Source organism: Prionailurus bengalensis, chromosome E1, assembly GCF_016509475.1.
Source record: "Prionailurus bengalensis isolate Pbe53 chromosome E1, Fcat_Pben_1.1_paternal_pri, whole genome shotgun sequence".
Lineage (NCBI taxonomy): Eukaryota > Metazoa > Chordata > Mammalia > Carnivora > Felidae > Prionailurus > Prionailurus bengalensis.
Window position 1 is genome coordinate 52,819,341 of NC_057347.1, and position 546,564 is coordinate 53,365,904.

At 49.9% G+C, this 546,564-nt stretch overlaps 7 protein-coding genes, 1 long non-coding RNA gene and 1 other non-coding gene across 25 annotated transcripts; 4 read left to right on the forward strand and 5 right to left on the reverse strand.

Annotated features, from left to right (window-relative positions):
- Positions 1–30,537: 30,537 nt before the first annotated feature.
- Positions 30,538–373,223, reverse strand: SLC39A11 (solute carrier family 39 member 11). Of its 2 annotated transcripts, none has more exons than XM_043585143.1 (10): positions 373,084–373,223; positions 369,407–369,525; positions 364,713–364,751; positions 327,554–327,712; positions 272,868–273,009; positions 175,442–175,612; positions 98,044–98,113; positions 36,439–36,537; positions 33,310–33,468; positions 30,538–32,269 (listed from the first exon to the last, which is right to left on the reverse strand). In XM_043585143.1, the coding sequence occupies exons 2-10, from the start codon at positions 369,512–369,514 to the stop codon at positions 32,191–32,193; spliced, it is 1,026 nt and encodes a 341-aa protein (XP_043441078.1). In that variant the 5' UTR covers positions 369,515–369,525; positions 373,084–373,223; the 3' UTR covers positions 30,538–32,190. The 2 variants fall into 2 exon arrangements, with proteins under 2 accessions (XP_043441078.1, XP_043441079.1); XM_043585144.1 differs by having other exon boundaries at positions 272,889–273,009; positions 373,084–373,211.
- LOC122485845 lies at positions 84,960–96,043 on the reverse strand. Its single transcript, XR_006297967.1, has 2 exons — positions 91,850–96,043; positions 84,960–91,818 (listed from the first exon to the last, which is right to left on the reverse strand). It is a non-coding gene; the product is annotated as an uncharacterized LOC122485845 (long non-coding RNA).
- On the forward strand, positions 196,412–196,517 carry LOC122486207. Its single transcript, XR_006298060.1, has one exon. It is a non-coding gene; the product is annotated as a U6 spliceosomal RNA (small nuclear RNA).
- A 53,668-nt stretch (positions 373,224–426,891) lies between the features above and the next one.
- SSTR2 (somatostatin receptor 2) lies at positions 426,892–441,697 on the forward strand. Of its 2 annotated transcripts, XR_006297966.1 has the most exons (3): positions 426,892–427,037; positions 431,280–436,515; positions 441,566–441,697. XR_006297966.1 is itself a non-coding variant. In XM_043585142.1 (2 exons), the coding sequence occupies exon 2, from the start codon at positions 431,373–431,375 to the stop codon at positions 432,480–432,482; it is 1,110 nt and encodes a 369-aa protein (XP_043441077.1). In that variant the 5' UTR covers positions 426,892–427,037; positions 430,989–431,372; the 3' UTR covers positions 432,483–433,561. The 2 variants fall into 2 exon arrangements, 1 of the variants encoding a protein (XP_043441077.1); XM_043585142.1 differs by lacking the exon at positions 441,566–441,697 and having other exon boundaries at positions 430,989–433,561.
- An 11,925-nt stretch (positions 441,698–453,622) lies between these two features.
- On the forward strand, positions 453,623–466,614 carry COG1 (component of oligomeric golgi complex 1). Of its 2 annotated transcripts, none has more exons than XM_043585133.1 (14): positions 453,623–453,972; positions 456,843–457,087; positions 457,238–457,419; positions 457,565–457,735; positions 459,530–459,686; positions 460,231–460,441; positions 460,805–461,596; positions 462,146–462,292; positions 462,744–462,905; positions 463,936–464,063; positions 464,518–464,626; positions 465,079–465,188; positions 465,269–465,347; positions 466,425–466,614. In XM_043585133.1, the coding sequence occupies exons 1-14, from the start codon at positions 453,658–453,660 to the stop codon at positions 466,560–466,562; spliced, it is 2,946 nt and encodes a 981-aa protein (XP_043441068.1). In that variant the 5' UTR covers positions 453,623–453,657; the 3' UTR covers positions 466,563–466,614. The 2 variants fall into 2 exon arrangements, with proteins under 2 accessions (XP_043441068.1, XP_043441069.1); XM_043585134.1 differs by having other exon boundaries at positions 453,631–453,972; positions 462,744–462,899.
- On the reverse strand, positions 465,457–482,861 carry FAM104A (family with sequence similarity 104 member A). 3 transcript variants are annotated; one of them, XM_043585145.1, is made up of 5 exons: positions 482,641–482,861; positions 478,100–478,199; positions 474,652–474,786; positions 469,588–469,650; positions 465,457–467,869 (listed from the first exon to the last, which is right to left on the reverse strand). In XM_043585145.1, the coding sequence occupies exons 1-5, from the start codon at positions 482,859–482,861 to the stop codon at positions 467,639–467,641; spliced, it is 750 nt and encodes a 249-aa protein (XP_043441080.1). In that variant the 3' UTR covers positions 465,457–467,638. The 3 variants fall into 3 exon arrangements, with proteins under 3 accessions (XP_043441080.1, XP_043441081.1, XP_043441082.1); XM_043585146.1 differs by lacking the exon at positions 474,652–474,786; XM_043585147.1 differs by lacking the exons at positions 469,588–469,650; positions 474,652–474,786.
- A 99-nt stretch (positions 482,862–482,960) lies between these two features.
- CE1H17orf80 (chromosome E1 C17orf80 homolog) lies at positions 482,961–493,496 on the forward strand. 5 transcript variants are annotated; one of them, XM_043585135.1, is made up of 6 exons: positions 482,961–483,067; positions 483,841–483,943; positions 485,408–486,904; positions 491,376–491,483; positions 492,048–492,152; positions 493,331–493,496. In XM_043585135.1, exons 3-6 carry the CDS (start codon positions 485,434–485,436, stop codon positions 493,351–493,353), a joined length of 1,707 nt encoding a protein of 568 aa, XP_043441070.1. In that variant the 5' UTR covers positions 482,961–483,067; positions 483,841–483,943; positions 485,408–485,433; the 3' UTR covers positions 493,354–493,496. The 5 variants fall into 5 exon arrangements, with proteins under 5 accessions (XP_043441070.1, XP_043441073.1, XP_043441074.1 ...); XM_043585138.1 differs by having other exon boundaries at positions 482,968–483,281; XM_043585136.1 differs by lacking the exon at positions 482,961–483,067 and adding an exon at positions 483,471–483,590.
- Positions 493,497–497,879: 4,383 nt separating this feature from the next.
- On the reverse strand, positions 497,880–506,908 carry CPSF4L (cleavage and polyadenylation specific factor 4 like). 3 transcript variants are annotated; one of them, XM_043585149.1, is made up of 5 exons: positions 502,231–503,128; positions 501,201–501,294; positions 500,684–500,723; positions 499,341–499,505; positions 497,880–498,362 (listed from the first exon to the last, which is right to left on the reverse strand). In XM_043585149.1, the coding sequence occupies exons 1-5, from the start codon at positions 502,340–502,342 to the stop codon at positions 498,270–498,272; spliced, it is 504 nt and encodes a 167-aa protein (XP_043441084.1). In that variant the 5' UTR covers positions 502,343–503,128; the 3' UTR covers positions 497,880–498,269. The 3 variants fall into 3 exon arrangements, with proteins under 3 accessions (XP_043441084.1, XP_043441083.1, XP_043441085.1); XM_043585150.1 differs by lacking the exons at positions 497,880–498,362; positions 499,341–499,505; positions 500,684–500,723 and adding exons at positions 505,285–505,437; positions 506,180–506,230; positions 506,777–506,908 and having other exon boundaries at positions 500,733–501,294; positions 502,231–502,326; XM_043585148.1 differs by lacking the exon at positions 497,880–498,362 and having other exon boundaries at positions 498,771–499,505.
- Positions 506,909–518,737: 11,829 nt separating this feature from the next.
- Positions 518,738–539,751, reverse strand: CDC42EP4 (CDC42 effector protein 4). 6 transcript variants are annotated; one of them, XM_043585151.1, is made up of 2 exons: positions 539,301–539,751; positions 518,738–521,569 (listed from the first exon to the last, which is right to left on the reverse strand). In XM_043585151.1, the coding sequence occupies exon 2, from the start codon at positions 521,455–521,457 to the stop codon at positions 520,408–520,410; it is 1,050 nt and encodes a 349-aa protein (XP_043441086.1). In that variant the 5' UTR covers positions 521,458–521,569; positions 539,301–539,751; the 3' UTR covers positions 518,738–520,407. The 6 variants fall into 6 exon arrangements, with proteins under 6 accessions (XP_043441086.1, XP_043441087.1, XP_043441088.1 ...); XM_043585152.1 differs by lacking the exon at positions 539,301–539,751 and adding an exon at positions 538,237–538,558; XM_043585153.1 differs by lacking the exon at positions 539,301–539,751 and adding an exon at positions 523,225–523,453.
- Between the last annotated feature and the right edge of the window lie 6,813 nt (positions 539,752–546,564).

Genomic DNA, 546,564 nt, shown 5'->3' on the forward strand with positions numbered 1-546,564 from the left:
CTTTGTAATGCAAATACTCTCTAAGACACGGGTCCAGGCATTCACCTGAGATGCCCTCTCTTCTCTCTCTCTCTCTCTCTCTCTCTCTCTCTCTCTCTCTCGGGTCATTTCTTCCATTCCAGGGAGCAGGTCAGATGGGTGGGAGACTTGAGTGAGCAGTTCTGGGAAAATACCTCGGCCCCACCCCACTCCTCCTACCCCCCAGTAAGGAGGAGCCACACGGGCGCTCCCCTTGGAACACTGAGGCTTTGTTTGCTGGAGGTTCTGAAATCAGCCTCCTCACTTACCTCATCCCACACTGAAAGTTCTGTCCCCTCCTTCTGCTTCGCTGAGGAGGGGGGAAGAGAGAGGCAGGAAGGAGGGGTAGCTAATCATGGCTGGCACGCGTCTCTAAGCCTGCCGCCCCACTGCAACCTTTACCGTCCTTCCTCCCCACGGAGATGAGCAAAGCGGCTTCGAGAGGGCCGAAGAACGTGACCAAGGTCATGGGGTGGGTAGGTGCCCGAGCAGGCTTTGAACATCAGTTATTCCGTACAACCTGTTGATGTTCCCTGCCCCCGCCTCTGCATGCCAGAAATCAGACCACCTGCAGGGATGGCTGTCCAGTGAAGAAATATCAGGTGGAAGGAAGGAAGAGGCTCGATTCAAGTTCTGGCTCAGCCCTTACTTAACAGAGTCTGGGTGTCCTGCGGGAAAATGAGGGGTCGGCTTTATGTACAAGTGGCCGAAGAGGCCATAAGCTATCAGGCTTTTTCACAGGCTTCATAGAAAAGGCCCAGGCGAGGAGACAGAATAACAAACCGTCACATTTTCATTCATTTACTCAATGAAGTATTTATGGAGAGGCTCCCAAGTCAATCCGGACGTGGAAGGCACATTCCTAACAAATGTGTTCGCTGCTTCATTTTACATACGTAGAAAATGAGACCCAGAGAAGGTCAGCAACTGATCAAGCTCACACAGCAAGACAGCTGCAGATGAGGAAATGGGCACTCAGAGACAGAGTGACCTTCCCACCGTCACATGGATCATGAGAGGCAGAGCCAGGCCCTGAAGAGCGGGGAGGGGCTCATTCTATGGTTTCACCACCTGAAGCCAAGTTAGAAGCTCAACACTGTCAACGGCAGTATTTTCACACGGAGAGTATAACTCTTTAATAATTACTTTATCTGGCAAATTGACCTTTAACCTACCTGTTTTCAAAAATCATCTGAAAAATAGGCTATCTAAGTTGACCTACAAGAAGAGATTGAATTGGTAATTAAAAGAAAAAACCTCACACAAAGTAAAGCCCGGGGCCAGATGGCTTCATGGATGAAAGCTAACACACTTTAAAATCTTCACAAACATTTAATCCTTCACGAGCTCTTCCAAAAAACAGAACAGAAAGGATCACTTCCCAATTTATTCTATGAAGCTAGTATTACCCTGATTCCCGGTAACACCCAGTATTACCTTGTTACTAAGACAAAACAATAAGGAGAAATTACAGACCAATATCCCTTGTGAATATACCTGCAAAGATCCTTAACAACATACTAGCAAACCATATTTAGCAACATATAAAAAAGATCATACACCATGACCAAGTGGGATTTTACCCCAGGAATGCAAAGTTGATTTAACACAAGGAAATCCATCAATGCAATTCACTACATGAATTGAAAAAAAAAAAAAGAGAGAAGAGAAGAAAAGCTACCTGATCATCTCAGTTGACACAGAAAAAGCATCTGACAGAATCCAAAACCTTTTCCCAATAAAACACTCAGACTAGGAACAAAAGGGACTTCCTCAGCCTAATCAAGGCCATCTATGAAAAACCCACAGCAAACCATGGTGGTGAAAGATGGGATGTGTTCTGGTCAGGAACAAGCCAAGGATGTCTACTCTCATTACTTCTCCTCAACATGGTACTGGGGTTTGTAGCCCACAGCAACTAGGGAAGAAAATAAAGGTATCCAGACTGGAAAGGAAGTAGAAAAACTTTGTCTAGTTAAAGCTGACATGATAATAACAAGTGTTGGTGAGGATATGGAGAAACTGGAACGCTTAGACACTGCTGGTGGGAAGGTAAAATGGAGCCGTCACTTTGGAAAGCAGTCCAGCAATCTTCAAATGATTACACATATTGTTACTATATGACCCTGCGAATCCACTGCTAGGTCTCTGCCCAAGAGAAGTGAAAACATATGTCCACACACAGAAAAACTTGTACACAAACACTCATAGCAACATTAGTCATAATGGCAAAAAGTGGAAACGATCCAAACATCCATCAGTGGATGAATGGATGAATGTGATACATTTATACAATGGAATATTATTCAGCAATGAAAAGGGATGAAGGGCTGATACATGCTACAACATAAAGGAACGTTGAAAATATGCTAAGAGGGGCACCTGGGTGGCTCAGTCAGCTGAGCGTCCAACTTTGGCTCAGGTCATGATCTCACACTCCATGGGTTCAAAGCCCCGCGTCGGGCTCTGTGCTGACGACAGCTCAGAGCCTGGAGCCTGCTTCGGATTCTGCGTCTCCCTCTCTCTCTGTCTCTCCCCCACTTGCGCTCTGTCTCTCAAAACGAATTAACATTAAACATTTTTTTAATAAAAAAAAAAAGAAAAAGAGAAGAAAAAAGGAAAATATGCTAAGAAATCAGATGCAAAGGCTACTCATTGCATGACCCCATTTGTATGAAATGTCCAGAACAGGCAAATTCATAGAGATGGAAAGTAGGCTGGTGATGGCCAGGGGCTGGGGGAGACACGGAACCAAGGGGAGAAGGGAAACACAAGCCCTCCCTGTGGAACGAGACACCTGCCTGAGTGAGGGCCCGATTGCGTGCTGGCATTCTATGTGAACCTTGCAAACGAAGGCACACTTGGAAAACACTGCAATGTCAGTGTCACCTAAAGTGGCACTGGAATAAAGCCAGTATCCCTGCAAATATTCCAAACAGTTGGAAAACGTATTTAATGGCAAATTGGGAGACCTAGAAATTTCTAACAAGCCAGGAACTGAGAAGTCACAGTCTGCCCTCCATCCCTAGCCATCTGGGTCCCTGTTGAGGTGCACTTCCAAATATGCACTTGATTTCCCATTAATCACATATCACAGTTCTAGTCTACCATGTGACATTTGGCCAGGCGTTCAAAGCTCACCTGTACAATGAGGGGGTGGGGCAACATTCTTTCCTGATCTAAAATGACCGGCATGTAGCCTCAATTTCCAGGAACACCTTGAAACCCTGCCAGTGACCAACCTCAGGATGAAGGTGAAGCTGGGGCTGGGAGAACCTGGGTCCCTGATGACATCACTGAACCACCGGATTGACTAGTCCTGGAGCCCATCCTACCTCTGGACTTGCTGCTATGTGATGTCGAACGTGTCCTCAGTGTCTACACTTACAGGTTACATCAGGATTTGTGTCACAGAAGCCATCCTTGACTGATGACCAGTCGCGTTGATGGCACCAGGCTGAAGTCTTGAACACATAGCCCACTCTGGTAGTGACTCTGCTGTGTTATCTTCAAGAAGCCACTCAACCTTTCTGGACCTGTTTCTACCATCTCACACGCGGGGGCCATTTTCCCCACCCCTACTTATTTTGCAAGATGACTCTGAGAACCAGTGAGATACAAAGGGTGTGTAGAAACCTGAGCGGTGCTGGGATTTATGGATCACGGTTTCTTCTGTCTTCCAACTTGAACTCTCAAGAGGCTTTGCAACATCATTTCACAAACATGACATCATTCAAGCTTCGTGTCAACACTTTGAGGTGACAGTACCGTTATTCCCATTTTTCCTGATGAGCGAACAAGGTCAGGAATGTTGAGTGACCTGCCCAAGGTCACATACACCGAGGCTTGTACCTGTGTGATCTCATTTATGATCCATTATCACACAACCTCAGTCACCGCCCTATCAAATAACTAAGGTGCATCCATCGGCAACCAGAAAAGAAACGAGTTGTTCCTACGTTGACATTGCCAATTACCTGATTGATTTATTTGCTTAACTGATAGCTTCTGTCTATTAAATTGTGAATACGTCAAATGGTGTGTGTGGAGCCTCGTAAATGAAGTTGATTACTTGGCTTCTGGAAATAATTGCTGTTCGACCATGTGTATGGTGAACACTAATTTTCCTGGTACTCCTCCCTTCCTTGAGAACGACCACTCTCCCTACCATATGAAGAAAGCAGATCTGCAAAGAGAAGGAAGACAGCTAATGTGCAGAGAAAAGCACTTCCACGCATGTTCTGAAGACAGACTGTATTCCTTCCAACCTGTCTTTGGATATTCCATCCTTTCATTTGGGTTTATTTATTTATTTATTTTTTTGCCCCAAACCCTTCCAAGCAATTCCTCTTTGGGCCCATGCTAGTTCCATCTGGGTGTCTATCGCTTGCAATGAAAAAGTCTATGAACTCCCGAACCATGTGCAAAGAGATTGTGACAAGAGAGCCGCCACCGAGGCAGGAAAGCAAACACCGCGTGAAGGGCACGCATGCGTTTTCAAACAGACTGATACTTAGAGGCTATCTTCTACTGGAAATTCGCCAAGTTTTGGGAGAAGTTTTGATAAACTTGAGCAAAAAGCAAATGTTCCTGCTCAGAATTCCTTTCTGCTTAGGAAATGCTGGCTCCATTATAGGTGGCTCACGGCTTTGACTTCAAATAGCAACTCATCTTAGCGTCAAGAAGGAGCTCTGAAGCTTCCCGGGGAAGTCGGTGGCAGACAGTATGACAGAGAAGAATCTGGAAATGTTAAAAAGCAGGTGATCAAGAGCTGATCCCATGATGGACGGATCCTAGAAAACTTGCCAATCATTTCAGCTGACAGAGCTTTCCTCAGTTGTAATGATTATTTGTCCATTTCTTAGAAGGTCTCTCTTGATTAGGAGTATCATCCACGAGAAAGAGATAGGATATGTTCCGCGTGTCCCGGACTCCAGTTTTTGTATTATTCAGGGTCCTCGTAGGATACAGATGGCCCTTCCCAATTGCAGGGCTGAAGAGAGTTGAAGGCAGGGACTATGCACAAGGGGACGGATAAGGTTCGGGGAAACCAACGAGGGAGAGTGCAGGGCCTCAGCACCTGCCAGCAATGAGGCTTGACCCCCTCCCCCTCCCCACTAAGCCAGAGGGGACAAGGGGAGCAATTGTTTCCAGAATCTAGAGAAGGCAGCAACACAGGGAGACCCACGTGCCAAGAACCATGGCTACTTTCCATCCCTCGCCGTTGTTCCACTGGCTGAACCCAGCTGGAATCCAGAGGCCAAGAGAGCCTGCCGATGCAATCCAGATAGGGCAGCTCCTGGGGCAGGGTGGGGAGAGGACCGGGACAGGCCAAGGGAAGAGATCCAGTCCTGTGTTCCAAGAATGCTCCCCCCCGTCATGGAAGCATTAACTGGCCAGCTAGCGAGAGATCGCAGTCGTGACTTTCCGTTCAAGCCCCAGAACTCTCTTTCCAACTGGTTATCAGGCGCCGGCTCCTTGGTGCCCTGCGGGCCTCTCACACCCAACACACACGAACCACACTGTTCATCTCGCTGCTCAGTTCTGATCCTTCGCCGGACCTCCCGATTGGTTATGTTTCTCCAGCTCGGCCCTCCCGGCCACCCAGGCAAAAAGCTCAGTGCCCCTCCACGCTGCTGTCTCCATAGTTCCTAACCCCCACCGTCTTATGGTTCGCTGTCTTGCCCATTCTTTCTTTTCTCATTTGCTTCTATCTCAGAGGAGCCCCTTCTAACTGGTTTCCACATTGCTAATGTCTTCCCTTTTGTATGTATTTCACACACCGTAGCCTCATTCATTAAACCCAACGCAGATCTGGATTTATCTGCCCATGACTTAACCAACCCAGCCCCTCCTTGTCCCCCAAATAAGCTCCAAGTCCCACCTGCCTCAATATCTCTGGTAAAACTTTTCTTTTTCCTGGAGGAGGGGCCACCCTCCATTTTTACCTCCTAGAGTCTAGCCTCCCTTCATGCTACCGAAGATGTTGATCTTTCCCTCCTCTAGTCTCCTGGGATAGTTTGTTTGTACCCCTCGTAGGGAACATATCCCATCCGACTCTATATAACCCTAATCCACAGACATGTTCTTTCCTCTTTTTCTTACCACTTTGTAAACTTGAGGCAAGAATCATGCCCCACTCATTCCTACAGTTGCTCCTAGTACCTAGCCAAGTGGCTGGTTTATTATACATATTTAATACCCGCACATGGGATGAATGGATATGACTACCACTTGGGAGATTTTCCAAGGGCCACAGAGGCAATATATTTCTTGGTCTGTCTCTCGGTCTCCACAATAATACGAACCTAGAACAGCCCTAATGAGCCCCACGTTGATTGTGGCGCATATGACTAATCCCATAATATACTCGAACTGCGTTATGAAAGCACTTTTCAAACAGCTTTATAGCATAGCCAGGCACACAAGGTTGGGAATAGATATCTAGAGATTTATGGGATCATTAAATGAACTGGAAGACAATGGGCATTGTGTTCATCTACATACTGAGAGGGAGACCCAGGGCGCCTAAACCTTCCCCATGGTAAAAATCAGCCCTCAGGCTCCGCGTCATCTACAACGCGCCAAAAAGTACCCCGCAAGGTTTGGATGAGCCAGTGGGAAGACTCGGGAAGCCTTGGGTCCACGATGGTGGGTGTAGGTGGGAGGAGGATGTGGGGGAGGGAGGAGGAGAGAAGAGAGGAATTGTCAAAAGTGCAGTGATTTAGTGTCTGTCTCTTTCTCCCTCCCTCCCTCCCTCCCTCCCATCCCCTGCCTCCTGCACAAGGAACTATTGAGAAGGGACAGAACAAACGCTCCCTTATGCAGCTCTCACAGCGTCTCTGGGTTTGTCCGAGCCAGCTGCCTGTAGCACGCTATGGTTACTCATTACCCGGGTTCCCAGGCAGGAAAAGGAGCAAACTTAATAGACCCGAACTAACCCTCAGCTCAAATACTCCAGCCGTAAATAAATAAATAAGTCAGGTGTACCAGGACTCGGGGAGGGGGTTGGGGGAACGGGTGGCCGTGCAAGTGGACGGATGGGAAAAACACAGGAGTTTCTAAAAGGGGAGGGGGAAGGGGAGGAGGAGGAGGAGGAGGAAGGCAAACCCCCTTTGGAGAAAAGGACAGAGGGGTGCTTGTGCTGGCGGCTTGTCCTTGCCTGCAGAGCGGCCTCGGGTCTCCGTTGGCCACTCGCAGACCTTGCAGAGAATGAGGACTTTGAGGGAAGAGAAAAGAAAGCCCCATTTCGCCTAGCTGCCATGCGCACTCCCGGCTCGCTTTTGCTGGTGGCAAAAGGCCGTGCGAGGTAGGGCACGAGTTTTGCTTTCCTCCCGACTCGCGATTCAAAGGCTTCGTCCTCTGCCTTCACGACGCCCACTGGACGGATGGGGAGGGCAGGGATGGATAGAGAGAGAGAAGGGACAAGAGGCAGGGTGACTGTTGGCCTGAAGACAGTCATACCCCTAATTCAAAGGTACCAATAGCACCGGCTCTCAATGGAGACATTCTCTCCCTCCTTGCCCAGGGAGCACTGGGCACGTCTAAGACATTTTTTGTTCTCACCCTTCCATATAGAACAGCTTCCCACGAGACAGAACGATCCAGCCTCAGACCTCACGACACTGAGAAAGCCTACTGCAAATCGACATCTCAGAACCCAGACCCCAGCCGAGGCCACCTCCAACTCTGTGGATGGCGTCAGTCGGTCAGCCCAGCAGCCCATCACAGCTCCATCAATCCACAGCGAACGAGGGAGCAAACTCCTAGAACTCTCCTTTGGACTAACTCTGGGAACGGAACTACAGAGCAAACACGACCCCCGCCAAGGAGGAGAGGAGGTGCATCCATCACACCAGCATCCCTCAGTCACTGCCTGATCGGTTAACAGAGCGCCCAAGTCGTTTCAGGACCAGTGGGTTGTGGCCACCTATCCCCTTGTCTCAGTCTCTGACAACCGTGGCACGCTGGGGGCTTGTGAGGCTGCGTTTAGGGTTGTTTCGTCCCCACCGAATTTGTTGCTCCCGAGCCAAATAATCTCACACATGACCCTCACCCTCACTGGGCCTCAATTTAATAAAGTCAGCGTGGGCAGGGATGGTCCCCAGTTCCCATCTCAAGACCAATGCAAAGTTTAAGGAGCTCTTTCTGGAGTTTGAAGGGCTCCCAGCAGACCTCCTACAAAGATGAAGCGTGACCCAATTACTGTGGCCAAGTGTACAGTAAGTGTGGACAACTTCAAGGGCCAGTATGAGATCTGTTTTCCAGATCATGGCTGTGGCAACCATGTGCTGGTGGTCTAGCACAGCCCTCAGGATGTTCCAGGGACACCATCTGCCCCAGCTGCCCCGGGGGCCGACAACCGGCTGCTGTCGGTCCAACGATTCTGTTGCCCTCACACCAGCTCCTCGAAGGTGTGTGTGTGTGTGGGCGGGGGGGGGGCGGGCAGGTGACGTGTCTATGTGATGTGGGTGCACGCATGTGCTATGCACGAGCATGTGTGTGTCATATATGTGCGTGTGGCCTATGCAGGTATGTGATGACCGTATGTATGGCCACAGGTGATAAATGTCAGAACAAGAGGACCAAGGAAGACTCCAGAGATAAGACCGTCCTGAAACATCTCTGATGGGCACCTTTGGCGATGCAGGATACCTGGAGCCTAGAAGCTGCAAGAAAAGGCTCGTCAGTACCTGTCGGTTCCTTCCATTCGTGTCTCTGCTGCTTTGGAGCTGCAAGAACTCCAAGGTGTTTTAACATCAGCCAGACTCCACTTCCTCATCTCTATAAAGGGACAGTAAAATTACGTACCCTGTGGGTTACAGGAATTAGTGACTGTGTGTCAAGTACCTAGTGCTGGGCTCGAAGCAAGCACTCAAGAGAGGCCAGGTGTTCTGATTATCACTGCTTCCGGAGGGAAGTTCTTCCTGGAGTCTAACCTGTTGCTGCCTACTCCCGTCCCTGCTTCCTAGGGAAAGCCAGTCCCCCTGGGCTGATTGCCGTGTCTGCCTGACAGAGTCTTCTCTCGACTCTAGCTGCCTCTTGGTGGAGACGCCCGACGTCCACATAGCAGCTGGCGCATCTGGTCCACCTAGCCCAGACACGAAGGACCAAGGTAAACTGATAACCAACCTCCACCTCGAGGGCCCCCAAACCTTCCCTAACGGTCCATCAGACTGCCAAGAAAGCCTGGCCAGGGGCTTACCCCCTTATCCCCACAGCTGGGGCCTAGATCCCTCAGATGCCCGAGGATGACTTATTACCACCATAAAGCAATGACCGGCCACTGTCACCAGTCAATCAGCCCCGCCTTCCCTTCACAACCGGTTTGTCAAAGCCGCCCCTCCCTTCCCGCTGTTAGCTCTCCGCCTGCTTATCTGCTGCTGGAGACAGAAGTCTCTGGTTTAATTGTGGCAAATTAATTATTGAACTCCACGGCCTGCTCCTCCCCAGGCACAAGACAATCACTCCCATTCAAGGCCAAAGTGGACTCCACAGCCATCCCGGACCGGCTGGGGGAGCACATTCAGCCCCAGCCCCAGAGGGGGCTCGAAGCAGCTGAGCAAAACCCTTCCTCCTCCATGAAACCCCTCCCAACCCTTCTGCTGACACACCTCCGTGCAAGACTTTGCAACAACGGCATCGGGCTCTTGCTTTGCAAATCAATAAATGATGTTCCCCTGTAACTCACCAGTTTATTTCCGCAGATCCGTATAAGCCCCTGAGTCTGGTTCAGAGCAGACGCTTAATCCGCGCTAATGAATGAACACAGATGAGTACCCTCTCCAACTCCATCTCGTTTCCTGTAGGAGAGTTGATATATACAAACTAACACACGTAACTCATGGCGTGTACCTGACAGGCACTTTTTATGCCACTTCTTCCTCATAATTCTGGGGTAGGTACTGTGGCCACCAATGTCTATTCACCGATGAGGAGACTAGTGCATAAAGAGGTTGTCACTTGCCCAAGACCCCGGTGCGTGGCAAACTGAGGTTCAAACCCAGAGCCTACACATCATATCCTGCCGCTTCCTGTGTGGGTGTTGTTACTCTTTTGCAATAGTCACAGGAACACCTGGAATCCACCACCCAGCTTAATGAAGATCTAAGACCACTGGCATTCTTTGTGTAGACCTTCCTCCTCCTCCCGGACAAATACCCCAAATTCCGTTTATCATTCCCTTTATTTCCATTGCAGTGTTCACACACATGCTGCTTAGTTGTGTGGTTGAACCTCATTAAAATGGTTTTTTTTTTATAATGTTGTTCATTTATTTTTCAGAGAGAGAGAGAGACAGACAGAGCACGAGTGGGTGAGGGGCAGAGAGAGAGGGAGACACAGAATCTGAAGCCGGCTCCAGGCTCTGAGCCATCAGCACAGAGCCTGACGCGGGGCTAGATCGTGACCTGAAGTCGGACGCTTAACCGACTGAGCCACCCAGGTACCCCAAAATGGTTATTATGTGACATGCAGTCTGCTGCTTCCCTACCCTGAAGTCCAGATTTTCTGAGATGTTCTTCTCCGCTCCTCAACTTTTTATGCCTTTCTCTGCTGTAGCACTCCTGGGTATAATCTATGGTGTCTTAATTTATATTTAAGTCTATTTTGATTGTTTGCAAAGCTTTACAGAGTTTGCAAAAAGAGTTCCTCAACCATCATTTCTTTTTGGCATGTGACCCTCACCCCTTTCTCTTTCTAACAATGTGGAAGGCCCTCTACAATGAGGACCATAAGATAAAAGGGGACCCGGGCCGCACACAGGGTTTTTGGGTGCTTCGGGCAGGCTGGGGATGTCCCTGGGCACCCAGAGCAATATTTCTTGGACGTAAGACGACAGCACAGGATTGTAATGTGTTAAAGACTGGGCTTTGGAGCCAGCCTCGCTTCGGTTGAATCTCCCCATGTTAACATAAGTTCAATAGCAATAGCATGACAAATGATGGAACACTACTGTCTTACAATGAGAGGCATTGAATACCACGTTCGCAAGCCTGCTGGTTGACTGTGGTTCTGCCAGTGTGGGATGGACCCAACGGGGCAACGTGACTTGAGGTTGCCTGCTGGCTGAGCTTGGATCCCAGGCTGTGGGTGGACGGTCATCTATTCCAACTCGGTGGCTTAAAACAATGATTTCTTTCTTTCTGATGGTTCTTTAAGCTGGCCGGGCAGATCTGCTGATCTTGCCTGGGCTCATTCGTGTGGCTAGGGTCCGAGGTGGTCTCACTTCTGTGTCCAGCAATTGGTGCTGGCGATCCTTTGGGGATCACTGGTTCTCTTTCATGTGGCCTCTCGTTCCTCAGGAATCTAGAAGGATGTCTTCGCAACATGGTGGGCTCGGGGGTCCAGGAGAGTGACAGTCCAGTATGCAAGGTCTCTTAAGGGCTCTGGAACCCCCACATATCACTTTGGCCACCTTCTGGTCAAAGCAAGTCACAAGGTGGCCAGCCCAGGTTCAAGGCAGGGGAGGGCAATAGAAATAGATCCCCCTCCTGAAGACATAAACAGCAACCTCCCAGTACAAAGGGGCACGGATTCAGGTTGGCATGATTCGTCTGATGGGGCAAGGCAGAGAGTTAATTATCGACACGATCTACCACAGTTGGGTTCAGATCCACTCCACTTGTGCTCCTCTAGATCCAAGACGCAAGGGCTAGTAGAGATCTGGGACATGCTCTTCTTGAGATAGACCACAGGAAACCAAACTAAACCAAACCCTAAAGCCTCTGCTCCTGGTGGGACCGCTAACATTCCATCGGCCAAAGAAGTGATATGGCCAAGGCCAACAGCCATGATGCAGGATTAGTGGGAAGGGGTGGGGGAGTATATACAAACAAAACAATAATCCAAGCTATGACAGGCCCTCTGCAACCCACCATATTTAGTTCTTGCCTGAAAAACAGGGGTAACTTCCCCTTAGAGCATTGTTTCAGGCAGAGTGACTAACTCATCCTGGTTTGCCTGGGACTTTCCTGGTTTTCGCACAGACAGTCCCACATCCCAGGACATCGCTCAGTCCTGTAGGATGTGTTTGGGGGACTAACAACCTCAACAACCCTCTTAATCCTCCCAACAACCCCCAACTAGGTATTAGGATGATGGTGACTATGCACACTCCTCCAAAGCGAAAAGCAACTTTTCAGCAGCTACACGCACAGCCCGTGTGAGAAACTCTCCCCAGCAACAGTCTCCAACTGCCCCACTTCTCCCACACTATCTCCTAAGCCCATCTCTCCTGAGGTCCTTGCTCCCTGGTCTTTATAAAAGGCCATCTGGAAGAGCATGGGTGCTTTGTAAAGAGAGGAACAGAGGTCCAGAGAGGTTAAAGGGGGCACCTGCTGGTGATGAACGTGTGGTGGGGTTCTCAGGCCAGGGGGGAGCAGAGAGTGGATACAGGAAAGAGGGGGGAGCTAACCTATGCAAACAGAGAAGCTAGCCTCTAACTAGGCAGAGTCCCCAAGAGGCAGGAAAGAGGACACCCAGCACAGCTTGGCATGGCCAGCTCATTGGCCAGGCTTGGCTGGGAATGGCTGAACCTTGGTGCTGAGCCTCCCTCTCTTCCATAACTTCAGACGTTCAGTAAAGGGCTCTGTGCTGACCCACTAGAGCCAGATTCCAGTCCTGCCCTCTCTCTGGCTGACCTGCTGTGTGGCCTGCAGCAAGCTGTCCTAACCTCTCTGGGTCTCGACTTCTGTTTATGAATCAGCTTCCTGACTTGGGGAATCAGGGGAAAGGTGAACGAGGCAGGTGCCTAGAGCCAGGAGGCACCATAATAGATCATCCAATCGCCACCTTGCAGCTTGAGCCTCCAAAAGAGATGATATTTCCTGGGTTTTTTTCTTCCAGAAACAATACAAAGGAGGCATATTGTAATGGGAGAGCACGGAGTTTGGAATCACAACACCAAGTCCTGGTTGTGTGTGCCATTTAAAAGGCCCCCGTCTGCTTGAAGCTGTCAATCACAATTCTTGCCCTGGGTCTTAGTCAGCTCAGGCTGCTGTAACAAAACACCACGGACACAATGGCTTGAACAACAGACATTTTTTTCTCAGGGTTCTGGAGGCTGGAGGTCCGAGATCAGGGGGCCAGTGTGGTCGGGTTCTGGTGAGAGCAGATGGCCGCCTTCTCCCTGGGTCATCACATGGCAGAGAGAGGGCGAGTTCCCTCTTTCCTCTTCTTATAAGGCCACCAATCTTATTGGATTAAGACAGTGCCTTAGTTACCTCCCTGAAAGCCCTATCTCCGGATACAGTCACATTGGGGGTTAGGGCTTCAACACATGACTTTTAGGGACACAATTCAGTCACAGCTCCTCGTGCTTCTCTCCTTCGCTGGATCCAATAAGACAGGCACGCGACCCACTCGCTGGAAGTCAACTGGCAGGCGGGGTGCGGGGCCTTGCTGGCACATCACATAAGCGGGGAGGAAATCGACTGGGACCACACTGAAAGGGTTACGGGAAATGACACCAAAAAGCACTCGTGACTCGCCGCGTTTTCTCAGGGAGTCCCAGCTCCCGAGGCCTGGGATCGCCACCCCTGAACCCCTGTCCCGGACCCTTCCGAGGGCATCCAGAGGACAAACACCTTCTGATTGGAATGTTTTCCAAATACTCAACATCTGCAAGGGCCTGTAACAAAGGCCCCCTTTGTGTAGCCGGGAAATGGGCTGGCAATAAAACCGGGCCAGACCCCACAGCGCTGGGAACGGCAGGGGCGCAGAGTGGGCGAGGAAGGTGAACGGTTGGGGGCAGGGGCCGCGGGGCTGCGAGGAAGCCCTGGGTGAGCATGAGGTCAGCAAGGAGGGGCGCGGGGGGCATCGGACAACACATGAGAGGCGGTGTTTGCCTAGTGCGTCCCGTGCTGGGTGCTGTTCTGAGAGCTTTGCCTTTGGTGCCTTATGCTGATAGAAGAAGTTTTTTTTAATTTTTTTTAACGTTTATTTATTATTTTTGAGAGACAGAGAGACAGAGCATGAGTGAGGGAGGGGCAGAGAGAGAGGGAGACACAGAATCCGAAGCAGGCCCCAGGCTCCGAGCTGTCAGCACCGAGCCCGACGCGGGGCTCGAACTCACGAACCGTGAGATCGTGACCTGAGCCAGTTGGATGTTCAACCGACTGAGGCACCCAGGCGCCCCTAAAGGAAAGTTTAAGAGCGGGTCACAGAGAGGGAACTGGATGTATCTGAGAGGAGGTGTGCTACGGGATGGAGAGATTAGATAGAGCAGAAGGGCAGCGGAGAGATGTAGGAATTCGCACGGCATCACGGGAACGCTCTTCAGGTCCGGGGAAGGCCAAGGCGGAGGAAGAATCACCGTTGGAATGCTAAAAGGTGACAGTGGCCAACTCCGTTTCTAACCAGCTTTCTCCCCCCACTTCCTTGGAGGCGTGTGCTCGGAAAGCAGGAAGCTCCTATCCGTCTGTTCCAGCAGGTGGCTGTGCAGACGTGTCTGTAGGCCCACAGGGGCTGACAGGATCCTGTGATAACAGAACCCTGCGGCTCATCCCTCCCATCGCGCGGCCACCGCGCGCGCTCTGTCCCCGGTCCCCGTGTGCCTGCGGCTCCGAGGAGGTCCAAACACACTCCCGGAGCCCCCTCTGCGGAAAGTTCCTCAAAGACTGAAGGCCAGTTAGGCCCAAATCCCTGTCCAAAAGCCAGGAACAGAGAGCTGCCTCCCGCTTCTTGCAAAAAGCGTCTGAAAATCAATTCAGGCCGTGCTTCCGGAAGCTCACAATCATGGGACTGGAATGAAGCTCATGGGAAGTGGATGGACCACCCTGGGTGGGGGAGCGTAGTAGACATATAGATTCCCAGGCCTTGTTCCAGACAATTCCATGAGCAAGGAGAGGGGAGGGAGACGGTGGTGGCACACAGGAATCTGGGAATCTGCATTTGGTAAATTCTGTGGGTGATTTTTGTTTTTTGAGTTTTTTTTAAAGTTTATTTTTATTTATTTTGAGAGAGAGAGAGAAAGAGAGAGAAGAGCTGGGGAGGGGCAGAGAGAGAGGGAGACAGAATCCCAAGCAGGCTCCACGTTGTCAGCATAGAGCCCGATGTGGGGCTCGAACTCACAAGCCATGAGATCGTGACCTGAACTGAAACCAGGAGTCGGACGCTTAACCGACTGAGCCACCCAGGCGCCCTTCTGTGGGTGATTTTTAAATGTACATTCGAGTGTGAGAAGTGTTGGTCCAAATCGTGACCCAGCTTCCAGGAGAGCAGCAGGTACTAACCAAAGGCACACGGCCCCTCATTCGATTCTTAGACACATCTAAGGCGGCACATTTCTCAGCATTCACAAAGTCCTTCCCAACTTTCACACTTTATATCTACCCTTACCTTTGTAAGCCTCCTTCCTGTGCACTGGTGTTGAGCACCAACGACACAGAGGGCAAGTTCACTGCATATTATCTTAGGTAACATTCAAGGCACTGCTTTGAGCTACATACAGGATGGAGGCTGTTAGAGAAAGAGGAGAAAACAAGAGGGAAGGAAGCCATAGGAAAGGGGGACCACAGGGAGGAGAGGAGACGTTCCATGGGCACCCGGCTCTGGGGAAGCAATAAGGTGACTCCTTGGCATGTCCTGGTCATTTCTTTACAGCCAGAGCACGGGCAGTCACCAAAACTCAGAACTTTCCAAATACGGAAAAACAAAACCCTACTCTTGTTTTACTAGACTTCCTTGCAGCTAGGATTGGCCATTTTACCTACTTCTGACAAGGAGATGTTACGGGAAGCCTGTTTCTAGGGAATCTTTGGCATTCCCAACAAAAGGGAAGGAGGCTGCAGGGGCAGACCTCCCTTCTCCTTCCAGCCTTGGATTGGTGTATCTGATTCCATGTGCAGCCACAACAAATGACCACCAACTCGGCAGCTTAATACAACAGACACTTATTCTCTCATGGTCTGGAGGCCAGAAGCTCAAATTCAGGGTGTCAGCTTCTCTTCCAAAAGTTCCAGGGCAGAACCCTTCCCTACCAATTCCAGCTTCTGGTGGCTCCTGACATTCCCCTGGCTTGTGGCCATATCACTCCAATTTCTGCCTCTGGCTTCATGCAGCCTGATTCTGTCTTCGTGTGCTCCTTTCTGCCACTCATTGGATTTAGGTCCCACTCTCATCCAATATAATCTCATCCTGATCCTTGTCTTAGCTATATCTGCAAAAGACCCCAAAAGACCTGCAAAAGAACCTAGGGTTCTGGGTAGACATGAATTTTGGGCGAATGCTGTTCAACCTACAGATGAGGATGTGATTCATGGAGCTGCAGCAGCCATTTTGTGACACTGATGGGCAGACATGAGGACAAGAACAAAAACTAGCTGAGAAGGGCAGTGCAGAAAACCTGAAGGCTACATGTTAAGATGCGATTCTGAGAGCAGAGCCATGAGCTGTCAGGTCTAGAAAGAGTCAAAACAATAAAGGCAGAGTGGGTCAGAGCGGGGAACATTTGCTGTGGAGTCACACAGACCTGAGCTTAAATTCCAGACCCCAGTCACTTTCAGGAGGGACACCCAGGGAGCTCATCTTGTATCTCTAAACTTTACCCAACCTCTCTGAAAGCTTGATTTGAGGACTCCACAAGATAATGCATGAATCCCCAGTAAGGACTCAATAATTCTCTCGCGCCCTGTTTTTCCCCTCAGAATGGCAACTCTGTCTTATGTTTATATCTCCAGTGTGTGGCATATCCTACACCATTAATTACTAGCCATGAGCCCCAAACGACCAACCCAACACTGGCTGTGTCGGTGGCTGCTCTTAGCATCTCTGGGTTTCAGTTCCTACCAGTGACGTGTAGAGATCTGTCGCACCGGGTTACTGGCGTTTGGTATTGGGATAAAGCCAAAAAAGATCAGAAAGACTTCCAGTAAAACATGGTAGGCTGAGCACGTGTGATTCCTTCCCCTCCTTCCTGAAACCACTGGAATGATAGCAATGGTATTTACAAGGAAAAAAAAAAAAGTCAGAAAAACAAAGAGAACAGGAGAGGAGAGGACCTGAGAGAATTCTGAAAGTCAAAAAAGGATTCAATGGCGTGAAGAAAACTGAAGCCCAGCTGTCTGCAGAGGAGGAGGCCACACGAGGCAGCCAACCTGCACCCTGGCACACCAGAACGGCACAGGAGTTGGAAACACTAGTTACCGCCAAAGGCAGGGTGCGGGGTGGGCAGAGAACGGCACGTTCCCTGGACGTCTGTGAATGGGTGTTAGAGCCCCCCCAGATCCCTGGCATATGCCCACCCTGTGCAGCCGGTCAACTTCCCCCTCTATCCCATGGGAGACTGGCAACTCAGTTTCCGGAGAAACTGACCCAGAGGGTCCAGACGTGGGCACTGCAGAAGCCGGGGCAAAGCAGGAAGCCGAGAGAGGGATAACAAAAGGCGCCTATGTGCCCCTCCACCTAGCACCGTGAACGTTAGTGACCAATTTACGAACCCCCTTGACAAGACACGTCCGGATTCCGCTACGGTAACACGGATCACCCCAAGAGAAAAGACAGTGGTAAGTGAGGTTCCACAGGGCAAGGTCTAGTCTCTGCCCAAACACCCATCAGTGGAGTCGACCAGCCGTCTGGTCCCAGCCATCTCCACCCCTGTGTACAGAGCTTTCAATGAGGCATCACCAGACACTGGGGGCAAGTCCCAAATAGGACAGAGACCCAAACAACAAAATGGGGTAGGGGAAGAGGAAAGAAACCCAGGGGAAACCAAGGCAGGGACTGGAAGAAAACAAAAACATAGTAAAACCTACTAGCTCCTTTCATTGTAACACTGGGAGAGACAGAAGAAAGCACTACATCCAAGAACTAAGACGAGCAGGCCACAAGAGGGATTATCGGGGCCATTTGAGCTCTCAGAAAATGAAAAATGTGACAACAAAAATCAAAAAGTGGTGGTGGGGCACCTGGCTGGCTCAGTCGGTAGAGCAGGCAACTCTTCATCTTGGGGCTGTGAGTTTGAGCCCCACGCTGGGCGTAGAGATTACTTAAAAATAAAATCATTTAAAAACAGAAAGAGGGGCACCTGGGTGGCTCAGTTGAGCGTTGACGTCCGACCCTTGATTTCAGCTCAGGTCATGATTTCACAGTTTGTGGGTTCAAGCCCCACATCGGGCTCTGGGCTGGCAGCACAGAGCCTACCTGGGATTCTTTCTTTCTCCTCCTCTCTGCACCTCCCTTGCTCGCTCACTCTCTTTCTCTCAAAATAAATAAATAAACATTTTTTTAAAAAAGAAAAAGAGGCTGGGGCGCCTGGGTGGCGCAGTCGGTTGAGCGTCCGACTTCAGCCAGGTCACGATCTCACGGTCCGGGAGTTCGAGCCCCGCGTCGGGCTCTGGGCTGATGGCTCAGAGCCTGGAGCCTGTTTCCGATTCTGTGTCTCCCTCTCTCTCTGCCCCTCCCCTGTTCATGCTCTGTCTCTCTCTGTCCCAAAAATAAATAAACGTTGAAAAAAGCAAAAAAAAAAAAAAAAAAAAAGAAAAAGAGGTAAAATTGTAAGATTATGTTGAGAGACAGAGACAGAGAAAGGCATAGTAAACACAAGAGGAATGGATACCAAAGAGGACAGAGCCAGGAGTTTCGAGATGCAACAAATAACAATTCCAAGGGAGAAATCCGAGGGGGAGAAACTGTGAGGGCAAATAATATAAGAAAACAGACACACGTTTTCAGGGTTGAAAGTTTCCTGTCAAGGGCCCAGTGTGATGAACGAAAACAGGTCCACACCGAGATCACAAAGTTCCAGCCCATTAGAAATGAAAGGAAGACCTTCCAAGGAGGGAAGGAGCAGGAGAAGAAAGGAGAGAGCAAGGTCACACAAAACCCCAGAACCCTGAATAGTGCCAAACTATGTGACAGCAGCAGGGGACCTAAGAAGGCAACAGAGCATCAGCAGGGCTGACGTCCTTCTGGAGGCTCCAGGCGAGAACCCACCCACCTGTCCCTCCGGCTTCAGGCTGCCACCTGCATTCCTCGGTTCATGGTCCCCTTCCATCCCGAAAGTCTGCAATGGCCAGGAGAGTCATTCTCCGCACATCACCTCAGCATCCCTTCCGCATCTTTCATGCATGAGGACCCTTGTGCTGACACTGGTCCCATCCCAATGACCCCGGCTGATCTCCCCATCTCAAGGTCAGCAGACTGGCAAACTTAATTCCACCTGCGACCTTGATTCCCCTCAGGCCTATAACCTAAGATACTCATGGGTTCTGGGGACTAGAACATAGACATGTCCGTCTACTGTACCAGGCAGGTAGAGTTTGTTGTTTCGCAGAAAGGGAAGAGTGGACGGAAGGCAGGCACGTGCTGAGGATTACAGAGCGGAATGGCAAGAGGCAGGCAGGGTCCCCAGTGACCCCTCGGAACCACTGCTCCAATCCCAGACTGAGCCTCGACGGCACTTTAAGTAATTTGAGAGAAATCGGTCCTCATTGGTTAAGACACAGCAGGCTTTTACTGCACGAACCCAAACACAAGGCCAAGTAAGGAAACTTTCACTTTCCAACGTAAGAAGTCAATAGATAGTATCTGAAACCAAAATGGGGAGAAATGCCAGGACAAGCATGGTATTGGGAAATCAGAAGTAAATCGCAAAAGAAACATATAATTGCACTTGAAAAAGGTGTTCAGAGGGAGCAAATTCACACTTGAGGAAGGAGAGGGCAGGGCATGACTGACTCATTAAACATGTTATCGTGCGGCTTGATTTAGGAAGCATTATGTATCCGGTACTTAATAAAATGGCATTAAAAAGATTTTTTTAATGTTTTTATTTATTTTTGAGACAGAGAGAGACAGAGCACGAGCAAGGGAGGGGCAGAGAGAGAGAGGGAGACACAGAATCCGAAACAGGCTCCAGGCTCTGAGCTGTCAGCACAGAGCCCGACGCGGGGCTCGAACCCACAAACTGTGAGATCACGACCTCAGCTGAAGTCAGAAGCTCAACCGACTGAGCCACCCAGGTTGCCCCTAAAATAGCATTTTAATTTTAAAAACGACAAAGATAGTTTTACACATTTATGGCAACAACCCAGAAGGTGCGAGGAAACTACCTATCCATGCACGGCCCCTAGCTGGGGTGGGTCAGGCTGGAAGGGTCCCCCTTCCGGGAGACATGACGTGGCCTCTTCGGGTGCCACCGTGGGGTGGCAGAAGGCGCTCTCTCAGCTTGGTTCAACAACATGCAGATGTGTCTCCCTCATGAAGATGGCCAATGCCCTACTGCTCCCCCTCGAGCCACAAAGGGCAAGAAGTCAGGGCAGGATCCAGAGTTCCCTGTCCCCACACGATGCCATTTTTAGGAGAACTCAGAAGGGCAAGCTAAGAGAAGAAGAGCTTGCAGGGAGGGGCAGCTTCCAGGGAGAGTGACCATGGCGGTCCCTCTCTGCACATCTGCTTCTCTACGCCTGGCCCTGGGGAACAAAGCCAAGATCTTAATCACCCAGCGTCGCTCTGGCACGCTGAGTGCGTGATACACCTGTCTCCACCGTCAGGCAAATGAGTGGGCTCACAGGCAGAGGCCTGCCCTGCCTAACAATGCTCCCCTTTGTCCCCGCCCAGAGCTCGGGCTTTGCAAGGAAGCCAAATCCATCGGCACTTGTCAGGGCCCTCGATGAACACAATACAAGTTAGGATCCACATTCTCCAGCAAAGCCCCAGGCTTCCAGCACGAGCTCTCACTGACACGCAAAGTGTCAGTCAACCTAAAAGCCCGGGGTGGGGACCCGGGTAGGGGCGGGGCGGGGGGGGGGGCATTAGGCTCTCATCCCCAGAAGCCAACCAGGGCCAGAGAAGGTGCGCCTGAAACTCTGGCATGTCCTTTCTTAAAACCAGCCCCGAGAGAGCTACATGAAAAGAAAATCATTTTTCCGTGTAGGCACAGGGATCTTCCAGCTACTTTATGAGCACTTAGGTGGTGCACACCCCCAGCTCATGTGCCTGGCAGTTTAAAAAGCAGAACCCTGCCGGGGCACCAGGGTGGCTCAGTCACTTGGGTGTCTGACTTCAGCTTAGGTCATGATCTCGCGGTCCGTGAGTTCGAGCCCCACGTCGGGCTCTGTGCTGACGGCTCAGAGCCTGGAGCCTACTTCGGATTCTGTGTCTCCCTCTCTCTCTCTGCCCCTCCCCCATTCGTGCTCTCTCTCTCTCTCTCTCTCTCTCTCTCTCTCTCTCTCAAAAATAAATACACGTTACAAAAAATTTTAAAAACCCACAAAAAACAGAACCCTGCCTGGGAAGAGGGAAAATGGAAGTATGGATTTCCAAATGAGATGCCCTACAAATTCAACAGCAACCAGAAAGGTGTGCCACTGTCCTTGGCAGCCAGAGAGAGGTGGCAGGCTCTACAGATGTTGGGGGACTTTGTGGTCTGAGAGAATCTGGAGGCAGCCTGTGCGGATGCTGCCCGCTGAGTATGCTTCTTGACAAGTCCTGGAAGCCATCCTAGGCTGTCTTATTCTGTCCGGCTATCCCCTCCCTTCCCACTCTCCATCCACATGACGGCCAGCCACCTGGCCAGGAATATACAAGCGTTTTCCTCAGGCAAATAACTTTTCCGCAGCTGCAGACGCCTAGCCGGGGCCTGGCACTCAGCACAGACGGAGGGGACAGGTGAGGAGGGGGTGTCCAGACCTGCTGTCCCTCTAGGGTGGGGCCATTGGCACGAGCTGCCTAGGCCACGGGTGCAAGGCAAGTTCAGAGTTATGATTAGTGCTGATTGAGGCCCTGCTGCCCAGGTCTCATTCCCTGCGCTTTACCCCACAGGCTTATTTAGGGAAAGGAAATGAGCTAATGAATGAGTTTTGAAAAAAAGCACAAATTCCCTTAGAAATATAGGCTATTTGAGTTAAACAGTTAAGATTTTATTGTGTCTGGCCAAAGGCCACTCCTCAACTTAAAGAGAGGGAATAAGGTGTATGTGGGTTTTTGAAGCAAATTACATAATGTCACTTTTTTTTTTTTTTGGTATAGTAATGGTATCAGGGTCATGTAAAAAAAGCAATCCTTTTCCTTTTTGAGACACATACCAACCTACTTTTGAATCAAATGACAAATGTCTGGGATTTTCTTTTTACCTTCTTTCAGAATAATGAGAAAGAGAGAGGTGAGGGGGGCCAGGCTGGTTAATGGTTGCTGGAACTGGGTGATGGGTCCAAGAGGATCCATGACACCATTCTGTTTACTTGAAGTGGAGGCTCAAAATTCTCCCTAATAAAATGTGAGCAAAAACACATGTTAAAGATCCAAACACGGAGGAAAGAATAAATCTGCCCGCCTAAGGCTTCGGTATGCGTCGTAAAGCAAATGATCGGATCTGGCCTTGCCCTGAAATTAGAGCCGTTACAATGGACTTGGCTTTGCTTTTTTTTTTTTTTTTTTTTTTTTTTTTTTTAACCAGACAGTAAAAAGCTGAGTGAGCTCCAGTGTTGGACAGTAAACCACTCGTTTTTGGTGGGACTCCAGAGGAACGTCTCGTGACACTTACTCCCCAAATACTCCTGCTGTAGCACAGATTACATCACAGCAGAGATCAGATGGACTGAGGCAGTTCCTAAACACAGGACACGTTTGGCCAAAGCTGTAGTCGTGGTTCGGAAGGGGACTGTCACAATACTTCTATCGGCAGGAGGAAGGGCAGCTATAATGGCGGCGAAACCACTGGTAACCATCCCAGGTAAAGCGTCCTGCATAGCCTGACATTTGTAGGATGTTTGCGAGCGTTCCACTTTTAGCTGGTACGTTGCCCAAGCTAATGTTATCCACTGAATCTTTTCCCCTTGCTATTTTTGTTCTTAGTGGATGGTGCGAGTGAAGATAAAAATTAGAGAGAGAATATCAGAAGTCACCCGTTCACTCCCTGAATTGTAACAGCCACACCCACACGCATAGGTGCTCCCTCTCCTTCCGACTGTAAGAGCCTACCCTCCTTTACTTAGGCAGCCATATCATACCCTGGGCTGGCCCGCCTCCCCTGTATACCTGCCAACAAAATCTCAGTGAAGAATGGTGCTGACCGACTCGTGGGACACGGGCAACGCAGAGGGTCAATGACCCAGCAGAAAAAAGCGAGGCACCAGGTGCTGATGGGTAATATTCCCAAGGGCCAAATAGGTGGGACGAGGCTCCGCCATCAACGAAAGTCGGGAGGAAATGAAAGCTGGGCTCTCGGTAAGAGGAGCCCGTGTGTGGGCGGCGATGGCAGCCCTGGGCACAGGAGGTTGGCTTTCTGAGGCCGCCCTGGGCCTTACTTGTTTGCTGCGCTTTTCCAAACCACAAAGCCCTGCTCAGAGCTTCCCTGCCAAGGCTGATCACAATCTGCCACACTATCAGCAATGTCATCTTACACGGACACACCATCAGTGCTATGGATTCTAAAGAAGCCGCCTTGAAGGATCCTACCTTTTCCCACAGCCATGACCTCTGCCATCCAGTGGTGCAAGTGATGCCAATGGTACCAGTCGGCATCCCCATCAACATCCCTCTCTCCTTCTTCTTTACCCTGCCCCTCCCACCCCAACCCTACCCCCCCAGCCCAAACCTTAAGATGAGGCTAAACCACCTCCCCATTTTTACCCTTGTCTTTCACAGCTGGCCAGATAGAGCCCATTGAGGAAAAGCTCTAACCCTGGCCCTCCCTTTGATCTAGAGAGCTGTGTCATCCTTCCAGAGGCTGCCAGTGTGGCTGGTGCCTGGGTCTACCAAGAGCTCAGACAGATGGCACTCTGCCTGGTGGCGCCACGAAGATGATGATGGAAAACTGGCAGCAGAGGTTTGCTGGCTTGGAAAAAGCGTTTCAGCACCTGCCAACCTGACAGGTTTGCCAAGAATTTTACATTTGCCAACAATTCTGCGTTAAACAAATACACACGCCTCTATCAGCCCTCCTCCTCAAGCCGCATAACCCAGTGGATAAAGAAACAGCTCTAGGAAGGAGGATGGTATAGGTTCGTGAACCTTTCTAGTTTCCAGGGCATAGCCTGTTTGTTTTTTTTAATATGAAATTTACTGTCAAATTGCTTTCCATCCAACACCCAGTGCTCAGCCCTCCTCAATGCCCATCACCTACTTCCCCCCACCCCCCGCCCCAGGCATAGCCCGTTTTAATCTCTGCCAGGGACCCAAAAGTCTATTCATCTAATATCTCCCTTACATTAAAGTTTCGGTTCCCAACCAAGAAAGTTAACGCTTGATTCTGACCTACCAGGTTTTTGTTGTTGTGTTTTTATTATACAAGTCTATTTATACAAGTTTTGAACATACAGGTATGTGCATATAAATCCTATTTCTAGGTCTATAAGCTCTTACAGGTCTGGTAGGAGCCTGGTTTTTGGTTATTGTCGTCCCTGTGTCTCCCTTCCTTCCCTCTTGCCTACAAAGTACGGCCAATGGCTGAGACTTACATGGCCATTGCCATGAAATATGTAATAGGAGCTGGTCTGTAAAAGTTTCTAGACCAAACTGAAGACAGTGTCCAAAATTAAGGCATCACTGCCTCTATCCCGTGTCTGCATGGAAATGGTCACCCTGACTCTGAAGCATTTATACTTAGCTCTGCTCTGCTAATGACAGAAGATGGGGTAGGGGGGGAAAGACTTGCAAATGCTCCTCTCCAAGCACTCAGCATCCCAGCACCTGTCGCTGGGTCACGTAAAGAAGCCAAGAGTTGGCCACAACTCTGGATCAGAGTTCTGGGGGATCAGCCCATGGACATCCCTCGAGGAAGGCAGATGGACCAGGATCCACGGGGCTCACGCAGCACAGTCCATCTCTCCAGGTGGGCATCCGTGACTGCAGTCCCCCCCCACTCACTCAACCCTTCCATTTTCTCACTGCACCACTCTGATGCATATGCGCAAGAGAGAGAATAAAGTCATATCATACCCACACGAAGTCGGCTGTGTCACGTACGCCACGATGGACGAAAAAGACGGCGAACGTATGAAGTCAACTCATGTGACCTGGGTTTCTGAGCCCGGAGAATATGGCAAAGGTGACAGGGTCTCGCTTCTGTGATTCTGCTACTTTGATCCCCTCTTGCTAGCAAACTCACCCAGAGGCTGATTCGGTGAAGTAAGCAGCCATGTTGGGAAAGCCCGTGTGCCAAGAAACCGTGAGCGCCCCCTACAGGTGGAACCACAGGCGGCCCCTAGGAGCTAAGGAAAGCCCAGAGCCGACAGTCAGCAAGAAGCTGGGCTCCCAGTCCCAACGACCACCGAGAACTGAATTCTGCCAGCCACCTGGGTGCTCTTGGAAGTGAACTCTTCCCCAGTAGAGCCCCCAGAGAATACAGCCAAGAGCAGGCTTTTTTTTTTTAACCCATATTATAGACTTGTTAGTGAATGACCAATTTTATATTCCCCCTAATTTCACATAGTAAGTTCTTTCAGCATTGTTCACTGAAAAAGCAGAAATGGAGCAGGTATCCTGTTCAGGAGAAACTTTGATGAAGTTTAGACCCAAGTACTAATCTGAAAACAGCTGACTGTTCTTTTCTATGGGACACCCTCCACGGGGTGGTAGTGACCGATGCAGGCTGCAGACTCAAGTGCACATCCAACCCTAAAGCTAAAAGGCAAGGTCAGAGAAGGGGGTATACTTCCAACACCTTTACTGAGCACTTGGAAAGCAAAGCCAAACCTTCGCTAAAAGTTTGGCTCTCTCTGCATGCTCCCTCCAGGCTACCTTCTCATTCTTCTGACACATCCTGGACTTCTTGGAGGCCATGGCTCTTGCCATCAGTGAAGGGAGTGAAGCCTGGCCTCAAACCCCAGGGCTGGGTCCTCACCAACTCCAAACACCAACTCCAAGATCCATACCCCTTACTGCTAGACAACAAGGCCAGCAAAAACACTCGTTAACTTTGTGGCTCATAGTTTGCGAGAGAGTAGAGACTACATCAGAGGAGATCCCACACAACTTCTGGTCTGATCTTTTAATCTGGATAAGAATCAAGGGCTGCTGGGATACAGGTCCCAAGGTCTACCCTGTATGAAAAGAATCCTATGCCTTTCCCTGGGCCAACAAAATCCAGCTGCTCTTTTCGCTCAGCCATCTGCCTATGTCTTCCATGTCTTGGAACAGAGGGCATAGCCAGGTGCCCCAAGGCCGCTTGGGGGTCTTGAGGCTGAGCAGCCCCATCAGAAGCTGCAGCGGTCCAGTGACAGCTCTTGGGGACAGACGGTGGCCATGCAGGGCCCCTTAGCTATCAAGTCGCTGGCGGAGCCCAGACACTGTCAAGAGGAGAACTAGAAGGGAAGAGGGTTGAGTAGGATCCTAAGGCTTAGGCTTTCTGTTTCCCCCAGCGCTCACTGGCAGCCGGGGGCCAGCCTTCTTCCCGCTTCCGGCCGGAAGGAGGAAACACTCGGCCTGGCAGGTGCGGTTCTTCCCGCTCCAGGACAGAGAAGCACAATTTTGACAGGTATTCCTCCTGCCTGTGAACACACTACCACCCCCTGTCAGAGTTGCAGGGCTGGGCTATACTAGGAAGATGATCACAAAGTGAACTCGCTCAATAAAACCCCTGACGTTCTGGAACCTCAAAATGCCCTAGCACCGTCAGACAGGGTAAATTACGGCTCGGTGACCAGAGGTGAACTTACCTTAAAGCCAGGGAAGCCTCGACTGCAGGGCCGCTGGTCTCAGGTGCCCTTTCCAAAGTCCGGTACCTAATGGTGTGTTTGTCCTTTAATTTCCCCCCAAAGAGTGCTCCTCGAATTGCATAAACTTCGGAAACCCCAAATCCGGGTCCACCCCTGCAAGGGACAAGCCTGCGCACAGCAGAGAGCCCCAGGAAGCCAGAGTTCCCTTCGGTGGAGACGGACTGCCCTCCTTGGAACCAAGCGGGTTGATGGCGTTGGCGGGTTCGTGGCAGGCGGGGCTGCCGGGAGGGGCGGGCCCCAGCGCTTCCCGGGAGCACCTTCTGCTGCAGGCCCCGCCCAGCGCTAGCCCCAGGCCCCGCCCCCGCCCGCGGCCGCAGCCCCGCCCCGCGCAGGTAAACAACCGCCCGCCGACCGCGGATCCCGCCCGGGGACCCGCCCCCGGCGCCGCGTCGGGCTCCCGGTGACCCGGGGCCGCGCCCCGGGGAACGTGTGCCCGCGCAGGCAGCCCAGCCTCCTCTGGCCGGCCGGGAGGGCGGGTGGCACCTGCGGGCCAGGCGGCTGACCAGGGCACGTAGCCAGGGGGAGAGACCTGAGAGCCGGGGAACCCCACGCCGGTGGCTTCCCTAGACCCTGCCGCAGGGCTCGGCCCAGGGGTGCGTAGGTAAAAATTCGTGGAACCGCATACCTACGGTCTGTGCCTTTGTTATATGTAATCATACTTGTTTAAAAGGAAGAGAGGAAAAGAACAGCCCCTGGGCTCCCATTTGCTTCCAACTTTCACAGGTTCAACCAACATTTTATTAGAGGGTGGAGGGGTGCAGAACGTTGGGCCTGGAAAGCTCCAAGGAGGAGGGTCTGGGAAGTCACTTACCGCATTCTTAGTGCAAAGTAGAGCCAACCCTGCCACTGCCTGTCACCACTTTGGAGAGAGGAAGATTTTCTGGACCTCACCTTCCTTGTTGGCAAAGTGGGGCAGTAACGTGGAAGTCAAGGAGCTGTAAAGGAGGTGATGCGCATAGCACCCTGCCTGGCCCACAGTTTTCACTCCATGGCCCTTTGGTCCTTCCCTCAGAACAGCGGGGTGAAGGGCGCCTGGGTGGCTCAGTTGGTTAAGTGTCTGACTTTGGCTCAGGTCATGATCTCATGGTTTGTGGGTTTGAGCCCCGCATCAGGCTTTGTTCTGACAGCCTGGAGTCTGATTCTGTGTCTCCCTCTCTCTCTGCCCCTCCCTTGCTCATGCTTTCTCTCTCTCTCTCAAAAATAAGTAAACATTGAAAAAAAAAACTTTTTTTAGAACAGTGGGGTGAGAATGTCTTTGTTAGGTCCCCAGAGAAGAGCCAGATGCTGATACTTACCCCCATCTCTCAATTTCTCATTACAGTCCTCTGGAATGAAGGGTCCATCGAAGGCAAAGCCTTGAGGGAACAAGATTCTGCCACCAAACGGTCAAGGATATGAAGACAGAGTCAGTCCCATCAGGCAGGGCTAGCAGCTTGAAAACACACCAGCAAACTCCAGTACTGAAATACCAGCTCAAGGAAAAGATTAAAACCTAGAGATATCGGGGTGCCTGGGTGGCTCAGTCAGTTGAGCGTCCGACTTCGGTTTAGGTCATGATCTCACGGTCTGTGAGTTCGGGCCCCGTGTCAGGCTCTGTGCTGACAGCTCAGAGCCCGGAGCCTGCTTTGGATTCTGTGTTCCCCTCTCTCTCTGACCCTCCCCCGTTCATGCTCTGTCTCTGTCTGTCTCAAAAATAAATATTAAAAAAAAATTTAAACCTAGAGTTATCTTTTGACAGTTCTTAAATACCCTTTTACCTCTTGTATCCGTAAGGCTGAGAAAAGTAGAAAAAGCAAATGCAAAATCCAATCCCCAGGATTGGCTGAATGTCCGTGCTGGTAAAGTTATACGCTTTTCATAGAAAGCAATGGTCAGGAAGCAGTAGGACCCAGAAAAGGAGAACAGAGATATATGGGAGGATTCAAAAACCTTGGAATTTTCTCAATTCTAAATCCTCAAAGAGCTTCCTTTGTCAGCTGAAACAACCCCCTTCCTTCAGTCTTCTGAAACACTTCACTGGTGTTTTTGCTTTGCCTGAAGGAGTCACCCTGCAAGGGAAAGCCAGTTCTCCTCGCCCACCACCCTGTATCGTCTCCAGAAATGATGAGTTATATCCCAGCATGCCCCCAAAGGAAGGGCAGTGGCAAACTCAACCCGGGGAGAATAAGGATTTGAAGCCAACACTATTTCAGGAGTTTCCTAATTTTATTGACAAAGTTGGGGGAAAGATGTGCAGGAATAGATTTTTAGGGTACTCAACCATGGAGGGAAGAACATAATTCTAGTCTGAATTCATTGACGTCTCATTGCTAGAGAGATTCTGGGTTTACTGTGCTAGTGTGAGAAGCATAGGAACATAGAACACCAGGTGATTTTCCCTAAGGTATTGCATGCCATGTGTGAGCCAGACCGTCCGTTATGTATGGGTCATCTAACACACTCACAAAGTCCTGTTACCAATTGGAAATGGTTTATATGGGACTGGGCCGTGACCCTGGGTACTGCTGATACTCCAGGGACACCCATAGACTACTTAGTTCAAGATTGATTACTTTGGACCTCTTCCATTATGGAAAAGGCAGAGATATCACTCCACTGAAACAGGCTTGTATATGTGGGTTTGGAGTAGCTCCCCTGTCTATCCAGTCACTATGGCATTCTATGTGACACTACTTCTGACCAAATAATTCACTCATAGTCAAAGAGGGAAGGCACTGGGTAGATATCCTGGTGATTTGAGCCTATCACTCAGGAGCAGTAATGTGTGTTGAATGATGACTTGAATTATTGAAGATCTGGTTTCAGGACTAGCTCTGAGACAGTATCTAATGAAGCTGAGGTACTGTCCTTTAAGACAAGTGGTCCTTTAAGGACAAGTGTCCTTTAAGACACTGGTTCAAAAAAAAAAATAAAGACACTGGTTCAGAACCAATGATCGATATGGGGGGCTGTTTCTCCCCCAAAGCCAGACGAATCAGGTCTGGAAGACGGGGGTGTGGGGATGATGCCTGCTCCATTTTACCTAATAACACACTCTCTTCACCTTTGGACCCCACCAGTTTAGAATTTTTGAATCCAAGAAAGGAATGCTCCATACTGGGGCAGCCGGCCCTTAGGGTAACTCCCTTTGGAAAGGGAAAGTATGAAGTTTCATTGCATGATGGAGAGCTCCGTTATCTAGCAGTTTTGTTTAAGGGTGAACAGAGAAGTTTGAGTGTATGGAGATGTGGAACAGCAAGAGAGTGAGGCTGTAATAAACGTAATAAACATATTTTTTTCTTCTTTTGGGTCTCCACCATCTGAACTCATTCCAAAAACTGAAAAGTCATTATTTTGTGAGTTTTGGTAGGGAGGCAGGACCAGCTAGTTCATGGACACAGGATATAAATTCTGCCAGCTTAGATGTTACTGCCCAGAACTTTGAATGTGGAACCGGGGCGCAAAGAATCAGGGTCAGTTCAGACTGGTTCATTCCCATGGCGGTGGTGGTAGGACCAAGGAGGCGCAGTTTGAGTAGCAGTTTTCAGTATCCAGGGGTCATGGCACCCAAACCAAGCTGTTTTTGAGATGTGATTGGGTCGTGGTCCCAGACCTCTAGACTCCTTGGATCCAACCCATTTTCGAGATGGTTTCTCCTATAGATCTTGAGAGCTCCCAACAGCCTTCCATTAAATACCCATCTAAACTAGCTGGAGTTGGATTTGTGGCTTGTAACCATGACTCTAACTGGCCCATCTCATCGGAGCTCTTTCCTTTGCTTCTGCTGACGTCAGGTAGGGGAGATGTTAGGACTGACTTTAGTAAGCTCTTACATTATCAACCCTGGAAAGAAGCAACTTGGAGAAGGATTGGACACAGCTCATCCACAACAATATCCCCTTTATTGATATTAATCACAGTTATGAGGTCTTGTCCATCAGAGAGTTTGCGTTATGCAGAACTACATACAAAGACATCAAATAATACACATATACCAACCACCAAACCAATTAATTTCAACCAATCAAAACCCTCTGAATGTGTCTTCAATTTTGATCATCAGTGCTTCAGAAGAACATACATAGACCCAGCATGAGGTTGGCCTTCGGGGTCTCAGAGCATTCACAGAGCAGGCTCTGCACCCTTGGAAGCAATTCAACATGTAAACTCAGAGGGCAGGCATTGACAACACAGTGCCCGAATACCTGGCTCCCGGGCTGCCGGCCACGTTGGCAGAGCCCATTTAAGGTCGCACATGCTCCTTTGACCAACAAGGACGGCAGACTTTAGCTCTGTTTGAAGCAGACAGTGTGTGGCCCCTGTTGGAGAAGCTCTCGGCAGGAAGGGGCAGACTGGCCTCTGGTCTACTTTAAGTCATTCTTTAGGGTCATTTCAGAATGGTGACTTGGCCAAGATTTCCTTTACAAGGGGGACGTGAAAATCTCTCTTTTTCTTCCCACCCCTTCTTCCCTTTCCCATCCTGCGCTCTCTGGCCACACTCCAGCAAAGCCTGCGGCAGTTTAAGACTCCTGGGTCAGGTTACAAGTTACGGAATGGTCAACCGGGAAGGGCGTATTGCAGATTCCAAATGTCTTTCTCTCACTGAAGTTAGCTTCAGTGGCTCCCTCCATAACTCCAGGAGGGTTTGGGCTCCAGCCACCTGCTGGAGTCCCCGAGTCTCTTAGAAAACTGGAGGCTATAAACGTATTGAAAGAAATGTCTAGGGGATCTGGAAACCATGACAAACCACTTTGCTCTTGGAATCCATAGAAAGCAGAGGTCTCTGAGCAAAGCTGCTCTCTGCCTTTACAGGGTTCACTGTGTTCGTGGCTCTCCAAATTCCCTAATTCCCTTAACTTCAATAGTGTCAATCTTTGCCTTGAAAAAGGAGAAAAGAAAGAAAGAAAGAAAAAGACAAACTGATTTTCTTCCCTTTGTCTGTGTCCCTTCCCATCCAGCATGTCCCTCGGGGGGGGACACAGGAGGAAGTCGTATTCCTCCTTAGGCTGGCCGAACCTTGGAAAGTTGGTTGCTCTGTCCATGATGTTCCAGTTCTGGTCTAACGGGTAGATGATCAATGGTGAGAGGTCAGGAGGGATGGACGAGAGAGGTCCTGACCATTCTGCTCTGAGTCACGAGGCAAAAAATGCTTGGAAGCTTCTCTCTTAGCAGCTTGCTCCTCCAGGTGAACTTGACAAGCTGCCACAGAGTCCAGTGAGAGAGACTGAGGGTGTGAAAGCAGAGATTTCCCTGATCTGTGTGTCCTTGGTAATCCCGCCAAAGAAAGATTCTATTCAGTGGCCAGAAACAAAAATCTGTTGTTCCGTGACACCTTGACATTCTAAATAAAACTATTATCTCCCTCAAGAGAAAAGTAAAAATTGTCATGTTATGATCAGAGTCAATCAGGATAATGAGATGAAAAGGAGAGAAAGGAAAAATGTTTTCATGTAAAGGAAGAGGCGTGTGGTCCCGTAGAAGCCAGCCACTGCAGTTTCCTTGTGCTGCTTTTCCTGGGCTCTGAGGCATCTCAGCACTAGCCCAGGCCGACATCGAGTGACATCATCACCACAAATCCCAGGATGGAGGTCCAGGATGCCAGTTTCCCGTTACCACTGGGAGGGAAGGAAAGGAAGACCTTAATGTACTCTGGGAGACTGTCCAAGCTGCAAGCATCCTCTGTGATGTCCAGTTCCAATAAAAATGTACCACTACGATTAGTAAGGATAATAATATTGACATGTAACATTTACTGGGGCTTACTATACGCCAGGCAAAGTAATTCATGTAATCCCAAAGGATGACCACACAAGATCAGTAGTACTACCCTTATTCTCTTGTTACTGGTGGGGAAACTGAGGCATACAGAAGTAACTTGCCCAAAGACACCTCTTATGGCTCTGGAATAAATGCTCGAATGATAAAGAGTGGCAATTAAATTCTTGGTGATATTATTGAATCTGACCTTTAAACTAGCTACAAAAACCAAACGAAACAGGGGTGCCTGGGTGGCTCAGTCGGTTAAGCATCCGACTCTTAATTTCAGCTCAGGTCACGATCTCACGGTTCGTGAGACTGAGCCCTGCGTCAGGCTCTGTGCTGGTGGCACTGAGCTTGCTTGGGATTCTCTCTCTCTCTCTCTCGAAATAAATAAATATGTAAAATAAACAAACAAACAAATAAATAAATAAATAAATAAGTAAATAAATAAAACAAAGAAAGGAAGCACCCCCCCCCCTCCCCCTTCCCGGACACCTGGCCTATAGCTACATAATAAGAACATGGATGGATAGCTTTGGCTCTCAGAGCTCACCTCTCCCGAGATTCTAGCCCTAGAAAAATCGAGAAAGAGAAGGGTGGGGAGAGAAAGGGACAATATGCAAAAGCTAATCGTCTGTGTCATGGGGGTGGGGAGGTAGAGTGTCTGTATGCCATTACCTGGTGTCACCTGGGCCATCCCCACCCACCTGCCCCTTACTCCTCTCTCTAGTTTCGGAAAACACAGTTGAGAAGGGAGTGGGGACGATCTCGGGAAGCGGCAGAAAGGGGTGGGAGCAAAGAAAGGAGCAGCAAGTGAGGAAAGGCAAGATCTGTATGCCGGGCCCCGGGCTTGGGAAACAGACGAGCACGAATGGGGGAGGGGATGCTCTTCAACCTGATCTGAGCCTCGGGGATGATGTCGTCCATGACCACATAGACCATGGCGCCAGCAGCAAAGGCCAGGGCGTAGGGCAGGAGCGGCTCAGCCAGCACCACGGCAAAGGCACCAAAGACCCCTGCCAGGGGCTCCACCATGCCGCTTAGCTGCCCGTACCTGAGGAGAGACCAGAGACAAGTGCCACCATGAGGAAAGTCAAGCAGACAGCAGCGCGCTCAGGCACTCTGTGCTCAGACTGCTGACTCAGCCCCAGAAAACGGATGCATTTCATTCCACGTCATATCCGTGCACAGCGTGCAAATCACTGTGTTTTTTAGCCACCTCCTTCTTCCCTGACCTCCTCTAACACAGTAGGCTCCCCCCCGCCCCGGGTTTCTGGTAGAGTTTTAAGGTTTCCACACTGTCTGTCTTCCATAATAGCATTATTGAGATATAATTCACATACCATATGGCACACCCATTTAATGTGTTCAGTCCAGTGGTTTTAGTATCGTCACAAGGTTGTGCAACCATCACCCCTATCTAGTTCCAGAACATTCTCATCACCACAAAAGGAAACCCCACACCCATCAGCGGCCACTCCCCACCCCTCCCTCCCCCAGCTCCTGGCAACCACTGATCTGCTTTTTGTCTCGATGGATTTGCCTACTCTGGATATTTCGTATAAATGGACTCAAGCAATATGTGGTCCTTTTTACTAGCTTATTTCATCTCACATAATGTTTTCAAGGTGCATCCATGTCATAACACGTATCATTCCTTTCTTTTACGACTGAGCAATAACCATTGGACAGATCCACCACGTGCTTGCTAACCATTGGTCAGCTGACGTCTACCTTGTCTCTTGACCGAGAGGACACTGATTAGGAGTGGTAGAGACACTTCCCTAGCATAGTTGTGCCTGGTGTGTTTGGGTCACAACTGTACCCCCTTCTGAAGGAGCTGCACCCATGCATCTCTACTGAAGATGTGGACCTACCTGGCTAGATGTATACTGACGGCCTGTCCCCACTACCCCCATCCTGAATTAAGCTGAGATTTCTTCTTTAAAAAAAAAAAAAATCCCTCGGTTGGCGGTGGGGGGGGGGGGGGGCGGGCCTGGGCAGCTCAGTGGATTAAGAGTCCAATTTCAGCTCAGGTCATGATCTCACAGTCTGTGAGTTCAAGCCCCGCATCAGGCTCTGTGCTGACAGCTCAGAGCCTGGAGCCTGGTTCCGATTCTGTGTCTTCCTCTCTCTCTCTGCCCCTGCCCTGCTCGCACTCTGTCTTTGTCTCTGACTCTTTCAAAAATAAATAAACATTAAATTTTTTTTTTTTTTAAGTCCCTGGGGCACCTGGGTGGCTCAGTCGGTTAAGCGTCCAACTCTTCATCTCAGCTCAGGTCATGACCTTATGGTTCATGGGATCGAGCCCCGTGGTGGGTTCTGCCTGAAATTCTCTCCCTCTCCCTCTCTCTTTGCCCCTCCTCCACTTGTGCACACGCACACTCTCTTTCACAATAAAAAATATAAATAATTCCCTTTATTCGAGCTAGTGAGAGTGGGTCTCTGTTGCTTGAAATCATATGAGCCCTGAGTAAAACAGTAGCCCAGGTGAGCGCTGAGAACGCGGAGAGCAGATGAGCTGGCACCTGCTCCCCATAGCGGAGCAAAAGTCACCACCTGCAAAAGTCACCTGACATGGGTGGGACACCACTAGACAAGGGAGCTGGGATATCTTTCCCACTATCCCTTGCTGTGGGCATTTGGCAAGATATACTGCCTGTGAGCCTCAATCTCTCCATCTGTAAATGGGGGCAAGAAACCCAGAGGTGCACTGGGGCACTTCCCCACCCAGCGTGCCTCCCCAGTGACAGGACAGGCCTGTGAACTCCACCCCCGCCCTGCGCCCCCCCCCCCCCCCGCTTCTCTGCTTCTCCCTGGCCAGGGGCAGACAGTGGGCATGGGGGAAACATTGTCTGCGCTGCAGAACCCTGTAAGGGGCCACCGCTGCCTGACCTGTGCCCCATGCACGGGTCGGCCGACTTTGTAGCTCTGTGCTGCGGGTACAATTCCTGGCTTGGCTTTGTCACTTGGGGAAAAAGTGAGTTGGACGTCAGGCCCCGACTGGAGCAAGAAGAAAAAAAGTTTAAGCTCAGGGTCCCTCACCTCCTGTCCAGGGTGCCCCTCCCATATGAAAAAAAGCAGTCACAGCTACTGGGCTCCCAGAACTCACATTTGAATCAAATCTCTAAGGCCATCACGCCCTGCCCGCACCTAGGTCTCTATTCCGTAGACTCCGGCAATGGAGAAAGAGACAGGAGGGGGGAAATAAGATAATTTAAGTATGTGTAAGAACTTGTAAGTCATAAGGCCCCATAAAGTGGAAGGCATTTTTAAATTGTTGTTATTAGCAGTCTTTTTAAATGCCCTCACCATACATTCTAGAGCAGTGATTGCTTTAACAGAGAAGTATTCTGAGGCTCAGAGTCCTGAGTTGAGGGACAGAAGATTAAACTTCTGGTCTTGGAGTCACCACCACTGAAACCAGTCACCTGACATTCTAGGCCACAGTTCTCTCCTCTGAAAACTGAGGACTCACCTTATGTGTCACTGAGAAGGTAAAATTAAGGAAGAGACTAGAAAGGCCTCTGGAGCCCATGAAAACACAAAGTCTGAGTACAGTAGGGCATCATTTCCTATGGACACGATCCTGGCCTTCACAGTGACAAGGATTGTGACAGGGGCTAGTGTGTGACTCTTGGAGACGGGCTGTGGTCAGATGGGCCTCAGCAAAGGCATGTGATATTTAGGGAAGACATTGGTTTACTTCCTACTGGAGGGGAAAGAGCCCTAACACTGAATGGGCATGGCGTGGCTACAATGGAAACATTTTGAAAGAAGAAACCTGGCGATTTGAGCTGGTTTATGTAAAGGCTGAAGGTCAAGAGATGAGTTTCTTGAGCTTCCTCCCACCCTTGAGGGCTGAGGACTCAAACAGACTGTTGGCGTTTGACCAGAAGCTCCAGAGACACTTCCGGGATGGAAGAGATGGTTCTTGAAGAAAGAAGCCCATACAGAGGACTGCTCTGACTTTACGTCAGACACGACCCTGGCCTCTGACAGCTGACACTCTCGGAGCACTTACCAGAAGGCTCTCCAGGGGGAGAAGCCAGCCCCTCGCAGGGGGAGGCTGACAGCGAGGCCCTCCGGGAAATTCTGGATCCCGATTCCAATGGCTAAATTCCTGAAAGACCAAGAAGACACATGGAGGCAACCGTCTAGAACTGAGCACCCACACACGCAGGATCCCCTCGCCTAGCCCCAATGATGCCCTTTGGTGTCAGAGATCCAGGTGAGACCTGTGCCAGGTGGAGGAAAGAGCAAGGTTAGGGCATAGGTGCAGGTGCAGGACGCAAGGAGAAAGGGCTGATACAGACCGTCCACCCCTTGGTGCTGCTCCTGGTCCCCAGGGACACTGGATCTTTATGGCGCTACAGTAAGCAGAGAGCATGCTGGCTGGACATTAGGACGACCCGCGCTCTGCCACTCAGCCGTATAACTTTGTGCAAATCCTTTGACTTTGTACGTCTCAGAGCCTTATGAATACCACAGACGGGCTTGCGTGGGGATGGTAACATCTCCTACGAAGGATGGCCGACTGCCGTGTGGCCCAATGACCTCATGCCTGTACAGTTCCCAGCACATGTGAGGTGCTCAGTACCTTTGGGTCTCCATTCCCTTCTGGCTTGGAGACAGATACATCGCATTTTACTGAGAGGCAACCTCGGAAATGGGGCGGGGAGGTGCCGAATAGAATCCAACAGGTCTCCTGGGCTTGGCTTCCGCGCCGACTCTCTGCGGGTCCGGCACTGGCACCACGCTTCTTTGGGCCCCTGTGGTGCTCACTGAGATCCTCTCTCCTCTGCTCCTGTGGGACACGTGGCGGCAGGGGGGAGGGGCTATGCTGTGGTCACTGGTCAGGCTCAGGGGCAAACTGTCCTGCTATCTGCGGAGGGTGAAAAAATGCTGGCCTTGGGGGCTGGGCTTGGGATCAGGGTCAAGAGTCTCACTTCTCAGGGTGCCTGGGTGGCTCAGTCAGCTAAGCATCTGACTCGGTTTCAGCGCAGGTCATGATCTCACAGTTCGTGAGTTTGAGCCCCGCATCAGGCTTGTGTTGACAGGGTAGAGACTGCTTGGGATTCTCTCTGCCCTCTCCCACAGAAAAGAAAGAAAGAAAGAAAGAAAGAAAGAAAGAAAGAAAGAAAGAAAGAAAGAAAGAAAGAGAAAGAGAGAGAAGGAGGGAGGGAAGGAGAGAGAAAGAAAGAAAGAAAGAAAGAAAGAAAGAAAGAAAGAAAGAAAGAAAGAAAAAAGAAGGAAGAAAGGAAGAGAGAGGGAGGGAGGGAGGGAGAAAGAAAGAAAGAAAGAAAGAAAGAAAGAAAGAAAGAAAAGGAGGAAGAAAGGAAGAGAGAGAGGGAGGGAGGGAGAAAGAAAGACAGAAGAAAGAAAAAAGAAGAAAGAAAGAAGAAAGAAGGAAGGAAAGAAAGAAAGAAGAAAAAAGAAAGAAAGAAAGAAAGAAAGAAAGAAAGAAAGAGAAAGAAAGAAAAAAGAAAAGAAAAGAAGGAAGAAAGGAAGAGAGGGAGGGAGGGAGGGAGAAAGAAAGAAAGACAGAAGAAAGAAAAAAGAAAGAAGAAAGAAGGAAGGAAAGAAAGAAGAAAGAAAAAAGAAAGAAAGAAAGAAAGAAAGAAAGAAAGAAAGAAAGAAAGAAAAAGAAAGACAAACTTAAAAAAAATAGGAGTCTCACTTCTCACCTCTTGGATCTTGAATCAGGGCAGAGAGCCCTGGGCTCTAGAGGCTTCTGCTATCACTGTCATAGCCCACACTGACCCTGAGCTCCTACTTCAGGAGTAAGGGACATTTAAAATATATTTCTGTGGAAGAAATGAACCTTAAGGTTTCATTTGCCAATATCATCTTGCCAGTATTTCATGAGCCCCTGTCCTGTCTTCTCAAATAGACCCTCAAAGTGGTGGTCCCTTCTTCCCCCCACACTTTTTCAGCATCCCCTCCCCGCCCCCGAATGGATAAGTGAATACAACCAGCTTTCTTGACCTGAATCTAAGGTTTCTTTCAACGAGGAAGGTCAAAGTGTCTGACCAGATCTCGAGTCCCTTGTCTGACGTAGAAACAGCATCGCCTGCCCCCCCACACCCCGCTCACAGGTAGGCACACGACTTACCCCCAGCCTAACCCCAGAGTTGCCAGCCCCATGTCACCAGCAAGTCAGAGGTGGGGCTGCCCGGCCAAAGTCCTCACCATGACGCAGCACTGACTGCATCCATCCGCCAGGCGGGCTGTGGGAGCCTCCTCCACATCCTGTCCAGCAGCCACCATCCTGATAAGCAGCACAGAAACCCCATTCTTCTATCCCTGGCAAGCCACATCACCTCCGCCCTGCCCTGACTCTGACATGGGGCTCCCAGCCCAACCAGGTGCTGCACCCTCTGAGATCTGCCAGGCCGTCCTCAGCAGGGCACCACCTTGCTGGGAGATCACCAGATCTCTCCTGAGTGCTCCTGGGCCCCTTCACCCCCCCTCAAGGGTCGGACCACAGAGTCTCTGCCCTTCCCCTCTTCATACACATCCCTTCCCAACTTGGTTCTGTTCTTCACATGTGTGCACGCACACACACACACACACACACACACACACACACACGCTAGCCCACCGTGTTCCCTGCTCCGCCGTATGCCCTGAATCTGTAAGATGTCAGCTAGGTGGGGGGGACCCCATGGAAGGGCTCAGTCCCCTCCACACCCTCTGTAGTACCACTTCATCATTTGCGTCAGCTCAGGACTGAATTAAAAAATCCAGAGCTCCCAGCCCTGGCCGAAATGCCGATGCCCGGGCCCACCCTCGGAGGCCGCAATTGATCGCTATGGTGTCGGGCTCCAGATTCGCAGACTTGAAGAACGCGCCCACAGTGTTGCGAACCCGTGACCTAAGACATCACCAAAATGGGTGAGGATGAGGCTCGTCGCCACGCCCACCTCCGGCCCAGGAGACCCTTTCCTGCTATCCTGACACTCAGCTGAGAAGTGTCACCGGGGTGGCCCCACGTGGGAGCTGAGGACACCAGCGGCTCCTTGTGAATGCACCAGGTGGCCAGCAGCCTGGATGCTTCCTGTGCATAAAACCTGAACGGGGGAGTCCTGGAGGGGCTCAGAATGGAAGAACAGAGAACAGAAGCATCAAAGTGGAGGGTTGCTGGGGCGACAGGAGTAGCAACAGCAGTGACAGAAGAGAGTGGCTCCCAGGTGCCCAGGGTAAAAGAGCAGAAGGGGAGCAGGGGCTCAGGCTGGCACGGCTGGTCCCTTGGATGGACAAGCTTGGAGCTGCCTTAGCCGTGGGGGCCGAGATCAGCAGGATGGAGCCCCATGAATGAGGGGGAAAGGGCGGTCTGCCAGAAAGGAAGCCCCAGACGCTCACTCCTCTTGCAGCCCTACTGTGCTCTCCCTGGCTCCACGCGAGAGCCTGGGCCCTTCCTGCCGCCTCTCCAGGTAGCGGGGCCTGGGGGGCCATTCCCCCTTCATCCCACTTTGGGCAGGGAAAGCCCAGATGAGAGGGTTCCTTTCCAGGATGGGCTATGAAGGTTCCCAACGGATTTGAAAAGCAAGGGGAGAAACCCAAACCTTGTCCTTCCCAAGACCGTGAGGCTGCCGTGTCCTGTGTTTTGTTCTTCCCAGAGGAAGCACAAAAACCCAGCCACTAATCTGGACTGCAGCAAATTAGCAGCAGGGAGAAGGAGGTGGGGACGAAGGGCTCATTAAGAAAAGAAACCACAGGCTGTCCCCTGACGGCACCCCTTTGTCTCAGGGTCAAGCCAAGCCCCACGGTGACCCGTCATCTGTGTCTGACTGGGACTCGCAAGGGAGGGGAGAGAAGGGCAGGGAAAGGACATCCATGGGGAGATCAGGGGTGGGGAGGAGAGAGTAAGCGGAGGAGGGCCGGGGCCTGTCAGGTGCAACGCTGGCCGTCCAGGCTGCTGTCAGAAGGGCCTTCCTTGCCGTTATCTTCCTGAGAGGTGAGCGACAGGAAGAAAGGCCATCCCCGTGGGCAGCTGTTTCTGCTTCTTCTTAGAAGCCCGATCCCATTGCCCCCGACCCCAGGCCTGCCTTCTCATCTCCTGCGTCCTCCTCCCACTCAGCCCCCAGAGTAAAAGCCAGAGAACACTTGGCTGCAGAGGCCCTTGGAGGTCCCTTGTCCAACACCTTCATGGTTAAGGGAGAAACCAAGGCACAGAGAGGTGGCGTGACAGATAGTAGGTTTGCCTGACAGACCCGGTGGGACCCCCCCAGGTGCACCACTGTGACCCAGCGCAAGCTATAGGAAACTCGGCCTTTGCTTTTCCACAAAAGGGGCATAAATGCCCCATTTTCGGGGTTCTTCTGTGGACGATCGCTGTGAAGTGCCAATCACAGCACACAGCCCAGAGCTGGGGCTCCTCGAACGGTCCTACTGTTCAAATTGCCCGAGGTTCCCGAACAAGGCGGCATTCGGGCTCTGCTGCTCCCCAGCGCCTGGTGACCTTCCCAGCCTCACGTGAAACTTCTTCTCGGGCTCATGCTCCTCAACCGTCTTGATTCTGTGACCTCCTGGTCGGAACCAAGGCCAGAAATAGCAACTGACGGCCAGCAGGGAGCCCCCTTTCAAGGGCGCCTCCAGAATCCACCACTGCGCGCTGGCCATGTGTGAGAGCTCAGGTCACATACGAAGAAAGATGGTAGGAAGGGCCCCCCTCGATCTTCAAGGAGTCTGCAATCAAAGAGAGGGCAAAACACCTGCCTACAAAGGACAGGACGGCACGGCACTGGCTCAAAGCCGGAAGAGCAGCGCAAAGTGTGAGGGGAGGACGATTCCCGCAGACGAAGATGATCCGAGACAGAAGGTGACATTCAAGACGGACTTTGAAGGACAGGGATCCTTTTAATCAACAGAGAGAGATGGGGAGACGCGTGTCCCAAGGGAAGACGGAACTGAGCAAGCGTAGGAGTGAGGTGGTAGGCCAGGGTCATCCAGGCTTTCTTTTCTCACCCCTTCCCCAGTTCAAAGCCTACACACACACATACACACACACACACACACACACACACACACACACACACACACGCGGGCATGCGGGCGCTGGCGTCCTAGACACCCATCTTATACCGTTCCTGCGCACAAGAAAGCGTCACAGTCTGCTGACTCTGCTCAGTGCTGAGTGCTCAGTGCCCCGGCCCAGCTGCACCCCAGTCTTCCCAAGGCCAGGTGTGGAGTTGCGCCCCAGGGGCCTCCAGCCCACCTTTGGAGGCGTTCCCTCGAAACTCGTGTATCGGTGGTCTCCACTCAAACCTGCCGCTTAGCTATCTCAGGCCTTGAACGTGGGGAAAGTTTTCAGCAAGGGCAGCAGCACTAAGCACAGGGCGCACATTCCCCATGGCAACAGCCCAGCCCCGAAATCAGCTCGCGTCTCCTCTCCGCTTACCATGCCCATCACGGGAGCCTAAGGTCCCCTGGCTGGAATAAACTGCCATTTATGGAAGGTGATAAAATGGGAGGCGTGGTTGCGGGTGTTTTATTACGCGTAGCAACACAATTAACCTTAACTACCTTGTTAAGTGTTTTCTACCCTTCCTATCCCCATTGTATAGACGGGGAAACTGATGCACGAGCGGCCATCCCCAAGGTCACCCGGCCACGAAGTCACAGTGGTCACATACTTCGGGTCCTCTGAGCCTCACGCAGACCCATCACACCATCTTGGAGAGAGAGGGTCAGTCACCTGGGCTCACGTCCTCAGCAGACGAGCAGGTGATGCCGTATGCCCACTCAGTGGTGATCTGCGATTTGGGGCGATCTGGAGGCAAGGACACCAGACCTGATGGAAGAGGTGTTAACCAGAGACCCCCAGAGTTAACGGGGTTGGGACGTCTCATCCACGGCACGGCTTCTTAACCTCGCCACTACGGACATGTTAGGCCAGGTCACTCACTCTTTGCTGTGGGGTCTGTCCTGGGCATGGTGGGAGGTTTAACTGCATCTCCGGCCTCTTCCCACTAGATTCCAGCCGTACCCTCCCAGTCCTGACAACCAAAAATGTCTCCAGACTCTGCAGAACGTCTTCTGGGGGGGGGGGGCGCTGAGTGGTCCCTGCTTGACAACCACTGCTTAGGTTTCTTCCTCAGCAAGTGTCTGAACGTCAGAAAACATTGCTCAGACCAAGCAAAGGACAACATCCGACCCCATCCACGTTATTTGAGAAATTTCTTGGTTCAGTGGAGTTGAGTCTTTCAGGGAACTTAGCTGTGGCGGGACAGACTCCTGGGATTCAAGGTAGAAGTCACACTGGGCAATGATGGGGCCTCTGCTCCTGCATTCCTAAGGCAGTAGCTTTGGGGCCTCGGAGTCGCACAATCGTGGACCTGCCGTGCGCGTCGTGTGCTCTGTGACCGGCACCCTTTTGGAGTTGTGCGACGGGGCATTCCTGCTGGAACCCCACGCGCAGATTATTGTTCCGTGGCGGGTTTAGGGCTGGGGTTGGAGGCGAGGGGTCCCCGGGGAGGTGGGAGGGAGCGTCACGGGTTCCTCTGGGAGTTGGCAGGTACGAGGGCAGCCTGCTCTCCGGGCTATGATCTCTGCGCTGCTGGTTATGAAAGAACAGCATATGCCTGACAAGCCCCGCTTCACCCGGGCTCTTGCAGATCCTCCCCTGTGCCGTGAGCGTGTGTGTTCTTGCGTGGCAGGCCCTCACACACCGTGTTGATTGTTATCGTCCTGCCCTGAAAGGCCTGACTGTTCAGGCTCGGCGGTGACATCACCAGCTTCCCACTCGGGCTGCCGGCTGAGGTGTTTGATGAGCCTGCAGATGGGTAGGGGCTGGAGGCTCCCCGCGGGGCTGCTGGGCCCTACCCGCTCCGTGGAGCTGGTTTAGCACGAAAGGGATCTTCCCCACCCCCTTCTTACAGTTTTGGGAGGCTTTATTGCCACAGGCTGGAAAGCCGGGATGACCCATCCTTTCCCTTGAAGTCTGCCGACCTTCGCAGAGAGGGCGGGGAAGAGCCCCAGGAAGCAAGCCACAAGGCAGGGAGGCGTACAGGGGTGACTCGGGCCACCACTGCGCACCTCTCCTTGCAGGAAAGCAGAGAAGCCTCCCAGATTCGGGGGGGTGGGGGGAGGCGGGGAATCTCTCGCTCCCCCAGGGACACCCCGGGGATCTTCACCTGCCACGTCTCCTGGCAAATAAATCAGCTCTATGCACAGGCCAGGTGCAAGGCTGCCTCGTGAGACTTAAAAAGCACCTGGGGCTATGTACCCAAGAGTAATGTGCTTACGTATTCATAAAAAGGCTACTAGGTTCTATCAGTAACAGCCCCAAACCGAAAACTCAGCAAACGCCCATCAAAGACTGAGCGAATAAAGAAACAGCGTTCCGGTCACACCGTGCAATGGCATACAGCAACGAGAATGAATGACCTATAACTACGTGCAACAGTATGACGCATCTCAGAGGCAAAATTTTGAGTGAGAAAAAAAGAGAAAAACTAGATACAAATCGTGAATGTTGTGTGCTTCTAATCCCATAGAGTCCCCAAACAGACAAAGCCCAGCTATGCCTTCTCTCACCTACTAATTGATAGGAGGTGTCAGAGGCCAATAGCAACAACTTATTGGTGGGTTCTCCTTTAAAGTAATTGATTTTTTAAAACAGTGCATTTGGGGGCGCCTGAGCTGCTCAGCTGGTTGAACTTCCGACTCTTGATTTCGGCTCAGGTCTTGATCCCTGGGTCGTGCGATCGAGCCGTGCATCGGGCTCTGCACTGAGCATGGAGACTGCTTGAGATTCTCTCTCTCTCTCTCTCTCTCTCTCTCTCTCTCTCTCTCTCACTCTGACCCTCTCCCTTTCGTGCTCTCTAAAAAATAAAAATAAAATCCATTTTAAAAAAAAAGACCAGTGCATTTTAGTAGAGAATGTAGATGCTCTCAAGGTAGGAATTCAGGTCCCGGGTGGGGACAAGAAAACTCCTCATTGCCTTTTTTATTTTAAGCTTACTTATTTATTTTGAGAGAGACTGAGAGGGAGGCAGAAGGAGAGGGAGAGAGAGAATCCCAAGCTGGCTCCACACCATTAGCGTGGAGCCTGCCGTGGGGCTCAAACTCATGGAACCGTGAGAACATGACCTGAGCCAAAACCAAGAGTCGGGTGCTTAACTGACTGAGCCACCCAGATGTCCCCCCCACACTCACTGCCTTTTAATAAAGACAATTTATTGCAGCTGAATGTACATGCAGAGAAGAGCACATACGATAAGTGTTCTGCTTGATGAATTTTCAGAAACTTGATGGTCATCACGAACTCCCCACCCAGATGAAGAAACAGAACATGATGAGCACCCCAGGAGCCTCCAACCCCGGGCTCCCTGCTCCCCCTGCTCCGGCCCCATGAGGAGCCACTGTCTTCACTTCCAATGGCTCAGCCTAGTCATGCCTGCTTGGGGACATTCTGTGAATAGTTTAGGTGGCCCTACAAGACCCCGCTGGAGGATCCTGGGAGGGTTATGGGTGATGAACACTTTGCAAACTTGGCATGAAGCTGGCTTCCCCGGGGCCATAGGTTTGGAGCTTGGTGCAAGGCCTTTCCTAGAACACCCGAGTTTATCCCCCTGCCATGATTCACCCCATTTTCTTATCCATCTGCAGGATCAGCATTGGAGGGGAGGGAGTGCCACAAAAACATTTTGTTCTCCAGCATGAAAAATACCATTACAAACCATTAAAAAATTTTCCAGCACTTTAGTAGTTTCTTCTAAAGAGCTTTAAGTGCCTTTATGAACATGTATTCTTTCTTTCACTTGAGAAGTAGAAGTTTATTTTCCATTTTGTAGACAGTAATAACCAAGGTCCCACAAAGGGCGAACGATAAACCGAAGAACACAGCGCGGGCCACAGCAATAAGGCAAACGGTGCTGGGTTCCAAGCCTTTCCCATAAGCCATCTCTTCATATAAAACCACAGAAAGCAGGGAGAAAAAGTGGCCAGTGATGGCTTCAGGGAACGAAGACCACAAACCTTGATGTCATTCTCGGCTACTCTCACTCCTCACCCATAACCCGATAGAGAAACCTGTAGATCTATCCTCCAAGCCTATGTGGATCCAGGCACTTCCTCCCTCCTCCACGGCTGCACCCAGGTGGGAACTGCCACCATCTCCTGCGTGGTTTACGGTGGCAGTGTTCTAACTGGTCCCCTTGCTTCTCTCCCTACCCCTCCAGTCTGTTCTCGCCACACCTACTACACCTGCTTACGCTGCTCCTTGGCTCAAAATTGCTGTGGCTACCCAGTTCACCCAGAGGCAGCACCCAAGCCCTTCTCCTAGCTTGCCGTGACCTACATGTCCCCACCCTTTGTCTTCTCTCTGACCTCCTCTATTCTTCTTCCCTGGCTCTTTCTACTCTATCTGTTCAGCCTTTCTCTCTGCTCTTCTCTCTCTGCCCTTCTCTCTCTCCAGCTTTGGGCATTTCTACTGGAATATTCCTCCTTGGGTATCTGTGGCTCACTTCTTCACCTCTTTCCAGACTGGGCTATATGACTTCTCCAAGGCTTAGGTCACAAAAGACTTTGTGGCTTTCATCTGTCTCTCTCGATCACTAGCTCTGGGGGAAGCCAGCTGCCATGTCGTAGGACCCTCAAGCAGCCACATGGAGGCACGCATGTGACAAGGGGGCCTCCAGCCAGCAGCCATGTGGTCTGCCATCTTGGAAGCAGGTCCTCCAGCCCAGTCCAGCCTTCAGATGAGAGCAGCCCCAGCTGACTTCCTGATTGCAATCTCAAGAGGGACACGGAGCAGGGACTACTCAGCAAAGCCACTCTCCAATTCCTAACCCACAAAAAAAATGAGCTAATGTTTATTGGTTTGAGCCACCAAACTTTGAGCTATTTTTGTTATTCAGCAGTTGTAAGGTAGTCACCTCCTCAGTGACATCTCCCTCCTCCCCTTATCTAAAATTGCAAACCATCCAGAGCTCTCATTCCCCTTTAAACCTAATTTTCTTCTCTTCTTCCTTCTTTGATAGAAATCTCTACCATCTAACCTACTGTATAATGTACCTTTTTTTCATAGGTGAAAAATGATTCACTCTTTCCCCTGTGTCTGACCCGGCATCGAAACACGCTAGGAATCTCTGTTCACCTAGGTGTCCCGGTGAACACTAGAAGAGTGCCAGGTGCACACGGCCATGAAACAGGCATGCGCAGAGAGACAGGCCGTGAGTTCCATCAAGGCCGAGGTCTCGCCTGCTGCCAGCCGCAGGTAATCAATCAGCAGCGAGCATGTCACAGCTCCCTGGGCCGCGGTGTCCCCAGCTCTAAAGCAAGGAGGCTGAATCGGGCGACCCATAAGCTCTTTTCCAGACCCTAAGCTTTGTAATTCCTACACAAGGGCGGCATTGTGGGTTCTCTGGATTTCAGGGGCTGCAGAGACCGGCCTCCGTGTCTGCCAAAGCCCGTTTTCCCGGCCGTGCACATCTGGAAAGCCAAAAAAACAAAAACCATCGCATTGTGCACATCTGGACAGCATAAACCAATCGCTCCAGGAGGAAACTCCGAACCGGGTGCTCAGCGAAAACCACGGTGCAGGCCAAATGAGAGGGGCTGAAAGGCTCCTTTCTTTTCCACCCGCAAAACAATCTTCTGGGCACGGAACTGGAAGCCCGATGCTCTGTTGCTGAATAACATAAGCTCTCAATAGCCTTCGACTGCCGTCTCGGTCACGTTGCTCTCTCGGCCTGGCTCTTGGCCAATGCAAAACTTAGAGAACAGGCATTTTTCTTCCCCCCACTCCCTTGTTAAGACCAAACGATACCTTCACTTATCCCTGGGGCATGTGGACGGAGTTCAAAGCTGAACACCACCTGCTCCTCCTCCTTCAAGGAGAGTAATTGAACTGCACGCCTAATGCAAACCGAACAGGGAGCTTTGAGCTCTGGTGAGAAATCGTGGGCGATTTGCATGCAGCTATAACCGCAGCTGGGCGGAGAAAGCCGCCTGTCAGTACGCAGTCTGTTGTGGGGCAACCAGCCTGGGCCCCCTGGAACAAAGAGGAATCATACGAGTCTGAGGGGCTACGAACTTCCTACGCTCTCTTCAGCTAGCAAAGACCCACAGTGCAGGGAGTGCAGGAGAGGCGTGCAGGGAAACGTGGGGTTCTACCCACTTCCAACTGCACGGCCGGTGATGTCAATGGCTCGATGGCCAAGACGGCTGGGAGCATGGGAAGCCTCGAGCTGCAACTCAAAGCGTTGCAGTGCACGGGAGTCAGAGTGTCACGCAAACAACATGGGAGGCTTGCAAGGAGTGCACGAGGATGGGTGAAGACGTCGGGGTTAGGGTGTCTGGTCATCCTTCATCGTCCTTCTTTACGGAACTTGAAGGTGCAGGTGAAGAGGCAGGAGCAAGACCCAGGGAGTCATGACCCAAGCCCTGGACCCTCACCCCCGAACAACAGCACCTCCCCAAGCCTCAGAACACTCGACATCCGTGAGACCTCTGTCTTAGGCTCTCCAGCCTCACGGCACTGAAAGCATGTGGCCCATAGATCATAGCCCGCTGCCTCTGAGTGCAGACTCACATGAAGAAAACCAGGCAGGGCGCTCGAAAGAAATCTAACAAGAAAGAACTCTCTTCCTTCCTCGTCCTGGCTAGCTGGGGATGCTGAGCTTTGCTGCTGGGGGACGACTATGTTCCGAGTGCAAGATGCGTGTCCAAGAAGCCCACGCCAGTGAGGTGGGCTGTGGATAATCCTCAGCTGGAAGGTTCTGTGTCTGCTGCTGCGTACATGCTGCTAATGACACCGAGGGGGTGGGCGAAGCAGCCACCCTCGTCAGAGCCGCTTTTGCGAGAAGCGGCAGGTGCCGATCACAGGCCAACGGCGACCACGGCAAGAACAGCAGATCCCGCCTTGCGGCAGATCCAAAGACAAGTGCTGTGGATGAACCAACTCATCTTACTCTGGCACAAGAAACGCCACGAACCCATTTTAGAGATGTAGAAGCTGAGGCTTACAGAGGGTGAAATATCTCTCCCAAACTCACGAGCCCCCAAGTCGCTGAAATTCCAGCTCAGATCTGATTCCAGAGCTTAAGGACTTCACCCACATGTGCTGCCCCCGCCCCCCACTCCTACAGAAACCTTGCAGAGTGAGGGTGGATCTTCCTGTACTCTCAGTTTATGGGGGGGTGGGTAACCTGTGATTAAGGGCAATATTTCACACCACGAAGCTGTCCAGTACCAATCTTCCAATGCAGGGGTTGGAGAGGGGGTGCCTATCACGAACATTGTAAAATACCCCGTTGGTTTCAAATATTAATGTTCTTGGGGCACCTGGGTGGCTCAGTGAGTTAAGCATCTGACTTTGGCTCCGGTCATGATCTCACGGTTCATGAGTTCAAGCCCCGCGTCGGGCTCTGTGCTGACAGCTCAGAGCCTGGAGCCTGCTTCGGATTCTGTCTCCCTCTCTCTCCACCCCTCCCCTGCTTATGCGCTCTCTCTCTCTCTCAAAAATAAATAAACATTAAAAAAAAAAAATAACCGTCCCATGTGAACAGGAGATTATGAAGAAGGTTGCCTTCTCCACTGCTTCCTATCGAAAACAGCCAGTCCAAGAACATCAGTGTCATCCAAGACAGAAAGGCAGGAAACTGCTTTCCATTAAAGGAGATTAAGGAGATGTGACAACCAAATGCAACGCCAAAGCCAACACATAAAATGTCACAGACACATCTATAAAGGACATTTGGGACTGATTACAAAAATTGGAGAGGGTCAGCGTACTAGATAATTTCATTAGACCAGTGTGGAATTTCCTGGGTGGGAAAATCATATTGTGGTTATGTGAGAGAATGTCTTTATTCTTCCTTTTTCCCCTCAAAGTTAAGTAGGTTGCTTTGCTCTGAGACTTCTCAAATAATTTAATATACAAATTTAGTCATTCATCAAATATTTACAGTTTTTTTAAGTAATCTCTACCATCAAAATAGGGCTCAAAACTCACGACCCCAAGATCAAGAGTTGCATGCCCTTCTAACTGAGCCAGCCAGGGGCCCCCCCTCCATTCATCAAATATTTAGAGAGTCTATGTGCCAGGTACTGCATATTATACCTTCTTTATGAATAGTGTTCATTTCCTTTCCTCTATTTTTTAATTTATTTCATTTAAAAACTTTTAAGTGTTTACTTATTTATTTTTGAGAGAGAGAGAGCAAGCAGGGGAGGGGCAGAGAGAGGGAAACAGAATCCCTAGCAGGCTCCTTGCCATCAGCACAGAGCCTGAGGCGGGGCTCAGACCCACAAACCAGGAGATCTTGACCTGAGCCGAAACCAAGAGTCAGACACTTAACCCACTGAGCCACCCAGGCGCCCCTTTTTAACTTTTTTTTAAAGTTTATTTTTACTTATTTTGAGAGAGGGAGAGAGCAAGTGAGGGAGGTACAGAGAGAGAGGGAGACAGAATCCCTAGCAGGTTCTGTACTATCAGCCCAGAGCCTGATGTGGGGCTCAAACTCACAAACCATGAGATCAGGACCTTAGTGGAAATCAAGAGTTGGACACTTAACGAGTGAGCCACCCAGGCGCCCCTCCTCTACTTTTTAAAAATCAGAATGGCCTTATCCTTAAAAGATACAGCTGAAGTACATACAGAAAAAGAGCCCTGCCATGTCAAATGGTTCAGTGGGGAAGAAAGGTACGTGTGTGTGTTTATGTGAGTGTGAATGTTTCTCTATCTATGGAGAGAACAATAGTCTTATACACACACACACACACACACACACACACACACACACACACACAAAGAGCCCCTCCCTCTCCACATACACACAAAGTGAGTCAGTCGTCCACACGCCACTGTGCTTCCCCCCATTGCTACAGCGAGCATGCTCGATGGCCCGCCCTCCTCCCTTGCCTCCATGGCTTCCACATGCTAAGCCACTCTGGGAGGGGTGTCAATGCCGACAGGCTGGGCACCTCCCTAGGAAGCCTGGAAACCTCCCAGAGCACTCAGGTCTCCTCTGACTGCCTTCCCCCAGCCGGGTGTCTCCTGTCTCCTGGAATCCCATCCAGCCAAGGTCTTAAAGGTCGGCCCCCCAGCCTGGTCACTCCCGCCTACCCTCACAATGTGCACCACGATTTCTCACTTTAGATCAACCCACCTTTTTTCCTTCAAATGCCTTTTTTTTTTTTGTAAATAAAATTGTAATACTTTTGTAAGAGGAACCAACTACGACATTATTTGCCTGACACAGAAAGTAACTGTATAAGTGAATGTGTCAAGGGTGTGCCTCGGTGGCTCAGCTGGTGGAGCACCCAACTTCAGCTCAGGTCATGATCTCACAGTTTGGGGGTTCGAGCCCTGCATTGGGCTCTGTGCTGACAGCTCAGAGCCTGGAGCCTGCTTTGGACTCTGTGTCTCCCTCTCTCTTTGCCCCTCTCCTCCCCACTAACACTCTGTCTCTCTCTCTCTCAAAAATAAGATTAAAAAAAAAAAACATTGAAGTGTGCTCTTGGTTTTGGGGGTAGATTCCCGTGATTCATTACTTACATACAACACCCAGTGCTCATCCCAACAAGTGCCCTCCTCAATGCCCATCACCCATTTCCCCCTCCCTCCTGCCCTCCCCCACCCCATCCACCCTCAGTTTGTTCTCTATATTTAAGAGTCTCTTATGGTTTGCTTCCCTCCTTCTCTGTAACTATTCCCCCCCCCCATGGTCTTCTGCTAAGTTTCTCAAGTTCCACATATGAGTGAAAACATGATATCTGTCTTTCTCTGACTGACTTATTTCACTTAGCTTAATACCCTCCAGTTCTATCCATGTTGCTGCAAATGGCAGGATTTCATCCTTTCTCATTGCCAAGTAGTATTCCATGGTGTATATAAACCACATCTTCTTTATCCATTCATCAGTTGATGGACGTTTAGGCTCTTTCCATAACTTGGCTATTGTTGAAAGTGCTGCTATAAACATTGGGGTACAAGTGCCCCTATGCATCAGCATTCCTATATCCCTTGGGTAAATTCCTAGCAGTGCTATTGCTGGGTCATAGGGTAGATCTATTTTTCATTTTTTGAGGAACCTCCACACTGTTTTCCAGAGTGGCTGCACCAGTTTGCATTCCCACCAACAGTGCAAGAGGGTTCAGTCGTACCTACAGATAAGATGTATTGCAGTGAAAAGATACAAAGCAAAATCAGCAAAGGAAAGACATACTTGGGGCAAAATCTGGTGGAAACCAGGCACAAGATTCCAGAAGTTCTGTTTTTTGCTAGCTCACAGGGTGTGCTCAATTCCTCCAGGGGTGAATTTGTGACAATGCACGCAAATTCTTGTCTCCCCAGGGCACCCATTAGAGCCTCCGTGCCCAAAGATTCTACTGGGGGCTGGTCACATAGGCACCCTCCGACTACCACACACCACCACATTCCAGACTCCCGGAAGTGAAGCAGGCGTTCAGCATAAAACAATATGATTTGCACAAACAGTTTAGGCACAGAGAGACACCCTTATCAAGTTTCCAGCCCTGCAAATAGACCTCCCTAAGGAGAGCCGTTTCAAGCCTGCTGTGTTAACTCTTTTTGATACATGGCTACTGATCAGCATGGTGATGAAAGAAGTAGTCAGCGTTCATTGAGCATTTACTTTGTGCCCAGCGTTATGTGCAACACAGCGCTATGTAGCTTCACAGTGAAGCTACAAGGAGAAAGGACAGCACCTCACCAGATGCTCCCCTCAGTGAGGAGAGGGGTAATGCTGAGAATTCAGATCTCCTTTCGGGAAGAGGAGAAGAGGGAGGGGGAATCCCAAATTGCCTGTGTTTATAACCCGAGCTAAGCGTATTTAAGACTAGAGGTGACAGGGCTATCTTTAAATGGCACACGTTTGCCATCCAGGCAAAGGAAGGCTAAGTTCTTGGGCAGTAGTGGTTCTCAAACTTGAGGGTCCATGAGAATCACCTAGAGGGTTTGTTAAAACAGACTGCTGGGTCCACCCAGGGCATCCAGTAGATGGGAGTGGGGCCTGAGAACGTACACTTTTAACAGGTGATGCTGCTGTTGCTGGGGGCCACACTTTGAAAGCTGTTGACACAGAGACATACATTTACCTGTCACCATCAGAACGAATGGGTTTCTGCAGCATAGAGGGAAGAATGGTTTGCCCCAAATGCACGAGCAGCTCTGGGCAATGAGGATGTCATGAATCCACCCTCCCCCGACCCCAGCCCCCGGCGGCCAGCAGCTGGGTGGGGAAGCCGGGCTCAGAAAAGGCTCAGGAGGAGAGGTGGGCTCATCAAAAGCCCCAGCGGGGCCGTCTTGGCAGAGCTCTGGGGAAACAGAACTATTCCAGAGCCTTCCAAGATGCACACACCCACCCTGTCTCAGGCGCCTTTTACCATGCAGGCAGTAGCTGGGATGTCCCAGCTCAAGCCAAGGGCACATCACACCTGTCAGGTCTTGGTGCTGCTGGGGGGGGGGGGGGGGTGGGCGTGAGCTCTGGGCTCCAGTAAAGAAAGGATGCAGGCATCCATAAAAATGACAGTCCCTCCTGTTCCCCCAGACCAAGGGTTTTCAACAGGGGAGGGAGGCTGATGACTCGGCCTCCCAGGGTACATTGTCAACGTCCGGAGACTTGGTGTCGCAGCGGGAGCCGGGCTACTGATATCTAGTGTGGAGAAGCCAGGGATGGTTCTGAACATCCCCCGAGACACAAGCCGGCCCCCGTTACACAGGAGCCTCTGCCTCAGAGTGTCAGTGTTGATGAGAAAGCCCGCTCCACATCCTTGCACAGCAGGCTCAGGATACAGCAGGTGCAGCATCAGTGGGGGCTAGTGATAAGGGGGAAACGAAGCTAGCTAGCGTGTCTCCAATTTCTGGAGTCTTTAGCCATGCTCCCTCGAGGGTGTCTGGGACACAGCGAGCACGGGCAGCGCGTAAGGAGGGAGGGAACAGAGGAGGCCCACAGAGGGCCTGTCCCGCCACCACCAAGGCCATCTCGGAGACAACATCACCACCTACAAGCCTTCGCCCTCGCCACTTAGCCTGACTTCCAAGCTCATTCGGGCTCCTTCTCCCTCCGTGCATCTCAGGGCAGGGACAACCATATCCATCAACTAACATCCCACAAACAGAGGCAGGGAGTCCACATTCCAATGGCATTTTTGGAATACAAAACATTGGGGCGCCTGGGTGGCGCAGTCGGTTAAGCGTCCGACTTCAGCCAGGTCACGATCTCGCGGTCCGTGAGTTCGAGCCTCGCGTCGGGCTCTGGGCTGACGGCTCAGAGCCTGGAGCCTGTTTTCGATTCTGTGTCTCCTCTCTCTCTGCCCCTCCCCCGTTCATGCTCTGTCTCTCTGTGTCCCAAAAAAAAAAAAAAAAAAAAAAAAAAAAAAAGACGTTGGAATACAAAACATTTACACCTTTTTAAAGCTCCCAGCAGGTTTCCCTACAAAGGTCTGCTACAAATGGCGGGTTGGGTGCCCAGCTCAGCTCACAAAAGCCCATTTAACTCATGCATGAGTGGCTTACAAGTATTTGAGTACCTTATGGCTGACGTAAAGCTCGTGGGGGACGGCAGGAACTGAATCACCATTTATAACATGGTTTGTGTTTGGTTCTTTTTTCCCTACGGGAAAAGGCCTTCCCTCGGAACAGTGGGAAGGGAACATGAAAGGACTGAGAAATGAGTAATGAGACAAAATGTGGAGACGGGAGGAATTTGAAACTCCGAGGAGATCATTCCTCAGCCGCTGGGGTCACGATCATGAAGCGATTCAAGGATTAATCAATCCTCAGCCACCACTGAGTTCCTCTTCTCTCTCTCCAGACAAGACAGCCTGATGACTCCAAAGGGCAATAATCCCTGGGGAATTCGTGCTTCCAGCAAGGGCATGGCTGCTGGAACCGAAGAGGGACAGCCAAGACAGGCCATCTGGGTTCTGGAGAGTTTCCTGAGGGAGGCTGGCCAGGCGCAGACATGGAACCCCCGTGGCAGGAAGCTGCAGGTGTTTGTCATGACTGGGGAGTGGGGTGAGCAAGGGGACAATGGCCTGATGTGAGGTGGGCTCGGAGGGCACAGTAAGGATTTTTTTTTTTTTTAATTTTTTTTTCAACGTTTATTTATTTTTGGGACAGAGAGAGACAGAGCATGAACAGGGGAGGGGCAGAGAGAGAAGGAGACACAGAATCGGAAACAGGCTCCAGGCTCTGAGCCATCAGCCCAGAGCCCGATGCGGGGCTCGAACTCACAGACCGCGAGATCGTGACCTGGCTGAAGTCGGACGCTTAACCGACTGCGCCACCCAGGCGCCCCAGGATTTTTTTTTTTAATTGTGGTAAAATTCACATGGAATAAAATTTGCCATCCTGACCATTTTGAAGTGTGGAGTTCAGTGGCATTTAGTACATTCACAATATTGTGCAACGCTCTCCGCTACCTGGTTCCGGAACATTTTCATCACCCCGAAAGGAAACCCTGTATTCATTGGCCGTCATTTTCCATCCCCTTGTCTCCCCAGCCCTGGCAACCAGCTAATCTGCTTTCTGCCTCAGGAGCATATAAAGGGAATCATACAATATGTGACCTTTTGTGACTGGTTCCTTTCACTTAGCACAATGTTCTCAAGGTTCATCCATATCGTATCGTCTATCGGTACTTCATTCTTTTTTTACGGATGAATAATATTCCCCGGTGTGGACAGAACCCGTTTTGTTTATCCATTCATTCACGGATGGGCATTTGGATGGTTCCTACCTGGTGGCTATCATGAGTAGGGTTGCTATGAACATGGGCGTATGAGTTTTTGTTTGAACACCATTTCAATTACGAAGGGCCCGTAACTATGGCTGAGCCACATCGTAAGGATTCGGGGCTTGTCTCGGAGCACCTGCGGGCCACCCAGGTAGGAGCCACATTACTAGAATCGTGTTTGCATGCACTCGCTAAGGCTGGCATGGGCAGAACGTCACAGGGATGCGGGAGTGGCTGGGATGGACGAGAGACCAGATGAGGGTGGCAAGGAGGAAGGAGAGAAGTGGAGAGTCCCACCCTCCACGTATCTTTTGCCCCTGCTGTTCTCCTGGCAGAGCTGTGGACATCTCGTCAGGAGTGAGAAAGCGCCATTTTCCCTGCTGAAATCCCCCCCACTCCACCACAGCCCAATGTGACCGCTGAGCCAACGGCAGAGCCCGTTCCAGGCAAGACAGGCATGTCAGCTGACTGTTAACTTCTTCCCAGCTGAACTGTAAGGAACTCACTGGCCTCCAAGAGCTCTTCCTCATCTCTTTAAGCCAGGAGTGGAGCCCCCATTATGTCTGAGGGAACCTCCACTTCCAGACCGTTGCCTGTACTGGGGCTGTACAGCTGGGCTCTTTGCCTCCGACTGGGAGATGATTTCCACCCTTTAGGAAGCTATTGACTCAAACCGAGCCTCGGCTATCTTCTTATCAGCCCCTTATTTATATAACTGCCTGATTTGTGAGTCAATCTCAAGCACACGGTAAAAGTTCAAATCTGAATAACCTAAGACCTACAGCATTACCTTGAGGCACCCGTTTCTTTGACACAAAAACAAAATGTCAGCAAAGCCAAACCAAATGAAAACTGTCCACTGCCAGAACTCCTAGCCACTCTGCAGGGGACGGGCATCTATGACAGGGACTCTTGCCCACCGTCTTTACAAGGAGCTGTTTCCGTTCCTGGTCTGTACTGGGAGCAGTGAAAGGAAAAGGGTGGGCACCAGACCCTCAGATGGAAAGTCTTCCACGTGGCCAGGTTATTGGTGGATTCCCAAGAAGGCTTTGCTTCCTGCATTTCTTCTGGGTGCCCTCTGCATTCTAATTCACCACAAGCGACCGTTGACAAAAGACCCTCTCTGATCTTCCCATGTAACTAATTCTCCTTAGGTCCTGGTTGGCGGGAAGGAAGGATATGCCGCCGAATGCACAAAACAGACACTCCCGTGGAAGAAAGAAGAAAGCCATCCAGGGCCATGATTGCTTTGGATTTGGTGTTCCGTTTCGTCAAGGCTGATTTGGATAGTGGTGAGGACAGAATCAGGTCAGCAGGGGATTCTGCACCTAGCCCTTGGCCTATAAAAGCTCCTACTGAGAGGCAGAGGGTTGATCTTGCGGCAGGGGTGGGGGAGGATTCCATTTAGGTAAACACATAGCCAGGAAACCAGTGCAGCCAATAGATTTGCCACCAGAGGAAAAGCTCCCAGAGTATCTGTGACTCCATCACTTACATTTTCCTAGAGAAGCCCAAGCCCCAGGATTCCTCTTGGAGATCTGGCAGCTCGGGGCTCTTCCCAGCTTCCTGCCTCACCCTTTTCATTTCAGCACTACCCATCTAAGCTCTGCTGGCAGGGGCCCTATGAGTCCCAGGAGTAGAGCCATCCAAGAGCTTAGCAAATTTCACAATCAGACTTTCGAGGGTAAATATTTATAGTGACTCACAAGAGAGATTTTCTGCTCTAGTTATGGCCCCCAAGGAGCCACAGGGTTATTTCCCGGGGCCTGCTATTAGCTCAAGGTTATCTGCAGGCTGTGTCCAAAAGTGGATTTGTCAGGCTCCCCGGACAGCTCATGAGTCAGAGACTGGGTTCCTTGACCCACTCCCTCCCCTGGGAAGCATCTAGACTTACCACGCCAGAGGTCAGCGGAACGTCAATGGCACCACATCCTGGTAAAGTCAATGGTGCAAGTGTCCGGCTTGTGGTCTGGAGGCTCTGCCCAAGCTCGTGGGACAGGCAGACAATTTACGAGCAAGGTAGCACATCATAAAAAATAAGCAGCATATGCTAAGGAACCGACAAGCCAGGACAGAAGACGTTTCTCTCTGACCAGGGAAGCTGACAGAGCCACCACCCTGGGATGGGGCAGGACAGCACGGCCAGTCCTGACAACAACGGTCAAGGGTAACTCAGAGGACTCTCCTCCAGACCGTACAAAGCTACCGTAAACCTGACTTTTTGCAGCCTGGGCCCCCAGGAGCTGGAACTTCTCATCATGTCTGTGCACAGGCTTGCCGCTGGCCACCTGAGGGCTGTGATGACACATCAAGTTCCTGAACCACCCTGTGGCCTTTGATTCCAGCTGCACTGATGCAGGATGGACCAAGCAATGGCTAGAAGCAGTGCTGAGCGGGGAAAATGCTTCCATTCAATTCTGCTAAACAGATACTCATTTAGCCGGCAAGAACTTAGCAAGCCCTTCCTAGGTGCCTCATTCCTTGTTCTCACAAGAGCAGGGAACAGACAGCAAACACGTAAGCAGACACTTCCACACAGAGGAACTGTGGTCAGGACTGGGAAGGGCATGGCCGTGGGATGCGACGGGGAATTTCAGGGAGGCCCTCACTTAGATAGGGTGCCCAGAGTTGGACTCTGGGAGGAGATGTAATTGAAACTGAGATCTGAAGAAGGAACGGGACGGGACCAGCAGGTTAGAGAGTGAACTTTAGGGAGAATGAATGCTCCATGCAGAGGGCAAGGCAAGAATAAAGGCCTGTCTGTAGGGCAAGATCTTCGTGTGGTCAAGAAATCTGAAGAGGTCCTGTGTGGCTGGAGTCTACTGAGAGACGGGGCGGGACACGGTGGGGGAGTAAACTTGAACTTTATTCCAAATGCAATGAGCCCCAAGAGAATTGATGTCAGGATGGTGGCAAAGGTTAGTTTTCACAACGGGGTTGAACCGGGCCTCTCAGGTGTTTTTGGCTGGCTTCCCTTGTAACACAGCTACAGAGGCGAACTGCTCAGCTGGGGACTGGGACTGACTGAGGAGCACGGGCAACTTTCTGATTTTCAAATAGCCAGATTTCCATCCTCGGCATCAAATCTATCCACAGCTGGACCCCTTGATCCCCACCTGTAGGAATGATTCTCCCCCCAGGGCCATTACTGGTTTACCGCAAGATACATGTGGGAGCCTCTAGTCCAATAATGTGAGATCCAACACCCCTTTGAAGTTCTGCAAATAGGTTATCTGCCTTTAGTCTAAGCCCCTGCAACCCAGCTCCACTGCTGGCATGCTTTACTGCCTGACACTGAGGTCTTTTTGGTGCCTCATTTTATGTGCTCTTTGTCGCCTGCCCCTCCTCCAAGAGCCGAAGCCCCGCTAGACATTGTCCGGTGTCTAGAATCCTGCTATGTGGCAACAAAGCTTCGCAAAGCTGACTATGGTCTGCCCGTACTTTCAAATAATACTTGATCCTGGACCCCACCATCATCACCCTCCACCTGCCTCCAGGACCCCCACGTGATGTGTTACTCTTGGCTGGCTCTTGCTAATAAAGACAGCGCTAGCCTCTCCTGCCCGTGGCCCTCCCCTCCACACCTTGGAGGGCCCTTTCCTCCAAACAATGCCCCGGGTCTGCCTGGCAAGTGGTGCTCCCTCCAAGCATGTGCACCTGGGGGCTTCTGTGCCGAGAGGAGGCCAACCCCCAAGGCCAGGCTTCCGTCCACTTGTTCTCCAGCTGCTGCTGTGAATGCCCGCGCTGGCCCAAGATAGAACCACCCAGGGTGTCCACCTGAGATACTAACCTTCGAGTTTATAAGGGGCTTTCGAAGCAGACTGACAGCCAGCCGATTTCCCTATTTGACAGGCTTGAGTTGTAGTAAAGGAAGTTTACATGACAGTGTCGTTGAGTCAGGGGCGTGATGGGACCAATACAGGCGAGCCGGTCCCTCCGTCTGCTGCTTGCTAGGAAAGGAGTGGCCAAGCATCTGTCCCATTGCCTTATAGCCAGGCAAGTAAACCTTGCCAGAGGAATAAACAAACCCTCAAGAACCTTCTAGAATAGCTACTTTCCAAATTCATTGGGCTGGGGAATCCTTTTCTTCGGATGAGCTCTTGGGTGGGAGCGCAATATTTAAAACAGAAGAGAGCAAAGCCCGGCTCCCGCTTCTACCGCGGAGACCTTAGATCTCTGTGGGACAGGGTTTGGAAACCGTGGCTGAAATTACAGAGAAACTCAGCAGCAGTGAGCCAAAGCCCCTGTGAGGACGAGGCATGGGAAGGAGAAGGTCTGCATGCTAACAATGATAAGGATGACAAAATGGTAGCACTGAGCGAGCGTTTGCACAGACCGCGTGCAAGGTTCTACGTGCTCTGTTGTTGAACCTCCAAATCTTTCCCAAGCTGGTGTAATTATTCCAAATGGACACAAGCAGAAACGGAGGCTCTGAGAGGCTAAGTGGCGTCCCCAAGGCCACACGCGCCCTGGAGAGCCACGACCGGTTGGAACCCGGGTATGTTCCGCTTACAACCAGTGGCATCAGAGAGCCCCTTTGTGTGCAAGGATTGCATGACTCCTTTGAACGGCCCAAGCTGGCTACACGTCGGGAAGAGCCCAACAGCTTTAGAGGCCACTTGAGCTGGTTGTCGAATGCTCTGCGCTGATTAACTGTGAACTTAAGGGAAGACAAGTATGCATTGAGGCCGCGGATCTCTCCCAGGCCTGTTGGGGCCTGTTTCCGCCCTCTGAATGAGGAAGCTGTGCTTTGCAGGCGCCCGCAGAACAAGAATAGGCCCTAAGATGCCTGAATGAAGGGCCCAGGGGAAATGCAAAGCATCATCATTGTTGGAAGTCAAAGCCCTGCCAGGCTGCGGGAGCGCCCAGTGGCCAGGCACTGCTGGAGGAAAGGAAAGATGTTAATATTTCCTGGGCAGACAATGCAACTTTTCTAACTGGAAACTCTGCAGCCATGACCTCATGCTGGACAAGCACTTCAATCCTGGCCAGGCCAATCGGTGGCTGCCAGGCCATCATGAGTGCATCCACAGCTGGGCTGCCCTCCACCCAAGACCAGTATCCCCTCTGAAGGCTGCCTTCCAGGCAGTGTGTGTGTGTGTGTGTGTGTGTGTGTGTGTGGAGGGGGACACATTAGCTGCCCCGCTCGATGTCCCCTAGCCGCCCCCCGAGTTTAGCAGGGCTTCAGCTAGCAATGGGAGGAGAGTGTTACGGTGGGAGCAGTTCACAGATAGATTTCACAAGGCCCTCTAATAGCCAAACTATGTCCCACAGGCCGGCGGGGGGGTGGGTTTCAGGCAGGCAGTAGGTGCAGTAGAACCACCCAAAACACAGCCCTGGGGAGCAGCAGTCCCATGGCAACTTCCAGAGCAGATAAACCAGACCAGACATTCCAGACATGCAAGGGAGAGAGGCCCTTTGTGGGAAGGGGCAAGTATGGAAATGGGTCACTCCATTTTATGTGAGCTCTCTTCTTCTCAGCACGTCTCAAGATCTCTTGAAGGCTTATCTCAAAGGATTGATTCTATCAAAGGAGACTTTAAGCAGAAGGGCAGCCTAGGGATGGGGGAGGATCTGAGAGCTTTTTCAAAACGTAGGTACCAGCTCCCTGGGGATGAAGCCTAGGGACCAAGTTCCCAGGTGATCCAGAAGTGCAGTCATCGCTGAGGACCCTGAGCATGGGGTAAGAGACAGAGTAAACCCTTTAGCTCATATCCTGGCTCACTTATCTCCTAGCAGTGACCTTGGGCAAGACACTCCCTTCTCTGTATCTGCTTCTCTCTGGGTAAAATGTACCACACTGTGTCCTGAGTATCCTCTAGGCATCCGTATACATCTATACGTGACCCTGGCGTTAGCCTTTCTGAGATTTACTTTCCGAACAAAGTGGTTGGGGCAGCTGGGTGGCTCAGGCAGTTAAGTATCTGACTCTTTACTTTGGTTCAGGTCACAATCTCATGGTTCGTGGGTTCGAGCCCCACGTCAGGTCCTGTACGGACAGTGTGGAGCCTGCTTGCACTTCTCTCTCTCACTCTCTCTCTGCCCCTCCCCCCTCACGCACTCTCCCTCTCCTCTCCCCCTTTCTCAAAAGAAATAAACTTTTTTTTTTTTTTTTTAAATTTTTTTTTCAACGTTTATTTATTTTTGGGACAGAGAGAGACAGAGCATGAACGGGGGAGGGGCAGAGAGAGAGAGGGAGACACAGAATTGGAAACAGGCTCCAGGCTCCGAGCCATCAGCCCAGAGCCTGACGCGGGGCTCGAACTCACAGACCGCGAGATCGTGACCTGGCTGAAGTCGGACGCTTAGCCGACTGCGCCACCCAGGCGCCCCTAAAAGAAATAAACTTTGAAAAATAAATGTAAAAAATTTTAAAAATGGTTAACTAGCACAACCATTTGGAAACTGACGACTAGGCATTCCACCATCAGACTTAGACACAACTATTAACTCCAGAATTTCTTATTAGCCAGAAATGCAAGAGCTGGGCTCCCCCCGCCCCCCCCCCCCCCGAACACTTACATTCTAGTCACTGGATCAAAAAAGCTGTTTGCAACTGAAACAGTGCCTTCAATAACTTCAGCTGTTCGGGATCAATTCCACTAACATTGCAAGAGTGAACCAGTGGCTTTTTTTTTTTTTTTTGAGATTTACTCACATGTAGAAATGACATATGAATAAAGCCAGTGATTGCATTTGACTCACGCTTGAGTCACGTCCACGTGCAGATATCCTTTGTTCACCAAAGTTTTCCCCGTGACATGCACGGGGCCCTGCAAACCTATGGATTTCTGGACCAGGTACCGCCCTCCCAGCTATGACACTGTCACAATGTGGTCAGTGGCCTACAGAGGGGGCAGGACTCCTGGGCTTGAGGAACCAGGGAACAGGGAGGAGGCCTCTCCCACCAAACCCCCGAGATCTGGCCTGACCAGGTAGGTTGCCATCTGTCCCCATGCCTGTCTCAACTGCACACCTATCCATTTGTCCTGAGTTGGCTTTTGTAAACCTGCTCAACTCGTAGAGTGATGGGATGGCGTGAGGTGAGGAGAGCAAGGATTTACACATTTACTCCGCGTCCATGAGCCACCACGCCCACAGTCCGATGGGGGCCGTGGGGAGAAGGGGAGCGGAGAGAACGATCAACAGCCTGTTGCCTCACCTGCCCTCATCGCCTGAACTGGGCTCTGACCTCAGCAGGGTCCTCTTTCTCAGGCAAGACCCGTCTGCCAGGAAGTGATAGCGGTAACGCAAGTTGGGTTCACCTGGCGCTAAAAGAATATTAAACTCAGCATTCCGTGGGCTTCATCAGATGCCAAATATCCTCATATAAACCAAACACCTGGATCAATTATAAAGTAGGGAGAGTCCCCAGACGAAAATGGAACAAAACAGGGAACTACTAGAATTCAAAGCAACCCCTCCCCCATCCAGGTACCCAATTCAGCAGGTACCTCGGCCACCCCTCGCCTGGGCCCACCCTGCTCTCCGGTGGCCCTCAGCCCCAAGAGGGTGCGTGAACACTTGGCTCCCCGCAGGCCCTGCTTCTCCAGAGCTGCGTGGACCACCGACCTTCCAGCACGCTTGTGGCCCGGGGGACTTCCTTCCCTCGGCCCCTCCCATCTTTAATCCAAACAGATGGGCGTCAAGACCTGCAGAGCTGCCCGCACAGAGCCCTTGAACCAGATGCTGCCCAGATGCCGGGAGGGCCCTGGCCTCGTAACCAGAACTCATAAACGTTATTAAAATATTTTATTTAAAAACGAGATCAATAAACCGTCCGTTCCTTGGGTGGTCGCAGAGTACCCAGCACCTCGCCTTCCCGAAGGCAAGATCTTGCCTTCCCTTATCTCAGGAAAACTGCTGCACGCTCAGTGGCACAGAGCCCAGTCCAAGACCCCAGACCAAGGGAACGCCAGTCTTCCCTGCCCCGGGCCCGTCTCCGCCTCCCCACGGCTGCCGCGGCCATCTTCCCCGCGCACAGAATTGGCCATACCATTCCTCTGCTCAAAAACACTCCAAAGCTCTCTGCTGTCTACACCAGGGGTCGGCAAACTGCGGCCACGGGCCAAATCTAACCCGTACTGTTTTTGTAAACAGAATTTTAGTGGCACCCAGCCACACCTATCCATTTATGCTATTTACGGCTGCTTTGGGGCTAAAAGGGCAGACCTGTGTAATTGCCACAAAGCCTAAAATGTTTACTATCTGGCTCTTTGGAGGAAGATGATGGTCAGCTTGCTATGCCCTCCTTCCCGTTCTCTTTTTGTCAGAATTTTGTTAATTTTTTTTGATGTTTATTTATTTTTGAGAGACAGAGCACAAGCGGGGGAGGGGCATAGGGAGAAGAGACATAGAATCCGAAGCAGGCTCCAGGCTCCGAGCTGTCAGCACAGAGCCCAACGTGGGGCTCAAACTCACCGACCGTGAGATCATGACCTGAGCCGAAGTCGGACGCTTAACCGACTAAACCACCCAGGTGCCCCTTTCCTGTTCTGACTCTTGAGGGGACAGTGTCCATCTGGACAGTCTGCCACGCTCAGGGAGTTTGAGGGAAGGGGAGAAGAAGAAATAAAGGAGGTGGTACTGGGGGGTCCCCTGCCGACAGCCGCTTACTCGGTGAGATGTGCCGGCCCCTGAGACCTTGCAAGGCAGGGCTCTCTGGGTGCTGTGAGGCCGACCTCACAAAATCCACCGTGAGGTCATTCCTGGGCTGTAGAACATTGTACATTCAGACTAAAGATACTGCTTCGTTTGGAGAGTGCATAGTTTTCTTACTTAAACTGTAGTCAGAAATGTGGGAATTGGCTCCTTCTGGACACTTCCCTGAGCTCTGGTGTCCTTTGCAGCTTCCTGCTCTGGATCCTGTTTCACGGGCATCAAAGGCATGGTCTCCTTGACGTCACTCAGATACCACCGTCCCTGCGGCCTCTGGGGCACCTCCATGGAGCTCCCCGTCACAGCCCAAATCACTGTGGAGCCCCCCTGGTTTGGTAGTTGACCTGGCTTTGAATTTCCTCAAGAAAGAGGCAGGTTTGTCGGGCTGCAGACCCGGAACCAGCTGAAGACGGGCTCCCCCCATTTTGTGAGCGTCTGCCAGACCCGCCTGTCTGCTGGGGGGCTGTGGCTGGTGCTTTGTGAGGGCGGAGGGGTGTCTGCTGACCCCACCCTTGCCGGGTGGCTCTGTCTTTCCCACTGTGTCCTCTCCAGCGGATCTGTGGCTGGCTGAGGAACGGCGACAGGCAGATGATCAACAGGGCACAGACGGACAGAGGGGAACCTGTGGGGTCATGTCGGGGTCTATCCAGACGGTCTGAAATGGTGTTTTCTCTTTAACAAGCCCCGGGCCACCTGCAGGAAGGCCTGGGGCTGGGGCCAGCCGGCCGGTTGTCCCTGGACTGCCCTGCAGGGTCAGCTGCCCTTGTTTTGTGGCCCAGAGGTGGTGGGGACTCCACGGATACCCACCCTGAGATTTCCTCCCGATGCAAGCCTCTCTCTTGCTCCCTGTTTCCAGGCCAAGGCCAGGCATGTGATGTGTGCAGGGCTGGCCTCCCTGTGGTTGGGAGTAGGGCCTCCTTTGGCCCGTCCTTTGTCCTCTCCTCTCTTGAGGGAAATCTGCCCTTTCTCTTGGTCTGGTACTGAATCCTTTGGTTCTCTTTGGAAATCAAGAGAACGGCCTAAACAGAGACCAGAGATCAGGAATGCCAAGAAGGGTAGAAATGTGGAATACACACCTCCGGTCCGCCTGTGTTCCTTACTGGACTCAGGTCTCTGCCTCAACCTCCCCCCCCCTGCCCCCACCCCGCCTCTGCTCTCCTGCAGGCCTCTCCTGAGTGCCCATCTAAACAGAGTCTGTCTCCATCACTTCTCTCATGTGCTCTGCCTCATTCCTGGCTTGATTTTTCTCCTCGGCATGTCTGCCACCAGCTGGCACATCTATACTCATTTGTTCATTGTTGGTCCCTTCCCACTAAAAAAAAAGGCAAGCGTCGTGAGAGACGGACGTGTCCTGGGTCACGTGTGGCTGGGTTCTGTGCCTGGGACGGTGCCTTGTACCCAATGGGCACTTGGCAAGTCATTACTGTTCAAAGCATCTTCATTCCAGGAGAACGTCGCACAAAGGAGGGCATCGTGGGCTGCATGGTGGTCCCCAAAGAGGAACGCCATGCCCAGAACCTGTGAACATGGCCTCACTTGGGAAAAGGGTCGTCGTGGATGCATTTAAGTTAAGGATCTGGAGACGATACGGATCAGGATTATCTGGGAGGGCCCTAAATCAATGACAAGTGTCTGGAGAAGAGACAAACAGAGGAAGGGCTCACAGAAGAGGAGAAAGCCACACGAGGACAGAGGCAGAGACCGGACTTACACCGCCAAAACCCAAGAGTTGCCTGGAGCCACCAGAGTCTAGAAGAGACAAAGGAAGATTCTCCTCCGGAACCTGCAGAGGGAGGGTGGCCCTGCCGAAATCTTGATTGCAGACTTCCGGCCTCCAGAGCTGGGACATAACCTGTTGTTTTAAGCCCTCTGCTCTGTGGTAATTTGTTTTGGCAGCCAGAGGAGACTAGGTAGAGGGTGGCGGGGTGGTGGGGGGAGACATCTGCAACACCTGGACGCCGGGTGTGGTGAAACAGACCCTGATGCAGGGCAGAGACTGTGAGGAGACACAGACAGTAATTAAGTAGAGAGGAAAGTATATGTAATTACAGCTTGTGAAGGGCTCAGAAGGAAACAGGTTGGCCGGTGGGATGAAGAGTAAATGGGGGTAGGGGTGGACGGGAAGGCAGGGCCTTTCAGAGAAGCTGGCATGTCAGCAGAGGTCTCGGGGCTGGGAAGGAGTGGCAGAGCTTAGGCCTGTACCTGAATCCTCCCCTGGGTCCTCCTCTGAATCCTCCCCTGGGTCCTCCCCTGATTTTCCTCCTGGGTCCTCCCCTGAACCCTCCCCTGGGTCCTCCCCCGATTTTCCTCCTGGGTCCTCCCCTGAATCCCCCTCTGGGTCCTCCCCTGAATCCTCCCCTGGGTCCTCCCCCGATTTCTCCCCTGGGTCCTCCTCTGAATCCTCCCCTGATTTTCCTCCTGGGTCCTCCCCTGAACCCTCCCCTGGGTCCTCCCCTGGATCCTCCCCTGGGTCCTCCCCCGATTTTCCCCCTGGGTCCTCCCCTGAATCTTTCCCTGAGTCCTCCCATGGGTCCTCCCCTGGATCCTCCCCAGAGTCTTCCCCAAAGTCCTCTCGTGGATCCTCCCCTAATTTCTCCCCTAGAGTCCTCCCCTGAATCCTCCCCCAATTTTTCCCCCTGGGTCCTCCCCTGAGTCCTGGCCTTAGCCTCTGCCTCGAGTTGCTCCCTCCTTCAAAGCACCTCCATTCTCCACCACGCTGACAGATCATCTTTCCAGAGCACAAATAATTACAGTCACCATTTCAAAGAGGTCTACCAGGAGAGTGGCGGGATGCAAGGTGGCTACTGTTAATTCCCACTCTACACATCAAAGACCCAAGGCTCCTGGCTTAAAGGACATTTGCATGGTTCAGCCAATCAGACTCCAAAGTCTGCTCCTCTTCCTGCTGGACTTCGTGGACATTCCTCATCATCCATCCTTGCCTCGCTCAAGAGCCTTCAGGGGTTTCCCACTGCCTACCATAAAACACCCATACTCTCTCGTACAATCTCATTGCCCCCAACTCCGCGATTTCCGTATAAAACTTCTTCCAATCTCCTGTCGTTTCCCATCAAGAGTTTTCCAATTCACCCACACAGACCTACTCACCTATTTTTAGCACCTCCATGAACTTGCTTTTGTTAATCACATTGCAAATTATATTACACATAAACAGTATAATACTATTGTTATGTTACCATTGCCTTTCCAAGCCCTGCTACGTGTCCCGTACTGTTCTAGATGCTTCGCGTATAGTATCAGCTGATTACTGCCGCAGCCTCGTGAGGTATATTTACGCATCTGCATTTTGTACGCGGAACTCAGGACCTTGGCCCAGGGCTGGCGATGACTGTCTGTGCCCAGTATGTTCCACTTCACTTTACCCACAGAAGTCTTATTTGTTTCTCCTCGTAACAATGACATCAACTTTCACGTGGCCTTTTATGGTTTTGCAAAGTACTTTTGTGTATGTACTTTTAACTGCCAAGCCTTCCCTGACCACCCCTACGTGAAGGTGTCTCTTAATTTGCTGCCAATAAGGGTCCAGGGTAAGGCTGGCTGGGTTGCAAGAAGAGGCAGGAAAGACGTTGGTCCGCTCAACTTCCATAATCACCATCAATGCCCACTGCCATCTAACCATCTCATGGAAACCAAAAAGCCAAGTACCCAGAACAAGGAGCCCATTACACCACAGGGCAGATCCCCGGATTCCATCTCCCCAGCTGAGCCCACACTCTGAGAAACACAGAGTCATGGCCAGGGATGTGTCCCACGGTGGGGACCGAGCCCCTGAGAGCAGAATCCACTATCCCTATATTCCAGGAGCTCAGTAAATGCTCTTCTGTCTGATTTGATCTGTACGTGTCCGGGACGGGCCTGGGAAGGAGAAGACACAGGGCACAGTGCTCTGCCAAGGTCCCCGGCCACAACCCCGGGGGCTGACAATTTATTAGCAGACAGGAGCCACACAAGCTCCGTTATCACAGTTACAGCCTTGTCCAGGAACAATGCTGCCTTTCAGATTGTTTTCCGCCTGGGACGGTGGATTTATAAACGGAACTGGGGACGCCTTGTTCTAAGTGGGCCTGGTTTAGGAGTATCCTGATAAGATAAACACAGATAATGACCTGCTGGGGGAGGAGGTGCTTTTATATATGCCTCCATGTCTGCATTTACATGCACACAGCCTTACGCTGGGAGGCTGGGGGGGGGTGGGTGGGCGGGCTCTGGGTTGGCTGGGTTTCAGATCAAAGGGAGAAGGGGAAAAAGAGCCATTTTGATAATAGTTGAAGCTGGGTGATGCACATATGGGGTTTATTATAGTAGTCTCCTGTTTTTATGTATGTTTACACATTTCCATAATAAAAGCCAAAAAAAAAAAAAAAGGCAAGTTTGGCTGAATAATTACTGAAGCTGGTGATGGGCATATGGAGATTCATTATAACGTTTTCCTTCCCATATGGTTGTTTAAAACACTCCGTGGTAAAAGGAAAAGAAAAAGGGCTTTGGCTGAAAGGCAATGCCTTAAAACTCCTTTCCTCTCATTCATTCATTCAACAGATATTTATTTGTGCCACGTACTGTCCTAGGTGCTGGGAAATAGCGTCGGACAGGAGCAGGGGTGTCCCTGGCTCCAACGATATGATTTCCTAGAATTCAAATACTCCTCCAGTGTGAATATCTGGGTGGGCTTTGTCTGCACTGAGGGATACCTTTGGGGGAGGATCTTTGGGGGGGGCGGGAATGAAATCCCTGCAGACTTTGCTGGGTTTTGGGGGTGAAGGAGCAGCTCAGCTCTGGCCCCTCGGGAATCTATCTAGTCTGCCCCTCCTGAGAATTCTGGAGCAGGACAGAGCAGGGAGACGCCTCAGAGAGCTCCCACAATGTGTGATGGAACCGCTCGTTCATATCGTTCACCCACAGCAGCCGCCCCCTGAGGCTGACAGGCATTCACAGAGAGGGTCCCGTCCACCTTTCGCCTTGGCGCTGTGGTATGACCGCTCAGGACAAGCAACTATCTATCCTGGTTTTAAAAGGTCTCTGGGGAGGGAGCAGCCAGCCCCGAGACAGAGGCTGCCAAGGGCAGCCGGTGCTGGGAACATTCTCAGCTAGGGGAGCAGGGGACAAAAGCCTTCTGTGCTGCTCTGTGCTCTGTTAACTGCACCACCCATGACCCATCTTCAGTGGTGGGGCGGGGGGGGGGGGGGGAACGGGCTGCCCAAGTCCTGGAATGACCAGGTTTCCTGTGTGCCACGTATGTCCACCCTTCAGGAGGCCACTTCCAGAATCTGGGTGTTGGTGGCATCCCACACCTAAAAACTCGGTCCTCGGAGAAAGCCGGATGGGGAGTTAGCCTGCTCTGAGGCTGTACGTCTGATATCTTACCCAAGGCCACACAGAAACTAGGCTACAGGGTTTCTTCAAGAACACAAGGTCTTGGGAGAGGAAGGTCAAGAATGTGGAAACCCCAGTTTCAGGTCAAAGGTCTCTGTGGCCCTTCCAAGGCCGGGCTCCACGATGTCGCTGGCTTCTTGGCCGAGACTGGGGCACAGCTTGGGCCAGCTGCTTTTTTTTAACTTAAAGTTCATGTTTTGCATCTGTGATTGTTCTCGTGAGTTCGATTGGGACAGGGACCTCGCTTCAGGTTTTGTTGATAGTTTTTGGTCAACAACCGGGCTGGAGAAGGGTGCTAAGTCTCAGAATCATAAAGTCATTTCTGTCTAACTCTGGGGACAGTCTGAGTGAAACCTAAGAGGCCAGGGGGACATATGACTGTTTATATACATAACATCAAACATCTAGAGGTATTTACTGACTTCTGAGTACCTCCTAGAGACACTAGCCCAAAAGTGGGGCTGGGACTGCGGGGGAAAAGGGCCCAAAGGAGTCGGCATGGCACAGTCCCCACTTCAGGCTCCAAGGTGAGCTGATGGAGGCCAAGAAAGTGTGGAGAGGGAGGTGGAGCTGAGACGCAGGGCCCCTCTACTGAGCGCGGATGTCACAGCATGGAGCTGGGGACAGATGCTTTCACATTCTACCCCAGCAGCACAGCGTGGAAACTTTGCAGGAACTGGCCACATCTTGCCGTTCTCATCCAGATGTTTGGCACGATTTTGGCATTACCCACAATGCCTCCCAGGAGGTTAGAGACCTGGAATTTTGCCTGGAGAGAGGGAGGCGCAGAGGACGCTGGCCAAGCCTCTGAAGTGTGGTTCTTCAGGAGACTGGGAGCAGCCGCTCCCTCTGCACTAGGGAGGGAGTGCGGAATGGCTTTGAGGGCTGGCTAAGTAGGAAGGCCTTGGGGCCAGCGAGAGCTCGCTCGGAAGACAGTTAAGTAACGCCATTTACAGAACATAGGCGTTTCTTGGCACGAATATATGACTGATTTACCCCAGATGCACCAATCCAGGCTGTCTGCATTTACACTCATTTGCAAGTGCTCTGTTCTTCTGAGTCCGAGGACAGGAGCTCACTGGTTTTGATTCAACCAGCACCTGGCAGAAGCCTGGCACACAGTAGGCCTTCCAGTGTTTGAAGTATGTACTACCTCGGGGGGTGGTTCTCAACCAGGGAGATCTGGTCCCCCCAGGGGACACCGGGCAGGGTCTAGACACAGTTTGGGCCCCAACAGTGCTTCTGATACCTGGTGGGTAGAGACCGGGGACGCTGCTGAATGACCTGCAATGCCCACGATAGTCCCCACGACAAAGAATGATCTGTCCCAGTGATCGACGGTGCCGAGTTCTGGCAATCACGTTTGCATACAAGCAGGAAGCGTGCCTGGGAGAGGGTGTGGATTTCTCTTTTCCAAGGAATTTTGAGAATGGACTTCAGCTGTCCTTGTGGGTTTGAGAGCCTGGGATGAGCAAAGGAGACTGAAACGGGCTGCTTGATCTCTTGAGCCCCATTATCACCCCGTCACCAGACTGTGGATCGTCCTGTATTCGTTCTTCCGCCTGCTCCTCCTGCTCGGATTTATTGCATAGGCTTTTCCTGAAATGTTAGGGGGTTTCCATCAGGAGTGGATCCTGTCCAAACCATAAGGCAGTGAAAAGTCCCTCTTGTAGGACTGGTGTTCCTGTTGTGTCTGTGCTTCCAGAGAGAGAGAAACGACAACATAAACCCTGCATATCAAAATCAAATCCCTCTGGACTCAAGCTCCAACCCGCAGAAACTTTTCTGGCCAAGTCATGATCTGCAGAGCTGATGGCCTTTTAATTACAGCAGTTCCGTGGGGGCAAGAGGTGGGGGTGTTATTGTGATAAGAATACACAGCAAGCAGAAGAACGCCTTTAAAGGAGCATTCTCTCGCAGGGTGAAGGTAATGCCCGTTGGGGCAATACCTACGGGTCAGGTTTTCAAGGCATCTGTGCTTCATGGGGCCCCAGGCACGCCACCGGCATCCTTGGTCTTGACATCAAGGCCCGTGAAGAACACAGGGTAAGAGTTCCTCGCTCTGAACTGCTTTTCTGATGTGCTAAAGGCCAGACCGAGTCCCAGACAGATCCAGCTTTTAAATCCTTTTCAAAAAATGGTGATATCCCATTGCCAACAAGATAGACTCAGGAATGAACGCTGGAAAGCTCTGCCTTCTACCGCAGTGTGTCTTTGGGAGAGGCTCAGAAATCAATTTCTGTTTCATGGCTTCAGGACAGAGGAACTCACTTCATAAGAGTAAAAGCTGGGGCGCCTGGGTGGCTCAGTCGGTCAGGCATCCGACTCTTGGTTTCGGCTCAGGTCATGATCTCATGGTTTCGTGGGTTTGAGCCGCGCATCGGGCTCTGTGTTGACAGCGCGGAGCCTGTTTGGGATTCTCTCCCTCCCTCTCTCTCTCTCTCTGCCCCTCCCCAACTCATGCTGTCTCTGTCTCTCTCAAAATAAACTTAAAAAAAATACTAAGAGTAAAAGCTATGATTTTTACCATGGACTACCTGCAAATATGCCAGATGCTATTCTGAGCGTTTGACATGTATTACACTCATTAATACAAGGGAGATCATCTTATCGTACCCAATTTACAGATGAGGAAACCAAGGCACAGAGGTAACTTACTCAAGGCCACCCAGGTGATCAGTGGCAAAGCCCAGACTTGGACCCGGGGAGGGTGGCTTCGGAGCCCGCGCTCGTGACACTGTGCTAGGTTGCCTCTCTGGGGAATAACAGCCCGATTCTTCAGGCATTTAAGACTAAAGAAGTAAAGGAAGGAGCTAAATCCACGGGTCCTGAGGAACAGCAGTAAAAAGAGGACTTGACTTTGTGAAGCTCTGGGCAGTTTACGAAGCCCACTTCTTATGATCTCCAGGGGGTCCTGCGAGGCCCTCAGTCTGATGGTGGCCTCGAAGCATGCAAGGACGCTGTCCCCCCAAAACGCCCAAGCGTAACCTCTGCAGGTGTGTGTTCTATCCAAGGAGGCCCAATGGAATAAAGCATGAGAGAACAAGAGTATGAAGGCGCCTCTCAGAGAGGCCAGGCCGTTCCCCTGGGGAAACCTCCTTGTCCCCTCTCAGTCCACAGGATTGAGCTGAGGCTCCATTCTGGGCTCCAGGGAGCAAACTGAGATCATACTCTGGATGATAGGAGTAAATCCAATCATCTGGTCACAGTAATTAGTTCAGCTGGTTCAATTTATGTGATATAATTTGGTTTAATCAGACCTTAAGGGAGCTACCAGGGGGAGATAGCCTTATTTCTCTTGAACCTGAACCTGGAGGACACAGGGCTGGAGCGGTTAGCAGGAGACTATCTTGCTACCACAGAGAACCTGAGAATCAAGCCAACATTGAGGAGAGCAGAGGTGACAGACAGACAAATAAGCAGAGGTCTGATGATATAATTTACGCCCCTGGACCAAACTGTGCCTGAAGCCAGGATCCCTGGACTTTTTAGCTCTGCAAACCCAGTAAATTTTCTTTTTAGCTTAGGACGATATGTACTGTCATTCTGTCTCTTACCGTTGACATAAATGAACACTAAAAATATCTTGTTAAAAAAGTTGCACACAAGTACACTATACTGGTTGGGAACAGAGTGAGGAAAAGGTTGGTCATCAAGATCCTGCTCCCTCTCCCCACACCTTTATATGAAAGGAGGATATAAAACTCTAGGGATGCACAGGAAATGTGATTGACTTTATGTGAACTATGTTGGTAGGCAAGGTGATTATCTGTGAACGTCATTAGTAAATTCATGGGATTTGTTCCTGTGTGAGTTATTCATTGAGCTGTACTGACTCTCTTATCCATAGCCACATTGTACCCTTGTTACCAACTAGCATTTGCAATTACAGGCTCTGGGTGACAGGTTAGATGGATAAGAGTGGATGGGTTGGCCCATTTCCTCTACCTGAAGATCAACATAAAGGGTTTGGCATCCTAGCTGCTGGAGGGCTGGCCAGCTCAGTCGCAAAGGCTGAGCTATATGCACCTTACCCCAGTGTGTTCACTAAAGCAAAAAGCTCTCGCTTGAGCCAATTATTTACTTTATGAGTTCTGGACTAAGACTCTCCAGAGTGAAATTCAAGTAACTCATGATCCTCCCAATGATCCATTCTCCATATATATTTTCTCTGGTTCCACAGCCTCCAGAAGGACCTCAGCAATTTTCTGTTTCCCAAGATACATGGCCTCCAGGTCCATGCCTTCCCTGCGAAGTCTAATTTGAATGTGAGGGACCAAGCAGGCAGATGGGGCCCCAGGTGTTTGTGAGCTGCTGGAACTGGCTAACAGCTGCCCGCCGACACCCTGGGTTTCAGATGTGGGGCGTCACTGTGTTTGTTTTCCTGCTGATCGAATTACTCATGCCTCATTTGTCCACTTCCCTGAAACAATCTTTTTTGGATGCGTTTGGAAACCCGAGTCTCTGTGGTTTGTCTGCACTGGTTTCTATTTGTGGAGAAGGAGAGTTTGCTTGTCTAAGGCAGAGAAATATAAGTTCTGCAGAAGTCACGATACCCTTGGTTTCTCGCCACATATATTCCTGCAGTTGTCTCTGGGAACCAGGATTCTTTACAGAATTCCTCTGTTCCCTTTGGAAGCTCCCAGTGCAATGTAGGGGGAAATCCTGCCAAATCTGTAGGGTTCATAAATGAGCCTCAATTCTCAGAGAGTGCTCTGGCAAAGAGGGATCAGGAAACACACTGCAAGCATAAAGGGCCTGGCAAAAGCAAATAATTACCGAGCCTGTTGGTAAACAGACCCAGAGAAGACAAGTGCATTCAGCTTGTTCACTCTCGTCTGTCAGACGAATTTAATACCATCCTGTTTCTGTTTTTCTTCTGCCCACGACCCAAGTTAGAGCTTGCTTAATTTCTGTTTACAATGTGGGTCCCATGGGGATCAGGGAAAAAGAGGTCTGGCCAGAGTGGGAGAAAAGAACTCAACTTCTGAGGGAGAGCGCCATGTAGACCAGTGGTTCTCAAAGCCTCAGTATAAAAATCTCCCAAGGAGCCCAGGCCTCAACTTAGCCCCATTAAATCAGAATCACTATGGGGAGGACCTCAGTATCAGTATTTTAAAGCCCCCCGAAAATTCCAGCATGCAACCAAGGTTGAGAACCACTGCTCAAGAGCTGTGCTATCCAATATGGTAGCCATGAGGCATTTGTGGCTATTGAGCACCTGAGACATGGTAAATCCAAACTGAGATGTGCTGTAAATGGAAAATGTATCCCAGATTTCCAAGAGTTGGCATGAAACAGAGAAAGTCAACACCATCGTTAACAATTTTGTTATATTCAACTACATCATCAACAATTTTGTTACACTGATTACAACGGAAACAAAGCGGGCCTGCCCTGAGTGAGAATATGTGTATGTGTATGGGCAGGAACATGTAGGTGGTACTGTGGGACAGGTCAGAAACCTATAAGGAATCACTCAAGGAAGAGAAAGAAGGCAAACTTCCATGTCTTCAAGCAACGTCAGCATCATTTCCATTTATATGGACCATATATTCCCAATCACCTCCCTTGGCACACCCACACTCACACAGTATACCATCCTGGTATATCACTTTTAATTCACGGTTTATTTTCTTTCCACCAAAGAAAACATGATTAGGAAGGCAAAGGCTACAGCATGGACTAATAGGCTCCTAGCAAAAGACAAAGTTCAACTTTGAAGATTCTTTTTATCCATTCTTCTCAAGCATGGCAAAAAAAATACCCTCAAAGTAAACTAGTTTAGATGATAAAGTTTTCATCAGTAAGAGGCAAGTCGGCAGAATTTAAAGATAAACACATGATCAGCGATAATCTCTGTAGAACAAGAGTGAACCACACGGTAATAATCTTGTATCAGACATGTCGGTCACTTTGTGTGCCACATCCAGTGTAGGGGACCAGTCTGTTCCACCCTAGCTCTCTGTGATCCTGCCCAAACTCTGGACGTTGGCAGAGAATTTCTTGAGCAGACTCAGAAATTCTCATGTGTGGGATGGTTCATTTTATGTGTTACCTTGACTAGTCCACAGAGTGCTTAGTTATTTGGCCAAATATTATTCTGGTTGTTTCTGCAGGGGTGTTTTTAGATGAAATTAACATCTTAATTGGTAGACTAAAGCAGACTGCCCTCTGTGTGGGTGGGTCTCATCTAATCAGTTGAAGGAACTGACAAGAAATAAAAATCAGACCCTCCCTAGAGTAAGAAAAACTTTTCCAGCAGCCTGCCTTTGGACTAGAACGGCACCAGTGATTCTCACATCTTCCAGTCCATACTGCAAGTTTGGACTTGTCAGCCTCCATGAGACATGAGCCAATTCCTTATAATAAATCTTTATGTATACACATTCTATTGGTTCTGGTTCTCTGGAGAACCATGACTAATATAGCATGCCATTCCTGAAGTCTCACCTGCAGCTCGTTACCTCATGACATCAGGAATGCCCTAGGTATGCTCAGAAGTAAAGACTCGGTTTCTTTCCATGGTGGCTGGACCCACAGCAGGTTCAGTGCCCACATCCCCCTGACTGGACCCACAGCAGCTGCCTGGAGGGATGGGCAATGCAAGTCAGAAGCATGGCGGAAGTGGGCTTGGGCCAAAGAAGCAGGGGATGCGAAGGCATTATGAGATAAATCCCGTGTGCATTTCTTCTCTCGCCCCCTCTGCACCTTCCAACAGACAGTTCTGAGACTCAGCAGATCCGCTCCATCTCAATAAAGATGTTCTTCATAACCATGACCGAGCACTGAGATTTTAGTTTTTGAGACGCTATGGCCAGCTCACGGATATGTCTCAGATTTACTTACTTGCCTTCCTTATGCCATTCGCTTCCTTTTCCCCTCACTCTTGCCTCTCTGGGAGTTCACTTCCTAATACGCTTTAGCATGTAAACTTTGCCTTCGGCTCTGTTTTCTAAGAAACCCAGGCTAAGACAATCAGATTTTTTTTTTTTTCTTTTTAAACCCATTTCCTTGCCCAGGAAAGAGCTGAGCTCTTTTTTTGCCTGGAGTGTCCAGATGTATCAGACCAGTCCAAGGTGAACTGATATGTAGACTGGCCCTCGCCCTGTTGTTTAAGGTCCCTCTGGAACACAGACGAGCGGAGCCAAATATGTTTTCTCTTATAATTAATTAAAATTTGACAAAGAGAAGTGTATTCCATGAACAGTGGTTGTTGGACAAAGAAATTATAGGCTGACAGCCTTACTGAGCTATGCATAAAAAATGAAGCAAGTACGTGAGTATGTAGGTGCATGACAGAGGGAGAGAGGAGAAGGAGGAGGAGGAGAAGGAAAAAAGGGGGGTAGGAGGGGGGGAGGAAGAAGAAGAGAAGAAGAGAAAGGATGAAGGAAGAGGAGGAAGGAGGAAGAGGAGGAGGAAGAGGGAGGAGGAGGAGGAGGAGGAAGAAGAAAGAGGTGATCTGTTCCACCAACCCTGACTATTTACTCTATATATCATTGTAATCTATTGTTTTCCCCTTCTCATGTTTTTAAATAGAAAGGCAACCCAGAGAGAACATTTGCAGGATGGCTCGGGTCCAGTTAAAACCTTGGCTACGACCCTACCAGAAAGCAGTGTTTGTGATTCTGAGGTTTGAGTTTTCAGTCTGCTTTGAAAGGTTTCCAAGGCTTTGCTGGGTGATATGAGGAACCTTCCACAGAGCTTAAAGGTAATCCTCCCCTGGAAAGCTGCAGCACTTCCTTGTTTCTCCATCTACAAAGACCCTTGGTCAAAGGATATGCTTTCATGTATTTAACTTACCCACAGAGGAAAAGGAATTGAGGTTTTTTTTACCTTGGAAGTCAATACCATGGGGTCACAGTTGACATATGAGCAGCGGCAGCAGCATGGGGCAGGCCAGGGAAATCCAGGACCAACAAGATGGACAGGTAAGACATCGTGGGAGGTGTGGGGAGAGGTGAGGTCAGCTGGTATCAGGATGGGATATAAGAAGAGGCAAGTCCAGTTGGGGAAACAAATGTCAAGATTCTGGAGAGAAGGGGGCAGTGGTAACAGGCAGCACCAATGAGCAAGGGCAGGTAAGCAACTGAAAATTCAAAGCAGACAAGACAGTCTGAAGAGTCCAGGTAAAAAGAAAGGTAGAGGAGAAGAAGCAGGTTCAAGCAGACACATTATACCATCCGAGCCTGGGGTGATGAGGCTCACCACCCATGCCATGCGAGGGGAGGACCTCTGTATCCACAGACCCGGTAGGTAATGGGGTCAGAATCCAGGTTGGAAGAATTCAGAGCCAGAGACCTGAAGCCCAGCTCAGAAATGGAGTAACAAGGTGTTAAGCGTAGGTAAGGTATCTGATGGCAGGTCTCGCATAGGTCCTGAACAGGTGTCTTATAAAGCAGGAACTACACCCACATTCTTGGACCAGAAGGTAGATAGACGGGAGAGTTTCCAAGGGTAGGTGCCAGGCCCACCAACTGCTCTGGAGAAAGTGGAGGTTGTGAATCAGTTTTCTTAAAACAGCAGTTGCTACATCGATAGGGGTAAAACCCAAATTGTTCTCGTACCCCGATCTTAATCATCAAACTCATCATTGCCTTCTTCCTTCCTTGGAATCTGTGTATCTGTGAGAGGCACTAACATTTACCTACCTGCACAAATTCAAAAAATTGGCGGGGTGGCGGGGGGGGGAGGAGTTCTAGTTGTTCTTATCCCCGATATCTAATTGGACTAATTGTCAGTGTTACCTGACACCAAAACCAGACAAAGACATCACAAGAAAATAAAACTACAGACCAATGCCTCCTATGGATATGGATATAAAATTCTTCAGTCAAGTTCTAACAAACCAAATCTAGCAACATATAAAAAAAGATTATACATCATAACCAAGTGGGATTTATCCCTGGAATGTAAGGTTGGTTTTAAACATCTGAAAATCAGTGCAATATTCCGTATCAATAGGATAAAAGAAAAAAATCATTTCAATAGATCCAAGAAAAGCATATGACAAAATCCCAACACGCTTTCATAATAAAAACCTTCAACACACTAGGAATAGAAGAGAACTTTCTTGATGTGATATAGATCATCTATTAAAAACCCACAGCTGGGGGGTGGCACCTGAGTGGCTCAGTCAGTTAAGCATCTGACTTCGGCTCAGGTCATAATCTCGCAGTCCGTGAGTGCAAGCCTCCTGTCAGGCTCTGTGCTGACATCTCAGGGCCTGGAGACTGCTTCGAGTTCTGTGTCTCCGTCTCTCTCTGCCCTTCCTCCACTCATGCTCTCTCTCTCTCTCTCTCTCTCAAAAATAAATAAACATTAGGGGTGCCTGGGTGGCTCAGTCGGTTGAGCGGCCGACTTCGGCTCAGGTCACGATCTCGTGGTCCATGAGTTCGAGCCCCACGTCCGGCTCTGTGTTGACAGCTCGGAGCCTGGAGCCTACTTCAGATTCTGTGTCTCCCTGTTTCTCTGCCCCTCCCCCATTCGCGCTCTGTCTCCGTCTTTCAAAAATGAATAAATGCTAAAATAAATTAAATAAATAAATAAATAAATAAACAAACAAACATTAAAAAAATTGTTTTAAACCCACAGCTGGGACACCTGGGTGGCTGTCGGTTAAGCATCTGACTCTTGATTTCAGCTCAGGTCATGATCTCACGGTTGTGGGATTGAATCCCATGTCAGGCTCCATGCTGGGCGTAAAGCCTGCTTAAGATTGATTCTCTCTCTCTCAAAAAAAAAAAAAAAAAAAAGAAGAAGAAGAAGATTCTCTCTCTCCCTCTTCCTCTGTCCCCCTTCAAATAAAAAAAGTGCAAATCAGGACCTTTAGCTATTCAGGTTGTCATTCACCTGTGTTGGCAATAAAAAGACATTAAAAAAAAAAAAACCCACAGCTAACATCACATGTTGTACTTGAAAGGTAGAAGACTGAATGCCTTCCCCCTAAGATCATGAACAAGACACACATGTCCACTCTCACTACTTCTATTCAACATTATACTGGAGGTCCTACCAGTATAATAAGATAAGAAAAATTAATGAGGCATCTAGATTGGAAAGGAAGAAGTAAAATTATCTCTGTTTGAAGACAACATAAGCTTATATATGGAAAATCCTAAGGAACTCACCAGAAAGAATTACAAGAGATAATAAATGAGTTCAGCAAGGCTTCTGGACACAAGATAAATATACCACACACACACACACACACACACACACACACACATACACACACACACACACACACACACGGTATTTCTATAGACTAACAATGAGCCATCTGAAAACAAAATTAAGAAAATAATTCTACTTATAATAGTATCAAAATGAATAAAATCTCCAGTAATAAATTTAGCCAAGGAGGTAAAAGACTCAGACACTGAAAATTACAAAACATTACTGAAAGTGAAGACCAAAACAAATGGAAAGATATCCCATGTTCATGGATTGGAAGACTTAGTATTGGTAAGATGTCAACACTCCCTGAATTGATCTTCGGATTTAATGCAAAGTCTTTCAAAATCTCAAATGATTTTTTGCAGTAATTGATAGGCTGGTCCTAAAATTCATAAGGAAACAACAGGGACACCGAATTGCTGATACAATCTTGACAGTTAAGAACTAAGTTGGAGGACTAGCACTTCCTAAATTAAAATTTTACTACAAAGCTACAGTAGTCAAACCTGTGGTGTACTGGCAGGAGGACAGACATAGAGATCAATGGAATGCAGTTGAGAGTTCAGGGGGCGGGGGGAGGGGGAGGGGGAGGGAAACACCTCCCATTTGTAGTAAACTGATTTTCAATAAGGGTGCCAGGTCAAATCAAAGGGAAAAGAAGACGATTTTCAATAAATGGTGCTGGACAATTGGACATTTACATGCAAAAGAATGAAGCTGAATTTCTATCTCATATCGTATACAAATATTAACTCAAAATGAATTAAATACTTTAACAGTCCAAACTATAAAACGTTTAGAAGAAAATGAGTTAATCCTTGTGACCCAGGATGAAGCAATGGCTTCTTAGATTTGTCACCAAAAATACAAACAAAAGAGAGAGATAAACTGGACTCATCAAAATTTTTAACATTTGTACTTTAGGGGCACCTGGGTGGGTCAGTCAGTTAAGGTCTGACTCTTGATTTTGGCTCAAGTCCTGATCTCACAGTTCATGGGTTCTGGCCCCACATCAGGCTCTGCACTGGTGTCACGGGGCCTGCTTGGGATTCTCTCTCTCTCTTTCTGTCTCTCCCCCCACCAATCCCTCCCCTGTTGATTCTCTCTCTCTCTCTCTCTCCCTCCCCCTCTCTCTCTCTGCCTCTCCCCCCGCTCATGCTCTCTCTCTCCCAAAATAAATAAACATTAAAAAAATAAAATAAAATTCGTACTTCAGAGAACACCATCAAGAAAGTGAAAAAGCAACCCATATATATGAGAACATATGCAAATCATATACCTGATAAAGGACTTGTATGTATATCAAATGCATAAAGAATTCTTGACACTCACTAATAAAGTTGTGTACTACAATTTAAACACTGGGTAATGGGGCGCCTGGGTGGCGCAGTCGGTTGGGCGTCCGACTTCAGCCAGGTCACGATCTCACGGTCTGTGAGTTCGAGCCCCGCGTCAGGCTCTGGGCTGATGGCTCGGAGCCTGGAGCCTGTTTCCGATGCTGTGTCTGCCTCTCTCTCTGCCCCTCCCCCATTCATGCTCTGTCTCTCTCTGTCCCAAAAAAAATAAATAAACGTTGAAAAAAAAAATTAAAAAAAATAAAAAAATAAAAAAAAAAAATAAACACTGGGTAAAGAGCTTTAATAGACATTTCTCCAAAGAAGATACACAAATGGCCACTAAGCACCTGGAAAGATGCCCAACATCATTAAGCACCAGGAAAATTCAAAGGAAAACCACAATGGCTTCCCACTACCCTCTAGGATGGCTATCATCAAAAAGTCAGATAATAACAAGTATCGGTGAGGATGTGAGAAATTAGAACCCTCCTTTACTGGTGGTGGGAATGGAGAATGGTGCACCTGCTTTGGAAAACAGGTTGGCAGTTCCTCAAATGTTAACCAGATTTATGATACGACCCAGCAATTCCACTCCTGGGAATCTGCCCAGGAAGACGGAAAATAACATCCATGTACAAACTTGCGCTCAGATGTTTGATGCAGCACTGTTTGCGATTGCCCCAACATAGAAGCAACCCAAATGTCCATTGACTGATGAATGGATCAACGAAATGTGGTGTATCGGTACCATGGGATGTTATTTGGCCACACAAAGAAGTAAAATACTGATACGAGCTGCAACATGAATTAACTTTGGAAACATGACACTAAGTTAAAGATGCCAGTTGCAAAGGACCACATATATGCAATGTCCCAAAAAGGAAATTCTACAGAGACAGAAAGTAGCCTAGCAGGTGCCAAGGGTCCAAGGGTTGAGGGGAAATGGGGAGAGGGGGTAGTGACAGCTTATGTGTATAGACTGCCTTTCTGGGGTGATGGAATGTTCTGGAATTGACTGTGGTGATGGCTGCACAACTCTGTGAATATACTAAAAAGTGTACACTATAAATGGGTGAATTATATAGTAAGTGAATTATATCACAATAAAGCTGTTACCGAAAAATGTTATTAGGTATATTTATAGTGGTTATAATAAATGTTAATTTCTAAACCATTGTCTGGCACACTGAGGGGCATGTTATGTCAGGTCCCTTTTTATTTTGGTCTTCAGTTGGGGAACAAGCCCCAACTGGTCATGTGGAGCTACTGAGATGTCCACACGTTATATGGCACACAAGCCATAGCGATGACATCATGGTCATTTTTTTTTAAATGTTATTTATTTTTGAGAAATCACAAGTGGAGGGAAAGGCAGAGAGGAGGGGACAGAGGATCCGAAGCGGGCTCCGCGCTGATAACAGTGAGCCCGATGCGGGGCTCGAGCCCACAAATCACAAGATCATGACCTGAACCAAAGTCAGACGCTCAACCGACTGAGCCACCCAGGTGCCCCCATGATCCTTTTTTAACAACAGATTGCTGGCGTGTTACCAACAAGCAGACGCCGTGAAGAACCTGAGGTCAGAGCAGAGAGACGTGCTCCTCCAGCTCCTAGTCCATGGAGAAGATTCTACCTCATCCTGCCTTTGCATGCTCCAGCCGCAGAAGAAGAGGCGAAATCACAGCCTTGTACATCCACGGCCCCGCTGCTGAGGGTGGTACAGGCTACATAGCAGAGCACCACCCAAGACCTTAACCTTCACTTTTATTTATTCCCCCCAAGGCAACCCTATTTTTACAGATGCAGAAACTGAGGCTTCAGGAAGAAAGCTTGAGGGGGGAACACTGTGTTTAGACTCCAGAGAATAAGACCCCCCTTGAGATCACAGTGGGGGGTGCTCCCCCAAAACTGGCAGGAAGGTGGGACCACCTGAAGCCCACAGTGTGCCCATCCTGTCACTACCCCAGGTTCAGATCTGGGTTCACGGAGCTTCCAATCTACCTGAAGAGGAAACGTGGCTGGAGGCATGAGGCCAACAGTGAAAGGTTCATTTGGCCAAAGAGCTGACAGAAAAGTCTGGAATCACAGATCTTTACATGCACATATTTAAACTCACCTCACCTGGCCTCATTGAACCCCTGATCCTCACTTTCTCTTCCCAGTTTCTTTCCGCTCTCTGTCATAAAGGGCCACACGAACAGTGCAGCCACTCAGGGGCCTGGGCACCAGGAAGGTCAGGTCAGAAGCACATACCCCCTGCCCCCCAAGCACCTGGTCACGGTCAAGGGGTCAGGCCCTTCCCTCCAGGAAGAAGCCCTGTGCCTGAGGGAGCCCAACATTAAATAGTAAATAAAAAAATGCCATGAAAAATTCCTCAAAAAATTAAAAATCCAATTTCCCTGTGACCCAGCAATTCTACTTCGGGGTATATACCCAAAAGAATTGAAAACAGGGTCTTATAATAGCCAGGAGGTGGGAGCAGTCCAAGTGTCCATCAACGGACGGATGGATACACAAAATGTGGTGTGTATACGCAGGGCAATATTATTCAGCCTTGAAAAGGAAGCAATTTCTGCCACCTGCCACCTATGCGAAACATTCCAGGCACAAAAAGACACATCCTGTATGATTTCACTCACAGGAGGTACCAGGGGTAAGTAGTCAATTCACAGAGAAAGACAGTAGATTGGGGGGTTCTGGGGCTGAGGGGAGGGGGCGGTGGGGGCTCCTTGTTTAGTGAGGACAGGGTTTCTCTCTTGCAAGACAGACGAGTTCTAGAGACGGATGCTGGGGACAGCTGCGCAACAGTGTGAATGCACTAAATGCCACCAGACTGCACACTTAAAACGGCTACGGTGGTAGCTTTTATGTTATGTGTATTTTACTGCAATTAAAAAATGTTAAGATGACGCAATTTTAATAAAGCACGATGACAGGTTGACAGAGACATCACAGAAGAAGAAAAAAAAAGCCTTTTTTTTTGTCCTCCAGCTATTTGAACAAGGGACCCCGAGTCTTCATTTTGTGTAAGGTCCTGAAGATTATGTAATAATTTGTCTTGGGGATAAAACAAAGCAGGTGTTTCTGCTGTTGTCACTTGTCTCTGACCCCAGGCCAGAGGCTGCGTCCTCTGAAATGGTGCCTCTCTTTCCCCCTGACTCAGGAAAGACCCAGGCTGGAGAAGCGTCTCCTCCTTCGTGGGGGACAGCTGAAACAGGGGTGTGGGGCCCCTACGCCCCTCTTCCCTTGCTTTCCTTCTAGAGCCGTGGCTCTCATGCCGGTTCCTCCACAGCACATGGGGGGCTCGCTGAACATGTTGCTTTGGGACCCGACCCGGAAGCAGAGGCGTGGAACCGTGTCTGGGGTGTGATGGTCACGCCGTGGTCCTCAACCGGGGTTCAGGAAGCGCTGCTCTGGGTCCTGGAGAAGGAAGACACGATAAACCCCCACTTCCTTTGTCTCCTCTGAACGCCGAGCCCCTCTTTTTGCCTTGCTTTCTGAAAGAGACCGTTCTTAACGAGTGTACCGGCTTCTGTAACCAGATGCAGACCCCTCCCTGAGGCCTGGGGAAAGCCCCTCCTCTGCTGTCTTCACTTTCTCTGTGGCACGGTGGCCTGGGGAGCGCCCTTCATGCTGGCCACCTGAGTAGCACTAAGATGTTAACCCTGATGTGATCAGAGATGGTGAAGGGTGAAAGCCAGCGGAGTGTGGCTGGGGCTCTGTGACCAACAGAGTCAAGAGTAGCTTTCTCGGGGTTCGGGGCCCAAGGCAGTCCGAGTGCCACGCTGGGACATGGGGCACTTTGGCCACTGGTCCCGGGCAGGCAGGTACGGTCTGACATTAGTGAACGGTGTGGCTTTGGGCAAGTCACGTTACTTCCGTTTTTCTCCTGCATAAAAGGTGGCTCTCTCAGACTGAATGCAAAATTATGCAAATCTTCACTCTGGTGAGCTAAGGCATCTATAACTTGGCCTCCCTGACTTCTCCAAGCGCTTCTCCCTTTTCTGTCCTGAATAATAGCGAACTCAGGTCCTCATTCTCCTGCCCAGCCCCCTGAGCAGCCAGGCCCCGAGGGGCTCTGACTCCCCAGCCTGCAGACAGGCAGGCATGGGTCACACCAGCAGGGAGCGGGGTGCAGGCCAGGTGCAGATGGTCCGGGGAGGGCCCCCAGCCTTGGGTCTGGGCAAAATTTGTCTTTTAAGAGCAAGCGATAGGCTGATGACTGAAGTCCCAAAGAATTCTGTGGTTGAACCATTTTTTTTTGTTGTTGTTTGTTTTCTGGCACAATCTGTCTCTGTTTCTGAGCCGAGTGCCGTGTTCCCTGTGACAAAGGCCTCTTTCTTACGACAGTTTAATAGCTCCGATACGGGGACAGCCCTGACTCTCCCATGGGCCCGCGTCTGCAGGCGGCTGCGGACGAAGGAAGAAAACCACCACTTTTCTCCCATTTGGTCCAAGCTGAACTGAGAGAGACTTCAGGAATAAAATGAAACAGAACCAGAAGCTCCTCCTGAAATTAAAAAAAAAAAAAAAAGGAAAGCTCCCGGAGGGGTGAGGGAAACGTGCGTCCAGATAGAGAAGAATGGAGATCTGAAGTGTCCTCCGTGGGAGGAGGTGAAGAGAGCTGAGTGGGGCCAGGGGACAGAGAAGGTACAGATGGGGAGCGTGGAGATGCTATGCATTAGGCTCCTATGGCCGCCGACACAGAACACAGGGATTTATGCTCACTGTTCAGGATGCTACGAGTCAAGGGGCCAGCAGGGCCGGGCTCCCTCCGACGCCTCCAGGGAAGGACGCCCCCCTGGCTCTTCCAGCTCCGGGTGGCTGTCACTGCCCCTGAGCGCTTCTCGGGTTCTAGCCACGTCACTCCAATCTCCGCCTCTGTCTTCACGTGCCCGAAGTCTTCCCTCGGTGTCTCTGTGCTGTCCAGGGGCATTCTCCTCCGTGTGAGCGTTGAGTGTGTGTGTCTTTTCTCCTCATCTTGGAGGGACACTGGTCATACTGGATTTAGGACCCACCCGCACGCAGCATGACCCGGTCTTAACAAATTCCCTCTGTACAGATCCTCTCGCCCACGAAGGTTGTATTCACAGGTTAGGATGTCAACACAACTTTCTGGGGGACACGATTCTACCACAACACCATTGCCCAAAAGAACCTGGGACCTCCACACAGCCAACCCCCACCTCCCCTCGTTCGGGCACTCACAGGACAGGTAACTGGTCCTATCCTCCCAGCATCCCAGCCTATCTGTCCATGCTTTCTGGGAGGTGAGGTGGGGAAGTGGACCATGACGTAATGGCCATCCAGACTATCTCTGTCCTCTCTCTTTGGATCTTCCTCCTCTCCCCCTTCCTTCCCTCAGCCACTGGCTGCATGGAGACACCAGGCAAGCGTTAGGGTTCTTACTACAGCAGCAGACGTCTAGAGTGGTGTTCGGCAAGACCTTTGACAGAAATACTCGCTGCCACTAAGATCGGCTAGACAAAGTCTGTCCCTCACCGGGGAGAGTTACATACACCTCTAACCCCCACAATGTCCAATGAGACAGGATGTCAAAGAGGGGTTTGACAATGGACTCAGACCTCCTACAGCCAACACAAAAGCATCCACAAAAGGGGTCAGACACCTTTTTACAACTAAGCCGAGACTATCTTCTGCACCGCCTTAGGGGGCGTTTTTCCAGCCTCTGTGGACCTGGCAGGTACTTGACCCGGGTGGCAGGAGAGGTCAATGGTTTAGGGCACGGGCTCCGGAGCCAGGCTTCCTGGGTTCGAATCCGGCCTCTGCCCCTTACTTGCAGGAGCATCCCGCAGCTGTAAACTGGGGCCCGTCATTTCGCAGGGGGCTTCGAGGACCGGCCAATACACAGGTCAGCGGGCGCAGGGTCTGCGCGTGGAAAGCACTCTGTAAACGTCAGCTTTCGTGCTTGCTGGAAGCAGGGGTGGGGAGGCGGTTCGGCATGGGCCTCTGCATCGGCCAGACCTCAGCCAGACCCTGAGCCTTCTGCTTGCCGGAAGCATGACCCCCGAGAAAGTTCCCAGGCTCTGCGTCCTCCTCTCCACACTGGGATGGCAGCGAGGATTAAGTGGTGCATGTAAACCGCCCATAACGACAGCTGTCCCTACTAGTGTCACAAGGGCAAACGGACGCACGTACCCAAGCTGCCTTTTGCAGCTTGCCAAGCAAGGGTTGTGGCACGAAGGCCACCACCCCAAGCGAGCCGTGCCTACGGATCCCTTAGCGTCTGCTCTGGAAAACACTGTCACTCTCTGCCTCTCCTTGCTTGTAACGAGCTCTGGGGGAGGCCGGACGGGGCAGCGATGGACCCCTCCGACGTCCCCACGTGAGTCACGCTGTCTGAACAAGGAGGGAGGCAGCCGCACTGCCTCCTGTCTGCCGAGCAGCGGCCTCTCCCTGTGGGCAGCACAAGGGGCCATTTGTGCTGTGGCCCCCTCCGCCCCCCCCCCCACCGCCTCCAGCCACCCCCACCCACATCCCCGGCGACAGGGCTGGACATCTTGGCACGGGGGACGGATCTCTACACAACGTGCACTCTGTTTAGCCTGCAGCGGGCTTGGGGGCGGGGGGGCGGCGGGGAGGCAGGGACCCTACAAAGCTCTTTGAGAACAGCAGTGTGGTTTCTTTGTGGCTTTCCCAGGCTCTGGAGACGACACACACTTTTCTCTCCTCCGTTCCCATCGCCGCCCTGTCCGTCCTCCTGCACAGCTTGGGACAAGCAACTCAAGGTCTGAGAGTGAGTCCAGGGACTCGCGGGGCCAGGAGGAAGCAGCTAGTGCCCTTGGCGGGTGCTGTCCATTATGGAACCGCGTACAGAATTCCAGGCAGGCTGTCGACCCCCTGGCGCAGAGCCAACTCTGCCCAGCCTGGTGCTGGGTCCCACGCGACAGCAGAGGAGATGGCCCAGGCCGTGCTCCGGGCGAGGGCACAGGATGGAGTAAAGCGTATGTACACGCTAACGGCTGAGGACACTGAGCAGTTCCGGAGCGAGAGCCAACGAACACGAATGTCACATCTGTGCTGAGACATGACGGCAAAATCCCCAAAGGGGGATCGGGGAAAGGATGTTAGGCATGGGGCCCGAGACTCAGGCCAACAGAAGCAACATCGGGAGCAGCTATACGCACCTGGAGCCCCCCACGTTGCTGGACGAGGGCCTCCAAGCCTGCGTGGTCCCACGCAGACTGTGGATGCCACTTCCAAACCAGTTCTCTTTCTGGGTAGGCAGGGGGTTGGGAACTCCAATCCTGGAGCCCAGGCAGGGGCAGGAATGGGCCGGGCAACTATCTGTAGTGCCTGCGATGGGCAGGCCAAAGGAAAACAAAACAGAAGAAAACAAACAAAACAAAAAAACAATACCTACAATGCAAAAAAAAAAAAAAAATCCCACATCCTACACTGCCTTCCTGTATGCCACGCGCTGTTCCAGGTTCTTCGTGTAGAAGAAATCCAGTTAAGTCTGTTGAAGTAGACGCTATTATCGTTATAACTACTTCTACGACTACTGATTACTGTGGGAATTTGCAGATTAGGAAACTGAGGCACAGAAGAAAGGCAACCCGTTCAGGTTCTACAGCCAGGGAGTGGCAGAGTCAAGACTTGAACCCAGGTGGTCTAGCTCCAGGATCCAGGTCCTCCAATATTCTGTGTGTTCTTGGGCTTGCTGGGCTGGGGAGGGATGGGTGCTACACCAGGGCCCCATGACTGGTTCTCACAGGTCTCACTGTGCCCCGCGCATGCGAGCGGCTGTGGGCAGAGGGCGCCCTATCTCCCTCCCGGTGAATGACACCTGCTTTGTTCCGGGGCTTGAAAACAGGTACACGAGTGTGTGGGGTTGACTGTGTCACTGTTCCTTGCCTTCTCTCAGATCACACCCTGAATCCCACATGGGGCACACAAGCAGTCCGTGTGTGTGTGTGTGTGTGTGTGTGTATCAAGATTTACACCCCATAACTCAGATGTGCACTAAAAACCAATCTTTTTTTCCTATGATATGATCCCGTCCTGGATCCCTCATTTCCACACAGTAGCAGAAACAAAATCAGTATGACTTTTGCAAGTACATCATCCCGATCTGCGGAAACTGGTTTTCAGCACAGATAAAATACAGTAAGATTTCCAAGGTAGCATGATACACAGTAGTAGAATACAGGGGATGTTCAAGATCACTTTGTTGCATTGCCCGGCGGTGGGGGGTGGGGGGCTCAAACTGACGAATTTGTATGAAGAACATAATTACGTATCGAGTGGTGTTGGACAAGCTTTTCATGTTGTAAGTTGCTCTGAATTTGAATGGACAGAGACAGAGAAAGATAAAGAGAAGTAAAACTCCTATCTGAAAAGTAGAACGGATTTTGTTTTTTCCTGACCTTATGAACTGATTTTTGGTGATAAGTACACTGTTAACCGAGAGATACCTTATACAAGAATTGACTGACAGGAAGAGCCTATGATCGCAGCTTTCTATCGATGCCTTTACTTTGCAAAACAGAGAAGGTGACAGCTCTCCGTCCGTCCACATACACAGGTGACATTTTTATCGTCCCGCAAAGCCCAACAGTCCCGGAACCACAGAGGCAACCTGCCTCTCCTCACGAAATGCACATAAAAACTGAGGTTTAGATAGTAAGAGTCAAGGACACGGTCAGACTGCCAGGGGCTTGCTAGCCTGGGTCCCCTCTGCTTGACACAGAGGTACCATTGGAAGGACCGTATGCTGAAATGAGCACATTCGCCAGCATTTTTCTGTCTCTGTAGCACCGTGTGTGTGGATGGATGGGTGTGGGGGTCAGAATGCTGCTGCTGGAGGTTCACATCAGAGAATGTCCCCAACCTTCGAAGGAAACCATCTGCCAGGGGGAGACATGGCTCCCCTCTCCAGTACCAGCAGGGAGGGATGAATGACCGTCACTGGGCCTCCCGACGAGGTCACTCTGACATAGCTGACGGTCACCTTAGACTTGATGATGTGCGCCAGGAAAGGCGAGCAAAGGTCTGAAGAACCCTGACTTCCAGAACACCCAAAACCGATCGGGTTTTTCTTTGTATCCTTTCTAGTGGCTTTGTGCTCAAATAATGGTAATTATCCCACCTGTCTTGGGAAGTATGGAAAGTCTGCCAGATTCGTGGGTGAAGCCAAACTAACATTAAACGGTTTCTCGTGGACAATCTCAGGTAGAAGGTAAATGATAAGTACACAGACTTTCACTCCTCCATCTGTTCACGTATCTGTGCACCCAGTGCAGGGAATGAATGGGCACCAGGCCCCACGATGGGCATATTTTGCAGGCAAGTGGCTATTAGGTTCTGGATTCTCTTTGTTATCAGCGGGGGAGTCCCCCAGGTGTGCAGGTAACAATGACATCTGTGTGTCTGCACAGACCTGGGGATGTGGAAGGCAAAGTGTCTGAAGGGGTGGGGGTGCTGCTATCCCCTCGAGAGGATAACCCAGTCCAAGAAAAATCTTGGGGGTTCTTGGGGACAGAACGTGGGAAGTGGAGGGGGCTTACTGGCAAAATACTGTTACTTTTTTCATTGTTTCCCGTACCATTCTGCTCTTGCTGGGAGCATAAAAACCCACGGGAAGGGAGAAGGAGCCAGGAGACAGAGAGTGGCAGAGGGCGGTAAGTGTGCCGGGGTTTGGACAAGTAGACGGGACGGAGACCATTCCTTTCTCGTGCTCGCTTCCCAGTCCCCAACCCTGCCGGCTCCTTTCAGTCAGGCCTCCTGGAGCAAAGCACCTGGAGACTGTTCTCAGGAGGACTGTTGGAGAACCCCCAGGGGTTCTGAGGATGGGAGGGGCACTTCTTGAGGGTCAGTGGGGACGAGGGAAAAAGAAGGGGGCGCCTGGGTGGCTCAGTCGGTTGAGCGTCCACCTTCGGCTCAGGTCATGATCTCACGGTTTGTGGGTTTGAGCCCCGCGCTGGGTTCTGTGCTGATGGCTCAGAGCCTGGAGCCTGCTTCCGATTCTGTGTCTCCCTTTCTCTCTGCTCCTCCCCTGCTCATGCTCTGTCTCTCGCTCTCAAAAATAAATAAACATTAAAAAAAATTAAAACAAAACAGAACAAAAAAACCCTGTGGGGCATGCTCGGGAACAGCTCTGTGGAGGGAATGGCTCTCCAGTTGTCTACAAGGAAGTGCTGGGCCCGAGTCTGGCTCTGTCCATGTGTTTGGCAGGCTTTTAGGCCCATCCTCTTTACTTCCAGGACTAATATACTAATTTTCATAACATTGTTTTTTGAAGTCATTAGCAAAATAAAACATAAAGAAAAATCGAATGAATTTTTGGGTGTCTTGGAGTTAAGCCCGTTCACCCCACTGCTTTCCTACTGGTGCCGACAGTCATGGCCCCGAGGGACTTCCTGCTCTTTTCTGGTGCCTTCCACATCCACCCTCCTCTCTGTGCCGGAACCACGCAAAAACTTTGCCGTTATGCTGATGCGGGAAAATAACACGACAGCGGAGCACTGTCAGGGCTGAATCCAATGAACTATTGGGGTCAAAATGGCAGGGATATAAAGATGTAACTATTTCGGGAAATGCACACAGCATTTTTATAAACTTGTAGTATATAACACCGGGTCTTAAACTTTTGTAGGTGTGACTTCTGTCTGAGATCCACACTGCTTCAGCCATCCACGTGTCTCGACTGCTTTTGTCCCTTTGTCATTGTTTTGTCACCTGGCATCGATGATGGCTAGCCACCACACGGGGGCACTGGCCATCACCTGCTGCCTGCCTGCCCACACTTGCAAATTCCTCTCTCTCGTCAGAATACAGGGTAAAGGGATCGGTGTGGGAGGACTGGAAAGAAGCATGTAAGAGAAAGAGCTGCCGATAGATAACTCTAGAATCCTGGGCAAGGTAGCTTGATGGGTTCAGGAGAAGGGCTTGTTTGCATAAAATAAAATGGAGAGCACAGTCCACCGTCACACATACAGAACAGCGCAAGAATTCGCTTTCTGGGGTGATTGAAGCGTGTGGCGGTGGGGTTTGTGGTGTGGGGAGCGGGGGAGGGCGTGTGTATTATTCCGCCGTGAAAGGGGTGGCAGTGGTTGGGTCAAGGGGTACAAGGATCTCCTCTCCCAGGCACCTTTCCTGACCTCATGCTGGGGCTGCGCTTCTCAGCCTGACCTCATGCTGGGGCTGCGCTTCTCAGCCTGAAGACCAGTCTCCAGAGAGACGGGCTGGGCTCTGGAACGGTGAGACCCAGAGCTGCGGGCGCGTGGGGAGGTCAAGAGCGGCAGCCTGAGGCATGCAGAGTCTCTTGGGAATTCTCTGGAAGTCTGGCAGCTGGTCCTGCCACAGGGTGATCTAGGGACTTTGTAAGAGCAGCTTGACCCGTGCAGGTGGTTACGGTAGATGTGTGAGTGGACTATGCTGAAGAAATTTACACTTAGTTCTCCGAGACCCCTTCCCACCACAACAGTGAGGCCTGCTCTTGACCTTCTCTACATTTAATTGGCAAACCTATTTTCAATAATTTTCTGGATCCAAAGTAGGGGGATTAATTGGACAGATAGATGCACATAGGTAATGGGTCTTCCACATAAAGACATATCAACTGGTTACTGTTGACTAATGACCAGGAAAATGTGTCTACTGCCATTTTTTTTAATGTTTATTTATTTTTGACAGAGAGAGGGAGAGAGAGACAAGAGCGAGAGCAGGAGACGGGCATAGAGAGAGAAGGAGACGCAGAATTCGAAGCAGGCTCCAGACTCCGAGCTGTCAGCACAGACCCTGACACGGGACTTGAACTCACGGACTGTGAGATCACGACCTGAGCCGAAGTCGGGTGCTTGACCAACTGAGCCAGCCAGCCAGGCGCCCTACCATTTTTGTTTCTAAACAAATGGCTGCTTGGTTGACTAATGACTGCTGTCTTAAATGATTGTTAATATACCAACACGTGTGTTGGTTTTTAAACCAGGGGAAGTATATATCTGACTTATGATTTACCCCTTGATAAGGGAGGCAGACATACACTTTAAAATTTATTTTGATGTCCCTCCTGTGCAACTTAGTGAGCCACCTTAGGTCCAGATGCAGACTAATCTACCAGGCATCCCTTCCTAAGTATCTAGATGTCAGTTAGCATTAGCTGGTTGGGACACAAGAAACACATTCGAGGCGTATCTTGGGGATGTGCTTTGTGGATTATCCACAAAGACCATGAGTCTGCAGCCAGCCTCCTTGGCTACCCAGAGCCTGTTGCACCTGCCGGTCAGGGTATGTTCGTGGGTGACAAACGCCACCCAACGTGTGTGCTCAGTCAAAGCCTAATAGGAAGTGGTCTGTATGTGAAGTGTAAATAGCCTTGCTCTCCCCGCTGGTTTGCATTATGCCTGCCGCTGAGTCAAGTGAGAGCCGAGGGCACGTTTCCTCCATCGGGAACACGTTCTTTGGAGGTAATGCCACTTCAGAAAGGAAAACTGTTTAAGCAGCAAACTCCCAAGGGACATGTGGTCTGAAGAATTTCTTGGTGGTGACACCAGAAGAAATTGCGATGGGACCAGACTGGAGAGAAGAAAGCTATGTTTCCCTTGAACCATGGGCTTTCCTTTGCTGCCTCAGATGCTTCGTAGTTCAGAGGACACTGAATTCGGGATAAACAGTGCCACACCAGCTATCCAGTGAGGAAGGAGGGTGGATGGAGGGAAGGCATGGGGACAGGCGCCATAAAGGTGAAGTAACAGCATCCGAACACTGGGTGGCAGCAGCAGCCCTACACAAAGTACATGCCTGCGTCCTGCCTGAGTCCTGGTTGTGGAGAAATTCAATTAAGGATCGTGCCTCCTTGGGAGTCTTTATTTTATACCTTTCTTTTCTCCCGTGGTGGCTGCAGATATGTGGCTTCCAGATGCATTATTAACAGGGCACAAGAAAGAGGTCGTACAAGAGTTAGTTGGTGTCAGAGCATTTGCTGATGAATCTGCAGTAAAATTATGGTTTTCCGCTGAATTAGAGGCCTGCATACTTTGGTCTGCAAAGGGCCAGATGACTATAGACGCTCAGCTTTCGGCCTTGAGGTTCTGCGGCAACTGCCCGCCTCCATTATTACAAGGAGTTACGGACAATATGTCAACAAATGAGTGTCGGCTGTGTTCGAAGCAAACGCCGTTTCCAGAACCGGGTGCTGGGCCGGACCTGGCCCGGGGGCTACAGTTTGCTGACACCCCTAGGCTAAATGAAGAGCAGCTAGCTTGGTCCACGTGGGCCCCAGGCACATGCCAGGTAACTCTTGTTGCCAAGTACCTGCAAATGCATCCTCTCGCCCTCCGGGCCCTTCCGGAGCCCTACGTGATTATCTATGTCTCCCTACGCTCAAACCTGAATTCCCCCTTCTCCCTTCCGCAGGACAACAAAATCCGCCGACAGATGCCGTCTGGTGGGTCTGCATTCAAAGCTCTTCCGCCCTCCCCTCCTTGTGGTCTCCCTTCGGTCCCACATCCCTCGTCCTGCTCTGGCAGGGCACACAGCTGTGGGTGGTCAACACGGGTCCATCTATGTCCTCGCCTCAAATTATTCCACGGGAGCCAGATCACGGTTCGAACCACCTCTTGGGTTTTGTCATTTCATCTCCCTGCATATCAGAACCCACCCTAGCTGCCAACCTCTCGGTGCATGATGTGCTTTCTTAGCCGTCAGGCTTACCTTCCAGAAAGCACCATGTGAGCTCCATCTCGGTGACTTCACCTCTCCGCCGGCCCTGAAAATGCCTTGGGACCTACCTGGGCCTTTCTTCACAATATTACCCGCCTCCATCGTGTCCACCAATTCAAGCTGACCATCCCCCCCGGTCCTGATGAAGTACCACCGTTCTATGAAGTGCCCCTGACACGAAGGAAGAGCCTGCCCTTCATCCACTGGTTTCTTAGTAACTCGGTTTGTATCCCTTCCTTGGAGCTTACGCTGTGCCCTTCTTATGGTGTTACTGGTTTCACTGCCCACTAACCAATTATTTAGGCCATCTTTTCTGGTATTGATTTTCAATTATGTCACACTGCGGTCACAGAATGTGGTCTGAGTGGTATTGATTTGGGGGGCATTCCGACTTTGCGGCACGGCGCTCATCAGTTTTGGGAACCATGCGGACGCGGGCTTGACAAGAATGTCGGTTTTTTTCATTGCCAGGCTGGGGCTCTACGCACATCCATGATGTATGTCGTGTTAACTTTTTATCTGCCTTCTCAGTGCCCGGGCGGGGAATCCTAACCCTTCACCAGGACGACGGTTTTGTCTGACTTCCCTTGAAATTCTGACCATTTTCCTTCCCCAGTGTGAGACTTAGGTTGCCAGGAGCATACAGGTGCCCATCAGCCCGGGGCACTGTTCCTCTTCCGGCAAAGTACTGACCTCCATTCTTTACGTGGCTTTCTGCCCGAAAGTCTGTTTTGCCTGATTCCAAGACTGTAATACCTGCTTTCTTTTTGGCCAGGGTGCACCTTCCACCTTTTTTCACTCCTTTGTTTTCAAGCTTTTCTGTGTCATGTCTTAGGCGTGCCCCTCGTTCATCACCCGGAGCTGGGATTTCAAAAGGCAAAACCTGTCTCTTGTACAAGATGCGTTTAATCATCGGATGACTTTGCTTTTGCAGCCTGCCCTCGGCATTAGCCTTGTTCTTTCTCCTTCTCCCTCGTGCCTTGCCTGGGGGCTCTTATGCATCACCATCCTCACCCCTTCCCCCCGCCCCCGGGCATTTGAAAAGGAAGAACCCAAATCACGAACTGTAGGTGGATTTATGGGGGGGATGGCCTGATGGGGAGGGCCTGTTGGAGGGAGAACCTTCCCTCCCAAGATACTCTGGACACAGTGGTGACAACAGCAAAGCCCCACATGCTGTGGCTGAGAGTGGGTGGAGGTCGGGGGGTGGTGAGAACCCCTCAGTGGCTCCATTAGCAGGGGGTTTTTTGAGGCTGAAAATACCAAGACTGCCGCCCCAGGTCAATCCCAACTGGAAGGTCCTGTTGAGGGTTTATGTAACTCAGAGAGCGTCTGTTCAAGGGAAGAGAGGGGCTGGGTCGGAAAGATTGTTGCTCTACTTTCTTCAGAAATATTTAGAAAGATTAGCGGAAAGTGCAGGTAATAGAATAGAGGGCCATCCGAGTGGCCATCCCGATGTCGCGGGAGATGTGGCTGGACTGAAAGCCTGGCTGGGGGCAGGGCTGCAACCAACCACCTGCCAGCCACCAACCCCCTGCAACGTGCACGGCGCCCGAGCTCCAGGAGGACCCGGCCTGTGGATGCTGACAGGCTCAGCTCCTGGGATCCTGCTAACTCGGAAGTTTCTCCTGGTCTAAGCGAGGCCAAGATCAAAACAGCAAAAAAGCCATACTCCCCGACCCTCTCCCCTCTCCCAGGGTGAGAAGAGCAGCCTGCAGGGCATTAGGAATCACAATTAACCCTTGATTTTGGTGACATTTCTACATTATGAAGTCCCCTCTGCCCTCCCCCCACCCTCCATCAACCAGCTCATTTGGTTTTCACAATAGGTATCACATGAACAGATGATGCTGGAGGAACCCACCAGTTTGACAGGTGGGAAAAAGAAGTTGAGAACAGGGGAAATTTCGACTTGGAACATGCCAGCCCACATGCACGTCTGGGGCCTCAAGGAGCACACATGTCCCTGAACATGTAGCATTAGAATTTAAAGCCCCACAGGGGGGCGCCTGGGTGGCTCAGTCGGTTGAGCGTCTGACTCTTGACTTTGTCAACTTGAGTCATGATCTCAGGGTTGTGAGTCTGAGCCCTGCGCCCTGCGCAGGGTTCCGTGCTGAATGTGGAGCCTGCTGGGGATTCTCTCTCTCCCTCTCTCTCTGACCTCCCCCAAAATTAAAAAAATAATAATAAAGACCAGCAGAGACTACACTTAACACACAGGGGTCCCACATTGGCTGAGGAGCTAAAAGGAGGGGATGGGGCATAAAGAGCCCTCACATAAGTTCAGCAGCCGAGGGAGGAGGGAAAGGGGCTCTGTGAGAAATGAGTTCCTGACAAGCAGGGGAATAGAAACCAGGTTGATCACTGAAGGAGGCGGGGCCACTGCCACAGGGGGAAAAAGTCGGTCAGAAGGCAGAGAAATGAGCTGGATGCAGGGGTCAGAAACCAGTGGCCCCCGGGACCATCTCTTGAACATGAATCATATTTTTAAAATAATTGTGCCTTGAGATAGTGCATGTGCTGCCCAGTTGAGGTTCACCTCTGTCCTCACTGTTCCTAACTGTCTCCACCCCAGGATGGTCTCCACTCAATTTCTTGCCCCTTAGTCTTCTGAAGGCACCTGAGTTTGCCACCCTTGGATGGAAGGCTCCTCCCTGCTCTCCTCCAGCCCAAGGCTGTAGTATTCACGGTCCTATAGGCACAAGGGACCACGTAGAACACATCTCCATTATGGCTACAGGATAAGCCATAAGCCTCCGTGGTCCCGAGACGATAGCCTTGCCTAGGCCCTGTGTGGGGCCAGGGAGGTAGAAGAGAAGAAGAACTTAGAAGGCACAGATTGTCTGCGGAAAGACTGTCTATGGACATGAGGAGTCAAGGATAGCAGTGAGTTTGGTTTGGGCAACCGGGTGCAAGGGGGTGATGGGGAACCCTGGAGGAGGGACAGGTTTTTGCAGGATGGCAGCAGGAGACAATAAGCTCAACTTTGGAAATGCTGAGCGTGGGGATCCTGAAAAACATTTGAGTGGAGATGTCTGCAAGGTAGCTGGACCCATAGGTGTAAGTTCCAGAAAACAGTCTAGGCTGAAGATCAACATTGGCATCACCAGCAAATGCATGGAAAATAAAGTCTCGGGAACGGAGGAGATTCCCCAAGGAGAGTACACTAAGTGAGAAGAAACGAAGCCCCAGAGACGGATCCCAGGCAACATCAACATTTCAGAGAGGGCCGCAGGACGGGAAGCCCACAGAAGAACCTGTAGAGGAACAGGAAGCGGGGGGAAACCAGGAGAGCGCAGGGTCCGGAAAGAGAAAGGAGCGGCTTCAAAAAGAGGGAGCAGTTGAGAGCATCAGTTGCTGGCTTTGTTAATTTTTTTTTTTTTTGTCTTCAGTCTTTATACATTTAAAGGATTTGGAGAACGCAGACGATTATTTCCATGTTGTGTTTTCAAAGCGGTTACCCATTAGATAGCTCATCTGACAAACGGCGTAAACCAGCTTGTTTGATGGAACCCCTCTCTCAGGCAAGCTTCACCTGACCTCCCCCACCAACTTCCACCTGTCTTGGCCCTCTGGGGCCAGGGGTGCCCACCGAGGTAATAAGCATTTCCAGAGCACCACTGGGTACGGTGCCAGGCTCTAGGGAGCAGGTGCTGGCTTACCTGGCACTCTCAAAGGTGGCGGATGCCGTCTTTTCCACAGCCCCAAATCCGACGCCAACAGCAAGACCCTCTGAAATGGAATAAAAAAGCATGAAGGGTTAGGAGCAGTTTTCGAACAAGGTTCATTACCATCGCTGTGTCAGGTGAGACCGCATTAGGCTGCCAGTAACAGAAAACCCACATAACTGGAGTTTAAACCCGGGGTTGGCTGGCAATGGTCTGGGGGCCAAATTCAGCCCACTGCCTATTTTGGTATGGCCTGAAAGCTAAGAACGACGTTTACGTTTTTAAATAACTGGAAAAAAAAATCAAAGAAAGAATAGTATTTCGTGACACATGAAAGTTGTATAATTTTAGTGTTCACAAATAAAGTTTTATTGGCACACTGCCATGCTGAATTTGTTGACAAGTTGTCTGTGGCTGCTTTTGCGCTACATCCTCAGAGATGAGTAGTTGTGATAGAGAACATATGGCCCAAAGACCTACAATATTTACTGTCTGGCCCTTTACTGAAAGAGATTGATGACGGGCTCCTAAGCTAAACACATAGGGTTTTATTTAGCTCACGCAACAAGAAGTCCGAGATTGGTGCAGGGGCCCAATGATGTCTTCCCAGACATTTGAGGGGCCATCTTGAAATGGTAGACTGTTAAAGTCTACTCTGAGGTGGTGTGGCTACAGTCTAGCGTAAGCTTAGGGATGGACAAGATGATTCCCCAAGTCCTCTCCAGAGGGACTAGGAAGCCTGCCAAGGCTACCAACACTCTGACTTTGATCAAATGTGGAAGAACACTGCTTGTCTACAAGTATCTGATGGAGAAGGAAAGGTTACAGAAAAATGGTCCAGTGGCCTGGGACCAGTGGGGTAGAACCATAATGTTAAGACATTTTCTGGTATCTGTGGGACAGTTTAAAGATCCCCTGAATCATAACAGGAAAGAGACCTACCAATACTGGTCAGAATCAAGACCAAGGGCTTTTGGGGCCAGGAGGAACTTTTTTGTTATAAAGAGGGAAGAGGGAAAAATCCACTGAGTGAGAAGGGCTTGTCCTCTTTTGGGATTCACCGCCTCTTTGAAACGCCTCTTTTTATCCTTTGTGTCCTTTTTAGTTGGGGTGGGCCAAGGATGCTAGGATTCTAGGAGGCACCTGGAGAAAAGAGAGCTGCTCACGCTTGTCCCATGTGAAAGGGTAAGAGCTCACCCATTATCTAGGCTGGTTCACCGAGGGACCACAATGGGGTTTGGAGTCTGAACACCCTGCTAAGGCCTAAAGGGCTCTTTTCTTCCCTCACCTTACCCTTTGTGCTTCAATCTCCTGCGGGGACCCTATGGGGGTTGCTGGTTGAGAATTTGGGATTCTCATGCTCCTCCAAGTATCTTCCCATATTCCTCATAATGACCAATGGTGGGATACAGAATCCTAGGACTTTAGAGGTAGAGGAAACCCCAGAGATCACGTGGCATGACTCTTGGGCCACTGCCAGGCTCAGAAGTTATCGGTTTGGTTGGGGTGGGGGGTGGGGTGGGTGGGGAGGTTTTTCCAAAACCAGATGGCAGACAGCACCCTCCCAGCATGCCTAGCACACTCCAGAGCCGGCTGCAGAGAAGCCCCTGAGACACTGCGTCCAACAGGCTCTGGGGCCGAAGTGGCCAGGCAATCAACACCATCAGAGCAACCGCATGTTTCAGGATCGAGGCTTTAAAGATTGATTTATTTTTATATAATTGTTAAGGCTCCTGATGTAAATTCTAAAATTTTTTTTTTTTACATTTAGTCATTTTTGAGAGAGAGAGAGAGAGAGAGAGACAGAGTGCGAGCAGGGGAGGGGCCGAGAGAGAGGGAGACACAGAATCCAAAGCAGGCTCCAGGCTCCGAGCTGTCAGCCCAGAGCCCGACACGGGGCTGGAACTCACAGACCGTGAGATCATGACCAGAGCTGAAGTTGGATGCTTAACCGACTGAGCCACCCAGGCGCCTTTAAAAAAAAGAATTTTTTTTTTTAACATTTATTCATTTTTGAGGGACAAAGAGAGACAGAGCTGTGGTCTCTTGTGAGCAGGGGAGGGGCAGAGAGAGGGAGACACAGAATCTGAATCACAGTAGCTGCCGGTGCCCGAGGTCATGAGATCAGAAAGCTGGAGGACATCTCCGACGCTTCTTCCATTTGGCCAGTCCCCTACTCTCAGAGACTCCAGTGTTTCCAAAGCTGCTGTCTTCATTCTTGTTTTGTGCCCAAACAGCCAAGCCCTCAGCCGGCTCTCAGCGGTGACTGCGGGTCTCCAAGGCAAAGAACTTCACCAGGGAGCCCTGACCCACTGGGGAGAGGTGTCCAAAGCTGGGGAGGGACTAAGAGGTGTTTTATAACATCAGAGGGGCATCTCCCTTCCTTTGAAAAAAAAAAAAATGTGCTTTTCTAAAGTATAAACAACAGCTGGTTGGCTCTTTTGTTAAAGATTTTGCTCTAATCAGTCACTTTATTTTATTTTATTTTTTTAACGTTTATTTATTTTTGAGACAGAGAGAGACAGAGCATGAACGGGGGAGGGGCAGAGAGAGAGGGAGACACAGAATCGGAAACAGGCTCCAGGCTCTGAGCCATCAGCCCAGAGCCCGACGCGGGGCTCGAACTCACGGACCGCGAGATCGTGACCTGAGCTGACATCGGACGCTTAACCGACTGCGCCACCCAGGCGCCCCTCTAATCAGTCACTTTAATGTAAACAATAGCGCAGCCCAGAGCAACAGGACCTATATTAATCAGCGAACTAACCCCTTCTGGTTATTTAGCAAAAGCCCCAGCACTTGGACTCACAGTAGCTCTGGGAGGTTGGGCAGGGGAGTAACCAGTTAAGGCAGGAAAAAATAGCATCTGCCCAAAGGGATGCACGCAGCCCGAGCAGCAGAGCCAGGTCCCCCACTCCCCCCCCCCCCATTTGCCAACCTGCACTTGTGGCTTTCTCCCAGGTGTGGGTGGCAAGAGCTGGCATCCGAATCCGTACTCTGAAGGGGTTTGGAGCAGTGAATGCATAGTCCCTCTGCCCCCACCCTGTACCTGGGCCAATAGTGCGGAACATTCCGTGATGATCTGCACATGAAGCGGGTCCCTCCTCTCTGCTCCAAAAGCATAAGCTGTGTCCTGGGGGGGGAGGGGGGGCAAGCAGTTTCCCACCGCCAGGGGAAGGGCAGGCGATGGGGAAAGAAATGCAATTGCTACCTCGTCTGAAGGTGGAATAGAGCCTGGCAGAGAAGCTAATGAGAGACCAAGATAAATTACACGCGCGGAAAGAACATAAATAAAAGAATTAAGGCAGATATTTAAGATCAACAGATGGCAGAAAGAACCCGCTGGGTGGAGAAGGAGCAGAGGAAAAAATTGCCGACTGGTGCTCACACCCCAGGTGTTCCACCAAAAGTGCAAATTAGGAAGGTAATTAAGACAAGAAACCCAAGTGACTGGAATATTATCAGTGAGCCGCTGCCTCTTTTCACAGCCACTGCCATTAACTCGGGTGCAAAGAGAGAGAAGATAAATCCCAGATCTGTAGTGGCGCATCTGGCAGATAGATGGTGGGTGAGGCAGAGTCCTGAGGACAAGCCAAGCTGGAGAATAGGCTCAGAAAGCCCGGGCCGCCCCCGCCGCCCTCCTGCGGGGTTGGACGGCAGGTGCGTGTGCGTCCCTCCCTCCATCTCCCCACCCTCCTGTGTCTCCATCCCATCTTATCCCCCACCGGGGAGAAGAATAACAAAAAGGCTACGGCTCAGGTCCAGTGTGTTATTTAAGGTTCCTCTAGAAATGGAAGGAAGGTTCCTCTAGAAGTGGAAGGATAACGATGCTTCACGTACAGGATGATGTGCTCGGGGAAGGCTTTCTCGCTACAGACACTGTCTTGTACGAGGCCGGCCTAGACATCTTAGGATGTTGAGCCGCATCCCTGGCCTCTGCCCACTAGATGCTGGCCACGCCCCCTCCCCATGAGTGGTGCTAGTCAAAAATGTCTCCGGGCACTGCCTAATGTCCCCTGGGGAAATATCGTGGCTGGTTGAGAACCACTGGCTTCCCATCGAGGAGAAGCGTTTTGAAACTATTCTAGAACACTCTAAGAGTTTAAGTAGATGGTAGGAAAATGAGTAGTTAAAAACTAGTGTCTTGGCCTCCTCTGGCTGCTATAACCAAATACCATAACCCGGGTGGCTAATAACTAACACGAATCCATTTCTCAACAGTTCTAGTCTGAGGCCAAGATGCTGGCAGACGGGGTGTCTGGTGAGAGCCTCCTTCCGGGTTCACAGACGCACCTTCTTGCCATGTCCTGACGTGGTGAAGAGCGAGGGACCTTTCTTAAGCCTTTGTAATAGACTCTAATCCCTGGGTTCCTATCTTCAACCTCCTGATATCATCACCTTGGGGGGCAGGATTTCAGTGTATGAATATGGGGAAGGATACGAACGTTCGGACCATAGCAACTAATATTTTCTTTTTCCATTGAGGGCCAGCAATTTCTTTGTTGTTTTCTTTTTAATTTTTAACATCTATTTTTGAGAGACAGAGTGCTAGTGAGGGTTGGGGGGCAGTGGGCAGAGAGCAAGGGAGACACAGAATCTGAAGCAGACGCCAGGCTCTTAGCTGTCAGCAGAGAGCCTGACTCGGGACTCAAATCCACAAACTGTGAGATCACGACCTGAGCCAGAGTCAGACATTTAGCTGGACTGAGCCACCCAGGCGCCCCTACTATTCCTTTGTTTTTAAGGGCATGGTGGGGGGAGGGGAATAGTTCACAGGTCTTCTCCAAGAGACCTTGCCAGCCTCCAAAACAGTTGACGTAGGTGACATTTCAGCTCTGCCTGACATTCACGGGTGTCAGGTCACATGGGGGATGGGAGGGAAAGCCAGCATGGGGTCAGGAGAAATGTGGTTACTGGTTCAGCTGAACTGCTGTGGGGACACCCCTCCTCTCCCCACCTGGTCATGCTCCTCTCCATGTGGGCCCAGCTGTCAGATGGTCTCAGCAAGACAGAGCCTTCTGAAATACAGATTTGGGTGTCTGGGGCACTCAGGCCAGGGCTAAAGACTGTGGGGGGGTCTCATCTCCCTGTCCTGGGCTCTGCCACTCTCTCACCACAGCTCATGATTACATTCCTCTTGGGTGACTTTCACACTGGGGGGCAGTGAACTAAACCCTCAGTCTGTCACTTAATGTGCTGATGGGAAGCCTCGGTTCTCCAGCCACTGCTTCTGCTGTTCCTTCTTTGCATATCAGGGTGGTCGTGCAGGGGCCATGGGATCTCCTGATTACTCAACTTTCAATGCTCTAGCTGGGTCTCTGGTTTAAGCGTCCTTGCTATCGGTTCTAGACATTACGCCAAAAGCCATTTAGAGAAGGTCAACACAATGGCCATGAAGGAAATGAGGGATGTTATGACTTTTTCCCCTCGATTCAAAAAGTATTAAATTTAAGACAGCAGCTCACAGCCTGTGGGGGCTTAATATTAAACATGGCCGCGGGGGCTCCTGGCTGGCTCATTCGGTAGAGTGTGTGACTCTTGATCTCAGAGTTGTGAGTTTGAGCCCCAAGTAAGAGATTAGCCAAGTAATCTCTTGGGTGTAAAGACTACTTAAAAATTTCAACAAGAGGAGCGCCTGGGTGGCTCATTGGGTTAAGTGCTGGACTTCGGCTCAGGTCATGATCTCATAGTTCATGAGTTCCAGCCCGTGTTGGGCTCTGTGCTGACAGCCCAGAGCCTGGAGCCTGCTTTGGATTCTGTGTCTCCCTCTCTCTGTGCCCCTCCCCTGGTTGTGTGCTCTCTCTCTCTCTCAAATAAATTTTTTTTAAAAGTTCAACAATAGCCAAATTATGGAAAGAGCCTAAATGTCCATCGACTAATGAATGGATAAAGAAGATGTGGTATATATATACAATGGAATATTACTCAGTGATCAAAAAGAATGAAATCTTGCCATATGCAACAATGTGGATGGAACTAGAGTGTATTATGCCAAGCGAAATATGTCAATCAGAGAAAGATAAATATCATATGATTCCATTAATATGTGGAATTTAAGAAACAAAACAGATGAACATAAAGGAAGGGAAGGAAAAATAAGATAAAAAGAAAGAGGGAGACAAACCATGAGAGACTCTTAAATACTGAGAACAAACTGAGGGTTGCTAGAGGGAGTGGGGGGAATGGACTAAATACGGGATGGGCATTAAGGAGGGCACTTGTTGGGATGAGCACTGGGTATTAAATGTTAAGTGATGAATCACTGAGTCCTACTCCTGAAACCAATATTACACTATATGTTAACTAACTTGAATTTAAATAAATTAAAAAAATTTTTGGAGGGGCGCCTAGGTAGCTCAGTCAGTTAAGTGTCCGACTTCAGCTCAGGTCATGATCTTGTGATTCATGGGTTTGAGTCCCGCATGGGGCTCTGTACTGACAGCTCAGAGCTGGAGCCCGTTTCAGATTCTGTGTCTCCCTCTCTCTCTGCCCCTCCCCTACTCTCTCTCTCTCTCTCGCTCTCTCAAAAATAAACATTGAAAACATTAAAAAATGTTTTTAAATAATAAAATCTTAAAAAAAACAAACAGCTGCTGCCACCAGCACCACCAACAGCAAATCCCAAAGGTGGAGAAATGAGGTGAAAGAGGACAACTTACTTGTTCTCATCTCTACTGAGGACCGAACAAGAGAAAAATGACTCATATTGCAGCTGGAGGGATTCAGACAAAGGGGACACATTACCTTGAAGGAGGAGGTTCTTGAAATGTATGACATACCTCACTGAACGGGGGTTGAAAATACTCCTTCCCTGGGAGAAAAGTGGCCTTTGCCCCTGCTGAGCTGCTTCCCAGGCAGGGATGACCATGGATGTGGTGATAGGCGGGATTGAAAAGAATGGAGAGGGTGGCCTTGTGTTGGCCCTTGTGGACACATGATGCTTCAACATTAAATAGGGGCTCAGTCCTAGAGCGAGGCCAAGCTGCCACTTATATGTTCCCAGGTCCTCATGGGTAATTTATTTTAAAAAATAGCAATATAACCATCTTGGGGCATCTGTGGCTGGAGGGGACCGTGTGGGCAATGGGGGCCATAAGAAAGGGGGCATGCCCACCCCCAGTGGCAATGGGAGCCTTCAAGGATGCTGGGAGAGCCCAGTTTTGATTCCTCCCCTGCTCCTGCCCATCTGGGCACTGTCCCTGGGCTGGGAGGGGTGTGACATGCTGGATGAGGAGGCAGTGTCACATCATACTATGGGAGGGATTTCCTGGCCATAAGGACTTGCTTTTGGCTGTCGGGAGGGTTCACCCATCTGGCGTGGACATGCCTGCTGTCTTTATTTCCACTCTGAACCCACAACTTGGCTGGGCCTTCTGGGGAGACTGGCCCACAATATGCTGGTTCCCCCACTTGGCCTGTCATTGGCCACATGCAGATTTCCAGCAAGAAGGGAAAGCAGCAAGGCAGGATCTCTGATCATATTAAATGAGATGTTGGTACAACCAGGCAGGTATTGCCACAGAATCCCTGTGGGGTCTGGCAAACACCCCATAAAGGATAAAAATGATCTACTTAGTGTTATTTTTTGAAAAAGTAGTTGGACACACTTTCTAATATGGATTACTAGCCCTGCTATTTGTATTGGGTAAAGTCAACTGTTGGGAAAGACAGGTGTTCCAGGAGAGATGAATCGAGCTCAAATTCTTATCAGTGTCAATAGGCATGTCTTAAGACCTTATTAAGAGATGTTGATAAGTAAAGATATTCCATCATGGATCTCCCTCTAATTAAAATAAACACTCCCTAATTAACATTTGCAAGTGTGCTTTTTTTGGCATAGTCTACTGTCTCCAGTTGGGTGCCAGCGAAGGACCCGAAGGAACTACTGTCCTGTGGTCCTTGCCGCCTCCAACCCCAGCAGACGGCAGAGAAGGAGGCATTTCCTTGTTGGTAGAAATGAGGACGGATGACTCAGCCACATCTTTAAACAAGTGAAGGCATCTTGTTGAATATCCACATCCAAGAGTCAATTTCAATTTGCTTCAGTTTTCAGCAACCAGACAAAGATCAGATCCCTGTGTTCCCGTGGAGAAAAAGGAAGGGAATGCCTTTGCTGGTACAGAAAATGCTGGGCAATTCCAGCCCACAAGTCCTGCTTCATGCCCAGACTCGGGACTCTAGCCAGCTCCCCTTCACCATGTGCCACTGTGGCCACAGCGCAGGTAAAGGATAAACTTGCAGGCCCAGGGACATGCCAGGTGTCATAGAGGGCCAGACCAGGTGTGGTAGGGGGGCCAGGCCAGGTGTGGTAAGGGGGCCAGGACAGGTGGGGTAGGGGGGCCAGACCAGGTGTGGTAGAGGGGCCAGGAAAGGTGTGGGAGGGGGGCCAGACCAGGTGCAGTAGTGGGGGTGTGAAACCAGGTCTAGTAGAGGGCAAGACCAGGTGTGGTGGAGGGGCCAGGCCAGGTGTGTGTGTGTGGGGGGGGCAGATCAAGTGTGGTTGGGGGGGGGGGGTCAGACCAGGTGCAGCAGAGGGCCAGACCAGGTGTGGTAGGGGGGCCAGAGAAGCATCATGGTCTCTGCTCTCCAAGCCCCTGCCCAAGCACCTGGTCACCGAGCTTCCTCTCCCCACTTGCAGAGGCGCCGGTGTGCAGAGGAGCATCCAGGTGCTTGAATCTGACAAATTCACACTATTTAAGTGCACAAGTTTCTGTTCTATAACTTACCAACAAATCCTTTTGAGATTTAGGAAGCACTGAAAACCCAAGAAACTCTACAACCATGAAGAGGCAGGACAATGGATCCTAGGCGGTCAAAAGTGTGGCCTCTATAGAATTATTTTCCCAATACAAGTGTACCCTGCGATGATGGGCTTATTTGAAGCCAGGGCTGCAGGTGGAATTTCTGTTCGGTGTCGCCCATCCCCCCAGGCAATGGGGAGCCGCCCCCCCCCCCCCCGCCGGCACCACGCTGCATGCTGAAGCTTCCCACCCCCAATCTCAATCTCTCGGGTGGTGAAAACTGCTCTGAGGTGGGACAGAGTCCCAGGAAAGAGAGGAAAGCATGGCCAAAGCCACCCCGTGGCACCGTCCCTGCTCATAGTTCACCAACCACTGGAAGGAAGCCATAGCAGGAATTCAGCCAGAGAACCTGCCTCACTGAAAATGCCTGTAGCTGACACACACACACCCCTAACAGCCCAGCTTCTCGAGGCTTCATGAAAAGGACGCTCTTCTCCACAAAAAGACGGGATTCCTGGGACAAGGCAAAGCCAGGTGAGCAGGGAGTCAGCTGTCCCCCAGCAGCATGCTGCTGTCACCCACTCTGTACTCTGTGGGAATTACCCTGCCCAGGGACCTTGAAGCCCTCGGGTGGTAGCTGACACCTGCTGGTCCTCCCTGGGGTTCAGCATGAAGAGTCACTGGTCACTGCAGTCTTGGTCCCAGGAGGACAGAGCTGCCGAGCTGCAGGGACAGGCAGCCTGGGGCAGGCTGTCTTGTGAGTGCAGCTGTGAGCTGGTCCACCTGCCTGCCTCCTCCCCCACAGCCCACGCATGGGGTACAGCCAGCTTTGGGACATGCCTGAAAGCTGGACGGTTTTGGAGGTATGAGGGGGACTGATTCATGGTTCTGTGACTCCTGTGGACTCGAGGGCCGAAAGAAACCAGGAGGAAAGAATTTTTTTTATCCCCCTTGAGGGACTTACGAACAAAATTAGACTCTGGCAGCTCTCTGAGAATGATGAACGACCTAAGGCACAGGTTCAATTTACCATTCCCCGTACCCAACTCCCACCAAAGTATTTCTTCTTCTTCTTTTTTTTTTTTTATTATTATTTTCAAGAGAGAAGGGGATGGGGAGGGGCAGGGAGAAAGGGAGACAGAATCTAAGGTAGGCTCTGTACTGTCAGCTCAGAGCCCGATGCGGGGCTCAAACACATGAATCGTAAGATCATGACCTGAGCCGAAATCACGAATTGGATGCTCGACCGACTGAATCACCCAAGCCCTCCACCACCAAAGTATTTCTAAAAGCCAGGCAAGAAACAGCTGTTGATGTCTCAGACACTGTTGTGTTTTGCTACACTGATGGCCAGCACTATAATACAATGACTGTACTGGGCGAGGTGGGGCGGGGGCAGTGGGGAGCAGTATTTTCCTTAGAGGGAGCAGTAGCATTTCACAAGGATGTCAACAGAGGAGGAAAATGGTGTCTGCCCTCTCTGCCCCAGTCCTGTGATCGCCGTGCACCCAGCGGTGGCTTCCGGGCTCCTCAGGGTGGGCCCTCTGTGGTCATGGCCATCCTGCACGGACCTGTCCTCCTGGCCACGGCTGACTGGGCACTTGGTCAAGTGGGCGAAGTGGAGCTGGGATTTTTCCATGGAGCAGGAAGAGGGCCAGGCAGCCACAGGAAGGGAAGGTCAGGAGCCATCATTATCCTCATTCTGTATCGCATAGGAGAAGCTGGTCTACAGAAGGAGACGGTGTAGCCGGCATGTGACGAGAGGCAGCGATGGATAAAGCAAAGTGTCTGTGTCTATTTTTCATTTATCCCTGAAGCCTGGAGCACGACTGGGGCTCTGTCCTTCCTGTGAGTATGTGAGATGTGGCAACGTCCTTGCCACCCCCCACTATTTTCCTAAAGCCATTTGAGTTCTCGCTCTGCGACTTGCAACCCAAAGACTCGATAATTCAGCCAAAGTCGGTCCCAGGTACACTATGTTCATCACCTAAACTGATCTAATTTAACCCTAGTTCGATTGCCAAATTGATACTGTTACTGTATTTCCCAGAGAGGTAAACCGGGGTTCGGAGCGGTCAAACAATATGCCCAAAGTCACACACCTCTTGAGCCGTTCAGCCTATGTGTTCCTTCTTTTTCATAGTGCACCACACGGGCTTCTTCGTTTAGTTGACCATTACGCCTCCTCTCCTACTGGGAACTCAAAGGGCTGAGAATGGCATCAATGTCAGCAAGAGCATCCATTTGGACACCGTCTTTAATCTGGTCCTTTCAACAACCCCGTAAGATGGGTATACTCTTAGCCCTGTTGGAGACGTGGAGACCGGTCCTCTGCTGCCTTCCACGACTCCTGTTCAACTCCTCCTTAGCACTATCACCATTTCTGTTGCCACCATCTCCATATATTTGGACATCCTTTTACTTTCCCTAAGACTAAGGCACATCAGGGGCGCCTGGGTGGCTCAGTCGGTTAAGCATCCGACTTTGGCTCAGGTCATGATCTCGCGGTCTGTGAGTTCGAGCCCCGCGTCGGGCTCTGTGCTGACAGCTCAGAGCCTGGAGCCTGTTTCAGATTCTGTATCTCTGTCTCTCTCTGACCCTCCCCCGTCATGCTGTCTCTCCCTGTCTCAAAAATAAATAAACGTTAAAAAAAAAATTAAAAAAAAAAGACTTTAGGCACATCAAAATGTTTCATTTTATATTCTTACTTTGAACCTAAAAAATGGTTATTTTAAATCATGCTACTCACTACTTTTTAATCAAAGCAATACACCTACACATGGAAGAAAACATTCAAAATGCTCAAAAAAGTCTATAAAGTAATACATTTCCCCATCTAAATCCCCATTCCCTAGTTCCCCTCCTATGAAGCGACGTATGTTTTCTAAGTTCTAACTTTTCATTCTCCAGTGGGTGCCACTGTAACTTTACATAACTTTAAATATTAATACATTTGCTTTTTTAAAACAATTTTTTCATATTTATTTACTTTTGAGAGAGAGAGACAGACTGTGAGCAGGGGAGGGGCAGAGAGAGAGGGAGATACAGAATCGGAAGCAAGGCTCCAGGCTCTGAGCTGTCAGCACAGAGCCTGACGTGGGGCTCCAACCCATGAACTGTGAGATCGTGACCTGAGCCGAAGTCGGACGCTCAACCGACTAAGCCACCCAGGTGCCCTTAATGTATCACAGTCTTGATTTAGATAGTCAGTTGACAGAACCATTGCTTCTTACTCTGTTGAGCCTCCCTTGGAAAGGTTGAGGGATTCAGTGTACTTTCTTCCCACCTCTGCCTTCTGTCCACCTTGACTCTATGAAAGCTATCGCATTTGGTACTTGTTCTGCAGATATATTCCACCCAAGGTGTGTTCTCAGACCAGCTCAGAAAACGGCAACCCAAATAAAAATGGAATTTATGATAGTGGGGTGCTAACATATATTCTTTACAAATCAGGTTGCTAAATGAAGAGACGGAAAGATAGTCCCAAGAAGCCTTTAAATTCTTCCCATTTGCAGAAAATAGTCCCAAGAATCAAGTCCCACTGGATTCTTTCTGGATTCTTTCTGGTGTTCATCTTATCTTCTGGGTCTTAATTAGATACCTTCTTCCTTCCTTCCTTCCTTCCTTCCTTCCTTCCTTCCTTCCTTCCTTCCTCCCTCCCCTCCTTCCTTCCTCCCTCCCTCACTTCCTCCTTCCCTTTCTCTTTTCTCTTTCTTTCTTTCTTTCTTTCTTTCTTTCTTTCTTTCTCTCTTTCTTATATTGTTTCTTTTATGATTACTTTTAAATATAATTTATTGTCAAGTTAGCTAACATACAGCATATATAGTGTGCTCTTAGTTTTGGGGGTAGATTGCCATGATTCATCACTTACATACAACACCCAGTGCTCATCCCAACAAGTGCCCTCCTCAATGCCCATCACCCATTTCCCCCTCCCTCCTGCCCTCCCCCACCCCATCTACCCTCAGTTTGTTCTCTGTATTTAAGAGTCTCTTATGGTTTGCTTCCCTCCTTCTCTGTTTGTAACTATTTTTTCCCCTTCCCTTCCCCCATGGTCTTCTGTTAAGTTTCTCAATTTCCACATATGAGTGAAAACATATGATATCTTTCTCTGACTTATTTCACTTAGCATAATACCCCCTTGTTTCTTTCAATGGCGGTAAATACACATCACATAAAATTTAACATCTTAACCATGTTAAGGCTCAGTGGCGTTAAGGTCATTCACAGGTGGGTACCCACCACTACTGTCTTTCCAGAACTCTTTGTATCCTGCAAAATCAAAACTCGGTCCTCCTTACACACTAACTCCCATTTTCCCTCCAGCCCAGTCTCTATCAGCCACCATCCCAGGTTTGTCTCCATGAATGTGACTCCTCTAAGACTCTCATATAGGAGGGGGCGCCTGGGTGGTTCAGTCGGTTATGATCTTGGCTCAGGTCATGATCTCATGGTTTCTCAAGCCCTATATCTGGCTCTGTGCCGACAGCATGGAGCCTGGTTGGGATTCTCTCTCTCCTTCTCTCTCTGCCCTGCCCTGTCTTGGGGTCTTTCTCTCTCTCTTTCTCAAAAATAAATAAATAAACTTAAAAAAAAAGAGAAGCTCGTATAAGAGAGATCACACAGCATTTGTGATGCCACCTCCCTCAGATGTCATGTGTTCCTTCCTTGTTTTGTTCGAGGGCCTCCGTGACCCCACAGGATGGATGGTGATAAACTTCTGAGTCCTTGCATGTGTAAAAATAATTTTGATTTTTTGCTCTGTGACTTAATAGTTTGGTCTGATAGAAAATTCTAGGTCCCAAATGACCTCTCCTCAGTATCTTGAAGGCACTGTCCCACTGCCTTCTGGTATCCAGTGTTGCTGCTGAGAAGTCTGGTATTAATTTGATTCTCAGTTCCTTGTAGTTGAGCTGACTTTTCCCTCTGGAAGCTCTTAAATTTTTTTCATATTCGTGTTTAGAGTTTTAAAATCTCACCAAGATCTGTCTGAGGGGGAGGTCTCTGTTCATTCATACTCAGCATTTGGTGGGTCATTTAAATCTGCAACGTTGGGGCTCCTGGGTGGCTCTATTGGTTAAGTGTCTGACTCTTGATCTTGGCTGAGGTCATGGTCTCATGGTTGGTGAGTTTGAGCCTTGCTTGGGATTCTCTCTCTCTCTGCCCCTACCCTGCTCATGCTCTCTCTCTCTCAAAATAAATAAACAAATTAAAATCTGCAAGGCTGTGTGTTTCCTTTAGCTTAAGAATTATTTCTCTGCATCCCTGCTCACATTTTACTTTGACTTTGTGTCTGTGACCTGGAGGACTGCTTTCTACTTAACTTCCCAGGTTGGCCTTTCATCTAGAATGTTCTTATCAGTCTATCCATTTAACTTAAAAACATTTTTTATGGCAATTATAGTATTAATTTGGAGGTATTCTTTCTGATTTCCCAGTCGTCCCCTTGCATGCCCGCACCAGGTCAGTGACAGCTGGCTGCCCGAGGTGCTGCTCAGCCACGCAGAGGTAGAGATGGTCTCATAAATCACTTCGAAACATTTGCCCAATTCGAAGTCCAGCGTAAATGTCAGAAACTAATAAAATATGTAACCCAGCTAGCAAGGTGCTCAAAGCCTGAGGCCTCCTTTTAATTAATGTCAGATTTGATCCAAGATACTCCGGAGAGAGAGCGGCAGGTGCCAGGAGAATCCTCCCAGCTGGCTTTGTCACGAGGCCCCACACACAGGCTGTCCTCCTTAGTCAGACCACGGAGGATCTGCCCTTGTACTTGGCACGTGCAATCCTGGTTTTTCTCTATAAAGGAGATCCAAAACAGACGTGGGCGCTCCCCGAGCAGCAGGGAGCTAAGAGTTAGCTGATGGAGGGGAGGGGGGGTGGAAATGGCAGATGGCGGCCAAAGAAATTGTGAGTGGTCCTCTGCTAAAAGAACCACAACTAGATTATTACAAGTCTGGTTCACAAATCTCCATCAAACAAACAAACAAACAAACAAACAAACAAACAGGAATGGAAGTCAAGAGGAACCAGCGGGCATTCATGAACAGTTTATTTCAAACGAAGTGCAAAACCCTTTTGGCGGATTGTAACTAGGAGGGCAGGGGGGTGCAAAGGACACAATATTTATAATGTATCCGGATTTCATCATCGGTTTTGGTTCTCGTGATACCAAATGAACAAGGTAAAATAATGCATCGTGGTGCGGCTAACTGCGTTCCTAACTGGCTGAGAGACTACACTCGGGTGTCAGTTAAAGGGTTCGTGCAACCCCTCGGGAAGAGCTAAGCCACGTGGCTCGGCTGTTGCCACTGTCCATTCCGTGTGAGCGTCAACAACTTCAGTGGGGACACAGAAGGAAAAACTGTGAGAGAACACAACATCGAGAACACTGTATGCTCAAGAGACACGCGATAAAGAAATCACAAAGGGTGCAAAATGAGAGAAAACACTTAGCTCAGATATGGCGTCTAAGAAAAGCGTAACATCCCAAACTTAGGTATAAAGAACTGGCCAAGAGAAGGCAGAGGTGGCCAGCTCTTGGCTCCATGCAAGGAGGTCCCCCTTGGGATCAGAGCTATTTATACAGATCCACGCACCCTGGGAGTCAGGGCTTTGTGTAACAGACATGTTTAGGCAGAAGCACAAAACAGAAACTCAGGGGCATCACAGTTGATATCGCCCCAGGAAATTCAAATATTCGACATCTGTCCCAACCCTAAACTTGTATTATTCCGAAACTTCTCATAGTGGCTGAACTAGGGGGAAGACGGCAAGACCTCGCTCTGCAGGCTGTGCTGGGTTCACAGCAGAGTTTAACTTGGTCTACAAGGAGATTCACAGGCTTTAAACACAGAATGCCTTTAGATAGGGTGCGTCCTCTCCAGTCCTTGAAGGAGTCACCACTCCCTAAACACTCACATCTAGCCCAGTCTCAGATTTATTTACCTGCCTGACATCGACAGGCTTTTCCTTCTGGAATGCTGCTTTGGATGTGCCTTTAAGGTTAGGTCTGATAGGGGACATATTTTCAAGTCAGCCCAGCTCTGTCTAGAATTCTAGTCAAGAGTCTGACTCACCTACAATCCACAGAGAAAGATCTAGGATAGCATTTCCCAAAGTGAATTCTGGGGAGTGTAAGGTCTGGTGCATGTTTATAAGCATTTCATGGAAGTGCCTGTCAAATATATTTGACCCTAAATACATGTACAGCCATGTATATATATTTCTGTATACACACATATGCACATACACGTGCGTGTATTTACGTGTGCACATACATATGTGTATAAATGTATGGGGATTTAAGTAGACTAATCAGTATGCATGTTTTGTGAATCTGTCACAGAAGTACAGAGTATGCAATTATGCAAATGTCTTTTGCCATGGAATGCTTTTTTGCTTTCTTCTTTGCAGATCCCAGGATACATGGATTTCACGGAACATATTTTAACATATGCTCTTCAGAAAAGACATCGAAGAAACCATGTCTGCGTTCTGCAAGGAGGGTGTTGGAAATGTCTGAGCCTGCTGTTCGACCCTGTTTATGAAGTTGGGCCCGGGCTGTAAGGCAGAAAGACAGCTGTGGTTTCCATGTGGGACACTGAGCTGTCCTATGGCCACCGAGTGGCTCCATCTCTAATCCTAGCCACATATATCCCATGCACTATACTCTTGGTAGTGCTAAGTGCAAAAAAGTGGCTGGTTTGGCATAAGCTTCTCCCCCTGTTGGAAACATTTTAAAAAATGCCTTGAGATATCAGTAGGGTTGACGTGAGCACCAGAAGATACATCCTTTCATTTTGACTGAGATCGAATATTCGTGATCAAGGAAGCCAGCGACACAGCCCCCACCCTACAGCCACGTCAGAACCAGCTCTGTAGGCAACTCAAATCAATGATCCCCCTTGGTGGCTGTGAACTCAAGCCACCTCCCATGCCACAGGGTCACCTTGTGATCTGCCTTCCAACCTTTCCACTGGGGAAACCCCTAGAGAATAATTTGCTGGCAAAGGCACCCATTCAACTTCTTACTTGACCATTCCTTCTACTGGAATCCCCTTCAATGCCACGACTGCCCCTTTGTCACACAGCCCCATTGTGTCACCTGCTTCCCTATACTCAGTCCTGACCTAATCTATGAAACAATGCAAACTATAGAGTACATGCCCCAGGTACAGTCAACCGAATCAAGTAAAATAAAACGTATTAACCAAGCTCAACCCCAGGCCTCCCAACTCTATGCCAAAACATCTCAGTGAAAGAACCAGAATGCCATGCCAAACCTCAGAAGTAATAAAAGGGGATGGTGATGTCTTTTGAGCACTTGCTGTTTCTGAGCCACTTTATTTCACATTTTCAAACACAATCCTGCCAATGACCATGGGGTGGAGATACATATGACCAATGTCTGCATTTAAAAGATAAGAAAGCAGGGGCACCTGGGTGGCTCAGTCAGTTAAGCGACTGGCTTCGGCTCAGGTCATGATCTCATGGTTCACAAGTTCAAGCTCTGCATCGGGCTCTGCACTAACAGTGTGGAGCCTGCCTGGGATCCTCTCTCTCCCTCTTGCTCTCTAAATACATACATACATACATAAATACATACTTATAGACATGAGAGCAAGAGGGTAACTACCTTGCTCCAGGTCACATAAGGCTTTCCACTCGTGTCTGTGAAGCCCCAACAATCTGCTCTTCTCCATTTGTCTAATATCCAAGTGTGGGTTTGGTCCAGAATTCCCACCCAACACCACTCATCCCCAGGGAAAAGGAATTCTAATTGTTGGCTGATTGCAAAGTTCTTACAAGCAAGCACAGTGCAGTGCTCGGATCAGCAGGCATTCAAGAGCAAGGTCAAAGCAAGAGAAGGGTGGGGCCGTGCTATGTCCACAATGAGGAGGAAAGAACACAGGGAATCCATGGTTAATCGAGGACCAGAGCTCCACTCTGGGGCAAATCATGAGTTGATGTGGACAGCAGATACAGAGCCAGCCTTAGGAGAGTCTGGGATATTCCAGAGATGACGAGTTGGCAAAGGCTGGCCTTCCAATAAGGACCCGGGGGACTGTGGGTGTGCTGTTGTTGGGGTTTTCCCTAAGGAGTAGTGTGTGTTGCCATGCCCTTGTTTCCTCAGACCCACTGAAGCCCTTCCTGCTATCCTTATTCAAGCATGACCCTCTGCTTTGACTAAAGACAGAAAACCAGAATGCCCAGAAAGTTCCAGCCTCACCTGTGTCCCACTGGTTATCATCATGTTCATTATTTCTCACTGTGGCTCTTCTGAATTTTAGGACCCAGCTAGGCTGTTGCTTGTTTGGCATGAGGAAACAGGCCTTGACTCTGGCAGAGAAGTTTTTGGCCTTTCTAGGGGATCTCTCCCTAGGCCAGCCTAGGGAGAGCCCGAGTGACCTCGGGGCTAGCCCAGGGAGGGCGGTGATAGCACCTACCCCCGCAACGTAAATAGTGAGGACACAGGGAGACAACAGGTATATGAAGGGTTTCCAACTATGAAGCACGATGGGATACAGGCTGTTACCTCCATCTCTGGTTTTCAGTTGGCTACCATGGGGTGGAGGTGGGGACAATCATTCCTGAATCTCTAGGGAGAGAATTCTCTAAGACTCACCCCCACTCACAACCCCAAAGGCACTTCAGACTCTCCTGGGACAGGAGTCTAGGGATGTGCACTGTGAAAAGGCTTTTGATGTGATTTAAGATTCTCCCTCCTTGAACCCCGCATCCCCCATCTTCTCCCTCACCTCCAAAGGAAAACCAATGTCCTAGATCCATGTTTTCCAAACTGCGTTCCATGGAACACCAGTAACAATGTTTAAAGATTCAGTAGTCAAATATTGGGTTGAATCCTATGAAATTACTGCAATTTAACCACTGTCTTTTTTTTTTTTTACTAGAAAGTAGCAATTTCATTGGGTCCAACCTAATGAGTTTCAGAAACCATGAATATTCTGCTCTTGAACATTTGGTATCTACATTAACATTTTAAAGGCTAGAATAATTCCCCACAGTAAAGAAACCTGTATAGCTTTGTTTTCCAAACATTATTTGACAACAGAACCCTTTTATTAGATAACACCTGTTACATCTTGCAGAACCTGTGTTTTGTGGGACTCGTTCAGGGAAATACTGCCTGGGAGAATTAAAAATAATTAAGAGGTTTCTGAGCCTTTTGCAAACCCGCCCTCGCCACCATCATATCATTTTTATTTGAATAAAAGGAAATTGACTCATCCGTGTCATACTGGCCTAGTCACCATGCAAGGACTTACTGAGAGCTTGATCTGCACCACAGCGCGTCTGCTCAGAACTGGGAACGTACAGGAATATGAGTGTTCTGCTCAAGGGAAAGGCATTCACGGGTGGAATAGCCAGCGTGGCTCAGAGAAGTCAGTGAGGGCTGAATGGAGAGGTGAGTTCTGAGCTGAGGCTTAGTGGATTTCTCCAGAACAGGAAGCTGATGACCAGTGCCCTGTCCAGTGAGGCAGCCCCATTTCACCTGGTCACACCTTGGTACATTCTCAGAGCCCATCTGCCAGAGCCTGGAGGTTGCCAGGCAATGTGGCAACACATCATTTGCTTCCATTGTTTCTGCCTGTTTTGTCCTTGCCCAGCTACCCTAGGTAAGGTTTATTCGATTTCAGGTGGATTCAGCTCCTGATCTCCTTTAGGAGTGGTGCTATTGTCCAGTAGGGGACCCCAGGGTCACTGACTACAGACCCCTTTCCCCTCTGTCTTCTTGTCTTTCTCTGAGCTCATGCAGGTATCTGCCTCAGGGAGTTCCATGGAGCAGAGCGAAGGGCTGTCATGATGGCTGACCTTACGGGGAGGTGCTCCAACCCCAAGCGGGGTCTCAGGAACCGTGTGACTCACAGAAAGCAGAGTTCAGGGGAGGGGTGCACTGGTTTGCAAACACTGGACCTTCACAGCCATGCAGCTGTGGTAGAAACAAAGGTGCAGCTCTTCTGTACTCGCCCAGGGCAAGGGGAGATTTCTACAGCATGGCGCCACATTCCCTCACCCCCACCTTTCCCTTGGCTCATCCATAACCCTAACTGAAGCGGACACCCTGGTGGGTAACCGCGGGAGTGGTTACGGGCACTGGGTCATTAGGAGGAACGACAGCTTCCCAGTCTGCGCATGCTCTTTTAATGCCCCTCTCTCCCCCGAGGTAGCCCCAGGGTCTGCCTCGTGCAACAAGAAGAGCCTAAGTGGCACCATTGGTGGGACAGACCACAGATGGCTGGGGCCAGACAGGGTGAGTGGGGGAGGAGGGCAGACGTAAACCCAGGGAATCCTGGAGGGCATGTTGCCAGCCTCCGGCGTTCCCGGCCCAGAGCTTGGGGTCTGATGCTGCATCTTGTGGAAGTTGTATTACACATGTGCCATTTGTAGCCCAGAAAATAGGAGAGAAAGATAAGTGACGGGGGGCGGGGGGGGGGGGGGTGGGAGCAGAGGTTCGAGCACAAAACCCTGCAGCTCCACCACAAAGGGTCATCTGTCCAGTGATGGTGGAATCGGGTCAGGCTGACTGGGGTACCTGCTGCTGACACACAGGGAACCGTGCCCAGGAGCTCTTGGGAGCTGAGCCAGTCAGGGCTGGGGAGCTTTCCTTTCAAATAAAATCACAATAAAAAGCAATATTCCCCTGCAGCTGAAAACTCTTAAAAGCAGGTCAACCACAAGCTGGCTATTTTTTAATCTGGTAATGACATATTTGTCAGTTTTATCTTTATCTCTGTGTTCTAAGGTTCTCCCCAAGGAGAGATTTTTTTTTCTCTTTCCATCTTGCAAAGGACAGTCTGACTCAGAACTTGACCCAGTGCTGGTCGTGAGATAATGGAAAATTTTTCATCAGCCTCAGGAGCCCAGACAGGACTCTGGCCATCAGCCTGACCAGAATCCTCCACCACTGGCAGCTAGAGAGCAGATGGGAATCACCACGCTGCTGGGAGCTCCTCTTGGCAAAAGAGGTCACGAGGCCTGATGGCGGAAAGTGGGATGTCACTTTAAGAATGAGGATGATGCCAAGTGGCCTCAGATCATTCACCAGCTGAGCGTCCTTCAGCGAATCACTTTTTATCAATGGGCCTCAGTGACCTCAGGGCTAGACCAGGGAGGGCTGTGATAGCACCTACCCCCCCAAGGTAAATAGTGAGGACACAGGGAGACAAAGGGTATATGAAGGTTTTCCAACTATGAAGCACGATGGGATACAGGCTGTTCCCTCCATCTCTGGCTCAGCTGCCCTAGAGGTAGACAATTATTCTAGAAGGACCCAGGGCCCAAAGGGGGTCTAATCATAGCCCTATCCCTTCCTGGCTGGAAGAAAACTTAGTAATTCAGCCATTTTATTTTATTTTATTTTTTAATGTTTATTTAGTTTTGAGAGAGAGAGAGAGAGAGAGAGAGAGCGAGCAGAGGAGGGGCAGAGAGGGAAGGAGACACAGAATTGGAAGCAGGCTCCAGGCTCCGAGCTGTCAGCACAGAGCCTGATGTGAGGCTCGAACTCATGAACTGTGACATCATGACCTGAGCCGAAGCTGGACACTTAACCAACTGAGCCACCCAGGCACCCAGTAATTCAGTCATTTTAAACATGTCTTCCAGGTAACTGTCTTATTTTCCAGTCCCTGAACCTTTCAGTTTGCAAGGATTCACTTACTTTCTAGAAGGAGGAGTAAAGAAATCACTCGTTCTTTTGCCTTCTTATTGACCAAAGGCCAGAGAAGCCAACCCCAGCCTGCATCCCAGACAGGCGCCCGGTTTTGCCACCTGTGAACAGAACGAAGGTACTCTTCCATTGCCTTTACTGTCTGAAGGTGAAGATGGGCTGATCAATATGTCAGCAATGGCCACATGTTATAGATTCAAGGCCACGGCAGGTCCAGCCCTTTGTCTCCAAGCACTCAAGGATGGACCCAAGTAGGGCAGTGTTTGTGCCGTGCAGGTAAAAACACGAGGCTGTCTTTGCTGCTCCTTCCATAGTTATCCTCATCAGCAAACACTTCCTTGACAGCCGGCCAGTGTGGGCACCACCTTTGACACTGAACAACCAGAAGCCAATGGAACCTTCTTTTCTTATTACTGAAGGTGAACTTCATAGAACATAAAAGTCACCATTGTAAAGTATACATTTCAGTAGCATTTAGCACATTCACCATGTTTTACAACCACCATTTCTATCTAGTTCCGAAACATCTGTGTGACCCCCAAACCCAAAAGAGAACCAAACGGTGACCCCCTTTTCTTCCCTTCATCCCAACCCCTGACCACTACCAACCTGCTTTGTGGATCTAGGGATTTGCCTCTTCTGGAAATTTCACATAAATCGGATCATGTAAGATATAACCTTTCATGTCTGCTTTCTTTCACTTAGCATAATATATATTTTTTAAGTTTATTTATTTATTTTGAGAGAGAGACAGCACAAGCAGGTGAGGGGCAGAGAGAAGGAGAGACAGAATCCCTAGCAGGCTCCTCACCATCAGTGCAGAGCCCGATGTGGGGCTCAAACTCACAAACTGTGAGATCACGATCTGAGCCAAGATCCAAGAGTTGGATGCTTAACCGACTGAGCCACCAAGGTGCCCCTCTTCACATATTTTTCAGGTTCATCCATCTTGCCATGTTTAGCAGTGCCTCACTTCATTTTACAGCTGAGCAATATTCCACTGTGCAGCAAACCACATTTTGCTTATCCATTCACCTGCCGATGGACCTTTGGCTTGGTTCCCACCATTTGGTTATTATGAACAGTTCTGCTGTGAACATTCAGGTGCAAGTATGTCTTGGAATACCTGTGTTTTTATTCTTTTGGGTATATTCTTAGGAAGGGAATTACTGGGTCAATGGCACCTTTTGAAAACATGGATCAGGGTGCCTGGGTGGCTCAGTGGGTTAAGTGCCCGACTTTGGCTCAGGTCATGATCTCATGGTTCATGAGTTCAAGCCCCACATTGGGCCCTTCGTTGACAGTGTGGAGCCTGCTTCAGATCCTCTGTCTCACTCTTTCTCTGCTCCCTGCCTCCTGCTCATGCTCTTGCTCTCTCAAAAACAAACAAACAAAAATAAACATTAAAAAAAAGAAAGAAAGAAAACATGGATCAATGTTGCTCTCCTCTGCTCTAAACCCTCCAGTGGTTCCCCTCTGCACTTAGAAGGAAGTGAAAATGGTAACCTGCACATCAGGCCTTGTCTATCCTAATCTCATGTTCTTTCTGTTTTCTAGTTACCTGGACTTTGCAAGTAGTTATGTTTCCTCCAACTGCAGGGCCTTTGGGCCATTGCTTCTTCTGGCTACGTCTCTCCCTCTCTCTACTTTGCCCACTTAGTTAACATCTGCTTGTCTTTTGGGTTTCAGTGGTCATGTAACTTCCTCAGAGAAACCTTCCCTGGCCCCCAAAGTAGGTCAGGCACACCTACACTGTGCTCTCATAGTACCTTCAACTTGTCCTTCACCACATGCTGAATTGCATGTTTATTGCAAGTATTTCTTTTGTTGGTTCATTCAGGAAGTATTTATTCAGCATCGGCATCAGGCTGGAGTTTCCTCTAGGTGCATAAGGAACATCAATACGTAAAATAGTCTCCACCTTTTAGAGATCGACTCTTTTGTAGAGGAGAAAGAGAAGACCAGATAAACAAAGAGACAGAAGATAAGGTCAGGTAATGAGGAGTGTCATAAAGAAAAATAATCCAGGGCTGGGAAGAGTATTCCTTGGGGAGCTATTTTCAGCAAGACCACACTGCAGCCTCATAGAAGAGGTGGCTTAGATAAGCATCCATCACCCCTACCAGACTGTGAACTCCGGTAAGGGGTACCTGTGTCTGTTTCATGCAACATCATGCGAATCTCCAGCACCACGGTGAATGCCTTGCACATATTAGGATAAGTAGATAAATGAAATGACCCTGCCTTCCAAGAGCCCTAGCACCCTCTGTCCCTGTGGCCACCCCTAGGTCCACAGTGTAGCCTGAAGGAACCCAAGAGTCAGAGAGCAGTCTCCTAAGCAGTTTTCCTGCTCTGAGGCAGGAACTGAGGTCAGTGTTCTCCATCTCGCCCACCACCAGGCCTGTGCTCTCCATTCTCTGTGCCCCTTCTCGCCTCTCTAACGCTGACATATGGCATAGTCATTAGTGCAGCTGGACCCTGGCCAGCCTCTGAGAGGTGACTGGGTGTGAGCTAGCAGGACTCTTGCTTGGCTTCTAGATCTAACTTTGCAAATACCCCTTCTCCCCCCTCCATCCTACACTGCTCACCACCCTCCTCTAAGTGGCCCAGAGTTCACACTATTAGCCACTGGCTCTGAACTCAGAAAAGCACCTTAATACTAGGTGGTGAGAGCCCATGATAGTCAACAACCCTCTGGCCTGCATGGTGCTCATCTTTCCAGCGTATCTCTCATCTATGACACAACAGAGCAGAGGTTCACAACCTTTAAAGACTCATTGGTTACATACACTGGAATATAATGTGGCCTTGAAAAGGAAGGCAATTCTGACACCTGCTGCAACTTGGATGAACCTTGAAGAGATTATACTAAGTGAAATAAGCCAATTATAAAAGGACAGATATTGCAAGACTCCCAAGTCTACGAGGCACCTGGGATAGTCAAATTCATAGAGACGGAGAATAGAATGGTGGTTGCAGGCAGCAGGATGGGAGGAGTGGCTGGGAGTTATTGTGTAATGGGTGCAGAGCTTCAGTTTGTGAAAATGGAAAAATCTGGAGATGGATGGTGGTGATGGTTGCACAATCATGTGAATGTACTTAATGCCACAAAACTGTAGACTTAAAATGGTTAACATGGCAAATTTTGTATTATATATATTTTACCACAATAAAAAAATATAAGGTTCAGGAAAAACCCCCATGTATGACCTCTTAGATGTAAAACTTGCATCCTATGTAATACTACTTGACATTTTGAAATAAAGCAATTCTTTGATAAACAAACCACTAAGGAAATAGGAAACAGACCTGCTTTACTTCCATATGTTACCCCCCAACACTTCATTTTTGTGGAGCATCACTTTATCGATAAGGTAGGCTGGTGATGAAAGTCGTAGGAACACTGGGGACAGGGATCTGCCCCTAATGCCTTCATCATCCCCAACAGCACAGAGTATGCTTCCCACACTGACATGTTATAGAATCAATCACTCAGCATGTTCATTGAAAGTCAAGATGCCAGTCCAGATACTCAGATTTCTAGGTAAATTACCCTTCCACTAAACTACAGTGACCCTCCAGGAGCTTGAGATAGTGGACCAGGAGCCAAAAACCAAAGGCAAATTCTCAGATATGACCACTAAGAAAATGGCAACTGTGGTGGCAGATAAGATGTATCATTCTGGTTCTTAGCCTTGGTTTCCTTATCTGTCAAAGGGTTGTGGCCAATGCATTAAGTGTTTTCCTGGGATGCCAATTCTCCTAGGAAGCAGTTGGTTCCTCACATAACTAGCTGCCTTTCTATCAGAATTCAGCGCTAGGGCTGCTGGACAGTGCCCTGCAACCAATCCGGTGATAACCCCTTGTCTTGCCTCTAACTACCCCCTGCCCACTCCCAGACATGCTCAGTCTCTTGCTTCTTCCTGAAAAAGCCTCGGCAAACACATGCAGAATAGTAGAAACCACAGAGGGAAAAAGAAAAGCAGAGACAACTGATTCCCTACCTTCAGAGTTTACAGCCTGTCCCACTGACGATCTGTGGTAGCCATGAAAATGCGTCCTTCAGATCTGCTGTGGGGAGCATAGTGACTGGTGGCCCCGGTGGCTGCTTTTCAGAACCCACCACCACATTTCCCCCTCTCCCAGCTGCTCCCAGCCAGTGACTGAGCATGGGGTGACCAGTATAGAATGTGGGACTCTTCTCAGCAGACTCCTGTGGCTGAAGGGCCTCCCCTCACATTGTCTTGACCGAAACATCTCTGGAACTGTGCCACACGTGGAGACTCTTCCTTCCCTGTCTCCTTCCACAGGTGCCAGACCTGCATCACAGGCTGAAGGCTCTGCCTTCCACCTTTTTATTCCTTTCCCTCTACCCTTCCATGTGTTTCTCCCAACAGATGTCTTGCACATCTAGCCCTTCTTGGCACCAGCTTGGACCTGAGCTGATATACCGTCACACTGGCCAGAAGAGCGAAACGCCCAATCAATGCCCTACAGACCAACGTATGCCCTTGGAACTAGCGTGATACATTTGGAAGAAGAGCAAAAGCTGCCCTAAATTTTTTTTTCAGAACTTAACACTTTAAAGTCTACATTATTCCTTCAATAAATGTGTATTAAGTCCCACTGGTGACAAGCATGTGCGTATCCTACACTTACAAGGCAGGCTGGCATTCTCATCCACATTTTTCACATGAGCAAACTGTAAGGGATTACTATAAGTGTATAACTTGGCTCTAATTAACGATGATGAAAATAATAGCCAACGTCATTTAGCATTTACTATATGCCAGGTATTTGTTCTGTACTTTTTATGTGTGGCTCGTTTTAAAAAAATCCTGAAAACAGCACTCTGCATTAGGGAAGGATGAGAAAACAGAAGCACAGATGTGTGCTGGGAGTCGCTTGGTGAGTCATGCTTTACAGGAGTCGGCCCAGAGGAGGGAATAGGGAGTCATAGCACGATTGCACCTGCAGGCTCACCTGGCGGGAGGCTGCCTACACTCCCTGTGAATCAGCCTCGCCCTGGATGGCAGAGCCTGAGTTGAGAGTCTCTATGGTCTGATGGATTATCTTTAGAGTTTCATGTGGCTGCCTCTGCTTTCACACCAGACGCCTTCAATGAGAAGACATGACAATGGATAATAAAGCACACGGCTCAGATTCCTAATAAAACAAGATGGCACTGTAATGTGCCCATCGGCCATGGCTGAGGCCAACTTCAACACAGAAATGAGAAAAATCCACGTGCGGTTTACAGAGAGGACGAGCTTTATCCTTTAGATGTCAAACAAATCAAGGAAAATGTGAGGTCTCACATAGTGTTAATTTTTCAAACGCAACAAACTAGTCATCGGAGAAAGAAATGGAGCCAGTGCCAAAGACCTGGAGGGAAAGAGAAAGTGCTGGTGCAGAGAGAGCCGTCCTGAACCTCAGCCCCGCCTCTTGAGAGGGTGGGTACCTCTCCACCAGCCAACATTCTTTTTCCTGTGGAGACGGGAGCTTTCCTCTGTCTCGACCTGCCACATCCTTCATTCCTTCCCACCTCTTCTCTCACTGAAGTAAGAGTATCTAGACACATCACTCTTTATTCTTCCTGGTCATTCACTCACCTGGCCTGGGGACACACCTGAGATGGAAAGCTATTTCCCGGGGCTCTCCCTTCTCCCCTTGATCCCTTTCCAACAACACTGGATGATGATAAGGGCTCATTCAACAAGCCTTCCCTGCAAAACTCATCTTCAGGGCTGAGCAAGACTGACTTGGTCATTTGGAAAGAGTTGTACTTTACTTCCGGATACCCCCACCCAAATCTGCAGTTATCCCTCCACCACAGTAAGGCAGTATTTGGGGTTCCCACCCTTTATACCATACTGTTCCTTCCTCATTACACCTGAGCACTCTGTTCCTTTACCTCCACATCCAAGTTCAAGACCCTCCAGGACTATTAAGCCCACCAGTACCCCCAGGCTTAGCACGATGGCACACGCCTTCTCCCTTTATTTTTCTCTATTCTTAATACGTACTCTAAGCTACTTGGGTTTGGGGATCCCACCTTGGACATCATCTACATCTCCACAGCTCTGGAAGCCACACGGTGACTGTTCAAAACTCAGGTGCAGAATGACTGATCCTGCTTCACAAAATGCTATCTGTGGTTCTGGTGGGGAGAGCTAATGCATAAGGGAGTCCAGTACCCGCTTGGCAGGACTCAGCTGAGAGGAGAGACAGAAAGAGAAGGTAAGTGCAGACTTCCTGTTTCATCACCCACACTACAGTTCTGCTGCCCACGGCACAGAACTTGGCTTATGGAGGGTGCACAAGTCAGTGAAGCAAAGGAGTGAAATGAATAGAAGGAACAATGGAAAGAACAGAGAAAAGGGGGAAGATGAAGGAGAGATGCACAGATATTCTCAGATCAGAATAAGTTGGTAGAAGCCATGCCCTGGCACGATCAGATTATCAGGCATGCTTTCACCCTAGGCTGGTGTGCTGCTTTGAAAGGTTATTTTCTATAGACAAGCTGAGACACACACTCATGGAATATCATGGTGTGGCATCCACAGCCGTGTGGCCAAAAGTGCAGGTTGCGACCTTGAACCAGGCTGACCAGAGCTCGTGAGCACAATTTTACCATCACCGACCTGTAGATTTCCAAGCATAACCATCAACAAAATACACACTTCGAGGAGGGGTGTTCTGGCTGCAGGTCAAAACACCCAACCTTCCCCCCAGCTTCTGAAGTGGTAGGAGCAGACTGACCCACAGATGGAGTCTGGCCCGGGAGGCATCTGTACTCCCCATCGGCCCGGATTGTAATTACAAAGCTGAAGAACAAGGGATGGTGTTAGTAAGGCCGTAAGTGGGGACAAGTTTGAAGCCAAAGCTGCTTGGGCTCCCAACTAGGCACTCTGGGCCCCTGTGCCTCTTTGGATGCAAAAGGTCACAGAGTCGCTCCTGGTTTCTGGCAGTCTGGAGTAGCCATCCTCACGGGGCATGGTGACTTGGTCCATGGAATGCACACATGCAAACGAACAAGGGTGCACTTGTGTAACCGACGGCTGGAGCCAGAAGCGGGGACCAGATGAGGCTCATGTTCCCTGCGGGGCTGAAATGGTCTGTAATGGGACGATCACCACCAAAATCTCCATCGTCTTGCTGCACGGTTTACGCCTGGCTCTTGAGAAATTTACGACTTAGGAGAGCTGGTGGCAGCCTGCCTTGACTCCCCAGAAGGGCTTGGTGACGACTTGAGGTAGTAAAAGTACAGAGTTTCTAAGCAACCAGATAACAGGTCTTCTGTTACAGCTCCTCCGTTTGCAAAACAGTAGCTCCAGAGCAGCATGTAATTAAATTGGCCAAGGCGGCATCGCCCTGGGATAACCTAAGACCTTGCAAAGACCGCTTTTCATTGCTTTTCGCTAAATAAAGGTAAACAAAGTCATCTGAAGTCATGCCTAGAGGGGGGTCTCCCAACCTCGCGTTAATTGGGTATGTCAGCTGGCCTTAAGAATCCAATCGTCAAGGCAGTGACCCAACCGACAGCTGACAAATGGGCCGTTTTGTGTGTCCCAGTCTTTATTTCAAAAAATGAAAAATCTTCTTCGAAAAAGAAACGGTGGCCTCTGGCTTGAACATCCCCCGTCTGTCTGGATCCAGCTGTATACATTTGCCATTGATGCCACATTGCTTTGTGCTTCTTTCTAAGCCAAGGTCAGGGGTATGTCCTGGGAGCCCAGAGCGAGCTGAAGTTCAGAGAACTTCCTTCTTACTGTCTTCTCCCTTCTTTCTCTCTCCACAAGGCTCAGGCAGGAGACATCTCCCCTCTGCTCTGTTTCACCCTGGCCGGGCCGTCTTTCCTTCCATGCCTGTCTAAGTTTCAGGCACTTGTTGTCAAGGGAGCAGTGAGGCCTGGCTACACATGAAAGAAAAAAGAAAAAAAAAAAAAAACCCAGCCAGTCTCTTGCTACCTGACTCTTCTCTCCTCAGCTCCCTTTCATCAGATCCATTTCCAGCCCTGAGACCCTGCTCTGTGGAGCCTTCTCCAAGCAGCGGCTTCATCTCTATAGGAGCTTCTGTGGTTCTAAGCCTGGAGCCCCTCTCAAGATCCCAGCCCCTCCCCCCCCCACCCCCGCAGCCCAGTATCCAGGCAGCTGAGATGCCCCACGGGCCACCACTCTAGGAGCAGACAGCTGGCTGGTCCTTGGATGGGTTGAATCTGAATCATCTCTGGTCCTTCTCAAAAATACACACCCAGGTCCCATGAAACACGGAAGGGGCAGGGAAGCTGTGTTTGTCGCAAGCAGGTCAGGTTGATTCTAGCATTGCCTATTGGAGGCCTTGGGGAACCAGGTCCAGAGCACAACCAGACAAGGTAAGAGAGGTGAGCTCTCTGAGCTCATATCCACCCAGTGCAGCAGGAAGATCTACATGCTAACGGAAGCCTCCGGGAATCAGTCTTTCGTAAAGGATTATATCCTGCAAGATGATCTTGGGGGCATATGCCAATCAGATGGAGGCATCACCTGGGCACAGCTGCAGGGAGCCGGGCTACAAGGTACCAGCTCATTTCAATGCCTGACCCTCAAGCCTCAACACACAGGAAGCGCCCTGCCCCGAGCTCAGGGCCATTCTCTGCCTCAAGGCACTTCTTCTGGTCTGCCTTGAAGAACAAAGCTGACACACTCCTCTGCACATTTCTCTGGAGTCCAATGATGGGAAGACCCACAGCAGGGCTGGGCAGAAATTAGGCATGAGGTTTTAGCTCTCCTCTTCTGCTGCGGAGGGCTTGGTGCTAGCTGGTGCTGGATCCATGCTTATTTCTGAAAGACCAGGGATATTCACACAGAACTCCTCTGCCAGCCCTTCCCGAGGTACCCTGCGGCTCTAAGTTATTTATGAAACCCTCTTTTCCAGGCAGGTCCCACAGAGCTACCACATGTTATGTCTCCTTGGATCAGGCTGGTCTGGGAAGAATTAGGAAATACAGATGGGCAAGGTCCCCTGCTTGGAGGAGATGTGATTACAAACAGTAGGACCAGGACACGTGCCTGCAAATGCCAGATGGCAGTGGAGTCACCCCCTCCAGGAAGTCCACTTGGCGCCTACCTCAGACAGCTGCCAAGATCGTGGGGGGACCTACAACCACTGCTTCCGTTCTTCCCTTTCCCACACACCTTGACCACCACACTTGCCACTTCTCGAACGCAAACCCTCCTGGGACCATGCAAGGCAGGCACCAAGCAAAACCAAGAGACAGGTTGCTGCTAATATAGCTACTAGATGGAGGAGAAGGGAAACGAGCATTCGCCGGGAAATTCCCAATACTACACACACATGTCTGATCTAATTCTCACAGCAGCATTTCAGACAAGATGCAATCCATCCCATTCCCCAGGTGGAATAACAGCGGCTCGGAGAGGGGACATCACCTCCCCAGGCTTGTCTGGTAAAGCAAGGATCCCGCCTCTCCCCTGGTCACCACCTGCCTCGATACCAAGAGCCAAGGGTCCTGGCTCTGAAGTCGACTTTTACAGTTCATGGTACGTGACCTTCCTCAACCGCCTCTTCTCATCTGCAATATGGGTCCTGCCTACATCTCCAGGAGGCTGAGAGGATTGGCCGAGGTGACACGAATCTGCTTTGTGAACTAGTAGTATGTGGGAGGAGGCCTAAATGAACACACCCACAGTTGGGCTTCAGTATTTTAAAAGACTTCAAACAACAAGGGCAACATCCTCATTGAACCACGGGCGTTTTAATAGGGGACGGATCTGGAAGCCAAATGAAGGAAGTTCTAGCAACAGGCCTCACGTCTCACGTGTCCTGTGAGGTGAATGGGATTGGAGTGGGGAGGGGAAGCGAGTTCTATGTTTGACAGGACCCCCTTAGAAAACTCTAAGTCACACCAGGGAATCCTGCACTGGGGTGAATACGGCCCGCCCCAAATTCATATTCAACCTGAGCCTCGGAATGTGATCTTATTTGGAAACAGGGTCTTCGCAGAGGTAATTTGTTAAGATGAGGTTGTACTGGATTGGGGTGGGTCCTAGAGTCCAGTAGCTGATGTCCTTATAAGAGGAGACACACAGACACGGAGAGAAGCCAGCCATGTGAACACAGGCAGAGACCGGAGTGATGTGTCTACCTGCCAGGGACTTTCCACGGCCACCTGAGTCTGGAAGAACCAAGGAAGAACCAACCCACCCCCCACCCCCGGCCCCAAGGCTTCAGGAGGAGAAGCACGGCCCTGCCAGGACACCTTGATTTCACATGGCCTCGGAACTGTGGGGAAATAAAACTTTTGTTTTAAGCCACCCGGTGTGCCAGCCCTAGAAAACTAATACAAACAGTAATGGAAGTTTCTGGGACAGGCTCTGTGCTCTGGGTGCGTTTCCTCATTCATCTCATGAGGGATATGGTGTCAGAACCGCATTTTGCAGAGAGGACCATGAGGCTTACAAAGGCAATGGAACCTGGCCAAGTTCACATGGCTCTGCAGAGATGGCAGGACTCAGGGCCTGATCTGCCGACCTTGGTCTTGGCCACTGGGCCGCCCTGCTGTGGAGGGGACGCCTCTGTCCCTCCTGGCTGGCCACCACCAGCCACCAGTACCCACGCTGATGGAGGGAAACTCAGGGACTCAGACCACGAAGGAGCCAGAGTAATCAACACGGGTTTTCCTATAGCTGCACCTCCACCCTGAAGCACTGATACTGTCCTTTATTTTGATGGCGGTTGTTCTCAAAGATGATCCTCATTTTCCCACATCCTTAATTAAATTTAATTTCTGCACCGATGACCCAGAGTCATCTCAGAGACCTTCCTTACTGTGTGAGGCCATGAAACATGACGGCCTCAGACATCTGGAGGTAGGAGGGGACATCAGGTCCCTCGGTCGAGCCACCCTCCAGCTGGCCTGTTCGTTGAGGTGGCATTTGCACGAATGACACATGTCATCGATTTTATGCCCCGTTCGTGGGCATGAGATTTTATGCCCCGTTCGTTTCCTGTCTTGCAGTTTTCAGGAGGCTCACGTGCAGCAAGACCTCCCCCTTTCATGTGTCATGTGCTTTTCCTTCCTCATCTGATAAAGGTTCAGGAAGCGGGTAACCAAATCTCCTAGAACTGAGCAGAGACCCGGCTTCTTTCATGGGTCAAACCCACTGCTTCGGGACTTTTCTGATCTCTCTCTTGGAATGTGGAGGCCTTTACCCTTAATTTCCTGTTACCCAGCGGCACTCGTGATGAAAGAGCTTTCCTATCTCCACCCCCTCCAACCTTGCTGCCCTGCAGAGGCACCCCCTTTCTGGGGCAGGGAATGAGTTACACTGGGCTCCAGAATGAAAAACAGATGTTCGCTTAATGTCCAGTTTCTCCCGTTGGCGGGATGGCCTTTAGAAGGCATTTGGGGGACTGGCATCGTGAGCACCCCCCCCCCCGACATCCCGGGACATAAGAGGTATTCTAAGAAGTTCTTGGCTGCCGTCTGCTTTTCTCGTATAAGCGCTAAGGAGACGGTTCATCTGATTGTACCATGCTTTTACTCCACGCGTTGTGGCCGCTGGGCAAGAATGCCCCCCCCACCCCTCACCCCCCACCCAATTGACACCATCGTGGCAGCATCTCATGTTCAAGGAGAAGTTCACATCTCTGGCCTCTACCTTCAGTTGGCTCATTGCTGCTGATATACGTGGTCCCCAGACTGTGTCCTAGCTGCTCACATGATCCACGGTGAGGAGCATCCAAACCCAGAACTGCATTTAAACCAGAGCCATGAAGCCTGCTCTTGGCCCTGCACATAAGAGGGCTCCTCCTAGGGGGTCCTGCAGCTGCTCCCCTCGTAACCGGGCAAGGAGTCCAGGGAGCCCAGGAGGCACAACTACCTGTGGTGTATATACCTCCTTCTCTGAGTATATGGCATCAGGGGATTCCTTTCCCGAAGGCCCTGGGCCCAAGTTCAAGGCCAGCATGGAATTCTTTCTCATGGTGGTTGACCAGTGACTATCCTCCTGGTGTGCACTCCAGGCTTAGCAAGGGCCCAAGGTGAAGGAGGGCTAAACCCTAATTTCTTTGTTTCAACCCAAACCCTTTGTGGACTCCAGCATGCTGGATTTTTAAAAAGCAAAAGTGGGGCACCCGGGTGGCTCAGTCGGTGAAGCATCCGACTCTTGATTTCAACTCAGGTCAAGATCTCCCGGCTTGTGAATTTAAGCCCTGAATCAGGCTCTGCATTGACAGTGCAGAGCCTACTTGGGATTCTCTTTCCCTCTCTCTGCCCCTTCCTCACTCATGCTCGCTCTCTCTCTCTCTCTCTCAAAAGAAAAAAAAAACTTTAAAAAAAAAGGCAAAAGAAAGGAATAGCTCTAAGTGGGCCAAGTGAGAAAGAAGTGAGGAGAAACTGATATCACTCCAGGGTAAATGCTCAGCCAGCCAGGTCTTCTCCATAAACACCTCCCAAGCAAGACCTACTGTCATTGCCTTGGCTTCTGTCCTTGGTTTGGGGGCTGACTTGAGCTCAGCTGTCCCTGAGCTGGGCACAACCATCATGAAGAAATACAGCTTTTCTGAGAGATCTAGTAAGAACTTCTCAATTTTGATTTCATTGCTGACGTTCGGGATGAAGGGGGCAACATTCACTTGGTGGGTGTTGATGCTATGTCCCCCGCCTGCCCTGCCGTGTCCTAGAGGTGCTGGGGGCACAGAAATATGTCAGAGCCGCCCCTGGGCTTCGCGAGTTCATCCCTCCACGTAGAGTTCAACTGCCCTTTCTATCTCCTCCTATATTAGATCGGCATTCAGTTTTTCTTGAAAACATTTCCTAAATTTCTTTCCCCCCTATCCCACACTCATTATAGTTAAAAAAATTTTTTTTAATGTTTATTTATTTTCGAGAGAGAGAGACAGAGACAGAGTGTGAGCAGGGGAGGGGCAGAGAGAGAGGAGACACAGGACCCAAAGCAGGCTCCAGGCTCTGAGCTGTCAGCACAGAGCCTGACGCGGGGCTCGAACCCATGAACCGTGAGATCACGACCTGAGCCGAAGTCAGACGCTTAACCAGCTGAGCCACCCAGACGCCCCCCACACTCATTATCGTAGCCCAAGCTCTTAGGGTACTGGCCAGGACCTCCCTTCTGGTTGGCTCAAGGCGGGCTTACCAAGTTTAAGACCTGGACGGCTCCCCCAGAGGAGCAACAGGAAGCTCAAAGTGAATAAATCCCAACCGGAACGCCTGGTCTTTCCTCTGTGCCTCCCTCCCTCCTTCTCCTCTGCTTTCTGTCTCTCCTGAGGGCAACACCTGATTGCCTGAGCCCGGGACAGGGGCCCTCTCTCCTGTTTCCCATACCAATCAACCTCTAAGCCCAGGGCATGTGGACTCTCCCCAGCACGTACCCCTGATGGCATTACTGTGGGAGACAGTCCGTTCCCCCTCCAGCCACCCTACCCTCCGTCCGCAGGAGCAGAGTTTAGCTGAGCACAGGGCTGTCAAGCTAGAGACTTTATTTCTGGCCTCCCTGGTAACTGGAATAAAGTATATAAACCACAGAGACACAAACACACTTCTACCTTACATAAGCCACCGTATTTCAGGGGCCTGGGACAGCCACTTAGCCTGTACCCTAAACCACACTGGGGCTGTTTAACTTCCGCCTGAAGTGTTGGCCAGAGGGTCCCAACCTCCTTTCAGATGGCCAGTTTCTCCCCATGATGCTGCCTTAGTGACCTGTGTGAAGGGTGCACGGGAGGGGCACCTGGGTGGCTCAGTAGGTTGAGCGTCCGACTTCGGCTCAGGTCACGATCTCACGGTGCGTGGGTTCGAGCCCTGGGTCGGGCTCTGTGCTGACAGCTCAGAGCCTGGGGCCTGCTCCGGATTCTGTGTCTCCCCCTCGCTCTCTGCCCCTCCCCCACTCCCACCCACGTGCACGCTCTCTCGCTCGCTCTCTCTCAAGAAATGAATGAACATTAAACAAAATTTAAGGGTGCACTGGAGTGGCGGTTCCCACTGCATACAGGATAAAGCCCCCACGCCCTCTGGAGCTGGGCACGGCCTGACCCCTGGCCCCACCTTCCCGCAGACACCATCCCTCAGCCAGTCCTAACCGTGTGCGACCACACTGTGAGCCCGAGCTGCCTTACATCCGGCAGACAGCGCTGTTTATCCCCTCCCCGGGATGCTCTCCTTCTTCTCTACTTTTCATCCCCCTTTAGACTCAGCAGAGACATGCCTACTCCCAGGGGGACTTCCTCTGGCCTCCCCCACACCCCTCCTCCGTGCCCTCTTCGTAGGATCGTATTCAGCTCCACGGTCACGGCAATCACACTGTTTTGAAATAACCCGTCCGAGGGATTCTTTCCTTGCGGTACATGGAACACATCCGACCAGCCTTTTGTGGCAAAGCACAGAGCGGAGCCCAGAGAACACCTGCTCAGCTGATTTTAGCTGAAGGCAGACTGAGGCAGACCGGATGGGAGGTAGGAGATGCACTTCACAGGCATGTATAAGGTATAATTGAGAGGATCTGCATTTCAACTAGATATTATACGTGAGGGAAGACAGATCAAGGGCAGCCTGCTTCTTTCTTGGGGGAAATGAAGTGTTTTGATAAGAATGGAAATCGAGCTTATGGCAAACGACGTAGGCGCAAGGTTTTAACACGCTTACAGAACGTTCAGGGGAATCTGCCCCAGTCACGTGGAAGGCCTGGGGCAGAAGAGACAAGTTTGGATGGTAGATATTGATTTGGGAGCCATCAACCTACGGGTAGTCTGAAACCACGGCGGCAGGTAAAAAAAATGCCCAGGAACGAGACAATAAATCCAGAGGATGATCGATCGGATCAAATGGAACATGAACTTCTAAACGGCGGGTGGAAGACAATGTGCCACGGGAAGGGAGAGGAAACAGAGTTTATCAACGGCCGAGTCAGAATGTGATGGAATGAAGACGTAGGAACAGAAAAAGCAGCCACGAGTGCCGCTTTCCAAAAAGCAAGGCAGTCTCAGTGCCTCCCCGGCCCCGCCTCAGCCAGCGGAGAAAGGCTCTGTGGAACTCTGGGGCTTTCAGGAGCCAGGGCAGGGCTGCCTCATGACTGCAGGGTGGCTCCAAAGTGGAAACAGGTGGGGTGGAAACAGGACGCTGTGGGGGTAACCCCCAGGAGCGACTAAAAGCAAAGGGTATGAATGAAGCATTCAGAAGTGCTCAGAAAACAAACAAGGCAAGGCAAAAACAATGTGTCACCAGAATGTCAACACGGTGGCTTTGGTCGGAGGGTGTCAAGCTACTTGGGAGACGTCTGGAGATGAAAAGAGGCAAGGAAATAGGATGAGAGCCCGAGGGGCAATTATTACTGAGGATAATCCGCTCTCCTTCTTTCCCCTTCTGTCTTCCTCCACTTTCCTTCTGTCTTCTCTCCCTCCCTCCCTCTTTCCTCTAAGTCTGGAAGAGATACTTGCAGGCTGATGGGAAGAAGACAGAGAAGGAGAATGGATGTGGCAAGAGAGTAAGTGACAAAACTTGAGAGAGAGAGAATTGAGGAAAGATGGCGGGAAAGCCCGCAAGTATTAAACTAAACCAGTGCCGCAATATTTGGACTTCAATGGAGGCGTCAGGGGCCCACTGGGTCCCTGGTACGGGAATCCTGGGAAAATGGCTTTCCTTCTTCCCTGTGTTTCCCTTGTGCTCCCAGTTGAATCCGAAGAGCTGCAAGGGTATTGCACGTATGTATCTGAATCTTCCGGGTCTTGTCTTGTCACTCAGATGTGCTGAATGCATCTCACATCTAAGTATGAAAAACACCTTGAGCCAGGAACACATATTAGCTTGGCCCAGAAATGAAATTTTATGCTCCAAAAAAAAAAAGTGTTTAATTGGATTGGACCAAAGCTCACTCTTCGGGCTACTGAATATTCATTTTCTTTACTTCATCGAATAAGATATTCCCCCCATTCATGGATCATAATTATCAGAAACCTGTAGGGAAGTGGAAAACACCCTGAAAGGGCATTACGCACATGCGGAAGCCTTATGGTACAAACTTGGATCCTAGGAACTTTCTGGGTGGGAAACCAGGAGTCAGGGCCTGGGCGCCCAGCTAGAATCTGACAGAAACATCACCCTACCCCATTTACAAACATATGGGAGCTGCAGTGAAGAGTCTGAGTTTGCTAGGACAGCCAATGGAAAGTTCTATTCTTAGTTAATACTGTAACTACAGATGCCTTTGATCCTGGCTCTTCCAGACAATTAACCCACAGTCTGTGCCAGTGAAATTTTTACATTTATCTTCCTGTCTTACTGTAAATAACCCAATTTCAAAGGCAAATGCTCCATACGCCCTCCCACATATACGTCTTATTATATACATCACATCTTGCCTTTTCTTCAAGATAGGGAAGTAGTCCTAGTTACCAAAATAAGCCGCCTTCCCCATGCGTCAAAATGCTAGATTGGTTACAGGAACAGAAGATTTTAGGGGACACCTGGGTGGCTCGGTCAGTTGAGTGTCCAACTTTGGCTCAGGTCATGATCTCATGGTTCATGAATTCGGGCCCCACATTGGGCTCTACGCTGACAGCTCGGAGCCTGGAGCCTACTTCGTATTCTGTATCTCCCTCTCTCTCTCTCTCTGCCCCTCTCCCACTCATTCTTTCTCTCTCTCTCTCTCTCTCTCTCTCTCAAAAATAAATAAACATTAAAAATTTAAAAAAAAAGATTTCAGGATGAACTCTGGGTATTTTTTTCCAGATTAGAACACACCCAGGATATTCCTTGATGACGGGGGATATGCATAGCAATGTCTTGATTTGTCTTAGACCCCTCCCTTCTGTATGGACAGGAGGTGGGATGTACCTCTGGATGGACAGTGAGATTAAGGGATGGTGACACTGGAGACAGTGAGGGATGCCACAGACCAGGGTCCTAGAGGCAGCCTCCATATGTTTAAGATAGAGTGCAGGGGACCTGGTGTCAGCTTATTCGGACAAACACGCCTCAAGAGACCCTGAAATAACACACCTCCGGCGTTTACCATTTGCCACTTTTGCTGTAGCCATCCAAAATTTCAAGGCAATTCTCCTCTTTTAAGTTGAAATACTGGGGTTTTACAGTGGCTTCCCCTCCTCTTGGAGCCCTTCCTTCTAACTGTTCAGACTAGCACACACTCAGCCAATAATATCTGTTGAATCTTGGGGGTAGAGGTAATTTTAAGGTAGCGGTAATTTTAAGTATGGAGAAAACCCAACTCGAGCTAAACACAGCTCCATGGCCAAGTTTCTGCCAAAACCAAAGTCACCATGCCTCTTGTCCCTAGTACGTTCTGTTCCCCTCCTGCGATGCACTGCCTACCCCAAGATTCTTCTCCTCCTCTTTCCCTGGATGCTTCTCTGGGCCAGTCCTGCTATTATGTGTCCTCATGGCACTGTGCACCTCTCTGTTGCAGGTACATAAGATTCACATTTATTTGTATGACTCTTTAATCAGCGTCCTCCTCTCCATGGGACTGTAAATCTCCATTAGGGCAGGGACAGCACGTTCTACTAACCGCTGCGTCCCCAACACTTGGCATTTTTTCCCCCAGCATTTTGTAAGTCGAGTAGCCTCTAGCCTGCATCCTCTGGGTCTGGGAAACCGAGGTCCTTTCCCCCTTGATTAGACCCAAACTAGCACCGCAGGCTATTTCCTCCACGCCTCCTGGATCCCTCAATCAGAAACATCTTGACCTAGCCCCTTCCCTCCTATCCAATCTACATTGGGATCTCCCGATAGCTCTCTGCCATGACTTCTGGCTGAATCAATCCTTTCCCTGCTTCGGTGGGTTAACAGTTTTCTCTAATGATCTTCTCATCTGAGTGTGATACCATATGAGCATCTGGAGAGTTTCTGAAGATCAGTGTTTATCCACTTTCCTCTATGCAGAAGAGAAAAAAAACCAAAAGTCAAGGAAGTTGGCTAGCTTCACACAGCTCTCGTTTATGCTTTCTAACCCTCCATTTTGCAGCTCTTTTTGATGTACCTCTGTCTCGAGTCCCACGTTTTCATTAGGCATGCTCAGTAACCTGACCCCAGAAAAGGGGAGTATAAGAATGATAGGGGCACCAGGGTGGCTCAGTCGGTTGGGCGTCTGACCTCGGCTCAGGTCACAATCTCATGGTTTGTGAGTTCGAGCCCCGCGTCGGGCTCTGTGTTGATGGCTCAGAGCCTGAAGCCTGCTTCGGATTCTGTGTCTCCCTCTCTCTCTGCCCCTCCCCACTCACACTTTGTCTCTGTCTCTCAAAAATAAATAAACATTAAAAAAAAAAAAGAATGATACACACATGATTTTGAGAGATGGCAGGATTTATCGTTACCATGGCCAAACAACAGCCCCATCGGAAAGCTGGTGGAGAGGACGTGCATCAGGGGTGTGCAGTGAAGTTAATGCTGCCCCTGCTTGAGCAGAAGTCCCTGATGACATCGGAGGCAGAGAACCCAATCTCAAGCACTGAGACAGGAAGCTGTGGGAAGGCTGGACGGTGGGAGCACGGGACACGGCCAGAGTGAAATGTGGCGGCCACCGCAGACCACACAACTGAAATGGGACTCCAGGTGAAAGGCTGGGTGACAAAGCCAGCTGTCTCACCCTGGTATATTTTCTTGTGTCTCTCCTGATGGTGTTATCTTCATGTGACTGAGTATCAAATCCTCAGGGGTCACCAACAGAGAGAAAAACTTCACAGGCAGGGTGATATTTTACCCCACCCACGCCAAACTCTCTCTCGCTATTTGTTATTGAACTTTGCACTCGTGCCAGGGGGCCACGGAGAACAATGGAGGATTAGCCACCTTGAGGCTCAAGTCAAAGAAGAATGTGTCGGGGTAACGGGTGTGTGAGATGAAGAATGGTTTTGGAATTGGATGTGGGAGTAGATTCAGTGTCTCCAAGGTGAGGACCACCCCAGAAGTAGGCCTATTGCCTGGAAGACAATGGCCTGTCTTCCAATTCTACCCTTTTGCTCGGTTGAGCAGTCACCCACTGTATGGCAGACGCTGGATAGTCTAGAGGCATGATCTAAAACAGCAATCTAAGTAAAACCCACCCTTTCTCTGAAGCATCTGAATTAGTTGTAATTCGCCTGGGTGGCTTAGCTAGTTGGGGGCCCGACTTCGGCTCAGGTCATGATTTCATGGTTTGTGGGTTCGAGCCCCGTGTTAGGCTCTGTGCCGACAGCTCAGAGCCTGGAGCCTGCCTCGGATTCTGTGTCTCCCTCTCTGCCCCTCCCTCCCCCGCTTGCACTCTGTGTCTGTGTCTCTCTCTCTCTCAACAATAAATAAACATTAAAAACAATTTTTTTTTTAAAGAAAGAAACTTTTCCTTATGTGGGCATCTATGGAAGCTCATTCCCTGAAGCACTGTAAAGGTACTGACATCCACAAGTGACGGCCCGGTGGTCAAGCATTACTGGAGAAGGGGGAGAAATCTGTTGATAGGTAATGGGCCTCCCACCATGCTGAAGAAATCACTGATGAACATGGACAAGCTTCACCTTCCATGTTTGGTCTGACAAACTGAGATGCCTGGGTATGGAATTTGACTTTAGTTTGGTTTTCTGAGATCCCCCGGAGGACAGAAGATTCAGCTGGGGGAAATCAGGCCGCTGTGAAAAAAACAAGTCCATTCCTCGTCTAGGATTCTACAACACAAAGTGCTTGTTCTGTAGCCACGGGAGGCGACTTACCCACGGCTACACGGAGGGGAGCTGGCAATAACAAACCGGGACAGATATCTGTTTATTTCCCTCTTTCTGTAGGCTAGGGCATTGAGTACCATGTGGCGTCAACGCTGCCTGTGCCCCCGGGAGAGCAGACTGGTACATCCAGGACCCCAGGCTCGGCTAATCCCAGAGGTTTTCTGACTGCGATAAAAACTCCATGCTGCTTGCCCGTGGCCCAGCTCTGACAAACAAGCATCCGGAATACCCACCAAGTGACCTGGACAGACAGAACCTGGCAAGGGAGGAGGTGACAGTCTTCCAGAACAGAACCACAAAGTGCGGGAAGAGAGATAGCAGACGGTAGCATGTTTTCCCCAGCCGGCACGTTCTTTATACCACGGAGAGGTTCTGGAGCTGCATATCCAAGGAGGGAGGTCACAAGAAGAACACCCATCTTTCAGAGGAAGCAGTGAATTTCTGGGATTCGTATCACATTCACATTTAAAGTTAGTGGGATGTTGAGCAGAAGGCAGAAGGGAAGCTGAAACAGAAACAGCTAGACCAAGTCCACACAGTCCCGTAGCCCAAGTCAAGGACGAGTTTGGCTCCCTGCCTGGTAGATCTTCCCATGAAGTTAGTGGTTCTCAAAGTGGAGTCCCCAGACGGGCAACATCAGCATTCTCGGAACTTGTTAGAAGTGCAAGTTCTTGGGCCCCTTCCCAGAGACCCGCTGAATGAGACGCTCTGGGGGTGGAGAGCAGCAAAACCCTCCAGGTGATCTTGATGCAGCCCCAAGTTTGAGAGCCAAGGCGCCGGGTCGATCACAGCAAATTATGATAGCAAAGGCACAGTGCTTCCTGTGTTCCAGGAGCGGTGTTACGTGCTCTATAGACATTATTTCACTCAATGCTCATGGTGACCCTATGATGGAGGCACTCTGATAGCCTCTCCTTTTACGGAGAAGGAAACCGAGGCACGGAGAGGTCAGACTGTTCTTACAAGGTGCTCCGATCACCTCTTCTTCACCTGGTAGTGAGGGAGGGAGGGGTTCCCCACCCTACACAGAACGAGATGGCCGAACACACGACACCAGACACTGGACAGATGAGATTTGCAGCAGCTTATTAATCACATACACCTGCAGCCAGCAGAGGGAGACACTGCATGCCATGAAGGGCCACTGGGGGTTGTACTCAGGGACAGAATGAACCAGAAGGGACAGCAGGAGGCAGGCTTCATAACGGAAAGAGGGTGAAGTGGCTCTTGATTCCTGATGGAGGATGCGAGCGGCCTGCTGGAACATCTATGCTGGCAGGTTGGGGACCAGGCGGACTGTAGCCGGTCTGGCTGGGCGGGAAGCCCACCCCGCTGGGTGGGGAGCACGTCTAACGAGAGCAGGGAACTCAAGACTAGAAGTCTGGAGCCCTCTGAGGCTCAGAGAGGTCAGGGTAGCACACAGAATTTCTGGCTTTAAAACACACAAGGTCAGGACACCTGGGTGGTTCAGTCAGTTACGTGTCTGACTTTGGCTCAGGTCATGATCATGCAGCTCATAGGTTCGAGCCCTGCATCGGGTTCTGCACTGACAGCTTGGGCCCTGGAGGCTGCTTCAGATTCTGTGTCTCTCTCTCTCTCTGGCCCTCCCCCAACTTATGCTCTGTCTCTCTGTCTCAAAAATAAATATTAAAAAAAATTTAAAACACACACACGAGGTCACATGGTAGGAGGTGACAGAGTCAGGATTTGAACCCAAGCCCATCTGCTCTAGAGGCCCCATGGCCTTTCACCGCACCAAGTCCCTCTTGGGCCCACGCGCACTTGGTAAAGCAGCGGCTGCGTCAGGGAGGCTTTGGGTACCAAGGTCAAAGGTCTTCCTCCACGAGTCACATGCCCCCTCACGTGGCGACTGCATTTCCTTCTCAACCCCTCCACACACCCGGCTGCAAATCAGCAAGGGCACAAACACTGTCCGCTGCGTGTACAAAACATTCGATCCCCCAGCAAACAGCACTGACTCCGGCAGGGCCCTGCCAGGCGCCAGGGACTCAAAGGCAATGCCAAAACAATGGGGCCTGAGAAACTCCCAGCGGAGTAGGGGAAACCAAAATCCAAATGAGAGAGAGCTTCGGGAGAACATCGCAAAGGGCTTAAGTTCATCCCCGAGGTGTTTAGACCAGCCATGTACCCTGCGGGCTCTGGTGAATCAGCAGAGGCCCTGGCCCCGGGATGGATGAGGACATCTGCCATTTTAGGAAGGCAATTCTGGGGACAGAGGGCGGGCAAAGCTAGCATGAAGGTGGGTTTCTGGTAAGGCTTCCAGACAAAGGGCTGTGGAGGGAGTGATTGGTCAATGATCAGATGCAGGGCCACGGACTCCCAGGATGCCAGCCCAACAGGGGACCAGAGGCAGGCCACAGATGGCACACTTTAAAAAGTCCCATTGCTGGGCAAGCACTCTCCTGGTGGCCACAGGCCCACACCCCCCTATTGTCTTCACTAGCTGCTCGCCTAGTTTCCATGAACTGCCTGGTCCACTGAGGCTCTATATTTGTGACCCTCGGACAGATTTTTCTTTTTTTTTTTTTTAAGTTTATTTATTCACTTATTTTTATTTTATTTTTTATTTATTTATTTTTGAGCGATAGAGCGAGAGAGAGTGCATGTGAGTGGAGGAGGGGCAGAGAGAGAAAGAGAATCCCAAGCGGGCTCCGTGCCATTATCCCGATGAGGGGCTCAAACCCACGAACCACGAGATCATGACCTGAACCAAAACCAAGGGTTGGATGGTTAACCGACTGAGCCACCCAGGCGCCCCAGAAAATGCCTCTTTTTTTAAATCGAAGTAGAGTTGACACATGACACATGAAATTTTCGGTTATACACCTGAAACTGCCCCTTGACGTACATACACATTGCTCTGTCTGGATGAATGGGAAGGGCGCACAGAAAGGGAAGGAATGGCGAAGGCCAACAAGTTCTGCTCCCCTGGGGTTGAGGGGGACCTCGGCGGTTTCACACGGGGCCAGGAGAAAAACACAGTCCTGCTCTGCAGACACGAACCAGACCTCGCGGCTTCCCACGCAGCAAACCCTCATCCCCAGGTGAGCTGCACAGGCGGGCGCACAGGGAAAAGACAGAGTCTGCGGGCTGGAAGGAAGCCCGAGGGGCCCGCGGTCGTGCCTCCAGCTGGTAATAGCAGCCTGCCAAGATCTGGGTTGCTATCGACATCCAGCTGTGCCTGGGATTCGTGGCGCTGTCCCGAGAGCACCCTCACCCATCCTGGGGAAATGAGATTGCACCTGAGAGCTGCCAGTACCTGGGAACAGTCACCGTAGACTTCGCCAGTGGGTCCCGGCATCTCCTCCCACTTAGAGGGGGGAAAATCAGAAGCGCGTGCTCAACACAGCCATGGGGTTCGGGAGTACAAATCACCCAGGCTAAGGAAAAGGTCTTACTCCAGAGAACGGAGCCATGCCTTGGAGAACCGAGTGGAGCAGACCAGTCCCCAGAAAGCCAGTGAGTGCAGGCAATAAGGTCCCACACAGTGTGGATCTGTAGGGTAAGGCCGACAGTTATTGATTTTTTCTTTTTTTTGTCATGCAAATGAACGACTTAAGCTTTGATCGACTAAGCATGCGCCTCAAAGAAGGCATCCACTTCAAAGATGTCTCTCTCTAATAAACACGTTCAGCTACACAAGCAGATAAAGAGCTAGGCCACCTCCCCCACACGGAGGCTCCTTTGCTCTAAAGATGTTAGCTGATGTTGATGACTAGCCATTTGGGCTACTTGCCTTTCTCTTTCCACACTTCCAATTCCTGCTCTCGTGTTTTAAGTTCACCAATAAAGAGTGAGCCCACAAAGCCCTAGGCCCCACCTTCAACCCCAATAAGAGCAGAACCCAATGCACAAGGCCTGGCTTTCTTGTGCTATAGCTCGCTCTCTGCTCTCTCCCCCCACCCCCCATGACCACGCCTGTGGCTGCCAGTGTGCTACCTAATTCCCAGGTCTTGTAAGTAATAAGCATTTTTCCTAGAAGATTCCCCATGGTTTCTGCTGAAAGGCGTCTTGTGATCATAAGAACCACAAAGGCTGGTGCAGCCACAGCGCTGGTTATCGACAGGCTAGACTAGCACACAACCGGATCCTTTTCTCTTAAGTCCCAGGCAATCCTTTTGCTAGTTTGGTAAGAAAATCCGCTAACGCTGCTCTCCTGACCAAAGCCTTTGCTTCTCATTGCTCACAAGATGAAATGCTAAATTCTTGGCATGGTCCCTGAGGCCCTGGTGCTCCCCCTAGGTGCCCGATTTCATTGCCAGACACTCCTCTCTGCCCATCCTTCTCTACTCCAGTTAATGAGCCCCACTTTCTCTTACTGCATTTCATCATGGGGCGGGGCTCCTGTGCGCTGTGCCCTTGGGCCTGTCCCCCAACCTCCTCCTCACCTGGTCAATTTCTTCTCTGCCTTCAGGGCTCTGTGTAGCTTTCACTTCGTTGAGCGCGTCCCTACCATCAACGCCTTCCTTTCTCTGCCTCTGTATCAGTTATCTATTGTTGTGTGACAAATCACTCCCAAAATCCAGCAGCATACACAATTAACACTTAAGACCTCGCACGACTTCTGTGGGTCGGGGGGTGGAGAAAGAAAGGCACTGGACACGTCAACACCCACAATGGACACAATGGACGAACGCTTTCCAAATTCTGGGGGAAGAGAATGGAACTCTATACACAGTCAAGGCATCAGTCCAAAGTGGGGGGATAATGAAGACTTTTCAGATAAGTAGAGTATTGAAGAATTAATTTCCGTCACACTATGTATTCATTATCTATTACTGGTTAATAAATTATCCCACTTACTGCATGTATTACCTCACAGCTCTGTGGGTCAAGAGTTTAAGGGTAGCTTAGCTGGGTGGTTCTGGTTCATGGCCTCTCATGAGGCTGCAGTCAACATGTCGGTGGAGCTGTGGTCATCTAAAGGCCAGACTGGTTTGGGGGACCTTCTTCCAAGATGGTGCCCTCCTCCGGCTACTGGCTGGAGGTAGCTGGCTTCAGTTTCGCACCACATGGTCTCTCCACAAGGCTGATCATGACGTGAAAGCTGGCTTTTCTCAGAGCAGGTGATCCACGAGGGAAAGAGATCGACAGGGCGGCCAAGATGGAAACAATATGGACTTTCGATGACCTAGTCTCCAGAGTAGCATAACCATCACTTCTGCTTTTCCCCAGTGATCTGGTTAGAAGCAGATCACTAAATCTGGCATTTCCCTTCCAAAGGAAGGAGAATTAGCCTCCACCTCTTAAAGGGAGGAATGTCAAAGAATTTATGGACATGTTTGTAAGACTGCCACATCCGGGCGCCTGGGTGGATCAGTCGGTTGAGCATCCGGCTTCGGCTCAGGTCATGATCTTGCAGTTTGTGAGTTCAAGCCCCTTGTTGGGCTTTGTGCTGACAGCTCGGAGCCCGGAGCCTGTTTCGGATCCTGTGTCTCCCTCTCTCTCTGCTCCTCCCCCGCTCATGCTCTGTCTCTGTCTCTCTCTCAAAAATAAATAAACATTAAAAAAAAAAATTAAAACTGCCACATCCTCCTAACACGTGAGGTCAGAATTCTCTGCTCGATAGCTTGGCGGTCACAGCACACCATGCCTCTGTTTTTTACTACTTATCACAAGGGCATGTGACTAATTATGTGTGTGATTTGCAGGGCTCTAACTCTCTAAATTCAAGAACCCCTGAAGGCAAGGACAGTTGCATGTTACATCTCTGCTGAATAGCACAGCAGTTGGTACATAATAGAGGGTCAACAAAACGTTATGGGTTGAGTGAAAAAAATAAACGAATGAATGACTGATACATGCACGGGGAATAAAGAAGGGGGAGAAAGAAGTAGGACACAGAAAATGACCATAAGAAAGAAGTAAAAATTGGGATGACTTTTGACTTTCCTACAATGCAAGGGAATGCAATGAAATGTATCCAGAGCCCCATGCTAATCAGCCTCCGTGTCTTTGTCTTTTTTTTTTTAATGTTTATTTATTTTTGAGACAGAGAGAGACAGAGCATGAACGGGGGAGGGGCAGAGAGAGAGGGAGACACAGAATCTGAAACAGGCTCCAGGCTCTGAGCTGTCAGCACAGAGCCCGACGCGGGGCTCGAACTCACGGACCGTGAGATCATGACCTGAGCCGGAGTCGGACGTTCAACCCACTGAGCCACCCAGGCGCCCCATCAGCCTCCGTGTCTTTGGATTGCAGCTTAACCACTCTGAGTCATGAGGAAGGAGCCCTGGGCTCAGCCTCAGGCAGCAGGAAACTCCTCAGATTGGCTCAGCAGGCCTCTGGCCACAACAGGAAAATTATTTTCCAATACATGAGACAGAGGAGCCTGGAAGTCACATCTTGCTCATTAGACGAGGCTTCCCTCATCATCCTCCTGGGAGTAACGGGCTTCACATCTCATGGTTCCCAGCAACAGCACCCAGGGAAGCCAGCCAGTGGGTGTGCCCTGCCTCCTGTACTTTGGGTCACTCTATACGAATGGGGGCTTGTCTCTCTGCTCGTCTCCCAGCATCGAGATTCTTGGAAGTATGCCCTCTCTACGGAGCAGGGATGTCTTCAACAATTAAGCAGCAGCCTGAGATGTGGCCTCTGCAGGCAAAACTTTCTATCTTCCCCTGGGGAAATGCCAGATGAGAGGGAGGGCAGGAGGCAGAGGCGGACAGTGGCAGCAAGGGAGGGAGAGGGCAGGATGGAGAATGCATTAAAATGAGAGGCTGGGAGAACAGAACCCAGACCCTGGAGAGTACCTAGGTGTGTCCAGGGCAAACCACACACATTAAAATCCAACGGCATCACCGCATCATACTCAACAGTGACTTAGCATTGACCGTGTGCAAGATAATGGAAGTGGTCAGTCTATAAAAAGACATTACCCCTAGTTCTTGATTTTCACAGTCACTTGGGGGAAACAACACACATGCAAAAAAGGATAAATGACAATATAATGCAAGATGGCAGACGCCGTAGGCCAAATAAGTGATTCACACAGGAGTTGTCAGGAGGGAGCTGTCCACAGCCTAAGGCAGTCGCCGAGAGTTCCCAAGGGAAGGTGGGGCTGAAACTTCCTGACTTTCTGCAGAGCGTGGGGGAGATCACTCCCAGAGAACAGAGTTTCTGGGAAGTACCTGTGTACAAGGATGTGTGTGCATTCACACACTGCTCTGCTGCCAGAAAAGCCTAGTACAAAACAAGAATCTGCCCACCAGGGGTTTATGAGCTTGTTGAGGACCGAACAGTCACACGGGCACAAACATCTGTGATTCAAAGCAGCACACAGGACTATGTTACTGTGAATGATAATAAATAATAATGATGCCCCTGAGGAATACCCATCAGTCTAGTCTACTGCTGGAGGCAATAGGGAGCCCCTGCAGGGCTCGGTTTCCACATCTGTAGAATGGGATTGTAGGAGTATTGAATAAGACAAGGAATGAGGCAATCGCTGGCAAGTCAAGGACACTTCCTCCTCCTTCCTTCCACCAAGGTGATTAGGCAAGAAGCAGGTAGCATTCGAAGAGGGCTTGAAAGGGTGGGGTTCTGTTTATTCCAGGGAATATCGGAAGAAAGGGCCGGACAAAGGCTAGTCACGCCAGCAGTCCCATCTACCGAGCTCTTTGTAAGTGCCAGGTACTCGGCATGTCCCGCCTCGCCGAGTCCTCCGCGCTGACTCCGGAGATGCAACCCCCGCCATCCAGATCTACACCCGGGAGACTGAACCTTACAGGTGTCAATGTCCAGCCCAGGCTAGCAGGTGGCAGAGTCGGCATCCCAACCCAGTTTGCTCCAAGGTATACACTCACAACCACTGCTTAATGCCGCCTCTGCAGGGAGGTTCATGCTGGGGAGCGCTGGTGGAAGAGGCTGGAAGGAGATTCTCCAAGGCTTCCCGACTCCTGGGCCCGCAGGGCTGGGCTAGGGCCCCGGGCTCCAGCCAGCCTAGGGCTTGGCAAGTGACCCCACGGGTCTCTGCACTAGCAACTTAGGACCACGAACACACCCAGCATCTGCACCTCCTGCTTGGACGTGACTTCTCAGGCAGAGAAGAAGCGACACACTCAGGAGGTGCAAAGAAGCGACTTTGGGGGCTACCGGGGGGGCTGCGTGGACTGTGGAGCTCTGGGCAGTTGTCACATGCCACTTCTCCACAGGGTGAAGGATTTAAAGGGTTTAAAAGGCAGAGGCAAGCCCCACAAGAGAGGTGTGAGGTTACTTCCGGGATCGCCTCTCAATTGCTTGGAAACAGACCCACCGAGAGCTGACCCCCCTCCTCAGCCAGGCACATCTCATCTGATTTCTCGACTTTACATCTCCACACTGACACAGAGCAGACCCTTGATTGATATTTGGTAGAAGAAAGGGAGTCTTACTTCACCCTCTGGGACTTGCTCTCCTGTAGTGGCTTTGGAGGGGGCTGATGGCAGCCATCTGGATGGAGATGATTCACCTGGGATCCAGATGATCCTGTGCCCCTGGGTCAGATGCCCTTCTGAGACCAGTCATCAATCCTACTCCATTTAACCAACTTTAGATGAGAAATGAATTCTTATAGACAAATGCCTCCATTTCATAACAGAGCCATTGTGCCTGTTTCTTTATATGTATAGATAGATATTTTAATTTGAGAGAGAGAGAGAGAGAGAGACTGTGTATGTGCACAGAGGAGAATGGCAGAGAGAGAGAGAGAGAGAGAGAGAGAGAGAGAGAATCTTAAGCAGGCTCCACACTCAGGGTGGACCCCGATGGGGGGCTCGATCCCACAACCCTGGGATCACGACCTGAGCCGATATCAAGAGTTGGATGCCCAACCGACTGAGCCACCCAGGTGCCCCTCCCCCCATTTTACCTGCTTCTATGTTTCTTTGTAAACAATCGTCCTCTGGCTTGAAACATGTCCATATACAGCCCCCACTTGAGTATAAAGTCCAAAGAATCTGGAACCATTGCCTATTCTTTCCCTCCAGTCCTGCACAGAGCTCTGCCCAGTGGCCACCATTCTGGAAAGATGTGGCTGCACAGGTCTGGCAACCTAAGGACCCACAGGAGGACGCACACCCTTGTTGGGAGCGTGCATCCCACTTCCCCCTTCTCCCCTTGCCCAGCCCAGGCAAGGATGTGTGGCCAGACTTAGCATCTGGAGCCCAGAGGTAGAAACAATCTATTACAAAGACACCTGAGCAATTTAATTGCAACCGTAAGACTGAAAAGGGACTGGTTAATCACACAAGAGGATAACGTGCTTTCAAGCAGCTGAAAAGCATTTGCTGATGAGTGACGCCCAGGGGTTGGTACAGCGACAGGAACACAATGCATCAATAGACTTCCTTCTGGACTCATCTCTGCCACTCTGTCTGGCTGTGGAAGCTTGGAGAAGTTATGCAATTTCCCGATCTATAAGGTGGTCATCTTAAGGGGAAAGTAAATAATTTCCAAAGTCCCTTTTATATGACGAACCTTACTACTCTATCATACAAAATTACAGCGATCAACACAAAGTCAGCCTCTGGTACGTGTAACTGTTTTGATACTAATTGAAGAGGCTTTGGGGGTTTGGGGTGGGGAGCCGGTTCTTGTAGACTCAGTATCCTTACCCCCCACTTTTGGTGGCAGCTCCCTGCCTTTCTTTGAGGACCCCCAGCTCTATTCCATGCAGTCTTGATGGGACTAGTGAACAAGCCCCACCCCACCCCCACCTCCAGACCGCACGTGAACCCTCTGCTGTCCTAACCAACTACTCCAGCCTGGTAGGCATCCTAGGCCTCCACAAAGGCTGAGTGCAAAGGAGGCTGACAGGTGAACCTGGGTGGCAGCAGCTTTGCCATTGGTGCGTGGAGTTGGCCACATAAAATGCCTGATGTTTTGTTTGTCATATGTGCTGTGGGGCCTCTGAGGACGGCACGTTCACACTCAAGAGAGTGGAAGTCCCGGCTGGTGTTCCCTTCCTCCCCTGATCAGTGAGACACAGCCTCAAGGCCTGCTCATCACGTCACCTTAATCAGCTTGCTCTGGGGAATGTCGGGCGGGCTTCCAGGTCAAGTTGACACCCCAAGAGTGGGGACCAGGAGAGGTGACACAGTGCTGACTTGCACCGGACCACTCGGGCCTATGGTCCTTCAAAGCACGGAAATGAGGAAAGAGATCTGTGCCAGTGTCCGATTCCTCAGGCCTTTGAAAGCTTGAAACTTGGGAACTTGAAAACCTCCTTCAATCGTCCTCTGGCTTGAAACACCGCTGTTGGGATGTGTGATGTCCTTCTAACTCAGAACTATGTCCCCTTTTCTGCAAGCTCTGGTGATGGCACCCTAGAAGCTCACGATGGTGCTTCCTGGCAAGGGTCCCTTTTTCATTTACGGGGTCGGCACTCAGAATTCTTTTCCAGTCTGCAAAGTTAGTCTACTTCAGTCTGGGGAAATTTTTATTTGACCACTCTGGCACTCTTGAAACTCCACTTTCTTTTTGGAATGGTGATTAGTCAGTAGCTGGTCCCACTGGATTCACCTGCTCATTTTCTTATCTTCCTTTCTCAGGTCATGTGACATTCTGCCTTTTATTCTATTTTCTTAGATATTTCTCCAACTTGCTCTTTTAGCCTTTCTACTTTTTAAATCTAGGTTTCCTGTTTTTAGTTTCTGAGAGCTCCTTCTTCATCAGATCATCCCTTTTAATTAGTGATTATGTCCTCTTCTTCTCTGAGGATATTAATCATTTTGTTTTGTTTTCATGTTTTCTTGTGATCGATGCCTTGTTTCTGTTATCTCCAAATTAGCTTTTGGACTTTATCTTTCAGAAGGATGGCATTCCTCAGAAGTCTGAGTAACTCTGGCTGTCCAAGCCATATTTCACGCAAGGCATTAAAAAGCTCACTGGAGGCCCAGGATGGATGGGGCTTGTCAGGCGCTGGATGAAATCCCAGGGGGCTGTGTGGTCACATCTTTTTGGTAGGTAGACTCCCCAGTGTCAGTGTCTGGAGACCATTTGCCTAAGACTCTTCAGTTTCCCCAGCAAAGAATCCTCCCCTTTCCTCCCTGGATGCTATGCTCTTGGTTTCATTATTCCCTGTACCAACTTGGATCATCATCTTTATTTTCTCCTGGTCTATCAAGCCAGATGCCTCTCTGGCCTCGTTTATATAGATAATAAACGTGTCTCTTGCCATGCTGCAGGAGACATGACTGTCCATTTGTTGGGTGTGGGACAAAGATCTAACTACTCCGGGAGCACCTGGGTGGCTCAGTTGGCTAAGCATCCAACTTCGGCTCAGGTCATGATCTCATGGTTCATGAGTTCAAGCCCCACATTGGGCTTTCTCCCATCAGCACGGAGCCTGCTTGGGATCCTCTGCCCCTCCCTTGCACACCCAAGCTCTCTCTGTGTTTCTTAAAAATAAATAAATATTTTTAAAACTTAAAAAAAAAAAAGTCTAACTACCCCCGATACAGATTACCACCAACCACCCTGTTGGCTGTCCCATCTTGTCCCCATTCTACTCCCAGGATTGTTGAGGCTTCCCAGGATTTAACTAGCACATTTCATCTGGCTTCTTGGAGGCTTCCATTCTGCAGGTACTTAGGTCCTTCTCCATTTGAAGCCAATTAGTACTTTTTCTTCTGTTTTCCATTTCCCAACATCTGTTCACCACTCCAGATCTCTGCCCTTCTAGGTACCCATTTTTAAGTCCTTACTATCATTTCAGTGGGGTTTGGGGAAGAAGCAGAAATGCATGTACTAAATCTGCCATGTTTAAAGGAAGCCAGCTTAATTCTAAGCCTCTGTTTTATTGTTTTTGTATTTAAATGAAAAAAAAAAACCCACCGGTAATAATCATCACTGAATACTATGGTAAGAAAATGTCTTCCCTGATTCTAAAATCGTACTGGTTAATCTATTCAAGCCAAACATATGTCTATCCTATTCCCTGGCAGCTCCAGCCATAGAAATATACACAAGAAAAATGAATATGCATGTCCACAAAAATACTTGTGGAAAATGTTCAGCGTGGCTTTTCTTCTAGTAGCCGCAAACTGGAAACACCCAAGTATCTACCCACAGCAGAATGGATATGCTGTGGCACATAAATACAACAGTATATTACACAGCAAAAAGAAAAAAAATTGTTCAATTCATCAACTAATACGACACAGGCATGGATGAATCTCAGAGCAAAAGAAACCAGATAAAGAAGGACAACATGCAGGATGATTCCATTAAATGATATTCAAGAATGGGGAGAACCCATCTGTGGGGAAAGTAACTTAGAAGAGTACTTATGTCTTAGAGGAAGTTACTGCCTGTGCAGGGCTATGAGGAAGCCTTCTATGTGGCTAGAAATGTTTTGCATCCTGATCTCAATAGTGGTTACAGGGATATGTACATACACAAAAACTCTTTCAGCTGTATATTTGAGATGTGTTTACTGTACATACATTATAACTTGACTTTAAAAGGAGAAAAAAGAGGGGTGCCTGGGTGGGTCAGTCGGTTGGGGGTCCGACTTCGGCTCAGGTCATGACCTCGCCGTTCATGAGTTGGGAGCCCCGCGTCGGGCTCTGTGCTGACAGCTCGGAGCCTGGAGCCTGCTTCGGATTCTGTGCCTCTCCCTCTCTCTGCCCCTCCCCTGCTCACACTCTGTCTCTCTGTCTCAAAAATAAATAAACATTAATAAATAAATAAGGCAGAAAAAATAAAGTATCGCTGATTATCATTTTAAAGCTTTGTGGGAAAAGATTTTCAGAGAGGAAAAAAAAGGGATGTGATGCCTTCCCAAACCTCCCTGGGTCTCAGAAGTGAGGGGAGGGGCTGGCATCTTTGCATATCAGCGGTTCAGTCATTGAGATGCTTGACTGAAATAGAGTTCAACCTCCTTGCCCCTCCAGTTCTGCTATTAGCGCTGTGGATCTTGGGCAGGTCATACTTTCTCTGAGTTTCTCTTAAACCAGGGGGTGACCTACGTTACCTCGGAGGTCCATTCCAATTCCAAAATTCTTTGACCACTGGGGAAAAGTGGGGATTGTTTTTTTTTTTTTTTTTCTTAAGCAAAAGACATTCTATCTCTTCCCTCCTTTTCAACCAGACACGGGATTCCTCTGCTCTTACCCTCTCATCACGGACCAGATAAGCTCTCAGGGGTCGGAGACCACATCTCCCCTGTTTTTTGTACTCAACAATCGCAGTGAGATGAATATGGCAGGCACTGTTAGATGAAAGAATCTTATTTTGCCATAAAATATATTGGATCTAAAGCAATGAAACTGCATCCACAATAAAAAGCCTATCAGCAAAGTGGTCTAATAATACAAGCCTTTGGAGAGAGTTACTATTTCTACCAGCCAACTTAGTGGGCCACTGAATAAATTGCCTTCCCCCTGCCCCAACCCAAACTTGGCCTTTGCAGAAATGACACTGTATTCTCTTTGGCCAGAAACAAGAAAAACTACACATAATGTGTTTGAAGAGAGAGTTACCCTCCAAGGTTATCTTATTCTAACCAGAGATCATCTGTGAGGGGGAAAGTATCTGGGCAGTCAATTTGATGGGCTGGCAGCCTCTCTCTCTCTCTCTCTCTGCAGATCTTCCCCCAGAGTCAACTTTGAGAATCGTCACCACTGTATCCTAGACATCTTCCTTGCTATTTGAAGTCAGAGCAACAACAAAAAGTAATATGAACTTGAGTGATTTAGAATCAAGAGTCTAGGGTTCGATGCATCTATTGCAAAGATGCCTAAGCAACTGAAACGCAAGGGTGAGACTGAAAAAGGAACAGTTAGCCTCATGTAAGGACAATGTGCCTTCAAGCAACTGAAAAGTGTTTGCCGATGGGAGAGGCAGAGTGAGTGGCACAGCAGCAGGGACATCACAACTCCCTCTGGAGACCTGCTTCTGGTCCTGCCTCTACCGTTACCCAGCTGTGGAATCCTGGACAAGTCATTTGGCTTCTTGACCTGTAAAGTGGGCAAATTAGGGTAAATGAAATAATTTCCGAAGTCTCTTTTACATGATGAACTTTACTGTTGTCTGATACATGGAGAAAAATTGCAAAGATAAATGCAAAGTCTGTTCTTGTAACTCTCTCTGGTGTCTGTAACGATTTTGACACTATTTAAAGAGGCAATGTGTTTGAGAGGGGCTCCGTTTTCCTATGCTTGAATGCCTACTTCCTCTCTTTGGAGACGGCACTCTGCTTTTCTTTGCGAATGACCTCCCCACCCCCAGCCCTCCCAGTAGACTAGGTCGATCAGATTTTCTCTCCCAGAATTGGATCTTGAGCTGAATGACAGAGGCAGAAAATGGTTGTCCCTGAGTCATTGTAATGTCAGCTCTTTCAAAAGACACCCGTTAGCTTGTATCTATCATTGCAAATCTTGGGATGCCTCGCTATGGTCTTCCAAGACCTGGCAATCCATTTTCCCTTTCATTGTCTGAGTTATTCCTCATACTTCTGATAATCTCCTTGGTGTGATTAAGCTGGCCAGAGCTGACCTCTGTTACTTGCAACTAAGAATCCTGACACAGAACTCTTTCCTGATCCCTTGTGGGACCTTACTTTGTTCTCCGAATTAATAAAACTTAATTCATTTTAAAGTACTCTAAAAAACTAGGTTAAAAAAATCTAATAAGACATACATTTTCCCTAACTAGAATAAGCAGAGCTATTGCACATTGAGAGTCATAATTTTATTTTATTTTATTTTTTTGCTACTGTAGACTGTACTAGATTAACTTCGTAAAGCAGCATGGTCCTTTATCCTGCTGGACCTAAACTGTATTCAACTATCAAACTCTGGGACTAGTTCTGTCCTTCCCTATGATCATGGGTATCACCAGGATCCTGGGCAACCCTTGTCAGCATCCAATCTACCAACCATTTCCTGGAGGAAAGCAGAAGCTGATCATCCAGCCAAAGCCCACGATGGCACTGCTAGGAATACTTACTCCAGGAAAATAAAGAATTTCTTTTTAATAGGCGGTCAAAAGATATGCCAGAGCTAAGACTTCAGCCATTACACCCAAAAGAGCAAAATGCCTCCAGTCGGGACAGAGTGCGGCAGAGGGAGGCTCAGAGAAAGACACCTACTCCCCATTAACAAGACTAAAGTCCACCTCCCTAATAATGTGGCTCTGGGAACCAACATTTAAAACTTGTCACTGACAGTGCTCCTTATTTATGGTTGGGAGAGGCTTTCGGGATGACTTTCTTGAAAGAGCAGAGCAAGGTATCTAGTGCTAGAATAGAACCGTTGCTAAGAAAATAGCTGGCATCACCCTCTCATTCTGAAACAGTGTTGTCTGTTAACAGTAGCCACATGTGGCTACTTAAATTTAAATTAATTAAAATTCAACAAGATTGCATACCCACATATCCAGTATGGTAGCTAGCGGTTACCATATGAGACTGCGTATATGGAATATTTCCATCATCATAAAAAATTCTATGGACAGTACTCATCTACAAAGGCGCCTAACGCTCTATGCAGGTCTTAATGGGGAGGAGTCCCTCCAAAATGGTGCTGCTTCCCAATGGTCCCATGGAAAGACCATGAGGTCTCTCCCTCAGATAGAGCTATCAGAGTATGCCCTGCAGAGGAGGGAACTTTTCTGTACTCAGGCCAAGTGAAAGTCCACTCCAAGAAATAAGCTCGCCAGGCTTGGCATACTTCCCTGTAGAACCGCTCTCTGACCGTTTCCTGGAAAGAGTCCCGAGGGGAGAAGGTGGCTGGGAGAATTCTAGTGGCTGACTGAGGAGAAGGGGCTACTCTGGAAGTAGCCTGCATTTCCAAAGGACAAAGGACCAGCTTGATTATTTTGGAAGGTGACTAGATACAACGTCTACAGGTTCTCCCCTCAGAGGTCCACCTACAAGGGCAAATGGCACTTCTAATGGAATTTATGCAGAGAAGACCACCAGGGGATGAGAGGGAACTCCTACGTGGTCCACCACAAGGCACCCTACCTATACCAGTGGACACTCCCATTGGAGGCTTGGAAAAGCCCTCAGAAACCCATGAGGCGAAGGGCCCACACTTGAAAATCTGCCACTTTGAGTACACAACACTAAATTACAACTGTCATCTTTAGGGAAGACCGTTTGCCAATACCACCAACTATACCCCACCACCACCTTTTCTTTCTGTCTTCCTTCAGTTCCCTGGCATGGCTGAGCCATCCCCAGCAAGATGAGCAAGATCAAAGGGTAAAAAAACAAAAACAAAAACAAAAACAAAGGAAAAGACAGACCACCCACCTCTGACCCCACTGTGGGCTTCCAAGGCTAATCAGATGAGGAGAGAAGGATGTTCGTTATACTGAACGAGAGACTGAAGTTACCAGACTGGCTCATCAGCATCAAACAGGATAAGGAAAAGTGTTTATCCACTTGAAACATACTGGAAATTGAGATGTCGGCCCATGAAATCACCCAGGGGCAGTAAGGGAGAACTAATAGGGCAGTTAGATACAGCGATAAACAGAATATAAAGCTGTTCTGTGATTCGCCTTACAAACTTAGAAGGTTCTAGAAGGAATGTATGAGAAACGTGCAGCCCAGGTAGGACTGCAGGGATGCAAACAGCCCATGAGGAGGTGATGGTAAGAGCTAAATTAACAACGACACGGGTGACCTGTCAGCTTTGGAACGTAGACTCCTGGCCACAGGAGCACCATGTGGCGTGGATAATTACTCCATTTTACGCAGAGGGAATGGAGGCTCAAAAAAGTTCGATAACTTGCCAAAGACTGCAGTGAGCGGGTCAGCCAGGATTCAAACCCAGGTGGGCTCTTGCCACCATGTGGCTGCTTCTGCAAGGAGTGGTCTTGAATGGGGTTCCCTTTCCACGAGGTTGCTCAGGCACATCACTGGTGCTGAGACTCTGACAGACCACTGTCTGGGCAGAGCAGAGACTATTCCTGCCTTCTAATATCCATTTGCCCCCCTTTCCTTAGCAGGAGAGCACTGTGAGCCCGAACTTTCCAGAAGACAAAGCAAGAGTTTGGAGTTGTCCTCTGTACCACCTGTAGAGTAGGGTAATGACTGGAGTTCCAGTGGCTACCCTGACTATGAGGTAACTCAAGATCAAAGCCATATGCAAAGCAGAAAATGAAAAGGGACCTATGTCCTTAAGTGTGTTTTGTGGTCGCCATATCTGTGCTGAACTGCCTGTCTCTGGACTTCTAAATGAGAGCAGATGCTGTTGCTTCAGGTTTTCTGCATATGCAGCCAACCCCCCATCCCAACTGGGAAGGCAGAGAGGTTCTTTACGTTGGTCTTTGGATCCTGCGTGCTCCATTCAACATCGTCTGCCTGCATTTCCATGGCCGAGAAAAGTTTCTGGATGTGTGTGTGTGTGGGGGGGGGGGTGCCCAGCTGTGGAGTATTCCCGTCTCCATGAATGCACTCCTTGGACTGAACTGGAACTTGTGGATCCCTACACCTCTCATAGGAATGAACTCCCAGACACAGCTTTGATCATTGGTGGCAACAGGGTTATTTTCTTAAACATCTCTTAGCTATTTCTTTTGCTCTTCCTTCCCATTCCCATCCCATGCAGAGGAGGAAAAAAAAATCAGCCAGGCAAGAGTACATCCAATTCCCTTTCTTAATTAGAAGAAGCAAAACATTTGAAAAGCAGTGGCACAGTTACTTGAAGAACATCGCAAATTATCCACAAGTGCAAAGCTAGCGTATTAAGGAAAGCAGCAGGGGCAAAGAACACACTCCCAGGCTAGTGGAAAAGGCGATCCATATCTGCAGAGGCATCTGTCAATCACAGCGGGGACTTCTTAATCCCCTCACTCACTGCCGGCCACGCGTGGAAGAAGGGCTCGTGTGGAATAGAATGAACCCAAAGTGTCAACAGCACAGCTATGAAATCTATCGTCCCCAAACTCATGCTCCAGAGTGCGTAATGGATTTGGAGGAAGCATTCAAATAAATAATCATTTCCTGGTAGGAGATTAGATTTCATACACCACAGCCCAGCCCGAGCTTACGTGGAGGAATATGAAGAACAGAGTTCTTTTTCCAAAAGGAAAATTTACTTCGAATCCACTAATAAATAAATAACTAGTTCCTTCCAAACCCTGTGGTCTGAGAAAGAAAGCAATTAGCTTGATTGAGAGTGTTTTCTGACTTCAAGGGTTCTTTAGAGGCAGTCATATTACATCAGATAGAGGAATGGCTGACTATGACAGATCCTGGGGTCTCTTTCTCCAGAAAGAGCAGGTTGGCTATGACAACATCACTACCTCTCGAGATAAACCAGAATAGTTCACTTTTAGATAGTTCCAACTGTGAAAAAGTTATTCCTTATGCTGTGCTAACATCTATTCTCCTATACCTTTCACTCATTCGTTCTACTTCCGGCTTGGGAGGGAACATGGGACAAACCCAGGCTCTGCTCCCCATGGTGGTCCTCCCAAGACATAAAGCAGCCAACACCCCCTCCATTTTCACTGCTTTGGCCTAAAAGGCCCGGTGATCTTGGATGCTACTCTGGTCTCAGTTTCTAGCCCAGCATGCTGGAGGGTCCTTGTCTGCAAGACCAAGGCTGTGGGGCTCTCTTCTATCATTGGATTCTCAGAGGAGGGTACCCTGTCTTGTACCTCCCTTTGTCCAGGTGACAGTAGACACAGCATGAGCCCTGGAAGGAACGGCTTCACCAGGTTCACTTATCAACTCCAGTGGTACCTCGCACCTTGCAGAAAGGAGGTGAGCAGCAAACACTTCAATCAATACGTGATTGAATGAACGATTAAGCTTCTCTTTTTTTAATGTTTATTTATTTATCTTGAGAGAGAGAGAGAGAGAGAGAGAGAGAGGCAGAGACAGAACCCCAAGCAGGCTCTGCGCTGTCAGCACAGAGCACGACACAGGGCTCAATCCCATGAACTGAGAAATCATGACCTGAGCTGAAATCAAGAGCCAGACGTTCAACCGACTGAGCCACCCAGATGCCCCCAATTAAGCTTCTTATGGAATTAAAATCCAAATTCACTTCCTTCCTCCTGAAGACACTTTTCTCACCTGTTTGGGGGTGAGGAATCTAATTTTGGGACTGTACTTAGGTCCCTGTTTCTGTCCGTCTTCACCTTGTGACAGTGCATCAGAATTCCAGCCTTGGAGATCTTTTGGTTTAATGATTTAATCATCCTGCAGGCTACCTGCCCTTCAGGTCAGCTACAGATTGTCGTGCCATCAATAGGCTGGTCTGAGTGACTAATTAGATGATATTTAGGTGATATGTGGCTTATGTTCATAGTCCAAGTTTTGAAGAGGCAGGTTGAACGTGTTTGTCTGGTCTTCCTGGAAGGAGGGTTCTATGGGTGGAATAATGTCATGGTTCCCACCTCCCCCCCGCCCCAGTTCGTATGTTGAGGTCCTAACACCTAGGACCTCACGTCAGAACACCTAACACGTCACCTAACACCTAACACGTCAGAACATGACCTTGTTTAGAAATACACTGTTGCAGATGTAATTACTTAAGAGGAGGTCAGCCTGGAGTAGGTCGGGCCCCTTATCCAACATGACTGGTGTCCTTATGGAATAGACATGCACAGAGGGAAGATGTCAAGAGCCACAGGGACAAGATGGCCATCTGTAAGCAGAGGAGAGAGGTGTGGACGGATCCTTCCCTCTCAGCCTCACAAGGAGCCAACCCTGCTGACACCTTGACTTTGGACTTCTAGCCTCAAGAACTGTGAGGCAATACTTTTCTGTTCATTAAGGTACCGAGTTTGTGGTCATTTGCTCAGCAGCCCTGGGTCCCCCCCAGCTCTGCATGCCTTCCTTCCCTATCCCACCTCCCTGCTCACCAGGGACTGACTGTACAAGGCCCTTCCCCATTTCAGGTGGGAACAGAACCAACCCCAAAAATGAGGAAGGTGAGCCACTACCTACAGGTGTCTGTCTGGATTTTGAGAGTCTAGAAATCTAAAGCCAGTGTGGAGCAGCATGGGAAATGCAGGCTGTGGGGGGAGTCCTGAGTGTTGGGGTCACCAGGAGGGGTCACCGAGGCATGCTGGGCAGATGGGATCAAGTAATGTTCCCCAAGGAGATGATGCTTGAGCTGGGCATTGAAGGTTGAGTAGAAGTTGGCCAGGTGAAAAGATGGGCCAGAAATGGTGGAGCGGGACAGAGGGAAGGGGAGGAAGCAGAGAAGGGTGGGATTGTGGCAGCCTCTGGACAGACCCGAGCAGCATATTGGCTAAGGCCAACTGTGAATAAGGGAGCACCAGGGCATTGGATGGGAGGAGGGGATCACGGGCAAAACCCTGAAAAGACAGCTTCAGCACTACACTGGAAGTCAAGACAAAATAGTGTGTTACCACTGGAGGGATATTTTAGCCAAGGACAATCCATGTCTGGGGGTCCAGAGAGACCCAGGCCCCTTCTCTTTCTCCCCTTTCCATTTATCAAAATCCTATGCATCTTTTACTGTCTAACTGCCCTAGTGTACCCTTCCTCCCCAGCTCCCCAGACTACTCGCATCCCTGACCCAGAGTTAACTGGTGCCTCCTCTCTGCTCCTGGTGCCCTTTCTCTAGGTCACTAATGGAGCAGATCATCCCCTCGGTAACTGTGTTTTGACCCCCCCCCCCCCTCACTTGGTTGAGTGACTCTCCAATGTCTCCATGGAGCGCTGAAACGTTCCCAAGAACTCAGGAAAGGGGCAGAACCAAGTGTGTGTTAAGGAATGTCACTGAGCAGTGCAGAAGTTCCTTATAAGGTCAGGGGATGGCACGGAGAAATGCATCAGAGGGACTCAGACAACTGGTACACTGCTCAAGAGAAATACACAGGCAGAAGATGGGGAGAAAAGGAGATGGGCCAAGGATGCATTTCTCCTTAACAAGTAGGAACAGGTTTAAGTCTGTAGAAAGCTAGGGGACACACGCTCACAGGTGATTCTTCAAGCTGCCAGCAGGAGCTAAAATTGCCACCACCGATAAATGAAGAACCCTTTACCTGTACCTCAAACTCCCCAGAGTGGAGGGAGCATTTGGGGGTGCCACTATGTGGACCCCCGACTCTGCAGTCCACTGACACAAGAGCACAGAGCAGATGTGAACTTCTGCGGCTTCAACAAAGAATCCCTTGAGGATGACCCCAAAAGGCTTTTTTTTTCCTGAATTATGAACACCAGAGTTAAGAGAAAGATGTCTGCGTTCCTTGATTCCTACCATGTGAACCATGGAAATGACTCAGAGACGGAGGACGGGAAGGGCGGCCGCTGCTGCTGCGAGTTTCCAAAAAGACACTCACGATCCCACCAAAAGAGAAAAGCTGGGGCAATAAGTGAAAACTCAGAATTCAAAAAAAGCTCAGTGGTGTAACAGAGGGGGTTGGGTCCTGGGGTCCACACACCTGAAAAAAAGATACACGTTACAGTGGCTGCTTAATTCTGTCTCTGTCAGAAAGCACTCACTGCTGTTAAAAAGAAAAAAAAAAAAAAAAGCAAAACTCAACCCTGTTTGTCAACTCAGGTACTAACTCGGCTGTATCTTGGACAGCAAATTGGTGTTTGTCTAAAACACACACAGAAAAGAAGATCCCTTCCCAGTTGTCAGAGCGAAAATCCTTTACTCTTCTGTCCAGCAACTGGAAGAAAAACAAGGGAATTTGTGGCTTGGTTTCCTTGACAACCTTATCTTCACTCCAGGCGTCGTGCCCTGTCTCTAAGCAACAGGGCACTCTTCAGAAGCACCGGGAGGCAAAACCTAGAGCTTATCCTGAGCCCCGGGAGGACAGGGCAAATCAGGGCAGAGTGTGTCCCTGCCAGGGCACAGCCCAAGGAGCTTGGAAAGGTGCACGGCCCCAAATACCCCCACCAAACCCCATACACAACCCGGCATCTCCCCCCCATCCTTGGGGCCTAAAATTCTACCTCTCTGCTCTCCTCCCCTGGGCGTTTTCCCCTGACCTCTGGAGGGGTCAGTGGCTCAGTTCATCATGTACCCCACTCCTGACAGAAAAGCCCCACATGGCCCTAGTGTGAAGGGGAGACTGCCCCTTGAGAACAGGGCACAGAAAGGGAGGCTAAGATGCCTCTGGGACTTGCTAATTGTGCAAACAAATGGCTCTGCTGGAGAAAAGCATTTGACTAAAAGCAGACGGGAGAAGACGGCTATGTTGCTGTATTGACATTTAAGAATTTGCACCTGAAAATGGGAGTCAGAGATTTTTTTTTTTTTCCCCACCAGCACGTCCCTGCTTCTTCTCTAACATCTCTGCGCCGGGAAGCATTTCTGAGAATATACTGAAGAGCAAATGAACAAAATATCTGGAAATGACAGCTCTGAACTTTAATCAGAGCAAGAGATGATGAATTTGTCGCTCTGAGGCTCGGAGGAAATGGGGATGTGGAAGGGAAGGTGTGGACAAACATTGCTTTTAACTACTGTATCCGGTAGTCAGGGAAACCACTGTCTCTCTGGTCCCTTTACTCCTCAGGCAGGCTCATGTCCCTGGTCAAAGTTTATCCTCCTGTCACCTGGGAGGCAGGGAGGTGGGGCCACACTGACTCACCTTCCTTCGCGGGTCTGGAAATCACAACTTGCTGAAGTTGTAATACATACAAACCACACGGTTATTTACACAGTAAGATAAAAACTATAGATTCTGATTCCTAGCTCTTACTTACGTGTGGAAATGGAGAATTTGGCTAGTCTACATTGCTATCATTCCAAGGCAATTTCCAAATTCCAAATCCCATAAGCTTTGGGTTATTTTATTTTTTATTCTTTTTTTTTAAGCTTATTTATTTTTGAGAGAGAGAGAGAGAGAGAGAGGGAGAGAGAGACTAAATCCCAAGCAGGCTCTGAGCTGCAAGTGCAGAGCCCAATGCAGGGCTTGAACTGATGAACTGTGAGATTATGACCTGTGCTGAAATCAACAGTCAGATGCTTAACCAACTGAGCCACCCAAGCACCCCTGGATTATTTTCTAATTAGTTTTTTTGGTAGCCCATTAGCAAGACATCTATTTGAGATTCCCCTTCTTGTGCATTTCCTCTTGAGTAGAATTGCTGACCAAAAGGGGCGATGGATTTCTTTTCAAGCACTCAATCGAGCCCCGTTTATAATAGCTGCTTGGCTCAAGCTGAGGGATCTGTGCTCTACAAAGCTGACAGTGGGGCTTAAGTCATGGGCATGGGCTGCAAAGATCGACAGCTTGGGGCCACTCCCAGGGTTAGGAAAGAGAAGCAGTCGGGGAAGAAAGAGTTCAGGGGCAGGAAGAGTGACTATGTGCTGGTATTTTGTAGGACGTTGGAGCAGGGCAAGATGTGGCACGAGATCCAAGGCAGCAGGAAATGGGGCCCGATGTCTATTCCCAATAGCTACCAGCCACTGCAAGAGCAGCCAGAGGGTGACTGACTAGGACGAGACCCTGCATGAGGTCGCGGTGCCACCCCTTGGGCAGGTAACATGCAAAAATCACAGGCCGGGGGGGGGGGGGGGGGGGGGGGGGGGGGGGGGGGGGGGGGGGGGGGGGGGGGGGGGGGGGGGGGGGGGGGGGGGGGGGGGGGGGGGGGGGGGGGGGGTGGGGGGGGGGGGGGGGGGGGGTGGGGGGGGGGGGGGGGGGGCTGTCTCTTCTCCAAGGTGCTGAACTGCCGAAGGACGGGTGGCTAGACGTGGCTTGGACCCAGGTGTCGGAGGAAGCTCGGGTCCATCACAGCCCCCCTGGGGGCTTCCCACAGACAGAACTGGCCAGCTTCCACCCCACTGTGTGTTCTGTGGAGAACAGCCTCCCTCCTCGTCTCCCACAGCCCCGTGGGAGCTCACCACCCCCGAATGTGTGTCTCCAGGTCCACAAGAAGATAGGAGCCCAAGGCAACGGAGGCTGTTTGAGTCAGGCCAGGACCCATCTCTGGCACTTACCACCCTGAAAAGGGAAACACACCAACTGCGCGGGGAACAGACCTACACTGGGCTGCCGTTTCACTCACTGTATTTAATCAGAGAGAGGGGAAGACAATGGGATTTTGATTTCAGAATTCATCCTTGGTTAATTGTTATTTGCAGAACACAAGTAACATTTTAATTATTTTCAACCCCACACCATAACAGCTATCAAGGGAATGGAGACAAAATAGAATAAACAGGGGACTTATTAAACACATAATTAATGTGTGCTAAAATTAGCATATATGAATATGAAGGAGCTGGGACTATTATAAAGTGAGTACCTCAAATATTATCACCTGATTAGTCCTGTTATCTGCTATAGCTTCTCAAGAGTTGAGGCCACCCCAACAGGGGACGGGGACACATCAGCAGAGGAGATGTTCCTTGGAGGATTAATCTGCCCGCCAAGGCTTCGGGTATTTTTATAAATCAAAGTTTGAGAGAAGCTACAATTCTTTTTACAGCAAAGCAAAGACAAGTCAAGCGCTGGGCAAAGATCATCGCAAAGCCAACATGGGTCACGTGGGACTCTGGACATGATAATGTCTTTGAGTTCTGGGACGGAAGCAGCGGGCCAGTCTGCAGGAACAACCTGTCCTCGGGATGGCTTCTCCAGGTGGAGGAAAGGGTCTGCAGGTATTTCTCATGGCAGCCTTGGCCCAGTGCGGAGCTGCCCGGGCTGAGCACAGCAGCAATATTGTAGTTCTGACACAAAAGATGATCTGCCTGGTGCATGCGAAGGTAGGTCAGTGCCGAGGCTCGAGACACTAATCTCATTAACTAGCAGGAAGAAAGAGAACAGCCTGGCATTGAGCCAGTGGCCCTGACCTTTCCCATGTGCCGCTGCCCAGGGCATTCCCGCTGGCCTCCTCCATCCTCTCTGCTGTGGGTGGGATCACTGGCACCCAGTCAGTCCTACAAGGCCTGGGTTTCAATGTCAAGTCTGCGAGCAGTAAATATTATTGTTTAAACCGCACAGAGCCAAGAGAAACGACACCCTTGCTCCGAAGGCTTGCACTTACTGCTTTGACTTCCGGTGACAATGGATTCGTTCTGCACTGCATCATAATACGCGTGTGTATAAACTTCATCTTGTCTGCCAGACGGGAAGCTCTTTTGAGGCAAGGGCTGTTTTTTATCCTGTTTTGTAGCTCTCAGAGCATCTACATCCACGCCATCAGACACGGCGGCTACTAGCTACGTGTGGCCACAAAGCACTTGGGATTTGGCTGGTGGGACTGAGACAATGAATGATTTGTTTTTGTTTTAATTAACTTAAGTTTACATCTGAAAACTGAAGAAATATATATAATATTTTTTTTTCTCCACTCTACACAGCTTTGTTTTGAGGGGACTACATTTCACTTGAACCATTAAAAATTTAGCCTCCGAACTGAGTTGTGCCCAGAGTGTAAAATACACGCTGCATTTCAAAGACTTAGTGTGGAAAAAAAAGAATGTACAATGTCTCAATTTTTTACATTGAGTCTGTTGAAATAATAAGATTTTGACTATTTGGGTTAAATAGAATATGTATTAAAAATTAGTCTCGGGGCGGCTGGGTGGCTCAGTTGGTTGAGCGTTCGACTTCGGCTCAGGTCACGATCTCATGGCTTGTGAGTTCAAGCCCCACGTCGGGCTCTGTGCTGACAGCTCAGAGCCTGGAACCTTCTAGAGATTCTGTGTCTCCCTCTCTCTCTCTGCCCCTCCCCCGCTCGGGCTCTGTCTCTCACTCTCAAAAATAAGTAAACGCTAAAAAAAAAAAAATTAAAAATTAGTTTCACTGGCTTTTTACATTTTTTTAAAAAATGGCTACTAGGAAGCTAACAATGGAGACGCAGATTGCATTGTATTCCTGTTGGACATGGGGGATCTAGCAGCCTCCACACACAGGACGTATCAGTCGATTGTTTGGTTGAACATTATAAACAGATGACTGCACCACCTCTCACCTGGCCCCCAGTCTCCATCACAAACCAGATAAAAGTATTTTTCAGGTATCTGGATTAGAAATCGAATCTGTGCCCAGGAAACAAAGGAAACTGGAGACAAAGGAATAAAATCGCAAGTGCCAATTAATGAGTAACCTCCCTCCTTTTGAAATGGATTAAAGGACAATACAGTAGTAGGTTGTACAAGAAGAGAAGAATCCCAATAATGAGACCATCAGAATGCACTTCCTTCTTATCTTGATGGCAATGGGGTTCTGTGTTCTTAGCAGCCGAGGGAAAAAAGAAAAGGCATACACGATAAATTATGAATACCGTTTCCACAAGCGAGGCAAAGCTTTCTCAGGCGGTGCATTCTAAACTAAATACCTTATTTGGGAGCACTGGGGGATGAACTAGGCAATGTTCCCAGCAAAAAAAAAAAAAAAAGTGACAGTAAATGCTGTGGTGATTTTCACGTGACAGTTAATGTCCTTCCTTCGAAACCCGAGCTGAGGCAAGAGAATCTGTTCTGTGAGAGGGCTAAGCTGGCACAGACCAGTATGCTGGCTTGCTCGGGGGGCAGGTGTGTGTCACCCGGAGCAGAGAATGACAAGATCATCCTTGGAGTGGCTCTTTCCATCTCCTTGACATTAGACGTGGTGACGAGCCTGCTGTGATTTCTCTGCAAAAGCTGCCCCCCACCCCATCTGAGAAATCGGAAGCCAGATCAGAACCAAAGGGAACAAGAATGATGGCACCACAGGGGTGACCCTGTCCTCCCCTTAGCTTATTTTAACAAAATCCACTTATTTTCAAATTTTGAAACGTAAGGCATTTAATTCGTAAAATACGTTTGACGCCCGACCCCACAACCAAGAACACCTGTCTCGGGAAACAGAATGTCTCCCCTAAATAGAACTCGGCCCAAGGCAAGCTGAGGTAGGCTCTAGATAACCTGTGGAGTTCACATTGTTTTGCCAAGGGTCCAGGCCAGTGCCATCCAATAGAACTTCCTGTGATGACAGAATTGTTTGGTACCTGTGCTGTCCAATGTGGTAGCCACTGGCTGCGTATGGCTAGTCAGCACTTGACATATGGCTAGGTGTGACTGAGGATTTAAATTCCGCATTTTGTTTAAATCTGACAAATAAATAGGACAGCATTTGGTGGCTCTGGGATCTCGGGCTTTCTAACTCCAGAACCTACGCTTGTCTGTCCCTATAGCTACTAGCTGCTGTCCCGGACAGTGCAGGTCTGGGAGGACTTAGGAAAACCATGAGGTGGCTGATAACTGCCTGGCCTGAGTAGAAAGCCAATTGGAATTTACCAGAAACATTGAGTCTTCATACAAAAACATGTTCAGATTCTCTTGCCTTAATTTTTCCCTTTAATTTACATAATAGATGGGAGGATGACATAATCTAGCAGATGTGGAAATGAGTCTTGATTTTAACCCTAGTCCTCATGCAGCTTTAAATTTTTTTTTTAATTTTATTTATTTTGAGAGAGACAGAGACAGCCCAAGTTGGGGAGGGGCAGAGACAGAAAGGGAGACAGAGAATCCCGATGCGGGGCTCGAACCCCCGAAACTGCGAGACCATGACCAGAGCAGAAGCCAAGAGTCGGACCCTCAGCTGACTGAGCCACCCAGGCGCCCCAATCCTCATGCAGCTCCAGAACATAGCTCACGTGTTCCAGCCAGTCGGTAGGGCACAGGCAGGGGTCTGTAACCCATGGCAGGAGTTTGGTAGTGAATTTTAAAGTTGCCCTGTTGCACTGGGGAGGTGGGGGGGGGGGGTGGGCTGCAGGAATCCCAGTTACGATTTCACCCTTGGGGGATCTGTGCCAGTTCTCCTGCTCAAACCCAACAGCGTCACCGGGGAGCACGCTACCAGCTTCTGCTACGGTGCTCACCCAGGAACACAATATGCTGCGCAAAATGTCATCCCAGACAGGAGCCCAAGTTAATTATAATGTCAGGCTTCCCACTGAGACACAGATAATTAGAGGAGAATATTACAGTGTTTCCCAACTCCTGGGGTAAATGGGAAGCATCTTCGAATGTCACCTGCTGGAGATAGGAATTAAAGTGGTTGGAGATGTTCCACTGGAGACGCCCAAGGCCAGAACGAAACCGTCTTTCGGGATCAGAGCGGCGTGAAGGCAAAGTAAGAGGGGGGAGGGGGGAGGGGAGAGGACGAGGTGTTCTAGGCCCCGTGATATACACGTCACAGCAGATGACATAACGAGTGGCCCTGCTGGTGGCCAGCACTGTCACCTCACTTAACACCGAACCGCAAGATGGATTATTATTTCCATTTTTCAGCCAGGATCCTGAAACTCCCAGCGTCTTAGCTGAGGTCACCCAGCTGGCAAAGCATTTGGTGGCTCCAGGGTTCACGCCCTGGCCTTTCTGATTCTACATCCTGGGCTGGTCCCCTCTCCCCACACCTCCCTCCTTGATACATCAAAGGGCTAACGATTTGCTTGGGTCCTGGATTGTCCTCCCTTGGTGGAGGTGGTGGTGATGGCGACAGGTGCATGGGGACCGCGCGGGGGCTCACTGTACTCGCATCTGCAGAGCGCCCACAGTGATAGTCCACGTTTCCCCTGCCGAAACCTCCCTGCTGATCTGAGCTGCTGCGTCTGGAGTGACAATCGCACCAACACACCATTGTGGTGCCGCAGACATTCACATCTAATGTGGCAAGCTTCAAAAGGAGAAGCATTTCCTGAACTTCTCTGTAACTGGCTCTGAAAAACTCTGTGATCCGTCGGGAGGAAGAAAGCATAGCCGCCCATAGCGAGAGGCAGGCTGCCCATGCCTGCACATGCAACCGTGAGCTTCATCTTCTGCCTCCCTGGACAGCTTCGAAAATGTAAAACAGGGGGTACAAATACCTAACTCATACACAGAGGACACTTACAAAAGGCCCCGGCAAGTGGCAGCCTCCAGTATGACTGGTGGCTTTTGTTGCTGCCAATGAGTTGCAGTCTTGAGTGGTCTTCAGCTTACACATTAACTGAGCCTGGGTCCCTGGCTGTGCAGAATACTCCTCCAGTTTCTGGAAACAGAACAATGCGAAGGAGAGGCTGTTGCTTCAGTGTTTTCCCTGGAAAGCTCCCTTTCTAATAACAGGATTTTCTATTCAGTCTTTGTCCCAGGAAAATAACGAGTCAGGAAGCTGTTCTTTCTAGCTCTTGGCTCCTTCCTGTAAGCTCTAAGTTGCCAGACCGCTGAAGCTGCCCTTCCAGCACGTGGAGACCACACGCAAGGGTAAAGTGAATGCCAGGGACAAGACCTGGAACCTGGGAATCCCAGTGTTCATGACAAAGGAGACTTTGCAGACAGGACGGTCCTGGATTATCTAGGGACAGGATAACCAAACATAGGTTATATGGGTGGACCAGATAACCCAAGAATCTTTATAGGAAGGAGGCATAGAGATTAGACACAGAAGAGAAAGCAATCTAATACAAATCCTTTGTTTTGTTTCCAGCCTGTAATGAAAACCACCCAAACAAGGTTATCTCAGCCATAAAGGAATAACTGTTATTTCTACCCTTTTGTGTGTGTTTTGGGGGTGAGGGATGTTGAGGCAGTTAAGCGATAGAGGTTCCTCTTCCAAAAACCTTTTTTATCATACAAGTCATTTGTGATAGATAAGTTGATAAATCTCACAAGAACATGAAGAAAATAAAAATCAGCCCCAATCCCAGGAATAACCAACGACGGTTAATATTTTTAGTGTATAAATTTGTGAGATTCTGTTCCTTAAAAAAAAAAAAAAGCCCCACTCAAGCATTTCATGTAAAGCCACAGAATGTAGCCTAACAGGAACCGTTGAGTGAAGACAAGCCAAATAATTAAAATCAATTGTTGTGCTGTTTCTGGAGACACAGGCAGTGACCCCAGTTCGCTGTATGTCACAGCAACAACCAGCAAAGTGAACTTGGCTCTTGACTTTAATGAGAGGAAAATAAAAAGTGTGTGACTCATCTCGCCTCTTCTATGGGTTTATAAATAATTTTAACCACAAAGGAGAGCCCACTGTGTCACAGAGACCCACAGAAGCTAAATGCCGTCCCTTAGCCCGCCTGTGGCCAAGGGAGAAGGGAAACTGGGGCCCTTGGCTCTCAGATGACAGCCCTCCATCCCAGGATGGACCGTAGGTACCAAGAGCACCAGTCATTCCTTGTGCTGGAATAGACGCTGAGCTTCAATATGCAACATGAGGTCCTAAAAGGGAGACAGCATGGGGCTTCTTACAGGAAACTCCATCTGTGGTGGGGGTGGGGGGAGTGAGACCCCTTTAAATGACTGCCATTCAAGGTGATAACCATCACTACAGAAGCAGAGACAGGACATAGCAAGGCATCACCAAGAAAGGAATGATTTACACCGTTAAATACATTAGATGAATATTGCACTCTTTGTATTATTTTTCACAGAATCATCCAATGCCAGGGCTGAAAGGAATCGCAGCGATAATTTAACACACACACACACACACACACACACACACACACACACACACCCTGAGTCACCAAATGGAGTAGTGCTTGAAGAAGATAACTCTGGAAGATCCCTTTAAGCTCTAAATTTATCTTTCTGGCATACAAAATGATGCTATAGCACACTGTCGAGACCATAAGCTGCTCATGAAAAGAGATTAGTAGGAACTCGATTTGCTAGTTGATTTTTAATTCCACTCAGATGCACAGAGGGTGCTTGTTTTCCGAAGGCCCGGGGACCTCTGGAAGGCTCAGAGCCCTTCAGCCTGCCTGATGCCGCATGAAAATCACTTTTCAGAGACAATGCTCAGAAGGCGACAGAGTTGCTTGTGCAGAAAACACATCATTTCCCCGGGGCACCATTTTCCAAAGGACTCGGGCACCCCATCCCGCCTTCGACGCACATTGGCCAAGCCAGAGAGGGGGCATGGAGCTTGGAGGCGGCACATCTACCTGTAAAGACTTGAGGTCTGCCACACGGGCCGGAGGGGCTCACGTCTGATGGTCTTCCTCGGCCATTACGGTTTCTTCCGGAAACACGTCCACTGTTGGCACGATTGTGCGTGTTTTTCTCGAAAGTGGGGATTCTTCCCTGCTCTAGGGCTGTGGGCGGTCTCCACGAGGTCCATGAACACTTGGGGCTGCCTGCGTGCTGCATGGGAGGGGGTCCCCAGCTCCTCCCAGGTTCTTAAGAACAGCCGTGAGCCACAAAAGTTTAAGAACGTGTCCGCCCCGGGGCACCTGGGTGGCTCAGTCGGTTGAGCGTCCGACTTTGGCTCAGGTCATGATCTCACAGTTGGTGGGTTCGAGCCCCATGTCAGGCTCTGTGCTGACAGCTCAGAGCCTGGAGCCTGCTTTGGATTCTGTGTCTCCCTCTCTCTCTGCCCCTCCCCTGCTCACACACTCTCTCTCTCTCTCTCTCTCTGAAAAATAAACATTAAAAAAAATTTAAAAAAATAAAATAAAATGAAAGAACACGTCCTCCCTTGCACACATGTGTAAACCCAGGGCCTGGGGTGTGTGCGTGTGCCTACATGTGTGACCTCACACACCAGAAAACTCTAGTGGACAAGACACTCACTAACAAGCTTCCTTTTTTTACTTCCACATTAAAAAAAAAATTAACAAAATGTCATCCCTATCATCCCCAGGACATACAAAACTGAACCAGCAAAGACAAAAAAACTTCAAAAAAATCAAGTATCCTTTTAGTCACTGTGAAAAGTCTATCTTAAAACCTAGAGTCACGGGGAACGTGAAAGCTCTAGTTAAATTTTTAATAAACTATAAAGGATAATGGTAAAAAAGAGACCTTTTCAAAGGCAAGCTGGCGACAGACAAGCTCTTGAAATGGTTCCCATCAAAGGGCAGGAAGCTGCCGCGGGTAACTGCGGGCGAGTGAACTTCTCTTCCGACCGGAGTTAGCAGACTGAGGCTCCAGGGATGCGTCCCAGTGGGGCCTTGGGAGACTCGTCTGTTTGTATTTAGACCCTGGTGATGTCATCTGGTGTCCGGGGGGGGGGGGGGGGGGGGGGGGGGGGGGGGGGGGGGGGGGGGGGGGGGGGGGGGGGGGGGGGGGGGGGGGGGGGGGGGGGGGGGGGGGGGGGGGGGGGGGGGGGGGGGGGGGGGGGGGGGGGGGGGGGGGGGGGGGGGGGGGGGGGGGGGGGGGGGGGGGGGGGGGGGGGGGGGGGGGGGGGGGGGGTTCAACCGCATCTACGTGCCAATGATTCACAGGCGGCCCAGATTGATCTCTGCGGCCCAGACTCTGCTCCCATCTCCAAATTCGAACATCCGACTGCCTGATGGGTATCTCCACTCGAATGTCTGCCGACAACCAAACCTCGCAGTCCAAAACGGAGTTCTTGACATGCCCTTCTGCAGCCTGCCCCCGCTGGGCCATCCCCATCCCAGTCGAAGGCGATTCCACGCTTAGCCGGTCAGCCCTGAAACCTCGGGGTCCTTCCTGGCTCCTGCCTTCATCTCTCACCCCACGTCTACTGCACCAGCAAATCCCCCCTCTCCACCTTCAACAGAAGCCAGAATGGGACCCCTGCTCAGCATCTCTGGCACCACCACCCTGGTCTGAGCCACCTTCGTCTGTTACCTGCATTCCTGCAGTGAGTGGCCTCTCTGCCCGGTCTCTCCACAGCCGCCCTCCCCCTCCTGAGTCCAGTCTGAACTCAGCACCGACAGACAATCTTTTACAACACAACTCAGATCATATGCTTCTCTGTTCAAAGGTCCCACAGAGTGAAAACGAAAATCCTTACAAGTTCCAACTGGGGCAGGGCCGACCTCTCTGTCCTTCCTTTGTGCCTCCCACTCACCCTGTTCCGGCCACAGTGGACTCCTGACTACTCCTCATAGGTCCTCACGTGCTCCTGCCTCAGCATTCTTGCACTGGCTGCTCCCTCTGCCTGGAACATTCACTCTGCCCCAGAGAGCTGCATGTCAGACTCAATGCAAGGTCTCAGTGAGACTCACTCTGACTGCTCTATTTAAAATTGCAACTCCTTTCTGGGGTGCCTGGGTGGCTCAGTCGGCTAAGCATCCGGCTTTGGTTCACGTCACGATCTCACGATTTGTGGGTTTGAGCCCCATGTAGGGCTCTGTGCTGATCATTCAGACAGAGCCTGGAGCCTGCTTCCGATTCTGTCTGTGTGTCTGTCTCTCTCTCTGCCCTTCCCCAGCTTGTGCATGCTCTCTCTCTCTCTCTCTCTCTCTCTCTCTCTCTCTCTCTCAAAAATAAATAAATAAGCTTAAATACATACATACACACATACATACATACATACATACATACATACATAAAATGCAATTAATAAAAAGCAGGAAAGGAGGAGAAATTTCCCCTTGAACCTCTTGATCTAGGCAAGCCAGCCGCTCCCCAGGTCATGAACTGTTAACGCAATGCTTCTGATGAACCAACTAGTTGAGGTTCCTATGAGCCACTCAATCCTCCATACAGTCAAAAGGTACTTCCAATTCACCATAAAAGGGACACAGGTTGAACTTGAACTTGGGAACGCCAAATCCCAGAAGAAGTCTGTTGTCAGGAAAGAAGTAACTTTTGAATCTGTGCTGATTACGAATCGTCAAATGTCAGTGTCCACCCACACCTCCTCCTGCTAACACATTTTTGCTTCTGGCCTTAATCCAAGCTCTTACTGAAGTCAATGAACACGTAAATATGTGAACTCTGACTCTCCCTGATCTTCTGTTAAAATGAGCCCAGAAACAGTCCCAATTGAGCACACGGGAACACAGAGGGTAGTGGCAGGTGGGAGAAGGGAAGGGCTCCGCCAGAGGAAAGCTGATGCCCGGCTTCTCAAAGCCCAGTCCTATGAAATCTGGATTTTTATTTTTAAAAAAAAATTTTTTTTTCAACGTTTATTTATTTTTGGGACAGAGAGAGACAGAGCATGAACGGACGAGGGGCAGAGAGAGAGGGAGACACAGAATCGGAAACAGGCTCCAGGCTCTGAGCCATCAGCCCAGAGCCCGACGCGGGGCTCGAACTCACGGACCGCGAGATCGTGACCTGGCTGAAGTCGGACGCTTCACCGACTGCGCCACCCAGGCGCCCCGAAATCTGGATTTTTAGATCGCTTTTGTGTTCTTCTGGGAGACAGAAAATCACCACGGGGTACCTCAAGCCAGTATAGTTTACCTTATTTGGCTGTAAACCCAGTGGGCTGATCTTTATTCGTTTTCAACTTGTTAGAGAAGGAGCCTTGAGTGACAGCAAGGTAACAATTAACTATTACGACTGAAGAGGCAGGGTAAGTCCCTTCTCTTTTCTACTGATCAGAATTCAATAGGTTGAGGGTGACTGTGGACGTTTTTCAAGCCGCCCTCTGCCAAGTCTTTGGTCTTCCAATGAGCTCGCTAAAACTTTGGGGGTGAATGTGGCCAGACCCATCCACCAGGGCAAATCTACTCGGGTCAGCTTGGTGCTTTGGGGTCCCACATAAGACTTCCTCCAAAGGAATACTGAATAGTAAGCTCTAGAAAAACCAGAGAGTATGCCTATGGCCAAAAGGGAAAGAGCCAAGAGGGAAATGAGATTGTGAAGAAAAACTGGAAGGCAACCAGCCTATATGATCCTATGATAGAAATTCCTAAGACCAGGACAGAAATGATAAGGAAAGTGCTTCTCATCTAGGGGAAGACCTAAGTTTAAAAAGTGATTGGGGCGCCTGGGTGGCTCAGTCAGTTAAGTATCCGACTCTTGATTTCAGCTCAGGCCACGATCTCACGGTTTGTGAGTTCAAGTCCCCCATGGGGCTCTGCGCTAACAGCAAGGAACCTGCTTGGAATTCTGTCTCCCTCTCTGTCTGCCCCTCCCCCACTTGTGTGCGCAAGTGTGCACGCGTGTGCTCTCTCTCTCTCTCTCAAATAAAAAAAAAGTAATTGGACACATAGTGTTCTAGACAGGTTTAGTACATACGGGAATATAGGACATTGAAATTTTGATTCTTTAAAAATAACAAAGCAGAAGTTACAAACGTTGTAAAAGTTAAAAATGACTTCTGTGCAAGCAGAAGTTATGTCAAGTTACCTAGAGAGGAATACATTGGCTGTGGCCTTTTCTCCCACAACACTGAAGCCAGAGGGCAATAGAACAACGTCTACACAAGCTTCGAGGAGAAGAATGTGCCTCTAGCAAGCCTGGTCCAGTCGAGTCACGGCTGTGTAACAGGGTAACGGGTTGGCATTATGAACTGGGCAAGGGCTCAGATAATATATCACCCTGGGACACTCCCTCAGCAAGGTTATTCCTCAGACTCAAGTTCTGGCCCAAGGAAGATGGATCTGGATGCTGAAGAACTCAAGACTGAGGAAGCCACAGCTGGGAAGGAGGACAGGAGTATGATTAATGCTAACGACGGCGACCATTTTCCAATTGCTCATGTGGCCCAAGTATGGTACCAAAATCTGTGAACGTACATGTGTGTGTGCACATTATAGCATCTTATTTAAGTATCAAGATAAATCAATTCATTTTGTAAATAATACCCCAGTTATCTCAGTGGTAGCAAATGCCCATTTCACAGATGAGAAAACCAAGGCTCAGAGAGCTCGAGTCATTTGTCCAGATACACTAACTGGTGAATTCCAAGATGTGACCGACCCAAGGACTGCCTCAGCTTCCTTCAATTTATTTTTTTTATAATATCTTTATTCTTTTTCATGTTTATCTACATTCTCTAGTTACTCTAAATGAAACGTGATATTATTTTTGAAATAGAATGCCAGCACATTTTTTTCAATTAAAATAAATCCAAAGACACAACACGAGTTACTGCCGAATGCTAAAAAGGATAGGCCTCGCAAGGACATTTCAGACAGGTGTCCCACAGCAAGAAGGCACATAAGGCAACTATCAGTGCTCAGCTATACAGAAGTCAGTATTTTAAAAGGGCGTTAAGCAGGGGCGCCTGGCCAGTTCAGTCGGTTACGCGTCCGATCTTGATTTCAGCTCAAGCAAATCGTGACCTCACGGTCCGAGAGTTCAAGCCCCTGCTCCAGGCTGTGCACTGACAGCACAGAGCTTGCTTGGGATTCTCCCTCTCCTTCTCTTTCTGCCTCTCCCTCACTCCCTCTCTCTCTCACTGTCTCTCAAAATAAATAAACTTAAAAAAAATAATAAAAGAGCGTCAAGCGGAACCGGAGACATCCCGGGCTTGTAAAAGGTGCTCCCCACAGCAATAACGCAAGTTACAAATAAAGCCAAGGAAGATTTGCATTCTGTCCCCCACCCCCGTCAAAAAAGGACCCACGTCACGACTGTTCCAGCCGAGCAGCTGAGCTGACGGCGTGACTTTACCTTCGGGCAGGTGGCTGGACCGCTCGGGGGCAAGACCTCACCTGGAATGTTGTGTATGGTGATGGCCAAGATGAGCAGCGCGATCCTCCTCCAGCTGCCGCCAAGGGGCTGCGCCAGGTTCCCTCGAGGAGGCGGCGGGACAGCAGGGCCCTCGGGAAGACCCGCGGCCACCGCCTTCTTCCGCTGATAGGCCTCCCCGTTCTCACTCTTGTCTGAGCAAACAGAGAGGGACAGGGAGAGAGAGCACTTTGAAAATGTGCATGCTGGTCCTTGGCAAGCAGCAGCGGGAAGCAGCTTTCAACCCCGGGAAATGGTCCACTTCCTGACTTCCCAGGGGACCGCGGATTCTGTTTCTTTTCCTGTTCCTCCTTCCTTCCTTCACTTGATTCATTTTAGCAAACATTCGCTGAATAGACGGCGCCCAAAGTACAGGTACTGGAAGGGATAAAAAAAAGATGGAACTGGGGCCACCCCTAACAATGCCTATTTAAAAGAAACAATATTGAGGAGTGGCCAGGAGCTCAGCGCCTGGAGCCAGGCTCCCCGACTCACCCCTGACTCATGCACATAGCAGCTGTGTGGCGCTACACAAGCTGGTTACCGTCTCTGTGCCCTGGTTTCCTGAGTCACAAAATGGGACACTAAGAGGACCCAACCCACAGAGGTTCGTGAGGCTTAAATGAGAGGCTCCACGCAAGGGCTAAGTGCATAGGTGTGGACTGCGCTGGCTGTCCTGTGTTTCCTCTTTCCCTACAGCATTGCAGGGTATGTGACCCTCCTCTCCTCTTCACACCGCCTCATGGGAACCCATCCGCGTGCCAGGCCCAGCCAAAGAGATCCCCTCCCCAGGGCCAAGGGACTGGTAACGTGTGTGGATTCTCAGTCCGAAAGGTCATGTGAGGGCAGCCTGACGACCCACGAGGGAAGAGAGCAAGGAAGCAGCTTGGCAGATGACAGAAGGAAGGGGCTGCACACAGACACACAGACATGGGAAATCATGCACCCAGCCAGCCAGCTGACAGACAGACAGACAAATGGCAGCCTGCGTGTCGCGGGACATTCTGAGCCCCACGGGCTGACTACGGTCCCAGCCACTCGACTTCTTGAGCCAACCTCCCTTTCAAACATTCCTCTTGGGGGATATATTTGAAGGATGTCATTTTCTAGGCCCAGGCTGTGCCAACTACCCAGGGTCTCCAGGGTCATTTGCTCACTCTCAATGGAGGCAAATCGCCTGGGTCTGAGGCAGTGTCTAGACTGCGGGGCACAGCACGGGACGCATTTGTGGGAGCGGCTTCCTGGGGGAGCAGAGTCTGGAGCGAATCTCGGGCACGTGGCGGCACAAATGGAAAGGAGGGTCTCGCTATCACGAGTGAACCCAAGAACCTGTAAGTCACAACTCAGTGGTCTTGGACGGGACACGATAGGGCAACCATACATCCCAGTTTGGGCTCGCCACCCCGGGGGTGGGGGGATTGTTGGTGTCCCCTTTCACTCTCAAAGTGTCCTGGTCTGGACAATAAGCGATGTGGCTCCCCTGGCTGCAAGAAACAGCAGAAGCTTGACTGATTCTCCACCGTGTCGGGGAGGGAATGTCTGTTGCAGGAGTTAATGGTCATCAACTTGAAGGGTAGGAGGGACTCTCTGTGGTGGGCTCCTTCCCTTCCCTATGAACTTTCCACGAGCAAAAGAATTCTCATCTCTAAGCGGAAAGTTGCAGAAAATTTTTCCCAGAGTCAAATTAAGAAACAACAGGCAACTATAAGGACTCCTTTCGCCCTGACCATGGGGCTCTCCTTTACTTCTTTTTATTTTTTATTTTATTTTATTATTATTTTTTTATTTCTGGGAGAGGGGGAGAGAGAGAGAATGTGAGCAGTGGAGGGGCAGAGTGAGAGGGAGACACAGAACTGGAAGCAGGCTCCAGGTTCTAGGCTGTCAGCATAGAGCCCGACGCGGGGCTCGAACTCACGAACTGTGAGATCATGACCTGAGCCGAAGTCGGAGGCTTAGCTGACTGAGCCACCCAGGCACCCCTCTCCTTACTTCTTGGTATAAAGCAAAGGTAGGAGGGGGTTGATCTTAGCAACCAGAACCTCGCTACATAAACTTGACCGGGTCTTTGATCCTCTTTTCGGATGAACGCGCCTAAGTGAACATTGCTTTGTATTTCCAAAACGGGGGTGGGGAAGGGGGGAATCTTCTTTTGAAAATCCTTCTGTGTTTGTTCACTCAAATCAAGCAAGTAAGCCTGAAGAGTAAGCAAGTTCCAAAGGGCAGGCAGACTCAGGCTTCCCCAGGTCCCAGTCGGTTCTCTCTCTCTTACAACAGCCGAATCTCAATGCCCTTAGGGAGAAGGGGCCTTCTATGGATCCTCCAGAATATGCAGGGATACCAGCCCCCACCCAGTCAGCAGCCCCAGCTCATATAACCGGCCTCTGGGGACTCCAACAATCTCTGTTGGAAAGCCACTCTACCCAGACACTATTTGCACGGGGCAAAGCTAAATACACATTCACGGCGCGGTCTCCATATGGTGGCAGAGGTGGCACCCGCCTTCCTCCCGGACCAGTCAGGAAACACCAAGGATTCCTTAGGTTTCCTTTGAGCACACAGACCTGACCTCGCTCTCCAGTGGGAGCTGATGGCGGTGGGGGGTGGGGAACTCTTCCCCTTGGGATTTTACAATTTAAGAGAGAAGAGACAGAGAAGATATGAATAATTCCTTTGCATCGGAGGGCAGAAATGTACACTCTCTAATAAACTCTGAAGCTGGTGCTTATTTCTGTCAGGGCCACGGAGGCATCAGACTCTGAATCCGCTGCAAATTTGCACAGAGAGCAACAGAGATGGGGACACCGTTAGCAAATCCCAGCCGTGTGCTAGTGTCTAATAGGAGCGACGGAGAAGCAGAAAGAGGTAAAGCCACGTGCCCCCACCTCGGGGTCCCCGTGTGCGAAAGCTGCTGTGCCCGAACGGACCTGAGATGGTGAACAGCTCACGTGCATGTTAAATAAGCCACTGTTTGCTAACAGCCTCTAATGGGTCTGCAACGAGGAAAATTAGTCCAAATTAATCACTACAGAGAGTACGAACGCCTCCTGAGCAATGAATCTCCTTGCCTCTCCTGGCAGGGCCATTGAGACCACCGCATACCAAGAACACCAGCACCATGAGCAAAGGACGACCGCTTCATGGGGGCAGTGGCCAAGCCTGGGGTGGGGTGAAGAGGTGTGCCAGAGCGACAAGAACCTGTTGAGGGGGGAAAGGTCTGGGCACTTTCGAAGTAGGATTTGGCAAAGAGGAAGGACGGGCAATGTGGATTCAGAAACGCAAAATGGCATTAGTGACATTGGCTAATAGGGAACTTTATCCTCAGTCTTCACAAAAGCCCCACAAAGCAGAGAAGATTCCCTCTAACAAATGCAAAGCTTGAGGGGCACACCTGGGTGGCTCAGTCGGTTAAGTGTCCAACTTCGGCTCAGGTCATGATCTCGCGGTTCATGAGTTCGAGCCCCACGTCGGGCTCTGTGCGGACAGCTCAGAGCCTGGCGCCTGCTTCGGATTCTGTGTCTCCCTCTCTCTCTGCCCCTCCCTTGCTCTCTCTCTCTTAAAAATAAACATTACAGGGGCGCCTGGGTGGCGCAGTCGGTTAAGCGTCCGACTTCAGCCAGGTCACGATCTCGCGGTCCGTGAGTTCGAGCCCTGCATCGGGCTCTGGGCTGATGGCTCAGAGCCTGGAGCCTGTTTCCGATTCTGTGTCTCCCTCTCTCTCTGCCCCTCCCCTGCTCTCTCTCTCTTAAAAATAAACATTACAAAAAAAATTAAAAACAAAAAAAAGCTTGAAGAGCAGAGAGGTAGAGTTAACCAGTCCCAGCTCACCAACTTGTCCCAGATGGATTCCGAATTCAAGCCAGGTCTTTGCCTCCAGAGGCCACCTCTTAACCAGGACGCTGTTGTTGACTGGGCTGGGGTGTGAGGGGTGGGGAGGGGGGGCTGTTGATCTGCTCCTTTGCTCACTGCTCTCACTGCCGTGGCATTCAGGGACTTGAAATCCCAGATGTTTATGTTGGATACATTCAGCGTGCAGAGGGGGTTTGGTGAGCTTGCAACCAGTGACCCCAGAGGTGGAGAAGGCTCAGTGGACGTCTCATATCTATAGTCAGTCCCACTCATAGACAAACCTGAAAACAACGTTTCTGAAAACCTTAGACCTGCTATGTTCAAGGATAAAGCAGCTACAAGTAGAAAATAGTTATCAACACCTAGCGCGGAACACAGGGTTACGATTCTTTCAGAAGGTGAAAGAAAAGACTTCAAAGCTGCCCATTATCAAAAAAGCATTTTTTTTTTTTTACCTGAGACGTTAGCATCTAAGAATCCACACAAAGAAGGGACCCACTGCTGGGGCTGAGCCTGTTGTCCTCCTTTCCTGGAGGGACACGGCGTTGCTGGATTTGAGAAGGACCACAGGGGAACAGACAGACCTGGCCAAGGCTCATCTCTCCCACTGAAGGGTGGGGCGACCTTCTGTGACACATTCACACAATCACACATGTGATTCTCATCCCAAAGCATCGTATCACAGAGCAAAGCCGTCTCTGGTCCGGCAGGCACGAGCCAGGGGTCACGGCAAACCCTGATGCCTGGGTAGGCCCTGTCCCCCTCGGGGTTTGACAGTGAAGCGAAAGGTGAAGTCTCTGTATCAGTGGCTCTAAACCATTTTGAATCAGCGACTGCTTTTGAAAAAAAAAATTTTTAATGTTTATTTATTTATTTTTGAGAGAGAGAGAGAGAGAGAGAGAGCGAGCGAGCGCACAAGCCGGGGAGGGAGAGAGAGAGAGGGAGAGAGAGGAAGACACAGAATCCAGAGCAGGCTCTACATTCTGAGCTGTCAGCGCAAAGCCCAACACAGGGCTTGAACCCAGGAACTGTGAGATCATGACCTGAGCTAAAGTTGGCCGCCTAATTGACTGAGCCACCTGGGCGCCCCAGCAACTGCTTTTTAAAGTACAGTGAAAGCGGGGCGCCCGGGTGGCTCAGTCGGTTGCGCATGCGACTTCAGCTCAGGTCACGATCTCACGGTCCGTGAGTTCGAGCCCCGCATCGGGCTCTGAGCTGATGGCTCAGAGCCTGGAGCCTGCTTCCGATTCTGCGTCTCCCTCTCTCTCTGCCCCTCCCCCGTTCATGCTCTGTCTCTGTCTCAAAAATAAATAAACGTTAAAAAAGAAATTTTTTTTAAATAAAGTACAGTGAAAGCTATAATCCTCTCTTCAGCAAAATAAATAAATAAAAATAAAAAATTAATTAATAAAAAACAAAGACAATTTGAAATAATTTTTGAATCCTCATGGATTCAGGGACCTCAGACCGAGAACATCGTGCAAAATGAAAACCACGTTAACCTTTGTTTTCATAACCCATGGGCCCGGGATGGGGCCCACAGGATGTCTGGTGTCCCTCTGATGATGTAACCGGCCAAATCTAACAGGGCCCAGGGATGAAACCTCAGCGCCCAGCGAATGCGGCAACACTAATTAATAAATCACCAGCCACAAGAGCTTTAAAAATATCCCCAACATAGCATTGGAAATGATCTGGTTGAGTTAACACAAATAGGCAAATCCTCATCTGCTAAGTGCAGAAAACTTCAACCCACTGGAAAAATACCTTCCTTCTAAACCCCATTTACAAAACATATAATGAAGAGTAGTCAGTGATATGTATATTCACTACGTACTACGTATGCACAAACAAAATCAAAAGGCCAGTCCGAAGCAGGGAGAGAGGATAATCTATTTACTTATTATTTTTCCTTCCTGTTGGTTTCCCAGGAAATCAGAATGAGTTGGGGGAAGAAATTCAATTATCAACATGAGTGTGACAATGCTTCCTAAGAATTTGGTTCTGTTTCTTTAATCATTTATGGGATTAGCATGACTTCCTTTATGTAATTAATGCCAAATTTGAGCATGAAATAATGACTCAACATGGGTGAGTATCCACCCTGGCACGTGGAGAGATCAAGGCCCATGGAGGTCCTGACAGTCACATGGAAATTTAAGAAAGAGCCAGGTCATTCTCACAGTCTTGGCAGATGACCCTCCAGTTCAAATATACCCAAAACTAAAGCCTATAACTGTCTCTAAACCTCTCCACACTCAGACTGCTTCCTTTTTGTAAAGCTCTAAACATAACTACATTAAAGAAAAAGTCTCCGGTGTCCCTCTCCCGATGACTGTCATTTGTTCCTACCCCTTGTTCAGTTCATGCTTTTTTTTTTTTTTTTTTTTTGCATATTTGTGGTCAGTGCAAATGGTAAAGAGAATAGATGTGGGATCACACTGCCTACCCATGGGATCATGGCTTTGTCAACCATGGGACTCTGGCTCTGTCAATCATTAGCCATAAGGCTTCAGAGAAATGCTATATCTGTGCCTCAGTGCCTTTGTACTAAAATGGTTTTTGTTTTTTGTGGTTTTTTTTTTTTTTTTTTTTTTGAGAGACAGAGCGCAAGTGGGGAAGGGGCAGAGAGGGAGGGAGACACAGAATCTGATGCAAGCTCCAGGCTCCGAGCTGTCCGCACAGAGCCTGATGCAGGGCTTGAACTCACAGACTGTAAGATCATGACCTGAGCCGAAGTCGGACACTTAACCGACTGAGCCACCCAGGTGTCCCTTGATTCTACATCTTAATGTACAGTTTCATATTCCACTTGTTTCACTTAAAACTCCAGAAACATTTTCTACATTTCTTAGCCTCTGTGACTCTAGTTTTTAACGCCTTAAGGGAATTTTGCTTAGTTCTGAGCCCATCATTTACAAAACCATTTCTTTTTATTCAAGTTTAATTCAGTTTTCTAGACGCTAAAAGCTGCAGTGCCTCGTCTTGCCACATGGGGGCATACTCCTTCTGTTCCCTCCCACCTAGGAGGGGCACCTACCCAGGAAAAGTACCTTCTTGACCTCAGGCACTAATTCTTTGTTTTATGGCTTCATGGTTCATATACACCATGGGAGCAGAGGGCTGACCTACCCCAGGAAACACACCCCCGCATGTGAGGAAAAGCTCCTAATGCAGATAGAGAAACTTGGTGCAATGGTTCTTAAATCTTCCACGGGCTTACCTGTAACTCCTAGTTGGCCAACAACTGGTTTCCTAACACTGAACTACAGTGGAGCTGTATCACAGGCACATTTTGCAAATTCAGGTATGTGCCGTTGAAAACAAACATGGGAAAACTCCATTTATCCATTCCTCCCTTTCTCCTTTCCATCACTATCCTTTCAAAGAAATTTCGGCTTCAATCGCCCAGAAAGAGAGAGGTGTTCGTTGAAATGGTAAGAAAAGTTAATTCTTGGTTTTGGAGGTTCTGGGTGAGGGGCAAGTCTTGGCGGTTTAAGGGAGAAAAAGGATGTTCAAGGGGGTGATTTTGACTCTTCAACATTTTTGTCTTAAATGCTGACTTTAGAACCCACTGGGCACTTGTGTTAGGAAATGGGAAGGTGTGAGTCGTTGAGGCTGGCAATTGAGTGCAATCCATCTCTCGATGCAAAACCGGGCAGCCAAGATGATGTTCGTGGCACCCTCACCCGAGAGAAGTTCCTCAGCTTCCCTGAGCCCTACAAGGCTACTCACCCATGAGTGTCCTTAGATCCTCCACAACCCCTTGGAAATGCCAACATATATGCTGCAAATGTGAAGTCCTGGCATGAAGCCAACAGCATGGCATTCATTTAAATGTTGCCCATTCCATAAGTTTTATGGGCTCCAGTAGTCAAGGGGGGGCTGGCCCCACCTCTCCACCATTGGGCAGGTGCCCCAAATAAAATACTCCTGCTGGTAAATACTCCTGCTGGTATAGTAACTGCATTCTGACTATAAAGATGTAAGTGCATATCAAAGCAACCTTGGAAACTCTAAAAATAGACAGAAGAAAATTTAAATCACACATAAACACATCACCTAAAAACATATATATTTGGAGTTTGGTATACTTCCTTCCGTGCTTTTTTGCCTGGTTTTACATAACCGGGATAGCATATTATACAACTGAAGACTGCTTTTTATTCTCGCTAAACATAAGCATTTCCCCCATATGACTGAAAACTCTTAGAAGCATTTCCAGCAATAGAAATTATTATTTACATTCTCATAATGTTGGGCATTTAGGCCATTTCTAATTTTTTTTTCTATAAATATCACTGCAAAACCTTTCACCTGTATTAACAAGCAGAAATTTGAACAAAATTCCCAGAGCTGAAGTGTTGATGAAAGGGCGGTGGTGCGTTTGGCTAATTAATTTCCAGAAAGGCCATGCCATTTCCATTTCCAAGAGGAAAGTTCACGAGTTCTCACCATGGCATTTCTTAGTCAGCATGGATATTTTTCATTTAAAAATAAATGTATCCACTTATGAAGGAAATGACATTTCCCTTCATTTGTATTTCTTTGACTACAGGTGAAGTTGAACATTTTTCAGAGTTTCAGGTGTATTTATTTCCCCTTTTGTGAAGGGTCCTCTGTCCAAACAAGGCCTCTTTAATGATATATGATTAACTAACTCCTTACGGACACGGGTAATTTTCCTGTGAGGCACCTGTGCTTGTCGATGGTACATGAGACCCGGCTGGGAGCGGCGGGTGTTCTCACACATCAGACAGGTGTATCCACCTGGCCAACCTGGGATTCCAGTCTCCCTTTAAAAAGTTCCTCAGGGCGCCTGGGTGGCTGAGTTGGTTGAGCATCCAACTTCTGCTCAGGTCATGATCTCGCGGCTCGTGGGTTTGAGCCCCGCATCGGGCTCTCCGCTCTCAGCCTGCTTCGGGTCCTCTGTCTCTCTGCCTCTCTCTCTCAAAATTAAATAAACATTAAAAAAAAATCCCCTTTGACATTCCTCAAGACAGTGTACTGCCTTTTAAAAAAAGTAGGGGGGGAGGGGTCATCTGCTTCATTTATGCTGCTGGCTGGTATGGTCCCCAAAGCTGTGTTTCTCTCTCAATATTGAAACGCTACTTTTTTCAAAAGCAGGATACATGAGAGCTTCTCCTCCTCCCCTAGTCTTCTTGCTACCCAATGACCCTGGGCCTCTTGTAAGTAACAGCAGTTCCGCAAACATTACATACGGCGAGAGGAATCTAGTGTGGAACAGGAGCCCTGCTGGGGCTTCCAGATTTAGCAAATAAGAAAGACAGGGTGCTCAGGTGTAACCGAATTTCAGATAAAATGAAACTTTTTAGGGTAAGTATATCCCAAATATTGCCTGGGATATACTTATAGTAAAAAGCATTCATTCTTATTTGACACTGAAACTGACCCGGATACCCTGTATTTTATCTGACCGTCCTACTTGTTGCCCCATTTAGCGTCTCAGTTCTCAGGTGGGGAGAGAATGCACAAACCGCATTCTACTCTGAAAGCAGCCACACACTCTTCTCAGTGCAACACTGCCCAAGGAGACACTGCATGGGTCACATGTAATCCAGGGCAGGAAAAGATTCCACTGGAGATGAAGGAAACTTCATGGAAAGATACCTGAAGTATTTACTATGCTTAATTACTAACCCTTGAGCAGAGAAGCATCTGGAGTTTAAGAAATATGATGCAAAACTTATTTACAGGGGTTACCTGGGTAGCTCAGTCGGTTAAGCATCCGACGTCGGCTCAGGTCATGATCTTACAGTTCGTGAGTTCGAGATCCATGTCGGGCTCTCTGCTGTCAGCACAGAGCCCGCTTTGGATCCTCTCTCCCGCTCCCTCTGCCCCTCCCCGACTGGCGCGTGCAGGCTCTCTTTCTCTCTCTCTCTCTCTCTCTCTCTCAAAAATAAACATTTCCCAAAAAACCTGATTTATAATCTCTGTAACTAGAATAGATGTCTTCACTTATCATTCTAAACATCATGAGCCACACGATTATCAGAGGGTCAAATGCTGCCTGGGTAGGGTGGCTGGTTCGATTCCCTTGTCTTTTCAGTCCATATTTCCCAGGACCTGTAAGTAACCCATGCCTCGCCTATTGATGCTTACAAATAAGCAACTGCTTAGCGACAACACAGACACAAACGGATCTGCATAACTGGTAAAAATTAAATGTACCTCCGAAGAGATGGGCTCACTCTTAGCGAGAGGTTTCTCATCCATTAAGCAAACCACCCACTAAAACATGGCTTTTTCCAACTATCTAAGGTAATAATTTATATTCTCAGCCAAGGGAGCCAAAATATCCAATAACATTACCTACCAGGTCAGTTCTTCTGCTGCAAAGGTACAAACAACCAATTAATCAACATGAACTCATTCCTGATGAATTGAATGTGGTCTAAAAATAAATCCCAGGTGGGCTCCAGAGCTGTCTACCCTGCATGTGTGTGTTCAGCACAAATGCTCCCATGGGAAAGAGATCATTCTAGCTTTGGGGGAGTCCAGCCGCAAAAGACATTTGTTTCAAAAAACTCCCAGCACACTCATCGGAGAGAGACAAAGGGCATCCTGAAAAATACCAGTGCTTATAAGAGCTTTGTAAAGGACTCTCAGCCAACCCCAGAAAGATGGCGGGGGCGGGGGGGGGGGGGAGGCGTGTGCTTAACCTACATGGTTGTCAATTACCAGGTCAGGGAGGAGGCACCCAGGAGAACAGCACCCACTTCAGGGCTCTTGTCCAACAGCAAATATTAACTTAATTGTCATTGGTTCACTTTCCCCTATGACATAATGCTGTTCTGCTGTCCTCTCTAATTCTGAGAATGAAGATTAATAGCCTAGACCACTATATCTCCCAAGCGTGGAGTAGAAGTCCATCCGTCGCTGGGTCATGGTGGGAGCTTGTAAGACACCAACTCCTGGAGCCCGTCCTGGAGCTACTGGGTTAGAACCTGTGGGCGAGGGCACATCGTGGATTCTGGGGCCCAGGAATCCACCATGTGCTCTCTCCCACCCTCACCCCCAAGGTAATTCTGATACATTCTAGATTTTGAAAATTAATATTTTAGACCACTTCAGTACTACTTACTCCAAGTACTTCCTTAGTCTCTAAATTTACGTCAATCCAGGGGCACCTAGGTGGCTCAGTCACCTGATTCTTAGTTCTATGTGGGCACCTAAGGACACACATGACTGCCAAACGCACGGCGGGGGACAGAGAAGGGGGGGAAGGCAAAGGAATTTAAGACCAGAAGGTAAAAAGTAATTGTACCATCCTGACAGAAACCATGGTCTCCTTACATCAAATGAAAATCCTTTTTTTTTCTTCTTTTAGAGAATACGGACCATCACCAGGAAAGGCAGCCACCAGCAGAAGAATTGAGAGAAAAATCAATTCCCCCCCCCCCCAACAAGGTATTCTCTTATCTCCCCTGTGTCTACAGAGAGTCCATGAAGGGTCTAGGTCGACCTAAACTCTCCCTCTATTTCTATCTCGCATTTCCTCTCGTGTCCTAGGGCTTGGCCACCAGGAATCCAAACACGACACTATCAATGACACCGGCCACAATCACGAGAGGGCACACATGGCCAGTATTAACCAATAGCATTACGGTCTGCAAAGGGCGCTGGGAAACAAAACCCTCCTTTTGCCTAGGGGCACGTGACTGAATGGAAACCGCGGTGCTGGAAAGGTTCATGTGGATCTAAAATTCCACAAACGTTTCTTGGTCCAGGGATTTTCTTGCTTTTCAGGATACGCACAGTTGACACGGGAGCACAGTTAGTGGCTGGAGATAACAAGGAAGGAAGGAAAAGATGAGCACAGGCCTGAAGATGTGTGGTTTGTTGGTTGTCTTGGTTACAAGAAGGTAAGAGAGCTTTACCTGGAGGCAAGGGAGAATTTTTGCCCACGGCAGTTTCGCGGGGAGAATTTACGGGGCACGGGCCTCAGGGAAGGGCAACAGAAGCCAAGTCAGTCATCAGAAGAAAACTGAGGGGCTCGTGGAATTAACCCAGGAAGGCCACAAACCCACCCTGGAACCCCAACAGAGCCAATGGAGACCAGGACTCCTGCTCCACCGAAATGCCACCACACACCCATGTGGCAGCACCTCTGTCCTCAAGGCTGGACGCCAAATGCCCCAGCTCAGGTCACTGGCACTGAGTCCTGGCCACTTCTGCTGGGATAACTTTGCTACCAGGTCCGTCCCACTGGCCAAGCCACGGTCAGCTCTAGCTGCAAGAGAGGCCGGAAGTCCAACTTCTACCCTGGGAGACAGGCTCCATCTTGCACCAGGACTCCAAGGTGGGGGGAAAGGAAATACCAAGCACAGTCAAGAAGTTTGGAAGATAAGCCATTACAGGTGGAGAAGAAGGGAGAGGGGGAAGGAAGGACTAGGGAAGACTAACTACCATAGGGAAGCTTTATTCATGTCTTTGGACATCCATGGCTTTGATATACTTGTCTATATTAAATTTGCACCAGGTCGGGGCATCTGGGTGGCTCAGTCAGTTAAGTGTCTGACTTCAGCTCAGGTCATGGTCTCACAGTTCGTGGGTTCAGGCCCCGTGTCGGGCTCTGTGCTGACAGCTCAGAGCCTGAAGCCTGCTTCTTATTCTGTGTCTCCCTCTCTCTCTCTGCCCCTCCCACATTCATCCTCTGTCTCTCCCTGTCTCTCAAAAATAAATAAACATTAAAAAAATTTTTTATACAATTGCGCCTGGTTTCCTGCTCTCTTTAGAAAGCCACAATTAAATGAATGAAACCATGGCATAGAAATCTCAGGTCAACTCTATCCCTAGTCTTCTATACACAACCCTGTGCAAGTCCCAACCTCTGAAGGTCTCAGCTTCTTCCAACTGCAAATGAGCTGTACTAGGTAGACTTCGGGGCCCCTTCCAGCGCGAATTCTATGCTCTGCCGCCGCTGGCCTTCATGGTCGCTCATCCCAGACAAGTAGGAGAGAGAGGCTATTTCCAGTGTCAGTGTTCATCCAACTCTGTTCTAGACTCAGAAATGCCCCAAGATGAGCTTCAGAGACGGCACATTCACTGTTCAGAAAGTAAGAACGTCCACTGAATGAGGAGCAAATTTGTTTGCCCAGAGGAATCGGCATCTCTTTCTGCCCTAAGATGAAAAGCATTATATTCCCTATATTCCCTTTAAATGTATTATGATATTTTCTGACAATACAAACATTCCCAGACATTACAGGAAATAGAGAAAATACTGATAAGGGCACAGGGAAACTAAAAATCATTCACCACCCAGAGGGGACCACCTTGAACAAATCCTGACAGTCTTTTTCATATTTATGCTGTATCTGTACAGATGAACATACACACACACACACACACACACACACACACACACACACGTTTTTAGGTGGATCATACAGTTCTGAAGCATGACTTCACGTAGTGGTAAGGTGTGAACATACTCCATATCATAATATAATAATCCCCCTGAGTCAATGGTTCTCAGCCAAATCTCCATCACCTACTGGAGGTCAAGAAGGAACAAGGCAGAGTTTCCAGTAGTCAAACAGAGAACTAACAATATATGCTCAAGATTTTTTTCTTGTCAGAAGAAAAGATGTGTTAATTGTCCAAACCATTTCAAAGTCTGGGTCAACCAGTTACCTTCCAGGCCTCTAGTGAGCTTTGGTGTTTAGAGTACTAAAAGTCATCTGGACAGGAATTATAAACAGGCACTTTACAATTGGTTAAATGTTGGTTGAACTTGGAAGGGTCAATATTTACTGCTCTGGGATTTCTGTGATATAAATGTTACCTTCAGGGTGGTTTCTGAGCCCTTCGTTTTTCAGGCTCAATTTAAATGGTGTAGTAGAAAGAACGTGTGTATGGTGTGTGTGTGTAGCAGGGGAGGGGGGGTCTTCTATAGCCTAAATTCCGTAATATTTAACCGCTTTCCAGTGCATCTTTGGTCTGTGCACAGGGCCACCACCTCTGATGCCTGAGCAGCGCAAAGGGCTGAGTCCATATGCTCACAATGGCACAGCGCTTAGCACAGAGGAGGTCCTTAAATATCTGTGGAATGAATAATGGAAGCCAAGCACACTCTTCCCCAGAAAAGTGTGCGCACACATCTACAACACAGAACATTTTTCACGTGTTTTCAGAGAGTCTATGGTTTTATTAAAGATTAAGACCCTCATTCCGAAACATCCTATTGATTGACCAACCAACATTTATTTATGCAAATGCCTTCCATATGGACATGCATCGCAAGGGTCAGCAAATGTTCGGGTAAAGGTCCACATAATAAATATTTTAGACTTTGTGGGTCATTCCAGCTTCCTGGAAAACTACTCAACTCTGCCTTTGTAGCACAAAGGGGAGCCACAGACAACAGGCAAATGAGTTGGTTTGTCTGCGTTCCAATAAAACTCTTTTTTACAAAAACAGGCCAGATCTGGCCAGCAGACTGTACTTTGCTGGCCCCTGATCCAGGCTACTAAAAGCAGGGTTTTTAATGGGGCACCTGGGTGATTCTGTTGGTTAAGCATCCGACTCTTGGTTTCAGCTCAGGTCATGATCTCACGGCTTCATGGGTTCGAGCCCCACATCGGGCTCTGTGCTGGCAGCACAGAGCCTGCTTGGGATTCTCCCTCTCTCTAGCTGCCCTTCCCACACTCATGCTATCTCTGTCTCTCTCAAAATAAATAAATAAACTTAATTTTTTTTTTTAAAGTAGGGTTTTTAGGATTTCTTTAAGATTCAATTCTCTTAGTCATCAGTAGCCCTCATGAGAATTATTCCTAAGCCTTTATGTTCCCCAAAGAAGTTTATGGCCCGGGTCCACCCAGCGGCTGGTGTGGATAATTCAGCCATGTGTGAATCATAATGGAGGTCACTGGTCAGCTTGACTAACTCAAAAGAAGAGTCCAGAGAGTGAGTACCATGACAGAATGCTGCGTCCTATGGACACCTTGTGGTGTCCATGCAAAGGTTTGCCTTGACATTTGCAAGCATTGTCTGTCCTTTCCCCCAACACTCCGTGCTTGCGTGGCCCATCCGGACCTGCCTGGGCTTGATAAACCAATGGATGAACCTGAGTTCAGTGTATGTGGATCTCCAAGAAACAATATGCAGTGGGTGGCAGACTAATCTCACTGCGGACTTTTTTTTTAGCATGCTAACTATTAGAGCTGCCTACTAACAGAAGACATTACTTCGAACTCATCCTCAACAGGGGACAAAAAAAAAGCAAAAAGAGGAGGGACAGCAGATGACAACCTGAAAAAAGGACACTCTAGCCCCCAAAAGGCTTATGTAAACACCGACCCCGCTGTCAAAGGCGACGGCCCAAGATAACCTCAGGACCCTGCCTCATGACCTCCTCTCTCTCCCTGATTCAGGTTCAATGATCACCAATTGAAATGCCTATTCTGCACCATGCAAGACCCCACAGGCATGGTCACCTGGAAAACTTTTTATCTTCTTTAATTCTAGAAGCAACCCTGGGAGGTAAGTTCTTGCAAATCCTATGCTACAGGTAAGGAAGAGGTTAGCTCAGTGGCCTACCCTAACATCCTTTCAACCAGCCGCCCAGCCATTATTCCCAGCTCTGCCTCCTTCATGGAACTAACTGGTTGGTCTACCCCCGGTTTGGTGGGGTATGAAATTCTGCTGCCCCTACTTCTGTTTCCATGAGGAGGGACTTTGCCCTGAATATTCCTGGTCTTTTGTGCCACCCTTAATACCTCCCCATGGGGACAGAGTGAGTTTCTTGAGAGATGAATTTGGGGTTAGCCTCCCCCCTTGCCCTGAGTGCCAGGGTGCCCACAGGCAGCCTGACTTCCAGTCTAGGCCTCCATGCTGCAAGGTTCACGGGGTTCCCCGGCGTGTCTGTGAGTTGGTGAGTAAATTGGCCTAATTCCACAGTCCACCATCACAAATCGCACTCTGATGCACATCACAGCCATTGCCTCTAACCCAATCTTTTGGTATTGAGCGTGGAATTTTTATTTCCCTCTGCCTCCTTCGCCTCTTAAAGTTGATTCAGAGCCCGGACAGGGAAGACGGAGGTGTTCAGCAGGAGGCCTCTCCAACCCCAGCCCCCGACCCTAAGCCTGGTCTAGTCTGCAGAGCACAGTGGTCAGTTCGGGGGTGAAGGTATGATCTGAGCCAGTCAGATCTGAGCCAGTGGCCTACGGATATTGCCCCGTGGACACCGCCCCCGTGGGCTGAAGCCCAGCCACGCGGGGCAGGAACAAGGAAATGCGCCGGGTGCAGAGGCTGTCTTGATGGTACTGCCCTCGCTGTTCAGAGCCCGAGGCCTGTTCCTGAAGCTGCCCTTGATTCCGTGAGCTTTTAGTACCTCTCCCCACCAGTGAGCAAATAAAAGTTGATTCGGCTTCAGCTGGATGAGTTGATTCTTGTCGCCAGCAGTCAGAAGAGGTCTGACTGAAATAAGAAAACCTCGGCTACAGAGTGATCCCGCTAGGGTAACACTGCCAGTTCACAGCAGGACCGAGAGTCAAGCCCCCGGCTCCTGACTGCTAGTTTGGGGCTGATCCCCGCCCCCCCCCCCCCCCCCCGGCATCGCACCGCCACAAGCTTTCCCTGCCAGGGGAGCCTCCACCTCCACCAAAACCCAAAGACCCCCGACCCGTTACTTCTCTAAAGCACCAGGGGCATGAACACCTCCATGCAGACGCCTGAGGACGCATCTGACCACCACGCACCGCGGCCACGGATCCTCTGTGCTCACCCCCAAGTGGGGACAGCAGGAGGTTTCAGGGAGGATACGCCTGCTCTAGGAGCTTTGTTGCCGTGGAAGTCTCCTGAAAGGACTGGACTGGTGCTTCTGAAAAGAGGCCTTGATCAGAATTATCTGAAAAGCTTTAAAAATCCAGACTCCCAGTCTTGGCAGCAGACCTAGTGGGTCCGCATGTCCCAAGGGAGGAGCCTGCCCACGGGCATCTCTGTGGGCTCTGAGGTGGGGCTGCTGCTGCCGGCCCACGGGCCGGCCGGCATATGAGAACCACTGGATCACATGACATCAGTGTCTTTCCCGGCAACGGGCTCTGAGAATGCCCCACTTCATCAGCCCGTGCTTCCAGGCTGGTCCCTTCCAAAATCACTCACGTCCGAGCACGCGTGACAGTCTCCGCTCTTCGGGCACCTTGTATTTTCCTAGCCCTGCTGAACCCTGGTGTCTGCAAGAACCCCGTAATTGCAAAGTAACTGGCCCGCTTCGGGTGACTGTGGCTCTGTACACGTCACCCCGGGCTGTAAACAGAACAGACATTCGAAGGCCAAGAGGACTTGAACTTGGCCTGCGGGCTCAGACTCGGGTCCGCCTTCCCACCCAGTGCTCGCTGCCCATGCAAATCCCCAGTTCCCTGCACGGTCTCCTGGCCATGAGTTCTGGCCTCATTAACCACTCAGCCCATAGAAGCAGCCAGTCTCCTCAATCCAGCTGGTCCTGGTCCTTGGCCACCCTCGTGTCACCCCATTCCGAAAGCCTATCCAGAGACAAGCAGGTTTGGGAAGGGACTAGCCTGAAGGAAGCTAGGAGGAGGGCAGGGTGTACAAGTAGGCACAGGTGTCCTCCTGTGCCTTCCTCTCCTTTGCCACAAGGAAGGCCTCCCGCACCAAGACTGAGGCCTCCAGACACTGATCAGATTCCACGAAAGCAACATGAAGAACAACAAGGGCTTATGTGGAGGCGGGACAAGTGGACAACTTGCACCTCAGCAGAAGCACTGGCCAGGAAGGCGTTCCAGCAGATCAAGGGTGGGAGCAAAGGGAACTGCGTTCCACAAGGGTCAGCAAAGAAAGTCCCTTTTCTGGGGGACAGGACGTGGTCGGGACCAAGTCTATTCTAAGACAGAACCTGCGATGGGCAGAAGCACCTGTATGCTGATAGGTAGCGATGAATCTGTTGTCAGCGCGGCCCTAAGGTGAAGCCAATGTCAAGGACACTCATGGGTCGGGTGGGCTCATTTCCAATCAGCCTGGGCTTCTAAGCAAAGAGCAATGAGCACATCATTGAGATGCAAATACTTTACACATTATGTAAATGCAGCTACATGTTTGTCTCCAAAAGTTTGTTGTCTTAATTAGCTAACTATTTCCCTGGCAATATTATCCTGCCATTAATCTGTTCAAGAAACACTTAGGAGAGTGCAAAGGTAAACTTCAGCACAGCTACCCACTGTGTTAAGAAGAACCCAGCTCTACAAGAATGAGTCCCAACTAACAAAGAAAATCCACACTTCCAGACTCATGGGTCCTCTCCACAAAGAACACATCGTACAAAGAACACAAAGTCACATCGTATTTGGGTAAACTTCTGCCAAGGTCGGACTTGCGGGTGGGGGGTGGACTGTGAACAGAAAAATCTGCTGGTGCCACCAGATGGGTACGTGGCCAACAAGCCCAGCAGCTCTTGTACCAATCGGCTACTTTTTCCGCCACGTCCCCATTCACCAGATGGGGAAAAGTGATTCGGACACAGAAGCCACCTGTTTCCCTTGCCAGGATCAATGGGGAATAAAGCTACAATGGCTGTGAGCCCAGAAGTGTTCCTCTTATTCACCTTTTCAGGATGTGCAGGTGTGTGTGTGTGTGTGTGTGTGTGTGTGTGTGTGTGAGAGAGAGAGAGAGAGAGAGAGAGAATGAGAGAGAGAGAGAGAATATGCACATGTGTGCCCACATGCAGATTATCACCAATTTATTTGATCTGAGGTGGTCTGGTAGTTTCTCCCAAACTTCCCCTGGGGGCTGTCAGTCAAAGGTGGATGGATGGTGTGGGCAGGAAGGAGTAAGACAGACACGGCCTAAGAGGCTGGCAGGCCGGCTGAGGGCATCAAAGGCTGGGGTACCTCAGTGGCTCGGTTGGTTAAACACCCAACTCTTGGTTTCAGCTCATGATCTCACGGTTGGTGAGTTCCAGCCCCATCTGCACCGATGGTGGGGAGCCTGCTTGGGATTCTCTCTCTCTCCCTCTCTCTTTGCCCCTCTATCTCTTTCTCTCTCTCTCAAAATAAATAAACACTAAAAAAAAATAAGAAGAAGAAAAAAGGAAGGCTAATGATGTGCCTAGTACACTTAATCCGTTCTTAACTTAAGCCCAAAAGGGCAGAAGGCCATGAAGGGGCAGAAAAAAATGGATCATGATAGGATTTGGTGCAGAGTTTTCAAATACCTTCAGATCCCAATACTCTGTACTGGCAGAGTTGAGCCCAGTCTTGGCTATAAAGTGAGAGCCTTTTAAGATTCATGGTCATGTCAACATTTTCAACTTTCAGGAAGGGTCACCAGCTGCTAAAGGTAATAGAGACTTTCCATCAATACTCGGAGAGGGCTTGGTGCCCTTTAAGATTGTCTATTCTGCTTTGGACTACAAAGTAATTTTGTCCTCTTTTCTTTCTTTCTTTTTCCTTCCTTCCTTCTTTCTTTTTTGAATAGCAGATTTTTCATCTAAGGTCGTTTACTTAGACTAACATTAATACCAGTTTGCGCTTCCTAAAAAATGTTACAACCAGAGAGATGGGGAAAAAGTAGGTCACTAGCATCCCTAAAGTGTGCTCGGTGGTTGTTTATTATCCAGAGAAAACTGTGATAGATAGATAGATAGACAGATGGATGGATAGGCAGATAAACTTTACATGTGCACACATGTGCATAAATACATACATGATCTATGTACAATATCATATACTCAATGCTATTTCATTAGGCCATTGAATTTCCATTTTAAAATGTAATGTTTTTAAAAAATGTATACTTATAATTTTTAGAAATTCACCTTGGAAACTGGATCGTTGAAATAGCACCCAACAGCTAATTTCCGAGAAGAATGAGCACTATTCCTTACTCCCCAGATTTCCCATCAACGTAAGTAGGAAGGGGAAGGGCCAGGAGGAAAATTGGCCTCTGGAAACAAATGTAGCTCCCAGGAGGGAAACACATTCTCTTTCTCTACCATTTTTGGTTAAGATTTAGGGGCTCCCCTAAATCTTCAGAGGGCGTCTGTCTCTGTGTAAGGACACCAGGCAGGCACTATGCCGAGAAGCCCAGATGCCGTGGAGGACGCCCCGCGTGGACCCCAGTGTGGGAAGCTTAGCTCTTGAGCCCTCTGCTTTCTGAGGCAGAAGGGCTGGGTCAGACAGGAGAAGACTGACAGAGAGAGCTATCTGTACTGACCTGAGGTCGCTTGAAGCTAAAGCACAAAGCGAAAAAAAACCAAACCGAAACAAAACCTGGTTCTGAGACAGCAGGAATAAAAACCATCGGAAGTCACGTGGAGTGGGGCTTACCAGTACGGTCAGTGTGGGGACAAGTGAGGCGGCCCTCATGTTCAAGGGCAGACCCTGCTTGGTGAAACGAATAGGATTTAATGGGGCAGAGCAGAAGTGTTTGCCAGGCTGGGAAGAGACCTTCTCATGTGACCACAGGGGACCGTGAGGAATGGCTTGGTTCCTAGTGGGAAAGGAAATGCCATCCAGCGGGGGTTCGGAGAAAGGGAGAGACGTGGCTGCTGAGAGCTCCGTACTCCTTCAGCTTCCGCCGAAAGCAGAAAATAAATGCCTTGCTGAAAACTAAGGCTTCAGAAGGACATTCTCTCTAGGCGATGTCTGGATTACGGCAGACCACGAATGTGAAAGAGGACCAATGTGGTGGCACCTGGGTGGCTCGGTCGGTTAAATGCCCGGCTCTTGATTTCGGCTCAGGTCAAGATCTCACGGTTTATGAGTTCAAGACCCGTGCTAGGCTCTGTGCTGGCAGCATGGTGCCTGCTTGGGATTCTGTCTCCCTCTCTCTTTGCCCCTCAGGCCCTAAGAAAAAAAAAGAGGACCACCATGAAACAGGGCTGGCAAATGTAATGTCAATTATGTCAAATGACACGGGAGCTCTCACCACAAAGGGAGGTGCGGGACTGAAGCCGTGTGCGTGTGTGTGTGTGTGTGACTCTCACAGGCTGGGAACCACGGGATGGTACAAGAACCTAACTGAGGCCAGGTCAAGCAGAGTCTTCTGCAGTGGTTCTCAAACCTGAACTTGCAAAAACACATACGTACGTACATACGTATGCAAGCAAACAAATCAACCAACCTGCTCGTTTCAGTAGTGCATATACTAAAATTGAAGAGAAGCCAAGAAGGTAAGCCTGGCCCGTGTCCAAAGATGACACCCAAATGGGTGAAAGCATTCCGTATTTTTGGAAGACGGAGTTACTAATCAGTGGGCATAATATCTGTTAAGCAAGATGAGTAAGCCGATGGAGATCTCCCATATAACATCGTACCAAAGTCAACAATAACGTGTGTGTGTACCCTTCAAAATTTGTTAAGAAGGTAGGTCTCAGGTTATAATAAAACAACATTTTATTTTATTTTATTTTTCAACGTTTATTTATTTTTGGGACAGAGAGAGACAGAGCATGAACAGGGGAGGGGCAGAGAGAGAGGGAGACACAGAATCAGAAACAGGCTCCAGGCTCTGAGCCATCAGCCCAGAGCCCGACGCGGGGCTCGAACTCACGGACCGCGAGATCGTGACCTGGCTGAAGTCGGATGCTTAACCAACTGCGCCACCCAGGCGCCCCAAAACAACATTTTAAAAAGAAGGATCGCCTAAATAACTTCCACAAAAATAATACTAAGTTTTTTTGGGGGCGCCTGGGTGGCTCAGTCAGTGAAGCATCCGACTTCAGCCTCGGTCATGATCTCACAGTTCGTGAGTTCAAGCCCCATGACAGGCTCTGTGCTGACAGCTCGGAGCCTGGAGCCTGCTTCGGATTCTGTGAATCCCTCTCTCTCTGCCCCTCCCCTGGCTCGCACTCTGTCTCTCTCTCAAAAAATAAATAAACATTAATTAAAAAAAAAAAAAGTATTTTTCTTCAGTGCAGTTGCTTGGAACTTCTGGGAGAACTGGGCAGGGCTCCGGAGTTTGAAGGTGTGACAGGCACCCGAGGGAACATAGTTTAGAGGAGAAAGAGGGATCCAGAAAAACACAAAAGAAGCCCATTGCGAATGGACTCCCTGGCTGTTATGTCCAGCCCAGATTCCCTGACAAGTGTTTACTAGGAATCCTACTTAGGACTCTTATCAGTTTTGTTCACCTTGCACCAAATGGGATAGACTTATCCCCTTAGGGGTGCATCCCCTCCTCTCTAATTTCTATTAGAATGACAGATTCCACAATCTTCCTCATTCGCCAAACCAGGAACGTGGGAACAAGCGCCTGGGCGGAAAGCCCACGGAACCCATTCTGAGAAACCCTGTTCCAGGAGGACCCAACCAAAGGAAATCCACGGAGAGACACCAGGTGAGGGTCCAAGGGAAGTGGCAAGGAGGTGTGCTTGCCCACGGGACAGCCTGTGATGCCTTTGCGTGTAAGGTTCCAGTCGGAAGCACGGGAGCAGGAACAGAATATCCGACCGAGACAGAGCTGCCGGGCACATCTCAAAACCGTAAACCACCTCCCCACCAAAATCTGTCCCACTCGATGACAGTAGAACCCCGAGCCTGCGGAGAAGTCAGGTCTGGGCTCAGCAAACAGGACCTGGCGCGCCACAGGGTGGCCTATACAGAGAGCAGTGTGCCTGCTGCCATGGTAACCGCTGATCCGCCAGGAATGGGGAAGGAGGTGCTCTGCTCATTGAAACCCGGGGGACACTTTAGCATAAGCCCCAAGGAAGTTAATGCTCATCCTAGATTTTCTCCTGTCTCTTTCTCCTCTGTCCGTTCATGTCACCAAGTGGCTTTAAAGTTTCCCCTTCCCCCTAAAAAGAAAATCATGCACCAAGATAAGACTTCTGATAAACCACTGAGCAGAATCTCCTTTCCCCCTCAAGCACCACTCTCAAGCAGAGCCTAAGATCCCGTTACTCCTTCCTGTTAGTAGCCTATCCATCTCAAAGGAAACGGATTGCCAAAAAGATTCTCAGGAACGCGCTGGCCTCACCATCAACCACCTCCCTGGGCACCCAGGGCACCAGGGTGAAAGGGTTAACAGGAGAGTTTTCCAACCCCCCCCCCCCCCCCCCACCTACTGCAATGCTGAGTTGTCTCCCTCCTGGTCCTGAGTATGGTGAGTGCATACGGAAAACACCTGGAGCTGCAAGGTGACCTGGGAAAGCAAGCACGCCCACAACCCCAAAATCGTTACAGATGTACTCCCCACTCATAAAAGGAGTCCCCACTCAAAACCTCCCTCCCTGCCGACCAGCCTAACAGAAGTCCTGACCTGCCACTTAACACCAGTCCTGTCGAATTTGAACGCGGATCGGCATTTTCGTTTCATTGTCAACATTACGGAAATGTCAAGTCCCAAGTCTTTTTTTTTTTTTTTTTTAATTTTTTTTTTTCAACGTTTATTTATTTTTTCGACAGAGAGAGACAGAGCATGAACGGGGGAGGGGCAGAGAGAGAGGGAGACACAGAATGGGAAACAGGCTCCAGGCTCTGAGCCATCAGCCCAGAGCCTGACGCGGGGCTCGAACTCCCGGACCGCGAGATCGTAACCTGGCTGAAGTCGGACGCCTAACCGACTGCGCCACCCAGGCGCCCCTCAAGTCCCAAGTCTTAAAAAAGATACGCGTCGTGAAGCTCCGGGAAGTGACACGTATGTATGTAAGGGGCGCTGCCTGCTGCCTGGCAGAGCCTGGGACACCTCGGACCTCGTGAACAACTCAAGACAGCACACGGTACAACGGCTGTGCAAATTTACATTTCTCCTAGAGACAGGTCTGTTTCCAGCAAGATTTAAACATTAAGATACAGCCAAAATCTCCCTCCACAATGCCTAGAAATGACGGATGCGATAAACAAAAGGGTTTTTAAATTTTTTTTTTTTAATGTTTATTTATTTTGGGGACAGAGAGAGACAGAACATGAATGGGGGAGGGGCAGAGAGAGAGGGAGACACAGAATCTGAAACTGGCTCCAGGCTCTGAGCCGTCAGCCCAGAGCCCGATGCGGGGCTCGAACTCATGGACCGCGAGATCGTGACCTGAGCTGAAGTCGGACGCTTAACCGACTGAGCCACCCAGGCGCCCCAACAAAAGGGTTTTTAAATGCACATCTGAGCTTGCGACAAAGAAAAGGGATCGCTGATGACAAGGAAGCTATAAACCAGAGCCTAAATACCAAAACCGGTTCAGGTTCAGATGTTGCCTAGGGATTACCGAGGCCCCATTAACGGGTTCGGAGTGTTACTGTCCTCATGCAGCAAAGAGGAGGCCTTGGGCCCCACGAGGCAGGTGGTGAGAGTCTATAAATGCAAAGGCTCACGAAATTCTGTCCCTGTGTGGAAGGGGGCAGGAAAGTAGGACAAAAGAATGATTACACGTTTCTGCCTGGTTCCTGGAGGAAAAACTGTTTGAAGAACAAGAACCATGGGCTTTCACCTTAATCGTTCAGGGTTCTGAGTCTCTAGTGTCTGCTGGGCTGGGAAAACCCCGACTTGGACGCCACTGTAAAAATCAGTTCCGGGCTGACATCACTATAAAAGGGTCTTAGAGAAGCAAGTGCAAAACCATGTCGAAGGTCCTCCCATGATCCAGGGCCTTGGGAATCCTTCGAGCAAAAGCACACCCCACCAGAGAAGTACTGGTCTGAAAAGTTACAAAGCCAGGGCGCTGGGTGGCTCAGTCGGTTCAGCGTCCGACTTCGGCTCAGGTCATGATCTCGCACTTCATGGGTTCGAGCCCCGTGTCGGGCTCTGCGCTGACAGCTCAGAGCCTGGAGCCTGCTTGGGATTCTGTGTCTCCCTCTCTCTCCGCCCTTCTCCTCACTCACACTCTCTCTCTCTCAAAAATAAATCAAATATTAAAAATAAAAAGTTACAAGGCCTACGAGAAAACAACACACCGACAAATGGAGTCCATGATGCACCAAGGAGAAACATGGCTTTAAAATATAAAATATGCCTAACCTGGCATTAAAGACACGAAACACATAAAAGAAGAAATCAAACCTGTAAGAAAAGAACGAGCTGTAACAAAGGGAAGCAGACACAGTAAAAAAAGCCAGAGACAGTTCAAAAATAAAAACTAGTCATCGCAATTAAAAACTCAACAGTCTGGGGCGCCTGGGTGACTCAGTCGGTTAAGCATCTGACTTCGGCTCAGGTCATGATCTCACACTCCCATGAGTTCGACCCCCGCCTCGGCCTCTGTGCTGACAGCTCGGAGCCTGGAGCCTGCTTCGGATTCTGTGTCTCCCTCTCTCTCTGACCCTCTCCGTTCATGCTCTGTCTCTCTCTGTCTCAAAAATAAATAAACATTAAAAAAAATAAAAAATAAAAAAACTTAACAGTCAACTTAAAAAGTGGGTGACAATCAGCTCAGTGTCTAATCCATGAACCAGAGAACAGCCCACAGAGAGATAAAGGGATAGAGAACATCAAGGAAAGTATAACACGTGGGGCAGATATATAAGAGCATAGAATAAACATCTATTAAGTGCTGCAGAAGACAATGAAGAATGAGGAAGAGGTAAATTTGAAGAGATAATTGCTAAGAAGAGATAATTGCTAAAAACTTCCCAGAAATTAATAATAATAATAATAATAATAATAATAATGAGTATTCAGCTTAAATAAGATAAAAATAGAGAGGGAGGCAAACCATGAGGGACTCTCTTTTTTTTTTATATACACAAATGTTTATTTATTTTTAAGAGAGAGAGAGAGGGAGAGACAGAGTGCTAGTGGGCAAGGGGCAGAGAGAGAGGGAGACACAGAAAGGGAAGCAGGCTCCAGGCTCTGAGCTGTCAGCACAGAGCCCGATGTGGGTCTCGAACTCACAAACCGCGAGATCGTGACCTGAGCCAAAGTCGGACGCTCAACCGACTGAGCCACCCAGGCACCATAAGAGACTCTTAAATACAGAGAACAAACCGAGGGTTGCTGGTGGGGTGTTGGGTGGGGGGATGGGCTAAATGAGGGATGGGCACTAAGGAGGGCACTTGTCGGGATGAGCACTGGGTGTTACGTGTAGGGGATGAATCTCTAAATTCTACTCCTGAAACCATCATCACACTGGATGTTCACTAGCTCGGATTTAAATAAAATTTAAAAGAAATAAAAATAAAGAAAAGAAAACAGAAGAAGAAAATTAAAAATAAAAGCAACAGCAAAAATAAATAAATAAATGCGTAACTAAATAAAGAGGTAAGTCTTTGAGTGATAAGAAGAGAAGAGCTCTCCAAGTCTTACGCAGAACGGCACACGCACACACACGTACACCTACAACGCCCCACCATGCTGAAACCGAGAAACACCAAGACAAATGAAAACGATACCAGAGGGAAAGACAGAAAACAGAGAGGAGGCCGCTGCTGGATACGTCTTTGTGACGCTCACAGAGACCGCGGCATGTAACACAACTCTCGCGGTCGAAGTGCAGTAATACTTTGGAATGACGTGGTCAACGTGCCAGAGGAAATAAAACTTTCTGTCAACCGAGGCATTTAGACGCGACTCAGTTTTTCCTTCAAGAGTCAGAGCAAAATAGAGGTATTTTTAGATGAGAGAAGAGATGTTTATCCTTCTGGGTGCTGAGTAAGGAAATAATAAAGGAAGAAAGGAAAGGGAAAGGGGTGTGAAGCGTGGAACGATGGCGAACAAAGAAATGGGCAGAACTGCTGGAAAATACACGCAACTGCTGATCATATAAAGCAATAACAAGAATTGATAAGCAGGATGTCATTGAAATTTAAAAGTTGGGCGGGGGGAGGGCTCCTGGGTGGCGCAGTCGGTTAAGCACCCGACTCTTGATTTTGGCTCGGGTCACGATCCCAGTGTCATGAGATCAAGCCCCACGTCAGGCTCTTCACTGACAGCAAAGAGCTGCTTGGGATTCTCTCTCTCCTTCTCTCTCTCTGCCTCTCCCCCCTTTCTAAAATGACAATAATAATAATATTTTTAAGGTCTATTTTAAAGGTCTATTTTCTATTTTTTAATAGAAGTTCTCAGAAGAAAAAGATAGACCCCCAATCTAGGTTTATTCTGATTCCTTCTATCTCCATTCGTGGTCTTATATAATAAAAATAATCAATGTCTGATAAATGGCAAGAAATTATTAAACGTGTGTTGGCTGAATAAATGAGATAATGGCTCCAAAGCATTACAAGATCCTGAATCATTAGAGGATCCTAAATTAAGGACTCACTTATGCTTATTAAACTGTTATCAAAATGCTTATTCAAAGCTTTTTAATCATTGTTTGAGATCAGAAGATTTATGTTAAAGCTACAGTTATCAAGAAAGTGTGGCTTATAAATGACAAACTTATACAGAATAGAATTATAGCTAATATAGGGGCACCTGGGTGGGGCGCCTGGGTGGCTCAGTCGGTTAAGCATCCGACTTCGGCTCAGGTCATGGTATCATGGTCTGTGAGTTCGAGCCCCGCGTTGGGCTCTGTGCTGACAGCTCAGAGTGTGGAGCCTGCTTCCGATTCTGTGTCTCCCTCTCTCTCTGACCCTCTCCGTTCATGCTCTGTCTCTCTCTGTCTCAAAAATAAATAAACATTAAAAAAATTAAAAATATATATATAATAGGGGCACCTGGGTGGCTCAGTTGGTTGAGAATCTGACCCTCGACTTCAGCTCAGGTCTTAAAGCAGTGAGATTAAGCCCCGAACTGGGCTCCATGTGATTGTGGAGCCTGCTTGGGATTCTGTCTCTGTCTCTCTCTCTCTCTCTCTCTCTGCCCCTCTCCCACTCTCTCTCTCTCTCTTTCTCTCTCTCTAAAATTAAAAAAAAATAAAACCGGGCGCCTGGGTGGCGCAGTCAGTTAAGCGTCCGACTTCAGCCAGGTCACGATCTCGCGGTCCGGGAGTTCGAGCCCCGCGTCAGGCTCTGGGCTGATGGCTCAGAGCCTGGAGCCTGTTTCCGATTCTGTGTCTCCCTCTCTCTCTGCCCCTCCCCCATTCATGCTCTGTCTCTCTCTGTCCCAAAAAAACTAAACGTTGAAAAAAAAAATTTTTTTTAATAAAAAATAAAAAAAAAATAAAACCAAACATACTTTTACCAGATGATCCAGCAATCACGCCCCTTAGTATTCACCAAAGGAATTGAAAACGTACATCCTCACAACATCTTGCACATGGATGTTTATAGCAGCTTTCTTCATAACTGCCAAAACTTAGGAGCAACCGACATGCTCCTGAGCAGGTGAACGGATAAACATCCAGATGTTAGCACATCCAGACAAGGGAATACTATTCAACACTGAAAAGAAACGAGCTATCAAGCCATGAAAAGACATGAATGAGCCTCAAATGCCTATTACTTAGTGAAAGAAGGCAATAATGAAAAGGCTGTACGTGAACACAGACTGTATGTGTTCGACCGTATGGCATTCTGGAAAAATCAAACTATGGAGACAGTCAAGAGAGGAGTGGTTGTCAGGGAGGAGGGGGGATAGGAGGAGCACAGAGGATTTTTAGGGCAGTGAAAATACTCTGCATGATACTGTAATGGTAGATACATGGCATTATACGTTTGTTTAAAACCAAAGAATGTACAAGACCAAGAGTGAACCCTAATGTAAACTGTGGACTCTGGGTGCTAATGATACGTCCACAAAGGTTCTTTAGAAGTCACAAACGTACCTCTCTGGTCCGGGGGTGTTGACCATGGGGGAGGCTGTGCATGAGAGAGGGCGGGGAGTATACGAGGGATCTCTGAACCTTCAGCCCAATTTTGCTGTGAACCTAAAATTGCTCTGAAAAAATAAAATCTACGTTTAAAAAAAATAAAACAATAACAATACTAGTAACTAACTTGGAGGTATCAGAAAAAAAAAAAGGTAGAACTAAAATGTTAGAAAACTAATAGGGACGATGCCGGGGTAAAGCAAGTTACAAGCATCCAGGGCCCTGAAAGATTGCTAGGGAGGAGGGGAGAGAGGTACTCTTTAATTTCGAACATCATTAAGTCATATACTATCCCTGTTAAAACGTCAAAGGTAGCCACAAACACGAAAGTGAATTTAAAACGTTCAAACAAATAAAGTGTGGGGGAAAAAAAGGAGAAAGTTGTGTAGAAAGGTCAATACACCCAATAAAGTCCAAAAGAGGGGAGAAAATAGGTGGTAAATAGAAAGAACAACACAAAAGAGGGAGAAGCGCTATCCGTCTTGGGTAACGCCATACCACCATCCCCAGCACGTCTCCAAGGTGCACAGCCTCTGGTGTGCAGTGTGATGTACACACACACACACACACACACACACACACACACACACACATTAGAAGCAAAATGGGAGTACTGAGAGACTATTGAAGGGGATCCCAAATGCACCGTTTGGGCATAAGGATTATTTTTAGCTTAAGGCAATTGAGCAACAGCGGGTTCAGGAAGAACTCTCTGCCTTCTCTCCTTCTGCCTAAGGGCAGGATATAAATCGCCATTCCTAATGGTGCCTGTCCCTCCCTGCACCAGAAAGAGAACACAGCAGAGATGATTGGTTTGCATCACAAACCTTACCAAATAATCCTTACCCACCATTAGTTTCCCCCATATATTTTTCCCCCACAACGTGTGGCCCCAGAAGCTCAGAGTTTTTTTCTTTGTCTAGTAATTTGCCTAGTAATTTGACCCCATGTCAAAATGGTATATAAGTTCTCAATCCTAAACACTGCTTTGGGTTTTCAGGTCTTTTCTGTGGAGCCCTCATGCACATAAAATTAACAATAAAATTTTATTGTGTTTCTCCTGTTAGTCTGTTTTTTGTCAGTTTAATTCACAGGTCCCAGGCACTGAACATAAGAGAGTAGAGGTAAAGTGTTCTTTGTTTTTTTTCCCCCCTCCTCTACACTATCAAATTATCAAAGAATAATAATTCCAGAGGATGAATGGTTGGGAGGGAGGGGAAGAAAGACAACAACTCAACCCTGGATGATGCTGGTGTAACCTTAATATTCACACCAGAGAAACAAAACATAAATAAAAATTTTAAGCCACACTCACTTATGAACATAGATGCAGGGGTGCCTGGGTGGCTCCAGTTGGTTAAGCGTCCAACTTCGGCTCAGGTCATGATCTACGGCTTATGGGTTCGAGCCCCACATCAGGCTCTGTACTGACAGCTCAGAGGCTGGAGCCTGTTTCGGATTCTGTGTCTTCCTCTCTCTCTGCCCCAACCTCGCTCGCACTATGTCTGTTTCTCTCTCTCTCAAAAATAAATAAATATTTAAAAAAAGAACATAGATGCAAAATGACTGTGGATAAAAAGAGACTATCTTTAGTATCTATCAAAAGATATCTATCAAAACTCTACCTACGAAACATCATATTAATGGTAAAAAAAAAAATTGAAAAGTTCTCTTCAGCGTTCATGAGATAGGCAGAATTCTAAAGATAGCACCCAAAGGTCCCCCTTCCCCACTTGTGTGCACATTTTGCATAATCCCGGGGACTGTGTATACAATGGATTTCACTCCATGATTACAAAAAATTGACCTTGGGGGCGCCTGGGTGGCGCAGTCGGTTAAGCGTCCGACTTCAGCTCAGGTCACGATCTCGCGGTCCGGGAGTTCAAGCCCCGCGTCGGGCTCTGGGCTGACGGCTCAGAGCCTGGAGCCTGTTTCTGATTCTGTGTCTCCCTCTCTCTCTGCCCCTCCCCCGTTCATGCTCTGTCTCTCTCTGTCCCAAAAATAAATAAAATGTTGAAAAAAAAAATAAAAAAAAAAATTGACCTTGAAATAGGGAGATCAGCCAGGTAGCCTGGCCTCATCCCATGAGCTCTTTGAAAGAGTTTTCTCCAGCTGGTTCCTGAATAGGACGCCAACAATTTCTCTGGGGCTAGGCTCAGAAATGTGCATCGCGAGTAGGCACCCCCAAAGCAATGAGCCCCAGCGTCGCCATCCCCAAGTGGTAGCAGTGAAAGGGACAAGAAAATCACCAGACAACGTTTGCTCTGCTGTTTGTCAAAATGTCCATTTGCAAGGATCTGGGAAGCATCAGATTCTTACAGGAGAGAAAGGAAAACCTGTCCTCCACCCTCCTAGGTTCTGCAGCTGGGGCCTGGAGATTAAACAGACAAAGGACAGACTGACAAGAGAAAAACAGAGTTTATTAACGTGGGCAGCACATACATACGTGGGTGAAGCTGGGTGATGAATAACTCAAAGGGGTGATTAGAATTTGGGGCTTATGGAACATCTAAACAAAGAGCAACAGATTTGTAGAGAAGTAACAAGACAAAAGCAAGGGGAACTGGGCTTGAAGGAAGACAGACTGTGGGAGGGTAAATAAATACACGGAGGAACCGATAGGAGACAAGGGTTGTTTTCACTGGGCACCTCGTGGGCACTTCTCCAGGATGACAAGCATCTCTGGCGACGCACAGAAATTCTGCCCTTCCTGGTACAAGGAGGGTACCTTCCTCACAGGAAATTTTATGTCATGTTTTGTTTTTTTATTATTCTTTTTTCAATGTTTATTTATTTTTGAGAGAGACAGAGTGAGCAGGGGAGGGGCAGAGAGAGAGAGGGAGACAGAATCGGAAGCAGGCTCCAGGCTCTGAGCTGTCAGCACAGAGCCCCGACGCGGGGCTCGAACCCACAAACCACGAGGTCGTGACCTGAGCCAAAGTCGGGACACTTAACCGACTGAGCCACCCAGGCGCCCCTAGGTCATGTTTTTAGGTAGGAAGGGAGAGGTCAGAGAGTCCTTCCTGCCTCTGCTGTTCCTCAAGCGTCTGCTCCAAATAATCGATAAGCCAGTGGCACGTTTTGGGGTGGCATTCTCTGATCTGCCGCATCCTGGGATATTGGAGTGCGTGTTAAACATGCAACCCTGGGCTCCCTCCCTGGAGAATCCACTACCGTCAGCGGGTGGCAGGTTCATCTTCTTGAAGTGCGTTTTTAAAGATTGGTTTTCTTTTTTTTTTTTTTTTTTTTTTTAATTTTTTTTTCAACATTTATTTATTTTTGGGACAGAGAGAGACAGAGCATGAACGGGGGAGGGGCAGAGAGAGAGGGAGACACAGAATCGGAAACAGGCTCCAGCCTCTGAGCCATCAGCCCAGAGCCTGACGCGGGGCTCGAACTCACGGACCGCGAGATCGCGACCTGGCTGAAGTCGGACGCTTAACCGACTGCGCCACCCAGGCGCCCCTAAAGATTGGTTTTCTTAACACGAAAAGAGCATAGAGAAGAAAAGAAAATGGGTGTGTAATCCCACTGCCCAGATAATCCCTGATGGCATTTAAAAGCATGAAAATAACAGAGGTATGTGGTTAGAAATGCAAACAGAAAAGGTTGAAATGAAAACCAGGAGTTTCCCTCCCCCCACCCCCACCCCCCGCCAAGTGTCTCTTTCCAAGGTAACCAGTGATCAAACTTCTGATGCACTCTTCCAGAAAAAAATACCACATATCACATTAATACCAGGACATTCATCCTGTCCAATAGTTCCTTTTTTTTTCTAACTCAAAAGGAATTATATTGTTTCCAGCTTTGTAGTTGGCTTTTTTTGTTTAACATAACCTGTAGATTTTTCTACATCTGCATTTAAAACACCTCCCCTGTTTACCTAAATAGGTTGAAAGGAGGGAAGGACTAAAAGTAATTCTAATGAGGGCGGGTGGGGGGGGGGGGGGTGCAGTGAGCAGACCACACTCAGAATTGGGTCCTGGAAGACAGGTGTATTCACGTGAAACTCTCTCTGGTTGTGGTGTCCATCCCTGAAGAGGCCTCAGAAACGCCCTCCATGCCTCCCTAACAGGCAGGACCGCAGAATACCTCTGAACACCCTGCCTTTACACAATATCCGGGTGCATCCTGTCACAGGACAACTGGGTAAATATTCCCATCCAGACTCGGGTTAGCCACCTGCAAGGGTCTCAGGATAATTGCCATGGGGGAGGGGGGGCGCAAGGTTAGGCAGGAAATGATTCCTGGCTTTACCTCTGAGAATGGTGTGCCCAGAGGCGATTCATTCATCCGCAAAGCATCCCGAGTAGACCCCCAAATCACCACTCACCCACTTTCAATCTTGGCTCCAGGCCCAAGCAAAGGGAGGGGAGAGAATGGTCCCCCATGGCCCCAGATGCTCTCCAGATGCACAGAGAACCCCCTCCCCCTACTCTCGTGGCTGCACTCCCCGGCAGATTTTTGGCTGACCGTTCAGTGGCTCCAAAGAGAACATTGCTGCTGGGCCCAAAGCCCCGATCTGCAGCCCCACCTGTCTTTTAATGGGAAAAGTTTGGCCTGCTAATGAGCCTATGATGTCCATCACCTAATTATCTCTCAAAATCCTCGGCGATCCCTCTTCCCTGGCTGCAGCGATGATGCCTGTCACTGGGAGATCTGCAGGGGGGAGAGGGAAAGCGATGCCCCAGATCAGTGTTTTCGCTCCTGTCCCAGCGCTGGGGGAGGCCGGTGGTCCCACCCAGCAGACAGAGTCCTAAAGCGAAGGGGGCTAGAAGCCGAGACCCACATCCCACAGGCACCCCCAGAGGGAGAGCCTGGGGTAAGCGTGCTTTACTCTGCTCCCCAGGGACAGTCAAGGGGACCAGGCAGGTACAACTCACCCACTCTACCAGATTCTCGGACTGTTCTCTTGAACTGTGGGCACAGTGACTGGGAGCCAGGGTGGGGGGTGGGGTGGGCACAGCTCTAGCTAGAAAACGGGCCTGCAGGTTGCAGGATGCAAATGGCAAGCAGAAAGGATAGGCCTGGGCGGGGAGGCAGAGAGGAATGAATAGACACCGCCTGCCTGCCTTCAGCTTCCCACTTCCTAATCCCAGTGTTCCCCAGAGGACCGGGGCATCTCCCCACCCCTGGATTCTGTGCCCTTAAGATGCACTCTCTCCTCCTCCTCCAGCTAGTATGAAGTGGGTTCCCCTCCCCTTCAACCACAGGCTACTGCCCGAATCAAGACAAAAGCCGCAGTTGTGATAAAGTCTTGGCAGCTGTCCGTGGAACCAGAGAACAGCAGGTCAGAAATAACCACTGAAACGTTTGCCCGGGGAAAGCAAGCCTCTGGGACCAGGGAGCACGGATGATTATTCGCTCCAAAGCAGAGAGACGTGTTCAGAGTCCACTGTGCGTGCCCTGCTGGGTGCTGGGCCACTTCTCACTGTCTGTCACCCCAGACCCAAGCAGCTCCCTCTTGTGATGTGGTTGCCTAAGTGCCGGGAAGAGCTCCCCCCTCGGCAAGGCTGGCTACTCAGAGGATGGGACCTGGGCACCTATTTGTCACAGGGATGCTGAGCAAAGCTCAGGCACCAGGGGAAAGGGGAAAAGACTGCTTCCCGGTAATTCAAGGTCCTATAAATCCCCCCCCCCCCCCCCCCCCCCCCGTTGTGCCGGTGAAGTGGCTGAGATAGGAGCCGGAAGTTACCAGTCCGGACAGAAAATTGACCAGCTTCACCTTCGCTCCCAAAGCAGGGACAAGTCTGAGAGGAAAGAGAGAGTCCAGATGGCAGACGAGCAGAAGCGTTCCTGACGGGTGAGAGGGCACAGTGGCCACCAGGGGCACTGTCTGTATTCTCGTGGGTCCCACCCTGGCCCCTCCCCAGGAGAAAGAACCCAGCCAGGGTCTCCGACCAATTGTGAACAAGGCAAAGAGGACACAGATTGGAGAGTTCAGGACCCCGTCATTTCTAATTATTGTCCCTGAAAACATAGCCTAATCATCTTATACCCCCAAATAAAGCTGAGAAATGTTATAGTGGCTGCAGATTGAATACACTGGGGGAAAAAAAGGGAACCTCACAACCAAAAAACCCAGGCAGGCAAATATATCTCCAACAGGATCGTAGACAAATACAGAGAGCAAATCAGTGTGGAGAGAGGAAAAGAAGAGACAGGAGCTATTTTGAGACAGAAAAGCTGCTGCAATTAGGCTGCATGCTGAAATAACATTTTGAGGGTGGAGGGAAGTCACAAGGAATGTAATTAAGTGAACTGTATATATGATTTTAAATCCTGTTCACATTAATGCTGTAAATATTCCACTTAATTCATCATTATTGAATTTACCAGCAATGCTGCAGGGTAAAACTTCAGCCCTAAGTTTAATTACACCCAGGCAAAGTGGAGCATTTTTCATGTTCCGGAGAGCTGCCAGATGGAGAAAGATGCAGTTTCATAACGGTGCACCTTTCTGGACACAGCCACCACCCTCCTGAGGGATTCATCGGCGGGCAGAGGGATCCTGGAGCGCCCCCCCCCCCCCCGCCCCTGAGGCTCTGTGCCAGTGAACTTGCAAAGCAAGATAGAGATCTATGGAAAAGCTATTCAAAACCAGTGATGGCAAATGCTCTACGATCCATCCACCTTTCCTTTGCTCACCTTCCACTAGAGTATGCACGCATGCGTGTGCACACACACACGCACATCCACACTCACCGCCATGCACGTGTCCATCGTCCTACATTCACGCCGCTCTGGATGGTTACCCAGTTTGTGCATGTTCATTTATTAATGATCATCCTGCAGTCAGGGCTTCTTCCCTAACTCCCGTCCTCCCTTCTCCTTAGAGCACTTCCCACGCTTACTGTGTTAGCACCTCGTCCTCTGGGGATCAAAGTTAAACTTGGACGTTTTCCTCTTTGTTCTCTTGAGACATCATCTCATGCTCTGTCGTGGCCCAAAATGTCCAGGTCACTGGGTGGATATAAAGGCTGGATTATGATGGTCGAGAAGAGAATAAATGAGGAGCAACTGTGGAATGCTCATGGAGGGGAGGGGGCAGGAGCCCTGGGCTTCCTCTCGGGGGCTGACTTCCCCCAGCCTCCAAACCTAAGTCAAGTAGAGAAGGGCTGAGGGAGCACATTATTAAGTTCTACACGTTTGACTGTGTTTGTTAGAATATAGTGCTAATGAGGCCACAATCACAGAAAGCTAGAGGCTACAGAAACCTTTTCAATGTCCCTGCACCCACAGCCATGAAATAAGCCCCCAGGCCCCGGCCGGGCCCCCAGCACGTTCAGGACCTTGGTGAGGAGGTGAGCTAAGAGAAAACGCATAATGTGAGTTAATGCTGCACCTGGTTTAGGAAAAAAACCTAATTAAGTACCGTCTCACTAAAAGATTGAAAAGCATCCCCGTCTCGATAAGGGAGAACAGCCACTCGCACACTTTCAAAGACCGTTGTACGCATCTGAGAAAGACATTCCAGTCTTGAGTTTTATGGAGGAAAGCTGGGGCGTGTCAGGGGTGTGCTTTTGAAGGAAAATGCCAAAAAAGGCTTTGAGATCAATCATCTGTGCCTTTCACATCGGACCACCTTGCTCTCGCCCTCTCTTCCAGGCCTGCTTCCATTCCCCCTCGGCCCCTCCGAGTGTCGCTTCCTGGCCACCTGTCCCGCTGGGTCTTTGAACGGTAACTCACAAGGCAAAAATCTGGGTGGCTTTACAACCGGGCCCATTTCCCTGATTCCTTTGAAGGGCAGCCAATTAGACCCTCAAATACAATGCTTTTCACTCTTGTTAGCGTCACACTGAAATGGGAAAAAAGAGGTCCAGACCTTTCCTTTGTGACAGGCTTGCGACGCCCAAGTGAAATGCATCAATTATTTTTTTTTTCCCCACACTTATCCACGAGAGATAATTGGAATGCAAAAAACTCTGCAGCTGGGCAGGAGGAAAAGACCGCAGGTAATTTTCGAGGAGAGGGGTTTTTCTAGCCCCGGGGACTCAGATCCCCTACTGGGAGCCCATCAGATGCACTCGGTGGAGTCAGGATGGATGTGGACAGAGTCCACACTTTATTCCAGCTTCGTGGCAGACTCGTGTTTGCACCCCAAGGGCAAGTGGCTGGACCGTCTTCATCTTGAAAATGGCACAAGGCGATCGATCCCTCCTCTCCAGAACCGGGGCTCCTCCGTGGCAATGAATGACACTCTTGGGGACACTTCCGCTCCATCACACCCTCACTGTCGGCTTTTGCCCCTACCATGGAAGGAGTTCGTGACACTCTCTTCTCTTGTAAGTTTCAGGAAAATGGTAGCCCATTAGTACATTTTCTTGGCATATTTCAGAAAAATACACACCCTCCCCAGCCTACACACTCCCCCCCCAAGCTTGAACATGCCAAGCTTGCTCTGACCTCAGGGCCTTTGCTTCTGCTTTTCTGTCTCGATCTGGTATTCTCTTGCTCCAGACATCCCTCTGGCTCGTCCCCTTACTTCCTGCAGGCCCTTACTCACAGGCCATCTTTGTAGTGAGCAATCTCAATATCCACTTATGACATCAGCACGCCCCGGCACCCTCTTTCCTGCCTTCTTTTTTCTTCAAACAGCACTCATGCAGTCTAGCTCTTACGTGTCCTACCTCTTTATCACATATGCTCCCCATGATAAACACAAGCTCAGAGGGCAGGGCGCTTTGTCAATCTGTTTAGGCCGTATCCCCAATACCTGACCCATAGATGCTCAATGAATAATTACTGAATAAATCAAAGAATGAACGAACTTTAAAACCTGTGTCGTTGAAACGGGATCAGGTATTCACCATCACTACAGATCATCACTACAGATCGGAGAGCTTCTCCTTTGCACCAGGAGCATTTACAAATGAAGGAAGAACGTTATACATTAAAACCTCCCAGGGGGGAAGAATTAAGTCTCGATGCAGAGAAAAGAAGGGATAACACAATCTCAGGAGTGGTCAGAAAACAAAAAGCACAAGTTCCTCAAATGCCAGGATTTGAAAAAGTCTTTAGGAATGGATTTCAAAGTCTGTTTCAAAGAGGCAAAATATCTCTAAAAACTATTATCATGGGATCAGAAGGTATTCATGACTCTCAGTGGCTTCAGAAAGCATTCAGAAGGTATTCCCAATTCACAAGTTATTAAAAACCTCCCTTGAATGGACTGAAAACCAAGGACAGCTTCTGGCCCTGGAGATCCACATGTGAAGTCCAGTTGAGGTCTAGACTTTATGTCACTGGCTGGCTCCACCCCAGCAGGCGTGGCGGTAAGGGTCCCTTGTCCCCTTAAATAATAACCTGTGTAAGATGTACAACCAATTACAAGAAAAATACAGACCATGCTCCGGAGCTGACCTTGAATTCCAACCTCTTTGGTTGATGGGTAGGTTGAGAAACAAATGAGACAGATGATGCAGGACGCAAAGAAAGGACCAGAAGATAGGGCAAAGATCAGGTTAAGGAAAGGGGTCAATCGCAAAACCTCCCACAATGGTGGCAAATGGTGCCATGAATTCTCCATCAAAAAAACTAAAAGCTAGAATTAGCATAGGGGAAGGGAAAGGTTGGAGAGGATGGTGTAAGGGTGCTATATTTTGCACAGTCTTATTTTCAATTAAAAAAGAAATACCTATGGGGCGCCTGGGTGGCCCAGTCTGTCAAGCATCTGACTTCGGCTCAGGTCATGATCTCGTGGTTTGTGAGTTCGAGCCCCACGTCGGGCTCTGTGCTGACGGCTCAGAGCCTGGAGCCTTCTGTGGATTCTGTGTCTCCCTTTCTGTCTGCTCCTCCCCTGCTCATGCCCTGTCTCTCTCTCTCAAAAATAAATAAACATTAAAAATTAAAAAAAAAAAACTACAACTACCTACAACTGTCCTCTTATCCCTGGGACATCCAACAAAGGAACAAAAGTCACTGTCCCCCCCTTATCAAGTCCTGCTTTGCATCTGCCTTCCTGCCAGAGTCACACGGGAATCCAGGTCTTGCCTCCTGGCCGTGGTGCCCGCTCCTGGCCGCTGCGCCCCACTGCCCTGCCTCCACAGAAACTCAGCAGAGATGGTGCTGGGACCCACCCAAAGGCAGTGAGGCTGTGCCTCTCTAAAGGCTCACCTCTGAGCAGAAATCCAGGTCTGGAAATCCCAAGAATATTCATGCTCCTCGCAGTCTAGGATTCAGCATGAACCTGCTGTAGCAGCCTTTGCAGAGAACGGGCATCATCAGAAATGGTGATTCGTGCTTATTCAGTGCCTCTGAATAACTTTTGTTTCCTGTTTCACTAGTTCTGAATGTTTGTAACAAATGCCTCTTGGTACCTTGGCTTCATTCTGGCAGATCTAGTCAAAAGGAGAAATCTTCAAAATAACAACAACGGTGATAAAATCAGCGGTGATAAGATTTCTCCAGGTAACTGTCAGGAGGAGAATTAAACTCCAAAGAGCAACAAACTGCTTTGCAACTAATGGACAGAAGATGATCCAACCCTCTGGCCCAGGTCTGTAACATAATTCTTAGGGACTCGGTAGAGAGCCGTCCACGAAAACGTTTCCTCCTGTGTGGCATCTAATACGTATGTCGTTAAAAGTGTCTCCACTGATCATCAGCCAGGGGCAACTGACAAACAAGTGCCTGACCATTTCTCTGAGGTCCTTCTCCCAGTTTATCCGGTAGAAAAGGGGAAAGAGAAGAGTGGGAGGAAATTTAATAGGACCTTAACAGTCACGAACAGCTGGCACGTAACGGATGGTGGGCAAGAGCTTCTGTACCAATCAACCCTACCACTTTCAAGACAGTTGAGATGGTGGGATGGTGACTTTCTGCGGAATGCCTGCACCGAGAGCACAGCCAGGAGTTGGTGACAGTCACCACAGGGAGCCATGGGGAGCAGGAAGTTGGGGCTCCAGCCAATGAACACTAGGCATGGGAGCTGGACTCTGGGTGGGAGGCAGTTTCCAGGAGTTCTCTCTGGGAGAATCCAGCCAGAGTAACGAGAGTCTCAGAAACCGGCCCCCAGACAAAGTACAGGTTTCCATCACAGCAATGGCTTGGGCAGATGCTGGGTTTCATTCATTTCCTCATCCCTGTCTGCTGTCAGACCCCTCTCCCCACTAGTAGCGGGTACAGGGCTTGAGAAAGCAAGACAGAGCACTCTTCATGGGGTTCACAAATGAGGAAGGAACGTGGTGTCACAGGGAGGAAGTGATCAAAGAGTAGAGAAGTGGAGGGGGCAGGGAACTCCCCCTCAGCTCTCTGAACGGGGGTGTCCTAGTTCAGGCTGGAGGCATTCTGACTGCACTTGTGAGCACTGGAGACAACTGTTCCTAACCGTGGAACATGGTGAGCTCTCAGAGCTGTCCTGGGATTTCTCCCAGCCTGCGTATGCCCCATTCCCCGTAATCTCCAAGCAGGGGTGGAATGTGGGCTGAGAGGAAGCGAGCAGTAGTTAAGAGCCCTCCTGAGCAACAGCCCTGCCGCCTGGAAGGGAGGCACATGCCATCTGCAGTTTGCCAAAGAGACCTGGACCCTCAGCACAGTCCTGCCAGAGCTACAGATCCAACCTGTTACCCGCCTCACGTTCAGGTGGCCAGTAGATCTTTGACAAAAGGAAAGGAAATCTTTTCCAAAAATGGTGCTGGAGCACCTGGATTTCAATACGTAAAAAGAACGAATGAAAGAAAGAAAGTGAAAGAAAGAAAGAAAGAAAGAAAGAAAGAAAGAAAGAAAGAATAAAGAGAAAGAAAGAGAGGGAAAGAAAGAAAGAAAGAAAGAAAGAGAACAAAGAAAGAAAGAGAAAGAAAGAGAGGGAAAGAAAGAAAGAAAGAAAGAAAGAAAGAAAGAAAGAAAGAAAGAAAGAAACCTGATATCTTGACCCCTATCTCCCAGCATATACAAAAATTAAAGATGTAAGGGCTAAAAGTATAAAGCAACTAGAAGAAAATATAGGACAATCTCTTCACAACCTGAGGATAGGCAAAGAGTTCTTTTCTTTTTTTAATTTTTTTTACATTTATTTATTGTTGAGAGACAGAGAGAGGCAGAGCACAAGGGGGGAGGGGCAGAGAGAGAAGGAGACACAGAATCCGAAGCAGCAGGGTAGGCAAAGATTTCTTAGAGAAGATACAACAGGCACATATCCCCAAAGAACAACTGGATTTAAAAAAATTTGGGGCGCCTGGGTAGCGCAGTCGGTTAAGCGTCCGACTTCAGCCAGGTCATGATCTCGCGGTCCGTGAGTTCGAGCCCCGCGTCGGGCTCTGGGCTGATGGCTCAGAGCCTGGAGCCTGCTTCCAATTCTGTGTCTCCCTCTCTCTCTGCCCCTCCCCCGTTCATGCTCTGTCTCTCTCTGTCCCAAAAATAAATAAACGTTGAAAAAAAAATTAAAGAAAAAAAAATCTAAGAACTTATCAAAATTTAAAATGCTTTCTCCTCAAAAGGCACCAGTAAAAAACTGAAAAGACATGCCACAGACAGATTAATTAAAAAAAAAAAAAGATTCACAATCCGTACAGCTAACAAAGGACTTGTATCCAGAATATATGAAGGATGTTCACAAATCGATAAGAAAAAGACAAAGGACCCAATTAAAGAAAAAAAAAATGGGAAAAGACTTAAACAGACATTCACAGGAATCTACCCAAATAGCAATGTACTTGACGTCTCGGTCATCGGGGAAATACAAGGATAACTCCCAGATGCCATTTCACACGCACTGCGATACAGAATGGCTAAAGCTACCAAGACTGGCAACACCAAATGCTGGCAAGGGTGTGGGACAGCTGGACCTCCCACACACCTGGGTAGATGTGTCAGAGAGGACAGCCACCCGGGAGAACCGTCTGGCAGTTTCTTATACAGTACGACATACACATCTTCTCTGACCCAGCAATCCCACTCCTATTTTCCAACAGCAAGTGAACATATTTGTCAAAAAAACGTATACGAGTGGTTCCCATACAAGTTTTTTCTTACCTTTCTATGTTTTCCATGAATGAATACCTTCTATTAAAGAATATTTATCTGAAGTTTAGCAATTCCTTTAGCTATGCTTTCTTTTGCTTCAGCTAAATTCAAAATTAATGAAATTCAATACTTATTTTAAAATAGCAGGGAGGGGCGCCTGGGTGGCTCCGTCAGTTGAGCATCCCAACTCTTGGTTTCAGCTCAGGTCATGATCCCAGGGTCGTGGGATCGAACCTGAGCATGGAGTCTGCTTAAGATTCTCTCTCTCCCTCTGCCCCTCCCCCCCCCACTTGTATGTGTGTGTGCTCTCTCTCTCTCTAAACTAAGAAAAAAAGAAAACTTAAAATAGCACATACTCCCCTTCCTATGTTAATTAAATTCTTTCCATTCATCCATCCTTTTATCTATAAATATGCAGAGACAGATGTCTAGAATTGTGGTTACAAAACGTTTATATTGATCATCCCTGGAAGGTGAGACTTGGAGGAGATTTCTTGACTTTTTCTCGGGATTTGTTATATTGCTTAAATGTCTACAAGGAGCAAACATCATTTTTGTGAAAATAATTCAGTCATAAGGAAAGAAATAAACAAAGGAGATCTCCTTCTGGTCCTGACCTTAGTACCTTGCTTATTTCCATCATGATGGCCCTCAAAAGTGATAGCTATGCCCATGAGTTTATTTAATATCTGTTTCCACCACTGGGTTGCAGGCCCTGAGGCCAGGGCCAGGAATGGTGACTGAAATGTACTGGACACACGCAACCCATATTCTTGGAATAAACAGCCTAAAGAGAAGAAGACTAATTAGCTTCTCTGCTTACATATTTGCTGGAGTTCAAGAAGTCACCAAGATTGACCCTGTCTCGTTTTTTTTTCGGATGTATCTAAAATGACAGAATATTCTCTAAATCCAGAGACTGAACTTTTAGGGCTTCATTGGTGGTTTTTCTCCAGGACAACTTGAGGGCAGCAAAGCCATCACCTAATTAATGCTTTCATATTCCTCGGGAGATGGGACAGACGTGTAGCTTCAAGAGCTGCTTTTTCCAACAGTTTCACATAGATAAATGGGAGAATGACTCATAGCTCTTGATTCTTTCCTAAAACTCGTTCCTAAATGGCTGGTGGGTGGGCAGTGCCCATCATACTGGTTCCACTGCTGGACCATAGAAATCCTCCTTCAAAGTCCATGGAGGTATGGCCCAGCTGAGAGCTGTGGACCCACACAGAGCAGCAGTGGCATTTCAAGGTAATACAAGGGTAGGGGTCTCTCTTGTTCTCCCTGTTTTAGTGACTCCCGTTCCATTCTCACTTCCAAACCTTTCTGCCATGGTTAGTTCCCCATCCCCCCTCTGGAAACAGGCTTGAAGTAATTCCTACTCTTCCTTAATAATGAATTTGTTCTAAATGTTCTGCGCGTCTTAAGTGGCCTATACTGTTGCTCCTTACATTTCAATTAGGAAGATAAACTGGAGGTGCGAAATGCCAATGTCTGAGTAGCTCTTTCATCCATCATAGAAAGCATGACGGTCCCGGGATTAAAAAAGAAAACCCCGTTCTATTTATCAAGAGTTTCCGCTTTGGTTCTGGGTCCGTCAGAAGTACCTGCGGTCAATCTGAATCTCTAGAGCCCCGGATGTTCCTGTCTCCAAAGTGGATTCTTGAAAAGATCAAGATTAGCTTCACCTGACAACAGTCTTAGAAGTTTGAGATTGGAGGACGGAGTCTGAGCAATAGGAACTCTTTAACAAAAAAAAACCCTCCGGTGGTGGCATTATTCTGTGTTTATACCCTTGGCTCTGCCTGAGGACATCACCTTGACCCATCACTAGGCTCCTAGATGTCACCGTCTCAAAGAGCAAGGGCAGATCACCTGCTGGTGCCTGTCACCATATCAACAGGGTGCCAAATAGATGTTAACTTCCATCTTTCCCCAGACAGCTCCCACATCTCATCCCTACAAAGTGACTTTTAACTTTCTCTGTGATTACAGGGGTCTTTGAAAATTTGCTGAAAGGGTGCCTGGGTGGCTCATTCAGTTAAGCATCCAACTCTTGATTTCGACTCAGGTCATGATCTCATGATCTCCCCATGTAGGGCTCCAAACTGAGTGTGGACACTGCTTAAGATTCTCTTTCTGCTCAGAGCCTGGAGCCTGCTTTGGATTCTGTGTCTCCCTCTCTCTCTGCCCCTAACCCATTTGCATTCTGTCTCTCTCTCAAAAATAAATAAACATTAAAATAAAACTTAAAAAAAAAAAAGATTCTCTTTCTCCCTCTCAGCCCTTCCCCTGTTCTCTCTCTCTCAAAAAAAAAAAAAAAGAAAGAAAATGAAAATGAAAATGAAAATTTGCTGAAAGGTACTAGCCATCCCCTTAGAAAATATGTACACACAAAATTTTCTTGCAACTCCAAATGGTTATTAATTAATCCTGGGTTGTCATCTCCTGTCTTAGGGACCAAAGGTAGTAGGGAAGCAGGAGGAGGCCGTGTGAGGGGGTCCTGGGCCAGTAGGACCCCATCCTTACCCCACATCCTAGAGCTAAACACAGAGCAAAATATTCTGTGCTGGACAATCATAGTGACCAACTTCAATACCAAAATGCACATCCTCTTCCACAACGAGGAACAAATCTTAACCACAACCAAACTACCACCTCATTCTGTGAGAATCTTAGGAGGGCATCGAGAGACTTGGACGTAAAACCCAACGTAGCTGAATCGCCTACGTAGAAGACCGTCCAGGGAGAGGCGCGTGGCCCGTAGGAATGAGTGGCTCTGAACAACCCTGAGAAGCCTTGGTCATACTGGCCAGCTGTCCCCACATGCCCCACAGACGCATGCCGGGCCCCCGTCCAGCCCAGAGTGGAACAGGTGCCATGCTGCCTGAGCGAGGGTCCCGGATGGATGCTGTCCTGAACTGCAGAAAATCACGGCGTCAGGCACAGACTCCTAAACCTATCTTCTCGGCAGACTTATCGACTTTGCCTGATGACATTTTGTGATTCACCCCATCACCTAACACTGGCAGGCACACTTTAGGAGGCTTTGCCTACATTCGCCGATTCTCCGACAGTCTAGGTCTGTGCTAGGAGGAAGATATGTTCTTGGTGCTCTTAATCCTTGAGGGTCCCTGCATTCTAGCCACTGTCGAAGGCGTGTTGGCGACGGAAGGATGGACAGAAACCCGGTGGCTGCCTTTAAAAGACCCAGTATCTAGTGCACGAGGTGGAAGGGGAGAGCAGTGGATAGACAGTTTTCACACGAAACGGTAACACAGGTGTTGGGTTTGCCAAAGCACGAGACTAGCAAGGGAAAGGAATGCTTGATCCTGCCTGGAAAGTCAAAGAAGCCTTAAGATCGGAAGAGACGCCTGAACCATCTTGAAGGGCACGGGGTTCCGTAGACAAAAGGAACATTTCTCATAGGCAAGAAAATGTAGAGGATTGGGGCACTCTTTTTGGAATAAGAGTAGCCCTGCGTGGCTGGAATGTAAGGGGCATGAGGGGGGAAGCAAGAGACGATGTCACAAAGAGGGAAGAGACACAGATAGTAAAAGCTTTTATGTCATGCTGAGGATCTTGGACTTCATCCCACAACTGTTGGAAATGGTAAGCTTCTAAATAGAAAAGTCACATTGCATCGATTCTGCCATTTTACAAAGTTCACATTGCTGGCAGTATGATGATGGATGAGAGACCGAATCCACGTTGGTCCCGAAACCTAGCGGTAGGTACGTCCCATGGAGGTTCCAACATGAACAGAATAAAGACCTGTATTCGCTAAGGATCAGTGTGCCTGAGAGTTGTTCATTAAAAACGTGTGTGACATTCTTTCCCTGTTTTTAAAATGGAAAAGATGACATCTGTCTCCATTTCAAACCTGGTGCAGGAACACGAAACGTACATTCACATACGTTTCATGTAATGCAAATGTCAGGAAGTATTCCTGCGACTCTAATTAAAATAAATCTGGCACATTAATTGAAATCCTAGGGCTCCCTGACCAGGGATATGAATATAATCTCATCTCTGCCAACACGCGTTCCATTGAACAAAAGTCCCGTGGGATTACGAAGCAGACAAGAGAAACTGATTTTCACGGCCAAGTAAACGTAAGCGGTATGTTTAGACACCTCTGTTTATGGCAAGGATGGGATAAAAGGGATTGGGTGGACTCTCCCACCTGCAACAGCTAAAACAAAAGAAAACAAAACAAAAAACAGACAAAATACATGAAACAACCATTTCCGAGTGGGCAACAGGCAACAAAAGACGGTGACTTCTGAGGGAGGGGAGCAGAGTGAGCCCTGTGACCTTCTCAGCTGGCCGTCTTGAGAGTTCGCGGGATACAGAGCAAGGAGAGGGACCTTAGGCAGAGCCTGGCGGAATCCCTGAGTTGAGGAGGACACTGACGCCACGTAAGCCCACGGAAAGATGCTCAACACCGTTAGTCACCAGGGAAACGCAAATTAAAACCAGAAGGAAGGACGAGTACACACCTGGGGAGCCAAAGTTAGAGAGACCGAACATACTCAGTGTTGGTGAGCTCACCCACGGTTGACTACGACAGGAAATGGCAGAACCACTTTGGAAAAACAGCCTGGCAGGTGCGTAAAAAGTCAGAGGAACGCCTCCCACGTGATGGAGCCATTCATTCCACTCCCGGGTCTGTCTGCATCCGAAAGAAAGGAAGGCGCGTGTGTCCATATAAAGACTTGTGCGCGAACGTCCATTGCAGCCTTGTCTGTAACGGCCCCACGTTGCAAACAACCTACATGCGTGTCAGTGAGTGAAGGCGCAGACACGCTGACATATCCACACCGTGAAATACAAATCAGAAAATCAGAAGGAACTATGTGGGTCGTGGGGCGGGTTTCACAGGCGTCCAGATGCGTTAAGTTCATCAGATTGTGCCCTTTAAACCCGTGTTGTTTATCGTGAGTGGACGTCAGTAAAGCTGTTGAAAGTGCCTGGAGGGGGCGCCTGGGTGGCTCAGTGGGTTGAGCATCCCGACTTCGACTCGGGTCATGATCTTGTGGTTCGTGGCTTCGAGCCCCTCGTCGGGCTCTCTGCCGACACACAGAGCCTGGGGCCTGCTTCGGATTCTGTGTCTTCCTTTCTCTCTGCCCCTCCGCCACTCACACTCCGTCGTCTCTCCCACTCTCTCAAAAATAAATAATCATCAAAAAAATTAAAAAAAAAAAAAAAAAAAAGAAAGTGTCTGCAAAAGCCTGAGTTCAGTTACGTCGAATAAGTCTCTTTACCGGAGGATTTCCAGAGCCTCTAAGTGGGCATTGCTCTTCCGCCAAAAGACAACATAATATATGTCACTTCCCAAACTTATTCTACTGCTGAATCTTTTTCCCCCCTTGTATTCTTTTTAATGAGTATCTCGTGGAGCTGTATTGCACGGATCACTTTGGGAAATACGACCACGTCTGCTGTTGATTGAGAACCGTGCAAGTGGCCGATGGAAATGGTACGGAGACGCCTTCTCCGTCGTCTTCAAAACAAGAGAGGCCCCTAATTTCATAAAATCTGCTCTGGTATACGTGAGAACATCCGAGCTGCCCAAATAAGTGTGTGCGCTGCGCCTCACAGGCTGCAGAACTGGCTTCTCTCCTGCAGCGCCGGATCATACTTATTTTTCCTCTAGTTCCCACCAAAGAAGAAGCGAGGATGTGTTAGTCCGTTTTATTCCTGCATCCCAAGACACTGGCTAGAGGTGGTGAGTATTGTCAATAATAACGCTACTAAATTTTCTGAGCACTGCAGAGTAGACGTTGTAAGGAAGCGACCAAAACAGCCGCTTTTTCGACTTCTTTTTTTTTAATGTTTATTTATTTTGGAGAGAGAGACAGTGCAAGTGGGGGAAGGGCAGAGACAGAGACAGGATCTGAAGCAGGCTCTGTGCTGACAGCAGAGAGCCCGATGTGGGGCTCGAGCTCAGGAACCGCAAGATCATGGCCTGAGCTAAAGTCGGACGCTCAACCGACTGAGCCACCCGGGCGCCCCTGAACTCTTTCTTTAAGAGACACACTACATACGTATACCCACAACTCAAGTGAGAGGGAGACGGGAAAAGCCCAGAAAGTCTGAGAGCCACGATCAGAAAGACATCTCCGAACTCTGAGGATGCCAGAACACATCGCTCATTTTACTGCTGTGCTTGTATCTGCTTTGACTCCTCCAGGACTGACCCTGAGATTTGAAGCTCTACAGGGATATCTTTAAACCATTTTATTAAGCTGGCCTGCTCTGCTGTTTCACTCATTCAAGCTACTTACTACAACCATTTAATCTAGGAGTCTGAGTTTCATCGGGAGCTCGAATCGCTGGCAAGGAATAATGTCTGACTTCAGCAGGAGAGGGTCGACCGCTTTTCCTGATGAAAGATTTCACAGGCTGCTTGAGGCACAAGACGCTTTTGAGTGGAATTATCCACTTAAGGATAGAGGATTCATCACGGAGGGTCCATCTCTGTGCCACGTGTCACTTGGGCAGATTGGCTCCATGGAAGCAGAGGCAGATGTGAGCGAAACCCACGTAGAACGTGGTCCAGGGCTCTGCTGGTAACTATCGGCCCCTCTGTGCACTGTTAACAGGTGTAAATCTGGGTACACTTGAGCTTCAGGCCTGGATGGTATCACAGCTGTCTGTGCCAGCTCTCTGTTCTCAACACGGCAGCCTCTTCGACTCCTCTCTAAAGCTGCAGAGGGCTGTTGCCAAAAATTTGGATGAAAATCAGAGACAACCCAGAATGGCACCTTCTTGATGACTGAGCCAGTTGAGGCGTGCCCCTGGGCGACATTGAAATGGTGTAAAATTTAATGCTCAGGCATTAAAACTGAAGCTTTAAAAAAAATTTTTTTTAATGTTTATTTATTTTTGAGAAAGAGACACGGAGTACCAGCAGGAGAGGGGCAGAGAGAGAGGGGAAGACACAGATTCCGAAGCAGGCTCCAGGCTCCGAGCTGTCAGCACAGAGCCCGACGCGGGGCTCGAACTCTCGAACCGTGAGATCATGACCTGAGCCGAAATCAGACTCTCAACCGAATGAGCCTACCAGACAAGTACTATTAGCACTTGAATGATTTTGTGTATACGTTTCTAGAGTGCCTTCAAAACATGGCAATTCTTATCTAGTTGACTCAAGGACTTCTGACGATACTCGTATGTTATCGAAATCATTTCCTGGAAGCTAGCTTCAGATTCTCAAACCGACTTCTAGATTTTTCCAACATTTTCAGACCAGCGACTCTTTAGCTTCTGCTTGTTATGGAGCCTGAAATCCCAGTGTTTCCAATATGCTCGAGATTCGTATTTATTCAACTCAAGCACTGGGTACATCCAGGCAGCTGTGAACCTCTTCCAATGCCGCCATCAACTGTGCTGGTCCCTTTTCACACCCTCTTATACTGTTGGCTAAAAGGTCGCCTCTTGCAATCACACAGTTCCCACCTAGACCCTCCCTCCATTTGTTGAAGATATAAGCACCATCATTAAGTCATAATTCACGATGTCAGTGTTCCTGGCTCATGTAGATACACCATCTGACACCTTGATTTCAGTCCCTTATTTGGTACTTTCTCATCCTCACCTTCAATGAACTTGTCCCACACACTGTTTCAGCCCGCTAACCCCAAGGGTATTACTAATAAAGGAACTGCCTCCAAAATGTCAATTTGAGGCGTCCTCGATTGCCAACCACCCGCCTTCTATATTTCCAGCTCTTTCTTTTGAACCTTCCATCCAATAATTCTCTGGTCTCACTGGTACCTCTACTCCATTGGCCCAACCGCCATTTTACTTCCAACGCTCACCTTGTGTCCTTACCTCCCTCCTCATCCAACAGTGGTCCTGTGCTACAACCTACTCTTAGGCATACATCCGCACACATGCCTCAGTAATGTCATCCCTCCACCTTCTCCGCATCTCTCCCAGAAAGCTGAAGGGGGCTGGGAAAAACGCAATGGCATTGTGTCTGCCCTGGTTTGAAAGCTTTCTGGGCTGGCTGGAATTTCTACTAGAGTCTGTTCGAGAAGACATGTTACCACTTCCAAAGGAATCTACTATATACTTTCTTCCTCCTCAGTCCTCCAACCCTCCTTCCTCCCAGTTGATATTTTTTTTAATTTCTGACTTCCTTGAGAAATCAGAAGAAAAATTCCTCAGCGTGTCCCCACCAAGTGCACCCGTGTTCCCGTGTCCACACCATCTGCTCTGCCTTCTGCCCCCAGGAAACAGACATCCTCACTCTTACCCCATTCCCTCTCACGTAGCCAGCAATTCTCCTGTAATTCTCCTGGGTCATCTATTTCTCCCTCTCTGCTGGATTACTTCTATGAGTGTACGCCTTCCATAATAGGTCCCTTGTAAAAATAAATCCTGCCACGATGCCACAGCCCCTCGGCCACCACTCCATTCCTCTGCCCTTTTTACAACAAAAACTCCTCAGCAGAATCTCCTATATTCTGTCTTCACTTGTCACACTCTCCTTCTCTCTTTGACCCTCTCCTATCAGCCCTTCATCTCCACCTTTCCAGTGAGACCGCGCTTGTCAGGGTCACCACTGGTCTCCGTTTGGCCCAACCCAGCGGTCACTGCCCAGACTGCATCTTGCTCGTCCCTTCGACATTTCACGTGGCCCCCAAACCCTCCTTTTCGAACATTCCTCATTTGGCTTCCGAGACATGATCCCCTCCTGGCATTACTATGCCCTCGTGAGCCACTCCCCATCAACCTCCTCTGCTGGAGTCTTCTCAAACTTGCTGACTTCGGGACGGAGGTCCCTGGTGCTCAGTCCTCAGTCCTCCCTCTCTCCTGCCTACACCTGCTTCTGAGACGATCTCAGCCAAGCCCACGGCTTTCAACATCCGCAAGTGTTCACCTCTGGCCCGGACATCTCTACGAACTCCCAAGTCGTGGCTCCATCTGCCTGTTCAACTGTGCTATGTGGATATTTAAGAACGATCTCAGATACAAAACTCCCGACTCTCCCCACCCCAGACTTGTTCTTCCTCCAGCCATTCACCCAATCCAAAAAGCCTAAGAGTCTGCCTCCGTCCTTCTCCTTCCCTCACAGCCTCATCCATCAACACCTCCCATCACTTTAATATTCTACGCCACTCCTATCTCCTCCGTCCGAGTGACCCTCTCCTCCACTGCAAACATTCCCTCCCAACCGGTAACCTGGATTTCACCTTTGTCCTTCCAGATCCCACACGGCCACCAGGTCAGTTCCGTAGAACTTGGACCAACTCATGTAATGCCTCTGACTGAAACCTCCTGATGGCTTTCTGTTGTACTTGGAATGAAATCTGAAGGCCCTAGTGGTCCCAGACCTGTCCACAGTGCTGGCTGCCTGTTCTCCGTGTCCCTCTTATTCACACCGGTGTCCTGGCCGTCCCTCAAAGACATCAAGCACCTCCCAGCAACACGACCTTCTCACTGATGCTTTCGTTAACCAGGATGCTCCCTCTGACCAGGATACCCTCTCCACAGCTACTCTAAAGGTGCCCTCTTCTTCTCAAAAGCCACCTTCTTAGAGAGGCCTTCCCTGACCACCTCATATAAGAAAAAAACCAGCCCAGTCACACTTCCATCCTAGTAGTCTGCTTTATTTTCTTCCCGTGGAACCAGAGGAAACCATCCCCCACTGTCTCCCATGGGATGTAAGTCCTTTCTCTCCCCAGAGTTTAGGATAGCACCAAATAGATGCTCATCGAGTGAGTAGATGAATGAATGAATCAATGAATCAACCAATTAACCCATCCACTGGTCAGCAACTGAAATGAGAGGGTGTATGCTTGCAAAGTTTGTCTAGCTCTTGTGTTTAGCTTTGTGCAGATGTGGGGCTCTGCAACAGGGCAGAAGACGCACATCAAAAACTCTGGTTTTCAACTCTAGAGCCTCCAACCCGCCAAAGGAACCCTCCGTGGAGGCTGCGTGCATTTCTCCGGAGGCTTCTGTGCCCCGCTCTTTCGTCTGCATTGTCTTCCCTGTGCCCGTGTACATAGTGGGTGGCGGCGAGCAGCAGAGAGAAATGTCAGCATGCAGAGGGAGGAACGGTCCCCGCGGCCACTGCCATCAATAGCTCCCATTCCGTCTCCGTGATGAGATCGGTCGCTGTTGCACGTATAATTTTCTGTTTAGGTAACATCTTATTTGCATGCCGAAACCATGTCCTTTTTCCTATCACTGATGGAAAAGATTGCTTCTTTCTAATTATGTTGCAGGCACTCAGGGAATTCAAAGAGCAGAAAATATGTCAGGAACAATTTACAAATTGTGGCTATTTGTGGGCATGCTTGCCTGGGTGACAGCAAATATAGAAAAGGGGGGAGGGAACTCATTAAAAATACCAGCTCTCCTCAGCAGATCTCTGCTCCCATTTGTCTTTCAGCCCTGACTAACTGCAAACTTAAACCCCAAATAGGAATGTACTTGTGAAAAATAAATAAAAGTATTTATTTTCCCCCGTCTCTCGATCATTACCGGTGGGGACTTAGAAATGAAACTTCCCTGAATGGCTCCCGTCCTGCCTTGGAAACTGCATTTCTCTTGCATTCAAGTCATGGTTTCTAAAAATAGGCTTTTTATTTTTTCCCTATTTTTGTTAACTGAGCCATCTTAAGAACTGGAAAATTCTTCCCAGAGTCATACGAGTCAGGACTGAATCATTTTTCCACGGACATCGAGATGAAAATACTGTGTATGGGACAGAGGACTACTACACTCACCTCCAGACTCTGAGACTAAACTTTTTTCTACATTTTTGGGCTCCATTAGATTATAAGGTACACAAAGATTCTAAAAGACACCTTCTCTTTCTTTGGTATCTTACCGCAGTGCTTAGAAAAGGGATGTACAGGCTTCTGACACGTGAATTTTCAACTCAGCATCTTTCACAGATATGATCAAAACCACCTACCAGAACCCAAAGGCAACAGAGGGGGTTGGCGCCTGCTTGTTGACTCGGATTTCGGAACAAGGGGTCTTTCAGAAGGCCTTCTGGAACCTCTGCTGGCCTAAACAGAGAAGCTTCTACACACCTCACAAGGCATGATCTTCTCAGAGTCCCATGCTGCGGTATCGCTTTGCCGACCTAATCAGCCCTGAGCTTGTTTCATTCAAGAGTCGCTGGGGACTAACCAGGTATAGTCGCAGAGGCCCGGTGCTATCAAGCTCAAACCCAGTCAAGAGGCGGCCCAAGAGTCAAACAAAATCCAAACAAAATACTAAAATAAATACTGCCCAGACGCGCACTAATTTTGAATATAGGGCAAGTCTCCCATTTTCCCAGCGAAAAGGGAAGGAACTGACCAACCGAATATAAAGCTTTTGAAGACGCAGATTGGGGATGGAATAGTCAAATGGCCATTTGTACGATTTAATCCACTAACTTAGTCATAAATGCACGTTTTTTAAAAAGCGTCATAGAAAATAACACATTAACTTAGAAATGCTGCTTCTGCGCGTTCTCAGATTCCACCTCTGGGTCTTTGACACCAGTGTTGGCTGCATTCACAACACAGGGTTCTTGAGTCATCAAACAATTTCAGCAGCAGAGTTGAAACAAGTTCTTTTCACTTTCATCTAGGTTATTTAAAATTCGGCTCTTTCATAACCCACATATGATGCTGTCACTACTAATTTTAGCCTGAGCCACAAGGACCCACTTGCACAGCACAGCCCCAGGATGGCTGTTTTGCTTTGTTCTGACTCATCCTGTAGGAGAACGTTTGACCTGCACCAGGTAACCGCGTGTTGTATTCAGTGCCAGTAAAGGGCAATGGACTCCGACCCGCTGAAGGGTTGAAAGCAAATAAACGCACAGGGTCAGGTGGGTGAGAGGTGGAGGGAGACCAGAGGCAGGGAGGTGCATTAAGGAGGCTGTTGGAATGGTCCATACGAGTTGTCAGGAGGGATTCGACGAGACCTGTCATGGTAGGAAGGGATTCAAGAAATATTTATGAAGCCTAATCAGCAGGGCTTGGTGACTAAGTGGACTTGGGGGCTTAGACAAAAAGGAAAGAAATCAATGACGCTGAGGTTTCTTGCCTGAGAGGCTGAGGTTTGGTTCCATCATATTCTTCCTAATGTGAGGAACAGAGTAGGCAGAGAAGGCTGAGGTTAGGGAAAACGGACATTGGGTATTCCATTCTAGACCCACTCCATTTAGGTGGCTGTAGGACAAACAAGTAAGATCCTCACTGAGAGGGGACATTTGATTCCAGCATCCATGAAAGAAAGGTGACTCAGTACTCAAGTTCTAAGCAGAACCTTGAGCCTGGGTGAGCTCCCCAGGGGAGAACATGAGTCCAAGGGAAAGAAGACGCTGCTGAAATACAAGACGGAAACCCTAATTTCACGGGTAGACGCCCAAAGGGAGACTGGGAAGACAGGGCCGGAAAGGACGGCTGAGAACTGGGAGGCACAAGCGTCCCACAAGCGAGGGGAGGGAAGGTTCGAGAAGCAGCAGAGACTAACCATCGCAGACGGCATACTGTGGACGTCAGTCAAGTGACACATTTTCCCGTTGGATTTGATGTTTAGGATTCGCATGTCGGGGGGTGATCGGAGGCGAAGAAATGAAAACAGCTGGTGTGAATCTCTACTTGCAGAAGTTTTGTTTGAAAGATGACACAAGAAAGTGGGTGGCAGCTAGAGGCGGGTGGCTGGGTTGATGGAAGACCTTCTTTGTCAAGATAAAAGACATATCAGTGTGTCTGGACAGGCTGAACAAGCCAGGACAAGAGGGGATACAGAGAACAAAAGGGTAATTGATGGAAGGAGGAAGAAGAGGAAGAAGACACGGTGGGAAGAACAAAGGACCAACCCTGAGTTGGGGGAGCAGACACCTCGTCTTCTGGGGCCGATAAAAAGCGGGCCGGGAACAAATGGGGAAGTCAGGAGCGAGCAGAGCACGAAGCTGAGGGTTCCCTTGCCTTATGTCTATTACAAAGCTGTTGGCTGAGAGTTAAGGGGATGAAGGTTGAGACAGGGGCTTCGGGGGTGTGACAGACCTTTCAATAATCACCAAGTGCACAACGGAAAGAGCTGGCCAAGCCAGCCAGGTGGGTGACCTGGAATCTGGAACGGCACTAATGCCTGTACTTGTGTGTGATCGCTCTCAGCAGCCCCTGAGTCAGGGAGCGCAGAAGGGAAGGGAGGGGCGAAGACCGTAAGAACGTGTCCCAAACAGAGGTCTTTGGAGGCAGGGAGGTGACCAGGGGCATAGAGAGACACGATGCTGAGGTCAGAGAACAGGATACCGAAGTGTCCGTCTGAGCTGAGAGCAAGGCTCAGTGACCACCAGGGAGCACCATGAGGGGAGCACTGAGAGCTGTCCACGTGGAAGCTGACAGCAGTGGGGAGGTGATGCTACGTAGTCCCCAAATCCCATCTCCTCTCCCTCTTGGGAATCCAGGGGGATGTGCTTGACAGCATTCCCAGCAGTTGGGTGGGCCATGTGACTCAGTTCTGGCCAATGGAATGCGGGCAGAAGAGATACGTAACATTTCTAGACTTGGGCACCTAAAAACCCAAAATTCTCTTCAATTATGCTCTTTCCTTGTCTGCAGGCCTGATGCAGAGGGTCTAGGGGAGACCTTCAAGATGGTAGGAGCCTCCAGATGAATGAAGGCTGAGGACCAGAATACAGCCAAGATCACAGGGCAGGGAAGGAGCCAAACACCCCTTCCAACCTACTCAGATGGGACTACTGCTTGAGCAAGAAGTAATCCTTTCCTGGGGCCCCTGGGGCTGTTTGTTACAGCAGTTAGCTTGTGCTCACTGAAACAATGATGCTAAAGGCAGACAACACAAAGTTCAGAGAGGAAAGGCTTTTTGTTTTATTCTTAAGTAGGCTCCACACCCAGCTGCAGCCCAACTTAGGGCTCGATCTCACGACCCTGAGATCAAGACCTGAGCTGAGATCAAGAGTCCAACATTTAACTGACTGAGACACTCAGGAGCCCGGAGAGGAAGGGCTTTTAATTAAAGGTCAAAATAAGAGTGATGTGAACCCTGCCTCTTGGCTCCATGGCAAGAAGGAGCCTCAACTTGGACAGAAGGGGCGAAGGAGCCTCAACTTGGACAGGAAGGGACACAGTAGGTGCTCAATAAGGATTTGCTGAACAAATGCTACGAAGGACCAGTGCAGAGACAAGAATCTTGATTTTTAGCAAGGACTGCACAGAAGGAAGTGAGCTTCCATGACCACAGGAGGGAAGACATTTAGAATTTTCTTTTCGAATTGCAAACATTACTGGGAGCCCGGTACAGATGACAGAGAAAAAAACAGAATCTCCTTCTCTTCAGAGTCTTAGGAGAGGGAAAAAAATGAGATACTTATCTTCCTGTAGTAATAGAAGGAGGAAGAGAAATAGTTTAATAATATCGCACCACTCCTTCCAGATTGAGGCGTCGATTTTGCCACTGATTTGGGGTGATGTTTTCCTATCTTGTCTAAGTGAGCAGCAGACTAAATTGAATCTCTTAATCCCCAGGGATAAAAGATGCTATAAATTTCTATGGATTCTAGGTGAGATGATGTGGTCCAGAAGCAACTGGTCCGCAAGCCATGCACGAGGCTGGTTCACACCCAATTTCCAGAGTTAGAAAGAGCTCAGTGTGACACTGTTTGGGGAGATTTCATGGGCACCGCTGCTCACCAAACTGCTCCCTCCAACTAATGGCCCCGTTGGATCCAAGAGACGTGAGCCCGAGGGAGGGAGAGGAGTGAGTGTGGCTTGTCCCTCCTTGCCAGCATCGATGTGTTGTCCAGGGTAACTTCTCCAAGAAGCAATTATGTTAAATCAATCACCAGGAAATGAGGTCTTCATAATGATAGCTGTGACTTTGATTTCAAATATGGTGCCAGTTGGAATGAGGGCTTTTGTTCCTTTGTCAAAATGATCATTTATACAGAGTTCTAACACAACAATACCTTCTACCCACCTCCCCCACCCTCGCCACCCCCCCCCCAAAAAATAAGAGAATAAAGGAAAAAGCAACCGATACTCTTGAACGAAAGCATGTGGACCACAGCAGCTCAATTGAGAAGTAAATTCCTTGGCTAGCTCTGCTACCCAATTTGGTCTTTAAATCTCATCTCTGCTAGATTGCTTGAAAATCTTATGCTGGAGGGATAATGGGTACAAAGCGGTGGGGAGGCAGGGGGAGCTTCACTTTGCTGTCCAAACCCACAACACACACATGAGAGGAACCATCGTTAGGAAGAGATTAATTTTAAGTTGAAAGACGTGGTTCCGGACCTTGATGCCGCTATTCTAACGGGGTACGAGGAAGCAGAAGGGACAAAAGATGGAAACATGGCAGGACAAGTCACTGCTCATCAGAAAGACGGTAAGAGAGCTCTCTTAAGTGACAGGGTACACGCTACTCCAATGAGTATATTGTTCTCCTTTGAGATATCTCCCAAATACCTGCCACATACCAGGCACTGTCTCAGGGATATGAAGACAGATACGATACAGGATTTGAACGCGAGGAACCAAGCACTGAGTGAGATTGCTGTGTGAACTCATGAAATAAAATACGAAACAACCAATGCTAATAATATAGGGGAGGGGGGAGTGGGGAATCTAGAAGGTGCTGACGCCTCAGCCCCAGTGAGTCAGAAAAGCCTCATGGAGAAGGGATATTTAAGCTGAGGCTTGAAGGATGAGTGGAATTGCCAGGTAGGGGGAGGAAACATGGGCACAGAGGGGACGTTCCAAGTAGAGCGTGTGGGCGGGGCTGCAGAAGGTGGCACAAAGCCAGGGTTTGGACTTGATCCGATCAGCAGCACGGACGGCGGATCTAGGGAGTACTGTGAACGGGGGACCATGCCCATCCTGCCGGCCACCGCCTTCCCGGAACCTAGCACTGTACCTGAACAAACATCCGTATCTTTGCTTAATTGATTAAAAACGGAGACTGTTTCTTTGGCTAATTTGAGGCAAACACGGTTGGCAGTTTCTGGGAATGAGGTAGGCATGTGAAGGGATGGGCGGACAGTGGGGAACGCTGGGGGGTACCCCCTTGGGATGGAGAGAACCCAGCTTGGAAACACATTCCCGAGATCTGAGCGCGCAAGGAGGAAGAAAGCTCCCTGACCTGGTTTGAAAACTGCCCACGGGGACTAAGTCTGTCTCAACACATGCTGTTTCCAACCAGAAAAGCCCTTTTCCATCCTTGCTCTGAAGAGAGGCAAAGTGTTTCAGCTGCCAACGCCCCCGTCCATAACAAATCCTCCCCTTCTGTTTTCTTCCCTCCTTCGCTATTTTCTGTTCTTCTGAGCCAGTGCCCCCGACCGCGGCTGCTTTGAGTCCGAGGAAAGAACATTCCGTGTAAACACTACCTTCAGCAAAACCCAGTTGAGAGTGTTTAAGAAACGCATTCTCTGTGAAGAACGGTTGGAAAGGGGGGTTTTATTTAACCAAATGCTGTAGTTAAATGAAAATCGCTAACATAGATCATACACAAATTGCTATTTTTTTAAAAGAATTAGTACTATTTGTGCTTAATAAAGTACCCATAATCCCAAAGCCCCATTAGAGATTTAAAAAAATTTGGGGGGGGGGTGTGTATGTATGATTCAGTATCTTAAAATCAGCAGTCTTCATTGAATCTAACTCAATTTATGGTACAACGAAAACGGAGTTTTCAAGTTACATGATTTTTCAATAGATGGAGTTTTTACGACACGTTATCAGAAGAATAAAATGTAACCCAAAGCCAAAGGGCCCACACTTGGAGACAATCCACATCACTCCTCCGTTTGCCCCGTAAACATTTATTAGTGCTGTACTCCACACAGGACACCAGAAGATGTGTTTATACGCTAAGCTGCTCCTTTCCTGAAGGGTTCACAGCGAGGGCACAGCTAACACACTTGTTCATTGTCCTAACAGAAGTAGGGGGGAAGAAAGACACAGAAGAGAAAGGGCTCAGAGCTGTCTGCTCGTGTGTGTAACAGAAAGAAGGGGTTCACTGGGGAGATGACGCTTAAAGCCCTGAAAGCCCACTCCAAGAACACACGTTTGGAAAGAATCAGGCCATGGAAGGTCCTAGATCCTTCCTGGGAAAAAAGGCAGAAGCCCGAACTGAGGGAATCCCAGGACGGGAGGTCAGTGAGTGAGGGACAGAAAGCCCCCTGCACTGTGTGGTCCAGTATGGGCACTACCAGCTGCTCGCAGCTGTTTACATATAAAGTTGTTAAAATTCAATGACGTTAAATGTCAATCAGTCACACTGGGCACAATTCAAGTGCTCGGCGGCCACATGTGGCCGGTGGCTCCCATATTGCACGGTGCGGTTAGAGACCTCGTCTATCGACACACAAGTTCTACTGGGCGGGGCTGGTCTAGAAGAGCCAAGTTTCTGGCTTGAGGCAAGCAGGTGAAAGGTGGTGGCACAAACGAGGGGAAATGGCAGGGAAGCGATGGGTCTGGGGGGAGCGGATGAGCTCTGCTTTGGACCAGCTGGGTCTGACGGCAGAGTCCGGCGTCCTGGTGACGCGTGACAGGCAGGTGGAACGTGCGGGTGACACTCAAGGAGAAGCGTGGGCTGGCAACAGAGCCGGAAGTGAGCGTGTACTGAGAACAGATGAAGCATCTGGCATGGAAAATATCCCCCAAGAGAAGAGGGCAGACGACGGAGCCAAAGGGAGGGAGGAAGGCAACACGTAAGGGATGGATGGGAGAACAGGACAGGACAGGACACTGGGAAAAACAGAGCAGGGAGGGAGAGCAAGGACAGAGAATTTTATGATAAACAAGAATAAGGAGCCCAGCGAACCAAATGCAGAAAGTCTAATAACGCACTGAGAGGCATCCATAGCATTCAGCAATTAGGAAGTCACCTTAGGAAACCAGCTCCAGTGGATGGATGGTGGAAAGACAACAAAGCGCAGAAGCACGATGGAATTGTTTGTTTTCAACTGGCAGCCTCCCAAAAAACGGGGATACACTGGGAATTTCTGAGGGGCTAGAGCACCCAATCTCACGAGCGTAGAAACGATCAGGATAGGTCAGATCCCCAGGGAATCCATTCTTCGTTATACCACTGCTGTTAGGGAAGAAACGTTGTGTCATCCGTGCTAACATTTTAGGACGGCCTCAAGGTGGTCCCCCAAAAGAGGGAAGGGATAAGTTACTGGGCTTCTCTCCTAACCCGAACCAAACCCAAGAACCCCAATGAGAAATGTAGCGAAAACCTACTGTGGTTTAGAGGCAGGAATTCTAATTTCACTGAAAGGCTCATGAGCTTAGCAAACAAGGAATACACACACACACACACACACACACACACCCTCCTTGTTCCCTTTCCTCTTCTGCAGAGCCAGGTCGAGAACCCAGATCTGACTGCAGGCCCAGCGCTCTCCTTCACAGCATCTGCTCAACGCCCAGGGAAGCTACTGCCAAGAGAGGGTCTCTTCCAGAGCAAGAGGGGATGTTCCATGCATTACACAGGGCTCAGGCTGAAGGGCTGTGCTGAGCGTCCAGACCTGTTTAAGTAAAAGCCACTTTACTGAACCCTATCAGCCCCAGTAAGTGGGCTGCACTCTCTCTGGCTTTGCCGGGAACTCCAATGGCTTTTCATAAACCCAAACCTGAGAAAGGGAAACAGGGTGACCGCCTGAGGATGAGCACTGTGCTGTGCCTAATGGTGTCTGGGCTCAAACAGTCCCCGTGGATTCGGCCTCCTGAATCCAACTAGATCCTGAATCCTGCTCGGCTTTCTCGTCCTCAAACCCAACAATCACAACCACCTAACCTTTTGTCTTCCTTAAACCCCGTGTCCTTTGTGTTGGATCCTAATTCGAGGAGCGGAGGACGGGTCCTCACGGAAAGGCCAGGCTCTGACAGACTTGCCCTTCTCTCTCATTCCCCTCCTCACGTCAATGCCACAGCCTCCTTTGCCCACGGTCACCACCTACGATGAACTGGTCTCAGCACTGGGATTATGGTGCCGGGCAACATAGAGAAATCCCAAGCTCTGTGGAATTTAGTCCAGGAGGGGAGCTGGCAACAAACAACTGTCCAACAGGCCTCTGTGCTGGAGGGGGGGGAAGGGACACGGTGGGGGCGTGGCCGGGAGGCAGAGGGGGCGTGGCAGAGAGGCGGAGGGGCATGGCCGACAGCTTTCTTTGAGAGGAGCCCTTGCCTCTCTCCATCAGGACCTCTGAGCAGAGAAATCAGTAAGGGAAGAGCCAGCCCTGTGGATGGCCGGAAGGAAGTGCAAGCTCAATGGCTCTCTGAAGAAAGGCACTGACATGTTTGAAGACCTGCATGGCCTGGGGAGGGTGGCAAGAAAAACTGGAGGGCAGGGTGACTGCAGATGAGGCCAGAGGGGCAGCCAGGTGCCCGATGCTAAGGACCTGGAAGTCTAAGGCTAAGTGCAATCCAATTTGCATCTTTACGGGGTGGCTGGGCAGAGAACTGGTTGTAGGAGGGAAGGGTGGGGACAGAGAGCGAGTGAGGAGGCAGACACAGTCCTCCAGGGCAGAGGAGATGAGGGTCAGGAACTGGGAGCAATTATTTAGTGAGTCTTATCAGTGTCTGTGGTCGTTAATGCAACAACAATAAACAACAGAATCCATACTTCCAGGCGTTTCTGAGTTACCGCCAGGATAGTGGACACTAATTATTGAGCAGCAGCAATTAGAGGGTCTGGCGTCCACCAGCAACAGTGCAGGGGTGGGGGTGGGGGTCCTTATTTTTAGCATCTTCCTTTTCCTAAGCAGAACCCAAGCTTCAAAATGTCACCCACGTGTCTGTGTCTATTAGAGAGAGAAAGCACATTTCCCCCCAGAAGGATTATGTCGCAGGAGGTCATAGCCACCAAAGAAACTCCATCAGATTTTCAGCAATGCTGATACGACTGGTAAAACGGGGTTCAAGCACGGCTGGCGAGAACGATTTCCCCCTTGCAGATTTATGAGAACGAAGGCTGGAAGCCAACGAGGCGGGTGAGGGGCTGGAACTCCAATGTGGGCCAGAACCCCGGGTGATCCCCTCCGCTAGGGTGCAGGCCCACTGCATCCTGAAGGTGATCCGTGCGCAACTCGGCGTCCAATCCCGAGGCAATCAGAGGCGTGAGCTGCCGTGGAAGGTAGCGGCTGCCAACAGGAGCCCCGCCCTCTCGGGCTGGGGTCAAAGACGACAGGATGAGACGTGCACTGAGTCCGTGGACAGGAAGTAGCGGCCTGGCAGCAGCATGGATGAAGACTGCTACCTGGATGGCAGGGCTGGGAACGCCGGTGGGAGAAGAGAGGCTCCAGTTCGCAGCTGGATGTGCGTGACGATGTAGCCATCGTCTTCCCGGCCAGACCGTAAGCCCTGGGAGGAGGGCAGGGCCCCCTCTACATTTGTACCCTAACTTATTCCCAGCAGACGCCGTAGTGACTGGCACACGTTAAGCTTTTTGATGAGTTAACGGCTGTAGTCGGTCCCCCCACAACATCTCGTGTCCGTCTGGAACTTCAAAACGTGACCTTATTGGAAAACAGGGTCTTTGCAGAGGTAATAAAGGTGAGGTCATCCTGGAGGACAGGGGACCCTAAACCTGATGAGAAGAGAAGAAGAGAAGACACACAGGGAAGAGGGCCGTGTGAAGACGGAAGCAAGAGATGGGTAAGGCACCTCTAAGCCAAGGAACGTCAAGGTTGCCAGGACCAGGAGAGCCAGGAAGGCCCCGCTGACAGCTTGATTTCAGACTTCTGGCCTCCAGAACTATGAGACTATAAATGCCTGTTGTTTGAAGACGGCCAAGTTTGTGGTAATTAGTTATGGCAGCGCTGGGAAACTAACAGAGCGGCTCAGGGAAGGGCGAGTGAATAAACAAGTGAACAAAGGGAAGGGAAGGCTGGGCCACCGGCGTGCCAAGAACAAGCATATGCAGATGGAATAGCTGTGCACACGCTGAAAGCCGGCAAGATACTTGGCATCCAGGGGCCCCTGGGTGGCTCAGTCGGTTAAGCATCCGGACTCTTGATTCAGCTCAGCTCATGATCATATGGTTTGCAGTTCGAGCCCCTCGTCAGACTCCGTGCTAACAGTATGGAGCCTGCTTGCGATTTTCTCTCTCTCTCTTTCTCTCTCTCCCTCTGCCCCTCCCTGCCTCTCTCTCTCTCTCTCTCTCTCTCTCTCTCTCTCTCTCTCTCTCAAAAGAAAATGAACAAACTTAAAAAAATAAAACAACATATAGCTAGTTAAAGTAAATGAGAAGGTGTAGTGTTAGCTTCAAAGCTACCCTCTTCTGGCGGGTACCCCTCTGCCCATGAGGGACACACACAAGACCCAAGGCCTTTCTCTGGAGCGAGCTCTCTCTCTCCCCGTGGCCACGGGGTTGTGGATCTGGACTTACAAGTAGGCAGAGGAACCAGAGAATCATTTTGTGCTTTTCCCTCTTGGTCAAAGATGATAAATTGTAGTTAGGAATGGTTTGAAGAAGAGGGCCATTAGGAAACTCCATCGGCATATGCAGGAAGGGGCCACGGATGGAACGCACGTGCCAGGGCTGGTCTAGCTTTTTGGATGGATGTTCTGCAACGAAAGCCCGTTTCAGTCCCTGACGCAGGGTGTCTTTTAGGCACATCCCAATCTGTAATATTTCCTGCTTCTAAGACACCCCTTGTCAGGCATGAGAAAAATAATTGAAGCTTGCTCCTGTTCTGCAAGACCACTTGTAATGACCCCAGCAATTGTGAGTCCTTCCAGAGGCTTTGTTTGCTGGACCGTGGCCGCAGGAGGCTGAGCCAGCCTCTCACAGCAAAGGGCCAGCCAAGCCTCAGAGTTATCAGCCGATGCGAGCATTCCTGGGGCCTAGGAGCACAAGATCATTTATCTTCATGGGTTTTTTCCCATTACGTTTGAAGGGGGAAATAGGGAGACAAGATAATGGAGGGAAACGATCAAATTCTTCAAAGTAACTGGGCTTTATTAGTCTTTTCTTTCTATTTGTCTGAAAAGACTTGTCTGCCTGGAGGAAGAGAGGACAAAATAGGGGACATCCCGAGGTCTCAATAACCAGCCTCAATTAAAACTCAGCTGGCCTCTCCCTAAAACCACTGCCCCGCCTTCCTTCCCACCCCTGCCTCATACAGAACGGGAGCCCCCGAGCTCCAGGGCAGCCCCAATTCCTGCTGCTGTGGGCCATGGCAATAGACGCCGGTCACTCACCCAGCGTATGCCTGGGCACGAGGGGACCCTGAAATGAAGAGCACACGGCTCAGGCCTCGCTGGAGAGAGGGAAGACAGTGGTAAGGAATCTGTGACCGGGGAAAGCTCCATCAAACAAGGTAATGAGTGAGCCCAGGGATGGGAAGCCCAGGAAAGATTTTGCAGGAATACAGGCGTTATAGACCGTTTGTGTCCCCACGAAATTCATAAGTTGAAACCTAATCCCCAATGTGACGGTGTTAGGAGATGGGGCCTTGGGGAGGTGATTTGACTCCACCCTCAAGAATGGAGGTAGTGCCCTTACAAAAGAGACCCCAGAGAGCCCGCTAGCTCCTTCTGCCGTGAGAGGACACGGCAAGAAGACAGTGTCTGTGAACCAGGAAGTCAGTTCTCAGCAGGTACCAAATTTACCAGCACCTTGACCTGGGGTAGCCAGCCTCCAGAACTGTGAGACATAAAATTCTGGTGTTTATCGGCCCCCCAGTCTATGGTACTTTGTGACAGCAGCCTGACCTATGACAGAGGGGGAAGGTCATTTCAGGCAAGGGAACCTGATATCTACTGTATCAAATGGATTTTCCCCATCCAGTGACCAGAAGAGGGAAAACTCAGCTGAAGACATCCTTTTCTGGTGGGAGGTCGGCAGATGACAGAGGAAGTGGGCATTCCCCATAAGCTGAATTAGCGGGATTCCTTGCCCAAACTGGGCTCAGCAGGCCAAGCGCGTTCAACGAAAGCTAACTCAAGCTGGTCACGGAAGGGAGTCTTTGTCACTGGTCTTCAGGCCTTCGTACTCTGGATGACTCAGGCTGCGAGCTGGGAGGGGTGGCCACGGACAGCAGTGGCTGATGCTGCTCTGGGCCACAGCCGTTCATGGGTTCGCAGGAAAGCTGGAGGCGGGGGCTGACCGCAAGCTCTGGCTTCTTACCCCCTTGTTCTTGAGTTTCGGCCACTATGCTACCCTCCTGTGCAGAAAGCCACAGCCGGCACATTCTGCAGACAGCCTGGCAATCCAGAGTGGAGTCAGTAGGGGGTGTCTGTCCCAGAATTCTGCTCCCTGTTCCCATCTGTCACTCCGGAGAACACCAAAGTTAGGACCAACAGGACTCCGGACAAATGCCACACTGGACTCAATGTCCCCAACTGGAGGGGACAAACCTCAGTGGGATGTGCGACCAGCTCCCTTTCCCGCCATCTGCCCCGCCCCTCTGCACTACGAAGGAGACTCCCCTGGACTGCACAGAGGGAACCCTGCCAAGGTTAAGCGAACAGACAGTGCCGGCTGGCCCTCATATGTCCCAAGGGCGGTGTCCCAAGGACGGTCTAGACCGCCCTAAGTCCCAGCCCCAGCTCTGCCAGCATTTTCCATGTCACATGCCACCCATGTGCCTGTACATCAAAATGACTTGTGCTTGTTCAATACAGAGGCACGTTAACCCCTTATGTGTCTTCGAAAATCATTTCTTTTTTTTTTTAACGTTTATTTATTTTTGAGAGACAGAGAGAGACAGAGCACAGCAGGGGAGGGGCAGAGAGAAAGAATCCAAAGCAGGTTCCAGGCTCTGAACTGTCAGCACAGAGCCTGATGCGGGGCTCGAACTCATGAACCGCGAGATCATGACCTGAGCGGAGGTCGGATTCTCAACTGACTGAGCCACCCAGGCGCCCCATCAGAAAATCATCTCAACACTAGGTTCCGGTCCACTTAAAGGCACTGCAAATATTCCAGGTGTCCTCTCTACAATGAGCGACTCTTGAGCAAGAACACAGACCTGGAACAGAGCAAGCATGTCCTTAGGAGATGCTTCTCGGAGTCAATGGTCCAGATAATAAAGGCGCATCTCGGCAAACACATTGCTCAAACCAGGCCCCAAGTCCAAATCCCCTCAGTTCTTTTTTTTGGATTGGCTTCTTCTAATCTGACCCTGGCAGATGCTGGTCTGCTCTGCTCTATTTTTTTTTTATGTTTATTTATTTTGAGGGAGAGAGAGAGAGAGAGTGCAAGCAGGGGAGGGGGAGAGAGAGAGACAGAGAGAGAGAGAGAGAGAATCCAAAGCAGGCTCTAAGCTCCAAGCTGTCAGCACAGAGCCCGATGGGAGGCTGGAACTCATGAACCACAAGATCATGACCTGAGCCGAAGTCGGACACTCAACCGAATGAGCCACCCAGACGACCCCGGTCTGCTCCGTTCTTAAGTTTCACTTTTCCAAGACAGGTGCTTCTGGGGCTCTTCCAGTCATCTGTGCTGGCCACACGGTTTCCGTGCTAACATCTCATCTCAGCCCAACCCATGACCAGCACTCTTGGCATCGAGAGTGAGAACTGAATGCTTGCTTTAAGTTCACAACTAGATAGAGCAGATGCAAAGGGCCAGAATGGGGGGTGCCTGGCAAGGGGACACCTAAAGGTTCCTGTGAGTCACACGGGAAAGAGATCAGATCCAAAGAGGTCAGTGATGCAAACACAAGCAGATGGGAAATTGGCTGGGGGGAGTGTGTCCAGAACCCTGCCAACGAGTCCAGAGGAGGAGAGGGGGTCAGCCAGAGGTCTGGCCATTAACGGCCAGGAAGCCTGGCCAAGGCATCTGACAAAGTTAGGATGGACACACGGGCATCACAGGTGAGAATGGCACCTGTGTCTTTGGAGGCAGGGTCACCTCCTAGACCTCCTTCCCACCCAAAACCGGACCCAGACCCAGGGCTCAGCTGAGTCTGAGCCTACAGGAAGAAAACATGGACAACTGCCAGAGCAGAGGGCTGGGAGGTGGGTGCCAGGCAGTTCCCAAGCCGGTGCCCAGAAGGACGTCCATGCCAAGGGTATTTCAGTTGGCCTGTTGTGCTGCGAGAGATATGCACCGAATCGTGCTGACTGCAATTGATGACAGAAGGCAACTCATCTGAAACAGACCTTGTTTACTGAAACATGGCTTTAATGGACAACTCAGAATAATATCCACTGGCTGGGCTTCCTTAAATAAATCTCATTAGAGGCCTAAAATCAAAATCCAGTTATGTCCCAGAAAATCCTTCCCTCTGCAGCCATCTTTCCCATGACTACAGCGTTTCTCCTCTTCCTCCTCACTCTGTTTAGTTGGAAACCTACCACATAAATGTGACGGGGTGAATCCAGACCACCCTCCAGCGATGCCCCCGAGCCAACTCCTGCACCTGAAAGGCGGGGCTGCCTCATCAAAACACCTGCTCCTGCCTGAAAACCTCTGACAGCCACAGGGTGAGAGGCTGCCTTCCAGAAGAACTGAGATGGGCTGATTAAAGTCCCACCCTCACAAGAGGAGAGAAGCGGGGAGCTGGCATTTCGGAAGCAGTGATATTTCCCGGGTTTCCATTCGGCGGGCCTCTCCTGCTCGCTTCTCCCGGTCCTGCTAGGGGTGTGGAAGGAAAATGCTGTCGGAAGAGAATGACTCAGGAGGATGGCATTAGACCCCCTGCCCACGCGGAGCCGGCACAACCCAAGTGGAGAGTGGCGCTGGTCTTCCTGCCTCGCACACACGTTCTAAAATAGCTGTCCTTTCTCCCCTCCTCCCCGAACATAGCGAATGGATTCAGCTGCTCCCAACCCACCTCCACTCAGGTGCTCCGGTTCTGCTCCCCCTATGCGGGTCCAGGCGTGGCGTCCTCTGCAGATAGAGACAACAACCACAGGCTACGTGTGGCCCCCAACACTGGGCAGCAGAAAGCTCGGCTCTCGCCTGCTCCAAAAAGCACTCCGAGCACTCCATGATGCTCCTGGCAAGACCTGAGGGAAGGCTAGCCCTTGAAAGCACTGTGGTTGGTGCAGGAACCTGCCTTCTGTCTTTTCTCTCTTTCCCCCTCAAAGTCCCTTTCTCCTGGATCTGCCACGGGGGAGACCCCAGGCTGTCCTCCGGCCTCCGGGCTTGCCCCTGCCGTGACTGTTTCCTTGAAACCCGAGGCTTCTGCGGCCAGACCCCCGGGACAGGCGCTTTCTACCTCCTGGGATATTGACTCTCCAGCCTAAGAAATCTACAGGTGTGAGTGGGAGGAGCCTAGGAGCCCCCATCCTTTCTCAAACAGGAACACTTTAATAGTAGTCTTCTGGAGGCAGAAGGCATCACGAGAGGGAGATGTTGGGGGTAGGGTCTTAGAGCCCCCTTCAAACCACTACTGAGACCTGCTTCCCACAAGGACAGGGCCAGACTCAACGCCTTAGAACCTAAACAACGTGGTGGTTACATCTGAGCAAGATACTTGATGATTAGCTATATGACACTGCCGCACGGCCTCTGCCAAGCGCAGAATTATCCAGAGATCCTTGGTTTGCCAGGCTTGTTCTCAATGAAGGTGGATACACACAGATCATCAAGGTAGACAGGACTCTGAAGGAGGGCGCTCAAGAAGCTTCCGCATGTGATGGGAATGAACCACCATGTGATGGGAATGACCTCGAGCAAGAGCGAAGGGGCTGCCATAGGACGACGCCAGGTGGGAGCTACATACCAGAGGGTAAGGGGGCCCCAAGATGGCGGCCTTCAGCATACAGGTGAGATCTAAATCCCAAAGTGTTGGACTGTCCACCTTAGCCAGCTCAGGCTGCTATAACAAATTACCACAGGGTGGCTGAAAGAACAGATATTTTTCTCTCACGCTTCTGGAGACTGGAAGTCCAAGATCAAGGTGCTGGCAGATCTGGTTCTCGGGGAGGGCCCTCTTCCTGATTTGCGGACATTCTCATCAAACCCTCACGTGGCGGAGGGCAGACGGAAAGCCGAGCTCTCTCCCGTCTCTTCTTACAAGAGCATTAATCCCATTGTGAGGGCTTTCCCCTCATGTGATCTAGTTTCCTCCCAAAGGCCTGGCCTGCCCATACCACCACGATGGGGATCAGGGTTTCAATACGGGGGGACAAAAACACGCGGCCCAGAACAGGGCGAATTTCAGTTTGATGGGTAGCAGAGACTTCTAGCTGCCCCTATGCCAACCCATGACCATATCTACTCAGGCAAGAAAGGACGCTGACCAGAGAAGTCTCCAAACTTTAAACCATGACCGGGAACGTTTTCACATTCTCCAAGCCACGGGAGACCAGTCGGGCCATCTCATCCACCACATATGTGGGACCCCGGAGCCGAACTGAGGTGTCTCGAAACTATACCTCTCAGACAACTGAAACTAATCTCAGAGAACCGTTTCTCTTCTGGAAAGTTCTAGCTAGTCATGTGGACCATGCTGGCAAAGGAGGCCTCCACAGTGAGGGAGGCAAGGAGAAACACTATCCCAAGGAGGGTCTTTAGAAAGCCGTAACTTCAGGGGCGCCTGGGTGGCTCAGTTGGTTGAGCGCCCGGCTTCGGCTCAGGTCATGATCTCACGGTCTGAGGGTTCGGGCCCCGCATCGGGCCCTGTGCTGACGGCTCGAAGCCTGGCGCCCGCTTCGGATTCTGTCTCCCTCTCTCTCTGCCCCTCCCCTGCTCACACTCTATCTCTCTCTCTCAAAAATAAATAAACATTAAAAAAAATTTAAAAAGAAAGAAAGAAAGCCCCTCTTTAACTTGAATCACACCTTCTGAGTTTGAGTCAAGAGTTCTCTTCACTCATTATCCACTGACATCCAACAGAAGGGTCTCCATGGAATACACTCTGGGGAGACCAACTTGGTCTTTAGGAAGAGCTCATGCAGGGGTTCATAAGCTGGGCTGCAGAGTTTCTGTAACCGTCCAAAAGCCTAAGGGGACAAAATCGTACATCCGGGTATTTTTTAGGGGAGAGGGTCCTCAGCGTCCAGCGAGTCCCCCGCACGGCCGAAATGGCAGAGGCGAAGAGCTGCTGACCTAGGACGGACTCCTTACCTGCAAATCAGGACACTGAGGTCCGCGGATCCCGTTAACTCAAGTGTCTCTGGCAGTTGCTGGAGGTCAGACTAGAACCCGGGTCTCCCGGTTTCTAAAACGCGGTTTGCATCACATCCTACCAGCCACAGCACCACGCCTCCCGCCGTGTCTCTGTGGGACTTTCACTGGAAACTCGATCCAGATTCTTCTCTCTCGCTTCACAGGTATTAAAACCCACGTACGAAAGAGGTAACGCGGCAATGACGCCGTTAGCAATCAATCTTCCCCACACATGCAAAATAGAATATCACTTCCCCCCACCCTATAGATTTGGAAATTGAGCAGTTTTTAAAAACTTCACTACTCAAACACTCTCCTGGTACACATCCCGTGCTGTCACCTTGTACCTCTGTGACTTGCCGTGTTCTGGGAAGAACTGATATTGCGTTAGATATTGTACAGAAAAGACCGTGAATAAACCACAGTGGCCTTCGGGTCTCACACTCCATCACTGAACAAAAACTCCCTGAGCGCCTACTATGTGTCAAGCACTGTTCCAGGCACCAGGATATGATGTAAAAAAAATAAAAGGTGGACAGACAAGACCCAGACCCTCAGGGAACTTACATTCTAACAGGGGAGGTGGACAGAAAGTCAGTAAGTAAATAACCAAGATTGTTTCAAGAGAATAAGTCCTGAGAAAGAAGCAGGTGAATGTGTTTAGAGAGGTGGCATGTGATATATGAGCTAATGTGTGAAGAAGGAAGAGGAGCCAGCCGTGAGAAGAGCAGAGGGACATTGGAAACAGCGGGCACAGCACGTGCAAAGGCTCTGTGGCTGCAGCATAGTGAGTGGAGGGGAGCGAGTGTAAGCGGAGGCCGAGCAGGTAGCTTAGGCCCAGAGTACACAGGGCCTCATATGCCATGAAAAGGAACTTGGCTCTGGCAGGGAGGAACACAGAGAGTGCCATCACTCAGTCACCTTCATAAATTAAAATCCCACCAGTACAGGGGCGCCCGGGTGGCTCAGTCGGTTAAGCATCTGACTTCGGCTCAAGTCACGATCTCATGGCCCGTGAGTTCGAGCCCCACGTTGGGCTCCGGGCTGACGGCTCGGAGCCTGGAGCCTGCTTCGGATTCTGTGTCTCCCTCTCTCTCTGCCCCTCCCCCGCTCATGCTCTGTCTTTCTCTGTCTCAAAAATAAATAAACATTAAAAAAATTTTGTTTTAATAAAAAAATAAAATAAAACCCCACCAGTACAGACGAGACACCCCACTCCCCACCCCGGCCCACATTAGCCTTTCTCCAGCCAACCCCTCTGCCATCCCAGGCCACATCACCACACAACTAACTCACATGCCAGCACCTTGTTCATCCTGGCACCGGACAAAAGCTGAGCCCGTGCGACAAGCAGCCATGTGCCAGATGGTCCCGAGAACCAGCGGCCTGGAGCTGCTCACACTGAAGCCCGCTCCTATTCACACCTCTGTGGCTGTTTTAACTAAAATGCCCTGAATTCATTTTTTTTTTTCTAAGTCTGCTAAGCAGACATTTTTCAGAAACCTCCGCTGTCTCTTTGCACAAACACAAACCAGCCACCTACACCCACATCGCCATATGCCGAAGTCTAGTGCCACCGACAGAAAGCCGCATGCACACGTCTGGCCTCACCCAGGAATACGCGCACACCCGAAATTCTGGCCTTTTGTTTTTTCCAAAGGGGATCCTGTGGGGAGCCACTCTATCCTCTGCAACAATGGGAATTTCTGCTCAGTCAATTAGCAAGCACTGAAGTTAATTGCATTTGAATGCCCCATTAATCTCAACACTACATTTAATCTCCAAGAAATGACATGTTGTAAATTGCACCCACAGTAGTGAAATATGCACACACACACACACACACACACACACGAAACCTTAGAACAGAAGGGGAGAAAAAAGCCCTTAAAACACTATTTGATCCCCTTAAACATAAACATAACCACATGTCACTAACTCTTGCCACACTGGCTAAGGCCTGGAGGTCCCCAGGCCAGACCTCGGAGCTGCGCTGGGGTCCCATCTCTATGCACCAGGCAAGCACCTCACTTCCCTTTCCTTCCCAGGGCTCCTCTCTGGGCCTCCTGAACAAGAGCCGGCCACATCATGCTGTCACCACGGTGGCAGCTCAGCCAGGCACCATTGCCACTTCTCAGGATGTCACTCGTATTTCACATACCTCCTCTAGTCCTCTCTCTCTCGCCTTAGCACTTGGGCAGGAGGCAACCATCTGAACTGGACTGGGAGCCAAGTTCCAGGGACAGAGCCTACCTTCCGCTGGCCACTGCGGCTGTCTTCCCCAGGTCTGTGAGCGCCTGACGCGCTCTCCCGGGAGGCTCCCCATCCCCTCTGCCCCTCCCAGGTCAGTGTATCACACGTGCCCAGAGAGGCTGCCCGGCACTAGATGGGCAGACACAGCCCACGCTCAAGCTAGGAATACACACACACACTCCACACACACGGGGAGACTTTATATTTCATTAAACCTGTGATGGGATTGCATGCATCTTAGAACCTTTGCAAAATAAAGAGGGGTCTGAGGACAGTGGAAGAGTAAAGAAAGAAAGGGGACGAGGACAAATGTCATCACTCGCCAAGGGCTGCCTCCTCGAACCTCAGTAACCAGAATGAAGGCGGTTCCTGCCTTTGGAAACTGTCACCTTAAAGGGGAGAGTAGCTCTGTGTCCCCACTGTGATGCCCAGCCACTGCATGACAATATAAAGCTGCCAGGAGGGACCAGGTGACTCCTGACATTTCCCACAGGCTGCCAACTAAAGATGTTCGAGAACTTACTTAAAAAGCAGAGTTAGGGGCGCCTGGGTGGCTCAGGCAGTTAAACATCCGACTTTGGCTCTGGTCATGATCTCATAGCTTGTGAGTTCGAGCTCCACATCTGGCTCTGTGCTGACAGCTCAGAGCCTGGAGCCTGCTTCGGATTCTGTGTCTCCCTCTCTCTCTCTAAGTAAATATTTTTTAAAAATTAAAAAAAAAAAAAGCAGAGAGGTAACCCATCTTCCCTGTTTCCTGGATTAAGCCCCAAAAACATTTACCAGTTTTCAATGGAGCATCTCACTATGGAGAGGCTGGCACAGCCAAAGGGAAATCTGGGGGCCCTGGAAAATCTGGGAATGGGGAGAGGTGGTTACAAAGAGGGAGGCGAGGCATATTCCAAAATAAAGTTTAATCTGCCTTACGATTTTGCCAGAGCCCCGGTGGCAGGTGGGCATCGCTAAAAGCCACCCGCTGCTCTTTACTGGGCTGGGTACAAAATAAAAGTGTGCATGAATCACTGAGATGGGAATCTGAGACACTAAGGGTGCCTGCCACGAGTTCTCCTTGGTGGATGAGGATTAACAAGTGAGAGATCTGGGCTGTGTTCTCGCATAGATGTTCTTCTTCCAGCCGCTCCTTCCTTCTCACCTACGACTACCACCCACCAATGCTCCTGACGAGGGTGGGAGTGGGGAAGCCACCAAGGAACCGGATCCACAGGCCTGGCCTCAACAGCGCCATCACCTGGCCCGCTGTGGATGAAAAAGACTGGAGACCTGATGGGCTGAACTCAGATGCACCAGGGCCAAATCTGGGGCCAGACGTTTCTCCTAGAGGGACTCAGTGTCCTCACCTCACAACGTGAAAGCGTTAAGCCGGGTGATTGATCATTTTGAACCCCAAATGCCCCTGATTTGGCAGCCAATATGCTTTTTTCGGTTAAAACAAAAGACCCCCATCTGCATTGTGATCATATTCAACGTTCCCTTCACGCTTGTCACACGCGGAAAATTCTACCTTCCGCTTTCACGGGGAGGCTACTGGAGAATGCAGGAGCTGGTTCCCGCAGTGGCTCGGCTCGTGGGTTTCTAGTCCCGTGATCGGAGGTTCCCTAGACTCTCTGTCCCTCTGTCCACAGTTTCGGAGGCAGCGGTTGGCCTATGACCTCACTTCCCTTACGGATCTAAGAAGACTTGTCGCTTGGGGCACCTGGGTGGCTCAGCAGGTTAAGGCACTGATGCCCGACTCTAGAATTCGGCTCAGATCATGATCTCACTGTTCATGAGATCGAGCCCCGCATCGGACTCTTGAGTTGACAGTCCAGAGCCCGCTTGAGATTCTCTCTCTCCTCTCTCTCTGCCCCTCCCCCAGTCAGTTCCCCCCCGTCTCTCTCTCTGTCAAAATAAATACACATTAAAGAAATTTTTTTTAAATAATAATAACTTAAGAAATTAAATTAAAAGGAATTTCTCGGGGCGCCTGGGTGGCTCAGTCGGTTAAGCGTCCAAATTCGGCTCAGGTCACGATCTTGCGGTCCATGAGTTCGAGCCCCGCGTCGGGCTCTGGGCTGATGGCTCAGAGCCTGGAGCCTGCTTCCGATTCTGTGTCTCCCTCTCTCTCTGCCCCTCCCCTGTTCATGCGCTGTCTCGCTCTGTCTCAAAAATAAATTTTTAAAAAAATGTTAAAAAAAAAATTTAAAAAAAGAAATTTCTCTAAATCCATGATAGAAAAAAAAAAAATACCAAAAGTTTGAAAATAAAAGCTGGACCCAGGGTGCCTGGGTGGCTCAGTCGGCTGAGCGTCCAACTTGGGCTTAGGTCCTGATCTCACCTCTGTGGGTTCGAGCCCCACATCAGGCTCTGTGCTGACGGCTCAGAGCCTGGAGCCTGTTGTGGCTTCTGTGTCTCCATCTTTCTCTGCCCCTCCCCCGCTGGTGCTCTGTCTCCCAAAAATAAATAAACATGAAAAAAAATTTTTCTTTTTTAAAAAAGCTGGACCCGGGGCGCCTGGGTGGCGCAGTCGGTTAAGCATCCGACTTCAGCCAGGTCACGATCTCGCGGTCCATGAGTTCGAGCCCCGCGTCAGGCTCTGGGCTGACGGCTCAGAGCCTGGAGCCTGTTTCCGATTCTGTGTCTCCCTCTCTCTCTGCCCCTCCCCCGTTCATGCTCTGTCTCTCTCTGTCCCAAAAATAAATAAAACGTTGAAAAAAAAAAATTAAAAAAAAAAAGCTGGACCCGATGCTGCACTTACATAGCCCTGCCTTACTCAGCTCCCCAATTCTAACACTATCGAACTCTATCTGTATTTAAAATTTTGACGTTCTGTTCATTGTGGACTTTTTGCATTCATTTGGAGTTTCAAAAATATTGCATTAAAAAAAATTTTGGGGGGCGCCTGGGTGGCTCAGTCAGTTAAGCGTCCGACTTCAGCTCAGGTCATGATCTTGCGGTCCGTGAGTTCGAGCCCCGTGTCGGGCTCTGGGCTGATGGCTCAGAGCCTGGAGCCTGCTTCCGATTCTGTGTCTCCCTCTCTCCCTGCCCCTCCCCCGTTCATGCTCTGTCTCTCTCTGTCTCAAAAATAAATAAACGTTAAAAAAAAATTTTTTTTATCTAATTGTACACCTGGCCCAGTGCCTCACTTATTCACCAACCCAGCAGGTGCCGCTTTAGACAACTAGGGAGAGAAGCCGCAAAGGCAAAACCCCCAGGCCATCCCCGCCTTGGTTCCACTGTGGGGCAAGGGGCCATCAGGCAGTCCAAATGCAAATGTCCCCCAGGTCCCTCTTCCTCTGCTTCCTCATACCATCTGTGCTACAGCCGAACAGAGGACCGAACACTGGGCAGCCGTTCGGTATCGCATCACTTTAATTAATCCTCAGTGAACATGCAAGGGGATGTTATCATACCCACCTTACAGATGAGAAAACCAAGGACCAGAAACACTATCTTACCAAAGCCACATAGCACTGGGTGGGTGAGGCCGAAACGGGAACCCTGGTGTGCCCGAGGCTACAGGTTACCGGTTCTCAGGCTCCAGGGCCCCGGCTCACTGTTGGTCACGTGGGCCACACTGCATCCGCCACCCTCAGCCAGAGCCCCAGGACTCCACGGCACTCCCAGGAAACGTGCATGGGAAGAACTTTGGCATCAGGGAAGAAACGTCCCCCTCAACTCAGCTCAACTTCCCTCCAAGTCTGCCCTTGACATGCACTGCACGGTGGCAAATAGATTCAATATCGGTGATATGCTTATAATCCAGCCACAGTCACCTTATGGAGTGGCCCGGACCCAACGACAGGCCAGCCTTATAAAGCGCGCTCAGACCCCAGTTCCTGCCTCCAGATCTGGTTCCACAGACTCTCCTTCCCCATGTCACGCATCCCAGCCTGCTTCCACATTCCCCAAGGTGCCAGGCTCTACGCTCTAGAAATGAAAAGGAAGAGAGGAATGCAGGGAGAGGAAGTCTCTCCTTACTCTTACAAGGAGGGGGCGCAGCGTAGAACAGAAATCGGCAGAAAATGGGTAAGCTATCTGGAAAAACAAAAATAAAGAGCAAACCACTTTACCGTGAGCATAAAAATGGAGAAAGACAGAGGGAGACACGTGCATTGTCCACAGCAACCATGAGAAGCCGCACCAGGGACCCAGAAGGGGATCTTCTTTCCAGAAACCAAGAGAAGGTCGGCAACTGACAACCCTAAGGGAGAGAAGTTCAGAGTCCTCTGACCATGAGGACCCCGTGTGAGGTGGAGACCGAGCCTCAAGGGTGACTGGGGGCCAGGGCTGCGTCTATGACACTGGGGTTCACCCCAGAGCCCTGCTGGGAATGCAAGGCCTGGCTGAAACTCGGTTTCGGAGGGCTCAGTTGACAAGGACAAATCTGGCCGCGATGAATTTCAAGGATCTCTTCAGATGTTTGTGCCGCTGCAGATTTTCACCGTACCGAATGATGCTGGCCAGAAATGGGCCACACGCCAGAGCTTGGGTTATTTTCTATTCTGGTAGAGACAGCAGCAGTAATAAATTTGGCCTGCACGGCAATTTGCAACTTCTCACGGATCGTTTTATCAACTTAGGATTTCTCTGCCCACCAAACAGCGCCGGAACCATTTTAGACGTACGTAGGTAGGAAAACACTGGGGGTAGGAGGGGGTACACCAGCGTGAGAGCAAACAGGACAGCCAGGATGATCCCTTAAAACTTCAGTCAGACCCTGTTCGAACCCTCAGCACAAAAGCCAGCGTCTCACTGTGACTTAGGAGGCCTCCGTACACATCTGTACTTCTTTTTCGTTCTTTATTAAGACCTAAGCGTGGCTCAGTGGGTGAAGCGTCCAACTCTTGGTGCCAGCTCAGGTCGTGATCTCCTGGTTTCACGAGTTTGAGCCCCGCGTCGGGCTCTGTGCTACCAATGCAGAGCCTGCCTGGAACTCTGTCTCCCTCTCCTCTGCCTCTGTGCTCCCCTGCTCACGCTGTCTCTGTCTCTCTCGAAATAAATAAATCAACTTAAAAAAAAAAAAAAAGGAAGAAGAACTAAATCTTTATCAAGTCCCTATTTCCGTATTTCACCAAATCTTAGGACACGACAACTTGAACACACACCTGTATTTTATGTGGTATGTCAGTTCCACTCTGACCTGCCATTGGTTGTGGAAGAGAAATACTAATTTCAGAGATGCTACAAGTACAGAAAAGAGCGAGTCTCCGAATCTGGAAACCATGGAGTACGTCAAACATCACCACCAGTCCTATTACATTTTTACCTACGTCCCGGTGCAACACATATTATTCCCATAAGTAGAGAGAAGCAAAGCTAGTAAAAACGAGATAAAAGGGGCCAGCCGGATACCCGAGGCTGGATACTCCCCTGCAGACTTTTGGCTTCTGCAATCTTGTTTGCCTTCTGTGTCCACCAACTGCCCGGAGAGCACCACCGATAAGGGGCCCCTTCCCTTTTTCTTTTGTCCCTCAACCCCCTACCCTCCCAGCCATAAAAGGAGGCCGCTGCCAAGGTTTGGGGCTCAGCTTTTGGAGGTGACTCCGCTGAGCCGGCACCGGTGCGCGATAAACAGTCTTTTCGGATTCCCCGGGTGCACGTGGCTTGTCTCTTCCCGGGCCCCGAGTATTTGCTGTAACAAAGGCACCACCAGAATGGCAAGAATTCAAATCTAGGTGTGTCCGAGAGCCCCTCAGGGCAGCCTGCCACCTCCCAACAGAGACAGGAGATCTTATAAGGACGTGCAGGACACCAACGGCCTGTGATCCACGGCACGGCACCGGGTGACACGGAGAAGTAATCATTTGGGTATCAAAGGACCTACAGAAGCACCTGGCTTTGCATCAGGAGCAATGGTTCCAACAAATCTCCAGATGTCCAGAGCAGAGTTTCACACGTATTATTCCACCGACTGTCTCTTTCCCCATCAACTTTACAGCCGCCTCTCGCTTCCACAAACAACCATTTAAGTGGGATTTCACGATCGGGAGCACACAGAGTTCTGTGTTGGAAAGGGGAGTTAGAGACAAAAGGTGTTTGATCCCTCGTCAGTCTTAAAACACAGCCCTATTACCAAAGGATTAATAAAGGAAAGTCTTGGGAGGTCGGGTGGGGCAGTGCACTGTCCAGGGTGAGGAGACAGAGGTCTTAAGAAAAAAAACACCCATTGCACTGAAGAAAACACCATGAATATGCTCCCACTCCCTCCAGGAGTTTTTAGGAACTCCATGAGTAAAATCATCACCAGAAAGAAATCTCTCCAAGAAAACACAAAACTGCCCCCTCTCCCAAATTTTGTTTATTTGGTGACATGGGTATAACTTCATCGTAAGCTCTGGTGTCATCATTCACCTTTCTTCTTGTTTTATATTGAACGAAGAATAGGCCTGGTCATAGACTGTAATTTTTATTCACAATTACTCAATCCTCCCCTTTGCCGAGGGAGAATTATACAGCCCCGCTCAATGCCATGTGATGTGAAGTTCTAGACTGTCTCGGCTTCCCTTCCTCCCCCATCGTCAGGGCTGGCCATGTGAGCTGCCTGGGTAACAGGACCGGATGTGAAGTACACAGCATCCAGGCAGACGGTGTAAGAGGGATCGCCAAGTGTGACCAACAGGGACTGCCCCTCACACCTGAGTTTCAGAATAAGAATTCATGCAGAGTGGGGCACCTGGGTGGCTCAGTCCGTTAAGCGTCCGACTTCGGCTCAGGTCATGATCTCGGTTCCTGAGTTCAAGCCCCACGTCGGGCTCTGTGCTGACAGCTTGGAGCCTGGAGCCTGCTTTAGATTCTGTGTCTCCTTCTCTCTCTGCCCCTCTCCCACTCGCGCTCTGTTGCTCTCTCTCAAAAATAATTAAACGCTAAAAAAAAAATTAAAAAAAAAAAGAATTCATGCAGAGCAGAACCACACCCCATCTGCAGCCTACACACGCTGTGAGCCACTGAGGCACATGTTGCTTCATCAAGGTTGACTGTATGGCTTTGGGTGAAAAGGTCATAAAACAGAGCACTACAAAACGTGCTTTAGTCATTATGCATTTGACAAAGTGCTACAAGAAAGAGAAGAGGTCAGAAAAGTATTAGCTGACCGCCAGTAGGGTGGAGAGAAGAAAAGAAAATTGAGAAAACTTGGAACTTAAAAAGTTGGAAGTTGCAACTTTTTCTCGTCTCATATTAATAAAGAAAAAAAAAGAAGAAAAGGAAAAAGAAAAAGAAAAAGAAAAAGAAAAAAAGAAAAAGAAAAATGCTCTCAGAAGGAAAGATGATTAAGACCTAACCTCAGGACACACACAAAACCAAGGGCACGACGGTAAGACCTATAAATGGATTAAAATACACCCACCCCCCACCCGGCAAATCCTTCTACCTGGATGCAATGTCTGCAGGAAGAGTGGTAAGTGGCACAGTTTCACCAAAACTTGATGAGCTCCAAGTGCCTAGAATTAAACCTAGAGACGGGGTGTGTCTGGGAAAGGATTATCTCACGTAGAAATGTGGCTGTGGCTACTGGCCCATGGAATAACTGACATCAAGTGAAAATAAAAACTGAAAATGATTTAGAATGAGCTGTGCCACCAAAAGTGCCACTACCCAGGCACAGAAGAGACGGTTGGCCACTGGACACCTGAAACAACTTTATGAGTCCCAAATATTCTACAGGCAGGAAGCAGGCTAGGGAAGCTGCTTAGTCCCCAAGGAAGGGATACGCTCTACTATTTTTTTTTGTCTTTTTGGATGTGCCCAAAGGGAATCATCAAGGAAGATCTCCTGAAGTGAAAAGTCTGGGGCCATGGAGAACACTGGAGCTTCCTGCAGGGCGCAGAAACAGACCCACGCACGGAGTATGCCCCATGCTCCGGGTAGGGAACCCTCACATGTCTGTCTGGTGGGACTTCAGAACTGCCATGTATCAATGATAGCTATATGGCCACCATCCTTCCTCCTTCCGAGCAGAAGGCTTCAACCTGCTCCCGTTCCACCATGTCAGACATGAGGACAGGAAACCGTTTTTAGTTGGTGCGTCTCCAGATCAAGAGCAGCTAGATCCAGACCTGATGAAGATGTCCGAAATTTACCATAAGGTCCTGAAATTCACACCCAATTCCATGACTGGATGAGAATTTTAAGGCACATTTCGTTGGGTCAGAAGTGAATTTATTTTGTGTATAGGACGAACGAAAGTGATCGTTTGTGACCGAGAGGGAGGACTGTGGCAAAGGGTATTACCTGCACAATTATTCATGCCTCTCTTCCCTACAGAGGATTTTTCCATCCCACCTGGACTGGCGGTGCCTCCCTAAAGGTCAAGTACACCTCCCTGCACAAGGACAGGCATTCCCATGTGATTTGCTGGGCAACGGGCGTGAGTGGAGATGAAACCACACTCAAGGAGAATTCTTACGAGGCACGGCAGGTTTCCATTAGCTCTCCTACTCTTCCCCTCCACCATGACACCAGGCATGTCCTGACAGGGGATGCTTCCTCAGCGGGGACCCAGAAGGAGAAGAGCCAACCTGCAGCCTGCACGTAACCTGGGAGCAAAATACACCTTTGTGGTTGCAAGCCTCTGAGGTTGGGAGAGCTGCTTGGTACAAGGTGGAGCTGAATAGGTACAGCCTATTACACTCAGAGAGCTGAAGCCGATGCTAGAAGTCTTGTCAGTACACAAATCTCACGCTAGGAATGTGCCTGGGGTCACATGTGGGCCCGCGGGTCTTTATGTCCTCATCTTCCCCGGGAAGGACGCCAGAGCACCGTTTGCTCTAGACAAATGCTTCTTCAAATTTTGAGCAGATGCCCTCATCTTTGTGAGTCATCGAGCAGTGAAACTTAATAATACTGAAAACAAGAGTTCAAACCATGATTTTTTTTTTTAATCTACTTTTTTTTTTAACCAGCCATGTTTTGGACAAGAAATCATACCTAGAACTTGTCCTTCTGTCTCTTCTCACCAACCTCGACAACTCCAGAGACCAGGAGGAGACCAGCTAACGCCACAAAGGGCGAACAGACCTGAGAAAATGTCCTGAAAACCCGGCACGAGTGAACGCTGCCCCCTGGGAGCCCTGCAGAGCATCAGGGACAAGGGAGCGCAAACCCCTCTGACTTTGGGATCATTACTTTAAATGTCCTGGGGGGAAGGAAACGGTTTGGAGAAGGCCCTTTTTGTTAAAATCATGCCCAACCAAAACAAAACCAGGCTGATTTGGGGGGAGGGAGCGTTTTGTTTTGTTTTGTTTAATTTGGGTTGTAAATCAACCCAGAGAAGCCTCCTAAGAACTCCCAAGAGCCTTTGGAGAAACACCATCATCCCAAATTGGGATCAATTGGGGATCACTTCCGGAGGGGAGGGGGCCAAACTCTCCCCTTCAGAGGAGTTCTATAGTGTTTGTTCACATGTTGGTTTTATTGCTTTGTAATCAGTTGTTACTTTCGACCCAAAAGGGGATTACTGAGCACCTCAGAATGGCACTCAGGGGCACGTGGGCCCTAGTGGTTCATTTTGCTCCTGACGCAGCTCCCCGGGGTGGGGAGGGGGGCCCGCAGACAGGGCTGGGGTGAAGAGTAGCCTCAAAGTCTTCTGGTAGCAAATAAATGCCCCATGGGAGCCAGCATGCGAATCACTGGATGGAAGGGACCATTTTTCCCAATTTGAACAGCAACCAACACACAGAGAGCCCTGAATGAAAAGCTTCCTGCAGGTGACATTATCTGGTGCCCCTACCCCCGATCTGAACCAGTGTTTGCTGAAACATTCCCAAGCCTGTCACCGTGTTCTCGTATACACACGTCTCAACACACATTCTAAAGAGGCTCTTAGTGATGTTCATTAAAGATGATGGAAGGCAGCCCATGAGTTTCAGAAACACCGTTTAAAAAAAAAAAAACCCGGGGTGCCTGGGTGGCTCAGTCGGTCAAGCGTCCGACTTCAGCTCAGGTCACGATCTCACGGTCCGTGAGTTTGAGCCCCGCGTCGGGCTCTGGGCTGATGGCTCAGAGCCCGGAGCCTGCTTCCGATTCTGTGTCTCCCTCTCTCTCTGCCCCTCCCCCGTTCATGCTCTGTCTCTCTCTGTCTCAAAAATAAAAACGTTAAAAAAAAAAATTAAAAAAAAAAAAAAAACCTGGTGATTTTAAAGCTTTACGGAAAGTAGCACACATATTTCTTAAGTGAGCATTCATTGCCAAGAACCAGTGGGAATGTCAATCCCTCATGGCAACCGCGTTCCCCTTTCCACAAGCATGTTAGTATGCATCTGGTGAGCAGTTACCTTTCCTTTTCCTATCAGGTTTCAGGAAACAAAGTATATTGAGTCTAAACAGTCTATGAAATCAACAGAAAATTTCATCACTTACATGAAGCAATATTTGGTTCTATCAGGAAGTAAATATGTCAACATGCACACATATACATGCAAACGTGTGTGCGCGCACACACACACATACACACACACACTCACTGGGGAGCCCTCATTCCCCCTTGATACACACACAGAGAGAATATCAATGAAAGGAAGCATTTGCAATATCATCCTGGACCATATGCCTTAGTCCAAAGAACATGGGTGGATAAAGGAAGAAACCATGTGATTCTCAAGAAGGTTGAATTTGATGTACTCCTGAACATTCATTGATCCAAAAACAATGATAAAATTCCTGCAAAGAAAAGGATCCCAGGTCTAATGATCGGGTTCTTTCCTAGACAATGTAACCACCCTCCAGAGACTATAAAAGAAATCAAGCATCAAAATTGCAGTATGACTATTTGTAATTACTGTGTAATGGCTTGTTTTTAGGCATCTGCCTCTCCCACAATCTTTGAAGGCAGAGACCAAGTTCCTGGCTTAGACTTAGCCAGAGTGGCTGGCTTCATGGAATGAATGAATTTAATGAACTAATGGGGGGAAAAAAAAACATCCAAGTGCCTTATGAAAGAAAAAGAAAACAATGGATCTTTACAATACCAAGACCAGTCCTACCCCATCAGAAACCTGGTGGGAAAATAAAGAAACAGGGGTGCCTGGGTGGCCCAGCTGGTTAAGCGTCCAACTTCAGCTCAGGTCATGATCTCACAGCTCATGGGTTCGAGCCCCGCGTCAGGCTCTGAGCTGACAGCTCTGAGCCTGAGCCTGGAGCCTGCTTCCGATTCTGTGTCTCCCTCTCTCCCTGCCCTTCCCCTGCTCACACACTTTCTCTCTCTCTCAAAAATAAACATGAAAAAAAGAAAAAAAGAAACAAACAATAATAGGAAGTCTTACTCCAAGCTCCTAGAATAGCACACAATTCCAAAACATCCCATTAAGAAGTGTGGATAAGAGATGAGAATGGGATGGAAGAAAAGAGGAGCCCAAACAGGGCAGTGGGTGGGGGAAAGCAGAGAGTATAGTTGTTACATCCAGAAAGTCTAGGGGGTGTGGCTGCAAAGGGGAAAAACTGAGCTTCCCTATCTGCTGGATTTCAGTGCCTCTCCTCTTTGCATCTGTCCGATACAGTCTCGCGGCCTGAACGTCCTCAGACGTTTCGCCACTTCCCGCCGGCTGCATGTCAAGCATGACTACAAGACCACGATGCCCTGGAGACGGAGGTGATACAAAGGAAGGGAAGTGCATGCATCTGGGGCTCATCACCAAGGGTCTTTGGGCCCCAGATAGAACTATAAATGGGTTTTACTTTGCTCAGTCGACAGACATGCCTTTAGCTCCCGGTGTGTGCCAGGCACCGTGCTGGGCCAGTCCCCAAGTGCTAGAAACCGAAGGTAAAAATGTGTGAGAACCCATATAGGTGTGCTTCTTCTGGGGAGAGGGTCTCCAGCAGGGGTTCTTCGTCAGGGGCGAGGGCAGGACGGCAGGTGGCCCGCAGAGCGCTCGGTACATTCGGAAGGCGCCCCTTCTTCTGGGCAGCCCCAGCCTGGACCCAGGCTGACACCTCCAGCAACAGAAGTTGGGCTGCAGTTCAAACTCTTTGAGTTGGCAGGCTTGTGCGAGACCCACCCTGTCCTATTTTTTCTGCTCCCTTGGGGACAGTGCTGCAGGGAGCCTTTGGAAATGTCTGGGGCACTTCTGCCCCACTGTCACACAGACTAGGGGGTACTCCAGGTATAGAGCGGCCGGGGACCAGGGCACAAAGCAACATGTAATGTGGTACCACAAAGAGCCATCCCACCCCCAAATGCCAATAACCCAACAGTGTACGGTTTTCACCAGGTGCTCGGGCGGTCTCCTCCCCACAAAACAGTCAAGACAGATGTTCTGAGGAAGGTGGGTTAGGGTGGGGGAAGGGGTCACCACGTAAGAGGTAAGTAGCTACTTCAGAGCATCTAGACAGACATCACGGAAACCCCAGAAGAACTGCTACCTGCTTTTGAGCCAACATTTCTATTTAATTTACAATTTTTCAAATATTTAAATTTGACATTTTAAGAGGCGTATCTGTTTCTGAAGGGTAGGAAAACAGGCATCAGTCCCCTTTGCTGGTCCTAGCAGGCGACTCACTTTCCCTCCTAACCCCTCCGGCGGTGTCCCGGGGGTCTCGGAATCCTTGGAAACTGTGGGTTTCGCTTCTGTTAAGCTCCCTACAGATCAAAGCAGATAACTTCCAGGGTGTCTGGGTGGCTCAGAGCGCCTGACTTCGGCTCAAGTCATGATCTCAGGGTTCTCCCTCCCTCCCTTCCCCCCCCCCCAAAATAAATAAACATCAGAAAAAAAAAAAAAAGAAAAAAAGAAGATAATTGCCAATCGGTTCAAGGAAGACATTGTGCAGAGAAGATAAGACACATCAGCATGTTCGGTGCGCGGTGGTGAAGAGTCCCTTCCCAGGTGAAGCAGCGTGGGCTGTCTGTGTCCCTGTGCCCAATGCGATGGCATATTGAAATGCCTCTGCCTTTGCACACCGAACAAAAGGGGAGAGAGGGTGGATGGAAAGCAAGAGCCCCACAGCCCCATGCTACCCTCTCCTAACCAGACTTTCAGAGCCCAGGTTTGCAGTTAAAATGTCCTGTTCTGCTGGTCAGGTCGCATGATCAAAACTTGCCTCGGTCCAGCCTTCCGCATTCAGAATCTTAAACAAGCTTTTGGAGCCCACGACTTCCCATCAGCAGGCCAGCGGGGAGGCCAGAAGCAGCTCGTTAGTTCTGGGAGAGCCGTTTCAATCTCGTCCTGGTTACAGTCTTTCCGGTCCCCTCCCTTTGTTGTTAAACGGCGCACCCTCGAAGGCTTCCCTCCCTTCGCCCGGTGCCGAAAATTGGCTGAGCGACAGGACTGTGAAATCGGATCACTAGCAAAAATCGGCCCTGAAGTCTTGGTCAGATAATAGGATCCCGTTAGATGCCAGGACAGAGTCTATCTACCCTTATCCCTAACTGCTCTTTTCCAGGCCGAGACAGGGGGAGAGCGCCAAGGGGAGACGCATGGTTCAATGAGACTCCTCAGGTGGAGTAATGTTGGATCAGAAGACTCTGCAAAAAAAGAAAATTAACATGGCAAAGCTTTATCCCCTGGCTGTGGCAGACAGACAGGAAGCAAGGATATTTTGACACTAAGTGGTTAATAACTCTAATCAAGTTGGGCTGGATGATGGACGGGTTGAGGCATCATTACCAAGACAGACGCTAAGAAAGATGATGCCTCCAAGGAGAGGTTGGTTCTCCATAATAAACTTGAAGGGTGTCTAGATTCTCATGGGTTTCCGCCCCAAATGCATGGCAGGCAGGGACCCTGACAACAGATCGCCCGGATGAGTTTAATTAGCAGTGTAGCTGATGGGTTCTTGCTCTGCAAAGCCAACCCAAAGCAAAGGCCTGGGGGAGAACTTCACCCAGATCTGAGTCTCCAGAAAGAGGGGCAGATGGAATCTGCCCACATGGACCTCCAGACACACAGGGAAGCAAGGGTCTCTGAAGAGCTTTTCCGACTGCTGCAGCACCCCAGAACCGCTACTCTGGGGCCACGGGGGCACCACCGGGCCCAACAGAGACCGAGAGGCTTCTCCAAGGGCTGCCCATAGTTGGAGCAAGGGAGAAGCTAGCAGATTCACTGCTGTCTCAGAGAGAGGGGAGGAAAGGCAGGCAGGCTGATCCCCTGACAGATGGGATGGGAAGGGGTGTGGGCGCAAAAAGAGAGGTTCTGACGGTGAGACGCAGGGAGGTGAGTGAGAGACACCAGGAGGGATGGAGAGACCAAGGGAAGAGACGGGATGAGATGAAACCACACAAGGGGTCAGTAAGGGATTCACCACACTCAGAGGTACTGGTCGACAGCGGGAAAGGAGGGGAGAGGTTGCCATGGCAACACCCAGCAGGCCCCGTAGCTGAGCCCAGAGAAGGCACCTGCAGCCCCCGATGGCCACACCCATGCTGCTTCCGTTAGCCTGTGCCAAAGCTCCCACTCGCAAACTCCAGGATCTCAGACCAGAAACCGTTGTCCCAGACTTTCAGGTCCACTGAGGCAGAGGAGGCCTCCCCCAGCTGTTCTTGGTAGGCTCAGGGTCCAGCAATCCTGGAGCAGCAAGGGGGCCTCAGCAAGTTACTCGGCCCAAACTTTCACACTGCCCATGAAGCCCCTCTATAACTTCCCTGACCACTAGCCCCCTAGCCTGTGCTTGAATCCTTCCAGTGATGGGCAGCTCAGCCTTCTGTACAATTCCAAAGCTTATCCCATCAACTTTCGTTCTCTGATCTAAGACCTTGTTCTATGTCCTGGGCAGAGAAAAAGTAAAGATGGACAAAGTCCATTCTGATGCTAGTGAACCGTGAGCCCAGGTTACTCCCACACCTACCACACACCCTGACTCTAGCCCCTTGCTCTTCACCACACACACACACACACACACACACACACACACACACACGTTCTCTCCTCCTCACCTTCTGGTTCTCTATAATGTTTCACATCTATCTTATGGTGTATTTTTCCTTAACGATACATTTATGCTTCTTTAATTTCCTTAGGGATTTCTTTTCCCCTTGAGGAACCTCTTCTTCCAGCTTAGGGATCATCTGTTCTTTTCCAGGGTGGCTCCTCTGTCCCTGAACTGGACCAAATGTAAATGCTATACATCTGTTTGAGCACCTTGAGAGTATTACAGACCCAAATGTGCTCAATGACTGGAGAATCCACATGCAAACCTAAGCTTTCTGTACTTTAAAAAAAAAATTTAATGTTTTTATTTAGTTTCTGAGAGAGAGAGAGACAGAGAGAGAGAGACAGAGTGAGAACAAGCAGGAGAGGGGCAGAGAGAGAGGGAGACACAGAATCTCAAGTCAGCTCCAGGCTCCGAGCTGTCAGCACAGAGCCTGACATGGGGCTCAAACCCATGAATCACAAGATCATGACCTGAGCCGAAGGCAGATGCTTAACTGACAGAGTCACCCAGGCTCCCGTTTCTGTACTTTTTAATAGGGGCAGCAAAATCTCCATAGTCGGTGCCAAAAAAAAATCCCACATCCAGGCACCCTGAGCTCTGGGGCCATTTGTCCTGCCTTCCAGATAGAATAACGATGACTAATGTTCATTGACGGCGTACAAAGCACTGAGTGCTGTCCTAGCAGTTTACACACATCATCCACGTCCATCTACATAGCAGCTCCATGCGGTAATTACCATGATCCCCATTTTAGATAGAGAAGCTGAGGGTAAAAAGGAGGTTATGAAGGTTGCCCAAGGTCTTGTAGCTGCCCAACGGCTGAGTCAGAATCCAAACCAAGTTGCACCATATAACCTATTTTCTGGCCTGCTCTATACCATTTCTGTATTCTGACATCTCTTAGGAACCTGGTGGCTTTTCAAATATGTATGCCTTTCATCTACCATAAACCCATAGACAACACCATACTTAATAGTGAAAGACTGAATGCTTTCTCCCTAAGATTAGGAATAAGGCAAGAATGCCTCCTCTCATGACTCCTATTCAACAACGTAGTAGGAGCCTTAGCCAGTGCAAGTAAGTCAAGAAAAAGAAATAAAAGGCATACAGATTGGCTGGAAGTTAATGAAACGGTCACTATTCACAGACAGGACAGAGAAAATCCCAAGGAATCTACCAAAAAAACTGTCAGAACTAATAAATGAGTTCAGCCAGATTACAGGAACAAGACTAACACACAACATCTATTATATTTCTGAGCTAGCAATGAACAATTAGAAGTCAAAATTTCAAATACAGTATCGTTTGTAATAGCACCATAAAAGGAATATTTAGGTATAAATCTAACCAAATATGTATAGGATATACATGCTGAAAACCACAAAACACTGACAAAAGAAGTCAAAGACAATGTAAGTAAATGGAGAGATATACCATGTTCATGAAATAGAAGACGAAGATTATTAAGGTGTCAATTTTCCCCATATTGATTTACAGAGTCAATGCAATCCCAGCCTAAAGCCCATCAGGATTTCTTTGTAAATTTTAACAAACTGATTCTGAAATTATATAAAGGCAAAGGATCTAGAATAACCAAAACAACTTTGAAAAAGAACAAAGTGGGAGGATGCATAATGTCTGATTTCAAGACTTATGATAAACCTACCATAATTAAAAGAGTGTGATACTGGTAAAAGGATAGGCACATAAACTAAAGCAGAACTCAGAGTCCAAATGCAGACCCATACCAATATGGTCAATTAATTTTTTACAAAAGCACGACGTCTATTCAATAGGGAAAGGTCGGTCTTTCCCACGCATAGTTCTGCAACAATTGAACATCTATATGAAAGAAGCTGAACCTCAAACTGTACCCCACTCCTTATCTAAAAATAAATAACTCAAAACGAAGGGTGCTGTGGGGGAGCACCAAGGACATATTCAAGACCCACTTACGGGATTGTCAGAAGCTTGCGTATGTTTTGTTGAACTATATAAAATGGCCTATTTGTCTTCCAAGAAGATTTGAATCTCCTTGAGGGTTTGTGCCTCCTAACTGTTTTTTTAATGTTTGTTTATTTATTTTGAAAGACAGAGTGCAAGTTGTGGGGGGTGGGGGGCAGAGAGAGGAAGGGAGATAGAGAATCCTAAGCAGGTTCCACAACGTTAGCACAGAGCCTGATGTGGGGCTCGATCCCACAAACTGTGAGATCATGACCTGAGCCGAAATCAAGAGTCGGACGCTCAACCAGTGAGCCACCCAGGTGTCCCTCCTAATTGTTTCCATATGTACAACAGGAGCATCACTACTGGAAAGAACATAATCAATGTTTACTAATAAGGCTGACTTGAGCAAACTTTACTGAGGTTTGTTGAGGATCGGTGCCTTGAAATCACCAGGGGAGCCTCATCTGCTAGGAAAGACAGCAGATGTCTGACCCTCCGTGTCTAAGAGCTGCAAAAGACATCTTATACATCCTCTCCTGCCATCTCCAGTGAACACCTCTGCCTCCCCTACCGGCTGATGATTAATTAGTTGAGGATTATCAAGGAGTCCAGGAGTCCTGAGAGTTAGTTCTGTCTAGGATCGTCAACTGGAAGACATTGGCACGTCCCTTAGTATCTCTAGCTCCAAAATGCCACAACCCTTGAAATCATGTTTCATGGAGACAAACTGAATTAGTTTTAAGACACTTGGCGCTATTTACTTTCTCTGGCCCTAGGAAGGGAAATGCACTAGACAGAGGAAAGGAGAACAGAACTGCAGTGTGCACCCCCTGAAAAAGAGGAGGTCAGACCCTGCGTGCTAACAAAGGACGCCCAGGTCGAATGGAGCTCATCATAGACTCCTTTTCTTTAAGGCAAGATTGCACTGACCCCATCCCAGATGCTAGCGTTGTTGTCGTTGATTTACATGGATTCAAACCCTACTCCTCATGCTCCCCTATCAGCCCCTGCCTTCTCTAAGGCTGCCTGTCTCAGTGAGTGGCACTTCCCAGTTCTATGGGCTCACAACCAGCTTCCATTCCTTCTCGGGCACTTCCCCTAACAAGCAAAAAGAAAAACGATAAATAAATGATGGTGTCACCCTGTGCTTCTTTCTCCAGCTTAAGGGGCTTCTGCAAAAAATAACATCTGAAAACCAAAACACAAAAAGACATGGAGAGAGCCCAGGTCGCCTGGCTTTGGCATCAGCCCCCTACATCTCTGGGTAATAAAAGCCTGGCAGGACTATGCTAATGGGGGCTGGCACTGCCCAAGCCACTTGTCTGTTTCCCAAAAGCATATTAAAAACGCATTTCCCAGTTTAATAGACTTATGAGCTGAAATGAATGTGTCAGAACTCTTATAAATATGATAGAACCTGCTAGCCCAGCAAATGTTAAATTTTGCATAAGGAGACTGTATCCCTAACTCCTTGGTAGACACTTCATGAATATTTCAAACAAAGAGCCCCAGCAGCTGCTCCAAAGGCTCCTGATGAATTAAATGGGTTTTTATTACTGCCAGGATTAGCCTCCTCCCGTCTCCTCTCATGTTCTCCCCTCTCCCTCACTTCTGCTTGACAAACAAGCCCCTCCACGCTAATTGAGTTCCCAGAGCCTGGTCACGGACTGATCACAAAGGGGGACTGGTCAGTGCACTGGGTTGAAAAGTGTCCCCCCAAAACTCACGTCCACCCAGAACCTCAGAAAGGGACCTTCCTTGGAAACACAGGCGTGAGTACAGATGTAATTAAGAGGCGGCCATACTGGTTTAGTGTGGGTCCTAAAGCCAGCAACCGGGGTCTTTATGGGAGATGGAGAATCAGACGCAGACACACAAGGAACAAGGCCAGGTGCCAATGGCAGCAGAGACTGGCGCGGTGCGGCCACAAGCCAAGGAACGCCAGTGCCGCCAGAAGTTACGAGAGCCAAGGAAGGATCTTCCCTCAGAGTCTCCGGAGAGGGTGTGGTGCCGATGACATGAATTTCAGACTTCTGGTCCCCAGAGCCAGGAAAGTATAAATTTCTGTTGTTGAAGCTACCCAGTTTGCGGTATGCGGCCCTAGCCGGTGAATACTGTCAGAAGAGCACGTTTGCACGTCCACTTGTGTATTAATATTGATCTCCCCCCAAATCATCTCTCATTTCGTGGGATGATGGCAGTGGGTAGCTGTGTTCCACCCCTTTAACTTCATTGGCATAGATGGCTACACCTGCCAGCAGCCTTAGATCAGACTTAGGGGCGCCCGCGTGGCTCAGTGGGTCAAGTGTCTGACTTCAGCTCAGGTCATGATCTCACGGTTCGTGGGTTCGAGCTCTGCATCAGGTTCTGCGCTGACAGCTCGGAGCCTGAAGCTGTCTCTCTGCCTCTCCACCGCTTGTGCGCTCTCTCTCTCTCTCTCTGTCTTTCTCAAAAATAAAATAAACGTTCAAAAAATACAAAAAAAAAAAAAACAAAACAAGATCAAACTTAAAATCCCCTTTCTTTCTTGGTGCTGACTCCTAATAACTTTTCAAATTCATTCAGTTCTTTTTTGTACCCTTTTCTCTATGTTCCCAGCCCATCCGGCTATGAGTCTAACAGATGAGGAGACAGAAATACCGTGAGAGAATCTAAAAGACAGAAAGAAACGTTTGCCACCTGGTGTTCCTTTAGACTGGTTACCATCCATGGGAAGACGACTTTAAAAAAAAAAAAAAAATGTTAATTGCCGCCTTGGGCTGAGCGTGTGCCCCTCAAATTCCTCTGTTGAAGCCTTAACCTGTGTACCCCCCAGCAGGTAATTGTATTCAGAGACAGGATCTTTCAAGAGGTAATTAGGTTAAAATGAGGTCATTAGGGTGGGCTCTCATCCAATTTAGGTGGAAGAGATAAGGACACCTCACACAGAGAGGGAAGGACTCAGGGGAGAAAGCGGCCACCTACGAACCAAGGAGAGAGGGCTCAGAGGAAACCAGTGCTGCAGACACCCTGACCCCAGACTTCTAGTCTCCAGAACAGGGAGAAAATAAACTTCTGCTGTTGCAGCCACCCAGTCTGTGGTTCTTTGTTATGGCAGCCCGAGCAGATTTATACAAGTCTAAGCAAGTGCCATTATTGCTTCTAAGCCTCGTGAAAATGCGCTCCCCAAATTGACTGCCTCCCTTAGAAGAAGGCGCACAGACAGGCTAAGCAACACTTGAGTGTTAACTATCAGGTGAAACATAACGCTCTTCAGAAGCAAAAGAATCTATAAAATGGACCCACCCAGTAATGCCTCCAGGAGCTGGGACATGCTAACAGTCACTCATACCCCCACGCAGAGCCCTGTCCAACAGTGTATTTCTTTTCTTTTCTTTTTTTTTAAATATTTATTATTTTGAGAGAGAGAGAGAGAGAGACAGAACATAAGCAGGAGAGGGGCAGAGAGAGAGAGGGAGACACAGAATCCGAAGCAGCTCCAGGCTCTGAGCTGTCAGCACAGACCCCCGATGCGGGGCTCGAACCCCCGAACCGTGAGATCATGACCTGAGCCGAAGTCGGACGCTTAACCGACTGAGCCACCCAGGCGCCCCTCCAAGAGGGTATTTCTGTATTACTTCCTTATTTCCTTCAACGTCCAGGATGCTAGAGAGCTCCTGGTAATTATTTTTGTTGAATGCTTTGCTCTTCATCATTCTGCAAAATATTTTCATATTTTCCTGTATTAAGATGTGGCACATTGCTATTGCCATGTGCTGACAGGTTTGGTTCATTCCCAACCTTTTAATGAAGAAACCCAGGTTGCAGGCCCTGGTCCAGAAAGCAGGTAACAATGCCAGGGCCAGCCTATTTTCCAGGCCCCTGACAACTCTCAGTTAGGCCAGGAAAAGACTTTAAAGTGTCCCCTAATCAACCAATCACAGGGGAGGTGAGGTGTCTAACTGCTAAAACCACATGCCAGGACATTAAACTTACGGGAAAAACTGTGAAGTTATTCTTGCAGCTTTAGAGATCTTACTGATAAAAAGTCAAAACCACTAATAAACATCTCAGAGATTTCCCTAACCACGCTATTTTGGAGATCTAACTACAAAGAAACACTCAGAATTTCTCCTAGGAGCTACATGGGACTCTTGATAGATTTCAGTTTACTGAATTTGCCTGTAAGTATTGGTGACAGAGGGAGTGTCTCCTTTGAAGAAGACTCAAAGTCAGAAGATATAGAATGAAGAAAAAAGCGATTGTCACAGGAGCCTGGGAGCTGTTTAAGTAAGTCCTCTTTGCTTCCCTAGGATTAGGCTACTACAAGGAATTTCATTGCCAAGGACATCTAGCAGTTGGGAGTTGAATACACATGGATGGACTCACAGAGAGAATAGGCAGTTGTCTTCCGAGAGGGGATTTCTCCCTGCACAGGGGGAAGAGAACAGAGCCCTCCCCTAGTACCCCATAGCTAGCTAAAAGTACAATCCTCCAAAGGCCAACCGGTGTGGAAATCCAACGAACAGGTTCATCATCCAGCTGGAGAAACTGTCCCCAGTTAAAATGCAAACACTTGAGCAGGAATAAAACACTGTCGGTTGCTGGACAGCTCCGTGTTCCGCGGTGTTGTCCAGTGTTTTCCCAGAGGCATCTAAGGGATGACGCTTAACTGGGAAAACGGGAGAGTTCAAGATTAAAAGAGGACAGCATGATATCCAGTGGACGAATGAGGGTTCCTGAGGAGGGAGAAGGACACCAGGGAACACCTGAACTCCATGCCGGTTGTGAACGGACAGCCCGGTAGGTGCTAATCTGGGCATCAGGCACTTGGGAACCTTGAGTCAGAAGGGGCAAATTCTCTCTCCCAAGATCAGTTCTGTCTCCACAGGAGGGTACTACCTAGCAAGTCAGTAGCATAACCGAGAAGGAATTTGACATTTTAGACTAAAATGCAAACAAACAAAGGCTGCCGGTGGGCTGGTGACGGTAGCTCAGGCAAACCTATAACCCGCTTGACGTTAGGTTTGCATTGGTTTCGCTTTGTAAAACATGCCTTCGCATCTGCCAGGCTGTCTAGGTAGAATTATTCCTGCCTGGTGACTTCTCCCATTATAAAAGAACAGGACACTAAAGGAAAATCTGTTTCTAACTGGAGTTTCTTACAGCCTGTGCTTGCCTGACTCAGGTCCCCATTCACTTACCCCTCCAATAAGCTTTGGAAAGGTTTACAGAAAATAAAGTTAAGTGCCACGTCGTAACTAAATAATTTCCCAAATTTAATCCGTCTCTTTCTCTACTGGAAAATAACACCCATTCCTGCTCCTTCCACAGGTAACGCAGGATTACAGACAGTTCTCCATCTGCTATGTCAATGGATCAATGAAAAACAAACAAGCAAACAGAAAACCTCACTCTTGAAGAGTTTCAACATCCTCAGAACAGGCAACAGACTGAAATGGATAGCTACCAATTAGTAAAAGGGACTGATTCACTTTTTTACTACCCTTCTGTAGCCTAGAAGGAGTGCCAATAAAAATAACAATAATAAAAATCCCACTGGGCAGCTGAATGGGTAAGGTTGAGGCAGAACAACCCAAGGTCGAGATGAACATCGGGGTCATGGCGCCATCTGAAGAAAGATGCATGTTTTGGAGTTTTGCCTTCTAAAAACACCTATTATTATGTATGAAGTGTCAAGAGATACATGAACCTTTTGGTGCCCATTCACGGACCCCAGATATACAGAACCTCTAACCTAATTTCTAGAATTTACTCAACAACATAATTGCCCACAGAGGTATATGTATAGGAATGCTCTCTGCCACATTCTTTAAAAAAGCAAAAGACTGGGGCGCCTGGGTGGCGCAGTCGGTTAAGCATCCGACTTCAGCCAGGTCACGATCTCGTGGTCCGTGAGTTCGAGCCCCGCGTCGGGCTCTGGGCTGATGGCTCAGAGCCTGGAGCCTGTTTCCGATTCTGTGTCTCCCTCTCTCTCTGCCCCTCCCCCGTTCATGCTCTGTCTCTCTCTGTCCCAAAAATAAATAAACGTTGAAAAAGCAAAAGACTGAAAACAACCTATAGGGCCATCAAGAGGGAACTAAGAAAGTAAGATGATAGCCAATAACATGAATGGCATGAATCTGTGAGCATCCCAGGAAACTAAGGCTAAAATGTATTGCTTAGTGAAAAACACAAGGTTCGAAACCATGAGCCAAGCACGACTGTATGAACATACCATTTCTGAAAGGACCCACAAGAAAGAGTGTGTGTGTGTGTGTGTGTCTGAGACAGATGCCTGGACCGTAAAAGAGTTGAAGTTGGAAGAAAAATTACTTCTCCGTTTTTAATCCATGTGATTACTTTTTTAATTAAAAGAAAGCCAGTTGGAGAGAGAGAGAAATAAACAGCTGAATTGAAAGAGAGAGAGATTGATTGATGGTTTTAAAAGAACTTCTGGTCTAGCTAATCCCAAAATATCCCCAGCCTTGAGAAGAGTTGCCATCGTAAAACATTAGGCACCAGGAGCTAAATAGGAAAAGTATCTCATAAATGCCTTCCCCGGCTCCGTGGGGTTGCCACCACCACTCAGAATAGCTGAATCTTCTCTCCCACAGTGTGGCTTCTCTGGCTTTTCCTCTTGCTGAACCAATTATGGGACATTATAACAGCGGCACCAATATTATTTTTTAAAGGCTAATGTTATTCACTAAACACCCATTAAACCGATCTCCACATTGCACTTACAGCCAGCTTAAGGGCACATCCAGATGGCACCAATAATGCATATTCGGGCTTGATCTGCGTGAGGCCAGTCAGCAAATAGCCGTTATCGCTTTTAGGGTTGTCAACTGCCTGACATCCACAGGCGTGTCCAAGTGAGCCGAAGAGAGACCTTTCTGGAGATGGCTGGGATCCCTCAGTCTCGGCGAATCATCTTTGTGCTCCCCGCAAGGGATCTTTGCCTTTGCGTCTGACCAGTTAGCAATGGCGATTGGAGGTAGCCTGGTAACAGGCCTCGATGTTCCTGAGCAGAGGATAGGACTGCATCTCCCTCCCCCACAGCCGCCACCCCCACTCACCGCTTCACCCTGGGTTGCCAAGAAGACCCCACGGTCCCAGGAGGCTCCCCTGCACGGCCTACTCCCGCTGGCTCTATGTTCTCATGGCCCCACTGGACAAGGTCTACACAGGGGACTGACACTGTTTTCACTGACACGCTCTGAACCTTCCCCCCTGTGGCCTTGAAGACAAAACAAAACCAAAAAAATGGGATAGAATAAAATCTGGTCAACTTTTTCATCCTAGAGAAGGCTCAGAATCAGGACTTTTGTCAAGTCTTCAGAGGGGTCCACAGGAGTGCTAGCCCGGTATGGCCAGTAAGAGTGGACACGTGTTCCCACGGTTCGGCACAAAAAGTGACAAGCTTTCCTGGAAGACAGTGCCCCATCCGGTTTCCAGACAGTTCGTGACTCCCCGATAGAAAAGGAACAGTGGACAACACCTGAGTCGCTCTGATTGGAGTACGAATGGCACGTGTGATGCGAGGCAGGGGGCAGATTTTTCTGTGCTAAGCCCTCTAGTACGTGAGCTGATGTTAGATGAGTTTCCACTTCCCGGTTACATCCCCCTAGGAAGCTGTAAGAGGCAGAGAGGATCAACCCGAGTGGGGAAGATATTCGAGTTCTCCATGAATAATTCATGCAGGGCACAGTCTGAACACAGATCGGAGAACCAGCATCGCTCTAACATTTACTCCCCCTGAGGTCTAGAGATTCGTCGTAGCCTACACATGGCAAAAAGATTGAATTAAAATACCAGCACGGAAGTTTGAAAGGGCTTTTCTCCCTTGAATCACCAAGCCAGCCTGCTTCTGCCCAATTCACTCAAGAGAGAACTCCGTCAGGGGGCGCCTGGGTGGCGCTCAATCGGTTAAGCGTCCGACTCCTGATTTCAGCTCAGGTCATGATCTCACAGTTCATGAGATCAAGACCCGCATCAGGCTCTGTGCTGACAGTACAGAGCCTGCTTGGGATTCTCTCTCTGTCCACACCCCCCCCCCCCAAAAAAGTAAAAATTAAAAAAAGAGAGAGAGAGAAAGAGAACTCTGTGCAGGGGAGGAGGTGTCTGTTCTCAATATCTTTTGCACGTCCGTGGTCTACAGAGGAAGTGGGAAGGGCAGGGGCCAGGGAAAGAAAGTCATCCACCTCTCCTCATGCTAACGGACCCTTAAATTGGCCAAATGCCCTGAGTGAGTGAGCAAAGAAGAGGCAAGGAGGGGCAGTCTTACCCCGAGACCGGAAACCAATGAACTCCTGCCCGTGCACCTTCCACTCCTTGTCAGTGGGCACCAGTCCCTTCCACACCTGCCCCCTGGGGATTTATGAACTGTGATGAGATCCCTCTCGGGGAGCACATTCCCTCTACCTTAAGAGTTTTCTGACTCCAAACTGAATCAGTGAGAGAAACATCCACAGTTTCCCAGATGAATCAAAAAAAAAAAAAAAAAGAAAAGAAAAATGAAAGTCACACGAGTGGAAAGGAGCATTTAGGGTCTGCCAGGGATGGGGAGACGGAGGGACAAACGCCAGATGCTGTGACCCAGACCAGCCCTGCCCCATCAGAGGGGTCCCTGCCCACTCAGCCAAGCTGGAAAGACGATGGAAAGGCACTGTGAGCTCCTGTGTGGGAAGCAGGTGGTTTGGAGAACGACAAGAAAGGAAGGCATGGGGCCAGACACCAGTTCAGCGTCGTGCAACTGCGGGGTGAGGAATTCGGATGGACAGAACACCTGCCATTTCCCACCTATCCTGCCTGACTCAGCCCCGGGTCTGCAGGGAGCTTGCCTGAAAGAAGCCCAGCTCTACCTATCCGGATGGAAAGTTCACTCTCGGGGAAGAGCAGCCTGGGACCCTCAGCGTCAGACTTCTTCATCAACGCAGGGGCGAAGTTCAGTGCCAGGGCCGTTGGGGGGTCTTCTGCGGCACCCTGAAACAAGAAGCAGTGATGTCACTGTAACACCCCCACGACCTTCATCCCCCAGACTCCTCCAGCTCAGAGCTGCCCACGCAGCTGGCCGGTCTCTACCAAAAGCACCAGACCCAGATGTCTGGCCAGGCCGGCTCACAAGGAAGACAACTCACTTTCTGGGCGTGGGACTTTCAGGGTGACAAAAACTCTGGGGTCCAAGGATCGATGCTGATCCTAGAAACGGGAAAAACACATACTGGGAAAGATGGGGCCCCATCCCATGCTTCACCACTGCAAGGCAACGGCATAAGGGGGGGCTCCGTTCCTGAACTGTCGAAAGAAGCCAATACGGCAGGTTCTCTCAGACGGCAGCCTCACTCTGGAACAAGGTCAACATCCTTGGTAACTGACCACCTTCACGTTTCTCATGAGATCAAAAGGGGAGGAGAGCCAAACAAAAGCACCTCAAAAGAAGGAAACAGGGACAGTCCCGGGACCCAACATATCTGGTGTGAAGTCCAGACAGACCTTAAGACAGCCACGTCACCCTTGTGCTTTGTAACTAGTTAATGTGACGGTTTTTACATCAACCAGGCAAAGTCTGGATTTTGAGCCCCCTGTTTATGTAACAAAACCTTATTTACCACCAACTTCGTGCAGACTTGGGGAACAAGACAAAGTCACAGCTTTTCATGGAGGCTATATTCGAGTAGGAACAGATAAATGAATCCATAATGGGGCCAACCTTCTCTTCCAAAGCCATCCACGGACCCCCCCCCCCAACCCTGCTGACAGTTTACAATGTGTAAGATCTCGACGGGAATGAGGAAGATGGGTAAGTCCCCCCCAAAATGGCTTTCATCCTCCACTTTCATCCAAACATGTTGATGCTAGTTGCTAAGGGAAGGGGAGTAGAATCATCGCAATGGGAAAAAAAAAAAAAAAAAAAAAACCACAGATATTTTTTGAAACCCAGGCAAACGTAGTTCCAAACAGAAGTTTCCATTTAAAATATGTGTCTCTGATATGGGAGAGGAGAAGGCTGATGATCCAGTGAAATGCATCCATTTACAAGCAACTGCTAAAATTCTTGCTTAAGCTTCTTTCATGAAGGAATCTCACCAAAGTTATGGCTGACTGTGTCTCTCACACACACACACACACACAAACGCACCTTCCTGTTTTCTGTGGATCAGGAATCAGAAAGAGAATCTAATAATTCAGATCGCTTATTCAATTATTTCTTTATAATTAATGGTTGCAAATGAAAACATAAGCCCTCCCTCATGTCTTCCCACTTGTCCAATACGTCGATATTATTTTAATCATTTTATTTATAACACCCTCTATGATACACGTTAATAAGGGTGCCAACAGTCGTTAAACCTTGTTTTGTTTTATTTTATTTTATTTTATTTTATTTTATTTTACTTTATTTTATTTTATTAATGTTTATTTTTGAGAGAGAGAGACACACAGAGCATAAGTGGGGGAGGGTCAGAGAAAGAGAGAGACACAGAATCTGAAGTAGGCTCCAGGCTCCAAGCTGTCAGCACACAGTCTGATGCGGGGCTGGAACTCACGAGCCGTGAGATCATGACCTGAGCCGAAGTTGGATGTTTAACAGACCTAGCCACCCAGATGCCCCTGGACTTTTTTATTTTTTTTATTTTTTTAATGTTTATTTTTGAGAGTAAGAGAGAGAGGGAGAAACAGAGCGTGAGCAGGGGAGAGGCAGAGATAGAGGGGAAACACAGAATCCGAAGCAGGCTCCAGGCTCTGAGCTGTCAGCACAGAGCCCGATGCGGGGCTTGGACTCAGAAACCGTGAGATCATGACCTGAGCCTAAGTTTGATGCTTAATTGACTGAGCCACCCAGACGCCCCCCACCTTTTTTTTTTGAAACTTGTTCTAAAAGGGGAAACAAAAATGCCTCGTGGCTGTGTCTGAGCTTCCCTCATTAGAGTCCTCGGGTCCCTTTACGGAGTCCTAGGGGCTACAGGATCTCACCGGCTCTGTCACTGGGAGAAGCACAAAGCAAGGCAGCCTGTCAAAGCATATCACAGTCAAGGCTGGCACTACAGATGGACAGAATCATGGGGACAGAAGGGACTTCGAGAGGGCCAGTCCCGCTCCCTGCTGAAACCCCCTGTCAGCACCCCCGAGGGACAGCTGGTGTCTGTGCTTGTGCCGTGGGCCATATCGTCACAGCTCTTTGTTTGTTTCTACGCTTTAATTATTTCCAATTCTACACCTCACCCTGACATCGAGGAACCACCGCAGCCCTAAAAGACGCGTGTCGCTACGAGCTTGTGTCGGCTGATTCTCCTGCCCTGGTCTTCCTTCTTTTTACAACGTGACTGACGCGCACCTGGGGAAAGCAGATGAAAAGAGAGCCGCTTCGTTGCGCAGAAACGCCACAGCGTTCAGATGCTCGAGGCTGGTTACTTGGCCCATTTAGCAAGGTGCAGCTTGGGCAGAGCTGGGTGTAGCTGACAACAGTGGTTTTCAACCGCGGTGATTTCGCCCCCCGGGCAGGGCACACTGGCAGTGGGCTCTTCTCTGTGTGCATGGGGTGGGGGACAGGAGTGGTACCGGCATCTAACAGACAGCAGCCAGGGGGGTGCCGCCCAGGACAGCCCCCCCAACAAAGAGTGATCCAGCCGAGCGTCAACAGGCGGAGGCTGGGGAACGCTTTAGAACAACTTAGGATGGGGGTGCCTGGGTGGCTCAGTCGGTTGAGTGGCCAACTTCGGCTCAGGTCATGATCTCGTGGTCCGTGAGTTCAAGTCCCGCGTCGGGCTCTGTGCTGACAGCTCAGAGCCTGGAGCCTGTTTCAGATTCTGTGTCTCCCTCTCTCTGACCCTCCCCTGTTCGTGCTCTGTCTCTCTCTGTCTCAAAAATAAATAAACGTTAAAAAAAATTAATTAATTAAAAAAAAAAAAAAAGGAACTTAGGACGGGCAGGGCCCCAAAGCTCCCCATGTTGTTCGCGGTGCTGGAAACTCGCAGGCCCTCTTTTTCACTGCGAAGGGAAGATTTCTGCCACTTTGCCTTGGAAGGTCGTTCGCCTTCATGCATCCGGCAAACTCTTATTAAGCATCAACTGTATACCAGAACTGTGCCAGGTTCTGGCCCAAGTTGCCCAGTCCCCCTGGGCTCCTGAATCTTGGCACTCTCTTTCCGGAGACAGACAATAAACTAATACCGGATATAAAACAGAGCGCCAGGAAGCGATAACGCAAGGAGAAAGAGGAGGTCCAACCGTTCCCACGGCGTTCCTAGCACAGCGGAGTCCTCGCTGGGTTCCCGGGGCGAGCCGGGCTCTGTCCCAGCACCTGAAGGTGTGCCAGCTGGTCGCGAACTGTTACAGACGGCGTGCTCCTCCAGGCAAGATGCTGAGGGAGGCCTCTCCGAGACCGTGGCGTTTGTGCAAAGACTGAAAACTAAGGCAACAAGCCGCCAGGATTTCTGGAGACCGTGTCTCAGGCCAGACACGGCAAGGCAAGCGTCCCCTTTCCCTGCCGTCTGCGTTTACCATTTTATCCCCCCTCCAACTTCACTTAGAAGCTGTCCTTCTAAAAGCGAGACAAGGACCCAGCATATTCCACCTGTCCCCAGCCTCCTCCGGTGCGCCCCATCCCACACCTCGCCTCCGAAGGCCTGGGGCGAGCCATGCAGCAGAGAGCCGCGGGGGGCATCCGGGGCGAAGCCAAGGACGACATCTACACCCATGCCCCGGCAGCACAATCCATGTGCCTCTGAGCCCAGGACCCGGCCGGCCTCCCGGGGCTCCTTACAGACTCCCTTCTGGGATTCTCAATGTCCCTGCCCTCCACTCTCAACCGCCGATGAGGAAAACAGAAATAGAAACACATCCCTTGGAATTTCCAGGAATGGTCCCAGTGGGGGATGGTGACCCTCCTCTGGTGGCTTTATCATAATGCCCCTGAAGGTGGGGGGAAAGCCAGGAAGCATCTGTGGGACCGTCCCGCAGGGCTGACACTGCCAGCCCCCCACCCCCGCCCCCACGCTCCGCAGAGCCCCATCTGCTCCTGGAGCACTCACACAGCAGGTGGAGGGAGCACTACCTTAAACACAGAAGGCCTTGGCCTGCATGTGAGTGACCCCAGTGAGAAATTCCTTCTCTGCATCCTCCTCTTGCTTTGCTGATGGGAGCACAGCCCTCTTTACTTGATGTTAGCATGTCCTTACATTTCTGGGGCTTTCCTTTTCTTTCTTTCCTTTCCTTCTTTCTTTCTCTCTTTCCTTCCTTCCTTCTTTTCTTTCTTTCTTTCTCTCCTTCCTTCCCTTTTCTTTCTTTTTCTTTCTTTCTTTCTTTTTCTTTCTTTCTTTCTTTCTCTCCTTCCTTCCCTTTTCTTTCTTTCTTTCTTTCTTTCTTTCTTTCTTTCTTTCTTTCTTTCTTAAATCTTCTGCAAAGCTTTTCCAATTGTGCTTCCTACTCAATCCTTGAGGGTCCCGCGAGGACAGGAAGGTGAGAGCATGATCCTTTCCAGGGCAGACATTTGACTAATGCAAGCTGCTCAGCTCTCCACTGCAGCCCTGACAGCCGGCTCAGCCGTCCATCAGACGGGGATGGGTCCCCCTGCTCTCCCTGACAGCTGCAGCCGGGCTCCTGGCACTCCAGGCCCTTCGGGGTTGCCCTGTCACCCTGCAGCTCCCAAATGTCAAGGTGCCAGACACACAGGCCCCTTCCCAAGCCACCAGGCTTGATTTTCTTCTGCACCACCCCCTCCCCCAAGCCCTCCTCCTGCCCTCCTCCCCGACCCCTACACGCCCCTCCAAATCCAGTTTCGTCCTGAAAGCAGGGGTGGGTGCTGCTGGGAGGCACCAGGCAACACCATCAAGGGCCGTGGAACTTGAGATCACTGTCTTCTTGTGACAGAATTATTATTGTTATTACTAATGTTGTTGTTAATGGCTCAGAGCGAGTGTCCGGTCCAGAACAAACACAACAATTTCCACTCATTCTGGAAAGGCTGTGCAAAAGGGGCAGGACCTGGAGAATAATTAGCACTTCCCAGAAGCAAAAGAGAAGGAATGGAGAGAAAAGGAAAGCACAAAATAAAAGTGGGGGAGGGAGAAAGGAAGCAGCCCCACGATATGCCTTACATGGAAACATAAAGGCTTTGGGGCGCCTGGGTGGCTCAGTCAGTTAAGCGTCCAACTCTTGATTTCGTCTAGGTCATGATCTCACGGTTGTAAGATCAAGCCTGTGTCAGGCTCTGCACTGATCATGGAACCTGCTTAGGATTCTCTCTCTCTCTCTCTCTCTCTCTCTCTCTCTCTCTCTCTCCTTCTCTCTCTGCCCCTCCCCTGCTCAAGTTCTCTCAAATAAAAGAAAAAGAAAACACACAGGTTTCAAGGAATCATACATATATCTCCTCTAAGAAATACCATCCGGGGACTACTGATCAGGGTTTGCTGTCCCAGGCACGAGCCTGAGGTTTCTAGAGCCCCAGAGAAATCAGTCCCACAAGGAAAAGCCTAGAGTGTAGCCAACAGCATGTAGTCACGTCCAGATGAAAAAGTCTGTAACAGCAAATGGCAGCACCCGGGGCAGGGCACAACTATGGATATGTGCCATGGGGGGCCAAAGGTCTGCAAGCCCCAAAGCTCGCTGTAAGAAGCTTGATGGGTTTGCTCCAAGTTCCAATGGCCAACTTCAACGTGCCCACCTGTCCCTGGTTCTTCTCCCACTAGGATGTCATTGCTACTAATAACCGTCAGGGAGGGCAAAGCAGACCAACCTCTGACTCTCCTGGGCGTGCTGCCTGTCATGTTCATTCAGGCTGGGGGAGTCCTGACTCTAAGCCACCCCAGCCCCATGGAGTGCAGCCTCTTGAATTGAGGTTTGCCCGCGGGTCAGTGCTCTCTAATGAAGGGTGGAGGGAAAGGTCAGAGGATTAACTGGTGCCCCTGCCAGCCACCCAGCCCCAGCGGAGAAGGGGGATGAGGATCGCAAGAGGGGCCACACTCCCTCCCCACCGGCACTCACGGCAAGCTGATGTTTCGGAAGGTAGCTGGAGCCCACGTGGGCTGGGCCTCCTCCCCCGCCCAGCCTCTGCTCCCATCACCCCCACTTAACCCAGACGCGCAAGGTGACATTAAATAATTGATGCTGTTTTTATTACCGGGAAATTGCAATAATAATGACACTCGTAACACAATCTTAAATTATTCCACATAATGGAAAAAAAATTAAATGTCACCCCTGATCACTAGCCAGAATATGGATGACACTTACATAATAGATGACCTTCTCTCCCAGGGAGCCCGGCAGCAGCCTGGCTGCCTAGGGCTGGCTGGCTTAGGGTGACAAGTGGCTGGCCTCCAAGCAAACAGGGACACGGGGACACAGGGTGGGGTAGACGCTCAGTCTCTTTCAGGCAGGACGCTGTCATCTTTCTTACCTCAGTTTGCCAATGTGTTCAGGGATCATGGGTCATAACCAGGAGCCTTAAAGACAAGGAGAATCACAGCTCGAAGGACTTGGTCCCTCCTGGTTTACCTTGCCCGAGTACACTAGGATTGTACCTCTAACTCAGCCCGTGTCCCCTCTCCCCATGGCAACAGCACGGCATCCAATCAGTGGCCAGCGAGGAGGTTTTCAAGCTTCTGATTACTCGATACTTAATACTTTTAAAATCTTGGCTGAAGAAGACTGAGCCCCCTCCTCCACGAAGCCTTCCTAGATAGGCCCAGCCTAGTTTGGATTCACTACGCCTCCCTCCCTGCGCTCCCCTGACATCCCACACATGCTTCTGTCACAACAGTTACCAAACTGCGCACGGTCACTTTCGGTGTCCTTGGCTATGTCAAAGCCACAGGATTCTCAGAGCAGGAGCTGTGTCTTCTGGCTCTTCTGTGAGAGACAGGACAGTGTCAGTGTTCACTAACTCCATTAACTTCCAGGAAGGGATGAACAATACTACGAAATCTCCAAGGGGTGGGGGGGCTGGGGAAATGTTGCATAACATGCAACACAAAGAAAGAAGGGAAGGGGAAAGGATTCGTGAAGAATGGGAGAGAAAAGACTTCAGAGCACTCAGGACATTCTAGCTAAGAGCACGAAGCAGGGCTTCCCAACCGCCCCCCCCCCCCCCCATCTGCCCTCTTGATGACTGCATGAGGTCTTCGATATCAGCCCCGAGGCCACGTGAGGATGTGCAGCCGCCTGGCCTGGGACCCGCCACCCAAAGGCTAATCCATTCCTCTTCCTGGCAGGAACGCTCAGAGGCGGGGCAGCCCAGCTCTCTCGCCTCGAAGGGGAGACCTTTCCACTCTGAAGCCCATGACCCATCCAAGGCCACGCCTTCCGCTGTTCTCCCTCTCTCCTCCACGACCTCGGCCAGGAGCTTCGTGATGGCAGAAGTTAACTGCGGACCTCTGGCTATATTTAAGCTACGCAAGGATGCTATTACTCGGACTATCTTTTTAGGGACGAAACCTTCTCCTATTTCTGATGCCAAATTACTATTCGTAATCAAGCCTATTTAATCATATAAAACAGATTTTAAAGCAACACACGGCTTTGCACAGACACAGCTCTATAAGAGGCTGCAAAGAGAGCCCTCCAATAGCTGTCCCAGGTAAGCGACGGTATGGTTGTGCTCCAAAGAGCTGGGTCTTTTGCTAGCATGGTTGACCGAGGGGCGGGGGGGTTGGAGGAGTTTTCCAAACTAGGATGCGTTTTCTTATAACGCGAAATAGAACTTTTCCTTAAAACGATAATACAAATCTAAACGAATACAAGTACCTACGTACAATGAGGTATTTTCTTTCTAATCCTCAGTGAATATCCATCACTCTTAACCTACTTCTAGGTTTAGTCCTAGAATTCACGAAAATACACCCATTAAAATACACCCGAATACACACAGGAGCCTTTTCTTGCTGTTCAACAGTTTGAGAACCCCCAGCTGGGTTTTCTCATACAACTTTTTCTTACCTATGTTCTCCTTTAGAAGGATATCAGATCCCTCCAGAAATCTGCTAAAAGACAAGATTACTCTTCCCAGAAAAAAAAAAAGTGCATGTGTATCAGACATTTATTGCTAGATAACAAAACACCCCAAAACTCAGCGGCTTAAAACAACAGTTATTCTTGCTTGTAAGTCTACAGTCAACGGCCTAGGCTCAGTCAGTATCGCCTGGACTCACAGCTCGTCCAGGGGTTGAATGGCCCAGGACAGCACCTGCATCGGGCAGTCCACAGCCTGCCGGCCAGCAGTCATCTGGCTCTTGGCTGGGAAACCAGGGCCCTTGTCCACGTGGCCTGTCATCCTCCGGCAGCCTACACTGGGCCCGTGCATACAGCGAATTCAGGATTTCAGCAAGATAAGGCGACATCCAACGTCAAGCGCTATGCAAGTCTCTGCCTGGATTCCATCTGCTACCACCCACCCCATTGACCACCGCAAGTCAGTGACCACTGGAGGCGTGGACAAATCGACCGTAGCTCCTCCTGGGAGGATTCAGTGTCATGTTGCCAGAGTATGGACGTTCAGCGGGGGAGGACTCTGTGGCCATTTTCACAGTCTACCACAGCACATGTGCACAGACACATAAAATGTTGCACCCAACATCAGGGAGCCCGTGAATTGGCACGCAGCCCTCCATGGATCTAGCCTATACACAACTGCTCTGGATTAAACCCACGATTCAGTCTTGTTCACACAAAACAGCGCTTCTCCGATGGGGACCCAAGGACACGTTCTCGGAGGTCCGAAAGTTTAATATAAAAGTTTTTTAATTTGGGGGCGCCTGGGTGGTTCAGTCAGTTAAGCGTCCGACTTCGGCTCAGGTCCCGATCTCACGGTCTGTGAGTTCAAGCCCCGCGTGGGGCTCTGTGCTGACGGCCGGGAGCCTGGAACCTGCTTCGGATTCGGTGTCTCCTTCTCTCTCTGCCCCTCCCCCACTTGTGCTCTGTCTCTCTCTGCCTCTCAAAAATAAATAAATGTAAAAAAAAACAAAAATAAAAATTTTTAATTTTGTATTTTCGTTTAGATGATAATCTACAGAAACAAATAATGCCAACAATCTGAATCACCAGGGTGACTCTTTTATAACCAAATCCTACTGCTCGATTTCAGCGCCTGGGGCTGCGTCCGTGTTGACGATGGAGTGGGTACTCGGCAGTGCTGAGTTGGCTGTTGAGGGCTAATTGCTGAGCACAGATTCAACAGACAGATTACACATTGGAGCCAAGCTCAGACCAAATGACTTCATGGAGCCCTGTACAGATGATAGAGGCTTCTAGTTCTAGAATAGCAGCCGGAAAGCTGACTCCATCCAGCAGCTCTTGCTGGGACGGACTGGCCGGAACCAATGTCAGAGAAAGCAACTCTGTTTGTACAGAGCCTCTTGTCTACACCATGCTCAGCTCCTAACATGTCCCTTTTTTTAATGTTTCTTTCTTTATTTTTGAGAGAGGGAGAGAGCGAGCGTGCGTGCGAGCAGGAGAGGGGCAGAGAAAGAAGCAGGTGGAAGATCTGAAGCGGGCTCGGCACTGACAGCACAGAACCCGACGCGGGGCTCGAACCCACGGGCCACGAGATCATGACCTGAGCCGAAGTTAGATGCTTACCCGACTGAGCCACTCGGGCGCCCCTAACATGCCCTCTTATATTATCACATGGGATCCTCGGTATCTTCTTGTGATGTAGACCGACAGATAGCATCACTACCCCCGTGAGGGGCTGAACTTCACCCCTAAAATTCCTGTGTGGAAATCCTAACCCCCAGCACCCCAGAATGGAACCCTATTTGAAGATAAGATCTTTGAAGAGGTAATTAAATTAAAATGAAGTTATTAGGATGGGCTGTAATCTAATCTGACTGGTGTTCTTACAAGAGGAGGGAATCTGGACGCAGACACGCCCGCAGAGAAGACAATGTGAAGACAGGGACAAGACAGCCACCTACATGCCATGGAGACAGGCCTGGAATGGATCCTCCCTGGAGACCCCCAGAAGGAACCAACCTGGCCAACACCTTGGACTTCCAGCTTCCAGAACTGTGAGGCAACAGATTTCTTTTGTTTAAGCTACCTGGTCTGTGCTGCTTTGTGGTGCTTGGTACCATGCTGACTGACGCACCCCCATGTTACATTTGAGGAAACTAACTCATAAAAGCTAATAACTTACCTAACGTCACAGTGAGTCACAGGCACGTGTGGGATTTGCACCCAGAACTTCTGACTCCAAATCTCGCTGGTCCTCCCAACCACCAGGCTGCGGTCAGCCAGGAACGTGCTAAAGGCAACCTACACTTCAAGAAGTGACCCCACCAAGGGGCACCTGGGTGCCTCAGTCAGTTAAGCGTCCGACTTCAGCTCAGATCATGATCTCGCGGTTCGCGAGTTCGAGCCCCGCATCCGGCTCTGCACTGACAGCTCGGAGCCTGGAACCTGCTTCGGATTCTGTGTCTCCCTCTCTCTCTGCCCCTCCCCTGCTCATGCTCTGTCTCTCTGTCTCTCTCTCTCTCTCTCTCTCTCTCAAAAATAAAATAAACATTAAAAAAAAAAAGTGACTCCACCGATATCGACCCAAAGGGTGGGACGTGTGTGAACACACGCACACACTAGGTGCCAAGTCTCTGCCGCCACATCCAGCAGGGAGAGCTGCCTGAGCGTGGTGTTCACGCAGGGGCGACTGGTGCTGCTCTCTCTCCAGGCCTGGCAGAATCCCAGAGCTATGGAACCACGAACCTACATGCGACGGCCCACGAAAACTCACTTCACGGGTGTAGACGGATGGAAACTAACGCGAGATTCTACGGGGTAAGGGCCCCACCTGAAAACCGCGTCTCCAGGCAACAAGAGAAAATCCTAGAAATCTTATTGCTGGTAAAGATGGCCTCACATGGAAAGCAAGACACAGAGGTGGTCATCAGAAGGGACAAGGGTGCCCTCAGTGCCATGCCAGGGGACACTGAACCGTCAGCCACCCGTCCAGGGGATCGGACAGACAAGCACCAGCTTCAACAGACCAGGAGGGAAGCAACAGGGTTGAGGCCTCAACACGGCTTCAGCGTTTGTCCCTGGAGCCACTTGGGCAAAGCACGATTTCCTCACGGCCTGCCAGGGAGCGGCCCGGTAGGGGAGGCGGGGACAGGGCGACAGCGGGGGCCCAGGGTGCGGGAAGGCACCACCACCAGCTCAGCAGCACCTAGCCCCCAGGGGGCTTGACCGCCAGGGTCTGAAGCCGCCAACTGTTTCTGAAAACAGTCGCCTCCTGATGATTGTGTCTCCAGGGCTGCGACACACTGGGACCGGAGTATACGGCCCAGAGGAAGCCGGCTGAAAAGGCTGGAAAGGGTGGAATCTGGGAGGCGGTTAGTGACTCCAAGGATGGCAGAGAGGGAAGGGGGACTCTTCGCGTGAGGATGGAAACCCCTGTGCGTTTTTTGGTGCTAAGGAAATAGCGTGCAAATGGCACGCAAACCACTTCATAACAGAAGCTCTGCCTTTGAAGAACAGACTTCATTTTTTTTTTTTAACAGCCTTTATCCAAGGCATCACTCTGCTTGGAGCGGAATTAATTATTCAACGTATCTGGGCTGGATGAAAACTTGGCAGCTGAAAAGGTTCTGAAGCAGCCTGCTTGGAGGGAATGATTTTCTGCTTCCTGCTATGGGGACGTGGAGACCCACGTCTTCCCTTTTCTTTCTTTTCCAAAGCAAACAACCAAGGGCAGACACACAGCCTGCGTGTGTGAGGCCGCCACGGCTGTACAAATCACCGCACGTTCGGGGGCTAAAAGCAACCACCATTTCCTATCTCAGCGTCCACGGTTCAAACCGGGTCCTCTGCTCAGGGTCTCTCTCACCGGGCGCAAATCAAAACCGTGATCTCATCTGAGGCTCGGGGCCCTCTTCCGAGTGCACCGGCTGTTGGCAGAATTCAGTTCCCAGTTGACGAAGGACCGAGGTCCCCCTTTCACTTGCTGGCTGCCACCTGGGGGCCGCTCTCAGGGACTCGATGCCACCCTCACATGTTTGCCGTGCGACCCCCACCTCAGGCTATTCACAGCATGGCCGTACTCCTTCAAGGCCGGCAATAATCCCTCTGACCTCAGACAGGGCCTAGTCTCGCCTGTAAGGGCTCACCTGATTAGGTCAGGCCCACCCAGAGTGACCTCCCTTTTGATGAACTCAAAATCAACTGATGGATAACCAGAGCATGAACCTAAAGGGATGAAATCCCAAAGAGGGGAGGGGATTCTACAGAGTGCACACCATAAGAGCCCACAGCCCTTACGGACCACCTCAGAGGTCCATCCTGACATTTCCAGAGTCGAAATTTCTCCTTCGATGCCTGAATCGGGAGCCATATGTTACGAGAAAGATCTAGTGTTCCACCAATTCTCTGCAACACAAACTTCCCATCAAAGCCCAACCTCACAGAACAGTCTTCAGACTCAGTAAACCATGGCAAGACGGTGTGTTCCAGAGGTTCTGTGAGGCAGAGGCTTCGGCTTGGCCGTGAAGGGGAAGAAATCTGTAGTGTCCCCCAGGGTCAACTGACCCACTAGGCACAGGAAGTGCCGTGCCCAGTGGCCCACTTTTAGGGGCCCCTGAAAATGTTCTAATTTCTTTTAAAATCAGAAGAAAAAAAATGAGGGATAATGAATGTGTAATAATAAATCCACCCTGCATTATATTCACCTTTCTACCAACACAGCTGGAAAACACAACTTTTAGTCTTTTTTTTTTTTTCGGTGGAGGAAGGGGGGCTCGTGAAAGTCCAAAGGCAAGCCGGATAGTGGTGCCTCTTCGAGGGGCACGCTGGTTTTCCTAGCACAGCTCTGCAGTGATTTCAAAGGGCAACGGAGCTTGTCTGGGGAAGAGGAGTGAGTCAAGCCTGTGGGTCAGCCCTACAATGCTGACCTTTGGACGAAGCGAATTAAGAGTGCTAAGTGACAAACCAGGACAGTCCCGGGCCACTGCAGGGCAGTGCTGATATGCTAATTAGTTTGAGGGGAACAAATCAGCCTCAAGTTATAAACACAGGGCTCATAAGGCCATGTTTGGTCCTGGGATGAGCCACTTGGTTTTGCTTGAGTCCGTGGTCATGCTGGATTCCTAATTCCCATCAACTACCTCACAGCTGGGAGCCAGTGGCCTCCAGGGGGAGGTAAGGATAGAACTGAAGCCGTTCAAACCCTCCTCGGACACCAGCAAAAGGGCATAAAACTCTTCGTCATTAACAACGTCAATAAGATCATTAACCTATTAAAACGAAAAAGAAAAAGCAGGAATTGTGTGTGTGTTCAATGTTCAGAGTTAAGCATCTGGACGAGATACTTAGGCATGAGGATGAAGGGGGTACAGAAATCCCAGCGAGGGTCGACAAAAGTTGATATCAAGATAAAAGTATAGGGCGGAACCCAGGATGGACAACCACAGAAAGCTGCAGAGAGAGGCACGGTCATTGCCGCCCCAAGAGCTGTGGAGCCTGGGCAGAAAGAAAGCGCTGCTGATAACAACACACATCAACTCTTGCTTGTGAAACAAGGGGGCTTGGAAGTGGATAACGCCAAAGGGTTGTCCTACACCCAACCTTCGGTAAATCTACGAGGGTCTAATTCCAGACAAGGACATCTACTCTCACTCCACGGAAGGGATAATCTCTCCACCCACACCTCCCCATAATTTGCCAAGCCACTTATATATATGGTGCCTCTTGAGGAAGAAGCCCTTGGCTGCAAGGTGGATCCCAGCTAGATCGGGGTGACAAGCCCAGCAGAGGGCAACAATGGAGTGACTTTACATCCGAAAGGGCATCAAGGGTGACAGCGGCTGCCAGGTCTAGCGGCACAGGGTATAGCCTTTCTGTCTCTTCTCAGGCAGAGTCTCCTCACGGGAACACCACACCCACAGGGCTGGCAAGAGGTGGAATGCCCAGCCCTTCCGAGGATGGGTTCCCTGGGCTTCCAGGCTGAGAAAGACGGGATGCCCACACAAGCTAGCCCAACGAGCTTTCAGGCAGGGGGCACTTCCCCCATGAGGATTATCTTTGGGCAACAACGCCCTCCCTACCACACAGGGAATCTGAGCAAATAACCACAGGTGACAGATACGGATGTTCTGAAGGTGACAGCATTTTCAGAAGGTCACAGACCTGCTATAGTGGGATACCATATCTTGTTGTTATAGAGAAAGCACCCTGCTGAGATGAATAAGCACAGGTGAGAAAGTGGTGTGTGGGTGTGTGTGTGTGTGTGTGTGTGTGTGTGTGAGAGAGAGAGAGAGAGAGCGAGCACGCGTGTGTCCCTGTTATCAGGAAGACCCAGATAACAAATATATCGTGGCAGAAGTCAGAAATTGGCCTCCACATCAGAGTGCCGTCCCGGGAAGGAGACCAAAGGGTCGGTGTGTCCACAGGTGCCTGGGAGAGGTAGACTAATTTAAGAGAAAAATCACAAGATGTCTCTTCCCAAACTAGAAAAACAATCCATCATGGAGAGCTCCGACAACCAGGGGAAAGAACCGTCTGCCAAACACACACACAAACACACACACACACACACACACACACACACACACACACACACACACACAAACTCATCAAGAGGCAAAAGGGGCTGACTGCGTTTCTCCAACACGTATCTGCAGGTTGAACGATGTGTGAGCTATTCCCACCGCACACCCTCGGAGTGGGTGCAGGGGGCCGGCAAATCGGCCTCAGCTTCATCGAGTGAGGGCTGGAGAGACAGACCTCATCAGGCAGTGTGGGATCAAGGAGAGGGGTTAATATGCAGGGTTAACTATGTCCTGGCCCCTGGACTAAAGGGAGTGATCTGCTCTGCCTGCTCTGTTCTTGTCCACCCTCCATTGTTGCTGTTTTTCCCTGGGCGCAGCTACTATGATTCAGGCCCCTCTCCCTGCCCTCTGCCTCCTCCCCCCGCCGCCTCCCTCATCTGACCTGGAACCGCATCCTGCATACCTGCGCGGCGCAAGAAGACAAGATTAACGTGTTCCCCCGGGGACCTGGAGAGCAGAGTTGAGATTTGCCAGTAGGAGTAGGAGCAAATGCTTATCTGGAATATTAGCTGTTGCCCCCAAATCCCATGAGCTAAGGGGGCAAGCTGGGAGGGAATGTGTCCACTATTGAATTAAGAGGGCACTGATTAAGAGGGGCTTGATTAACGTGTCCCCGCGGAGGTAAACACGGACCGCGCAAGGCTCAGAGCAGAAAACCGTCTGGCCGGACTCCTTGCACGCTGGTTATTTGACGTTCTCTTTCCCTCCCATTTCTAAGTCCGGGACGATCGTGTGGAAGGAACTAGGTGAGGGTCTGAAGGGCTACTGGCAGTGCTTAAGGTCACACGGAGGGAACCCACTAACCGGGAGTCAAATCCGCCCGCCTGCCACCAGCCCACCTGCCTCGGACCCTTGGGTGCAGGTGGGTGGGACAAGTGACATCCACAGAGGCCCCGCCTACCACACAAGCCTGTGCTGTTGGCGCCTGAGCCCTCCCTACCAGCTCTGCAAGCACAGCCATTCCCTTCGAGCAGGATGTAACCAGTCTCCACTGTGGATTATTCTACCCTGGGCCTCCCAGAGGGCTAACTAAAAGGAAAAAAACCTTTTATTTATTATATTTTGGAGGGGCGGATCTCCCAAGCCAGGGTTGTTCTGGCCCCCCAGCAGCCCCATGCAGGAGCAGGGGATCACATCCAGAGACCTCGACTGCCCCACCTGAAATGCACAGCCTGTGCGTCAGCACAGGACGCCAGGGCCACCAAAGGAGAGGCCGAAGAGTCCTCCTGGCGGCTCTTCTTATGCCTGGGACACATTCCCCCAGTTTATGGAAGCACGCTATCGCAGGGAGCCGGACCACAGGGAAGGTTCAGGGTTAGATGTGTTAAGGGAGCCCCACACCAGGGCGGGGCCTCAGGGAAGGATGGGAAAACCAGCGGCTTCCAGGGAGGACACAACCAAACTGATTTCAGTTGCGGCCACCAGGATCCAGCCTCACAGAGGAGGAGCTTCCCAGGGAGGGCTCTAACTTCTTAGAGGGTCCAATGTGGGAGAGGGAGATGGGGTGAGACGAACAGAAGATATGGGCCGTGGCAACTGTCTACTAAAACAAACCCCTGGGACAAAAAACAGGGCATCTCCAGAGCTCCAGAGCTCCAGCCAGGGAACCAGGAGCATATGAGCCTGCGCAATTCGCCATCTGTGTTCTCATTGGCTCTCTCCCTCTTCCTTCCTCCCATTCTTCCACTGCCCCCTCCCTGTGTGTGTGTGTGTGTGTGTGTGTGTGTATCCCTCTCCCTCTCTCTCCTTCTCTCAGACACACACACACACACACACACACACACACACACACACACACTATATTTTCTATGGGTATTTTAAAGATGCGTGTAAATATACAGAAAGAACTATCCAAAAGGAGACGCACCAAACCCATCTCCCTCGGTTTCTGGGGCAATGAGGATCCCGAGAATAGCGGGTGATCAAAGACAACAGATGTTGGTCTAATCTTTAATATTTTGTAAAGATCGTGAAGCGCACAGGGCATGTGTGACACGGGGAGGCCACAGTGAGGTGAGTTCATCCCAGAATACCATGGGCTCTAGCATATTCTCCCCAAGCCTGGCATTCCAGCTGCTGGGGCCCCTCCTCCTAAAAAGGATGGATCCTGCCAGAGCCTGGGGCCTGATCCCCAGGGGTGCCCGGCACCACCAGCTTACTACACTTGAGCCAGGGCTCCCCAGGATCCACAGAGCATTTATCTTTCGCTCAAATAATTTTTAAAAGTCCCAAACCATTCGGGTGCCAATGGTTTACTTTTTTTTTTTAATTTTTTTAGTGCTTATTTATTTTTGAGAGAGACAGAGACAGAGTGCAAGCAGGGTAGAGGCAGAGAGAGAGAAAAAAATTTTTTAATGTTTATTTATTTTTGAGAGAGATGGAGTGCAAGCAGGGTAGAGGCAGAAAAAGAGAGACAGACAGACAGAATCTGAAGCAGGCTCCCAGCTGTCAGCACAGAGCCCTACGTGGGGCTCGAACTCATGTGAGATCATGACCTAAGTGGAAGTCAGATGCAGGCCTGAGCCACCCAGGCATCCCCCCCCCAAAAAAAATTTGTCTAAGTCCCCAACCATTTGACCTTTACACTCTCAACAGTTAAAAGGCCAGCTTCTTAAAAAAAAAATAAGAAGAATCACTAAATAAGTCAGAGTCCTTTGTGGGGTTAGAGAAAAAATGCCAACAGACTACATTCTCTGTTCCCCACACCCTGCTGCCCAGCTTGTGACTTTCTGCTTCCTGTGGCTGCAACTTTCTTACCTTTACATTTCCAATACCGTTTATCTGGGCTAGGAAGCATGAGTTTATTACAGGCGACAAGCCCTTCATCAGAAGCTGTGCATTCAGGAACCAGCCGCACCATGCTAATACAGGATTTCTCTTTTATGCCCCAAACAAAGAGAATCCTGAGTATATTTTATGCCCCAAACAAAGAGAATCCTGAGCAGCTGAATTGCCAGAGCGGCAGGGAAGAGAAGCTGCTAATAAAAGAAACTATGTAACAGCCCCATCAACTTAATATTTACATGAAAAGTCAAGCCTTGACATCTTGCTGAGGGCAAAACTCAACAGAGAGAATTCGGTCCACTGTAATACACCAGGATTTGCCCCAGAAGGCTCTCACTTTATGCCTATTAAAAAGGCAATCAGAGGATTAACCGGGAGAATGGCAATCCAGGGGGGCCTGAATCCAAGGACCGTGAGTCCTGGGGTCATGTTGGGCTCCTAACCTCACCAGAGGGTAAGAGGAAGGCTCTCCAACAAAAGCAGAGCAGAGGGGCCGCCTGGGTGGCTCAGTCGGTTAAGGGTCTGACTTTGGCTCAGGTCATGATCTCGCAGTTCATGAGTTTGAGCCCCACCATAGGGCTCTGTACTGACAGCACAGAGCCTGCTTCAGATCCCCTGTCTCCCTCTCTCTGCTCCTCCCCCCGCCCTCCGAAAAAATAAATAAACATTAAAAAAAAAAAAGCACAGTGGAAAGTCATTTCTCCTGAAAGGACTCCCTCAAGCTCTCCTCACAGGGTCCAGCAGGCCCACCACTGTGTCTCCTCACCCACTCCACCTCTGCGGGACTCGGGACTCAGTGACTCCCCTGTGCTGCTGGATGCGATCACCAAGAGGCTGAGTATCCTGCCTCTGAATCACCCAGACCTCTCGTTTCTTGAATTTCATGCTTTTCCGTCAAGCTCTGCTTACCAAAGCATGAGGGGCAGGAGGGGGGGAGACGGAAAAACAGGGATCCGTAGCTCCCGCTTACTATGGCCATTGTGTACAACAGGTTTGGGCACAGCTGGGAGCCTGAGTTAAAATGAGACTTCTGGGAGCGCCTGGGTGGCTCAGTTGGGTTAAGCGTCTGACTCTTGATTTCGGCTCGGGTCACGATCTCATGGTTTGTGGGATCGAGCCCCATGTCAGGCTGTGTGTTGACAGTATGACGCCTGCTTGGGAGGCCTGTTTCGGATTCTCTTTCTCTGTCCCACCCCCACTTGTTGTCTGTCTCCCTCCCTCCCTCCCTGTCTCTCAAAATAAATGAAAAAAAAAAAAACATTAAAAAAAATTTTAAATACAAATAAATAAAATGAGACTTTCAGAAGCCAATGGCCTCTTACAGAGGTAGAAACAATCAAGGTGTGCATTCACATCCCTCGCCCAACACACACACGCACACACACACACACACACACACACACACACACACATACGCACACACGTTTCCCCTCCCTATCTCTGAAAATCAGTTTCTCTCTCAGGTGGCCAGAAAGCAGCTTTGGGTTGACTGTTCAGTGCTGTCTCCCACAGGAAATGGCATAACGTCCCCAATTTTAATGAAAATCTCACCCTTTATTCCCAAACCCCTCCTGACTGCAAATATATTTTACATCCAGATGGAGAGCAGGCATTAAAATCACAAGAGCGAGGCCTCCATCGGCCCTCGTGATCAGTAGCTGTTCCGGAGGGTTTGGCTTCGACTCGAGCAGAGTGTCTGAGCAGCTCCCGGGCAGCCAAGGCTGGGGCAGAGCGCGAGCACCGCGCCCGTGGGCCAGACCCCTCCTTCCCCAGAAGGAGGACCTCTCCAGACGGGCTGCTGGTCAGGAGCCCAGGGCTCCCTCAAGGGGCTCCCCCAACCCGGTATAACTGGGCACACAAGACCTAACTGGTGTCATCTGTTTAATTAAAGAAGAGAAGCTGGGCAGACCTCCAGGGTAGCCGTCTGGGGAGTCGAGATCGTATCTACAAAAGCACCTACGTTTCTCAAAAAGGGGCTGAAATCCTGACCTTGGGCCAAGTGTGCACAGGTCCAAGTTCTGCTTTCAACCAACCTGCTGGGACTGGAGCCTCTCTTCCAGAAGGAGAATAAAGACATTTGTGTAACGAGCTTAGCAGGACCTGTGGCATGCAATAAGCCCCCGATTACCACCAGCTATGATTATCATCACCCTCATTGTTACACGGAATACTGTGACTGGGGCTGCCCTAGAGGTGGAGACCACAAGGAAGGGGAAAGAAGATGTACTCAGCGTAGCTGTGACAAAATCCCACTCAGATCTAAGTGAGCGTGTAAGAGCGTGTCCCGCGGTAGAAGAGAAAAAGACATTTCGTGGTGCTTACTGCCACTGCTTTCTCCTTTCACCGTGGATGACGGCCGTGGTGGCCTGTCACTTAAGGAAAGTGAGGGTGAGGCTCAGGGGACAGAAGGAGGCGGGGGAGGGCTCACAGCAGGCCTGGGTTTGGGCACTACAATATAGACAGCTCCCCGCAACCCTTCCATTTGACAGATTCCCTCTGCTGTCTCCCCACCCGACCAGAAGCCTAATATTTACCCAGTGAAAGCAGGATTTTGTGTGCGTTGCCATCTAAAATCCAATAAGTATGGAGACAGAAAAGAGGCTGCCTGCTTATGAGGCATGAGGGCAAATATCGCCAGCTCTTTAAAGAGCCATTGAGCTAATCGATACCCTCGCCCGTTTCCATTCGGGGCCCTGGGCCAACGGAGACTTAATAATTATTTTCCATCGTTACATCATTCGGAGAAGCTTCAAAAGAAAAGGTCGCTGTTTCTGAGTTTGTTCTCCTCTATTTGCCAAATACAGATTATTCTCTGGGGTCTGTGAGGCTCCCTTCCCAGACCGTATCAACCACAGACAGTCGGCGCGGGGCCACGTGGTGCTGACTTCAGAACCAGGATGCTGTTTGAGCCAGGGAAACCACACTAGCCATCACATTTGGTTGCCTGGCTTCCTACCCACCCCATTCTCTGCCAGGGTCAGGTTTTGGACAGACCTCCTGTTGGACATTCTTTTTTTTTTTGTCCGGAACTCAAAACGTCAATGGCAGGCTCTGTGGGAGGTCGGGCAGGAAGGAGGAGGATGCTGTGGGTTGCCATGGCCAGCACCTTCAACCTGGCTCCTTCCTGGAGAGCGACCACACAGGGTTCCAACTAAGCTCTTTGTGCCCCACCACGGACACCTCCAAAGTCAGATGCTTAACCGCCACCCAGGTGTCCCTCAAAAAAGTTTTTTTTTTTTTAAAAAAAGAAGAAACAGAAAACGCTACCGCAGGGACTTAAACAGATAAAGGGCTTACTTGTCTCACTGCAAGAAGGCTGGGGGTCAACAATCCAGCCAGTTCAGTGGTTCCCACACTGCCCGGAAGAACCAGGCTCCTTCTGGCTTCCCACCCTGGTGCCCTAAGCCATGTGTCTCGCAACCCCAGGTGCTACCCTATTGTTGAAGGAGAAGGGGTGAGAAGAGGAGAAAGCAAGCCCTCCCAAAAGACTTCTGCCAACCCCATCACCTGGGTCTAGCCCCACGGAAGGCTGCCAGATTGAGGCTTTATAGCTCGGCTCATCACGAGGTCAAACAAAATTGGAGTTCCGTTATGAAGGAAGATAGGGTAAGTGGATGTTTGGCAAAGAATCCATTCAGCTGCTGTAACAAGGATAGAAAATTAAGAATGGATAAAGGACAATAGATTATTTCTTGGGAAAAGGTCCTGGCAGTCAATCTAGGGTAGGTCTGGAGAATAGAGCGGGTATCAGCAAGGACTTCTTTGAGGGGAATCAGAGTGAAACAAACGCAAAGTCTTCGTATTGTTATAAAAGTTAACTTGCTTTTTCATGACTCAGTTTATTATTATTATTATTTATTATTATTATTATTATTATTATTATTATTATTACCTCTCATTTCCCCTGATAATGATGATGATGATGGTTATTTTAACTTCTCATTTCCCCTGAAAGGATCTCAAGGAACCTCCAGGAGTCCCCAGAGTGCTCATACCATACTTTGAGGACCTCACTTTAAGGTCACAGCTCCCTTATAAATGAACACAGGAGTCTGGACACCACAGGTGGTAACTTGACTGCGAGAGTTACTGCTCTCTGCTGAGCAGTAACTCAGCTGAGAAAGCTACATGGCGGGGAGAAGGTCTTAATTTGCAGGAAGGCAAGCAAGTTTCTCTATTAGGTCCCTGGATGATACATTTCGACTCCTGGGCCAGGTGTGGCAGGCAGATTTTCTAAAACGGCCCCCAAAGATGTCCTGCCCTAATCCCCCTAAGACAAGCTCTCAGTCCCATGGCTGTGGTAAGGTGTATGGCCCCGTTTTCCTTAAGAAGAGAGATGACCTGAAGGGCCTCCTCTAGACACATGAGTCCTCAGAACAGAGAGCTTTCTGGGGTGATGTCGGAGAGATCCAAAGGTGAGAAGGAGGTGAGGTGCCAAGGCGGGTCTGAAGGTGGGAGGCCATGTGAGGAGGAACTTGAGTGGCCTTAAGGAACTGAAAGCAGCCCCTGGCCAAAGGCCAGCAAGGGAATGGAGACCCCACTCTTCTGCCTGCAGGAATGAGCTTGAAAGAGCACTCCAGGCTCCAGATGACAACACAGCTGGCCGCCATCTTGATTTTAGCCCATGAGACACCAGCAGAGAACCCAGCCATGTGGGCCTGGACTTCAGACCTACAGAACCCTGAGCTAACAAATGGGTGCTGTCTAAAGCCACCAAGTTTGTGGTCATTTGTTAGACCGGCAAGAGAAAGCTAACAGCAGGGAAAGAGGTGTGGCCTAGGGGCCTACTCCCTGCAGGACAAAGTCCATCTAGGAGATCACGAGGCAGCAGGAAATCGTCCCCTTGCCCCGTGAGACAAACCAGTAACGAGGTTTAGATTAACGACCTGCAAAAGCATCAGAGAACACAAAGAGGCAAAGGGCGGCGCCCCACAGTGCCCAGAGAAAGGGACTCAGGAAGACCGTGTGGAAAATAACCGTGAGGCACTAGCCCCTTATATAATGTACACAAAATAAACAGCCGTCATAGAAACCTACACAGCAACAATGAGTTTGGGGAAATGAGAGTCACATTAGTGGCAATATCCAAAGGGCAACAGCTCCCCAAGTGAACGAATGCCTTCATTCAATAAAGCAATAAACTGAGATGCCCTGGAAAACTCCATCGGCCAGCCAGCTGTGTCGGAGAGCAGAGGTGCCCAGGAAATAGACTCCATCAGCATTTGCCCCCGGGAGCCTCCCCACCCGCAAAACTGTGGGAATGAAAATGAGCAGTGAGTCATGGGCGCACCAGAGAAAAGCTAACAGAGTGTCGGTCCCCAGGGTTCTCCAACATCACTGGCTTCCTGGCTGGAATGGCCCATTGGGAGGCTTCTAGGCCGTCCTCTGGCCTGCGGCGTGGGCAAAACCACATAGAGACCCCAGCTGAGCCTCAGATCCTGGGGCCTGGGCCTCCAACTGTAAACCATAGGAACAACACGCATCTGACCTGCCCTTCCTTCCATCATCAGATTCGCTGAGCATTTACCGTCATCAGTCCCTCTGCTGGGGACTGACAATTGGGCTAAGAGCACACTAACAGGTGCCTGTCCTCAGTGCGGAGCCCGATGTGGGGCTCCATTCCACCACCCTGGGATCATGACCTGAGCTGGAATCAAAAGTCAGATGCTCAACCGACTGAGCCCCCCAGACGCCCCACATCTGTCCTTAGTATTAAGCGCAAAGGAAAGTAGTCAGAGGGCTCTAGGCGGGGGCGGGGCTGGGGGCATGCCAATCTACACGTGTTATAGAGTCTTCTGGTTGCTCTACAGAGAACAGACTAAGCAGGGGCACAGGCCGTGGAAGCAGGGAGACCTACAGGGAGGCGTTTGCAAGGGGGCTCCCTGGAAGGAGCTAATGATGGCTTAGGATGTTAGCAGTGGAGATGGAAAGGAGCGAATGGATTCAACAGCCCTCTTGGGAACAGAGCCAGTGGCACTTGCATGTGACAATTCATCTTCACTCTCGTCCACGCTCACTGCGCACCGACTCTGGACAAGGCGCTGCCCTCAGCCCTGGCACACAAGGGGGTGTCGGGTCTGGCTCTTGCCCTCAGGCGGGTGGCCATCGCACCAGACACGTGATAACTAAAGATAAGATGAGGAGGCCCGCTTCCCGGGACCTGCTCCCCCAGCACCTGGGTCTCCGGAGACGTTCAAAGTGAAAACCTTACAGGCCCGGAAGGAGGCTCCAGGCTCTGGGCAGAGTGATCACGGCGCTGGGGTTCACCCCCGGGAAATGCTCAAGTCACCGTCACCTGAGCCAACGTCGGCTGGCCGGAAGAACCCGCCAGGCAACATGAGTGTGTAAACAGCAAAACGCACCCCTAGGAGAGCTGGAAGAGCCTGAGGACACCCCTAATGATAACAGTTACTCAACTCGACTGCCTGCCTCGTGTCTAAAGATAAGCGAGGGCTGGAACCATCTGCTTGTCAAAGTATTCCTACCCCTAAGGAGACGCAGGGACAGAACGCACATTAGGAACTGAAGCCCCTTCTCTGTCCTGCTGTCGCCTAACTGGGCTTCCGGCCAGAGTGCATCCGGAGCGCCACACGAGAGCAAATGGCAGCCAGCGTACCTGGAGGGACCAGGGGCTGCCCCCCTGAGCAGAGACTGAACACATCAGAGGACCAAGAGAATTCAAGAAGAAATGTAAATGTGCCAGGTTGAGGCTCCCTACTGTGGGGTCACGAGTGTCTTTTGGAAGTTAAGCAGGAAGAAATACAAAGGTGTAAGGGAAGGTCGCGTTCTATCATCAAACAGCACCCACGCCTTCTGAGGTCTGGCACCTGAAGGAGAATCCTCAGGCCGAGAAAGTGCCCTGGGGGTTCCTCACGCTCTGGGGTCCCGCAGCTTGATTGGCCCCTGCAGAGAGAAAAGCTGGAGTGAGGAAGAAAAAAATAGAGGCAAAATGCCTGAAAGGTTGTGCTACCGTTCTGGGACCAGATCATAGATATCACACAGGCCATCTGCAAGAATGTAGGTCCCAAGGTCCTGGGGCTGGACCTCTTTTTTTTTTTAAGTTTTTCTTTAAATTCCTGTTTAATATTAGTTTCAGGTGTACAATATAGTCATTCAATACTCCCATACACCCGCTGCTCATCACAAGTGTATTCCTTAATCCCCATCCCCTATTTAACCCATCTCCCTACCTACCTCCCCTCTGGTAACCATCAATGTGTTCTCTAGAGTAAGTCTGTTTCTTGGCTTCTCTCTCTCTCTCTCTCTCTCTCTCTCTCTCTCTCTCCTTTTTTCTCCCTATGTTCATTTGTTTTGCTTCTCAAATTCCACACTTGAGTGAAATCATGTGGTATTTGTCTTTCTCTGACTTATTTCACTTTACATTGTACTCCCTCGCTCCATCCAAGTCGTTGCAAATGGCAAGATTTCATTCTTTTTGAAGGCCAAGTAATATTCCATTGTGTATATATACCACATCTTCTTTACCCATTCCTCCGTCGATGGACACTTGGGCTCTTTTCATAATCTGCCTGTTGTACATAATGTTGCTGCAAACATTGGGGTGCATGGGCCCCTTCAGATCAGTATTTTTGTAACTTATGGGTAAGTACATCGTAGTGCAATTGCTGGATCATAGGGTAGTTCCATTTTTAACTTGTTGAGGAACCGCCATATTGTTTTCCACAGTGGCTGGAGGGACTGGACCCCACTCTGCAAGCTAGATGCTGTTAGGTTTTCATTTGTTTCTCTGTTGTCCTCTGAACAGTTAAATTCCTTTCAAATGTCAAGCTACCTTAGCAAAGAAGAATCAGGTATTCGGGTCCATACTTTAGGTTAAAGGGAGAGTGATATTAATTAAAAAGTAAAGATCAGTAAAGGGTTGGATTTTGTTAAGCGCTAGCAACCTGAAACCTCAGGACACAGAGCTCTGCTTACATCAGAAGCCAGTCATTTTTCTTAGAAGAGTCTCACTGAGATAACACCAACTAAGACTAACTGAACATAAGGCACTTTTTCTTCCTTTTTTCCTTCTTTCCTTCTTTCCTTCCTTCCTTCCCTCCTTCTCTTCCCTTCCCTTCCCTTCCTCCTTCCCTCCCTTCCTTCCTTTCTTTTTTGAGAGAGAGAGAGCACAAGTAGGGGAGGGGCAGAGAGAAAGAGGAAGACACAGAATCGGAAGCTGGCTCCAGGCTCCGAGATGTCAGCGCGGAGCCCGACGCGGGGCTCGAACCAACAAACGGTGAGATCACAACCTGAGCTGAAGTCAGACTCTCAAACCGATGAAACCACCCAGGTCTCACAAGTTGTGTTTCTATCCTCATTTTTCCAATAGGACCCTCAGCAAAGCTTGGAGGAGCTGGGAAACAAAAGCAAGCAATCTGATTCCAGACCTCTACTCCTATAACCATCAACCACGCCACCTCCCTCCACCAAAGAGGCTGTAAGTCTCATGATTGTGGCTCCAACATTAACCCTGAAGCAACAGGAAATGGGTGGGAGAGGCCACCACTGTGTCAGGAAGAAGAGATGACCACCAATGTTGCCGGGGGCCCTCAAAGAAGGGTTTGCTCCAGGAATCCCTAGTGATCTCAGCAACAGCCATCCCAAAAGAGTTTTTGATGAGCTTGTTTCCTGGGCAGCCCTTGAGGTATAAGGCACAGCTCTCTCTTCTTGATGTACAGGTGCAATAATGTCCCCGGCACAGGCTTCTGGAGCGTCGCCTCACTGAGGCTTTGAGACCCATTGTCTCAGAAGTCCGCCTTCACTATATGAACCAGCACTAAATAAATCCCTTTCTGCCCACACTGGGCATCTGACAACCCATTTTTGACTTATTTTCCCTTTCCAAAGTTGCAATCCGGTGAGTCTTTGCCAAAAGAATCCAAGAATTAAAAAAACAAAACAAAAGAAAACAAAACCGGGGACTCCCAAAAGTGGCTGTGCCACTGCTCCCTTGATAATCAAGCCCAGGATGAGTCAAAGAAAATCATGCTGAATGGCTGATTTATTGGTCAAGCCTATTCACTTCAGCTCAAGGAGGCTTCAGTCTGGTTGGCATTTGGGATGCTTTTGCATTCTTGGCTTTTTTCTCTGCAAATGCTTTAATGAGTCTGCTATAAACCCTTGAAGGTCTCCAATGGACACATCCTGAGCTATGTTTTCCCACTGGCAAAATGCCTCCTGTCCCTCAAGTGACTCAGAAAGCCTGTGGTAAAAAAGGTTACTGCCGAAGTCAGGAGAATCTCCAGGGGGTGGGAAACAAATCGAAGAGGCAAAGTACTTACAAACCTCTATTTCTCAGTAAGTACATGGAGTCCCACCTTTAGCCACAGAGCTTGAAGCCAGCAGCATGGACAGAAACAGGATGCTGGGAGGTCTCTTTTGTGTTTCTTGTAGAGAAGATCCCACGTGAATTGAAAAGGAAAAGAGAATTACTTCTCCGGAGCATCAGATTTCCTCTGACCTCCCAGTGGTCCTCCACCACCAAGACTGGGATGTTCAGCAGAAACACAACTCAAGGCTGCATCCCTGTTTGGGAATCTGGTGATTAAAGAGCTCTAAAGAGCTCTCTGAGGGTAAGCACGGTGCCTAGGAAAAGTGACAGAGTTTTTATATGGCTTTGCCTCATAAGAAAAACCTACTCGCCGAAGCCAAAGAGTTTTCCAGAATCTATTGCTCACCTTCTCCCTTGGTCCCACTGCTTGGTCTCATTCTAAGAGAGAAATTAAGAGACTACCTTCATCTTAAAATTGCCCCCATATAGAATATTCTCTCTTGTGAAAGAGTAGGTTTCAGTTCACAGAACTGTCCAGAGCAGAGAGCAAGATGGCCATCTGTTAACGTGAAGCCAAGATTTCTGTACTGTAGAATGTTCGACCGGGGGGCCACTGGGTCATTTTTACCTTTTTTTTTTTGCGGGGGGAGGGGTCATTTTTACCTTTAAGCTTCGTCCTTGGGCCTCACGTTGTCTGCACTGACTCCCTCCCCACAGAGGGCATTCTCAGCACTCCTCTTGCAGTTCTGTGCTAGACTCATGGCCACCCAGCCTCCTGCAAAGCTGGCCTCGCCAATATGAGCCCTCAATTGTCCCCACTGTCCTGAGAAAGCAGGATTCGGGGTTTTGGAGTCAGAGAGCACTGGGATCGATGCACAGCCCCACCACATTCTAGCTGTTCGGCCTTGGGTACATTATTAACCTCTCCAAATTGAGGCTTCGGTGATTGCAAAATAGGAGAGAATATTGCTCATGGTTCTGAGGTTTAAATAAAATCGCCTGTGCGTTTGGCCACACTTGGCCACAAAGGGCATCCATTAAAAATGTGCATTCTTCCCCCCCTTCATCCCTCCGTGCACTCTTTCTCTGCGCCTCCTGCCAATCCAAAGGTTGCTCCTGGACAAAATAACACACCCAGAGAGATCTGAGTCCCCTAAGCTTAGCAAGTGACGCCAGACACGTCTTGGCAATTCTTCATCCAGCCTTCAACTTCGTGCCCCCACCGCAGCTGCTCCAAACCTTGTCTTCTCCCCTTGAGCTTCCAATCAATAATCAAATATCTGCTGAATAGCCAGTATTCTGAAAGCACCAAACTGCAGTTGTAGGGGAGACAAAGAGGCATTACAAAAAAAAAAAAAAAAACACCCTCTGCAGCCCGTGCATGCAAATGAGCACAAAACAAAAGCTGTATCTGAAAAGTGCAGCGTGATGGGGACAAAAACAAAGATGCTGTTGGAGGTTCAGAAGACAGTTGAGGTCACTGGAGGTTTTCTGGAAGTGTCGCTTAAGCTGGGTGTCAGAGAAAGAGGATTGCCACAGAAGGAGTCCAGGGACAGAAGAAATCAAGCGAGCAATGGCATGAAAATGGCACCGCACAACACAGGTTGGAAACGAAAAGCAAGTAATAAAAGACCGTCTGATCTTTTTGAAAAAAGACGGTAAATTAGATTCTGGCGGCTCTCCGCTTCCAAGCACTGCATAGAATTCATCCCCCAAAATCAAAACCGGGGGTCACAGCTCAAATGCCTGGCAGGGCCCAGGTGAGAAGCCCTACCAGGCACACCTGTGTTCACGCTGAGAGCTGGGGGGAGGGGGGGGGCGGGAGATGACTTCAGATCTCACCTGGGCCGGGGCAGCGGCCACCCACTTCCGGCCCACCGCTGCCAGGCTAGACGCCGGCCTCAAAGTTGCCAAAAAATCAGAGAGATCAAAAATCAGGTATCTCGTCCGACATTACCTGATTTCCAAACTGTTGGCTCACAGGATGCTCAACTTTGGGGTAAAAAGATAATTTTCTGACAATCTGAACTGCATGAGAAACGGTTACCTCATGGCGGGGGCGGGAGCGGCGGGTAGGAGGAGGGGGGTCAGCTCTCCATCATCATTCAGAGAGAGGCTGAAGGGCCCCTGCCAAGGATGCTGTTAAGAAGGCTTCTGGACGGATTGAGAACAGCAGCAGAGACTCCAGGGGCCCTTCTGGTTCTAAGACCATAGGATCTCACCACCGCTCCCCCCTTAATAACTGACATTGGCCTCCAGCTGCAGTGAGAGCAAAAAGAGACAGGTCCCATGTTCCATGCCCCCATGATGTGCCTTTCTTGCCTTGGCCACTAGGAGGCGCCACCCCCAACCCTGCCCTCAACTGGCCGGCCCACCCGCATGGAGGACGCCTCTCCTTCAAGAGAACCGCTCCCCAGACCCGGCCAGTCCTTTCCTCCTCTTGGCACCCCAGACTTGTGCTTCTTCCTGGCCCCCTGGCCATCATCACCCCCCTTCTCTGCTCGAAGATGACCAAGCACACAACCCACGCATGTGCGATGCACACAACCCCCCCTCCCTCTGGCTTCTTTAAGGCCACCAACTGCCCTCTCACCCTCTGGGTAAGTGGTTTTTTGTCTCCTCAGAGAGTCTGTACCTTCCATGAGAACTCGGATTTTCCCTCTCTCCTCTAGTTCTCGACCCTGCCCGGGGATGAAAGGTAAACCCACAGAGGAGACAGTCCCTTACTTCTCCAAGTTTGACTTTCTGGTGAAACAGCCATAACCGCCAGACCGCATGTTCTTAGAACAATATAGCAACAAGAACATTAGTGCTCATGTGGGAGCTGCTCAAATATAAAACCAATCTCATTCTTTAAAAAAAAAAAAAAAAAAAAAAAGTCTTGTGTCTTGTGCTAATGAACTTCCCCACATTCCGCCCTAATTTCAGTGTCAAATAATCTGAATTACTGGGCTATTTTCCAGAATTTCAATGTATGCATAGGCTTTTTGCTGTTCACGGGCACGCAACCCCATCATTCAGGTTAATGCTTCAGGAAGGAGGCACAAAGAACAGCACGAACATTAAATATAAAATGTAAACCCTTCACTGCATAGCAGTGCAGAAAAAGGATAGAAATAAACCAATGGAACAGCACAATAGAGCTGATAATTAAAAGCTGGGTTATCGGTGTAATAAGACAAGAGAGAAGAGAGATGGAAAGAAATGAGACATAAAAGGTATAAAAATTGGGGGGGGAAGTAAGCCATCACTATTTATGGATATATTAATATATATAATGTATATATTAACATACAATACATACATACATAACAGAGAATTATCAAGGAACAACTACTACCAATAACAGTATTCAGTTTGGTGGTTTAGTACAAACAGCTTGGAAAAATCAATAGTTTTCCTATGCAACAGTAGCCAGACAGAATGTATTATGAAAGAAAAGATCTCATTTACCATAGAAACAAAAGAAAATGCACTACCAAGGGACATAATCAATGTTTTGAACAAATGGAGTGGCACACCTTGTTCTTAGACAGAAACTCTCATCATCCTAAAGCTGCCACTTCTGTTCAAATTAATCTATAAATTTGAAACAAACGCCACAGAAATACCTAGAGGATGTTTTTGAAACTAAAAGGCTGACTCTGAAGTTGACATGGAAAAACGGGCTGGAAGAACAACAAAGAATCTCTGGAAAGGAATGGAGATGTAGGGGATCTAACAGGTAATAAAACAAAGTTCCAATAATTGAAACAGCACAGAACACAAATAGAACAGAAAAGATTAAAGCAGTGCTCCACCGTAAAAATATAATCTGAGCCACAAATGCAATTTTAAACTTTCTAGTAGCCAGAACAAACACAGTAAAAAGAAACAGCAAAATGTTATCACTCCGACATGTAAGCAATATGAAAATCACTGACATGTTATACATTCTTTCGTAAATCTGCAAGATCTGGTGCGTCTTTTACCTTTGCAACACATCTCGATTTGGACTGGCCACATTTCAAGTGCTAAGTAGCTACACGAGGCTAATGACTAGTATGTTATCCACTTTACAACTAAAACATCCAGAAATTAATCAGTAAGTATATTCTCTAATTTGATAAACAAAAGAGTTGGCATTTCACATCAATGGAGAAAAGGTGTGCTTTATTCAACAAATTAGGCATCAGGACTTCTAGCAGACGTCTGGAAATACAAGTATCTTAAACACTACCCCACTTCTTACGTCAAAATGGATTCTGGATGGGTCAACTATTTAAATGTAAAAAGTGAAATAAAAGCGATAGAAAAGATGATATTTTTTTTTCAATGTTTTATTTATTTTTGGGACAGAGAGAGACAGAGCATGAACAGGGGAGGGGTAGAGAGAGAGGGAGACACAGAATCAGAAACAGGCTCCAGGCTCTGAGCCATCAGCCCAGAGCCTGACGCGGGGCTCGAACTCACGGACCGCGAGATCGTGACCTGGCTGAAGTCGGACGCTTAACCGACTGCGCCACCCAGGCGCCCCTAGTGGGTTGATTTTTAAAGCGGACGAAGGAAAGACTCTCCCCCAAAAATAACTTCCAATTTCAAGCAAATAAATGTGCATTAACCTGTTCACCCTATGATGTAGCACAGAGGCCATTTTAGTGCATGTAGCTTAATAGATTGAGTTCGGCTTTCTCTATTCTGCAAACACCTTACCCATAATACTTCGTTTACAGTCTTCATATCTGGTTTCCTTCAAGTGGTGGAAGGACTTAACACATGGGAGGAAATCTTAAAACAGAGTCGTTCTCAATATTTTGGACCATTGCCCAGTCTTTGACAGCTGTCTCTCCTGTGCCTTATTTAATGGAAATTCCGTGATTCAACATTAGCAAACCTGTTCACAGCAGTCGACTGAACTGTCATCCAAACTTCTTTTCCTTCTCACCTCATATTTCATCAGTTTGTGTGATATTTGGTTAAATGAAATGATTACAACAACTGTAACTGGCATAAATACTTGCACTAACACACAAGTGACGCGGGGTGAGCTGACAACAGGCATTCAGAGTGTTACAGGGAACAGAAACTCAGAGCATCTGTCACTCAAACAACCCCACTGAGTCCGGGCCAACGAACAGAGCCTGGATTTTATTCAGGAAGGCAGCTATTCTCAAAGTGGGGTCCCTAGGCCAGCACTAGCAACACCTAGGAACTTGGCAGAAATGCAAATTCTCAGGTCCCCTTCCAGACGTCCGGAACCAGGCACCTTGGGGTTGGGCCCGTAATCCAGGTGACCCAGAAGCTAAAGCGTGAAGACCACCACCACAGAGAGGCAAAGCCCTTTGTGGGAGCCAAGGAAAGCACAGTCACACAGCATCCGGTGGCTTCTCTTTTGTGCCACAAAGTGTTTTCATGGGCCCCTGACTCATCCACCACCTTCCCCGTCGAAACAGAATCCTAAATAAATAAGGAGGACGACGATTATTTATCTGAAACGTAGTCTATTTCACTTGCTTCTCAAGCTAATGATTCTGCCGACCAGTAACTCCAGCAAATGGTGCACAGGAGCAAGAACCCTCTTCTAGCATCGATTTTCTCTGGTTAGGAACAAAGAAGTCTCTGCCTCTAACATTGCCTGCATTGATTAGTGCATCAGGGTGCTGCTGGGAGGCCCAGGCTGGGATTGGGTACAAGCACAGTAACTCATGTGGGGCTGCAGTCCTTCTAAGGAGTTCACCCAACTCAGCGTGGTCGATGCCCCTCCACCAGGCGCCGGGGACCAGGCATGATCGGCTGGAGCTGATGGGGCCCTCGAGGGAGAGCCACACCGGGACTGGACAGGAAAAGGCAGAGGTGCCCATGGAGGGAGGGACGAGTCACAGCATCGCTCCCTGAAGTCTGTCCCCATCTCCGCTGACAGGACTGATGCTCTAACCCCTTGGTCAAGTGGTATTTATCTGAGATGTTCACTCCCATCCAAACCCTTCTTATTTCCACACCACCCCCTGCACTTGCCCCAGCCAACACCAATGTCTGACATTTAACACTGCATTTGCTAAGCCTCTAGCTGTGTATGCCCTGCCTCCCTGTTATGGGTTGAACAGTGTCCTCCAAAAGAGATATCATCGTCCCAACCCTCAGTACATGTGAATTTGACCTGATTTGGAAATAGGGTCTTTGCAGATGATCAAGTTAAGATGCGATCATTAGGGTGGGCCCTGATCCGATATGACTGTGTCCTTGTTAAAAGGGGAAATGTGGATACAGAAATAGAGACGGGCACACAGGGGGAATGCCATGGGAAGAAGGCAGTTATGCAATCAGAACCCAAAGAACTGCCAGAAGGCAGGCAAGAAGGCTGCAACATATCCTTCACTAGAGCCTTCAGAAGGAGGATGGCCGTGCCAACACCTCAATCTCATCTTTTAGCCTCCAGAACTTACAGAAATGATAACTTTTGGTTGTCTAAACCACTCAACGTGTGCCAGTATGTCGAAGCAGACCTAGGAACTAACGTTCTCTCCAGTGAGACCCTAGGTTCCCCGAAGGCAGGATGGCCTGGGAGCCACCTCTGAAAGTGGAACTATCCAGTGTCTGCACAACCTTTAGCAGGGGATGCTGGGGCAGTGATCCAAACTGTCGTTGGGGAGGTGGACTCATTTGGCCGGTTCTCAAGCCGGGCCCAGACCCAGTCCGAAGAGCCCCCGTGAAGCTTTTTGGAAGTAGAAGCATCTGAGCCCCACCTCAGGCCTCCTAAATCAGAATATCCAAGGGCCAGGTATGAGATGCCACCCGCCAGGCACTGGCCCACGGAACTTTCCCAGGGCCCCTCAACCCTGGGATTCCATCGACCTGTAAAGTGGGAATAATACAGAACCTCGCTCATAGGATTAAGGACTGAATGAGTTAACACACAGGCAGGCCTTAGAACAATGCCTAGTATCTAATCACGCGGCAAGTGCTATCTAGCCCCAGATAGAAACTAAGGGATGACCGATTTACTATCCCCAACTGTAATGACTACAGCTTTCTGCTTTAAAAAAGGGGTGTCCCTAAACCAGAAGAGACTCCCATGAAAAGCAGCAGCCAGTTTCTGATCTGTTTCTTTGTCAGCTGAGCAGACTTAAAACCAATGAAAAAGTCCCCAGACCTGTGTTTTGTTTTAAATAGCCAAGTGTTCATTTTGCAACAAGAGCTATTTTTCATTTTAGGAAATCAAAGCCTTTTTTTTAAGGTGAACTATAACCGTCAATTTTTTTTTTTTTTTTTTTACAGGAGATTCTACCTCGTCAATGATTTTCGCTTTTAAAAATGGAAGTGCCATATTGGGGAAAAAATGTCTCCCCCAAGTCAGTTACATTGAAAAGCCTAGAGAGGAAAACAGCCAGCCAAAAAAATCAAATACACATTTGAACTGAATACACGTTTCTCCAAAGATGACATACAAATGGCCAACAAGCAGAGGAAAAGATGCTCAACATCACAATCATCAGAAGAATACAAAACCACAAGGATGTGTCATCTCACACTGAGGACGGCTACTACCAAAAACAAAACAAAACAAAACAAAACAGAAAATGGCAGTGCGGGTGAGGCTATGGAGAAAATGGAAACCTTGCGCACTGTTGGTGAGACTGTAAAATGGCACCATTGCTATGAAAAATAGCATGGCAATTCCTTAAAGAATTAAAAATAAAACTACCACCATGTGACCCAGAAATACCTTTTGTGAGTTTCAAAAGAATTAAAAGCAGGATCTCAAGGAGAGCCCGCTGATCCCCTGTCAAAGGCATCGTTTCCCCCTTCCCTTCGATGTCAATAACACTCTCGCGTTCACAACAGCACTACTCACAATAGCGAAGGGGTGGAAACAGCCCAAACATTCATCAGCAGGTGGGAGGGTAAACTAAATGTGGCACATCCATACAGTGGAATATTACTCGGCCTGAAAGAGGAAGAGAATTCGGACACCAGCTACAACCTGGATGAACCCTGAGGACATTATCCTAAGTGAAATAAGCCAGACAAATACTATATGTGGTTCCACACTTACGGGAGATCTAAAAGCAGCCAAATTCATAGAAATAGGAAGTGGGAGGGTGGTTACCGGGGGCTGGAGGTGGGGGCAGGGAGAGAACGGGGAGGTGCTGCTAAATGCACACAGTTTCAGAGCTGGAAGATGAAAAAGGTCTGCAGATCAGTTTCACGATAAGGTGAGCATACTGCATGCTACTGTACCGAACCCTAAAAATAAGATGGGCAATTTCACGTTATTTGTTTTTGTTTTTTTTTTACCACAATAAACAAAAAGAAAAACAAAGCAACGACAACAAAGAGAACAGCAGACCGTGATCACTAACTGCTAGAGGCTGGCGTTCCACAGCACAGCCGGATCTTGGCTCCTTCTTACAGTGTTTTCCTGACTCTGGTATTGCCTTTCCTCTAATTGTTGAATCCTTTTATTTGCAATGAAGTGATTTTTACGGGGATAACAAGGAATAAGGAGCAGGCAGTACAAGCTTCTCTTAAATTGCTTGGAGGAACTATCATGCCTTTTAACTCTGTAATAGCAAGCATATAAATATTCCATTTATGTCAAATCATTCTGCTTACAAGAATATGCGAGATATGTCTTAAGGATATAGATTACCTTTCAGCAATCCAGACTGGTATCTTTGTTTTTGCCTTTTAAGAGAATTTTTAAAGGGCATCTACTGTTCTAGGAAATTACCATTGTACTTGGGAAGTATGTTAACTTAAAATGACAGTCTGCCATGCGTCCTGACCTCCTCTACTTGCTCAAGCCAGGCTACGAGTGAAGATAGCTTTTTCTTATTCCACGGTTTCAAGATGTAGACTTTCACATTTATTAAGAGAAAAGTAATGAATTCCCATCTTGAAAATTAAACACAGACCATTGCAATAGACTATCCATCAGCATTCCAGTCCTGGGATACCGGTCTTCCGGCAAAGGGCTTCACATATGGATTATCATAAAACTTAATTATTTGGGGGACATTACTGTCACCTAAGAGACAATGAATGTTCTTCTAAGAGGTTCTCCAGTAATTTCTTTTGTCTTCATCACCAGAGCAATTTTCTCTTTTGATGAGAACTCATCCTAAATCACCCAGCATAAAAATGGATAATGCTGCACGTATTATCAGACTATTTGCAGATGACGCTGTAAATGGCTTATCCGTCTCATTACATGACAAGTGTAACATCACAAATACCCCATCTCAAGGCAAGCAGGAAGCTGAAAACTTAATTAAACAAGATAAGAACTGATGCTGTGTGCTACCCTCGTGTCCTCCTTGGTTCCAAAGTTAGAACATTGAAATTCACACTAATGCAGGACCTTGATGACTACTACGGATAAATTACTACGATTGGTAATAAACTTTATAAACTCAAAGCCTGCCCAAATGTGGGCAACTTGATTCTCGGTAGTTATCAAAATTAGAAATGTAATCATTGTCACTAAAAACTGACCAGGAAGAAAATACAGGAGATGCTCAAGTACAATGGTGTGAATATATTCAAAGTAGACATTTCCTACTTCCTCTTAATACTGGGATTTTGTAATTACCCTCCGCCTCCCCTGATGTGCACCTGCACACACGTACATGCGCACGGACACACACACACGCATGCCTGCAGACACACGCATGCACTCTCTCTCACACCAAAATATGGCAGATTTTTTTGTAGCCCACACACAAAAATTTAGAGTACTTGAATTACATGACCGCCAAAGGCCAGGGACCATTACTACAAAATGTGGGAGAGACGTGTTGGTAAAGATTACGTAAAAACATGAAGCCCACTGATCCACTGTTGAACACAATGGTCCCCCCTTCGCTTCAGTGTCATTCATTCTTATGATTTACAATGTTGTCTTTAGGTTTTAACACTGCTCCTTAAAGAACTATTTCAGAGATGCAGAAAAGCACAGAGAATAACAAGATTGAAATCCATGCACTCCCTACCTTAATTTAACAAAGGTAAACCTTTTACTATAGTTGATTCAAAATTTTTTTTAAGTTTATTTCTTTTTGAGAAAGTGTGAGCATGAACAGGGGAGGGGCAGAGAAGGAAGGAGAGAGAGAATCCCAAGCAGACTCTGTACCGTCAGTATAGAGCCCAATGTGGTGCTCGATCTCACAAACCACGAGATCATAACCTGAGCCAAAATCAAGAGTTGGAAGCTTAACCGACTGAGCCACCCAGGCGCCCCTGTTGATTCAGATTTTTAAAATAAAATTTTGCAAAAAGAATTGGAGCTGCCTCCACCACCACCCCCAACTAAGAGGCATTAAATTTCTGGACAAGCTCATGAGTACCTTTCATAGCCATGTTTTTACACTTTTAATAGACACACCTAGGGGCGCCTGGGTGGCTCAATCGGTTAAGCGGCCGACTTCGGCTCAGGTCACGATCTCACGGTCCGTGAGTTCGAGCCCCGCGTCGGGCTCTGTGCTGACCGCTCAGAGCCTGGAGCCTGTTTCGGATTCTGTGTCTCCCTCTCTCTGACCCTCCCCTGTTCATGCTCTGTCTCTCCCTGTCTCAAAAATAAATAAAACATTAAAACAAATTTAAAAAACCATAATAGACACACCTATATATTCCTATAGGCCCACAAAAATATACAATGTTATTTTATATAATTTCAAACATTAAATTTTTTTAACATTTATTTATTTCTGAGAGACAAAGAGAGAGAGAGCATGAGCAGAGGAGGGGCAGAGAGAGAGAGGGAGACCCAGAATCCGAAGCGGGCTCCAGGCTCCAAACTGTCAGCACAGAGCCCGTCGCGGGGCTCGAACCCACGAACCGTGAGATCATGATCTGAGCCGAAGTAGGTCACTCAGCTGACTGAGCCACGCAGGCACCCCTATAATTTCAAATTTTAAACACTATTTCACTTTATGTAGCATTCTGCAACTTACTTTTGGTTTCTGCTCAACATGAGACATTTAGCCATGTCAATATATAGATGCGGCTCATGCATTTTAACTGCTGTTTAGCATCCCATTTTGTGAATTTACCGCAATTTCATTATCCATTCTTCAGATGACTAGTATTTTATTTCCAATTTTTCACCATCATGAGACATGCTGCAATGAAACTTCCTATGCGTGGCTCCTCGTGTACCTTTGTGAGAACGTTTAGAGAGCACAGACCTGAAATGGGAATTATCTGGTCACGGGATGTGTGCAATCTTCGATTTTACTAGACATTTCCAAACTACTCACTGTGATGGTTGTAATCAATTTGCACTCCTACCAACAGCACATGCAAGTTCCCATGTGCCCAGATCTTCCTCGGTTAACACTTAGTTTTGTCCAACTTTTTTCATTTTTTTGTTAAATATAATGGATGAGAATGTAAGTTGCATTCCCCTAATTACCAGGGATGTGGAGCATCTTTTCATGTATTTGTTGGTCCTTTAGGGCTTCCTTCTCTGAATTCCTAATCTAATAGTTGGTTCGTTTTTTATTGAGTATGGGTTGTCCTTTTCTTGTCGATTTGCAGGAGATTTTTATATAAGCTAAACACCAATACTTTGTCAGTTATATGCACCGTAAACATCTCACCGGGTTGCAGCTGATGGTATCTTAGGGTGCCTGGATAGCTAAGTCGGCTAAGTGTCCAACTTCAGCTCAGGTCATCATCTCACAGTTCATGGATCCGAGCCCCACATCAGGCTCTGTGCTGACCGCTCAGAGCCTGGAGCCTGCTTCAGATTCTGTGTCTCCCTCTCTCTCTGCCCCTCCCCCAGTAGTTCCTCTCTCTCTCTCTCTCTCTCTCTCTCAAAAATAAACATTAAAAAAATGTTTTTAATAACTCGGTGGTGTCTTTTGTTACAGAGAAGTTTTTTTTTTCAATGTTATCAAATTTTAAATGCTTCCTTTTTTTTAAATTTTTTTCCAATGTTTATTTATTTTTGAGAGACAGAGAGAGACAGAGCGTGAGTAGGGGAGGGGCAGAGAGAGAGGGAGACCCAGAACCCAAAGCAGGCTCCAGGCTCTGAGCTGTCAGCACAGAGCCCGACGTGGGGCTCGAACTCACAGACCGCAAGATCATGACCTGAGCCGACATCAGACACTTAACTGACTGAGCCACCCAGGCGCCCGTCTCTTCCTCTTCTTATAAGGACATCAGTCATACTGGACTCAGGGCCCACCCTACTCCAGCATGACTTCTACCTAACTGATTACATCTGCAAAGAGACCCTATTTCCAAGGAGAGTGACATTCTGAGTTTCTGGGAAAGACACGAATTTGGGGTTTCCTATTCAACCCAGTACAGCCGCCCCTCAACTTTGCACCCTGCCAGGTGACTGGCTCAGAGCGAAGGCAGACAACAGGCCTTTGGAGCAGAGCCACCCCACCCGTCTGCAGTCTTGCCACTTAGACACTTTGCTGACAGCGAGGAAATCAGTCCTTATTGACTGTTGTGTGTATGCGCTGAGGTTTCACGCTCCTGTACACTTTGGACCACAGCAACAAAGAGCCTGCTACAGTGTATCGTTATTTTTTTTTTCAAGGTTTATTTATTTGGGGGAGAGTGCAAGCAGGGGAGGGGCAGAGAGAGGGAGACAGAGGATCTGAAGCAGGCTCTGCACGCTGACAGGCTGACAGCAGTGAGCCTGGTGCAGGGCTCGAACTCATGAACCGCGAGATCATGGCCGGAGCCGAAGTCGGACGCTCAACCGACTGAGCCCCCCAGGCGCCCCCCGCAGAACCTGTGTCTGCAATGCATACCCCACTTCCTATCAAGGCCATCTACCTGACAAATCCCAACCTCATCCTCAAGTCTAAACACAAGTACCAGCTCCAGGAGCCTTCTGTGAATCCCTCAAGCAGACTGAGTCACTCTCAGTGCTCTCGCCTTATACTCTTTCCCATTATAGTGATTACTGCACTGTAATTGCTTGTTTACATAATTATAAGGCTTTTGATCCCTGGCACTAGCAAAATGCCTGGTTCCAAAATTGGGCGCTAAATGAATCATAGAAGAAAAAGGTCTGGTGGGAACAGGGCCGTCGGGGGTAGGGACAAAAGTGGGGGCAGAAGAGTCACGGCCCAGGTCACGGCCCAGGAAGGGAGACCACAAACACGGGCAAAAGTCTGCCAGTCCAGACGCCATCGACGTGTGATCTTGACACATGTGACCGCGTTGGGGTATTAACCGCCCCCCCCCCCCGGATAAAAACTCGTGCGATCCCATCGAGCACGGAACAGAGTGGGGAAGGGAAGCAAAAGTCAGGGTCGGGGAGGTCCCTGCTGAAGCATCTCAGTGAAGAGGCAAGGAGAGCCAGCCTGCACAGGATTCGCAGACTCTGAGATAGAAAGGAACTGATGACCTTTCTGTGACGATGACCACAGTGAGCGGTTAATTAGAGAAGAGTAGCAATTTTTTCAAGAGCTGGTAGGCAGCATTTTCCGCCACGTGCAGTGGGAATGGGGCATGAGCTGGAAGTGGCTCGGGGTCTCGCAGAGAAAGACAAGACGATAAAATGGCAATAGTGACTCATAGAAGGCACAGGTCTGCAAACACAAGTACAGCCCTATCTCCCTCGGGGAGGCCACCGGCCAACGGCTGGAGCCCTGGCATCCCGGGATGCATACTGCCAAGGGAAGAGAATTCGAGGGTCCTCATGACAACGCGGGTGTCCCCTTCTGGAGCGATCAATCATCCAAATTTCATTCCTCACCTTCTGTCTCTCATTGCCTCCTGCCATCCTCAAAAATGTACTCATCTCCCAGCCCTGCCTTTGTCGGGAATGCAAGAACAGCTGATCTTCCCACTCCGCAGGCCTGCCGGGAAATGAATCAAAGCCAGGCAGGGCTCAAAGAGACCCTTTCCAGCCAGGAATCTCGTAGTGTTTAGCACTCAGCCGGGTAAGACCCTCTTGGGCTGCTAATTATTGATAAACCTGCTGAACACCTTGAAACCTCAACCATCAAAGGGTTCTCATTACCAAGGCTTAATTGAGCCCTTATATTTATTTTTTTCATATACTTTTTAAATATTTTAATGTTTATTTTTCTTATTTTTTTAAATGTTTATTTATTTTTGAGACAGAGAGTCAGAGCATGAGTGGGGTAGGGGCTGAGAGAAAGGGAGACACAGAATCGGAAGCAGGCTCCAGGCTCTGAGCTGTCTGAAGAGAGCCCGACGCGGGGCTCGAACCCACAGACTGTGAGATCATGACCTGAGCTGAAGTCGGACGTTTAACTGACCGAGCCAGCCAGGTGCCCCGAGCCCTTACATTTAGAGGGAAGTTGATACGTGTGTGATGAGCACTTCCTAGGAGGTAATTCTCAGCCATTTCAGCATATCGGGGATTGTGCACTTCTGGAAGAATCCACTGGAAGTCAGGAGCCCACTCCCTACTGTGGTGAACACTGCCCATGACCGTGGATGGATTTCTTTTATTTTGGTTGTGCTGTATCTGAACCCCGTGATGTGTAGGAACTGCCTGCTTTCTGACAGTTGATACAGAATGAAGACCTCTTCCCATAACAGGACCTGAAAACCTACAGACACCCAGTTTTACGATGGCATAGCTGCAGCTGGGACACAGCCACATGACTGAGCTCCGCCAGTCAAAAGCACCCACGCTGGGCTGCCTGAGAAGGCAGTGAGATCGGGCGGGGATCTCCCCCCTCCCCCCATCCCTCCTCCGTCCTTCTGGTGTTGGCTGATGCAAAAGTGGCGGCCCCTGTAATCAAGTCGTGTATCTGGCCAAGACTCGGGCGCGGGGCAAAGTAGACGCATGGGCTGCCCCGGGGCCAGCGGTGCGTTGCTCATCAGAGCAGTGCGGTGACTTGGTTTTGGGTGGTGCTGTCGAAATCTGAGCCCTGAGCCTCGTTCTCCAGCTTCCCTCCTCTCTTGCCGACATTCTGGGGGCGGCACGGTAGCCTCTTACAAGCTCCACTTCCGTTCAGCCAGCCAGAAGCAGTGTCCGTTGCTTACAACCCAGAACCCTGACCCATGGGCCCAGTCCTTTTTAGACACAGGATCCCAGGGTTCCCGGGCCAACGGCCACCGGCTGAAATCCCCACCGGCCCGAGCGTCTGCTTCTACACCTCTGTAATCCTCGGGCTGAAGCCTTGCAAACTACGTTTTGGTCCCGCCAGTCATTCTTCGGTGGCTTCTGCCGGTGAGGGGACTAAAGGGAACCTCACAGGGCTTGAGAGGGGCCGTGCCCCTTCCTGTCTGCTGGCCGCTGCCCCTCCCGCAGCTCGTCTCCACCATGGCAGTGCGTGTGGGGGGACCTCCCCGCACCTTCCCATACCTTCCCTGCACTGCTGTACCATCTGGCTGTGAGTTTTATCTTTTTTCAACAGACCAGCGATCTCACAAGTACAGCTGACCCTTGGACAACATGGGTTGTGTGGGTCCAATGATAGGTGGATTTTTTTCCACGGACAGAGCACGGCACCGTAAATGCATTTTTTCTTCCTTATGATTTTCTCTTCTTTTCTAATTTTTTTTAACGTTTACTTATTTTTGAGAGAGAGAGAGAAAGAGAGAGAGAGAGCGGGGTAGGAGCAGAAAGAGAAGGAAACACAAAATCCAAAGCAGGCTCCAGGCTCTGAGCTGTCAGCACAGAGCCCAACACGGGGTTCGAACCCCTGAACTGTGAGATCATGACCTGAGCCGAAGTCGGACGCTCAACCGACGGGAGCCGCCCAGGCGCCCCATCCTTAGGTTTTCTTAATATTTTTTTCCCTCTAGCTTACTTTACTAGAAGAATGCAGTACATAATACGTACAGCATCCAAAATACGGGTTAATCAACTGCTTGCGTTATCAATAAGGCTTTCTTTCAGTCAACACTGAGGCATGCTATTACTAGTTAAGTTTTGGAGGATTCACAAGTTACACGGAAGGCCGCCTGGGTGGCTTCGTTGTTGAGCTTCCGACTTTGGCTCAGGCCATGACCTCAAAGTCCATGAGTTCGAGCCCCACATCGGGCTCTGTGCTGACAGCTCAGGGCCTGGAGGCTGCTTCGGATTCTGTCTCTCCCCCTCTCTCTGCCTATCCCCTGCTCCTGCTCACCCTCTCTGTGTGTGTGTGTGTGTGTGTGTGTGTGTGTGTGTGTCTCTCTCAAAAATAAAAAACGTTAAAAAAAACTTTTTTAAGTTACATGGGGCCTGCATGTATGTGGGGGAGAGGTTGGCACCACTAACATGTGCTTTGTTCAAGGGTCAAGTGCAAACTGTTTTCCTGAGCTCTGTGAGCTGCTTCAGCCGACTAATCAAATCCGAGGAGGGGAGATTGGGAACCTCAATCTATGGCTGCTCGACGATCAGGACACTGGAAGGTAGACAGATATCTCCAGGGAGATAGCGTCAGAACTGAGTTGAATTGTAGGGTACCCAGCGGGTGTTGGAGAACCGCTTGGCAGCATGGAGAAGACACACACCACGGAGCCTTCTTCCTGGGGGGTAGGCAGCCACCCTGCGTCCCCACGTGGCAGAGAGAGAGAGAGATCAAGCTCTCTGGTGCCGCTTCTCGGAAGAGCACTAATCCCACCACTGAGGGCCCCACCCTTGAGGCCTCATCTGAACCTAATTATCCCCCAAAGACCTCACTCCGAATACCATCACCCTGGGGTTTAGGGGTTCATACGCTGGGGGCCGGGGGGAATGCCTAATTCAGTCCTGACAACAACCCAGACGTCAAACCGGGGGCACAACCTGCTAGCAACCTGTTACATGAGTATGGTAAATCTAGTTATGGAAAGTGAAGGCATCGGGCAAGTTGAAGGTTTCCGCCTCACCTACTCAAATCATTTTGGCCTCTGAGTGGCCACTGGTCATTCTTCCTCTGAATAATCCATCTGAGAGAAAGACACCGCAGCAGGAGTGGCAAAGATGGGCTGTGGTCCTAAGGGTCCAGTTTTATGGGCAGAACTTTTCAACCCATTCCCTTGGGAATAGTAGAAATGAGGGGCCATCTGCTTATAGGATATCCAAACATCTATGAGAGAACATGTCACTTTCTAGAACCCAGAGGCAAGACCAATGAACATCACAATGAAATCCTCCTTTGAAGACGGCAAGCATACACAAACACATAGACACATCTCCCCCAACACACACACACACACACACACACACACACACACACACACACACACGTTTTACTAAGCCTGGATCCCCAACAGCTTCCACATTTCCTGATGTAAGGGAACTGACATTTATTAAACACCTACTGTATGCCAGCCAACCTGTGTGGTAGGTACTCTGTAAGCATTATTGCCACCATCTCAGGTAGGATTCTATCCATTCTACAGGTAAGGATACTGAGGCTCAGAGAGATAAGTAGCTGTCGCAAGACAGGCGGCCCTATGAATCCAGGACGATTTGGTTCAACGCCCATGCCTGTTCCACTACAACATGTTGCCTCTAAAGAATCTTTATACCCACTTAGAAACGCAGACTAGGGTGGGGAGCGTGGCGGTGTTAGATAGAATTAAGATACAATACATATAATGGCAATATTATTACCTAATGCCATTATGGAGGAGTATCCTTCTGCGTCAGCATATAATATGCCTTCACAAAATATAGTATCATTATATAATATAAATAACCCACCTTTATCCCCAACTGTGATGTTGAACTAGCACTCTCTCAGCAAGAAAACCTAGCTTTAGCTGGCGCGTCCCCAGGCTCATTACGTACAGGTCCTGCCTTAAATCGCTTCCGGGCATCTTCAGCGAGCCGGTCTCCTGGGACGCCACCAACTGCAATGGCACCGCCATATGGAAGCTTGATATTCAAGCAGCTTCTGACAAAATGGACGGGGTGGTGAGCAGAGTCAGGATCAGGGCGTCAGACGAAGCAAGGCGACCGCTTTCGCAAAAGGCTGCTGGGAGAATCGGGGGAGGTGGTAAGGGGGAGGTGGTAAGGGGGAGGTGGTAAGGGCAGTGGTAAAGGGGAGCCTGTGCCAAAAAGTCTCCCAGGTGATTCTGGCGAGCCTGGAAATGTGCAACTCAGAGAACCGGATCCTCTCCTGTTTCATCCTGACACTGTCCCTTCGTCACCGGCAGAAAGTCCTTCTGTCCCTCTTTTCGGAGGCTTTTGCAATAGGAAAACTTGGCTTAGAAGGGAAAGAGAAAGGTAGCTGAAGTGCAGTGAATTTGTCAAAAACACCTGAACAGGGGCGCCTGGGTGGCGCAGTCGGTTAAGCGTCCGACTTCAGCCAGGTCACGATCTCGCAGTCCGGGAGTTCAAGCCCCGCGTCAGGCTGTGGGCTGATGGCTCAGAGCCTGGAGCCTGTTTCCGATTCTGTGTCTCCCTCTCTCTCTGCCCCTCCCCCGTTCATGCTCTGTCTCTCTCTGTCCCAAAAAATAAATAAACGTTGAAAAAAAAAAAACACCTGAACAAAAAACAAGTTATGAGTAGCCTTCAGTCGGCTGCACATCGGAGCCTCTGCGGGGATGTGTTGCCTTAGGTATCTAGATCAGAAGCTCCAGAGGGAGGCTCCGGTGTTAGTCTTTTTCTAAAGCACCAAAGAAGACTTCCCTGCTCCTTCCCACCGCCCCTCCCACCTCCCTTCTAACACACTTCCTGATCATACCCCTTTTTAGGCAAACATCACCAAGAAAGTACAGCCGTGAAAACCTGTATAACGAATTCAAATTTCAGATTCGGTTTTTGGTTTTTTCACCTGCACGTTTAATTATCTCTGCCTCATGTTTGTTTTCTTCCAAGAAAGCGGCCAGTCACAGAGGGCACGGATCTGCTTCCAGAAAATAACTCACGGGCACAAAGTCCTTTAAAACTTGGAAGCTGTAGGGAGTTTTCACAAAAACGATCCCCTGCGATCTTCCCTACACCTTCATTTACTCATCCATCAGACGCCTCCTGGAGACCTACTATGTGCCAGGCACTGTGCTGACTGGTGTGGAGGACACGGCGGGGACCAGAGCAGACTCATCCTTACCCACGCTCCTGCCTTCAGGCCCCCAAGGGATCGGGTCCACAGGTGAGCACAGCGCAGGGAAGACGAGGGCCACACGGGAGAAGGGGCCAAGTGGAACCAAGACGCGGGGTGGTCAGGGAAGCTTCGCGGAGGAGGAACACACAAAGGGCATCCCGTGGGGTAAGCAGGAGAGAACAGTGTTCTGAGCTGTTTGCCAGTGCCACTGGGCTCGTAATGGTCACTTAGCTTCTGTGCTAGAGTCGGAACGCTTCCGTCTTACTCGGGTCAAGGTGAGGAAAGTCCTCCGATTGGAAAAAGGACGCTCCAGGGGGGGTTGGCTGTGATTCTGGAGCCCCAGTGTGCTCCTGCGACACAGGGATGAAGTCCCTTCCCCTCTGGCCACCCCTGAGACACAGGACAGAGAAAGGAACTGCAGACTTCACGCAGCACAGAGCATTTCTGGAGGGGGTGCTGTATAACACCACACCACACCACCGCTACCACAGAAATGCGTTGTCGTTTCTCCCCGGGGCTCCACAGGGGGTGGCTGTCATCCGACTCTGTCCTAGGAACTGGCCAGACCACACCTCTGTGCCCACAGTTCCCTCCTCTGTTCTTCTCGGACACCAGAACCCTGACTGCCCTGGGGCTCGACTCTCCCCAGCCTTGGGGCCTATCATCGGCATCCGGATCCCATCCCGGAGGAACCGGACAACAGGGGTGTGGCCGGATTGCCAAGCTGGGGAAGGGCACACCAGGCGCCTCGCCAGGGATGTCACTGCGAGTGACAGACACACAGGCTGCCACCCGTGGGAGGAAGGAGCTAACAGAGACGCGCACCCAATTCTGGCCCTGTAACCCTCTGCCACCATCCCCTGATGCCATAAGCTGGGCTCAACACCTAGACTAGACACGTATTCAGTCCCAAGTTCATGGGAAAAAATAGGGAATCTAAGCACGGAGAGCAAATGCCAAGTTCTAGAAGGGTTTGCATTTAAGAATCAATCCCTGCCAGGGGCGCCTGGGTGGCGCAGTCGGTTAAGCGTCCGACTTCAGCCAGGTCACGATCTCGCTGTCCGTGAGTTCAAGCCCCGTGTCAGGCTCTGGGCTGATGGCTCGGAGCCTGGAACCTGTTTCCGATTCTGTGTCTCCCTCTCTCTCTGCCCCTCCCCCGTTCATGCTCTGTCTCTCTCTGTCCCAAAAATAAATAAACATTGAAAAAAAAAAAATTAAAAAAAAAAAAAAAAAAAAAAGAATCAATCCCTGCCAGTTTATGGGGCGCCCGGGTGGCTCAGTCGGTTGGGCGTCCGACTTTGGCTCAGGTCAAGATCTCGCGGTTCGTGGGTTCGAGCCCCGCGTCGGGCTCTGTGCCCACAGCTCGGAGCCTGGAGCCTGCTTGGGATTCTATGTCTCCCTCTCTCTCTGCCCCTCCCCTGCTCACACTGTGTCTCTCGCTCAAAATAATAATAATAATAATAATAATAATGATAATAATAATAATAATAAAAAACATTAAAAAATTTTTTTTAAATCCCTTCCAGTTTATTATAAAAACAAGAAGCGTTTAGCGCTTGCTTTCACGGTGCTCTATGGCCTCTACCGGAGCGACAGCTTACGTGTGCCCCCGTGCACGCACACGTGCGTGTTTTCACGCCAGACCCACCGAGGGTCCTCTGGGAAGACACAGCCTTGACGGAGGTTGGCCCTGAGCCCTCTGGTCAAAATCCGGAGCACACAGTCCCCGGTGCTCTGGGCCACTGGCTGCAAAGCTGCAGGCATTTTTCTGCAGGCATTTTTCTGCAGCATTCACCACCCACCCCAGAAAGGGAGGGGGGCAAGCGGAGGGGAAGAGAGGGAGTTGGCGGTATGTGTATCCACGGCCAATCCTGCACCGCGAGACTGCGCACTGGCGACACCCGCGGTTTTCTCCAAGCAGCAGCAACCACCCCAGGCTAGACTGCTGCAACGCCCCTTGTAGCCCCTGTGCACGCCGGCAGGACTGAAATCGACACCCGAGCATCTTCCTGAAAGTCGCAGGAGGCTGCAGAATGCATCGCAGGCCCAAGTATGGCTCCCACTTGCACCTTGGGACCCAGGGGGGCCTGAATGCCACTCTCTCCAGATACCACGTGCCGGAGGGCCTCCAGCTTCAGTGCGTCAAGAGCTCCCCAGGGCGATGCAATCTCCTGCCCGTTCCTTAAAAGACTCAAAACCCCTGTTAGGGAAGCCCTCTGAAAGACCACCTTTCCACAGTGCTCTCCAGCCAGGGCTCACACGCTGTTGCTTCTGTTGCTGGCTACCTTACGGGTTTGCTCCACCAGGAACTAAAGTATTCATTAGTGCCGCGTACTGGTTAGTGGGCTTGGCTGCTCAGGGTACGTGCTCAGTCAGCCTGCCCATTCCGGTGCAGGACTGCAGTGGGTTCTTGTTCAAGACACCCAGTCCCTAAACGGATGGCCTCCACTGACATCCACAGATGAGCTCTCTGTCTGCCTACCCGAGTCACCTCTCAATCTTAGTACCGTAAGTACCAAAAGAAACTGAGGGAACTTTGTTATGGGCTGAACTGCGTCCCCTAAAATCCTTACATTGAAGCCTTAAACCCTGTGCCTCACAATGGGACTGTAATTGGAGACAGGGTCTTGAAAGAGGTCGTTAAGAAAGAAACAAGACCGTTAGGATGGGCCCTGATCCGATCCGACTGGTGTCCATATGAGAGGAAATTTGGCAGGGAGATGCCAGGGACGCACCTGCACAGAAGAGAGACCACGTGAGGGCACGGCGACAAGACAGCATCTCCGAGCCAAGGAGAGAAGACACAGAAGAAACCCACGCTGCAGACACCCTGATCCCGGAGTTCCAGCCCCCAGAACTGGAAGCAGATACATTTCTGTTGGAAGCAGATACATTTCTGTCGTCTAAGCCACCTGGTCTGTACCATGCTCTGACAGACTTAGGAAATGGACACAGAAGCGCAGAAAGTTAAGCAATGTGCCCATGTGCAAAACCTCCTTCCTCTTTGACCTGATTCTGTAGACACTGGAGGTGCCCAATCTGCCCCGCGCCCCAGCCCCTGCACCGGGGGCTCTCCCCAGCCCAGCCAAGATGCCAACAACCGATCAAGCCTGGGATGCGCCTTCCAGTGTCAAACAGAATTGCATCTGCCACAGCCCAACCAAGTAGGAGAAAGAAGGAAGCACTGGCAACTGAGGCAGAGAGCCAACCTCTGCTACGGAGCTAGTTGGGCTCATCAGACGATGCCAGGCTTGTGCTACAGACTCCCAGGTGGTTCCTACGGCAGTTCCCCTTTTTTTGTAAGAGACTCTTGCCATCCCCGCCCCACCCCCATCTTCTCTCTGTAAGGTGTTCTTTCTTTGGTGAGGTAGAATCGGAATGCTAAAAGATGGAGAGAATCCATGAAGGAGAAGAAAAGCATCCGAACCCTCCTGGGAGGGGGGGGAACGGAATAATCGCCTCCTGCAACGTCTGTCACTTCCAGACACTTGTCATGGGTGGTCCCTCATAGCAACTCCCACCAACCAACGTGGACGTCGGCAAAAGTTGGACGCGTGTTACAAGTATGTGCACACGCCGCTCGTTCAAGTTTTCAGCAGAGCCATCTTCTTGCCATTACAGAGAACACGAAGAGACACTTAACAGGACTGGGGACACAGAGAAATTGGGGGCAGAGATAAAGAGGGGGCAGAGAAGAAGGTAGGACCCCCACTGCTTATGAACTTGACCGCGCCCCCCCCCCCCCCCCCCCCCCGGAGCCTGTCTGGGCAGGACCACCAGCCAGGCTCTCTCAGATGAGAGATCTCAGATGGAATCAGATTCCCACCAGCTCCCCTTCCCCCTGCAGTCTTCGGGCAGCCTCCTCAAGAGAGAGGAGGGAGGGGGTGGGGAGCACACAGCTCCCAGGGAGAAGGCTGCCAAGACAGAAAGCAAGCTGAAAAAAGCAAGTAGCAACAACACAGACAGTATGTTACCATTTGTTTTTCAGAAAACACAAAACAAAATTACATTTCCAGATGTACATGTATACATACGTAATAGTACGGAGGGATCTAGCTATTCAATGATGGGGAAATCACCCGGCAAACTACATACATACAGTTAGGTGGTGGGGTGCTGCACAGGTATTAAAATGACCGCAGATAAAAGTCATTTCAAATTTTAAAATAACACACAAGAGGGGCGCCTGGGTGGCTCAGTCGGTTAAGTGGCCGACTTCAGCTCAGGTCACCATCTCGCGGTCTATGAGTTCCTGCCCCACGTCAGGCTCTGGGCTGACAGCTCAGAGCCTGGAGCCTCCTTCAGATTCTGTGTCTCCCTCTCTCTCTGCTCCTCCCCCGCTCACACTCTGTCTCTCTCTCTCAAAAATAAATAAACATTAAAAAAAATTTTTTTTAAATAACACACAAGAGAATGCACAGTTTCCAATGGTATAAAACTTCATGCACACACATTCACGAGAGAAGGGAGCTCTAAATGAGGCAGAGCTGGGACCGCTCTAGAGCGCATTGAAAGCACACTCGGGCGATACAAGCAAAGGGGGAACGTGTTTCTATTTCACTGTTTAAAACACACAACGTAATTCATTTTCTTGCAGAAAGAAAAGAGAAAAAAAAATCTGGAAGGATACCCCCTAAACTAATAACAACGGTTGGTCTGGGAAAGGACAGGAAGACGGAAATGTCATAGTCCACTCAGGCTGCTATAAAAAAGGGCAAGAGCAGCTCCCAGCTGGCTCAGTCGGTGGAGCGCATGGCTCTTGATCTCAGGGTTGTGGGTTCAAGCCCCATGCTGGGTGTAGAGATTACTTAAAAAAATAAAACCTATTTAAAAATGACTATAAGCAGAGTGGCTTATGTGCGACAAAAATGGATTTCTCACAGTTCTGGAGGCTGGGAAGTCCCACATCAAAGCGCTGGAAGAACCAGTGTCTGGTTTCTCGTTCCTAGACTGTGTCCGTGTGTCCCCATGTGTCCTCACCTGCCAGGAGGGGCAAGGAGCTCTTGGGAACCTCTTTATAAGGGCACTGAGCCCACTGTAAGGGCAGCACACTCGTGACCTGATCGCCTCGAGAAGGCCCCACCTCCTAAAACCATCGCATTGGGGGTTAGGATTTCGCCACATGAATTAGAGGGGGACACAGTCTATAGCATGAAGGGAATTTCACATAAGGTTTTTTTGTTGTTGTTTTTTAGTTTTTATGGTGAGATTTTTGTGTTGTATTGATGTAATAGTAATGGGATTAAAAAGAAAGACAGGAGGCCTTGGAAACACACACCCTACCGTCCTTCCCAACCCTACCCTTCTACCCACCAGTAGAAAATCACTGCTTTAAATTCAAGGTGAAGGCTTCCCACCTGCTGCTATCCTTACCTTCATATAGAAGTAAAACTGCAAAGATCATAAAAATGCCAATGTCTCCAAACAGCCCTTTAGTATCCATTCTGTCTCTCCCTGGGGCCTCCAAAGGGAGCCCTGGGCTTGGGCTGGTCCCAGTCACATGTACCAGCCCCCTCTGGCCAGCCTTCTTCCTGAGGTCTAGGAGGTGGCACCTGTGTGCCTACCCCCAGCCTCCTCCCCTGTCCCATTAAGACGCCATTTGGCAGGGGCACCTGGGTGGCTCAGGCAATTAATTAAGTGTCTGACTCTTGAGTTCAGCTCAGGTCATGATCTCACAGTTCATGAGTTCTAGTCCCTTGTCGGGCTCTGTGCTGACGGTGCGGAGCCTGCTTGGGATTCTCTGTCTCCCTCTCTCTCCGCCCTGTGCTCGCGTTCTCGCTCTCTCTCTCTCTCTCAAAAATAAATAAATTTAATTAAAAAAACAAAGACACCATTTGGCAAAATCTCCGTAAACCTCTGTGAGCTCATTGCCCATGAACAGTTACTGCCTGAACTTTCTCTGTTTTACTTCCCGATAAAGAAAAGAAAACAAATATCCAGTTCAGGGAGCCATTTGATGTATCTGAGGTTAACAAAGCCACAACAGGGTTAACCTGACAGGCTGTTAGGAGTAAAACCCTTTTCATGAGCAATAGTTTGCTTGGGCTGCAAAAGGGCAACAGATAAATGTGAAAGGCTGCATGAACAGAAACGGAGTGGGTTGCTAACCATCTCCTTCCCATAAACCCAAGAGTCTGGCCTCCCAAACTGCCTTCTCAGCTGCCTGAGACCACTACCTTCCCTGGGGGTGCTCAATCAGTGCGGGACCACCATCTGGACTCCAGGTCAAAACCCATGAACTCAGACTCCAGAAAGCATCTTCGACAGATCCAAGCTGCTGCCCTTTCTGGGTCTGGAAAGCAAATTAGCAGTGAAACCCAGGAAACCTCGTCCTGTCTCAGAGCGATGGCGGGTCGGCTTCAAAGCACCACTCGTCAACGGCAGCATCTGTATTTGGTGACTACAGCAATTATAAATCATTCTTATCCTTTTATAAGACCTTCCAGGGCAAATTCCCCTTCTCCTATCAATGGCCAGAATTAATTTCTTTTAAAATGTCCTAGAACACAGGCGCCTGCCTGGGTGGCTCAGTCGGTTAAGTGTCCGACTTCAGCTCAGGTCATGATCTCACGGTTCGTGGGTTCGAACCCCGCGTCGGGCTCCGTGCTGACGGCTCAGAGCCTGGAGCCTGCTTCAGACTCTATGTCTCCTTCTCTGCCCCTCCTCCATTCATGCTCTGTCTCTCTCACTTGCTCCTCTCCCTCAAAGATAAATAAACATTAAAAAAAATTTTTTTTTATTTATTGTCCTAGAACAGATGTTTACTCTCAGGCTGATCTTTCTGCTGATTAGCGAGCTTCTGAGCATTAACGGTTATTATGTCCTTTCTCAAGCCTCTTCGAGTTCTCTCCCTGGATGCTCCGCCGCCACTCCCGAGCCATTCCTAATTTTCTGTACGGTCTGTCCAAGACTTTTCCCTGGGATCTTCTCCATATTCAAAGCATATATTAGAACAGACATCAAGCAAAAGGTTAAAAAAATGTGCTGCTGCCTGGTGCAAATTAGCCAATGACTATTTACACTGCCCAGAGAAAGTCCCCACGTTCAGACAGCTGATCAAATATAGCTGGGGACCTCCTGCCCGCCCCCAGTACCAGTGAGCAGTGGCCCATCATGAGTGCAAAGAGCCCTCTACAAGAGACTGTCTTAGAAGCCCAGTGGGGACTAGGTAGGAAGGGCAGAATGAGACCCAGCGGGGGGTGTGCAGAGCCGCTGAGCCAGCCCCTGGACTGCTGTTGCAAGAGTTAAGGCCGTTGGCTGTCAGATCTTCCTGCCAGGGCCAGTAGAATACATCCCAACAGCAAGTTCACACATTACTAGGGTGGATTTGAGAGCAGAATCTGGCAGCCCACACGGGAGACCTCTCAAAGTCATTATCATGCAACATAATGAACAGCAAGGAAGCCAAGGGTCCAGGGGGCAGAAAGTGACACTGACATTCAAGCTCTTGATTAAAAAAAAAAAAAAAAAATGATACATGGTCTTTCCTCCAAGACAATATCATGCCTCTCCACCCAACCATCACATCCAGCTCTCTGGTCCAGAGGCTGGTCCTTCTGGGACATGAGGAATCAGCTTCTCACCAGCCCCAGGGCCAGGTTCCCAAGAACCCATCCTTCTCTCTCACCGGTCAGGAATTTAAGGCAAGAAAGAGGACAGGAAGGCAGGGAAGACAATGTCAGAGTACCTCTTGGGATAGATGTCCAGCTGACTCCTGTGAGCCTGACCTGATCCCAGCTCATCAGAATCCAACAGAAGCAATAACCTTCAACCTCATTCTCCCCGATAGGGTCCTTCCTCCTCCTCTTCCCTTTCTGGGTGAGCAGAGAATTCAAGCACTAGCTCAGATCTCACGGAGGACTTCTGCCTGCCTCTAGGGCTGCTTGGGACACAGCATCTGGTGAGGCTGTATGTTCCCCTACTGGGTTCTTACTGACACTGACCTTTCTCCACTGACAACAGTATATGCAGACTACCTGGTTTTAACCAATGGCATTCAGTTACAAGCTCGTGGCTTGACCTTGGCTCTCTCTGTCAGCGATCACAGCCAGATGGCGGGCTGTGGTTCGTACCATGCTACTGCATGAGTAAGTAGACGCTCATCCCCCAAACCCAACCCACCAGCCCTAGTTTACCAAAAAGGCCTAACATCTCTGGCTACCCCCACCCCCCAATTCTGGTGCCTTTTTAGATTTAAAAAAAAAATTTTTTAACATTTTTTTAATGTTTATTTATTTTTGAGACAGAGAGAGACAGAGCATGAACAGAGGGGGAGCAGAGAGAGAGGGAGACACAGAATCTGAAGCAGGCTCCAGGCTCTGAGCTGTCAGCCCAGAGCCCTACGCGGGGCTCGAACTCACAGACCATGAGATCGTGACCTGAGCTAAAGTCGGCTGCTTAATCGACTGAGTCACCCAGGTGCCCCTAGATTTTTAAATTTTTACTTTGCAGCCCCTGAAGGGAGTTATCCTCAAGCTATAGGAAGGAAAACTGGAGCTGAGGGACACACAACCAGCAAATGGCAGAAGTGAATTCAAACTCAGAGCCCTGCTACCCAATGTCCCCACTTCATCCTCCTATAAATAAGCTCCCGTCCATGTGACGCTTGGCCAATGGTCTTAGGCTAGAGTTGGGTATGTCATCATCTCCCTGATGACAGTGAACGCTCCTTAAGGGTCAAGACCATGATCATATTCACTCACTTCTCCCGGTTTCTAGGTCCGCTCATATACACAGTGCCACAGAGTACGACATCAGCTATACTCTATATTTATAATGAAATCTGACATTTAAAATCTGAACTCACCAAAATGTAACTAAGGGAACGATTAGTCATATTACCCAGAGCTTATTTTCTTTTAGGGGGAAAAAAAAACCAGTCACAATTCAGCGCCTCTAGGTAAAAGCCCTAAATGCCTTAAAATATCTATTTCAACATCACTGGCTGCTCAACAGAGACATGAATGGCTACGTCAAGTCTGAAGAGTGGTACTCACCAGGTGAGGCATCAGGAGGTCAGCCAGGTAGACAAACGCAGCTCCGAGAGTGAAGCCGATGGCCACAGGGAAGAAGGCAAAGGCACCAAAACCCCCAGAGGACGTGGCCATCTCCACTGCCGGGGCCAGGAGAGACCAGTAAGAAGCCGCTAACATGACCTGCAAAACCACAGTGAACAATAAGCCATTAAACCAACCACACAGAAGGTGTTTCAAGGGCAGACTTCAGTTGCACTTGAACTGAACCCAACACATGGGCTAGGCCTTCAGTCTTCCACGGTAGGTACTATCTCAAACCGAAAGGCCACCACCAGCATGCCTGGAACAAGTGCTATAGGAACAAAACATGGGGCAGACTAGAGCTGACCTTGGGAGAATGGAGTCCTAGATGCTGTCATCTAGCCTCTAATCCAGTGGGTCTCACCCATGGGCAACTGTACCTTCCAGGGGACGTTTGGCCATGTCTAGGGACAGTTTCGGTTGTCACAGTAGATGTGGGTCACACGTGTCTGTCTCCCTTCCATTTTCACCTGTTAGCTTTCTAGGTCTGCTCTCCGAGGCACCAAGGAAGGTATCCTTCCTCTTTGACACGTGGCACCCTTTGAAATATTTGAGGACAACCACTGATCAATATCAGCTCAGTCTTGCCAACTTTGTTGTCTCTCAAAGGAAAGAAGGGAACTAATACTCATTGACCGCCTGCTATTTCCAGGGAAATGTATCTTTGATACCTTATTCTATCCTTGCCACAACCTGGGAGGCAGATGCTGTTTTCTATTACTATCTGTAGAAAAGAAATTGGATCTAGAAGTAATAAGAATTTGCACAAGGGCGCACAGCCAATAAGTGGCAGATCCTGAACTGAAAAGTAGCACCTAATCACCTCGATGAGGGCAGAAACATGAAAGGAAAGAGAAGAATGAAGCTGAACCCACAAAAACCTCAGTGAGGTCAATTTGATAAAACTTTCCAGTGTTTACCGAAGTAAACGCTCATCCATGGCTGTTTACTCTTACAGATGCTGTGACATCTCCTTGGCAGATACACCCACCACCCATCGTAACCATATGACAGTCGTCACTGACATGCAAAGTGTTGAATGGGTTTCTAAAAATGATTTAATTATGCCTTGCCTTTAAAAAAAAAAAAATCTGCATCACCCATCTCCAAAATAACACTCAGAGTGACAGAACCAGGAATTACAAAAGCAACAATAAAGAATAAACCTATGCAGAAAGTAATTTCTCTTCTGCCAACAATCATCCACACATGATCAATTGCTCTGGGCCCGATTCTCCTAGCAAAAGTCTTAGGGCCACCCCCCGGAAAATTGTATCTGCCTCAGAAACTTCCAGAAAGAAAGAAAATGTCTCATCAGTTCAGTTCCACGAGATCATCCAAGGAAGCCTGTGGGCCCCTTCTCCGTGACACAGCCCAACACGTCCCAGACTGTTGTCTCATGGCTTTAGAATTCAACAGCCTTTGAGAGCTGCTGTTCGTGGTGAACTGCACACCAAGGAGGATCTGCACGCACCTGTCCAGCAACCTCTTTCCCTGCACGTTCCAGGGCCTTCCATACAACCCCACCATCAGCAACTCTAAAATGGTACCATCCAGGAAGGCCATTCGTCTCATCCTTCAATCCCTCCCACACCCTATCCTTGTCGATGCCACGGGTCGGGGGCACTTCCTCAGCCTCGGTTCCCCGTCCCATCTTGCACACCAAGTGCGTCTCCCTCTGCCCTAGCTCCTTTCCGTCCCTCAGCATCCCTGTGTGCCAACCTTTCCTCTGCCCCTCCAGATGAGAAATACAAAATGTTCCCGTGGACAAGTGACATGAGGTACAGGGCAAAAGAGATGTGCCCCTCAAGGCAGGGGTATGCCAGAATCTGGGGTGCTTTAAACAGAAAAGCAGCCCAGGTGATTCGGGTGGACCCCTCCTTGAGAATCACTATTCTTCATCCTTCCAGATACCCAACTGGACCCAACTGGATCTCCTTCATTTCTTTTCCTCACCATCCCTGCCACCCACATAAACTAGAAAAAAGACCAGAGAACAGTCATGAGATGGTATTGCGTTGCCTGTCCCAAGCGACCACAAGGCCCAAAGAAAAGTTATTTAAAGGGCAGATGTGGTAGACAAAGATGTGATGACTTCCCCCCCACCCCGCCAAAGACAGCCACATCCCAATCCCCAAAACCTGTGAATATGTCACCTTACATGGCAAAGGGGACTCTGTACTTGTGATCAAGTTAAGGATCTTGATATGGGGAGGTTATGCTAGATGATCTGGATGGAGCCAATGGGATCACAGGGTTTCCATGAGACAACAAGAGGAGTCACAGGGTTGCCTGAGTGGCTCCGTCGGCTAAGGGTCCGACTTCGGCTCAGGTCATGATGTCACAGTTTGTGAGTTCGAGCCCCACATCGGGCTCTGTGCTGACGGCTCAGCGCCTGGAGCCTGTTTCAGGTTCTGTGTCTCCCTCTCTCTCTGCCCCTCCCCCACTCACGCTCTTTCTCTCTCTCTCTCTCTGTCTCAAAAATAAATCAACATTGCGAAATAATTTTAAAAAATAAGCATCACAGGGAAGATGTAATGACAAGAGCAGAGGTCACTGTCAGTAAGGGACTGGAAGATGCTGTCGGGCTGGCTTGATGATGGAGAAAAGGTCGTGAAGCAAGAAATACAGGCCGCCTCCAGAAAGTGGAAAAGACAAGGCAACAGATTCTCCCCTAGAGCCTCCAGAAGGAATGCACCCCGGAGAACACCTTGACTGTATCCATTTTGGACTCCTGACCTCTGACCTCTAGCACTTTCAGATAGCATGTTTGTGTTGCTTTAAGCCACTACGCTTGTGTAGCTTCTTACAGCAGCAACAAGAAACTAATACAGCATATGAAGGCATGCATGACAATTTTTTTAGAGCAGTTACAGGTTCACAGAAAAATAGAGCAGAAATTACAGAGAAGCCCCCCCCCGCCCCACCATCTTGCACAACCTCCCCACTATCAACCTCCCGCCCACAACCTCCCCACTATCAACCACCCGCCCCTCAGTGGCATAGTTGTTACACCATATTGATACACCATTACCGTCCAAAGCCCATAGTTTACATTTGAGACCAGTCTTGGAGCTGTACATTCTATGGGTTTGTACAAACACATAAAGACAAGTTTCCACTCCTCCAGTATCAGAGAGAGTAGTTTCACGACCCTAAAACTCCCGTGTGCTCTATCCATCCTTCCCTCCTCCTAGCCCCTGGAGACCCCTGATCCTTTTGCCATCTCCACAGTTTTACGTTTTCCAGAATGTCATACAGACAGAATCAGTCGCTACAGTGTGTAGCCTTTTTGGATTGGCTGCTTTCACTTAGTGATATGCTTTTAAGATTCCTCTGTGTCTTCTTTTAAAAAAAAAAAAAAAAGCTTATTTATTTTGAAAGAGAGAAAGGGCAAGCATATGCGCATTCAAGCAGGCGAGGGGAGAGACAGAGAATCCCAAGCAGGCTCCGCACGGCCCCGCGGGGACCCCAACGCGGGACTGGAACTCACAGATGGTGAAATTGTGACCTGAGCTGAAATCAAGAGTCGGACCCTCAACTGACTGAGCCACCCAGGCGCCCGCCCCCACTACGTCTTTTCATGGCTTGCTAGCTATTTCTTTTGGGCTCTGAACAATATTCCATTGCCTGGACGGACACCGTTTATTTATGCATTCATCTGCAGAGGGGTATCTTCGTTGCTTCCAAGTCTTGGCGATGATGAATAGAGCTACTCTAAGCATCACGTGCAGGTTTGTGCGTAGATGTAACTTTTCAGCTCGTTCAGGTAAATACCGAGGAGTGCCACTGCTGGACTGTATGGTAAGTCCTATTTAGTAATTCCCCCAACGTAGCTGGTTGGCCTGAAACTCTCGATACTAGAAAAGCTCCTTTAAATGTTAAGCATTTTTTGATGTGGACGTAGTGACACTGACTAGCTGTAGAGAGGCAGGAAGTCGTGTGCCCATGGACTCTCAGCCCTAAGGAGCAGAGCCTGGAGGGGATAGGTTACCAAGGAGAGGGCTCAAGATTTCAGGTAATGGGCTCCACAGGAAAGTCCTTGCCAGCCGGTCCCTTTATGACCCCAGATGACAGATCCCGAAAGCCTTCCCACTGATGCAAACCTGCTTATAAAGGCAAAAACTGGTCTAGCAGCACCAGCCCTGAAGACACGGGATAGAAGCCTGAGAAGCAGACAGTGGGTACCTTCCTCTTCCCACCTTTGTCTACAAAAGGCATGCATAATCAGGTTCTGGGGTACACGGCAGGGACCTCGCTGTTCCCCAAAGTCCTTGTTTGCCTCTTTACTGCCAAAAAGAAAACATAAAACCCAATCGATCAAACGCGCTATGGGAAAGCTTTTGTGAAGTCCATCCTCCAAGCCAGAGGTTGCTAAACCGGCCGAAGTGGCCCAGTTTTGTGCTAAATGATCAAAGAAGCTCAAGAAGTGAGCATTTCAATAACAACAACTCCTGCAAAAAAAGAGCTAAGGAGGAAATACATTCTTTTTAATGTATTTTAACATTTATCTATTTTTTGAGAGACAGAGAGAGAGAGACAGAGTGTGGGCGGCAGAGGAGTTGAGAGAGAGGGAGTCACAGAGTCCGAAGCAGGCTCCAGGCTCTGAGCTATCGGCACAGAACCTGACGTGGGGCTCGAACTCATGGACTGTGAGATCATGACCTGAGCTGAAGTCAGACGCTTAACCGACTGAGCCACCCAGGAGCCCCTACATTCTTTTGAATGTATTTTATTTTATTTTTATTTATTTATTTATTATTATTTTTTTTTAAATACCTGTCTGGTTTGGTAGGTCTACTGCAGGGTCCAGAAACCTGAACGTGGCAGCTGATGTTTGAGAAGCTGTGTGTACTCTGCCCTTCTTCCCACGACTAAGGGTGGCCCCGCCCTGGCTGTCTTCTTGACATGCCTCCCGTGGTGTCTCAGCCCCATCCTGACCTCAACATGATCCCTACAGAGGGGCGAATGAATGAATGGATGACAAGACTTGATTTAAAAAAGTGGATGTTCGGGGCGCCTGGGTGGCTCAGTCGGTTAAGCGTCCGACTTCAGCTCAGGTCACGATCTCGCGGTCCGTGAGTTCGAGCCCCGCATCGAGCTCTGGGCTGATGGCTCGGATCCTGGAGCCTGCTTCTGATTCTGTGTCTCCCTCTCTCTCTGCCCCTCCCCCGTTCATGCTCTGTCTCTCTCTGTCCCAAAAATAAATAAACGTTAAAAAAAAAAAAAGTGGATGTTCATCTTGTTCATCACTGACAAAAGATGGAAACAGCCCCAAATGTCCTTTAAGAGATGACGGACTGCTTTTCAGCCCTGAAAAGGAATGGAGCGCTGGGTCCATACTATGGTATCGGTGAACTTTGAAAATATTAATTATGCAAAGTACAAGAGGCCAGACAGGAAAGGTCGCATAGTATATACGATTCCATTTACACAAAGTATCCAGAACAGGTAAATCCTCAACACAAAACAGATCAGTGATGGACAGGGGGTGGTGGGGACAGGAAATGGGCAGAGGGGTGGCGGGGGGGGGGGGGGGGGTTGGCAACTGTTTCATGGGTACAGGGCCATCCTTGGGGGTGATGAAAATATTTGGAACTAGCCAGAGGTGGTGGTCGCACAACATTGTGAACATACTAAATGCCACTGACTTGGGCACTATAAAATGATTAACGGTATGTAAATTTGGTCTCAATTAAAAAAAAAAACAAAACCCAAACAGTTGGGCTTGCCCTAACCATTAGATCATTCGTGCAATGATCTTGCCCTACAGCCCCTGGTTATGAGCTGAAATCCCCAGCCAACTTGCCTTGGTCCAAGCACTTTCGTCGGCGAAAAGGCCAAAACACCAAGACGTACCTCGCGTGGCCCTTTCTTCAAGCATCCAAAACCCTTTACCCGGGTCCACATATACAACGGACCGGAAAACACAGGATTTAGAATCAGGTTCAAATTTGAATGTCGGCTCCGCCATTTGGTAGTGAGGTAGCCTAAGCAAGTAACCTAAGCTCTCTGCAGCACAGTTCTGAGCAAACAAAACACAGGGGCAATGCTACTACGTAACAAGGTGGTCTCAAAGAATTCCACCTGCCGATGCATACACCACACCAACCTAGTTCCTGGCAGGAAGTTAAGTTATCAAAGTGGTGTTGCCGGATTCTTCTCTGAGTCTGCCTGCACTCAGCAGGCTCCCCCGCGTGGCCCCATCTCGCTGCCTACCCCTCCTCCAGGGTGGCCCCTTTCCAACACACTGGATTCGTTATTTGTGTCCATATTCCCCTGGGACTAGGATTAGGGCCACGCTGTGAGCATCTCTGTATCCTAGCACCACAGACCCGGGCAGTCCTGGGCAGAGCAGCTCTTCAATACAGGATGGCCCAAATGAATCCTCTGTTATCCCTGCTAGTGAAGGGGAGTGATGGGGGGGGGGGGGGGCAGAGAAATCAAAAGAAGGCGTAATCGGGAAGTGATTCAACACTCATTTTTTAGTCTACTACCTAAATTACCTTCCAAATTAAGTACCATATAGGCTCATACTCAAATGTCTTCAGTCCTTTGACAAACACTGGATGAGTCACTGTTTAAAGCAATGGAGTTGTTCTTAGGTGTGCAAAGAAGATTGTATAGAATTTTCAGAGCATCACAGATAATCCATTGAATACAATCTCCCGATAGAATTGCACTCTCAGAGTTGAAAGGGGTTTCGGGAGGCTGCCCAGTCCAAGTGCTTCCTTTGACAGGTGGGAAAACAGAGACCTGAAGGGATCCAGTGGCTTTCCCAAAGCCCCAGCGCGAGCTGATGTAATCCCAAACTGACTGCACCCTCCCACATCAAGTCAGCCCCACCCCTCCCCCACCTCCACTGACCCCTGGGGGTCTTTTAAGAAATTCTAAGGGCTACCGAGTAAAGACAAAGTTAAAGCTAGTGCCTCCCTCATTCCCAGGCAAGGCATCCCACGATGACAGCCTGGGATGAATCGGTTTTAGCAATAATCAAATGTAATCGATCCCATGGCCATTCCCCACCATTGGGATATAAGCTGCTCCAAGAAAACGCAGCACTGGGAAATCTTTGGCAACTCATCAACAGGAGAAATGATCTTGTGCAACATTTTTCTCTGCAAGATTCATCAGACCTTACAAACCGAAATAAACCTTAAAAACTGAAACCCTTAGCCCGTGACTGCCTTAGAGGGAGGCAAACAAGAAGATAATTTCCCCCCTAGCAGCATAGCTAAAGCTGGCAGGTTCAAAACAAAGCCCACGTACATTATGCTTTCCGTGTAGGGCTCTGAATGAGAGGCACACCTTCCTCCCTTACAGACTACACTTTAAAACAAGGACACTCTAGGGGCGCCTGGGTGGCGCAGTCAGATAAGCGTCCGACTTCAGCCAGGTCACGATCTCGCGGTCCGTGAGTTCGAGCCCCGTGTCGGGCTCTGGGCTGATGGCTCAGAGCCTGGAGCCTGTTTCCGATTCTGTGTCTCCCTCTCTCTCTGCCCCTCCCCCGTTCATGCTCTGTCTCTCTCTCTGTCCCAAAAATAAATAAACGTTGGAAAAAAAAAACAAAAACAAAAAAACAAGGACACTCTAAATGCAACATACATCCCAGACTGGATCCTGGGAACAGAGGAAGGTCATCAGCGGGAAAAACAGTGAAATCCAACTGAACGTCTGGGGTGTAGGGAAGAGTAACGTACCAGTGTTAATTTCTTGGCCTAGACAAATGCGCTGTGGTTATGTAAGATGTTTAGGGGAAACTGGATAAGGGTCTGCGGAAATTCCCTGTGCTATTTTTGAATGTTCTCTCAAAATCTAAAATACTTCCAAAGAGTTTATTAAAAATTAATAGTAACAGTTACCAAGGCCTGAGAGAAGACTGAGGGGGATCACTGCAGCCAAGGATCATAAACTGTGCGAGCAAAGACTCGAAGCCAAGAGGGCCCACGGTTTGCTTTGTGGGGTCAGCAAAGTGACCGGCCTGGGGAGGCACTACTCGTGGTAGCCGGAGGGGACTGTGTGCCTCACAAGCTTCACCTCTGGGAAACCTACGGCCTCCCTCCTTGGGGCTCAGAGAGGGTAAGTCACCCAAGGACACCCAGCAGGAAGTCACAGAGCTGGGATCTAAAACCCAGGCCACGCTCTTAACGCCAAAGCTCCATTCCATCCCCTAGATGTTTGAAATTCCTCAGAAACAGTAACATTCACAATGTCACCCCTTCACTACGTCTAAGCAGAGAACGATTTCCCCCTAAACATAACTGTCAGTGTTGACTGTGTTTAAAACAGCAATGCTTACCGTGCTGCTGTGTGTCAATCCTAGCCCATTTGGGAATACCGTGAAATTGAAATTGTGGAACTTTTGGTTACAGGTGGCTGATCGAACACAGACTGCTGGCTCCTGAATTCCCACTGGACTTAAAGTTTAGGGACGGGAAGGATCTTGATCACAAAAAAGGAAAGGAGAAGGAAAGGAGGGGCAGGTAAGGACTGACAGAGACCCTGAGAAGGCTGACCTAAGGTGGTTCCCCCCACAGAACCCAGAGCAGCCCAGGGATGGAGGGGCCCAGACCCATCCAAAATGGGGGTGCAGATGGGGTGGCAAAGAAGACTGGTGGAAAGGCTGGAAAGCCATCAGATCCCAGATTCTTCCTGAACTTCATATGGCCAAGCAACTGGCCTGCCAGACACTCGGGGACACCCCCACCCCCACTCCACACCCAGCTAGGGGCTGGACCGCACCGAAAACAGGAGAAAGTGAAAGCCTGTGGAACAGGAGTGCCCAGTGTGCTCCCACGTTCCAGCCCCCCTCCTGCCCCAGCCTCGGCCACCTCCCGCCCCCTGGGCGGCTTCTCCAGAGCACTGTGCCTCCCCCGATTTCCTGCACAGGTCAGGGGGGAAGCCAGCTGAAGACTTTACATCCTGGCACCCTGTGTCAGGAGCTACAGTTCAGGCCCAGGGCCAAGAGCCCGAAGGAGAACAGGGGCTAGAAGGTTCCCAGGCAAGAGCAAAATCATAGACCTCCTGGCTAATGTCTGGAGGACAGACTTATGATTCTAGGCAGGAGCCTGGTGTCCAGTAAAGGGGAAAAAAAGACCTTTACTAATGCTAGAAAACACAGCTGCACAAGAAAGGAAATTCATGAAGAATATTTACAGTCTTTTTTTTACTTTTTTTTTTTTAATGTTTATTCATTTTTGAGAGACAGAGCGTGAGTTGGGGAGGGGCAGAGAGAGAGGGAGACACAGAATCCGAAGCAGGCTCCAGGCTCCGAGCTGTCAGCACAGAGCCTGACGCGGGGCTCAAACCCAGGAACCGTGAGATCATGACCTGAGCCCAAGTCGGACGCTCAACCGACTGAGTCATTCAGGCGCCCCAAGAATATTTACAGTCTTAATGTAAACTGACTAATATTGTTTATTAAGTGATTTGCTTATTTGTTATGATAAAATATATGTAACATAAAAGTTACCACGTTAAAGGTCTATACAATTCAGCCGTATTAATTACATTCACAGTGTTGTGCAACCGTCACCGCTATTTCTAAAACTTTCCACCCCAAACAGAAACTCTGTAAACACTGAGCAGTAACTCCTCATTCTCCTGTCCTCTTCCCCCCACCCTGCCCCCTGATAACCTCTAATCCACTCTCCGTCTCTACGAATTTGCCTATCGTACGTGTTCCATGTTAGTGGAAACGTGCAATCTTGCCCTTTGCATCTGGATTATTTCACTTAGCATAATGCTTTTGAGGTTCCTCCATGTTGCAGTGTGGGTCACAATTATATTCTTTTTATGGCTCAATAATATTCCATGATTAAGCTGTGATTATTGAACTAACCCCCCAAAAATACAACATATCTACAGCATCGGATGCAGGTGGAGATAAGAAAACCGGGTTCTCATCTTCCACACCTGGAAGTCACTGGCTACATTTGAGGCTGAAAAAGCCAAGCAGTGGCCGAGTAGGTGTGCAGCTGAGAAATTTGGAAGCAAATAAACACTGACGCTCATCCCTGAGACGTAGGAAAGAGGGAGGGGAGTGTTTGCAGATCGCTGCTTTTTGTTAACCAACCCTGCAGAAGAACTTGCCTTTTTTTTTTAATTTTTTAAAATGTTTTTATTATTTTTGAGACAGAGAGAGAGCGCAAGCAAGGGAGGGGCAGAGAGAGAGGGAGACACAATTCGAGGCAGGCTCCTGGCTCTGAGCTGTCAGCCCAGAGCCCAATGCGGGGCTCAAACCCACGGACTGTGAGATCATCACCTGAGCCGAAGTCAGAAGCCCAACCGACTGAGCCACCCAGGCGCCCCAAGAGTTTAACTTTTCAAACTACACATGCACATATCTTTGGGGGACAATCTTAAAATAAATTGACAATGTAATTTTAAAATACTTAAATATGTAAGTAAATGCGATGAATAAATATATAATACAATTTTTGAAAGTTTTAATAATAGAAGAGCCTGCTGTCACAGTGAAAAAAAAAAAAAAGCCAATGGGAGAAAAGGATCCTATGGACAAAAACTCAATTTCCAGAAATGTTTCTGCATGATAATGAGACACGCCCTGCCCCAGACGGCATGATTTTGTCAAAGGCTCCTTATCACAGCCTGGACACCAGGGAGCCAAAAGGGGCTGCAGGAGACATTTAAAAATCAGCAGATGTGTTTGCAAGCTCTTTCTCAAGTTGCTGGAAACTAACATCACCCACTTCCCTTCTGCAGTTTCCAAAAGCTAGCAAAATCCATATGATGCTTTTTTTTTTTTCTCAAAATATGGTGTAAAATGCCACAGGGATCCATACTTTGCAATGCTATTAATTTCCCTCTGGTGTCAGAGGTACCAGCATAGAATAATCAAAAACAATCAGCTAAACACCTAGCCCACAGCAGGCAAACCTTTTCATTTCTGCTTAAGTGCCCATTTTGAGACGATTTCTGCTCTGGAAATCATATAAATGAATTTGCGAAGAGTTCCTTAAGGATCAGAATAGTCTGGCATGATGAGTGCAGTTAAGCATTTATTTTATGATAGCAAAGACAGTTTGAAGACTGGAAGAAAATCCAAGCCACAGAACAAAATTTCCCTCTTAATGAAAAAGGGAAGAGGTGCCTGGGTAGCTCCGTCGGTTGAGTGTCTGACTCTTGATTTCGGCTCAGGTTACGATCCCAGGGTTGTGGGATCAGAACCCTCCAGAATGAGCTTGGCCGGGCCCACTGACTACTGAGTCACCCCCCCAGGACCCCACGATGGTTGGCCACATGAATTCTGCATTGAGTCAGCTCTCAAATTTGGCAAGTCGGTTAGTACTCATGACTCAAGCATGAATCAAATTGATACAGGGGCCATATCTGTACTTAATTTTCTTTTATCAGAAAGCCCTCATAATATACCAGCTTCATGATTTTACAGACTTCAATCTAACAACTCAGAATTATAATAATTTACACTTCGCTTCAATTACAGTTATTAGTTGATGCAGACTGGCTTGAATGGCCTGACTCTTGTTAGCCACACCCACTCGGTGAAAATGATGGGCAAGGTCTTGGCCTGCAAGTTTGCACGCATGCTCCAAAGTAGGAGACAACATACGAGCTTAAAAAAAAAAAAATTCTACCCTACGACCCAGTAATTCCTCTCTTGGATAGCTGTCCCAAGAAAAATGAAAACATACATCCACACAAAGACTTACACAAGAATGTTCACAGCAGCTTTACTCGTAGACCAAACCTCGAAAGAACCCAATGTCCATCAGTGGGAGAATAGATATACATTCTTAACACTACACTTATAAAATGAAACATTCCTTAGCAATAAAAAGGGGGGAAACCGCTGATATCACAACATGTATGAATCTCAAGATCATTACGCTGAGTGAAGGACACCTGACAACACTGTATATATAGCCTTGTTCATTTTATTTGTTTGTTTGTTTTGAGAGAGAGAGAGAGAGAGAGAGAGAGAGAGAGAGAGAGCACACACGAGCTAGGAAGGGGCAGAGACAGAGGGAGAGAGGATCCCAAGCAGGCTCCATGCTCAACGCGGAGCCTGATGCAGGGCTCGATCCCACAGGCCTGGGATCATGACTTGAGCAGAAATCAAGAGTCTGATACTCCACCGACTGGGCCACCCGGGCGCCCCTGTTTTATTTTTATTTTTTTATTTTTTTTTTCCTTGTGCATTTTTTAAATGCAACCACTTAAGTTCAAGAATATGCAAAACCATATGGTGATGGAAATTATAAAGTAATTGCCTGGGAAGAGAGGAAGAATTAGCGTAGGTAATAGAAGCTCTCCCTGGAGTGACAGAAATGTTCTCAACCTCCCTTTGGGTGGTGGTTATACAGGTGTATATAACCGTCAAAACTCATTGGGCTGACGCCGTAAGATCTGGACGTATGTTCCTTTTTTAAAGACTCTTAGGGAGGCTCCCCCATATTTTGATGAGCCACATTTGTGCCATGAACAGTATATGGGGTCTCCAGGGTCTAGGGTCCACCCTAACATGGTCCCTCTGGGGATAGGCCAACACAATCACCAAGTACCCGACAAGGCCTATGCCCGGAGCTGGGAGTCGGGCCATTATCAAACACGAAGTGCCAGCAGTATTAGGCAAATACGTCAATCATGCCGAAAGGACCTCTCAGTATCCATTCTCAGTGACCACAGGTCTCCGTGGTGAGGGCAAAGCAAAAATAATCACCCAAGGCACATCTGGGCTTCCAATTTACTGGCCAACGACCCAATTCTAACTTGCCCTGCACAAACAGAGGGAAAAGAGCCGAAAAAGTCAGCCCTCCAGCCCAGTTCTGCTCCAAACCTACGTTCCTGTTCCTATTCCAAGTACAACTCAGCTCCACAAACATTTACCAAGCAACTGCGTCGTGTCAGATGCCCCCCGGGACTGGGGCACCTACTGGCAATGACCTCAGCCGCACCCAAGACCACGAGGTTCCAAAGTCAAATAATATTTAGACTTTTGGTTTGAGCTTGCCATTCCTCTTCCACCGACCCGTTATTCTGAATAATGGACAGGTGCAAGCATGCTAATTATCTCAGCCCTTTCAAAGCAGATTCAGTCTAGCCAGATGAGGGAGGACTCCCAGAATCCTTCGGCCTGCCAAAATCATTGATGCCATGTACACTAAAAAAGGGGGGAGGGCATCCTTACTGGACCTCTTCACCAGCTGGTCATCAAGAGAGCGAGAACATGACGTTGCCCAAAGCAACCTCTCCGTGGCACCCAGCCACCAATTTATCAGCACCCTCTTCCCTTCGGCCTGTTGATGGACAACTGCACCAGTTGGTCAAGCCTCCCCTACCCCGACACCACCACTCACTCACACTGATCCAATCTGTCCCAGGTCTGGCTGCGGAGGAAGCAGTCCCTGCCAACGTTCGGAGGAGTGAAGAGTACGCTGTGTGGTCCCACAGAGAAAAACTCAAAGATCTGGTTGAAGATTTTCTTCGACTTCACTATTCTCCCTCACCGGTGGCAAGAAACCACTATGCCACTGGCTCTGTGCCCCTCTCCTGGCTCAAAGAAAATTAGCAGCGAGGCTTAGGGACACAATCTTCATGGTCAAGAAAGAAAGATGCCAGTCTTTCTTGCAAACAAGATCACATTTCATTTTTACCACTCAGGCCGACATGGGTTCTCCGCGTTTCCTGCCCTAACTCACTTGGGAGGTGCAAAGGACCTCCCCATCAGTATGGTGGCAGCGACCCTGGGGAAATGGAGAGCAGGTCAGGAATGGTGGGACACAATCTTAAGGAAGGGACTGAAGAATGAAAGAGCCCCCCTGTTAGGTTGCCTGATTTAGCAAACCAAAATATGGGGTACCCAGGCAAATCTGAGTTTCAGGTAAACAGTGAATTTTTTTTTTTTCATTTGGGACACACTCATATGAAAGAATTCTTATTTATCTGGTATTCAAATTCACGTAGGGACGTGTATGTGGTCTGGCAACCCTGGCTAGCCCCACCCGCCCACTCTTTTCCCCTCTTCCTCCCTCTTGGTGAAAGGCAGTGCGGCACAATGGACAGAAGGCATGACTGTGGAGTCGGACTTCCTGATTCAAACCTAAGCTCCCAGCCTGGGAGACCTGGGGAAGAGATTCATCTCTCCAGGGCTCCTATATCTTCACACAGAAAACAGAAATAATAGTGGAATAGTGACCCTCATATGTAAAATGGCATCGATCATAACAACATTTATAGATAGACTGACTCCGCCCCAGGAACCTTTGTAATCCTCCTCAGGTGAAAAGTTAGGGACCATAATGGCACCTGGGGGGCTCAGTCTGTTAAGGGTCTGATTTCGGCTCAGGTCATGATCTCAGTCTGTGGGTTCGAGCCCCGCGTCGGGCTCTGTGCTGACAGCTCAGAGCCTGGAGCCCACTTCGGATTCTGTCTCCCCCTCTCTCTGCCCCTCCCCTGCTCGTGCTCTGTCTCTCTCTGTCTCAAAAATAAATAAAAACATTTTTTAAAAACATTTTTTTAAAAAGTTAATAGTCTTAACAGCTCGGAGCCTGGAACCTGCTTGGATTCTGTGTCTCCCTCTCTCTCTGCCCCTCCCCTGCTCATGTTCTCTCTCTCTCTCAAAAAAAATAAACATATAAAAAAAAATTTTTTTAAGTTAGATACTATTGGGGGGGCACCTGGGTGGCTCAGTCAGTTAAGCAACTGACTCTTGATTTCAGCTCAGGACATGATCTCACAGTTTGTGGGATCAAGCCCCACAACGGGCTCTGTGCTGACAGGATGGAGCCTCCCTGGGATTCTGTCTCCCCTCTCCCTCTGCCCATCCCCTCCCTCTCAAAAATAAACAAATGAATATATTCTTTTAAAAATTTAGGGGGCACCTGGGTGGCTCAGTCTGTTAAGTGTCCGACTTTGGCTCAGGTCATGATCTTGTGGTTTGTGAGTTTGAGCCCCGCATCAGGCTCTGTGCTTACAGCTCAGAAGCTGGAGCCTACTTCAGATTCTGTGTCTCCCTCTCTCTGTCCATCCCCCACTTGCACTTTGTCTGTCTGTCTGTCTCTCTCTCTCTCAGAAATAAACATTAAAAAAATCATTTAAAAATTTAGGTGCTATTATTATCCCTATTCCACATTTGGGGAAACTGAGGCACGGAGCACTTAAGTAATTGATAAGGGCATGCAGTTAGTAACTGGCAGAGCCAAGATTCAAATCCAGTCACTGTGGCTCTTGAGTCCCTGCTCTAGAGCATAACACCGTCCTTGAGGTGGGGCTTATCTCCTGTAACTGCTACAAGGATTAATGCAATAATGCATGTTAAGTGCTTAGCACAAAAACTGGCCTAAAAACTCTATAAATACTAAGCGTTATAATGCTCATTATATGTCTCCATTTTTGCTATTATGAGAGCAAAGGATTTGAGAGAAGAGTTTAAATCAAAGCCTTATGATCTAAACTCTGGAGTTCCTAGGGACAGAAGCCCAAGTTACCCATCCTGAAAACTGGATATACACGTGTCTGCAGGTGCATAATACAACACGTGTAAGCATGAAGCATGTGCTGTGTACCCAGGTGGCGCCATATGTAAAACACATGACAAAGGGGAGGCGTCCCCAGCAGCCAGAGTAGCCTCAACCTTGCCACCAGATCACCAAGTTGTTTTTTTTTTTTTTAAACGTTTATTTATTCTTGACAGAGAGAGAGAGAAAGAGCATGAAAGGGGGAGGGGCAGAGAGAGAGGGAGACAGAATCCAAAGCAGGCTCCAGGCTCCAAGCTCCAAGCTGTCGCCCAGAGCCCGACGCGGGGCTCGACTCACAGCCCTCGAGATCACAACCTGAGCCGAAGTCGGTCGCTCAACCGATTGAGCCACCCAGGCGCCCCTAAATTTTTTTTTAACATTTATTCATCTTTGAGAGACAGAGCATGAGCGGGGGAGGGGCAGAGAGAGAGGGAGACACAGAATCCGAAGCAGGCTCCAGGCTCCAAGCTGTCGCCCAGAGCCCGACGTGGGGCTCGAGCTCACAGACCGCGAGATCACGACCTGAGCCGAAGTCGGTCGCTCAACCGACTGAGCCACCCAGGTGCCCCACGAAGTTTTAATCCACTTCAATAACACATGGAGATGCATCAGTTTGCACTCACGGGCCTGTGTGCACAAAGAACTGTGCCTCGCATTTGTGGGAGACAGTGAGCAGGGAGCTGGGAGAGAAGGATCTGGCAGAAGACGACACACCATGAGGCCAAAGGCATTGCACCCAAGGAGGTCCACACGGAGGGATCCCGGGAAGACTAGCTACAAAGAGCACTGCACCATAGGGTGCACGCAACCCGAAAAGCCGGGTTGGGGCTGGGAAATCAGAGCAGAAACTCAGCATTCCAGGAGTGGTAGGGCAGGTTCAGGCAACAGCAAAGGTCAAGGCAGAGCACACATACAGGGAGAAGCACGGGAAGGAGATGGGAACAGGCCAGGAGAGCCGGGAATGCCGTGCCAAGACGTTTAAACTTCATTCAGTAAGAAACAGGAAACCACGGAGAACTTCAGGGGCAGGGGAAAGGATCTCAAATATGATTTAGGAAGACAATTCTGGGGGCAGCATTAATTAATTCAGGGAACAGTTAACGAGTCGGGCACTGAGGGCTGTAATACACAAGACAGGCACACTCTGCCCAGGAGGAGCTTTCTCTCTGGGAAGAGCCAACAAACAATACCCAAGAAAACAAATAAGAGATTCGGAGAACAGTGGATGACACAGAGGAAATAAAACATTGCCCTGAGACAGACACTGACGGGGAGGAGTTATTTTGCGTGGGTGGTCAGGGAAGGCTTCTTTGGGGAGGGGACATTTGAGATGAGATCTGAATGATCAGAGGGGCCGATATTCAGTTCCAAGTAAAGGGAAGATGTTCCTGAGGTCAGAACAAGTTTAAGGACAGAAAAGAAGACTCAGGCATAGTGACCAAGGCAGGGAGGGGTACCAGAGAAGAGAGAGAAGGGCAGGGTCCTCGCAGATCGTGGGACAGCTAGGATTTCACTCTCCGGCAGGTGCAATGGAGCTGAAATGTGCATTTACAGAAGCTCACACAGGCTGCAGCGGATGAAGGGGTGTAGACACAGGGTGGCGGGGAGGCGGGAACAGAGGCAGAGAGCCAGAGAGGCCACTCCGGCACACCTGTGAGATGACCACAGTGCAGACCAGATGGTGAAGAATGATGGTCACGTCTGGGCTGTATTCTGGAGGGAGAGACAGGGCTTGTCGGTGGAATGGATGGGGCAGGGTCATGTGACAGAGAGCGTAGGGGTCTCCTGCGGCTGCCTAGCCACACGCCACAAACCAAGGGGCTTGGAAACAACAGGACTGTATTCTCTCGTGGTTCTGGAGCCTATGGATCCAAAATCAAAGACTCTGCGAGGCCATGGTCCCTCTGAAGCCCCTAGAGAAGAAACCTTCCTTGCCTCTTCTGGCCTCCGGGGCTGTAAGCCATCCTCGGCATGCCTTGGGTTGTAGACAATCATTCCTATCACATGGCCATCTTCTCCCCATGGGTCTCTAAGCCCGTGTCCATATTTGTCTCTTCCCGTAAGGACACCAATCACATGGGATTTGGGGCTTACCCTAATTCAGCATGATCTCAACTTGATTACATTTGCAAAGACCCTATTTCCTAATAAAGCCATACCCACAGGTTCTAGGTGGACAGAGACTGGGACGGAGAGGGGGCAGGGGGACACCATGCAACCTAGTGCAGATGGGAATCAAGGCGACATCCCGGTTTGGGGCTCCTGCAGCTTCACGGAAGGTGGTGCCCTTGACCGAGAGGGGAGACCTAGGGGAGAGCACATGTGGAACACAGGATGGGGAAGGAAGTGAAATAAGGCAGTCGAGAGCCCTGGGTTGAACTTGTCAAGTGCGAGGTGCCCATCAGGCGACCGGCTAGAGATCTGCAGGGGCGGATCAGTGCATGTCCCAGACAAGGAGACCATGACGAGCCCACAGTGGCATCCGGTGGCCTGGGCTGGGGTGGAAGCTGCTGTATACAGGTGGCAGGTGCAGAGAGGACTAGCATCGGGGGGAGACTCAAGCCTGATTGCAGAAGCCCCAGTGCAAATAACAACTTAGAGACATAAACGGGGCAAGGGTTGTAAATAACTGGCTCGTCACCAAAGAAATGCCCAAGGGTGCAAGGAACTAATGAGATGTTCAACCTCCCCTGTAATCAAAGAAAACTCAGGGAAACGTGTATCGCCAGGCTTAGGGCAAGGACTCGAGAATCACACAGACTTGAGGGCAAATCCCAACAGGGCCTGGGCATGTCCCATCCCCCTCTGTAAGCCCCAGCTTTGTCATCTGCAAACTGGAATAGCAGCCCCTCGCTCATCCAGCTGTTGCAAGGACTACGAGAGGCACTCGAAATGTTGGCTGGTACTACTATGAGGCACGGTTTCTTTACCCAGCTGGAAACTGATTTTATTCTTATTTTTTTATTAAGTAAGCTCTACGCCCAATGTGGGGCTCGAACTCACAACCCTGAGATCAAGAGCCACAGGCTCCACCTACTGAGCCAGCCAGGAGCCCCTGGAGGCTGCCTTTAAATGCATGCCCCCAGTGCTCCCGCGGGCGACCCCAGGAACCAAACAGGAAGAAAGAAGGCTCTTAGAGAGAACCCTGGGAATTCAAGGAGACAACATTGAAAAGGACAGGGCGCCGGAAGGAAAAGAAAAAACAAATAAAACAAAACAAAAACAAAAACAAGGAGAACAAGAAAGTTTTCAGAAACTGAAACTATGAAAACACCAACAAAAAACATTTGCTCCTTTTATGGAGTTGAAGGTCCATGAAACTTCCCACCGTGCAGAACAAAACAGCCGAGAGATTACAAAATAGAGAAGAGAGGAAAACGAGAGGTTCATCCAGGAGGCCCCACGGCCAACTAGTAAGATTAATCGAGAGAGAACACAGGGCCAGCGGGGGAAACTATTAAAGATACCTAAAAAGAACAACGACCAGACTGAAGGGTACTGGTTTCCCAATCAAAAAAAAAAAAAAAAAAAAAAATTGCAGAACAGATTTGTTCAGAAATATGAGGGAAAATTTCTCAAGAAACAGACAAAAGCGGTCACTTTTAGGAAAGAGAAGGGGCCGTGGGAGGCAGGGGAAGGAATGCTGTCCTTTTCTTTATAAGCCTTTTACGAACATTTGCTCTTCCTAGTCGCGTACATCTATTGCCCTGATAAAAGTAAACAACGATTCAAAGCCTCAAGTCCAACTGAAATGAGCAACAGGTCATTGGTTAAAAATATCCCAGTCACTGCGTGCAGTTGGGTGTGTTTTCATCATACCTCAATCAAAAGTGAAAACAAACATGGGCAGTTCTTGTGATCCAAGAGAATATGAAAAAAGTTCAGGATATATGAAGTGAAAGAACGTGCTTTAAAAAAACCTTTGTTTTTTTTATTTTATTCCTGAGGGGGCAGAGAGGGGCAAAGAGAGAGAGAGAGAGAGACAGAGAGAGAGACAGAACTTGAAGCAGGTTCCAGGCTCTGAGCCATCAGCACAGAGCCCGATGCGGGGCTGAAACCCATTAACTGTGAGATCATGACCTGAGCCAAAGTCGGACGCTTAACCGACTGAGCCACCCAAGCACCCTAGAACATGCTTTTAAACATTATGTCCGGTATGATCCCTTTTTTTTTTTTTAAGTTATACGTGAACAAAGAAAGCATCCAAGACGGTGCTGCCAGGAAGAAAGGAGGAAGGAGTGTGCACAGGTAAGATAATCAACTGCGGGCGATTAAGGGATGCTCAGTAATGTGAGAGTCACATATTGAAAGAAAGCTGATCCAAACCTTGATATCCAAGTTCACTAACTTCTACTAATTTCAAATTCCATGTGTGTCCTCCACCCGTTTCCCCTGACAGAAGATAATACTAATCAAGATTTACTACGTGACCATCACTGTGCTAAGAGCTTCAAATATTTTGACTCATTTCGTGTGTGCAACAACCCCGTAAAGGAGACAGCACTGTTATAACCTGTTTTACAGATGAGGAAATTGAGGCTTACAAAGTCCCAGCTCACACAACTAATTAGAGAAACCAGGATCAAACCGAACCAGGGTGGCTCCATAGCTCGTTATAATACCAAAGCACATGTCCTCTAGAAATAAGGCCCCACCCGCAGTACCCAATCCCCCTGCCCTTACCTCACCCCACGCCACTGACAGTTTGAGACATTTCCTGGCATGACTACATCCTGAGAAGTTCACTGTAATTAAATTATGGGGAAATTTTCAAAGTGCTTCAGAGATGTAATGAGTTTACATTCAATTAATTTCTTCCTTCGTTGGAAGGATCAGAAAGACCGATTTCCTTATAGACCCAGAGGGTAGGGTTTCTCGTTGTCTATTTTGAGATTTCATCCTGATGTTCCAGAGATGTGCATCAGTGCACACAGAAGGTCTGGAGAAACTGGGCTGGCCCTAAAGGCAGACAACCCCAAGGAAAACCTTTAATGCACTCACCACACTCATTCAATGCTTATATTAAAAATATTTTTGAATGCTGGAGAGCCTGGGTGGGTCAGTCGTTTGAGCATCTGACTTCGGCTCAGGTCACGATCTCAGGGTTCATAACTTTGAGACCTGCATCTGGCTCTCCGCTGTCAGCACAAAACCCGCTTTGGATCCTCTGTCCCCTCTCTCTGCATCTCCCCCCATTCGCGCTCTCTCACTCTCTCTCTCTCTCTCTCTCTCTCAAAAATAATATACACTAAAAAAACGTATTTTTTTGAGTGCCAACCATGTTGGAGTTTCTGTACTAGGGACAAAGTTTCAACAGTGGAAAGGACAGCCCCTGCCTTCCAGGTGCCTCCAGTCTGGGACTAAGGAAAGAGAAATGAACAAACAGTTAGGATCCAGAGATAAGGACCGTACAGAATAAGCAGAGAGCTACAAACGCTTGCCAAGGAGCACTGAGTGCCATCTTGGATAGGGGTTAAGAAATTAAGAAGGGGGGGGGCGCCTGGGTGGCGCAGTCGGTTGAGCATCCGACTTCAGCCAGGTCACGATCTTGCGGTCCGTGAGTTCGAGCCCCGCGTCAGACTCTGGGCTGATGGCTCGGAGCCTGGAGCCTGTTTCCGATTCTGTGTCTCCCTCTCTCTGCCCCTCCCCCGTTCATGCTCTGTCTCTCTCTGTCCCAAAAATAAATAAATGTTGAAAAAAAATTAAAAAAAAAAAGAAATTAAGAAGGGGGAAATGAGACACTCAATTCCTCGAGGAGCAAAGTCTCCATGCCAAGGATGTGGAAGAGACCAGGCTCCCAGAAAGACAGAGCAGGCAAGCTCCCAGGACTTAGGACATGAGGTCCATGATGACAAGGCTGAGTTGGAGTAAACGAGAGGCAAATTCTCCCTTGACCAGTTAGCAACAATTTACCTCCCAACCCAACCTGCACAGAACCAGGAGCCCTCCTATTCCTAACCAGTGGGATGCTGGTTCTCTCCAGCAGGGACGGGCTCATCCTCACCAGGGTCTTACATGAGGTGAGGTCCCACTTAGGGTGCACCACATTGATGCATGAAATGGGGCAAGGGAATATAAAAATAGTTAGGCACAGTAAGGCTCCTGAAGGAAGCACAGGTCTCTGGAGGCAGGGGGTGGGGGGCGGGGGCAGGCGGGGGTAGGACCCATCCTTCCTCTTCTGTCTATCCATCCATCATCCACTCACCCATCCACCCACAGTCTGTGCATCCATCCACCCGCCTACCCATCCATCCATCCATTTGAGCCTTTGTTTATTTGCTCAATACGTCAAAAGACTTGACTGAGAGCCTTCCACACATCGGGAACGCCTCCTTAGCATCTTCACTGATTGATTCTTTTTAAAACTGCAATAGTCGTGACTCCCAGTATCCATCCTCCTCCTTTCCTTTATTGTTCTCATTCACACTCACCTCTGTCTGACATCCTGTATGTTTGAGCGTAGAGTGTAGCCTGTGACTCTCTCTGCCAGAACGGCAGTCCCGTGAGAGCAGGAATTTGGGGTTGCTTTGCTTTCTGTTTTACCCCCAGTGCTTGGCACACCTTGGCGGGATCTCAGGGGGGTACTGGAGGCTCCCTTCTCTTCCCCACTGCCCCCAGCACCCCAGGAACAGGTCACACGGAAAAGTCCAGCATGCGATACGGCACACCCTTCATCTATTATTTGCAAAAAAGAAAGCCTACAGCTACAGGATTATTATGAGGGTCGGATGAGGTAATGGATGGGGAAATGCTTTGAAAAGTATAAAGCAATAAAACCATTGTCAGATAATAATATTTGGGACTCACGAGCCCGTAATATGTAAGTGCTCCCCGCAGTCAGCTCATGGACACACCCCACCCCACAGACCTCTCCATGCATAATTACAGAGGGTTCCGCAAATTCAGACGGGTAATCTACTTAACGCTTTTGCACAGGCAACGATTCCGGGTCCCTTCCTCCTTCTTCGATACAATACTAACCCGTTTTCCCCTTGCTTATGCGTTTAATAGATATGTTTTTGTTTTTGTTTTCCCTTCTATCCTCCTGGAACACTAACTCACTTAGCCCCAGGGCCGTCGTGGTTGATTTCTTCACAAGAAGACCAGGGCTTCAGAAAGTTAAGACGTTTCCAAAGAAACGCTCCCAAAAAAAAAAGAAAAAAAGAAAAAAAAAAATCTGCACAGGTGAGTGTGAAGGCTTCCATGTCCCTTCACTGGCTTGTCAAACGCACAATCCTCCCGGAGCTGACTCTCCCTCGGGCCTGACGGTTCTATTCCCACCGCTGTTCGGCGAAGCGTGGAGAAACAGCTCATCGTGGCCCTGAGCCGAAGTCAGATGTGGGATTAAAAGCCAGGGCACCCGGACAGCAAAGAGCAGCATCCACCAGCAAGCTAGTAAGGCGGCTGCCTCTCTGGTAGTTTGTTCTCGCTTTGCTCCAGAGGGCACAGAGGCATTAAACTATCATGCCCTGATTTTTCCCTTCCACTCTCTGCACGAGGTAGGAGGGGAAGGATTTCAGTCTCGGCGGAGCCATGAGATGCCCAGAGGTTACAAGACTTGCTGCTAATCACAGGGACTGTAAACAGCTCCGCTAGAAAAGCGACCCAGGGCTCCCGACTCCCTGTCTGAGCCCAGCACTCTTTATCACCGAGCAGGATCAGCTGCCCAAGAAGGCTCCTCTTGCCTCGGAAACCGGAGGTATGATGGAGGCACTCCTGAGGTCCGATTCCCTGGGATGGGAGGCATCGTGGAAGGAGAGCCAGAGGCTGACAAAACTCTCCAAGGGGCCCTGGGAGAAGGCAGGAGGGAGCGTCCTCAGCCTCTGATTATAGCTTCTCTGGTCTCCTTGCACTCACCACGCTTGGGGGCAGTGGGGGAGTGAGAAGAGGGATAAATCCACAGTTCAGCAACCGTCCTGCCGCTCGACCCGCACGCCCATCAGAGAAACACCAGGATGGACGTTCACTCCACCACCCTGCCCTCGGCAATATGCTCTTTATATTCTTAAATTCTGTTCACAAAATGACGCAGAGATTCCCCTGCAAAGAGGGAATAAGACTGATGCCTGAATTTGAAAGGGAAATTTTTGACCTTTAAAAAAAAAAAGGAAAAAAGGGGCGCCTGGGTGGTTCAGTCGGTTAGGTGTCCAACTTCGGGTCATGATCTCACGGTTCGTGAGTTCGAGCCCCGCCTCGGGCTCTGTGCTGACAGCTCGGAGCCTGGAGCCTGTTTCGGATTTTGTGTCTCCCTCTCTCTCTGACCTTCCCCTGTTCATGCTCTGTCTCTGTCTCAGAAATAAATAAATGTTAAAAAAAAAATTTTTTTTTTTTTAAAGAAAAAAAATCAGGGGCGCCTGGGTGGCTTAGTCAGTTAAGTGTCCGACTCTAGCTCAGGTCATGATCCTGGGGTTCATAGTTCGAGCCCCACATCAGGCTCCTCGCTGGCAGTGAGGAGCCTGCTTGCGATTCTCTCTCTCAGCCCCTCTCCCACGCCCTCTCTCTGCCCCTCCTCCCTTTTCTCAAAATAAATAAACTTTAAAAAAAAATCAAAGTCATACAGGTTAACAAAACCAAACAATGCTGAAGCATGGAATGTAAGAACTGGTATTTCTCCCGGGTCCTTCCAATTCCATAGTGTGGACACACACCCACTCTCAAAAGGTCATGTGTCCCCATATGAAAAGATTCCAGACCGATTACATTACTGTTAGCCACAGAATGTCACCTCACCCAACGGCTAATTCTTGCTTCCGGAACAGTGGGGCTCTTGTCCTAAGAATTTAGCCCAAATTCCTTCCTCTCAGGAGACCAGAACACCTATGACTAATCTGGGCCTGTAAAAGCTCTGCTTCTCTCCTGCCCCCAGAGCATGAATCAAGTTTCACTGGGTCTTCAGATTCCCTCCTTGCATGTTCATTTGTGAATGGAATGGAAACCTAGAAAGACAGAATTTCCTCCCACTGGGTGAGAGTGACACCCAAAGAGAAGCTGAGAAGCAGGATGGAGAATACAGGACAAAGGGAGACCCAGGAGAGAGGTCTCGGGACTTCTAGAAATGACAACAAGATGGCACCCGGCAACAAAAAGGGACTATGGATCCTGGAAGGGTAGACTGTCGACAGGCATCACCTCTGCAAAGCGAGGAGGTAGAGGGTAGCACAGAGCCATGATAGTTTGCAGGTTGTGGTCACCAAGGACCAGGGAGTATTTCCCCACCCCCTGGATCTGGGCAGGCCTTGCAACTTGCTTTGGCCAATAAAACACGACCAGTGATTTTGTGTACGTTCCTGAGGCCAGGCCTCCACAGGCCTTACGGTTTCCACCTGCACCACTGACCCATGAGCCACTGTGCGTGACAGAGACCAGACGACAGGTAGCACCGAGTCTCCACAACTGTGAGTGAAGTCCTCCTATACCCCGCAGCCCCACCGAGCCACCAGATGCCCCGACCCCATGAGTGACACCAGGAAAGACCAGAAGAACCACCCAGCGGAGTCCAGTCGATCCAGAAGCATAAGAAGTGATAAAGTGCTGTTGACTTAAGCCACCATGTTTTCTGGTGGTTTCTAACTGGCACAAGAAGTGTGGGTGATGTTTGCTGTATCTTGAAGAATGTGGGCACGTTTGCTGCACGTTGACCACCCAACCTCCATCACACCTACTGGGGCAAGGATATCTCCATTTTGCTTCAGAAGAACCATCTCTCCCCTCCTTGTTCATCAATTTTAGTCTCTGCTTTTTACCTACGGGGAAGAGGAAGAGGCCAGTAGGGGTGGGCATGTGGCCCAGGCCTGGCCAATTAACACACCGCATCCCCATGGCAACAGGAATTAGGGTCGGGGAAGAGGACACAACCCAAGTGAGGCCTGTCACTTCCTGCCCATGAAACTCAATTCCAAGGGCCATTAAAGCTGGGGGAGAAGGGCTCCTCCTCCCCACAGACATGAATCTGAGAGGATGTCAATACAGTACCCAAAAGTGGAGACACAGGGAAAAACAGGACCATGAGACGGAGAAACCCAGGCCCCAGTGATGTCCTTGGATCTAAAGAGTCTGGCAGTATTATCCAAGGTCAGTCCTGTGCCTGGTATTTTAAAGGCACGGGCCAATACATTTCCTTCATCAGTCCTTTGCCAGACTGAGTTAGGTTTTCCGTCACTCGTGGCCTCCAAAGCCCTGGCTGATGACAGACATGGAAGGACTTATGTGTTACTGCATGCCCTTTGTACTACTTGAATTTCTTGCCAAGTTCATGTTTTTCCTCCCCCATTTTGAAAGAAACTAAAGAAAAAAATAACCCAGTTCACTTGAAAGAACAACCACATACAAAATGAACACAGGGAAGGCAAATCAATAATAGCATCCAATGCTCAACGTTCTCTCCGTGATGGGCTGTGTGGCCGAGGGTGCTAATTGCCTGCTGCAGTTTCCATTCTCCCATCTCCTTTAGGAACACAATCCCACTGTTTAGCTGGGCACACTGCAGCACGGCTGAAAGACCGGGTGTCTTGGCCTTCCTTGCAGGTAGATGGGGTCTTCCGGTAAGTTCTGGCTAATGAGCTACAAGTGGAGCTGTCAGGCAAGACTTACAGGGAATCTCCCTCCCGGCTGACATTTTGCTGCCTGGAGGCAGCTGTGATGCCCTGAGCTCCAGCAGCCACCTTGGGCCAGAAAGGCAAACGCCTCCCTCTGGGGCAAAGCACCAAGTAGAAAAGGAGCCTGGATCCCTTGGGACTCCATGGATCTACCTTCCCAGCCACAGTCTCTGGATTTCTTCTTCATGAGAGGAGTCTTTCTTGTTTAAGGGGGGGGGGGGGGGGGGGGGGGGGGGGGGGGGTGTCTCAGTGACTCTCAGTCAAAAGCATAGTGAGCAGAAGGAAGCATCACCATCAGTACAGCTAGGTGTAGGTGGCTGGTTGCCATGGAGACCATCCTGCCACACAGATTCCAAAGTACAAACCCACTCAAAAGAGAAAAGCCTGATATAAACTCCACCTCCCTGTTTCTGGTAGAGCCCCCCCTCCTCAGCCCCTAAGCCAGGAGATGATACCAAATTCCCTGATTGCCCCAGGGGAAGGAGCCCCAGGAACACGGTACCTGTGATGGGCTTGAACTTCTTTGGCTACCTTTGCGATCAAAGGACCGCCAAGTCCCCAGTTCTCCAGCAGGACTGACCTTCTCTCTCTCCCTTCCCAACTCCCCTGCCTCTGCCTGATTCAAGGCCTCTAAGGAGTCCAGGAGTCCACCTAAAGTAACATCAGAGCCTCCAACCTGCCTCCCACTGCCGTGCTATCTGCTCCCTATGGGCCGTGCTGTCTGCTTCCAAGAGAACCCACTTCCTGAAATTACAACTCCGGTCACCTCCCCTCCCTCAAAGCTCCAGGGTCTCCCCACCAATCTAGAGAACAGAGCGCAAACCCTCCTCCGCGGGGCCCCAGGTTGTTTATATCCAGGCCCCAACCTACCTTGCGGCCATCAGCTTCCAGCCAAACCAATCGCCATTCCTTCACCAAACAGTCCTGTGTTTTCCATGCCCGTGCTTCCAGTATGCTCTTCTTTCTGCCCAGAATTCATTTCCTCCCCGTTCCGTGCCCATCCTCAAACTACATATTCTTCCAATTTCATTTTCACCCTTGAAGCGGTCCTCCCTAACTCCTCCCTGTCCCCAGGCTTCCTGTCACCTTGCACACATTACCCTCCTACAACCACATGCTGACCTGTCTCGTGGTTGCAGGAACCCAGCCGGCCTTAGGCTCTTGCAGGGAGGGATTATATCTTGCTTCTGTACGTGCCCCCACAATGCCTTCCACACAGTAGGTGCTCACTAAACGGTGGATGGATTGGCCTGAGGCCCATCCTCTCCCTGCTCCCACCTTCCGGGCAGCCACTCCCTAAGGAAGGAAGAAAATAAATGGTTCTTCTGCAAACAGAACACATGTCTGAGCCATCGCTAAAACTGCACAGGCGCTTGACAAAGCTTTGATGACCGGCTCTTCTCCCCTCCTGTGAGTGAGCCACCACTAAAAAGCAATCAGAAGCAATCCTTGCACAAAGGCAGGCCTTGCACAAAGCACTTGTGTTAATAATACGTGTAGAGATTTGGTCTTGGCACGCTAAGGCCACAGGACAAGACTTGACCAAGATTGACTTTGACCCCTTGCACTTGGAGTATCTTGCAAAAGAACTGACCCTAAGTAAATGCTTTGTAATGTGATTTGTGCTAAGATGCCAAAGAAAGATGATGTCAGCTACTCTCTCTTATTTAAATTGCAGAAGACATTTAGATTAGGTAAGTTTCTAACAAGCTAGCTAAACACTCAATTAGGTTACAAAAAAAAAAAAAAAAGCGGAGACTTGCTTCATAAAAGTCTTTGGGAACAAGCCCCATCCCCACCATCTGTCTGGATTAGGCAAAACATTGCCCTGTCTCATGGCACAGGGATGCCTTAGATGACTCCCGGAAGGCCCTGCCCATACTGAGATTTTTTCAGACACAGTGTGCGATCCAACAAAGACTGTGCGTCGGGTGAGAATTTACGCTCACATTCAAGTTCTCCAAGGTGCCAAGATCCTGCCTCTCGTCTTTCTTTTGCATGTGTCAGGGAGCCCAGAGTTCTCATTCCGGCAGCTGGGACACCAGTATCACCTAACCAACCAGGAAACCTACGTGTGAGTACATCTGTCCCCTCCCAACTCAGGCTGGTATCAAAGTCAACCCGCCAGGCACACAGTGGACCGCCACGGCAGCAGCCTCCCCCTGGGCGCCCCCGTCCGGGTTCCGAGGCCCCATCCTCCACACCCAGCGCCCCTGTAACCACGGCCCCAGCCCCACACGCGGGCTCAGCCAGACTCTTAGCCCCACAGCTACTTGGAGCCTCTGGAGGGAGTCTGCTGTTTCCAAATACCAGCCCATCCTTCATTAAACCGTCATCCCCATTCGGACTGGGTCCTCACTGCTGTGATCACCCGGGGAGCTCGAGAAACCACTGAAGCCTTATCCCAGCCCCAGAGATTTAGATGTAGTTAGTCCAGGGTGTGTCCAGGCCACTGGGCTTTTTAAATCTTTCCAGAGGATTCTATCATGCACCCTGAGTGGAACCACCGCATCAGAACGAAGGGAATTTCTCCAAAGCCAGAGAGAAGCTCCTTGGGACTAAATTGCCGAGGATGTGAGGCCAAGTGAGCTCACTCTGCTAGACCACGGGTGCTGAGGACGGTTGCCAGCTTGAGGTTGATTTGAGCTGGGAAACCTAGTTTTCGTTCACAATCTCAAAGGGCACATTTTTGTCCTTGGCCATCTGTCCTAACACAGTGTGCCTTATGTGACAAGATGAGAGCAAAGTGGTCCACATAATTCACCGTGCTGCCCTGCAAAGCTATCCCCTGAAGATTCTTCAAAGGCCCACCCCAGCAAAGGGGCAGCAGTAGCATCGATTTCATGAGCCAAGGTCAGGATTCCTTGGGGAGGAACCCCCCCACCCCGCCACCCCGCAAAACCTAGCTCCCCCAGGAAATCACCTGCTCAGGAACACCAGACATTCCAGGGACGTTCTGAGACCGCCAGCCCGAGCCCCTCACAGCACGGAGCTGTGGACACCTGCTTGGGCTGTTTGTTCTGCAACAGGCCTCAGAAAACCCCACCGTAAACACTAAATCAGGGGTCGGCAAACTTCTGCAAAGGGCCAGACGGTGAATAGTTCAGGGTTTGCAGGCGATATGGTCCTTTAGCAGTTCCTCACTCTGCATTATGATGCACGAGCCCCGCAGACAGTATGCGAACAGACAGGCGTGGTGGGTGCCAATAAATCTCTGCTGACAAAAACAGGCAGGGTGCCCACCTCTCCACTAGAACTAGACCGTAACCTCCTTAAAGACAGAGACCACCTCCTATCACCCCTTCAAATCCTTAGCACTCGGCACAGTGCCTGGAAATAGAACAGATCCTCCATAAATGCTGAATGAATGAATGGATGCATGAATGACTGAATGAGTGAAACTGAGCCAGGCATCTTAAGGAATATCTATTACACGTTTACCTGCTCCTGCAGGGAGATGTGTAAGAGCTACTGCCTTTGGAGCGCTCACATCTGACTACTGAAACGGAATCTCAAAGCCCTTTTTTAAGCTGCTGGTCACTTACATACACTCGCCCCTCCCCTTCACGGAACAGGGAAGGATGCCGCAAACAAAGAGGAGCAGGTATTCCCCAAGGAGAACGCCCTGGCCCCAATCCCTGCAGGGCCCTGGCCTGCAAGGAAAGGAAGAGGAAACAAGGGGGAAGCAGAGGTGCCCAGGCCACGAGAGGACAGACAGCCTGAGCACCCGGGAAAGGCAGGGAGAGAGGACGGGCGAGGCAGGGAAGCGAGGTAAGCATCCAGGCGACTCTGGGCAGGCCCCACAGCCACACGGGCCAGCTGCTTAGCAGGACGAGACAATACACGTGGGTTCTTCCACCTAGATGTCAGTGCAGATGGGAGGTAACGTGTATCATTTCCTCCCCCACACTGTTTACAACGACACTGGAGATCTGAAGCATGAAATTGAAAAGGAAAGACACACGAACAATAATAGTGATGGTCTGTCTCCTTCCTGGATGTTCTTCCCTTTTCTCCTTTCTTCCTCTCTCACCCGGCCACCCCTGGAGTCAGGGTACAGATGTGTCAGGAAGGAAGGCCCTGATCCTGCCGGCACATGTCACAGAAGATGAGGGGAGGGCCAGGGGACACAGCTGTCACCACATCGCTCTCGTGCCCAGCAGAACCGCTACGGTTTGGGGCCCAGGAGCGCCAAGCCGGAAGTCAGGCTTGCCCCCCATGGTGCATTCAGCGTCTGCTGCTCGTGCCTCGCAAGGTTTGAAAACATTCGGTGGAGACACAGAAGTTTTCCCGTTGTAAACTGGCCATGGGAGACCTTTACAAATAACATGCTTTTCACGCAAACCTTAAGGGTCCAAAGCCCTCGGTTATGAGATTGAGCGCCAGTGTCCCGCGGCATTCCCGTGCAAGAGGCAGAGGAGGCAAGAAGCGGCAGGTGGCCCCTTGCCAATCGTGACAGAACCTGGAGGGAGGCTGTGAATGGTCCTGCTTAGAGAGGCGCCCTTCCCCCCGTTTTCTCCACACACCATGCCACAGTTAGCCGGTCACATAAGACCCCCGGGGCAGACGGCTCCAAGTCCCATCAAGCCAACCCAGTACACCTCGTCACCTCTTGGCTGAGGACAGTCTCGGCCCTCAAACGGACAAACATCACCACCACCTGGGTGGTGCAGTCAGTCAAGCGTCTGACTTTGGCTCAGGTCACTTTTCCACTGCCTCTGGCTGAAATCTCCCTGAATCCCTCATGCTGCTGAGTCTACTCTGCCCATCCATTTCGCCATGGAAATGGAGAACAGCTGGTCACCCTCGTCCCTCCAGACTCTGAGGCCATCACCGGAGAGCATCACTAACTTCCAACAGGGAGCCAGTTATTTGGAGAAAGTATTATTCACCATGTTCTGCACAAAAACAGACTCAGCCAAACCCTCCTTAAGAAAATCGTGCCTTTCATGAGAACCCAGCTCCCCATGGGATTAAAGAATAGATATTAAATTGCCTCTTCCTGCCTACAAGTCAGCTTCTTGATTGGTAGGCTGCCTTTCTCTTCTGCAGGTTCCTGGTCCTGTTTATTCCACACAAGCGCGTCTTCCTTGAGAGAGGATGTACACTGATTCAGAGATTACTAGTGAATGCCAACCTCACCAAAGAGACATCAAAACGAGAGCAAAGAAAATTAAAATGGTGAATGGTGACCCTTGATGTTTTGGCCTCTTCGAATTCCCCCAAATGTTTACCTTTTGGGACGATGACTGCTCATCTCAATTCGGATGAAAAGATCTTCAACTGCATGTGTAAATTCGCCATCGAACAAGTGAGTGAGTGAGTGAACAGGTGAAGTGGAATGAACACTTCCCAATTGCCTTACAAGAAAAGGATATACACTAACCCATGCTAGAACCCGCCTCTTTAACTGGACAGAACCAAGAAGCCCTTAACAAACCATCAAGCCCAATGTCAGTCAACTGAGCAGAGTCAACTGAGGTCCAGGAACACTAAGGAGCTTGCCCAAGGTCACACAGCTAAATGTCAGCAGCTCCTGACTTCTCAGCTGAGTTTGGTCCTAGCTCTGCCCCTACCTAGTGATTTCCGATTCTAGAGAAGTCATTTCTTCTCTCTGCATTTGTTTCCTGCCTCTACATGGGGGGCAATTGGACCAGACATCAGCCGGGAGGCACTGTGGTTTAAGAGGGAAAGCTCTGGAGTCAGACTGTGTGTTCAAATCCTGCCTCTGCTCACCGTGGGAGATCCGGAACAATTCATTTACACTTGCTATGCCTATTTCCTCAGCTGTAAAGTGGGAGTAAATAATAGCACATGTTACATACCTCATGGAGTCGTTACGAAAATTAAATTAGATGGTCGACACGAAGTGCTCAGCAGAGCACCTTGTAAACAACAAAGGTGCAATAAATACTATCTATTATAACCATCTACAATCTCTCCCAGCTTTAGGGCACCTGAGAGGCTCAGTTGGTTAAGCATCCCGACTTCGGCTCAGGTCATGACCTCACAGTTCGAGAGTTCGAGCCCTCATCGGGCTCTGTGCTGACATCTCGGAGCCTGGAGCCTGTTTCAGGTTCTGTGTCTCTCTCTCTTTCTGTCCCTCCCCTGCTCACCCTATCTCTCTCTGTCTCTCTCAAAAATAAACATTAAAAAAAAATTTTTTTTTAAGTTGTAAAACTCTTCCGGCTTTAATGCTGTAATACTCTAGGTTTCTTTTTCTGCCTTTTTTTTTTTTTAATGGTAAAATTTCTCCCCATTAAGTTCACACCTCAGGCAAAACATGACGGCTGACATGGGTACTAAGAAAAAGACAACGATTATGAAAGACTTAAAAGAGTCTAAACCTTTTTTAGGAGTCAGGAGGGGGGGGGTGCGGCAGAAGGCAAATGGGATTCTCTGAAGAGTCATTTAAGGAGAACTGATTAATGCTTCCAAGGCCCTGCTAATGAGGGAAAAAACCACCTGTGAAATATACCGCTAAGCACATTTAAAACACCACGTCCTTTGTCCCAGGAATCTCCTTTCTCGGTGCACAATTATATATTGTATAGATACATCACTGCAGCATTAAAGCAGAGACGGGTGTCAATGCACATACAACACATGCATAAATATATCCCGCTGATCTGAAAACATGTTACATCTGTGCAAAGTACAATGGGACCCCAGTCAACCGACTGATGGCTGGCTTTCCCTTTTCAAGATATTTACTCAAAGCATCTCAGAGCGGTGCTGAAGGCTAGCAAGCCCTGTGGCATGTTTATGCCGATACTTTGTACGTGCATAATAAACAGTTCTCCAAGGAGCTGCTCATGGTTAACAGCGGTGACCTCTGAGAAGCAAGGGGGGGGGGCACGGGGGGGGGGGGAGGCAGGATGATTTTCTTCTTCTTCTTTTTTTAACTTCTAATACATCTGCATTTTTATACATTCCACTCTGTGACCAGAGAGGATACATCAAAATGCTCTGGACCGGGATTTCTTGCTGTGGCACCACGGACGTTTTGGGCTGGGTAATTCTTTGGGGGGGGGGGGGGCTGTCCTGTGCACTGGAAGGTGTTTAGCAACATCCCTGGCCCCTACCCGCTAGATATCAGTTGTCACAACTGAACATGCCAAATGTCCCCCTGCAGCGGGGGGTAAAACCGCCCCCCCGTTGAGAACTACTGTCCTAGCCAACAGAATGGCTGTGTTAAATACAAATTATTCCCATGATTAGTACAAGTGGTTATTACAGCTCAGGCCACCTGGGCTCTACTGCCTTCTCCCTAGTTTGGGGAAGCATTTATGAGAACCCACTACTAGTCACCAAGGCCACTGGTATTTCCTGAGTTTTGAGTCTCAACAGTCTCCCACAGCACACTTTTACTTTCCTCCATGTATCTGGTGACTTTCCAGAAGTTCCTCCTGTGGAACTAGCTCAAGGTCAATTTCAGAAAACTAAATCCTATTTTCTTTAAAAATAAAAGAAAAAAGCACACACATGTAAATAATTTTTAGAATCTCTTTTTTTAACAACTACATTAAAAAACGGAAGTAAAACTATTTTATTTTAGATCCTCATACTTAAATGACCACAAAAGAGTGGCCTGATGATTTTTTTTTGGGGGGGGGGGAATTACATCTAAAATTTTCATGTTTCATTATGCTCCCAAATTTATTCTTACATGTCCTGAAGACTATTATTCTCTGCTTTTCCTTGTTTGTTCCCTTTCTTGTTTCATTTTGTTTTTTGCTTTTTGCTATATAAACCTTACAGTGGCTTTTGCCCTAAAAGAGCCACCTAGAACAGGAGACACAAATGCCTAGTCAAAAGCAGAAAGACAGTACAGAACAGAGTTCTTCAAATTCTGTATCTATGCAACCCCTAGAAGAATTTTTGAAAAACTAGGTACCCCCTCACTCCTTTTAAAGTTAACATTTAAAAGGTTTTCATCTTGAATTTCAAGAGGTGCAAACTCATTTCCGGCATATAAATATCGATTTCTGTTTCATCAGTCAATTAATTATATCCACTGGGATCTAAACAGCATAGGGATTTGATTCCCACTCTTACTCTAGTGATTCATTCATATATGCACGGACAAATATTTTATCCTCTTAAAATATAAATATAAACATATATATATATAAACTGTATGTTCATGTTTTACGTACTCTTCTGTTCACAGGCTACATCCTAAACACACAAAAAAGCGAACTCTTCTTGAAAAGTCCCAAAACTTACATCATTACTTTTTCTCCCAGACTCAAATTTCAATTCTCTTTCCCCAGAGAATTTTACCCTAAAGCAACTTCTGTTTTACGCTAGAAAGTCTATTAATGATTTATTTATCCTACTTCTTTGTAATATAAATGTCTATATACATTTTAATTTAATTTTTAGGAAAATTCACGTGAACTTAGGCCTCTAACTGCTTAAGTAACAATTTCCCAGATTGAGTTACCATTAAAATGATTAGTGGTAGAGAACAGATTTCTAACAACAAAAATATAATACACTGTTTTACAATTACTAAACACTAAAAAATAATTTTTTTTGGAAATGTGTATTTTCATGGATGAGGCCCCCCCCCCTTGTTTTTTCCATTCACTCATACATCCATGGACAAATATTAAGTGGTCATCACTAGATTAAGAGTTGGGAATCAATTTTGTTTCTATTTTTCTTGCCTTTTTCTTTCTTTTTTAAACATAAGCAAAGAGGAAATGTGTTCGCATAAATGATGGAGAAAATAGATACTTTGTTACAATAATGTCATTTTGTTCTCTGAATTTTATCCAAGTTACAGGCCCCAAATCCCAAAATGGTTTTTAAGCATCGCTCTGCAAACAATTTGATTAGATCCACAGTCAAAGGGCGAGACATGTCTGAACCACTTAAGGATTTATGCCCAGGGATCGGTGATTGGAGGCCTCACTTTCTCCACTCCAGCACCAACATCGCAAGCGTTCCCCAATTTATGCGTGGAGACTTTGCCACCTAGGGACAGGGTAGTATGGCAAGAGTGCGTCTATCTTGTAAAGTGGGAGAGGGCAAACGCGGAAGGGGACTCGGGCAAGGAGCACCTCGGGCTGCCAGGGTGTCCTCACCAGAGTGGGTTTCAGGAAAGACAGCCTGTGGCCGCTGAGGACCTGGAAACGGATTTCGTGAACACTCTCCGTGCCTCTGTGCACCACCGGGAGCGCCTCTGTGTGCCCTGGAAGGTCCACGGACCCCAGTCTGACGGCTGCTGACTTAGGCGACCTCTGGGAGACCCCATCCCCAGGCCAGTTTTTGCAGATCACAGTAAAAAGGCGGCAAAGGAACCAAATCCTGATCACCCGGAAGAGAAAACCACGTGGTACGGGACTTCCGGTGTGACGAACACAACCTGAACATCGCACCACGGTATATGCGTGCCTGGGAAGTGGGCTTTGAACTCCCCAAACCCCAGGCTCTAACGCCCGGCTCACAGATCGGGGAACCGGGGAGCAAGGTACACAGCCCCCCACCGAGGAAGCCCTCAGCCAAATTCACCATGTGGGACACTCTACGGATATAAAAGACCCAGTGTCTCCAACAAATTACTGGAGTGAGAAAAAAAAAGGGGGGGGATTGTTAAGAATAAAAGGCACTTAAAAGGTATAATCGAGGGGCGCCTGGGTGGCGCAGTCGGTTAAGCGTCCGACTTCAGCCAGGTCACGATCTCGCGGTCCGTGAGTTCGAGCCCCGCGTCGGGCTCTGGGCTGATGGCTCAGAGCCTGGAGCCTGTTTCCGAGTCTGTGTCTCCCTCTCTCTCTGCCCCTCCCCCGTTCATGCTCTGTCTCTGTCCCAAAAAATAAATAAACGTTGAAAAAAAAAATTTATAAAAAAAAAAAAGATACAATCTATATGAAAATCTTGCTCAGCTGCTGATTCGATGACCCCTTTGAAAAACTGGAAGAGGGGCGCCTGGGTGGCTCGGTGGGCCAGGCGTCCGACTTTGACTTGGGTCATGATCTTAAGGCAAGTGGGTTCAGGTTCTCTGCGGTCAGCGCCAGAGCGCGCTTTGTTCCCCGTCTCCCTCTCTCTGCCCATCCCCAGCTCGTGCTCTCTCTGTGTCTCAAAAATAAAATAAAAACATCAAAAAAAAATTTTTTTTAAGAAAAAATGGGAGAAAATCTGCTGTTAGGTTACTTACAGCAAGTAGTTGCTAATTTGGGTAAGTGTGATGAGGGGATTATGTTGTAAAAAAACAAAACGAAACAAGCCATCCGGTTAGAGATGGGGATTTAACTTTCGGGTGAACTTAAACGATGTCTTGGATTCGCTTTAACAACATATTCCGACCTCTCAAGAAGGTTGGGGGAAGTCAGCAGAAATGAAATTAGCAAAACATCGGTAATGCTTGAAGCTGAATGATGGCTACCTGAGATTCTCTCCACTTTTTTTAACATGTTTGGAGATGTCAATTAAAAAAGGGCTTTTAGGGGCGCCTGGGTGGCGCAGTCGGTTAAGCGTCCGACTTCAGCCAGGTCACGATCTCGCGGTCCGTGAGTTCGAGCCCCGCGTCGGGCTCTGGGCTGATGGCTCAGAGCCTGGAGCCTGTTTCCGAGTCTGTGTCTCCCTCTCTCTCTGCCCCTCCCCCGTTCATGCTCTGTCTCTCTCTGTCCCAAAAATAAAAATAAATGTTGAAAAAAAAAAAAAAATTAAAAAAAAAAAAAAAAAGGGCTTTTAAAGGGAAGGGAAAGAGAGAAAAGATATTTAACTAGCGCCGTGGAGGCCCTTCCTAAAAACCACCTCATTTCACAAGTCCTGAGACAGCTGCCCTACAAGCAGGCCTCTCTCGCTGAGAGGTGGGAGCATTTCAATAAGCTCGACGGTAAGTAGGGGCAGAGATACGAAGGGGCCATTAGCACCTGGAGCCCAGAGAGATGCATCTAGGTGGCAGGAAGAGAGACTGGACATACCCCCTTGGCACAGAAATGTTAGAATAAGCATGTCTCCGTTTTACATCGCTCCTACTGACACGCTACTTACCCCTGCAGCAAAGCCAAGACTTCCATCCAAGATCCGCCTCTGAAAATATAAACAAGATGTTTCAGAGTCTGAGGGATGAGTCTGGGGATAAGAGGAAACCATATGATCTAAGAGAGCCGCATGAATAAAGACTGGCCCGTGCCTAAGTTTGTCAACCTGTCCAGCTAGAAGCCTGGATTGGAACCTTTATCAAATGGGCCAAGAACCAGGGGGAAGGTTTTTTGTTTTTTGGTTTTTGGTTTTATTTTCAGCCTTCCATCCATCCCACAGCCAATCAGAGTTTTTTTCAGTGGTGCTTGGCTTCCACTGACCCACGTGTTGTCTTTTACCTGGCTCTCCTGTGAATGATAACTGTAAACCTTTAGTAAGTAGCTGGCCTAAAAGATGGAAATTGGTAAGTGTTGGTAGGGACCATGGGGACCAAGCAAAACTCTCCCACACTGCAGGTGGAGGGACAAAGTGGCACAACCACCTTGGAAAACGAACTGGCAGCAGCCAGCGAACTGGAAATGAACATACCCTACGACCCAGCAGTGCTGCCCCTGAGTAGTGAAATCATCACCTAACAGGAAGGCCTACTTGGACTCACCGAACACGTTTCCAGAGAAGCTCTCAGCAGCAGTACTTGTGAGAGCCAAAGCTAGAAACTACCCGAACGCCCCACCAACAGTAGCATGGATGCAACAATTAGGAAGTATTCACACAACAGAATACCACACGGCAATGAGAACACACACGACATATGCATGAATGGAGCCCATAATCAGGCAGGGGCATGGGGAAACTGGAAAATAAACAGAGTGGAATCAGCCAGACGCAGAAGAGCGCATACCATATGATTACTCCATTTATATCATGTACGGAAACAGAGAAAACTAATCTCTGCGGGCACAGGCTAGGAGAGGGATTGCTCTTGGCAGTGGAGGTTGGGGATGGAGGGTAGGGATTAGAAAGGATCCTGAAAGGCCGCTGTGGGGCTGGTGCTGTTCTAGTTCTTGACCTGGGTACTAGTTTCATAGGCGATCGTGAAAAATCATCAAGCTGCACACTTATAAAATGGGCGCCTCTTGAGGCACCTGGGAGGCTCAATCGGTCGAACGTCGACTTTGGCTCAGGTTCTCATGGTTCGTGAGTTCAAGCCCCACATCGGGCTCGCTGCTGTCAGCACAGAGACCGCTTTGGATCCTCTGTCCTCCTCTCTGCCCCTCCCCACTTGCACGCGTGCGTGCTCGCTCGCTCGCTCTCTCTCAAAAATAAATGTTAAAAAAATAAAAATAAAATGTGAGCTTTTCTATATGCATTTTATATTTCCATTTAAAAATACTTGTTTAACTTTGTAGTCTAAGTTAGGAACATAATCTATAGCCCCGTGAACACATTACAGGCTGGTTGAGGTGATTACCCCAACTGCTCAGCCCTCTCCCACCTCTGAGCGGCTGGAGGTGGACGGAAAGTTTTGACCCCAGGAAGCCATACAAATGACATTTTCCTCTAGGCGTACCATGACATAAGCAAAGTTGGCCAACCAAATAATTTAATGAAACCAGACAGATCTAATAAAGAAGTCAGGTAAAAAAATTATTCTATCAGCATTCATCTGGATCCTGAAAGGAGAAAAATTATACTTTTTAAGTTTTCCCACTTTTAGACATTTACTTCAAGGAACTAATCAGCTAGGTGCTCAAAGGTGTATGTTCATCACAAAAGTATTTCTAAAGACATTAGGAGAAAAGACATAACAGTTGGGGAAGGGCTACATAAACTGCAGACCATCCTTACAACAGAATATTACACGCCCGGTTAAGTAACCGAAGTGATCAAAATAATCAAAAAAGCATTTAGGGATGTAGGAAGAATGTTTATGATACCAAGTGAGGAAAACTAGTTGTAAAATATTACATAAAATTTGATCCCTGTCATGTAAAGAAACAGATACAGGTAAGTTTATGTATACGCGAATATAACTGAACTCTGGATGAACAGGTTCAGGGCTTGGAGTTTTTTTTTTTTTTTTCTGAGAAGCACCTTTTTTATTATTTAAGCTTTTTCATACGTTATGAGTTTCCTACAATTAAAATATATTTTAAAGCAAGAAAACAAATTTTGAGCGAAACTTTTTTTTTTAATTTTTTGTAATGTCTATCTATTTTTGAAAGAGAAAGAGACAGAGCATGAGAGGGGGAGGAGCAGAGAGAGAGGGAGACACAGAATTTGAAGCAGGCCCCAGGTTCCGAAATGCCAGCACAGAGCCCAACGCGGGGCTCGAACTCACAAACCGTGAGATCACGACCTGAGCCAAAGTCGGACATTTAACCAACTGAGCCATCCAGGCGCCCTTGGGCTAAGAGACGTTTGAGAGCAACTGTGGAGGGCAGCGTCCGCGTGTCTACTATCCCAGGTGACCCTCACTGCAGCCCCCATCTTAGCCGAATGGAAGCTGAGGTTTGCTGCGGGGACCAGAGCACATCTCTGTGAACTCCTGTCTCTGGCCACCTTTGCCTCCCAACACCGTGCCTCCCCCTTTTCATGCAATCTGCCTGTGCAGAAAGGGTGCCTGTAGCCCACCCACGCCTGCAACCTTTGCAAGGTCCTGCTTGCAAGGCTGGTCCTTGGCTGGCTTCTGGGAACGTGGTGCTTGAACTGCCCCCTCCATTCCCTGGTAAGGGTGGGTCAAGGTGCCTATGCTGGTTTCCAGACAAGGTCGTGGATGCAGGACACCTGCTCTCCTTCTGCAAGTCTGGAATTTCAGCAGCATGTACTGCCTTCATGAGCACCCCCGGTACAATCCTTGGGGCTGAGGCTCCACAGGGTGCCCCGGGCGGACACATCACGTGTGTGTTAACTGCGTTTTCCTTGCTGGGGGAAGGAATGCCCTCGTTGGGCCCCTCACAGGAGGCAGGGAGCATCAAAGGCCTGTGCACGGATGTCCCCAGACTCCGCCTATATCCTTCTCCTGCTGATCCTTTCAATGTTCAACCTTAGCCATGAGTACAACTATATTCTGGGTGCTGTGGGTCCTTGTAGTGAATCACCAACCGTGGTGACGTTCATGGGGAACGTGCCTCCACACAGAAGTCTTCAGCAATTTCTCCTACTGACCTCGGTGATTATAGTAACACAAGACAAATTAGGGGCTCTGAGGCTCCACAGCAGAAGGGGGCACCTCGGTGAAGAAGGGAAGTCACCTGTTTCCTCCCAAAGTGCCCCCAGAGCGTTGGCCCGGGCCACACGGGGCTCTGGGGCCCCATCCACCGTCGTGCTGCCGTTCACTCAGCCCTCGGCAGGGCAGCACGCCTGGGGGCAATGAGACCTCTCCTCAACGCAGGGTAACTACGGAAGATACAACCACGGGCTGCCCTGCTCTAGAAGGGCACAGAGACGGGACCCCAGAAAACCTGGCGTGACTGTCGTGAAGGAGGAGGAGGTGACCTGGGCCCTCTCCTGTGCCACCTGGGTGTCTCTCATTCAGGGACTGGGTTTTGAAAGGTTTCACTACCTGCCAAGGGCAAGCTGGGATGCCGGTGGTGTGAGTCTCAAAGGCTCCAAACCTCCCACTGAGGAGAGGAGGGGGAGGGCGGTGGGGAAGTCAGAGCTTACCTGACAGCAAACACCCGTCTTACTGGTCTCTAACACAAGAGCGTCTGGCTTGCCAACTTCCTAGGCTGTGTTTTCCTTTCCAGATCCGGCTCACGGCATGTTTAAATGGATCTTAAATCACTCCCTCGCTTATCACGCCTACGGTTTCTAAGGCAGCCTGCTGAAGGGTGCGGGGACTTGACAATTCCTCAAGATAAAGATGGGTTGACCGCTCCAGGCCTATGGACCGAAGGGGTCAACGGCTGGGGAAGGGGAGGGAATCTCAGGTATATGAGATGGGCTGGGGTTGTGGAGTGGGGAGGGGTATGTGGTATGTGTCGGGGGGGGGGGTGAGTGAGAGTGGGGGGGCTGTGTGATACATGTGGGGTACGTGAGGGTATATGGGATGTATGGGGTGGGGGCATATGGAGAGATAGGGTGTGGGCTGGGAGGATTGTGGGTGTGCACATGGAGGGGCGGGGGTAGGGGAGTCTGCGTGGGGTATGTAGGAGGAGTGTAGGGCATGGGGGCGGGAGAATGTGGGGGGGTGGGGGTATAGGGGTGCACGGGGTGTGTGGGGGTGGGGTGTGGAGGCACCAGGGTGAGTGAGGTTGCCGGGGGCAGGGGTAGAGGATGCACAGGGGTGAGGGGTGGGGTGGGGGTCTGTGGGGGCAGGGGGAGACAAGTCTGTGTGTCTCCATCCCAGAGAGGGTCGGGGAGAGAATGAAAAGATGGCATCAATGAGAAGGGGAACAGATACCCTTCCTTTCCCCAGGGCTTTTCAATCATCCCAGCTAGCTCAAGGACACAGGGCGGGACGGCTAACCCGCCAAACTGACCACCTGCACCAGGACTGAAGGAAACGAGCCGGAAGCTAGAGACCAGGCAGGAGCTAAAGGAGGCTTAATAACTGGGCTCCCTTCCTCCTCCCTTCACACCAGGAGGGGATCGGAAGCCGGGTAGGGAGAGGAGGAGGGAAAAACAGGACCTAGAAAGACCACAGAGGTGAGGAGGCGTGGCCAGTGGCCTTACCCGGGGAAACCTGCCCTTTGTGGTTTCAGAGCTTGCCAAGAGCCCCGCCCCCTGCAAACTTCAGAACCCAAGCGATGCCAACTCACCTGTCCACTAGAGAATATGAACACGAGAGCTGCCCCAGCTGCCGTCAGCCCCCAGGTGAAGAAGGTCCCCAGCAATGCCTGGAGCACAGAGTTGTGGCCTTGGAGCATGCTGGATACAGCTGTGTGCAGAGGAGCAAGAGGGGGGTCAGCCGCCGGCGGCGCCTTTCAGGGACACCTGCACGTGCTAAGGTGTCCTGACACCCTCCACCTGAGCCGGCCCATGATCTGGCTTGGCGCTATGCACCTTTCCGCCCCGCCATCCCTCAGCGGCCTCAACAACCCGGCACAGACCCGGCCTCTTCGTCCAGCCCCACACGTATCAGAAGTCATCTAACCCTGCACACACAGACCTGGGGACGCCTAGGGAGACGCCAGAGGAGCCCACGGAAGAGCTTAGGACATTGGGGAGATAGTTCCAAAGAGAAGAAGTTCATAAAATGTGGATTATTCAGCGGGGAGGAAGAGAGCACGGGGAGGGTCTGATTACAGCCTTCTGCCACATCCTGCCTACTCCGGCTGCCCTTGCCCAGCATCGGTTCTGTCTCCTCCAAATACAGGTGACTAACTCAGATTCCCTCTTGAAGCTCTCCCACCTAAGTCCTGACCAAACCTTCAATGGCTCCCCATGGCCTGCCAAGGGCATACCCCACCGACTCTTTTGCCACTACCCCCCCCACCCCAAACTCCCGCTCAGCTAGTCATTTGTGGCACCTTCGGCAAGTCCCAGATCGTCCTGCCTCCAAGTCACTCTTCATCCGGTTCCCTCCCAGAATGCCTTCCTTCCCTCGTTCCAGCCAGCAGGCCCAGAGCACCTTCTAACGCCAACTTCGACCCCTCTCCACGCCTGTCTCCATGCACACCTGCGGTGCTTTCTTTGTATGGACTCGCCTCCTATATCTTTTACATCATTAGTTGCTTAAGAACAGGGATGATACCTTTTCACACCTGGCACCCCTATGAAATGGGGCTTCCTGGCATCCAAAAAACACTCGTATTGAAAAGGGCCAGCTTATGGGGCGCCTGGGTGGCTCAGTCGGTTGAGCGTCCGACTTCGGCTCAGGTCATGATCTCACGGTCTGTGAGTTCGAGCCCCGCATCGGGCTCTGGGCTGATGGCTCAGAGCCTGGAGCCTGCTTCCGATTCTGTGTCTCCCTCTCTCTCTGCCCCTTCCCTGCTCATGCTCTGTCTCTCTCTGTCTCAAAAATAAATTAAAAACTTAAGAAAAAAAAATTAAAAAAAAAAGAAAGGGGCCAGCTTACCTTGATGGGACACTCAGCAAGGACAAGGAGAGGGAGCTAGAAGAGGGAGCATTTCCCTGTCAACTGAGCACACCGCCAATGAAACGGAACTCACACTACTGCCCACCAAGGAAAGAAAGGGAAGTACCATTCCTTCTTGTTTCCGCTCAGCGGACCTCCTCTAGACTTGAACACGTTTTAAATTCTAGCTCTGACACGATAGGGGATCAGAGTCTTGCTGTGGAAAGTTACAAGGCAGAGAAACCCATTTGTTGAAAAGCCCCGTGTTCCGGTACACAAACATCAGGGCTCACAGCCTCATCTCAAAGGGCTCATTCAACTGCCCACCGGTCTTCCAGCTCCCACAGGGCTGGACACGACCCCACGGGGCTCAGCCCAGCCAGGTCCCAGAGCTCTGTGAGCGTGGACCAAGAGCTAAACACGCTGACTCTGTTAACCCCGTAAGGAAACCGTGGCAGAGGGTGGACGGGGCCCTTATGCCAAGGGGCTCAGCAACGTGGACAGGACTCCAACCTGGGAAGGCTGTGGGTCCCCAGGTGAGCCCAGATGAGCCCAAGCCCAGCTCCCTTGCCAGGAAACCTCTAAGAGAAACAGCGTCTATGGATTCAGATGGTGTCTAAATAAAAACTCAGGAAAGGGAGTGCCCCCAAGAAAGAGAAAATAATATATTTTTTTAAAAACCCACCCATTTACATACTTCATCATGTTAGGTCCCCCTAAAATGAGTGGTTTGTGTTTCTCTGTCAACCAAGACATCTGGATCATTACCCCCCCAACCTTCTAATTCTGGCTGCTTGTGGATAAAATTTAAAACAGCGTTTGCAAAGAAAGGCACACAGCTGTCACCCCTTAGTACTTATCATCTAAGACAGGTCATAACAAACAAACAAAAAATAAACACAATTTTTTTTTTTTCAGTACTGAATGTGCCTTTTAACAGCTACAGAGAAGAGGAAACCACATACATTTGCCAACAGGCCAAAGTCAACGTGGGCTTTGTGGGTTCGCCACCAAGAGAGCTCTGGGTGTAGCGGTGGGGGGGGGGGCCTGGTTTGAGGGACAGCACTATCCCAGCCTGTCTGCATCTACCTGAGCACCCAAGATAGAAGGGAAAGGATCAGCAAGGCCAAGCACGCCCTTTCCGTCCCAAGAATCACAGCATTTACCATTGAAAATGCAAACCCGGTGGCCCTGGGAGAAGTTTCTTCCATGTGCTGTTTTAAATCCTCACTGCTCGAAGGGTGGTCCCCCTCGGGAGCCAGTTAGAAATGCAGGATGTTGGGCCCCACAGGGGGACTTGCTGAAACAAGACTCTGCATTTTATCAAGTTCTGTGAGGGAGTCTCACACCCATTAAAATGGAAAGCATTGCTCTAACCCTGGCGCTTCTAGGAGGCCCAGAGCCTTGAAAGTGACTTCTCCTGCCCTGCGAGGGAGGGACTGGCAAGACTGGCACAGAGTCCCAAGTGAACGAAAAGTTTTCTCCAATAGGTCGGCCAGTAAGTGGCACCTGGGGAACAGGGGCGCCAGTCCCAGCACCGCCCGCGATGGGGCTCAGACTTCCTTGTGGGCCGGATGTTAATACATAAACGTGGATTAATTTGCAAGAGGGAGGATTATTCTCTGCCCTCCCCAACTTTAAAGATGTGTGCACACATTCTTCTCCAGCTGCACAGGAGGCTCCCTGACTGATACAGGATTTCTTTTCTCTCCCTCGCTAACCTGTTGCCCTGCCTCCCAGAGCCGGCCTCAAGGTGTTGATGATGTTGGAGAGGTGGGAACAGCATTTAATGAAACTGCACACACACACACACACACACACACACACACACACACTCGCTCCCTCCACGAGCTGAATCCAGCAACGGGATTCAGGCTTGGGCCGATGGGACTGTGGAAAGTTCTCTGATACCTCACTGCTCCAAGTGTGGTCCGGGGGCCAGTGACCCCGGGGAAGGGTGACAAATGCACATGCTCAGGCCGGCTGCACCGTCACCAAATGTCCAGTCAGGTTCAAAAGGCCGTGCTGCTCCCCAGGATGAGTGGGAGGGGACGCGGACTGCCCCGCCTCTGCTCCCCCCCCAGGGCCCCAGGGCCCCAGGGACACCCCCCCACACACACCCGCACGCCCACCATGAACCGCCGAACAAAGAGGATTTGGTGAACCACTGTCAAAGGAAGGCAGGTCAACACCCTCCAGCCGACCCCGGCCAGGGGGAAGAGGGGGCTCCGGGCACCCCTCCCCTCCTCTGCCACCTGCCACAGCCATCCGGCTTCTCCCCCCGACCCCCTCCTCTCCCCGGAGGGCACCGCCTTCCAAACTCCATTTTGCCCTTCCAGGTCCCACACTCTCCTGAGGGCCCCAGACCCCGGGCCTCCGGCCCAACCAAGGCGCTGAAGGGAGAAAGAGCTGACTCACTACGGTGCCCTCTCAAGCCCCCACTCCACTTCCATCAGCCCCGCTGCCGCTGGCTCGGCCGGCTCCTCTCCCGAAGTCACTTCCTGCTTCCCTCCCGGCACACGTGTCCCTCCAGCCGCCAGGCCCCTCCCCGCCGGCTGCGACTGGCAGATCCCGCCTGAAGAATCAATTCTCTGGTTCACAGCCCTCTGCAGGCTCGGGAGCAGATGGGGCGGGTGGAACAGAGCCCCAAGGCCAAGGGGAGAACATTCTGCTTGTACAAGCCTCTGCGGTCTCCTATGAAGCCGCAGACACCACGGGGAGAGAGCGCCTCGTAACGTCCCTGATATCATTTATGTCACTACACTTGGCAGCTGAGTGAGCGGATGGGGGGGGGGGGGGGGGGGGGGGCGGGGGGAGAGGAACCTCCTGGTATTAACATCGTTCTCTGAATCAGTGGCCCTCAATCTATAGCTCCCATCAGAATCACCAGGGAAAATGTCAAAACACAGAATGCAGGCACCCTGCAGAGGTTCTGGCTCTGCCAGTCTGAGCCGGGACCGAGATTTTCTGTTCTGAACTAAGATTTGTTGATGCGCTGGTCCTGGGACCACGCTTTGAGAACCATTGCTCTAGGTCAAGGGCTTTGCTTCCCAGGCCTTCTATGAAAAGACCAGCGGGAGGGGGGGGGCTCCTGGGGGGCTCAGTCAGTTGAGCATCTGACTCCTGATTTCAGCTCAGGTTATGATCCCAGGGGTTGTGGGCTCAAGCTCTGCAACGAACATGGAGCCTGCTTGGGATTCTCTCTCCCTCTCCCTCCACCCTTCTTCCCCGCTTGTGCTCTCTCAAACAAAAACAAACAAAAACAAAACAAAACAAAAAAACAGGATGCCCAGTTAAATGTGAATTTCAGTTAAAAGACAAATCGTGGGGGCTCCTGGGTGGCTCAGTCGGTTGAGCGTCCGACTTTGGCTCAGGTCATGATCTCGCGGTCTGTGAGTTCGAGCCCCGCGTTGGGCTCTGTGCTGATGGCTGGGGGCTTGGAGCTTGCTTTGGATTCTGTGTCTCCCTCTCTGCCCCTCCCCAGCTCATGCTCTCTCTCTCTCTCTCTCTCTCTCTCTCTCTCTCTGTCAAAAATAAATAAACGTTAAAAAAATTATTTTTTAATTACAAATTCTTAAAAATAGGGGCACCTGGGTGGCTCAGTCGGTTAAGCGTCCGACTTCGGTTCAGGTCACGATCTCACGGTCTGTGGGTTCGAGTCCCACGTCGGGCTCTGTGCTGACAGCTCAGAGCCTGGAGCCCGTTTCAGATTCTGTGTCTCCCTCTCTCTGACCCTCCCCTGTTCATGCTCTCTCTCCCTGTCTCAAAAATAAAACGCTAATAAATAAATAATAAAAGACAATTCGTGTTTTAGCATGTGTCCTGTGCAACATTTGGGACATACGTATGCTAAAAACATATTTCACCTTCGTTGTTTACCAGAAATTCTGATTTAACTGGATGTCCTATATTTTGTCTCAGGAACCTACCAGAGGGTGACCAGGTCAGAAAAACTGTTCATAACTACAGTGCCACACACCAGAGGATTCAATAGGAGCTGGCATCTTTTGTCCAGTAAAAAGCTGTCATCCCCATTGAGGGTGGCACCACATTCGCGCACCGTGTCAGGAAATGAGATGGCCTGGTGACTGTAGGGCCTCTCTGCCCTCAGGAGATTCTCAGACCCAACAGAGAACCAGACCAGGTGTCTTACTCAAGAAAATACCACCGATGGGGGAAGGGCTGGGGGGTGGGGCGGGGGCTGGCTTCAACAGCTGCCATTTATTGCCTCACAGTTCTAGAAACAGGAAGTCTAGGATCTGTCCAAGATCAAGGTGCAGATTTGGTTCTTGGTAAGAGCTATCTTCCCGGCTTGCAGACAGCTGCTTTCTCACTGTCCTCTTGTGGAGGAAGAGAGATCTCTCTCTCTCCCTTCCTCTTCTTATAAGGCCACCAATCCTATCGCATGAGGACCCCCACCCTTATGGCTTCATTTAAGCTTACTTACCTCCAAAATGCTCTATCTCCAAATGCAGTCATATTGGGGGTTAGACATACGAATTTCATGAGTGGAGCCTTCCTGCGTGGGATTAGTGTCCTTACAAAGAGGACCCTAGAGAGCTCCCTCACCCCCTTCCGCCGTATGGAGACACATGAGGAGTCCGCGACCCAGAACAGGTCCCTCAGCCCCACCACGCTGGCACCCCCTGATTTGGGATTTCCAGCTTCCAGATCTGTGACTGATCAGTTTCTCTTGGGGATCAGCCACCCAGTCTGTGGTGGTTGGTGACAGCAGCCCAAATAGGCTGTGACACTCCATTTAACAGATAAGGAGACTGAGTCTCAGGAAAGCTCTGTCAGGACCCCAGGTTGACAGGGTAGTGTGGGAACCCAAGCCCAGCTGACTACAGAGAGGGGACTCTTCCTGCATCGGACATACAGGGTTCACAGGACAAAATCAACACCCCGGTCAGCAGAGCCTCAGGCTGACCTCAGGCTGGGTGGCCGACCCCCAAGAAACAAATCTCAGAATTTCTTTCCTTCCCCCAGTGAGCCGTAAACACACAAACACACACACACACACACACACACACACACACACACACACACAGTAGCAGGCACTAATGAGAGGCGGGTGTTAGGCAGACTATGAGGGCTGCCTCCCGAGTATCTAAAGGCCATAAAACTAAGTGATGTTGACAGTCAGCAAAGGAGCCTCAGGGCAGCAGAATGGTGGCCCTTTACTGTGGCTTGACCTGGGGAAGCAAGCTGGCAGGGCCTCCCCCTCGCAGCATAGGGGCAGAGTGGAGGCGGGGGTGGGGATAGTGGCAGTGTCTGCAGCCAAACACCCCGGGTTGGGGGACGTGGAGAAGAGCTATGAGATGGGCACAAGGGATCCAGCCCAGTGGGTCCTGGGTCTTTCCTTCTCTACCCCTTCTTCCCGCTTCCCCTTCTCCCTCCCTCGCTGTCCGAGATCTTGATTTCTCTTAGGAGGTCATAGAGCTGACAGCCAAGAGGAATCTCAGCCTGGCACATGAGTTTCCTTGGACAAATTCCCCAGCCCCTCCCAAACCCTCCCAGCCTCAGGCTCCCCATCCTAAGACAGTGACAGGAGTGAATCACCCAACGCCCAGCCCAGCACCCATCATGGCAGCCTGAATGATTATCTCTTGGCTGTCTCTCCTTCCTCCCTTCCTTCCCTCTTTCCTTCCTTCCTTCTTCCTTCTTTCCTTTCCTCTTTCCTTCCTTCCTTTCCTAACTTCCTTCTTTCTTTCCTTCTTTCTTTCCTTCCCTTCTTCCTTCCTCCTCCCCTTCCTTCTTTCTTTCCTTCCTTCCTTCTTTCTTTCCTTCCTTCCTTCCCTAACTTCCTTCTTTCCTTTCCTAACTTCCTTCTTTCCTTCTTTTCTTTCCTTCCTTCCTTCCCTTCTTCCTTCCTCCTCCCCTTCTTTCTTTCTTTCCTTCTTTCCTTTCCTAACTTCCTTCTTTCCTTCCTTCCCTTCTTCCTTCCTCCTTCCCTTCCTTCCTTCTTTCCTTCCTTCCTTCCTTCCTTCCTTCCTTCCTTCTTTCCTGCCTGCCTGCCTTTACTCAATGCCTATTTCACAAGCCTCTGATCCATGCTAGACACTCTGTGGGGCCCTGGTACTCCAAGATCAACTGAGCACCTAGGTTGCAGGAAGTGGAGAATGTTCTAGGTTTACCACCTAGCAGACCAGGGCATATGTCATTGCTGATAATGCCCAGAAGCCTCAGAAGAAAAGGGCCTCAATCTAAGGTCTTGTGATTTCTTCCTCAGACTAAAGTAATATTCATTTTAATATCAAAATTTCTAATTTTTTTCTTAAAGAGGACCCTTAAAATTGTATAAACTTCAGAACCCACAAAACCTAATGTGCCCTGGGTGCATATTTAGAGATTTAAGCTGGAAAACCAATAGCTTCCTCTGGTAGGCAGAAGAGGCCCACGTCCTCCTCATCCCTGAAACCCATGAATGGGGACCTCCCACTGAAAAAGGGTATTTGCAGCTGCGGTTGAGCAAAGGCGCTCGAGGTGGGGAGATTACCCTGGGTTCTCTGGGTGGGCGGAGCGTCATCACAAGGGTCCCCACAAGGGAAAGGACGGAGGCAGCAAAGTCAAAGGAGGGTAGGAGGCATGAGGACGTGAACAGAGGTCAGGGCAAAGGGATGCCAGCGGCCTCGAGAAGCCAGAAAGGCAAGGAAGTGGATTGGCCCCCAGAGTCCCCGGAAGGAGCACAGCCCCCGCCAGTACCTTGATCTTAGCCCTTCTGTTGGCCCTTCTGACATCCAGAATCGTAAGATGAGAAATCTGTGGTGGTTCAAACGACAAGGATTTCCGTACTCTGTTTCTGCAGCCCAAGGAAACTAACACACTTGGGTTTGCCTGGAAGCATCTGATTTCACTGGTGCCTTTCTCCGGTGACACCGTGAACCACCAGGACCCACACTCGGCCCCTGCCCACCGTCATGACTAGGCAGGACAGACTACACAATTTGTAGGGCCTGGCACAAAATGCAAACAGGGGACCACTTATTCAAAAGGTAGGCGGAGGAGTGCCATTAAAATACTCATTAAGGGGCACCTGGGTAGCTCTGTCAGTTAAGTGTCAGACTCTTGGCTTTGGCTCAGGTCATGATCTCAGGGCTTCATGGGATCAAGCACCTGTGTCAGGCTCTGCACTAGCAGCTTGGAGCCTGCATGGGATTCTGTGTCTCCCTCTCTCTGCCCCTCCCCATCTTGCACTGTCTCTCTCTCTCTCTCTCTCTCAAAATAAAATAAATAAGCTTAAAAAAAAAGTACTAATTAAGGGGCACCTGGGTGGCTCAGTCAGTTAAGCATCCGACATCAGCTCAGGTCATGATCTCACGGTTCCTGAGTTCAAGCCCCACATCAAGCTCACATCGAGCCCCACATCAGGCTCACAGCTGTCAGCACAGAGCCTGCTTTGGATCCTCTGTCTCCCTCTCTTTCTGCCCGCCCCCCAATATAAACATTAAAAAAAGGACTAACTAATAAAGCCCTTCTTTTCTTCTGCATCTCTCTGCTCACTGAGGACTCCAGGGTCCCAGAAGATTTTGCTTACAAAACCCAAGTTCGGAGATAAAATTATTAGGAAATCTCAAGATGGTGACAGCAGGGCATTAAACCAAGTGCAGAGCCTTTCTGAGCACGAGACCCTGAACTCCCAAATCGGTCTCATGCCCATGAAGCTGGCCCTATCACAGGCGCTGGGATGGTGGGGCCAGACTGAAGAAGGTCATGATGTCAAAATTAGGAAATTGGGCCAGGGTGGGTTATCCAAAGAACAGAAGTCCCCAGAGAGATTGGGAACCAGGACGTTCAGGGCAGAGGGAAAACATAAGTGACAGTCCAAGGTGCTCGTGTCAGGCGGCTTGGGGAGGGGACACGGGCAGTCCCAGGAGACTGCAGAGAGGGGCTGGACACGCTGCTGGAGAAGCCTGGGACTTGGGAAGGAGAAACTCCAGGAAGGATGAGGCGAGGCCAAGGGAAGAGCAGGGCCATCTTAGCCATCAGAAGCTAGTGGACCGGTATCTGGGGTCCCCAAGTTTTCCAGCAGCCCATGAAATGGGTAAGCATTGAAAAAAATATTAGATTTTTAGCTCAATAAGAAAAAAAACCTGGAAATTTAAATTAATAAGTGTTTAAATGTCTATAAAACCTTGTTAATTGTTGACTTTGGTGTTCATAAAAATTTAATTACATTCAAATAACAATCAGAGGTTAGCTTTTCTCACTTCAGGAGAATTTCTAAGTATGCACAATAATGGCCAAGAAATCACAGCCGATCATAAATTAAATCAGCCTGGAGCCAAATGATTTCCAAGGCAAAATTATAAAAATCTTCCTGATTACTTTGTGGGGGAAAGAACATACTTAATATGGAATGTGGGAGCATTTTAATATATGCTCGGTGCAATGTGGGATGAGACCCCAAAACGCAGGAGTTCTTTGGGGGCTTGCAAAGACCCTAAGAGACCCCAGGGAATGGGGAGGGAGGCAGGCTTGCAATAAACGTATTCCTCTCTCCAAGCAGGAGCAGAAACTAAAGTCATCTCACTAGCTGAGGCTCATAGAGGCCCGAGAATAGGGGTGGACAAAACTTTCCAGAGAGGACGGTGGTTTCCTACTGTCAAACTGTCAATAGGACCAGCCAATCAGGAGCCACAGTAGATGGAATGGTGGGAAGGGAACCCCCATCGCGTGCAGAAGGCAAGAAGGTGGGGAGGTGGTCTCTCAGCTGTCCGTAGTCAGAGAGAGAAGCAGACCTCCAAGTCTCTCCAGGTCCCATCAGACCGGATTGGGGGGCGGGGGGGGGGGCAAGGCCGGGGCTGGAAATGCATGGGTGCTGTGCAGAGTCATCCGAGAAGCCCCATGTAGTGCATTGAATGGTTGCCCCCAAAGATAACGTTTAAAATTTTTAAAAATTTATTTATTTAGAGAGAAAGAAAGCATGCAAATGCATGCATGAACAGGGTAGGGGCAGAGAGAGAGGGAGAGAATCCCAAGCAAGCTCTGTGCTGTCACCCCAGAGCCCCACTCGGGGCTCGATCCTACAAACTATGAGATCATGACCTGAGCTGAAATCAAGACTCAGATGCTTAACCGACTAAGCCACCCAGGCGCCCCAAAAGATACCTTTAAATCCTAACCCCTGGTGCCCGTGAATGTGACGTTATTTGGGAAAAGGGTCTTTGCAGGTCTGGAGAAGAGGTCATCCTGGATTAACCAGGTGGTGCTACATCCAGTGACACGCGTACTTACAAGAGATAGAGGGGAAACGAAGACAAGGACACGGGGACAAGAAAGCCACGTTAAGATAGAGGCAGAGCCCGCAGTGATGTGGCCACAGCCAGGGGGGACCAGGAGCCACCACCAGCTGGATGGGGCAAGGAAGGATTCGCCGAGGGCCTTCAGAGAGCGTGGCCCTGCAGCTCATTTTCTGATTTTGTGGCCTCCGGAACTGTGAGGGAATCCATTTCTGTTGTGTTAGGTCCCCTAGGCTGGTGCATTTTGTCTCGGCCACCAGGGAACAATACACCCTGAGTCCAAACGTTTCTACCACGTGCAGGCGGGAAAGCCCCCAAGCGCCAGGAATTGCCCCTAGCAAAAACACACGATGACCCCACCCTCCCCATCCCTTCGCTGCTTGGGCAGACGGGTACCAGCTCCCCAGACATCTGACCAGGCTCTCCATTTTTCTGAAGGATCCATCCCTAAGTGAATTCATGCCGTATTTTCCCGCTAGCCTTTCTGCCAGATGGGCCAAGATTCCTGTCTCTTCCATGCCTGCCCCTCCCCCCGCCAGTCCTCCCACCCCACCCCCCATGACAAATCACTGTAGGGAAACCTAACTCATCCTTAAACACATCACTTCAAATTTCTCCCAAAAACCATCTGTGAAAGGTGAATAAAACCAATAAAACACCCCCCTAGCCAAAGAACCTTCTCAGACACCTGAGGTCTTGTTCAGTAAAGCCCTCCTTTGGCTCTGTGAGCTTGTGCGCCACAGCATCCGTGTGGCCACGAAGGGAGGTATTTGTCATTTAAGCCAGGTGTGCCCTTGGACTTGAGGGCCTGACAGGGTCTCAGCATTGACGCAAGAAATCAAGGAGGAAGCACGCAGGCTGGTTCCAAGGAATCGGGGCACTGCTGTTTGAGCTCCAAGTTTTCCTTTGTTTGGTTTTGTTTTGTTGTTGTTGTTGCTTTTGCCAATAACTCACTGGGCAATCTTGGGCCAGCTCTTTCCTCTCTGAAACTGCCAAGTGTAAGAGCTGGGCCTCAGGTGACCTCTGAGGTCCCTCCTATGCTGAACGTTGATTCTCTGATTAAACTGCCAAAGCAAAACAGTGCCAGGCCACAAAACTGGCACCAACACTTTACCAAGTATAGCTGAGGCGTTCTTTTGTGCCAGAAAGAAAGAAAGAAAAAGAAAAAGAGGGAAGGGGAAGGGGAAGGGAGAAAGAAACAAAAAGAAAAGAAAAGAAAAGAAAAGAAAAGAAAAGAAAAGAAAAAAGAAAAGAAAAAAGAAAAGGGGGAAGGAGGGAGGGAGGAAGTCATCTCTTTGTGCTAAGGGGGACTTTCTCAACCTAACAGGGAGGTAGACCGACTTCCCAATTCAACTTCCACTGTTGGGGCTCTTATCGACTGACCAATGTCCTGTCTCCCTCCACCCCCGAAATTCACATGTTGGAGTCCTAACCCCCAGTCCCTCAGAATGGGACCTTATTTGGAGATGGGGTCTTTACGAAGGTGATCAAGTCAAGGTGTGATCATTAGGGTGGCCTCTAACCCAATGTGACTGGTGTCCCTATAGAAAGGAAAGCTGGACACAGGGACACATATACAAGAAAGACGACGTGAAGAGCCACGGGGACAAGACGGCCATCTGCAAGCCCAGGAGAAAGGCCTGAATGGATCCTTCCTTCGGGCGCCTCCGTAGGAGCCAACGCTGTGACACCTTGATTTCAGAATTCCAGCTGCCAGAACCGCGAGAGAATACGTTTCTGTTGTGTAAGCCACTCGGTCTGTGGTGCTTTGTTATGGAGGTTCCGGCTAACACAGGGCGTCGCGTCACTGTGGCTTACACCATAAAATTCAGCGCTGGGAAGCCCCTCCGAGAGCTTCTGGTCCAAGCCTCTTGGCTTCCCGGGTGGCCGCACAAACCCTGGGCCGGCAGCCGGTTGGTGCCAGAGCCGGGGCTGGCCCCCACATCTCCCATTGGCCCCAACCCCCCCACATTTCACACTCTGAGAGTCCTTAGTCATCCTAGGCTGTCGGATCAGAGTCCCAGCCTCGCAGCTCAACCAGGAAAATGATTATTGGAAGCACAACTACAGGGACATGGGTCCGGATACCAGAGCTAATAAAAATGGTTCAGGTACTTTCCAGGCATTCTGCGAACAGCTGACTTTCCCATTCCGTGTCTTAACACATCCCCGAATCAAGAATACTGTAGCTGTTTTCAAAGTAAGATACTACGGAAATTCAAAATACTACGTAATTGAAACTTGACACAGATTCACGCTGGCCTTTTACCTAAAGTCATCATAATTGGCAACGCTTTTACGGTCTGGCCACATGTTCAGAAAACCTCAGTGGAGACCTACAATAACAATACAGACAGAAAGCCTTCCACATGAAAGGCACTCGAATAAATCATTTGCCTAATTAAACAGAATGATGGAACCCTGCATTTTGCCCTGTGCCCCCTGCTCCTGCTAATGAGGGTGGCCCATCAGTAGGATTTCTCAGGAACGCGCTGAATAAAACCATTTAAATTATAGGGAGAAAAAGATATGGATCATCTTAATGTTCAACCGAAGGATAGTCAAATTACAGAACATAAATGCAGTGGAGTTTTATGCGGTTAGTAAACATGATAAAGATCATAGCAACACAGGAAGTATTTACGATATCATATTTTGTGAAAAAAGCAATAGACAAAAAATATGCCATTTTGTTATTATAGTAGTAAAAAAAATACACGAGGAACAGAAGACTAAGAAGGAAATTCATACAAATTAGTTGGGGCATCGGGTGAGGAGAAGGTAGAGCTTTTTCCCCTTTCTATAATGCTATGTTCCTTTATAATTTAAAAATATTTTGGCGGGGGCTCCTGGGTGGCTCAGTTGGTTAAGCATCTGACTTCAGCTCAGCTCATGATCTCACAGTTCATGGGTTCAAGCCTCACGTCGGGCTTTGTGTTGACAGCTCAGAGCCTTTTTTGGATTCTGTGTCCCCCTCTCTTTCTGCCCCTACCCCCCCCCCCAAAAGCAGATAAATAAACAATTAAAAATTTTAAAAACATATGTATAATTTAAAAATATTTTGGTAAGGTATACAAGAAGATGAATACAGGAAACAAGTTGCACTGAGCTTAAATCATGATGCCTAAAGCCAGTAAAGACACCCAATCCAGGTACTACAAAACCTCAGCACAAGACCATCAGTCCATAAAATAGACTCTGTGCTTGTATCTAAAGGCACCTGGATGTTTAAAACACCCAGCTCTTTGGAAAGCCGGGTGCCCTTGAAATTTTCCATGATTTATTTTAATCAATCATTTCCAAGAATTGTCTGCACCTCATTAGCTCTTCAACAGGCCAGCTGCAGAATGAGGTAGTCTCTAAGTGATGAGAGCCAAAGGCCCAAGGAAGGTCCCTCCCTGCCTCCCTCCCACATGTACACGCTCCTGCTCCTCCCGGAGCCCCCTGGGGACCGCCTGTCACCACCAGGCGAGCCTGTCACACTCTCGCCTTCCAGTTTCACAGACAGATGGTTGGCGAGGCCACGGCTCAGACAGAACATCTGAGCCCTGAGGCTCCCACAGACGGGTGAGCTCCCACTGCCCACCGGAGACCCCGTTCCTCTGGTCATCCCAAATGCTCCCCAGATATTCCCAGGGAAGTACCCACAAGCACAGGGCAAAGCGGTCAAAACTGACTCTCCTGTTCTCCTCCCACCAGCTCCAGAAAAGTACAAAGAAGGGGGGCTTCCTGCAGGGCCCCCAATACATACCCAGCTGCCATCAGGGGGCCACATGGCAGTTGGACTTCAGAATGTTGTCTCCTGAAGTGCCTCCCTCTGGGGTTGAGAAGGCTACCCTGAGTTCTTCTAGAACCTTCTATGGCCACTGTGGGGAAGCACTCTCTGGTCCATTTTAATACCAAAGTCTACTTTGTGTTCATTTTAACGAGCACTGGTTGTCCCATGTGTAACCACCTCTGTGCTAACTATAAGCCACCTGCTATTATTTTCCTAACCCCATCCCCCCAAAAATAGTTTGAAAGAATTCTGCCAGGCAAGCGATGTTAAACAAGGGTTAATTATTTTCCCCATTTTTAATCCCTTCAAGACACACTGATGTAACTACTAATCAGAGCTTCAGATCAATGTGAGATACCAGAGCTGCAGAGCTAAGTGGCTGTCATTCCAGCCAAAAGCAAAGAAATTAGATTTTAATTTGCCTTTGCCTCGTTTTGGCCTTTGGAAATATTAATAATTAATAAACATGATACTAGGCAGTCCCTTCAAGCTCAGGAACCCCAAGCTGGGAATCACAGCTGCAGAATAAATGAAACACATGGTCCTCGGCATCCAGAAACCAGGAGAACAACGTAAACACATCCATGCAAAACAGCTAACTATGTGACTTGTCCACTGCTGTTCTAACACATATACAAATTAGGTTTTTCAGCTCCAAAGGGAATTATAATGAATGTGTGCTATCCTGCTGGTGAACAGAGAAGACCCTTAATAAATATTTGTCAGATAAATGAGGGATGACCTACAATATTTTAAGACTCTTAATTTTTACATTGCATACCCCCAGGCAAGATTTCCAGAACAGGATCTCACAGAAACTCCCAAGGACAAGATTAATCAGAGAAGTCAGAGCAGCTGCTGGTCCCAAGGACCGATGAGGCTTGAGATGAGAAGGCTGGCAGGGGGTTTGGGGAGGAGCTCACCCTAAGATAATCTCCCCACTGTAAGCGATAATTCATTCTCTTCTCTTGGAGGCTTTCCCATCCTCGAACCCTCAGTGGTCCAGTCTGGGGTTACTATCAGTTGGAAAGCAGTGTCACCCCCATTTCATGCCCAAAGTCCTAGAGCAGAGGTCATTAAGGGCTGGGAGAGCGAAGGACATGGTAAAGGTGGGATCCTTATAGAACAGTGACGGATGGGGGTAGGCAGAGAGGAGAGGAGAAGGCAATTATGGTGGGGAGACCAGTTTAAGCAAAGGCCCAGAGGCAGGAATTAACCAGAGTGTTTGGCCAACTACACAGAAATTGAACAAACCATCGTGCGGAGCATTTAGATGATGTGCTTACTGAGTCTACCCTCATCCACCTGCGAATCCACATCAACACAGACTCTCTACTCCATTCAGCATGATAGCCCTTAATTATATCAAATCTCAGAACGTTTCATTGTTTTTAAGTTTATTTACTTATTTTTTCGTGGGGAGGGGAGGGCAGAGATAGTGGGAGAGAGAGAATCCCAAGCAGGCTCCACCCGGTCAGCTCGGAGCCCAACTCGTGGCTCGAACTCACGAACCGTGAGCTCATGACCTGAGCAGAAACCAAGAGTGAGACACTTAATGGACTGAGCCCCCCAGGTGCCCCTCAGACCTTTACAAGCCATGTGTATTTGTTACCCATTGGGAATATGAGCTACTTATGAGTTTGGAAACATCTCACGCTTTCTTTCTACCCACCACAAAACTCAACTTCCTTAAGTGCAAAAACCCTCGAGAACTATACCAGTCAGGAAATACTGCAAGTTTAGCACCGGGAAATGGCCTGGCCAGAGGAGGTAGGGAAGGATCTGGAAGCAGAGAGTAATAGGGATGGGGAGAAAAGAAGAGCGGAGGCTGCAGCAGCATAATTCACAGAGAGAGAGAGAGAGAGAAACACAGTCCTGGTGACACCAGACGTGTCCCAGCGGCAGGCAGCTGGGTTTCCTGACATCATACCCGCTTCTATCCCCAGAACGGGAGAGAAACTAAAAGAGAGACAAAGCTCTCCTTGAGTCCCCCCCTGCATGGGACTCTGCGCCTTCCTCATTAAAGGAAATTTGGACGGTTCAACCTTGTCCTTCCCCTGGGGAGACGGTGGGGCTCCTAGAGTGACCGACCATCCGGGAGTTCTCGGATGCAAGACTTTGGGTTTTACTCAGAACAGTTCTAGGCAAACCAGGATGGGTGGGTCACCCCACATCACATCACACATGTGAAGGAACGCTGCCGGCCAGGTTAGGGCGCGCCCGTCACGTGTGACCTATGCACTCGCTGCACCGGGCACACCTAGCAGGTCTCGGGTGGCGATCCTGGTAGAGGTGAAGAATCTCAGCCCTGTCTGGACCCGACGAGCCAGAACCTACAGCTTCAACGGCCCCCCCGGGGTGTTCCCATATACACTCAAGTGCCAGGAGCATGGGATTTTTGCATAAAATGTGTTCCTTAACGGTCCGGGAGTCTGCGCATTTCCTGTTTGACTATCAGGGGAAACCGTCCCCAAGTGGCGCTGGGTGGATGATAGCTTTTTATTAGCAATGCCGGCCTCGCACTGTGGGAAAGCGGCGGAGCACGCTGCCTACAGAACTGTCTTGTTTCCTCCCTTCACTTGCTCCTCTGGACGTCAGGGAAGAATGCAACGGTCCGGTGTGACCTCTTGGAGTCCGTGGTTGCCGTATCAGGCCAGCATTTTCCAACCACAGCACTGGGGACATTTTGTGCCGCGTCATCCTCTGTGCTGGGGGACGCCGTCCTGGGCGTGGTCAGATGCTCAGCAGGATCCTGGGCCTCTACCCACGAGATGCCAGTGGCACCCCCTCCCAACGTGACAGCCACTAAGGTCGCCAGTCATCGCCCAATGCCTCCTGAGGGGCGAGAGCGCCCCCCTCACCCCCCCTCGGGTGGAGAACCACCGTCTTAGACAAAGAAGCGGCTCTCTTAGGGCAACGAGAAGCGAGAAGCGCAGGGAGACACTGTGCCTCCTGGGGAGCTCGTTAAAGTCTCAAAAAAACACAGGCCAAGCTGATGCCTGCAGGCTCCTGGGGCGGGGGTGGGGGTGGGGGGACCAGCTGGGTGGCCTCAGGGCCTACCCTAAGTCTAAGGGGAAGCTCTCTGTGGATGACACTAATGGAGACAAGCAGCCCGTTGCCACAAACTCATGTCACTGGCCCCTCTGCTTACAGCTGCTCTTTGGTATTTAACCAGCAGAGCGCAAAGAAGGCCTTTTCGCCTTTTTATGGGAGTGCCGCATTGAATGATATCGGAGAGTTTCTAACAGCACTGTTCAGGAAAAAAAAAGAAAAGACTGGGTAGCCTCTGTTCAAATCGCCAGAGTGAACCGTCTGGCCCAATCCGCAGCCCTGGTAACATAAAGGGTACCCTGGCGGGGCTGTTTACTATCTGAGTAGCCCCAGGAGGCTTGGGGACAGGGAAGAAACTCCCACCGCCACCACCAGGCCGGCAGGAGCCTCACTCTCACTCACGGCATGTAGAGGTTAACTACTGCGTTTCATTCATTCTAGGACGCGTGAACCACCACCCCACCCCCAATTTGGCACCTCGGAAATCGGATTCATTTTGCCGTCAGCCAGGTGGCAGGTGGGAAGCAGTCGTCAAAGGCCGATCATACGCCCACATGGGAAACACAGGCACAAAACTCTCAGCAGGGCCTTGGAGATTGGGAAGAAGCCTAGGAGGACTCTTTTGTCCCCTAGGAGATAGACGACCAGGGAACGTGGAGGTGGGAAATCGGAGGTCTTTAGTGGCATTCCTGAAGGAGGCAGACCGAGCCAGTCCCACAACAGAGCTACTCAGAGTGTGATCCCTGGACCAGCGACATGAGCATCACCTGGGATCTTACTAGAAATGCAAATTCTAAGGCCCCATGCCAGGCCTCTTGAGCCAGAATCTCTGCGAGCGGAGTCTAGCAATGTGTGTTTCTACCAGCACTTCAGGATATTCTGACGATGCTCAACCTTCCGAGAAACCCTCCTCCACACGTCTGGCTTAAATCCACGAAGGTGGCTTAGCGCAAGAGATTAGCACCAGCGGCTTTTATTTCTTTCGTGGATGCTTTTAAGAAATGCTACATCAGCAACATTCTAGATAGGGACAATGCTGGATAATGAGACAAAAAATACATGACGTAAATGTTCTGACTTGAAAAGTCATTGAGAAGCATCAGGCTCAGACAGGAAGAAGTTTCAGGAAGAGTCCCCTAGCAATTAGTTGTAATTACATTCCTTTATGTGTATTCATAACATACGTATTACGTGTAGGTACGCATGTAGGTATATCTTCCTTTACATGTGTGTATAAGATAAAGTCAAGCATCAAAGGGTTCTTTTAATAAGTAAGACTTGAAATTTCTAAGTATAAGCAAATCGTATTGGTTTTGAGAGTGTGTTTTGCTTTTTCTTCTTTGGTGGTTCACAAACAATAGCATATCCTTCGGTGAACGGAGTCTTAGATTCAGTAAGACGCGGCGTCCTGCTCTCTAACTTTGCTCCGTCTGACCCAAGCCTCTTGTGACACAGTTTAATCCTCTCCCTCCGCAAGGCTAGACCGCTGTTAGTTGCTATCTCCTGTGCCACGATGGATGCCGTGTTCAAAGAGGATTAATGGGCCTTTCCCCACCTTTCCTATCCTGCGCTGGGCTCTCCCTCTGAATCCTATATCAGTTCCACCTCCCCAGCCTCACAGGACCACCGTGGCTTTCCTCTGAGTTCCCTCTAACCAGCCGAGGTCCCTCTCAATGATAGAGGGTCTGTAACAAAGTGTGGAGTGAGCTGCTAGGCTGAGTGAGTTAGACATCTGGAGCACAGCTGGCTGCTGCTGGCAGAGGCTGGCTCCGGCCCCTCCAGGCGAGCTGAGTGAGGGCATCTGTGAGGGCCTGAGAACCAGAAACAAACCTTTCTTTAGGAGCCAGGACCCCAGAGTCCCCAGGTGAGTCATGAAACCAGAGAGGGCAGTTAGCCCATCAGCATGATAAGTAGCTCTCAATGACATTTATGCTGCCAGCTCTCAGCCTCCAGCCTCTCCACCCGATTTCTCTCTCTGACATCCCTCGGTCATCTGACAAGAATTGGCTAAAAGCTAAAAGAATTGCTTTATAGCCAGATCAGATGACCTAGAGGGAACTGGGGCATGAGCCTGGTGGCGGATGAGTCTTAGGGAGCAGCTGAGGCCTGAGCCCACCGGCCTCGCCTCTGGAAACAAGCCTGGCCCATAGAGAGAGGCATCCCCTTCCTTCTCGTTGGCCATCAGGGAGTTAGAACGTTCAGCAGTAAGATCGACTTCAGGAACCTGAGGCCTCCATCAGGGTTGGGGGCTAGGCAGATGGCACCACACATCACAGTAGATTTTAAACCCTTAGAGGCAATCATTACATATTCATTGAAGGAAGGGGCACAGATAAAGGTGAGGGTCTTGGGATCAGCATACGAAAACTTAAATAACTTGCCACGGATCCTTTATCCGTGTTCACCTGTAGGGGGGCGGGGGAAGAGTTGTTGTTGGGTTGTGTTTGATTGGTGCGTGTCTTCCCTGTGGGAACGAAAGCTCCAAGCACACACATAACACCGATATCGCTCAGCCTTGTATCACCAGCACCTACAGAAATTAACCTGCCCAGTAGGTGCTCAACAACTAAATTTGCTGAGCTCACCAATGAATCCATTGGTTCAAAGACCTCCTTCTAGCTTCGACTGGAGATTCTCTACTGGTTAGGGGGTGGAGGGGTGGAGAGGGGTGGAGAGGGTAGCACGTCCATCTCGGAATTTCTTTTATACTCTACTTTTTTATAATAATAACTCCATTTTTAATGTTTATTTATTCAATTTTTTTTTTTGAGAGAGAGCAGGCCAGGGAGCGACAGAGAGAGACAGAATCTCAAGCAGGCTCCACGCTGTCGGTGCAGAGCTCGATGCAGGGCTCCAACCCACAAACTGTGAGATCGTGACCTGAGCTGAAACCAAGAGTCAGACGCTTAACCGACTGGGCCACCCAGGCTCCCCTCAGGGATTTTTAAAAATTACAGACAATAGCTAACACTTTACGAGGCACAAAGTGCCACTCTAAGTCCTCTGCCCGCTGCACTGTAATTGACCTTCACAGCCACCTTCTGCAGCTTTCTGATACCATACCACTTCACAGATAAACAGACTGAGGCATGACCCCGAACTAATGACCAGGGTGTCTGAGCCGCATCTTGACTGGCAAGATCCTGTAATTGAGAATAACTGCCCTGGGGACACCGTTGGGGGTGAAGGGGCCACAAGTCCTTTAGTGTGTCAGGGCAGAGGCACAGTGAGGAGGACTGCCTTTGTTTACCTAAGTCAGGGGCTGAACCAAATCATTGGTCATCTGTTGAGTTGTGCAGCACATCAGAATGCACAAGCATCCTCTATATCGTCCCCCAAAAGTTCACATTTATGTATATATGTGTGTGTACATGTTTATCTGTATACACACACACACATATACCCACATACGTATTTCCATACATCTATATACTTATACAGATATATATACATACAAACATACATACCTATACTTTTTTTTTTAATGTTTATTTATTTTGAGGGGAGAGGAGGGACAAAGAGAGGGAGAGAGAGAATCCCAAGCAGGCTCTGGTGTCAGCACAGAGCCCGAGTCAGGGCTCAATCTCACGAACTACGAGATCATGACCTAAGCCAAAGTCAGACGCTTAACCGACTGAACTGCCCAGGCGCCCCTGAGATGAACTGTATTCTAGTTGGCCAGTCCCTCCTGAAGGACTTCTAGGATGTTTCTAATCTTTTGCTAGTACAGACAACAGTCTAATGACTACTCTTTTTTTTTTTTAAGTTTATTTATTTATTTTGAGAGAGAGAGAGAGAGAGGAAAGAGGGACAGAGACAAAAGGAGAAAGAGAGAATCCGAAACAGGCTCTGGGAGCGCAAAGCCTGATGCGGGGCTTGACCTCACGAACCGTGAGATCATGACCTGAGTGGAAACCAAGAGTCGGTCGTTTAACTGGCCAAGCCACCCAAGGCGCCCCTCTAATGACTACTCTTCTGTCTTTATCTTTCAGTGCTGATGAGGACATTTCTGAGGATCCATTCCTGGAGGAACAAGCTGGGTCATAGGATCTGTCATGTTTTCTCTTCATAGATACCCCCAAGTCCCCAAACTACACTTCTGAAAGCGTTCTCCAAATTCCACTTCCGTTATCAGCAAGTGGAAACGCTTTTGTGGGGGTCGTGGCTGCCAAATCCAACAGACAACAATGGCACGTCATTCGGGAACCCACTGTCGGTGGCCCTCCTCGTGTCCACGTGCCAGCCGTATCCCCCGAGGGGCGTGTGGCGCAGCACGAGAGGGCATGAGCCCTGGTGTCCCACAGTCAGATTCTCTCCTCTGCCTCTGCCTCTCAGGGACTGGTGCCCCTAGTTCATCATCGATACCATGGGAGGACTCAATGGCCATGACGTGGAAACGGCACAGATCAAGTCCTTAGTGTGGAGCCTTGGCCCCACTGTCTACGCAGAAGCTAGCCTTTGGAATTCTACCTGCTCCACACAAGCCACTTCTCTCTCTCACCTCCCCCAGCCACCAATTTCACTTCTGTTGCTCCCTCTGTTTTTGCCTGTTTATCTTCCTCCTTAATTCTCTTGACCCTCCTGACCACAACTCCTTTTGCTTATCCTGGCAACCGGCCTTTATGTGCTGATACCCTTCCTTTTGTTTTCACCCACACCTGCCTGGGATGTTGCCCCTGTGGGGCAGCTCTCGAGCCCACCCATCTTGCACAAGCATCAGGCCCATGTGGTGAAGGCCCCATTAAAATCCCATGGTCCCTGGGGTGCCTGGGTGGCTCAGCCCGTTGAACATACAACTCTTGATTTCGGCTCAGGTCATGGTCCCGTGGTTCATGGGATAGAGCTCACATTGGGCTCTGCACTGACATCACGGAGCCTGCTGGGGATCCTTTCTCTCCCCACAACCCCTCATTCTCAAAACAAATAAATAGACTTAAAAAAAGTCCATGGTCCCAGGTCCATAGCACATCTACTGGCCGATGGAGAAAACAGATAACATCAAAAGCTTCCTCTTTGTAGCTCAAGTCTTTCCTCTCAGTGCACACAAACCACCTGCAGTTAATCTGTTCTCAGAACACAGCCCAGGATGGGCAGTAAATCAACAAGCCCTTGGTTTGAAGTCTTTTCCTTCTTTACTATTTGGAAAACGCAAAGGTGAACATCCCTGGTCTTTTGCCATAATGTCTCTTCTTTGTGCTTTTCCCCAAATCCTTTTCAGCCAATCCACAATTTCACCTCCAAGCCTGTAGGCATCCAATTCATCCAGGCCAGGAGCACAGTTGTTCAGAACTGCCAGCCAGAACTTGTATTACTCCCTAGCGATTTCTGGAAATGACTTAATCCCCCCAACACACACACACACACACACACACACACACACACTTCTGCCCACACTTCCATAAATAAAGATTCGCAGTGAGATTTGTACCTGTTGCCGTCCAACTGCTAACTCCCACCCCAAATCCAGAGCCGAGAAGGAAAGGGCAACACAATTAGCCACATACAACCAAAAGAACAGATTGGGCCGGTGAGGAGGTCAGCGTTGGAAACGAATACGACCAAAGCCGATTTTTCCACTGGGTGCAGTGACCTTTCGTTCCATGTTTATTTGGAAATGACCTTTAAGCAGCAATCAACAAAAATGAAATGCTTCAGAGGAATAAATTAGATAATGCAGATGTTCCCCAGTGGCAAGTTATGCCCAAGGATGTAAACAGGGGAACATAAAAGCAGCTCTCTGCCCTGGGCAGCCACCTTCCAGTCTGTCCATCAGACTAATAAGTGAATACAGAGTTCTCGAAACTCTTGTCAATCAGACCACTGAGGACCTGAAGGCAGGCTGACCTGGGCAGGAAACATGAGTGTTTCCAGAATTAAAGCCAAACTACTAGCTGACATTTCATTTTGATGCTGTCTGGGGCAGAGGTAACCGCGTTACTTGCTTGCCCAACAAGTGATTTACCATCTCGGGGCGAGGAAATCCCAAAGGTTTGGGCCGGGCGGCAGCTTGCACTCTGCGTGCCCCATCCTGGCCTCATTCCAAAGGCAGACGTCACTCATTTATGGTAATTGACTCATTACTGAGCATTTACCACATACGGGGCTTTTTTTGCTGAGTGCTGGAGAGGCTTAAACACTAGAGAAAAGGCAGCCTGTCAAGGTCAAAGACAGAGTGACAGTGGGGCCCCTGAACCCACAGAAGCGACCCTCTCCACCGCGGTATGCTTCCCTTGTGCGTGTGTGTCTTCTTCTACTGGCTGTGCTCCGCTCTTCTCTCTCCCACTCTCCATTTTCCTTCTACTGGCTTATATTTAATCCTTCCAGTGACGGCATCCCCAGGTATCACCAAACGGTGATTCTCGGAATTTAACAAAGCACTCACCTTGAAACAGAAGCATCTAAAAAGAGAGGCTCAGACTTTTTAGAAGCATCTAAAAAGAGAAGCTTTGCCTGTGCCCTGATTAGAGAGAGAATCCTAGAATTTTCTGAACCTCAATCTCAAGACAAATAGCTTTTCCTTGTCCTGGAGAATCTGCCAAGGGGATCCACTAGGGGCAGAGGATCCACCTAAAGGGTGTGCTTTCCTCCTGGGGAAGGGGTTCCCACAACAGTCCCTGATTTCCTCCCCTGGCCCATAACATCTCTCACACTGCCCCCAAGCAAAGGACACCTCACAAGAGGACTTACTTGGGACAGATGTGAAGTCAGAGCCCTCTTCACCTTCAAGGGCAGGCTGGTCCTACCTCCAGCTCCCTTGGGAACCACAGAGGGAAGTGAGAGCATCAGGAGATATCCACCAGAGGACCCTGCAGAGGCCACAGAGGGGGGCCGGGCAGCCAGAATGGGCAGGAGCTTCTGGGGCTCCAGAATGGCTGACTGTGCATTTCTCTTCCCTTTTTAAAAAAATGTTTTAATGTTTATTTATTTTTGAGAGAGAGAGAGAGAGACAGTGAGAGTGTGCATGGATGGGGGAGGGGCAGAGAGAGAGGGAGACAGAATCTGAAGCAGGATCCAGGCTCCAAGCAGTCAGCACACAGCCCAATGTGGGGCTGGAACTCATGAACCGTGAGATCGTGACCTGAGCCGAAGTTGGACACTTGACCGACTGAGCCACCCAGGCGCCCCAGCTCTTCCCTTTGAGGGCAGGTGGCTTATGGGAGTTGGGGACTGTGTGAGGAGGGCAGGGACTTTTCCAGATTCAGAACAGGAGGAAGAGAGTGAACGCTGGCCCAGCCAGGAGGGAGAGGAATGGAAGTAACAGCACGTGCGACCTGGGGCTTCCCACCAGCTCACGGGGGCAGCTCACGCCATTTCTGTGCTCCCTCTCACCCGAGTGACCAAGAAGCCACAATCATCTATGATCCTCATGCCCTCAAAAAATGAAGACAGCGCTCAGACAAATCCTTGTGCGTAAATGTTCACAGCAGCCAACAATTCACACCACCCACAGCAGCCAAAAGGTGGAAACAACCTAAGCAGCCATCAGTGGATGAATGGATAAACAAGACGGGTATATTTATGCAATGGAATATTCTCCACCCACTAAAAGGAATGGAGTACTGATACACGCTTCTGTGTGTACAAAACTCAAAAATACGATGTTCGCGACAGAAGCCAGACATAAAGGACCACTTGTAGTATTTATATTTCAGATAAATGGAATGGTTAGGACAGGTAAATCCATAGACACAGAGAGAAGACTGGTAGTTTTCAGGGACCAGAAGGAAGAGGACTGGAGAATAACTACTCACTGGGTCTAGTGTCTCGCTTTGGAACGATGAAAATGTTTTGGAACCACCCAGAGATGGCAGTGGCACAACACTGTGAATGTTCTAAATGCCACTGAATTGTTCACTTAGAATGAATAATTTTATGCTATAGGAATTTTTCCCATTAAAAAAAAAATGTATGAGGGCACCTGGGTGGCTCAGTGAGTTGAGCATCCAACTCTTGATTTCGGCTCAGGTCACCATCTCACAGTTCACGAGTTCGAGCCCCACATCGGGCTCTCTGCTGTCAGCACAGAGCCTGCTTGGGATCCTCTGCCCCCCCTTTCTCTCTGCACCTCCCCTACTTGTGCATGCATGCTCTCTCTCTCAAAAATAAACATTAAAAATGAAATAAAATAAAATATCTATGATAAGTAAGTTCACCACAGTTAAGCTCTGACTATAGGTATCTACAGATGCATTTACCTAAGGAAGAGTCATAAAGGGGTCCACTCCCTCCATGTCTATCCCGGAAGCACCAGCACCATTCCCTTCCCACCCAACATAGCTAAGTTAAACTCTTTTTCAATTTCTCTAGTGTTACTATATGTCTATTTGTTACTGACTCTCGACAACCAGACTGTAATGCCAAGGGACAAGAATTTATCTGGTCTATTGCAGGACCCCAGTGCCTAGCCAAAGGCAGGCTCAGTAAATATTATTAAATGAATATATAGACTCTCCTGCTTCCATTTTTACCTTTTTCAAAAAAAAAAAAAACACCTATTAATATGTTGCCGGGAATGCAAAATGGCATAGGTGCTATGGAAAGCAGAATAGAAGTTCCTCAAAAACATAAACATAGAATTGCCAGTTGATCCAACAATCCCACTTCTGGGTATACGTCCAAAAGAATTGAAAACAGGATCTTGAAGAGATATTTGCACACCCAGGTTCATTGCCGCTTTATGCAGAATAGCCAAGAGGTAGAAGCAACCCAAATGTTCATCGATGGATGAACGAGTAAAGAAAATGTAGTACGTGCATGCAAGGAAGTACCATTCAGTCTTAAAAGGAAGGGAATTCTGACATAGGCTACAGCATCGATGAACCTTGAAGGCATTGTGCTGAGTGAAATAAGCCAGTCGCAAAAAAGACACTACTGATTGCATTCACACGAGGTATCTAAAGTAGTCAAACTCTTAGAAACACAAAGTAGAATGGACACCGGGGGCTAAGGGGAGGGAGGGTTGTTGTTCAACAGGCAGAGTTTCAGTTTGGCAAGCAAAAGTTCCAGAGGTGTGTTGTACAATGGCGTGCATACAGTCAACTCTACCGGGCTGTACGCTTAAAAATGGCTTCCATGGCATAATGGAAAAACTCAGTGTGTGACTCCTGTGTGTCTCCTCTACCACTCTCAGAAAACACTTCACTTCTGACACTTCTGTCACTATGTGCGTGTGGGCTTTCTCCCCACCAAGCAATTCTCCACAATACTGGCCGGGTGTCCCACAATTTAACTCCGTTCTGGTACCGTCTACCCCTGGAGGTAACATGGGATCCCACAGGTTAAGGGTTTAGTCCCACAACACCACTCCCCACCCTACATCAGACGCCAACTTCAAGTAGTGGGTCCCCAGGTTACCTACAACATCTGTCCGACTTGACCACAGATCAGAGGTTCCCATGACCTCCTCCCATTTGGCCTTCCTTTAACTTGCTAGAGTGGCTCACAGAACTCAGGAATAACATTTAACGTTTACCAGTTCACTAAAGGATATAAGAAAATATACACGTGGATGAACAGCCAGGTGAGGAGACACATACAGCAAGGCCTCGGAGGGTCCCCAACGCAGGAGCTTCTGTCCCCGTGAAGCTGGGTGCATCACCCAGTATGAGGCTGTGGTCCCCCATCTGGAAGCTCTCCAAACCCAGTACTAGTGAACAGCCCCTGTCCAGGAGCCACATAGAGCCCACCCAGAGTCACTTCATTAGAACAAAAGATGTTTGTAGCGCTTATCACTTAGGAATTCACAAGGGATTTAAGAGCCCTATGTCAGGGACAGGGCCAAAGACAAATATTAGAACAAGAGACGATCCTAGTGTTCTTACAAGGGTTTTGGAGCTCTACGCCAGGAACCAGGGACAGAGACCAATCTATGTATTTTCTATTATCTCACAGATGGTAAATTGGATGTTACATGTTTTTCACCACAATTTTAAAAAGCTATAAACACATGTATAGATGAAGGCATAATTATATATCTTTCTTTTCTTTTCTTTTCTTTTTTTTTTTTTTTTTTGCCATAAGTGGGCTTTTCAGGGAGGAGCTGCACCTACAAGAACCCTACCGCGAAGCTTTGAGTGCAGACCACCCTGGTTGGTGAAGCTTTGGACAGCAATGCCCATGAGGAGGCCTGGGCTCCGTCTCCTGCCTCCAGGAACTCATCAGCACAGATTGGAAAAGCATTACATAGTTGGATGGAGTTGCAGGGGGACCATCCAAACAGGCTTATGAAACAAGAGTTGTTAACAAGAAAAGTCAGCTATAGTGTTCTTTGCCAAGAACTCGGCTGCACAAAACACCACCCAGAAAATGTCAGGATCAATTTAGCATCAAAGTAGGTCTCTCCTAGAGGGCAATGGGACCCTGGCGGGACCGAGTGGGCACCATGGTGGCATGCTAAACGGCCCCATTTGAGACTTTCAAAGGAAGGGAGGAAGCAAGAGTGAAACTGAGCCCTCATAAACTTTAGTTCAAGGGTGGGCATACTAGAGGTCACAGGCAAAGTCTGGGCACCACCTGTTTTTGTAAATAAAGTTTTATCGGGACGTGCAGCCACGGTCACTCACACGTTGTGTCTGGCTGCTTTTGCTAAGCGTGACGGTGGAGTGGTTGCAATAACATGGTCCACATAGCTGAAAATATTTACTCTTTGCCCATTTACAGATGTTTGCTGACCTCTGCTCTAGGGAAAGAAAACAGTATGCCAGAGTAGGGGAGGGTATATGCTTCATTCCTTATTCCAAGACGAACAAATCCCCTGCTCCCTTTTGTCCTCTCTGCTATTCCACATCCTAGTGCAGCCAACTCCCAACGGTGCACCCAAAGTCCCACAGAAAATGGCACAGAAAATCCCAAGCTGCAGATAACACAAAACATTTAGAATTGGCTTCAGATGTCAATGGGAGTCACCCAGCTCTCTCCGTTCCCCAAGCGGATTTACCTGGCTCATCATGCGTGACTTCGGCTGATGTGAAGATGCATCCGTACTCCCAGAGCATCCTCCACCACCCTCCTGATTGCCAAGTGGGGAGGCAGCAGTGAACTCACAAATGATCTAAAGGGGCACCTGGGTGGCTCAGTTGGTTAAGTGTCTGACTCTTGATTTCGATTCAGGTCGTGATCTCATGGTTTGTGAGTTCGAGCCCCGTGTTGGGCTCCGTGCTGATAGTGCAGAGTCTGCTTGGGATTCTCTCTCTTCCTGTCTCTCTGCCCCTCCCCCACCCTCCTCTCTTTCTCTCTCTCTGTCTTTCTCAAAAATAAATAAATACACTTGAAAGAAAGAAAGAAAGAAAGAAAGAAAGAAAGAAAGAAAGAAAGAAAGAAAGAAAGAAAGAAAAAGAAATTATCTAAAGGGATGAACTCCAAAGGAATGGGCTGCACCACACAGGGCCCAGCAAAAGTTGAAATGCAAATAAGAAATAGGAGTTGGGGAGCGCCTGGGTGGCTCAGTCGGTTAAGCGGCCGACTTCGGCTCAGGTCATGATTTCGCGGTCCATGAGTTTGAGCCCCGCGTCGGGCTCTGTGCTGACAGCTCAGAGCCTGGAGCCTGTTTCACATTCTGTGTCTCCCTCTCTCTGACCCTCCCCCATTCATGCCCTGTCTCTCTCTGTCTCAAAAATAAATAAACATTAAAAAAATTTAAAAAAAAAATAGGAGTTCACCCTAAAAATAATCCCTCAAACTTCTTTCGGTAGGGAGTCCTTTAAAAAGCTGACAAAAATTATGGATGTGCTCTCCAGAACAGTGGAAACATATATACACATCCCAATTTTACATATAAATGCCTTGAAATGCATCGATAAGACACCAGATTGTTAACCCTTCGTCTAGAACAGAGGCTTTAATCTTTCCTTTTATGCAGTCCAGCAACCCTTTCTTCAATTAAGATGTCACAGAGAGGCCTGATATTCAAAGTATCTTAAAGCAAAGTATCTTCTCTCCCTCCCTCTGCTCCCTCCGCCCACCATGGCACCTTTTGAGGTCATTCGTGGCAGAGCCATTCAGTGGCTGAGAGCTTTGTGGTCAGACCAGGAGAAGTTCTACAGGCTTCCCCAGAGGATGCCCAGGGAGAAAGACATGGAGGTGGAGGGAGGGAGGAGGGGGGGGGGAGACACTTACTCTTCACCCAATTTCTTGAAAGACTGGCAAGGTCTACCTCCTAGGAAAAGCAAAGGCACCTTACAGCTGTTTCTCATGGACTGTGCTCCATGGAAGGGCTGGAAGGGCTTGTTTCTCACAGACTGTGGTCCATGACCCTGGGACTCAGGAAGTTTGCAGACAAGGATGGGAGACTGCTGAACATCGAATAACAATGCAAGAGATCAGAGAGAGGGTGAGGGAAGAGACAGGAGAGAGGCAGAGAGAGACAGAGAGACAGAGAGAGAGAAAGAGAGAGAGAGAGAGAGGAGAGAGAGAGACTGCCAATGTAGTCAATGAGAAATTGCCAATTAAGTCACCTCAAATCTTTTACAGAATGAAAGGTGTAAGGACTTTTTTTGAGAGAGAGAGAGAGTGGGAGAGAGAGATAGAGAGGGAGAGAGACAGAATGCGAGCAGGGGAGGGGCAGAGAGAGAGGGAGACATGGAATCCAAAGCAGACTCCAGGCTCTGAGCTGTCAGCACAGAGCCCAATGGGGGTGGGGGTGGGGGGCTCAAACTCACGAACCATGAGATCATGACCTGAGCCAAAGTCGGACGCTCGACTGACTGAGCCACCCAGGCGCCCCTGGGCCTTTTTTTCTTAATAGCCAAAAGAGAAGTATAAACATGTACCATGAAACGGAAGCAGGGAGAGAGGGCTTTCAGTCAGAGTAGCCCCAGAAGGCTTTCTAGAGGTGAGAAGCTGGACTAAATCTTGGGATGGGCAGGACACATCTACTCTGTCACGGGTTCCACAGCATCACCCTTCAGAAGTTGTTCTGCTGGGATCCCTCAGCCTGCCCCCTACCAGAGCTTCCCCAGGCCAAAGAGCAGGTGTAGCAGCAGCAGAGGTCAACGAGCTCTGATCCTGGGCCAGGCCTCGCTCTTTACATGAGCCTTCTTGGCTAATCCTCTGATAACCCCATCGCGTAAGTTTTATCCCCATCTCTAAAACGGGATGCAGCATATAGTAAATTCCCAGGGAATATACATTTGTTTATGAAGTCAAATAACCCCCATTTTACAGATGGGGAAGGGGTGGTGGGGTGGCTAGATATAGCAAATAAAAATACAGGACTCCCCCAAAAAATAAAAAATAAAAAATAAAAAAATATATAAAAAAAACACAGGACTCCCAGTGAAATTTAAATTTCAGATAAATAACAATTTTTTTTTAGCACAAGCGCGTCCCAAGTATTAGGACCCCAGGTGTCTTGTGTTTTATGTAGCAACGTTAAGGAAGCAGGGGTTGGCGTGAGGAACTTGCCTGGGGTCACGCAGCTAGGAGATGGCAAAAACAAATTCCAGCCCAGGTGGTCAAGTCTAGATCAGGTTTCACCGGCCTCCACGCTATTCCACGCTGCCTCTCCCTTCTTATCTTCTCATAGCCCTTTGAATACATCACTACTGACACGTTTAACACACTGCAAGGCAGTCAACAAGTGTACATGTTGATTTCCTTCCTTAGGAAAAAAATCATCCTGTTCTTTATAATTGCTTAGCTGTCTTCAGGAATCCTTTCTCCTCTTTCTCTTCAGTAAAAGAAACCTCAGTTCTTAGCTGGGAGCATGGCCCCCTGGGAGAAAGACTACATTTCCCAGGACCCCTTGCAGCCATGTAAGCTCATGTGACTGTGCTTTAACCAGGAAGTGTCCTGAAAGGAGGAAGCTTCCTCTTCCCTGCTGGGAGAGACGTGATGGAATGGCTGTCACTGGAGCAGCTCTATTGCACCATAAGGGACCTTGGGGATGAAAGCACCCAGCAGAGCAATATGACAGGAGGAGACTGGGCCACTGTTACTGTGAGACACAATGTCAGCCCTGGACTGCTTGTAGACCTGTTTCTACCTAATTTAAGCCATTGGTCTTTTGGGTTTCTATTACTTCGAGTGGAACTTAAGTTCCACTCATATGTTAAGCATGACTTCTACACTTACAGCAGGGATGTGGTGAGGCATTGGAGAAGGACTCAGGGAGTTTATTGAAAGGATGCTTGCTGCATACATGAATAACTCCCTGCATTCCAAATGCTAGCCTGTGAATTTCTTCCCCTCATGAACCTCATGTAAAACCCCAATAAAATCGTAATAAAAAAAATGTTTCACAAAATCCTTGACCTAAGTACACCTAAATGTAATTTTATACTTTTGTAGGGAAGGAGAGGATGGGTAGAAAAAGAATAGTTTCTTTTTCTTGGATATTCCCCCAGACACTGAGATTTCAATGGTGTGCAAAAATGAGTTATTAATAATACAGTATTGGACTAAATGAGCTGGCGTTGCCGCAACATCGAAAATCAAAAGACCTCATCACAAAACTCCCACTATTATGTAAATGCACCACCACTTGGGAAAATGATGAAGTATGAGATTCATTATAAGTAATGTTTTTATTCCAACCTTCACGGCCCTTGGAAACTTTCAATGTATGACCCAATTTATTACCTAAAAGAAGCAAGATCCCTCTAGAATACCTTTCGGTGACTTCCATAAAACCTTAGGCTTAAATCACTTATAAATTATAAATCATGCAAATATCTTACATTAATTTTTAAGGCTCCAAAATTCCGAAAAACTCTCTTCGTCCTTAATGTATTTCCTGGCCCCACTATCATTTTATTGTATAAAGTATTGGATTAAAGATATGCCTGATAAATACATGGAAGAATGGGGCGCCTGGGTGGCGCAGTCGGTTAAGCGTCCGACTTCAGCCAGGTCACGATCTCGCGGTCCGTGGGTTCGTGCCCCGCGTCAGGCTCTGGGCTAATGGCTCAGAGCCTGGACCCTGTTTCCGATTCTGTGTCTCCCTCTCTCTCTGCCCCTCCCCTGTTCATGCTCTGTCTCACTCTGTCCCAAAAATAAATAAACGTTGAAAAAAAAAAGAAAATGGTAGCACGTGTGTATCCATCAGAGTTTTTAGTTGCATGTAATAGAAACTAACTCTGATTTATTTACACAGAAATAAATGTTATTAAATGACTATTGAGTCGCCAGCAAAATCCTCAGGAGGGACAAAGATTAAACAGTCAGGTGCAATCCAATAATTACACTATAGTACTAACCTAGTGAGGACAGCCATGCTGCAACCCTCAGGGGTTGGACACTGTCATCTGCATCACCAGAGACCCCTGGATCCCATTTCCAGAACATTCTAAAACCTGGACATAGTCACTGCTGTTGCTACTCCCCTACCAAGAATGGATTCACCATGGTCCCTGCTTCTTTTGGCCACTGACTTCTCATCCAAAGCCACACGTGGATGCATATGATTAGCACTTCCCATGTCACGGCACCCATGCCCCAGTTCCAGTGAAGGCTAGGAAATCCCATACTGGTTATTCCAGAGGTGAGCTCTGTCTCATAAGTTGGGAAAGTTTTCCGTAAACAAAACAGTTCTCATAGTGGGCAACCACAAAAATGAGTATCCATTTCAGTGCAATTTGGTTGAATATAATTTTGTCAGGATAACGATCTGATCCAAATTACTGTCCCAATGTCTTCCCCAGTATTAGCAACTCTGGAATACCCTGAAGTGGTTTTATAATACTTTATAACACTTTATTTTTCTGCAATTCCATTTTTCCCTTGTTTTGAGGGTTTTAGTTCTTAAAAAAATTTTTTTTATGTTTACTTATTTTTGAGAGAGAGAGACAGGCAGACAGACAGACAGAGTGTGAGCAGGGGAGGGGAAAAGAGGGAAACACAGAAGCAGGCTCCAGGCTCTGAGCTGTCAGCACAGAGCCCGACACGGGGCTCAAACTCACGAACAGCAAATCATGACCTGAGCCGAAGTGGGATGCTTAACCGACTGAGCCACCCAGGCACTGCTTTACTTCTTTTTTTTTTTTTAATGTTTATTTATATTTTGAGAGAGACAGAATGTGAGCAGGGGAGGGGAAGAGAGAGAGGGAGACGGAGGATCCGAAGCAGGCTCTGCACTGACAGCAGAGAGCCTGACGCGGGACTCGAACTCACAAACCACGAGATTATTACCTGAGCCCAAGTTGGACACTTAACAGACTGGGCCACCCAGGCGCCCATTAGAAGTGGTTTTTACTTCCAGTTTATTTCCAATCAGTTATTTCCAGCTCTCTGTACAGCAAAAAGTCACAAACAGACTTATGCCCATCAATTCCTTAAAAGAAATGAAAGTATATGACAAAGTGAGATGCATACCAAGATAGAAAACATAGTTGGTTATTGCGACAACTTTGCAAACTTTTAAAATTGATGAAGCTCCTGCCAAAACCATGAAACATGAAGACTAGCTGGATGAAAGTGGGCTAGGAATTTTTAAACCCCTCCCCCTGGTCCAAAAAACTTCAGATTCTTTTATCTTATCATTTTCAACTTGTATATATTTTGCGATATTGTTCCCTATTGTGGAAGCAATGTGAGCATGTTAAAAGTAAGAAAAACAGACAACGAGATGAATATAAAAATGTCTCCAACCTCACCACCCAGCGACAAGCAGTCTCAGCTCGAGGAGAGTGGCTTTGAGCACACACTCTGGGTTTAACCTGCCTGAATAAGACTCCCACAACCTTGGGCAAGTCCCTCGATGTCTCTGTCCTCCATTCCTCCATTTATTATTCAACGTTTATTTATTTTTGGGACAGAGAGAGACAGAGCATGAACGGGGGAGGGGCAGAGAGAGAGGGAGACACAGAGTCGGAAACAGGCTCCAGGCTCCGAGCCATCAGCCCAGAGCCCGACGCGGGGCTCGAACTCACAGACCGCGAGATCGTGACCTGGCTGAAGTCGGACGCTTAACCGACTGCGCCACCCAGGCGCCCCTCCTCCATTTATTATTAAAAGAGGATACCAGGGGCGCCTGGGTGGCTCAGTCTGTTGGATGCCCGGCTTTGGCTCAAGTCATGATCTCGCAGTTTGTGAGTTCGAGCCCCACATCGGGCTCTTGCTGACGGCTCAGAGCCTGGAGCCTGCTTCGGATTCTGTGTCTCCTTCTCTCTCTGCCCCTTCCTTGCTCATGCTCTGTCTCTGTCTCTCTCTGTCTCTGTCTCTATCTCTCTCTCAGAAATAAATATACGTTAAAAAAAAATTTAAAGAGTGTACTAAGGTCTCTTCCCTCACAAGATTGTACGGATTAAATGAAATAAGTCCCGCCAAACCCTGAACAGACACCTGGTATAAAAGGAGTTTCCGAAACACTGGCTGTTATTTCAGAGTCTTGTCCAAAAATGGCACATTTCATCAAGCCTCTACTGGTGGACACCACAGTGGTCTCCAAATATAACGATTACCAACAGCACAGAGCAGAAATTATTTGCCAAAGAAACCCCAAAACTATTTTTAATCGGAATTTTTTAAATAGAGAGAAAATCATTAAAAAAAAAAAAGCCCTCTAAAAGAACTCTTCTTCAAAAAGCTTCCTAAAATATTGTGAACTGGAGACCACGGTCCACCAAAACTATTGATCCCAATGTGTTGTCGCGCACTGTACTTGGAACCAACCACCGTCCTGTCCATCAGAGTGCTTTTGATCACCTCTCCCGTGATCGGCTCAAGGAGTGGAGGCCTGCTGTCTCCGAGCTGGCACAGAAAATGGCCCCGCAGCACGCTGAACAGAGATGGGACTGGGCAAGGCGCTTAGTAGCTGAATTCTGATCCGCGGGAAACTCCCCCAGTGTTGCCTGGCAATGTTACTATGACCCTTTGAGTCCTGCAATCGTCTGCTGACCGGACGCACGGTCAGTCCTTGCATATGCAAACAGCAGCCTGGCACCAGGGACCACCGGAGATGACCCTCCCCTCCCCCCCAGGGAGTGAGGGTGGCGGTGGAGCAGGCGACTCATTGACTGGAGACACAAACCTCAGAGCCCAGCAAGCTGACACCTGGTCGACTCTGGATTCTCTTGCTGCTGTCCACACCTCATGAAGACCACCATCATCTGGCGGGGGGGTGGGGGTGGGGGTGGGGGTGGGAGACGAATGAAAAAACAAAGAAGTTCTGGATGTCTGAGTTTCTCTCCTCTCCTCATTTGGCCCCTTTCCAGCCCAGGGCGCATTTTCCTAGTGACAGCTGGTCAGGAAGATGAAATTGAAATGATGCCTGGGCCATCTGTCTGCTGCCAGCCCACCAAGCTCCACCCTCCTCTTCCTGGGCACTGCCCTCCTCCTGAAGCACCTCTGGCCTCTCAGAGCCCTTGAGGGGTCTTACCCTCTTTCTGCTCTGCTTCCTGAAAACCCCGGTCTGGTTCCAGGTAGAGCTTTGCATGGGCTTTGAAATAGTAACATCCTCCCTGGACTTCTGGGATAGCCTTGACTCTCTCTCTCTCTCTCTCTCTCTCTCTCTCTCTCTCTCTTTCTCTCTCTGTCCATTGTGAGCACGAGCATGGGAGGAGAGCTCTGGCTTTGGAGTCCAGTGGCTCTGATTGTGTCCCGATTAGCTGGGAGAACTGAAGGAAGGCACTGACGTCCCCGGAGTGGGATGGGGCATTCATTTTTCTCGGGGTGATAAGTCCCTGTATTGTTTTGCGGATTCGCTGGGATTCTGGGCTCTGCACCTAAAGCAACATCAATGGGTGAGTTGCAGAGGGAACAGCAAAATTTGTATTCACTCCTTATGGTCCCTGTGCACTTCAGGGTTGAGAATCTGCAAAGCACTCATTCTGCCAGTCTGAAAGGAGTATTAAATGTAGGAATTTAAGATTGACTTTACACTACGGCTTGGCCAACAATGTCAAGAAAGCAAGAGGGCCGGCAGTCAGCCTCACATTCTACAATCCCTAACCACACTGCCCAGCTTCCTGCCTCGCCATCACTTTTTTTGAACTTTTTTTTAATGTTGATTTATTTTTTTTAGAGAGAGAGACACACAGAGCATGAGCTGGGGGATGGTGGGGGGAGGGTGCTAAGAGGGAAACACAGAATAGAAGCAGGCTGCGGGCTCTGAGCTGTCAGCGCAGAGCCTGACACGGGGCTCGAACCCACAAACCGTGAGATCATGACCTGAGCCGAAGTCAGACGCTTAATCAAGCGAGCCACCCAGGCGCCCCACCCCATCACTTCTTAATTCAACAGCAGTGGCCGCCACTGGGATCCCTGAGACTCGAACCTTTCCGACAGCTGCTTTGATTACTCCCAGGATAACTTTGAAGAATATTCTGTCAAAGGGAGCCGTCTGCTGGGAAAAACAGCCCCCATACTTCTGTTCTGGCAGGTTTTTATTACAAACTACATTTGCATGGAAACAGGATTTGTTCTGGGTTCCGGAGCAGCTCATGTTTATTACCCCCACATAAAACCATAACTCTCTCCAGTCACTATGATCGGGAGACTCTTGGCAACCTCAGACGCGGGGATGGCAGGAAGTGGCTTCCAGCCTCTGTTCCTTCAACGGGAGACTGGACAGAGCCTGCTATAGACTTCAAGAGGACATCTCTGCTGAAGGAGGAGACGGACAAAAAGAGCCCCTCTGCAAAGCTGTGTACTTCTCAGTTAGCAGAGGGAAAATCTAGGTCCTTGACCTTTCTCACTCACCGTGCCGAAACTTCACAATATTCATACGGAAGATGTCACCCCCTTCCCTGGCCCAGGGGCAGGGAGGAGGAGGACAGGAGAAAGGGAGACGATGCATTAAGTGCTGCCAGTTAAAGCAGGTGGCACCATCAGCTTGCCACGTGTCCCCCAAAGACAGTGATTCCTATGGAAGGAGCCAGCCAGCCGGGGAGCAGGTAGCTGGAGGCCGGCACAGATGGGTCTGAATTCTGGAGAAGCGAGCGGGGCGCTGAGGAGAGTGTGGGGGTGCCGGGGAGAGCAAGCTGCTGGGTGAGCTGGGAGGAAGAGGGTGCGCTTGTCTGAGGCGACACCGTGCACAGGAAAGACCGCAGGGCCGTGCACGGCACTTTTGCGGAGGTTGGGTCTGGGTAAGAGGACACTCAACGGTTTTGTTTGTTTCTTTGACTCTGTGCTTTTCTGTGTTTTCAAGGTATCTTCAAGGAGCACACGATTCTTCTATAATTCAAAAATTACAATAGTTTGGTGTTTTAAGAAGAGATGTGCTCCTGTAGGGAAACAGGAAAGTGAGTATGGGTGCGGTGGGGGGGGGCTGGGAAGGAGGAGCTAGAAGGTCTCTTTTGAAAATGTATATGAAGGGGCGCCTGGTGGCTCAGTCGGCTGAGTGTCCGACTTCTTCTGAGCATCTGGCTTGGGCTCAGGTCATGATCTCACGGTTCGTGAGTTCGAGCCCCACATCAGGCTCTCTGCTGTCAGCATGGAGCCCGCTTCAGATCCTCTGTCTGCCTCTCTCTGCCCCTCCCCTACTGGTGCTCTCTCAAAAATGAATAAAACATTAAAAAAAAAAAGAAATATATATGAGGGACAAGACATGAGACTGGTTTTTCCCACCACCCTCCCTACCCCACCCCACCCCCAAAATGGCCCGAGACTTCAATGCCTCTTGGGGTGGTGCTATGGACTCAATGTTGGTGTGCCCCTCAAATCCACATTGAAGTCCTAACCCCCAACATGATGGTATTAGAGGGTAGGGTCTTTGGGAGGTGGTTAGGTCATGAGGAGAGACCTCAGGAATAGGACCAGTGCCCTTATAAGAGGAGACACAAGAAAGATGGGACTCTCTCTCTCTCTCTCTCTCAAGACACACAGCAAGAAGGCAGCCATCTTTGAGCCAGAAGAGTCCTCATCAGACACCAAACCTGCCGGCATCTTGATTTTGGACGTCCAGCCTCCAGAACTGTGAGAAAGCAAGTGTTTGTTGTTTAAGCCACCCCTGGCTGTGGTGCTTTCTTACGGCCCAAACAAAGACAGGTAGCAAGAGATCAAAGAAGGACTGCGTGGAACGGAGGTTTCCATCCTTCCCACAGAGAAGAACCAATGCAGTCATGGCTCACCCACCCAGTGCCCACTGCCTACTGCAGACAAACCATTTGGGGAGACTGTTTTTTTTTAAGTTTATTTATTTTTTGAGAGAGAGAGAGAGAGGGAGAGAGAGAGAATCCCATGCAGGCTCCACACTCAGCCCAGAGCCCGAGGCGGGCTCGATCTCTCAACCATGAGAATGTGACCTGAGTTCATATCAAGTCAGACACAACCGACTGGGCCACGCAGGTGCCCCAAGGGAAGACTTTAAAATACAGATTCCTGGGCCCCTCCCCATCTACTAAATTAGGTTTGGGTCCATGTCCTCAGGTCATTCTTGCACAAACTAATGTTTGAGGACTAGGAGAGAGACCAAGGACACAAGAGGCAGCCTATTGTGAGGGACTGAGGAGCAAACTTTGCTCCCCATGCAAAAGAGGGTGTGCATGTCTGTCATGGGGGCCAGAAAGGCTTCGCTGACAACTGGTGTGGGTGTGGGCACCCCTATGCTTCAGGGACAGACAGGCCTGGCTCTGTCACTTACTAATGACTAAATTCGTTGATCTATCTTTTCAGACATTTTTAATCTACAGATTCCCCCTCCATCTTGTTCTTGTATTCCTTGTAGAATATTTGCTGAAACAGATTGCTTGTCCCGTAAGATAAATGATCTTTCTTAGGCACAGTCTGATTGCATTATTCCCTTCTCTCAGACTGTGTCCCATGAACACAGTCTGGAACTTTAGTGAGCATAAGAATCACCAGAGAGTCTTGCTATAATCCAGGTTCTCCAGCCCCCTCTCCAGAGATTCCAGTTCCAAAAGAGTGTGCAAGGGGCCTGGAATCAGCATTCTCAAGAAGCCCCCTGGTAAGTCTAAAACAGGTAACCCACAGACCACATGCGTGAGAAACTCTGCCCATCCCCAGGTAACATCCCATTGGATGCCTATATTAGATTCTTAGGGCTGCTGTAACACATACCACAGACTGGTGGCATAAAGACAAAGAAACGTATTTTCTCACAGCTCTGGAAACTACAAGTCTGAAATTAAGGTGTTGGCAGGAACATGATCCCCCTGAAGGCTCTAGGGAAGGATCCTTCTTTGCCTCTCCTAGTTTCTGGTGTGGCCCACAACCCTCGGTTTCCCTTGGCTTACAGATGCATCACCCCAATCTCTGCCTCCATCATCTCATGGCCTTCTCCTTGTGTGTCTGTGTCTCTTCTTGTAAGAGCACCAGTCATGTTGGATTTAGGACCCACCCTCATGGACTCATCTTCACTCGTCAGAGAACGAATACGCAAACATACAATGACCAGACCGTAGATGAAAATAGGACCCACAATTGGCAGTCAATCCAGGGAGCCAACCCATTGCAGGATAGTATCTCAGACCCTTTAAACCTTGCCCTTCGTCCTGCCTGCTTTTCCCTCTCCCATTCTCTATTTTCCTTCTACAGCAAATGGCACTCTATGCCCCCAAAGGACACTCACTACCGTCGGAACACTCGGCACACCGCATTGAAATCATCTGCACGTCTCTTGCACCAGATGTGGTACACCGCTCAGTGGGAGTGGCAGCTCACTTCCCTTACACCTGGTGGGCCAGGTGCAATGCCTAATATGTACAGGTGCTTAATAAATACCTGTGGTTAAATTGCATGGCCAAGCATGCGCCTCCCCCCTTTAACCACCTGGAAAATTCTTTCTCATCTTTTCAGACCTCACTCCAGGGTAGGCACCAGAGGCACCCGGTGAAGGCTTCCTGACCCCCCTCCCCTGACCCCACGCCACAGGAGGGATTCACCCAACATTCTGCACACTTGTGTGTTGATATCAGTGTGCTCCCCCCAGACAGCTCCCTAAGGCTGGGTGTGTTTTTCACTTCCCTGTCTCCAGCCAGACACACGGTGTCTGGAACTGAGTAAATCCTCAAAAAAATGCATTATGCATGATTCTTGAACAACAACAACAACAAAAAAACCCTCTCATATTCTTCCTGTTTTTTCCAGATGCACCTCGTATCTACACCCACACCCACGTAACTCTAATGCCTGCGGTCACTTCTGCATGTATGAGCTTCTTCAAACACAACACAAGAGAAGTGCCATTTGCTGTCCAGGTCCATCCTTCCTCTCAACTCTTCAGTCTCCCCCTCCCTCTTCCTCTTCCCTCTCTCTCCTAATCTAATCTAATCTAATCTAATCTAATCACATCTACTCACATTTACCACCTTAAAAAACCCACTTTTCAGCCAGATGCTTTCCTCTGGCCATTGGTGTCTCCTTCCTCTTCCCGACTAAGGTGCCGAAAGAACTGAGTACACGTGCCGTCTCTACCACCTCTGCATCCATGCCTCCTCCCTCCTCAACACGCTGCCATCTGCCTTCTGCCCACACCACCTCCCAAGGCACCAATGACTTCCTGGGTGTTCAAGCCAACATGCATCTTTCAGTTCTCCTCTTCATAACCCTACTTCCTCAGCCCTCCCTGCCTGGGAGACTCATTCTTCTTGCTATCCAAGACAATGATCAGGCTTCTTTCCTGCTTTTCTCTCTCTGGGTCTCTCTTCATCTTTCTCTCTCTTTCTCTCCATCTCTCCCTCATCTCTTCCCTCCCTGTCTCTCTTAGAGGACTTGTCTCTTAAATATTGGCATTCCCCATTCTCTTCTCTTCTCATCCCTATATTCTCTCTGGATGACCTCATTTACTCCCCCACTTAACTATCACCTTAGAGAGTAACTCTCAAATTAAATGTCCAGCTCAGTTTCTTTCTCCCAAGATATCCAGACTCACAGATCAAACTTCGCACTGGGCACCTCCTTCAGCTGTCCCATAGGCATCTCAAACTCAGTACAACTAAAATGGAACTCACTCTCTGCTGCCTACACTGTGTTCTCCCCCTCTATTCCTCTTCTGGTAACAGGTACCACCATCCATCCAGTTACTGAAGTCAAAAACCTGGGATCCCCATCTCCCCCCTGTACCCCCACTCCCTCCTTCCCTAAACCCCATAAGCTTCTAGCCTTCCAGAGTCTTCCCTCTTAATGCTCTCAAATCTGTGGCCCTGGTTTCACATCATTTGCTACAGTTCAAGCCCTCAACAGCTCTGTGCTGAATCCCCTCAACAGACTTTTAACAGATCCCCTCCCTTCCCCAACCAGTGTTATCTACCTTTGATCCACTCTTCCATACCCAGCCCAATTATCTCCATGAAACAAGTAAGTGATCACATCACACTCCTGGTAGAATTCCCAACACCCACCCCCCCCCCACCATTTCCTTCAGCATAAAATGCAAACTTCCTAGCATGATGTGCATAGCATGGGCACCATTGCCTCTGTAAAAATATCATGATGCAAGTGTTTGTATCTTATTCAGACAGGACCTGGCACATAGCACGTGCTCAAAAGATTTGGTTGAGTGAATAGATGGACAGATGAGGGACCAAAGGGTCAGGGGAAAGAAAATAGGAGAAGGTAGCTAGCTTGAAGGAAGCTTCAAGGAAGAGAATTCAAGAAGTAGGTGGTGGTCAATCATGTCCTTTGGCCCTGAAGACCAGTTGACAACCATCTGCCATGTGGAGGTATCCTAACTAGAACAAAGTTACACATATCTGAGGGAGCCACTCCACTTTGCTAGTCATAGTCCCAACCAACCCCAGCAAAGGATATGTTCAGCAGAAGCTGTCAGTCCAGAGTGAGAAAGGTACCATAACAGTTCCACTCTAGGCTGGATGTTTCGGTGGCCACCATCCCTTCAACTACATATTAATGAATGAAGAACAGAGCAGGCAGAAAGTCATCCCATGGGTGAGGACCAAGCAGTGAGCTAATCCAGTCAGTAACACTTAGCTAACCACACCAAGTCCAAAGCTAACCAAGTCACTAATACACAGCTGGTTAAAAGCAATCAAACTAATGAAAACTAAAAACATTCACATGGATAAACAAACAAAATAAAACCAAACGAATGAAAAAAACTCCAGTGCAGACTACCAGTAAAGACATCTGGTTAAATATGGCAGATTGAACACGTGTAGTTTTCTTCTCTCCCTTTCAAACTCCCCTACAGTGACAGTAAAGAAATTTTCAAAAGCAAAAGTTTATAAAGAAAATGACAGAGGAAATGACAATACATGAGACAATGTCAGAAACAAAAATCAGAAGTTGGAAAACAGCCAGGGAGGTAACTGACTCTGTAGGATAGAAAAAATGAAATGTGACCTTGAATGGGTAAAGCCAACCAGAAAGAAAGCCAAGTCAAGCTGCAGATCTCCAGAAAGATCCAGGAATCAGAGGCTCCAAGTAGGGTTGGAAAGACGAGGATGGCTGAATGACTTCAAAAGAAATGTGTAGACATCACCCACAAAAAATTTTTGTAGCTATGTACGGTGATGGATGTTAACTCGACTTAAGGTGGTAGTCATTTTGCAGTATCTACAGATAGTGAATCCCTATACCGTATACCTGAAACTAATATAATGTTATGTCCAATATACTTCAAGTAAAAAAAAAGTGATCAGAACCTTAGATCCCTTCCCCACACCATACATCTTCCTCTACCCCAGTTTTTTTTTTCTTTTTAACGAAGTTTACTTTGGGTAGTGGTTGAAACAGCCAGGCTCTAGACTTGGGGACACCAAGTCTACTGAAAGGTGGGGACGTGGTGCAATACTGCCAACAGGGAAACTAATGAACATCTAAATACTTGGTGAAATTCTCAACCGTCTCTTTCTGCATGGCTCTAAGAGCATGTTAGCCAGCCTTATACAACCCTTACGTTCCAGCTTGGGGTGTTCCCAGGAAGCTGGCAGGCTTACGAAAACCATCTACAGATTAGGGGGCTTCCTAATGACCAGGTGACCTGGTCTCCTCCACCTGAGAATCTACAATGAATCCACCACTTGAAGCCATGCCTGTGTAGAAAGAGCCTTCAAAAGCCATTTTGGGCTTCTCTCTTAAATATGTAATCAATAAAGAATCACTGTCTGCAGAAAGCCTTGAAATACAGATAAAAATAAATAAGGAAAGGAATCTGAGGGAAACAAATAAGCAAGAAGTAGAAGGAAACTAAAAATAAAGAAAATCCTCGGGGCGCCTGGGTGGCTCAGTCGGTTGAGCGCCGACTTCGGCTCAGGTCACGATCTCGCCGTCCATGAGTTCGAGCCCCGCATCGGGCCCCTGTGCTGACAGCTCAGAGCCCGGAGCCTGTTTCAGATTCTGTGTCTCCCTCTCTCTGACCCTCCCCCGTTCATGCTCCATCTCTCTCTGTCTCAAAAATAAATAAACATTAAAAAAAAAATTAAAAAAAAAATAAAGAAAATCCTTAGAAAGTTGAGACCAAAATATTGTACCCGCGAACCAAGAACAGAAGACTACTAAAGAGAGCATATTTAGAGAATAGGACACACTCCTACCAATTAAAAATACAATAGCTGAAATAAATTCAACAGAGGGGTTAGAAGAGAAAAGATCACTCAGAAAGTAAAACAAAAACAACAAAGGCATGAAAAATAGAGAAACGCCAAGAGAATTGAACAGTGTGTCTGAATAACAGAAGTTCCAGAAAGGGAGACCTGTGACAAGAGGAATGGAATAATTTCCAAAAAAAACAATGTAACGACATCTTTCTTTCTTTTTAATATTTTATTAGTTTTTTAATGTTTATTTTATTTTTGAGACAGAGAGAGACAGAGAGAGACAAAGCATGAGCAGGGGAGGGGCAAAGAAAGAGGGAGACACAGAATCAAAGCAGGCTCCAGGCTCTGAGCTGTCAGCAGACAGCCCAGCATGGGGCTCGAACCCACGAACCGTGAGATCATGACCTGAGCTGAAGTCGGACCCTTAACCGACTGAGCCACCCAGGCCATCCTTCTTTCAAAAGTAGGGAACGTGATTTTTCAGATTAAAGAGGCCTACTGAATTGAGGCCAAACGTAACTCACAGTAAAAAACAAAGTGATTTACACCAAAGCATAACCTCACAAAATGTCCCAATGCCTGCAATGAAGGGAAGTTTAAAGAGTTATGGGGAAAAGAAAGGTGTTGGCCACATCAACATCCACCCGGGGAAGCCAGGATGCAATAAATGACTGCCTTCAAAATTCTGAGAGAAGGGGACAGAATTCTACACACAGTCAAATCATCAGTGGAAAGTGAGAATAAAGACATTTTTAGAGAAGCACCATATCAAAAAATTTACCGCTGGCATATCTATTGCTGCAAACCAAGTTACCCAAATTTTAGTGGCTTAAGACTATACACATTTATCATCACCTACCTTCTGTGAGTCGGGGATCTGAGAGAGGCTTCTCTGGGTGGTACTGGCTGGGGGCTTCCCATGAGGGGGCGAGTTTAGGTGTCGAGGAAGCCACAAGGTCATCTGAGGCTTGACAGGGGCTTGGAAGATGCCCTTCTAAGCTCATTCATTTGGTTGCTGGCTGGAGGCTCCAGCTTCTCACCACAAAGGACTGCTCATGACAGGGCAACTGGCTTTCCTCAGAAAGAATGATCAGAGAGAAAGAGAGAGGAAGAGGAAGAAAAACAAGAAGGAGAAAGAGCAGGAGGAGGAGGAGGGAGGGGAAGGAGGAGGGAGAATAAAAGAAGGGAGGGGAGAGTAAGCCAGTCAGCAAGACAGAAGCCATAGTGTCTTGTATCCCCTAACCTCCGAAGTGACACACCATCATTTTTGTCATAGTCTGTTGGTCACATAGACCAATCCCAGCACAGTGTGGGAAGGGACCGGGAGATGGGGATTATTGGGGCTTGTCTTACAAGCCGACTACCACATGCCCTTTCTCAAGAGGCTCCTGGAGGAAGGCTAACAGACACATGAAAAAACGCTCAACATCACTCATGATCAGGGAAATACAAATCAAAACCACAATGAGATACCACCTCACACCTGTCAGAATGGCTACAATTAACAACATAAGAAACAACAGGTGTTGGTGAGGATGCGGAGAAAGGGGAACCCTCTTGCACTGTTGGTGGGAATGCAAACTGGTGCAGCCACTCTGGAGAACAGTGTGGAGGCTCCTCAAAACGTTAAAAATAGAATTGTCTTCCAATACGGCAATTGCACTACTAGGTATTTACCCCAAAGATACAAGAATACAGATTCTAAGGGGTACATGCACCCCAATGTTTATTGCAGCATTATCAACAATACCTAAGCTACGGAGAGAGCCCAAATGTCCATCGACGGATGAACGGAAAAAGAAGATGAGGTATATCACATCAGTTGATGAACATTTGGGCTCTCTCCATAGTTTGTGTATACACACACACACACACACACACACACACACTGGAATATTACTCAGCCATCAGAAAGAATGAAATCTTGCTATTTGCAAAGACATGGATGGAGCTAGAGAGTATTACGCTAAGCAAAATAAATCAGTCAGGGAAAGACAAACACTACATGATTTCACTCATATGTGGAATTTAGGAAACAAAACAAATGAACATATGGAAGGGGGGAAGAGAGAGAGGGAAACAAACCATAAGAGACTCTTAAAGATAGAGAACAAACAGTGTTGATGGAAGGAGGTGGGTGGAGATGGGCTAGATGGGTGGTGGGCACTTAGCGGGGCACTTGTCGGAATGAACGCTGGGTGTTGTACGTAAGCGATGAATCACTGGATTCTACTCCTGAAACCAATGTCACACTGTATGTTAATTACCTAGAATTTAAATAAAATTTTGGAGAAAAAAAGAGAGAGAGAGAGAGAGAGAGAGAGAGAAGAAGAAGAAGAAGAAGAAGAAACTCCTGAAGGAGCTGCTCCAGTGAAACAAAGAAGCTATCCAGGAACAGAGTGAGGGAGAGGGAACAGAAAACTAATGTTGGAAAGCAAGAAAGAAAAGCCTCAGGATGATGTTGAAGAGATGTGAGCTCGGCAGCAGACTTCGAGGACAATGGGTCCGGACTTAGCAGAAGGGACAAAGGGATCCAGGAAGGATGCTTCCAAGCCAAAAATGAAACCTGTGGGTTAACTCCATTGAGAGACGACTTCCAATTCTGCCAGAATTTGAAGATGAGTCACATATGGACAGTTACATAGAAAAGTAAGCAAGTTTTTTTTTTTTTTAAAGAGGTAATCATTAACTCCATGGAAAACAGTCTCTACAAGAAAGAAGAGACCAGCAGAGAATAGTGTTTGGGTCAGCCTTAAGTAATATTTACATAGTTATAACAATGCAAACACTGACCCCTGATTTGACGAAAAAGGATAACTATACCAAGAGGGAAGAGGGTAGGGAAAAACACTGTGTAAGTGGTGAGGTGGGGCTCTTTCCTCACAGGAAGTCAAAAGAATCTAAAACAGAAAAATCAAGACATAGAATTGTAAGCGTGTCATTTATAAACATGTAGGTACCTAAGTAGGAAAAAAAAAAAACCCAGCAAAAAGAAAGTATTCACCCTCAGGGAGTGTTTGACTCTCTGACCACGTAGCATATAGAATCTGACAAAAAATTAAATTTAAAATAACATTTTCCTGGCTGAACAAATCTTTCTAGCAGCTTGAACTAAAGATCAGCATATTTTGTCAGCATATATTTTACTCTCTGGACCTCAAATTATAGACAATGATATCATTTTGGAAGAAATTAACCAGGATGAGTAACTCCAGCCCACTAGGCAGCCTCTGGCAGCTCAGGGCTCTGGTGCTGCCCTCCCACCCCACGAAAGAAATGCATCACATTTAAGTCATGCACCACTAATTGTTTTTTGATGGACTGCCAGCTTTGTGGCAAGATGCCAAGAACGGGGGACAAAGACAGTGTTAGCGATGACAACCCTTTTAGCCTGCCTCCTGTGTGGGATACAAGAGACCATGAAAAAATATCTGATTTCCGAAAGGCCCACAGAGGCACATCCAATGCAGTGATCGCCCTGCGTGCTTTCTGAGCATTTGCTCAAAAGGATTTAGGGCCTGAGGTGGGGACTTTTGAGTTCCCTCACCATGAGAGGACGCAGTCAGAAATTTGATCACAGAGCTCAGAAAACAAATTTTCTCCCCTTTTCTCTGATCTGCTCTTTTGTTTACTGAACGGATGGATGGACGAGTCAACGAAGGTGCGTATCTGTGTAGGAGGTTCACGTGCAGATATAATCTTCTTTAAATTTTTTCATGTTTATTTATTCTTGAGAGAGAGAGAGAGAGAGAGAGCATGAGAGGGACAGAGAAAGAGGGAGACACAGAATCCACAGTAGGCTCCAGGATCTGAGCTGTCAGCACAGAGCCTGACACAGGGCTCGAACTCACGAACCCGAGAGATCATAACCTGAGCCGAAGCTGGACGCTTAACTGACCGAGCCACCCAGGCACCTCTAGGTGTAACCTTCAGAAGCACGATCACGTTGTCGGTGCCTTTTTACATTTTTGGTTTGTTTCTTTTGCCAACCACATCAGAGCCTATTCCTACACGGTCTAACAATCTCACGGCGCTGAGAGGTGCTCCTCTTGGAAAACTAAACATGCACTCAATACCTCCACTGCCAAGTCTTTTTTGGAACCCTTCTTTGAAAATTCACTTTGGAGCCCAAAGCACAATGTTTAGAATAGACTCATTGGTGGTCAATCATCACTGTTTTAGAGACGATCTGATTTCTGGAACCAGCCATATTTTGATAAGTAGCTCAAAATTTGTATATATTGTGTATGCATAGAAGAGCTGTATGGAAACAAAAATTCTTAAGTTCTGTTTAAATGAATTTCTTATTGAAAAAACCCTAAAGTGAACCCTTATTCGGCACCCTATGGTGAAGCCAAGTCCCATCTCCCCTGTCACCTGCTTGGTCTGCCGGTGTTAGGGCCCCACCACGTGCTTCCCCCCCCCCCCCCCACTAGAAGCAAACACACCTCCAAAGCCCTGGATCCAGTTACTCAAAAGGGTTCCGTGTTCAGGCAGGCTAGCAACAAAAACCGGGACTTGACACGCTTCGCAACCTCTAATAAAAGGGTCTTGCCAGGGAAGAAGATTGAGTGTCTGAAGTGGCACTGAGAAATTAGTTTTTGGCGGCATGCACAGGGACAATCTGTCGGAGAAGAGATCTGGCTGCAGAAGGAAAGTGCGGTGGGGGAGGGTGGGGGAGGGTGGGGGAGGGCAGGGAGGAGGTGGAGGAGGGAGGAGGAGAAAGGGGGGAGGGGGGAGAAGCAGCCATTGAGGGGACGTGGGGGTGAAGGGGGACACACGGATGCCTTGTGGGGCACGGAAACCCCGGGTCCCCCTCTCCAGTCCAGCCATCTGCTCTGCTCCGGCCGGGGAGGCAGGCAGGCAGGCACCACGAAGCTTGGGGACTGACAGCTGGACCAGCAAACAAAACCAACAGGCCGCCTGCCTCCCCACCCCGCGAGAAGGGAGAAGCCATCAGTCAACTCCCACTTTTGGAAAGTGGCCAAGTCTCATCACCGAGGCTTCACCTGGCTTAATGAAGGAAGCCCCTCCGGGTGCAGCAACTGAAACCCCGCCAATGCCCACGGGTCTTTGTGGAGCCGCCTCCTGCGGAAAAGAAGGCAAATCTGTCTTGCTTGTCTTGCAGAAACTTTTGCGCCGCTCGGTGACAGCCTCACTAGGGGCTTCAGCACGCAGCCCAACAACAGGCACTAAGCTCCCAAGACAGCTCTCCAAGATCCTTTTCCGGATCCTTGTCTGTAAAAATTCCCCGCGCACGACCTGCAGTGGCCCTCAATGCCTCCTCAGCTCAGCCCAGCTCAACCTAGGCTGCCAGAAGCTGTGGCTTCCTCACTCCCAGTCAGGCCACCCTGATCTCACACAGAGGCCAGGGGGAGAGGAGATTGTCCTTGTCAGCAGTGATCCCGGAGGGGACACCTATGGGGAAAGGGGAGACCGGGAGAGTCCTCCTCTCCCGGAAGGCTTCAGAATCTGCGCCAAACGGAGTCCCAGGCACTGCAGTCATTTTGATTCTATCGGGGCTACATCCCAGCCCCAGATGGGAGGAGGGTGGCGAGGGGAGGAGGGAAGGAAAAGAAGAGTGGGGAGGTGGGCTTTGGGGCCCCATCCTGCCAGACCTGCTGCCCCCCGCCCCCCACGCCGCGCAGAGGCCCAATGGGTGGTGAGTTCTGTGCGCTCACCCCACCCAGAGGCCAGCGGAGGAACTGCAGCCTCTTTGGAAACAGGATTTAAAATCTATTAACTGCCTTTACTGGATTAACTCAGGGCGGGCGGCTCTCGCTTCTTGGGGAATAGAGGCCCTTGGGCAGCAGAAATTCCTGACGTTAGGAGACAGTGCTACTCCTCTGCCATCGCAGACTCTTGGAGTGAAGACCCCTCTGCCAACATCAGGCCAGTGTCTCCACTTGGAGAGCCTCTCCTAGGGGCCTGTGCCTCCCCCAAATTCTTTTAAAATGTAAATATTCATGTCCCGTTAAGGATGAACGGATGATTTTAGCTGTTAGAGCAGGGAGAAAAGGACAAGGAGAATGTCTAGAGCCGGGAGGAAGGGTTATCCATGAAGAAAGGACCCAGTGGGATTCCTTACCAAGGTCCCAGGATGCTCACACAGACCCTGGGAAAGAACATGCCAGAAAGAAGAGGGTGCTTCAGTGCAGAGATCCTTTTTTCTTTTTTTAGTGTTTATTGATTTTGAGGAAGAGAGAGCAAGAGCGAGCAGGGGAGGGGCAGAGAGAGAGAGAGAGAGAGAGAGGAAGAATCCTAAGCAGGCTCAGTGCTGTAAGCACAGAACCCCACAAGGGGCTCTATCTCACAAACCGTGAGATCATGACCTGAGCCGGAGTCAAGAGTCAGATGCTTAACCGACTGAGCCACCCAGGCATCCCCAGTGCAGTGATTCTAAAAGCACTTTGGCCAGGATGAAATCTGGCCCTGATCTTCCCTGCTCTTCATAAAAACAAAGCCACTGAGACCCATTTGCTGGTTCTGGCCCATTTATGAAATTGCTGCCTGCCTCTCATAACTGTGAAATACCCATTCCTACAAGAGACAGCATCTGCAGTGGGCACTTGCCAAAGGGAACTGAGGTGTTGCCTCCCCCCATCTCACCCTGACGTGTCACCATGAGACAGGGGTGTTTGCCACTCAACAGGGCTTTTCCTTATGAGAGGGACAACATGGTCCCATCTGCCACCAAAGCAGAAGCCTCCAGGCCCCAGCCTGCACCAACCCTGCCCAGGGCTGCCTCTAGCCTCGTCACAGACTTCCTGGGCTCATGGCGCGGGTTGTGAGTCCACGGTAGCCCTAGAATAAAGAGACCGAGTGGTTTGTTGTCTGACCCAGGACAGACTTTTCCCCTCCCCCTGCCTGCCCCCAGCCAAAGCTCCTCTACCTCTGAAATGAGAAGGTTGTACTATCCGTGATTCTCAGCTCTAGCTGACATTAAAATCATCTAGGGAGTTTTTATTTTTTTTAATTTTTTTCCCAATTTCATTTTTTTTAAATAAGAAATTTATTGTCAAATTTTTCCATACAACACCCAGCGCTCATCCCAACAGGTGCCCTCCTCAATGCCCGTCACCCACTTTCCCCTCCCCCTCCCCACCCCCCATCAACCCTCTGTTCTCAGTTAAGAGTCTCTTATGGTTTGGCTCCCTCCTTCTCTAACTTTTTTTTTCCCCTTCCCCTCCCCCATGGTCTTCTGTTAAGTTTCTCAGGATCCACGTAAGAGTGACAACGTATGGTATCTGTCTTTCTCTGGATGACTTATTTCACTTAGCACAACACTCTCCAGTTCCATCCCCGTTGCTACCAAAGGCCATATTTCATTCTTTCTCATTGCCAAGTAGTATTCCATTGTGTATGTAAACCACAATTTCTTTATCCATTCGTCAGTTGATGGACATTGAGGCTCTTTCCATAATTGGGCTATTGTTGAAAGTGCTGCTATAAACATTGGGGTACAAGTGCCCATATACATCAGCACTCCTGTATCTAGGGAGCTTTTAAAAATCATCTGGGCCCCATCCCAGCTCCATTAAATCAGGATGGCTAAGCACAGGGCCCAGGCCACCTTTAGTTTTTAAGACGCCCCAGGTGATTCTGGTGCGCAGCCCGGCTGTGAGGCCCTGAACTAGATGCCCTCTGAGTGCCGCTGGGCTTCTGTGAGTCTATAAATCCAATCCGAAAGGCAGCTCCCCTTTTCCAGGAAGAGGCCTTCCCAGGGAGCAGGCTAATCAGGCAGCTGGACATGGGGTGGGGAGGGGGGGGTGGAGGGGAGTGGGGGAGGGGCAGGCCGTGCAGCAGGAGAGCACCAGATACTCCTGGCTCCGTCTGGAAGGGGGAGGATAAATGGGTCCTGGGAGGACCGGATGGCTGTCAGGGCCTCAGAGGACTTGGAAGCAATCCAGAACTCACCAACATGCACGGTGAGGCTTGGGGGGAGCACCGGTGGGAAAAGAGCTTGAAACAATTCAGGCTATTCACGGGGGAAAGAAAGACCCTCTCCTACCTTAATCAGCCCCTGAGAGTGATTGCAGGTGGGAAGGGGCCCCCTCTCCTACATGTGTGGCCCTGCAAAACCATGCCTCAGGCGTTGGTACTTGGAGGGGCAGAGTGGTTCAGCTCTGTCGCTCCGTAGCTGTGTGGCCCTGGGCATGTTACTTAACCTCTCTGCACCTCGGTTGCTTTGTTCACAAATGGGGATGGTAATATGGTGATGTGCTCGCAGGGTTTCAGTTAGGATAAATGAGTAAGTACAAAGTGTACAAAGTACGGTGCCTGGCACACAGTAAACGCTTAGCGTTAAAAATTCTTCACAGGGAAAGATCCCAGGGTTAAATAAGTTGAGGAAACACCGTGTCTAAGATAAATAGCCTCCTTCTCTGCTCAAAGTAACAATACTTTGCTCTGAGCTGTCAGCACAGAACCCGACGCGGGGCTTGAACTCACAATCCACGAGATCATGACCTGCGCTGAAGTCAGACGCTCAACTGACTGAGCCCCCCAGGTGCCCCAAAATACCATCAAGAACAATAATGGTATGTATGTCAAAGGTTGAGAGGATTAAGTGAGATAATGGACGTATGAGACCCTCAGCCCTCCATGCACATAATGGGTACTTAATAAATGTTACCTATGAGTGTTATTAATATGCGTGGTGGGTCTTTGAGAGAAGGAGAAGCATTTCACAGACCTGGGCTCTTTTTCTACACAGCATCTCCCAGAATCAGTGCTCCAGGAAGCACACTCTGGAAAAAAAAAAAATCACAGAGCAGGGGTGGCCACATGTGTCCCCACCCTGTTGCCAAGGGACCGAAAAAGAGGAGGCTGGCCAGGGCAGGGGCGGTAGGGACTTGGCCATCAGGAGTAATGTACTGATGGAAGGGAAGAGCTGGGCCTCTACTGCTCCGGCTCCCACACACCACGTGGGGCGGGGTGCCTGTGGGAGGGGCAAGCATCTGTGATGGAGGAGAGCCCATTCGACCCTTGACTTTGCCACTGTCGGTGGAGGGGGAGACCCTGGACAAGGCACGGTGCCTCTTGGAGCTTTGGTATCTTTCCCTGTATAATGATGGGATGTGGGCTATAAACTTGAAAATGTCTAAGGTCCCTCTGGGTCCCGGATTCCATTTATGTGCATTTCTGCCAGAATGGGGGAGGCGAGAGAAAAAGGAATAATGTCTAAGCCTGGCTGTCTTCTAACCATGATCCCTGGGTCTAGACTTATTTGCAGTGGTGTCCAGCAAGGTTCTAAGGCCTGCTCGCGCACTCAGCCATTGTATTCTGTACGGATTGAGGATGTTAATAGAATGAAGGGGTGAAGTGTCAAGCCAAACCTATCTGTCACGGGGTGGGGGAGAGAGAGAAGCGAAGACTGGTCCTCACGTCAACCCCTTCTGTATCCGAAGAGACCATTAAACCCACTCTGCCAAGTGGCCAGATCTTTAAAAGAAATTGTTTAAATATTCTCTATCTTCCAAACTAAAGGTCAGGACTCCGATGCGGGAAAGGATTTTTTGTGCCACCAGGTACAAGATGCAACCTCAGAGACAGAATGTGGAAGGTGACATCCCAATTTTGGCCAAGTACAGTTGGTTTAGGGATGACAAGGGACAAAACAGCTGAAAATAGTGTCCCCCCAGGTAGTCCAGAAAATACCCTCATCATGCCGGGACCTTCTCTTCCTCCGTCCATCTGTATGTTCTCCGCAACATTAATAGAAGTGGCAAACTTTGTCCTTGGCATTCCCACAGAGTCCATAAAAACCACACTGGATGCCTGGATTGGCCTGAACCACTCCCGACCAGGTCCAACCCTCCTCTGGGGGATCTCTAACTTGCCCTTCAGGCTCAACTGCGAGACTTAACGTCCACTAACTGATTGCAGAGGAACAATTCCCCCCGTTTAGCTTATTAAACCGCTAAGAGATGTAATGACCTACTTGGGATTTGTATCCACAGCCGTGTTCCTAAGGCTGTGAACTCCTCACCAAAGCAGCGGAGTAGTGCCCCTCCCACCCCATGTTACAGGCTGAGTTCCCACCCCTGGCCCTTTTTCCTGCTCTGTTCTTAATTTCCTGTTGTCTATTGTCTCTCCGATAAGTGCTGAAAGGGGGAAGGGGATTATTTAATTGCTTTAAAGATATCAAACAAGCCAGTGCTCGGGTTATCTCCTCCCCACCCGCTCTCTTTCTCCGGCTCACGGTTGTGTTACTTGGTTACTAACTGAGCCGCAGAGAAGTCGAGGCAGCCCCAGGTGTGACAGTGCAGACTTCATTGGGCAGGTGGAGAGGACAGTCAAAAGAATAGCCATTAGGAGTCAACGAGGGAGCCTCAGGAAGGCTGCTGAGTACAGGTGGCAGCAAAGTCAATGCCTTTCGAGGCATTCAAAGGGGGACAAGGGGGAGGCGTACATTATCCAGACAAAATCAACAATCGCTCTAGAGTACACATTTTCTGCTGTCAAGGTCAATGCTATTCAACCCCATTCACTCTGCCCTGCACAAGAGACAGGTGCACCTGAGGTGGACTGGACCAGCATTTTTTTTTCCAACCTGACATTAGGCAAGGAGAGATTTCACAAGTTAAGGACAGGAAGGGGGATTTCACTGCACTCCATCTCTGAGATAAAGAACACTGTTGGAGGGGCGCCTGGGCGGCTCAGTCGGTTAAGTGTCAGACTTCAGCTCAGGTCATGATCTCACGGTTCGTGAGTTCGAGCCCCACATCTGTGCTGTCAGCACAGAGCCTGCTTCGGATCCTCTGTCCCCCTTTCTCACTGCCCCTCCCCCACTCATATTTTCTCTCTCTCTCTCTCACACAAAAAAAAATCAACCTAAAAAAATTTTTTTAAATAAAAAGGAACAGGGGCGCCTGGGTGGCTTAGTCGGTTGGGCATCCAACTTCGGCTCAGGTCACGATCTCATGGTCTGTGAGTTCGAGCCCCACGTCAGGCTCTGTGCTGACAGCTCAGAGCCTGGAGCCCGTTTCAGATTCTGTGTCTCCCTCTCTCTCTGCCCCTCCCCTGTTCATGCTCTGTCTCTCTCTGTCCCAAAAATAAATAAACGTTTAAAAAAAACTAATTAAATAAAAAGGAACATTGTTGGGAAGAGGTGGGTCACCCATTATCCTCCTTCCCTGTCCATGAAATGTATGTTTCACCCATTTGTCCCATACTAGGGTTCACTTCAAGGGTGCAGCCTTGAGAGAATAAGGTATTACTGAGACCATCAGGTCTAGAAGGCCTCTATAGACATTTTTAAGATTCTGGCAGCACCCAAGGCAAGCCTCCTAAGTCGATTCTCTTGCTTCTGAAAACCGCCACCTACCAATCCGGACTGGCCTGCCTATTTCCTCAGTCTCTCTCTGCCCTCCATGTAAAGCGCCACTCTCGGATTTCACTAGAGAGTTCCCGAGGTTGCAAACCAACGGGCACACAGAAGGGTGCCAGCTCACCACCCAAGCTGCCTTGAAGGAAGATGATCCTGATCTTCCGGGAGCAATTTGCTCTTGCTGGTACGGTACTCGTACTAAAACAGAAAGAAAAACAAACCAAGCATCGTCCTATCAGGGCCACTGTGGTCGGGGCGGGGGCAGGTGCATAGAGGCATTGAAAGCCAGTGGTTCCTTCTCGTGCAGGTTACAAAACTGTGGTTATGTTTTTAAAGTGTATTTATTTTGAGAGAGAGAGAGAGAGAGAGAGAGAGAGAGAGAGAGAGAGAGAGAGAGAAAGGGGAGGAGCAGAGGGAGAGGAAGAGAGAGAAAATCCCAAGCAGGGACTCCAATGCGGGGCTCGAACCCTCGACTGTGAGAGCATGACCTGACCCGAAACGAAGAGCCAGACGCTTAGCCGACGGAGCCACCCAGGCGCCCCAAAACTTGTGGTTACTTTGTTTTTTTAAACGACACATGTTCAAGGCCTTCAAGAAGACAGCATGATCACAAGGAGAGCAGAATGGGCACTGTGTGGGTCTTCCTTTTCCTACAGACCAGTCGGATCACTGGTTTTAAACTGGAGATGGCAACAGGGGTTGCTGCACCAGCTGCGTGCCCTGGGCATGCAGAGCATGCGGAATTCTGAGCTCCATCCCACTCTGTCCTCCTGGTACCCTCAACACCCCCATCTCTCCCAGCCAACAGTGAGCAGGGACACCCCTCTTCTAGCGAGCCACCTGCCCCAGCCCCTCTACCCTGCACACAGGAGTCGAGAGAGAAGCTGCTTCCTGGATGGTTTGGAACATGAGGCAACCACTCACTCAACTTCCATCTCGCTCCCGGACCCTAGCAGGAGGGATTCAAGCCCCATCATAACCAACAGCTCAGAAAGAGACGAAACCCAAGGAAACCCTGATCCCTCACCCCCTGCAGCAGCTACCCCAGGACACAGTGTGGCCCAGACAGATACTTGCCGCTGACTGCTACCCAACCGGGCACTTTCTTTCCCAGGTGACTCACCTATCTCCAGGGCTCCCGCTACCCGCTCCGCACGCAGCCTCTGGACTTGTCAGCCCATAGACAAAACTGGAATTGGTGTTTGCTTTCTGTTCCCCGTCTTCTAAAAATTGTACCCAGGGAGGTGAGTTTGTGACTGTGCTTGGAGGAGGGTGAATAAGGAGAGGCTGCAGGATCGATTATGACTTATTAATCTATTGGAACAGAAGCTGAATCATCACAGTCAAAAATGAAAACGCTGTAAAAAAAAAAAAAAAGAGGTGGGGGGGGGGGGGCCCTGGGTGGCTCAGTGGATTAAGCATCGGACTTCAGCTCAGGTCATGATCTCACAGTTTGTGAGTTCGAGCCCCCGCGTCGGACTCTGTGCTGACAGCTGAGAGCCAGGAGCCTGCTTCGGATTCTGTGCCTCCCTCTCTCTGCCCCTCCCCTGCTCGTGCTCTGCCTCTCTGCCTCTCAAAAATAAATAAACAGTAAAAAAAAAAGAAAAGAAAAGAAAAAAAAAGAAAAGAAAACGCTTTCCCCGGGGGATTCAGCTCCCACTTCCTGCGTGTCCCCTCACGCACAGCTCGCAGGAGAGGAGCCGAGCTGGGTCCCGCCAACAGGTGCCGTCGGACAGGGTTACAGGCGGGCGACTGGCTGTATGCCTGTGCACCTCCGAGCACGGAAAGCTGGGAGAGGGCACGAGTCCTCTGCTGAGCCTCGAGCTGAATTCTGGAACCCATGTGCCGGCTCACACGCTGGCCCGGAGGGGTGCCGGCCACTGCATGAAGTGCTTTCCCCCACACCCATTTCCTCCCTGCCGTCCCCGCGGCCCTGCGCCCCGGGACGACCGGCTCTGCAAACTTGTCTGACGGGAGATGGCGGAGGTCCCGGCGCGGAGGTCCCGGCGCGGGTCCGGGTCCCCCGGGCCGCCACTCCAGCCGCACGGAATATGCTGGCTGGAACACACCCCATCCTGTGCGAGCGGTAAGAGGGAACGCAGCTCGTGTCCCCGCCACGAGCGTCCGGGAGGCCGGGATCGCTCGGCCCTTCACGCCCCCGCCCCGGCGAGCTCGGCCCCGCAGCCCCCGGCGGGTTCTCCACGAGGCTCAGCCCCGTCCTCCTACGGACCAGCGGGCGGAGCGAAGCTGCCGTGACGTAACCGGGCGGGGGGGAGGCGCGTGGGGAAATGTGCCGCGGGGCCCGGGCTCCGCGGGGCCAGTCCCGGCGACGCAGCCACCCGCGCGCACGCGCTCGCTCGGCCACCCGCGCCCCGAGCCTCAGTCCGCGCTCGGCGCCGGGGGTCTGCGGGCCCTTTGGGCTCCGGGAGGCGCGAGGGGCGAGCGGGAGCCGGCAGCGCGGGACGCCGAGCGCCAGGCGCCGGCCAAGCTGCTGCGCGCCTGGGCGCCCGGCGGGGTTGGGGACGGTCGCTGGGTGCCGAAGAGCCGAGCTAGCCGATTGCAGCGGAAAAGCAAAGGTGAGGCGTGTGTGCGTGTGTGTGTGTGTGTGAGAGAGAGAGAAAGAGACGCACTTGGGCACCTGGGTGCATCTGCGCTGCACGGTGGTGCGCGCCTCGGTGTGCCCGAGAGTAGGTCCTGGAGCGTGGTTCTCCGCCCCTGTGCCTTTTGGGCGGCGATTTTGGTGGCAAGGAACGAGGGCGGGGGCCCTGGAGTGAGTGAGGGCTGTGGATCGTGTGTGCGGGATCGGACGCGTCCGCACCACCGCAGGCTGGTGTGCGTGGCGTGCGCCCTTGTCCAGTCCTCGTCCCCCAACCGCCTCGTCCAGGTGGTAGCTGCGACGGGGGACAACTTCTCTCCCAGCCGCCTGCAAAAGAGCCCCCACGCGAGGAGAGCGAAGCCGGCCGGGACGGGGGTGGAGGGTGTCACTGCTGGGGGCTCCTGCGGGGCGTGCATTCAAGATCCAAGCCTGTAAGGGGCAGGCGGTGGAGCAGAGAAAAAGGGTGGCTTCTCCTGTTTTTCCTTTCCCCGCCTGGGAGACAGATCCCGAGAGGTCTAGGGACTCCTTCCCCAGCACCGGGGAGGAGAGGACAGTTCGCCTATGTTTGGAAAGACCCAACCCCTGAGTGGCCCGCGCCCGGGAGCCGCCGGCCAAGCCCCCAAGCGGCTGTTAACAGCTCCCGGCGGCCCTGATGCCTTGGCCACCACCTCTGCGTTTAGCGACGGGGAGTGCTGGCACGACAGTCTTTAATCTTCCCCACAGCCTCCTGGAAATAGCAGAGGATTCTTTAAGAAACCCTTGGACCTGAGGGCCGTGGAATTGAGTGATGAGGATTTTCTGTGCCAGCCTGGGGAACCAAATGGACTGTCCCCAGTCTCACCTCTCCCCCATGCCCTTTGGTCAGGCTGCCTGGGCTTTCCTCAGGCGCTGTATTGCCGCGGTGGCTAGCACCTGACTATTGTCTCTTTCACCAGCAGGGCTGAACTATGGCTGGCTGGAGACCTACTTGGGTTTAGCTGGCCACTGGGGAAGTGGTGGTGAGGAATGAATGGGGGGCTTGGGGTGGAATGTTGGGAAGAAGGGAAAAGCTGGAGCCCAACAGGATTTAGGACCGCTCCTGATGCCCAGTCCCAATGCCCACACTCGATTCACAGGCTCCCGGAAGGGCAAGGGATACCCCAGACCATTCTCACCCTCCTCTCCAACATAGCCCAGACTCAGTCTCAGAGGAAATCAACAACTAGCCATTGCCAGTGACTAACTCTTAGGCTGGAAAAATAAGGCAAGCAGAATTCTAGCCAAGCTTCCTTGTGCGTCTAACTTAACCCCAATCCAACAGGCATTGATTGCCTAGCATGGGACTCCACTTTCCCCGGGACCCAGATGAAGCAGAAGGTCACTCGGAGACCTTAGGCAGCTGACTTCATTGTTGATGAAATAAGAGTCACTGTGACTTAAACTCATTTCTTCCTTGGAGAGGGCTCCCACTCTGGACTGGCTCGCCAGCTTACCACCTCTGCCACCTTCACCAAGCCCTGAACGCTATGTGCTGCTGCTTCACAGCCTATTTCAGAAAAACAATCACCTCAGGCAATTCCATCCCACTGAGGGAGACCCCAGCCAAAAAGGCAGAGTTAGAGCTGGAGATCAGCATTTGACCCTCCCTCACTGTCCTCCACCGTCATCATCTCGATCTCCAAACCTCTAGACAGCGCTCTGTCCCCCAGAGGTGTTCAGGCTCACCCAGACACTGAAGTGTGACCTTGCATGTTACATAGACGGGACCTTGGAAATGCTAGTGATGAATACGCACCCCAGTGCAGGCGGCTTCAACAGGATTCTGGGTCTGTAGAATTAAAGTACCAATAAGACGGTTAGAATAATAGTGGAAACAACCCAAATTAACCCAGGGATACCCAAAATGGTTTGTTTATAATTTCGGTTTCTAAGAGCTGCCAGTTTATGCTTTTTACCCAACGAAGACATTAAATCCTGGGTCCCCAAAGTACTTTGCAGAAAGGTCAGCCACAGAGCCCAGACCCCACTTTACAGATAGTTGCCCGGTAGGGAAATTAGCATAGAGAGGGTAAACAATTGTGCCTGGCAGTGCAGAATGAATCAGAGGCAAAGGTGGGCAAGGGTTCTCTAGAACTTGTTGGTGGCTAAGTCCCCTAGAGCTCACTAGCAGTCTCTCCAAGCATAAAGGAGCAATCTCCAATCTTCACTCAGGCACCAGGGAAAGTGCCCTGCTCGGGAGAGATGTGTCCACCAAGTGAATTATTCCCACTGTGTGCTGAGCACACCGGCCTTTTACCATCTTCTCTCTTCCTGGAATGACCTCCTTCCTGCCCTTCCTGCTTTATTCTTCATACATTCAAGACCCAGCCTACACATTCCTCTTACGAAGCCTCCTCTGAATCCTTCAGGAGAGGAAGGCATTCTTAAGCCCTTTGTTCATTTCTCCATGCAATTCACACCCAATAGGAGTTGGCTTCCTTGCCTGCCCCCCCCCCTAAATTACCACCTCCTAGAGGGCACCAGACATGCCCTGTTCATTCCTATATCCCTGGTGTGCAGAACAAAGAATCTGCCCACCCACCCCCCCAGCACTGTTTTTTTTTTCATGACAGTAGATAAATCACCTAATTATGTGATGGGCTATTGTTTTATGACTTGGGCCAAGCCAGTGGAGTTACAATTATTCTCTGAGCGCTAACGTAAAACAGGAGTCAGCTGTTTTAAACCAAAGCCCAATTATCAGCCACTAGTTTTCCAGTCCACCGAGCAGCAGATATGATGCTGTGAAAAACGCAGAAGAGTCGAACGTCTTGTGTTTAAATCCCAGCTCCACCAGTTACATACAAGGGAATGGGAGCAAATTACTTCAACTCCCTAAGCCTCGGTTTCTCATCTGCAAAACGGGGACAGTTATCCCACTTCATAGGATGGTGGTGAAGATCAAGGGGATAGAGACGTGAATGAACCAGGTAGTGTTGGGAATGCACTTCTGTGAATGAGCCTGCCTCCCTCACACCTGGCTCCTGTTTTCCTCCTTAACCAGGGGATCCCAGGCAAATCCGCTGGAGTGTTAGAAGATGAGCATTCCGGAGCAGTAACCACCACCCCCCCCCCCCCGCCCCCAGGGAGTAACCCTCCCCCCCAGGGACTCTGTGAAGCATGCGAAGGTCAAGCACTGGGCATTGGAGAAACGAAAACAGAAGAAACAAACTAAACTAAAACATGCATTTTAAATATAAAAGCAAGCCAGATTTTTATTTTTGATATTTAAGACTATAAATTTATTCATTATGTGAGTAGATTTCAATAAATTAGAGCTAACTCAGATGGCAGAGGAAAAAAGGGGGAAAGAAGATTTTTTTTTTTTTAGTTCTGATTATGAGCTCAGCACAATGCCAGGCATTTCCACATACATTTCATCCCTTAACCTCCATGATGCCCCCATTTTTAAAAATATTTATTTTGAGAGAGGCAGGGGAGGGGCAGAGAGAGAGAGGGAGAGAGAGAGAGAATCCCAAGCAGGTCCCATGCTGTCAGCACAGAGCCCCATGCGGGGCTCAATCCCATAAACCGTGAGATCATGACCTGAGCCGAAATCAAGAGTTGGACGCTTAACCAACTGAGCCGCCCAGGTGCCCCGTGACGCCCCCATTTTCACAAATGAGAGAGAGTGAGAGTGGTCGTGTGGCACGAGGTCACACAGGCTTCATGGTGGAACCCTTCTGCTTTACCTCTAAACTCTGGGATTTTTCCACTTGGGATTTTTAGAATGGAAAGACTCCAAAGCAGTCGGCAAGTCAGTGGAGATGTCCTCACAGGGAAAAGGCCAAGAATGCCCATGTCAGACCCCTCAGAGTCAGTGGCGGGACTTCATGCTCTGCCTCTTTACAGTCTGGACCAGTCAACTTCTTAGGAATCAAAGTCCTTTTTTTTTTTTTTTTTTTTTTTGCAGCCTCAGCCATGTCCCACACATGCGTCACCAAAGATGACAAGGTCAACCATGATGACCCGACCCAAACAAACCCTTCCCTGCATCTCCCTACTCCCCCCCCCCCCCCCGTGGAAAAACAACTCAAAGAGTCTGCACACTGATAAGAATGGGTGGGTAGCTCTAACGCTGATGCAGAAAGAGAACACGCTTTTCGACTGCAGGGCATGTCTGAGAGGGTAAACCGGAGACCCGGAAAGCTGGCGTGAGTGTAAGCCTCTGACTGGTGGACCCGTCTTCCTTTTTCCCTTGCAGATGTCACAGTGGATCCTTTGCCTCCAGGACACCTTAAGGTGAGAGTAAGATCTCTGGCTGGCTGGAATCGGCCTAGAGGAGTGTAAGGCAGCCATGGACATGGAGTACGAGCTACTCAATGAGAGCCGCCCGTGGCTTTCCCCTCCCTTTGACCTCAATGGCTCTGTGGTGGCGGCCAACGGCTCCAACCAGACAGAGCCATACTATGATCTGACCAGCAACGCAGTCCTCACGTTCATTTATTTTGTAGTCTGCATCATTGGATTGTGTGGCAATACGCTTGTCATTTACGTCATCCTCCGCTATGCCAAGATGAAGACCATCACCAACATTTACATCCTCAACCTGGCCATCGCGGACGAGCTCTTCATGCTGGGTCTGCCCTTCCTGGCCATGCAGGTGGCTCTGGTCCATTGGCCCTTTGGCAAGGCCATCTGCCGGGTGGTCATGACTGTGGATGGCATCAATCAGTTCACCAGCATTTTCTGCTTGACAGTCATGAGCATCGATCGATACCTGGCTGTGGTCCACCCCATCAAGTCGGCCAAGTGGAGGAGACCCCGAACGGCCAAGATGGTCAATGTGGCTGTGTGGGGAGTGTCTCTGCTGGTCATCTTGCCCATCATGATCTATGCTGGGCTTCGGAGCAACCAGTGGGGGAGAAGCAGCTGTACCATCAACTGGCCAGGTGAATCTGGGGCATGGTACACAGGGTTCATTATCTACACCTTCATCTTGGGGTTCCTGGTGCCCCTCACCATCATTTGTCTTTGCTACCTGTTCATTATCATCAAGGTGAAGTCCTCTGGGATCCGCGTGGGTTCCTCCAAGAGGAAAAAGTCTGAGAAGAAGGTCACCCGGATGGTGTCCATAGTGGTGGCCGTCTTCATTTTCTGCTGGCTCCCCTTCTACATATTCAATGTCTCCTCCGTGTCTGTGGCCATCAATCCCACCCCAGCGCTTAAAGGCATGTTTGACTTTGTGGTGGTCCTCACCTATGCTAACAGCTGTGCCAACCCTATCCTGTATGCCTTCTTGTCTGACAACTTCAAGAAGAGCTTCCAGAATGTCCTCTGCTTGGTCAAGGTGAGCGGCACAGATGACGGGGAACGGAGTGACAGTAAGCAGGACAAATCCCGGCTGAATGAGACCACAGAGACCCAGAGAACCCTCCTCAATGGGGATCTCCAGACCAGTATCTGAACTGCCTGAAAAATAAATAGAATAAAACGCCAAGCTCTGCCAAGTGGCAATATGCTCCCTGCCCCCATGCCTTCCCTTCCTCTTGCCCATCACACCTGGCTTCTAGAATAGGGAATTGCTCAGCATGAGTCCAATCAGAGAACAGTGTTTGAGTCTGCTTGTCTGAGTGAATGATAATGTATTAAATTGATTACCTCCCCCTTAAAGCGAACATTTAAATGCAGGCAGACAATTCCAAGTCAGGAGAAGAAGAGATCATGCCTGGGTATGATCTGTAGAAATGGTGACGCTCAACAAAGATAGGAAAGTACGTCTGCATGTTCAAAACCTAATATGTAATCTTGTGGTCTTAACGTTTATACTTATCTATTCTATTCCTCTCTAGTCCCTGTACAGTCATTCCTACGTTCCCTGTGTTCAAGTACACGAGTAGCGAGTTGAAGTGTGCATAGTATAGGTGGACATTTGTTACAATATGGAACCCACAGAAGTGGACTTACCATGAAGCCAATAAAGTTTAAGCTTCAGGGATCTCACATGCTTGGGCAGTATTTTCACATGACCACATGTTTTCGTAAAAAAATTGTAAAAGGAAGATATTTTTGTATTCTTTTTCTTAAAGACATCTCCTTAAAGCTTCCAGCCTCTCAAACCCACCTCTGCCCCCTGGGTATTTGCTTCTATTTAATTTCCAGCAAGTTGGATCAGAGTGAGAAAGGCAAAGGAGTTATTTGAGGACCCAGACTATAAATTCATGTGTTTTCTCTCCTTAGATATAATCAAAGAATCATTCATTTACCCAAAAGGACTTAAATGCTTGGCGGGGGGGGGGGGGGGGGGGGGGGGGAGGGGGGGCGTCGATTATTGTATTTATCAAGACAAAGCCTGCTTTGTTGTAAGATTGCATTTGTTCCTTCTTCATTTGCTTTGGTCTTTCTTAGGGAGCCATGGAAGGGGAGGGTGGAGGAAATCACCAACATGACAGGCAAAAAGTTGACTGGAATTCTTGTGGGGAAACCATTTAATCCTCCCCCACCATGAAAATAAATGAATAAGAATAAAACAAGATTACACCTTGATGAGAAACCACGAAATCCTTCTTTTAAAAAAAGGCAGACAGGACTTCCTAATGAAAGAAAGTGGAAATACAATCTAACAACTCTTTGATTTTTTTTTTTTTTAAGGAGTTGATACAAAGCTAGGCACTAAGAAAACCACAGTACACACTAAAGACCCAAGGATGCTATTCCTGAAACATAGGCATGGGAGCCAGCCAACCAAAATGTAGCAGGTAGGGGGTGCCTGGGTAGGAGTGGTGGCGGGAGTCCCATCCCTCACAGGTATGCCTGTGCCACCTTCCCCGCCCACCATATACAAATTGAACATCGACCTTCAACGCCACAGACTCTGAGCTGTCCTCAAGCATGGTCATAGACAGGCACTCCACACCATCGGTGACATTTTTCTGTGCCTGAAATGGTAGATGGGCTCACGTACAAAGCAGTAAGAGACGAGATGATGCCCATTTCATGAGCAAAATTTCCAGGGTATGAAGATATAACATGTGGGTGTTTGTAAGGATGCCATCATCTCTGGGTTTCTGTGAAAGCCTCACTCCCTGAGTGTCTCACGTATAGATTTTACCATATTTAAAAAGGAGCCTTCCTCTTCTGGCTCCCTAAGCAAGGCCCATTTGACAGAATGACTAAGAACCCCACCTGTAGCGTTGCTGTTAATGTGCCGCCTTCGTTCTGTCTATATTATTCATGCCACCTCATTCCCGAAAGGACTCACTGCGGCCTAGAAAAATGTGCTCAGTAATATTATGATAGATAAGTAAATCCACGCAAAAACTAAAAGAGGCACAATTATAAGATGAGACTATAGGAAAAGCCGTGACCCAAAAGTGCACGCAGTAAAATCCCACACTCTTACTTAAGGAAAGGTCGGCTATAAGTTCCACTCAGGACTTCTTAGCAGCCACAACTGACAGAAGGTGACTCTTCCTCCTCTTCCACCATAAAAACAAGCAAAGATTTGGAAGGAAATGCTTTAAACCCGGCTTTACCAATACTAGTAATATGAGACATTCCCGGGTCTTTGAATAAATGCTGAGTTTTTACTTAGGGAAGTGATTCCAAGGGACCAAGAATTAGTGGAAATAATTTCAGGGAAGACGGACGAACTCTGTAGCACTCAGGCCCCTGCAATCAGACGCTCCCTCCAAGGGGGCCGGGGCCCACAGCAGCCGCCTAAAGTCTTGACACAAAATGCATATCCAGATATACAGTCGCTGCTCATCAGCAGGGCGATCATTCTAAGAGTGAAGCTATAATTCTCTCCAAATAAGCAGGCAGGTTGCTACTGGATGAAAAGGAATTCTCCATTTTTCAAAATCTCTCTTTCAAGGATAACTTGTTCTCTGGTGGTTTTCTTTCTTCCAAAAGCGGGAATCAATAGCTGTTTTAATTTAAATGTTAACATAATTTTAATTCCAAAATGTCAGCTTAGCCTCAGCTCAGCATTCAATTATGAATATAAATCTGCTGGATGCTGGGAGAGAACAAAAAGTAAGGCACTCCAGTGAGTTTAGGGCATCTGATCATTTGGATTATGCAAGCTACTATTTAACCTACCCATTCGCATGGGTAGTTAAGAGCTGGTTAAACCTAAGTGGATCTGGTGAGAGAGGTATCAGGAGAGATAACAGGACATTGTGGCCTGTGTTGGACAACGTTAGCTTGTGTTTCAGTAACACGGAGTTGAGGAATAGTGAATATTTGGTGGATTTCGTGCCATAGCTTGGGACAGTCTAGGCGGCCAAGGAGAAGGACAGTGGGTAATGGAAGGACACTGCATTTCCTTCCTTTGTTTTTGGAAGGAGGAGAGGTGGGAGGAGGAGAAGGGGGAGGGGGAGGAGGAGGGGGAGGAGAAATCATGACTCTTCCTTAGTTGTAACTGCTAGGAAATCCTGAGTGGAACTTGTAGCCAGCGACCTTTCCTTAAGCAATAGCATGGGATTTTTACTGCACGCACTTTTGGGTAACAGCTTTTCCCTTTCCTATAGCCTCGTCTTAAAACTGTACCTTTTAAAAAAATTTTTGCATGGATTTATTTATCTACCGCAAATGGCATGCAGAGGAGAAAATGCGGGCTGGTGGGTGGGGCTTCCAGAGCAGGCAGTAAACTGGAGTCTATTTGCTCACACAGATTTAATCTCCAGTGTTGATGGCTGACCCTTTCAGCCCCAGCTGCCCTAGATAGGAGCACCTCGCTGGAAAAGTGGACAGTGTGGTCACTGAGAGAGGTAGGAAGGAAATGACTGTCGAGATACGTGTTGCTAATCAGCTCCAAATGTGACGGTTCGATCAAGACAGCTAAGTTACGATGGAAGGCAGAGATGAACTTTGGCCTTGCTGAAGGATGATGGCAAGAGAATCATCAGGTCTCCATAGACGGTTGGGAAGGCCCGATTAGTGTTTCTGGAATGTGTGTCATCATAAAAATCACCATAGGCAGCGAGCAAGCCAAGCATTTGAGATTTCTAACAACTTGTAATCAGTCACCTGTCTGATCCCGAGTTTTGCCAGATTCTGAAACACCACATTTCCTATCACAGGTCCGTCCCATCAGAGCAAACCTTCACCTAAGTGGTTGTTCGGCTCCTAATGTGTGAGTTTCTTGGAATATCCCCATAGGCAGCGTCTCAAATTCTTCCCTCTCGCAGCTCATCTGGAAAGGAGGCACCAGGGACTGTATTCTACTTATGGCTGAAAAGCTTCCGTGGGTCTGTTACTCCAGTCGGCAGACCGTCAGGGTTGGAAATAGCAACTCCGGGGCAAGTGTTCATGCCTCCTGCCCCTGCAGCCCACTCCGCTTCTGTGAACTCAGCAGTGACTGGACACAGGCCGATCGCCTCCGTTTTCTCGTTTCGAGGCCACGTGCACCCGGACTGTGCTACACGACACAGGTCAATATTAACCAAGACTTAACCACGCCGACTAGGATACGATGGACTCTCCCTAGGTTAAAAGTGAGTATAATATTAAATGAAACGCCGTGGCTTGCTCCCTGGGTCAGGGGACAGAGACTGTCTGCGTGAGAACCGATCACGCAGACTCAGCCTCCGGGTGGGTGGAGAAGGGGAGACACTTTTAGCTTTTCGTCCCTCTCCTTTCCTGGCATTCCTGAAGGGACAGAAGAAGACCTCTCTGCCAGGAGACTGGTGTCTGGTGAGGAGAGGTGGCTCACTTTACCCCTTAGCCTGTGAGGACTGGCCAGGCATCAAATCGCCCTGTCCTTGTAGGAGAGCCCGTGGAGTGTGACAGAGGCCTACTCTGAAGTGGCGTCCCATGGCCTCTCCCGCTCCGTTCTTCAGTGACTGGGCCTCTAATTCCTCCAGCAATAGAGCAGCTCCCTTTGAAGGGCAGTCACTAAAGAAGGAAAGGTGGAAACAAATCAGACCGCCTCAGCCCTGCACACAGGAGACACAGTTGTCCCAGGTCCTTATGAAGATTAGATCACAAAATGGCCTGGAAATTCCTAGTTTCAAAAGAGGAAGACCCACGGTCAGCTCTACCGGACCATCTGTCGACCCGCCACTGGGGACCTCAAAGGTGCAGCAGTGCCATTCCTGGGCGATGCTCCCTCTTCCTCACTGAGGGCTGGTGCCCAGGCAAGGGAGTGTGGTCATTACTGAGAGAGCAGACATTTTCCCTCATGGGGTGTTATTTTTTTTTTAATTTTTTAAATGCTTATTAATTTTTGAGTGAGAGAGACACAGCGTGAGGAGGGGAGGGGCAGAGAGAGAGGGAGATACAGAATCCGAAGCGGGCTCCAGGCTCTGAGCGGTCAGCACAGAGCCCGACGCGGGGCTGGAACCCACGAACCGTGAGATCATGACCTGAGCCGAAGTCCGATGCTTAACAGACTGAGCCACCCAGGCGCCCCGTCATGCGTGTTATTTTTAACAAGAAACCCAACTGTTTCTTGCACAACATAACCAAGGTCTCGTTGTTTTGTGAGCGTTCACCAACGTCCTACTTCTCAGTGCAGAGGGACAGCCTCCTAAGGCTCGCTGCGCTCTGTGCCCTCGGACACACGCACCCCTGGGATGCAGCGCACAGGGCAACACAATGCAGCACACGTGTGTCCCACACATGAGGGACACACGCACATGCATGTGAGGCACACCGTGGTGCACGCACACATGCTCCCACCCAGTACACCTCCTGGATCTTGTGGGCAAGACTTCCGATGCAGGGATTCTCCAAGGCTTCCAATGGAGGGAGAGAACTGTAATTTGACTAACTCATTGGGAGTCTACAGACATTCACTCATTTTTTTTTTTTTTATGGCAGGGGGCGGGGGGAGATTGCATATAAGCTAATGTTTCACGCACACAACTCCATGCCGGATCATAGAGTGCAAGCCGGGACCGCCTGCTGTCCCTGCAAATAATGGTCACCTCAATTTCAAAAAAAGTAGAGGAGTTGGCAAAACCACATCCCCGCTGGTTAAACAACATAAAGCACATGTCCTGCTAACAGCAATACTCTTGCATAAGAAAAAACATAACCATCTCTGTGCAGAAAAATCACTCAAAATGATTTTCAAATGGGTTCTCATGGAGGACAGCACTCTAACACATATTTCTTTCTCCCGTGCTGCTTTTTAAAATTTTTTTTCTCACTGAGGGGTAACCACCATACAATACTGCATTAGTTCCAGGTATATAACGTGACAGTTTGATATTTGCATATATTATGAAATGATCACCACGGGAGTCTACTAAGCATCCATCACTACATGTAATTACAGAATTTCTTTCTTTTTTGTGATGAGAACTTTCAAAATTCACTCTCAGCAGCTTTCAGATAGGCAATACAGCATTATTAACTATAGTGGCCATGCCGTCCCTTACATCCCCTTGACTTATTTATAATGGAAATCTGTATCTTTTGAACCCCTTCATTCATTTCCCCCACTGTCCCCTCCCCCCCCCCCCATCTTCTGCATCTGGCAACCACCTATCTGTTGTCTGTATCCATGAGCTTGGTTTTGTGTTTTTTGGTCTTATTTTTATTCTTGTGTGTGTATGGTTTGTTTTTTTTTTTTAGATTCCACATGTAAGTGAAATCATATAGTATTTATCTTTCTCTGATTTATTCCACTTAGCATAATGCCCTCAAGGCCCATCCATGTTGTTTCCGTTTCTTGGCAACCATAAATAATGCTGCAGTGAACATGGGGGTACATGTACCTCTTTGAAATCCTGTTTTCATTTCCTTTGGATGGATACTCAGAAGTTAGATGGCTGGATCATAGCTCTATTTTTTTTTTTTTTTTTTTTGAGAGAGCAAGCAGGGGAGGGCAGAGAGAGAGGGAGAGAGAGAATCCCAAGCAGGCTCCGTTCTGTCAGTGCTGAGCCCGATGTGGGGCTCAAACTCATGAACCCTGAGATCATGACCTGAGCCGAAATCAAGAGTCAGACGCTTAACCAACTAAGCCACCCAGGAGCCCTCTATTTTCAATTTTTTCAGGAACCTCCATACTGTTTTCCATAGGGACTGTGCCAATTTACATTTCCTAGCAACAGTGCAGAAGGGTTCTCTTTCCTCCCTAAAACATTCCTTTCTTGGCTTTTGGATAATAGCTATTCTGACAAGTGTGAGGTGATATCTCATTGTGGTTTTGATTTGCATTTCCCCGATGATTTGTGATATTGGGCACCTTTTTGTGTTCCTGCTGGCTCCCTGTATGTCTTCTTTGGAAAAATATTCAGATCCTCTGCCCATGTTTTTAATCAAAAATTTTTATTGTTATTAAGTTGTAGGAATTCTTTATATATTTTGGATACTAACCCCCTTATCAAATATATGATTGCAAATGTTTCTTCATATTCAACAGGCTGCCGTTTCATTTTGTTGATGGTTTCCTTTGCTCTGCAGAAGCCTTTTAGCTTCACATTGTCCCAATTGTCTATTGTCCCAATTTTTGCTTTTGTTGCCTTTGCCTTGGGTGTCAACTTCAAAAAATCATTGTCAAGACCAATGTCAAGGAGCTTACTGCCTATGCTCTCTTCCAGGAGTTTTATGGTTTCCAGTCTTACTTTTAGGTCTATAATCCATTTTGAGTTGATTTTTGTGTGTGCTGTAAGAACACACATTCTTTTGCATGTGGCTGTCCAGTTTTCCCAGCACAACATCATGTACCGAAGAGACTGTCCCTCCCCCGTTGTGTACTCTTGGCTCCTTGGTCATAGGTTAAATGACCACACACATGTGGGTTTATCTGTGGGCTCTCTATGCTGGTCCGCTGATATACGGGTCTATCTTTATGCTAATACCAGACTGTTTTGATGACTCTAGCTTTGTGCCCCCATGCTTCTTAATAAAAATCAGGTTGAACACTTTGGGGGAAGTGGAGAGGCTTGGCCACCAAGAAAATGCACTGCAGTCTCTTCTTCAGGCATGAGCATACCCCCACAAAGAGGCTCTCCAATATCAAAGAAGTCTTCCCCTTGTCCATGGTTCCACTCCAGTCCACTCCGTGGTTTGGGAGATCCACGTCAGCTCCTTCTCTTTACTTGTTAAGTACTGGCCAGTATGTGATGAGGAAGAGAGCTGTGACGCCCACCTGCAATCTAGACGCTTCCGGAGCAAAGACTGGATAAAGACCCACTTTGGCTTCACCTTAAATGCTTTTTAGCAGAGTAAGTCTCCTAAAACTTCTAAACTCCCAGGTGGATGGGCATGGTAGTATGTGTCGCAAGCTTGCTCTAGGAGGCAACAGATCACAGATGGTTCGCTTTTCCTCTGGGCCTTCACACGACCACCTTTTGCATTCTCCTAGCTCCCAGGGCTTGTCGTATTCTCAGCTACGCAGCACGTGGCCTCTGCTGGGAGCGGTCTTTGCAGCCGAGGGAACCCATCCCTCCTCACCCGTTAAACAGAACATTTCTAGTCCAACTGAGCAGATACAAAATCCGGTTTGCCATCAGCAACATCGTTCTGGGCTGTTGGGTCATTGTGGAAATGGGTGTTTAGGGGATCCGGCATTTCAAGGGCTTCCTTTCTGCCTCCGGGATCAGTGAAGTCAACTCTAATCGTCGGAGAAGAACAAAAGTGGGGCACTGAAGGGGCGGACAGCAAAGCCTGTTGTCAGAGTTGGGCTTCACCTTCAAGGATGCCAAGGTCAGCCGAGGTCCAGGTACTCTGGTAGCATTAAGAAAGAAGTTGGGAGTGGGGGGGGGGGGTGCCTTTGATCAGGGAGTCTCACATTTAAAACTTCTAGCTCATCAGAGTTCCTGTTCCTTAGTTTATTTTGTGTGTGCTGTGTTTGTGTGTGTGTGTGTTTGTTTTAAGTTCCACATATAAGTGAAATCATATAGTATTTATCTTTGACTTATTTCACTTAGCATAATGCCCTCAAGGTCCACCCATGTTGTTTCCACATCTTGGCGACCATAAATAATGCTGCAATAAACATGGGGGTGCAGGTACCTCTTTGAAATCCTGTTTCCTCCATCTATCTTTCAAAACAGTGTTCTCTAATATTTATTGAAATGTATATATATTGAAAATTTTAAAACTGCCTTGAGAATTCCACAATACCCACCTTGGTTTTTTTTTTTTTTTTTTTTTAAGTTCATTTACTTATTTGAGAGAGAGAGAGAGAGAGCAGGGGAGGGGCAGAGAGAGAGGGAGAGAGAACCACAAGCAGGCTCTGCACTGTCAGCGTTAGAGCCCGAGGCAGGGCTGGAACTCACTACCTGAGCTGAAGTCAGGTGTTCAACCGACCGAGCCACTCATTCGCCCAATGTCCACCTTTAGACAATAGAAAGACCTTAGTTTTCACAAAATGAGAAAATGAGAACCGACTCTGAAGGAAAGAGTCAGTAGAGACATTTAATCCTATGGGTGGATGGTACAGAGCCAGGCCTCAAACTTTCCCCATCTCTCCCCTCTTCCGGTCGTAGCATGGCCTCAGATGGAAGCGGTCTCCTACACGGTTGAACAGGAGAAAACAGTTCCTACTTAGCACAACCCGCCATTGAAGGCTGGTTTCCCATCTGTTTGGAGGAGGAAATCAGCCAGCCCAGCCACACAACCAAATGCCATGAGCGGCCTCCACGGTCACCCTATCTGATGATAATACAGGGCAAAGGTAGACAATTCTGCTCTCCCAAATGACGTGAAAGCCTTTTCTCCTGGGAAAAAAAAAAAAAATCTCCATTCCAGTTTCCAACAGCCTGAGAACCATCTCAGCAAGAAAAAACAGAGTCAGTCAATGGTATGGAGTTGACTTTGACAATTGTTCAACGACAGTTTCACATGTATGGTATGTTTCCTAAAGTGTACTTACTCTCTATTTTGTAATCTGTCCGTCACTCACCATTAAACGACAGCAGGTTTTTACAAGCAGCGGATCAATCGTTATCAGAGACTGAACATACTTCATACACAGGCACTCACACTGCGTTTCACCCCCTCTGTTCTTCTGAGCGGTGCTGACATCGTTGTTTCCCGAAGGTGGTGGATGTCATGGAATTCGAGCCTTCAGGCCCCCTCCTACCCATCTGTGAGGGCTTAATGGGAGTTTTCTTTCTCCTTCCATGCTCTGGACACAAGGAAACATGGGACATCCAAAAAAGCCTTCGGGAGTCCAACTGCAAAACCCATGTCAGTGACATGGTGTGATGGCTGATTTTAATATGACAAGCTTAGGTATGCGAACAAGCTATGTTTATCATTCTTGTGGTACCGTGAATGTGGTTATTCTCGTGAACGTGTCATTCCTGCATGTCCGGTATTGAGATGAATTTGCTAAAACTGCTTTGGCCTTCAAGTAAGCTCTAACTAACTTTGTGAGTCTGTATGTGTCTCTGTATGTCAGATAAACTTACCTCTGTCTTTGCTGTTCTAATTGATTGTGTATACTGGAAAGCAAGAAGCAAACGTGGCTTTTAGTAACCGTGTTGCTTTTTTTCTTCGCAAGTGTTCTGTTCTATAAACTACCTTCATGTGAAATCATAGTCTCCATGGGCGGGACTCAGAACTCGCCTCTGCTCCCATCTACCTCTGAAAAAGACGCTACGTGTTCAGGAAAATGGGCCACAGTCCCAGGTCACGAGATAACCTGCACTTTCCATGTTTCCCAAAACGCTGAACTGGAGAGTGTAGAATTTCAGAATTTTTTTTAAAACTCGAAACCCAATGAAAAGCCTACAAAACGTTTTCTAGATGTCTTAGCAATCACTCGGTAGCAAAAGGAAAACAAAACTTAAAACCAGACCACCACGGCCGAGTCCCATTTGGTCCACAGACTGATCCTTAATGACCGGATCTGATGTCTTCGGGATTCTGGCCGAGTTTAAAGAGCATGGCTTAAGTCACGGTAAAGCAGATGGTGAAGGGGGGTGCTCCAGAAATGCCGTAAGGGCACGGCAAGTCTTGCAGATGGCAAAAGTGATTACAGGGAAACAGCGGGTGTTTTAAAATTAGGTCAGAGAACTTTTTGTCACCTTCCCATCGCCTTTTCATTTACTCCACATCAAAACATGACGGATATTTCTAGCTGCTTAAAACAGGGTCTTGACCACAAACCAGACTGCTGAAACCAGAAAAGAAAGCAAGCCAACATTTGCGGCGTTCACGAGGTACAAGCTCTGTTCTAGGCGCTGTGTATACGTCGTCTCATTCAGTTCCCGCAGGAGCTAATCCCCATGAGTACCACCGTTACCCCCACTCGACAGACAAGGAAACTGAGGCACAGCGAACTCGCGGCACCAGGCCAACAAGATAGGCGACCTCCAAGCCAGTGCCGGATACCCCCGAGCCCACGCTTCCTTGTCTGCAGGGCAGGGATAACACCACGGACCGCACAGAGTTGTGCAAGGGACTCAATGAAAGCAAGTGTTTTAAGTGCTTTATCACATTGTCAGGCGCACAGAGGTGCCCAGTACACATTAGGTTTCCCTCACCTTCAATCACGGCAAAAAAAAAAAAAAAAAAAAAAAAAGACCAGAAACGTTTTGGTTGTTAAACAAATGACCATTTTCCAAACTGGCTAATATTAAACTATAGCTTCTAATCCTGCCATTAGTGGAGAGCTTAGCTGGCACTAACAAAGCCGAGCATGTGATGCAAGGTGAAAGCCAGTCCAGGGCAGAAAAGTAAATGCATTATGTGTCTGCCTGATAAGGCGCTACATGCTTTCTGTCTACACGGGGTGTTCCTTTCTGGCGAGGGGGACTTCCTGCCAGTGCAGTGCAGGCTTGGCAGTCAAGCCTAACTAAACTTTGGTCCCCTTCAGAACGGACCAGGAATATAACTTGTCACCTCCCTAAACAGAGCCTCATATTATTGAAACATTCTAGAAACTTAGCAGGTCACAGCATGTTACAAATGGCTGAGTCGATTCTGTGTTTTCCCTCCAGGGTGAGACCATGGTCCACCTGGGGTCTGGTGCTAACCAGAAGGAGAGGATCACGCCATTGATCTGGGGTCCATAACCATCTGTGTCCAGCTGGAAACGGGTTTTAACGCGAATGTAAGGAATGAGCCGCGTACAGAGAGGTGTGGGCAGTAAGGGAATCAGCCAGGGACGGAGGAGGCGCCGGGACACTAGATACAGGTGGAAGCCTTTACCAGCCCTCAAGCTGAAGGGACGAGGGGATGCTGTTACCAGAGCCCGGTGAGAGGCACAGCCACGGGGGAAGGTGGGACTCAACGGGAGCTGTAGCTGCACAGGAACTCAGCCAGGGTCAGGGTCAGAGTGGACCCCTTTGATCTCGGCCCGTGGCTGAGCTCCACCAGAGCCACAGGGCAAGAGAGCCAAGGGAGGCAGTCCGCAGAGGTCCTCCACGGTGCCCAGAGCAGAGAAGGGCACAGAACGGACGGAATGGCAGGTGGGAGGCACGTGGAGAACCAGCAGCACTCCAGTGTGTGGGGTCCCAGCCCTCTCCAAGCAGCCCACGGTCTACTGGCGTAGCTGAAGGGCGTTCGGTAAAACTCCCACCTTAGGCACAGACACAGCTGGGGGGGGAGGGGGCCCTGGGGACCCTAGGAGCACTCCCTAATTCCTAAGAGGATAAACTGGATTTCCAGAAAATAACCACTGGATGGCGTCGATGCAGCCAAAGGGGTCCAGGGTCCGAGTTCCATCCACATAGTATTCAAGGTGGCCAACTCCCAAAGGTTTAATTCTGCGTCGGGCACTCGCATTGCAGAATACGCCAAGGTCTCCCTCTGCAAGATACCAAATCGTCCGCACAACTTGCCAAATGTGAACGTCAAGTAGTGTGCTCTTCTGCTCCCCCCACCTAGGCAGGGTATTCAGTACACTTTAACCATTTGTTTGCATTTGCTCCCCAACTACATTTGCAAGTACCCGAATTTCACATTTCCTCGGGGCTCAAGACCGAGCATCTGTCATCTAATCCAGTCTGGGGCCAAGCAGATGAGAGAACAAGATGGTCAGAATGGACAGGAGTTTTTGTTTTTCTTTCCTAATTCCACAAGGGTCGTTCAAAAATGCAAACGGTTCACCTAATAACTTGGGGGGAGAGGGGAGGGCTGGTCAGAAGGTGAATTCCTTCTACATTTCCGAAATTCAAGGAAATCTGATTATTTTCTTTCTCTTCTTCCTTTCGTAGGAATTCTAAGGTAAGGTGTACTTTGAATATTTATCGATACGTCAGCATACGAATAAATTATTACAAAGTTAAATTATTGTCTGTGCACTAAAAACATAGTGAGCGTCTACTGTGTTGCCAGACATTATTCTGGAAGCTAGGAATTCAGTGAGAGGAAAGGTAGACCAAGTCTCCCCTCCTTATTGCAGTGGAGACACTCAACAAACAAATAAAGGACCGTGAACTCTCAATATAGTGACAGACGCTCTGATGAAAATACACGGACAGCCAAGAGGATAGTTAAGCACCCAGGCCCTGAAGCCAGTCTGGTTTGCGTCTCAGCTCTGCTAATTCTAAATGATTGGGGGCAAATTATAGACTCTCCCTCGGCCCCAATTTCCTCCTCAATAAGGTAGACATAAGAACAGGATCCAGTTCAGAGAGTTTTATGAATTTGGAGAATGAAGTAAGGTAGTCCGTTCATATTCAGAATCTGTAACAGTGGCTGGCATACAGTGAGCCCCTCATAAAGGTTAACCCTTCCCACTTTATTTTTTTTAATTTTTTTAATGTTTGTTTATATTTGAGAGAGAGACACACAGACCACATGATGGGGAGGGGCAGAGTGGGAGACACAGAACCTGAAGCAGGCTCCAGGCTCCAAGCTGTCAGCACAGAGCTCGACGCGGGGCTCTAACTCACAGACCGCAAGATGGTGACCTGGGCCGAAGTCGGATGCTGAATGGACTGAGCCACCCAGGTGCCCCTAACTCTTCCTACTTTAGATGAGGGCGGCCCAGGCAGGCTTCTCAGAGGAGGCAACCAGCCTGTGAAGATCTGGTAAAAGAAACGGCCAGAGGGAAGTCCTTAGGGAGGAGTGGGCCCACAGCCTGTTCACGAAACAGAATGCTGGTGAGGGAGGAATAGAGGGCTGGGACCAGTGAGGCCTGCAGGGACTTGGTGGTCTTTGATGGGAGCTGCCTTCTGCCCTCCAGGGGCAGAAAGCCACTGGAGGTTTGAAGCAAAGGATGCATGACAATGGACGGGTGGAGGTGAAGGACAGGAATCTATTGTAGATCAGGGATCAGCGAGCCACGATCCATGGACCAGACGTGGCCACTCTGCCTGCTTTTGTAACTAAAGTGCTATTGGAACACTGCCATGCCCACCGATTCACATCTTCTCTATTCCTAACCCTGCTACCGAGGCCTCGTTGAATAGTGAGAGAGACCACAGAGCAGGCAAAGCCCACTGACTCTGGCTCTTTCTAGCAAAAGCTCATCGACCCCTATCTTGGAGGAAGAATCCATAGGGCTCGTAAATGGATGGGGTGTGGATGGTGAGAGGAGAGGGTGGAGGATGATTCTGGGTTTCTAGCCCTGACTGGGCAGTGCCATTTCCTGAGATGGGGGTGCCTTGGAGGAGAGTGTAGGATGGGGGGGCGGGAAGAGAGTTATTAGTGTGGATGTGTTAAGTCTGAGATGTCTCTTAGGCAGCCAAGTGGAGATTCTGAGGAGGCAGCGAGGGGTCCCGCAAAAGCTCAGGCTGGAGTCACACACGCAGGCGTCACCTGCAGACACGTGTTCCCTGCCCTCTATTTCCACCACGGGCACAATTCCCACACGACCGGCCACAGTGACCGCCTAACCCTGAGGGCCAGGAGGGGGTCACTTGGTCAGGGAATGCAGGGCAAGAAGGGACCGGGGCTAAGGCTCGAGCCTGGGCCCATCTGACGCCTGAAGTCAAGCACAGGAAGAAGAGCCAGCAAAAATGATGGAGAACTGCCTCGTGAGGTAGGTGGAAAGGCCCCGGGGCACGTCGCAGAGGCCAAGAGGAAACAGTGTCCACAGGCCGCAGGTCAGCTATGCTGAAAGGCCCAGGAACAGAGAAGCTGCTGGAGCTGGCGAGATGGCCAGGAAGGGCCTTGCACTGGATGCAGCGGGGGACGTGAGAAGCCCTGATGGGTGGAGCGGAGCAGGACAACAGGAGGTGACTGGAGACGTCTCCTCCTGACGAGGAGACGAGAAGCAGACGGGGGCTGCAAGAAGGCGTGCAAAGGAGCGCGACGCTTAAGATGGGAGACACCAGAGGGTATTTTTAAGACCCGGGTTCCCCGCCCGCCCCGCCCCACTGTCTGAAAGTGGAGATTCCTACAGAGCCTTTCGTTGGCCGACACGGGGCAGCGCAGGGAAGCAGTTACCACTGATGCTAAAAGTCACCTCTCGTAGTCTTTTCTGATATCTTCGGAGACATCTTGCTAATAGACACACAAAACCCAGCACAGATAACAGCCTGGACGCTCGCACAGTCCAAAGCTGGGGCGGCCAGCCGGATGCGGGGATGCCGAGTGTGGTCCCTGGAAGGGGCTGGACACCCCTGTCGCCGCTCAGGTGCGCTGCCTCTGTAGGGGCCTATTCGCGCTTTCGGCCTGTTTATCATAAAAGTGAAACTCCTCCTCGGGTTTCTTTTGGTTAGCGAAAATGGTATGAAGGGAGGTCTTTCTTAAAAGTGAAGGGGCCTGGGGCGCCTGGGTGGTTCAGTCGGTTAAGCATCCGACTTCGGCTCAGGTCATGATCTCGCGGTCCGTGAGTTCGAGCCCCGCTTCGGGCTCTGTGCTGACTGCTCGGAGCCTGGAGCCTGTTTCACGTTCTGTGTCTCCCTCTCTCTCTGACCCTCCCCCGTTCATGCTCTGTCTCTGTCTCAAAACTAAATAAAAACTTTAAAAAAAAAAAAAAAAAAAAGTGAAGGGGTCTTACACGAACTTTCAAAAAAGCAGAGGATGCCCGTCATGGGAAGGATCCTCCTGAACCATCTAGAACCCTCTCTCCTTATATGAGAGAGAGAAGGAGGTGAAGCTTTCGAGAAGTGGGGAGTGAGATCCAGAGGCCAAGTAGAGAGGTCAAGGGAGCAGGAACACTTTGTTCTTTGTAACAAGAGAGAAGGCGGGAGGTCTAAGTTTCTATTCAGGCAGGTTGGTAGATACAGCAGATTTAACATGAGGACATTCGTGTCTGATTACTTTGATTTTCTCAATATGTACAAGAAAGGCTCATCCGCTGTGGAATGGTTGGGGAAGGGAAAAGCCTGTGCATCGGACTTGAAAAGAAGTCTAAGGGGAGCCTGGGTGGCTCAGTCAGTTGAGCGTCTAACTTCAGCTCAGGTCATGATCTCACGGTCTATGGGTTCGAGCCCCGCATCGGGCTCTGGGCTGACAGCTCGGAGCCTGGAGCCTGCTTCGGATTCTCTGTCTCCCTCTCTCTCTCTCAGAAATAAACATAAAAAAATTTTTTTTTAAAAGAAAAGTTTGAGCTTGCTACAAAGCCACTGAATTTTTACGTTTATTTGTTTTGAGAGAGAGAAAGAGAGAGAGAGAGGGAGCGCATCTGTGACCAGGGCAGGGGAAGAGAGAGAGGGGGAGAGAGAGACTCCCAAACAGGCTGTGTGCTGTCACCTCGGAGTCTGACCTGGGGCTCAATCTCACGAACTGTGAGATCTTGACCTGCACTGAAATCAAGAGTCAGGCGCTCAACCAACTGAGTCACCCAGTGCCCCTAGAGTCACTGTTAGTTAAATACCTTTTGTCTTCTCTCCAGCATCCAGCACAGGGCTAGTTAACACAGCAGCCACTCAGGGCGCCTGAGTGGCTCGGTCGGTTGAGTGTCCAACTCTTGATTTGGGCTCAGGTCGTGATCCCAGGGTCGTGAGACTGAGCCCCTTGTCAGGCTCTGCACTGAGCGTGGAGACTGCTCGGGATTCTCTCGCTCTCTCCCTCTGCCCCTCTCCCCTGCTCATGCTCTCTCTATAAATAAATAAGTAAACAAACAAGCAAACAAACAACACAGTAATTACTCAATTACACGCCAATCAAGGACATAACATTTGGAGCATGAACTCTGCATCGCCTATCACCATGTTTTAGTCAAGGTACTGAGAACGTGTGCACCCCGGACGTCCAGGCTCCTGTGGTCAGGTGTGATAGCCTGCCTGGCTATTTGTTGAAGGCGGAGTCTCCGGAATCTGCAAACAGCTGAGTCAAACAACCAACCTTTCCACCGCAAACGTCAGCTCTAGCAGACACGAGCTGATAAACACAGCTATAAAGATAAGCCGGCGGGACGACTGCACTAGGCTCTCTCCATCCCAATGGCATCTCAGCCCAGAACGTCTGAATCCCACCAGGGTTCAGGTGTGGAATCCAGCCTTCCTTCCAAGCCCCTGACATTCCTTTTATCAACACGGTGTGTCCTTCACCGGCTCAAATCCTCCTAGCTTTCCTCCCCTCTCTGTTAATCTGCTGAGGGTGCCTCTCCTTTTTTCCTTCTCCTTTTCCATCTCTTCTCGCTCAGTCAGAATTAATCTCACTTTCATGTTCCCACGCAAGCTTCCATCTTCTACTTGTTCTTTCTCCTCCGGGGGTGCCCGGCCCGCATCCCACCCCAACTCTTGGGACAGGATGCCCTCTCTCTGACACCATCATAGCGGGACAGTATCCTGCAGGTTCACCCTTCAGGCTGAACACTGACATGCCCGACCCACGGCCACCCAGCACCGTTCATCAAAGGAGAGGTCCTGAAACAAGTCGGTGAGGTGGGTGTGGGATGAGTGAGAACCGTCTTAGGCAATTGATGGGAGAAGGTCCTTTCGCCTTTTCCAATGCATCCTCTGAGCAGGTACTTTGTGATTCTGTGACACTGTGCATGGCACCATTCATTCATCTTGCAAATATTTATTCAATTGTTTAGCCCGGGAGCCAAGGTCTCTGGGCCTCTTTCCTGGATGCTAGACCACATGTGGCATCAGGGAAGGAGACCAGTTAAGAACCCTGCAATTTAAACATGATGCTGCCTTGCTTTCCATATTTCTATTAAAAAGTAAGGATCAGGGTGCCTGGGTGGCTCAGTCGGTTGAGAGTCCGACTTCAGCTCGGGTCATGATCTCACCGCTTGTGAGTTCGAGCCCCGCTTCGGGCCCTGTGCTGACAGCTCGGAGCCTGGAGCCTGCTTCGGGTTCTGTGTCTCCCTCTCTCCCTGCCCCTCCTCTGCTCACACTCTGTCTCTCTCTCTTTCTCTCTCAAGAATAAATAAAACATTTAAAAAAATCAAAAACAAAAAAGTAAGGAGAGGGGTGCCTGGGTGGCTCAGTCGGTTAAGCATCTGACTCCTGATCTCAGTTCAGGTCATGATCTCATGGTTCAGGGGATCGAGCGCCGCGTCAGGCTCCTCGCTGACAACACCGAGTCTGCCTGGGATTCTCTCTCCCTCTCTCTCTGCTCCTCCCCCACGTGCGTTCCTTCTCTCTTTCAAAATAAATAAGTAAACATTAAATAGATAAAAAGTAAGGAGGATCCTGCCCCCTCAACCATCTGAGTGAGACAGGAACACCGACGGGTCCAGAGAAAGCAAACGTATCAGAACGTGGTCCCAGCTTTGAAAGTGGGCTCTCCGGCACCAACACTTGGCTACCAGGCCTGACCAGCCGCCTGCCGCCTGCCCCCACATCACCGGAGAAGCACTCCAGCTCCAGTCCCAAACTGCCCAGGCAATGGCAGAGACCCACCTCCGGGCAACAGACAGGAAGCAGTGTGGGCGCCCTCTGAATGTTGCTCGGAGTGGTTTGACCCATCTGTCTCTTGATGTTCTGAAATTTTCTTTGAAGCTAATAATGTGACAAAGTAGGGAGATCAAGGACTTTCGAGTCAGGCTGCCAGGGACATATAGACAGGCTGCGTAATCTCAGGCAGGTTACTTGGGTTCTGCCGAAGCTGGCTTTATCTATCAAACGGGTGGAAACCCACCAATGCTGTAGGGTTATTGTTGGGATTAGAGATCACATATGCAAAGTGTCTGGATGGTGCTCAAAATCACAGCTCTCGTAACTAACAGAATGCTGGGGTTTGAACTCAGAGACCCAGGATGATCTAAATGTAATCTCTTGAATGGGAACACTGGGAACACTGGATGTTTCCTGACCCTAAAGATTTAAGCTGAAAAGAAGAAAATGACACCAACACACCCCTGCCCTCCCCCCCACACACACACACACTTCCCTAACCAAAACAAAATGATGGCATAAAAACTCGAAGTGCCCTTTGCTCATGTACCTCCTTGAGCAAAACAAAAAAGACCAGTTTTTCATCTCTGCCCCTGTGTGCCCAGCATTTGCCTTGTTCAGCTGCTGAAGCTGAGCTCTTGGCCCCCATCCTGATTTTGAGAAGGCAAGATGGTAAAAGAAAAAAAAAAGGCAGAAGATGAAGGGGAGGGGAAAGGAAAAGGAACCAAAGAAGGTAAAGAGTCAAGGACACATTACCTCCAGCCCCAGGAGTGTTTCTAGTGCCCAGTTTCCAGAGCACGAAATGTTCAGGAACAGCCTCTGTCAGGCGCTCAGTTCTGCAGGCAGAAGAGCAACAGTGGCATCTTCAGGATGGCCAGATGAACTTGGCCAGGGAAGCAGAGGGTAACCTGCTTTCACAACACGCTCCGCAGTGGAGACTTCTGTGGCCAGCTGGCCTTTCCTCTACTTGAGATGGCAGGTGTATGCACAAAGAAACCCCCAGGTCCCCCACCATAACCGATGCCTCAACACGCCTCCCCCTTGCTGTTAGAGAGACATCAGCCGCACTCTTACTGAGCTGGAAACTCAGAACGGTGTGTCAGTCAGGGTCTCTACGGCAAGCGACCAAAAGTGGTTTTGATTTCTCAAAGCCATCAAATTTATCAGTAAGATATTGGACAGCCCATACAACCTCCGGGAAAGCTGGAGAATCAGGCTCAGGGGACAGACAGGAATAAAGAGAAGCGAGAACATTCAGAACCCAATCAAAGCATATGTCTAGGCAATCAGATGAGGGGCCTCACTGGGGTCACCCACCGCTGCCACCAGGACCAGTGCTACATGGGCAGCTGGGAGCCCCAGCTGGATTCAATCCCCCTGCTGCCCCTGAAGAGTGGATGTTGCCAAGAGGTACCTTCACTGACCCCAGAATGAAATCTCCAGTGTCCCTGATGCCTCTTGACATCAATGACTCTCCATTTAAAGTCCCCAGCAGTTAGTTGTCTGACGAACCAATCCCAGGCCCACAGGCTTTCACCACAGCTGTAAGGGGTCCCTGGAAAAGATCTTGCCCCACAGAGGTGACTTCCCCCAACACAGAAAAGACATTGCACCGATGCTGGGCAGCCAACGTCAAGAAAATGACCCCTACGGAGCACAACGGACTGTGATGGCCAACTGCAGACCCACCATCACTGAGTGTTCTGAGTTTGTGGAAAGTCGCACGACAAAGCAGAAAAGGCACAAGCCAGGAATTCAAAACTCTAGACGAGATTCCATCCCTCATCAGCCGTGCAATGCAGGAGGGCACATAAGCTTCTCCGGGTTTCTGGTTATGCGTGGAACAGAAACGTTATCCCTACCTATTTTGCAAGGCTGACGTGTGTATCAAACTAGTTCGGTTTGTGTACAGGCTTTGAAAATTAGACTCTTACTGGGTAAGTCCGTTTGTTTCTGGGGGTCCCAAGTTACCCATCTGTAAAATGAGAACATTTGCTACGTTGTAGGGCTATTGTGAGATATAAATATCAATGGTTTCATTTACAGATTGAAATCTTTGCTGTCTGGGATTTGTCTCAAAGTAACAGAGGCCGTGGGTGGGAGAGGAAGTGAATAGGGGTACAGAGGCGGCAGAAAACCTGGCGGGTGGGCACATGGCACCATCCTCTCTGCGTCGGTGTGAAAATGAACTCTTCCATAATAAATGTTTTTAAAAGTGAAGGGTCTTGGAAGTACTCAGAAGAAACAGGCCCCCCCCCCCCCAGCTCATCACTGCCGAGTCAGCGTTAGGCACCCCCAGCCCACACCGCCAGGCGCTGTTTCTCAGGCACCGCGCCCCTTCCTCTCTGCCCACCACCCTCGGCCCCACGCGAGTGCCAGTGCATCCTCCGTGGTTAAACACCGTCTTGAAACAAAAACCAAACCGCAAAGAACTGATCGACATCAAAAGAAAAACCGAAGCCAAACGAGCGGACGCGCGCCTTAGAGAAGAGCCGGTCCCGAACAACTGCGAAGTTACTTTCGAGGATGAACAGGAACGGATCCCAACTCCTCCACTCCGGGCGTCGCATTCGGCCAAGGGCCCCAGAAGATAACGCCCGGTGCCCGCAGACAGCGCAGGGAGCCAAGTGGTCGAGTTGCGCCGGGACCCCGGGCGGCTGCGGCTTTCCGAGGGGCTCGGGCGTCCGGAGCAGACGGTACAAACGCGCTGCCGGTGCAGAGGTCGGACGCGTTGAGGGTGCACCTGCACCGGGCGGGGCTGGGGGTCCCGGCGCGCCGACTGACGGTCGGCCCTAGAGATCTACCCCACCCGCCGCGTCGCCCTTTAAAAAAAGTCACCACCCATCCCGGCCCCGCCCCTTGGCCGCCGGAGCAGCCCCTAAGAAGAATGGCGGGCAGCGGGGCGGAATTGCTTCCGCCCCCATCCAAGATGGCCGCCGGGCGGGCCTCCGGGCGGAAGTGACCCGTCGGCCGACTGACCCGTCTATCATGGCGGCCGCGGCCACCTCTCCCGCGCTGAAGCGGCTGGATCTGCGCGACCCCGCGGCGCTCTTCGAGACACATGGAGCGGAGGAGATCCGCGGGCTGGAGCGCCAGGTTCGGGCCGAGATCGAGCACAAGAAAGAGGAGCTGCGGCAAATGGTGGGAGAGCGGTACCGCGACCTGATCGAGGCGGCCGACACCATCGGCCAGATGCGCCGCTGCGCCGAGGGACTGGTGGACGCCGTGAAGGCCACCGACCAGTACTGCGCCCGTCTCCGCGAAGCCGGCTCGGCCGCCCCCCAGCCGCCGCGGGACCCGCAGGTCAGCCCCGCACCCTCGGTCCCGCCCCCCGCGGACCCGCCCCCTGCCCTCGGGCGGCCACCGGCTAGTCCCCACCCCCCCGCGCGAGCCTCACCTGCCGAGGGAAGAGCCTGCAGCCGCATTTCTGGACTCCCTTCCTGGTGGGGGGAACACGGCTGTCCTGCCTGCGCTGGTTGCTGATCCGTCATTCCGCTCAGGAACCTTCCCTGACTTCCGGGCCCAGATTCTCTCACCTCCCTCGTGGGGTTCGCTGGGCTCTCCCTTCCAGCTTTAGATGAAACGCCAGGGTCTCTCGCTCGACAGTTCAGCTCATCCCTGTATAATGTTTCCTGACGTTATTCTTAGAACACATCTCTCCCTTACGTTGGTCCCTTCCCCTTATGTCGTTCCTCATCCCGGTCTTGAGCCCACCGCATTCCCAAGAATAAGTTCCATGATCCCAAACACCTATTCTACCCTTTGTTGGAGTTGGTGCAAGACAGTACCAGCCATCAGGCTCTCATCTTTCAGTAGTGGAACATTTTCATTTTAGGGAGCTGAGGTTATTCTAATCAAGTTACCCTAAGTGTTTTCCCCCCAAAATGCTAATGATTAGGCCTGATGTGGAAGGATTCAGCCCTAAATTCATCCTAATATCGGAGCAGCATTTTGTGTTCCTAAAGAATGTTGACTTAAGGATGACAAAGTGAAGGCGTAGGGAGGGTCAGAAGAGTAAACATGGAATTTGTTCTTAACAACGTGGGGAGAAGGAACCTTAGAGCGACATGTTAGAACAAGTTGCAAAACTACAATTTAGCTCCAGTTTGGAACTTTTTAATACACCCTGTTTGAAAAATCCAAGTCAGTAGCCAGGGCTCACGCAACAGAACCATAGAAGATTAGAAATATTTTGCTAATTTTTGAAATGAGAAACCTCATCCCTCTCCTCTGTTCATTTATATATGCCTCCTTTTAGTGGCCAGCCTTTCCTATAACGGAGTTATGCTTCAGTTTATTGAAAGGTAACTTGTACCGTGCCTGACCTTAGAAATATATTTTTTATAGTTATTATTTCTGATTTATTCTCAGACTCACAAATATTTGCGTGCCCTCTGTGTTGAAGGCACAAAGAAACAGAATCCTGCCCCCACCCCGCCATTCCTGCTCTGATGGAGCTTCCAATCTAGTCAAGGAATTAAGTCCATGGAAAGTTGATGAGAAAAATGTAAATACTTCAGAGTAGCAATAGAAAACATTTTAGGATAATGTGTGATTGATTGCAAAATAATTACTAACATTTACCATAATATTTCCGAAGGAAGTCACTTCAGGGTTGAGTCTTTCTCAGTAAGGAGGGGCCGTTGTGATGGATGAGATTTGGAATATGGATCTGGGGTATGAAAAGACAATTAAAAATCGGTAATCAATTTGATTAAAGCAGGGGTTCTCAACCTTGGTGCTGCTGACATTTGGGGCTGGATCATTCTTTGTTTTAGAGACTGTCCTGTGCATTGTGGGATATTTATAAACATCCCTGGCCTTGACCCACTGGACACCAGTAGCACCCCACTTCTCCTTTCTGAAAATCGAAAATGTTTCCAGATATTTCCTGAGAGGATGAAATCACTCCCCTCCCCGCCACAGTAGAACCAACGGATTGAAGGGTCCCTGGAAGAAGGTACTTGGAAGGACAGGAAATCTTTGACAACCAGGCCAAGTTACTAAACAGCGAGGAGCCTTTTAGAAGGCTCTCCCTTTGAAGGAGATTAATCTGAAGGCAAAGGTAAAGGATAAATCGGAGGCGGCAGAGAATGAATGCAGCATGAGCGAAATGTTTTTGGATTAATGAGTGGGAGATGATAAGGACCTGCATTAGAATCCTGGAACCTAGTAGTGGAGACCTCAGCGGAACCACCGGAAGGACATGAATCTCCTGGGAACGTGGGAGCAGAGTGGTGGTATGCTGAGATATGTGGAGGTCAGATGACTGAGATTTTGGGGAGGGCAGTGAATTTCGCCTTGGACATACTGATTACGGAATGGCAGTGACACTTAGCAGGCAGGCAGCAGAAGAGGCGTCCCTGGGACGCAGGAGAGTGGTGAGGGCTGAAAAAGACGCGATAGTGGTGATCTGCTTAGAGGTGATGCTTCAGGGCAGAGAGTCCTGGAGTAGGATCGTGGACTGAGGTGGGCAGAGGCGTGAGGACTGCGCCACGTGGAGGGGCGGTAAAGAACAGCCAGCAGAGGGGCGCCTGGGTGGCTCAGTCGGTTGGGTGGCTGACTGCGGCTCAGGTCATGATCTCATGGTCTGTGAGTTCGAGCCCCTCATCGAGCTCTGTGCTGACAGCTCAGAGCCTGGAGCCTGCTTCCGATCCTGTGCCTCCCTCTCTCTCTGCCCCTTCCCTGCTTGGTCTCTGTCTTTCCCTCTCTCAAAAATAATAATCATTAAAAAAAAAAAAATTAAAAAAAAAAAAGAACAGCTGGCAAATAAGTCTATTGAGCACTCAGAGAAGCAGGAGCAAATGGGGGAAGGCGGAACATCAGAAAAGGGAAGAAGAAAGCCCACTCGAATGGTGGTCCGCAGGGCTCTGTGCCGTGGAGACCTCTCGAGGCTTGCTGATCACTAGACTGCGAGAGGAGGACCAGATCAAGTCCACCTCTCCAGGAGACCGCGCAAAGGTGCCCCCAACCGGGAGGAAAAGCCAGTGCGGCTGGACAGGACTCCTGTCTCTGCTGATTCTCTGCCCCAGACTCTGATGCCTCGCCGAGCGGCATCAGCCTTAACAAAAGCTTGTGCCCTACGATACCCCGGCGCTTCCCCCCAAGCCTGCCAAACGCTGACCCTGCATCTGTTTGTTCTTCTGACGTGGTTTCCGTGCCTTTCCCTGCAGCCCCAGCAGCCATCCCAGGAGAAGTTCTACAGCATGGCTGCCCAGATCAAGCTACTCTTGGAAATTCCTGAGAAGATCTGGAGCTCCATGGAGGCCTCTCAGTACCTCCATGCCACACAGCTGTACCTGCTCTGCTGCCACCTCCACAGCCTGCTCCAGCTGGATTCTTCTGGCTCCCGATACAGCCCCGTCCTCTTGCGATTCCCGATACTCATCCGGCAGGTCGCAGCGGCCAGCCACTTCCGGTAAGTGGACCCGGCGTGGCGACCGGCTCCGGGCACGGCCACGCGCCACCGCTACCGGGTCGTGGAATAGGTCTTCTCTCCTGATGTACCAAGGTTCTTCTTCCCAAGATGGAAAAAATTCCCCGTTGACCTCTGTCATCGTCTTTCTAGGTCAACTATTCTGCACGAAAGCAAGCTGCTGCTCAAATGCCAAGCCGTGTCTGACCAGGCTGTAGCCGAGGCCCTGTGCTCGATAATGCTCTTAGAAGAGAGTTCTCCTCGCCAGGCCCTAGCAGACTTCCTGTTGGCCAGAAAGGCAGCTATTCAGAAACTCCTCAACCAGCCGCACCACAGTAGGTTTGGCTTCTTTCCAAAACGTGGTCCTTAAACAACGGAGTGGAGACGCATGAGCTCAGGGAGACCGAAGCATCTGGGGCGTTCCCTGTTTCCCATTTGACCACAGGAACTTGTTTACAGGAGGGTGGTTTCTTCTCGTAGGTACTGGCATCAAGACTCAGGTCTGCTCGTTAGTGGAGCTGCTGGCCACCACTTTGAACCAGGCTCATGCTCTTTTCTACACTTTACCAGAAGGCCAGCTGCCAGATCCGTCCCTGCCATGCGGCTTGCTCTTCTCAACTCTAGAGACCATCACGGGCCAGCATCCGACCGGTGAGCTCTTGGCCAGCCTTTCTCATTTTCTGGTCATTCACCTGTTGTCTACTGAGCATCTACCGTCTGCCTGCTGCGGTGCCGAGCGCTGGGGATACGGCAGCGCGTGGGACCAGTGCGGACCCCACCTTCGTGGAGGTCACAGTCTAGCGGTAGAGGCAGATACCGAACTCACAAATACACACACATCTGTTGGATATCCACACTGGCCACTGTCATAAAGGCCAAGCGCAACGATGCTTTCCTTGGAGAATGGTATTTAAACTAAAATCTGAAAGTTCAGTAAGAGTTAGTCAAATGAGGGAGGCCAGGAAGAGAGTTCCAGGCAAAGGGGATGGGATGTGCAAAGGTCCTGAGGCAAGGAAGATGTTAGGATATTTGAGGGACTAAACGCAAGCAGGTGAGGCTAAGGGTTTGGGGTAGGGTCAAGAGCAGCATGGGAAGAGATGTGGCCAGTCTGTCAGATGTGACCAGATAATGCAGAGCTGCGTGGACCAGGCTAGGGAGTTTGGACCTTATCCAGAGAACAGTGGCGAGCCTTCTAAGATCTTCCAGGCTTGTACATCCTTCTGTTATATGTCCCCATACGTCCTGTGCTTTTATTTGATCGCATTTATCCTAATTGGAATTAAACTCATTTGGCTTTTATGTGGCAGTGGCTCTTCATGGGGTCTGGAGTGGATGTGGAGAGCTCACTTGGGAGGCTGTCATCATGACCTAAGTGGCAGACGATGGGGGCTAGTTGGACAACTTGGACGTCTGTTTAGCAGGGGATTTGGTAGATTGGCTGTGGAGGGTGTGGGAAGGAGGTGTCCGAGTCTATTAGAAAAGGAGCTGGTCTGAAAGGGCTGATGATGAGCTCACTCTTGAAAATACTGCTTTGGAGACCGTTGAGCCCTTGGAATGGGAGTGTGCACTGGGCAGGCGGCTACAAGTCCAGAACAGAGCAGTAAAAGGTCTGGCCGGAGACACACATCTGTGCCTGTGGCTGAGGCCTTGGGGATAGGTGACATCATCACAGGAAGAGGATGACAGAGGACTGTGCCTCAGGGGACTCCAGAACTCACAGGCAGAGGAGACACGGCCAAAGGTAGAAGGGAAACAAGTAGAAAGTGGGGACAGCCATCTGGTCATTTTCAGAGAAACGTGTATTACGTAGTCTCTTCCAGCTAGGGCGCCACTTCCTTATGCCTTGGCTTCCCTCTAGGTGCTTCCATTTCATCCTTTCCCCTCCCATGAAAGGTGCCTATGGGCTGATTTGTCAAGGCTTTGGAGAACAAGTACAAGGGACCTCAGAAGGACCCCTGTGTTTCCAGCTCCGGAGGGTGTTTGCCTCCCAGAGTTGCCCCGCGGATGCTGGTGTCCTTCTTGAAAGGTCACCTCTAAGGAGCTACAAGCCACTCATCAGGATGAGTGGTCTTCAGTTCTTAGCTCTTCCAGGTTGGTCGGAAGATGGTGAGGAAAGGGAAATGATCGCCTTTTATTTTGTGACAACGTAAGTTCTGCCTCTAGGACGTGGAGGGCACTCCAGTACTGCTCCTTCCCCCTGCCTCACCCCGCACCTTTCCTCCCTGCCTTTCCCCTTCTCAACCAATATGGTGCCCATATTGGCGGGAAGCTGCCAGCTCCCTGAGGAACGTCTATTCTGTACTTCCCTTTCCCCCCTGTTTCAGGGGTGCGGCCTGACCTGGCCAGAGGAAGGCGAGATGACTTTTGGAAGTTCCTTCTGGGTCCAGGTTGTAATATGCCTTCCAAAGGATGGCCCCGATTACCTGTCACTTGGCCTTCTCTTAGGGAAGGGCGCCGGTGTTCTGCAAGAGGAGGTGAAACTGTGCAGCTGGTCCAGACACTTGCCGGCATCCGTCGTCCAGTTCCAGCCGGCTCTCCGAACCTTGGCACAGCCCATCAGCCAGGAGTACCTGAAAGACACGCTGCGGAAATGGATCCACATGTAAGTAGCCAGGACTTTCCCGAGGCTGGCAGGACCCACTCACGTAGCCACAGAGGGGCCGGTGAGGCCACGGAGGAATGAGGGGAAAGCCGGATCTTCTAGGTGATGCTCTGCATGCCGCCCGCTGGGTCATGCCAGTCACTCACTCTGCCACCTGTCACTGCCCTCGGGGGGTTCGGGGGGATGGTCAGCCCCCGCTGTAGGAGAACCAAGAAGGAATTCACCTTCCAAAATATTACCTACAGGATTGCAAGAGTTCTGCCACTCCTAAGCTTTTACTTAGTGCCGCGGTTTTTGAAGCCATTCTAGTGGCCCGTAGACCTCCTTCCAGGTAGATACCTCGGGGAGGCAAGGGTGGGCCCCATCCCCCAGTCTAGCCAGAAACGCTGTCTTTAGTGCATATTGATAAATACTCTGAGATACATATACGTTTATATATTGGGACCCAAGTAAGAGGTTTTCCCTTGGAGTCCTGCTCTTTTTCTTAAGAAAGGTGTGAAAACCACGAATCTAATAAAGCCCAAGGAAAATGACTTTGTTGCAGGTGTAATGAAGACATTAAAAATGGGATCACCAACCTGCTTTTTTACGTGAAGAGCATAAGAGGGCTCGCAGGGATCCGGGATGCCATGTGGGAATTACTTACCAACGAGTCCACCAACCACAGCTGGGACGTGATATGTCAGCGGCTTCTGGAGAAGCCACTCCTGTTCTGGGAGGATTTGATGCGGCAGCTGTTCCTTGACCGGTTACAGGTGAGATCACTCGGTCCGGTTGTCTTCCGGCCCGTCCTAGTGTGATCTTTTGACTGTCACTTCTGTCACTCCCTGAGTCTGTCCTCTGTCTGCTGACTCAGGGGTGGCTCTTCTGGGTAACGAACCATAGAAATGAGCAGAGATCTAGACTGTGGTACAGAAAGAGACGCGGTCTCTGTGGGGGGGTCGGGAATGTGTCCGGGGCCGTCAGCAACGACCCCATTCTCTGCCGACACCACGTGAGCTCTCTGAGCGCGCCGGAGGACGTGCGGAGCGCGAGGACGGCGTGCCAGCTGGTGCCGTGGCTTCGAGATGTCCTGACGGGTCACGACTGGAACGCTCGCTCCTCTCGCTCTCTTTCAGACCCTGACAAGAGAAGGCTTTGACTCCATCTCTACCGGCTGCAAGGAGCTCCTCATTTCCGCCCTGCAGGAGCTCGAGAGCAGCACCAGCAGCTCCACTCCGAGTAAGCACATCCACTTGGAGCACAACATGTCTCTCTTCCTCTGGTCCGAGAGTCCCCAGGACCTGCCTCCCGATGCTGCCTGGGTCAGCGTGGCGCACCGGGGGCCGCGCGCCGGCAGCGGGCTCTCCATGAAGGCGCAGGCGGTTAGCCCCTGCGTCCAGGACTTCTGCTCTGCCCTGGATGCTAAACTGCAGGTTCAGCTGGACGACCTCCTGGCCTACCTTCCCTCTGCGGACTCGTCACCGCCCAAGGACGTCTCCCCCGTGCAAGCCAAGAGCTGTGCCTTTGACAGGTACGCGGATGCCGGCACCGTGCTGGAGCTGCTGCAGGCGCAGTCCGTGGCGTGCATCGAGCGCATCACGGCCTGCATCCGGGCAGAGCTGCACGGCACGGAGCAGGTGGTGCAGGGGCAGTGGGATGCCCTCAACAGTGTCCAGCTGCACGCGGTCCTTTTCATGGCCAGACTCTGCCAGTCGCTGGGAGAGCTGTGTCCCCATCTGAAGCAGTGCGTCTTGGGAAAGTCCGGGAACTCTGAGAAACCAGCAAGGGACCCTAAGGCTCTGAAAAAGCAGGGAAAGGGGACCACTCGGGAAGTACTTCCTTCGCAGGCCAAGTGGCAGGAAGTCAAGGAGCTCCTCCTGCGGCAGAGCGTGATGGGTTACCGTGTGTGGAGCTCGGCGGTTGTGAAGGTGAGTGACTGACCCGTCGGCGGGTTCTTCCCGTGCTCAGCGGCGACCCCCCGTTTGCGTCCCTTCTGTCACGTTCCAGGCTGGCCAGCCTCAGCGAGGGCTTTTCACAGTAAGGGAATAATGATTCTTATTTCACGCAGTTACTTTTACTTCTCTGCGATAGTGAGATGGCTCTCGGGTACACATTTCTCCGTTCACATTTTTAGCCTAGGTTTTAGAGACAGAAACACCGGCTTTTTCTCCTGCCCCCTGATAAGAATAAAAGAAAGACCTCTCGGGGCAAGGGTCTGTATTTCCTGCTCTTCAACCTGAGTATCATGTTCTCTGGGGTCCCCACTGGCATCTTAAGGGGTGGCCGCTGACATCTGTAGGGTAGTTACAACAAAACTCCCATTACTGCCGCACGGAATCAGCCCAAGAGTGACGTTTCCACTCAGGAGGGCACACATGATCTAAGCAGCAGAAGCTGGTCTCAAGATTACCCTGGTGGCTTGAAACGCTCTATGGAGGAGCTAAGGGGCCTATTGGACATTTGCCTTTCATTACCAGGTTTTGGCTCACGGATTCACCCGGTCGTTACTTCTAGACGATGCCGGCTCCATCCTGGCCACAGCCACCAGCTGGGATGAACTAGAAATCCAGGAGGAAGCGGAGTCTGGCAGCTGCATCATGTCCACAATCCGACTCCCTACACAGGTTAGCGGGTGCCCCCATTGGAGCACCTGTGGCCTGGACAGGGCCAAACAGCCCACTCTGCGGAGAGGGAAAAGACAAGAAAATCAGTCGGCACACGGCTTCTGAGGAAGAGCCGGAAGTGGTATTTATAACTTCCGTCATGGGGGTAGAGTGGACCGAGGGCCGAGGAGTCAGTCAGTTAACGATCCTTTCCTTGTGTGTCCCGGGCTCTGCTCATTAGACGGCTGTTTACCCTAAAGTGAAAACAGCGTAAAGCACAGTGCCACCTGCCGGGCCAAGCCCCCGGCCACCATGGGGATGGCAGCGATTGTCACTTGTATCTGTTGCCGGGCCTGCTGTGAGGGGCTGACTGGAGGGTCAAGGTCCCGGCACATGAGCCTAGTGGGGATAAACGGAGCCACTTGTACCAACTGGCGCAACTTGGTGACTCGACGTCCCTTTGTTCTTTTAGCCATCCTGGTATGTCCAGTCCTTCCTGTTTAGCCTCTGCCAGGAAATTAACCGGGTTGGAGGCCACGCTTTGCCAAAAGTGACCCTGCAGGAGATGCTGAAAAGCTGTATGGTCCAGGTGGTGGCTGCCTATGAGAAACTTTCAGAAGAAAAACAGGTGAAGGTTGGTGTTTGAATTTTTTCCCCGCTAAAAACAGAAATAAACACCTTAGCTTTTTCTGGGGCTTGGGCAGTTCCCATCAAGGATTCCAAGAGTTTACACTCAGCACAGGCTGTCTAATCAGTAGCGGCTTCCCGCGCCGAGTTCATCACACCCCTTCTCAAGGATCAAGCAGGTGTTCACTAGAAGGCAGTTCAGTGGGAAAGAAAAAAGGCCCGGTTTCCGACCCCAGCACTGCCAAGTACATGCTGCGGCTTTGGGCAAATTGTGACACTTTCTCCGTTTCTCCGGAGTCAGGTGCGGTCACTCAGAGAGCTGCTTGGGAGGGGTGGAGGGGGACCGTGCCCAGCGCAGCATGTGGCGCACAGAGGTACCGGCTTCCGGGAGCTCCTGTGTCCCAGCCCTCCACCCACCCTCCCCTTCTCTGGAGCGCTCTGCCCTTGGTTGATGTCCCGGTTTCATTAGTGACATTTTAAAGACAGGACCACCGGGGCGCCTGGGTGGCTCAGTCAGTTAAGCATCTGACTTCAGCTCAGGTCATGATCTCACTGGGTTCGTGAGTTCGCGCCCCACATCGGGCTCTGTGCTGACAACTTGGAGCCTGAAGCCTGCTTCTGCGTCTCCCTCTCTCTCTGAGCCTCCCCTGCTCACACTCTGTCTCTCTCTCTCTCTCAAAAATAAATAAAGATTTAAAAAAATTTTTTTTAAAGACAGGACCACCTCCTGATTTGGGGAAGAATTCAGCGAAGTCTTCTCCTGAGCTGCCTCAGAATGCCTCTCCTTCACACAAGGAGCTTTTTCCCCTTTTAAAGGGCAGTCTACAGCCCCCGAGGCCTTTAAGGTTTTTAGTTTGGTTTGAGACAAACTTTCGAACATAACCTGTTCTTTTTGTTGGTGTTGTGAGACTGAACTGCCCTCATGAATATAAAAGCGGCTGCTTCTGGAATAAGCTGTAACTCAAAGCATGAAGCTGTTTATTTGGCTCATATCACAAGTCTCCCTTAACAGGTGGGGGTGGGATATTCACTTACAGAAAGAAGGTGCGTTCCCCATGACCCAGAATCGGGCCCTGCAGCTGCTTTATGATCTGCGCTATCTCAGCATCATTCTGACAGCCAGGGGTGACGAGGTGAAGAGTGGCCGCAGCAAGCAGGACTCCAGGTAGGCTCCTGCCACGGGCTCTCCCAAGTGCACACAGCCCGTTCCAGAAAGCCCCCAAGAGGCAGCCTCTTGTCGTGCATTGGTTGTATTTGTTTTAAACAGGAAGTGCTCATATTACCAGCTAGATAAAGAATAGCCACCTGCTGGGTAAATGCCATGGTCTAGTGTGGTAGGTGGAATCTCATTCCTCTCTCCTCTGAGTCAGCCAACCAGCTCTTGGGCAGAATTTGAGCCTGTGGCGCTGACCCTAACAATGTGAGGAAGGAATGGACTTCAGACATCTTAGCAGGTGGAAGCTCTGGGGATCACTTCAAGTACCACGGGCAGTGACAGGTGGTCCCGAGCCAGCAGTTACGACTACGTCCAAATACGGGGTCTCTTTAGCATCGAATCGCCCTAAGGGGGGGTTCTGAGCTAGAAAACTGGGTAAAGGATATCAGAATCCTTTTTTCAGAATTGAGAAAGTGGCCGACTCCCTGGAAACACTCATTGACCCGTTTGACCTGGATGTCTTCACACCACACCTCAACAGCAACCTCACGCGGCTGGCGCAGCGAACCTCTGTAAGTCATGTGAGAAATGTGCTCGGTGTGAAAGCGCGCGGGCTCAGGTTACCACGCAAACCTGCCTCTGCACTTAATACCCTGGAGGTGGTGCTGGGAGGGGGGCAGGACCCAAACCGCACAGTTTAGTTATAAGGGCCGAAAGAGGATTAGATAAAACCACTGCTGAGGCAACCACGGTCTGACCCCTGGAGGCGCAGATAAGGATTATTGAGGTTTTATGAAGGTCAAGGCCTCAGGAAGAGAATGAAGTAAAAGAGCCCTGTGACTCTAAGGTTCTGACCCGTGGGCAGTGAAAAAGGTAATTTTGAAGCATTAACACTCAAAAGAACGTTCCCCAAAAGGCTGGACGGAAACAAAGTAGAGCTTGATTACTAGCCAGGGGTTTTTCTCTTTTCAACTGGACAGTAAAAAGCCCGGCGTGTTACTGCGCTCCATTTCTCGTCTGTCAGGTTCTGTTTGGATTGGTCACTGGTACAGAGAATCAGTTCACGCCCAGGAGCAACACGTTCAACTCCCAAGAACCCCATAACATACTGCCTCTGGCATCGAGTCAGATCAGGTAATGGTTCTAAAGATGTTTTAGCCGGGCCCCGAAGCTTCCTGTTCATGCCCCTGAAATTCCTTCACCTTGTCTTGGAGGTTCGGACTTCTTCCACTGAGCATGACAAGTACCCGAAAGGCCAAATCAACCAGCAGAAGCATCGAAACAAAAACCCAGGTTAGTGCACAGAGTGAGGGGTCCACCCCTGTTGATCCTGTCCCCACCTCCCACCAAACCACCCAATTAGCTCCCCCTTAAATAACCGATAAAGAACCGAATGACAAAATGCACTAATGCTGCTTTTAATGGCGGCGCAATAGAGAAGTACAAGGTTTCACTAGCTCGAGCTGATAGAAGTTTTAAAAGATGCCCATTTACACTGTCAAGTAGCCTCATAATAGGAACGTTCTCTCAGACTGCCAAGGCTGTAAAACAGAGGCAGGACAGGATGGAGATTATTTCTTGTAGGGTGAGAGAGTTAACTCTACCCAGCGTGATGACTGTACTTGTTTGGGGGAAAAAACCATTCTGTTCTGGTGGTGGTTTCCTCTTCCATTTCTTTCAGTTGGGTGGGAAATTAAAGGGAATTTGCTCTGAGTTTGACATTTTCTTGTTAATGCGCGTTTTGTTTCAGTTGACTGCCATCCATTAAGCCCGCAAGAGTCCTCCTGGGTATTTCTGAGTTGTGTTGTGTACACGCGTTTGAGCCCAAACAGCTTGTCTTCTTTCAGCATTTAGTTGTGTTTGCTTTCTTGTGAGACAAAATATTAGCAACGTATCCTTTCCATCTTCCCCGCCATCAAACCCATTAAGACCCAGATTCTCATCAAACATCTGGTTGTCAAATGTGGGAGATGGTAGTGAAGAGAACGAGTTCCTGCACAGACCATCCCCTCCACGAGCATGGGCCTGTGCCAGAACTTCCCCCCCGAACTCGGAATGTCTCTTCAAGTAACCGACCGTAAGTCCTGTCCGTAGGAGAGGAACCGACCAGGGAAAGGAGGTACATATGTTTACCCTTTTCCCAGGAGAGTTCTCACCTGGAAGCGTTAGTTGTGTCACATAATAGAATCGCATTTTGTCCCCGACGGCCTTTGCCAATCTTGACAAAGAGCAAAGGCCCCTTCCTAGAGCTCTCCGTGCTTCTCAGATCTGCTCGTGTGTGCTGTGTGGACTCCGAGTGCAGTGGCGGGGGGTGAACAGGCAGGAGGGTCTGGGTAGACTCTAAGGCACTTTCCTCTACATGCGTGGCAGGTTGGCCCCCCGGCACTCTCCCGAGCAGGTGACCCGACGCACCCTGGCTCCTTGTTCAGACAGCTGGTCAGTGAGGAAGAAGACGCGTCTACGCCTTCGTTATTCAAGCTAGGTTGGCTCTCTAGTATGACTAAATAACATGGGAACATAGCCATCCCTCTCTAAATAAATACTACATCGCTTCTTCTAACGGTGCCTCTGCTCATTTATTTCTAAGCCACACCAGTCTTTCCAGTTTCAGCGGTGGAATGTGGCCCCCGAATTACTGTTGGGGGTTTGCTTTAAGCATAAAGTGAATCCTTGTCCGACAGTTTCATGATACTTGTGACTTCAGACAGCAGTTCAGAGAGCCTACACTTGGTCAGCGTTCAGCAGCGCCTGAATTCTTGACCCCCAAGGCGGACTCCCAGTGAGATCACAGAAGCTGCTGGCAGAACAAGTCTGTGAGTAAGACAAAGGTCATTCGTTATGTACTTCTCGACTGTCAGATCTGTGCAGTGTTTTCTACTAAGTCTGAGATGTAGGCTTTGGAGGAGTAACGGTAGCAGAAGTTATCTGGGTATACAAGTCTGAAAGAGATTCTCTCTGGAAATACAAATATATAACAAAGAGAGAAGATGGTTATTAGCAAGGGTGCTTCCCTTCCGCGGTCTAACTTGGATCTGATTGTTCTCCTGTTAGAAAGGACAGCGTACTTTCAACAGGATGTCTACATACTAAGAGGTAGTATGGCAGTTAATTTCAGTGCAAGACTGAATCAAGCTTTCTAAATTTTGGAAAAAAAAACTTAGGTTTTTTTCATGGAAACTAGATACTCTTTGCTGATTTATTGAATTTAAAAAATTGAAGATCCCGCATTGTTAAAAGGCCTTTTTACATGAAGTAGAATTTCTAATTGACAGATTTGGAAACCAATCTGAACTGGACAAACTATGGATTCAACACGCAGATGAGATTTCCTCATACCGTTACCTCGACATGGATGTGATACCCACCCTCAAAAGAATCCTATAAAAAATTGCTTCGAAGCCCCTTTGAAATTGCAATAGTGCAGCAAAACCACAAGTAAACAACTGCCTGTTAACCTGCTCTTTCAAATATAGACTGAAAAGCCAACAGGCATATTTTTGTGCAATTTTTTAAAACATCGTAAGTTGAAATATCAAATCTGCACAGCGCTGTCCCTTCACAGAAGGCAAGAAACCGCCGGCACATCATGTCGGAGGCCGTCCCCGGTGCTGTAGGCTGTGGAAGTGGGCCTCCTTCAGGGTCTGGTTGATGCGGAAGTAAGGGCCTTGGCACAGTGCAGACTGCTCAGGAACAGGCTGAGGGGTGTTAGGGCCGGACCCGGCGCCCATGTGGTTCAAGCTGCTCTCCGGCCCGCTTGCCCTGTCCGGGCTGTTGATGCTGCTGCTGCTGCTGCCGCCGCTATCGCTGCTCGAAGACTGGGAGGAAAGAGAAACGGGAGCTCCGTTAGGCTGTTTTGTTTCTTCGGAACTTCACCGTGGTCTCATTCCCAACACCCTATTTGAGAGTATTCTTGCCATCTGCTTTGAGGAGCGCCAGCATCAAAACAGACCGCGGGCTTTAGAGCTTCACAAAGCACAGTCACCTAGGAGACTTCGCTCTATCCTCACGACCACCACGGGAGGCTGAGTGGGGCCAAGATCCCCATCACATTCCCAGAAGCGGCAGGGTCCAGGATTCAAGTGCAGGCCTCTGACCGCAAACCCTCTCCACTACACCCGAGTGCCTTTACACATCTTCTCTACCTGTGAATTTTATCGTTCATTCCGATAATGTCCAATCATCAAACAAGGAAGTATTCAGCTTCCAAGGCAAAGTATCAATCACGGGTACAGGGGACAGACGTCATTAACAAATAAAATGGCTTCTGGGCACGAGTCTCAAAAAATCTGGGACAATTTCGTGGTTATCATCTCATGGACACAAAATGGTGTCCCCTGGATGCAGAACACACATCCTGAAAGATTACAACATACTTCTTCTAAGTTACAGTAGCATTTCTGCAGCTCCAGATGTGTGTGGGCAAACGTGCACAAGCATGCACAAGCGTGCCTGATTTTTAAGGTAGCGAACATGACTTGATGTCTTACTTGTCTTGAAGAAGCTAGTCAGAGATCCCTAAGAGCTAGGGTTCTCAAAAGGGAAGTCAATGGGAAGAATCCATTTCAGAATTCTGATAATTGACAATTTAAATACTGCATTTCAAATAAATGACTAGCAGTACCCTTCTTCCATTCACAACTCAATACGATACTGTACTGAAAAGAATCGATGCAGGAGAAAGACAGAGTTCTAATAATGATCTAGTGTATGCTTTTTCTTAACTTAGTCGTTTGATACATCTAACTCCTGCTCCCTTACACAAAGTCCTTGGTTTTGAAAAGTCTGCATACGGCTGTGTAAAATCTGCACCTCAGAAAAAAAGACTAGAGAAAAACTGGCCATGGTAGTTATATTAGGATGGAGGGACTGAAGTTGCTTATTTTTTTCCTACCCTTTACTATCACATTCTTGCAATGTGGTTATTGTGTATTTTCATTATAAAAATAAATATTTCAATAATGTTTCCAGACAGAACCTGAAAAGCGATTTTCAAAATTAGACTAGTTTATCCATTTTTGATCAAAAGTTACACCTAACAGTAGGTTAGGTTTGAAAAGTGATTTTCAAAATTAGACTAGTTTATCCATTTTTGATCAAAAGTTACACCTAACAGTAGGTACATAAACATATCTGAGAACAGCAGAGAATGCAACGTCCATGAAAGATATCCATTATTAATAACACTTAAAGCAAGAATCATCATGGTCCAGAAGTCATCTTGAGCTATTTAACAGGTCACATATCCCACTGCCGACAGATAGTAAAAGACAAGCTATCTGTCTACAAAAAAACACAAACATGAAAGCATTATAAAATGGGCTGAATGGAGTCAGATGGTACGGTTAGCTACAGCACTGGTTAAATTTACTTAAAAGACTTAAGAAGTCAAATACGATTCAAAACCAAAAATTGTTTTCTTACATTAAGGCCCCTCCTAATCTAGAGTGGAGCAGCCCACACGTGCGGCTCTCCTGCACCTGGTAAGGCCATGGCTATTTAACAAGTCAGTTACTACACTAGATAAGAAACCCACCGCGCAGAACACTTTGTTTCCTCTTAGTCTGTTTTCTTTACTGTTTTTCGTTACAGGTACTGTCTGAAAATTAAGGCAAGAACTAGAATCAGTTTGTAGTAAGTCAAGTTTCCATCTCAAATTTTATTTCACACTATAATAGCAAAGGTGACACTATTCTGCAAAAAAGTAAAAGCTCTTTAAAAATGGGTCACATAAGATACTGAAAAAGGGTGAGGGAGACAAACATACCTGTGATTTCTAGTCGCTTTTAAAACTCTTGCGTAAAGACATGGTTTATACCAACTTTATTTTTTCATGTTTATTTTTGAGAGAGAGAGCATGAGCAAGGGAGGGGCAGACAGAGAGAGGGAGATGGAGAACCCGAAGCAGGCTCCAGGCTCTGAGCTGTCAGCACAGAGCCCGACACAGGGCTTGAACCCACGAACTGTGAGATCATGACCCGAGCCAAGGTTGGACGATTAACCGACTGAGCCACCAGCTGCCCCTGGTTTATACCAACTTTATAAAGACAGGTACACAAATGTCTGGCCTGGCCTTGTTTGTAATACTAAAAAGTGAAAACCACCTACAGCCGCTGATAGTGATCCTACTGTCATGCTCCTGTGGCAACGGGAACCCTGCAGCAGGTGAAGAATTAGGAGAGGCTCGTTGAAATGAACGGTGTCTGAAGTGGGCCGGGAAGGTGGAGGAAGAGTTTTAGTAAGCAAGCTGTGACGACCTGGGAGCACAGTAAGAGCAAAATGAGAAGGAAGGAGTGTTCGGGAAGCAAAGCTAATAGTGTGGTGGGGCTGGGCCACTGCGGGCGCAGTCGGTCAGACAAAACATCCATGAGAGGTTACGGCTGGCGGATCCAGTGCCCCGAGGTCTGCACCTAATTCTGCCCAGATCTACCCTCAGGAGTGAGGATTCTGCATCAAGCAGGAAAGCAGGTCCCAGGAGAACTGCGGCAATGTAAACGAAAGGTAATGTGTGTCACAGCCCAAAGGGAGATGGAAGGAGGAAATGAAGGAGACTTCCAAGCTGGCAAATACCGTGCTCAGTGTGTGTCTGTGGAATGGAAAGAGCACGGGCGAGCCTTGAGAGAACTTTCAGGGGGTCGGGGAAGAAGCCGGGACACAGAGCGGAGAGGACGGAAGACAGGTGGGACAGCGCCAGCCGGGCTGAAGGTACCAGACAGCCGCTGGGAAAGGGAAGGAAGTGGTACGGGTATGGGCCGGGCCGCGAGGAGATCTGCAAGGAAAGGCACCTTCGTGGGCTCATGAGAGGACGGGGGGGGGGGGGGGGTGAGACGACACTAGAGAGGCGCAGAGAAGGGAGGCATAGTGGGCGGGAGGGTGCTTTCAGGAGGTAGAGCAGACACCGAAAGGCAGAGGGACACTTCCCTCCGCAGAAAGGAGGAGTATAAATCCTGACACAGGACAGGAATGTTAAGCTCATTTTCTCAGTCCCCAGGGCGCAAATGATAAAGCGGAGAGTCAAGAACTCTCGGCCCCTCAGCTCGTCCTACCCCTAGGTTCCATCTTCCCAGCAGGTGAAGTCAGTTTCATAGCTCACCCATGTATACCTATGGTAGAAACAAAACAACTCTGAAGACTGTTCCTGCTAATAATCTTTAGAAAGCCCTCCAGCAGGAATATTAATTACTGAGCCTCTCTGCTTCATAAAGAGAGAACCAGAATATTTGTGCCTATCTATTATTTAGAGCTGCATGCTTTCTCTTTCTTTCTTTCGAGAGAAAGAGAACGCAAGCTTGAGTAGGGCAGGGGTAGAGATGGGGAGAATCCCAAGCAGGTTCCACGTTGTTAGTGCAGAGCCCCTTGCCGGGCTTGAACCCACAAACTAGGAGATCATGACCTAAGCCGAAGTTGGACGCTTAACCAAGCCACCAAGGCGAACCCTGCTTTCTCTTCTTAATTAGAAAAGCAGACTAGCTACATATTTTTTTTTCTTTCAGCCCACAGCTTCCCATCACCTCCATCTCCCCATTCACCGCTGCTTTTAAATTTATGTGAGCCTCAAAAGACCAAAGGACTCCTGCTCACTGCACGCACACTCCCTTCCTGGGTCATGATGGAGTGCATTCTAACTCCACTGCAGAATCTGGAGTGAGGGACCCCAGCCAAGTCTATCAGAGCATCTAATGGAAACTTCTGTTTCCCAAGTGCCCAATGTTTTAAGAGAGCTCCAAGTCTGCTACTATCAGCGAGACCATAAGATTCCAAATGAATTCAGCAGGCTAATTAAAACCACTTTCTAACTATGCAAGGAAAGAAAATGCAGGTGGTCACTCTTCTGTGCCGCTCGACAGGTATATGGCCTTTTTGTGTCTCAGTTTCCTTTATAAAATGAAGCTGGACCACACCAGATGTTTTAAGTTCCTTCCTAACTAAAATGTTCTATTAATCTATCACTTCATTTTGTTTAAATTTCAACAGGTCCAAAAATAATCCTGACCTACAGAAAAATGTGTGTATGTAGTCTCATTACTTAACCAACTTGGCCTTCAATGTCAGTAAGAAACCACTTGTTGCAGCTTTTTGTGCTGTGAGCTGACATGATGTATTACAAACACTTCAAGGACTTAAACCAGGGGCAAAGTTTCTTAAAATGTATGCTAAAAATCAGACTAACTTTTGAAAGGCTTGTTACTCCATTTTTTTTTTAAATTTTTTTTTCAACGTTTATTTATTTTTGGGACAGAGAGAGACAGAGCATGAACGGGGGAGGGGCAGAGAGAGAGGGAGACACAGAATCGGAAACAGGCTCCAGGCTCTGAGCCATCAGCCCAGAGCCCGACGCGGGGCTCGAACTCCCGGACCGCGAGATCGTGACCTGGCTGAAGTCGGACGCTTAACCGACCGCGCCACGCAGGCGCCCGTTACTCCATTTTAAACGGACTGTTTTAGAAGTTAATTTCAGAGTTCATTTGCTACAGGATTTTAAACACAACACACACCTAAGTTTCACCCAAACCCTTCCATCTCTAAGGATGCACCTGCTACCCTACAACAGACTGAAGATGAGAATGGGCAAAACTAAGAAACTTAAGATACTTTTTTAAAAATTACACTAAAGAATCCCACTGTCCTCGAACTTCACACCACTAAAAAAGATAACCTAATATTCAACTAATTCTTATCAGTTCAGATAAATGGATTGAGAGAATCCTAATTGTAATGACACATGGGTTCCCCTGGTTACTTTTTGTCACATCTCTGCACTCCAAGAGTATCCCTGGGATTTTAGAGTTATGACATGAAAACTTTCCCTTTCTAATAGAGACCCCCCCCCCCCAAAAAAGGACAGAGGCTGCTCAAAGTAAGCCACTTCGTTTTTCTTCCACATTTTCTCTCTGCTTGTTACACTTTATAGTGATCTAAAAATTAAAATGATCTTGGTAAGTTAAAGATATTTTTTTAGGGGCGCCTGGGTGGCGCAGTCGGTTGAGCATCCGACTTCAGCCAGGTCACGATCTCGCGGTCTGTGAGTTCGAGCCCCGCGTCAGGCTCTGGGCTGATGGCTCAGAGCCTGGAGCCTGTTTCCGATTCTGTGTCTCCCTCTCTCTCTGCCCCTCCCCCGTTCATGCTCTGTCTCTCTCTGTCCCAAAAATAAATTAAAAATGTTGAAAAAAAAAATTAAAAAAAAAAAAAAAGATATTTTTTTAAAAAACCCACAAACTGCGGCACCTGGGTGGCTACGTTGGGTGTCTGACTTCGGCTCAGGTCATGATCTCACCCACTGTTCATGAATTCGAGCCCCGCATCGGGCTCTGTGCTGACGGCTCAGAGCCTGGAGCCTGCTTCGGATTCTGTGTCTCCCTCTCTCTCTGCCCCTCCCCTGCTCATGCTCTGTCTCTCTCCATCTCTCAAATAAACACTGAAAAAAAAAATTTTTTTTAAACCCACAAACCTAGGTCTTTGCATTTAAAAGATGTACTGCTTCTATTTACTCAGGTAGCAGCACCTTTTATATCCTATGTAACAGAAGCCAGATTTATGTGGAAACGTCTAAGGTAATTTGTAAATAAAGATATTGAAACTGAAAGCAAAAAGCATTACTACAAATTAAGATAAAATTCAAACCAAAAAGGCCAGCCCCTAAGAGAACAAATTTAAATGTAGCTAGTTTTTACCCATCCAAATAATTGTCCAAGATCAGGGAATGTCACTGCCTTTCCACGGGACCCAACAGGAAGACACAAATTGACAAATGATTTCACTTTTCACTCAATGAACAGAAAAATGAACCTGACTTCTACATTAACTAAAACAATTCATCTAGCATGGTGTTACAAAAAAATTGGTTCCCATACCAGTAAACTATATATCAATTTTAAAATAGTATCCTCAAGGGGCGCCTGGGTGGCTCAGTTGGTTAAGCTTCTGACTTCAGCTCAGGTCATGATCTCAGTTTGTGGGTTTGAGCCCCGTGTCAGGCTCTGTGCTGACAGCTCAGAGCCTGGAGCCTGCTTCAGATTCTGTGTCTCCCTCTCTCTCTGTCCCTCCCCCATTCACGTTCTATCTCTCTCTCAAAAATAATATAAAGATTAAAAAAAAATTTTTTTAATAGTATCCTCAGGCCCACAAGTCATTAAATCTAAGTCGCTGGAGTTAAAATTTAAGGTCTTTGTTTCAAACACCAATTAGAATTTTGAAAAAACCATTAGACCCCAATTTCTTCACTTTTTCTTTAGTATTTTTTTTTTTTATTTTTTTAGGTTTTGAAAGAGCTATTTATTATCAGGTTGATGATGTAGATCCATCTGATCTAGCTTTTTTAATATAATTTATCATCAAGTTGGTAACATACAGTGTGCTCTTGGTTTTGGGAGTAGATTCCCGTTCTTCGCTTTTTCTAACTAGAGGTCTAATATTGCTTTCACACTAATACTACATCACAGCATTAACCTGGAAAAGTATTTTCCAGCTAAAAGACAGGAGGAGGAAAAATATTCCTCTTGTTCCTATGATTTGAGAGAAGTCTAGGACCTAAGCTGCCTCTGGATATATTTAGCAAAATCCCTCAGAACTTCCGTCCGGTATTCTGTGACACGGCACGTACCATGGTTAGGAGCAAGGAGCTCACCAGCCAAGCTCTGGAATCATCGACCCTGCCTCTTACTAGTTGTGTATCTCCGGGCAAACCACTTTCTTTTTCTGTGCCCCAATTTTCCCATCTGTGAAGCAGAGATAGCACCTACAAAAATGACAGGAAGAAAATGGACAAGTAGACTAAAAGTTTCTCTTTACAGAACTAATCAGGCAAGTCAGTCCACATTCTTCACCTTCACAGTATCTAGGAAGAGAGGTGTATACTATCTTTACTTTACAGAAGTAGCTGTGATTTACTTCTGGCATACATAATTCAAACACCTCACATCTTATTTCCCGGTACTGGGCAATATGATTACATTAGGAGAAAAACAGAACTTCTGAAAATTAATTATAAAAAACTTTAATTCTCTCTCAGAATTAAAGCAAACTCCGAGGTGCCTGGGTGGCTCAGCTGGCTAAGCATCCGACTTTTTTTTTTTTTTTTTAATATTTTTAATGTTCATTATTTTGAGTGAGAGAGAGAGAGAGAGAGAGAGCGTACATGCGCAAGGGGGGTGGGGGTGGGCAGAGAGAGGGGGACAAAGGATCCAAAGCAGGCTCCAGGCTCCGTGCTGACAACAGAGCCCGACATGGGGCTCGAACCCACAAACTGCAAAATCATGACCTGAGCCCAAGTCAGATGCTTAACCAACTGAGCCACCCAGGCGCCCGTTTTTTTCTTTTCTTTTCCCCTCACCCTTCCTCCCTTCCTTCTTTTTTTTTTTTAAATGAGCATCCTACTCTTGAGTTTGGCTCAGGTCATGATCTCATGGTTTGTGAGTTCAGGCCTCGCGTTGGGCTCTGAGCTGACAGCGTAGAGCCTGCTTTGGGTTCTTTCTCTCACGCATGCATGCACGCACGCACGCACGCGCGCTCTCTCTCTCTCTCTCTCTCTCTCCCCCTCCCCCACTCATGCTCTCGTGCTCTTTCACAAAACAAACAAACATTAAAAAAAAAAGTAAACTCCTTCCATATAAAAGCTCTTCAAGTCACAAGAAAAAGAACTCTAAAATTACTTAAGTATTTCAGGAAAAACACAAGAAACGGTTTCTCTTCACTGAGTTAGTCTTAAGAAAACTTACCTCACTGGCCCAACCTTAGAATTAAAAGATAACATTTTCATTAATATGTGACTATATGAAATAACAAAAATAATCCACTAATAATGAATCATTTTTTATTTTCCTTTTTATACACGATTGTCAAAAAGCAGCCAAGTGCCCCTAAACTTGATATTCTTGTGCTATAAACAAAACAATCTGTTCCAGTGGTGATGATCCAATCAATTATTTAGGGCTTAACTTTCCATTTTAAAGGTTTTCCCCCCCGCTTTTTGCTTCTCTAGCCCTCCCTAGGTTGACTCAGCCTCATTACTTGTTAATCCCCTCCCCCCTCTGGAGAAGCAGAGCACAAGCGGCCACCCATGCAGAGAGCCGGTAACTGCTTGGTCGGCAGGGCTGGAAGGAATGGTCAGAACCCTCCATGCGAGGTCTACCAGGGAGCTTAGATTACCGTGAAAAATAAAAAGTACCTGTACTGACTGTTAATTATAACAAAGGCAAGCTGGTCCATCTTTCAGACCAATGATTACAGAGCAGTTTATCCACTCCATGTCTTTGAACAAGTAAGAACAAGACACATGGACCAAGAGGTTGAGTAACAATACGTTGTTTGCCTCTGTGATACCAATGCCCAGGTTTTCGAAAGGGAAGAAAGATCATTTTCTACGAACAGCAATGAAAACATAGCAATACAAAAATACTAAGAGTCTTAGTGAAAATAGGAGATCAAAGCGTTTCCTTTTGTTTTTAATGACAACTTATATTCCTATTCTCAGGCATCACCACTGTAATTACAGGGCAAATGATCAATACAGTCAGACCGACTGTACCTTTGAGCTAACAAACCTCACTCAGCAGGATGTGCACACAGACACAAGGGAAGAAACATTGAAGTGGATAGATGCAGTGAAAGCACTCACTGCGTGCTCTTTCAACAGACTTCTAATCCAAAAGAATAACGGAAAGTCAGCTGTCACAGTTTCATCACTGAACGCTCGTGGGAGTCTCTCTAAGCTCTGCTTCACTTGCCCCCTCCAGTTATCGCCTTACACAAAAGCTCAATTACTTTTCTGCGAATCGTTTTTAAAAACATAAGAAAAAGGAAAGAAAGCATAACAGAGGATTTTTAAAAGGGGGAGAGAAGTCACAGAAACTCACATCCCCACACAGAAAGATCCCACCCACACTTGTTCATGAACTGCTCCTAGTCGTGTAGGACCTATGTGAGAGTTAACTGGCTTTCCCCCCTTGGGAGAGCTCCTTTGGATTTCTGGTAAGGACCAGATGTAGGTCAAATCCTATTATCAAGGACTGTTTAAAGTACAAATTATTTCGGTGGTACAAAAACTGTGATATGCAGAGCTCTGCTTTAAGTTATAAGGCTAAGGCTTAGGGATCTGTGCTGGGGAGGAGCTTCTCGTCAGGGTGACAACTCAAGGGTCACAATTTTCCAGTGTGTAAGTTAACAGAGGCGTCACTTAAATGCTAGCTGCCCTCCCTTCCCTCTGCAGAGCAGCCTTTCAACTGCACCAAAACGCTCCCTGTGGTATGCAGAATGGAGCTCTCCTGTTGGGAAACCAAAACTTCGGGAGCTCTTTCCCCCTCACGCCTCTCTCTCCCCACCACCCTGCCTCCCACAGGAGTTCTTTTAGAACACGATAAAAAAGGAATAACACTCAGGGGCGCCTGGGTGGCACAGCGTCCACAGTCGGTTAAGCATCCGACTCTTGATTTCGGCTCAGATCATGATCTCACAGTTTGTGAGTGTGAGCCCTGCATCGGGCTCTGTGCTGACAGTGCGGAGTCTGCTTGGGATTCTCTCTCCCTCTCTCTCTGCTCCTCCCCGCTCTCTTTCTCTCTCTCAAAATAAATAAATACACTTTAAAAAAAAGTAGTAACACTTAAAAATAGTATTTTGCATACACACACGGCATATTCTGAATGCTTACGTAGTTTGTCATGAATAAAATTAAACATGAATTTCATGTGAATGAAAGCAATATACTTGCCTTAAGGATGATTAATGGCTTAGAAACTTAGAAAATAGTTGGTTTCTCAAATACCAACCAGACAGCTCAAAGATGAATTTTCAAAGGTCTATGACACTCGTAACAAATTTTGTGCTCTGTGTACATATTAGTATGTGCGTATATACTCTTCAATGGAGAAAGGGTGCACGGTTTCCTCAAAGGGGCCGTGACTCAAAAAAAAAAAAAAAAAAAAGTTGAAACCACTACACTCAAATAAAATCACTTTTATTTATTCAAAGAATAATTTTAATCACACAAAGAAACTGGGTTATTTAGACTTTGTTCAAGCAATGGAAACGGCAGACACTCTGACCACACTTCCTACCTCTGTGTCCCAGGACTCATGAAAGACAGGGTTTCTACTACTCCTTTTGGTCTGGGGGGGAAGATGGTGGTCTTCTTCATTGCCATTCCTTCTCCTTTTCCTGAAATCAAGTTACGAGAAAAAAAAAAAAATCCGACAGTTGATCTTTTGGACACTTAAAATCGTAAATCACAACAAATGTGCCCTCTCACCCGAGAAAACAGAATTTGCATGCTACCCCAATAGGTAAAAAGTTGAAAGTACACTACCATTGGGCACAAAGAGTAAAAATACAAAAGAGCAGCAGCAGGGGTGAGCTTAAATTAGTACAACTGATTTCTAAAAAGAAGCTTGGCAACTTTAAATGCCTACTGGGAATAAATAAAAGTAGGGTGATGCTAATGACTAAGCTTCCAAATTCCACCTAATCAAGGTTATGGTCCTTTGACGTTTCCTGAAATCACAGTTTCAAGTTACCTAATCCTACTCCTCCCATAGGACAACATGGAAGACAGGAGCGGCTGTCGTTGCCCACATACCCCTAAAATCCTAATAAAACTGGGGTGCTACGCAGGAGGATCATTAAAGGTTCACGTAGCCTTTGATGTGCAGTTTTCTCTCATCCCTGACTTCCCCCCAATCATCACATGAAACAAAAGCTCAATGCCCTCTAAAGTATTAGATCATTTTTCCCGACATTCATTAGAAAGGCTGCTCTTGGACACATTAACTCCATTATTCTCTCTACAGCATCCCTAGTATTATGACACGTTACTTCACCAGATTGTTACTTTGAGTCTGGAACCCAGGCTGCTCAAAATTCTCAGGTTTAAAGAAAAAAATTCACACCTTTACCCCAGTGTTCTCAGATGTGCAACAAAGTTTGTATGTATTCTATGCAAGAATTAAGTGCTTCTAGAAGGACTTCTAAATCCCAGTTTAGAAGACAGAAGTTAGAGATAAATGAAAGGAGGTATTATTTTAAGTCGAATTGCCTGGAATTGTGCTGTCCAGGACAGGAGCCACTAGCTATCGTTATATTATGATTATACATTATTATAACATATAGTCAGTTAAATTAAATTTAATTTACTATCCAGTTCCTTAGTCACACTAGCTATATTCTCAGTGTTCAAAGGCCACAGGTAGCTAGTGGTCACTGTACTGGACAGCACAGACAGAGGACATTCCCATCACCGCAGAAAATGCCAATGGACAGTGTTGGCAAGAGGCCAATTGATACGAAACGGCACAATGTATTATCATGAAAATTCTTAAAGATTCACATTCCCATAGCTGGAGGGAAAAACAGCTTTTGCGCAAGTACTGAACTTGAGCACGTGCCATCTCGTACGGCCACACATTTTCTACCTGAGCAGTGCAGCAAACCATGGCAGGCCCGTCCGTAATCCTAAGGTTTTGAGCTGAAGTCTTGATATCGGAGAAAATTTAAGGTACCACCCCGAGCTCAAGTTCCCGTATTCTGCAAAATGCCTGTACTCTGAATACATCTAACTTTATTAATAAATACAGATCTAGGCGTGGAATGATAAATTGTGAGTGTGTGGTGCTGATAAAGCATTAACCAACCAGCAAAGGGCTGCACCATTTACCTCATTCCCAGACTCAACCGCTTCTAAGACCATCATTCCTGCTCCCTAACTTTCTCTCAGGACATTAGATCTTATCTGCACGTTACTTTGAAGTATTCGCAGGTTAAAAACGAGGTGAAAAGCAGGCTTAAAACTAATTTAAATGGATGTGCTATTACCATAGATTTGAACCAAGAAATTACTATTTTCGTCCAGCTATGACCAGAGAATTTGTTCTGGAAAAGAGCTACAGTTACAGGGCAAGGTCTGATGGAAGTCCAGTTGACACAGCTGGGACTCTCACCAAATGACAGTATGCTGGTCCCCAAACTCTTATTAATGTGCCAGCAGCTGACTGGGCCACTCTAAGCACTTCTGAGCCCGACCCAAACTTTCTCATTTCCTCACTTATAATCCAGACTGTATCTTTCCAGGGACAAGAAAACGAACGTCAAGGCGGTTGCAAAGCAAAAAGAGCGTAGGAACAAAGAGGATGGGCTGGTTTTGCGGATTTCAACTAAACTCTGGGAAAGTCGCATGAAAATATCCCTGCCTCACGATCAGCTGCTTTCTCAAGGTACCAGAACAGAACGATCTCGTGTCGGGGGCCCTCTCCTCTGGATGCTACCCGATTAAGAATGAGCCCTGCTGTTTTCATTCTCCTTTTTCTAGGCTCCATTCAGATTCCGTCCTTGGAACAGTCTTCTTTCAACAAAATCGTTAATAATTGCCAAGATTATAGCTTCATGTTCAACCCTAGCCACACAGTCAGATTATAGCTTTCTACATTAATGCCACAGACCAGGTTATAATTTTAGCAGCTACCATATAATTGATTATATTCTCCCCAGGCATCTAGCTACAGATTGTTGTTTAGCATCTGTTACTTCTAAGGACGGCTGACTGTACCACTGTCCATCATCTCATTTCTTTCCAATCTTCCTGCCATCTCCTAGAGACTGAGCAGAGAAGAAATCTTAGGAGGGGCGCCTGGGTGGCTCAGTCGGTTAAGTGCCTGAGGCTTGATTTCGGCTCAGGTCATGATCTCACAGTTGGGGAGTTTGAGTCCTGCATCACTTCAGGCTCTGCTCTGCTAGTGCAGAGCCTGCTTGAGATTCTCTATCTTTCCCCCTCTCTCAAAATAAATAAATAAACTTTAAAAAGAAGAAGAAGCAGGAGGAGGAGGAGGAGGAATCTTGAGTATGGAAACTAGTGTTTTTCAAACTTTTTTTTTTAAGTAACAGAACCCTTTCTTTCTGTTGGCAAAAATATGTCAATATATACGAGACAAAGGACCTGTTTTGGTTAAAGTGGGGGTTTTCTTGACCTACATCCACCCCTCAGTGGCTATCCCAGTGTATTTTATAACAGTCTGAAAAACCACCATCTCAGACCAACGCTTCATCCAGAAACTGGACTTGGGAGACATTATGTTAGTGGGAGCTGGCGGAATCGGTACATGAAACATGGGGTGACAAGGAGGTAAGAAACCCCTGTCCAAATCAAACGGTTTCTTTTATGGCAACGAAGTCAGCAGTATAAACGGGCTGAGATTATTTGTGTACCAGGTAAAAGAAATCGGCTACCAGTACAAGCACATTTAGATCTGGATACGGCAATGGATGAAGGGAATCTTTCTGCAGGAACTATTTAGGCTTTTCCAGATATGAGACATCACAGGAGCCTATGTTTCTAATTCCAACAGCAAGTTGGTCATCGGGCCCCTAATTTCAAATTTAGACCATTCTTGTTCTCTACACGAGCAGGCTTTGTGCCCCACTCACTGTGTACCCAAATCAATAATCCAGTGCAGAAGTATGGGCGACCCTAGATTCTCACTATTAGACCAAACAACCTCAAGATGCTTTTCAGAATCTTAATCCCTTAACTGACCATCCCCCAGAGCCGGATCCTTGTGGAAAGACTGCCCAGTACAATCAGAGCCAATGAAAATACAGAACGAGGAAACATCCAGCATAACCTACCGAGGCAATCCTTTGGCCTCAGCAGAGCTTCACTGAAAGTACTGGGAAGTAATGAAAAGAGCGGCGAACCTGGAAAGACTGGGGTAAACCTGCTGAGCTCCCTGAATGTTTCCTTATCATAAAAATGAAAGTGTAGGACTTGGTGATCTATAGGTTTTCCACAAAGGGATTTTTCTAATCTGAAGTAAAACTGCTCCGCTTCATTTGGGGTTCCCAATCCCAACTTTCTCCTCCCCAACTGTCTTACAGGGCGTAAGGAGGAGGAAAGAAAGACAAAGAAACTGCGGTTCGATCGGGACTCTATTCTGTACACGTCAAGCAAGCATAGCACCCCTAGGTCAAAACCCAGGTCCTGAGGTCAAGGTTCAGTGGAAAGTAGAGCATCGCCATATAATCCTACCTCCCGCCTTCGGAGTCAAACGGCTCCGCGTCCAAACAGTTTAGAATCCTGCCTGTTTATGCTGTAAGCCACTCTGGTCATCTGCCCTCCTATGTTCACAACCGTCCGGGGCACAAATTCTAGTATCTATCCCAACCCTTCCCCACTGCAGAGCTAAACCCCATCCTTTCTGACCTTGGGGAGACGGCAGCTCCCAGCCTCGGTCCCTCAAAGACGTCCTAGGGGCTCCCTCTCAAAGATCAGACATTCTTCCCATCCCCCCACCCTCCTAAATTTAGGACAGGGAAGCTTCAAGGGCCACTGTCTCTCTTCCGGGACCGTTCAGACTGCATTCCAAGTAGGGAAATATAAGAGGGAAAAAGACGGGGTTGGGGGGAGACTTGGACCCTGGCGAGTCACTCCTCCAGCACCTCAGAGACCAGGTACCCGACCATTCGCGCATCCTTCTCTCCCCTCCCCGGGGCCGTAGGGCGCCCAGATGGAGACCCACAGGGCCCACGCTTGCTCGGACCCCCGCTTCGCGTGCTCCCTCGGCCCCAGCCCCCAGCGAGGGGCTGGGAAGGAAGGAGGTCCCTGCGGTCTCACCTGGGGCGGAGGCGCTCGCTCATGGCAGCCGGTGGAGGGGAGCGACGCGGCGCCGCTCCGCGAGCTGAGGGAACAGAGGGTGTTGTGTTCCGGCGGCCGCCACGCCCACCCCCTCGGGCCTTGGCTCTTGCCGCGGCGCGGGTGGACGCTGCCGGCGGTGAGTACCCCTCGGTGGGACCCGTACCACCGCTACTTCCGGCGTCTGCTCCGCGCCCCCCCATGTCGCAGCCGCCGTGGTACCGCCCTCTCGAGACTGCGCAGTGGCGCGACGGCGGCCGCGCCGACCGGTAACCCCGCCCACGGGAAGAGGCGGGCTCCGAGTGGGGAGGAGCGCCTTGGAGCTTCTGGGAGAGAGGACCTCATGAGAAGGCGGCCCGAGCTTTCGCCTGTTCGCAGCCGAAAAGTGACGGCATATAAGTCAAGCCAGGTTTAAATTAATTTAAATTATTTCATAATAATACGATATAGGTACTTAAGTTAAGCACCTATGAGCTAACAGTTTTGTAGAAACATAGCTGAGAAGCATCAGGCAGTGGCGCAGATGGCCTGCGGCGGGTCCCCGACAGGGAGTTGGGAAGCTGCTGGAGGGCTGCGCTGGGGGGCTTGTCGCGGGGGCTTCCGGGACTTTCACACCTGGCCAAGTAAGGACGCTGCTCTGGGCTAATTGCGGCGGGTCGGACTTTGTCCTAGTGCCCACGCCCTATGTCTGGGGGTCAGGGGAGGGGGCTTCCCGAGGAGAGAGGGGAGTCGATCGGGTGGCGGGCCAGCCGGGGGGGGGGGGCTTCCCGGGGCCTCAGGATGAACCTCCTCGGCGTCCCTGCGGCTCCGGGTGAGGCTGCAGTGGAGGCCGGCCCGGAGCCGCTAGCTTCCCCACGGCCCCCGCCCACTCCGCGGGAAGCGGCGGCTCGGCTTCCGGAAAGAGTGCCGGAGCTGGGAGGAGGGCGGGCCAGGTACCGCGGCTCAGGGGTGGAGTGGGGTGGGGCGGGGGGGCGGTTGGCACAAGTCCGACCGGCCCTGCGCCCGACCGGCGTGCGCGGCTTTAACTGTCTGCTTTCCGGAACACGGAGAGAGACCTGCGCTGCGAGTTGGCTGTACTCGGTTCAGTGCCGCACCACATTCATTCACTGAGTGTGCTGTCGAATTACTTTTCCGATTGTGTCTTGCGCTGGCTGATAATTAAAATCGAGTTTCTTTTGCCAGACCCAGGAGCTGCGATCGTGAGGCATGGAGATCCAAAAGAAACAACCACAAAATTAGCATCCTTCTGGGGAAGCTCCTGTAAGAAAGTATTTAGGCACCCACGGTAAGACGTTACCACGAGAGGGTGCAGGATCTTCCCAGTAGGACTGAGTGTGGTGGAGTACTGTATGGGCAGACACGTCTAAGAGGTCCCAAGCCTCTTCTGAAGTTATTAGCCTAAGGCCCGTGGACTGGCTCCAATTGTGGCTATTTTTGTAAGTCAACGGCTCAAAAGTTTGATTATATTGTCAGAGGGGTACCTCCAAAGTCAGAATGATTACTGTAATCAGAAACAGTTTTGTTTTGCCTGAGTTTACATAGGATCCTAAATGGATTGGCCGGGATTATGTCTGTTTATCTTGTAAATGGTTTCAGTGTCACTCTTTGACTTAAGTAGTAGTTAGAAGGTATTCAGTCACTGTGATTTATGATAGCGTTTGCATGTTTATGTTCAGAGAAAAAATTCACTCAACAAATACCATATGCCCAGCAGGGTGCTCAAAGAGGTACAAGTGATACATGGTATTACTTTTTTTTCATGTTCTTACCTGGCATGAATATCACAGAGGTTTCAAACTAAATGAATTTGCTGGCAGTCCATACGCTACGAACCGTGAATGAAAAACTGGGGACCATGTTCCCTCCACCTGTATATTATTACTGCATCACACACACTTTTTTTTGAGAGAGTGCGTGCACATGAGTGTGAGCAGGAGAGGGACAGGAGAGAGTGAGAGAGAGAATCTTAAGCAGGCTCCACGCTCACCATGGAGCCCAGCGTGGGGCTCAGTCCCACAAACCTGGGATCGTGACCTGAGCTGAAATGAAGAGTGGGACACTAACAGACTGAGTGAACCAGGCACCCCCACATAGTTTTATATATATGTGTATGGGTGTACATGTGTTTTACTAATATGGGAAGTGTTAGTACAGCTTCATTTCTCATGCTGAAAGCCTGGAAGTTCTAATATTTTCTTCTTGCACCTCTGTGGATCTTCCATATACCACTTGGAAAACATGACTCTAGTCAACAGCCTTCAGATCTTGGCCTGAATTCACCATTCTTTCCTTAAGTGGTATATTTAAGGGCTTCAAACAATTTTTTTATACTCGTGTAATACCCAGTTGACTTGCTGTAACTTTAAATAGCAAACATTTTAATCTGACTGCTAGTTTGGACAACTTTTTCTTCCAGTAACTGTTATTTATTAGGTTTCAGTCTTTTAGCTTTGCTCAGCTACTAGCTAGAGATGTAAAACCTCTTTGATTGTCTTTTACTGATGATTGGTTCCTAGAAGACTTTAAGAAATGTATAATGCCAAGCATAAATGGAGCCAGGAGTATTTATCTTAAAACCAACTATGTCTTCTGTTTCCTATTTCTGTAAGAAAATGAATCAAAACATATTTTTTTAAAAAATTTCCTTCGACCTGGGTTCTTCCAAATGAAAGGTACACATGTAAATGAAATATTAGTATTTACTTTACGAACTCTGTGCCCCTCATAATCTCCTGTTTATCTTTTTCAGGAATAAGAGAGTGATACTCTGCCAGGATGGAAGTGTGTCCTTACTGTAAGAAGCCATTTAAACGATTAAAATCCCACTTGCCACACTGTAAGATGATAAGGCCGACTCTACCTGCTGATCACAAAGCTTGTCAGTCCAAGCTAGCTACACGCCCACATGCCACAAGCAGGAAAAGACCAATCACAGATTTAAATAACACTAAAGAGAGAGAATTAGAGACCAGGAGTGAAAAAAGAAATACCAAGTTGATAAAGGACAAACCAGAACGGACAGTGAAGTCTTTTCCACTACCGGCCGTTGGTTTAGAAAGAGCAAGTAACACAAAGGCAGATGAATACCTCAAGAATCGAGTTCGGTGCTCCCTCAAAATGCTAAAAGATACTGAACCAAAGGTTGCTTTCCAGGGAGAAACCAAGGCTCAGTTTTATGCATCAGAAAATACCACTCCTAACAAAGAACTTCCCAAAGATTTGCCTCCATCGGGGGAGAGTAGAATTAAGCTTTCAGAAACCAAAGCATCTTTACCTCTTGGCCCAGTAGAAGCTTCTTCATCAAATCAAGATAGAAAACCTTCAGCCTTACCCAGTGACGTACAGACCACTTCTCCTGATTTAAGATTGGACAAAACTGATCCCCCAAGACAGAAACTTCTAGTAAAGTTAGTAGGTACAGCTAATGGTGATTATCGTAGTTCTCCCATGAATCTCCATCATGGGATTGAAAGAGTAAGAACGTCCTTGTCAAGCAATGAGACAGAGTCCAAGGCCAGGGACCACCTCTCAGAAGTCTCTAGTGATGTTAGAGACCCTGAGATTCAAGAAAAGAGAATGGAATCACAATTTTTAAATTTTAAAGTTAGCCCGTTAGGTGAAATCCACGTCAGGGAGAACCAAGGGGAAGGACTTGACCTTGGAGTAGAGGCACGTGGGAGCACCGGAAATGCAGAGGAAAGTGTATCTGTGACAGACATGCAGGAACGGGCAAAGAACTTCAGTGGTGGTGATTCGGCCACAGAGAAGAAATGTCGAGACGAAGGTCCCGACTTAAATTCGTTCACTGCAAGGGAGACGACTTGCGGTGAGCTACTTTCTGTATCACAGTCGTATAATCAAAATCTGGCCTCTCTGGCTGTCCGATTTTTTCAGGAAGAGAAAGCAGCAGCCTGCAGTCCTCACCGAGTCCCTGATGTGAAGGTGTTCACAGAGCGTAGTGAGCGAGCTCCTCTGCCGCACGGACCGGGCTGTGGGCCCCAGGCGTCACGACCTGGGTGCCAGCAGCCTTCACATTCAGTCCTGCTCCACGCCTCTGACAGCCCCTTCAGTCAGGTGGGCGTGGCTGGCAGGAAGGGCCTCTCAAGCTCCCTGGGCCTGGAGTGGTTTCCAGAGCTCTATCCTGGTTATCTTGGACTGGGGGTGTTGCCAGGGAAGCCCCAGTATTGGAATGCAGTGGCCCAGAAGCCTCAGCTCATCAGTCCCCAGGGGGAGAGACTCTCACAAGGTAAGCGTGCTCGTTTTCAAGGACCCTCCAGCCCCTCCGAACAGCTCTGTGCCTTTTGCCTTAATCAGGTTCAGAGCACTCCTTTCTCTCAGCTGACTTGTACCCAAGCCACTCAGTCGTGGTTCTGAAAACACTCATTCTTGCTCCGGATTGCTTTACCACTCTCCCTTCCCCTGCACCCAGAGTTGACGGTTGGACTAGGCCAGGCTGGCTGGTGGCATTGATCACTCGAGTTTCCCCACTGGGCGGGGGCGTGGACAGTGGATATGGGGCAGGGATTCAAACTGTCTTGAGAGACTGGGTGAGAGGTTGGGGAAGGAGAGAGGATTGTGAGGGGGTCTCCTCAGAAGCTGTCCAGAGGCTCCTTGCCTGTGCCCGGAATGGGTTAAGTGGCCCCACAGAGCCAGGAAATTCTGGCATTTCGGGGATCCTCACTTCTTCCTGCAGAACCTTACTTTTAGTTATCGGACTGCCTCTCTAATTACAATATGTAACGTTTCTTCGTTTTCCTCATCGGAGAGCTTTAGATTTTTTTCTTTCAAGGTTTTCTAGAAGCATAGTTCATTTTTTTATTTTAGTTTTTTTAAGTTGATTTGTTTTTGAGAGAGACAGAGTGAGAGGGGGAGGGGCGGAGAGCGAGAATCCCAAGCAGGCTCCACACCACCCATTCGAAGCCTGATGTGAGGCTCGAACTCCCATGAGATCATGACCCGAGCCGAAACCAAGAGTTGGATGGTCAACTGACTGAGCCACCCAGGCGCCCATGGCAGCACAGTTTAACGTAGCATCCATCTCGGGTGTGTGTGTGTGTGTGTGTGTGTGTAGTATTCATTGGTGCTTTTAGGTTGGACAGGAGACCTGTAGCAAGTCAGAATACCTTTGCACCTGAAAATCCTGTAACCTCTTCCTAGAGACGTGTTTTCCCTCTCTGGTATATTTTGTAAATTATTACGTATTCACCAAACCCCAGGTTGTCCGGTGTGAAAAAGCATTTTCTTTTGTATGGTCATTATTCCTTTCTAAAGGTTTCAAAGCGGAAGTATATCAAGTGAAGTGTAGTGCTAGCTAAAGCTACAATTTTCTTCCACCCGCTGTACAAACACTCCTAACATCAGGCGCTCTCTACAAAGTTGTAGTCTGTCTCGAGACCAAAGCCGTGCTCGCAAACCCCTTTTCCATGTTAATACAGAAATGATATTAACGTCTGAGTTTGTTGATCTCAGAGTGCCTCTTCCATCCATTTTCTTACTGTGGCCCCGCCACTCTGAGAGGTGGCCAGTGATCTGTATCTCTGCTTTGCAGATGATAAAACAGACACAGAGAGAACATGTGACTTGTCCAAGGTCAGGTTGCTGTAAACGGTAGAGCTGCCAGGAGAACACAGTCTCTTCAGACCAAGTTTCACCTTTTCCACCAAACCGTGTTGCAGAAAGTGCACCAGAACCAGAAACACAGGGGTCGGTCAGCTGTCTCTACTTCCTTGTGGTTGGCATCACGTAGGCACGCGCACAGCCCGTAGCAAATCTCTCTGGCAAGTAGGACTTCTCTGGTTCCTGTGCTGTCTCTTACAGTGCTGAGGAGAGTCTCTGGTGCACCCACTTCTCATTTTAGAGGGAAAGGGGAGCAGACTGACATTGGTCAGATGGTGACTGGATCAGCCTCTGCTAGGTACAATACTACCTCATTCAACCCTCATGACAACTCAGGTGACTGTCAGTGATGTCCCCGTCCCACCGTCTTTTATGGGCGAAGAACCTGAGCCCCGGACATCTTTTATTTATTTATCTATTACGTTGAGAAAGAGGGAGAGGGAGAGAGAGAAACGCAAGCAGGCTCCGCGCTGAGCATGGGTGATGCGGGGCTCCAGCTCACGACTATGAGATCATGGCCTGAGCCACCCAGGTGCCCCATGACCCCCAGACATCTCAAGTGACTTGCCCATGTTCATCCAGTGAGTGGTGGTCGGAATTCAAGTCTGGATCCATCTGACTTAACTACCCCTGGTCTTCATACTGTGCACTGGGCTTAGTATTCGGGGCAGTTAGTGGTTGCTGTCATTTTTGATGTAAGTTATCCGTTGACATGCTCACTTTAGTGGGTCCCAAGAATATAGTGATAAGAATAAGGTAAGGGCTACATACAGTGACTAATCGGACCACCTGGCTTGCTTGTGAGATTGAATATGGGGGAAAAAATACAAGGTTTTTGTCAACAAGAGTTTCTCCAGAAGAGTGGTGAGGAGCTATTTTGTTCCCTTGTGTTGGTCCCGGTCTACAGTACCGTCACTAGCTTGGGCAGACTGGTGGCTCTGAAGACGCGGCTGAGTCGGGTTTCTGTAAGTCAGGAACGAGAAGTAGGCTTACTTATGGAGCTCGGCAGCATTAGGAGCCGAGCCGTCTTGTGAGGTTTAGTGAGAAGGATTTTCACGGACTTACTACCCCAAAAAAGTACTTTTCCCAGCATTAGAGAAAATACTTTAGAAGTTCAAGATTCAAATCTCGGGAGACTGAGCAAGTACAAGTGGCTGACAGTCCTCAGCAAAGAAACTGGAATTGGTTTCCTTTGTTCAAAGGAAAGCCTTGTGAGCACTTCGCTGGGGTGCTTGGCTGAGCCCTGGCCGGATGTCGGTGCCTTGGCTTCTGGGACTGAGAGTTGAAGAGCTCTAGGCCCAAATCAGGACAACCTGATGATCCCATATAGGATTAAAGATTCTTAGACCTCATCCCTAAAGACTGATTCTGAAGTCAGATCTAAGAATCAGATTTCCAAACGTTTCCAAAGTTGAGACTACTGCAGGTGTTGGGAAGGCCACTGGCGGCGGGGAGGGGGGCACTCAGACCCTGTAGGGGGTGTTGGCAAACAGATGGTGGGGGAGGGAGGAGGAGGTTTGAATAAAACAGTTCCTAGAAATTGGCCGGTGGGGATAGCAGAAAGTAAAATAGGGAAACCTGATCGGGTCATGGGTTTTCGGAGACCCAGAAACAACTTCATAAGCCTCTTCTCTCATCTTTCAACAGTGTTTCCGCCGATAGAGTGTCCGAGTGACCTGTTTGAGATGGGACACGTGATGAAGGGGCTCAGAATAGTTAGGATCAGAGCAGAGCAGGAATATGACACGTCAGGATTAGATCTTCTAGTAGCCAGAGGCGGCCATGTGAGGGGACATGTAACAACAGCCAGAGACTGGAGGGTGGGGGGAGTCAGGTCACAGGTCTGGAATTCCAGCCAGGTCAGAGGGGTGATAGGAAATGTTAGAGGTACCAGGGATGGTTCCAGCATTTATGTTAGAGAGTGGAACCGCTGTCACTAGGTTTGGGATAATAAGGATGTCTACACTGGCAGTGGGTCCAGGACAGTGTCTAGTGATGGCAGTGGAGCCAGGTCAAGAGGGGTATAGATCAGAACCCGGGGCCCCTGGACGACGGGAAGGACGACACTAAAGAAACTCTTAACCACCTCCGTGGGTTCTGAGCTGGCCTCTCCTGGACCTCGGGCTGCTTTTGTATCCCAGCCCAGGGCCCGAACTGATGTCATTCACACAAGTTTGACTGAACCCTTAGTGGAGGAAATGGGCTACTGGCTGGAGAGGGGACAGAGTGGAGGGGCTGCCCCGTTCCTGACACGGCAGGGGAAGTGGTTTTACAATTGCAGTTGTCACAAAACTGCCTCTTCCCGTCTCTTTTCAAACTTTTTCCAAGAAGAATGGGTTGTGTCACGCTTTGTTTTTTCAAGAGACTAATCTTCACCTTGTGAAATAATTTTCTGGGTAATTTCTTGAAAGCCAGTCTGGTTTGTCTCACTTAATATGAGCATTTGGTTAGTATGTTTACCTCCGCAGCAACTTTTACCACATCTGCTAAACTTGTTGTAAATATTCCCTTGTTTACCCTTTCTCCCACTGAGCCAAACCAAGAGCAGAGAACCAGCAATAGTAGAGATTCCCTGCCTATCTTTAAACAGAAAAACAGGTGCAGGAAAGATGTAAATGGAGAGCATAAACCCTCCTTTCTGGTTTTACGTGAGTTATTCACATGTTGAACAGAACTGTTTGCTGTTAGCAGTGGGGTGATAGAGCACACGTGTTGACCCTAGTAGATATAGTGAGGAGTAGCAGTAGTTAGTATCATGGTAGAAAGTCCTGCCTTCTGCTAAAACATTGCAAGCGGTAGAAAACGTAGACAGTTCATTTCATTAAGCACATGCACATAGAAGGGCTGCAGGGTGTATTCATCAGACCAAAAATGTAGCTAGATCCTGATCCCCAGGGGCTCCCTCAGCCTTTTGCAGAACCTCTTTCGGGGAATAAACCGCCTTGACTTTCAGCACTTAGTTCACCGCAGCCCCGTACACAGTAATCCGGCTGTTTAGAGACCCTCCCCTCAGCCTGGCCCTGGGAACCCCGGGCACTGAGGATCGGGAAAGAGACCGAATCTAGATGAACTGTGACAGTGACTTCTGTTTGGAACCGTAGTTCCTTTGTTGGAAAGAAGCTCGACTGCTCTCAGGAGTTTGGGACCCCCGACCAGACTTACGCCCTCCAGCTTGTCTCTGATGAGGCTCTTGGGAGCTGTCCAGAAAGGTGAGCTGGAGTCATTGACTGTTGGGTTTTGTTGCTGGTTCCAAGCATTTGGAGAAGTTTCTCTTACTTTAGCCCTGATGGTTACAGCAAGGCTAAGGAAAAGAGAAAAAGAGACAAACGTGTAGGCCCCCTTCCCTTGGTCGGTCTGTTTTCACCGTGGAGTCTGACGTCAAAGCCAGTAGGAGAGCGGCTGCCATTACGGGCCAGCTTTCCTGTTGGTGATGTCTCCCCTGGCCACCCCCCCCCCGCCATTTCTCCCCCGCTCGCCTGGATCGTCCCAAAGCCAGGAGGGCTCTACGCCTCAAGTTCACCAGGCGCGTTAACCTGCCCACTCGAGATTCCGACCAAACTCCCAAAACAAGAGTAACTCAACTTGTTAAAATTAAGGTCTTCCACCTTTGGGCCTTGTCGTCTGTGTAAAAAACATACCCGTGTGGTGTTGGCGAGGATTCTGTGACTTCAATCCCGTGGCCCAGGCCGACTGGGGTAACTTGAATATCCGGCAGGTCGCGGCCCCCTAGTTCCAGTTCACCATGGCAACCAGACGTGTTTCTCTCCACACAGGCTGGGTCAGGTGCAGCACCACCGTGAGGAGTGGAGTTGGGGGCGTCACCATGCTCTTCACGGGGTACTTCGTCCTCTGGTGCAGCTGGAGTTTCAGGCATCTGAGTAAGCTTTTTGATACTTTGAGCCTAAAATCACAGGCCTCGTCCCATCACGGGGACCTCTGGAGGATTCTCCGAATTACTTTGTTTTTGTTTTTGTTTTACAGTTTTGCGCTGACACGGCCCAGTGACTGAGCCACTGCCTGAGGCTCTGGGGTTTTTTTTATTATGGGTTTTAGTTATCATGACCTTTATAAGATTGGACTAGACTTTACATGATGGCTCCTGTGCTCCTGTGTGAGGTTCTCCCTGGAGATGTGCTGGTCTTGTGCTTTGTCCTTAAAGCTGTTTGCCTGCCAGATCGGCGCCCTTCTTAATTCCCACCTGAGAACTGCCTTTCAGCATTGAAAGCAAACAGTTTATACCCCAAGAGAGAAGGAGAAACAATACGGCGGTCAGTCTTGTGTGTGCGGGTCACAGGAGTCTTAGTTAACGTTACTTTCTGCATTGAGAACACAAGCATCCTTCTAGTTGATTTCAGCCTGCCTCAGGCCTTCACCAGGAGGACAGCGTCTGAACTCCACCTCTCTTTTCAGTTCAGGTTAACCTCTCTCATTTTTTTTTACAGTACTGCTTTATAAAAATACATTTTTATAAGTAAAAACTTTTCAAAGACGTTCTATATAGGAGGATATCCAAAGAGCCCAGCAGTTTTCCACAATTAAAAAAGAGCCCAGACCCTTTCTGAAAACTTGGGGTGTAAAAGTACAAGATGACCGTGAACCCCAATAGCATTCACAAATGGTCGGTAGGACTTCTAAAATACCAGCACTTGACTCTCATTGGAGGTTTTCACGCATTCGGTGCCTAGGAGGCCCGAGAGCAGGTCAAGCAGCAGCCGGACGCCTGCCCGCTGGTGGGGGGCTGGTAGGTGGGGTGTCACACACTCACAGGGGAGAGGAGGTTCCTCCTGGTCAGCCCTGCACATGCGGAGATCCCCCAGCCCTCAGCTGCTTTCCCAGGGAAAAGGCCTCCCCGGAAAGGTTTACCTGTCTCAAAGGGCTCAGTTGGTTGATACCCGAGGTGGTTTTTCAGATCTTTGAAGAAAGCGGAGCAGAAGCTCCCGATGGCGCCTAACACTTTATTTCTGAATGTGTGGAGTGATCTGCACAGGCAAGAGACAGAAACTGTCCTCGGGAGTGGCCTCCTGGCTTCTTACCGCTTCTCTCTGTTTATCCAAAGAGCTGCAGCGCTGGCGTAAGTAGTGACCCGGACACCACGTAAGAAAGCTCTGAGACTCGGGGAGCACGGCGAAGACCACTGCGGTGCGGATCGAGCGGTTTAGACTGGTATTTGGGGCAGGGAGAGGGCGTGAAAAGAATAAAGTTACTGGATTCTGAAACCATGATATGAGGAAGCCTGTCCCTTCGTCGTGGACAGGCCTGCGTCTGTGTGGCCATGTCTTCGGCTGGCTCTCCAGAGTGACAGAATTCCTGAAAGCCTTCGGTCTGTTGGCCCCCTAAGGCTGATGGTGGTCAGGGAGACAGGAAGATGACAGAGGTCATCACTGAAATTTTTAAAGAGTTAGTTCTTAATTTGTAGTCAATAATATCTCACTTTCAGATCTTTCTCCCTAAAAGTATTCTCTAAGCTTTGGCATTTTACAGTTGTTCTGCACGAGATACCAGGCTACATACGCCCTGATACAGGTTAGTATCTGAAGTGGCAGGAAATCTGCCTCCCATCGGGCCTTTTGGGGTCCTTGACACCTTGGCGGGTATGAGAAACATAAAAGCAAAGTCAGGGGGATACAGAGTTGCAGGTGGGTCTGTGGAAAAGCCTTAAATATATTTAAGCTGATGAAAATGAAATCGCACACTAAACAGAATTGTTGAAGCACTTTTTATACATCTTGAGTATAACAGCAGACGGTTTCTGTTTATCATCCCTTCCTGGAAACTTCAGAATCCCACCCATCCCTTCCTCAGAACTTCAGTGAAACACTCGGACGCTCCTTTTACTTTGTCAGGGTTGTTGGGTTTTCCAGGTCTCTTCCCCCATCAAAATATTCAGTGTCTTTCTGAGTTTGTGACTTCTGCTTTGGTGGCTTCCTCACCTGGTTACTGACAGATAGAAAAGGCTTAGAGGAAACGTAATCCAGATTGTGCAGAGAGCTGTTTCTCCAATCCCTTTTCCATCATGGGGGTTGATTATATATCATAGATGTGTTCATATCTACATGTTTGTTTTATACACACACACGTATATTTTAGCTTTGCTTGGGATATTCTTATGCCAAATGCAGGAGGTTAGTCTCTTTCATCCCAGCTCTTTCAAAACTACAGAAAAAGCAGTGTGCTGTTCCGAGGCCAGCATTTATTTATTTGCACATCTCTTCTCTCTTCTCAAAACTTGAATTCTGGCTCTATCTTCTGCTTTATCTGCCTTTTCTCTTCCCAGTCCCCTGTCTCTCTCCCCTTCTAATTATCCCCAGTGGGAGTAATTTAATCCCGCATCAGTTTCTCCTGGTTGGGGAAAAGGTACGCTAGAATTCCCCAAAAGGAAAAAATTCAGGGTTGAGGAGAGAAGAGCATTTGTATTACTGAGGACTTCATTGGAATTCCAAAAACAGGATCTTTCCTTTTGAAAGGGCTTTGTGGCCATTCTTTGCAAATGTGCTTTAAGGGAGACACTTGGGCGGGGGATGCTCCCTGCACTTCCCCCTTTGTCCTTAGTCCAGGTCGGGAACTGTCAGGGAGTCAAGGTAGAAGAGAATGCTGCCTGCCTGGGATGCCCTCTTGCCCCAAACCCCTCAAGCAGCTGCGTGGTGGCCTGATCCAGCCCACTCCCTGTTTTGTAAATAAGGTCTTCCCGGAGCACAGCCCTGCTCCTTCGGTTAAGCGTGGTCTGGGGCAGCTTTTCTGCTCTGGTGGCAGAGCTGAGTAGTTACAGCAGAGACCACGTGGTTTGCAAAGCTGGAAGTGTGTGCTGACCCTGCCCTGGGGGAGCGGGACCCCCTTCCTGCCCCCCTCCCCTGCATTTGGAGTAGGTAAGGCCACGACGAGCCCCTGCATTTGGAGCGTTTGGAACGTGTAAGGCAACTTGGGATCCCTGCTCTAAGACAGTTTGGGTTGGGAAACATTTCAGTAGAAGCCTTTCTTGACCTAGAGCCTTAGTGCCCTGGTGCCACCCCCTGCTGTCCAAACACAGGTGCGGTGGTGGTCCCCAGGGGCTGGAGCCCCAAGACCTATTACCACTACTGTAAATAAGAGAGTGTCATTTGTCAGAATCAGAATACTAGAACAGTGAAAACATTCTACTTAATTTATGTCACAGTAGGTATTTTATATCCCTGAAAATAAGTTCCTTAATGTGAAGAGCAAACTAAATGAACCAGCCATCCTAGAGGGACAGCTAGCTGCTTCATTTTACCAAGTTGAAGATGAAGGTGGGATCCTGCACTAAAAAGATTTTTTAGTTTGACATGGTCAGCACCAAGAATCCTGACCCATGTGTAGGAAAGAAGAAAAGGGCTTAACTGATGCCTCTGAATTTGATACTGAGCGTGGATTCTTTTTTTTTTTAATGTTTATTTTTGAGAGAGAGAGAGAGAGTGTGTGCGAGTGGGGGAGGGGCAGAGAGAGGGAGCTACAGAATCTGAAGCAAGTTCCAGGCCCTGAGCCATGAGCACAGAGCCCACCGCGGCGCTCGAACTCACGAACTGTGAGATCATGACCTGAGCCGAAGTCGGATACTTAACCAGCTGAGCCACCCAGGCTCCCCAGTACTGAACGTGGATTCTTAAATGGTCCGGGAGACTTTGAAGAAGCCGTTAGTATCTCCAGATGCTGGAGTTCCTTGGTTTCTGGCCACTCGCATTTCTGCCATGTGGGGTGAGAGGGTGCTTGAAGACCTTTCATCAGGTCTTTTAACGATTTCCTCATAATGTTCCAAACAGTCTGAGTTGTTGAGGTCAGCAGAGAGCCGTTGATTCTTGTCCTAGATTCCGGTCCAGACAAAGTGCTTGATCAAAGGAGCAGTTTCCGCTTACAGTAGCAATGTAAACTTGGCTCGTGAGGCTACATTTAGTGCTCAAATCTGCAAATATCCCTGCAAGATCAGTTCATTTGCGCAGCCAATCCTAATTCTGTCTGTGACCTGGCAGATGCAGGGCTCCATCCAGAAAGAGGAGAGATTCTTTTCAAAACTGGGATCGTAGATGAGTGAGGCCCTGTTACCTGCAGGCGTGAGTCAGGAGTAGCTGCTCATCACAAAGCCAAGAAAAAGAAGCTAGGGATGCTCATAACCTGATGTTCCGTGTTAAACGGCCTCCTTGATGTCGTCTCCCAAAATGATGCCTCGTACCTCCCACAGCACAGGCAGGAGCCCCCTTAGATGAGCCCGCCCCCAGGTGAGCTACAGTGTTGGTTAGGTTCTGCTTCCAAGGCAGCGGCACGAATTCCCAAACAAATCTTCCAGCAGCATGCAGAGAATCCATACGAGCGATCCGTATCCGCCTTTGAGAAGACTTCAGGGGAGGGTCCCGTTCCAGAATGTTGGAAATACTTCCGGGCAGGCCCAAAGGCCATGGCTGTGCCCACGTGGTCTGTGTAGGGTGGGTTATCCCTGGTCTTAGCTCCTGGGATTGAAGCCTGAGTGACTGTATCTGAAATACGGAGTTTACTGGGGAAAGTACTTTCTTCTAATACATACCAGAGTATTTAGTTATTAAAGATAATCATTTGTGTATTAGCAACAGGGTGTTTTACTTGTTCCAGGAAACCTCGCTGCCGCTGTTCTTAGTCCTTTACCCTGATTTGCAGATTATCCTAATTCCCCTGCTCCCTGTGTTCCTCCTGTATGTTCCTACCACCACTCTTCATAACAGTAGTTTTAAAATTTTCCTCTCACCTGGTTATTTGCCTCTTCCAGACCCTCACCTTTGAGATGGGTGGCTGTGGCCTGGGGCGAGTTGTCTGACTTCCTGGAGCCTCTTTGGAGGTCTGGACTGTAAAGTGGGGACAGTTATACCTACTTTGCAGAGACTTGGTGGGATTAGAGGCCCCGCGTCGGTAAATTCCAGCAAGGGCCCACGTGTGGTAGGAATTAAATTCTAACGGCTCTTCTGAACCCCCTGTGGCCTCATGCTACTTCAGATTCTAAATGTGAACCAAGCGAGAACAAGCCCGCCACGATCCCCGCTAAAACGTGGCTACCCTCCGGGGCCTGCTCTGTCAAAAGCCAAGTGCTGTGCAGAGTTCTTTACCTGCATTCTCTCATCCCATCCTTAGGACCACCCTGGGAGGCTGGCGCCATTACGCTTATTTGTCACACTGAGGAGACTGAGGCTTGAGGCTGAGTAGTTTGCCTACACGGCTGTGTGGTTTTTGTCTCAGCAGCCCAGGCGGGGCTGCCGTGCAGGCCCCCAGAACCTGCGGGCCTCGTTCTTCGATCACCCTGTCCCCTTACCTTCTAGCTCCAGGCGGCCGGGTGGCCGTCTCCACCTGCCACAGGCTGGTGGGGGTGGGGGGGTGCGTCCTACTCACACCTTCTACTGTTTTCTCCATTTCTCCAAAAGTCTCTACTTGAACCTCCCCGCTCCTCTCCCAGTGGGTCAGACTCACTTGACTCCCGCATCCGCGTAAACAGAATGGCATTAAATGGCCCAGGTCACGCCCCTACCTCCCCAGGATAAGACTGGTGTGTACCGTCTCCCCCCCCCATAATTCCTCACATCGGGCGTGCACAGGATCCAGCCTTAAATTTCAGTAAGCCGTAACAGGGAAGCAGCTGTCATGCCAAAGGAAACCACGGAGTTTAATCACCAGTTTGCAGCAGCAGGTGAGGCCACGTGCACGGGAACTGCCCCGTGCAGCCCAGGCTGGTCTTGTAGCGGGTGCGGGAGCCGCGCAGACGGGGGCGGCTGTTCCCACTAGCTTGGGTTCAGAGTTTATGTACATTCTGCTCCCCCGTTTTATGGCTAACTCGTCCTGCCGCAGGTTGCGTGCCTCCAGTCCTGTTGTGTTTCTAGCAGCTCGTTCACGGACAGAATGAGAGGAAAGAAGCCCGAACGCAGCACGCTACTCCCACATCTCCTACCCTGTTGAGGCGGACAGTAGGGTTCACTGGGAACAGAGAGGACCCCACAGCGTGGCCACTGGGTGTCTTCACTAGAAGGTCTTCAGTTACCCCACAGACCAGGGGTTACTTTTTGATAACTCCTACCTGTTGGAGTCTTTCTACACTTGCTGGCATAATGGCCCGGTTTTCGACACTAAAAGAAAAAGATTAAGGGTGTAACTTTTCATCAATTCAGATCTCAGTAGAAACATCTTAACCTGTCTAAGGAACCACAAAAGCTAGTTAGCTGCCTAAGTAGCTTTTTTTTTTCTTAACTTTATTTATTTTCAGAAACCGAGACAGCACAAGTGGGGGAGGGGCAGAGAGACTCCCAAGCAGGCTCCACACTCAGCGCGGCTGACAGGGCTTGAACCCATGAAGCCGCGAGATCCCCACCTGAGCCGAAACCAAGAGTCGGATGCTTAACCGACGGAGCCACCCGGGTACCCTTGATGGATTTTATCTTAAATGAAGCTCCGTTTCAGGCCTGAGAGACCTTGAGATTCAAGCCATTATCACTATCCCAGAGAACAGGGCTCTGGATGTTCAGAGGCCCCAAAAATGAAACGTATGAGAGAGGCAAGGGCCCTGTTTCCTGGCCTCTCCCGGTGGAGCTTGCTCTTACAGTGTAGAGCGGCCAGAAGCGCAGGAAAGTCAGGGCGCCTGGCTGGCTCAGTTGGTGGAACGTGGGACTCCTGATCGCAGGGTGGGAAGTTGGAGCTTCACACTGGGTGTAGAGATTACTTACAAATAAAATCTCTAAAATAAAAAGCACAGAACAGCATAGAGTTTATCTCGTGAAGGTATGTATGATGTTTTTCTTCTTGATAAACCAGGGGAAAAAAGGAAACCAAAGTGCTACATTCCCTTAGGAAATCCTGCCCCCTAAATCTGGAGGACATTCTAGATCAACTCAGAACTGGTAACGCAGCAAAGAAGGTAGTGAAAGCTGTTTAACTTAGTAGCTTTTAAAGAAAGTCTTGTCTGGCCAGAGAGGTAAGTCAGATGAGGTCGTGGAGACTTAGGGTAACATTGGGGTTACCAGTGCCCGCTCACTGCCCTCATTCACACCCCTAGGCCCCAGTGTGGTGGTCTTACCTGACCCGAAGGGAGTCGCACCGCAGCTACTCACCCTGTAGCACGTGCCGGGCTCTGGCGCCCTGAGTCCCAGGTGGTAGGAGACCAGGTGCTGCTGGGGCCTCTGAGCGGGGAGAAGCGGTCCCTCCGGCGGGGAAGGGGGCCTGCGAGGCTCCCAGGCACGAGCAGGAGGGGCTGAACCCCGTGGCCAGTTGACAAGCTGCTGATAAAGTCAGGAGAAAACACTGCAGACGTGGCGACTTTGCACTGAGGGCAGGGGCTCCGGCCAGGCGTGTACATGCAAAGCAGGTTTCAAGGTGCTTTATTGCGGCGTTAATTGCCGACAGCGTGGCTCCCGAGGAGCCTTAGACTTGGGCTTGTGGACCGCCCACAGTCATTGAGGAGGCTTCCCACCTTCCAGCCAAGATCCCACCTGGAAGCGGCAGAGGGCGCCCTTCCGAGCCGGCGCCGGCCTTCCCTCTGGCTGAGGGACCGGATGTGGGGCCACTGATTGACAGGGGCTAAGCGCCCGCCCCCCGTTCCCACGCCTATTTTGACCTCCTTCAGACTTAACTGGCCGTCCGACTTTCAGTCTTCCGGACCAGGGGTCAGCAAAGACTCTCTGTAGGAGCCCAGAGAGGAAAGATTTCCGGCCTTGCAGGCCGTCTGGGCTCCGGCGCAGCCACTCCTAAGCACGAGACCGGCTGTAGATGACGCGTACATGAGCGTGGCCCGGTTCCAATAAAACTACGAGCACTGACATTTTCATTTTCACGTGTTACAATATTTCTGGTTTCTTTCCCCTACGATCTTTAAAAAAAAAAAAAAACCCACTGCAAGTGCTGGGCTGTACAAAAATAGGCAGTGGCCCGATCTGGCCCCCAGGCTGTAGTTTGCTGACCCCTGATGCGGGTGCTCGTCAGTGCTTGGTAGCAGTGGGAAGAGTATGTGTTCCCGCAGGGACCGGGCACAACCAGGATGGCCCCGATGTAGAGGAACGACTTTGGACCGCAAGCCCGGAGCTGGGCCCCTTGGTCTTTATCAAAAAACCACGCACATCGGGCGCCTGGCTGTCTTAAGTTGGAGGAACATGCGACTCTTGATCTCAGGGTCGTGAGTTGGAACCCCACAGGTTGCTTACACACACATGCCGCCCACTAAGGAGAATTCGAGCGCTGATGAGCTGAGCAGGGCTGCTACCTGCCGCAGAGGCTGCAGAGGTGGGAGGGGGTCTGGGCCGTGGCGGGTGCCTCTCCCGGGACGGGTACTTGGAGCGGATCGTGCGAGGGTGAGGGCAGCTGGGCGTAGTGCGGTGCCAGACAGAGTAAGCGCTCTCCAGGGAGCGCGTGCGGTAAAGGGAACGAAACACCCCTGCCCCCTCCCTGCCTGCACACTCACCTTCGTGAAACTCGGGTTGAATAAAAGATTCATCTTGGGACTGAGGGAAGTACAGAGAGAGAGAGAGACAGTTACAGCCTGGCTCCAGCCCTCCATCACCTGCTCATTAGCGTGCTCCTCGCCAGCCTACTGCGGATTTCCGGTTTCTGAGCCCCCTGGGGAAGGAGCCCATGCCCCAGCCAGGGGATGACGGAGAACTGCAGAGGGTTGGGGTGGGTTTTAAGTGTTTCTGCTCATTTCTAGAACAGTTTGGGAAGAGCTACATGCCTGTCAGCCCCGCACAAATACACATGAACAGCCTGGGGTAGAGTTTGGTGCAGCACCTGGGGGGGGGGGGGGGAGCGGGGGGGGGCATGCAGGGTGAGTTAGCAAGGAAATCACTGCAGGGGGGAGGGGGGGCATGCTCACCAGACACTTCATTTTCCACCTTGGACCAGTGAAGGTATAGAAGGATCTAGATCCAGAAGCCAGAAAGCAGGCACCGTACTAGAGTTGCTAATCCAGGTGTCATACTTACTGTGCAAATTGGCACCTGGGTCCCTCGGGGCAGAAGCCCACGAAGTAGTTAGCACACATTATCTTACGGACATGGCGGTGTTTGCACAGGGGACCTGCTGGGCAGAGAACAGCCAGAAACACACATGACAAATCTCACCGGGAGGGTATGGCAGTCATAGCTCTCCACTTAACAGGGTATATAAACCTTGTCCTTTCCTGCCCAAAGCACCTGCTTCCTAGCCACGTGACTGAGAGGGGAATGGCCACCTCAGAATGTGCTGGGGTGGGTGCCAGCTGGCCAGTGCTGAGCAGTGGGGTCGGAGGCATCCCTGACACACTGCATCTTGGAGGATTTACGTGGTTGTAGACTGTCATTTGTCACCTTTACTTAGCTCCAGAAGCTACAGCTGAGGAAAGACTAACCCCACCACAGCTTACTAATTGTCCCCTAAAATACCCCCAAAGGAACACTGCTGAGGACTCAGAACAGTGCACCTGAACACCAATGAAAGTAAAGGGCGCAGTACTCAGAGCACAGGGACTCCAATGGGGGGCCCCTGCCTCTTAATGGGGCAGGTGGAGCACGCTTAGGTGACAGCACTCCCTCCCCCAGGTGGGTAAAAGAAATAGACAAGAGAATGCATGTGGTCGGTCTCCCCTGGACCAGACCCAATGCCAAGGGCTTCCTGTGAGGTCCTATATCTGCCAGCTCAATAACCCTATGAAGGAGCTGTTTCCCCTTTCCATAAGTGAGGAACTGCGTTCAGCAATTCGTTCAAGGTCACGCAGCTGATACATTCTGAAGTCACTGGGATCTGAACCCAAGTAAGCCCGCTGGGAGAAGCCATGCCAGGCTGAATGTTACAATACACAGAAGGTTCTTTTCCATCAGGGCGAGCCTGGGGGAGAACTATGGAAAGGTCTTCCGTTGGGATTTTAACCCAGGGGCACACCCCCATGGGGCCTTATCAGGCATATGCATCCTTCCCCTGCTGGGGACACCCCCCACATCGTGATCACCTAGTGCTCCCTTTCCATCGGGGCCTCACCATCCTTGCAGAAACCTTGGTCATACCAAGGACAGTCCCGGGTCTTGAAAGCTGGCTTCACGTGGAGAAAGGGACATTCCTTGTTGTTGCAATCACCTGAAAAGTCCAGCATTCTTTAAAAACGGGCTCATCTTAACGCTCATTTCCACCCTCCCCAAAGTGGACTGACCGCCTTGCCTAGCCTCCACTTGCCTTCCTTCCACCAGCAGCAGCTTTTGGAAGACAGCAAGGATTTTCTAATCCTTCTTGCAATCTAAGAAGAATGGATCCCAATACTACTTGCTAAGTAGGACTTGGGTAAGAATAAACACATCTGGAAGAGCAGAGGCAGGGCCAGATATCCAGAGGGAGGGACTGGAACGGAAGGCATCTGGAGGCCACCAGAGAGGAAGGAATGAAGAAGAGGCGGGGAGAGGAGAGCCAGAGCGAGCCCCTAAAGATCCAAGAGGACACAGTGTGGATGCGTTTCAATCAAGGCCCTCTGTGCTTCGTCTCTGCGACGGAGACCTACGGTGCTTCTAGAACCAGGGTACAGTCCTTTCTGGCGGACAGGCCAACAAGACCAGCTCCAAAGCTGGTGGTGGTCTGATGCTAGATGCTACACAGGGACCCCTATGGTTGCCCGATGCCTGTGCTGTAAGCTGTGGGTTATAGACCAAGACTCGGGTCCTCTAGAAGGAGTCAGCCTCGTGGGACAGACCACTGGAGAATTGTTGTAAGAACACTCTTAGATTTCTTGCAGGAGCCCAGGGCTCTGAAGGAGCGTGGAGAGGAATCAGTTCATCTTTCACCTCATGTGAGTAGAGAAGTGGTGGATGCTTCCAATCCCATCCTCCTTAAAAGCCTACAACTCACGGGTGCGCCCGGGTGGCTCAGTCGGTTGGGCAACTGACTTCGGCTCAGGTCATGATCTCATGGTCTGTGGGTTTGAGCCCTGTGTCGGGCTCTGTGCTGCCGGCTCGGAGCCTGGAGCCTGCTTCGGATTCTGTGTCTCCTCCTCTCTCTGCCCCTCCCCTGCTCACGCTCTGTGTCTGTCTCTCGATAATAAATAAACGTTAAAAAAAAAAAAAGTCTACAACTCGGTGCTTCTCAGAGCCAAAAGGACTTGATGGTGTTCGCCCCATTGGTTTTCAAACTTCTCCAGAGATCTACTTAAAGGTCGCCCTTCTGCAAAGCAGGTTTCACCGCTGATGCCTAAGAACAATTTGAAATCACCATTCCTTCCTGGCCTTCCCGTCTCACAAACGAGGACAGCAGTGCTCAGAGGGGGAACTGCCATGTGCAGCCCAGGGCAGAGTGCAGCCTCTGGGCTCCCGCCTTTTGAGGAATGGAAGTGACATCCCTCCCCTAGGGCTGGCGAGCGTTTGATCTAGGAGGCAGCGGGCGGGAAGTCACCTGCCAGTGCAATGCTGCCTTTCTGTCCTGGCCTGGATGCGCCTCGCTGCATTCCTCTGGCGGCCAGCAGGTGGCACCCGCGCCTCACCCTCCAGTCAGCCTTTTCGGAGTCCCCCAGGTAGCTGTTAGAAGAGGCCAGCCAGCTGCAGGGCCCAAGACCCTGGGCCCCCTCAGCTGCCCCTTCCCACTCCAACACCTCCCAACATAATGTTCTACATAAAACAGTTTACTTCCAATAAGAACGATAATTACTTTGGGGCGCCCCGGGGGCTCAGTCGGTTAAGCGTCTGACTTCCACTCAGGTCAGGATCTCAGTTTCCGTGAGTTCGAGCCCCGCATCAGGCTCTGTGTTGACAGCTCAGAGCCTGGAGCCTGCTTCAGATTCTGTGCCCCCCTCCCTTTATGCCTCTCCCCCACTGGTGCTCTGTCACCTTCTAGCTCTCAAAAATAAATAAATGTTATAAATTTTTTTTCTTGAATGGTAAGTGGCATTTTTAAATGAAAGAGGTTTAGGTGCTGGCCAAGGGAAGCTGAGCTTCAGGTAAACTCTGTCCTTCCCTTCCAAGAACACATGCAGGCTGCGGGACCTCAACTCCCAGCAGGCAGGACACAGAATTTTGGCCTGGGAGGAGCTCTTTGGGGATGCTTCGCCTTCTTTCCAAATAGCCGGGACCTCCCCCCACTGCCCCCCCGCCACTGGCACTAAGGGCAGCTTACCCCAAAGCTGCCCCAGTCAGAGACGTCCCTGAAGACTGTGGCAGCTCTCTGTCCCTCCAGGTCACTCTTTTGGAACACAGTTTGAAAAGCACTGGACTAGATAATCCTTAAGGCTCCTTCCAGCTCTGGAAAGCACTGAGCTGTAGAATTTCACTGGGAAGATATTTTACAAGATCTGAGGCACACTTGCCGATTCAATCTTAAATGAGGTGGCAAGTGGTTGTGGCTTCCTGCCCCGGGCAGCCCTGTGCACGACAAAAGGAGGTCTGAAGGCCAGAGAGAAGGAGGACACTGGTCCCAACCCGACCACACAAGATAATTTTAGAGGCTGTGCTTCTGAACCTCATGACTGTGTGTTTACAGTGACCCTGCATTGCCAATAAGAGATGCTAGTTTTCCGCTTACGGAAGCAATGCAAAGTTTTCTTCTAAAATAACACTCCGTAAAACAAGACAGTCGGAAGAATCGACAGTGACACAGGTCAACGGCACAGGTGCTTTCTGTGTTCGGCAAGCATCGTGAAAGTGGCTTTCAAATCCTGCTGTTTGGGAAACGCTGGCCCGGACCCACCCCGGGGACAGAGACACGGCCCATTCCAGGCTTATTTCCGGACAGTCAGTCCGGGTATGTGATTAGCCAGGACTGCAGAGGGAAACAATTCGGCCTTTGAGTCCAGCCTCACCCCACCCTTCCCGTGGGGGTGGGGGTGGGGGTTACTAGCGTGTGCCCGAGCCTGTGGGCCAGTGAAACAGGGATCCCAGAGTACAGTTCCACTGTTCCTAGGGGGCTGGAAAAGCAGGCGCCTGGGGCTCAGAGAGGCCCGGTCGGCCACCGGAGACATACACAGTCTCCTTTGGGCTTCCCTGTCACACGTCTTCCTGTCTCCCCAGTCCCCACTGCCAACCCCCCTAGGTAAGGGCTGGAGCCAGGAAGGGGCGTTACCGAACTTGGAGTCGAAGTAGCACTCGGGCATCCTGGTGACGTCGTACTGGTGCAAGAAGTTGCACTGGCCGCCCTTCTTACACAGTCCCCGCAGCCAGTGCTTACACACCACCATCTTCTCCCCTCGGTTGTGCCGGAGGGGACAGAGCTTCCCTGGGAACAGCAGAGCAGCCAGCTGGGAGCACCCCCACCCCCTGCTTGCCTGGGATTCCCGAGGAGCGTGCCCCTCGTCCATCCCGTCACCTCACCCCTGGTGGAGGCCACACGCAGGACGGGCTGCCTTAGCACTGCCACACCTTTGCCCAAAGTTTCCTCTCTGCCTGGCCTGCTTCTCAAACCCCGGGAAGCCCCAGGGGGTCAGGACAGCTCCCAGCAGCCTCACAGCCCCCCTCTCCTCCAGGCTCAGGGTGGGGCTCCTACCAGAGAGCAGAGCCGTGGCTCCAGCCCGGGACCCCCACCCAGCACGGCCCCTGGCACATAGTGCTTGTTAAGGGCCTGCTAAAACCAGGTCTCAGAAACCCCCCTCAAAGGTTGTGTTTCCTGACCCCGGAGACCTAACGTGCTGACCTAAGAGCCGGCTTTGTAACTAACAACTTAGAAGGAAGTAGAAATGTCCTGTGTGACTCTGTTACCTTCTTACGGGGGGTACGGCCATCAGCAGGAAGGATGCCCCGGTTCCCAAGTTCCTAAACAGGACCAGCCTCATGCTTGGCCACCCCTCTGATAGAATGTGAAGGTTGCTGGGAAGGGGTTCTTTGTAAATAGTCCTACCCTCACCCGGCCAATGACTCGCTTGGGTGTGACCTTCCACCAGAGCACTTGGATTTCTTTGCAAGAGGGCGTGGATGTGTAGACGGCCCCAGCCCCCCACGCCCCGGTTCACCTGCTGACCCACCTTTCTCACAGAGCCCTTTAGCGAAAAAGTTGCACACAGCTGAGCCCGACTCTAGAAGGGGAAGAAGGAAAGAGAGAAGGTAGCTTCACCAGAGGCTGCACCTGCCAGGGGGTTTTTCCTCCTCAGGAAGTCCCTACCCACCCCCACCCACCCCCGCAACCCTGAACCTCCCCAAAGCTTGGGCCTGGGGGCTAGGGCCTGGCTCTTTGGATGCTGGCCTCCAGAACCAGCCTCAAGACCTCAACACCTAAGCCCCCAACTCTGAAACACAGGTGATGGAGGGGCCCAAGGCAACTCAGGAGGCCAATGTGGACTTTCCTGGCTTCTCACCATTCCCTTTCTGTATCTCTCTGCTTTCCCCGTCTGGAAAATGGGCTGCCTGGAAGTCAGCTCCATTCTCCTGGAATCCTGGAGAGTATGTAAGAGGGGAGCCCTCAGCCCCCGAGAAGGGGGGTGCTGAGCTGAGAATCACGGGTGGCAGGCCCCAGTCCCCAACTCGGTCCCCCTGGTGTGCCGCAGTGAAGGGGCTGAGCGGAGGAGCCCAGAGAACGGCGCAAGGTCCCCCAGGGGGACGGCTGACACCCTGTCCTCACTCACTGTCCATGCCCTGGAAAGGCAGGAGTCCAGTGCCCTTTTGCATCTCTACATCCTTCTCGAAGGTGAAGGTGAACTGCTCTAGCCCAGCAATGATCTCTTGCATCTTCCATCTCCTGCCGAGCCGCCCAAACCTGCTCAAGCCCCTGCAGGTGCACCCTATATAGCCCATCAGAGGCCCTTAAGGGGGCAGGGTCTGGTGCTGCCCCCCTCATCCCCGGATGCCAGTGGCCAGGTGACAGCTGGGCTGCTCTCTGGGCACAGCTGTCTTCTTACTCCCACCTGGTGCAGGTGCAGACGCCCCGGGGCCCCGCGCCCTCGCGCGGTGTACCTAACATCCCGCTCACAATGCGCGCCGCTGGGGAAGAATTAGCAAAGCCGCACGTACGCACGCACGGCGTATGCGCAGACGTTACCAAACCTGTGCTCAGTCTTTCAACATGAAGACAAAGCCACAGGTTAGCCTTGAGCAGAGTTGCACAAACCGACCACAGCGAGGCTGTTCTGATTCCCAGGAGCTTGGGGGCCAAAGGGTGAGGGGGTGGGCGGGGCAGGGGTGCAGAGGGAGGGAGCCCCCGCCCCCCCCCCTCCCCCCGCCTCCCCGCTTCCCTCCAATCGGGTCCCAGCCGACCCCTCCCTCTGGGACTCCTGACATCCCTTTTCTGGCCTGAGTGACAAGCCCTGAGCGTGCTCTTCATGGGAGAGGGAAAAAGGAACGAAATCCAGAGGAATCGGAAATAGTTGGATGAATAGCGCTTTGTTTACGCGCACACAATCGCGAGCTCGGCTGGGGGTGGAACCAACCAGAGGCCTCCCAGCCAGGATTCCACAGGCCACCCCAGCGCCTCCCACCCCTGAGAAAGTGCTTTGTAAACGAAATCTCTATGCAAATGTTGTTTTATTATTATTACACCACCCCTGCCCCCAGGGCTGGGGACATCTGAAAGTGCTTTCAAAGGAGCATTTTAGGGCTCTAACTAGGGCAGGCTCCCCCCCCCTCCCCCCACGCCCTGGCCCTGAACTGGCCTTCCCTCCAACTGGAGCTGGTGTTTTCAGAGTCGCACTGGAGCCCGCAGAACCCCGACGCCCTCCTTCCTGGACCGAGCGAGCGGGGAGAGGTGGGCAGCGCCCTGCAGGCCCGAGCGGGCCTGCAAGAAGGAGCCTGCTTGCTGGCTTTTGTTTTCCCGTGGCTGTCGCCGCGCTCCTCCTCGATTTGGTGGTGTTCTTTTGAACTCGGGATCAGAAAAGAAAATAGCTGGGGAGAGAGACACCTGGAGCTGAGGCGGGGCTGGGAGGGGCGGGGAAGGGATCCAAGAGTTTCCAAAAGCCCGGGCCTCCCTCTGACTTCATTCCCAGGGAGGCAGGGGGCCGAGCCGGGGCCTGTGGGAGGCTGGGGCACAGGGGCGCCCCTGGGGCAGGAACCCTATTCCCGTGCATTGATTAGTAGTCCTGAGAACACATTCATCTATCAACACACCAACCCCGCAGGGCAGGCAGGCAGGCAAATGAGGACATCACGACTCAGCGAGGCCCAGGGCACACAGCTGGGAAGATGGTGACACGGAATTCAAATCCTGATCTCTCGATGGTTTCTTTCCATAAACATCCACAGAGCATCTACGTACAAGGGACTGGGGCCCCAAAACAGAGTGCTGCGTTCCTGCCCCCAGGGACAGCCCAGCCAAGTGGGGAGGTACACGCTGGTCCCGGGGGACGATAATGGCTAACAGGGGGAAGTTAACAGGGGTATGAACGGTAAGGGGGGGGGGGGGGCGCTCAGCACGGGCAGGGAGGGGCGGCCGAAGAGCGTCTGGTGGCGATGGGCATGTTCCAGAAGGGAGGCCAGCCATATGAGGGCATGGAGAATGAAGCAACGTGGTGGTGGGGAGGGGGTTGGTCAGGGTTTAGTTAGTCCTTCTGTTAGAGGGGTGGGGGTGACAAGATTGGCATTTGAAACTCGAGTGTCTCTTAGAGCTTAGTTTTCTATCATGAAGCCAGCGGAGCGTCCCGGAAGGGGTAGGCACCCTGGAGAGTAGATGGAGGAGGAGAGGACAGGCAGCTATTTAAGGGATGATAAAAATAATAATTAGAGCCTGGAAATATCTCCAGGGATGCTTCCCTGCACTGTGGTGGCCGGAAAGGGTTCATTGGCAAGAGCCGAGCTTGGAGGAGGCCCCCCCCCCCTTGCCCGCCCCCGTGCAGACTCCTCCCTCCATCCACCCCAGCGGCCCCTCCTCTTTCGGTCAAGGCCCCGCCCACGACCCGGACTCCCGGTCGCACCTCTTGAGTGCCTGGCCGGCCGAGGGCGTGCCCAGGATGCTGCCTAGATGACTTCCCCAGTCCCAGAGCACAGTCACTGATTTGGCCTAAGAATGACAGCAGCTGGCATTCGCAGCCTTTGCTTACCCCAAATGCCTTCTAGGGTGGGTTGAATGGTCTCCCCCAAAGAGGGAGACCCAGTCCTAACCCCTGGTACCTGTGAATGTGACCTGATTTGGAAATTGGATCTTTGCACATGTAACTAAGGATCTCAGTGAGGCCCTCCTGGAATTCGTGTGGGCCCTAAACCCCATGGCTGGGGGCCTTACAAGAGGAGAGCTTGGGACACGCAGCGACGGAAGAGACGCAGAGAAGGAGCCCTATGAAGACGGAGGAGGAGACGGGATTCTGGCGGCTGCCGCGGAGCACCCAGGGTGGCCGGCTACCCCCAGAGACCCCGACGGAGGCGGCAACGGTTCTCCCCAGGGAGCCCAACCTGCCTGCACCGCCCTCTCCGACCTGTGGCCTCCGCGATGGGAGGCCATGTCTGTTGTCTTAAGCCATCGCCTCTGTGATAATTTGTTCTGGTGGCCCCAGCAAACTAATTCATCCGCCCGCTCGGAAATTCAGCTGCAGGAGACCTCACCCCTTTTACAGATGAGCAAATAGACACACAGGGGAGTAGGTGACTACCGAGGTCCCACAGCTAATTGGTGGCAACTGGGGGCAGGTCTGGGTCTCCCACCTCCTGAATCCTTTCACACTCTTGTCACTCGAACCAGGAGGCTGCCCCCCGTGTATACTACCACGTCAAGGCTCCCCAAGTGCACCAGCAACCCCATTGTGCAGAGACACAAAGCAAGCCCCAGGCCAGAGAAGGCGCCGGAGTGGGGAGCCGGGTGCCCCCTCTGGAACCTCATAGTCCTCCCTCTGTGCCCCGGAGCCTGTCCCCAGCACTGGTGTTTTCATCGATTAATTAATTCATGGCTGCAAAGTGGACACCCAAATCGTTCTGCAAACAGTGGTGTTAATTTTTAATCACCATCATTATGAGGCGCCCACTTAACTCCGGCTGCAGATTTCCTGAATCAGCATCACCCTGCCCCTTTCCCTCTATAGATGCACTGTTCTGAAAAGCAGGCGTGCAGGGAGCTCTAGAATTCTCTTGTCAGGAACTGGGGGAGGTCCTCAAGCCCGTCCCCCCTGGCCTTGGATCAATCTCAGCCAGTGCTTTTCCGGGCCGAGTGTGGCCAGGCCCTCCTCCCTGGTGTCTGTGCATCTATCTGCCTACCTCCTGCCTTGGGCACCCTGAGTTCATGCCACGGGTATACACTGTGGCATTGGGCAGGCCAGGGTTCAAATCCGGGCTCTGCAGGGCCCTAGCCCGTGATCGTGGGCCAGTCATTTAATCACCTCCCTGAACCCCAGATTCTGCATCTGTGAAATGGGACCCACGGCGTGACCATACCCGGGGTGCTGTGTGAGAAGTACATATGGGCATGTGGGTGCCTGACATCAGGGAGTAGCTGGGTGGGAGCCGTCCCTCCCAGAAGGTATGTGCCATAAGGAGTGAGGAACGGTGTCCTGCCCCCAGGCCCAAGGTGCCACCTTCCTCAAGCTTACTGTTCCTAAGGGCCCCTGATAAAGGAGGCGACAGGGGTCCCCCTAGGAGACAGGGGGCTCCATGCTGTTCAGGCACTGCTGGAGGGGCCGCTCTAAGTCCAGCAGGGATGGGCCCGGTGGCTGGATAGCCATGGTGTTGGGATGGAGTGGAGGTCAGAGGAACCCCCAGTGACCCACAGCTGCTGCTGTTCAGCTCAGCCCCAAGGACAATGAGCCAGTGTGCCCTGCCCTCTCCACTGCTCTGTGCCCCAGAGATGCCACTTGGCGGGGACAGCTGTTGGCCTCACAATAGCCACTTGGAGTGCAGGGCAGGGAGGTCCAGCAGCTGGGATGGGCCTGCTCTGCCTTTGCCCAAGAGCTTGGTCTCTGGGAGTCCGGTGGTTCTAGGAAGTCTACTCTAGGAAAGGCATCCGTCTCCCCCAGGGGCGCGGGCTCAGTAATGGCACTGAGCCACCCACACTTCTCATCTGAGCCTCCTCCTGTCCTGACTTGCAACTGTTCAAGTTGCTTGTACCCATTTTGCAGACAAAGAAACCAGGGCTGAGAGGTGAGAAGGGCTGCCTGAACCAGTAGGTGTCGCACTTAGATGAGCTTCCCAAAGACCATAGGCTCCGTCTGCAGGAGCCTGACCTCTCAGGCTCGAGAGCGTGCTGAGGCCACTGAGAGGTCATGTGACACGCACTTTGGGTCTGAGAGTCAAGGAGACAGGACATTGTGGGGCTCAGGGGGTCCTGATAGCTTTTCTCCCCCACTGTTGCCACCTCCGTGCATCTTGGTCCTCAGGCCGTCCTCTCCTCAGCTTCTGTGCCCAGAGCTCTTCCAGGGGGAGCAGAGGCTGCTTGGAGCCTCCTGGGGTTCCTATGCCCTGTCACCAGCAGCTCTGGGGGGGATGCCACAGGCCCAGACCGCCAGCAAAAATGAGTTAGCACAAGAGGTGTGATGGGGCCAGCTCAGGTTACACTCTGGTTTCTTCCTCCTTATCCAGAGCCCTTCAGGCATCCCCTCGATGGTTCTGCCCCACCCAGCCTCTAGGGAGCTAGTCTTTCGTTCATTCACTCAGCACTCACTCAAAAATATTGTTGAACTTCTCTTCATGCTGAAGGATACAGAATGAACAAGGCACAGCTTTTATCAGTGTTCTAGTGAGCAGAATACTGGCCCCCAAAGATGCCCACGTCCTAATCTCTGAAACCTGTGAATAAGTTACCTTACGTGGCAAAGGGGACTTTGTGGGTGTGGTTAAGGATCTTGAGATGGGGGAGGTTACCCTGGATTGTCTGGGTGGGCCCAATGTCATCACAAGGGGACTTAAAAGTGGGAGGCAGGAGAGCCAGAGGGAGGCAGGAAAGGAGAAAGAGAGAGAGAGGTTTGAAGACGTTACTCTGCTGGTTTTGAAAATGGAGGAAGGGCCATAAGCCAAGGAAGGCAGGAGGTCTCCGGGAGCTGTAAAAAATGAGGAGGCAAGATTCTCCCCTAGTACCTCCAGAAGAAATGCAGACTTGCTGACGCCTTCATATTCATTCATTCACTCATTCATTCATTCATTAAGCTCTACTCCCAATGTGGGCCTTGAAACTCACAACCCGGAGACAAGAGTCTCATGCTCTACCAACGGGAGTCAGCCAGATGCCCCCGGCCTGCATTTTAGAAAGAACCTGCGGCTGCAAAGCCCTGGGGCTGCTCTCCAAGGAAGGCCCCCCCAGAAGGACTTGGAGCAGCCCGTTAGCCAGAATCCAGCAGTCCCAGGAAAGGGGGTCGTCTTCCCTACAGCCTTGAAGCTGTCTATGCTTTGTAAAGGAGAGAAACATTCAATGTCAGGATCCACAGTAATTATTAGCCAGGTTCTCATATCTGTATCTATTCCTGCATCCCAGGAGATGGCTTTGTGCACCTCCTGGGGTACACGCACCCCTTTCCTCCCACTTGCTTGAGGGGGGCGGAAGGTTTCTATAGGACACAGCACCGCCAGCTGGCTGTTGACAGTGTGATGGATTGATTCTCCCAGCCACGGCCTGGGGCACTCATTTTGATGGATTGGGGGCCAAGGTCACGAGTTTGATCTGCCTTTGGGTCAATTGAGTCTGGAAGAAAAACTCCATTTCCATCACAGCAGACTGCCCTCCAGTCTGTTACTTCTAAATGATTCTCGGGTCACAAGGCGGACAGACAGAGTACGGATGGAAAAACCCTCCAGGCCCCAACTATTGATGGGAAGTCAATTGTGCCCATTTTGTGTCCAAGCCCAGTGGGTGTGAGTGGCAGAAGCCGACAAGCAGAGGGCAGCCCTGCCTGGCTCCCAGCCTGGACGACCCCCCAACCCATCCCGCCTGCATGTGCAGGCTTCTGGGAGCTAGTGGGGCTAGAGGGGAGAGGCTCACCAATGCTGACCTTCCCTCCGGTCGGCGGTGGGGGTGGAGGGGAGGGAGGAGGGTTATCACAGCCATGGAGCTGTCCTTGGTCTTACTTCTTGGCTTGAATTGCATCTCTGGGCCATGACTCCAGGGAGATGAGCAGCTAGAGACACATGGGGAGTTGCTCCCGTCTCAGTCAGTGCTGGCTGCCGAGACACAATACCACAGATGGGGGCTTCAACAGTAGGTTTTAGTTTCTCGCAGTTTCTGGAGCCTGGGAGTCCAAGATCAGGGTGCCGGCAGATTCGGTTCCTGTGAGAGTACACTTCCTGTCTCGCTGTGTCCTCACGTGGTGGAGAGAGACCCTCCAGTCTCTCTTCCTCCTCCCAACAGGACATTAATCCCATTGTGGGGGTCCCATGTTTGTGAACTTATCTAAACCTGTTCACCTCCCTGAGGTGAGCCCCCCTCCTAATACCATCACACTGGGGGGATGGGTAGGACGGTAGGACATCAACGTATTAACTTAGGGGATCACAAATGTCCAGTCCGAGGCACCCGCTTCCCGCACAGCTGCCTTCTGGCCGTTTCTACTTGAGATGTCTGAGACCCACCTAGCTCCCCTGAAGTTGGTGCCTCCTGCCATCTCCTCTCAGGAATGTCACCACCCCAGATGCTCGGGCCAAAGCGAGGGATGTCCTTGATTCCTCGAATGGGCCGGTCCTGCTCTTCGCATCATAGATTTCTCTCATTCGTGGGTCTGATTCCAACTCTCCTTTCTCAGGGACACTTCCCTGTTACCTTCTCTAAAGTGAGACCCAGGGGCACCTGGGTGGCTCAGTCGGTTAAGCGTCTGACTCTTAATGTCAGCTAGGTCATGATCTCATGGTTCGTGAGTTCGAGCTCTACATCAGGCTCTGTGCTGACAGTGCAGAGCCTGCTTGGGATTCTCTCTCTCTCTCCCTCTCTCTCTCTCTCTCTGCCCCTCCCCTGCTCTCTCTCTTTCTCTCTCTCCCTCTCAAAATGAATAAACATTAAAAAAAAATTAAAGTGAGACCCAGGTCATTTCCTGTCCCAACACTCACCAGTTTATCCCTGAGAAGCCCTTAGTGCCATGTCCAGTGTTTCACATATTTCCTATCTTGCTGGTGTTCTGTTTGCTCCCCCAGCCCACCTCACCCCCAGCCCGCCTCACCCCTAGCCCACCTCACCCCTAGCCCATGTTCCCACTGTGAGGCTTCTCCATCAGGCCCAGCAGGTGCAGTGCCCGGGCCGGGCCCTGAGCACTTTTAGAGGCCCATGAAAATGTTTTAATTTCCTTAAAATCAGAAGACGATATGGGAGCGTGTAGGCCAAAGAAAACGTTTTAATATTTAATATTAAAGCATGCATCTTTTTCCTAACGCGGTAAAAAGTGCCCGATTGTCCACTCTCTTACATCCTCTCACCGTTCCTGTGCCTCTCACAGCGCCGGGCACACAGCAGGTGCTTAATAAACACCTGCCGGGGACGCACGAACGAGTCTGTGCTGCCCATTTCTGTCTTCGGAGAACACACCCTCAAACTTGCAGGCGGCTATGATTTGACTCGCCGGGGGCAGGGGGGGGAGCCCTGGTTGCGAGAAACGATACTGAAGCAGCATCTTCCAAGTCACCTGGGAAATGACACAGTGCACTCGCCACCCTAGGTCTGCGGAGAGCAGCCCGGCCCCAGCCACCTTCTCAGTGCATTCCTCAGTGTGGCTCCAGGGGCAGAGACTAGAAATCTGTGTCTCTATGGTGCTTCTCATATTACACCTTCAGAGAAACATGCTGATGGCTAAAGAGAAGTGCCAGCTTTCTCAGTAAGGTAGGTAAAATTTAAGATGCAAATGTACACATTTTCCCCCGCGGGACTCCATAGCCTTTTTTTTTTTTTTTTTTTTTTTTTTTTTGCTTGAATAAAAAACATGTGACCTGAAAACCGTTTTGTCTTTTTTTTTTTTAATTTTTTTTTCAACGTTTATTTTTGAGACAGAGAGAGACAGAGCATGAACGGGGGAGGGGCAGAGAGAGAGGGAGACACAGAATCGGAAACAGGCTCCAGGCTCTGAGCCATCAGCCCAGAGCCCGACGCGGGGCTCGAACTCACAGACCGCGAGATCGTGACCTGGCTGAAGTCGGCTGCTTAACCGACTGTGCCACCCAGGCGCCCCGAAAACCGTTTTGTCTTAAATTGGCCCTTATGGGGGGTGGGGTTTGGGAGAGGAAAATGGTGTTCCTGAAACAGGAGAACAGGAGCAGTGGTTTTCAGCCCCTCATGGGACATCTGGCAATGCCTTCTGGGGACGTTTTGGATTGACCTAGCCAATTTGGGGGCATGCTACTGCCATCCAGTGGGTAGAGACCAGGGATGTTGCTTAACCTCCTCCAGAACAGTTCCCAATAACAAAGAATGATGGGGGCCCACTTGTCAAAGTGCTGAGGTTGAGAACCCCTGCTTTGGAAGAATCTAAATTCTACGTCATGGGTAAATGACTTACTTGGATCACTTAGGTCTGGCCTTTTCCATAGACCTGATTTTATTGATCTGCACTTTGGCATCGAGCCCTGGATTTACATTGAGCAAAGGCAGCCTGATGGGGTTTGTGTGGCTCTGTTAGGAGACTGTGGTCGAGGACATTGTCTGAGACCCCACCCCTGGCTCCTTCAAAGATCTCACAAGAATCCCTCCCAGACCTCAGAACATGCACAGTTGCTTCTGGGATCCTTTTAACCTTGTGGACTTCATGAGTTTCCTAACAGGTGGATTTCCCTTTTCACTTCGACTAACGGGAAGCTCAGAGCCCAAGTTGCAGCCCATCTTTGAGAACTGCGGAGGCCCACTCGGAGAACATTTCTGCTGTGCCACCCTCTTGGTTCATTGTACTGTGTGTTCCAGCCCTGTTTTTGCTTTGATCTATTTTTATCCTATTGTAGTTTACTTTGTGTGTGTGTGTGTGTGTGTGTTAAGCTGCCTCCAATCCTTTGGCAACGAAGCAGGCCATAAAAACAAAACAAGATTCAGCAGAGCCCCGTGGCCTCGGCGGGTATTTTTTAACATGCCAAGTGTCATTTCAAGGCTAGAGTCCTGCCGGGGGAAGGCAGCTACCCTTGGCTCCTCCTGTCCCCTCCTGGGAGTCTCCCTTCTTGGAGAACAGCAGTTCTGTGGATTGCAGCAACAGGTTTTAGAGGCAAAGCCACCGACACCCATCTGCCTGCAAATACCTCTCCCTCCCCCAAACATTCTTTCCAGTCTCCCATCTGGCTCCTGCCAAGGGGCTAGACAAGCTCTCCCTTTGCTATTCCTAAGTTGCCTTGCCCACATTTTCAGTCGGGGCCTCCAGGGTTACGCTGTGTAGACTGTCACTGCAGCCAGGGCGGTGTTGGGGGTGGGGTGGGGTGGGGACCTGTATGCAGAGGCGGGGACCTTAGGAAGGCTGTTGTGTGAGGGCGGGGGTGAGCCAGGGGTGGGTAGGGGGAGCTACATACACCTGGAAAGGTCAACCCCGCCCCTCACCCGTCAGCCCAACTAACACTCCCAGCTCAAGCAAGCACCCGTGCCCCCCACATCCCACAGGCAGGGCTTGCCCCTTGTCCGCCAGGCCGGAGCCAGAGCCAGTCCAGTCCGCCTGTCTCCTCTGCTCTGTTCTGCTCACGTGACCCGGCCAGGGCTTCCTTCCCCCAGCCTCTGTCTGCCCATCTGTAAAATGGGGGACCGGGAGAGGTGGACCGGATCCTAAAACTTGGAGATGCTAAGAACCCCTCCTTCATGTGTCCTGACCCCCTCTATTCCTTTTGTCCACTTTCTTCTGGGAACGTGGTGAAGCGGGAGAACAGCTTGTGTGTGTGACAGAACGGAGTCGGAGGTGAGCCCTTTGCGGGACCAGCCTGGACACCAGCAGGAACACGGGGCCGAGGCTGCAGGCTTGTGAGGCAAGCAAGGGGCCTACCCGGCAGGGACAGAGGCCAGCCCTGAGTGACCCCGAGAAGGGCCTCTGCACGCCCTTTGGATGGCGTGAATCAGCAGCCGCCAGCCCCTCGCCTGGCAGTGAGCAGTACCCCCTTCCCCTTGGGCGCACAGCCCAGGTGAGCTGGGGACACCCCACCCAACTTGGCCTGTCTCTGCACTGGCCTGCTCAGTCGGGTCACTGGCCCTGCTGGCCACTGCCGGTCCCGAAGTATAAATCATCAGGTTGGGACAGTGGTGGAGAGGAAGGCCTTGGAGGCCGTGTCCGGGTCCGTGCCCCAGCTCCTCCATTTGCCAGCTGTGTGTGGCTGGGTAGGTCCCTTAGCCTTCCGTTGCCGCAGCGTCCTCATCCATAGAATGGGGGTAATATGAATAGCCAGGGCCTCACAGAGTTGTCATGACGATAAATGAGGCCAGCACCAAGGGCAGTGCCTGGCAGATGGCGGTCCTGAGGGCTGGCACCCAGCCTTCACCACAGTAATGGTGCAGAACAGCATGTGCCCGGGGAAGCATGAGCAGCGGTGGTCGCGGACGGGACACGAAGGCTGGACCGGGGCGGGCTGGTGCTGACGTGCATCTTTAGGCTAGAACCACAGCCCTGCCCGGAGCAGCACATTTTTTTTGTTAAGTGTTGGCCGTGACCTGAATTAGCATCACTACATTACTGCCCAGATGCAGCCCCTGGCTCCTGCTTTGGGTTGCTGGAGGTAGAAGGGGCCCTACAGGGCATCTGTTAAGGCGAGATGTGCCCTGCAGGGGCCGTGGGCTTCTCAGGCGAGCCTCGGGGACCAAAGGGGAGAGAGTCCTCTCCCCTCCCTCTTTTGGGGCCACCGCACCCTGCTTCTCACTCCCAGCCTCAGCCACATCCCTCATTAGCTGAGAATGAGCCCCTCTAGGGACAGAGGGGCCGGTGCAACATTTTTATTATGCTTCTAATTGCTTCCCAGGGAGGATGAGCTCAAGTCCAAATTTCTCTGCGGATGCTCGAGGAGAGGGGCAGGGTTTCCAGGAACTCAGCCCCACTGGCCCCATGTGGAAAGGAGGATGTGTGAGGGACTTCAGCTAGCAAACCCTGCCTTGCCTGGGCTGACAGGGCGGACGGGTCTCCAGGTCCCCAACCAGGACAGACACACCCTCAACCTCACTTCCTGAAGGAACGAAGCTCCCAGGAGGCCGTGAGCAGCCAGGTGAAAGGGCTTTCAGTCCATGTTGTCCTGAGTCTACTGCTTAGTGACTTGGGAAAGGTGGCCAGGTGGCGTCTGGACCCGTTTCTTATGGGCTCTCAGGCCGTGAGTCTGGACGAAGGGCACGCTGCCTTTAACATTCTCCGGGTCAGATGGGGAAAAGCCGGGAAAGAAAGGAGGGCGGCTGCTTTCTAGGGACTGTGTCTGCACCCGGCCCAGTAAGAGCAGCAGGGTTCCCGTATCACAGAGGAGCAGAAGGAGGCACGGAGCAGCTAAGTGACTTAGTGGCCACACACAGGCCCCCAACTGGCAAGCGGCGGGTGGGCCACCAAAGTCCCAGAGCCCCCAAGACCTGCCCAGCAGATGGGCACATGAGCCTCGTCCCTCCAGGGGCCGGAGAGCAGCGCAGGAGGGGAGGGGCCCCAAAAGGACAGGGAGAGAAGCCACCCCAGATCCCGAGTGCCTCAGGGGCACAGGCAGCCCCAGGGCCCCCAGTCGGCACCCGTACCCACCCACATCCTGCGATAACCCTCCCCAGAAGCAGAGACGGACAACGGGAGTGCCACAGCACTTTTTTTTTTTTTTTTTAATGTTTCCTCACTGTTTTAACAATACCATGAAAAAATATATACAGTTTAGAATCTGGAACTGACCACTGTTCGCATGGGTTTCAAGGGCAGCTGGTGGGGGCTGTAGGGCCCCTTCTGACTCCTCCCCTATGTGGGAGCCACACTACTGGAAACAGTACTGACAGGGCACCGGAATCAGGAATTAAGTGGATCAGGATCTGGCAACAAGCGGGAGAGGCTGCAGCACTGACGCCCGCTAACCCTGGCCTGTCCCCTCCCTCCGCCGGGTACAAGGGGACAGGAGAAGGTGGGTCAGCTTGTTCCCAGGACAGGAAAATAATCATCAGTTAACCCTGGGGCACATGCCCAAGCTCCCGCTCGACCTCCTTGGGCAGGAATCTCAGAAGAACAACAAATAGTTTTTTTAGCATAAGTATGTTCCAAACATGGTGTGGGGCATACTTATATTACAAAAATTATCCTTTGTATGCCCGACATCCTAATTTATCTCCGCGTTCTGGTTTTGTTTTGTTTTATTGCTAAATCTGGCAACCCTCTACCCTTAGGGGCCTCAGAAGTGGGGGAGAGGGTTCTGCTGGCAGAAAGGCCTAAAGAAGGGGAAGTGGTCAGTTTGTGTGTGTGTGTGTGTGTGTGTGTATGGGGGGGGGGGAGTAACTCAGTCAAAAAAGCTTCTAGCCCTCCAAGAAATGATATATTAATTTTTTAAAAAATCCTTTTCCAGAAAATTTCTACACTGGCTGCCTTCAACTGTTAATAGCCATGGGGTGGGGGGGGGGGGAGGAGGGGAAGGACACACACGCACGGACACCCACCCCATACAGTTCTAAATAAAGTCTGGAAGCACTTAGTATAAAGGTTTTCTAAAAGGATTTGATCTTCCATCTGGTAGCAGAGCTGTTAACACTGTTCCAGATATGCTCTGGAAGGATTTAAACAGGACAGGAGAACAAACAGATCGATAGGGGCCGAGCGAGTGCCCAGCCTGTTCCTAGTGTCATCCTGGAAAGGCCCCTTTTAGAAAATTCAGGAAGCCTGGGGCCTCCTTTCTTTCGTTCCCCATCCTGTTCTCCCCCCTGGAAGGGGCCGTGTTTAGTGCACACATTCGGTCCGGCTTTGCTCCAAGGGGCTCCAGGCTCACGGTGCAGGAGCCGGGAGCGGGGGGCCGGGGCGTGGGACCACCCTTCCTCCTGCCACACGGCCACCAGTCACAGCAGAAACGCCAGGAGAGGAAAGGCGAGCCGAGCGTCCTTGGCCGAGGCACCGGGGCCGCTCCCGGACTGACCCGCCGCTGCTGCCCCACGAGGCGGGGACTTGGCTGACATGCGTCACCGTCTGAGGCCGGGCTGGAGGGAAGGGAGAACCGGTTCCTGCCGCAAGCACCTGGTCCGGCCCGCAGCACACGGGAGGGCTGGGTGCGCCAGGCAGCTGGGTGCCCACGCCACCTCCCTGTGTCCCCATTGGGGCCCCGGCCTCGCCAGCGCCCCACGTCCAGGACGGGGGACGTCCAGGGTCTGCGGTGGAAGCCAGGCTCCTGGCTGCCTTGCACAGGATGGGACGGGACAGGGAGGGGAAGGGGGTGGTGGCCTGGAGGGGGGGAGGGGGCAGGGAGGAGACGGAGCCCCCCTCCCGCCTGGTGCCCTTCACACCCGGATCTCATCCTCCTCCTCCTCGTCCATGAAGGAGAACTCCTTGTCCTGCTGCCGGGGCAGCGCGGCCCGGGCCCTGTCGGGCCCCCGCGAGGCGGGGCTGCGCTCCTCCAGGATGCCCGAGGTGCAGCTGGACAGGGAGCTGCTGTCCCGCGTGGTGTGGCTGCCCTCGCTGCGGGCCGAGCCGGGGCTGGGGGCCGCCGCCCAGCCCTCGTCCTGGGGCGGGTCCCGGCCCGACGCGCCTTCTTGCTGCCTTGCCCGTGGAGGGGCCGCCGATGCCAGGGCCGGGGGAGCCCGGAGGGTGCTGCCTGCGGGGTCCTCGTCACGGTAACCGCCGCCCTCCTCCTCGGGGTCCCACTCCTCTTTGTCCATGATGCTGAGGACGTCGCCCAGCATGGAGGGGCCCAGGTCAATGTGGAACGACATGACCGACTCGGCGTGCTTGAGCCCCAGGCTGGCCTTGGGCACCACGGGCAGCTCCGTCAGGTCCCCGAAGGCCTGCTCGTCGAGGAGGGGGTCGGGGGAGTGGAGCGCGGTGGCCCCGTTCCGCCGGGGCGCCAGCTCCCCCTCGCCCGCCTCCTCCTGGCCACCCTCCCCGACACTCGCCTTCTTCACGGGGCTGGACGACAGGCTCTTGGGCAGCTTGCCGGAGCCCTTCTCGGCGGCCTCCTTCTCGTTCAGCTGCGGCAGGGACATGGCGTTCTTGACAAACAGAGCCGAGTCCCGCAGGGAGCCCAGCATGTCCCTCTGCTCCCGGTCCCCCCTGGTCACCGACTGCGACCGCTTGCTGCCCCGGAACTTCCGGGACAGGAGGCCGCGTTTGGAGGACGAGGAGGCGGCCTGCTCCTCCAGGGACTCGCCGTCCAGCTCGCCGGCCTTGCTGTTGAGGAAGGACGTGTCCCCGAAGGCGTCCCCCGCCCGGCCCACGTGCATGGTGTGCCGGAAGTCGCCCAAGGGGGCGCTGATCATCTCGGCCGTGAGGTCCACGCGGGAGCGGCGCTTGGAGTGCACCGAGCTCGACACCAGCTGCTTGAGGATGGGCATCTTGCCGGTGGGGGAGGGGGGCGGGGGGCGGGCCTCCCAAGGCGGCAGGCGGGTCGGGGGTCAGATGTGAAGTCCGGCGGGCATAGGGGGTGCCAAGGAGGAGATCATAGGGCTGCAAGAAGAGAAGAGCAGGCAAAGGGTTAACCCGGGCTGGCCGCAGGGCAGCAAGCCCATCTACAGAGGGGCTGCTGCCCAAACCTCAGCTCTCCCACCAGAATGAAATACTGTGAAAGAAGCCACCGGTGGCCCAAGCCTGCCTGATTCTTCACGCGCAGGCACTCGGGTTAGGTAGCCATGTAGAGTTCAGGTAGCCACAGACACATTTTCCCCGAACCAGAGAGAAGGACGATCCTTCTTCCGAAGGACAGCATCTCCCCCGACCAGGATGCCACCAGCGTGAACACAACCACGTTTAAGGCGGTGGAGATGCACAGGCGGTTCCGTGTGGCAGTCTGGGAAAGAGCCTGGGTCCCGGACAGGACTCCCGCGGACAGCCGGGCTGGAGACACGCTCTAGGTTCTTCCTGCTGTCTGACCTCAATCCCCGTGGAGGCAGTGGACACCTCAACCTGAGTCATGGTCCTCTGACGAGGGAGAGAACAGGATGGGCTCCGGAGAGACGCTGCCCGGCACCTCCACGTATGTGGGCGGCCAGACTCGCTTTCTGAATCAGAACTGGGGTGGGGCCGCTGGGACCCACAAAACCAGCTCTCCAGCCTTCCAGTCCTCACTGGGTGTCCCACAAACGAGGACCCCGCCTGCGACCTCTCCACCGTGGGGCCAAGCTCTTTGCTGGACACTCACCCTGTGTCTCCTAGGGATGAAGACTAGAAAATTCTGGTATCTTGAACCATTAAGGGTGCAGGAGGAGGGCAGGGACTAGACGGCCCGGCCCCCGAGATCTGCCGACCCCGGGGGGACAGTTAACCGGAAATGAAGATCAGCAAGGGGGGCCCCGGAGAGCCTGGGGCATCTGAAAGCTCCAGGTACCACCCATATAGCTCCTGGCAAGCACCAAGTTGAGGTCGACTGTTGGAGACAAACCAGTCCTTTTCCCTCTGGAGGGACCTGCCCCAAAGGCTAAACCCAGCAATGCAGGGCTGAGCAGGGCAGGAAGACGGGCGGGATCTGACAAGGCGGGTGGGTAAGGGGTGATGGTGGCCGTAGTCTTGCCAACAAGACTTCATGGCGGGACCACTCTTCCCACTGCGAAGCGCGACCCGTGGGTGCCCCGCCGGTTTCTTCCTCACCCCCAGCTAGGCCGCCACATCCCACCTGGCCCCCCACGCAAGCCCAGCAGATCCCCGTTTCCCCTTCTGTCCCTCTCCAGACCATTCTTCACCTTTTCTCTAAAACAAAAGCCATCCAGGACTCACCGGTGCAGACCCCTCGATCTGGCGACCCGTCCTTGCCTCCCTCCTTCCTCCACGCCACTGCTTGCCGCTCCCCTACCTTTGCTCTCTGTCCTAGCCCTCTCTCGGCTTCTGCCTCCTGGACTCCAGGACTGGACACATGCAGGTCCCTGCTGGCACACCCTGTCACCTGGCTCACTCAACGTCCTTCCGGGCTCGGCTGAGACGTCGCTTCTTCCGGGAAACCGTCCTTAGCCAGGGTGAACCCTCTCGGCCACCTCGCCTCCGGCCTCCCAGCACTCTGGATGTCCCCTCTCCTGGTAGGCACCGGCTACATCGTTCTAGTCCTGCCAGCTGGTTTGTAATGTGCCCACTGGACCCTGAGCTTCCAGAAGGTTCGGATGGGGCCGAATCACCACCGAATCCCATCTAGCAATGGGTCTTCAAAGACCTGTTGAAAGGCAACACCTCTGTCCTGACTTCCCCCATCTCCCTTTCTGCTTCCCAGTCCAGGGGCCGCGCTGGCTTCCCTTCGGCCTCTAGCTGGCTCCAGGGTTCCCGGCCGGCCTGACCCCTGTGTCCTCCAAACACCCCCCACAGCATTCTCAGTCTTTGTCCAGCTGCTGACGCCCAATCTGATGGCTCCCCAACCATCAAGTGCCACCCCCCAAACCCCGCCCCAGGCAGTCATGCGACTGTCACTCCAGCAAACAAAGTTCTCTAGGACGGGAGGCAGGAGCCAGGCACCGGGGCGCAGGTGACCTGGGCTGGGCTCAGAGCCAGGTGAGGACTCTCACTACCGCCAGTCAGCTCTCCCTCCTCCTGCCCCTTCTTCCCACCAACCCTCAGGCGAGTTAGCTCTCCCCATCCCTAACCTGAACCCTCTTCTCCTGCCCACGCCCTGGGACCTAACCTCTAAACAATCAGACGCGGACCAGCTAGACCAAGGATTGGCCAGCATTTTCTACAAAGGACCACAGACTAAAGATCTCTGGCTTTGGGGAAGATACCGTCTTTCCAGTAGGAGAGCAGCAACATACTGCATGGAAACAAAGGGTATGGCTGCGTCCCAATAAAACTTTATATATAAAGACAAGCTGTGGGCCAGATTTGGTCCATGGGTCCTGGTTTGCTGACTCCAACTACATGAGAAGTACTGGCCTCAGGGCTATCCCCTCGCCACACTGCCCAGGAGAGGGTCAGCATATGTGACCTTCTGGGTCTGCCATGGGCTCCCAGGCAAACCTTTGGGGGAAAAGCTCTCTTTGGCTAAAAAAGAGAAAGGGAGGCTGGGGTTGGTCTGAGACGTGTTAGGAACAGAAGGAAATCAAACCAGGTTTCTAATGAACGCTTGGTACCAGAGAATCCCTGAGCTTCTGCTGCCCCCAGGACACTGAGGCAACAATGGGAAAGGCTCACGTGTTCAAACGGCCTGCATTCGAACTCCTGCCTCTAGTCACAGAATCTTGGGATCTCAAAGAGCTGGGAGGGAAGGGACACCCAGAGCAGCTCCAGAAAACAGGTGTCACTGAAGCAAAGTCACTCATCCAGGTTTCTGCCCCAAACGGCAGAGCTGGGCGAGAAGCTGGCCTCCTGGTCCAGTGCTCTGCTCCAGACCTTTCTCTGGCCTTTGGTGGGTAGCATCCTTTACCAGCTACCTTTACCAATTGGACACCTCTCCTTGCGTCTGGGCCAGGAGAGTCCAGAAAAAGGAGGAGCCTAGCTGCTTCCTCAAGAAAGTTCCTGATCGATCCGAGAGTGTCGACACTTTGAACCAGATAATTCTTTGTGGTGGGGGCCATCCTGCACATGGTAGGATGTTTCACAGCACCCTTGCCTCTACCCACTAAATCCCAGCAGCATCCCTCCCCAGGGGGACAACCAAAATGTCTCCGGACATACCAAGTGTCCCCTGGGGGGGTGCAAAATTGCCCCAGGTTGAGAACACAGCTAGAAAACTAAAGCTTATACTACTTACCAGATAAACAACAACGACAAAAAAGGGGGGTGGGTGGGTGGGAGACAGGATAGGGGGCACAAAGGGTCAGAACTGTGGGAACACAAGACATGCACTTCCAGAGTTCAGGGTTTCATTGCAACAGTAGGAATCCCCAGACCCAGCGGGCAACTTGAAGCGCTGTGGTTTCCCGATGGGAAGTGCTCCTGACAGAGAAAGGGGAACCACACACTCAACCGCCAAGGGCTCAGCAGAACCCATGGAGTGGCTTGTGGCCACTCACAGGGACCTGGCATTCTGGCCACCAAGACTACAGGACAGGAGGGTCCCATCAAGCCATCAGCCCCCCTTCTATCCTGGAGGGTAAAACAAAGGAACAGGTAAGAGCGGCCAGCGGGGAAACCCACAGGCCAGGCCCGGGGCCCCAGCATCCTGCTGGGCCCTACACCCCCAGAAAGAAAGCAAAAGTCTGGCCGGTGCTGTGTGCTACTTATAGCCTCGCTCCCTGGGGGTGGGAATGAGGCTTTCCAGCTTATAAAACACCAAACCATCCCTCCAGCACCCAGCATGAAAGAGTCTGGAGAGAGCTGGGGTCTCTGTGGAGTCACCTGCCATCCCACTGCCTAGCAGTCCTGGGACGGGGCCAAGGTCTGGGTCTCTGGGATCCTAGAGCTCAGACTCGATGGGCCAGGCTTCAGGGCTGGTGAGAACCCTAAGCTCTGAACAGAGAGCGATGCGGGGGTGAAGAGATGGAACACTGAGGTTACGGGCAAGCAGGTGGCCTGGGCCAGTCCTGGGGGCGGCAGGTCAGGAGGCCTGCGCTCCCACCCGGAAGGGGATCCTGCCAAAGAGAGCTGTGCCTTTGGCAGGGGGTGTTGCTAAGTGCCATGACTCAGCTCTGGGGATGTGGCTAAATAGGCTGCCTGATGACAGGGCAGCCACTCCCCACAGCCTGCCTGCCCGGGGCGGGGCACCACCACCCTGCCCCGAAGCCATAATTCCACTCTCCTGCCAGAGCAAAGGAAAAGGGAGCAGGGACTCACGGCTGTCCCTTACTCTCCCCAGCCTCTGATGGATCTAGATGGCTCTACCCTTTGGCCCCACCATCCCCAGAAAATTCCTTCAAGGCAGGAGCAACGGACCCTCCCTGGAAGGCCAGGCCCCTGGCTGGTTTACACCAATCACGCTCCCAGCTCGGCTCTGCTTCTGGGACCCCGGAGGACAGCGCCTGCCTGGACCCCTCACCCATCCTTCCTGGCATATTGCACACAGAGCACTGGCCTCCCAGATCAGCCAGTCAAGCAGCAACCAGACAGACAGAAGGACAGGCTGGACCAGTGCGCTCCAAACACCCAAGCAGTGGCTGGCTCCTGGCAGCCGGGCCAAGGCAGGCGAGAGACCCAAGTTCTCCTGGGGCGGTAAGGCCGGCCTCCCACTCTCGCAGCTGACCCGCAGCTCACCCTGCTTCACGGCACGCATGCTTCTACGCCCACCGTACTGCCATTGCCACCGGAGGCGCCTCTCCATCAACGCCCCTGAGTTGTTCTAACGCCCATCCGGGGCCAGCCCCAAGCAACATGGTGGAAAGCAAGAGGATGTTTGGTGAAAGACAACCTCAGTCATGGCTTGGGATGGCGACAGGAGGCCGTGTTCAATTCATTCATTCATTCATTCATTCATTCATTCATTCATTCATTCATATCCACCCATTTTCCCATACCTGTCTAGGCTCCAAAGACAGGACAGTGGAAATCTCAAGGCGGATAAGGCCCCGCCTTCCCGGGGGCACATCTGTAGTGAATATGGGCGGGTGGGGAACAGCGCTGCATACACGCAAGTAAGACAGTCAGTCTCTCAAGTGCTTGGCGTCAAGAAAGGGAGCAAGTGTGGGTGTCACGGGCCTGGGGGAGGCCCCTCTGAGGAAGGGGCTCTGTGAGCTGAGAACTGAATGGTGGAAAGGACCCAGGCAGGTCAAGAGCAATCCAGGGAGGGAACAGCACGAGCACATCCCCAGGGGAGGGAAGAAGCTTGCGGAGCTTGAGGAACAGAACGGAAACCCAGGGGCCAAGGGCCAGGTCACACAGCCCCAGCCCCCTGAGGACCAGGTAGGAGTCTGGATGGCATTCTTGGTAGGAAAGGAAACAGATGGCAGTTCCCAAGCAGCACACGGTTGGTGCACAAGATGGCCGGCGCTGCAGAGCCCAGGGCAGAGGATGGGGGCCAGGAGACGGATGCGGCTACGGAGACAGACGGAGGAGGGCATAAGTGGGGCAGGGTTTGGAGGCAGTGACACCAGGAGTCGCTGAGGGCCCAAATGGGGGAAGAGAGGAAGGGCAGAATCAAAGACTCCAGGCCCCGGCCAAGCCCCAGAGGCCCTTTCCCCCCCAGCAGGTCTCACCTCCTGGGCTGCGGACCTTTCTCCCAGGGTGCAGCCAACACTCCACCACTAGGAAGAACTTAACTTTGCCCGAACAGGGGAGGCCTTCTGCCACACAGCCCCTGCCAGCCGGAGCGACACATGGAAGGGCCTTGTGCAAGTTCCACGTAACACGGGCCACTCCTCTCCCTCCCTGAGAGGCTAGAGGCTCTGGCTTTTGAGGCCAGAGAGAGACTCGGTGCCTTCTGGAACATTCGGCAGCCTTCTCCTGCAAAGATAAGGAATCCCAGCGAAGGCACAAGACGGTTTAACTCCCAACGGTGGGACGGGGCGGACGGGCTGCTCGGTGAATGAACAGAACCGTGGACGCTTTGATCCACATTCTTACATAATGCGGGAGGAACCGCGGTGGGGGCGATGTTGTTATTTTAGCCGACTTTAGTACTATTTGGAATCTTTTACCTCCTTCACGCGCACTGTGAAAAGCCCTTGTATTTGTAAGTGTGCTGTTTGCACCAGGAAATGAAGAAGCACGGTCTTAAAATAATCTGGGCCTGAACAGCGACCAAAAAAAAAAAGCCCGGGATGGAAACATGAAATACCACCGTTACCCACTCCTGTACCTCTTGCCTATCCGTGTCAAATATCTCCTTAAAATCCCTGGGTGTGGAGTGACCATACTCTCAGAGATGGTGAAGCCACATTAAGGGACTTAAGGGACACATGAAGGGACTGCCCCCAACTGTGGTCTTGGGGCAGGGGCAACTATGGCAGTTTCTTTAAATAATGGCTTTAAAATGATAATGATTTAGCAACTGCCCTGTGGAACGATTTCAAAGCAGGAAAAAAGCCACACACGCAGATATGCATAGAAGCCTTATTTAGAATCACGAAAGGCTGGAAACAACCCAACGGCCAGGAATAAGGAAAGGGGTGTGAGGAGTAGGTCCTATTAACTCAAACGATTAACGTGCGAAAACCACGCGGCCACACGGGCAGCTGCTTCCCAAACGGCATTAAGGGGAAGGAGAAAGCAGGCAGAGCTCAGGCTTGTCCATACACAGCATTCACACGTCTACACGGAGAAAGGCTTAATGGGCACACAGGGAAACTGAGGAGTTAAGTTAGACTTGAGTGGAAAACAGGCAATTTTTTTTTTTTTGTTTCCTTTGATGTGATATGCTGTTCTAATAATAATAATAATAGGGGCGCCTGGGTGGCTCAGTCTGTTGAGCTCACGTCCCGGGCTCAGGTCATGATCTCAAGGTTCGTGAGTTCGAGCCCCGCATCAGGCTCTGTGCTGACAGCTCGGAGCCTGGAGCCTGCTTTGGATTCTGCGTCTCCCTCTCTCTCCGCCCCTCCCGCGCCCATGCTGTCTCTGTCTCTGTCTCTGTCTCTCTGTGAAAAATAAACAAACAAAAAAGTAAGAAAAAATAATAATCATAAAAATCCCAAAGCATCAATGTCCCAAAGCATCAACGGCTGATTAAGGAAAAGACATTAATTTCAAAACCAGCTTAAAACTGTCTGGTTCTCAGGGCCCAATACAAGGCACCGAGCTGGGGCTGGGTGAGGTGGGTCTCGGGTCCACTCTCTCTGCGCCAAAATCCCCCGCGGATGTCTGTTCTCTTTTCCTCCTCCCCCTCCCCCAAGCTAGACAGGTTGTATTCAAAGTCGTGGAGGAGAAAGTGGGCGACCTCCAGCAGCCCGGTGTCAGGGGAGACACGGAGATTAGGACTCCCCCGAAAGAGCTTGCTCCCCAACAGCTGCTTCCTGATGCCTGAGCCTCTTCAACTGAGGAGATGAAAGGTAACAATCGCCACCCCCCCACCGTCACCGTCACCGGAGACTGGCCAATTTCCAGTGTCACTAAAGCTCCAAGTTGGAGGCCAGCCTCCCACACAGGTGATCCCACAGTGGGACGCTATCCGAGATGCCCGGGGCAGGTGAAAGTTCTGCTTCTGCTGCTCCTACAGCCCTAAGCTCAGCTCTTCCGGTGGCTGCATGGGAGCAGAGAAAAGGCTGGGGTCACACAGGGCAACCAGCACCCCAGTGCTCCCCCCCTAACGGTGGACAACCAAGCCACGTGTGGAAACAGCAACACTGTCTAAATGACAGAGTCTGGTGTCTGACGCATGCCAGGCATTGTCCTAGACCATGGGACACTTGTGCCCCTCGCCCTGCAAGGAGGGTATCAAGATTGCCCCCCGTTTTACAGAAAGGGAAACTGAGGCTCAGACGGCGTGAGCCTCACCCGACAGATCGCTCTCACATCTACTTAAATGGTGACTTCAGCCCACTTCTGATGGGCGTTGGACCCATGGTTTTCTGTACGAGGTGATGCCTCCCGGCCTATTCAGATGTTCCCAGCTGAGAATGTGCCTGTGGAAGACGGGGGTGGGTGGGTGGGTAGGACAGCATCGGGAGGCTGCCTATCCAAGAGCCTTGGAACCAAGACTCATTGGGACGGACTCTGTGTCAGAGATCTGCTCTCAGGGCTGGCTCAGAAGCGCTCTTCCCTACTCAGGATCTCATTCCTGCTCCCTGCTCAGAGGAACCTCCCCTGTTCTGATTCCCTGGGAAGGGGTGGGTGGGGGAAGAGACCAACCTGAAGCAGAAGCCAGGACTCCCCTGGCGTGTTTAGCAGCTCAGCACAAGGCCCCGCCTCCAACGTCCCTCCCTCCCGCTCCGCTCTAGTCCCCCTCATGTCTCAGTCCCCCTCGTGTCTCCTGGTAGTCCCAGCTGCCAAGAAGGAAGACCAGAACCAAGCTCCCTTCCTAAAACCTCCCAGGCCGGGGGCCCTGTATTTGCTCCATCACCCCTGCCTGCCTGCCCATCCAGACCAGGCTCACTGGCCCATGGATGCCACTGCCCAGCCCCATGTGGGCAGATCCCACTTCCTGCTTCCTAGAAGAAAGGGAAAGTGAACAAGGGCCCAGTTTCAATACCTGCTTCCCAGAGCTGCCAGTTACCTGTGCAGTTTCCCAGCTTTCCCTGCTGGGTGAGCCCGGCCCAGCTAATGAGGATGCGAGGCTCTTGGCCGGAGCCAGGGCTCACAAGGCGAACCCCACGTACTCCACACCAGAACTTCTCAGCGACTCCTGCCTTCTGCTGCCTCTCTAGGGCTATTAAATTATTTACAGCTATACCGTTCGCAGCACCAGCCTCACGTGGCTACAGAGCACCTGAAACGCGGGGAGTCCGAATTCACACGTGCTGAGGGGCAAAACAGACAATGCACTTCAAAATGCAAAATAGCTCATCCTATTTTTCTATTGGTTCCATGTTAAAATGAGAATATTTTGAATATGTTGGGTTAAATAATATATTAATTTCACCTATCTCTTTTCACTTTTTAAAATATAGTTATTGGGGCACCTGGGTGGCTCAGTTGGTTAAGCGTCCCCAACTGTGGCTCAGGTCATGATCTCAGGGTTTGTGGGTTCCAGCCCCGCATCGGACTCTGTGCTGACAGCTCAGAGCCTGGAGCCTGCTTCGGGTTCTCTGTCTCCCCCTCTCTCTGCCCCGCCCCTGCTCAGGCTCTGTCTCAAAAACAAACATTAAAAAAAAATAAAAAGATAATAAAATACAGTTATTCAAAATGGAAATGAAATCTGAAACTCACAAACTGCTTCTACTGGCTAGTGCTGATGGAGGCATTTTCCCCTTTAGGACAAGGGCAGTACCTTCCACTGTAGGTAGATAAATAAAGCCAACCACTGTTCACCTTTGGGGGAAAATATTTACACGATCATAAATAGCGTCTGCGTTATTTTAATTTAAGTACTACATTCCAAAATTTTACATCCAGTGGGCCGCTAACGAATGCTAGGTTGTTTCCATTTTATCCCAACTCTGTAACAAAAATCCTCTGGCTAAGTTTGCGCCAATCTTTATTTCCGGTCGAAAAGTAAGTTAAATTACTTCTGTTTCTTATTGTGAACTTGTTCTCCAGAAGGTTCTACACACCAAGCTGCAGTTCCAGCAACACAGGAATATAGTGTCTGATACCAGGGGCTGTATCTTCTTTAGTTGGAAACAACAAAAACACGACAATCAGCACACTCACAAACTTGTCATTTGTATCTCCTTAATTATAAGGGGGGATGAGCATTTAAAAAGTGCATCATCGGCCTCTGTGTCTTTCTCTTGGGAATTGCTTGTCAAAGCCTTTCACCCAATTCTCCGGAGAAGGGGCTTCACCTTTTCAATGGATTTGTAGGACTTTTTAAAATATTAAAGCAGTTAAAATTTTCTTACCATCCTACATACTTCTGTAAGTTTATCACGCACCCGTTTGCAGTTGGGTGATTTTGTCTTCTTTTCCAGAGTGCTCATTCATTTTTATATAGTCAAATTTGTTTCGTGGTTTCTGGCTTTAACACTATGAAGCAAAGACCTTCTCCACTTTTCAGTTTATGAAAATATCCACTTCCTCTACAATACCAGGTAATATAATAATGAGCAACTACTCAGAGAGAAAAATACTGGAAGGAAATACAACAAAGTAAAGCTGCCTGTGGCTTATAAAATTGTGGGTTGTTTAAAATAGAAAAACGATTAAAATACAACAATGTTGTATGCACATTACTGATTCCTTATAGGATTGTTATAAAATGTGGGTAAGGCATTAAAAGTTACCTTCACCAGATATTAAATTCTTTATTTACAGATACCCTTCCACTCGTGAATCTATCTTGGGACTCCCCTTTTTGTTTGCTGGTCTGCTGATTTCTAAACCAGGTCTACACTGCCACTTTGTAAAACATTTTGCGCGTCTAATAGGGGAATATCCCTACTTTAATTTTTTCCCTAAAGCTGCCTTGCATTGTTTCTAACGTTGTTCCTTTTCCAGACGGACTTTAAAAACGGTAAGTCCCAAAAGAAATCCTAGTGGGATTATGTTGGAATTGAAAGGACAGAAGAAATGAACTTGGGAAGAATGGACTTTATCACAACATCAAAGCTTCATAGCCATTTATTCAAATCTTTTGGATAATCTCCTTTATTAAATGTTCTAAGTCATACACATTCCTTGTGGTGTTTATCCCAGGTCATTCTGTGCCCTCTTGTCATTGTGAGTGGGTTATGCTCCTCCCCCCTTTACCTAGCTGTATTTTCTGACTATTACAGCTGCTAAATGGGGACGCTAGTCTTTTCTTTTTTAATTTATATATATTTAATGTCCACGCTGCTAAACACACTTGACTATATACGAACCCACTTTTTCAACCCTAAGTTGTAGGAAATTCAAATTCGAATGAAGAATTTCTAAAATTTCGCATCCAAATAAAGATGTGCCATAGGTGTTAAAAACACACTGGATTTCAAAGACTTTGTATGATTAAGTAATGTAAAATGTCTTAATTTTTTATGATTATGTGGTGAAATGATCTCTTTTTGATGTGTACACTCGGGTTAAACCAAACATTAAAATTAATTCCACCTGTCTTTAGTAAAAAAAAAAAAATTTCACATTTATTTATTTTTTGGGAGACAGAGATAGAGCGTGAGCGGGAGAGGAGCAGAGAGAGAGGGAGACACAGAATCCGAAGCAGGCTCCAGGCTCCCAGCTGTCAGCACAGAGCCTGACGCGGGGCTTGAACCCTCGAACCATGAGATCATGGCTTGAGCTGAAGTCGGACGCTTAACCGATTGAGCCACCCAGACGCCCGTCTTTAGTTTTTCAAACTGTGCCTACTGGAAAACTGAAAATTATGTATGCGGCTGGCACGGTACCTCTCTCTATTGGCAGTGCTGATCTAGAGGGATCTCCACTGATCACGCGTAATGCTCACCACTGGATTCAGACATTCTCGTTCATTTCAGAGAATTGATAGTTTCTTACAGTTTATAAGAAAAGGAAGCCAGTAACTTAGCCAGGCGAAGGTGCAGTAGGGAAAACACGCTATAGCTTAGAAAAATCTACCCTTTGACTGCTGGAAAACACAGAAGCAGCTGTCTAGGCTTGTGACAGAACTGTAGCAGAGCCTGGGCTCTAAGGCTGGGGCTGAGGACCCCACTCTGGGAAGTGCTATCCCAGCTCCCACCTGTGGATCTCAGGTGGCCCGTGTGTCACCGGAAGTATGAGCTCTTCCTCTGCACCAAGCAGCTGCTTATCTTGGCTAAACCGCCTTTTTTCCCCCAATTTTTTTAAAGTTTTCTTTATTTTTGAGAGAAAGAGAGCGCGAGCCGGGAAGGGGCAGAGAGAGAGGGAGGTACAGAATCCGAAGACAGGCTCCAGGCTCTGAGCTGTCAGCACAGAGCAGGACGCGGTGCTTGAACTCACGAACCGTGAGATCATGACCTGAGCTGAAGTTGGACATTTAACTGACTGAGCCACCCAGGCGCCCCTGTTTTTTTTTTTTTTTTAACAACAAAACAAGTACTACCACTGTCCTGTGTTCTTTCCCACCATCCAAGGGACTTATCATCCCCATCTTACAGATAAGAAAGCTGAGGCTAAGAGACACCAATGCTCCACCAAGTCACGTACTTGCGAAGAACAGGGCTGAGAGAAGAGTCTCAGGATCCGCCTGGTTCTGAGGTTCTTCCCACTGTGGTTCTTCCCACTCCACCGTAAGGTGTGCAGGGGAGGGTCCTAAGTATTGCTGGGGCCCCGGCCTCTGAGATCTGAAGGTTCTGGATGCGTGCACACGCACAGGATACACAGTTTTACATAGAATTCCAGGTTAAAATATTCCCAGCCTGGCCACTCCATTCTCCACCACCCCAGCGAAAAGTACAGATAAAATCCTGGGAAAGACAGGGGCAGCTCCATCCTGCTGGCAACCGGCCATCCTCTCCACCGGGCCCCTTCACCTTGGTCTCTCTATCCACCTCCTTCCCGGTCCCAGAACCGTGTGCTCTGGGCCAGGAGAGGGAGGCAGCGAAGGCAAGTGGGAGGGGGAAGGAGAAGGCCCCCCCACCCGCCCCCAACTCGGGGGGTGAAAACAGCTCCGGGGAAAGAAAGGGAAGCCAGGAAGCCGCAAAGCCGCTCAGGAGTTGAAGGAGTCAAGAGCCAGTGACTCCGGGATATCAGCAACTTTGCTTGTTTACGGGACTCTTCCTGGAAGCTTGTGTTTCCCCCCAGCCTGCCTCGGGACACAAGCAGCGGCTGCCATCACAGGGGGAAGAGCCAGGAGAGGAGGAAGAGGTGCCTGGTGGGGACCCCGTCGGCCTGAGCACCCAGGGCAGGTCTCCCCGAACCTGGGAGCGGCCCTAATGCTCCGCCTCACAAAGAAGCGGCTGGGCTTGAAATCAGATCTGCCAGGCCCTGTTTGGTTTCACTTCCCTTCTCCTGAGAGTCCACTGCTCAGCCGAGGAGTGGGGATCGAAAGACACTCGAGGCTCTCCAGAGGGTGGATCTGGACTCACTCCAGAGCGGGCTGGCACATCTCCATCTTGGCCCTGCTGGAGCACGCAGGGTGGAGGCGGAGAGCACGGACCCTGGAGCCAGACTCCCCACCGCGGCCCGGCCACACTGGGCGCGTTACACGTGCCTCAGTTTCCCCGCACGCTTTCAAAGGGATTGGTGCCATTATGTACTTCCTAGCATTGCCATAAGGATTAAATAAGCTCGTGTAAGCAAGGCCCTCAGCGCGACAAGAGGCGAGCACTCACGTATTTGCTGTGAAGATGCTGTAATGTGCTCCCTCTCTCAGTGGATGCCCTATGCCCATGCCTCGAAAGGTAGGAGGAAATTTCCAGCATCCCCAGCGACACTCTGGCCAAGTTCAAAGACATCTACCTCCGGAGCCGCCTGATGATACCCAATCCAAAAGGCTCCAGAGCTGACCCTTTTCAAGTCCTTAGGGGGGGGGGGGGGTCCCCAGGATGAAGTGTTGCAGGAGGAGGGGTCCTCCCAGCTTCTGAAGCCCAGAGATAGACTGCAGTCCCCACAGGCCGTGGATGGAGCCATCCAAGACTTGGCTCCGCTCCCCCTTCTCCCTTTCTGACCTTTCACGATCCAGGATGAAGAGTCTGGCTTCTCTGGGACCAGACTTAAACTCTTGCCGATTTCAGCCTGATACAGGGGTGGGGGTGTGAGGCGAAGGTGGGATAAAAGAAACGCCTGCCGCTCCTCTCTAGGATGAGGGCCGGATAACTGAGGAATCTGGGGCACTGTGGGCGCCAGCGACAAATAATGCACAAAACCTCCACACGCTCCACCCCCCAATAAAATGCTCCCTGGTTCTCTGGACCTAATCCAGCCCTCACTAAGGTACAGAAGCTATAGTGGAGCCCAGAGAAGCCTCCTTTTGTGTTCTCCCAGCCAGGGGCGCTAGTCCCCCTTTGATGCTCAAGGGCGATATTCTAAGGCATAAAGAAGGCTTGCAGGGAGTGGGCCCCTGGGGGAACAGACAAAGGAGGGGCAGGGAACAGAAGCCGGGACACAGAGCTTCCGTGGTCACCCTGGGAAGATCTGGAAGCTGGGGTCTGCAGCCCACGTTTGGCCGCTGCAAAAATGGCACGATTCTGAGCAGACCTGGCCGAGCGAGACGCTGTCCCTGAGTATACACTCAGGGGTGTTTCTTGCCCTGGAACGGCTGCCTTTCAGAGGCCCCCGCTCCTGGGATGAAGGAAAGAGGGGGAAATGCCAGCAGGGCAGCTCAGTCTCTGTGGAAGCCTTCCTTCACGAATGTGCCCCACACTGCCCTTGCCTGACCCCGAAGGGAGACCCTTCCCCAGCTCGGGAGGCGGAGTGGAGACTTCCGGTGCCCCTGTTCCTGGAAAAGGAGGGGTCTGGATGCCAGCGCTTGCCACCCTGGCATGGAGCCCCGAGCTGCAAGCCGGCAGTGCCTGGGGGAGACTCTGATGTGCGTTTCTGGAAGGAAGCCCAAGGCTCCACAAGAGGCGTATTTTCAGCCGGAGCTTCGAGGACACACTGAGTGGGAATGTGGGAAACTAATAGCTTAGACTTCCTTCGCGATACTCTGCGAGCGAGCGAGGAAGGACCACATCCAGCCACACACCCGCACCCACACACACCCACACGTCCCTCCAGGTGTGACCATCCAGTTCCTCCAGAGAGGGTTGGCATGGGTCTGTCTCCGCCCCCCCCCCCCCCCCCCCCGAACATCCCAGAAGTCTTCCCCAGAGCAAACCCTGCAGGACCCTCTGCCAGCTGGCTCCAAGGTTTGGTTCCTTTTCCCAAGGTTGAGGAAAAGCCTTCAGTACATAGGTCAGAAGACCTAAGTTGGGGTCAGCCCTCTCTCAGCTTCCAGGGCAAGATTGCACAACCCCTGTTCCTCCGCCCCCAAGCCTTATCTCTGGCATCAACCCGGATCCTGTTCCTCCGCGGGACAGACTCCACCCTCCCCACCTAGGGCAAAGGAAGCTGGAGACAGGCAGAAATTCTCAGCTCTCTATTCCCACCCCAGAGAAGGGGAGAGTGACTGCGAGAGACAGGGGGTGAGAGGGAGAGAGAGGGAAAGAGAGGAGATAGAAAACAAGCAAGCCTGGCCAATATCAAACACCTTGCTGGCCACACCTGGGCACGGCCTGTCCTGGCCACAGAAATCAATCAACCACTCCACAGGCGGAGGGGGTTGGAATCCCTGAACCAGAGCCAATCTGAGGCCCTGCTGGGAAAGCGCCTGACTTGTCAAGAAGGGTCTAAGATTCCTCTCCCAGGACGACATCTGTTGGGGCGGAGAAATCCTCCTAGCCCCACTTTGTAGATAAGGCTCTCATTTGCTTGGGGCTCCCTGGGCTCCCGTCTTGTGAGGGCTGGACATTCAGTCTCCAAGAGGCAGGAGGACAGAAGTAGATCCGGGTTTGCACATCCACTTGGGATAAGCATCAGTGGATGGGCATGTGTAAGGAAGAAAGGAAGGGAAAAAAAGAAGGGTCGAGAGAGGAAAAGGCAGATAAAGGACCCCAATAAAGGACGGAATGTTCCAAGTAGAGGCCTGAGCGAAGCAGTTTAACGGGGGTCTGTGAGCTCAGGGGGACATCAGAGGGGTTGAGATTCACCCCAAACCATCGCGTCTTGGGTGCAGACTCCCTTGATCACACCAGCCCGCTCCCTGTCCCTGTGTGGGTCACCAGAACCCCTGGGAAGACCAGAACCCACTGGGATATCTCCCAAGGTTCACTGAAGCCCCAATTGTGGGAAGGAGCAGCTGTCCTCCAGGAGTGGTGGGCCAAAGTCCACATTTGGAGGAGATGAACCACACTAATCAGTAGTCACATGGGCAGCTCACACAGGGCAGCTGATAAAAGGTGGAGCCCACATGGCACCCCCCCACTCCTGGCAGGCTCCTAGCTACCACACAGGGCCGGACCCTCACCAGACTCCCCAGGACACCCCATTATTGCTCCGGGAGCCTTGGAGCCACCTAGAGGCCTGGATGGGCCCAGCCTGGGTCCAGAAAACTCCCCATTCCTGGGGAAAATCCACAGCTCAGTTCCCCCTTCCTTTGTGCCCTTTGTTCTCTTAAAATTCAGTCCATCCTGCTGGTGGTCCCCTCCTCCACCCCAGCCTCAGAAAGGGGGCGGAGGCGGCGGGGAGTTATTAGAAACCCAGACTGTTCGAAGAAGTTGCATTGCAGGAGGCCCTCCTGTAACTGGGCCCCTCATTGTTTACGCCGGCTGCATGGGGAAAGCTTTCTCTGGTCCAGATGGCTGCTGGGGTAAGGAAGACGGAGATCATCCCTCCAGCACCACGCACCCTCTAGAGAAGAGCCAGCAGGCTTCAGCAGCTAGGGGACCCTGTCCCCATTCAACTGCTCGGATACACACGAGCAAAGAATAGGCGCCGAGGATGCAGCTGAGGGCGTGGGAGCCAGTCAGATTGCAAAGGGTGAACAGAAAAGAAAAAGCATTGTATTTCCCCTCCATTCTCTCAGGGAGAGAAAGAAAACTTCCAAAGCCCAGGCTGCAGTATCTCTACGGGAAACACCAGGAATCTGGTTTGAGTTAACAGAGAGCACCCCTCCCCCAGACACACACACACACACACACACACACACACACACACACACACACACGCACACACACGGCTCAGTCCTCTCCCAGGAAGCCCGCCCAGCCGCAGCCCTCCAGCCCCGGCTCCCGGTTCCCGCCCGGCTCTCCCCGTCGGACACTCACCGGCGGCGGCCCGGCCCGCAGGGCAGCTGGTGGAGGACGCACCCGGGGCAGGGGCAGTTTTGTACCCCCGGCTGGGGGCGCTCCAGGGAGGGGGCGGAGCCAGAGACGGCCGACCGCAGCTCCACCGCCCCAAGCGGGCGATTAAATCATTAACCGACCGCTCGCGGCCGGCGGCCACGCCAGAAGCGCTCTGCCCCAGGCGCACCCGGCGCGCCGATCCCGCGCGTGGCCCCCTCCCAGGGCCGCCAGCTCGGCTGCGCCCCACCCCGCCGGGAGGCGCCGCGTCCGCTCCCGCCTCGGCCTCTCGCGCCTCGGCCTCCAGGTCTCCCGAGGAGGCGGGCGGGGCCGGAGCCTGGCTTGGGGGGGGGGGGGGGCGGCGGCGGCTGGAAGGAGGTTGTATTTGTTTCCTCGGCCGTTCCCTTCCAGGCAGCTCCTTCCTTCTTTCCTCCCTCGCCGGGTGACACTGGGTGGCGTGTGCTGCAGCGTGTGTACGAGAGCGAGCGCGTGTGTGCACGCCTCCGCCACTACACGCGAAGAATTCGGTTTCTATTCACGGAGAACTCCGTGCGCACACACGCCCCCCTCGCGGAGACGGCGGGCGGCTCGCCGCGATTGTTGTGCCACTGCCCATCCCGGCGCACGCCCCATTCCCGGGCCAGCGGGCGGACCTTTAAAGCCGGGGACGACCCCCGCCCGGGTCCCACCCGCCCCAGCAGCGCCCTGGGCCGGACGCCGAATCCCGGTCTGGAGAGAGGAAATCGAGACAGAACGCGGTTTTCCCGGCTCTCGGCCACCCCCTCCTCCCCAAAGCCCGCTCGGCTCGGACACGGGGTGCGCGGCTCCGGGTCCCAAGCACCCGGGCCGCCCCGCGCGCGCCCCGGCCCAGCCCTTCCACCTGGGGCCGGGCGCAGGAGTGGGGGGTCTCTGAGCCCTCCTCCCCGCCCCTCGGCCCCCTGTCGCGGCGTCTTCCACGCTCTCCGCCCCCACCGGGGGCCTCGAGCCACCCCCCGCCCCCAGACCGAACCCACCCAGGCCTCGCAGGGCGCGGGCTGCTGGTCGCCTACCTGGGTCCCCAGAGACGCGAGCGCCGGACCGGCGCGGCTGCGCTGTCCCCTCCGTGGGCTCTGCGCGGCGCCGGGGCTGGAGGCCCATGTCAGCGCCGGCGTCCGTTTCCCTCCAGCCCTCGGGCTCGCTGGGCGGTGAGCCGCTCGGACACTCCCCTTCCAGGCTCCTCCCGCGCCCTCCCTCCCGCGCCCTCGGCGCTGAAGTCACGGCGCCGCCTCAACCAATGGCGGCTGGGAACTCTCGCCCGGCCGCTCGGCCTCCTCGGTTCAAATCTGCGAGTCTGAGGCTGTCGGGGCTCCTCCAGGTGGGGCGGCCCGGGCGTGGAGGCCCACTGGGACCCGGGCCGGTGGGGTCCCGAGGGCCCCAGCGGTGACCAGGAACCAGTACGCTCCGCCCCCGCCCCAACCTCCCGGGCCCGGCCCCGACGGGAGAAGGGAACCCGGGGTCTGCGTCCCCCGGGCCGTGGATTCGTCCCCGACCCTAACTGGAAACGAGAGGGGCGGGAAGGAGCCGGCCCTCCAGTCCCGTAGAGGGTGTCAGAGGGGTTTGGGCGGGGTGACCTGGCTTCGATCGGCTTGCTTTCCCAAGGTTTGTGCCCTTTGCCTCCTGGGTATCCGCGGAGGCTAAGTTCTGCTGCAGATGGACCTCGAGGACGACCAACTCCTGAGTCCCAGAGAAGCAGGCCTTGGGCTCCTTCTTTGAGAAACGGCTTCCGTTTGTAAATGATCCTTACCAAAGTAATAAATGCCAATGGTGAGATATTCCACAGGAAAGGGGACGGGGCACAAACTGAGAATTCCCTTGCTGTTAGCAGCTCCCTGGGTTGTTTTTATTTATTTATTTATTTATTTATTTATTTATTTTTTATTTTTGGGACAGAGAGAGACAGAGCATGAACGGGGGAGGGGCAGAGAGAGAGGGAAACACAGAATCAGAAACAGGCTCCAGGCTCTGAGCCATCAGCCCAGAGCCCGACGCGGGGCTCAAACTCCCGGACCGCGAGATCGTGACCTGGCTGAAGTCGGACGCTTAACCGACTGCGCCACCCAGGCGCCCCAGCTCCCTGGGTTTTAAAGGAAGTCAGGCGAGGGGCGCCTGGCTGGCTCATTCGGTGGAACCTGCCACTGTTGATCTCGGGGTTGTAAGTTTGAGACCCAAGGTGGGTGAAGAGATTACTTACAAATAAAAATCTTTAAAAAAAAAAAGTAAAGATAAAAAAATTAAAGCGAGTCAGGCAAAGGTGGTATAAACCACAGCTTAACCTTATCTGTCCAGAGAAAACTTAACCTGGTTCACTGAGGCCCGGCACCCTGCCCCCTTCTTCCCTGCAATTTTAACACATTATTTTGTCTTTTAGGGCTAGCTGTTTAGTAATTTGTTCTCCTTTTTACAGGTGTCTGGGGGTTTGGCCTTCCCAGTTAGATTACATGTCAATTAAGCATACCTCTAGGACAAAGTCCTCACCCTTTTGTAATTCTGCCCCTCCTTATCCAAATTCAGTGCTCTGCAAGGGAGGCTCCTTCCTCGAACTTTGAACAATCCAGCGGTTTGCCTTGGGGGCAAAGATATGTAAAACCCAACCCTGCCTTCAGGATGCCCACAGCGGATGTAGGCGGTCCCTGGAAGGAGCTGAGTGCTTCTAGACTGTGATCTCAATTGCCTTGCTAGAACCCTACCTGGTCGGGAGGCTTGATTGAAAGACAGTGTTAATTTTCCCTGTGAATTTCTAGGGACCTTTACCTCCTAAGTATCTACTGAGGCTAAGTTTTGCTCTAACCTTGCAGACTCTGGCGGCCTATGGATAACCAGAGGAAATTAGCAAAATGAGAAACTTGAAGCTGGAACATCTACCTTGACATTTCTGGCGAACTCTAAGCCCCTGACTTTGGAGAGGGATTTGAGGTCTTAACTGCACCTTTGCTATAACTTGACCTATAAGCCTTTAGGCGCTGGGCGCGTGTTTCTGCCTGTGGGAACTGCTGGGGCCTGCCCTGGGGGTTGGGCATATGTGATCCTTAAGCTGCGTGGGCCTGCCCTACCCCTGCTCCCCAGTGTGCCTACCCATCCCAAACTCACACCTCCCTGCTTTGTTGACGCTGGGCTCTGGGCATCTTAGTTTTCATATTATTTTGCCCCGGCCTTGAAGGTTCGTTACATTAGGTGGGTTAATCCTAGTTCCTTGTAGAGAGGTCACCTAGTCAGCTTTGCCATAAAGTATGACTCTGGGCCGGTCATTTAACTTTCCAGAATGATCGATGGTTTCCCAGCTCTATCCTGAGTCCCCTCACCATTTTCCCCCCACTGAGGTTAGCCAAGATGGTCTGGGTGGGCACCTCTGGGTGTCACCAGGGCCTGATGTCAGTACAGCTTGGGATGGAGCCTTGGTGATCTCAGGCCCTGCCCACCCCTGGCTATTCATGCCCACCCTGCTAGGCAGGGGCTCTTTCTTGCCTTGGTTCCTTGCTCTAGGGAACCACCTGGAGCCCTTTCACAGGGCCCCGGGGAACCTCTGCTGTGGAGCCTGGGAAAATCCCCAGGATACCAGGCTATTGGCAGAGAGCCTGCAGTCAGGGTCAGGCCCTCTACCACTGTGGGGAAAAGTCTGCCTTTGGGGTGGGGGCTCTTTTGCCCCAGGCTCCAGGTGCATGAACCCCCTTCTGAGGGATTTAACCCACATCAGGGCTTTGGAGCAGCCAGGAATCCCAGAGAGTTAAACAGCAGTTCATTCCCACAGGCTCCTGGGGGCGGGCTGGTGTCCGACTGGTGGTGGATCTCCCGTGCGGGTTGGCATGAAGTACATTGGCCATGAATGAAGAGAGTCCAGAGCCCTGTACCCCTCCCTTCCCCCGCTTGCAACCCCAGCCTCAAACCGAGCTCTGTTCGGTGAGCCCCTCAGTGGGCCCTTGCTGGGCCATCCACAGGGTCAGGCGTCCTCCCAGGACAGTAGTTCCCAGGGCTCAGGGGCTGAGGGAGACGCTGTGTCTCAGAGGCGCCCTGGCCTTCCTTGGCATGGGAGATGGACTGCTCACCAGGCTAGGTGAGCCCAGAAGCAGGAGGCGACAGTAGGGTTGAGCTGGACCTGAAGAAGGTGATGAGGTGGGTCAAGGGGTGGAGACAGAGCAGAGGGACCATGGAATTTACTGGAAATGAGCCCAGATGTGGGGTCAGAACATCTGGGTTGTGTGACCTCGGAGGGGTCACTTAGTCTCTTTGAGTCCCATCTGTAGGGAGGGCACGGTAACAATCAGGAGACAAACAGGTGACCTTGCTTTGTGAACTGTCAAGTCCAACGTAAGGGACCCTGGTTTCTATTATTGTTGCTAAATCAGACTTTAGGCTTCTGGGTACCGTGGTCCCCTCCTCTTTCCTTCTGCCAGGGAAAAAGACAGCACAGGCCCCCCCGCCCCACCCCACTTAGGGGTCCTGTCTGTCACTGTGCATCATCGTGTTATTAACACACTGCCCCTGACCACTGAGCTGGAACACTTCCATGAAGGGGGTTGATGATACTGAATATCTTGTTTATCTGGGAGGGAGAAAAGGATGGGCAAGAAGGATACAGTCAGGGTTCTGAGTTCCTCAGAAAATTAGCATAGACTTCAGCTAAAGATAGCGAGTCTCAGAAGCGGGGACCCTGGAAAGAATGTTTTGTGTGGTCCCCAGATTTCTGAAGTCCAGCGCTCCGACCACCAGTGACCCCCAGGACGGGCAAGAAAGCCCAGCCTTGCCTGTCCGCAGAGGCCTCCTCCTGGTGCTGTAAGGCCCTGCAGGTCCGGATTGGGAACGCAGATCCCTGAGGCCAGACTATCTGGGTTCAGATCCCCACTGTCACTGTATGACCGGAAAGAAGTCACTTGGGCTCAGTTTGCTCATCTGTAAGTGGAGGGCACGTGGTTACCCACCTCAAGGAGTTAGCATGAGGCTGGTAGAAACTTCAAGCCAGAGTTTACGGTCAGGCTGGGGCCACCCAAGGGCCCATGATGTGGACGCTGGTCGGTCTCAAAATACAGGGCTCGAGTTAGACTTTGTGGAACAAGTCTGTTCCTGAGCGTCCCCCCCCTTGGGCACAGAGTGGGCCCATTCTTGTTAGTGTTTCCCAGAATTGAGCTAACAGAAAAAAAAAGAAAGAAAGAAAAAAAAAAGAATTAGCATTATCTGCAAGAGGCAGTCCTAGACTTCTGATAAAGGAGTCTCTCAGGCCTGGGTGGGGGTGGAGGGGTTCGCCCAGGGCTCTCTGTCATCCTCTCTGGGGAGGGGTGGGCAGAGACCCAGCTCTGCTGGAGGGCAGCCCCTGATAACCAGAAACCCTCCTGGGCCCCTGAAAAGATGGAAAGAAAAGCAACTGGGGTGAGAAAAGAGCTTTCGTCTGCGCTCAGAAAAGGCTTGTCTGCTCCCCAAGAGCCCAAATCAGAGGCAAATGTGGCCTAAGAGAGGCCCTTAGAAAAGGCAAGGTCGCTGTCACCTGTTGAGCACTTTACTCTGAGTTAAGAATTCTAGATCTCGGTCCAAGAGGTGGTTGCCCGTACTTCCATTTTCGAGATTAAAATCAGAGAAGGCTAAGTAACCGGCCCGAGATTCCATTGCTAGTGAGTTCAGATCCTAGACTGAAAAGGACCCCATGCAGTCGAGCTCTGAAACCCACGGTTCCAGCCACAAAACCACAAGACAGCAGGACAGGAAGCAGATTCCAGCCGAAGTGTGAGCTCGCTCGCTAACTGTACTCGGCCACAGCAGGCAAGGGAAGGGAGAATGGGTGCCATCTTCACCAAGCAGGCACGCTCCTCCCCGCCCCCCCCCCCCCCCGAAGGTTCTTCCTCGTCTCAAGGACTGACTCAAGACAGTTCTTGGGAGGCCCCAGCTGTATCCGCCTTTTCTGTCACCACCAGCCCACATCCACACCAAAGACCCCAATTAAATCCCTTCCTGGAGCTCAGTGCCTGGCCCAGGGCTGAAGAAAAGATGACGAGATAGCCGAGAGCTGAAGGCCTCACTGACCCAATGTGATGTGACACATCACCCCACATGTTCGAAGCCCTTAAAGGGACAGCTCCCTCAAAGCAGGAGGTCCTTGTGCCTGTACCTTTCATTGGAGCTCTCTACTTCCTTCCCTCCCGCTGCACTGAGCCCCCCAGATCCCAGGTCCCTGGGTTGACCTGATGCTTGTGTACTTCTGTCTGACTCCAGGCTTTCCCTACAGTCTCCTAGCCGCCATCCCCCCACCCCCGCGCCCACCGGCCCAGGACACAGGGAAGGAAGATCCTCTGGAAGAAACAGGCTTTAAGGGACCTCTGTCTTGCCCTCTTGAATCTGTCCCCACATTCAAGCCAGTGTGATTGTGTCTTGGGCCAATGGCTGCCAAGGAGCTGGCAAGAGTGGAAAAGGGTCTGGAATCACTGATTCTCTCCTCCTTGTGGGGAGAATGAGGCAGAGGTGCCAGAAAATGTGTTTAGGGCACACCGTAAACACATCAAAGCCCCTCGCTGTGGCCACAGCGTTGGTTTTCTCCAGAGTATTGTTTCCTGTAAGTGTTGTCATGTCTGCGTGCACGTGTGTCTATGTGGGTGTGCACGTGCGTGTCCTTCCTCGGGTCGGCAAAGCCTTCGAGTCATAACAATAATTCGTCCCAGCCTGATGTCAAGGCTAATTTACACTTCCCAGCTTGATGGCTTGATGATGCAGGACGCCAGCTTTCTCCTCTCCCCAAGCCCTCTGTCACCTTCACAAGCCAGTTGTGGTTGAAGACAGTGGACCTGCTAGGGTAAGCCAGCAGTGGGGACTCGGCTTCAGGCAGCAGGCTGCCCCAGGCCTGGACCAGCGGCGTTTCTGGGTAGCAAATGACATCCTGGCTGAGCGACATCCAGGGATTCCTCCGGCCAAACAAACTTTGCTCCGGCAAGGCCATCAGAGGGTGAAAGAAAGAGCTGTGTGAGAAGGCATACGGGCCTTGTAATTAAATAAATTCATCGCGTGGAGATTTGCACAAGAGAGTATTTTCCCTTTCTGCCTGAGCACGTGGTTTGGCTGCTTTAGGGCGGATGACAGGATGTTGGCCGTCACCCAGGCCACTCACTGTACAGGGCGGGAAATAAAATCCAGAGAGGTGGAGAGATTTTCCAAGGTCACACAGCCTGCTACTACCAGAACTGGGCCAGCGCTGGTTTTGCTGCTTGGGTGGTTTTCAACGATGTTATTTTTTGTAAGCAGGAAGTCTCCTCTCTACCCCTCAAGTGAAACCGGGCAAGATACAAAGCAGATCAGGGTGGTCCTACTGAACTTGAAGTGGGACGAGCCTCCCAGCACCCCACCTGCTTTACTGCTTGAGGCTTCAGGATACTGAAAAATTACACCAGCAATCATAATGACAGGTAGACCTCAGGACGGGTCAGTTTCTGTAAGATTCCAGGCACTCCTTCTGGGGGGTTCACGTATATTAACTCGTTGGATCTCCAGAAAGCCCTATAAGACTATACATCTGTGGGGCTGCAGGCATTTCCCAGAGATCTCTTGTGTACACATTCTGACAAGCAGTGTCTCTTGGAACCTGGGATCTTGATGCGGGATCTTTGCTAGTGGAGGGTGACTTCTTGCACACATACCCCATCCCTGCCTGAAAGGTACTGTCCCAGCAGCCCAGCTCATCCCCATTCTTTCCTACCCTTTTCATGTCATGTCACTGCCCCTTTCCCCAAGGGTGTGGAGAAGGCATGGCTCCAGGTTAGGCAGCTTGTTGGCCTCGCAGAGCCCACAGGCAGCCTTGTGATCTTATCCAAAGGCAACCTGGTGGCCTGTGGGTTGGATGCAGCCTGAAGATATATTCTGTTTGGCATGCACAGCTATTCCAGTTCCTTCTACTGCAAAACAGACTCCTTGTAAGCAGCCATTCATTATGCTTCTGGATTCTGTGGGTCTCGAGAATTTAGAACCAGCACAGAAGGAATGGCTAGTTTCTGTTTCATGATGTACGAGGTCGAAGCTGGGAAGATTGAAGGCAGGGTAGGAAGGGGGTATGGGCGGTGTGACTCAGTGGCTGGGGGCTGGCATCAGACTGGATCACCTTCACCCTGGTGGTCAATGCTGGCTATCAGCGAGAGCACCTATGTATGGCTTCTCCACGTGGGATAGTTTGGGCTTCCTCACAAGATGGCGGCCACGTGCCAAGATCATGTGTCCCAAGAGAACCAGACAGAAACCATATGATCTTTTATGACTGTATTGGTCTCCGAGGGCTGTCATAACAAACTACTGCAGAGTGATGACTTAATA

Excerpts from the sequence above, each read along its gene's own strand:
- SLC39A11 (XM_043585143.1), bottom strand. The coding sequence starts at position 369,514 with ATGCTCCAAGGCCACAACTCTGTGCTCCAGGCATTGCTGGGGACCTTC. Across the intron at positions 33,469-36,438 it reads TCCCCCTGGAGAGCCTTCTG|GTACGGGCAGCTAAGCGGCA; the intron begins GTAAGTGCTCCG and ends GTCTCTCCTCAG. Across the intron at positions 32,270-33,309 it reads ATCCCCGAGGCTCAGATCAG|TGGTAACGGGAAACTGGCAT; the intron begins GTTGAAGAGCAT and ends CTTCCCTCCCAG.
- SSTR2 (XM_043585142.1), top strand. The coding sequence starts at position 431,373 with ATGGACATGGAGTACGAGCTACTCAATGAGAGCCGCCCGTGGCTTTCC.
- COG1 (XM_043585133.1), top strand. The coding sequence starts at position 453,658 with ATGGCGGCCGCGGCCACCTCTCCCGCGCTGAAGCGGCTGGATCTGCGC. Across the intron at positions 460,442-460,804 it reads TGTTCCTTGACCGGTTACAG|ACCCTGACAAGAGAAGGCTT; the intron begins GTGAGATCACTC and ends GCTCTCTTTCAG. Across the intron at positions 462,293-462,743 it reads CAATCCGACTCCCTACACAG|CCATCCTGGTATGTCCAGTC; the intron begins GTTAGCGGGTGC and ends TTGTTCTTTTAG.
- FAM104A (XM_043585145.1), bottom strand. The coding sequence starts at position 482,861 with ATGGGGGGGCGCGGAGCAGACGCCGGAAGTAGCGGTGGTACGGGTCCC. Across the intron at positions 469,651-474,651 it reads GCTCCTTGCTCCTAACCATG|ACAGTACCTGTAACGAAAAA; the intron begins GTACGTGCCGTG and ends CTTAATTTTCAG. Across the intron at positions 467,870-469,587 it reads GAAACAAAGTGTTCTGCGCG|TCTTCGAGCAGCGATAGCGG; the intron begins GTGGGTTTCTTA and ends CTTTCCTCCCAG.
- CE1H17orf80 (XM_043585135.1), top strand. The coding sequence starts at position 485,434 with ATGGAAGTGTGTCCTTACTGTAAGAAGCCATTTAAACGATTAAAATCC. Across the intron at positions 486,905-491,375 it reads GGGGGAGAGACTCTCACAAG|TTCCTTTGTTGGAAAGAAGC; the intron begins GTAAGCGTGCTC and ends TTGGAACCGTAG. Across the intron at positions 491,484-492,047 it reads CTTGGGAGCTGTCCAGAAAG|GCTGGGTCAGGTGCAGCACC; the intron begins GTGAGCTGGAGT and ends CTCTCCACACAG.
- CPSF4L (XM_043585148.1), bottom strand. The coding sequence starts at position 502,342 with ATGCTGGACTTTTCAGGTGATTGCAACAACAAGGAATGTCCCTTTCTC. Across the intron at positions 501,295-502,230 it reads CCAAGGTTTCTGCAAGGATG|GTCCCCTGTGCAAACACCGC; the intron begins GTGAGGCCCCGA and ends TCTGCCCAGCAG. Across the intron at positions 499,506-500,683 it reads TCAACCCGAGTTTCACGAAG|CTTGTCAACTGGCCACGGGG; the intron begins GTGAGTGTGCAG and ends CTTTATCAGCAG.
- CDC42EP4 (XM_043585151.1), bottom strand. The coding sequence starts at position 521,457 with ATGCCCATCCTCAAGCAGCTGGTGTCGAGCTCGGTGCACTCCAAGCGC.